Below are 482,042 nucleotides of genomic sequence, written 5' to 3'. Positions count from 1 at the left end.
AAGGAGTTTGTTTCTAGAACTGACAGTTTTGTATTTTGCTCAAGGCATTGTGGACTGATAGAAAGGAGTTAACATTTCTCTTGCAAATATGCAGCACTTACACAGAATTGTACAAACTAATCTTGGCATGGTACTTGTGAGGAGGAGTCATGTGTTTTACAGATGTGGAACTTGAGACATAATGTTTGCCCACAACAAGTTAAGCTGAGAAAGGAATCTGTAACTGCAGGTTCATCTCACTTAATGATCCAGGCCTGGATGGCTGTCCTGAACTAAATATGCAGTTAATGTCAGGAAGATATTGCAAAGGCATGCTGAGTAATCTCCTGACTTAAAAAGCAGTAATGTTTTGCAGTGTTGTAGGGTTTGTTTGTTTTTTAATTTTTGTATGTGTAGTGCAGTCTAGAAAATAAACCTATACTTTGACACCCTGAGAATTATTAAAGTAGACCAATCTGAGTTGCAACAAGATACCTACAAGATAAAAGGAGTGTGGCTTTTAAAAAATATCTCCACTCTAAGCGAAGTATACAGTGCGGGAGACAGATGCATCTATACTTTAAATATCCAGGCTAAAATTTAGACCCTGATTGTTTGTATAAATATATGAGCAGTCCCCTGAGCTCAGAAAAACAACTTGTCTGAAGCAATGCAAGTGTTTGCAGTCAAGATCACTTGGGGTTTGACTTTACCCTGAGTGAAATATAAAAATTAAATAAAACTTCAACACGAGAAAGTAACATCTTATATTTTACACTTTTATTAATCTGAGGTGCAGGCTAAAATTTACTAGCTGGTTAATCCATTGTCTTTTCTTGAGAGATGGGCATTTCTGTTTAATGTGCGCGTTACTTAGCATAGTCTTTTCAATGCTGCCAGGCTTCTCTGGGCTTGAGTTATATAATACTCCGGTCTTATATGCCCTGCTTGACTTGAATCTAAAGGGACTTCTGGACACCAGCAGGTCCCTGTGCAACTAGAAATTAATGTTGGAGCTCCTTTGTTTTCATGGGTGGGTCATAATGGGAAAAGGTTTGAGCAACCCTGAATCGTACAGCTAGGAATCAGTAGGAAATTGCACTTATAAAGGTAACTGCTTTCTGCTCCACAGAAATTAGACACAAACATGGATGAGGCACTAGTAGCAGAAGTCACTTATAGGCAGCCTCTCCTCTAGGGATGAGAGGTCACTGCATTTGTCCCTTGGACTGGCCAAAGCCTGCAGGCTATTTGTAGTCCTGGGGTGATTTAGCCTAATAACAACATGGCTTGCTTTTATGGTGATTATGATTTAGCCTAATAACAACATAGCTTGCATTTCCCACGATGGAAATGTTTTGCCTGATTGCTGGTGCCAGGGACCAGCAGTACCTGAAAACTGGATTTTCCGGCTTCAGATGGCAGCAGTCTGAAGATGACCAGGGAGAGATGTGTCCTTCCTTCTCAGGGATCTGAAGGGGGAGGGGAATACAGAGGGAGTGGACTTGACCTCCTGAAATGCATAATAATCCAGAAGGCAGGAGGAAGTGTAGGGTTACCATGTTTCCAGGTCCAAAAAAGAGGGCACCTGTCTGGGGGGGGGAGGCAGTTTCTATCTGTTACAGTAAATAAGTGTTATTGTCTCATGTTAAATGTAAAGCAAAAATAATTGTAAAGAAAATTTTAAAATGTACCTTTTTACATGCTGTCAGTCCTGTCCTCCTGCATTTCTTCCGGTTGTGCCCATGTATACCTGTCTGTAGGGTGCATCTTTCTCAGCTGTCCCCACTGCTGCTTTGTGGCGCTGAGCAACCCTAATATGCTGGTGCCCTGCCCCTGCCCATACCCCCAAGCCACACTCCCAAACCACAGCACCCCCAGCCCTGCTAGTGCCCTTCACTCCTGACCCACAGTCCTCCATCTCTGCTGCTGCCCTCACTCCTAACTTGCCACCCCGCTGGTGCTGCCAGTACCCTGCACTCCCAACCCAGTCCTATCCCCTGCCGGTGCCTCTCACTCCCAACCCACAGCCCCCTGACCCCCCCAGGCCTGCTGGAGGGAGCCGCCAGTTGCCCCCCGTCCTGCCCATGTTGCAGTGCGGCGGCTGTGACAACTCTGACTCATGCGGGCAGCGGCGAAATGAGTCCAGTTCCAGTGCAGACTGGAGGGCGGTGGAGCAGAGCTATGTGGCACCCCCTGGCCTAAGCTGGGGCTCCCGCAATGTGCCAGGTGGCCTGGCCCCAGTTCCTCCCCCGCCCCCCTTCCCCCCCGGCAGCATCTCCTGGCTGCCCTGCCCCTGTGAGCATGGGCATCAGCCCTGGCATCGCCAGCCTGGCCACACAGCTCGCTGCTGCCCCCCCATCCCTTTTCCCTGGTGGAGGGGCAGGTACCTCCCCCACACCCCCCTGCTTTGCCACAGCCCCAGCACCCAGACACCTTCTCCCAGCACTGGCAGGCACCTTCCCCCCCAATCACACACCCCTGCCACACATGCCCCTACTCCCACGAGCCCCTGGACAATATCCAAACCCTGGCCCTTCAATCCACCCCCATGGACCTACCTGTATCCAGCTGCCAGGGCTGCTCCCACCTGGCCCTGCCTGGCTGTATGCTGGCCCTGTGTGTGTACATGCACACATGCACTTGGTGCGCCCTGCGTCCAATCACCCTCCCCTGGTTCCCCCCAACCCCAAGTGCCTCCTTGCAGGCTGGAAGGCTGCCAGCCTGCAGAGATACCCTTGGTTTCCTCCTTTAAAGAGGAAAATCTGCATTTTTCCTCAGCAAACAGAAAACCCAGATCCCTGGTAAACAAGCATGCTGCTAGGGCAAGCTGGGAAATACAGTCCTACCAGCATGGATGGCAAAAATGGACTAGCAGGGCAAAATCCTGGACATTTGTTCATATTTTAACCCCCCCCAAAAAAAAAGCCCGGACAGAGATCGAAGGACCCAAAAAGAAGACATGTCCAGGAAAACCTGGACATATAGTAATCCTAGGAGGAAGGCAAAGACAGAAAGGAAGCTTGTTGCTGCCTGCTTCCTGTAAAGAAAAAAAACATCCCACCCACTTCCTTTTGTGAGAGTACCAGCTGGAGGCAGCTTTCCTGTTAGGAGAGGTCCTGATGTCTCTTCTCCCAGATCCAGCTCTCACCTTGCGTGAGACAGTAGAACAAACTCTTCCCTAGCCCTGTTGTGACAGATGAATGTTGCTTGTCCCAATTCCTTCTGTTGCTGCTACAAACTACGCTAAGCATGGCTCTGAGTACCTGACCAATTGCCTACTACAAACCTCATTCTTGTGAAGCATGAGACTGGAAGGCAGAGTTAAAGAGTCCAAGGTAATTTAGCTGTGGGAGTGGTGGCAGAAATCACAGCTTGGGAATTTCTGGCTGTTGCAGAGATCAGCAGAATTAAGCCACTGCAAATCTTGTTTCATCTTCAACTGTAACTGGGTGTTTGTATGACCTTCAACTGGGAACTAATAGGACATACCAGAAGAAAGCAGTGAGCTACAATAGCAGAATCGGCACCTGGTCTTTATAATGTTAAAGGTAGAATCACTTAAACAGTTGGCTTTGTTTATTGTCGACAACTGATCTGGGAATAGAAATCATTTGCTTTGAAATAAAAGAGCACAAACAAGCAGGGAGTGTTCTCCTGCAAGGAACATCATGACTTAATTTGTGCAATCAGGTGTTTAAAGTTTCCTCAGTCTAGGAAGGGTAATTTTAAGTGCTGGGAAACTGAGAGTGGGGGGTTGTAACCAATTCATTACACAATTAATGTCCTTGGTCTTAATAGGGAAATACCTGTGGTTCAGACTGTCAAATGTGGATGCTTTAAAGAGGCTGAATTAGCAAAGGTGCTTGGGTCCTATTAATGTCAGTGTGATTTGTGGGTGCCATCTGAAAATCAGATTATTTTAGATGCCTGTCTATGGGTGTTGGAGCCCAACTTGGTATACACATATATCAGTGTCTTAATACGTATTGTTTGGGTTATGGAGGCTAAAGGTTAATCTGGAGGCTTGATCACATATGAGATCTGATGTAAGCAGTTTCCAATAAATACATTATATTTAAATGTACAGAATTGTTTACTTCCTTCAGTCTTTATGAAACCAAATATAGTTCTTATACAGCCCAGTGGCCAGAAACTAGACTCTATTTGTTTGCTGATTGAATGTGTGATAGCTATGTGTAAGTTTTACCTAGCATAAGCACCACAAGAGGGTGCCATTTACTTGAACATCTCTGTTTTGGAGGACCAGTGTAGTCTATAAACTATGGATGGGCTTGAACTAAACTTGGGATCTGAATGCTGCCTGAACTATACGGGTGCTGGGAATCTGCATGGAACCTAGTTGGCTGCCAGCTTTATCTGATTCACTGACTAATCCTGAGCTCTTTGTGTACAAGATGTATAGAAAAAAATGTAAGATGAAGCAGGGGTTAGTTTAGGACTCATTCACACTGAAACTAAATGGTTTGGATATAGATTTTTGGGATGAAATAAGGGTTTTGAATGCTGACTAGAGATAACAGTGCAGTAAGAATCATCTCTCTGCCATTTGTTGTCTGGCTCTCTGAGATTGGCAGACAAAAATACCCACCGGATGTGTAGCAATCTGTGATCTGCTGGCTGCAGTGAGGTTTCTTTATCACTGCTGTTCCAGTTGCTCACTCACACCACTTTGCAAAGGAGGTAGCACACCACAACTACAAGAGAAAATCTGGTTGGTACTAGAAGATGAGAAATGAGGTATAAACATCTTGTAACTGATAATAACTGAATTAACAACCTGGACATTTTTTTTTTTCTGAAGGGGCCCTTATAGGGTCACTCTCCTCACCTAAAAGGAAGTGAGCCAATCTTATTAATCAAGGAAACAAGATTGCAACAAGACAATTAAAGTTGGTAATGCATAGCTAGCAGCGTGTCAGAAAGGTTCTGTCCAGTTGTACTTTACCTGAAGAATGACTCTCATGAGAAATGCATCTGACAAGGTCTTTGAAGTAGGTGTCAAGGAGGGTAATAAAGGTTGGGGTTTGTTGAGCCCATGGCAAAGGGGATTTTGAACCTATTTGTTAATTAAAAGAAATTAAATGAGGTTTTATCTTTAAATACAGTGAATTACATCATTGTAATTGGAAAAAATTGTATATGCAAAACTAAGCATGGGAAATGGAAAGTACATTTTTACCTTAATCTTTTTAGCTATTTGATTGTATAAAAAATATCTGGCTATGACTATATATTGGATTGGCTCTCTCAGCCCCTTGTTCTGCAGACTGGCACATGTGCATGACATGGTTTATGTGAATATTTCTGTTGACTTCAGTAGGATCATTTCTGTCCATGACTATATGCAATATTGAGGCCACAGGGGCATATTCTTAATTTTAATAATGACTTGGAACATAATCCACTGCAAATTACAATGAAGTAAACAAGCTTTTTTAAAAGTTCCTTCTGAATGGATGTACTCTAACAGGGTTTACAGCCTTGCTGGGTAGGTACACCAAATGACTCTTAAGTAACCCACTATTTTAGATGGTGAAGAATATTAGAAATTAAGAAACTGGATTTCTTGCACGCTGTCCCTATTCAGAATCTAAAGATGGCCTGTGGGCAGAAATACACAGCTTCCAATCTCAAGTGAGACTCCCTTACACAGGAGGGTTATTTCACTCTTGCCTTTCCTCACATCACCTCTGAATCTTGCCACAGGATAACTACAGTTTTTAATGTAATCTTAACACTGGAAGCTGGAGGGAGAGGGAGAAAGAATACCAGAAAAAAATCACTCTGTTTAGCTACCCGTTACTCACCCCAAAGAGTGGGAACATCTATCACTCCTGAACTGGTGAACTCAATGGTATTTAAATCTTATTTCATTGGCTGACACATTCTCCCTCTTTCTCTCTCTGTCATTTCATCAGCATGTCTATTGCTGTGACTCCCAACCAGGGTACCATGAGATTTTTTTTCAAGGGTGCCCCAGGGTACTGCACAATATTAGTACTGCTAGGTGTGCAAACACCCATACATGATTCACAAGATAAACCCGGAAATTTCAAATAGATATTCATAGCATCGAAAATATTCTGACCTGGTGTGGTCTTTCTGAGTTGCTGGTCCTAACTCTATAGTTGCTCTCTATTATTGTTCCATAGTCAAAAATAAGTGAAAGCTAAGAGTTGGCACTTTCTGAGGGATACCTTGAATATAAAAAGGTTGAAAAACCACCAGTGTTTTGTCATTCTTTCCTCAATGCTTCAATTTTGCAAATGAAAGACACTAGTTCACCATCTATGCAAGGTCACTTAAGAGTTTATTTTTAAAGATGTAGATAGAATTATACTTTGCAGTTGCAAAGCCCTTTCTTTCCAACTAGCAGTCAGTGTTTAAGAAAAAATCAGTGAAGATGCACAACACTCCTGTGAGGGGGATAAGTAATTTCAGTTGAGGACACAGACACAGAAGTTGAGACTTGTTCAAAATGAGGCAATAAGCCAATGGTAGTTTCAGGAAAAGAGCCCAGTCATTGGTCTCTTGCTTCCTTGCACTAGTAGAGAACTCTAACTCCTCTTAAAAATAGTTTGATGATTTCATTACTTTATGGTAGTGAGTGATGACTTAGGCCAACTTCTGTTCTGATGGGAAAAATAGTGAAAATGGGTTAACATTCTCATCTCTGTCTAATCACCCTTCACAGGATCTTCAAAAGTGCTCTGTGCTGACTTTGGTCTGCATCAGAATTAATGGAAGTCTTAACTTTGACAGATGTTGGAGAAGGGTCAGATCAATACTGACAGCTTCTGAGAATTCCACCTGAGTTTGAACTTGCTTTCACAGAAATATCAGCAATAGCAAAAACAGGCTTTAGGATTGCAGCACCCTGAAAGTTCACCAAGAAAATTAAATGAGCATTTCAAATTGTATTGATTACCTTGAGAAAGCAATTAAAATGCTGTTTCACAAATCTGACATGGCTAAGAAAGCTGATGTTTGTTTAATTCAGATTGTGCTCTGAAAAAGTATCACTTTAAAGGAAGAGATTTCACAATTTCAGACACTACTTCTGAAACCGACTTCTCCAGGCTGATAGTAATAAAGTTTTCTGGTGCTGTTGGGGGCTCCAGAGCATCAAATTGAGACTGTAGTAATTCAGACGGCATAAAATGTCCTTTCCTCTTCTCCAGGCGTTTAGCAATGAGTTCCTTTGGTCCATCCAAATGAATAAAGAGGATCTTCCCTGCTGCAGTTTCTTTTTGTTTTTCTAACTCATCGTTTTTAGAATATGCTGCCTCTGTTCCACTTACTAATATGCGCCTATACATTTTCTTCAGAGCAGAGCAGGCCAGAATGGCATTTTGTCCAGATGACTCTTCCCTACCAAGAGAAGACAACAGTGAGCAGTACTTTAACAAAAACATCATGCCCATACTTGGTGTAGTCAAAACTGCTGGACTGGCCTCAAGAAGCAATGGGTAGGCAAACCAATACATCTTTGCATAGAACAGCTCTAGGGATCTCTCGGATCAAATCTGAAATACTTTTTCTTGTGTTGTTGTTTGAAAAACAAGATTTAAAAAATATATATTTAATCCTGATAGGGATCATCTCCAGCTTCTGGAGCCTACCTAATGGCCACCGTCCTTCCAAAAGGACTGTCATCAATCCTATTCCTTAAGTGCTCAACAAGAAAGCTATTGAATAGCTTGAGGCTAACTGCAAATGTTTGTTTGGATCGTAAGTCTATAATGAACAGTACATAGTTTTATTTTTTTTAAATGTACAGGCATGCAAAATGCCAAAACCTGTTTTTGAAGGCACCAAACTAAATAGTTTGCCTTAACCACACTGCTACATCTAATATTACTGGGAAAGTTGCATGTATCCTCACTCATCAGTCTTCCAAGTTGCTCAAGGAATTGAAAGCTTCCTAAAAGTGCCAGTCATATTGGCAATCACAAACTCAACCTTCAAGTCAGCAAACAGGTGACTGAAATATCTGCTCAGGTGAAAGTAAACACACATTCTGCAGTCAAGTTGTGATGCAATTATAGATAATAGTAAGTGAATGTGACTACTCTCAATGTATATATGTTCCGTTAAATTTGGGTTGCAGTTACGGGTCCTGATTTCCCAAGAGGATAAAAAGATGCGGTACCTCACTTTCACCTCTGCAAGACCATTCCAGCTTCATTTATAAGTTCTTTAAATTCAGACTGTGCAAAAGGTACAGTCAAACAACCTCTTCTGTAAATTAGCTTGGATCCATTCAAGCTTCTCAGTGGCCCCAGCTGGAGGCCCGCCAGAGGGCAAACAAGGATCATATTCCAAGATAAGAGAAATCGAGTCAAATTCCACAGTACTTAAAATTGGTCAGTTTGCTGCAACAAGGCAGAACCACTTGCTGCTTAGAGCCAAATACTGACGACTGTACAAAACCACAGGAAAGAGGATTTTCTTTGAGGAGTGAGAGAGAAAACCTACCTATACCAGGACAAGGAGTTCTTGTAGAGGAACACCTATTGCTAGTGTAAGCAGTACAGTCCCAGCCCAGTGATGGGATTTTTGGCCACTGTTTTTAAAAAGTTTCTCATTGTTCAGGGATGCAGAAAAACCTACCACTGAGCACTGCCCAACAGTACACAGAGAGAATAGTTTCTCTGCAGGCTTTTTATGGCAGTTTCCCAGCTTTGAAGTCCTTTTGAACCTCTGCTGTAACATTTGGTCCTTAATTATTAAAAAGGCAGTCAGCTGCTGTAATATGGGAAGCACAGTGAAAGAACAGCTTGCCCAGGGACAATAATGCCTTTGGCTTATTAAAAATCTTACTTCAGGTTGCTGATGACTTTGGGCAATTATGACACTGTGTACAAAAAAACACTTTTTTTTTTGGCATACATATGTGCAGGAGAAAAAATTGATTCAGCTGGAAAGCTACTTACTCAAGAGAAATCTACTAGAGCTCAAGAATAGAAAAATCCCTGCATATATGTTATTTGAGCTAACAATGGTATCTGAGTTAACCCTGCTTTTGGAGACAACAGTTACCAGCAACCCACTTTGCAGAATTGATTATAAGTGTAATGTTGCAGAGTTTTTTAGAATAAATGTATTTTTGTGACTATAAGTTTCAAATGGCCCACAGGGAAGTGACTATCTTGATGAAGCTTTCTGTCATGGTTATTTATTTTTTTTAAACTTGCATACTGGGATCAAAGAAGCGCTACTACCTCTCCGGCACCCTTAGAGTATCCAAAGTAAAGGGACTGTTGTTGGTTCTGTTCCCCCTCCTTCTTCGATTCATGGTGTGAGTAAAAACAGGGGCAAGGAGTATCACAGAAATGTTTTTGTGACTAGAAAAGCATGTTGGGATCAGTCACAGTTGCGACCATCTGTGCTGTTTAAAAATTTCTATGGCTTATATTCAGTAGGCAAGTAGCCAATATGGACCCTATTCCTTGCATATCTGCAAGGTTTAACAACAGCTGTGTCCACTGCAGGAAGTCACAAAGGATAAAAGTAATGAAAACACTTAAGTGACTTCAGAGGTTCAATTCCATGCTCAGAAATGACCTGGGCTTCCAATGACGGAAAATCAATGGAACCTAATTTCCAGAGTCACTGCAGCATTTTAGAATTTTTTGCCCCCAATTAATACAGTCTGTTTTCTGTGGGTGCATCCATTAGGCATAACTGATGTCAGGTTTGTTAGTGAATCAACCCCTAGAAATGTCAAGTTCTTGTATGCAGGGCAAAGAAAGAACTAGTTCCCAAACAGTTCTATCAACAGTGGTACTCTTTAGAGGCCAGTTTTACTATGACAGTAACTGTCCCAGGGACAACGGGACTAGAGGGAGTCCCCGGCCCAGGGCGGGGGGGAACATTTACGTATGCTCCGCAGGAGAGGGGAGCAGCGGCGGCGTGCAGGCCGGGGAACCACCTGCGCGGCTCATTAGCCGTGCTTTCATACAGCTGAGGCGGAGCGACGTCAGCGAGAGGCGCCGCTTCGCGGAAATAAAAGGCGGCCCCGAGGAGAGAAGGGGCGCACGGTGGGAGGAGGCGGAGCCTGGGAGGAAGCCCGGGAGTGGAACCGGGCCCCCACAAGGGGCTTTGACCGTGGGCCGAACAGGCTGCAGCCGCGCCGGGAGCAACGGAGGCGGGGAGAGCCGCGCCGCCGGAGAAGAGCCGCGAAACTGACGCGGGAGCCGGCAGAAGCCCCGAGGAGGAGCCTAGAGAGAGGGCCAGCTGGATTCACCGGTGAGGTAACGGGGGACGAGCTGGCAGAGGCTCCGGGGAGCCGGCGGGAGACTCCGGTGAAGGAACCGGATTGGAGCCAGCGGGAGCCCCGGTGAAGGAACCGGGTTGGAGCCGGCGGGAGCTTCGGTGAGGGAACCGGGATAGAGCCGGAGGGAACCCGGCGAGGGAACCAGGGAAGACCGGGCAGAGGTCCCGGCGGGGTGTCGGGGAAGAGAGCCGCAAAGGGCGGAGAGGGCCCTCGACGCTCAGTCTTCGCTCGGGGACGAGGGACGGAAGGTCCACGACCCAAGGTGGCGTTGGCCGGGGTGTAGGGGAGGTCGGAGCCCCGTGTGAGCCCGCCCAGGGGCGCTTCGGCGCTGGAGGCCGCAGCGAGGGGGACACCCCTGCGGCAGGCCCAGCCACGACCGTGGCTGGCGAGTTCCAGGGACTCCCCAGCGAGAGCAGGGCAGGCCCGGTCAGCCGCCTCCGCAAGAGTTGCCCGGGAGCACCTCCTGGAACAGAGGTGGGCACAACATGGTGGCAGCGGTGGGATGACAGAGAACCCCGACCTGGCGACTTACGCCGACATGCAGGCCCTGGCTATAGGCCCCGTTGATATGCTCAGGCAGAACGTGCAACTGCTGACCCAGATTCTGGGCGCACAGCAACAGATGTTGGACCAGCAACAAGAATGGCGCCAGCACAGCTTGGCATCCTTTAAGATGCCCAAGATGACCAAAGAGGATGACCCGGAGGCGTATATTGAGGCCTTTGAACGGCATGCCCTCGTGATAGGGTTGGATAAAAGATACTGGGCCAGCCAGCTGGGGGCCTTAGTAGTGGGCAAGGCCCAAGCCGCGTATCGGGCCCTGTCGAGGGAGGATGCCCTGGACTACGAGTCTGTGAAGGAGGCCATCTTGTATCGCTTAGAGATCAACCCCGAGCACTACCGGCGACGATTCCAAGCTAAGAAGGGCCACGAAATAAGACAGCCAAGAGTGTTATTACAACAGTTGCGCGACTTGCTGGATAAGTGGGTGAGCCCAGCGGAACAGGACCGGGAGGCCCTCGCCGACCAGATCATCCTGGAGCAGTTCCAGAACGACTTAGAGGAGCGGACGCAACGATGGGTCCGGCAGCACACCCCACGGAATTGTGAGGAAGCTCTGAGGTTGGCTGAAGCTTTCACTGCCTCGGAGGCATATTACCCCAGGGAGAGAAGGAGCCAGGGACCCTCGGTGGCGGCCCCATGAGAACCGGAACGCAGACGTCCACCCGATTGAGGGACTCCCAGGGATATGGTGTGCTTCCGGTGCGGGCAGAAGGGCCATTTTTCCAGAGAGTGCCCGCGGTAGGCCACGGAACGATGGGCCCCCGATAACCGAAAAGAGCCCCAGCGGAGCGGTGGTGAGGCCAAAACCTCAGCGAGCCTATGGACTGCAGTTATGTGGTCGGCGGAGGGAACGCGGCTTGGAAGCGCCCGGTTGTCACGGCGTGGGTGGAAGGCCGCCCCATGCAAGCTACCTTGGATTCGGGATGCGCCCAATCCCTCATCAGGGAGGATTTGATGCCACCGCATGGTCGGAGGACAGCAGCCCCCGTGAGAATTGCCTGCCTCCATGGGGATGCGAAGCAGACCGAGCGCCAATGGGTCCGCCTACAGGTAATGGAACATCAGGGAGAACTCCTGGTGGGCATGGTGCCCCGGTTAGCCTGTGAAATGCCCCTGGGGCGCGACTGGGCACCGATATATGACGTTCTGGACAGGGTAAGGGACGCAGAAGCGGCCCGGAAAAGGATCCAGAGCTGAGAGGGCTGGTTGGGAGAGCTGGAAGAAGACGAGGGGCCAACTGATGAGGCGAATATGTTGGACCTCGACAACCTCACAAGTAGTCTCCTGTTCCGCGACGCCCAGGAAAAGGATCCGGAGATTGGGGCGCTCCGAGAGCAGGCCCAGGGTACCCAAAGGGCCCCTACGTCGGCACGGGAAGGACAGGCCCACTTTGAGGTAAGGGATCGACTCCTGTACCGCCTACAGGGGGACGGGGGGAGGAGGCCGAGGGCCCACAGCTAGTGGTGCCCGCCCAATTCCGCCAGGCTATTTGGCAGTTGGCGCATGCGAGCCCAGTAGGGGGGCATCTGGGCCGGGACAAAACCCTCGCGAAGGTGAGCAGATGGTTCTTTTGGCCCGGGATGAGGGAGGAAGTAGCCCGCCGGTGTGCGGCCTGCCCCATTTGTCAAAAGACAAGAACCGAACGCCCTCCTCGGGCCCCCCTCCAGTCCATGCCTATTATTACCACCCCGTTCGTGAGAATCGCGTTAGACGTCGTGGGCCCTGTGCCCCGCAGTAGCTCGGGTCACCGATATATTCTAGTTATCGTGGATTATGTCACCCGATACCCGGAGGCGATTCCCCTGCAAACAGTGACGGCACCGCGTATTGCGGAGGAGCTAATAAATTGGATAACCCGAGTGGGGATTCCACAAGAAATCCTGACAGACCAGGGGAAGAATTTCATGTCGGGAGTTTTGAGATCGGTATGCCGGACCCTTCAGATAAAGCAGCTCCGCACCTCGGTCTACCATCCCCAGACCAACGGGCTGGTGGAACGCCTTAATGGAACCATAAAGCGGGCATTGCGCCGGTGCATACAGGGGGATCCCCGGAAATGGAACCTCCTCCTCCCCCTAATACTATTCACTCTCAGGGACACCCCCCCAAGAATCCACAAAGTTTTCACCGTTTGAGCTGGTATTGGGGCATCGCCCGCGGGGCCTATTACAGGTCCTAAGAGAAGGATGGGAGCGAGGAGAAGGGCCCTCCCAGGAGCCGAGGACCTACCAGCAGACGTTCCAACAGAGGATTAGGTTGGCCCAGGACCTGGCCCACGAGAACCTTAGGGAAGCCCAAGCCTGCCAAAAGGGTCAGTACGATCGCTGGGCCAAGGAGCGAGAATTCGAACCGGGGCAGAGGGTCCTGGTATTACTCCCTACATCCACCAGTAAGCTCCTAACACAGTGGCAAGGGCCGTTCGAGATCCTCCGCCGGGTGGGGCCCGTAGATTGAGGTTCACCGACCTGGACACCTCCGGGAGAAACAGATCTACCACGTGAACCTCCTGCGGGAATGGCGGGATCCCGAGGGATGAGCAGCCTTTTCCGAGGCTGAGGATGAAGAACTAGGCCCCCAAGGGCCACAGAGAGGGATGGAGCCTGCTCCAGAAGATACCCCAATCAGGCTGGGGAAGGAATTAACTCTGGCACAACAGCGAGAGGCCCGAACCCTGATAGACGAATTCAGAGAGGTCTTTCGTGAAGAGCCCGGCTGGGTTCGGGATGCGTGCCACACCATAAAAACACCCCCCGGAGCAATAGTAAGGGAGAGATGGCGACCCATTCCCCACCATCTCCTGGAAACGATCCGCAAGGAGGTTGAGTCCATGTTGCAGTTAGGAGTTATCCGGCCTTCCAGAAGTCCCTGGAGAAGCCCCTTGGTACCTGTGCGTAAGCCGGACGGATCATTAAGACTGTGCGTGGACTACCGGCGCTTGAACGCCATGGCGGTCTTTGATGCATTCCCCATGCCCCACGTGGCAGAGCTGGTGGAAAAGATAGGAGACGCACAGTATATATCGACCCTTGACATGGCCAAGGGATATTGGCAGATTCCGGTAGCCAAGAGAGACCGGCAGAAAACGGCGTTCGGCACCCCGTGGGGGCTGTACAAATTTGTTAGGATGCCTTTTGGATTGCACGGCGCCGCCGCAACGTTCCAACGGTTGATGGATCAAATCCTGGCGCCCCACACCGAATATGCGGCCGCGTATATAGACGACATCATCATATACACCCGGACGTGGGAACAACACGTGGGAGCCCTTCGGGCCGTCCTCACAGAGTTGAGATGCGTCAGCCTAACCGCGAATCCTCGGAAGTGCGCTTTTGCGCAGAAAGAAACAAAATATTTAGGGTTCTTGGTCGGCAGGGGCACAATTAAACCGTTGGCCGACAAAGTAGAAATTATCCAAAACTTCACGGCCCCACAAGATTGTCGCCAGTTACGGTCCTTCCTGGGACTAATCAATTATTATAGGCGGTTCGTACCCCATTTCGCAGAGTTAGCAGCACCCCTGTCGGGGGCCCTCAAAGGGCGGAAAACGGGAGTAGTCAGGTGGTCGGAGGAGATGAGACAAAGTTTTGAAAAGTTGAAGAGGGCATTATGCAAAGACGTCATAATCCATACCCCTGACTTTCAAAAACCCTTTATCTTGCAGACAGACGCCTCGGAGACGGCGGTGGGCGCAGTCCTCACCCAAGAAGAGGGAGGGGGCGAAAGACCTGTGGCATATGCGAGCCGCAAGCTACTGCCGGCAGAAAAAAGGTACGCCACTATTGAGCACGAGTGCCTGGCAATTCGGTGGGCGGTGGATTACTTCAGGTACTACCTGATGGGCCGAGAATTCACACTAGTGACGGACCACACTCCACTGAAGTGGCTAAGTACGGCCAAGTCCGATAATGCGCGGATCACCCGGTGGGCATTAGCGCTCCAACCGTATAAGTTCCGCGTCACATACCAACCCAGGAAAACCAACACCATGGCGGACTTCTTATCTAGGTGTGGAAATGAAGACCAGGCCGGGGACCGAGAGGATCCAGGGAAAGGGTGGACCGACCCTACAGGTACGACCCGCAGGGGAAACAAAGCAGTGCCCCAAGGCATCTTAAGGGGGGGGTTATGTCCCAGGGACAACGGGACTAGAGGGAGTCCCCAGCCCAGGGCCGGGGGGAACACTTATGTATGCTCCGCAGGAGAGGGGAGCAGTGGCGGCGTGCAGGCCGGGGAACCACCCGCGCGGCTCGTTAGCTGCGCTTTCATACAGCTGAGGCGGAGTGAAGTCAGCGAGAGGCGCCGCTTCGCGGAAATAAAAGGCGGCCCCGAGGAGAGAAGGGGCGCGCGGTGGGAGGACGCGGAGCCCGGGAGGAAGCCCGGGAGTGGAACCGGGCCCCCACAAGGGGCTTTGACCGTGGGCCGAACAGGCTGCAGCCGCGCCAGGAGCAACGGAGGCGGGGAGAGCCGCGCCGCCGGAGAAGAGTGGCGAAACTGACGCGGGAGCCGGCAGAAGCCCCGAGGAGGAGCCTAGAGAGAGGGCCAGCTGGATTCACCGGTGAGGTAACGGGGGACGAGCTGGCAGAGGCTCTGGGGAGCCGGCGGGAGACTCCGGTGAAGGAACCGGATTGGAGCCGGCGGGAGCCCCGGTGAAGGAACTGGATTGGAGCCGGCAGGAGCCCCGGTGAAGGAACCGGGTTGGAGCCGGCGGGAGCTCCGGTGAGGGAACCGGGATAGAGCCGGAGGGAACCCGGCGAGGGAACCAGGGAAGACCGGGAAGAGGTCCCGGCGGGGTGTTGGGGAAGAGAGTCACAAAGGGCGGAGAGGGCCCTCGACGCTCAGTCTTCGCTCGGGGACGAGGGATGAAAGGTCCACGACCCAAGGTGGCGTTGGCCGGGGTGTAGGGGAGGTCGGAGCCCCGTGTGAGCCCGCCCGGGGCACTTCAGCACTGGAGGCCACAGCGAGGGGGACACCCCTGTGGCAGGCCCAGCCACGACCGTGGCCAGCGAGTTCCAGGGACTCCCCAGCGAGAGCAGGGCAGGCCCGGTCAGCCGCCCGCGCAAGAGTTGCCCGGGAGCACCTCCTGGAACAGAGGCAGGCACAGTAACTATTAAAGCTTCTCACAGAATATAGAATAGTTTTATTAACTGTGTAATATGATTACAAGGCTAAATACGCCTGTTTCCCAGAATGCAGTGGAAAAAGAAAACATCCTTGCATTTGTCTTGGGCCAATCATCATTACAGTGCATCCTTATTGTAAGTGAGTTTCTCTTACCTCATTAATATATCATGTAATTTGCAAAGCCATGGGATCCTGTCCTAAAAACAAAACAAGTTAACTTAAGTATTCTCTGAAGTTACTTAAAATAGTTGCTTCTACTATCCATGTAGCAGTTAGATTCCAACAGAAACCTGTTAGATCTCTTTCAGTTTCTTTTTAGTTGTGATAACACAAATAGGCCACTTTTCTTCTTTCTGCAGCCAAATCAACAAACTGACCCAGGACCATTTCTACATCCAAGACCAACCTTTTCTCATTTCATTCACAAAATCCAAAAGCACATCTCAGTTACATAAACTTCCTTTGACAGAACATAGTACCAGAACAGAGTGAATTTACCAGGAAATGAATAGGAATTCTTAACACTTGAAAACACAATAAATTAAAATACCACTCTACATCATTTTAGTTCCAGGCCTTTGATTGCCAAGGTATGTATATATATTTAATGGACAGCTTATTTACAAAATCTGTTAATGTAAAGCTATTTGCGTTATAGTAAAGCAACTAAAACATAAATACCAAGCAGACCAATCCCTCGAGTGGGGCGACAAATCAGGGCAACCACCCTGGGCCCTGAGCTTTAGGGGGCCCTGCGATCAGTGCTGTACAGGCCCCGCCAAAGGTGTCACCACTCCACGTGGTCACCGTGCACCACCGCCTTCACGCTCTGGCTGCTCACCACTCCCGCACAGGCTGATATGCGCTGGGCCCCACACACCCCTAGGGTCAGCTCTGATACCAAATATACAGTTACTAAGCAATTTTAATTCTACACGCAAACTTATGCATGTTCATGCACAGTAGAATTAAAGTTGCTTAGTAATTGTATACCTTGGTATTTATCTGTCAATTGCTTATAGAGCATGTGTGTGCATGTGTATATACATATATGTATACATACATACATACAGATACATTTCTACATATCTACACACACATATACTTATTAGTAATTCTACCTCTATCTATATGAACCTATACTACATTCTCCAAGGGACCCCTGCTTTATTCAGTATATATTAAGAGTGTACCAAATAAAGTTTTCCAGTCTCACTCCCCTTGCCTCTGTATCCAGAAATACTATCGTTGTGTGAAAGTTGGAGGAGTGAGCTTTTATCTACTTTGATGGCTTTAATTACTTTAAATTGCATGTGAAGGGTGGCCAGAAAAGGTTGATGGAAATGATCTTTATTATTCCAAACATATGTATTATTTGGTTTGACATAATAGTTTGTAAACCTTAGACAAAGAACAAGAAATTTTGTTCTCTACTTATCTCATAAATTGAACAGCTAAGTCTGTTTTAACAGGGGTGTTTTTGCATCCTCACCTCTCCCACCTTTTTATTCTCTTAACACGTTAGTATTCATGTGTCATGCTTTGGATCAGGTATACGCAAGGCTTTCAGGAACTGCCCTACGGTGTCTGAAACAGACTTAAATTCACTTCTCTGTGATAATTAACTTATATCATATTTATGTCAGTGGCAATCAGAACTAAACTCAGTTGTTGCCATGTTTCTACAGCACCTTTGCTCAGTGAAGGGGTACCCTCTAACGACAGGTTCACTTGGCTTAAATAAGCTAGGCAAATACAATAAAAATGATCAATTAGCTGCTTAATATCATCCAATTTAAGCTTTAAGTTTGCTGAAGCTTTTGTCATAACTGCTCAGCATTAAATGGATGCTCAAGCTTCACCTTTCTGTCTAGGAAATGTTGGACAAGTGTTACTAAATGAAGGCATGGAAGAGTAAGGGGAGCTACCCTCTTCACTGCAAAACCTCTTCCTGCCTATACTTTTTCAAGTAGGCCTCCATAATTTCACAACACCTGTATCTACGGCACTTGCGTGGCATCATGTACCAGTGCATAATGTCTTAAACTTCTCTGTACAGCATTTTGCTCTATTGCTCTTTAAACTAGCTGTCTCTAGATGCTAACTCCAATGAACTCCCCAGGTTTAAATAGAGATTAGTTTTAAACAAACATGTAGAAACTTTCTAATCTCTCAATTTCCCTTGAAGGGTATCCCAATTCAGCCTGTAGAGTAATGAAGATAGTTCCTGGCTATTGCAGGAACTGACTGCAGTTTTGGGACAAGAGGGGGCTTCCATAAAAGATCTCAGATTATTGTAATTTCCTAAACTTTTCAGTTACCCATTCCATATATGCTAACCATACTGAAGATCTATTTAAGTTTAACTGTTCTGCTACTGAAAGGTCTTCTGCTGCATGATTTTTCTGTTCAACTGGGCAATAAGATGAAGCAACACACTGGCTAACACATTTGGTGAACACTAAGCTGTGAGGAAGCCTAGAATGTTGAGAGATTAACAAATGCTTTAAATTAAAATAAAATTAAGTTTGCTAATCTGTTCATGTGGTGTGGACAGACCTGGAGTAGAGAACCCAGTTTAAGAAACAGTACATAAAATAAAGGTTTAAGGAGCAATTATTTTAGCCACTGGTAGGCTGCTGAAGTGGATTTCCAAGGGAGTTAACAGTTTTTTAATATTAATGTGTGTAATTAAGCAAAGCTGTCTGATGATACGTGATATGGCCCAGTGCCCAGATTGTACATGATGATGCAGGTGAACAGACCCTTTCTGAGTCCTGTGCAGATCTGTATCTGTGCAGGGGCCTGACCTGGTGACTCAGTGTACAGGCAGAAGTGTAAAAGTCTGTGAATATTTGGTTTGTTTGACAGTTGTCAAATATTTTGGGTTTTTTTAGGTAGGAGCAGGAAGTATGAATTGTTATTCATACCACCTCTCTTCAGATGTCCCCAGACTGGGGAGCATGGTTTGTTTGCATGGAAAAATGCTTACTCTTCTATGGGACAGAAAAGCATTCATCATTTAGACTGGAGATGGCACAAACATCTGAAAATTGGGTATTTTTCTCAGAAAATACAAATATTTTTAAACAGGAAAGACAGCCAAGTTACTTATTCTGCATTGACCACTGCCACTCTTTTACCTAGTACTCCTTTCCTCACAAAAAGATTTAGTTGTCTTGTTGAAGGAGGGTTTGATAAGCACTCTAGGAAGTCCCACAGCCTGTGGCTATATGCATACGGCAGCCCCCTGGAGTTCTCTGGGATACATCCACAACCCCTCAGCTTTGCTAACGATGACACCTGCCTTGACTCCCCTCTATTATTCTCCAATTGCACTGTTCAAATCCTTTCTAGAAACCTGCTTTTGCCATCAAATCTGAGATAGGAAGGAAAAGTTAATGGTGGGATTGAAGTCAATACTTTGATGGGAGCAAAGTTTGGCCAATTCTTTCTTGAGTGCTTTTTAAAATCCCACCCAAATCCAATAACACAACTATCAAAATGTTTTCATCTCTTACTGACAGCCTGATGCTGTTGTCACATTGACCTTCCTTTTTCATTCTCCACCCTATCTCTCTCTCTCTCTTTATATTATCCTGAGTTGACATATACACTCTCTGGATCAAAGGGCATGCCTTTACTTTTTATGCGGCACCACACATACTGGGGAGGGATATTTTATAAGTAATAGTTTACAAGTGGGGAAAAAAGAACCCTCCCCCTCATCCCTAACAAGGAGCCCTGCAAACTCATTCAGAGCACAATTCACTGTCACATGATTTCTCAAGAATTAGAAAGGTAAAACATGTTGACATCTTTGCCTTCAGGATTATATATAACTACCTGGTCATTTAGTGGAATCCCTTCTGCCATTTTCTTTTTATTCTCTGGAGGATGATAGTCATCACCATCATAGGATTTCCAGCCCAGCTAAGAAAAAAAAAAAATTATGTATCTCTCTCACAGTATCCCAGTAGTTTATCAACAAAGCATCCCAACACATACAGTCATTGGATGCCTGAAGGCCTCTTGCACCACAACATGAGTCATCTTCTCTAGAATGATATTGGCCATAAAGGCTAGGTATCATCACAAAGAAGAATAACAAGTTAATCCACTCTGCTTGCTTTGTAAGTCTAAGTCATGTTACATTACGCCATGGCTTCTCCTATATACACCTGATTTGTGAGGAGATGGAATAAATGATTTGCAACTGGATATTATTTAACATATCACAAAGTTTATAACTCAACAATGACTTGCTAGAAGAGAACAGAAATGCTATTTAAAGTAAAATAGCTGTCCTACAATTGACAAAATAACATAAAGCCATACCTTCTCTGCCAGATGTGACCCCACCGTGGTCCTGTAAGAGAACACAGGGAAAATGTACTTAAACATGACTTCCTAGTGTTTAGTTAGTCTTAAAAAAGGAAAGCGTTGTCTTTCTTTCTGGGAATGGAACTGCTAAAAATGTAGAAATTGCCACAGTACATCCCAACAATGGTCTGTTTCATCTCTTATTCAGCCACTAACAATTGCTACTAACCACCTGCCCTAGTAATTCTGATGTTTCCTATGCAAAAATCATAACACAATACTCTTGGTATTGGATGAATGTTCATGTATACAATTACTACAGAAATAAATACAATCTACTTTAAGGACTTTAAACTGAAGAGGACTGTAAACAAAAAGACAGTAAACTGAAAATCGTCCTCACATTTTGTTCCTTCTATTCCCCGGCATGTTACTGTACGCCAGTGAAACTTAAAAAACAAAGCAAAAAAAACCAACCGCAGTCACTTAGTGAATGCTTCTACATACTCACATTTACTGCACAGTAACCAAAATTACTGCACAGTACAGGCGTGCGTCTACATGTGCATGCCTGTTCTGCATAGTAAATATGACAACTTACGCTGACTTGAGCATAAATTTGATACCCACATCATGCAGGTATCAAATTTATGCCTGATTAGTTACTGTTTGGTAACGCACATGTAGACACCTTACTACTTTTTTTATTTAAAAAAATACATAGTTCAGGCTAAGTACTGGATTTCTCTTTTATTTCCAGAATTTAATAATGTAACAAACTCCCTAGGTCTTTTGGACAGGACATTATTTATACCTGTACAGTGCCTGGCACAGTTTGGAAACATACGATCTGAAATACTTAAGTTTTCAATTTTGAAACAGCACAACCCTATCATTCCAAACATTACAAAGTGTGAAATAAGAATATTAATCAGTATTTCAGATTCTTAGCATGTATTATACAGTAAGATTAGAAGCAAGAGGCTGTGGTAATACTTAGAAACTCACAGACACTTGCTTTTCTTCAAAAGCAGCAGGCTATATCAGGCTTTTAAAAGCATTTCACCTACAATCAGCTGCTTTTAACTTTTACATCAACTGATATTGCAGCATGGAAAGAAATAATCCATCTTGACTGAGATGACACGAGGAGTCTCATCTTTTACGATTTGTCATTATATCCACAACAAATTTGGATTATTCATTGGTTAAGTGCCAACTATATTTCTTTTACCAATGCTGTGAAATGTACAAATCCATTGTAAATACAGTAGTAAAAATGACTTGAGAGTATAATTAGGAATCCTGCAGTGAAACAGGGCAAGAAAAAATGTAGACTGAAAAATCAGAAAACCCTTTCTAGGGGAAAGAATGAGACAATGGAACAACCACTTAAACAAAGTGGTCCTGATCCAGCACTGAACTGGTCTTAATTGGGCACTTCTAAGAAGATGAATGATGTCAAGTGGAACCAGGATCATTCCTATCTAGGTGGTTTGCCAGAGAGGAGGAACGGGAGAGCTGGTTGCTTGTACAGCAGAGTCCTGCATCTCCATGCAGCTGGAGCTCCTCTGTGGACCTGCACATCTGACTAGAGAAGCAAAATAAAAAGATTAAAAAATAAATAAAAAATAAATAAGATATAAAAAAAAAGAAAAATGAAAAGCGAAAATGAAAAGTAAAAATGAGTGTAAAATGAAAAATGAAAAGCAAAAATAAACGTGAAAAATGAAAAGAGAAAGTGAAAATTATTTTTGCTTTTCATTGTTCACTTTCTCTTTATGTTTTTCATTTTCTCTTTTCACATATGAAAAGCAAAAATAAAAGTGAAAAGAGAAAATGAAAAATGAAAAGAGAAAGTGAAAAATGAAAGGCAAAAATAAAAATGGAAAATGAAAATAGATAAAAATGAAAAAAATCGAAAAAGTAAAATAAAAAGTAAATGAAAAAATGACAAATCAACAAGAAAAAGAAACACACACTAAAACATGAAAAAAAAAATGAAAAATGCAAAAAAAAAGTGGGGGGGGGATGCACGAGGAAACGAAGAGGCAGTAAAGGGGCAGCAGAGGCCCGGCCGGGCGGCGGAGGAGCCGGGGGGGGGCCGAGCCCCCGCAGCGCGGACACTGGCGCCGCCCCGGGCGGGTGGAGCCCGCCTGCTGCCCCTCGGCGGCCCGGCAGCAAACGCGCGCCCGGGCAGCCTCCCTCCCTGTCCCCTTTGAAGAGACACCTACTTCCCTGAGCCGCTCACGCCCATCACCACCAGCTGTACCATGGCGAGCCCGCCCGCCGCACCGCTGTCACTGCCGCTGCCGCCAGCTCCCTGCTCCCCGCCGCCCCGGCCCGGCCCGGCCCTGCCCCTGGGAGCGGCCTCTGCCCCCGCAGCCACCTGCGGCGCCCGCCCCGGCCCGTCGCCTCCTCCTGCTCCGAGGGGGCCTGAAGAGCAGGTCGTGGCTTATGGGGAGAGCAGAGCAGGAGGGTTTGGCCTGCAAACGCAGCAGCCCCTGCCCCCTCACTCCGCCTCCCCGCTGGCAGGCCTGGGCTCTGAGGGGTAAAACAAGCTCCTGCAGGGCAGGCAGGGGGTGTTGGGAGCTCTTGCTGTAAAACCTGTTGAGGTGTGCTCCAGCTTCAAACCAAGCCCTCATTTTGGTTCTTCAGACTGGCCTTTGTCAAGCAAGGGGCAGCTTAGGCACCCTGAGGTGTCGTGGGAGCCCTTGAAGGGTGCCCCAGGCAGTGTGAGGAGAGAAGCAGATAAGGGCAGGCTCAGGCTCTCCCTGCCTGGCTGCTCCCCCCTGCCTGACTCTCTCTGCAAGGCAGCTAGCACTGTAATAAGCACATTCAACTTTTAAATGTGTTTCTCTGTTCACAGAAGGTAAGGGGGACAGGGGGCTGCAGTCTTAAAAAGTCAGAGCCGCGGCTTCAAGCATATTTATCAACGGGCATTCTGTGTTACAGCCTCTGTCTGCAGTGGGGCTCTCTTCAGGCAAGCCTCACAGACAAGACGATGGAGAGCCCTGTGATTTTATGTCCAGCCTCCTGTCTTCCTGACACTTCATTCATCTAACTACACAATTGCCAGGCACTGCTAATGATGTGTGTCACCAATGGTCTCACAATGTCTAGCCACCTTGCAACTTGGTACTGATGCAGTTACCATGTTTGGAGCCTTACCTCTGTTATCACACCATGTTATTGCAGTTTCTTAACCCCTTCATACACCAGTTTCTTAATCCCCTAGTACATCAGCCTTGTATGGCATGTCCAGACAAGTACAGTCATGCGGTATGTGGTGCTGGAAACATTTGCAGCAACGTGTGTACTGTCCAACCATGCACTGTGCCGGCGGGGGTTTTCTGCAGGTTTTTTTGCCCCCTGGATATCCAGGGGTAAAAAAAAACCCGCAGGAAAAAAAAAACGGGGCAACACACGCTTGGCCAGTGCATGCTGCTGAAAAGGAGCCGGGCCACCAGGAGCTGCGTTGCGGCTGCTGACTAGGCTCCATGTGGCTGCAGCCCTGGGAGAACCCCAAGTAAGCCTGCTAGGGCCAGCCCAGCACTAGCCCCAGCCTCCCCTACCTGTGGCACAGGTTCCCTGAGGACAAGTAACGGTGGTGCAAGGTGCGTCACTGCTACTTGTCCCTGGGGAACCAAACGTCCACGCATGTCTGGATGGGCTCACGTAGGCTGCATGACTAACTGCATGTCTTAGATTGTATCGACACGTGAACTCTGTTCCATGTAGCTACCATACACAGGGTCCTACGTTCTCTTCAGCCTCTACAAAACCATGTAAACAACTAGGACTTTTAACATTCATTAATAAAGTTATAGATCTGAACATATCATAGGGTTTTTTTCATGGGGGCGGGGGTGTTGACTGTTTTACAGTAGCATGTAGGGGATCTCAAGTAAAACTGAGACCCCATTTTGCAGGCACTTTACAAACACTGGGTCCCGTTCCTAAGTAGGTTGCAATCTAAGCAGGGGGGACCTGGTAGCTGCTTATAAGTATATAAGGAATATACATCAGGATCTGGGGACACGCCTGTTCACCAGAGCGCCCCATGGGATGACAAGGTCAAACAGTCACAAACTTCTCGAAGACTGTTTCAGGCTGGACATAAGGAAGAACCTCTTTATAGTCCGAGCCCCCAAGGCCTGGAACAGACTGCTGCCAGAGGTGGTGCAAGCACCTACTCTGGATTCCCTTAAGAGTTAATTGGACATTTATCTTGCTGGGATCCTGTGACCCTAGCTGACTTCCTGCCCCTGGGGCAGGGGGCTGGACTTGATGATCTTCTGAGGTCCCTTCCAGCCCTAATGTCTATGAAATCTATAAACAGACAGGAAACAAAAGGCTACGGGGAAAGCAATAAAACATCCAGAGGAGCAACGTAATGATTTGCAAATGTAATGCCAATTCCACATTTTTCCCTATTTCATTTTTAATTAGTAGTGGGTTTATTAGGAAGAGAGAAAAAAAAGGAGTAGGGAAAGAAGAAGGAAAAGCAGGGAGTAGGGAAAGGTGATGAATGAGGATGAGGTGAAGACACTGTGCAGGGAAAGGGGACAATTGGAGGAAAGAGCCAATTAGCAGAGGATAAGAACGTCCAGAAAAAAGAATCAGAAAAAGTGATCAGATACTGATGTCACTGGTGTATGACAAGCCATGTTTCAGATGCCTGCCAGCTGAATCATGCTGTTAATTTTGCTGCCTTTAAGACAATAACACCAATCAGCAATGGATAGATAGCAATAGCATGCTTTTTAGGTTAGATATCCTGAGTTATCTATTAATAAGCAAAAAGGTTGTTGGACCTTATTAATAAAATGCCCCTTTTACAGTCATGGTTATTTGACCTTAAGCAATTGATTTCTTAGTATTTTAACAAATCATTGCTTTAAAATTATGCATTTTAGCAGTGTATTTTAAATAAAAATGCCTCTCAAGTTTTTAAACAAAGTGTACTAATATACATGCTTCTTCAGTATGCTACATATACAAGTAGAATGTGAAATAATAAAAGGAATATCTTTTAGATGTTATTAATAATAATAATAGGACAGTTGTTTTGAATTTGTTATTGATATTGATCCACTCAGGATAGTTTGCAGCATATCAGAATAGATATGGGGAGATGTTTTAAACCTCTTCATTCCAGAAGCTGGATGAAGTCATTTTAAACGTATTACAAGACCATTACTATATCAAATGTAATGTATAGAAGTGGGAAGACAAGTTTCTGCTTTTTTTGTTTTTGTTTTTTTGCATTACACAATGAGGCCCCAGCTGTAGTTGTCTTTTGGGCACTATTGGGCGTGTCTACACATGCCTATACATAAGTAGGGAGGCTGCTCTGATGTGCTGTAATTCCAGCACATCAGAGCAGATTCGATTAATCAAGTCTGCTGGAGCATGACAATTACTGTGCTCCAGCAGCCTCCCGTGTCTCATGTAGCAGCATCCTTGCACTTCAAAATGGCAGCGGGGGTGCTTTATCTAAAGCTCATTCGACAAGCTGTAGATTTCATAGATTTCATAGACATTAGGGCTGGAAGGGACCTCAGAAGATCATCAAGTCCAGCCCCCTGCCCCAAGGGCAGGAAGTCAGCTGGGGTCATAGGATCCCAGCAAGATAAGCATCCAATTTTCTCTTGAAGGCGTTCAAAGTAGGTGCTTGAACCACCTCTGATGGCAGGTTATTGCAGACCTTGGGGGCTCGGACAGTAAAGAGATTCTTCCTCATGTTCAGCCTGAAACGGTCTTGCAGGAGTTTATAACTGTTAGACCTTGTTTCTCCCTTGGGGCGCTCTGGTGAACAAATGTTCCCCCAGATCCTGTTGGACACCCCTTATAAACTTATAGGCCAACAGATTGCCCCTGAGTCTGTGCTTTTCCAGGCTGAAGAGTCCCATACCTCTCAGCCTGTCATCGTTAGGTCTGTTTTCCTGACCTCTGATCATGCATGTGGCTCTTCACTGGACTCTCTCAAGCTTCTCCACGTCCTCTTTGAATTGTGGAGCCCAAAACTGGATACAGTACTCCAGCTACAGCTTCACCAAGGCCAAGTACAACAGGAGAATGACGTCCTGGGATTTGCTTGAGAAGCATCTATGGATGTGTGTCTGCCTGGCCTCAAACATCCGGTCATGTGCGGCCTTGGCCCGAGTAGCTGGTGGTGTTCGTCCAATGGTCTCCTGTATGCCGTTGAGTGGAAGTTTATTCCCAGAGCAGCCTCCCTCAATCTCACCTGCCACGACTTTGAATGTTATCCCAGTGGGGGGGGCTGACCACTCGGGGTCCTTCTGTGGCGTGGAGTCCATCCGGCGATCGTCTGTGGGGCTCTACCTCCCCTACACCCCGGCCTCACGCCAACCCTCGGCGGATCACTAAGTCTTCCTGGCTGAAACTCCTGATATTGTTGTACTCTTGGGTACGGTAGCCCTAGCAGCCCTCTCCTGTCCTGAGTACTACCTCCCTAAGGGTGACTCGCTGAGTTAGCTTTGGGTTGCCTGCAATCTCTAACCCTGATCCTGAGACCAATTCTCTTCAGGGCACAACACCTGACCCATGCCCCAAAACAAAGGTGGTGCACAACGAGAGCCCTGATGCAGCTATCCAGCCAGAGTCACCTGGCCCTACTCCTCAACCCCTCCAAAAGAGGGAAACACAAAGAATACGCACAAAAAAAACACTACTATGTCGCAGGGAACCTGTTTGGTCCCCTCCCTGGTCCTTACTCCAGGGGTAATGAGCACCTTACTCCCTACGGACCTGCAAAGGGTTAAACCCTACGTGTGGCCAGGGTAGCCCATGGCTTCTCGCCTGGGTCGTCTTCCCCTTTACTCGTCCCTCTGAGGGTTGTGGCACTGCTCCTTTTCTCTCCTATTAGGGACGTCTCTCTTCTCGTGTCTCGCAGCACCTCCATGGTCGCCTGGCTGTTTCTTGTATCCAGGGTCAGCAACCAGCCTCTTACCGCCTTGATTCACAGCCCCTCTCGCTGCTCCCGCCTAGTGCCTCCTGGAGGGAGAGTCTCCTCTGCTTCCCAGTTGCCCTCGACGATTCCACCTGTTATAGCATAGAGAGCCTCATCCGGCTCTCCTGTTATTCCAATGCTGCTGCCTCTGCCAGTGTCAGGAGCCTGTCTTACCAGCGAGCTGTCCTCCACTGGAGCAGAGAGCCCCTGCCGGCTCTCTCTCCCAGAGAGAGTCCCAGGCGGCATCCAGTGTTGGCGCCTTCCCTGGCTCTCCTCCCTCCCCCCGGTGGTTTCTTTTATCCCTGCTGGCCGATGATTACCGATGATGTCACCGGCTGGCTTTAGCCACATGAAGGCACAGCTCATGACCTGTGCAGGTTCCTTCCCTCGTTCCAGCTGCCCTGCAGATCCTGTTGCGGGTAAGTGTTTTTCTTTTGTTTTTACTTTCTTTTTTCTGTCTGGTTCTCATCCCTGGGAGTCCCCTTTTATGGTTCGGGGTCCTTTCCCCCACTCTCCCCTGGGACAGGATGCAAGCCAGTACTTTGCTCACTTTACTAGCTGCAGCATCACATTGATGGCTCATGTTCATCTTGTAGTCAATCATGACCCCCAAGTCCCTTTCATCCATAGTGCTAGCCAGCATAGCACTGCTGAGCCTATAAGGATGCTGCAGGGTTTTTCCTCCCAAGGTAGAGAAGCTTGCATTTTCTGGTGTTAAACACCATCAGGTTCTCGTCCGCCCATTTTCTGAGTCTGTTGAGGTCAGCCTGGATCACCCTCCTGTTCTCAGGTGTGGATGCTTTACCCCAAAGTTTGGTATCATCAGTAAACTTGGCCAGTCTGCTTCTGACACCAATGTCCACATCATTATTGAAGATGTTGAACAATACAGGTCCAAGGACAACCCCTTGAGGGACCCCACTGGTCACAGCGCACCACAACAATTGACTTCCATCAACCATCACCCTCTGGGTCCAACCATGGAGTCAGTTCCCCAGCCAGCAGATCATGGTGAACCCGAGGCCGCAGTTGGCCAGTTTTGCCAAGAGGTGATCATGAGATACCAGATCGAAGGCTTTTTTAAGGTCAAGATATATGACATCAATCTCCTCTTCCTTGTCCAGGTGATAGGTCACCTGGTCATAAAAGGAAATAAGATTGGTCAAGCAAGACCTACCCACAACAAAACCATGCTGGCTATCCCTCAGGACGTTGCCATTGGTCAGTCTGTTAAGAATGGTCTCTTTGATAATCTTTTCTAAGACCTTCCCCGGGATAGAGGTCAGGCTGATGGGCCTGTAGTTTGCCAGATCCACTTTCCTCCCTTTCTTGAAGATAGGCACCACATTGGCCTTCTTCCAGTCTTCAGGCACTTCACCAGAGCGCCAGGAGTTCTTGAAGATCTGTGCCAGGGGCTGAGCTATGATGCTAGCCAGCTCCTTGAGTACCCTGGGGTGCAGATTGTCAGGGCTGGCTGACTTGAAGGTGTCCAGCCTCTCAAGGTCTTCCTTCATGAGGTCAGCATTGATGGAGGGCAAGGAATCTCCCTCACTTGGGCCTTCCTGTCCTGTGATGGGTGGAGGTGTCCCATGGGACTGGTGAAAGACTGACGCAAAATACCCATTTAGTAGGTTGGCTTTTTCCTGGGCGTCAGTCGTCAGTTGTCCCATATGGTTTAGCAGGGGTCCAATGTTGCCTTTGCTTTTCCTCCATCTCCCCACATATCTAAAAATGATGAAGTACCCCTGCCATTTTGAAGCACGGGGATGTTGATACACAGGACTCTGGGCGCTTCAATTGATGTGGTTCTTGGACTGACTCTAATTAAAGTGCCTCCCCCCACACTCCTGGAGCACAGGTGTAAACGCCTAATGTAACTGAACTTTCTGTGCAGAAAATTCAGGCACATTAAACTGTGCCCAGGCACGTAGATTCATAGATTCATAGACGTTAGGATCGGAAGGGACCTCAATAGATCATCAAGTCCGACCCCCTGCATAAGCAGGAAAGAATGCTGGGTCTAGATGACCCCAGCTAGATACTCATCTAACCTCCTCTTGAAGACCCCCAGGGTAGGGGAGAGCACCACCTCCCTTGGGAGCCCGTTCCAGACCTTGGCCACTCGAACTGTGAAGAAGTTCTTCCTAATGTCCAATCTAAATCTGCTCTCTGCTAGCTTGTGGCCATTATTTCTTGTAACCCCCTGGGGTGCCTTGGTGAATAAATACTCACCAATTCCCTTCTGTGCCCCCGTGATGAACTTATAGGCAGCCACAAGGTCGCCTCTCAACCTTCTCTTGCGGAGGCTGAAAAGGTCCAGTTTCTCTAGTCTCTCCTCGTAGGGTTTGGTCTGCAGGCCCTTGACCATACGAGTTGCCCTTCTCTGGACCCTCTCCAGGTTATCCGCATCCTTCTTGAAGTGCGGCGCCCAGAATTGCACGCAGTACTCCAACTGCGGTCTGACCAGCGCCCGATAGAGGGGAAGTATCACCTCCTTGGACCTATTCGTCATGCATCTGCTGATGCACGATAAAGTGCCATTGGCTTTTTTGATGGCTTTGTCACACTGCCGGCTCATGTTCATCTTGGAGTCCACTAGGATTCCAAGATCCCTTTCCACCTCTGTGCCACCCAGCAGGTCATTCCCTAGGCTGTAGGTGTGCTGGACATTTTTCCTCCCTAGGTGCAGCACTTTGCATTTCTCCTTGTTGAACTGCATCCTGTTGTTTTCTGCCCACTTGTCCAGCCTATCCAGGTTTGCCTGCAGCTGTTCCCTGCCCTCCGGCGTGTCCACTTCTCCCCATAGCTTTGTGTCATCTGCAAACTTGGACAGAGTACATTTGACTCCCTCATCCAAGTCACTGATGAAGACATTAAAGAGTATCGGTCCAAGGACCGAGCCCTGCGGGACCCCACTGCCCACACCTTTCCAGGTCGAGACCGACCCATCCACCACGACTCTCTGGGTGTGGCCCTCTAGCCAATTCGCCACCCACCGGACTGTGTAGTCATCCAAGTCACAGCCTCTTAACTTGTTCACCAGTATGGGGTGGGATACCGTATCGAAGGCCTTCCTGAAGTCTAAGTATACGACATCCACCCCTCCTCCTGTGTCCAGGCGTTTCATAACCTGGTCATAGAAAGAGACTAGATTGGTCAGGCACGATCTGCCCGCCACAAACCCGTGCTGGTTTCCCCTCAGCATAATTTGCCCTGCCGGGCTCTCACAAATGTGAGCCTTGATAATTTTTTCAAAGACTTTACCAAGGATAGAGGTGAGACTGACTGGCCTATAGTTGCCCGGGTCCTCCTTCCTCCCCTTTTTGAAAATGGGGACCACGTTAGCCCTTTTCCAGTCCTCCGGGACTTGGCCCGTGCGCCACGAGCGTTCGAATATTCCCGCCAGTGGCTCTGCAATGATGTCGGCCAGTGCCTTCAGCACCCTCGGATAGAGCTCATCCGGGCCTGCCGACTTAAAGGCATCCAGTTCTTCCAAGTGACTCTGCACCACCTCAGGATCTATGTATGGAAGTCTGGCGCCTTGCTGCTGCCTCTCTACAACCCCAGTGAGAGACTTGTCATGTCCCTCACTTAGGAACACTGAGGCAAAGAACTCGTTGAGGAGTTCAGCCTTGTCCCCCCTGTCTGTCACCAATTGTTTCTGCCCATTTAGCAGGGGTCCTATTCCTCCCTGGGCCTTCCTTTTACTCCCAATATATCTAAAAAACAATTTCTTGTTGTCTTTTACTTGGGTTGCCATCCTCAGCTCCATGGTAGCTTTGGCCCGTCTAACTGCCTCCCTACAAGCACGAGCAGAGGAGGTATATTCATCTTCAGTGATCTCACCCTGTTTCCACTTTTTATGTGCTCCCCTTTTGGCCCTTAGGCTGCCCTGGATTTCTCTGGTCAGCCATGGAAGCCTCCTGGCCCCTTTCCCTCTTTTGTCTCGCTCGGGGATCGTCTTGCTTTGTGCCCGAAGGATCGTTTCCTTAAGGCACAGCCACCCTTCTTGGGCTCCCATCCCTTCAAAACTCCTACTCTGCAGTGCGTCCTTGACTAATCCCCTGAGTTCATTGAGATCAGCTTTCCTAAAGTCTAGCACTTTCACCCTACTAGTTACCTTACCCACTCGACGTCTTATGTTGAATTCTATTAATAGGTGATCACTGTCTCCCAAATGGCTACCGATCTGTAGGTCCCCTACCATGTCATCCCCTGTTGCCAATACCAGATCCAGTATGGCATTCCCCCTAGTGGGACCATGTACCTCCTGTGTCAGGTGGAGGTCCTGTACACAGGTTAGAAACCTGCGTGAGCGGTGGGACTTTGCTGTCTGCGTCTCCCAGCAGATGTCTGGGTAGTTTAGGTCCCCCATGACTACCGCCTCTTTAGCTTTTATGGTGTCCGAGAGTTGCCTCAGGAGCCCCGCATCTATTTCTTCCCCTTGGTGTGGGGGTCTGTAGCAGACCCCTACCACCAAATCCCTTTCTCCTTGCCCTCCATGTAGCCTAACCCACAATCCTTCTACTTCCTCAACCTTGGATTCTGTCTTGATGAGGGTTGATGTATATTGCTCACTGACATAAAGTGCAACCCCCACCCTTTCTTCCCCGACCTGTCCTTTCTGTAAAATCTATAGCCCTCAATATGTACCGCCCAGTCGTGGGATGAATCCCACCAGGTTTCTGTTAGCCCCACTAAGTCATAGGTGTTTAGTGCAAGCAGGAGCGCTAGTTCATCCTGCTTGTTCCCCATGCTCCTAGCATTAGTATATAGGCACTTGAGCCCTGCGACTGGTGCCTTTGCTGCCCCCCCGCTCCGAGTCCCAAGGGGCCCATTGTTTCTTACCTTCTTGTTTCTTACCTGTTCTGTAGTGCTGGTCTCCCCATGGCTTTCAGGTTTCCAATGCTTTCTTTCTTCAGGCTGGTCTGTCCTTGTGGGTGCCACATGGTTTGGTGGTCCACAGCTTCCCCTGCCCTCATACTCCCCTCCCCCCGACAAGCCTAGTTTAAAGCCTGCTGGAGGAGATCCGCCAACCTAGAAGAAAACACACGCTTACCTTTGGGGGACAGGTGAAGCCCATCCCAGCTGAGCATGTCCCTCGTCGTGATGTGCGGGTCATTGTCCAGGAAGCCGAAGCCTGCCTCGAGACACCACTGCCGAAGCCGCCAGTTGGTTTCTCGGATGCAGTTCTCCTGCCGTCTTGAGACATGTCTGAACATGTGCCCATATCCAGAGCAAGTTGGCTGTGGATGGGAGCAGGTCAGTCCAGGGCTGCTCCTACCCTGCTCTGTCCTCCTTCAGCAGCCAGGAGGAGCTCCAGGCTCCCCTGGGTCCCAGCCCTGGGCTGGCAGGGGCACAGGTGGCAACATCAGATTGGCACAGGGCAGGAGGGTGGGTCAGGCCTGGGCTCCTGACCCCATCCTGAGAAGCTTGGAGTTCCCAGGGGCAGGCGGGGAGCTGTCCCCAGCTCCTTGCCTGCTCCCAGGAGCTCTGAGCTCTATGCAGCTTGAAGTTGCTCCGGCAGCAGGTGGGGAGCTTGTCCCAGATCCCTGCCCACCCCCAGGAACTCGGGGCTAACCTGTGCAATTTGCTCCCAGTCAGCTTTTACCTGTGCACTTTGTAGTACCTGTATCACGTGGTACTAGAAAATGGCGTATTACACTAATCTACTGCACATTAATTGCTGTGCACGTCTAGACAGTGATGCTGTACTGAACATTAGATTAGTCTAATGTGCAGTAAAGCATCTTTTGTAGACATGTTCATTGTGATGCAAATACTCATTGAAAGTTTGAATTCTTATTCTTTTAACAGAGTTATTTTTAGGTTAGAAATATTAGGCTGTCTGTTCTGTTCTTCATGGAAGATTGTAAAATTGGCTGTAAACCTGCTAAGTTCATGACATTATACATCACAAGGAAGAGAAACTAGGTTTAATTAAAGAGAATTTTTTAAAGTTGTTTCTATTCAGAATGGTGTAACTGTTTAGTTTTCCTGTTCATTCCTTGTTAAGAACTACTTTAACTTAAGTACCTATAAAGCCGTTGAAGGAAAAACTTCAAGGCTCAACATTCCAACTTTACAATGTGTGACTGAGAAAACTCTCAGTTCAGCAAAACACATCTCTAGATCTTACGAGAAAGACCTTCCTCTGAAATTAGAAATTTCAAATTTGGCAATCCTGATATTTAAATTAACAACAACCCCCGCCCCTCAAACTTTAAGAACTTTATGCCACATAAAGAAGCATAAAAGGGCATGATACGCGTGTGCACTACTTTATCTTTCCTGTGCAGGTTACCTTTAAGTGATATTTTGAGCAACTGGAACTAAAAGGTCTTACTCTAATCTAACCTTGACCACTTAATATTGTGAATTTGGGACAATACCAGTATATTATCAGTCATCCATTAATATTAAATTCTAGAATTTCTAAACACACATCATCACCGTGATGGCCCTCATCTAAGTTTTAGATGATCAGTCAAAAATCTAATAGTTAAATAAAAAACAAAGAAATGCCTGAACATCTTTTTTAGTAAATAGATTGTGACAGCTCTTTTGAGGTACCCGTTGTGCTCTACTGAATACAAATTATGCTTGCAATAACAGTAAGATAATACTAAAGAGCCTGAGTTTTCTTGGCACCTATTCAGTTCCTTGGCTGACTAAGTGTGGCAGAGGGAAATCTTTCACTTGGTTGAGGATTCTTGGGACAGCCAGATCTCACAAGTTATGAATTTCTCATGCTGGGAATATGCTCCAAACACTTGCTGTCACTTAGTCTGTATTTCAATGGGAGAATCAGAACTATTGTTCTCACCACTGGCTGTAATTTTTGCTTCTATCTTGTGATTTCCTTTTTCTAGTTTTCTCTTTCACCCTGATCTTAAGAGATGCAATTAAATTCCAAGAGTAAGTTAGGTATTTACACTGAAAGTATGACTCTGTTTTGTAACCAGACCATTATAGTCTCATTGGACTTTCTTAATGCAAACATGCATGAATTAGTCCTACACAGCTTCTTCTCCCCCACCTCCACCCCAGAGGTCAACATTTTGTTAGTCAACACTTACATTTTACTGTTTCTCTGCGATTATATTTAGGACAATTGCTTGTATATGAAAGAGGAAAGACTGTCATGAGCATGTCCAAGTGTTGCTAGAGTGCAGCTCATGGAACAACATTCTCTTTCTCACCACACAACTTGGAGGAAGGAGGGCACAGACATGGACAAGGAGGCTTCTACAGGAAATGCAGTTCTGAACAAGGTAGAGAAAGTATTGATCTGACTTGGACATGGTTGCCTTTCTGGTGCCATTCTTCCTAAGTATTCACTACATTTGGAGCAGGCACAACCCATGTTTAGAGTCAACCAGACAACTAACTGTCCACTAACCCTATTAAAAATTATGTGGTAAACAAGGTCGTATTCTTCATGGCCGTGTGCGCTTAAATCCTGGTGCCATTGAAGTCAATGGCAAATTTCTCATTGGTTTCAGTTATGTCAGGATTTTACCCTTTGTCTTTTCCATTCCCAAAGAAGAGATGTTTTCATGACATTTTCTCTGTTAAACACACATAGCACGGGTAAATTTTTATCTTATTTTATGTTAATTATTGGCATGTGCTTATCTTCTATAGGAAAGGAAGTTTGTGATGCACTATATCCAGTCAGTGTTGTGCTCTGTGCTTAGTGTATGTATCTCATAGAATCATAGAAAATTAGGGTTGGAAGGGACCACAGGAGGTCATCTAGTCCAACCCCATGCTCAAAGCAGGACCACCCCCCACTAGATCATCCCAGCCAAGGTTTCGTCTTCAAAACCTCCGAGGATTCCACAACCTCTCTGGGTAACTGTTCCAGTGTTTTACTACCCTCCTAATGAGAGAGTTTTTCCTAATATCTAACCTAAACTTCCCTTGCTGCAACTTGAAACCATTGCTCCTTGTTCTGTCATCTGCCACCACTGAGAACAGTCTAGCTCCATCCTCTTTGAAACCACCCTTCAGATAGTTGAAGGCTGATATTAAATTATCTCTCAGTCTTCTCTTCTTCAAACTAAGTAAGTCCAGTTCCCTCAGCATCTCCTCATAAGCCATGGACGCCTGCCCCCTAACCATTGTATTTGCCCTTTGCTGGATTCTCTCCAGTTTGTTTACATCCTTTCTGCAGTGGGGAGCTCAAAACTGGACACAGTACTCTAGGTATGCCCTCACTAGTGCTGAATAGAGGGAAAGAATCGCTTCCCTTGATCTGCTGGCAACATTCCTACAATTCAGCCCAGTATGTCATTAGCTTTCTTCACAACAAGGGCACACTGTTGACTCCTATTCAGTTTATTGTCTACTGTAACCTGCTGGTCCTTTTCTACAGGGTTGCTGATTAGTCAGTCAATCCCCATCCTGTACCAGTGCATGGGATTGTTCTGTCCTTTGCATTTGTCCTTATTGAATGTACCTGCCTGGCTTCGAACATCTTGTCCCAGGTGGTTTTGGTCCGGATGTATGCTGGTGTCTGCCTTGCTGCTGCAGGTGGCCCTTCACGGTGGTGTTTACTCCTGACGCAGTCCTCCCCTGTCTTGCCTGCCATGACTTTGAATCTTAATACAGTTGGGGGGGGGGGGGGGCGGGTGTTCAGATCCGCTCAGATTCCCTCGTGGGCGACCTGTTTCTCTGGAGGACTTCTGCGAGGCTCCACCTCCCCTCTGCCTAACCCTTATACCCAGCCTGGCGGGCCACTGTTGATTCTGTGGCCACACTCCCACACAATGGACTCCTTGTGTCTCTCCGGCTTTCGGGCCCACTGACGTCCTTTGCTGACGACCCCTTTGGTCCTGAGGCTTACCCAACCACCGGCTCTCTTCGTGTCCCCTTTCCCTCAACCCCTCCAAACGTGGGAAAACACAAAATATGTTACAACAGACCTTCAACATAACCGTGTGTCCCTACCACCCCCGAAGTACCCCTCAGTACTCACGTTCAGCCCCTAAGGCCCAATCATATCCTCTCAGCACCCCCCTACCCCCTTTTAGGGGCTATCTGGGGTTCCCCCCCGTGGTTGTGAGACCATAGGGTTATCCCTGTGCTTCCTCCCCTTCATCACTCTGGCTCCTGATATTCCTGCCCTCTCCTCAGGAGCTCTTCACTGAAGCCTTCCTCTCTCTGGGGCTTCCCGGCAACGCTCCTCTCTCTGGGACATACCTTTGGGGCCCCCTGGGTCCCTTCACCGTCCCACCTGGTCGGTGGCTTGGATGGTGAGTCAGTGCCTCCCACTTCTTCACAGTGACCACTGAGCTTGGGGTCTCTCCAGTCCCTGCCTTCCAGCCCTTCCCTTCTCCGCACCGGAGCTCCTGCTCCGAGTGCAGTTTTGCTTTCACCGCTGGCAGTGGCTCCTCCCTTGCCGCATGAGGCGTCAGCTCTGCTCCCGCTGGGAACCTCCGCTTCTGGCCCCGCTTGCTCTACTCTGAGCCTCCTTCTGACCCCTCTGGCTGGGGTTCCTCCCAGTGTCTGACCCCCTGCCTCCTTGCTGGCCATCCTCTTTATTTCTGTCGCCCGATGATTGCTGCTGATGTCACCGGCCGGCCGCAGCTGTATGAAAGCGCCGCTGATGACTCGCGTGGGTTCCTCCTGGTGTTCCTGCTTCGCCGCGGGTCTCGTTGCAGGTGAGTACTCTCTTTCAATTTTGCTGCTTTCCCTCTGTTCTTCCCCTGACTTCTGCTCCCGGGGTTCCCCACTTATCCTTTTGGGTCCCCCTTTTGTCTCTCCCTGCGACATTGAATATCATAAGATTTCTTTTGGTTCAATTCTCCAATTTGATGAGGCCTCTCTGAATCCTAGCTCTACCTTCCAGCATATATGATTCTCATTGTTTATTATGCTCTGAATTAGTTATTAAACAAACAAAACTTGTGGTTTAATTAATTGCAAAGTAAGCCTATTTAACCAAAATTGGAGACTTTGAAGTGTAAACATCTTTCAGGGTTTTTGTGTATTACATTTAAATTAATGTAGTCATGTAATTTAACATAACAGGTAGACTGAAAATGCAAGAGAAGAGCATTCAGGAACTGAGAGCAAAATCTTAGGAATGTCCCTCAACAAGTTCTCCCCTCTCACTAGTTTATTGGTCTGGGCATCTTCAAGATGCTGGACTTTAAAATTGTGAACCTTTAGGACCCTTAAAGCAATTTTAGATTATTTTAGAGGATTACGTGGCTCCATCTGAACTCTTTATATTTCGACTCATGGGGTTGATCCTGTTGCAATTGATGGGATGTATTACCATTGAACCATGGACAGTCAGCAGGTCCCTTTCATCTGTATTTTTTGTAATTCTAAGTATTAATAGAAACAGAATTGGTCACCTGGCTTTATGGATACAAAAAGTTATCCCTAACATTTTCTAAACTGTTTCAATCATCCATAAAGGTTTTTTCCACTGTAATGTAAGTGACCCATGAGAATTTATTAAAAAGCATTCATCTGGAATTGCTGTTGTAACTCATTAGAAAATTCAACTTGGAAGTATTATATCCATTCCTGAAAACGATGTAATGTGCTTCAGGCGTAGTATTATGTCCAAAGACTCTCTTGTTAAAAGCGACAGTCATGAATCAGTACTGTCAAAGTTTTGTTGGCTGCTATCCGATGGGTAGCAGCTGCACCTACAAAGTGACTCAAACAGGGACAAAGCAGTTCTTAGACTAGTCTATTGTTCACTTCTGTACAATAATAACACCCCAACTAACAAAAAGCATTTTCCCCAAGATCAAAATATCAGTCACTCAGAATGTGAAATCCTATCTGTAATATGGTATATATCAATGGTGTTCAAACCCTGGCCCTACAGGTTGAAAATTTGGTGTTGAGCGAGTAGTGGCCTGTCATCTGCTGGTGGTGGGGGTGGGGGAGAATTGCCTGTCATCTGCTGCATTTTTATTTCTGAACCTGTGGGGAACCCTAAGGGTCAGATAAGGTGGTCTTTTGTGCTATATCAGGTATGCAGGGCCCAATATGGGTGTGGTTGGATGAGTGAAGGCAGTGTGGGACTGTTGGCGGTGAGTGGGGCCCAGTCCAGGTGTGCAGGGATGGACAAGGTGGTGTGGGGCCTGATCCTGGCGCATGGGGTTCAATCCAGCCCACAGGCTGGCCCCATGCCATTCATTTGGCCTAATGGGGCCAAAAACTAGAGAACCACTGGTATATACTATTGTCCATAAAAGCTTAAGCATTTATTTAGTGCTTTTTGTTAAATTAAAAAATTCTTTGGATTTTTGCACCTAAGGGGTGAAAAAACAACAAACAATTATTTTTATGTTTTGAAACAGATGTCCTGTAAAATTCAATCCTAACAAATTGAATACTGGATATTTTCATACATGTTAACAACTGCTAACAATAGATATTCATTAAAGTCCTTATCACTGTGCTTACATTTGTACTTACAAATGTATTATAATTTCAACACAGATTGGTTTAGTTTTGCAACTTGATTGGTTTGAAAGAAAGTTATTGCTCACTCCTCTAAGCAAGTAATGGAGCACTGCCTGACATATGCTGATCTCTTTGCACAGTGAACATTCTGATGTTTTTTCTCCATTTGCTAGATCAGGGGTGTCAAAGTCATCTAGCCCTGCATGCCAGGTGGATGTCCGTGAGCCGGTCTTCAGGCCAGCCTGGGACCAACCCTCTCTGGGTCACCTACAGCACTAGGTCCAGCCTGCATGCTGCAGGCAGCATACACCAGCTCCCAGGGCTGGCATGGGGTGTGTGCTGTTCATGGCATGCAGGCTGGACCCAGTGCTACTTATGGCATTGGTGGGTCTGGGGCACAGGCTGGATCCAGTGCTGCCTGCAGTGCTGGGTCCAGCCTGCATGCTGCATGCAGTTAGTGGGGCCTGGGCCAGCACATGGGATTGCTCTAGCAACCAGGCTAGATCATATAGTTTCATGGGCTGGATCTGACCTGCAGACCATATGTTTGATGCCCATGTGCTAGATGATAGGGAAATATCAGCATTAATTTTGCCTATTTAAAAAAACAAACAAACCTGATTAACTAAGTCTGGTTATGTGATGCTAAATGACTGAGACTGTCTGGATATTTACTGAATAAGTCTTTGATTTTCAAAGGCACCTAAGGGAGTCAGGTGCCTAATTACATTTTAAATTAATCTTTTCATATATATGAACATGAATGGCATTCAGGTTGTTGATCACGGATTTATACGTTCTGAGTTGTAAGAATCTGAAAAATCAAACAATTAGGAATAGACTGTTTTATCTGAAAACCTCTAAATTAAAGAGTATGGCTATTAGAAGCTCACTGCTCTTTATAATTCATTTAGGTAACTAGTCCAGGGCCTTCCAGCCCAACTGACTTGTACCCTTCTCCCCTGATTTTAGGATAGGAATTGTACCATCCTGAGACATGTAGTTTTAATTCTGTGCCTCCAAGAAGTTTACCGACTGCAACACTTACATTATGTGTCCACCAGAGAAAGGTGTATTCTTTTAAGGGCTGTTGAGACAAGCATGTAATAATTACACTTAGTGCATATGATGATGTAACTGATCTGTCTGTGGCTCATGAAAAAAAAAGGATGAACCAGTGAAATTTATTCATCTGTATTCTCTGCAAGAAACACCTGAACAAACTATCCATTTTCCAGCACATGCGCTTCTGTCTCAACTGGGGTGAAAGGAAGTCCAACAGATAGCCATGACCAAATCACTTAGGGATTTATAAGTAAAAAATCAATACCTAAAAATGTATTGACAACAAATTCAAAATGTCAACCTTGAGTGTGATGTTTCTTTTGCAAGTAAGGCTACTAAATTAGCAGGTCACTTTATTCTGCAGTGGCTGCAATTTCTAAATGGTTTGAAAGTCCTGTCCCACAAAGGGTACATTGCACTTATTCCACAGAATTTGCTTAGGGAAACATTTATTACAGAAACATGAGATTCGATGAGCCAAAGCACTAACAGGATTCTTAGTGTGGCTCATTAATTCTGAAAGTGTCCTTTTAATAAGTAAGGACACAGAAAAAGAGCATGATGATGCCTTTCAACAAGGACCTGTCTCCTAGCAAAACTAGTCTGATTTTTTCTCTCTTAAGTATTCTCTTTGTTCCTTGCAAATATTCTGTTGCAATTATTGTATATGAGAAACTTCTACTACCAGACTTGGTCCTGTAGACCTCATAGAGATAAAATCCTCAAGAAATATCAGATCAGTGGACTTGATTTTCATGTGACCAAAGAGTATTTGTTGAAGTATTTGAGAATGTGAGCTCTAAAGGAATTTTTACACCTCTTCTGATGCTGGGACTGATTCAGAGTTCTCAGCATTTACTAAACTAGAACCAAGATTGCTCCAAAGGAGGTTGACTGATACCAGTCCTCAGAGACTGCTCTAGGGTATCCCAGTCAGAGACACAACAGTTTCTTTCCCCATAGCTATGTCCTATGCATGGGGTCCCTGGAGGACTTTCCCCAGCACAGTGAAAAGAAATAACTTGTTGTATATGCTCAAAATAGAGACCTGTGCCAGTAGATCAATCAAAGCTGCTCTAACAGATATGAGAATCACACTGAGTATTTTTATATTGTCACCTTATCCATTTAACTTAGAATAGAAAGTTAAATTCTTATATTATTTTGGGACAAAACACACTTGAAATCCAAAAGTGAGATGTGAGTAATTTGTCTCATAGTTTTTCAATCCAGAAATAAGAAAAATGAGAACTGTAGCGATATCATATTTTTGCTGATGACATAAATATAATCTCTGTCTGACCTTGAGGATGAAGGAATGAAAAGTTAAGTAACTGAATCTACCTACAGGTAAATAACAAAAAAACCCACAAATTTGCCAAGAAGGATGCACATCTTAGAATGAGCTATAAATAACTTATCCAACTAACATCTGTATTAATGTGTATGAGACTATACTGCTAAATAAAGTCAACTTTAAATATGAGGGTGACTTAAATATATTTTCAAAAATTTCTCAGCAACAGCAAAGGAAATGCTGTACTACAGTAACATGAAGGCTAATTGATCAGCTGTAGAGTTAAGATAGATAAGGAATGAAATATTAGTCTGACTTCCATTGTCAAACAATCTAAAATATCATGAGCCTGATTCTCCTGTATTACTTGAGTGTAAATCTAGAATAACTTCACTGAGGTAAAAACACTACTCCAGATTAATACCAGTGTAGCTAAGAACATAATCTGTACTAGTGTGATTTACATAAGAAATCAAAGTTCATAAAACTGAAGAATGCCATGTGGCTTGAGCCAAGCTAATGCATTTGTATAAGGATTTTCATGATCTTTTTTTACCAGCAGTTGTAAAACTTGATCAATAGTGATCAGGAGCTCTGATGTGTAACAATGTTTCCTGTTTCTCACTGTTATCTCCCTTTAGGGATAAAAAAAAAAAAAATGCAGTCTTTAACTGAATTAATCTAAACTTGAATGGACACAAAAGGCCTGATTTTGATTTCTGTTGTGTCAATAAATATTAGAAGTTAAGGAAGGACATACAGGTAGAGGGACATACAGCTACAGAAACCACAAGCAGTTGCATGTAGTTTAGAGCAATTTCATTGTTGCTCTAAAACTAAGACAGGGGTCAAACCAAGTCCCAGAACTGGGGAGTCACAAACTGATTATTCTGCCTTCTGTTGTGTCCAGGAAGAACTAAGTGTTCAGCCAAGCATAAGCCCAGTGGAATCATACAGGTGTAAAATAGCATAATAGGATCAGCTTCAGCAATATTGTTTTTCCATTTTAAACATTTCTTGCCTGTATCTGCAATGCAGATTCTGAAAGTGATTTGGTATTTTATATTCTCATCTTTTGTTGTGCCCCTAATAGGCCTGGCCTAAAATTCATTAAGTGGCATAATTCAACATTACTTAGAATCATAATAGTTTACACTGATAGAGCATCATGCATTTTAAACTAATTCAGAGCATTAGTGTAATATACCCATGCTCAGCGGTGGACAGCAGCAATGGGGAGATCTATCTAAAACATATTAGATTGCAGGCTAATATCTAATGTTGATTTAGTTATGTATTGCTAACATCTGAGTAACAGACATCAAGAAAACAATTATTTTTAGAACCTGCTTTCTTGATGTACTTAATAGCATTTTCTGTTTAGTCACTTCCATCCTTCCGATTCTGCAGACATATATGGGGATGTACTTAACTGTTACTTCAATTAAATGTGTAATATGCAAGGAAACTCATCTTGTATTCGGGAAGCAATAGGGGATCATGCTTCTTGTGGTAGGGCTCTGTGCACATGGGCAGTCTGAGAGCTATGCAGTGAAGCCCGGCATGGAAGAGTTTTGGTATATGGGTGATGCAGCTCTGTGTGGGTCTGTGCCGCACAGTTTCAGCCTACCAACACTGGGACAGCCCAGCAGTCGGCTGAAAGGGTGTAGTTGACAGCCACGTAATGAAGCTGATGGCTCCTTGTGCTCCAGCCCCTAAAGACCTGCTGCCAGTGCTGTGAACTCAGGGTATAAACAGTTGGAGATCGGGGATGTCCAACACCACCAGCTGATAAGTTTAAAGTTCTGCTATGCAGCTGGCATTGGGCCGAATTGCGGTGCTCTGTGCTACCACACAGTCAGTTTAAGGTGTGGTGAAAACCAGCCACATATAACATGGCACATTAGGGTAGCTGGTTCCTCCTTTTGTCACACCATTAATTACTTGAATGTGTGACAATGTTACTATGTATGGAACAATTAAGTTAATTGTGTCATAAGTATATCATCTGCCAGGGGCCTTTCACTTACTAATTCTGTAATTTTAAGTAGTCATCAACTCGATTTGTTTTTTACTAGAATATTCTGGATACTGTATACACTATTGAGATCTGCAAGCCTAAAATATAGCTTATTTAGTATTTTAAAATCCTCCTGCCAGAAGAATAGCTGTTAATTCCAGAGTGGGGAGGGTGGTCATAAAAGCATTAGAAGATTTGCCTCTCAGTTTGTCTATAAGCTGATTACAAATATAAGGTGATAGATGTGTTTTGGTTTATGGGATTGTCATGAGTAGGGATCAGATGGAAAAGGCTGGTCATATGAAGATCCTTTTACACTCTCCTGAGACACATGCTTTGATTTAGGAGAGCATTCCTGCTCAGGAAATCATGGAAGTAAAGTTAAACAAATACCTTAGTGTTTTCCTGAACTGGGCTTTTATTATACAAATTAATTTTTTAAGATCTTAAAAACTAGAGCTGCCATCTGTCAGATTTTGAGCTCTAGTTGTAAGCGTGCACCACTTCTTTATTCTACCTGTCAGCTCCATTTTATGGGAGCTGGCAAATACCCTGCCAGTTAATAACAATGGGATTGGTAGGTTGAGCAAAAGCAGCATGACATACTGCAGGTGTGCCTATGTGTACATACACACACACACATGCACAACCAGAAGGCAGACCCAGGAAGGTGTCAAATCTGGCTTAAATAGAAGCACCTTCATTTTATAAGGGGCAGGAACACGTAACATTTTCCTGTAATGGGTTGCCTATGCCTAGTATGTTGTAGGGGCTGTAAAGTAATACTATGAAGAGTGGTGTTTTATGGCTACCATCAATGCATCTTTAATCACTGAGCAACCGTAGACTCCTATAGGCTGATGGGCTACCATAGCTGCCTTTCATTCTGGCTAAATGGAAGAAGCAGTTAAGTTCCTTTATGGAATATGATAGCTCAGGCCAATGAAAGCCACTGCCTAAGACACTAGGCTGCATGTAAAGTCAACTAGCAAGTAAGTCATGTGAACCACAAGTTTTTTTTCTGGAGAGTGACTGCAAATGCAGGGACCGGGCCATTGTTTAAAGCAACTAGAATGCCAAGAGAAAGCCAGCAGGGAGTGGGAGAAGCAGTCTTGAATGTGGCCTTAAGAGGGAACAGAAAAAAAGATCCTTAGGTTACAGGATTCTCTGGAAAGTCAGGCTTGGAAGTTGTAAGCCGGGGAAATGCCTGCCATTATTTGTTCCTGCAGTTTTCTGGGACTTTGTGTACACACATTGTACATATATAATATGGTACCATAGAAACACCCAACTCATTTAATCAATTTTTTCTCCTAACAGAAACAATCCAGGAAGGCCCTGAATATTGGCGAACTGCTCGGGCTAAGGAACAACAGTTGTAACTCCCATTAATTCAGCTCTTAGAATCATAATATTTGATGTTGCTCTCTTGCTGTCTTAGGCCAAGTATAGTCACCCTGAAGTTGGTGGGTTTGTATGGATCAAAAGAAGATTTGGACCAACAAGCTGGTTTCAGACCTGTAGGTTTAAAACTGTTTGAGTTCTTGCTAAATGATTAGCTTGTTTAGCAGTGTTTCAGATCCTTTTAAATTAAGCTCCAGGTCTTTGGTAAATAGATTAAAAGGCTGGGGGGTAGGGGGCAGGTTGTTTGTTTTCTTTTGTTTTTTTGCTATAATTCTTGTAAAAGCGTGTGAATCTGCTGTTGCAATGATATAATATAACAATACTCCTGAACAGATCATAATAGAGATCATTAAGTCTCCCACAGCAGCAGAATAGCTAATAAACAAATGTTCTATTAACTTGTATGTTTAAAAAGGAAGGGAGCCAGTGGTCTGGGAGTCCGCCTATAGCCTGTGTTACACAGGAAGTGCACTTTGAAGTCAGTGGCAAAACTTCCATACCCTTCAGTAGGGTCAAGATTCCTCTGAGGACTTGAACCCTCTCACTAGTGATAAACGGGTCAACTGTATGTCTGATGTAAGCCCGCTTGCTTCAGTGCAATTACCTGGCAGTTGTCTTGACTGAGCCTTCATTGAAGTCCAGACACAGAAATAATATTTTACCTTTGTAGAGTACTTTGCATTACTGTTGAGTCATACAGAATTTTACAGATTATTTTACATTGTATACCCTTTATATGCCATGTTCTTATAATGTTTTAAAAAGTATAAAAGATAAAAAAGTAATCTCCAAAAATTAAAAGTTTCACATGGCAGTTTCAAAATATGAATTTAAGTTCCATTTTCAAAGCATTTGGTGTTGGCTCATCTCTGCCCTCATTCTAGTCAATCAGCATTTTGCTTAGAAAGATAAATGGCATGTCTTTGTAAATAATGTATCTTTAGTCCTCTGAGATGTTCTGCCACCACAATGATAAACAGTGTGGAAAGGCTCACAAATATATATTAGTATTTTGTACAACGGTTTTTCAATACTGATAGAATACTCAGTTCTAAGTGACTGTGAACTACCATTCCAGCAGACATGAGAGGTGTTTCTTTGTAACTGCTCTATAGAGTAACCTGAAAAAAAAGGTTTGCTTTTTCTTTTCACTTCCAACTCCTTACTCAAGAGTATAACAGAGGTCTCCAGTAGACACAGGATTTGTTTGAAGTGGATGAGATTTGGATGGTTTATTTACCTTTAAAATACTGCTGCTACCAAGTACTCACTTGATTCCAAAGTGCAACCTCTTACCATGCTTCTCTTTTAAATGAAGCATGTTTCGAGGCAGACAATTAAGCTATTTTAATAGTCTTTCTTTGCAAGCAAAACTTTATTAGATAAGAAACCAGAGGCAGATTAACATGTAACAAAAAAGGAGCAGAAACAAGAAAATCCACTAAGCAGTTTCAGAGCAACAGACCAAGTAAACTTTTTCTCAACGCTAATGTTAGCCAGGATCCTGCATACTTATGCACATGTACAATTTAAGTTAAGAAAGGAAACATGTACATCAGCATATGAGTTTAAAAATTCAGGGCCTTGGTATATAAGAAAAACTGATTTATCTAGTAAATAGGATCCTTAATTAACTACTGAAACCTTCATCAATACTGATCCACCTTACTCGCATTTTACAACAGCAGAACTAACCTTTTTGGCCTTCCTTGTGCTATAAATTAGCTCCACATCCTCCCCAAGTGCCACTTTGACCCCTTTTCCTTTTCTGGCATGCTGCTTTGCTTTCTGCTACCTGTCCTGTGTGCGGGCCGGGAGCAATCTGCGGCCCGTTTTGTGCATGCGGGCTGTGGCCAGCAGCCTGGGCACGTGGGGTCGGAGAAAACAGGGGGCGAGCTAGAATTAGTTACGGACGCGTAATGGTTGATTTAAAGATTGTTTACTTACACCGAAGATGGTCGCGGTGTAGGCTGGACAGTTTTCCAGGCACAGCTCCGATTAAATCCTCGTTTGAGGACTACGACAAGTTCGCTCTCTCCCACGGAGTTGTTGAAGCTCCGTGGGTCCGTCTTTTTTGCACGCAGGGAGGGATACGTCTAGGAATCTATCGGCGACGGGGAGAGGCCAGAGGCTGATCAGGCCCCTGTTGCCTTTTAAGAAATGCGTTGGGTCCGTAAGGATCCGCAGCGCTTCGAGATCTTCACGCAAGGCGAAGGTTTTTCTCTCTCTCTCGAACTCCGAACTCCCACTTCAGCGGAAACCACCCAAGCTCTTTATACGGCTAGCAAGCCAATTGCTAGCCGCCACGTATGCATAATTTAATGTGAACCAATAATGTGGCTCGAATTTCAATACAAATGGCGGGAACTCTTTGCACCGAGCATTTCTTAGATGCAAAAAGAAATGCACCCTGCAAAGAAAGCTACAAATTGGCGGGAATTCTCCTTTGCACCGGGGTTCTCTTCTGCAGCAGAAAACTCCACCATGCAAAGAAGCTGCAATTTAGCGGGAAAATAATTTAGCAGTGCTGAAGCACACACAAAACACAAAATCACAACTTTGGGTTGTGACATCCCCCCTTGCTGAAGGTATAGCTATATTATGCTATACACTTATCATTCTAGTGATCTAGAGCTTTGTCGCGAGTCGTCAAATGAACAGATAAGCAAACAAACAAATAAACAAACATAAAATTCGCTGTCCTGGGATTGGGTTACATAATAATCAACAAACAATAATCAACACAAACACATAATCAGATTCATAACAAAACTGCACGATCAGGGCTTCAGTGGGCATTATGGCGAAGTCATACATCAGGCCCTCACTTCTTCCGATGATGTTATCCCTCTCAGGGCTTCTCTTCGCCACACACTCTGAATTCCGGATCTGTAAACAAAACTCTCAAAAAAAATAGATTAACGTATCCCAATATATTCACAAAATTTTCATGAAACTTTTCTATTATTTCTATATGGACACTCAACTAGATGAAATCGTTGAGGAGCCATCGTCTAGCTCTTCTACATAATGAAAACCTAACTCATAGGCCAATTGCCATTGACCTGCGTCCCCTAAAATCTGAAGCTGCCGCTTATTGAGTCCAGAACGCTGTAGGAGAAATCCAAACATGTATCGCTCTTCTGGGGTTCTCGGTGGCAGTGATGGAAGATCAGATTCACGATGTTTGGTGCCTTGAAGTTTGGTCGGGTGTTGACGGTCCCAATCAAGAGATAATCTTGGCTCCATCAGGATACGCAGTCGTGACAACTGACGAAGGAGATTACAGTTAGTCATGTTTAAACTCCATGGCCATGAGTTCTAGCCATGAGACTATAGCTTCGTCAGCCTCCATTTCAGATTCTTTGTATAGCTGTTGTAATTCCGTCCAAGCACGAATGCGACTGGTGGCGACATCTCGCTCATCTGTTACTTGATTGATCGTGGCTGTAGGACAAGCTGCTGTTTCTGGAGTTGATGTTGTTACAGGCTGAACTGCTGCCGCGGGAGTTACTGCTGCTGTTGCTGCTTCAGGCAGGAGGGGCGGATGCACTCCTCTGCTTGACTCTCTCCTTCGTCGGCAGGAAGGCGTGGTCAGTAGAGGCGTTGCTGCGTCACTAGGCGGGGTTGTCAGAGACGACGTTGCGTTGATGGGCGGAGTCGCCGACCGAAATCTCGCAGGTTCCTCCGAAGCTCCACCCTTCTTTTCCGGTTCTTCCACGCAGTCTCCCTCTTGCTCGGCACCATCTTGGGCTGGCGTTTCAGGCTCCCTTCTCTCAGCCGCTTCTTTGACCGCTTGAATAGCCATCTGCAGCTGGGTTTTTAAACTTAAATTCTGGTGCATTAAATTAGTGATCGTACGAAAAGTTGCACTTAACTCTCCCCCCTTGTCGTACTGCGGGGCCACCCTCTCATCTGCGGCGCATTCCTCCATCTCCAGATCTTTGCGGAGCTCGGATGGAAGCTCGCGACCCCTTAATCTAGACGCCATGAGGGGAGGGAACCGGCCGATCGGCACCGGCTCTTCACTCTCCCGAGCATATCGTAGGCATCAGGCACGCTCCCAGGTGAGGGTCGGGTTCACTTCGCCCGTCGGGTTGACTCTGGCGAGGGACACAGTATCGAGGGGCCTGAACAGGACCCACTTGTCCCTCATTATACACTCGAACGCCGCAGGGAGCAAATACACTTCCCTCTCTCTCGGGGCTCCGTCTTCGGAGACTCCCTCTTCTCCCTTCAGCGACAGGCGTCCGCTGACAAATCTCTCACCCGTTCCGCCCGCCTGGTGGTAAGCGATATGCGCCTCCATTTCTTCAAAGCTTTTCACTTGGCGTTGGTTATCGCGCCAAGGGCAGTTCTTAACCAATTCTAGCTCTAACGTGTCTTCTCCTGATTGCCATGTGCTGGCTGGGAGCGATCCGCGGCCCGTTTTGTGCACGCAGGCTGTGGCCAGCAGCCCGGGCACGCGGGGTCGGAGAAAACAGGGGGCGAGCTAGAATTAGTTACGGACGCGTAATGGTTGATTTAAAGATTGTTTACTTACACCGAAGATGGTCGCGGTGTAGGGTGGACAGTTTTCCAGGCACAGCTCCGATTAAATCCTCGTTTGAGGACTATGACAAGTTTGCTCTCTCCCACAGAGTTGTTGAAGCTCCGTGGGTCTGTCTTTTTTGCGCGCAGGGAGGGATACGTCTAGGAATCTATCGGCGACGGGGAGAGGCCAGAGGCTGATCAGGCCCCTGTTGCCTTTTAAGAAATGCGTTGGGTCCGTAAGGATCCGCAGCGCTTCGAGATCTTCACGCAAGGCGAAGGTTTTTCTCTCTCTCTTGAACTCCGAACTCCCACTTGGGTGGAAACCACCCAAGCTCTTTATACGGCTAGCAAGCCAATTGCTAGCCACCACGTATGCATAATTTAATGTGAACCAATAATGTGGCTCAAATTTCAATATAAATGGTGGGAACTCTTTGCACCGAGCATTTCTTAGATGCAAAAAGAAATGCACCCTGCAAAGAAAGCTATAAATTGGCGGGAATTCTCCTTTGCACCGGGGTTCTCTTCTGCAGCAGAAAACTCCACCGGGCAAAGAAGCTGCAATTTAGCGGGAAAATAATTTAGCAGTGCCGAAGCGCACACAAAACACAAAATCACAACTTTGGGTTGTGACATCCTGTACTCCCTGACTAAGCTGCTTCTCTGCTTTCTACTCCTTACCCTGGGCTCCCAGCCTGATCTGATGCTCTGATTTCTGCTCCCTGCCATATCTGCCCATGTGCTTCCTGCCCCCTTCCCAATCTGCCACATTTCATACACAGGCTGCCACAGGTTGGCCACCCCTATTCTACAAGGACCTTGGAATAATTTTACAGCTAGTTCCAGTTAGAACTCACTCTCCAAATGAAAAACATAACCCCAAGTCCTCTGAATATAGTCAACTTTAAACTGTTTGTGAGAAGTCTGATTCACCCAGGCCCACATTACAGGTCTATGTGACTGAAAGACTGATAACATAATCCATAGTGGCTGAGAAAGCAAGTAACAAAGGTAGCTTGAAAGGGAAAAGATTATATGCTCTGTGACTGTTTTCATAGAATCATAGAAAGGTAGGGTTGGAAGGGACCTCAGGAGATAATCTAGTCCAACCCCCTGCTCCAAGCAAGACCATCCCCAACTAGATCATCCCATCCAAAGCTTTGTCTATCTGGGTTTTGAAAACCTCCAAGGATGGAGCTTCTGCCACCTTTCTGGGTAATCCGTTCCAGTGTTTTACTACCCTCCTAGTGAGAAAATTCTTCCTAATATCCAACCTAAACTTCCCTTGCTGCAACTTGAGACTGTTGCTCCTTGTTCTGTCATCTGTTATCACTGAGAACAGTCTAGCTCCATCCCCCTTTAAACCCCCTTCAAGTAGTTGAAGGATGCTATTAAATCCCCCCTCAGTCTTCTCTGAACTAAATAAGCTCAGTTCCTTAAGCCTGTCCTCAGAAGTCACGAACCCCAGCCCTCTCACCATTTTTGTTGCCCTCTGCTGGACTCTTTCCAATTTGTTCACATCCTTTGTGTAGTGGGGTGCCCAAAACTGAACACAGCACTTCAGAGGTGCAGTGCTGAGTAGAGGGAAATAATCACTTCCCTTGATCTACTGACAACACACCTACCAGTACAGCCCAGTATGCCTTTAGCTTCCTGGCAACAGGGGCACACTGCTGGCTCATATTCAGCTTATTGTCCTTTTCTGCAGAGCTGTTGCCCAGCCAGTCAGCCCCCAGCCTGTACTGGTGCATGGGATTGTTCCATCCTAAGCGCAGGACTTTGCACTTGCCCTCATTGAAACCCATGAGATTCCTTTTGGCCCAATCCTCTAATTTATCTAAGTCACTCTGAATCCTAGCACTACCCTCCAGCATATGTACTACTCCCCCCAGCTTAGTTGCACCTGCAAACTTGCTGAGGGTGCATGCTACAAGAGAAATTAGGGCAATTAGTGACAGATAGGGGGGATAAAGCAGAGCTCTTCAATGAGTTTTTGCCTCTGTATTCCTAAACTTGGATCAGGGCAAAGCTCCCAATTGCATCATAGACAGGCATAAAGGGGAAACCAGCCCATCAACTGTTAGCACTGACTTAAGTGAAGAGACACTTGGAGAGGCTGGATGTGGTTAAGTCAGCATTCCTGGATGATTTTCATCCAAGGGTGCTGAAATAATTGGCCATTGTCATAGCAGAGCCATTGACCTGGCTGTTTGAGCAGTCTTGGCACTCAGGTCAGGTCCCAGAGGACTGGAAAAGGGCCAGTGTAGTCCCTATTTTCAAGAAGGGAAGAAAAGAGGATCCAGGTAACTAAAGACCAGTTAGTCTCACTTCTATCCTTGGGAAAATCCTTGAAAAAATTATTAAGGATCACATTTGTGAGAGTCCAGCAGGGAAAGCAATGCTAAAGGGCAACCAGCACAGATTCATAGCAGGTAGATCCTGCCTGACTAAACTTGTTTCTTTTTATGACCAGGTCACAAAATGCTTAGATGCCGAAATCGAGGTGGATGTCATCTATTTGGATTTTAAGAAGGCCTTCAATATGATATCTCATTATATTCTCATAGATAAACTGAAAGACTGTGACGTAGATGACGTCTACGAATCTTGAACATTTGTAGATGACATCTATGAATCTATGCCATCTTCCAGTTAGGTGGGTGACAAATTGGCTTAGGGGTCGCACCCAGAGATTGGTGGTGGATGGGTCGGTATTGACCTGGAAAGATGTGGGCAGTGGAGTCCCACAAGGCTTGGTCCTTGGAACTATGCTGTTCAGTGTCTTCATCAGTGACTTGGATGAGGATGTATAAAGCACTCTGTCCAAATTCATTGATGATACCAAATGATGGGGTAAAGTTAACACACCAGAGGGTAGGGAACAAATCCAGGTGGATCTGGACAGGTTGGAAAAGTGGGTAGAATAAGATGCAGTTTAATAAGGAAAAATGCAAGGTGCTGTACCTCAGGAGAAGGAATCACCAGCATGCTTACAGGCTGAAGGAGGACCTTCTCAGCAGTACAGCAGCTGAAAGGGACCTTGGAGTCTCTGTTGACTCCATGATGAACATGAGTTATCAATATGATGAAGTGATCAGTAAAGCCAACCACACTTATCATGCATTAGCAGGTGTGTGACAAACAGGCCCAAGGAGGTGAATATTTCCCCTTTATGTGGCACTGGTCAAGCCACAGTTGGAGTATTGTGTCCAGTGTTGGGTGCCACACTTCAAGAGGGATGTGGACAACCTAGAGAGGTTTCAGAGGAGGACCACTTATATGGTTGGGGACCTGTGGGCAAAGTCCTATGAGGAGAGATTGAGGACCCGCAAGAGAAGGGTCTGCAAGAGAAGGTTGCGCCTCCGCAAGAGAAGGTTGAGAAGGCATCTTGTGGCCATCTACAAATTCATCCAGTGGGGGCATCAAGGAATATGGGATGCTCTGTTTACCAGGGTACCCCTTGGAGTCACTAGGAACAATGGCCACAAACTGATGGAGAGCCGATTTAGGTTAGGCATCAGAAATAACTTCTTTATGGTAAGGGTTGCCTAAATCTGGAATGGGCTTCCAAGGGAGGTGGTGCTCTCTCCTACCTTGGGGGTCTTTAAGAGGAGGCTAGACACATATCTGGCTGGGGTTGTCTGACCCCAGCGCTCTTTCCTGCCCAGGGCAGGGGGTCAGACTTTACGATCTACTGAGGTCCTTTCCGACCCTAACATCTATAAACCTTTGGCATCTTTCAGGTCGTTGATGAAGACATTGAACAAAACTGGCCCCAGGACCAACCCCTGGGGCACTCAACTTGATATCAGCTGCCAACTCAACATTGAGCCATTGATTACTACTCTCTGAGCTCGGTTTTCTTTCCACCTTACAGTCCATTCATCCAGTCCATACTTCCTTAGCTTCCCTGCAAGAATGCTGTGAGAGACCGTATCAAAAGCCTTGCTAAAATCAATGTACACCACATCCACCTGTCTTCCCTCATCCACAGACCCAACCACCTCATCATAGGAGGCAATCAGGTTGGTCAGGCCTGACTTAGGTGCACAGTCATGCCTGACCAGAATTGAGATTCTTACCTATAGTGGACAGCAATGCTTCTTAATGTTATATTGGCTTTGGGGTATGACTGCAAGTGCTTTGTACAAAACTGCATGTAGAAATCTCTCTCTGAATTAGAAGCTTAGTAACTGATGTGCTTATCAGTTCCACGCATGTAAAAAGTAATCATGTTTACAGATTAATTCTTGAATGTTTAGTAATAACATTTTGTTGAAATTATAGGGAGCATATACATGTTCAGCCAAATATAGCATTCAAACTTTGAAGAATAGTATAGAGAATTACAAGTCCTGATTTGTATTTAAACTTTCACATGACATTCAAATTATAGAACCAAGAGAAGCTTCTATGGCCAAAACTTCACAGTAACTCTGACAGAAGTCTTTCTGGGCATTTATACACATGCTCCAGGAGTTGGAGGGGCTTCAGGGGCCACTCTTATTAATGCGCCTGGAATGTCACATGTATCAGTGTCCCCACACTGAAAAATGGCAGCAGGGGCACTTCAACTAAAGCTCGTTGCCCTGGAGTCTGTTGGAGCGCAGTAATTATCATACTCTAGCAGACTCAATTAATTGAGTCTGCTCCAATGCACTATAATTACAGTGCTCCAACAGACTCCAGGGCAACGAGCTTTAGTTGAAGTGCCCCTGCTGCCATTTTTCAGTGTGGGGACACTGATACATGTGACATTCCAGGCGCATTAATAAGAGTGGCCCCTGAAGCCCCTCCAACTCCTGGAGCATGTGTATAAATGCCCAGAAAGACTTCTGTCAGAGTTACTGTGAAGTCTTGGCCATAGAAGCTTCTCTTGGTTCTATAATTTGAATGTTATGTGAAAGTTTAAATACAAATCAGGACTTGTAATTCTCTACACTATTCTTCAAAGTTTGAACGCTATATTTGGCAGGAGCCCAAAGGCAAGTATAGAAAAGATTTTTTTCCCCTTTCCTGCTCATCCTAATGTTCTACGATCCAAGCATAGCTTCTCAGAGAACATTTAGATCAACAGAGAGGTTAGTGCCATTGGGCTAAGAACTGTAACAAATCCACAACCATAAACCTTAAATTTAAAAGCTTCATTTTGATGCCTGCCAGGATTTTACTCATTAATCTTGTCAGGGGTAGGTCCTATATGGTTTTGGCCCTCTCTTGCCTGATGACTTACTGGAGTGGGTTGTCAGGGTGAAGGTCAGCATTGCCATTGTCCAGTGTTGTGTTCTTTCCTGCCACACCTTTGATGTTTTTCTTTAAAATTGGGAGCTGGCTGTGTTGGCCAATAGGTCCAGACCTTTATGCCTGTCCCTCAGAAGATTGTCTTCATGGGGCTCCACCTCTCTTTACACCCCACTGTTACCACATCCCACAGATGCCGCATCTGGGTCTTTGAGTTGCTGCCCGGGGTTGTGCTGTTGAACATAAATTCCCCTCTTCGTATAGGAATTTTACAGAGTGCTCACATAGCTGTCCTGGCTAGGCTACAGGACACACTGGGTTTGCCTCCAGGAGGGAAAGTCTTTCCACCAGTGATTCACGGCTGATCCATAACCTCGCTAGTTCACAGATAGGCTCATCCCTCAGACCGATAGTTATCTTGGTTGGATGCTTCTAATTAATTTGTTTGAGGTCTGCCAATCAATCAACTTAAATAGATTCCACAAAGGGCCCCTTAAACTAATCCTTTGGCATTTCCAGGGCCAATTAACATAAATCCATTTGTTAGGAGCCCAAAAGTGAACTCAGCTGAAATCAATTCAATCAGGATCTACAGCCACTTAATTCAGTGGTATCCCTGAGTCTATATGCTTAAATCAATAAGGTGGTGTTTTCCTCGAGCCTCAGGTGGTGTTTTCATTGATCCGCAGGTGGTGTTTTCCTCGATCCTCCCAGTTTCAGGCTAGGGGCTGAGGAGGGATAGGAGGATTGAGGTAGTAAACCAAAGACTGCGGTACTGGTGTCATTGTGAAGGCTTCGGCATCCATGACCACAGTCCACTCTTTAGTGAGAGAGGCAGTGAGCTGCTGGGAAGGGATGGCCTTCCACCTCTCTTCACTGGGGAGGAGGCTCTTCCAAGCCAGACTGGCTGACCTGCTCCACCGGGCTTTAAACTAAGCCCGCCGGGGGGTGGGAGGACTACCACCACTGCTGGCCCACTAAGCAACCCTTGCAAAGCCAGCAGGCCAAGGCACTTACCGGAGCCCACCCCTGCACCAGCCCTAGAGTGAGCTGCGGGCAAGGCAAGGGCCCCCAAGGGGACACTTGCCTGCCTGTACACCAATGCTAGGAGCTTGGGGAATAAACAGGAGGAACTTGTCCTCCTGCTCAACACAAACAATTATGATGTCATAGGGATAACAGAGACCTGGTGGGACTCCACCCATGACTAGGCCACAGGTATAGATGGCTATACCCTGTACAGGGGAGATCGAGTGGACAAAAGGGGTGGGGGTGTAGCTCTCTATGTCAAGGAAAGCTATGCATTCCTGCAAACTGACATTGGCACCCAGGGTGGAGACCCTCTGTGTTAAAATCCATGGGGAACATGGTACAGGGGACACAATGGTGGGACTCTATTATAGACCTCCCACACAAAGTCAGGAGCTTGACCAGGAGTTCACCAGGGAATTGGCTGAGGCCACACGCTCCTGGTCTACGGTTGTCATGGGAAACTTCAACTACCCAGACATCTTGTGGGAAGAGCGCTTGGCCAAATCCAAACTGTCGCAAAGCTTTCTCTTGTGCATGGATGAGCTCTATCGGACTCAAGAAATCTACAAGCTGACAAGAAGTAAAGCACTGCTCGACCTGGTACTGGCAATAGGGGACAACCTAATCAGCAACCTGATGATCAAAGGGAAGCTGGATGACAGTGACCATGAGCTGATCACCTTCACCATCCGCCATAAAGCTGGCAAGTCAGTTAGCAATACAGAAGTCCTTGACTTCAGGAAAGCTGACTTGACAAGCTCAGGAGGCTTGTCAGTGAGGCCCTAAGGGACCAAGACCCAAAGGAGAGGGGAGTTCAGGATGAGTGGTTGCTCCTCAAGGGAGCGATCCTGGATGCACAAGCAAAAGTCTACCCCATCTCTGAGAGAAGGCAGCAAAAGGGCACAGCAGTCCCCTTGGCTCTGCAGGGAACTAGTGGACCTCCTGCGTCTAAAAAGAAAGACCTACAAAGGATGGAGGACTGGATCCACCTCCAAGGAGGAATATTCTGCACTGGTCCAGATCTGCAGGGAGCGAGCCAGGAAAGCCAAGGCTGTGGCTGAACTCCAACTAGCTACAAGTATCAAGGACAATAAAAAGTCCTTATTTAGATATGTGGGGAGCCAGAGGAAAAGCAAGGGCAACACTAGACCCCTGCTAAGCCAGATGGGACAGCTGACAACTGACGCCCAGGAAAAAGCCAACTTGCTAAATGGGTACTTTGCATCAGTTTTTCACCAGTCCCAAGGGACACCCCTGCCCATTACAGCATGGGAAGGCCTGGGTGAGGGAGGTTCCTTGCCCTCCATCAATCCTGACCTCATGAAGGAACACCTTGAGAGGCTGGACACCTTCAAGTCAGCCGGCCCTGACAGTTTACACCCCAGGGTACTCAAGGAGCTGGCAAGCATCATAGCTCAGCCCCTGGCACGGATCTTTGAGAACTCCTGGCACTCTGGTGAACTGCCTGAAGACTGAAAGAAGGCCAATGTGGTGCCTATCTTCAAGAAAGGGAGGAAAGTGGATCTGGCAAACTACAGGCCCATCAGCCTGACCTCTATCCCGGGGAAGGTCTTAGAAAAGATTATCAAAGAGACCATTCTTAACAGACTGGCCAATGGCAATGTCCTGAGGGATAGCCAGCATGGTTTTGTTGTGGGTAGGTCTTGCTTGACCAATCTTATTTCCTTTTATGACCAGGTGACCTATCACCTGGACAAGGGAGATGAGATTGATGTCATATATCTTGACTTTAAAAAAGCCTTTGATCTAGTATCCCATGATCACCTCTTAGCAAAACTGGCTAACTGTGGCCTTGGCTTCTCCACGATCCACTGGCTGAGCAATTGGCTCCATGGTTGGGCCCAGAGGGTGGTGGTTGACGAAAGTCAATCATTGTGGTGCACTGTAACCAGTGGGGTCCCTTAAGGAGCTGTCCTTGGGTCTATACTATTCAACGTCTTCATTAATGATGTGGACATTGGTATCAGAAGCGGACTGGCCAAGTTCACTGATGATACCAAACTTTGGGGTAATGCATCCACACCTGAGGACAGGAGGGCAATCCAGGCTGACCTTGACAAGCTCAGGAAATGGGTGGATGAGAACCACCCATTTAACACCATTTGGTGTTTAACACCAAAAAATGCAAGGTTCTTTACCTTGGGAAGAAAAACCTGCAGCATGCTTATAGACTCGGCAGTGTTACTCTGGCTAGCACTACGGACAAAAGGGACTTGGGTTTCATGATTGACCACAAGATGAACATGAGCCATCAATGTGATGCTGCGGCTAGTAAAGCGAGCAAAACGCTGGCATGCATCCATACATGCTTCTCAAGCAAATCCCAGAATGTCATTCTCCCATTGTACTCGACCTTGGTGAAGCCGCAGTTGGAGTACTGTGTCCAGTTTTGGGCTCCACAATTCAAAAAGGATGTGGAGAAGCTTGAGAAAGTCCAGAGGAGAGCCACACGCATGATCAGAGGTCAGGAAAACAGGCCTTATAATGAGAGGTTGAGAGCTATGGGACTCTTCAGCCTGGAAAAGCGCAGGCTCAGGACTGATCTGGTGGCTGCCTATAAGTTTATCCGGGGTGCTCACCAGGATCTGGGGGAACGTCTGTTCATCAAGGGATGACAAGATCGAACAGTCACAAACTCCTCCATGACCATTTCAGGCTGGACATAAGGAAGAACTTCTTTACTGTCCAAGCCCCCAATGTCTGGAATAGTCTGCTGCCGGAGGTGGTTCAAGCACCTACTTTGAACGGCTTCAAGAGAAAATGAGATGCTTATCTTGCTGGAATCCTATGACCCCAGCTGACTTGCTGCCCCTGGGGCAGGGCGCTGGACTTAATGATCTTCCGAGGTCCCTTCCAGCCCTAATGTCTATGAAATCTAAGAAATAAGCTGGGACCAATTCATTAAGGGTCCATACATTGAGGCCAATTCATGAACAGTCTGTATACTTAAATCAGTTCAATAGGAGTCTGTATGCTGAAATCAATTAATTAGGAGTCCGTATACTTGACTCGATTCATTAGGAGTTCTGGGGGTAAAGCAACCCTCCATGCTGCACTGACAGCACTACCCCCTGCTCAGTGGGGTTTAAAAGGGAGGAAAAAAAATCTTGCCCTTTTTAACTGGCAATATTATGTGGTCTGTTCTGTGCCTGTACCCCATGTGCCACAGACAATACCCAATTCAAAATCCTCAGGGCTTCAAGCTTTACCCCAAGTGAACCCACCTGGATTCTTGTAGTTGAGGGTCCTTCCTTTGGTCAGTGGTCCTCCGACCACTTCTGTCAGCTGCCTTGCGCTCTTCTCCCACGGCTGGCCACAGGACATTGTGCGCTGGAGAAATCTCCTGCATCCCTTGTCTCCAGATGATGTTGTCTCTTGCCAGCTGCTCCTCTCTGAAGCCAGAACTACCTCTTTTCATTCCTTCGCTGCCAATCTGGAAGGAGCACTTATTGCAGAAACACAGTGGGATGCTCCCTGCTGCAGCTGGGCTCCTCTTCACACCTCAGGTGAGTATCAAATGTGTTCAGTTTCTGGGGCTTTCTCCTAACCCCATACTTCTCCCTGCGCAAACCTATATAACTACATACTGTGATCTCATAAGATTTTACAAATTAGGTAGCGTTAGGCCAGGTGAGTACTTGGAAAGATAGGGGATCTTCGTTCCAAGCAGCAGTATTGGAGGGACTGTAGTAGATCATGGTCTACTGCTAAGTCAGTACTAGTGCACCAGAAACTTTTTTAATAGCTGTCCTAAATGAACTCCTAGTCACGTGGTTTCCACAATCCAGTATTTGTCCACAATGATTGGGATCTCTAGTTTATGGCCCAGCTCAACTATTAATCAGACTTTGGATTGCTTATCCTTTGAGCTCAAACAAGAACAGGTGTCTTTAGTCCAACATAGCATTAGATATGCATCTAAAGTAATGGTAATGGAAGAGTGATGTGGTATAGGAAGCTAGGCACAGCATAGGGAAGGGGCTGTAAATTGTGTGTTTGCCACACCTGAGAATTTCTCTCAGCCTGTGCTCTGCTTCACTTGCTGTGCCCAGCTTTCTATAATGAGAGATCTGATGAAGAATATCTTACATTCATAAGCTTGTCTATCTTTATCCCAGCTATATAGTTGGACCAATAAAATACCTCACTCTAAGAAATCCTTGCCTCTCTGAAGTAATGTACATACAATTTATAATAATATGAAACAAACATCAAAGGGCTTCTTATGGCCTTTCTCATAAAAATGGGGGACAGCAGTCCTGGGCTAGGAACGGAAATTACACATAAACTGGTAAAAGTGATTGAAAACCGGTTCAAATGTCTAACACAACATAAGTTCAGTGCACATAAACCACTTTCAAAATGGCTGAAACAGGTTTAAGATAAACTTGGATAGATGCAGAATCAGACTTAACTGATTTAAGTTAAATTGGTTTATTGAACTTCTTCCAGATTCAAGATAACTCACAGTCCCCCAACATCCTAGTATGTTTTGCACCTCCCCACAAACCTCCCATTGCAGGTTGGGTGAGCTAGGCTTGGACCAAGTTATCTGCTCTAGCTGAGCAGGGAGGCATGCTCTAGCATCCTCTGTTTCTGACTTGGGCCACTACAGGCATGTGGCTGCATTTCCAGAATGAAAAGTGAATGTCTGTTCACTTATAGGTTCAATCTATGCAGTTTAGACTAACCTGTGGAGATTGAATCGATTCAGCCTGGGGCTTTTTGACTGTCTTCCAGTAGCCCTGGTGTATATTGTAATTTCAGTTGCAGTATTTGTTTCAGCTTCTTGTTTTAACTTGTGTTGTAATAGTGTGGTGTGCCATTAGAGAGGTACTGCCTTTCACCCTTACGATAACTGTATTTTAATGGTGGATTCATTTTATAAATCCTTCACCCATCCCACTAAGTTCTTGTGCTACTTCGGGTATATACAAATGTGAAGAGGTGAGAAAAGAGCCTTTTAAATCCACAGCTGCCGAGGAAATCATCTCACCTGCCCTGCCGGAACCAATTACAATAAGAGACTGGAAGCTGATGCAGAAGCCCCATTTTATTGGCACCTGTTCAGTCTGGATTGGACTGCCCCACAGCTGCATGAGTATTTCAGGTCCACTGCCAAGACTGGAGGGTGGGCAGGACAGACATAGGGAGAGTGTCTTCACGCCGGGACAGTGGGATGCTGGATCGGAGGCTCCAGAAGTCAAAGACGGAGTTGTCCCTCAGTTGGGAAGCTTGGAGGGGCCCCCATAGCCCACAGTACTGGCGCTGAGCTGGCAGTGCTGCAAAGGGATGGGGAAGCCAGTGGGAAGCTGCACAAGGAAATGGAGCGGCCACAGGCAATCTAGCCATACCTGGACCAGGGTTTTCTTTTCCTTTTTTTTACTTTTGGTTTCTATGGGAGAGCCTATCAGGCCAAGCCCCTGACACCTGGAGAAGGGAGAGGGAGAAGCCAGTGCCAGGCTGGGCTGAGGAGATATGGGCAAATGCTGGGCTCCATCCCTCCACATCCAGATAATTAAGGAAGGGCTGGGAAAAAGCTCATTCTCCAGCAAAAATAGACCTCCTCCAGGGAGGTGCTGGGGAAATTGATGCTGAAGCCTTGGGGAGTGAGAGACTTGCCCATGCTCAGGTGAAAAGAAATAGTCTAGGATTTCCCTTTTGGTTCTCTTGAGTTTTCCTTTGTCCAATAGGGTCAGGCTTTAAGGAACAGCCTGCATCCCTCAGGAATAATGGGCATTGTCATGGGGTCATTGCCAGCGGCTGTAACAGCCCCAGCCTGATGGCCTGTTTGCCAAGCCTCGACAGGATGACCATTGGGCTAACACAGCTGTCACTTCCCTGGAGATAGGCCCAAGACAACTGCAGGCCTACAGGGTTGGAGAATAGAAAGAGAACGCCTATTGAGTGCCAAGGGCAAGACTGATGCATTAACAACTGGGTGGTGCTTGGTTGGGGTATAGGGGAGGTAGAAGCCCCAAAGAAGAATTGGGCCCAGTGCATCCAGGTCAACATACAGCGCCGTAGGCCACCTCCTGACAATCCTTTAATATCAAGATGTGGTTGGCGAGAATCGGGAAACCTTCAGTAAATGTCTGGATTGGCTGAGTCCGCTTCCTCATGGAACAGTCCAACCAGGCACAGGGCTGCTGGGGCCCACGGCCCTACCTTGTACTGTGCTGACACTAAGTATATTGTTGTTATGATTGCACTGAATAGTATGTATACTCAGGCTCAGGTACAGATTGCAGGACAGTCATGGTGGCAAGCAGCTTACCATGGGCTGAAAAACCTAACCAAAAAGTAAATGAGCCTGCACTAGACTCCAAAGGCAGTTGTGCCTTTAAACATGTACATATGCTCTTAGTTGGGGTAAAAGCCCAACCCTGTTGAAGTCCATGGGAATTTTACCACTAACTAAGGTGGGATTTCACCCCTAATGTTTGCAAAATATTCTGAAATCGTTGGACAAAAATGTCTGTGGTGTACTATTTCTAAGCGGGCTGTTCACAATTTGTGGTTTCTTGATAGGTACAGCTGTGTGGAAGCCTCTGCTTCAATTTGTGTGCTGACTGGTCACTGAGGCAAATAATCTGCTCTAAGTACACTTTCCTTCTTTGATTACCCACTATACAATTAGGAGTACTTTTCATTTACAAGAAGCATGTGCTTAGTCTTTTTGTCTATGTCTGGCATTAAAAGGGCTTTGGATATTCATAGATTGCAGCCAGCATTAGATTGCATGTGTGATTGCTAGTTTGTGGATGAGTTCTTGACTCAAGTGTCTTTTAAATTTTTTTGTGGTTGATTTTTATTTCCTTTTATTGTTCCTCCATTAAGAAAATATTTGGAACAGAAGTTGCAGGAATAGAGTTCTAAGTACTTTGGCAGTGCATCTTCCACGTAAATCAAATTTAATACTAAACTATTCTCACATTATATATATATTCCTGATGCCTCTCTACTGTGCTTGTTTAGTACTCACTTGTATAACAGGGCCTTCAAAGTTTTGTGGCACCCTGGAAGCTGAACTAGCTTTGCAATGGAGTATTCAGTGGCTTCACCATGATGTAACATTTTTAATTTTTTTCCCTATCTTTCTACCTAATTCTTCCTTTGTAATTCTCCTAGCACCATCTTCTTTAAATATGATAGAGTGGCAGCAAATTGTAGTGGTAGCATCATACTTCTCTGTAGTTTCTGGTTGAACCCAAACCCATCAGGACTGGTTGGTTTCAGCGGCTGTGCTTTTGACTAAAAGTCCAAGCTCCTAAAAAACACCAGATTTTGAGGTACTGCTGAATGCTTGCATGTCTGGGAATTTACACTGTCAAAGAACTTGTCATATGCAAATACTGATATGAAGACAGGGTAGATATGTATTTTTAGGCTAGGGAGAGAAATTACACATAAACTGGTATAAGTGATCTGAAACCGGTTCAAATCCGTAACATAATAGAAGTGCAGTGCACATAACTTTCAAAATGGCTGAAACCGGTTTGTATATCGTAACAGACTTAACTGTTTAAAGGTTTAGGTTAAATTGGTTTACTGAACTTTTGCCTCAACTCTCCTTCACATTCAGGTTAACTCAGTCCCCTACCATCCCAGGATGCTTTGCACCTCCTACAAACCTGCCCCCCTTGCAGGGTGGGTGGGCTAGCCTTGGCCCAATCTGTCTGCTCCAGTGGACCAGGGAGCTGTGCTCTAGCACCCCCCGGATTCTGGCCTGGGCCACTGCAGGCATGTGGCTGCATTTCTGGAATCAAAAGTGAATGCCTGCTCACTTGCTTATCGGTTCAATCTACCCAGCTTAGACTAACCTGTGAAGATTGAATCAATTCAGCATGGGGCTTTTTGACTGTCTGTTCTTAGGCTTATAGACTAATTAAAGATATATACATGGGTGGATATAGAATTTTGAAAAGGGAGGTGCAAATGGTGAGGTGCATCATCACATATAAAACCCCAAATACTTTCCTCCAGTTAAAAATAAACTAGAAGCTTTACTAACATACTAGGGAGCCTAGGGTTGTATAATTCAGTTTCACATGGAAGCAAAAAACAATATAAACTTTACTGCAATGAGCTAATAACAACCTGCAGGCCTGTGAAGTAGGAGCTTCATGACCAGGAGCAGGGAATGGACAACAGCCTTGCGGCACAAAGGTGAGTTTGATAAGTGGAACATCAAGACCATTAAGAAGGAGACGGTTATTAACATCTGTGAAATAAAGAGTTCGGATGGGATCCGGTCCATTATAAAATGCCAAGGATTCAATTGACTCCCTCAGCAGTGCCTGACTAGAAGCACTGCTGCCACTGCCAGGCAGCTGGTTTCAAAATTTGGATGGAGCTGGACTCAAAAGGGGGTGCAAGTGCACCCATGCACCCCCCCCCCCCCACCATCTATAGAGAGCACAGGCTTTCTTGAACCCAAGCTCACTTCCTCAAAGGCTGTGAAAGGAGGGTGTGTATCCATCTGGCCATGGATTAATATAAAACGGAGTTGCTCTTAAAAAAAAAAAGGGGGGGGGGAATGGCTTTCTCTTGTCCTTGCCCAAGCTCTGCACAAAGCAGCCCCTTGTTTTGAGCCTGCTCACAGCCCCAGGCAGAGTCACCAGGAGCTGCAGCCCACGGAGCATGGGCGTCTGGTGCCTCCCAACTCTGGTGGGACACCAGATCACTGAGGGGGGAGTTTTTTCCCAGGGGTGATGTGTAGGGGGTACACACAGGTGCATGTGCACCCCCTGAATATGGCGGTGCACCCCCTACAAAAAGGTGTCACCGACACACTTGGTGGTGCCTGCAGGAGGTCGCCACTTGCCACTTCCCCTCCCCTGCCACCGACACCGCCAGTGGCATCTGTGGGTGGTTAGTGACACATGGTGGGCGCTTGCCACCCCTCTTGCCCCTGCCGCTGACAGAGCTGGTGGCATCTGCGGGAGCTCCTGCTTACCACAGCTGTGCTTCCACTGCCGCTGCGCCCCTGCAGCTGCTGGGGGCACGTGTTGTTCATGGGGGGGGGGGGGTCCCCCAGTGGCCGATTATGGACTGGGGGGGTCCAGTTTTGTGGCTGGCACTTCCTGGGGGTGCACGTGCACTTGCATGTACCCCCTACATGTCGCCAATGTGCGCAGAGCCAGGGCCAGGGCAAGCAGACACCTGCTGCCCACAGGGCACCATGTCTTGTGTTCTCAGGGGCTGTGCCAGGCTGGGAGGTAGTTGTGCTAGGAGGTTACACGGGGGACGCTTTGGAGAGGGGACAGTCCTGCCTCGGGCAGGGGGCTGGGCTGCACCAGCTCCCTTCCACACCATGAGTGTGTGAGTAAGAAAATGGGGTGTAGGAAGGGAATGGGAGAGGAAATGGAGGGAGAAGGAGAGGAGAGGAGAGAAGAAGAGGCGGCGGCGGCGGCGGGAAGGCAGCGAGGCAGGGGAGAAGAGGTGAGGCCGGGCGAGAGCGGGAGGGGCAGAGGCGGGCGGAGGGAGGCGGGGGGATGCTGAGGCGGGCGGGAGCGCCCGGAGCCTGACGCAGCAGCAGCAGCCGCGGTCCCGGCCCCTGCTGCGAGCCCGTGCTGCGAGCCCGGGCGGGCGGGAGGCGGCGGCGGCATGCGGCTCGCTGGGCAGCGCCCGTCGCGGGGCTGAGCCGGGGCGGCGCGGGCGGCCGTGCATGTGTGCCCCCTGCCAGTGCGTGCGGCGAGGTGGCGGCGGCGGCGGCGGCGGCGGCGGCGGGAGGACGATGAAAATGCTCCGGTTCCGGAGCTCGAGCATCAGGTCCCTGAGCCAGATGAAATGCACCGTGCGGATGCTGGACGACGCCGAGGTCTCCTGCCATATCCAGGTGCTCGCGGGGGCCGGGGCTGCGGCTTTGCAAAGTTTCCCCTCCCGGGAAGCCCCCACCCTCGGCTCGGCGCGCCCCGCACCTACCCCCCCGCCAGCGCTGCGGGGCCCTCTGCCCCCCCGCCGGCCCGCCCGCCCGCCGGCCGCTCGGGCCAGCCCTGGAGCAGGGGCGCGGGCAGCGGTGCCTCTTGTTTGCCCGGGGGTTTCGCAGGCTTTGCCGGGCGCCCCTCCCCGCCGCAGGAGTCAGGGAGCTCGGACGCCGGCTGCTGCCTGCAGCCCAGGCTGGGCACTGACTGGGCTGTGCCAGTGCTCCTGCTGGGAGGGCAGCCCGGGCGGGCTTGCCGCTCTGCTCAGGGACAGGCCATGGCCAGATTTGGGGTCAGGAAGGAATTGTACCCCGTGCTCAGATTGGTATGAGCTCGGGGGGTTTCGTAGATTTTATAGACATTAGGGCGGAAGGGACCTCGGGAGATCACTGGATCCAGCCCCCCCCCCCGCCCCAGGGGCAGGAAGTCAGCTAGGGGCAAAGGATCCCAGCAAGATACACATCCAAACGTTTTGCTTTCCTCTGTTAGCAGGGCTGTGGCCGGGGTCTCTTGACAACATTTCCTAGAAGCAGGATGTTGGTGGCTCTGGTTCACCTGCTTTCCCTGTAGCAGGGTGGTAGGTCTGCCTTGTGTCAGGGTTGGTGGTCGTCTTACCTAGACTTTAGAGCAGTGCCTTTTTTTCCTGCAACCCATTGCTGGGAGCAGTGCGGGGACAGGGGGGCTGCCGGCACGGGGTGCGGCTCGTCTTTTGTGTATGGTGCCACTGGCATTACCCCCGCGATCCTTGTTTGGGTCGCAACCCGGGGTTGGAAACTGCTGGTTTAGAGGATGGTTTGTGTGGGACGGTTTGGATAGGGATGGTCCTGCATCAGGCAGAGGGTTGGACTAGATCAGTGGTTCCCGATCTGTGGTCACAGGTACCACCAGTGGTATGTGGACAACCTGTCAGTGGTACGCATTAACAGATTTATTACAATTGCTTTATATGATAAAAATTTGCCAGTGGTACTTCAGGTTGAACTGAAAAATTTGATGGTGGTACTTACGGTTGTATCATTTTAAACTGGTGGTGCGCAATCTGTCAGTTTAGGAACTGCTGGACTAGATGATCACCCTTCCTAGATCAGCAGTTCTTAACCTTCTTTGTATCAGGACCCATTTGTAAACACCAATGGCCAGTCCAAACCTGGTGCCCCTCACTCCAAACCTGCTGCTCCCCCACCTGCAGGCCCCAGCCCCCTAGTGTGTGAGGTAGGGAGTGGGTGTGTGGGGCAGGGCGGCCCCAGGCAGCCCCTTGCAGGCTGGAACTCTGTCAACATGCAAGGGAAGACCCACGGTTGCCCACATTTTTCTCCTTTAAAGGAGAATCCATTTTTAAAATTTGTTTGCTACCCTTTCATATAGTCTTGTGACCCCACGGGTTGAGCAGTGTTGGACTAGATGATCGCCCTTCCTAGACTTAGGTGACTTCTGTAGGATTCAGTGAAGAATGGTGCAGGGTGTGTATAGTGAGCAGTGCACATCGACTGTTGTATGGCCAGGGAGAGAGAGACTCTGGACTAGCATGCTGCGCTTTGAGTGTTGTTCTGCCCTATCAAGAGAAACAGCTGTTTCAGAAGGCATTCATGCTCTCTGTGTATGTTGAATACATCGGCTCACGAATCCTGATTTTTCTTTTTGTAGGGGGTTTATCAGAAGCTGGGCAAATTGGACCCCTCAAACAAAACTGCCCAGCTTGTTTCTGTAAACTGAAAGAAGAAAATTATTCCCAGGACTTAAAGTTTCCTGTGATAAAAGAAGCCCCAGTATAGCAACATGCACTAACAAGGTGCTTGACCAGCATTCGGTCCTTGTGATGCTGTGATGACAGAACTGACCATCACGAGCTAAAAGATGTGTGCTCTCAGGACATACTGATTTTAATTTTTTTCTGGAGAAGGTGTATGGCACTTATAGTAAACTACATCTGAAAAAAATGAGCTGAAATTTATTTCCCATTTGAAGTACAACACACCAGGGTTCCTTGAAGGTGGATTTTTTAACTTTACAACTGAACAGTGGAAATGAGAGTGACTTTTCTATGCTCTCCTATTTATCCCTACTAGAAAAAAAGACAGACCTCCTAGAGCACTAACAAATAAAATGAAGTCTGTGGGACTTTTAAGGGAGCATAGTTTATATTGTGTGCCTGTTATTAGGTTTTAGACAGACAGGCTTGGGGTGCAAGGGAAGACTCTTGGGCAACAAAACCAAAATTCTGCTGTTTCAGGTAAGGAATGTGTAGAATTCTGTGAGAAGCAAGGTTTTTTTTTCCCCTTCCTTTCTTTTTTGGTGCTATCTTTTATTGGGCTATGTGTTTAGATAGGAGAACTGTTAGATGCACTTTCAGGCACAAAGTGCACCTCTTCAGGTTTTGTGTCTGAAAGCTTGTCTAACATCCAATAAGTGATGTTACCAAAAAGACCCTTGCATATTTCCTGGACCATCACAGTTGCAGCAGTACTCTGGCCTGATTACAAAATGCTGTGGGCATTTGAGGCCAAGTTCATCCCTTTGTATCTTTGCTGTCTTCAGTGAAATTACAGAGCTGGACTTGGTCCTTCATGTTAGAAGCTCTTATTTCTTATGCTTCAGAAAATCTTTTGGTTACCGTGGTCCAGATTTTTCAGATACAGAGAACCCACCATTCCAACTGAAGTCAGAGCGATCTCTGAAAATCTTGATTTTTGAAACACCTTTTTTTGCTCAAACCACGTTTTGTTTTCATTTGTGCAGCCACTTGACTGTGACTTAATGGGATTATTTGTGGTGTACATTACAGGCAGTCCTCGGACTTACGACACAATTGGCTCCTGAAAACCGTGTCTTAAATTGAAACATTGTAACTTGGAACCAATTTTCTCATACGAAACAATGTTATAAATGGGGGATTGGTTCCTGAACCAAGGCCCGATACCCTATTTTCACCAAAAATACCCCAGAATTTTGTACTTGATCAATTATAGATGAGTAATATAGCTACATTAGTGTATTTATATTGTAAATTGCAATCATATTGATTTGGAAGGACTTCTTTGAGGTGACTTTGCTGGACTTTTTGAAGGGTTCTTGGCTGGAGTCTTCTCAGGAGTCTTCACTGCAGGTTTTTCTGGAGTCTTTTCTGCTTTCTTAAAGAAATTGTCCAAGGAAGTTTGGACAGATGTTCTCCAGGGAGATGAGCGATGCAGTGAACTTGTTTGCCGGCATGGCGTCGCATTGGATCAAGCGTTGTAAAGATGAAACTGACGTCATAAAGCTGAAACACGGTGTCAATTTATAAACACTGTACATGCGAAACGTTGTAACTCGAAACGTTGTAAGTCGAAGACTGCCTGTACTATAGTTTGAGACTGCTGGTCTTGTAGAATGTCGGGAAGTGGCGGAGACTTACTGAAATATGCAGGCTGTAATTCTGCAGTAATTGGATAGTGTAGTTATGAGATCATCTTTTTAATAAATAAAGGAATCAGAATATAATGTCCTTCAGAATGTTGCGTATCTGAGTTTAATATAATTTTCTTTCCAGTTTAGCTCTGGCATTATTGAAAAAGTTAGTTTATGAACAACAGGGAACTTGGAGTGAGAGATTCTAAGCAGCCTTTGTCCTGGAATCTGAAAAAGGTTCAGGGAACCAGTCGATTTATACAGTACTGAGGGTATGTTTCTTAGTCTTGTGCTGTAAAAGCTGTAGCTTTTTTCTGTGCATATTTATGAAATGTTCCTTATTGTCCTGAGTGTGAAGATTTTCCCTGAAAACTTAAATCTGTTGTAAACAGATCACTAAGGTATGAGTATCTCTCATTTCCTTTAGAGATTTTTTACTCTGAAACCTAAGGATGACAACATCTACCTAAATAATATGATCCATTCCTTTCCTGATCAGTTCAGCAGAAACCTCCAGCTAGTATGTGTTATACAATTCCAAATGGCTTCTTGTTCTTCCCCATGCCATACCAAAAGCTCCAGCTGTCTACTAGTTAGCTACTAGTCACAGTCTTCTTTCCTTGTCAATGCAGAAGTCTTTAGTATGTTAAAAACTGTCCAGAGAAAGGATAAAATTAGTTAACTTTAATATAATTATAGCCAGTGCAATGATTTTGAAGTCAGATGAACCTGTCACATAATTCTCAGTCCATTAAAAATCCAAAGATTTTGTCATGGAACACACAGGGCCTTCCTTAACATGCTTCTTTTAGTGGGCCTTTCAAGCATAAGTCCATTTTCAAATACAGTTACATAAAAATCTCCCTCACTTACACAGATGAACAAAATCAGTACTGTTCCCCTTGATGAGGCTGTTCCTTCTGCCTCTATGGCATTATGTGCTTGGATATCATAGCCTGAACAAAATTTTTCAGGGACTTGTATTCAAAGATTAGTTTACATCAGAATGTAAGATGAATAGATGAAAGTAGGTGTTGATAGCAAAGACAGCTCACTTATACAGATAGGACATTCAGTGAATGGACGGAACAGGTGTCCCTTGCAGAGGACAGAAAGAAATGCATGATAGTAAAGTGGAGTGTATGTTTCTGAAGAGAAATGAGGTCAAAAAAGAAAATCATACTCAGCCAATGCTTCAGTGTTCACTCACCCATATTTTTTAAAATAACCTGCACTGTAACAGACATCTTCATGCTTCCATACAACCCTTGCATGCCTTCCTAGATCAAAGACCGAATGCTCTCAGGAGCAAAAAAATGTTGCAGGTTAGCCGTACTATCTTACCACAGGACATACTTAAGGGAGAGAGCAGCCCATGGAGGTTACAGCTGCGATGTCAGTGTCAGGACAGGTGAAAAATACTGGACTTTAATGTTTTGGTCATTAAGAGGACAGGGGAGCCTAGTTACACAAGCAGTGTGATTTGTCATCAGAACACGAGAAGCAGTATGGATACAATAGGAAAGTAGGATCAGTTTTGATCCATGCTTACATTTTGGGGGATATGTACCTTGTCAGTAAAGGGATATAAATTGTATTTTGTATTATATATGTCTCTCAATTTTTACATTGTCACATTCCATTTTGAATTGTGTGTCCTTCATCACATCTAACTTTCATGTGTGGGCCATTTTAGAGACTACTGAGAGAACATTAGGGAAAGTTAAACGTGTATATATCTGCTTGTAGGTATACTTTAGGTCAGTGGTTTTCAATTTTTTTTCATTTGTGGACTCCTACAAAATTTTGAATGGAGATGCAGATCCCTTTGGAAATAGAATGCTTTTTCTGGGATCTGAAACTTTATTTTCATAGTCATCTTTTGCAGACTCCTTAGACATAGTCTGTGGACCCCCAGGGGGTCTGTGGACTAGGGCTGTGCAAAGCTTCGGTTGCTGATTTGATTCGGAGGAAATCTAGTCCAATTTGGTGTCTGAATCTCCGAATCTGAATCGAATCGGGAGACCAATAAAAAGGTCTGAATCGATCCGAAGTCTCCGAATTGATTCAGGCAGTCCCCACTCGCTGCCACAGGGAAATGGATCTGGACTCTGTGCTGGTAAGTAGGGAGTGGGGGGGGGGCTGGAGGAGGGGGGAGGGGACCATGGGGGATAGGGGGCCAGGTCCTATCCCCTGCCTGCTCCCTCAGCCCCTGTGAGCACCCCCTGCCCACTCTCCCAGCCCTGTTAATGGTTGCTCTGCCCTGCACCAGTGTCCTGGCACTTAAAAAAAACCCCAAACAAAAGCCCGTCACTCACTGGCTCCTGCAGGTGGGGGAGCAATCCTCGTTGCCTCCCACTGTCCCGTGCTGCGCGGGGGGGCTCTGCCATGAGCCTCTATCCCCGGCCCACTCTCCCAGCCTAATGGCTGCCTTGCCTCAGCGTCCCGGTGCTTTATAAAAAAAAAAGTGCAGGGCAGCCATTGACAGGGCTGGGAGAGCAGGTGAGAGATGGGGCCTGTTTGATTCGGAGATTCGGCCGATTCGGCAGCAGCCAAATCTCCGAATCAGATTCGGCTGAATTGATTTGGGACAGTGATTTGAATCACCGAATTGAATCACTGTCCCCCGATTTGGCTGAATCCCAATCCGTAGTGAATACTAGCCACTTCATACAGGCCTACTGTGGACCACAGGTTGAAAATAAGTGCTTTAGTTTTTGGCCCAACAAAAACTACACCTAGATTTGTATACATTTCATCTGAATAATTAAAACAACACAGTGGATTCACTAAGGTTTAAAAAACAAAGAGGTTTTTTTTTTCTTTGTGTAAATGTTATAGTATTCAAGGAGAAATAAAATCATCATTTGCATTTTAATGTTCATGTTTAATATTCTTTCAAAGTAGCATTTCAGTCACCCAAGAGGGTAATAATGCCAACTGCAGGAAATTATTTTTCTTTGTGAAATATTGGATTACAGTGTTAATGTATAGGATGAATTTTGGGGTATCTAATGTGAATTATGAACTTGCAGCTTCTAGCCAAATAGTTATAGACCTGTGGAATGGACATATAGGTCATCAAATAGCTCAGAGCTAGGTTTCTAGCTCAGAGGTCAGAATTTAGTATGTTGCTTTCTTCATTTGAGAAACTTCATGATTGAAAGTTAGATGAAGTGTTGACTGACAGGAAAGGTTTGGGGCCTGATTAATTAGTCCTCATGATGACATTCACCCTTCAGGCTCTCTCTTTCTTTCTCAGATCTCTCTGGGACCTGTATCTTTGGCAGTCTTACAACAGCACTAGGGTAAAGTTGTAGTAGCATAGCTAAAAGGTAGATAGCATGAAAAATAACCTGGAGACACAGTGATCGCTGTCTGTTTCCATTTGCAAAAGACAGCTGACTTTCCTGATCGAGCATAACACCGACAAGATTTCAAACAGAATCTCCTGTTCCAGTCAAATTCATGGCAGGACGGCTTTGTTTTTGATGAACTGTAAGCAGTAGATTAAGTAGGGTGCCAGGCGGAGCACTAGCCTGGCTGCTCATTTAGTGGGTGCCACAGCATCTTGCAGCACTCCATACCTCCTTTCTCTGGTGCTTGTCATTCTCTCCCCACACTCTTCTGGTGCTTGACAGCATCTTTGCCTAGGGCGCCAGAATTGCTAATTTTGCCTCTTTGTCTAAGATTGCCTAAAGGTGCTGCCCCCTCCTTTAGTAACGTGCCCACCCACTATAAGGTAGTCCTGTAGCAGTATGTCTATAAGGTGCAAGGGAATATTGTGCCTAGACATTACATGTTCCCATACAAACTACAGAGTAGTCATATTAACGTAGGCCTGAAGCTGAGTTTTTTAGCTCGATTGAGAAGCAGAGCTGATGGGTCTGCATGCTGTCCTCTGCAAACATAGCTATATGGCTTCCAGTTTGGGAGCTAGTGTGATTTTTCTTTCAGTGACCTTGAGTGGAAGTACCACTCCCACTGCCTGTGGTCTGGAGTTACAAACATAAGAAGGTGACTTAACTCTTACTACTTGCATGCTGAAAATTAGGCATGATCTTAAATAAATCTTGCTGAACAGAAGCCTTCATTATTTTAGGCCAGAGAAGAGCCTGGATCATTCATATCTGGGTGGTTCACAACCTGTTTAGTTCTTGCTGGGTTGCTGAATTGAAGACAGCTGAATGCCGTGGCTTTTACTTCAGAGGGTAATACATCTTTGATCAGCTAAAGTGTATCAATGGTCTGATGTAGCAGTTTGCTGAGGCTCTGCTCCTAGCTATGCAGACTCTCAACTTTGTGAGTGGGTGGGTGTGGGGTATGGGGCAGATTTAGGAATATAACCCTGTTAAGTTATCCGAGTTCTGCTGTATCTCTATCTGGAACCACATTGCTAATTCCAGTTTCTGTTTTTCTTCTTGTATAGTGTTCTTTGTTTTTTTATTAGAATTTTTACATTACCACTGAACTCCATTTTTGCAGATGTAATTTTAACCCTAGTTTCTTGAGTACTAGTTTGTAAATTTTAACATATTTTTAATTTTCAGACCAATATAAGTTACCCTGCACTATTAAGAACTTGGAACAGGGGTGGGCAAAATACGGCTTGCAGGCCGGATCCAACCCACTAAGCCATTCTATCTGGCCTATGGAAGCCCTAAAAATTTTAGAAAATATTTATCTGCTCCTGGCTGCCTGTTAAAGATGACAGGAGCGGGGGCTATAGGACCCAGGGGGAGCCTCAACAGGAGGCAGCAGCCGAGCCCTGTTCCCCCCACCCATTTGCCTGCCTTCCTACCCCCACACTGCTCCAGCACCACATGGCTCCCAGCTGCATCACGGGACTGGGCAGCATGGCCCGTGCCAGTACCCTGTGGTGTATGTGTGTGTGTATAGGAGGGTGGGTGGGTGTGTGTGTGCGTTCATAGGGTGAGTCCCACATGCACACCCCACCATACACATGCACCCACACTCCTCCTTGCACTATTATACACACACACCTGCACACCCACACCCCAGCCACTCTCCCCTGACACACAACACCCCACAAACCCCATATGCACCCACACCCCACATATCCCCACACATACCCATATGCTCCCACATCCACCCCCATCCCCACACCCCACATACGCACACACCCACAGTCCATCACAAACCTATACCTACCCCCCACAATATACAAGAGCAGGACATCATTTTAAGTTATTGTGCAGTCACCTCTATGCATACCACACAAACACATGTAAACCAGGACAAAAATATTTTTTGAAATCAAATTAATGAATGTTTTAGATGTTTGCTTTTTAGAATATAATTTGGTATTTTTCTGGTTCCAAGATGGCAAAACCCCTTGCTGAAAGGAGTACTTCCGGGGGCAAGGGGAGGGACTTCTGGTGGCAAAGGTCGGGGTTAGGGGGCGGGACTTCCAGTCCCAATATCACAACCAGGGGGCAGGGCATCTGTCAAGGGGCGGGGCTACCCATGAGGCCCTTGACAGCTTGCCCAAACTAGGTAAGCGGCCCTCCACCCGAAATAACTGCCCGCTCCTGACTTAGAAGCTTCCACCACTTCAGCCCGTTCAAGTCCAACTGCTCTGACTCTGCTTAGAAACCTGATAAAGATGGTGCGGCTGAGCTTCTCCTTCCAATCATACATAACTTATTCCTGAGAGATTTATATTGAAGCTGCTAGTAAACTTAATTTCCTATGTGATTATTTGTTGAACTGTTGTATGACCTCTGGCAAATCACTTGATCTACTTATGTTTTAGTCAGCCTAGGTGTAAAACTGTGTAGTAACCAGACCTCTCTCAGTAACAAGCCATGCATTTAAACAGAGCTGTTTTGAATAGATATGTGGGTGTAAAGATAAAGATAGCTTCATTATGTTACTACATCTCTACACACTCAAGCTGCCTTTTTGATCGACTCAAAGAACGTTTCTTGGAGGGTAAAAGGGTATGGGTGTCAAATTAAGAAAAAAAGTCTGATTTAAAAAAAAAAAGGTATTTTGAGTTCAGAAAGTAAAATGACAAGCTGTGCTTTGCTTTAGTTGTGATCTGCAATTTGATGTTATGCTTGACTAAAAGAACAGGGCTGGCTAAATATATGAATGGTCATTACAATCCATTGCTGGTGTTCCAAAAATTTTACATTGGCTTTACAGACAAACTTCCTACTGCTGTTTGCTGAAAATATTTCGGATCTATTTTAGACCAAAGTGTTTATGCAATCGAGGAATTATTTATAAGACTTTTTCCCTTTATTGTTGCTTCTGAACACTCTGGTATTATTTTGTTGCCTATTGTTTGTTCAGTAATTGATTAACCTGCTTTTGTTTTACATTTTTTTTCCATTTTAATGTGACACTCAATCTTCTGTGCCTTTCTTTTGACACGCTAGTGATTGCAGACCTGCCTTCTTGAATAAACTTAATATTCTTTGATCGTCTTTGTGTCTCACAGGCACATACTAATTTAAAGGAAAATCTTTAACCAAAGGGTTCTCTTTAAAATTCCTATCCCTCAGTGAAGTGTAAAGAATAATAGAGTATGCTGAAGCAAGCCTTTGAGATGAAGGAGCAATGTCCACTGGGAAATGAATCTTAAAGTGAAGATATGCTGAATGTTGACAGCTTGGAAACATAAGTGGGAAGGGGTGGGCAACAAGGGAAATGAAGAGAGAGCGAAGAGACCCAGGAAGAAGATGAGGAAAAGAACCTTAGCTGTGGAAAGGGAAAGGTTAAAGGATTATGTAGACAGCAGGCAGGAGATTTAGTGAATTTATATTTATCCTGTAAATGATGTCAGAAGCATAACCAGCAAGTACCTTGAGCTGCTAGATGGTGCTGTAACAGTTGCACTCACAGGAAATGGAGTTAGATGAGATAAGCAGGGAATGCAAATTAGGGTGGGTTTCATGCAACATTTTACTGTTGCATTTAAAGAGGGCACACTGAAGTCTGTAGTCTCAACTCCATGTTGGACTCCATAGCTGCATAGTAATTTGGAGGGTGCTTGACAGGGGTTGCCTGTCAGAAGTCCCACTGATCAAGCTGCAGCTCTGGTCATATGCGTTCAGTCTGATCTCTCTTGTTGTTTTATGTGGTTGCTCAAGCTTACAATGTGGTGTTCACTTTTATAATTCTTGTAGGTATACAAGAACAGAATCAATAATGGCGTAAGGCATATGCCGTTATTATCAGTTTGATATACAGACTACAAGACACATTTTTGGAGCTTCTCTTCATAAATGATGTGGAATCTTACCTAGATGGGTTTGGGATGTTGTTCGTAACATCACAAAGTTAAATTGTCATTTGACACCAGTTGGGTCTGAAAATTGAGAAGTCAATGTATTTGTAATTTTCTGCTCATACCTCTCAAAATCTATACATAGTCTCTCAAGATACATTCATAGTCTTGAGCTGTTTTTCCCCCTCATCCGCATTGCCTGTCACATTGAAATAAACTGGTGTAATAAGAATTTTGAGTTGTTATGGACTGTGAGGCTTCATTTAATTTAGACTGTACTGAGATCTAAATGCTTTACTGGATTCAGTATTATGCAGGGCATTGGGTAAACCTAGGTTCTATCAAACTAACTAATATTCCTAAATCTAAACTCTGAAAACGTGTGGGTTAACCTAAAAAGGCAATGCTTTTTCCTGCTTGCTTAACCATCTACTGCAATGAGAACGTGTCCTATCACTGAAAATAATTGTAAAAGTTTGAGAGAAAACAGAACGTTCCATGTTTCCTTCTAATTTTATATGTATCCTGCAAATAACACAATGTGTCCATATAATGAAAACGAATTGTTTTGTAAAAGAGCCAGTGAGCATTTGCGTAAAAAATACATCAATATTTTTTCTTTTGCTTGTTCATGCATCTATTTTAGTACTGAAAATCTGTTAGCATTGCTTTCGAAGAGACTTAAAATGTTGAATGTAAGACAGTAAAATAAATACATTCCAACATTGTGCTGCTTATTCAAAATAAATCCTAGCTGGTTAAAGAAGTTTAATTCTTTATACAAATAATAATTGGTAGCCTGCATGCAGCAGACAGCTAGAAAATATGGGTGCTCTCCAGTCCTGTCCCCCCAGTTCCCCTTCCAAACAGGATGGAAGAATTTGTCTGTATGTGGCTATAATGGTGCCTCTTTCCCTTTCAAAGTGGGCTGTAGCCTATGAAAGCTTATGCTTCTCTGAATGTATTAGTCCAGGGGTGTCAAAGATATGGCCTGCAGGCTGGATCCAGCCCATGAAGCCCTAGGATCTGGCTTGTAGGTGTTAGACTCAGTCCTACACATTGCATGCAGCATGCGTGGCTAGTCTCGTTGCCGCTGCATGCTATGCCCATGCTGGATTGGGCCCACATACCAGAACCATTGCACAGAGCCAGTTCAGTATGGGCATCTCATACAGCATATGCCATGTGTCTGGTCTAAGCATGAGCCCCAGACTGGTGCCGTTGTGTGCTGCGTGCAGGGCTCAGGGCTGGTCTGGGGTATGCACTGTATGAACTGACCATGCCAGACCAGCCCTGCATGTGCTTTAGTGCATGGGGCCGATCAGCGGGTCTAATCCAGCCTTCAGACCAGCCCTGAGCTGCTCATTTGGCCCCATGAGACTGGATGAGTTTGATACCCCTGTATTCGTCTTAATCGCCTTGCCCTGCCTTCTGCCCTTTCAGAATGGAAGAGAGGGAGCAGCATGCCCTAAAGCGCAGTACAAGGCATCAGCCGTGTTGCTTCCTGGCTTGGAGTAAATTACTTAACCATCCTTCACTTCAGTTTGTCCCTTGGTGAAATTGGGACATACTTTCCACTTGTGTAAGGTTCTCTGAAATTTCAGAATTGACCCGGGAAGGATTCTTTTGGCTGAATATTTTGCTTGCCGAAAAGCATATTTGGGTTCCCTAAATGTATATAGAATTTGTTGAATTGTTTGGATAGGAAACAAAATCTGGAAAAAAGTTCACTGTTTTGTTCTGATGTTCAAAAGGTCTGATTTTGTCATGTCAAAATGAGATTATGTTTTGAAATTCATTTAAATTAGATTTCAAAAAGGCATTGAAAAACCTCACGAAAATGAAATAAAATATTTGTTCAACTGGAATTAATTTAATTTTTGTTTTTGGTCTTTTCAGCAAATAAAATTGGTTATTCTTACAGAGCTAGTGATGATGCATTAATTGCAAGGCTGAGTTTGCAGAGTGGACAGTTAAAAAAACAGACTTTGTTTCCCTTGCGAACAAAGTACATTTGTTGTGAAAGTCACAGAGAAGCAATAATCAGGAATCCCACAATACCAGTTTGGGTTGTATGCTTTACTGGCCAAAAGGAGTATTGTTACCTTGTTTGGGGTACTGCGCTTTTCAGTGTGGAAGTCTAACATAAGGGCAGTCATGAAACGGCTGCTGGTTTGAGTTTCATTTTGGAAGCAGAAGGCTAAAATTAGTTGGTGTATTTTTTTCTCTCTGTCATGGAGACTATATTTTGTCCTTGATTTATTGATTTGCCTAATTTGAGTTAAAAGTTATCTATACTGCACTGCAGAAGGAGAAGAAAGTAGTTTAAGAATTGTACTCCTGGTTTTGGCTCACTAGTCTAGCATGCAAGTTTACTGTGGAGGAAAAATAGATGTTTCTATTTTTTCATTTCAGTTACTTTGTGCATTTAACAACATTTTGTGCATTTAACAACATAGTTTAATGGTTTCTTTTTCCAAAGTCCATATGCCCACAGTCTTTCACATGGCAAAAGTGGAGAGAGAACTATGTGTATAAAAGGAAAATGAAAAACAAGGTTGTAAAACTATAAAAATTAGCAAGGTAATAATATGGGATAAAATAATTGAAATCTAACTTAAAACCACTTTTAACTCTTCTGATGAAAAATGATGCATGTGATTTAGGCTGCATGTTTATACAGCATGTGCGAAATGTGTAGTCCTATTAATCATATAAGGAAGATGAAATTCATACAGGAGGCACTCGGATATTAAGTATGTATGCAATGATGACAAGTTTATGTGTATAACACAATTATTATCCTTGTCACTGGAAAATTTCAAAGGCTGTGCTTCAGGGGTCTAGGTTGTAGCCGTGTTGGTGTATGGACACAGGCAGACAAGCTTCTTTGGGTAAATCTGATATCTTTTATTAGACTAATTCATATAGTTGGAAAAATTCTTCTTTGCAAACTTTTGGGTACAAACACCCTTCATCAGGCTGAGAAAACATCTGCTGTTGGTCTTGGATGGAAGAGCACAGACCAATGGCAGATGCTTCCTCAGCCTGACGAAGGGTATTTAGATGTTGTTAAATTACAAACATCAGAACATACAGAAGCATAAGTGATGCTTAGCATGGGTTTATTGTTATTTTTATAAATATAGGACAAACACAGTCTGATAAAGGGTGTTTAAATATTTCCTCAGCCTGACGAAGGGTGTTTCAATGCTGTTAAATTAAAAACATTGTTAAATTACAAATGTTAAATTAGAAATTGCAAATGTTTCCTTTGCCTGAAGAAGGGTGTTTGTACCGGAAAACTTGCAAAGAAGAATTTTTCCAACTATTTGAGTTGGTCTGATAAAAGATATTGGACTTACCCAAAGAACCTTGCCTGTCTAAAGGCTGTGCTTAGTATTTTTATTTTATTGCTCTAGGTTTCAGCTATTAGGAACACTGACTTTAGGAAGACTTCTTATGCACTTTGCAGGATAAATGTTTGCAGGATCTAATTCTTAATTTGCACATGGACTTGATTTTGCAATCTGCTCTTATTTTTGTAGATCCCTGTGCTTTCATAGAACCTCACTGACTTCACAGGGGTTCTGCCCACAGCAAATAGTTTTTAGGAGTAGGGCCTAAGGCTTTGTATTTACTCACACAAAGTGCCCCATGGTGCGGGTGCAGCACAGCTCGGCAGGGTGCTGGGGCTGCTGGGGCTGAGTGGTGCTGGGGTCCGGGTGATTGCTGGAGCTGCCCCAGGTCCCAGACAGTGTGTGGTGCCCTGCAGAGCCACGCTGCACCACGTGATGCAACAGCTGTCACATGGGTCCCAAGTGGGGGAGGGGGGTGATTCCTGGTGCCCCACACTGCGCGTGGGGGGCTCTGCCACAAGTCCCCAGAGGCCCTGATCCCTGCTGCTGCAGCTAGTGAGTGTGGGGCTTTGCTTTGCCTTTGTTTAAGTGTTGGGAGGCTGGGGCCGGGCAGGGCAGCCATGGGGGCTTCTACCACAGCTCCCCTGACCCAGGCAGAGACAGGCACAGCCAGAGGAGCTGCGGGAGAACCTGTAGCCGCCTGGCTGTGCCTGCCTCTCCCCGGCTGATCTGAATCTCCGAATCAGCGCTGAATTCCAATTCTGATTGGGCCGAATCGAATGGGGACAGTGATTTGAATCACTGAATTGAATCACTGTCCTCCGAATTGGCTGTATCTGAATCAGAATCAAATACTCCCTATTCGCACAGGCCTAGTTAGTACTTTTTTCCCTGCCTCTGCCTGCTGTAGCCTGGCTTACCTTAGTGTAAAACTGTACAGCCTTTCTGCACTAGGTTTTTACAGTAATTGTTCTGTCTAAAAAAACAAAAACAAAGGACTGTAAGCTCCTTTCATGATGGCTTTTCTTTTTCTTCCAGTTACAAATAATTCATAGATTCATAGATTCATAGATGTTAGGGTTGGAAGGGACCTCAATAGATCATCAAGTCCGACCCCCAATTATTTAATTATAACTGATGCAGTGCTTTTGTGGAAATGTTAGGGAATACAGGTTTTAATCCTATCTCCTTAGGCTTTTCTGTGTCAGTGAATGTAATTGATATTGTGCTTGTTTGTTTAGTGAAGTCATCAGGAGCTTAAATATTGCTTTAGCGCACAGAGAAATAAGCAGCTCTTCTGCATCCTGCCATGTGCATTCAAGCTTTGGCACACCCTTTGCTTTTATTGTATTACTTGCCATGAGATAATCTCCCTCATGACTTTTTTAGCATCTAGATTGAGATGGTGAAATCAGTGCCGAAGGTGAAATCTGAAATGTTATAGTACCAGTCTGAACATGAGCCACTTCAGGGATTTACCCTGGAAAACAAACAACCAATATGTGGTGTGCCCTCAAACAGACTGTCGCCAGTTTTTCTGTCTCTGTGAGTTTTCCTTAGTTCCAGTCTAGAAAAAGAACAGAAATCTCAGATGTTTTTACAGATAGTTGTTTAAATGAGTCACTGTGCATACTCATCCATTCATATAAAGATACTGAAACAACTAACTATGCTCCAGTTAGTTGCTAGGTGCATAGCCTGAGAAATCCTTCCTGTTTTGATTGGAGAATCCACTCACGTTGCCAGGATCCCTGAATTAATTTTCTTATGTAGTCTCACACTTTGTACCTTGGAGACAACTGTGGGAACTGAGGAGGTTTAAAGGACGAATGGAAACAATTCAGAGGAAAAGTATCCTGCCATCTGAGCATTTGAAAAAACGGCAGAACTAAGTGAAACGTGATCATTAATCTGCATAGCCTTAAATGTTCTATTGTTGTGTCCCCTTCCATTTCCTAATTTTTTTGCTGGCTAAACAGAAAAACATAGACATCAGAAATTGATAATCCTTTAGTTTGGTACTTATCAGATATAGGTTTGTTTTTACAGCATATTCCCAAGGGCTGTCTCTGGCCCTGAATTGCTTATGGTCTAATTTGTTACACAAGACGTGACAAGAGAATGTAAGATATATGCAGAGGAAGAAGAGAACACAATGGGAATGGTATGAAGATTGTGAGGCTACATGGTTTAGCTGGACTTCAGTCCCTGGCACAGAGAAAAAGAAAAAGAAATGCCTTTGAGAGAGAGAGAGAGAGGGGAGGATTTGGGCAGAGCCACTATGTTGTCAGGGAAAGGAGAGATGAGCAAGATGGTGGTGTTCATTTTGCCCTTCAAATGTTAATGCTGGGTTATCTTGTTCCTTCCTTTAGCTACTGTTTCAGGCAATGAAGTACAGTTCTAGTATTTCCTAATCCCATCAGTCTCTTAGTAACTTCTGTTGTTGGGATCCATGTTCCTTCCAATTTGTTGACCTATATCTGTTACTGAGGTGTTAAAAATGAAATTGGTATTTTAGATAACCGTGTCAGAGCCAGATGTAGAGGGAAACCTGTCTTCTTCATGATATGTTAAAGTCTTCATACATAGTTCAGATTCACAAGAGATTTTTTATCATATTCCTGATAAATCATGCGGATACATTTAGCTTACTTTCTCCTATTGCCTTTTAGTATTACTGCTCTTCATATTATGGATGAAGATGTCAACACCCTGCTTAATACTGATTCTTAAAATCCTATGGGGCACATCTACACATGCTTTAAGGCATTTTTCCTAATGCATATTAAATATAGTACCTCTAGTTTGAGGTACTAAACAAATGCACGTTAGGCTGCCTTGATATGCAGTAACGATTTGTGCATGGTTTTTAGGTGATGCTTAATGAACAGTAATTTATTTTACTGTGCATTAGTGTAATAGCATTTTTTACATGATGCTTTAATACGCAGTAAAATAGGCTACTGTGCATTAAAATGCATGTGTAGATGTGCCCACTGGGACCTTCATCTTACTCAAAACACTGCTTTTTCTCATTAACCTTTGGCATAAGTCCTTCAGCCAGTTGTCAGTCCCTATGACAATGCTTGTGTCCAAGCCAAGTCTGAATTACTCACCTGTGATTTTTGAGAGATGCTGTTGCATCCATTGCAATCTAGATAGATTGTACTAATGAACTACATTTTCTTGCTCCATTAAGTTTGTAATTACATCCAAAATAGTGACAAACCCATGCTAAGCATCTCTTATGCTTCTGTATATTCTCATGTTTGTAACTTTACTTTTTTATTTAAATGCTTCTTTTGTACCTCATTTAATGACATCCTAGAGTCAGACACTCTGGATGATAATTACCACGATTACACCTTTTCAAAGTTTTTGTACCATATTTTGCTCTTTTTCCGTGTCCTGAGATGGTTCTCTTGGCTCTGCAAATTTCTGTGATTCTGTTGTTTAAATCTGTTTCTTTGGGTGCCTACGTTCAGTACATACTAGTACATATATGTTAAATTTTTTCATGTCTTTGTCCTGCATTTTATTCATTGGTATATTTATATGGCTTTCATTGTAGCTTGATAGTCCTTATATCTTTTCCTTATTTCTTTTATTAATCATGATTTAAAAAATAATCCGTTCCTTCTCATGTTTATTTTAGAATCCTCTTCTATTTATTTTACTATTATTTTTCATTAACAGCAATACTTCCTTTTTCTAGCATTTCTTCTGTCCCATCTTATTTTTACTGTCCATGTGGCTTTCACCTGTATTAACTCATTCTGGCTGTGTTAACTCATCCTGGATTTTCTTTTGTCCCTTTTCCTAAAAGAAAATGTATGTTATGGGTAGGCAAACACTGGTACAGGTGCTAAAGCGTGGCATGGGAAGGTATTTTGCTTGGCATGCGTGCCTCAGGGTGGATGGTGGAGAAGGGGCAGGCCTGATCCTGCTACAACAAGGATCAGGCCCCTCGCAGCTCTCTTGCCATCTGCCCCAGGCATGCCAACATCTTACAAATCGAGATGGCAGGTGTTTTTGGCACTTTGCCCAAAAACATTGCCAACCCCTGGTCTAGGTACAGATATGTCTACCTTTGAAGCTTGTTTTATTACTTGAGACATAGAATGATAGTTAAGTAGTGGAGGAAAATATAGATCGTGGGGAAGTTTGCAAAACTTACATATTCTTTTAAGAAGAACTGGGTTTTTATTTCACAATTCTTTTTTCCCCTAAAGATTTGTTTTATTATAGAAATGTTTCTAGTTGCTTTTTGAAATTTGTGTTTTATATATGCCAGAATTTTTCTGTCTTTGTTTCTTCATTAGGATTTATTTGGGCACATTGCCTTTATTCATAGCAAATTGTTTATTTGCTAAGGCCTCTGACCTTCTGGTACTGGACCCCCATATGTTTAATAGTTTAGTTGATACCTTGTGGCATGAAAAAATGAATACAAACTTAGAGTCGTTTGGGATTCCCAGCCGTGGTACTTGCCTTCAGGAATTTGTTGCTTTGTGAGCTTTTATGCTTTTGATCAGAAGTATCTGTTTGTCCAAACTGACATACCAAAATAAGAAAATCAGATTTTCTCATTCTTTATATATTTTTTCTTAACTAACTTACATGTTCAGGATAGGAGGATACCTGTGGGTTCATTTATTTTTCATGTTGCTTTTGACAGCTCTAGAAGATAGGGCACGTGGAGCTTTTAATTGGTTGAGAGATGCAGGTGAATGAAAGAGGACAGAGGGATGTATTTAAGCAGCAGAATGTAGATTTAGTCATTGAAGGCTGTGGAGAAGTGTGACATGCCCCACCACTCTCATCTTTCATGTTTTAGATGCTAAGTAGGTCAAATGTGGGGTTTCAGGGCTAATCTATCACCTGGAGTTGGAGTCTTTTCAGCCTGCCTTCAGTAGCTGGTTCAGTTTTGACTCCTTTTCCCCCTCCCCATGTGCAAGGGGACTTTGGCCTCTAAGAAAGCTCAGGACTTCTCTGATAGGCTCAAGGACAACTTCTTTTTTTTTTTTTTTTACCTCCAGGAGCTTGCTCCTTTGGCCTTTCTCCATGCTGGACATAGCTTTTCAAGTTGCTAAGAACTAAAAATTTCCATAGATTTCTAAAAAACATTTCTATTCAACTAAAATGCCTCTGTGATGCTGTAAAAAAGTCCTAGAGGGAAAAATTCCTTCCTGATCCTGCAACAGATGACCCCAATGTTGTTCCATGACAATTGCAGAGGGAAGGGTAGGTGAAAAGAGCAAGAAGCTCCACAAGGCCTTGGCAATTGTTTAAGTTAATGAAGGTGAGGAGTAATGGCCCAGGCAGCTCCCATCTTCTCTCATTGGCCAGACCAGGAGAGGAGAGTGTTTGGACCCGAAGGGGCCCAGACTGCCGTTCCTAGGCAAGCATTGTCTTCTTTCTGTGCTGACTTCCTCACTGTTGCTTGGGTCATATGGGCCAGTGGATGGTGTGGGGTTTGGCATTGTAAGAATTTTCTCCAAACACAGTAGCAGTGACATCAGTCTGCTGTGAAGGAACCCATTGAAGCTAGTTTTGGCACAATAGTCACCTGCCTTAGTAGAGAAAAATAAAACCTCTTTCTTTTCATCCTGGGTTATTCCCTGTTGTCCCATCCCGCCCCCAGCTTTTCTACTCTTTGTTTTCATAGTGTGAGCAGTATGCATAGTGATGTGTAAATGGTGATGGAAACTACTAATTTGCTCACTGGACAGTGCCTATAGGAGACAAGAACTGTGATTATAACAATCCTGCAGAACTAGGTTGTGCCCTAAATAATGTTTGACCTCTTTTGTGTGAGGTATACAAGAAATAGCATGTCCAAACCTCTCTCTGCTTCCCCCATCTCATAAAGACTTATTACTCAGGCTGAACCGAAAGAAGATTCTTGTAGCACTTTATCCCCACCCTAGCTGTCTGATGGGTAGGGGTTATGAATCTAGAGCAGGGGCAGGCAATTACTTTGGGCGCAGGGCCGCTTATCCAGTTTTGGCAGGCTGTCAAGGGCCGCATGGGTAGCCCCGCCCCTTGACAGGTGCCCCTCCCCTTGACAGGTGCCCTGCCCCCTGGTCACCTTCTTGGGATCAACATCCTAATGTCTTGGGACCAGTGTCCCAGGGCTAGCACCGGTGGGGCCCAGAGTGAGGCACAGGCCAGCAGGGGTCTGTGGAGCCAGGCTGGGCTGCACCAGCAGGGAGGGGGGAGCTGGCCCGGCTCCATAGAGCCCCTGCCGGCCAGGACCCCGCACTCCTGCCACCCTGCTCTGGGCCCCACTGGCACTGGCACCAGGACACTGGTGTGGGCCCTGTGCTCCCACTGGCTCCCTGCCTGCTCACACCCAGTGCCCCCCAGCCCCATGGTACATGCAGGGGGCAGCACACAGCCCTGACCCCCTGCTCACCAGCAGCGAAGAAGCTGGTGCTGACCATGGGGAAAAGTAGCCCCTTGCCTGCCCCATGGCCGGCGCCCTGCGTTGCAGGCTCTCACAGCCCATGTGGGACTGTCTAGAGCAGGCACAGGCAGCCTTATGCGGGCTGCAGGTGGCTGCAGTGCGGGGTGCCGGGCCTGGGGCAGGTGAGGGGCCACTTTTCCCTGCCCTCAGCACCAGCTTGTAACCTGTCCCACTGCCAGGTGGGGCCGGGTTATACGGTGGTGCTGAGCACGGGGGGGAGGAGAAGGCAGCTCCTTCCCACCCCATGCCCGGCGCCCCGTGCTGCAGCTGCTCGCAGCTGGCCTGGGGCCGTCTGTGCCTGCTCCAGACAGCTCTGTGTGGGCTGTGAGTGCCTGCAGCAGGGAGCGCCAGCCATGGGGTGGGCGAGGGGCCACTTTTTTCCGTGCAGGGAAGGAGCCCAGGGAAAAGCTGTGTGTGGGGGGAAAAGCAGCCCCTTCCCCACCCCATGGCTGGCACCCCCTGCTGCAGCCACTCGCAGCCCATGCAGGGTTGTCCGGAGTGGGCACAGGCAGCTCCACGTGGGCTGTGAGCCACGGGGCAGGGAAGGGTCCGCTTCCCCCCCCATGCTCCTTCCCTGCCCAGGGTCCCCCGCCCCACTTACCTGAGCTTCCTGTGCTGCTGGGGCAGCCACGTGCTCCCAGCCCAGAAACTGGGGCTGGGGCTTCTGGCTGGGAGGTGGGGCCGGGTGAGCCCACTGTTGTTGAAGCCCCCCGCCGGTCTTCCCCTGGGTCCTACTGCGCTTGGTTCCTGAATTTTTGACAGGAACCAAGGGCAGAGAAATATTAATTTTCTACATTTTTTTAGGGGCCCCACAGGCTGGATAGAATGGCCTCACAGTCCGGATCTGGCCCGTGGGCTGTATTTTGCCCACCCCTGATCTAGAGAGAAGGGGAATCTAATGAATTCTGTTTTCATATTATCTTCATCAAGACTTCTACCAAAAGCTCTTTTCTTTCATTTTGAACTGAGAAACTTCTCCTCCTCCTCCTCTTCCTCCTCTCGTTTTCCATATATTCCCGAAATAAAACAACTAAAATCTTCAAAAAAAAAAAGGGGGGGGGGCTGTGATTGGGTTCTTAAAGGTTATTAGAAGTTCCTGTGCGCAAGGCTTTTTACATACAAATATCTCTGGAAACAAGAGGAGGTGATGACTTGTCCAGAAAAGAAAGGCTTCTGCTTTCTGAACAAGCTAATTGTATATTCCTGTTTAAAACAGGTATCACTCTTGACACGTTTCATGCCTGCAAGATATTTCATACTCTCAGTGGAATAAATAACACATAGAGGGCTGCCTCAGATGCCTGGTCAATGTAGAATGCTGTGCCTGATGTTACATATCAGAGATCAAAACCAAATCCTTCACTTCAGGGCATGTGGGGAATTTGTAACACTCTGGAGGAAAGCCAGTCAATAGACCATTAATGATTGTTCCTCCATCTACATGGTCTCTCTTTAATTGGTGACAGATCTGCTGTAATATTGACCCTAATCTACGTTTAATAAATCATTCAAGTATAATTCAATGCATATTTCTGTGCACATTTTTTATGCAGAGAGAGTACAAGTGAATACAATTTTTTAAATAAAAATGTGATGGGGGGTGGTCAGTGATTGCATATAATGTTTCTTAATTATGCAACAAATATTTCATACCCTGGCTTATTACCTGGAGAGTTCTACAATTTGGGTGGCCTAACAGATCTGATAAGCCAAATTCCATAATGCCTTTCCCACAAAGAAGTAGGTCACGTAATATTGCAACAGAGAGTGGTAAGATGCATTACTCTATTGAGCAGTTTTCAGTTTATGACTGCAGCTGTCCCAAAGACAGTAGTGGTGACAAGTATATGTTGTCATTTCATCCAAGTGTACATTTTGACTAAATAATTTTAACCAAAGCTTACCATGTATTCTCAGTTACAGAACAGTAAAGAATGACTAATTATCAAGTCTGGTTTGGCTGAAAAATATTTAAGTAATTGAGTTAAAAATGCTCAAATAGTGCTTCAGCCTGGGCACATGTAGCGAGCCAACACTGGCAAGATTTGACAAAAACAGAGTTATGGAAAAAATGGTCACAGTCAGAAAGAGAAGGGCTGGCTGATGTGACTGGAGCGACATAGTTCTTTTCTGTGGAATAATTATTTGCATAGCTCTACTCTATTGACATTTCATGACTTTTGCATGCTTAGCCATTCATCCTTAAAATTCTATTTCTGGTGTTTATTAGGTGTATGGGTTGGGTTTCTGGGATTTTAAGGACAAGGGTTGCTGGAGCTGCTGGAAGCATAAGAAGCATCACTCTCCAAAACTTAGAAGTTTTGCTGTCTTGAATAAATTCAGCAATAGCACCTGCAAATTACATCCTATAAAAGTATCTGCATGGCTATGACAGGGCCCTGCCTCATGCATATGAGGAAATCTGTAAGAGACTTTCTTTCCTGAGAACCTCAGGAGCTGTGGAGCTCCTTAGATGTGTCTGCTGGGCTACTTATATTACAGAAAGATCCACGTGTCTTTGGTACAGAGCTCTAGGGGCACAGTGGTGTTATGCATGGTAGGAGCAGCCTGGGAAACAAATGATGACATTGGGCATGTGTAGACGAAATGGAGGCCCTAAATTGAAGCAGTGGGTTTTTTAAAACACTGCTTCGATTTAAGGCTCTTTAAACCACTGTGTTGTGCATACATCCAAACTTACCCGCCACTCCGGCATCAGGGAGAGCAGTCTCTGGGCTACAGGGGGGGTGCTTCCCCCTGCGGCAGTGGTGGCCCCTTCCCCAGGTGGCACCCACCTGCAGGCATCCGACTTGAGTGGTCCTGGAGGGCACCACAGCCACAGAGGGAAGCACCGGGCCTCCTCACAGCTCAGGCAGGCAGGCAGGGCTGGAAAAAAAAAAAAGATCAGGCTCACCACTTTTTTTTTTTTTTTTTTCCTTGGGCAGAGCTTGCCTTCCTGGGCTGCTGCCAGGCTGTCTACAGGGCTTCCTGCAGAGCCCCTGAGCTGCACAGACCTCGGTGCTTCACTCAGTGGCTGTAGGGCAGCAAACTAAAACTCCTTAGAGGAGTTTTAGTTTTCTGCGTCCCAAGTCATTTAAGGTGCATTATGCCGCTGAATTTGCTACAAGGGCTGGAATTACTGAGCAATATGCCGCCAAGGCATGCAAAAACCAACACCATTAAAGCAGTGCAAAAGCATTTAATGTATAGCAAAACCCCCAGTTTTTCTTTTTTTTTCTTTTAAAATGCATTCCCTTCCTTTCCTCAACCATTTCTGACTTTTTCTTTCCCTCTCTATTCCCTATAGATAAATATAAGTGAGCTAAGCATTTTGTTTTGGTAGCAAGTTGTATTTGTTTTGTTTTTTCTCCTTTTTTATTTTGTATAATTATCATGTTTATATTGATTTTTACTGTTCTATATTACTGTTTTACTGGTACTATATGATTTAGGCCTACATATATATGTAAGTTAGCATAAATCATGTCAAGTTTCCATTTTGTTTGTCAAATCTCCATCTTGTCCCCGTGCCCGGTTGTGTAACCCATGACTCACACCTAACCTTCCTATGTAACTTGGTTCCTGAATGAATGGGGATGAATGAGGGTGCTTGAGAGACAATGGCAGTAGGTCTAAAAATAGCTCCCTCTGAATGACCGAACCATCAACACCAATACCTGGACCAACTACCCAGCCCTTGGAGCCACCCTCAGCATTCAAGAAACAAAAGATGAGGCAACCCACCATTGTGCCAAGGCTGCACACGCTTAGTAAGAACACCTGGAGCCCTCTGGAACAGGAATGACCTTGCCTGGACAGGCCTTCCTCATAGGTAGGCCATAGAGGTAGTCTGCCCCATAAAAGGGGTAGTGAAGACTGACTCCTTGGGACGCCCTCTCTATCTGGACCAGCACCATGCCATACCACCTATCTACTCAGAGGCCCTGCTAGCGACCCCCCTCTGGACAACACCTACTGGACAAGGACCCCTTTCCAGCCTGGATAGGTAGCTATCACCCCCCACCCCCTCTTCAACCAAGGATTTGAGCTCTGCTTCTCTTCCCTACCTGGACTCCAACCCTTCCACTGAGTCTCTTTCTCCTGCTGCCATTGTGTGTGTGTGTGTGTGTGTGAACCAATAACTTCATGGGGCTGTGTAGTGTGTTGTCTGTTTAATAAAACTGTTATTTGGACTGCTAAGTTGGGCTTTGCTTTACTATGGTTTGGTCCTGCTCCAATCTCTGTTCCTCACCCCTCTAACTTCTGTCTCATTTCTCCCTCTCCTGCTTCTGGCTCACCGCCATTTCTGAAACATGTCCTGAGCTCCTCTCTGCCTCCAAACCCCCTATTTCTTTGCCACTGTCTTATCCCCACTGCCTTTTCCTTTTCCCCTGAGCAACCAGGTTTCTGCCTCAGTTTCTTTCCTGGCTGTCTCCTCGCCACCACTTATCTGCCCCCTCACAATATCTCAGCTGTCTGCCTCAGTTTCCAGCCCCAGTCTACCTTAAGTAAACCCAAGCCTCAGTTCCTCAGCCAGCTTTTCTCTAGTCCATCGGTTATAATCCTGGTTCTGGCAACTTTCACGCCGTGCACTTGAACTCTCTCTCTCTCTCACCTGAACCTTCCCCCAGGTATCCCAGGTACCTCAAGCACACACATACGCACTGTACCATCCAAGTTAGGAACTTACCTGTGTGTATATGTGTAGGTGAGTGAACTGGGGTGTGTGTGTGTGTGTGTGTATATATATGTCATTGTGTGCATGATACACAAATGAGTGATCTGTGTCTAACTTTTGGGGTGTATAGTATATGTGCTTGAACTGGTCATAGGTATGCATGTGCCTAGGCTGGTTTGGATATGTATGTGCCTGAGTTGGTAGTGTGTGTGTGTATGCACCTAATTGATTTGTGTGTTTGTATATGTGCAATTGTGTCACACCTGCCTGTCTAACAGCACAATATTGAGATCCTGAGAGTTGGCCTGACCTAACAGGGCAACAAATGCGCTTTAAAGTGTTGTGCACATATGCCCCTTATTTAATCTACACCTGGCCATTGAGTCATAATCTAACTCCCAAAGTCTTTCTATTCTCAAAAGGGAGAAGATTGTGCTTTCAGTAGCCCTGCACTTGGTGCCATTGTACACAACTGTTGTACTGATATGTCCAAGAGCATTCAGGTGAGGGAGCCGAGGTTTGTTTATTCATGTTTTGTTGCTGGCACAGGGTATTTTGTGAAATACTCCTTACTCCTTTGCACAGGGTAGACCCTATTTTACCCCAAAGGACAGAACCTACCATGCTTTCATATTTTTAAGGTCCTCAGGAAGTTGTGCTGCAACAGGATTTCCTCTCACCTCAGGTACCTCTGCCAGTTGATAGCAACATATTTGGTTACAGTTTAGCCATGTAGGCATAGTCACTGAATCCTTCCTCAGCTGTGCACTTTGAGTTTAGCAAAACCTATCAGCCAACCCACAGGTAATCTACTGCAGGTACTGAATGTGTGACTTGCAAAGGCTTATAATTTTATCAAAGCAAAAACCGTTATTATTCTACTTGGACATCTGTTAAAATGTTTGCATTGATCACCCCCCGCCTCACCCCCGTTGCCGTGATCTGTTTAAAAGAGATTTGCTATTAAACTTCCCAATTGCTATGGCTTTATTTCTGGATTTTTTTTACCAACTAGTTTTTTTTAAATTTTATATATTGTGCAAATCTGTGATAAATAACTCAGCTGTTCAGGCATAGCAAATTAACATAGCCAGCTCAGGGCAAAATGTAAATTGAAACTTTACACAAAGAACTGAACATCCTCACTTAATTTCTTTCTGTAACATGGTGGTGGTAGTGTCTGTCTATAATGTCATAGTGCTTAGGAGCCTTGGTCCTGGACAAAGACCCTATTGTATTTGGTGCTAAACAAACTTAGATGTTTCTTGCTTCAGTGAGCCTACAGTCTAAGTATGAGACTGAAGACATTAAGTGGATATAGCCAGGTATGGGAACACGTGAAACTGAGAAAGTGTGGCCAGCATGATATATATGATTGTCAGTACAGACAGTCCTCGATTTACAATGTTTCAAGTTACAATGTTTCACACTTACAATGTTTATAAATTGACACGCTATTTCAACTTTCTGACATCAGTTTTGACTTCACAATACTTGATCTGACGTGATGCCATGACAGTGATCATGTTCACTGCATCACCCATCTCCCTGGAAAACATCTGTTGAAGCTTCCTTCAATGCTTTCTTTAAGAAAGCAGCCAAGACTCCAGAAAAATCTGCAGCTAAGACTCCTGAGAAGACTCTGGCCAAGAGCCCTTCAAAAAGTCCAGCAAAGTCACCTCAAAGAAGTCTTTCCAAATCAATGTGCATGCTAATTACAATATAAATACATTAATATAGCTATATTACTCATCTACAATTGATTGAGTACAAAATTATGGGTTATTTTTGGTGAAAATAGGGTATCAGACCTTGGTTCAGGAACCAGTCCCCCATTTATAACATTGTTTCCTATGGGAAAATTGGCTGTGAGTTACAACATTTTGACTTAAGACGCAGTTTTCAGGAACCAATTGTGTCATAAGTCCGAGGACTGCCTTTATACCAGTAGCCTAACTTTTGTCAAGGTTTTGTAGGCAACAGAGCAGAGAAGAGTTTTTAAGGAGGAATTTAAAAAAACAAAATGAGAAAGCTTGGTGGAAGTCCCAAGTTTGAGGGGGCATCATTAGAAAAGACACAAACAAAGGTGCTCCTTTGAGAGTTTAACAAGTGAATGATGGAGGTGAGATGGTGATTGGTGATCACCTTCATACTGAATGAGATAATTTTTATCTGCAGTTTTAATGGGGTTAAAAAAAATGAACAAAAATTATGCTGTTAACTTTCTACTTTTAAAGTGTGCCCTTCCGTGAGTTCTTGAAGATGTTTAAAGTTAGAAATTTGAAACAAAGCTGCAATAGAGAGATCTGAATAGCAGTAACATTTCATAAAGGAGTTGCTTTTATTTCTGTTGAGCCCTGCAATTACTTAATGCATATGCTTGCAACTTTTTGGTGAATAGTCTGTGCCCTGCAGGAGGGTGGTATAAGTTTGGTTGTAATCAAAACTGAACTTTAACTAGAAAATGTAACTTTATAGAAACACTATTAATGTCTCTATCAATAAAATCCTTGTTAAACAGTAGTAAGGAGAGAAATTCAGAGCTGGCATATAAAGACCACAATATGGTCCTTGATTCATAGGACTAATGATAAGGTTCATAGAATTTATGGGTGCTCTGAGTAAGAACATTGTTCTGTAAACTTGATTTTTAGGCGGAAGAGTGATCGGCAGCTACCGAGCTTGTTTAGCTTCGTGGTTGATTTGAATTGTGCTGTAGGGAACAATGAATGCAACAAGATATCAATGATGGTGAATGCTTTGCTGGCTCTGAAAGTAGAGCAGGCATGTGTATTCTGTAGAGGGAACGAAGAAGGGCTGAAAACAAATCCAGAAACAATCAGAATTTATTTGGAAAGTTGTTTTAAAATAAAACTGATTTATAGCTGCTGTTCCCAAATTAGATGAGGTAAAGAGCTTCCCGATTCAAGAAACCAGCAGTGGTTTTGGAGCTTTAAGAGAAAATAATGGTTTAAATATAATTCAGAATATGTCTGTTGTTAGAAACTTAATGAGCTAAAGACCTTAAATACTTTTAAATGAATGTTTCATAGTTTTTTTAAAGGATTGTTTAATGTGATTAAGGACTTTGAAATGGAGAAAAATACTTCCAGGCTGAAAGTGTTCTGAATTTCTAATGTTAAAGAGAATTAGTTGCATGCTTATTCCATTATTCATATACTTGGAGGTATTATACATAAGGCTTACTGTGGAATTCATGAATTATGAAAGCCATTTTCCTATTTGCAACTGATTCTCCTTTAACTTCATTGATTATTCTGCAATGTCAGAAATGAATGCAAAGTCTATGGAAGTATGCATTTTGATGCTCTATTCAGGTACCAGGATTACCAATGTAAATAATTACATGTTACCTTATTTCACTATTTTTTTCTCTATGTCCATAGGGCATGTAGTAGGAGATAGAGCAGAATTCAAAAGTACAAAAAGAAAAATGCCCAGTGAAGTTGCAGTAAGCCTGACTTTTACATTTGTTGAAGTCCTTTATTACCACCAGTCTGGCAATGCAAGGAAGCTTTAACGTGGATATAAAGCAGTTTCCAAATAAAGCTCTCCTGCTCAGGGAACTTTCATGGCTGTAAAGAACCAACGTAATAGGTCCATGTAACAGGGAGCGAGAGGCTTCTGTTACATGAAGGGGAAAGCAGCAGCAGAGAGTCTCCCAGGCAGAGGGAAATATTGTCTTTGAGGAGCTGGCTGCAGGGGAATAGGCAGCCAGGGACCAGAGGATATGATTGCTTATTGCAGGGCTAAGTGCTCTGCAATAGGACAGTAGGGCAGAGGGCAGTAGGGGCACTGCTAAAACAGTCAGGGCAGCAGTTGCAAGCTGCCCTGAGGCTAGTTGTCAGGTTCTAATGGTAAACTCCTGCATGTGGCTGGAGAGCCACTTGACTGGAAGGGGCAGTGGTTGGGAGGCATATAAGCTCAGACCCTGAGCCTGGACAGGCAGTCTGCTGTGCAAGCCACAAGAGGAAGAGCTCTGTAGCAAGATGGCTATGGCTGAGCTAATGCCTGAAATCTTGCCACACCTGGGAGCTGCAAGTAAAGGGCTGAGGGCTTGTAGGCAGCTGGGATCCAGGATAAGGAGGATTTCATTATACAGCTGGTGGGCTTAGAGTTTTGTTATAGCCAGGGGATTTATATTTTAGTTTGCAGTTTATACTGGTAGATTGGATTGTGACTGTTATGGAAAGTGGAGGTCAGAGTGCCAGAGAGGCATCTGAAGGTTTGAGCCTGCCAGGGGCAGGGGCACAAGCCATAGTGGTGCCCCGAGGGGTGCATGGTGTTTTGAGCCCTGCCAGTGGCTGGAGTTCGTGGGATAGAGAGGGCCAAAGCCTGGGCTAAATGTGCTAGAGTTAGCCTGAAGCAGGGAGGGTAAAGGTTAGAAGCCCGAGAGGGGTAAGAACCAGGGCCAGGGGCCTGAAGCATGAGAGGGGCAAAGCCAGAGCCCAAGAGGGTGATACTAGGGCTGGAACCCAGGAGCTGGGTCCAGTATTGTGAGCCCAGGATAAGGGACCAGGTAGAGTAGAGGGGCAGAAACCAGGATGACTGAGACCTTGACAAGGGCACAGAGGCCTGAGGTGGTTTGGTATTCTCTTGGAGCAAGATTCTCCACTTAAGTGATGACCAGTAACATCTGTGAGGCATGGATGTGGCTATACAGGAGGTCGGAGTCACAAAATCAGCCCTTAATGCAGTTAGTAGAACAGAGCCCAAACTGGCTTGGAGGGCAACACCTGATGCCTGAGTGTAGGACAGGGATCAGTGAGTGGGGTTTGGGAGGAACCCACAAAGGAGGTGGGCTTGGTCTGGGACCCTGGGAGCAGCCTCCCTTTTTCCCAATAAATTGCTATCAGCAAGGCATGGTGGGCAAGGGAACAAAAGGGAGGGTACCCAGAGAGCCAGAACTGGGCAGTCGTGAGGCCACCAGGGGACATCATGCCCACCCCTGGGACTCTGTCCTGCTACAGTCCACATTCACTCAGGTCCCTACAGCAGGGGTTGTTAATGGGGGGTACGCATACCCCTGGGGGTACTTTGAAATGTCCCAGGAGATACGCGGGGCTGGGTGGAGATGCTACCTCACAGGAACAGGGCTGGGACGGGGTGAGAGCAGGGCTGCACAGACGCGTCTGGCTGCTCACCACCCCTACCCCCCTGGGGTACACTTATTAAAAAAGGTTGAAAACCCCTGCCCTACATGGTGCATTTGGAAGCAAGCTGTGGGTCTGGCCAATGCAACTCTCTGTGCTCTCTCTTGCTGGGGGCAACGGGGAAGAGAGTATAGGTTAAATCAGCCTTAGCAGCTAAAAGTAAAATGCTGCCACTAATGACTTTTTTTAATTTAAAAAAAGTGTTTGTTAACCAGCTAGTGACAACAGTTGGGATTTCCTAAAACTGATTTATAACTCCAAATATATCAGTGGGAGATAAACCAGTGTCATGGAGTTAGAAATTTAAGAAACCTAAGGTTGGTGATAGATACTTGAAATTGGTTTACAAACATTGTGGAAAAAAATTGTGTGCTTTTCCTGGACGTGCTCCAAACCCCATCAAAGTGGGACCCTCACAGAGAGATCATTCAGTCCCTCTTCCATTCTTCAGAGGTGTTCCTGCACAGGGAAGTTTGTGTGGTTCAGAATATATAAAGGAACACTAATGATATATGGTATCGATGTCACATTGAATTAATACTTTTTATCTATGTCTATCATGCAAATTCTATAGTTACACAATGTATAAAGGAGAGTGTAGGAAAAGTGGGTATGATGCCTAATAACCCCACAATACATATTTAATTCAGAATCATTACTCTGTTGCAATATGGTCAACTTGGACTGGCGTATGTGGCAATCTCTTCTTGTAAAAATCACTTGATTTCATTTTTCCGTAGTCTATAGGTAGTTTCCCAGCTTTGCTTTTGTAAAGTTAATGGACAATCTCTATTGAGAAGTTTGGAATATCCTGTCCTGCTCCGTTCCTATAGAGATTACTGTTCTGGTAATGTTTTAGAGCTTAGGCAAGAAAAGCAATAATAATATTTATAGTTTTAACAAGCATTGCTATCACATCCAATGTCATTTTTCCAAGAGACTGAGCATACAGTGCTGAAATGACTGGAGTGTCATGAAAGTTAATTTTTGTTACAAGTCTGTGTATGATGTTCAGTCACAGTTACATCACTGACGACATAGTTTATACAAAGATGCTATTTCCTCAAAATGTAGTTGGATGATGCAGGTTCTTTGCTTCCTGAGCTAGTGTAATGCTGCCTTTATACCTAATGTGCACAAATAATGATCTGTAATTTCCTGTGGTGATGCTATTAGGTCTTTCTCTGCTTTCTGAACTGCTGTAAGACAGAAGGGCAGAAGGGTCCCAAGTATTATTATTCACTCACAACACAAGGCCCACAAAACATGATAGTCATAGTTTAAGTTTTTTCTGTGGGCATATACGCCTTGGCAGTGTGAGATTTGAAAGGACACAACCGACATTAGATGTGGAGATTAATTTTGATGACAGGTGGCTTTCTAGGAAAGCAGTCCAAAGCCAGAATTGTAGGAGATTCAAGTCTTGCACAGACTGTGAGCTAGGCAAAAATAATCAAACCAGTTACTTTAAAGACATTGTATTTTTTTTAAAGAGCAGGCAGTAGGTTCCTTATTGTTTAGTCACATAAGTCTAATTCACCAGCATAAAACAATTCATTAAAGCTAACTGTTCAAGTAGGATGTCACAAATACCAATGTCCTGATTAAATTGAGGGGAAACTATTACATATGTAAATCTGTCCTGAAAACAGAAAACAAATATCTTAAGAGATTTTTTTTAATGGGAATGTTTATGATTTGTTGTTTCTTATGCTAGTTCATTGAATATAGAAGAAATTGAATTGCTAGTCACAGAAGATGTCCTCATTGAGTGAAAGTGTATTGGATAATTTCCCTCCCCTGCCACCACTTATTCAAGATGCTATCAGAGAATCTGTCTATGTGCTATCTTTTAATTGTAAGCATTAAACTGTTTCAGGAAATTGGATTGAGTTTATGAGAGCATTATAGCCATTTCTTAGCATTATGAAGAGGACTGAGTGCATAGGAAACATAAAATTCATTGAATGGGAGAGGAAAGAAAAGGCCAAGATGAAGCAAATGCATGTGTGTGTGTGTGCGTGCAATGAATACACAATTAACAAACATCGCATTTTAATAGTTCAACCTTGTCAGACATTCTATAGAACTAATTTACTGTAACTTCTCAAGGAAGATGTTAGTACAGGGGATACCTACAGGGCTCAAGGGCAAAAGAGAATCTTCATCCGCAGACTGTGGACTAAAATCCGATCCACACTGTAGTTCCTAATGCAGCTTCTTAGCTTTAATAATTTATGATTTCAATAGCTGGTATTGTACTTGGACTCTTACTTCCTATTTTAAGTACCAATTTAACCTGCTGTATACTATAAAAATTTCATGCTAAATTCCACAGAATAAAATTGTTCTGAGAGCTGAGGCAACAGACAGTATCAACAGAAGCATAGCAGTAATAAGTACTTTAAAAATTATTTAGTTTTATTTCTTACTAAAAAGATTATATTCCTAAGCACCAGTGATATATTATTTAAATACTACAGATTTATTAAATAAGATTCTGATGAAATAATTTCCATGTTCCTTCCATTTGAGCACAAAGAAGGGTGAATGTGCCTGAAAGCTTGCAAAGAACTTTTTTCCAAGTATTCAATTGGTCTAATAAAAGTTATCACATCTACCCAAAGAACCTTGCCAGCTAATAGGTGTGCATGCCGGGAGCGGTCCGAGGCCCTCGGGGGCACGCAGCGGGCTGTGGCCAGCAGCCCTGGCACGCGGGTCGGGGAATGCAGGCTGGTGGGCTAGAATTAGGCACAGATGCTTAGCGGTTGATTAAAGATTATTTTACTTACACCGAAGATGGTTGCGATGCAGGCACGAAAACTTGCGTGAGTTGCGGTTACAGACAGAAAAGAAGAGAGGCAGACAAGAGTTCCTTCCACGCGAACCTCTAGCCCAATCCGGTTGAAGGCTCTAAACACACGAGCCCGTCGTGTCAACCGAAAAAAAACAACTCAGAGAAAGAGCTCTGGATACACTCACATGAAGTTTGCTAGGCTCCGTGGAACTTGCGCGCAGGGAAGGGGTTCGTTGAGGGATCGTTCGGCGACGGGGAGAGGCCAGAGGTTGATCAGACCCCTATAGCCTTCTTAGGGTACACGCTGGGTCCGATAGGCTCCGCAGCGCTTAGAGATCTTCACGAGACGTGAAGTTCTCCTCCTCCAGATGGTTGTGGAGTTCTCCAACTTGGGTGGAAACAGCTCAAGCCTCTTATACGGCTAGCAAGCCAATCGCTAGCCGAAACGTGGGAATAATTTAGAACTGGCCAATAGTGGGGCGCAAATTTGCATGCGGGTGGCGGGAACTCCTTTGCACCGTGCATTTCTCTTTGCAACTAAGAAATGCACCCTGCAAAGAAAGCTCCGAGTGGCGGGAAATAATTTAGCAGTGCTGAAGCACACACAAACAAAATCACACCCTTGGGTGTGACAATAGGGAACTAATTTTCATTCATCTAAGTAAGGATTGGGTTATTTGAGAATGTTAAGATAAATATCTGGCAACCTAATTTGGATATTTCATAATTATAAGTAAAGTACCTTATCAGACCTGCAGTATATATTTCTCGCATATACCCTGTATTATTTTCTGTAGCACGAAATGCAGTATTTAACATATGCATCTACACAATAAAAATATATAAAGAAAGAATGACAAACAGATATTAATCCTGATGGAATATTTAAAGAAAGTATTGGGGGGAGGCGATGGGGGTTGTAGTACATTCCAGACACCCATTTGTAAGGCTTGAGAAGCCTTTTAAAGGTTTGTTTGTTTGTTTTTCCTTTTGGGATCAGCAAGCTTGATACAGTACTTGATTACAAAGATACATGGTAAAGAGCAGCCTGTTTAAGAGCAGCCTGTTTAAATTCACAGGTGACACCAAGATTTGGGATGAGGTGGGCATGCTAGAAGGGAAGGACAGATTACAGCAGGACCTGGACAGGTTACAGGGGTGGGCAAATGAAAATAGGATGGGATTCAATACTGGCAAGTGCAAGGTGCTGCACTTGGGCAGTAGGAACCAGCAGCATACCTATAGGCTGGGGAACTCCCTTCTCAAAAGCACGGTGGCAGAAAGAGATCTTGGAGTCATTATTTACTCCAAGATGAACATAGGCCGACAATGCAAGAACATGGTCAGTAGGGCTAACTGTACCTTATCCTGCATCCACAGATGCATCACAAGCAGGGCCAAGGAGGTGATCCTCCCCCTCTATGTGACATTGGTCAGGCCGCAGCTGGAGTACTGCGTCCAGTTCTGGGCGCTGCACTTCAGGAGGGATGTGGACAGCATTGAGAGAGTCCAAAGGAGGGCCACTTGCATGATCCGGGGACAGCAGGGCAGACCCTATGAGGAGAGGCTATGGGACCTTAACCTGTTCAGCCTCCACAAGAGAAGGCTGAGGGGGGACCTGGTAGCTGTCTATAAACTTACTAGGGGGGACCAGCGGGGTTTGGGAGAGACCTTGTTCTCCAAGCGCCTCCCGGAGTAACAAGGAATAACGGCCATAAGCTGCTAGAGAGTAGGTTTAGACTAGACAGTAGAAGGCACTACTTCACTGTCAGGGTGGCTAGGATCGGGAACCAACTTTCAAGGGAAGTGGTGATGGCTCCTACCCTGGTTGTCTTTAAGAGGAGGCTTGACATTTACCTGGCTGGGGTCATTTGAGCCCAGTTTTCTCTCCTGCCCACGGCTGGGGGTCGGACTAGAAGATCTACGAGGTCCCTTCTTCCGACCCTACTTCTATGGTGTTTTCATGAACGTTGTTGTCACACAGTTGAAGATTATATCTGTTGAAGTCTTCCCAGATGCTATACTGTCTTGTATTTAGACTTGGGAAGTTTCAGTGACCCTGTTTCTCAGGGTTAATGACCATAACCAGGAGTGGATGGGTGGTGGGGGTGGACACGAGCAGGTTGCAGTGGTGCAGTTAATTCCTGGTCTACTCAGAGTGTAAGACTAACTGACTAGCTTGGGAATCAACTGACTTCATGGCTCATTATAATCTACCCAAATCCTTCATCCATGGGTATTACTGCCCCTCTCTCCTTGTTAATGATCTTGATGTTCTACTAATCAAGCTAGCCTTTCTTCTGTGATTCTGCTGTTTCTTAGCTGCTCCTGGTAATGTAGCTCCTATATCACAGCCCTGCAGACTGTGTTTAACACTAGCTAAAAACATTAACTTAGGTGTGGAAACATTAATTCAGGTGAACATTAACTCAGATGTGGAAATAACTTTCAGTGTACTTTCAGGATGATCAAGAAGGCTAAATTGAATAATATAGCCATGGGCTAGCTTATTTGTAAAGTTTATAGTTTCTTTTTAACTGGAAAAAACCGTATTGTGTTATACATTATGAGATGGCACACCATCTGCATGCCTGTTTGCAAAATCCTAAATTCATCCATGACTATATAAAATATTTTTTTAAAGGAATGTTTATCCAGATGGCCCTAACCTAAACCCCTCAACTTTAGGGTGTGTTTTAAAAATTGAATCCAGACTGATTTTGCAGACGGTGGTTTTCTTTAATGAACAAAACCAAGATCTTGGCTTTTAACATTTTCCAATTACTCCTTTAACAGTCCTAAATATGAAGGCCAGTTGTAACATGTACCATTTTTAGAATCCCTAACTTCCTCGCATGTGTTTCTGTCTCTCACCCCAGCCATATATGCTGTTATTGTTTTGGAGAACAGAATGCATGGCACGTTTCAGTAGCCCTATGCATCATGCTGTTTAGAGATTTCATATTAGTTGGTATCACTACTATTGCAAAATCTAGATTTCAGTGTGTGGGATTATATCTTTTTGAACACCTACATGTAATTCATAGCACCATATCCCCAGTGTAACACAGATGGAAACTCTAAATTTATTTTAATTTTATTATACAATAGATAACAAGCTTTGCCAGTTGAATGGAATGTAAAAAAAGCCCCCTGAATAAGCAGAATATGCATTTTGAATTTCAGAAGTGCAAGTTATACTATTGAATTAAATGAGAAATTTATTTTTATAATTTCAACCATTGCTAGTGTTAGCATTATGCTTGGGGACAAATTTAGAGGTGATATATGAATGGGCCTATGAGTATATAAGAAACAGTCTACTTGGTGTATTTCCTAGCTTGAGGGTTTATAAATGTGTAAAACGGTGCAGGTTAAATTAAATCCTCTCTGAAATTGGCCCTTATTTTAACTCTGCCTTATGGGTGGCTAAGAGCCTTGTTGCATATTAACATTAGGTGGCTTCTGGAGCTCTTATCCTCTCGATTGTTCACACATGAACACGTGAAATTAGTTGTAAGTACAGTTTAGGCAGCTTAAAGTTATGGCACTCCAGGGCAGGTTTATCTCTGAGCCATGCCACCCAGCTCATGTTTCATTAATGTGTGGCCACTCCCCACAAACGACTACCCAAATTGCAGTCCTCCAGCATCCCAGGATGCAGTGTTCCCTCCCCCACTCTCCTGTTCTGTGTGGGCAGACTTTTCACTCCCTGAACTCTACTGCCCAGAGGACAGTTCTAGCACCAAGACAACTCCCCTCCTGCCCCTGGGGGTGTGACCTTCCCATTCCCAGGGGTGCAACCCCATGCAAACAGCCTGCAGAGCACATGCCAGCTAGCCAAGCCACAGGGCATGGAGGGGTCCAGGAGTGGGGTCTGGGTGGATAGGGGGGGAACAAGGTAAGGATCAGGTCCCCATGAACTTGGCTTCCTTCCTGGGGCAGGGGGAGTAGCTTCCCCAAAAGTGCCTTCCTTCACCACTCCCACCTTCCAGGAATCACACTCCAGAAAGCACAACCAGCAAACACCACACTGCCATCCCAAATTTCAGTTTATTAAAACATAAGACATTCTTTAATTTACTTTTTAAATTCCTTTTTTTTTTCACTTCTTTTATTTTATCCTTCAATGGCTGACTTCCTTCATTTCACCACCCTTCCCCTACCCCCATTTCCTTTCTACCTCCCATTTCATTACCTATCCCTATCCCCTGAACTCTCTGCCTCTCAGCTTCATGTTCCTACCCCTTGCCTCCAGTCCATCTCTCACACACCTTCACCTAGAGCAGGGATAGAAACCTGTCCTGGTTCATTAGCCTTGTAGTGGCAATTCACAGCTGTCGCTCCAAGGCCTCTGCTTATCAGCCCTCTAGTGGCAGGTCACCACTGTGCAGGTGGGGGACAGTCAGAGAAGGTCTTTAGCCTTAAGAAGTGACTTATGAATAAGAAGAATTTGCTTCCTACTAATATGCTTCCATGTCTTTCCCCGATCTGTGGTAATTCAACGTTCAGTTTAATTTAATCCCAGAATTCTAGTGTGCTTTTGTTTTGTCTCTTGCCATAAAACTGACTGAGCATGGTAGGCCATATTTTAAACTGCTATGAAATAGCAACATTTCACTAAATAATGAAAGGGACTGAAGGATGGATCATGTCTCTGAGCTACCACATTCTCCAGTGCCCTTTTTACTGGACAGGGACATCAGCCTATATTAATGCTTATTCTTGCAGGTTATAGGTAAATGCTATTATTATACATAAAACAGTTTGGGCCAGGTTGACCAGAAATGTAGAGCCGGTGACAGAAAATACTATCCTCTATTCAAGCATGGGGCCTAGATCTGATCCCAGTGCACTTTTGTATATTCCTTGAGGTTATAGATAATTACAGGCAGTCCTCGACTTACAATGTTTCGAGTTACGTTTCACACTTATGTTTCTAAATTGACACCCTGTTTCAACTTTCTGACTTCAGTTTCGACTTTACAAGTCTTGATCCAACACGATTCCATGCCAGCAAACAAATTTGCTGCATCTCCCATCTCCATGGAGAACATATGTCCAAACTTCCTTGGACGCTTTCTTTAAGAAAGCAGACAAGACTCCAGAAAAACCTGCAGCCAAGACTCCCGAGAAGACTCCAGCCAAGAGCCCCTCAAAACGTCTAACCAAGAGCCCTTCAAAAAGTCCAGCAAAGTCACCTCAAAGAAGTCCTTCCAAATCAATAGGATTGCTATTTACAATATAAATACATTAATGTAGCTATATTACTCATCTATAATTGACTGAGTACAAAATTCTGGGGTATTTTTATTGAAAATAGGATATCAGGCCTTGGTTCAGGAACCGACCCCCCATTTATAACATTGTTTCCTATGGGAAAATTGGTTCCAAGTTACAATGCTTCGACTTAAGATGCAGTTTTCAGGAGCCAATTGTGTCGTAAGTACAAGGACTGCCTGTATTTAGAATTTAAATTGGCCTGGGCTTATGGATCTATTTAAAACATCAGACTGTTTTCTTAATAATATCTAGATTTGCATACCCAGAATTTCATATATTCATCTGTATCACAATTCCCTTGAAATTATTTTTCACATTACCTGCACTACTTTGTCCCTCACTATACACTTTTGGTGGTGGTGAAAATTCTTACCTGATACATATGTTGTGTATTTGCCCCTTCTCACTCTTCTCTTCACAGTACCTGCTTTTAAATATTGTTGCATAAAGTGTCAATGTCTGATTTGGTTTCAGAAGCTAACAAGAAGCCTGGCTCAGTTTCAGAACCTAATCAGAATGCAGCTAGATATTTTTCATTTTTTACCAATGCAAATATGTATTTTTCAGTTTATTATTCAGTTTTCCTATTTAGTCTGCCACTGCCAGTTCTTCTAATGGAGCCAATCACTCTATGCTCCATCACTGGTCAGTTTTCATTTGTCAGGAAGCAGTTTCTGCAAGTATTTCTCTTTCTCTCTCTCTCCCCCTTTCTACGCATGTAAAGCTGCTAAATTTTATCCTTTATAATTCTTTGTAATTTAATGCTACTGTGGTGTGGGTATGCAAAAGTGATGATCAGATAGAATATCTACATTTTGATTTTTTTGATTGTGCATATTAAACAGGTGGTTCTCAACAAAATATATATTGGAAGTACCTTTGTTCATATCCCTTTTGATTTACGACAGTTCAATATTGTTATGAATTACGTTGACTTTTAAGTATTGGAATGTCTACTGTATTGAATATGTTTGATTAATGTATTAGATGGTTCAAAAGAAAAAAAAAAGCAGAAAAGAAACAAATAAGTCAGTGCTCTGCAAACATTTGAGGGCCATAAAGGAAATCATAATTTATTTAATTTCTTAAATATATCTACACATGTAACAATCTTATGTAGGAAATGGTGCTGCCATTCATATAAAATTTTTACAGTATTATAGCGAGCACCTCTGTTTTTATAACATTGGTCACAGAAATCAAGATACACCCTAAAAATTCAGTTTGCTAGCACACACAAGGTCTTTGGCTGGTTCTTCATTCTTTTCTGTTTTTTACTTTTCCTTACTCCTTTAGTGTCCTCTTGATATTCGTTCCTCAAGAGACATTTTTCTTCTTCTGCTTAGTTTAGTAGAGGTTGCTAATATTGTTTGTTAGGTGATTTTATATAATGACCATGGTTGAACTTTAAAGCATTGGGTGGTGACTGATTAGATCCAGGGAGGAGATGATATAGATGAAATGTGGAGCTTATAACACATACCTGAATCAGTCTGCTAAAGGTTATTGAGATTTTTTGGCATCTTAATCATTTGCTATAGTCACAAAAATTAAGGGCTCACTTGAGCTTGGTGTATATCATGTATTTTGTGAAAGAAGTAAAAGTCAAATATAAGCGACTGTGTATGTGCATGCATGTATGCGTACATGTATATATATACACATACACACATGTATAAAACAGATGTTTTAATATATGAAAGACAAATGAAAATGACTAAATGACACCTGTTTAGCCTTTGCAACTCCGAGGGTCATGCTACTTAGTCAAAGACCACACTTAAATAACATAACAGATAAGGTTAAATTATATGTTATTATAAACAGCCAAAGCCCAATTGGAGTTGTAGCTAGTAAGGGATGTGAAGGGGGACAAGAAGGGTTTACACAAGTATATTGGTAGCAAGAGGAGGATCAGGGAAAGCATGGGTCCCTTACTGAATGGGGGAGGTGACCTTGTGACACAGGATGCAGAAAAGGCTGAAGTACTCAATGTTTTTTTCGCCTCGGGCCTCACAGGCAAGGACAGCTCCCAGACTACTGCACCGGGCAGAACAGTATGCAGAGGAGGTGAGTGGCCAACAGTGGTGAAAGAACAGATTAGGGACTATTAAGAAAAAGTAGGCGTGTACAAGTCCATGGGGCCGGATGGGATGTACTCAAGGGTGCTGAGGGAGTGGTTTGATGAGATTGCAGAGCCACTGGCCATAATCTTTGAAAACTCTTGGCTGTCAGGAGAGGTCCTGGTTGATTGGAGAAGGGCAAACAGTGCCCATATTTAAGAAAGGGAAAAAGAATCCAGGGAACTACAGACCAGTCAGCCTTACCTTAGTCCCTGGAAAAATCATGGAGCAGATCCTCAAGGAATTAATTTCTAAGAACTTGGAGGAGAAGAAGGAGATTAGGAACAGTTGGCATAGATTCACCAGGAGCAAGTAATGCCTGATCAACCTGATTGCCTTCTATGATGAGGTGACTGACTCTGTGGACATGGGGAGACCAGTAGATGTGGTATACCTTGATTTTAGCAAGGCTTTTGATACTGTCTCCCACAACATTCTTGCAGACAAGCTAAGGAACTATGGGCTGGATGAATGGACTGTAAAGTGGATAGATAATTATTTAGAGGCTCAGAGGGTAGTAATCAATGGCTCAATGTCTAGTTGACAGGCAGTATCAAGTGCCGTGCCCCAGTGGTTGGTCCTGGGGCCGGTTTTGTTCAATGTCTTCATCAGTGACCTGGAAGATGGCATAGAGTGCACCCTTAGCAAGTCTGCAGATGACACCAAGATGGGGGGAGTAGTTGATATGCTGGACGGTAGGGCTAGAATTCAGAACGACCTAGGCAAATGGGAGGATTGGGCCAAAACAAAATCTCATAAGGTTCAATAAGGACAAGTGCAAAGTCCTGCACTCAGGACAGAACAATCCCATGCAATAGTACAGGTTGGGGGCTGACTGGCTGAGCAGCAGCTCTGCAGAAAAGGACCTGGGGGTTACAGTGGACAATAAGCTGAATATAAGCCAGCAGTCTGCCCTTGTTGCAAGGTGGGGCGGGGTTGCCCTTACTTACAAAAAGTGATGTTGCCCTTACTTACAACAAGGGAAGTAGTGCTGGCTCCTACCCTGGGGGTCTTTAAGAAGCGGCTCAATGCCTACCTGGCTGGGGTCACTTGAGCCCAGTTTCCCTTGTGCCCAGGCAGGGGGTTGGACTTGCAGATCTGCAAGGTCCTTTCCGACCCTACTTCTATGATTCTATGATCTTCACCATAAAAAGGTTGAAGACCACTGAGATAGACTGTTCTTAGTGGTGGCAGATGGCAGAACAAGGAGCAACGGTCTCAAGTTGCAGCAAGGGAAGTTTAGGTTAGATATTAAGAAAATGTTTCTCACTAGAAGGGTAGTAAAACACTGGAACAGGCTACCCAGAGAGGTTGTGGAATCTCCATCCTTAGAGGTTTTCAAGACCTAGCTAGACAAAGCCTTGGCTGGGATGATCTAGTTGGGGGTGGTCCTTCTTTGTGCAGAGGGTTGGACTAGATGACCTCCAGAGGTCCCTTCCAACCCTAATATTCTATGATTCTGTGATTTACAGTAAAGTGGTGTCTATAAGCTACCATTAAAAATGAATTAAAAATCCATTTTTAGAAATAATAAGAAATTCACAGTCCATGGGTATGTGTGTGCATACATACATGTGTACCAGCTTGAAGGTGATCAGAGCAGCCCTTCATGTTTGTCTCATGTCTGTGATTCCGTTTGCTAACAAAGCCTAATAAAGCCTAAGAGCTAGCTCATGTGTCTTTATGCAGCTCTACATTTTTGCCATTTAGACCTACCCTGAGAGAGTCTTTGAATTCTGTATTGTTACTAGAGTAATAATTGATTCCAGTTTCCAAATTCATGAGAAGCTGCAACTGCTAGCAGAAGAGATTAGTAGAGAAAATACCAATTTCCTTCCCCCCCTCCCTCTTTTTCCCCCTCTGAATTCTAGTATTTCTTGTAGTAATTCCTCTGGGATTCCTTTGGCTTGAGAAATTTGAAATGCTTTTGATGTAGGAACCAGTATCGTGAAATCAAATGCCCTGTCAGAATTTGCTAGGAAAAGGTATCACAGAAAAGGCACAAACATTATTATCTCTTTACACTTGTAACACCGTGAAGAAAACTACATGGTCAAGATTCAGTAACAAAGCAGTTAAATAAATAAAATGACACACTTTTTTTAAAGTAATTTGTTTAATATCTTGTATTTCTTCACTGTAATTTCAACATAATTGTAGCCGATATTATCATGAACTCCTAGAGCTAGAGATTAAAGCTGTATAATTTTTGAAAGCTGTGATTAGAAGCATCCAACTGGCATATAGTGTTGGTTTTAGTTCTAGCAGTTCTTGATAACACAGCTACATAAATTGGGTTCAGATTAAATTGAGGGTGTGTTGCAGAGAAAATGAGATGAAAATGGGAATTATGTTGTTCAGAGATCCAGTACCTATGACAACAGAAGTATTTATTTTGTTAAATATAATTGAAAAGCTGGGGCTAGCCTAGTGTTGGGTTTCTGTACCTGGAGGGCCCAAGCCATTTGCTCAAGGTAGAACACATAGGCTGTTTTACCAGACAGTATGGGTTACAAAACAGCTGTAGTAAATGGTCATGCTAGCTTTAAATAGGTATCAGATGATAATTTGTTTGGGGCCACATCTCAGCATCTTTATTTGGTTTCAAGTCATATTGCAGGCAAAATTTCCAATAACCTCCACTAGAGTTTGCTCTCTAAAGGCTTCTCTGGGAATTATTGCAGGAGTGTTCACCTGTAGCTAGGCTGGACATTTCTGTTACTGGTTTTCAAAGAAATATGTAAAGGAAAAGAGCTGACAGGTAAAACGGACTGCCAAGAAGCTGGAAGAAGCATTTGTACCAGTGGAAGGGCCAGAGAAAAAATATTTTTTGAGGGAGGGCACATGCTTTCTGAGAGGATTGGACAGAGAGAGATGTAGGATTAATCAAACTACAATTCTTTTTAATGTGCTATCTTTGTGTTGCTTCATTTTGTGGTCCATGGTCAGCTTGCTGCCATTTGAGCATGAAATACTGAGAATCAAAAAAAAGGAATTGGGGTCTGTCCCATAAAAAATTGCGTTACACAGTGAGATGGTTGGGAGCACCATTGTTTTGGATGTTTAATTCTTATCTTCAGATAACCTCTTAATAATGTGCTTCTGTGCTCATATTTTAAAACTCTTCCCTAACCTCACGTTTTCCCCACTGTATTACCTTCAGTAACAAGTAACCTTTGTGTCAGCCCACCAAGGGCTTATAATTAACAGAAAAAATGGTAAGAGAGTCTGTATGAATTAAAAGCATGGGGTATTTTCCAGAAGGAAGTATCCTTGTTAACAGCTGAGAAAAGTTGTTGCTACTCGTAGAAGAAATTTTAGGTCTTAAAAGAATGTTACAGTGTGCTGAAGTAAAATTTGTACAGCAAAAACTGGGCTGAGTTTCCTGATATCTCTGTGACTCCTTCAAGGAACAATTCTTGCTAATAATTCAGCCTCTAAAGAGGGTATACCAGGGTAGAGAGGTGGAAGTGGTCAAGGGGAATGCTTTAAGGCAGCAGCTAGCAACTTGTTAACAAGCTGTGGGCTGGAACATCTTGGCTCTGGTTGAATGCAAGCCTAGTGACTTTGGCAGTGTGTGTGTGTGGGGTGGGGAAGGGTAGCGATGACTTTGTCTTTGCTCACACCAGAGCCAGGCATTGGGGAGCTGCGCCTGTGTTGCCACTGCTTCCCCTACTCCCCACCTCCCAGATGAGGTGCAGCTCCCCACCAGCTAGAAGCTGTGCCCGTGCCACAGCCAAGGAGTGGGACAGGGGATAGAAGATGCAGCATCAGTGCAGTTGCAACTTCCAGCTGCGCAACCCTAGTGTAGCTTCTTGCTGCCTTGCCCCAGGACAGGGACAGGCAAAGCCCTCCAGCTCCGCTGGCTAGATCGAGCATCTTCATGGTTCAGAACTAGCTTGTGGGCCATATATTTCTGACCCTGCTGTAAGGCATTCAGATGTAAGTTAGACCAGTTGGGCATTCTCAACTATACATACCTCTTGAAAAACATGCATTGAGTGGCTTGCTTTCCTTTCTTTTCCAAAGGCTTGGTCTGGAATAAGGTATTGTCCCAATTTCTGTGCACAGTTACTGTATCTGCACACTGTAATGACTAGTTGATGTGGAAGGTGGACATATTTATGAGCAAAAGTGCCAGGAGAATTCTAGGCAGACAAGGTTCTTTAGGTGAATCTGATATCTTTTATTAGACCAACTTAAATAGTTGGAAAACTTTACAACTTTAGGAATAAACACATGTGATGAAGTGTCATGTAACTGAAGTCTTCCCATTGTGGCTTGAAAAATCCAGCCCATGGGAATTCTCCACCATGCAGTTTGTCTGACTGAAAACAAAACTTTTTCTGTCAACATCTAATTGAACTGGACACACTTTCTTTAGAAACTAATGTATGACTTTCTGTTCTAAGACTATTTTGGCCTTCTCTGGGGATTGGAAAAGAAAAAGGTATCTCCAAATTCCAAATACAGTTATTTTAGCACGGTCCTTTATCTGACTTAATTTATGTATAATCAGAGGCTTACTCTGAAGAAGTGGTGGGGTCAGATTCAAGGTGGATTTCTATTTTAACTCTACTATAACATAATAAATAGCTAGATCATTCTATTACATGATTCGATGTGAAATAATTATGTTGATGCTTAGGATCAGTTTTCTAAAATGTAGTGACATACACTGTTGTGCAACAAATGTGCCTGTAGTTGAAGTTGCAATTATAGTGTGTGTACCATTTAGGCATTTGTATATTCAAATGTCATGTTTGCCTTCTGGGCCCTTGCTTGCATGCTCGATTAAATTTATTTATACAGTTGTTAATGATCCATGCAAATGTAGGTGCATAGCTGCACCTATCTTTTGTGAATGCACTTCAGGTATTCTTTTGAAAATGTAGTCATTACATTGTTTTTAGTTTTGACATGTAAAATAATTGAGAGAGACTGATGGGATGACCCCATTTATCTGTCAGACTGCAGATTCAGGAAGTGTTAATGCAAGGTTACATCCTGAAAGATATCTTGGGAAGGAAAAGGACTTGGAATTTTTTGTTCTGAATGAAAACTTGAATTCTTCAGCAGTTGATAGTGCCATGAAGAAAAGTGCTGTTACAGTGAGCTGGCCAGTACTGTCCCAGTTTAAATCATGTATAAAAGCCACTAAACTCCACTATAGATGTTTTCTGTGCTCCTTTGCGAATTATTGTGGCGGGGATGCCGCCATGAACCGAAACTTACCTCTGATGCCAGAGCGGAGGGAGAAGTGGCGGCCACAGAATGCTGCTGAAGATCAAAGGTGCAGTGGCGAAGATGCCACTGCCAGAAGACAAGCCATGCCAGGGCAGGAGTGGGGAGAAAAGTGGCAACAGCAGAACACCGCTGGAGATCAGCCATGCTCCCCCGCACCAGCGTGGGCATGTTTTGTAGATGCGTGCCGATGTAGATTTGTCAGCTGGCTCTCAGAGAGAGGGATAAAATCCCCACTGAACTATCTTTGAGGACCTGAAGTGAGGCCTCCCGAGAGCCTGGAGTGGTGGGAAGCAAACGAATGCAGGAGTGAGTGGTGGCAACCCCGAGAGTTGGGATGCCCAGCTAAGGCTGGCTTGGAGGAGCCAGGATATGTCCCTCCCTCAAAGCCGTGGATCCTGGATGAACCTGACAGAGACTGGGATAGCAGTGAGCCTATAGAGAAAGAAATAAAGAAAGGGTACTAAACCCATGAGTAGACCCTGGGGGGAGAGCAAGTGTCCTGAGGGAAGACACCCTGGGGTGAACACAATAATGAGTCAGGTCAATGTTAGGCTTGAATAAGGATGGTACACCAACTGAACTGGGACAGATTGGATAAGGACTAAGGCCCAGCCGTGGCTGATTGTCTTTGCTTTAGCCTTGGCCAAGGACTAAAATCATCGCTGGTTGGTGGAAGGTGGGGTGTAGGGGAGGCAAAGCCTGGAGACAAAGACCTAAGCGGAAATCAGGAGAGGCAGGATTAGAGAACTTCCTCCCAGCAAGAATGCTTAATACTGGGCAGTACCTTGTCTGTCTGTGGGCCAGCTCTGGCTGGTGGTCTTTATCCAGTGCCCAGCGCTGGCATGGCAGGGCCCAATCCAGGGGTGGGGGGCAGTGCAACCCCAACCAAGCCCCGTAAGGAGGGATGAGGCCTTGACCTGGCTGTGCAGAGAGGGTGGGGAAGGGGTCTTGACCTAGCTTCAACCTAGCCCTGTGTGGGGAAGGGGTGTGGCCCAGCCCTACGGGGGGAGGAGGCATGGCCTGGCCCCAATTCAGTCATACAAAGGGAAGGGGATGTGGCCTTGCTCTGATTCGCCATGGGTCTTGGAGTTTGGGAATTTGGCAGTGGGGGGAGGTGGCTGTATTAACTGCCATCGCTCCCCCACTGCCAAATTTCCTGACCCCTGGGGAGCCTCATGGGCCCAGATGCTATGGCTATGTGGACTGCCTTTAGTCCACAGGCTGAAGGTTGAGCACCCCTTCTCTTAAATATTGGCTACCCCTTACAATTTAGTGTCACCAACAGATTTACTTAAGTATACACTCAGTTATGTCTCCCCAGTCGTTAAGGTAGATTTTGAACAGAACTTGATCTGGGACATGTTGGGGGAACCCCACTTGGTACCTTCTCCCGGTTTGATGACAATTCTTTGAGCATGATCTAACCAGTTATGCGTCCATGCTACACTAGTTTAATCTAGATTGTATTTCCTTTGCTTACTAATGAGAAATTTAATGGGAAACCATTTCAAGTTCATGGCTAGAACTCATTCGTCCTTTTAAAAATTGCTGCACTCTTAGTTTAGCAAAAAGTGGGCTACAATCATATATGCACCTGCCCCTCCTTATCAGTCTGTTCAATGTGTATGTCAGAAGAAGTATGCAATAGTTCTTCTCAGAAGATTTGTTTATGCCTTAGGGATTTGTACACATACAGGCTTCACTTCCAAATTTGTTGGAAATAAATATTCACTACATCCATGCTTACAGAGGGCTTTTTACGTTATACTCATTTGTGACTTCCTCTGTGAATGCAAATGAAACAAAGATGCTTCTTTGATCTAATTACATTTCAAGCTTCTGTATTGATGTATTTTTAATCTTGTTATTGGTTGATCTAGATATGCTCTTTTTAAAGAATAACCCAGTGGAGTTGGACAGCTTGTCTATAGGTTCCTTCCAGCACAGGGCTGGGTTTAGATATAAAATGGAGTACTACAGTGTCAAAAAGCAAAAATGGAGATTGTATTGAATGGTAGACACAAGCAATATTATCGTGTAGAAACACATTTCTGACTTTTAAAAAGCCAGTAATAGGATTTAATTCTTTGTTTAAAATCATTCTTTGGAAAACACAGTGGTTCAGGAGTAAAGAGAAGGCTGCTAATGTGGCTTCTGGAACTGTTTTTGGCCAAAGTTCTGTTGAAAAAAAATTCAATGGTAATCAGTCATCCAATGAAGGGCAACATCTGGGGTCTTATTAGCTTAGTAGTAGTAACCTTCATGCTGGTTAATAGTGTTGTGCTTAGTGCATTGGATTTTCTGGCAGCAGGATTGCAATTGCATTCTGTGTAGGATGGAAACCCAGATTTTAGTTTAATGAAATAAGTCTCATGATTAAAAATTACACATTTTTTATGTTGTAGATTTGTTACATTGTTTTTGTCAAGTAGCTGGTGTTTTGTGCATCATGGGTCTTATTTTACTCATTTGAAAAATGTGGTGGTGTTGAGATGTATTGTCATATCTAGTACCAGATCCAAGACAACTTTAAATTAAATATGACCGCCCCTCCCCAATACTTAGGTTCTGTACATGGGAAATTTATAAATTTGTTATAATTTTCCATGTATAGAATCTAATTATTGTCATAAATTTGTCCCCCATTGCTGTGACAGGGAAAACACCAGCAGGTGGATGGCAGTGAGGGAGTTGTGCAGTGTGACCCCCACCTCTTGCCCCTACTGCTTGTCTCCATCCTACCAGTTGCCTCTGCCCCTGCCTGCCCCCTCCTGCCTCTTGCCCCCACTTTTCCCCCTGGCTGGTGTCCCTACCTTCTTGTACTTGAATACAAGCAGAGGGGCTTGAATGTGTCGAATGAAACCTTGAATGTGAGGAAAAAAAACCTTGAATTTGTGTAAATACAGTACTTTCTATTTCAGGGGTTCACAAAGTTTGTCCAGCTGGGAATTGCTTCTATAGTTTGCACAATAGTAAAGCAGACTTCCCATTGAATTCTGGGGACAGTAAACAAGAGTTGCTTCAGAAAACATCCTCTGTTTAAATGGGGGGTCTAGTGTTCTTGATTTACTGTTGGTCTGTTCTTTCATCACCAGTATCATTTAGCCTGAATACTAGAGATCAATTAATGTTCTCTTTCTCTTGTTGTTTCCACTGTCTGTGCTTGAAAACTTGTCACACCCAAATATGCAGTTGGTTTAACAAAAAGCTATAATCCTTGCCTTCTGCTGGCAGACATCCCTTGGTATATTTTGCCACCTAGATTGCTCTCCTGGGAGAATAAACTGCAGGTGATCCAGAATAAATAGATTTAATCGCTTCATAAATTTTAAGGGCAGAAGGGGCTGGTTATCTGGTTTGACCTCCTTTAGGCTGCAGAACGTCACCCAATCTTTATGCATAAAGCCCTTAACTTTTGGTTGAGCTAGAGGTGGGGTTGGCAACTTATAACCCACGGGTTGGATCTAGGTCACAAAGAGGTAGGGTCTGGCCCATGATATGGTCTGTGTTTTAACTAAAAGGTGTGCTGATCCCCTGCTACAGCCTAGCCATTGGATCTTCCCTGGATATTAAGTTCTGCATTTTACCAATGTCTGGCTAATTCCTTTGCTGCTGGCTGCTACTGAACCCTTGGTGAATGAGCTCTGTAGGGTCCCAGCTCTTTGCAGGGGGATGCTGTCCCCCCAACCCTGCAGCCTCTGCTCACTGAATTGGCAGCTCTAAATTTTCCCTTGCCAAGTCTTTCAGAGGAGGTGGTACAGAGTTGGGGGCAGCCCCCTGCACAGAACAGGACCTGGGGTGCAGCAGGGGTGGGCAGCCCAGGGTTAGTAAAAGATTGTCAACCCCTGAGTTAAAGTATACTTTTTAGAAAGCTGCCCTGCTTATTATGCCTGTTTAAAGGCTTCAGTTATGGACAATCTGGGTCTTTATATCAGTTGTTTCATTTAACAGCCTTTGCTATTAAAACTGAGCAGGTTGGTTTCTAATCTGGATACTGTATGTCTAACTTCAGCCTCCAGCTCTAGTGCACTCTATCAGAAATCTCTTTTATGTTTAGGTATTGTGGATTCTGTTCAAAGTACTGTTTAACCTTCTTCTGGAATAAAAAGGAAAAGTTTCTTTTTAGTCCACATTCTGGTTTCAGTGCACCTAAGGTGCCTTTAAATGTGCCTAAACATTGATTGATGGGTTTCAGCCTCTTGCTCCCCTCTGTAAATAGGGATCTAATTAAAAGGGAGAGGGATACAATTAGAAGGAAGATTCAAAGGAGCCCAAGAGAATTGGATGTCCTGTGGTTTGGTGGCAAAGTCCCTTCAGCTCTATTGAAGGGGAACACAAAAAAGCAAGTTGTGATTAATACACAGACAGAAATGCAACCGCCACTCCCTGTTTATCTGCAAAGATTTACTAGGACAGTTAATGTTAGGGCAAGATACCAGATTATCAAGACTTTGTATGCATTTTAAACCAAATTTGCTAAGACTTTTCCGAGCAATCTGTTAAGATGTTCAGGACAGAGACGGTCTCAGTACCAGTTTACACAGCACACATCACAGAACAGACATCATGGCTTAGTGAACAGGTCACTGGTTAGAGAATCAGGACATCCCCAGCCCTGGTGCTGGCCTACTGTGTGATGCTGGCTGAGTCACTTCCCTACTCTGTGTCCCAATTTCTTTTCCCACCATTTATCCATCTAGACTCCCCAAGGCAAGGACTGTGTCCCACTGTTTACGTGCCACAGAATAGAGAGAGATAAATGTCCTGCTTGTGTAAGTAATGGGCTTTGTTAATGCATTTTTCCACTTGATTAACAACCTCCTGTGTTTTCTGGTCAATTAAGGTTTTTTAAAGGCAGGATGTATACTTATAGCTGTGTGTCAGGGCTATTTGTCCCAAATTCTTAAATTTTATATTTTCCTGCTGGGGTCCAGGACAACAAAGGTAACTGTCTGTCAGCGCTGCTCTCTGTATTCATGCTGCTCAGCTTGAAGCAGTCAGATTTCACATTTAATCCTTTCCCTATCAGGACTATATTCAGGCTTGGAAAATGCTGCATGTGTACACTTAACAGTTTTAATAGAAGTGGGTAGCCTTTGCCCCTTGCCCTTCTAATACGGATAAATAGAATCCTGCACAGTTTTGGATCTTTTGTATGAGGCCCCTGTATGCAAACTTGCCTTGGTTTTTTTTTGGCGGGGTGGAGGGGGCTGTTGCTTTATATGACATATTGGTTTCTTAGTCCATGTTTGCCCTCCCTCCACCATTGTTTGCTTGCTATGTGAATTTTTTGTGCTAGTTCCTCAACTGATATAAATCACTGTAATTTCAGTGATTTGAATGTGCTGAGGCCCAGTTGAACGAATAGAGCTGAGGCCCAGTGTTTGCCTGTGGGTACCTCTACATGTTCATTAATGTGCCTTAGATACTGCACATTTCGTTTAGTACTTGCTTATTAAAGTACTAACTAAATGTGCAGTAACTAAAGTTACTATGCAATAGTGCCAGTGCACAGTTATTTTGTGATGCTTACTGTGCATTAGCTTAATAACACTGCGCAGTAGGCCATTAGCACAGTTTTAGCCGCGACGCTACTGCGCAGTGTTATTAGGTTAGTGCACAGTAAGCATCTTGTGTAGCTGCACCCAGTATGTATGACTTATGAACACTTTGGAATAAGTAGACTAATAAGTATTTGTCCAATTTTTAGTTTCAATACAATTAGTAAAATGACCTGGGTATTAACCAGGTTGAGAACAGCTAAGAAGGAATTGTCTGATCGTAGATAATTTTAGTAAACTATTTTCATTAAACATTGTCATTTGGTTGGTTTTTCAGCAATTCCACAGATACTATAAAGTATATCTCCCTCTGTTGTTCCCCTCATTACAACAAAAAGGATAATTTACTCTTATCAATATACTCTGCTTTACTTTTCCTGTGTCTTGAAAGTAAAGGAAAAGACTTTATTTTGTCAGGGCTTTACTTGGGTGAGCTTGTGCTTGCCAAAGTAATTTACTAAATATTTTGGAAAGTATTACCGTCTCATTAAGCACCCAAAAGGAGTTTGAATATAACTTCTGAACAATCAACATGTAGGAGGTATGACCTTGTATTCAGAATAAACAGGAGTGACACATCCTTTTAATAAATATTTCCTAAGACAAGCCTGTCCAATGTCAGAGTGGTCATGCTGCACAGATCATGGGCCCAAGACCACACCTCGTGGGCTCCGTGCTCAAGGGCAGATATAGAGGATGAAGGCAGGAATTTCCTGTGGTGAAGGCATGTTTAGGCACCTGTGTGGTGAGAGGGACTACTTGTTCAAAAGTAAAAGCGGTTTATGTGACTCAGACAAGGTTACAAGCTTCTTGAATGGATGAAACCCTTTAGGCCTCTTGCCAGGCAAGGGAAGGCTTGGTAATAGGCTAAATGGGTCAAGGGTTTTTGTCTTCTTACAACCTTACTCAGTCTGAACCCAGTTTGGGACCTATCTTCTTGTTAATTAGGATTACTGTTTGGATTAAAACAGGTGTTTTTATTTTTTCCCCAAACCTGCCTGAAGTCTGTTTATTATTTTGGTGCCTGCTGCTGCCAGTGAGTCTCCTGACTCCCCATTAGGCAGATGTCTGGTCATCCTTGTGCTCTTTTATTACTAAATTACATAACAAACGTAACATACTCCTGGAAGAGATGATATACATTGTTGTTGCTTTCCAGGGCCCATTTAGGTCCTACCACAGGGTGCTTGAATCAGCATGTAGCTATCCAGTGTGTATAAATAGGGACCTACTTAAATTGTGGACCTACTTAATTGTTTGCTCGCGGTGCACAGAGCTGATTTTGCGGGCATTTTGCAATGGCCCTGCCCCTTGCCTCTTATTGGAGAGGTCTTGGGGGGAGAAGGGATAAGAGGGTAGCCTCCATCTTGATTGCTGGCTGCCCTTCGTACTGCCCTGCTCCTTGATGCTGATTGGCAGAGAGGCCTTGGTGGTGGGCAGGAGAGACAAGGGGGCAGTTGCCATCTTGTTTGCTGTCCTTTGTGCCGCCTCGCCTTATTCATACTGTCAGCTAGGTGCTCAGACTGTCCGACAGCAGGAACAACATGGGGTTAAACAACCTGAAGTGCATTTCATTTTACCTTTTTATACATCATAAGCGCTTATACCTCACAAAAGTTCTCCCAGTCGTTATAACCAATCATACTGCTGATCCTGCCACTATAACCTGATTATGTTACTGATCAAAAGTTAAGCATGCATCATTATGTGATCTATTAACTTTCAGTGCCATGCACCCTGCAGTTTGGTGATTGATTGATTTACTTGCAACATTTTGACATACCTTTTGTATCTGTGCTACCAGTCATGCTTGTAACATTGTACATAGTTTCCTTATCTCTCGCACCAACTTCCTACTACTTCTGTTCATCTCAGGATGTTCTTGAATTGATGCCTGTGTTTTGATGCACCCTGTTTTCCCCACCAAAGTTCAAACCTCTACCTTTTAACTCTTACTGCCAGAGACCTACCACACTGTCTACAGTATAGAGAGTATTTTCTGTATTTTCTCTGACAAGGGACTCCATTTCCACTTCTGCTTAGTCCTTGGCATCTTTGCAATAGTTGTCAATAAGTGTGCCAGTTGTGGCACAGGTTTTTGGGGCTGTAGACACCTGTTAGTTAGGAATTGGACTGAAAAGGCACTTAGCAGATATTATGTGGTACTAGGCTGTAGCTGTTATTAATTTGGGTTGAATTTCATTTGGTGGACTAACGGGAAGATATTCTGCAGTTTATTTCCAATTCTCTGGGCCACTCCACTTCCAAACAAAAAACTCCTAAGATGAGGTCCAATTTTTGTCTTCCATGACACTATACCAAGGTCTTTATTAAATGGAATTGTATGCGTTGTCCAAAATCTAATGAAGTCAGTAACAGTCCTTCTTTTGACTTTGGTGGGTTTTGTACTACACCTTAACAAAAGATAGAATACAAACCTTTGACTTTTGTATCTGAAAAGCAGCTTATCTGATATTTCACTACAATATATTTTGCAACAGTGAAACCTATGTGTTTTCATAGGATCATGGGATCATAGAAAGTTATGGTTGGAAGGGACCTCAGGAGGTCATCTAGTCCAACCCCCTGCTCAAGGCAGAACCAGCCCCAACTAGATCATCCCAGCCAAGGCTTTGTCTAGCCAGGTCTTAAAAACCTCCAAGGATGGAGATTCTACCACCTTTCTGGGTAGTCTGTTCCAGTGTTTTTCTACCCTCCTGGTGAGAAAGATCTTCTTAATATCTCAACTAAGCTTTTTGTTAGGTTAAAATGGAGCCTTGTAGCAACCGCTGCGTACAAAATCTTTTGCTAACAGAGTTGTTAAGTAAGGCTGACACTCTTCTGCTGGCAGCTTAACTGTAACACTCTAATAGTAATTACAACCTATTTTTGTTTTAATGTTTTGGAAGGCTGCTTCCCCCTTCCCCCCCTGCAAATGTAAACATTCCTCAAGCAGAACGGAGTGCATGTTTTTAATTTTTGGAGCAATCTGTTCTTCAAATCAAGATATGTAGTTCTGGTTTCAGTTAACTGTAATGCGGATTAATTCTGCATGTGCTTCCCTACATAGCTGTGCGCAGGGAGCCCCCACAATGCTGTTTCGCTTAGTGCTATTTTGCTATAATGCTCATTTTCAATTGATACCTGATTTCACTTAGCCCTTAGCAAGTTTCGCTATAACGCTCGCAGTCACCATGTCTGGTCGTTAAAAACACTTGTGGTTGCCATCTTGGGTCATCAAATACTTTTGGTTTTGCTCAACGCTCATTTCGCTTAACGCTCAGCTTTTCAGGAGCCAATTAAGAGCGCTAAGTGGGGTTTGTCTGTACATCTCAATGCCAGCAGTCACCCTTACTGTAATTCTTGTCTTTGGGTCATTTTGGAAGGATGGTGTATGTATACATGAAAGCAGACAGAAGAGATCAGCTAAACTTTTTTTTTTTTGGTGCAGGCTTGACTTGCTATCAGCTCTTGGTTAGGTTCCTAAGTAGGCACTACTGAACTTACCATATTTTGTGCTAAATTCTTCCATCTGTACTAACCTAGAGTAGCACTTTCCATGGTGAATAGCCTCACTGAAGTCAATGGGACTATTAACAAAGAAAAGTAGTACTCAAGGCGAGTAAAACTAAGGGATTTGGGTTCTTTATTATGTGGATACAGGTTTCCCTCACTTTATGTGGGTTGTGCGAATTCGCTCTTATGTGACAACGCTTTTTATACCAAAAATGTGTTATATGTGAGGTAAATTGACTCTTATGCAATTGGTGTGGTGGCAGTCTGCAGTCAGCTGCTTTGTGTGGAGCATTGTGGGAGTGACGTGCACCAAAATATAGTCTCCTGTGTGGATCTGTGCTCCTCACTCGTCTGCAACGCGTGTTTCTGTAGTTGCCATCCCCATTATGGTAGTTCCCTGTGCTTGTATGTACTGTCTGCTGTTGGTGAGTACCAAAATTGTCTTGTAAAGTGGTAGAAATGGGTCTTGGCGTCAGTACAGTCAAGGTCTTGGAATGTATACCTAATTGTTACACTGTAAGGTGGGTTCCCTTTATGCAAATTTGAGTTATGGTCTGTTTTCCAATAACGCATGTACTGCATAAAGCAAGGGAAACCTGTACATGTTCACTAGACAGAAGTCTGGGATCACCAAACTTTTGTGTGTGGCCATGTGAATTTAAAACTAAGTCTCCAGAGACTGATGGCTAGGGGATTAATTTTTGAAGCGTGAATGGCAGTTGGTTGCTTAAGATCAAAAATCAGTAAGAGCTAAGGTCTCAAATGTAATTCCTTCCTAGAGAATGAATGCACTGTGTTACATCTCCCAAAAGTTTGTTTCATGCAAATTTTAGGAATAAAATCTTTTTTTAATTATTATGTTACTAGGTCCTCTCTTTATTCTAAGGTGCATTAAGGATAACATAAAAATATAGTAACAAAAAACCTTGGCTCCAATAAACAAAGCCCCTAAAAAGAACAGAGCAGAAAATAACAGTTGCAGTGCTCTGTGAATTAAATAGCTTCGCTGCACAACAGGCTCCAGGGTTAGCTACTGACTGAGTCATATGTAAAACTTGGGAAGCATGTGGGATGTTCATAGCTTGTGGCGCCCCCACAGATGTTTGGCAGAACTTGTTTTAAGGGTCTGAGGGCACATTGCATTCTTGTCACTGTACAAGATCATTGCATTTGTGTTGCATTTCTATCGGGTTTAACCTGTATGGTATTTTTAACAGGGAGTAGACTCTTTGTTCATGCATGCCTCTGAGGTATCCACAGAAGTGGATAAAGCACAGCAGTTGTAGGCTGACTCTGCACCAGCCTTGTAGGCAATTGTATAGCTGCCAAGCAAGCCAGCTCTGAATCCAGAACAGTTGTTAGCTGGGGACGCAAGCTGGCATCCAGATGCTTTTTCTGGGAAATATTATTCCACTCTGTGTACTGAGTCTTGTCCTAGCTAGACTTGACTGCCATAGAAACTGTGCTTGTTGGCTCTAATAATGGAGCAGATAATGGTGCGAACAAGAGAAGCAGTGCTGTGCATAGACAGTAAATATGAAGCCATAGTACCAGGCAGGCAATGTGTGCTAGCTTCCTTTCCAGTTTGAAAGCATAAGAAGTCCTGTAGGAACCCTGTCCTGGTAGTGAGGGCAGGAAGGGGTGTTTTGGAGTAAATGGAGAGATTTTGTAATGAATCTAACCTGAATTTCAACTTGGGCAAAGTGCATAAAGCAAATTAATTTTAGTTAAAGATCTTAAAAACTTGGAAGGAAAGAAAGAAAAGATGGTGTGATAAGATGGTGAAGGAAGGAAGAAAAGATGGTGCAATAAGATGGCAAAGGCACCAGACTTGGACTTGAGCTAATTTTTTAATTTCTGATAACTGCCACAGACTTCCTGTGTAACTGGACAAGTCAGTCTCTCTGAACCTTGTTTTTTTTTCCAGGTGTAAAATAGGAATAGTAGTGCTAACACATGGAGCATGGAGTCACAAACAGGCTACCGCAGGATAAGAGAGTGCATAAATTTACACCATCTTGGGTACTTCATAGTAGCTGGTCCATCAGTGGAAGTGGCAAATATTACTCTGTATTTCTTGTGGCCAAAAATGCCTGCACAGAGATTTTCATAGTAGACAGCTGAGGTGCTGTAAATCTAGCTCTGGCTCTGGCTTACCTCACAGTAACATGTTCCTGTGCCCATGCCCATAGAGGTCGTAAGAAAAAAATCCAGTAATGTTTGAGAGATGCTGGGATGCTGCTGCGATGGGACTCTGCATTGTACACACAAGATTGTGACCCTTTATCTCTGTACAGGCACTCCTCACTTAACGACTGAGTTCCGTTCCTGCGACTAGGTCGTTAAGCGAATTGGTCGATAAGCAAGAAGCCGCCCCTTGATACTGCGTGCCTTGGCTTGAGACGCCGCGCTGCCTTTTCCACATTACGTTTTGTACAATACCGACTGCTCGGAGAGCTGGTCGTAAGTCCGCGCAGTCGTTAAACAGGTAGGTCGTTAAGTGAGGAGTACCTGTATTTGGGTTGCAGTGGTGATCTGTGTGACTAACCGGGTGTAGTGATGGACAGGAAGCTAAGACAGAAAGCTAGTTATGCGTCTTCTCTGTGATGTACAAAAAGCTAGTTATATACCTTCTCGTATCTTTTTGTAGGCACACCTGGCTGTGAATTTTGAAGATTTGATTCATGAAGTTTAGGGCCTTGTCACGTGGGACATTTAGTGTGTGTTTTATTTAGATCGTAGTAAGCCCTATTATGAGTTAGAACTTGTTCTGAGCAGTCGCATGTTAATGTGTGCAATGATCTGGACAGGACTGGAACTGGCTGTGCGAATGACAAATCAGCTGCTTCACCTGTTTATAGGTCCTAGCCCCTGTGTTAGCAAATAAAAACCTAGGATTCTGGACTAGCCCAGGGATTGACATGACACCTCCTTTGATGAGTCACAGAAAGGCTTTATTTACTACAAGTATTCGAAATCAAGTCAAGTGAGCCCAAACCAAATCAAAGTCCAGTAAGTAGCTATAAGGTGATGATTTCTTACCAAACAGGTGACAAAGAGGCAGTCTGTTTCTCTTCAACTTCTCAGGTAAGTTGGGTGCATCAGCAACTAGTGTCAGAGATATTTCTCACTCTTGAAGCTCTTGTGCGCTGTTTGTTGCGTTACTGCCTTTTTATACCCTTAGTTCAGCATCTTCAAAGTATTCTTTTAGCTGTGTAAATCGAGAGAGAGTCCGAAGCAGTAATTGACAGGAAAATCTTGTTAATCAACCTGCTCATTATTGGTTATCAGAAATTTCTAATTTGAATGAGTTACCTTCTTCAGTGACAAGAGGTTATCCAGTTCGGAACATATCAAGAAACTGATTAACAACCAGGAAAAACATACATGTCCTTGGAAAACAAGGTAAATCATGAGAAAATAACAAAAACGAAACTAAATCAGGAGTAGACACCTATCACATACAGAGAATGTTTCTTTCTGCACATAAACATGAGTTCATTGCAGAAGAAATCTTTGCCATACTAAAACAAGGTCCAACAGCCACACACTCCTGCAAGACCGTTTTAAGCTGGACAAAAGGAAAAATTTCTTTACTGTCCGAGCTTCCAAGGCCTGGAACAAACTCCCCCCAGAGGTGGTGCAAGCACCTACTCTGGACACTTTCAAGAAACATTTGGATGCTTATCTTGCTGGGATCCTATGACCCCAGCTGACTTCCTGCCCCTGGGGCAGGGGGCTGGACTCGATGATCTTATGAGGTCCCTTTCAGTTCTAGTGTCTATAAAATCTATGAAATTAATCAAGGATAGACATTTCACATGATTACACACCAGACAACTAGGAGCCTGCCTGAAATCATCCTGAATATAGCAAGATAAGCTGGAAGAGATACCTCATTATTCCTTCTCAGATGGCCTAGCCATGAACTCGCATCCTCTTGTGAGTAGGCCTGAGCTTAGCATGAGTTTCAGAGTCATCACCCTGCACCACACCAGAGCTGGTGAGGATGTTCTTATTATCTCTGGGGAGAAGTCCTGCAATAGGTGAACACGTGATGCTTAATACCATTTGGAGATAACCACCCTGTGAAAAGTACTAAGTTTGCTACAACGTGGTGGCACTTTGCATGTGTTTTACTGCTTGAACACGTGGATGCTGGTTTTTTAAGTGCAGTTAACATATCCTAAAGGTAATTTGTCACAAGGTCCACAGAGACAAATGAAAAAAGCAGGTACTTTGGGGAAAAAAAACATCTTCCACTGACCTTGATTCTCAGTGTTGTATCCAGGAGCTATGGTGACAGTCCATTTTTCAGATTTGTGTAGTATTAAGGGCCAAGGTATATTTCCTGATAAATTTTGGCTTGCCTCAACTTTTACTGATGATATTTGTTTACCTCCCTTTTTCTTTTATTCCAGAGCTAGGATCTCTGAGGCACTGAGGAATCCCTCTGCTTTTCTGAGTCACTTCCCTCTATAGCTTATTAGCAGGTTGACTAAAAGTGTTACTATACAGTGATGCAAGACATTTTGTGCATTGCAGGGCTAAAGCTTTTGAATGAGCACACTTAATATTCTCAAAAGAAATGGCACTTAGCTGTTTTATATTCACCTGAAATTTTGGGCTCTGCATTTCATACTACCATTCTTGTTACTGGCCAACTTCTCTAATGTCATTGTTTGGGTTCCAAGAACAGCCACATTACTGTTCTTTCTTTGAGAGCAGAACCACTGCAAATGAAACTTTATTCTTAATAAATCTATACTGGGTTAGCAGTACCTGCTTTCTTTACCAGCACAGCCTGAAGTTATAGACCCAAACTGTGGGGACATCATGTACAGTGGATTTGTACCTAGGCAGACCAAGAAATTTGGTTATTTATTTATTTTACTTTTTATTACAGTAAAGATGATACATTCCTTTTGTTAAATGTAAAAGTGTAATGCATTAGATCTTGAAGTAAAAGCGATGAAGATAGAATTTTAGTTGACAAAACCTTTCAAATGTCATTAGCTTTAGCAAACCAGCGTGGCATTTCACTTGTTTTTTTTTTCCTTGTTCATCTCATTTCCCTAAGGGAGTAATCACAGAAGGTTTCCCTTTTTCATTTCTGTTGCTTCAGGCCCTCACTGCATTCCCATGACAACTGCAACTTTTTGAGCATTGGCCCAGAGCACAGTGAGACATGGCAGCATTTCCCGCATATTGTGTGCCACAATATTCCCATTGATACAGCCCTTATTACAAGGCTGAAAAGGGTGATGTAGAGACTAATTGACTGGGGAAGAATTGTGTGCCCATGAGATAATTCTTTAATTGCTAAGCTAAGCAAACAAACAGAAACAATATATATACAGTTCTATTCAACTTGTTGTTGGGCCCGCTTCACTTGTTGTTATGAAAACATGGACAAAATATTCCAGGTGTGTTACTAGAGGAAATCTAAACTTTTTAAGCTGTTAATTTTTTTTTAAACATTTGTCAGGAATCTGTTTCATATGAAGCAATGAGAATATAAACTAGAACTAAAACCTTCCATATTTTTGGGGCTTTTGATAATCTGGTTACTTAGCAAGCCTTACTGTTCCTCTTTACAGGTCTCTGTAACTGCTGGGCATGTTTTTAGCCTCAGTAAAATCCCATATATTGAAGAGAATAGCAAGGGTCTGAATTTTACTTAATAAAACAATGAAAGCAGCTTTTTTAAGGGATTGGCTTGAAAGAATAGACTAGCTGTTCCTGTTTGACCTTATTTGGAGTCATACTGGAAAAAGGCTAGTGGCATGGAAGCCACACACTGTAATTAATTGACTAGGTGCATCTTTTTTAATTCTACTGGATGGAATCAGTATGGTCAGCTGTATGTCCTACACTTACAGCTAAAAGAGGTCTCCCATTAATTTGTACAGCAGATGCCTTCATTTCTGCAACAGGAGGATCTAATTTATGATTATTCCAGCTATTTTTGTGCAGTTTTGATTGGTCATAGGATTCAGAAGAGGGGTAACTTGCAACCTCAAGAAGACGCTTACCTGTTTTACTGTTGAATCATTTTTATTTGTATTCTGTTATCTGGAATGGAATATATATGTTGTTGGCAGTGTTGATATGAGAATGACAATCTTTCAGTAGGTAGGGAAGTTATTGATGTTTCCAGAGATGACTGAAGAGCCCCAAGCTGAGTTTTTCATGTTTGACTGCAGATGTGGCAGACAGGTCCATGAGCAACTGGGTCATGGTGGATCCTGGTGATGTCAAATCATAGCTCTTTTCCTTTGTCTCTCACATCTATCTGCCTCTATAGTGAGGCAAGTTTGCTCAAAATGATCAATGCCTTGTACATCACAGCACCACTGGGGATGGATCAGTGCTTGAGTCTCCCAGGTTTGATGTTAATATTACCTTTCTTCAGATTGACCTTCAAGGTGTCTTTGCATTGCTTCTTTTGCCTACCTCTTGAGCAGTGGTCACTGGCGAATTGGGATTATAGGACCGGTTGTGGGAGTTGGTTGTCAGGCATCCTTTTAACATATCCTGTCCAGTGAAACTGATGCTGTATAAACATGGCTCCAATGATAGTGGTCTTTGCTTGAGTCAGAACACGGGCATTTCATAGTTTCATAGCTGGTAGGGTTGGAAGAGACCTGAGGAGATCATCTAGTCTGAACCCCTGCCGTGGCAGGAAAGAGTAGTGGGTCAAATGACCCCGGCCAGATGTTCGTCCAGCCTTTTTTTTAAAGACCCCCAGGGTAGGAGCCAGCACCACTTCTTTTGGAATTTGGTTCCAGGTCCTAGCCAGCCTGACAGTGAAATAGCGCCTCTAATGTCTAGCCTGAAACTACTCTCTGCTAGCTTGTGTCTGTTGTTTCTTGTAACTCCTGGGAGTGCTCGGGGGAACAGGGACTCTCCCAATGCCTGCTGGTCCTCCTTGACTAGTTTGTAGACTGCCACTAGATCCCCTCTCAGCCTTCTCTTTTGGAGGCTGAACAGGTTCAGGTCCCTCAGCTTCTCCTCATAGGGCCTGCCCTGCTGCCCCCTGATCATGCGCGTGGCCCTCCTTTGGACCCTCTCCATATTGGCCACATCCCTCCTGAAGTGCGGCGCCCAGAACTGGACGCAGTACTCCAGCTGCAGCCTGACCAATGTCGCATAGAGGGGGAGGATCACCTCCTTGGACTTGTTTGAGATGCATCTGTGGATGCACAACAAGGTATGGTTGGCCTTCCTGATCGTGTCCCCACTTTGTCAGCCCATGTTCATTGTGGCATCAATGATGACTTCAAGATCCTTTTCTGTCTCAACACTGGCAAGAAGGGAGTTCCCCAGCCTGTAGGTGTGCCGCTGGTTCTTCCTCCCCAGGTGCAGTACCCTGCACTTGTCAGTGTTGAACCCCATCCTGTTCTCATCGATCTACCCCTGTAACCTGTCTAGATCCGCTTGCAGCCTGTGCCTTCCTACTAGCATACCCACTTCACCCCACATCTTAGTGTCATCTGCGAATTTGAACAGGGTTCTTTCTACCTCCTCGCCCAAGTCACTGATTAAGATGTTGAATAGTGTGGGCCTAAGGACTGAGTCCTGGGGAACCCCACTGCCCACATCCCTCCAGGTCAAATAAGACCCGTCCACCACCACCCTCTGGGTGCGGCCCTCCAGCCAGTTAGTGACCCATCTGACTGCGTAGGCATCAACACCACTGTCTCCTAGTTTCTTACTGAGAATGGGGCGAAAGACCGTGTCGAAGGCCTTCCTGAAGTCCAGAAAGACTATATCCACTGTGACACCTGCATCCAAGGACTTGGTGATCTGGTCATAGAAGGCCACCAGGTTCGTTTGACAAGACCTACCCCTAATGAACCCATGCTGGTTGCCCTTGTGCATAACCTCCCCTGCTGGCCCTTCCTGGACATGTGCCAGGATAATTCTTTCGAAAAGCTTCCCCAGGACTGAGGTAAGACTCACGGGCCTATAGTTTCCTGGGTCCTCCTTCCTCCCTTTTTTGAAGATGGGGACCACATTGGCCCTTTTCCAGTTCTCCGGCACATTGCCTGAGTGCCATGAGTGCTCGTAGAGATGTGCCAGAGGTCCCGCAATGACCCCTGCTAGTTCCTTCAGCACTCTGGGGTGGAGATCATCAGGACCTGTGGATTTAAATACATCTAGTCCCTTCAGAAGTTCCCTGACAAGGTCCTCATTAACCCTAGGCCTGGGTGTGCCACCCACAGGGCCATCGGGGGTGCCAGTGGGGGAGCTATCCGGGTCCCTCCTCAGAAATACGGAGGCAAAGAAATTGTTGAATATGTCAGCTTTACCATCAGGTGAGATGACCAGATTTCCTAGCATGTCCTGCAGAGGCGCCACGTTACTTGGCACCTTCTTTTGCCCCCCTATGTATTTGAAAAAGGACTTCTTGTTGTCCTTGATCTGGGTCACTAGTCCCACCTCCATTTCCACCTTGGCCTTCCTGACCTCCCCCCTACATTCCTGAGCTACCGAGGTATAGCCCTCTCTTGTGATGGCCCCTCCCTTCCAACGGGTGTATGCCTCCTTTTTTGTTTGGAGACGTTCCTGGATGCTTTTGGTGAGCCATGGGGGCCTTTGCGCCCTCTTGCCTGCTTTGATTTGTATGGGGATTACTTCCCTTTGAGCTTGGAGGATTGTCTCCTTAAGGAACGACCACTCCTCCTGGACACTCAACTCCTTCCTGCTCTGGGACCTCAGTGCTTCCCCCACTAGTTTTCTCACCTCATTAAAGGTCCTTTTGTTCTTCTGTCCTTCCTGTTGGTATGGAAGATTTTCTGAAGACATTGATACTAACATGCCAAGGCTTTCACCTGTTTCCAATATGCTGTCCATATAACAGGGTAGGGATGACAACAGCCTGGTAGATGTGTTGTGCCCCAGTCAGTCCTGGTCACCATCTATACATGTGTTGTGGTGGCGTAAATTACTCTGCTGTAGTACTTGTCCCAGACAGTGCTATGCTATGGTGTAGTTAATTAATTTATTGTACCCTAATATGGGCGCACATGTAGATCGTGATGCTTTACTGCAGAGTTAATTAGTCAACTCCACAGAAAGTGCATGTGTAGAAGGAAAGAATCCTCTTATTCAGCTTTTGGAGCAGCTGTGGAGTTGTTCCAGGGAACTTAATCCAGTCAGGGACCTGGAAGAAACTCTACAGTTCCCTGGGTCATGAAAGACAGGAACATAGCAGCAAATTCTGTGTGGCCTCCCTGAGGCCCTAGACAAGTGCACATTTAAAGCACTCCCAGTTCTGCGCCCATTTGGAGTGCTTCAAATTCTGAGGATGCCAGCCCCTGGGTAGACCTGCAGGCTCCCTGGCACTGCCCCCCAGTCCACACAGAGCACTTGAAACATGCTTTCAAGTCAGGGGGCACAACAGGTAGTTGCTTGGTCCTCTGACTCTGTTCTCACTACCCTGGGAGCAGGGGAGACAGTAGGGAGGACCCATGGATAAGCATTCTTTAGTGCTCTCCAACTTGGGTTTCCTGAAGTGTGCCCTTCCCTCTCCTCCCCTCTGTCTTCCAAATCAGAGAGACTGATTGTCTTCCAGACAGAGAGAGTGGTTGCAGAGAGACGTGGAAGGATTCCTGCTCTATAGCCACCAATTCCACATACCTCTCTACATCTGATTCCCCTCACTTGCAGGGTTGGGGGAGGGGAGAAGGGTGCGTGCTCAGGGAGACTGAAAGTGGAAAGGCACATGTGGGTTCCTGTTTTCCAGCCCCACTAGCAGCTGAGCGCACTGAAGAACAATAATTGACTATCTGTACCATTCCTCCTCCTTTTCCTGTGGAAGAGGGAGGAGGAGAGTGGTGCACTGAGAGGTGCTAAAGGATCGAGACACTTGCTCTCATCTTCTGTAGAGAGTGGACAGATCTAACAGGAAATACTTCAAAATGAAGTGCTTCCAAAACTGTAGTTTTGTTCTTCGGGCTTATTTTTGGAGTGGTACAAAGGGTATGTATGTCCGTCCACTTGCCCTCTGTAGCCTTCCAAGTGGCATGTCTGGCCAGGGCCTTGGTCTGCCTACTCTCTTTACTAATGCAGCAGGAGATCCCTCTTGCAGAGCAGAACTCCGTTCTGGACAGCCCATTTTCATTTTTCTCCAGCCTCACCCTCATGTTTCCGCCTCTGGTTTCTGCTTCAGGCAGTTAAACCATCTGCTACTTGAGACTCCTCTACCTTCAAGAGAGGAAGGGTCTGAATGACCTTTAAGTATCAGTGGATAATTCAGAAAAATAACTAGATTTAAAAATGAATAAGGAAATAAATCGGGTAAGCTTGATTGACACAGCCCAAATGGACTGGCTAGAAGCTTGTTTTCTCAGGTTGTTGGCTTTGTTTTGGAGTGCAAAATAAATATAATGACAAAAGCTAGGAGATGAAATGTATTCACCTACATTTTAGCCTTTGTGAATAATCAGCTTTTTGGATCTCATCCAATTTCCATTGAAATCACTTGAAAGACTCCCACTGATTTCAGCTGGAGTGGAAATCAGCTTTTGGGCACTTCAAAATAATTTAAATTTCTGACCACTGCCTCACTGTCCATAGGTTAGGCCTGAGCTATAAAGCATGGATCAGAAGCTGAGCTTTACCGAAATGCAGACAAGATCCTGAGAAGGGACCTGCAGGGAGTGGTATTGTATGCCATCATGTACTTCCGAGGCCAGCTGAGGATCAGGGATCAGAGCATTAGCTACTCGTGGTCATCTGCTACTCTTGATCTGCGCTTAACCAAAACTTGAATGTTATTTTACTCCTGCATGTGGGTGGGTGGGAAGGAGTGAGCATTTAGTGGAATTAAAATTACTCCCCGCTTAAGGAAAATTACTTCCAAGCTCACCCTCTGAGAAAGAAGGCAGAGGGAAATGAACAGAATAACCACAGTGAAAAATAAGTGGATATTTTATATAAATATTTATAGATTCTTCCTTTTTAAGACTCTCAATAATACATTTAACTTTTTATTGTTGGTGCTCAGTTTAACATTGCACTAATTTTTGCAGACTTGTACAGATTTTGTTAAAAAAATTCAGACCAGTCAGCCACAATTGCTTTTGATACTTTTGGGCTTTTGACTTCTGTCATTTTGTTCCAACTTTCACTATTCTGCTCTTTTATTACCTACATGGTTCTCCTTTTAGGATCCATGAAAACAGACAACACATATCAAAAGATCAGCAGGCCAGAAGTTACCATACCACTCATCATGCCCTGCTTTTAGAAGCATCAGTACTGTCAGTACCTCAGTGTCCTATCTCTTTACTTGATGTCAAAAGATGGAAAAGGGCCATAAGGGCAACTTATCAGAGGTGATTCTTCCCCCCTTTCCCTCCCCCCTTCTCAAAACTTAAACTATCAGCTGAGAAATCTGAATTGAAAGAAAATCCTACTTTGTGGTTCAATAAGCATGTGAAAAGAATGTGCTTAATGTTAGGCTGTTAGGTAACTTAATAGCTTTTATTCAGCATAGTGTTCCATTTCTTGTTGGTATAAAAACAATTTTTCTAGGAAAGCTTTGAACCAGAGATTATGGCCAAGTTATAAAGACTCTAGCATTATGCTAATACAATTTTTATGACACCTCTTTTGGCATCAAGGAGCAAATCCGCTTCCTTCAAGGCACAAAACCCCCCATCAACAATGCAGCTGTAAATCTGCTGTTGAGGGAGGCAGGCTATAGAAAAGTGGTGCTGCATAATTTCACAGTTCCTATGTGTTGGAAGTGCATGCTGTCTCATGTTAGCAGGAGCATTGTGTGCAGGAGAACAGTATAAACTGAACAGGGGAAGAGGCAGTGGCAAGTATCTCACGGTGGCAAGTATGCACCCACAGGCCATTTCTTCTGCAGAGCATGTGAGAGGCAGTGGCTGCTAGCTGCAGCAGTGGCCAGTGTGTGGAAAAAGATTTCATTCCTTCATCTACTGCATAAATCTTTCATGTAAAACCCACTTACTTGCGCTTTGTATAGGAGATGAAAATGGGCCCTAAATGCTGGGTGGTCTGATGTCATTAATATATCTAAAAATGATCTCGCAGGCTTCAAACAGCAATTGTCTAACAAAACCTTATTGATGTATCAGTAACGTTTATTGAACTGTTCATGAGCTACCAGGATATATATACTGTAAATACTAATGTCTACTGAGAGGAGTTGTTCTATAATTTTACATTTTTTTTTTCCAAAATGCATTAGAAGCTTTTATTTTTCAAACATAAAAAGGGGAGGATGGACAATTTACAACACGAATGCAGGCTGAAAATCATAAGGTTGTACAAAATAATGTACAATAATGTAAAATAATGATTAGTTATATTTCTCAGTTTCATAGAGGAGTTCAGAAAAAATCTAAGCCCTGTTGCTGTTAAAATATTTAAAATTTACACAACTTATTGGATAGCTTGCTTTTGAAATAAAGGGTATAAATATACTCCCTTATTTATGTCTCTGGCAAACGTCATTTTCATAATTTATAAAATTTATAATTTATAAAATTATAAAATTATTCATAATATATAGATATCAATGAAAAATTGATTAGATGAAAGGAAGATTAATAGCGGAGGCCTTGGCTTTTGAACTCGGTGTATAATTAATTCATATTAAGAATATGGCTTTCCTTAAAAAATGTTATGGTTTTTGTTCTGGTGGTCCTGTTTTTTTTTCTAAGTATAGTGGTTAGCAAATTTAGTGCCTTCAGCATAAGAAATAGAAACATCTGTCACCTGAGCTATAGGAATACCTTTCTTGGCAGTGGATGTGAGCAGGGTTGGGACTTACTCTGCCAGGGTACTGTGCACCCCTTGCATAATGTAATAGCACATTTCTTTGTTTGCTCTAAATTTTGCTTGTACTTACCTCATTAATTTTGAACATCCAGAAGCACCAACTACTGCTAATTCCTGGGGGTAGAGGTTAGAAGTAAGGAACATTACAGGTGCTGCAGGAGCTCTGAGAAGAAGCCGGCAGCCTAACGTAGGGCTAGTTCCTATCTGTAGAGGTGCAATATATAGTATTTTGAGGCTTGTAATCTGAAACAGTCCTTTATAATTCACAGAAACTTGTATACAACTAGTTACAATACAGAGGTTGCAGTTTACTGCTGCCTTTGTGGCTGGTCTGCTTCTGTTCTGCCACCCAGAAGTTACTACTGACCTCCCCCAGAGTCTCATAGGATAACACACTTTCTAGACACTCTGTGTTCAAGAGGACTTACTTCATGCCACATAATGCACAAGCAGATGTGCCTTTCTGACTGAGGAAGGTTGAATCCATCACTGGCAAAGCATTTTGTTTAGCACTTCTTTCACCCACTCACAGTGTGTGTATTATGTGCTTCCCTGAAGGCAGATTTCAGGCTGTTGCTGTGGCTTCTTGCTGCTGCCGCAGTTGCTACATGTCTCTTGCTGTATTAAGGGAGTGTAAGCAGCAGCCTTTGGCAAGACACTCTTTATGCTTTTCTCAGAGTATCAGAGACCAGTACAAAAGATAAGAGGAGGAGAGCTCGGAAGAGGGTCCATAATATGTATATATCTTACACTTCAAGGGATGATGAGACCTAACCAAGGTACTGAACTCATTCAGCAAGGAAAGACATAAGCACTGCTTTATGCAGGTATAAGGTGTATAATCTTTATCTAATAAAAGTTACCAGGCAGAAGTCCTTTTGTTACAGGTAAATAATAGCTCACATTGCGAGGTTTTAAAGTTTTTATCTTGAAACTTTACATTGGGAATTCTGAAAGTCTGTTTGAATCCAGATGGGGAATTCATCAGTGATTTGTTAAATGGTAGTAATGGTGGGCCTGAAGTTGAAGATTGTCAAGTGACTCCTTCAAGATGATGAATGTGAAAATGTAAGAGACAGGGTAATTTATGAATGGTTGCACCCTCTCCCTTTGTTTTTATGGATATTTCCCTGTATTTTTGTTCTGTGTGTAGTACAGAAAAACATATATGGTTGATGAATAATGAAATAAAATAAAAGTGGCTTGTTTTATTGTAGAGACCTTCAAAAAATTTTATTGAGCTATTTTATTGAAAAAATATTTAAAACAAATTCTGTTAACTAAAACAGCTTAGTAAATTTTCTTTGAGACTTTCCAAAAGATTATATATATACTGAGAATGGTTGAAAAGCTTTTATGATCATAAAAATTCAAGTATTCACAGTGCTGTATGTGAGGATGTGTGCTGCAGTCAATGGCAGACTGTATTAATTTTTTCTTTGTTCAAGCACTCCTTTTTAGTATCAGCACTTTAGTTATGATCCTGTTTAGTGTCTTAAACAGTCTTATAACTTTAATGTCTGAATGTCTTCCATCAGGTACTGTTGCATTGCTAATACTATGGTAGTGTGGTAGTGATGTTGCAGCTATGATACTCCAGGAATTATGTGAGGCAAGTATGTTTTTGGGTGATATCTTTAATTGGTTCAGCTGCATACTTGGGATAAAGTTAGACAAATCATGTGATTTGTTTTTTATGTCATCCTTTCACAAGAAAGGAAATTGTCTAGCAGTGTAGCTTTCATTTTGGTACAGTTTTATATGTGCCTTTTATCTGTTCATGCTAAGAGGCTAATGTCAGCAAATGGCTCTTTCCGTTTGGAGAGAAGGTAGTGAGGCTTATGATGGTCCTTAGTTTCCTTTGGAGTTCATTATATAGTCTCTATCCAGACAGTTAGAAAGCATCTTCCCCTGCACAGATGAGTTTTCACTCTTGTGGTGAGCAAAAGTATTGGGCCTGAGGAGCAGAATTATTGACTGTGGTCTTTGTTTCGGAGCTGTAGATGATCTTTCAGATAGGCTTGTGCCTAGTCATTGCACTCCATGACTAGTCACCTCACCCCTTGAACTTAACTTGGTATTCTGTAGGAAGCCAGTGTGCTGAGTGGCAAACAAGCCGGACAGGCTCTTATTTCTGAAGGCAGGGAGTAGGGAAATGTAGCACCACATTGGTTGGTACTAATGCGATTAGACTTTTTATCCTTCAATAATTTTCAAAGATTTATAAAAGAAAAACTGCTTTGAGAAAAATATGTAACTTTAAATTTGGGGATGTGCTGCTGGGGGTGGGGCATGCAGTGCTGCATGGAGGCATTGGTATGGTGCAGCAGTAGGGGGAGCATGTGCCCTGGGTGTGTGGGACCCTTACAAGCTGTGTGGGCCCCCAGACAACACAGAAGCTGGACAGCCCCAGATTAAGATACCACATTTTTAACGATTTGGTTGCTGGTTCATTTTACAGTGGCTGATTCAGTGATCAGATTTTAGGTTGGAATCAAGGTTGACTTCTAAACTTAAACTCTGGCAGGAGTGTTAATGTAATCAAGATGTCTAGTGGATTGAACATTATAGAACAGATGGACTGTGTAGATCAGGGGTGGCCAACTTGCCACCTTGCCTGGGGTGGCAGCTGTGGAACAGGGTTGGCCAACTTGCAGCAGTGGCATGGGTAGTCTCTGTGGGGGGCACATGGCATATCAGGAGAGGTTGGATAGCATAGTGGGAGATTGGGTGGTGAGGAAAAAGTAGAGCAGCAGATCAGGCAAGGGCAGGGACCAGAGAGCAGAGGAGCAGATTGGGTGGGAAGGGGATCAGAGTGGCCCTTAGGGAGGGTACAGAGCTGATTTGTTGCAAGCCTGCTGAAAAGGTTGGCTCATGCTGCTATTGATAATGTCTCCATGTTTCTTTTCATGTTGTCATAATTATATCTCTGTTTTCAGTATCACTAGAGTAGAACAGGATTGGGAGCACTGTTACATCTTATCCCTTTATTTATGAGACCAAGTTGTAAAATGATAGTGCATGTAGATCTAGTTTCACGTATGTAAAAAAAAAAAAAAAATTGTTTATGAGATTAGTGGGGAGAGAAGCAAGGGATATTTATTTTTAGGTCTATTGTTTCATTTCAGCCTTTGTGTATTAAAGCTTGAAAATTCCATACTGAGCTTTTCAGTGAACACTATGAAGCTTATGAAACTTCTAAGTTACTCTTAGGTTACAAATGTAAAACATGTTTGCATATTTGGTATAGTGTTTTTCACTAGCTATTTTCTCAGAACACATTTTGCCATTGCTGCTGTAGTTAAAGCACTGTTGATGTTTCTGTTACAAACACAGATGAAAAACTGATATATCTCAGTTATTTGAAGCCATTGAGTTTAATATTACCCAAGTTCCTAATTCAAATGCAAATCTTATTAGTTCAGTGTTTGTTTTTCTTTTAAAGTTTTAATTTAAATCTGCAAAGTAGGTTATTTTGTTATGATTTTATTCCTTGCACAAGCTGGACAGAAAAAAAACTCAACATCATTTTAAATAGAACTTTTGTCTTTGGTCCTTGATGTGGATTCATTTTTTCCGTTTTCTGAGAAAGAGCTGTGTTATGTCTAACTTGCACCTTATTAGAAGGACGCTGTCAAGGCTATTTGTTCTAATAGCTGTGACTTTGTTGTTCTAATTTATCCGTTATGTATACATCTTGTTCTCATCTCAATATTGCCAAGAACAACTGTTCAAAAAATTATGAGTCAGCTCAATTATGAGTAGGGGCTGGTTTAAATCCCAATTTTGCATTTTTCATGCAAATCAAAAAACTAAGTGATTTGCATGAAAAATGTGATTTGCAATGAAATACCACAATATGGCCACTTGCTGGGGAGTACCCCAGCAAGCAGCCATACCATGGCACCTTGTTGCAAAATTTAACTGCTCCATAGTGGTGGGAATGCCTGCACTGCTGTGAAGTGCCCAGTCCCCAAACCCTCCCATCACAGCCAGCTGCAGCAGTGGCAGCAAATTAGTGGGTGTAGGCAGTGGAAGGGAAGTGCTTGGTGCTGCCCCAGTGGGGCTTCTGCATGGGGAGTAGAGCCAGGAGCAGATGCAGGTGCATTAGTGGGTGAGGCTGAGTGGCCCCCCATGTGTGAGTGATGCCACCCATGCTCCAGCCCACCCTGCCTGCCTTGCAACCCTTTGTTGGCTGCAGGTGCTGCTGCTGCCATTTTGCTGGGCAGATTTGGCTTGGCGGGGTTCTGTCAGGTGCTGGGCATGCTGCCAGGTGAGTCTGCTCCTTCCCCCTTGTCCCGATCGCTAGCATCATGGCTCGATTGTTGGTGGCACAGAGCACCATGATCTGGACACAAAAATGTCATTCCGAGCCACAATTCTGCCACGATGCTAGCAAGCTGGGCCCATGATTTAAACCAGGCCCTTAGTATGAGAGGGATTGATATAAAAACCATAAAATTAAAAAATATAATAGATTTGGGGCTTTTGTAATTGCCTTCCGGCTTAGAGCTTTTGGGGTTTCTGTTTCCTCTACAATATACTGTTTTAATGAAATTGAGATTCACCTAATTGCATAACTTCAGAAGTGGCGGTTATAAGAAACTCATCAAGTACCACAATTTTTTAAAATAAAAACCTAAGGGTTGCCAATGCAGTGTCCTTTGCTCTGTTTCTCTGTTGCTTTTTGAGACCAGCCAGTGTGCTGACCAGCCAGCCTCCACTATTCAGGAGGCTGGGGCGATAGCTAACTAACTGTTGTTTCTGTTACAGGCCCTGTTCTGGAGTGCTAAGTGTATTTTTTCATGATGAAAATGACAAAATATAAAAGTTTGCATTTTTGTGACGTAACAAAATGAATCCTAGTAACTAACTTGCAGGTGGTGACGGGTGAAATTAATTGGGGTACATTAATTTGTGCAGAAGAGAGTCTGAAATGGCCAGTCAGTTAAGATGTGTGCATTTGTGGAATTTTCATCCTGCTCTAATCAGAATCTGGTTCCTGCACTTAGTTTAAGATTTAACCACCTTCCTGAGGTTAACTTCAGAAATGCAAACTTCAGCCTTGGTTTTCTGCATGTTGTTCCTAGAATTTTCCTTTTCAGGTATTGTCTGCTGCAGGAGAGAGACATATTTCCCATATATGTGGGGTGGCATTAAAAAGATGTACTGCCACAGGGAGTCAGCAGGGAATTGTCAGCATCACATGGTAGGGGGCTGATATCTGCTAACAGCCAAGGTCAAGAAAAGCTCCTGCTGCCTTTTTGCAGGAATTATTAACGTAGCTGTTGGCTTTCTGTTTGGCTAACCTATCACAAGCTGTTTTGAAACAACGAAGATGTTTTCATCTCAACTATGCATCTCAGCATGCAAATTTTCTCTCGGCAGGATTAACTCCTCCTCTGTTATTCAAACCTGCATTGAGCAAAGTTCACCTGCCCATGACCCCGCAGAACCACTGTTTCTCTTGTGGGTAGGCAACTGGTTGCAGAGAGGGTCTGGATTTGTGGAGGTGGCATGGCTCTGTGTACAGTGTTTCTGAGCTCACTGACCGCTCCCTCCCTGTGTGCCAACATGGCAGGCTCTTTTGGACAGGTACTGCTTATATGTATAGGGGCCACTTATCCACTCAGTGGCTGCATCTACATGAGACGCTAACTGCGCAGTAGCCTAATAACACTGCGCAGTAGCGTGCCAGGCAAAAAACTGTGCTAATACGTTACTGCTCAGTAGGCCTAGGCTACTGTGCAGTAAGCATCACTAAAAAGCCATGTGCTGGCACCACTGCACAGTAGTGCAAGATAGTACTAAATCAATGTGCACTTGGTTATCCAAGTAGTACACTGTAGTTACTGAGCATTAAGTTTATTAATGAATATGTAGACATGTCCAGTATATTGGTAAAAGTCAACTGAATTCGGTGGAGCTGTGCACTTTTGCCCCCAGTGAGGTGTCCCTTTTGCCCCAGATGATCAGAAAGGCTTGGCAGCAGCATAACCCCTGTTGGGTCTGCTGGTCATGGGAGCTGTGCAGAACTGGGGCTGCCCAGTCTCTGCTAATCAGCAGAAGAAGGGGGTGGGTTGCTGCACAGAGCGTGGGAAGCTGCAGGAATGGTGGGCATTGCTGTGGCTTTAGAAGTTCCAGCTTTTGACACTGCAGCAGTAGCAGGGTCCCTGTAGGGCTTGCGACTGAGGTGACTATCAGAGAGCTAGCTGTTTTCTTTCTCTCTCTTCATCTTGGAGGTGGGGAGGAAAAGCAGCCCGTGGGGTCATGGGTGTCCTACAGACCCCTGTAGTGCTATGTGTAAATGTATAGGTGTTACCCATAGTTAAGATGATCCCAAGGGAGAATGGGAAATCCACGATACTCCCTTGCTGCAGGCAGAGGCGAGGGTGGGATGGCATGGTGCACCAGGCAGGCAGGCAGCAGCGGTGCTTGCCTGACATGTCATGCCATTCTGTGCTGCTCTTTCTCCCCTCCAGACTATGCCCCATGACCCTGCATTTCTGGGATGCTCATTTTAATTCTCACCAGCTGGCTGCGACTGGTTCCTGAAACCTGGGACTGTCCTGGGTAAACCAGGATGTATGGTCACCCTATCCATAGTGCTACAAAATGTGGCCCTACAGAGGAATTCCTCTTAGAAAGAGGGAACATTTTGTAGTGTTTTTCATTGGCTTTGTAGCACTACAAGCAGCTTGAATAGCTGTGCATTCACTTTTCTAGCATTACAAAGGTGTACTTAGTGCTACAAGTGTAATGCTTGTCGACAATCGAGAGATATTTTGGTTTGCAAAACATCTTATTTTACCAAATGTAGTGTTTTAGCTGAGTTGCCCATAACTGTCTTGGGAACTCTTTTAATAAGATGAGACTTTTTTCCAAACTCAAAAAGAAGTTATACTCAACATCTCTATTGTGTTATAATCCAAAATAGCTTCTTGGGTGGATATTATTAAAAGTGACAGCCTGTATTGAAAAGGATAGCAGCTATTGAATGCAGCCAAATACATCATGGACCTTCTTTAAGCCCATTTAAATCAAACGGGTTGATGTTAGATAGATCGGTCTTTAAATTAAAATGAGAAGGTTGTATATTCTTCTGACACTTGCTGGGATTGCACAAGTTAAATGGATTTAAAAACAATCCCCCCCAAACAAAACAAAACAAAAACCCAAAACAAAACAAAACAAAACAACTTCTGACCTATTGCTATAAAACAACCTTACAAAGGAAGTGACGGATTTTCTATCTCCCTAGCACTTTGGGTCAAGACTGAATGTGTTTCTGGAAGATTCATTTAACTAGACACAAGTTATTAGAAGGGAGCTACCTAAATCATGCCGAAAATGCATGTGTAGTGGCTCCTTTAATCTTTTTTTTTTTTTTGCTGCACCGCCTTCTCACCCCCCACTAACTGATTGGTCAAGTGGCCCCACCACTCGCTGTTTGCCCCTGATCGGGGTGGAGGCAACACCTGCGGTTTAAAATTAGGGTTACCATACATTTGGGTTTTCCTGGACATGTCCTCTTTTTTGGCCCCTGTCCTCATGTCCAGACGGGTTTTTAAAATGAGAGCAAATGTCTGGGTTTTTGCTCTTCCTCTGCTCTCCTGGGCTGGCTGCTTGGGGCTGGGAGTAGTGGGCCAAGTGATTGTCTGTCGGGGGTTACATGCTCCCTGTGCGGGCCCTGGCAGACTCCCAGGTAAAGAGACACAGAAAACTTTGCCTAAATCAAGATGCAACAGAAACTTTACATAAGCCTTACATAGTTCTGAGGACAGCGCATCTCCCTGCAGCCGGTTGTTCAGAAGCTTTCTGGGGTTTGCAGTTCTTGGCAGGTGGGATGGCAGAGATCCGCCGTCCTCTTTGTTGCTTGTTCCTTTATTGGTGGTCTGCACCCCTTCTCCCCCCTTGGTTTCCTTGACAGCAATACATCTCTTGCCCCTCTCAGGATGTTTGTCTGTCAGTTCTATAGTGTCCCTGGTTTTCACAGGTTTTATCATGCTTATGGTATGGATGGCACTATTTGCAGAATACCTACTGCCTGCATTGAAATCTAATCTGTTGTAGCCCCTGCTTCCTTAAATCACGTAAGTTAATCATTGCCCACTTAAGCAGTCTGTCCCCCCCCCTACTTTTTGGTTATTTAGTCAACATCTTTACTCATCAGGCTACAGAATTAGTTAAAGGGCCAGAAACTATTGTGCATATTTGACATGCAGTTGCCAAAAGCAGGAGCAGTGCAGGAACTTTAGGGGTGGCAGCACCCCCACTCCTAGCTCCCCCCTGTACCAGAGCAAGCAGACCACGCTGTGGGGGCAGCAGCTGGGAACTTGTTTAAGTTCCTGAATCAGGTAAGAGTCCCGCACCCCTGCTATCAGCACCTCCTCCCCTCTCTGTATTCAACAGCACTTTCCTTCCCATCCAGTTCTTCACCAACTCAGCCTGCCACTGTCCCTGGCTGACCCAGGGGTGACAGGAGCTCCATAGCCACTCCTGCCCCTCTCTAGCTGGGCTAGGTGGGGAGCCAGGTTCAGCTGGGGACAGTGGCAGTGGCAGGAAGATTCTCTCTCATTGAGCTTGCTCCCAGCCTGGCAGGGATTCCGAAAGGAGGAACCTGTCTGCTGCTGCCACTGGTGCCATTGTCTCCAGCTGAGCCCAGCTCCCTGCATAGCCTGATTGAAGCAGAGCAGGAGCAACTATGGAGCTCTCCCTCATCCCTTCTGCCCCTGACACCTGGGTCAGCCAGGAACAGTAGCAGTGGTGTACAAGGAAGGTGAGGAATGGAAAGGGAGGTGCCACTAAGCACTGCAGGGAAGGGAGCTGGGAGAATTCTTATCTGCTTTGTGGGTTTACAAGAAGTTCCTAGATGTTGTTCTCACACTGTGGTCTGAAAAAGAGGGTGTGACTATGCATTGCACTGCTGGATCTACCTCTGGAGGACTACTGACCTAAGCCTAAAGAGGACAAAGGAATGGTGAGGAAGTTGAGTCAGAAAACTGCATACAGATTTTTTTTGCCTTAATTTATATCTTTCCTGTGCTGCCAAATCATAGAATCATAGAAATTAAAGCCTGGACGGGACCTTGGAAGATCATCATGTCCAACCCCCCTGCTCTGGGCAGGAATACTGCTGTGATCAAATTATTCCAGCAAGGTTTCTGTCTAGTCTCCTCTTGAAGACTTCCAAGGTTGGGGCCTGCACCACCTCTTTGGGAAGTCTATTCTGTATTTTGATCATCCTTACCATAAAGAAGTTCTTCCTTACATCCAACGTGAAACCATCCTCTAACAGTTTATGGCCATTGTTGCTTATCCTCCCCTGGGTCACCCTACTGAACGTTTTTCTCCCAGCTCCCAATATTCAACCCTTACATATTTATAGATGGCCACCAAGTCCTCCCTTAGTCTTCTCTTCCCCAGGCTCAACAGTCCCAGATTCCATAGTCTTTTCTCATAAGGTTTGACCTTCAGGCCCTTAATCATTCTTGTGGCCCTTCTCTGGACCCTTTCAAGATTCTCCACGTCTCTTTTGAAGTGTGGCTCCTAGAACTGGACACAGTACTCCAGCTGGGGCCTCCCCAATGCTGAGTAGAGAGGACATATCATTCCTTAGTTCTGCTTGTGATACATCAGCTTTTGCATTCCAGTATGCTGTTAGTTTTGTTGACTACAGCATCGCACTGTGGCTGTAGTGATTGCTTGTGTGTTCATCTTTCACCTATTACGTGTCCATCAAGTGGTGAATTCTAAACCATTAGGGCTTTGACAAAGAGCCTTAAGTTCCTCAGATTCACAGGTATTAACCTAGACTTCTTTCTGGATCCTGAGGCTTTGTGCTTCTTACAGTCCTCCCAGAAACCTTGAACCCTGTGACAAGTGTATGGTCCAGTGTGGACAGCTGGGGAACTTTTGACTTCTAACCTGAGTATTTTATTTTTCTGCAGGACACAGTGTAAGTCCTGTCACTTCAATTTTCTCATTTTTAAGGAAAATTTTACATTCTAGTCAGAGAAATGAGTAGTATTTATTTCTTAGTTGTGTTGGAGAGGAGGGGGAAGAAATACCAACATGCTTCCTTAAGTTAGTTTTAGTGTATGTGGAGTTTTTTTTCACCAGGCTCTTCTTTTTTTTTAAAACCATTCAATTTAGAAATCCAAACTTGTTCTTGTAGATCAAGATAGATTTTGTTTTTTGCTCTAGCGTTATCTGCTAGTTTATATAACTTCCCAAATTCTGAGAGGGAAAAGTCATTAAATAAGAATTGTGTACTGAGGTTTTGGAGTAAATTTTGGCATAGTGGGTATAAATCTGCCAGAGGCCTAGCTGTTTTAATCCATGTGTCAGTACTGTCCTGATTCTTGTGCTTTCTCCAGAGAATTTTTTTGACATTAGCTGTAGGGCAGCAAGTGACTTATCTGGGTTAAGAAGAGGCAAAGTGGAACCATAGTGCTTTTCCAAATTTACAAGAGGATCAGCACAAATGATCTCCTTAAGCTGCAAGGAAGAGAAAATGTTTTTTTTAAACTTTTTAAGTTGACATAATACATGCAGCAGTTGACTTTTTAGTCAGATTGCTCATTTCTTGCCCTTTTCAGTGGTTGAACTTTTATCATGTGTGGAATTGCAGTGAAAGTAGCAGTTATTCTTCATGCTGTAGGAACAGAGACTTGTCCACTAGTTGTACATCAGATTTATGAGTTTGTTAACATTTTGTAGAATATAATTAGACTCCTTTTCATAATAATCTCTCTATGAGTAATCAGTTTTCTAAGCATTGCTACATTTTTTTAAATACTTCTAAATAAAATAAAATGTCATATTCAAAGCTTCACTTTGATAAAAAGTACTTTTTACATATCTGAAGAGAACTGGTTTGGTAGGAATTAAGTTATAATTTTGAAACCCAGGTACTGTTTATGATGCATACTGCACTTTGTGACTTCAGCATGGTTTGTGGTATATGCCACACCAAGTGCTTTCTGTCCATAACAATGCAGAGAGAAAAGAAGATAGAAAATTCTGTTGTTTTTTAATTTTACACATCTTGTTGTAATATATGGTCACCCTTGCATTCAATTGCAAGAGGGTCATTTGATTGACTCAGGGCAACTCTGCCCACCCTCATTCTGTACCTCAGAAGCAAAAACAAACAATCTCTCCCGTCCCCATTTTAAACCATATTTGTAATTTTATTGTACATATTTTTTTATAAACCTGCAGGTTGTAGGGTCACATGATTCATTAGAGTCTCATCCTACCTTTCTTAATGAAAGTTTGTACTCCTCATAGTTGTACAGAGAAGATTATAAGATTTCATTTTCAGACTACAACCAGAAAGCAGATGAAGAGAACCTGTTTTCTGTCATTTCAGGAACATAATCTTGTGGCTTTCAAATGGATGGGCTTGGCTATGGTGTTCTCTGTAGGTTTTGCCGCCATCTAATATTAAAGTCAAATTTGAAGAAACTTGGTTTATCAATTTTCAATTCTTGAATGTTTAAAAGAGTCCTTATCTTCATATGAAGGATTTTTTTCTATGTTGGGTTATCCTGTTAAATTTCAACCTGTGCTGAGCATGTTGGCCAGTTTAAATGTTCATAAATTTTAAAGTTTAGTGAATTAATTTTTTTCTTAAAAGGATCTTGATTATTGTCGTTGTGATAAGCTACAGTATAACCCACTTCTGAATAAAATTCTCTTGGTAGGTATAAAATTATAAAGATTTGAATAAGCAGCTGATTCCTGAATTCACTGGAACTACTTCATATGTAAAATATAAGTATATCTTTGTAAAATTAGGGCCTAAGGCTAAAAAGTATAGCCTTATCACGAGGAGTAATATTTTGGAATATGAAGAACTTCACCTTTTTGGGTATTGTCTTCCTGTTTTGATACTGAGTAACGGATGCAAGAGATTTCTCTTGTATTCCCAGCTTGCCACTGACCCTTTAATTGTCACTTGAGAGCCATGAGGGAAATATGACTAAGCCAACTCTGAGCCAAAACCAAGACCACCCCAACCTCAATCATTAGCTCCAGTATGCTGATAATGCTGTACCATGTGGTCACCTCAGAAGCAGTCCTTCAGGCAATTGTTGATGTCTTTACTGAGGCATACAAGAAAATGTACTGATGCTTAATGTTCGGAAGACTAAGGTCCTCCACCAACAAGCTCCTAATGAACAGTCCCCAGCTCCAGTAATTCAGATCCATGGTGAGACTGGAAAACACTGAGTGTTTTCCGTACCTCAGAAGCCATCTCTTGCAGAAGGATGACATTGACAAAGAAACCCAACATCGCCTCAAATATGCAAGTACAGCCTTTGGACACTTGAAGAAATGGGTGTTTGAAGATTGCGACATCAGATCCAAAACCAAGCTCATGGTTAATCAAACAGTTGTGAACCTCACCTTGCTGTATAGAGCTGAGACCTGGACAATGTACAGCAGACATCTAAAATTCGAGAAGTACAATCAGCATTGCCTGCAGAACATCTTCTGAATCAAGTGGGAAGACAGATGCACCAATGTTAGCATCCTCCTGCAAGCAAACACTATGAGTATCGAGGAGATGATCATCCAACATCAATTTCGTTGGGCCGGCGACGTCATCTGAATGTCCAACTCCAGATTCCCGAAGCAAGTTTTATTCTTCCAACTCAGCCAGGGCGTACATTGAAGAGGAGGGCAGACAAAACACTTCTGGGACATGCTCAAGGCCAACTTAAAAAAAATGCAACATTGATGTCAGTTTGTGGGAGACTGTCTCCCAGGACTGCCCCAAGTGGAGGAAGAGTCTGCTGCAGGGATCTCAGTACTTTGAAACCTCACGACAACAAGAGATGGAAAAGTGGGCATGGCAGAAACAGCATGTTACCTACCAAATCAAGAATCCACTTGCAGCCACCCCACACAGAAACACATGTCTGAGCTGCAGTAGAGTCTGTCAATCCTGGATAGACTTCATCAGCCAACTTTGGATGCACAGAGAAGATGGTCACAGAAGGCAGTCATGCTTAACTGTGAGGGATTGCTGAAGATGACTAAGAAGATTAAAACTCTGCTGTCCTGAGGCAGTGAATCAAGTGTTGTGTATTCCCAACTAAATCAATGAGGGTGCATTTTAATGAGACATCAACATGTTCCATAACTCAAGAAACAAATTATTGAAAGAATCACATGATAGGCCAATTTGTTGTCATTTGTTTTACTTCTTCTGGACAGAGATACTGGAAACAAGAAATTTAGTATAAAAAGACTGAAGTGCATCTGAGAGGGTGAGAGAATAACAAATTTTAGGGCAATGGTAATTTAAGATATATGGCTCCTATTACAGGTACTGCTTTTATCATGCTCCCTTTGTCAATAACATTTGTGGAAATAGTTTGAGTCAAATTCTTGACCTCCTGTCAGACAACTATCATCTAAAGATTTTTATGTTGTTTTGTGGCAATTTGTATTCTGAAACAGCTACCTCTTTTGTGTTTATTTTATTCTGGATTAAATCTTATTCATCTTCAAAGGTATCACATATTTTACACCATGTAATTTATAACAAATACAGGGTAGTAACTAGAATCCTTTGCTTAACAGTGTTTTTTGAATGGGCACAGAGAATGAACTTCCTTCTGAATTGTTGAGCTAATGCTTCCAAGATGCTGTTCAGGTACGGGCGTTTTAGGAATACATGAGCTGCTCCTGTCTACTTCCACCTGTTCTGAGGACTTCTTTCTCCAATGCTTTCAATGTATACCGTAATTCACTTTTAAAATAATAATTAAAAAGTAACTCCTTTTTCTCTTGCAATAAATAGTCAACAGTTTTTCCCCAAAGACATGCTTTAATGAGTGAGGGTACAAGAACAAGCCAGATTTCTCTGCATAATAAAAAGATATAGAGAAATAGGACTGGAAGGGACCTCCATAAATAATCTAGTCCAGAGGTTCCCAAACGTTTTCTTATTGCATGCTCCCTTCCAGATTTACCAGCTGCCTGCATACCCCTACCAGCATAAGTTTTGTATTTTAACCCCTTAATTGCCAACTGTTATTATAATGAAATCCTCCATTACACAATTTGTCCCGCAAACTCCCCAGAGATGTCTTATGTACCCTCAGGGGTACGCATGCCATAATTTGGGAACCCTGATCTAGTCCAGTGCCCTGCCTGAGGAAGGATCATCCCTATCCAAACCATCTTATACAAATTGTCCAACCTCTTAACAAAATTTACAGTCAACCCTGACACAACACAAAACGTAACACCTGTTGCAAATAAAGCAAGGGCACCATGGTGGCTAATGTCCTGCTTCTGTAGAGGCTGTTAATATATTCTCAAGAGATCCCAGGAAGAGAATCACGTTCCGCCCTGCTCCCCCCGCCCCCACGGGCTACGGAGTAGGTTTGTCTCCAAGCCGCATGCAGCAACTAGCAAAGCCCAGGACCATGGTAAGAAAATATGATTGTAAAAAATTAAATACACAAGTCACTCAAAATTTGAAAAAATATATTTTTAAAAGGACTTTTAATGCATGGAACACATGTAAAGTGGATGATTGGCAGAACTATTAGGAAAGATTGAAAACAAACAAACAAGTAGCTAATGTTGAAGAACCTTGCAAAAATTGTCATGGAAGCTTTTCACTCATCACTTACTCTAGTCTTCTCACCTTTCGCACGAAGATAATGAAAAATCCAACAAAAGTTATTTATATGAAGCCAATAAGTAAAGTAGAATTTTGCCAACCTGAGCTAGATAATTGTCTTATAAATGTGAGTTAACCATGAGATGGCAAAGTTTATTTACTCTCTTCTTGTATATTTTAAATCTTTTTAGATTTTAGATATATCTGTGCTGTCATTAGTTGACATTACAAACATACACCCTTCCTCAGCTGTGTGCTCTTGTTCACTTGGTTAAAAGAGTTTATTGGAGTTCTTATCTCGTTTTGGTAGTATATTGGTTCCATTCTTGGCCAAGTCACTTGGGGTTGTTAACCTCATCACATGACTGACTGTCTGGAACCATTGTCTGTAACCTGTAGCACTCGGAGAGATTTTGTTTCAAACATGCCACTACTGGCCTACTCACTCCAAAGCTTAGTCTGAGTCTCATTCTGAATCAAACCCACGCAACACTTAGTGATGAATCTCACTCTATGTAATTTGAAAGTAATAGTATGCCATTTTCTGCTGATTGTCTACTCATCAAGTATACAGTAGGTTTTTTTTAGACTTAATTGTTTTGGCTCTAAAGATACAAGTAAAACAATGCCCACCAGCAAGAGGAAGCACATAATTAATTTCATGATTATTTGGACTTATTTGTGGACAGGGCTTGATGGTGAATTTTCTTGTATTGGCAATTTTAAGTTCAAAATTGTCTTAAAGTACCTAAAAGATACTTTCTGGTTCAAACAAGAATTAATTCAAGGACATGCTATGGTCTTTATTACACAGGAAGTCTGGCAAGATGATTGCAATGCTAGGCCTTTGGATTCATAATTTATGAATCAGTTTATCATTTATTCCTATACTGCTCACTATTAATTAATGCTGTATTTGGACACAAGAGTTTCTGAAGCATTTGCCACAATGCTGTTTGATCAGCACTAACAACTAATTTTTGGCATCTTGGCTGGTGTGTATGTTTAACACATTTCTAGAGTATGTTTAACATATGTGTCCTTAGCCTCCCATCAATGTGTCCTAGCCTGTCCTGTATACATTCTTTTACTTCTCACTGTAGTACCTGATAATCTTCCACAGTGACTTAAGCAGCATCGCTAACACATGTCGCATTGCTTAGCTTCTCTTCAGAGGGAGAAGAGAGTAGGGTATGTGTAATAGGAAGTCTTGTTTTGGTTGAAGTTTCACGAGGGTAATAGCCTTATATATTGATGTTTTTTGTTAGAGAAGGCAAGGTCAAAGAAATGCACTTTGTATTTAGAGCAAAAGGTGATGAGTGTTGTGCTGGTCCTTGATTCCTGATAGAATTAATTCCACAGTCTTGGACCAGCCCCTAGGAAAGTTGTCTCCTTCACAGATGAGATTTACTTTTATGGTGGATAGCTCCATTGTGTCAGGGCAATGTAGTTTGTGACCATGGTCTTTGTGTTGGATTTTTTGGTGGCTTTGCAGGTAGCCTGGGCCCAGGCCTTGGAGATAAGTACTGAGACTTTAGACTTGATTTGAAATGTGCTATGTGCTGTGTCAGTTGTATTGTATTAGAATAGTGTAACACTGTTTGCACTGTCTCTTGTAATTTAGATAGAATGCAGAATGTGCAAAAATGCATGGTGTGTTTGAGATTACTTTTGTTAAATGATGCTGGAAATGGAATAAAATGACAGGAAGATTTGTTGACAGAAGCATTCTGTTCCTTTTAAGAAAATCAATAGTGCCTTCTGATAGCATCATGAACACTGCACTAATGGAAGCTGCTATCTGAACTGAGCAATTAGAGCTGCAGGCATTCTCTAAGGCCAGCACTTTAGGGCCATTGAAACCTAAATGGCCAAGTGTTGCCCATACTCTAGAAATGTGAATTTAAGGTGATGATAATGAACTCTGCAAGTGATTCTTCATTTACAGCACAGTTAGATGCTGTTTGTGTTGCTGGTGGCTCTGAGAGCTTCAGCATGTAAAGGAATATTTGTAATTTACTCCCAGGTCAGGCTATTTTACTAGCTGGATAGAAGTTAGGTCAATAGCTGATCAATTGAAAGCAAATTATTTGGGGTATTACTTTTGCACATTATGGAATAATCTACTCCTGCTATCCTTTTTTATTGTATAACCAGCAGACTATAACCCTGTGTTCCAGTATAATTACATATTGATGATGGTTTTGCAAAGATAATATGGGTTGGCTACCTGTCATATCTTTGTTTTTCTTTTTATGGTTCCTTTGTTTCCTTTCCTTATCCTGTGTGCTATAATTTGACCAAGATAGCTGTCCTGTACAATTAACCAACTTGATAGGGGAGCAGATACCACATTTTACATGGCTATTGGCTGTTTGCAGAATCACAATATGAAATTAAAGAAAATAAAGTAATTTCCAATTACCATTCTCTTTAATAACTGAAATAATCAGTGTCACTGAACAGGATTTTTTTAAAAACCTATTTTTTGTGAACTTATTGCAGGGTACATTCCAGACCTAAATTTTTAGTGTAGCATGCTAGCATTTAACCACTTGCTGGGCATATTTACACTTGCATCTTTAAGGTGAGGTAAGGAGATTTATGTCACATATTTAAGATGCATTAAGAATGGGTCTACATGTGCACTTCCTTAATGCGCCGTAAATATGGCGACTTGGGGCAATCTGGGCCTAAATTTGATACCTGCATAAAGCAAGTATCAAATTTAGGCCCGATTAGTTAAAGCACCATAACCCACGTGTAGATGTGGTACAGCACCTTAATTCTATATTGGTTGCGCTGGTTGGAGCCCAGCTCATGGGGCTGTGTGCTACTGTCAAACACCACCAGGATGCAAAAAGTGGTGGCTGGCATTGTAGCCGCTAGTGGCTCCCCCGTGCCTATGTCTCAGGGTGGGTTTGCTGGCTGGGCAATGAAGCCCTGCAGGGGCAGGATGCCTTGCTGCCTGCACAGGATTCAGATTCCCTTAGAATACTGGTCTGGGGCTCCTGCCTGGTAGAGCAGGTGGGCTGGGACTGCGTTTGCCCTAGCGCCTGGCACAGCTTTCTGCACTCCAGCCACCTCCATCCTGGGCAAGTGCCTGGCTTCCTTGCTGTCAGGACACTGCCTCTGGGAGAGGTGGCATCATGTCTGAGCTCTGCTTGGCTCAGCCCGGGCAGTCTGGGTGCAGTGTGGGCAGGGGCTCGGCCTTGGATCAAGCAGGCAGAGCAGGGAAAGCTGCGTCAGGCACTGGAGGAAGATGCTGTTTCAGCTTGCCTGGGCTGAGTGGAGCAAAGCCCCCAGGAGCTGATGCTGCCTCTCCCAGGGGCAGTGTCCTGCCAGCAGGGAGGCTGGGAGCTTGCCCGGGTTGGAGGTGGCTGGGGCAGAGAAAGTGGTGCTGGGGACTGGGGTGAGATGCAGTCCCAGCCCACCTGTTGTACGGGGTGGGAGGTCCAGTGCAGGCTTCTAAGGGCACCTGAATCCTGGGAGGGCAGCAGGGTGTCCTGCTCCTGCAAGGCTTCTTTGCCTGGCCAGCAAACCCACCTCAAGGCAGAGGCACGGGGAAGCTGCTAGTGGCTGTAACACCAGCTGCTGCTTTTTTCTTCTTGGCAGCACTGGGCAGCAGCATGTGGGCTCTGGCCCACTCTCATTTGCTGGACAGGGAGGGGCTAGGGGAGGGGGTTAGGGCTGGGCCATGTGAGGAGCTGTCCAGGAGGCTGACCAGGGCAGGCTGCAAGGGCATTTGCCCAGCAAGCCACGTTGAAGTACCTTAAGGCTGTACAGGAGGGATAGGACAGGGAGGAAAGGTGGGGGTGTGGCGTTCTACGTAAAGGAGAAATACACATCCTCAGCGAGTAGCATGGGGTCAGAGGAGGGGCACACTGAAGTGCTCTGGGTTAGAATACAAGGAAGTCAAGGGGAAAGGGACTTAATGGTGGGGATCTACTACAGACCACCCAACCAAGGGGAAGAGCTAGACTGGAAATTCTTAAGTCATCTCACAGAGGTAGTTAGGTCAAAGGATGTGGTCATCATGGGTGACCTGAACTTTCCAGACATCTGCTGGGAAGAGCAGTCAGCCAGGTCTGACCGCTCAAGTAGGTTCCTAGCTGAGATACAGGACCTCCATCTAACCCAGGAGGTGCATAGCCCCACAAGGGGAGACGCCTTGTTGGATCTGGTCCGGGCCACGGGCGATGACCTGGTGAGGGGTCTGCAGGTGTTCGACCACCTGGGTGACAGTGATCATTGCCTGCTGGAATTCACCATCCAGCGCAAGGTGGCAAAGGCCTGCAGCAAGGTAGCAGCCCTGGACTTCAGCAGGGCAGGTTTCAATGAGGTAAGGAGAATAGTCGGGGAGGCACTGAGGTCCCAGAGGGGAGAGGAGTCGGGTGTCCAAGAAGAGCGGTTGTTCCTTAAGGAGACGATCCTCCAAGCCCAAAGGGAGGTAATCCCAACATGGATCAAAGGGGGCAAGAGGGTGCAAAAGCCCCCATGGCTCACCAAAAGCATATGGGAATGTCTCCTAGCTAAAAAGGAGGCATACACCCCATGGAAGGGAAGGGCCATCACCAGGGAGGACTATACCTCGGTTGCTCGGGGCTGTAGGGGGGCGGTCAGGAAGGCCAAGTTGGAGATGGAACTGGGACTAGCTACCTGGATCAAGGACAACAAGATGTCCTTTTTTAAATACATAGGGGGTAAAAAGAAGGTACTGGGTAACGTGGGGCCTCTGCAAGACATGCTAGGAAATCTGGTTGTCGCACCAGACAGCAAAGCTAACCTATTTAACAATTTCTATGCCTTCATTTTTCTGAGCAGGGACTGGGTCACTCCCCCCACTGGGACCCCCATAGGACCCAGGGGAGGTGCACCTAGGCCTAGGGTCAGTGAGGACCTAGTCAGGGAACTTCTGGAAGGACTGGACGTATTTAAATCAGCAGGTCCTGATGATCTCCACCCCAGAGTGCTGAGGGAATTAGCAGAAGTCATTGCAGGACCCCGACATGGCTTTACGAGCACTCATGGCACTCTGGCATGGTGCCAGAGGACTGGAAAAGGGCCAATGTTGTTCCCATTTTCAAAAAAGGGAGGAAGGAGGACCCAGGAAACTATAGGCCAGTCAGTCTTACCTCGATCCTGGGTAAGCTTTTTGAGAGAATTATCCTGGAGCATGTCCGTGAGGGACCAGCAAGGGGAGATTATGCTTAGGGGCAACCAACATGGGTTTGTTAGAGGCAGGTCCTGTCAGACCAACCTGGTGGCCTTCTATGACCAGGTCACAAAATCCTTAGATGCAGGTGTCACAGTGGACATAGTCTTCCTGGACTTCAGGAAGGCTTTTGACACTGTCTCTCACCCCATTCTCATTAAAAAACTAGGAGACTGTGACGTCAACACCTACACAGTCAAATGGCTCACTAGTTGGCTGGAGGGCTGCACCCAGAGAGTGGTGGTGGACAGGTCTTATTCGACCTGGAGGGATGTGAGCAGTGGGGTTCTGCAGGGCTCGGTCCTCCGGCCTGCACAGTTCAACATTGTCATCAGCAACTTGGATGAGGGGGTAAAAAGCACCCTGTTCAAATTTGCAGACGATACTAAGATGTGGGGGGAAGTGGGCATGCTAGAAGGGAGGAATAGGCTGCAATTGGACCTAGACAGGTTACAGGGGTGGGAGGATAAGAACAGGATGGGTTTCAACACTGACAGGTGCAAGGTATGGCACCTGGGGAGGAAGAACCAGCAGCGTACCTACAGGCTGGGGAACTCCCTTCTCGTCAGTGCAAAGGCAGAAAAAGATCTTGGAGTCGTTATTGATGCCGAAATGAACGTGGGCTGACAGTGTGGGGATGCAGTCAGGAAGGCCAACCATACCTCGTCATGCATCCACAGATGCATCTCAAGCAGGTCCAAGGAGGTGATCCTCCCCCTCTATGTGACGCTGGTCAGGCCGCAGTTGGAGTACTGCTTCCAGTTCTGGGCGCCGCACTTCAGGAGGGATGTGGACAGCATTGAGAGGGTCCAGAGGAGGGCCACCTGCATGATCAGGTGGCAGCAGGGCAGGCCCTGCGAGGAGAGGCTGAGGGACCTGAACCTATTCAGCATCCACAAGAGAAGGCTGAGGGGGGATCTAGTGGCTGTTTACAAACTAGTTAGGGGGGACCAACAGGCATTGGGGGAGTTCCTGTTCCCCCGAGCACTACCAGGAGTGACAAGAAATAATGGTCACAAGCTGGCAGAGGGTAGATTAAGGCTAGATATCAGGAGGCACTACTTCACTGTCAGGGTGGCTAGGATCTGGAACCAACTTCCAAGAGAAATGGTGCTGGCTCCTACCCTGGGGGTCTTTAAAAGGAGGCTGCATGAACACCTTGCTGGGTTCATTTGACCCCAGCACTCTTTCCTGCCATGGCAGGGGGTCGGAATGATGATCTGCTCAGGTCCCTTCCGACCCTACCAACTATGAAACTATAAGGTGTCCAAGTGTAGATGTGTGCCTAAATCTCCTTAATACACCTTAAGCTACAGTACATTAAGTTTAGGCACGTGTAAATTCACGTGTAGACACACCCAGTTCCATTTAGTACTGATGGGACTTCCACAGCTAAATTCATATACACAGGTCCACATCTTAAATGGAATACGATTTCCATTTTTAAAAAATACTTTTCTTTTACTTCTCTTTTTTTATATGGACCACTGATAGCTTTTCCTTTAGTAATGTACTCCCATACATTTCTTGCCCAAGGGAAGTACTGCAAAAGGATTTCATTCCACTCCAGTGGAAATTAATTAACAGTTGGTGCTCAGCTGATAATTCAGGGTTCAGAAACTTGTTTGTGGAGGCAGTTATACTTCATTTAAAAATGACATTTTCAAAATCAGTTTTCAGATCCACAGATCAGGTTTTTCAAAAAGCCTTGTAGTCTCCCAGCTAAGCTAAGCTGGGAGACAGTGGCTCTCTCTCTACTGTTCCATCCTGGCTGTTCTGCAGATGTAAATCTGTCAGGCAGTAAATCTTGCACAAGGAAGTGCTCTGTTGTGCATCTTTATTGTCTTCCAAACAGCTCTTGAAATTTGTCTCCTGAAGTCTGATGCTTTGGAGGAAACACAGTGAAATCTCCTTTTAAGCTAATCATTTTTATTGCCTGTTAGGGGAAATGTGACTATTTTATAACCTTGGGTAAATAGCATTGAAGAAGGTGGTTCAGATGCATTTGCAGTTTGACGTGGGTGCATACACACAAGTGCAGGCACCCTTTCAGGGAGGTGCTCTAACTCTTGGTGCTTTACACAAAGCACCATGACTTAGAGCATCACTAAACTCAACAGGGGTTGAACCCAACAGCTGTTGATTTGGGTGGGGGGTGCTTAGAGTCTGCCTTCAGTGGCCCTGGCCAGCAGGTGGGGTTGCTGCAGTAGCCTCCTAGGAGGCTGCTGGATCCCTACCCCAGCTGGCAACTGGCAACAGTGACTGGGAGGGAGAGAGGAGGGGAGGGAAATAATTCCCCTACCATGTGGTCCCCCACAGCTACCCCTGCTGGGGTCCTGGGGGGAACTGGGCCAGGCCCATGAGGCAGAAGGGCTCCCTTCCTTCTGCCCCTGTGCGAGCATCTTGACAGTGGCAGAAGCTGCTGTGTCTGGAGCTGGGATTGTGTGGGGGGGGGAGCCTCCCCCCCGCTGTCACATGGATTCAATCTGGCTTCCCTCAGGACCCTAGCAGGGGTAGTTGGGGGGGCATGCATGGCAGGGAATGCTCCTTTCCCCCCCTTCCCCCACTACACAGGGATGAGACAGGGGTTTTCCATTTCCAGTCTGAGACAGCCCTGGGAGTAGGGCTAGGCTTCTGCTGAACCACGTGAGCACCAGTACAGCCCTACAAAGCCACATGGGATGTGGGTGGACTTGCCAAAAATTAACCTGTGTATAGGTTCCCTAAGGTGTAGAGCACCTGTCTGATACTACAGCAGTCAAGGGTTAAATTTTTGCACAGTCACTCATTTTAGAAGTGCTTTGCAGCTGTGAATGTTTGTTACATTATGGCTGTGGAGTTCTTTCAGGCACCTCATTGCATGAAAAATGTAACTTCTGTAAACACTCACAGTTGTAAGTTTTTTGTCAGGAGGAAAATATAAAAATTCTTATTGAAATATTTAATTTTACTATGCAGGCTAGTAATGTGGCTGCACATGTACAGCAAACCTGGTTGCCAGTTGGCATTAAGTGGAAACTATGGAATTGGAAGTAAGAGCCTCTGGCTAAAAAACACAGGCTTGCAGACTCTCCTAATAAAGATCAGCTCCAGATGCTCAAGGATACTCTTTGTAGTATCATATAATTAAAAAAAATTATCTTCAGGTTAGTTGTATTGGTTTTACATGGGTTATTTTGTATTGTACTCAATATGATGTATCTTTGGGTGCAAAGACCCTGCTGCAGATTGCTCTGTTGCCTATTGCTTTGCCAGATGCTGCTTTGGCTCTGTTCCCTGTTGGGTCACGGAGCACAGCATGTGGAAGCACAGCCCTTGTTGAGCCAGAGTCAAGCTGTGCCTGACAGGAAGCAGTGGGGAGAGAGGGGGAAGAATGGGGTGGGGAGAAGAAACTGCAGAAGGCAACCAGAGATGGGGGCAGGAGGCTATTTTGGGTTTGGTTGGGACCTGGGCAGAGCCGCAGCCAGTGCCTGCCTCTTTATCCCTCTCTGTCCACCAGGGGTATATTAAAATTAATTGGGGCCTGGGCTCCCCCCAACCCATGTCCTGCCCCACAACCATGGTCTCTGTCCCTGGCTGGCACAACAGCTGGAGTGGGACATGCTGCCCCCCAGGCCCAGGGTGGGAGCTGCGGCCACCCTCGCCTGCAGGTCTGCACTGGAGCTGCTGCTGGGGGTGTGGAGCTGCTGCCCTCTGGGCACATACGAGACAGACCAAGCTCTGGGGGTGGCCCATCACCCTGCTGTGGTTCAGTCTGGCTGCAATGGCACTCAGCAAATGGTGCCCAGTAGCCATGGCCCACACGTGTCACGCATGGGCCGGCCACTGTTTTCATCAGAGCCAAGGCAGGGGCCTCTGGGCCTGGACCCAGCTGGCCCGTGCGTTAATCTGCCTATGCCCTTCACCCTTGCTTTGTATGTGAATCTAAGATGAGGGCCTTTCCCCCATGCTGATTAGCAGGGGGGAACAACACCTTATCTTATATTCAAGTAAATGCTGCATTTTAAAGCTGGAAATGTTTGGTCCATATTGAACTTAGAGGTTTGAATATACAGAATAAAGTACGTCACAAACAAGAGCAGATGCTTACAAAATATAAGGAATAAGTTTTTTAAAACTCACTAGCTGGCTAAATGAGCTTTACTGGAGTGATATATAGACTGTTGTAGAGAAATAAATCCTGATGTTATTCTGTACTTGTGGCCACCCTTTCCATGGTCTCTTCCACTTCAAACAAAATAAATGTTTTGCCTCTAAAATATGTTCCAGTTGCATACTGGTCTTCATGAGCTGCAAACTCTTAATCTTTAATGTTTTTATTCTTGTCAAAGTTGTAAGTAATGTTTGGATGCTTGTTATACTTCCTAAATTTAGCAATTGAGTACTGAATAAGATTGTGTTATCCCATCCTTCCCACCCTGCATATGGGAAGGGTGCTCAGTGAGAGAAAAAGAGAAAGACCATTGATAGGTCACAACAATTCAAGGCTATAATGACGATTAGGAGCTCTTTGTGCTTTCAGGGGTGTACTTGGTAGCCGTGTTGGTGTGAGACAAAAAGACAAACAAAAAACTAGAACTCTTGGTTCCAAAATGATACCTTTTATTAGACCAACAGGAATATTTTGGAACCAAGAGTTCTAGTTTTTTGTATGTCTTTTTGTGCTTTCAAAGTACTGTTAATTTAAGTCAGTGGTTCTTTACCTTTTTAGATTCAAGTTACCCCTTGTCAGACTCAAGGTAGTCTTCAGGGGAAATGCACTTGTTTTTTGACTACAGAAAAACAATAGAGCAGTCTTTCTGTTGCAGAGAACTCAGAAAGATCACTGCAGGTCAGATTGTTTTTAACATGGGAATCCTATTTGAACTCTCTGGATATATCTTGCAAAACATGTTTGCACACCTAACAGTATTAAATTGCACAATACCCTGAGGCACCCTAGTTGAGAATCACTGATCTGAGAGGTGCTGTTCTCATAAAACTCTTCTGATGTCAGTGAGTCTTTTTTCATTTGAGGCAGAGAGGTTGAGAGACAGCTTATTTAAACCATGAGTAGTTACTTTTATGCACAGTCCTGATGAGCTCTTCAGTCATAAGACACCACCCCAAGGCCTGACGGTAAATCAGTAGCAGGACTGAGTTAGCTTTCAGGCATGGGCTCAGTCCAATTTACCTCACTGCCTCCAGTTATTACTACCCTCCTACTTACAGGGGCTTGCATGTAAGATCAGGACTTTAATTTCCAGAATGGAGTACTTGAAAAGTATTTCAGTGTTGTAAAATGAAGGCAATTATTTCGACTCTATGCCCTATACACATACGTTTAGTCTGCCAAAGCTGAAAAAAGTCATTTTTGCAGTGTTGACTTAAAATCTGTCCATTTCTCACAGCACATGGCCCAATCTGGCAGTGCTAAGTGAAGCTTTACTGCTACACCAGCGGAAATGAAAACAAACATAATGATGACTGTCCCCAAACACAAATGAATGCAGGATTTCTCCCAGATGCCCCTTTCCCCTTTACTGCTATATTTCTGCATGAAAGCGCAAGCCCTCTCTACTTGGCTTCAGAGTAAATATCAACAAGATTGAAGTTATGTTCCTGTTAGGATGAAAGCATGAGTTTTTTTCATTAAAGAAAAGGTTTGAAAGGAAAATACTATCACCGCTTCAAGTGATTGACTGGTCACTGTGTTATGAGGGCTATGGAAAGGAATAGGTGATGGACGGGGGATATTCTGGGCCTCCAGACAGCTCTGAATAGTTAACCCTGCTTTAGGTATTGTTCTGTTTGAGTAGCATCAGGCTGTAGTGAGAATCATAACTTTGCTGTAGTAGTTCCGGTTCAGAAGTAACTTTTAACTAACTTTTCAACATGTTTTTTTAATTAAATTTTCTCTATCCTATTTTTCCCACCTTGCAAGACGAATGATTTTTTCTGAAAAAATTAGTAAAATTTCACTTTGCATTGGTATTATCTTGTATTATTTTATACTTTTCTAACAGTACAATGTATTAAGGAAAAGGCTGTCATCCCTACCCTAAGCTCTCACTCAGACTTTTCATTTATCTGACTAGGAGTACTGTTTTGTTCTAGCTTGACACAGTCTTTTTCAGGCACTTGATATTTTTCCCTTGCCTGAATCATCAGCTACTTTACTTAACACTGCAGATATACCATAAACTGAGACACGGATATTGAAAACCCTTACTTGTGGGTGTACATTTACACACAGGTTTGCTGTTTTGGGGCTACTCGCATGAGGAAAAATGCTTGCAGGATAAGAAGGCAAGGTAGCGATGCACCGTATAGACTAACTAAATAAAATATATGCAGAGCACAAACATATATAGAGAACAAATGCAATGTCTGTTCATAGCCTGCCTTCCCAAGCTTTACAATATATACATATGTGTGTGTCTTAGTTTATACGATGCGTCTCTACCTGACTAGTTTCTGTTTGACTTCAGACTAACCTGACTAACTACTTCTCTCTGCTCAAGGATAAGAAGGGTCAAAGTAATCTATGCAAATTGAATAGTGTTCTATACTGTAGGTTGCATGGTACTATCTTTAGCAGCTTATTAACTGAAATAAACACAGCTGGCATGAATTCAGTGATTAGATAATCAAGCAATTGCACGTATTGTCTTTTATTTGCTTGCAACTATTATGCTTGTGACAACATTCAGTTAACTAGACTAGGAATACTTATTTGATTCTCACATTTCACATTCAAATACATGCACACTGAGTTATCATTTTATTTTAATAAAAAGTCACGTACCTGAATTTATTTAAATAGTGGTCCTGACTCTCCTTTCATTTACATGGATGTAAATTAGGAGGAATTCTGTCCTTGTACAAAGGTCTGCTTTGTAGGGCTGTTGGACTCCATCTCTCTGGCTGTGGGAAGAAAATTTTCTTTCCTTTTTTAAATCCAGAAACTAGAAAGAAGAATCAAAGTTCCTCCCAACTGCCCCCCCCGCCAAAAAACAAAACAAAACTACATTTCATGCACTCTCATTGAACAAGATTGTAATTCCATAAAAATAAGCATGATCTAGAGTTCACCATGCATTGACTGAGTGCCAGCATTAAGCAATATGCTTAGGAAGTATGGATACTGAAGTCATAAATTTGTAGCAATGTAGATCTATGCAACCTCCCATGTTATTTGTACCATGTCTTGCTGTATCAGATTTGAGGCTGGTGGAATGACTGTGCCTCTTGTGAGATGCTACAAGAACTTTCAGGACCAGGCCCAAGATATCTGTTGCTTTGCTTTGTTTTCCCCATTTGTTCTTGTTTTAATCTTTATACATGCCGCTTCACTGGTGAACAGAAGACAAAACTTTCCTTTGTTTGCAAAGTTGATTTTAACAGATGTTTGCCAGAGGCGGATTGACCTTGTTTATACAAAAGAGTGCTGTCATTTACAGCATTTTACATTTATTGTATTTTCTACATGTGTATATCAATTTGGAGTGGTATTAGGATCTCATATTCAAATACAACTGTGGAAAATTGATGTGTATTTTATGAATGTGCTGTTTTATATAAAGAAATTGGATAGCTGAACATATAACATATATAGTGTAAAAATCTATTTCTATGCATATCTGGCTGCTTGTGCAGTGCTAGGATTTAGTTTAAGGCCATTTTGAAGACATGCTCCATAAAATGTAGATAACATTTCCCTTCACATGCTCTCTACAAGGTTAGAGATAGGTAAGTGTTAAGTTTAGAATACTTGGTGCTGCTTCTCTCTTGGGACATTTTTAGACGCATGTGAGATGCAGCTCCGGGTGCTTTTGAAAGTGCCCAGCGCTGCATTGCATACATTTGTATAAACAGTGAAATGTGCATCAGCGCTGAGAAAATGGCGGTGGTGTGCTTTTGAACTAAAACACACTGAAGGTGTTTTAGTTCAAAAGTCTACCACTGCCATTTTCTGCGCACTGAGGTGCATTTCGCCATTTATACAAATGTAAGCAATGCAGTGCCAGGCGCATCAGCTCGCATGCGGAACAGACTCAATTCATTGGGTCTGCTCTGATGTGCTGGATCTCCAGCATATTGCAGCATGAAAAGGTATTTGTATATGTGCCCTTGTAGTTTACATTTTTATTAGCTATTCTTTTTCTACCTTTTTAAGAACACTGAGGTATTTATATTCCAGAATATTTCAGCTTTTGTGTGCATTTGTTCCTTCTGGTCTATTCCTGTCCAGCTGTTTCACATCATCTGCTTGAGGAACATTTTATGACAAAGGAGCCTAGATCTTAACAACATTTTCTGAGATGCCTTTTTGGAAGCTTGTAGTTACCTGGCTTGATTTTTGCCCTTGGATCGCTGTAGCTATCTATTTCTGTACTGACTCGGTCTATTTTTTACATTTATTTTGGTAGCATTTCAGGTATTGCATGTTAGTAATGCTATTGTTTGTCCTCTTCTTACAAGGAAGCTCCATTGTAACATAAAATATTTTCATGCATAGCAGTGCAGTGATTTCTTAATCAGACATTTTGGGGGAAGGCTTTCAGTTAATTAGATATCTGGCTGTGTTGTGGGTGCTTAGAAGTTTCAGGAGGAATTTTTCATTATTCAAATATTCATTATTCAGTGGCCCTTATCCATTCCCATGCTCAGTGGTGAGTGATTGGCAGTTCCTAATTGAATTCACCCAGATTCCTTTGCAACTGGGAATCGTGTTTTAATTGTATTTAATATATCTAGATACATGATGATATGTGATAAGAGTATGAAAGAGCACAGTTAGGAGACGACAAAGCTCAATACATTGCGAGACCTCAAGAGGTTTTGAATTGTAATCAAAATCATGAGCATAGCTGTGTTTCTGCAGTGCACAGATGGACTAAACACTAGATAGCCTTCTCTTTTTCTGTATTATTCATTATTAACTCAGACATCAGGGGCAGGTTTCTTTCTGTATATGAATATTTTATGTTCAGATTTACAGATAGAAATCTGTAAATTCTTCATATTATAAATCACCCTCTAAAAATATTTACTCCTACTACTAAATTTTATTTTGTTCTTTCTGTTGTAAGTAGCACTTAGCATTAACAATGATTGATAGTTGCATTCGTTTAAAGTTTAGAAGGACATTGTCTTTCTTTCCAGTGTGTTCCCTCTGTGCAGTGGAGAACACTTTGCATATAATCAATTTAATTGATTTCCCTTTAGAGTCAGTCTCTTTCTGTTGCTGTGGTGGGCCTTCTGCTCATTAACCGGTGAGGGGAAAACATTGCAAAACAACTGCAAAGCAGAGGGGAGGCAGGTTAGGAACAGTCATTACATTTGTCCTGGGACAAGTTGCACCTGTATTTATCCTGTACCAGAAAACCCCTGGGATTGGCATGTACACACATCACCTTTTCAATTAGGGTTTAATGAATGGCTGAATGCATTGCTGCTTCTCAGCTATTAATTCAGTAATACAATTCCAGGACAGCTGTTCAGATGCACTTTGTGATGTCCTGACACAAATTGTTAGCACTTCTCCTGTGAACCTTTTTAGGACTTGTCCTAAGATAATGGACATGAGCATCTAAAGGGTTGGATTTTTGTCCTGGGATAAACTGGTTTCTCCTGGAACAGATATATTGTCTGTAGAGCTATCTAAACAACTTGGATCCCATTTTGTTAATTTTGGCTAGATTTCAGATGGAAGGTATCCCTTTTAGTGTTAAATTCTTTGCTGTATAAACAGATGACATCTCTTTTACATTTCGTTCATATTTTTTCTTTAGATAAACAAATACAGCTAATCTACATTTTAAAATGGGACTAAAATAGGCCTACTCTTGCAGATATTTGAGTATGCAGGTAACTTTTCTACTGAACTCTTCATGAGATGTGTGACTATTTGGGGTGTGTAAAGCAGGCCGTATTTGATTTGGGTTTGGACCAAATCAGGGACAGTGATTCGATTAATTGATTTGGATAACTGTTCTTGATTTGATTCAGCCGAACCCGAATCTGAAGATTTGATGCTGATTCAGAGAATCAGTGATTCGGACATAGACATAGCTTTAATTTTTTTCTACATAACTTGAGGTACCAGTGTGGCTTGTGAACGCTGCAGTGCTGGGGCGGATGGATTGTCCCACAGGAGTGTGGGGGGGCCCCTCCGTGTGTGCTTGGTGGTGAATCCCGTAGTAGAACGGAAGTACTTCCGGTCCACTTCCGAGTCCACTGGGGAGCCCCCGCTGTGCCCTTCAGGCTTGACAATTGGCTGTGGGGAATCCCCGGGTGCCCTCCCAGACCCAGGAGGCACCAATTGCTGAGCTGGGACAGTGCGGGGGGACGCCCTGTGCGGTCCTCTGTGGACCCGGAAGTGGTCCGGAAGTCCTTTTGGTCCACTTCTTGGTCTGCTGCTGAGCATGCTGGGGAGCTCCCCATGCTTCTGTGGGACACTCCATGCACCCCTGCATTGCAGTATTCGTGAGCTGCCTGCTACCTAGGGGTATGTAGAAAAAACATTTAAAGCTGTGCTTATGTCCGAATTGCTGAATCTTTTCAGATCTCTCCAAATCGATTCAGACAGATTAAAGGATCCTTTGATTCAAGTCAGATTTGGAGATTTGGCCACTGAATTGGGCTGAATCTCTGCTGAATCGAATCAGGGACCAAAGCTTCGCACAGCCCTAGTGAATATTCATGAAAGTAAAATTATTCTTATGCTGAAGTCTTTTCAGCCTTATACCATAAGCAGCTGTTAATAAAGCAAATCAGAACTCCACTTAAGTCCCTTGGTGGAAAAGGATAACCATCTGCATGTACCTGTTAGCTTGTAAATGCTTAGGAAGAGAAATGCTTCTGAGTAGCTTATGTTGACATAATGCTGAGTAATGAGATGAAATTTAGCAAAGGAGTTGCCAGATGTCAGGACATGTTTCACACCAAGGAAGCTTATTATACAGTGGAACAATGTCCGAAATACTGATTGGAAGAAAAACCACATTTTTCTTAAAACTGTAATAGATGAAGCATTTGACAGTATTAGTATAGTAAACTTACCAATTTCATTATAAGCAAAAATATCCATAACTAGATTTTCTAGCTTTAACAAGTTTAACATTTTAACTGATTTAAAAATTTTTGTATATGTGTTTATTACTGTAAGCTCTTTTCTTGAAAACTGACAACTGGCAAGTAGAATGTAAGAACTTTACTGACTTGGTCACCAGTTCTCAAAGTTAAATCTTCCCAGGTTCAAGGCGTAAGATTGTTTCTGACTGTTTTTGAGTTCATAAGAACTATTAGATTTGCCCTTATAGTTAGGGTGACTGTACATCCTGGATTGGCTGGGAAGGTCCCGGATTTTGGAGGTTGGTGCCAGTTTGCTGATGAAAATTAAAATGAGTGTCCCGGGTACAGGGCATGAGGTGGCAGGAGCTGTGAAATAGGAAGCTGCTGACAGCAAAATTGCCCTAATACATTCACTTGATTAGTGGAATGACCATTAAAAAGCGGATTGTTAGCACCTGTGAAGAAACAATGGGTCATTAACAGGCCATTGACTCTTCAGCTGCCTGAATAGTAATACCAGTGGTTCCCTGTTCCTGCCTTTGTCTGCAGCAGTGGAGGAGGGGGAGGGGGACATGGACAGTGTCCTGTATTTCACATTGTCCCATTATGTTCATCCTACTTATAGTCATCTGCATGCTCTTTGAAAAAGATCTAGAATTACCTAAAATATGAAAAGGACTGTATAAAACAAATTGCTTTCAATTCAGTTGTAGTTTTTTATCCACAAATCTTTCCTGCAAAGCTGTTAGTATAGAATTTGATTTTAGAAAGAGAGCTTTACTGTTAGATTGAAGACAATAACGGCTTCAGTCTTTTGATTTCATGCTAACGAATAAAGAAAGTACTCTTTGGATAGATCATGCAGTGGATTAAAAATTAAATCTATAATTTTAATAAACTCATTGACTGTTTGTCCTGCCCCTGGATTTAACTTTTCCAGAAGAAAATCTTATTTTAAATATTGGGGGAAAAAAGCCCTGTTAGGTTTAAAATGAAATGTATGTACTTTTGTAAGTAGAATCCATCGCTTATGTGAATCACCCCCATGATTTGACTTAATTTTTTGTGTTTCTACATTATAAGTATAAATGTGATTCTCAAGCTGTTCAGATTTTTTATTGTTCATATATGGACGGATAACTGTACATTCATAGATGCTAAGGTCGGAAGGGACTGCAACAGATTATTGAGTCAGACCCCCTGCTTGGGCAAGGAAGAGTGCTGGGGTCAGATGACCTCAGCCAGATGCCTATCTGGTCTTCTCTTAAAGACCCCCAAGGTAGGGGAGAACACCACCTCCCTTGGAAGCCCATTCTAAATTTTGGCCACCCTCACCATGCAGAAGTTTTTCCTGATGTCTAACCTAAATCTGCTCTCTGTCAGTTTGTCACCATTGTTCCTTGTTACCCCAAGAGGTGCCCTGGTGAACAGAGCACCTCCGATACCTTGCTGTGTTCCTCTTATGAATTTGTAGGTGGCCACAAGGTCACCTCTCAGCCTTCTGTTGTGGAGACTGAAGAGGTCCAGGTTGCTTAACCTCTCCTCATAGGGCTTAGCCTGTAAACTCTTAACCATATGAGTGGCCCTCCTCTGGACCCTCTCGAGGCTATCCACATCCTTCTTAAAGTACGGTGCCCAAAACTGGATGCAGTACTCCAACCACGGTCTGACCAATGCTGCACAGAGGGGAAGTATCACCTTCTTGGTTCTATTCGTCATGCATCTGCTGATGCATGATAAAGTGCGGTTAGCTTTGCTGATGATCTCGTTACACTGATGACTCATGTTCATCTTGGAGTCCACTATGACTTTGAGATTCCTTTCTGCTTTTGTGCTGCTGAGAGGGTCATTTCCTAGCCAGTAGGTGTGCTGGATATTTTTACACCCCATGTGCAGCACTCTGCACTTGTCCTTGTTGTACTGTATCCTATTGTATTCTGTCCACTTTTCCAACCTGTCCAGGTCTGCCTGCAATCGTTCCCTACCCTCTGGAGTGTGCACTTCACCCCACAATTTAGTATCATCTGCAAACTTGGACAGAGTACACTTCATGCCCACATCCAAGTCACTGATAAAGTCATTGAAGAGTACAGGTCCAAGGACCAAGCCCTGCAGGAACCCACTACCCACATCCTTGCAGGTTGATACCGACCCGTCTACTACCACTCTCTGGGTGCGACCCCCAAGCCAATTTGCCACCCACTGGATCATGTAAACATCTAAGTCAGAGCCTCTTCATTTATTTATGAGAATGGGATGAGATACCATACCATTCTTGCTTTAGTTTTTCTGGCTTTTCTCTAGGGGTGCACCGATAAAGATTTTTGAGCTGATACTGATGGCCAATTATTAATGAGCCATATCGGCCAATATTGATCTGATTGCTTGTAGAGCAGTGTCCGGCTGGTAAGGGGAAGGGGCATGGGGGGCATATTGAGGCCCCCATAGTGAGGGAGAGAGTGAGGGAGGGGTTGGGGCAGGGGGCACTGCCCAGCTGGGGTGGGGTGTGGGGACACTGCCCAGGGGACACTGCCCCGCTGGGGTGGGGTGCAGGACAGTGACCTGAATGGCTCATCTGGGGTCGTGGGGGGCGGCAGCTCCTGCCACTGTGTGCACCCCTGGGGGAGGCATGGGGGGACATGTGCCCCTGGATCTGTATGTAGGAAAGGGTGGGCTGCAGCTGTAGGCTGGGACCAGGGGATGCCGGACTCTTCCTGGTGGAGGGGTTGGGCCAGGGCTGCGCTCAGGGTGGGTGGTGGCAGTGCTGAGAGGGGGGCTACAGGGTGGGCTACAGCCACTCCCAAAATTTGCTGTAGGCCCCCGGCCTCCCACCCAGCACTGCCACAGCCTGCCCTGAGTGCAGCCCTGGCCTAACCCCCCCACCAAGAAGAGCCTGGCCCACCCTTGGCTCCAGCCTGCAGTAGCAGCCTGCCTTCACCCTCACACAGGTCTGGGGTGTATGTGCCCCACCATGCCTCCCCTGAGAGGGAAAATGCAGCGGTGGGAGCTGCCTTCCCCTCACCATGCCTCCCAGATGAGCCACGTGGGGCTCCCTCCTGTGCTCGACCCCACCCCACCTCATCTGGGGCAGTGCCTAGTATATCTCCTTGGCCAAGTCATTACACCTTTTTAACTCTGTTACCCCATATGTACAAAGAAGATACTATACTATGTTGGTAAAGCACTTGAAGATGAAAGTATGGAAAATGTCATACAAGAGCTAATTACAGCAAAAGCCATGTTATCTGGCACTTTACCAATCGGAAAGCTCCACTAACCGGTATCTGTCGATACAAATCTTCCTTCCGAGGGTATTAATTGGGGACCACAATCCCATTATGCTGGGCATTCAGCAATCAAGTAATAAAAGGGTGACTGCTGCCCCAAGAGCTTATGTTTTAGGGAATGTAAAAAAATATATGTGAACAGCTTGAAATCCTGTGATGGAATGGGTGTCCATTGTGCCATTATATCAAATCCTTATGTCCAGAGGGAAAAGTCTGAGTGGATGGAAATAACGTTCGTTGGACACTTGGATAACAGTGTGCATTAGACTTTCTAAATGCGTAACTATGGAATTAGCCAGGAATTTTCCTGAGCGTGTGGTAATGTGTGACGGCAGGGATGAATATGAGAGCATTATAGAGTATATTTTGCTTGTTGCATCTCTTCAAAGAGAGGCTTTAAAAAGCCTTTAACCTGTCTGCCTTAATTTCCTTTATAAGATGTTTAAAGTTCCTTAGTAATAGGTTTAGCATATAATGAGTGTACAGAGTACATTTAAATTAACATAATACAAATTCTTTTCCTTTTTCAGAGGGAGACAAAAGGTCAGTTTCTCATAGACCATATCTGTAACTATTACAGTTTGCTGGAAAAAGACTACTTTGGCATTCGATATGTTGACCCTGAGAAGCAGCGGGTATGTATATGAACTCTCTTGCTAAGTTTGTTTTTTAAATAACACGATATTGATCTTTGTAACAAGAGACAAGTGCTAATGCAAGATGATGCTGTTACTGCTGAGTTTCATTGTAATCCATAAATCTTTCTAAAAAAGCTTATTAAATTAATTTCCCTCAGTTTGTCTCATGCAGATGAACAGAAATAGACCGTTCGGCAGGTTTCAGGATAATTTCTTTATTTTAACTTTTGTACTGTTTCTTGCCACTGTCTTATTGAAAGGAGAGAGGATCATTAGTTGTGACTCGTGGAGTTGCTATGGTTATGCTCAAGGACTCTAGTTCTGCGAATGACTGACTGGATTCTCCTATAGTATGTTCTTTGCAAGGACTATTTCTTGGGAGCTGTTTGTAAGAGGCCCTACAGCACTGGTGCCCAACCTTTTCCCTCTGTGGGCCAGATCTGCCTAGTGGGTGAGAGCTGACACTCAAGGTGGGCATGGCCCAGCTCCTATCTACCTGCATGGGGTGGGGAGAAAGGGTATGGCCTGGCCCTGACCCTGCCGTGCAGGTTTTGGGAACTTGGCAGTGAGGGAGGTATGCCAGTATTACTTGCCACTGTGCCCATTGTCAAATATCCTGACCTGTGGAGAGCTCTGCAGGCCAGATGCTATGGCTCCATGGGCTGGATTTGGCTCACTGGTTAGGGGTTGAGCATCCCTCCCCTATGGAAAGAGAGGAGCAGAGTAAGGACCCTGGACTTCAGAAAAGCTGACTTGGACTCACTCAGGGAACTGTTGGGAAGGATCCCTTGGGAGGCCAGTCTGAGGAGGAAAGGAGTCCAGGAAAGCTGGTTTTATTTTAAAGAAACCTTACTGAGGACACAGGAACAAACTGTCCTGCTGTGCAGGAAGACTAACAAGTATGGCAGAAGACCAGCTTGGCTTAGGATGGAACTCTTTAGCGAGCTAAAACACAAAAAGGAAGCTTGGACAAAATACTAGGGAGGAGTATAAAAGTATTGCTTGGTCATGCATGGATGAAATAAGAAAGACTCAAGTGCAATTGGAGTTGCAGCAAGCAATGGATAAGAAGGGTTTCTACAAATATGTTAGCAACAAAAGGAAGATCAGAGAAAGTGCGAGTCCCTTACTGAATGGGGGAGGCAATCTAGTGACAGATGATGTGGAAAACGCTGAAGTACTTAATGCCTTTCTTACTTCAGTCTTCACAGGCAAGGTCGGCTCCCATGCTACTTGACCTGGCAGCGCAGTTTGGGGAGGAGGTGAGCAGCCGACAGTGGTCAAAAAACAGGTTAGGGACTATTTAGAAAAGCTGGACATGTACAAGTCCATGGGGCTGGACACAATACACCTGAGCGTGCTGAGAGAGTTGGCTGATGCGGTTGCACAGCTGCTGACCATCATCTTTGAAAGCTCATGGCAATTGGGAGAGGTCCCAGATGATTGGAAAAGGGCAAATCATCTTGCTCATTTTGAACAAAGGGAAGGAGGCTCTGGGGGACTACAATTCAGTCGGCCTTACCTTGGTGCCTAGAAAGATCATGGCACAGGTCCTCAAGGAATCAATTTCCAAGCACTTGGAGGAGAAGATGATTAACAATAGTCGGCATGGATTCACCAAGGGCAAGTCATGCCTGATCAACCTGTTTGCCTTCTATGAGGTGATGACTGGCTCTGTGGATGCAGTGAGAGCAGTGGACATAGTATACCTTGACTTTAGCAAGGCTTTTGATACTGTTTCCCACACCATTCTTGCAAGCGAGCTAAGGAAGTATGGGTTGGATGAATGGACTGTAAGATAGAAAACTGGTTGTATTGTTGGGCTTAAATCAGTGGTATCCAAACTTTTTATGGTGAAGATCACTTTTTCGCACCCCAGGATCTACCTCCCCGCTGCCTCCTGGACAAGCTGCCTGGGCTCTGACCCCACTCACCCAGCCCAGCCCGGGTGGCAGGGGGCGTGGCTCACCTCAACCACGTGTGTCCTGCCGCTCTCAATTGTGGAGCCCCTGACAGACTGAGATCAACTGTTAGAGGCTGTACAAGCAACCAGTCAATCGGGATCGACTGGTTGGTGACCACTGTCTTAAATGGTACTAATCAATGGTTTGATGTCTAGTTTGGCAGCCAGTGTCAAGTGGAGTGCCCCAGGGGTCAGTCCTGAGGTTGGTTTTGTTCAATATCTTTGTCCAGTGACCTGGAAGATGGGATGGAGTGCACCCTCAGCAAGTCTGCATATGACAGCAAGTTCAGGGGGAATAGAAGATATGCTGTAGGGTAGGGGTTCCCAACCACTGGGTCGTGGCCCAGTACCGGGTTGCCGCAGGTTGGCTGCTGGGCCGTGGCGTCCGCCGCCGGCAGCCACGTATGACATTCAGGGTTAAAGCTGGGCGGCAGGGCAGTCCCAGGAGGGAGGCAGCTGGCTCTGCGCTCCCCGGCTCGCTCCTGCCGCCATGGCTGCACTTGGTGAGGTGCTACACGCGCACCAGGTACCAGGGCCCAGGCCGGGCAGGCCCCTCCCCAACCCTGCCCATGGCTGGGAGTGGGGGGATGCGGGCAGGGAAATGCCCAGGGCGGAGGATGGGGAGGTGGCTCTGCTGCTCGCTCCTAGGAAAGACAACAGAGCCCCTTCTTCCTGGGCAGTCCCTGCAGGGTCCCCCAGTGTCCCAACCTGATCCGATCCTTGCAGCTCCGCCCCCACTAAAAATTAAATTTAAATGTGCAAATAAAATTTAAACATGTAAATTAGATAGTTTGCTGGTCCACAGTATAAAACAGTTGGGAACCCCCTGCTGTAAGGTAGGATTAGGATTCAGAGTGTGGAATCAGAAAAAATATATGCCTTAAACTTTGATTATTTTAGTTATAAGATGACATAACCGCTTTGTGTAGAATTGCTGGCTCTGTACAGTAGAACAGATAAGGGCAAGTGTTTGTTCTTTGTAACTCTTCTGCAACTGCTTCACTCACCGCAGCCTTGAAGGTAGAAAAAAAGTATGTACAAAGTAGATTTCCAGGTGCAAGAAGGAGGTTTGTGAACTAACCTCGCCTCCCCCATAAATTCCCATCCTGATTACAGCAAAGAAATAATGAAGTAATATTATAGCCGCTTTTCATGCTAATTTCACTATATGATCACGTGAGTTGTAAGCGACTGTTAAAAAGTATATAAGCCTCCTGATTTTGCTCTTGTGGGGGGACCCCTTCCAAGTGCTTGGGAAATCCATGTCACTTTGGAACTCCCCCTACAGCTGTAGTTTCTTTTAAATAAAAGCTTCTGCTGACCTGACCCAAAAGTACTCTGTGTGTGTTTCCACGACAAGAGAGACCGAAACAAACTGGAGGATTGGACCAAAAGAAATCTCATGAGAGTCGATAAGGATATATGCAGAGTCCTGTACTTAGAACAGAACTATCCCATGCTTCGGTACAGGCTGGGGACCAACTGGCTAAGCAGCAGCTCTTCAGAAAAGGACCTGGGGGTTACAGTGGACAATAAGCTGAATATGATCCTACAGTGTAACCTTGTTGGAAAGAAGGCTAATGGTATATGGGCTGTATTAGTAGGAGTGTTAGATTGAGGGAAGTGATTCTTCCCTTTATATTCAGCACTGGTGAGGCCACATCTGGCATAATGTGTCCAGTTTTGGGCCCCCCACTACAGAAAGGATGTGGACAAATTGGAGACAGTCCAACGGAGGGCAGTGAAAATGATAAGGGGGCTGGGGCACGTGACTGCTGAGGTGAAGCTGAGGGAACTGGGTTTATTTCGTCTGGAGAAGAAAAGACTGAAAGGGGATTTAATAGCAGCTTTCCACTACCTGAAGTGTGGTTCCAAAGAGGATGGAGCTGTTCTCAGTGGTGGCACATGACAGAACAAGGTGCAATGGTCTCAAGTTGCAGCAAGAGAAGTTTAGGTTAGATATTAGGAAAAACGTTCTCATGAGGAGGGTAGTGGAGCATTGGAACAGGTTATGCAGCGAGGTGGTGGAATCTCCATCCTCGGAGGTTTTTAAGAAGTGGCTAGACAAAGCTTTGGCTGGGATGATCTAGTTGGGGGTGGTCCTACTTTGAGCAGGGGGTTGGATGTGATGATCTCCTGAGGTCCCTTTCAACCCTAATTTTCTATGATTCTAGGACTGTACAGGACATAAGAACTGGAAGAAGACTATCTAGCAATAGTGTGAAGATACTAATTCTGGGGTGGGCAATTATTTGTGCTGGAGAACCACATAGGGAGTTTTGGTCAGTTGTTGCAGGCTGGGTCAGCACCCCCACATCCCCTCAGCAGTAGCTCCAACCAATGCAATCAGTCTCTTATAAGAACTGAAACTTAAGAAATGTACCTCAGATTAGATTTAACAGAGACAGGAATGCATTTTATTTATGCATAAACCAGAGGTATTTCTGTTTCTACTTGGCCAGAAATTCTGGCTTTTTGTATGATCCTCAGCTTTTGTAAGAATTTGAATACTATGGAACTACACGGGGACACTTTTGGGACATATACTCATGTGCCCTGGATGATGAACTTAAGAGCAACATACCGCTGTTACTTAGAAGCTCCATGACATGACACATCTCCTTTCCCACCCTTTTGTGCTCTATTCTGTTGTAATCCTTCAATTTGCATTTCAGTTTCTTTCAGTCATTTTACATATTCCTCAAATGGGAAAAGCAAGTTACAGTACTTCAGTTTTTTATCATGCTGTTAGGTTAACTCTAGTTATTAGAGTTATGATTCTCTTCCCAGCTTTTTCAGTACTGGAGCATTAGATATATAATTATTGACTTTTTGCCAATAGATGTCTTGTGAGATCTAGAGAAATTCAGTTAGTTCCTAGTGCAGTGTTTGCCTTATGAAGGAAGTGGAATACAATTAATACCATCCTGGAGATTCTGGTTAGAGTTGTGGGTCTGAGTTCCTGCTATTGAGTTGGCAGAAGATGAATATATACGGACACAGCACAGTTGATTTCTGGAGGCAAACAGAGCTATTTCTTTTTTTTTTGTCAGAGAAGGGAGCAGCATTTTAGGGATTCCTTAAAGAGAAGCCCTATCCAGATCTTCTGAACTTTAAGGCAATTGAGGAGTGTCCTTGGAGAAAAGGGAAGTGTGTGGTCAGTTGGATGGTGATTGATTAAATTTATTCAGGACAACACCTAAGTTATGCATGTGCTTTAAATACTGTCTTGAATGGGAATGGGCTTGGTCATGTACTTGCTTGGATTAGGGGGTGACTTGGGAGGGTCCCACACATAACCCTTCAAGGTAGGAGGGAAGCAATGCAAGAGAACAGGATTTTACAGAGGCCTTAAGAAACGAAACTGTGCAGTCTCATCTCCTGTTGCGGATGTGCCTCTGAAAAGAATGAGATGCAACAGCTGTACTGAAATATTAAGGACTGTCTTCGCTTGACAAAGCAGTGGTGTTGCCAGCAGGCAGCATTTTCTCTGGGCAGCACTGGATACACGTGAGAGTGCCTGGCAGTTTAAAACAAAGCTTTACGTCTTTGAACTTGCTGTGTGAATTCAATCCTACGAATATAAAATGGTAACTGAAAGCTGGTGTGCTGAGTTTTCCTGACTCCCACAAAAGCAGGTTTCCAGGGGCAGTTGGGTCAGCCATACAGTAGCACTGAGAACTACTATTTTTATATGGTTCTTAACCCACTATCCCTACAAAGCCTGGATTCTTTTTATGTTTCCTTGTAAAGACACTTGAAGGTGGTAGGTTCTTCTCTACACAGGGCCAGTTTGTGCCTTGCTGACAAATTAGGTATTGATAATAATTTACTTATGATAATTTCCAAGTTCCACTGACAGAGAAGAAGAGAGAGAATTATTGTAATTGTAATGAACTGTATTTACTTTACTAGTAGCTATTTTATAATAAATGCATAAGGTGCCTTGGAATACTTCCATTTGTATTATTGGGTACGTAATTTATGGTAGATCTGGGCAAGATGTGTAATTGATCCTCCAGCTTTAGCTTGAGTAGTTTGTGAATACCCATTTTTGTAGAAGTTCCTCCTTAAATACTGGATTTCTTTGTCTTTATTTTTGAAGAAATGCAATGTTTGAACACAAAACAATATCCACAATTTTTTTCTGCACCTTGGAGACTTTCAGAAGTTTCAGAAAGAACCAGCGGGCAGCCCCTCTTTTATTTGGAAAATCTGGCCTAAATAACTTTTTATACCTGTTCTCCTGAGTCTCAGGTGGTGATAGGTTAAATTAACAGAAAGAAAGAGAACTGGACAGTTTCCAGCAGCTGTTGAATGTGTCAGAGAGGGAATGACACCTGTCTGTAGCAAAATATAAGGTTAGCTATAATGAGACCTAAAGTGTCTTCCACTGACTTGCGGGGTGCGGAGGGGAAGACAGCAGCACCGATTCAAGAGGGGCCTTGAAAGGCTTCTCATTACCTTGCTTGTGTTTAGATGTTTGTCTGTCCTCCTACACAAAGTTCCATCTACTGAATAAAATTTATTATAAACCATTAATATCAGCAACATAAATATAAAAACAAACTTAATTCAGCAGTGTTACAAATTGAAATAATTTGTGTAAAGACTGGTGTCCTTATAAATCAAACCCACACTTAGCAATGTAATACAAGACTGAAACAGCTCAGTGTGTTTCCATGGATAGCAAACATCTGGTGCCATCTGCTTCAAAGCCTGTCAGGCTCAGCACACATGGGTGCATGCAGTTTAGGGGCCCACTCTTTAAGTGGTGTGAATCGCTGTTATCAATTACATTAATTTATAGGAGCTGAGGTTTGGGTTATTCTAATGCAATGGAATTGGGTACAGTTTTAGTGCCATGAGAACTGAGTTTGGATTTAGGAAATTATCTGGTTCAGAAGTTGGATTCAGAAATGTTATTATTTAAAAATTATATTGGGATAGCTCAGTCCTGGCACAGAGCCATGTAGAGTGGGAGACTAGAAGCAGGCTGCATAAAGCTGCTGCTTTTGTTACCCTGAGTTATGCTAGTTATGTGCTAAATAGGAGTGTGTGGCTTTGGAAGAGATTCCAGGGCAGAGCCCTGGCTTTGTGGGCTTCTCCCGTGCCTCATCACCATGGACACATTCAGCTGGTGTGGTATATTCACTGTTTGAAGCTGCGAACTCTGCTGGACCACACTACTGGGTTTTAACCCTACTGCCTTACAAATGAGCATAGCCCCTCTGGGTGGGTTTGTGTTTGCCACTGCTTCTGGTCCCAGTTCACTCATGAACCTTGTATGGGTACTGAGGTGATTAGCCCACACTTTGCACATTCTGGGACTGCTGCCTTCACATGCAGAATAACCACGGTGTAAGAGCAGGTTTCCTTTTGCCTCCATCTTGCTATGGGGGTGCTCTTGACATACCTTTTACACCAGGAACTCTTTTAGGACATGCATGTGGAGGAATTAGCTTCCCTCCTGATAAATAGCTCTACAGGCAATATCTACAGAATACAGGGTGAATTATAGCTGCTTCAGACTTCTGTGCACTGGCTATGCCAGCATTACTAGCTACCCCAAAATTATTCTTGGACTGTGCCCCATTCTGGTTATAGCTGTTGTTACTGTTTGTCCATTTTTTAGTCTATTCTTGGCAATGAACAAAAGAAAGGAACTACATTGTGGGTCAAAGATTTTCCCTACCCCCAAGAAGGGTTTGTTTATATATATTTCAGGAGAGTTCTCTTTAAAGTTTTAGGATTTGAGCTTTGAATAAAAAAGACTCTGATAAAAAGTTTTGTTCTATTTCCAGTAGGCTTTCTGTAATATTTGTTGCTATGTTGCTGTGTTATGTGCATTTGTATTGTTCTGATTTAGGAGTGAATTTTGAGCAGAGAGCTTTTGGGTGAAGGAGATGGTGTTTGTTTCTTTTTTCACTGTTACTGTATGAAATAACTGTTCCTGCTGCTTCTGTAAACAGAAGCACGCCTCTTCCAGTTTGAAGTCTCGAGGGAAATTTTTCTCTGTTAGTACTAAGGCTGTTAATAGGTGCAAGTGTGCTCTGGACATACCTGCCACGTACCTCATTTAGGCATTGCTTCTCCTAGTTTCTGGATCTCACTGGGACTTATGTGGGAACTAGGCTCAATGGCTAAGTGTAGACAGTGAAAAAGCCCAAGGCTGAATTGATTCAATCTTTGCAGGTTAGTTTAAGCTCCAGAGACTGAACTGATAAGCAAGCGAACAGACATTCAGTTTTGATATGGGAAATGCAGCCACATGCAGTGGCCCAGGCCAGAAGCCGGGGTGGGGGCGCTAGAGCATGGTCCCCTGCTGGGTTGGAGTAGACAGCTTGGGCCAAGGCTAGCCCACCCACCCTGCAAGGAGTGGTTTGTAGGGGAGGTGCAAAGCATCCTGGGATGCTGGGGGACTGTGAGTTAACTTGAATCTGGAAGGGATCTGGGACAGAAGTTCAAAAAACTGATTTAACCTAAATCAGTTAAGTGTGATACTGCATTCATCCAGGTTTATCTTAAAATGGTTTGGGATATTTTGAAAGCAGTTTATATGCATTGAACTTTGGTTGTGTTAGAGATTTGAACCAGTTTCTGATCACTTATACTGGTTTATGTGTAATTTCTGTCTCAAGTGTTAGTTACCGGTACAGTCCTGGGCGTGAGCAGACATAGATCTGCAGACATCTAGGGAACTTTCAGGTCACAAAGGAAGCCCTCTACCATGTTGAGATGTCTCCAGGGTTAGGTGGATGCTGAGCAGGGGCTTTATGGATCAGTTTTGAAGGTACATGCCTAAAGTCTGCTCAAGTCCTACTTAAATCTTTCTGTGATTAGGGCTTGTGTTCCTAGTCTGAGCAGTGGAGTGGGATGTGGTCAAAGCTGTGGAACAGTATCAAAGGTTTGGGGCAGGCACAGGGACTGCAATTACACCTGCCCCTTAATGGGCCAGAAGAAGTAGTGAGGAAGGCTTCCTACCTCCCTCAAGCTACTTGCACAGGAGCTGAGTGCAATATGCCCCAATATGCCAGTTAGTTTCTTTAAACAATAAAGCCTGTCAGATGGCTAATGAAATGTACACAGGTTAAACAATATGCATTTTAAAATGTGTTTTGTTTTGTTTTTTTACCCTTGTGAGGTGTCCTTTTTCATCCTTTTTGCTGTAAAAGCATGTGACAGATCAGCCACTCAGCATTGTGAATACACCAAAAGACACCTGGCCTTACTAGTGCCTACTCAGTGCCGCTTAAATGCTGATCAAGAGGTGAAGGCTTGGAAGTGGAGATCGTTCCAATTCAAAGCACAGCACACAATGAGAGACACTGCAGGTACAGCTGCAGTTCCTAGGGAAGGCAAATAGGGGTCAAATTGCTTTACTTTCAGAGGTTTTGCAGCCAGTAAATTGCTTAGTTCTAACACTTGCCTGAACAGGAAAGAGAATGAAAGAGCCTGGTGCGAATAAAATTAGATCATTCATGGTATACTCCAGCACAAGGTGAAATGTCTCTCTCTTTTTTCAAATTCAGTTCCATAGGTTTGATCCAAAACCCATAAAGGCTGATTAGCAGACACCTAATAACTTCAGTGGAAGTTGGAGCAGGCTCCAGGACCAGAGCTGTGATAATCTTTGTACTAGTTTTTATTAGCTTGCTCTCAGCTTTGGGGGAGAAAAAATAATAATTTCAGGTCAGGGAATTGTGTGTGTGTGTATGTGTCCCCACCTTTGGCCTAAAATGGAATTTTTCATTTCAATTCTGGGCATTGTTAATTTTTTTTTAAATGGAAAGGGATTCCCAGATGATGTCATTTCAAATAGAAAAATCAGTTTAGAGCACGTAAAAAGGAGATTTTTTTTTTCTTTTTCTTATTATCTCTGGGATACCTCATTGGTGCTCTATGGGCTGAATCCCCTCTGCGTCATGCAGGCCCACCACCCCATGGGTACAGCTGTGCTGCTTCCACTTCGAGAGCTAGTACATGCAGAGCTAGCTTGGGTCTTTTTGCAGCAGGCCTAGCAAGGAGACTACAAGGGCTTCTGTATGGGTTGGGGGCTGTGCTGGAAACTGTGAGACTGCACCTGAGGTTAGGGGAGCGGGGCTGTAGGGTTGTATGGGGGTATAGAGGGCTGTGCTACTACTTGGAGAAGCAGGAATAGCTTTAAGCTGAAGCATGGTCCCACAGTCCCATAGAAACTTTGCATGATGCCACAGCCTTCTATCTCCTCAACCTCATGCACAGTACAACAGGTACAGTCTAGTAGCGGGGACAGAGCAGTCTAGGGGAGTAAGAGACCTGGTTGTTGGCTCACAATGTGACGTCAAGCAAGTGAGCAAGGCCATTGACAGTTGTGCTGGAGGATTAGGTATGCATTAGTCTCAACCCTGAATGAGGTTGTCTTGGCAGAGTGAGGAGGACATCTCTTTTCCCCTCCCCCATTTACACTTTGAGTTTCTAAAAATGACTTTGCTGCTGCTTTAACCTTGAAGCAAAAATCTTACTTGATGAATCGCCCTCAATTTTGCTTGGCAAAGTATAGAATCTACAATTTTAAACTGATGAAATTCAGAGCTCAGCAAAACAAATTTTAGCATTTGGCCTTGACACCTGAAATACACTTGCACCTGCTGTTTTAAGTTTCCAAGTCCTGCGCACTCTGAGGCCCGGCCTACTGCATTGGAAATTCCAGACTAATCCAACACGCTGGTCTTTCAAAAAAGGAAAAGGCAAAATGGTGAATAAACGATGTTTTCTTTGGCTAGAGATAGAAAAAACAATTCTGGGGGATTTGAAAGGTAATAAAATGGTTTAGTATTATGCACTTTCCAAGTTCCTCATTGCTATCTATTTGGGTTCAGGAACACCTTTAACCGTGTGTGGATATATAGGTGAGAAAAAGAGAGAGAACACACAGGCAAGTGACTTCCTTGTGTCTGAACTCTCAGGTCCTTCTGACTTCTTTACTACATAATATGGACTAACCTACATAAAACTACAAGCTTTTTGTAACATTCATCCTTTTGTTTTACCCCTTAATCACTTTCTCCTCTTCCAAAAAACCCTCTAAAGTGTGTTCCTCTAGAGTAAGAGTAATGAAAATAGTTGCTGTGTTATAATCCAAAGTATTTTATATACATGGAGAGTCAGATAAACACTAGGATATTGTCAGTAAGTCAGCAACAGGAACATTTTTTTTAAACCCCATGAATTAAAAATTCTAGGTCCTATTTCTTTCTGGCTTTTAAGAAATGCTGTACCCTGGGATGAGGTGTGGCATGTGGTATATTAGGGAGGAGAAATGTATTTCTTTTTGAAACAGGTAGAGATGGGGTTCAAAATTAGTATTGCAGTGGCAAGATAATTTCTCATATAACTCTGGAGAAGCATCTATCATGCATAATATTGCCACAAACCAACTGAGCATGTTCATTTAAGGTAGAAGAGTGTTGGCAGATGTAACAACTATGGCTAGGTACAGATATTATACTTTTATTCGTATAAGTGTTAGTTAGGAAACCCACATATACTCATAACAGAACAGAAGTCTGGCGCACATAGACTGGTTTAAAAATGGTGGCTCCTGGTCTAAGATTTCCACCCCCCAAGGGCAAATGTATCTTCTGTTCATTACTGATCTAAACTATGCTGGTTAGAGAAAACCGTGTAATTTAGATTGAATCAATCTCAAGTTTTGGAATGTTTGTACCTAGCTTATACCAATGAAAACTGGGGTGGATGTGCAGACAGCGAGAAGATTTACAGCAGATTTAGCTGAACTAGTAACTGTTTCATCTGTCTGCTTTTTCCCTCAGTCAGCTAATCTGCAGTAATTCACTACCAGTTTCATTCAGCTGTAAATTATAGTGGTTTAGGTTCACTTAATGCAGGAGTAGACAGATGAAACAGTAAAAATGGATCAGTTGATATGCACTTCTAAGCACTCAGTCCATTCCAGAATTTAAAGTGGCATAATTGTTTGGCTGGTCTTGCATAAATACATTGCACACGTTCAGAAGTATACTTTTAGGGGATGTTTTTAATTTTGTGACGAGTCATACATGATGAACCTACTCTACTACTAATTGCAGCTGTATTTAGCTGCTTCTTGAGGAAGTCATTACTGATTTTATTTTTTTATAATTAGATGACTGCTACCTAATTAGCAACCATTATAAATTTCTGTGACAGACGAAACTGTTTATATTGTTGATCAGAGGGTGGAAAGGGACCTCAAGGATCATCTTGTTCAAATCCCATATTGTAAACAGGGATTACATATGATTTGAAAGTCCATTAACTTTTTTTATACACTGTTTTAAATATTGCTTTTGAGCTAGCATGCATTGGGTTAAAAAGAACCCCATGGTGGAGTGTTGATTATGCATCAGTGAAGCTGAACAGCTCATTTTCTGACCAGCTGCTCTCAAAGCACAGACCTTATTTTAATATGGAGATTTTTTTTGCTTACAGAAAAAAATCTCAGTTCAAATGGCACTGACCGTGGGCAAAAGTGACACTTGAATATCAACACATTCTTATGTTAGTTAGAAGAGCTAACTCAATAGTTCAGCTCATTTAGACGTGCGACTTCTAGTGAAGCAGCCTAGTGTATCTACTGCTAAAATTTTAACCTGAATATTTTTATGTAAGTACCTGAGTTCATCTTGCAGAATTATTAAAACCTGAAAGTGACTATCTTTTCTCATCACCTCTGAAATAAACAGGAGTTTACTGGTTTTAGCCATTGCTTCCTTTTTCCTTATGGGATGTGTTTGATCCGTGGTTCTCAATATTTTGAGACTCAAGCACCCCTGGATAGACTTGAGGCACCACCCAGAAAATGCCAGCTCTTACTTTGCACTCTTTTTTCTTTTCTTTTTTTTTACTACAGAAAAGCAATAGACAATTTTTCTGTTGTAAATACCTCAGAAACCATGAATTTCTGTTTGAAATCTCTGGGTTTATTTTGTCACTCATGTTCATAAACCTAATGGTGCTAACATTGTGTGGCACTCTCACAGCATCCTTGGTTGCCATGCAGCTTGATCAAGGATCACTGGACTAGATCAAAACCACATCCATAATTGCCTTGTATGATCACCTTATCTTATACCATTCATGTTTAAATGTAACATTGGTTCTTTCCCACCTTTTTGGTTTTGATTACATTTTTGGTTCTTAGGAAAGGACAGTATCATGTATGCTGATTTTATTTAGGTTGGGAGTCTAACATTTGGTATGTTTCAGCTATAAGGACTACATACAAGCTAGGATAATAGAGCATTTCCTAATGTTCCCTGACCTTAATCCACAAGCATGAACATCCCTCTGAAAGAAGGGAATAAATTGTATGGTAGAAGTCACTGCTGAAAACTCTGATCAGTGGAGCCTGTCTGCTTGCATTGATCTCTCTTTGGAATACTTGTCTTACCATCCCAGCCAGATGCAATAAAAACCATTTTTAACTCTAACATCATTTATAATTGTACTATATTAATCATGATGGGTATAAATGTTACACTGTAGAGGTGTTTCCTGTGCCTTTGATATGCATCTATAAACTGACTTCTATTATGGAACAGAAAAAGACTGTTTCACAGTTTCTTGATTTTTAAGGATGTGCTATACTGTGCAGCACTTTAACCACTTATCTCTGCTCTTCCTTTTCAGCACTGGCTCGAACCCAACAAGTCTATCTCCAAGCAAATGAAATGTAAGTGTTGACAGCTAACATAATATAGTGCCTGGTTTGGAAATACGCAGGGGTTTTGTTGTGTTTCTTTCCAGTAGTTTATGTGGCATGTTGTTTGTTTCCTGTGGCAAAGGTGCCTTCCCCGTCCTTTCTGGAGCCCTAAGAAATCTTTTGTTCAACTTCACAGCGCTTGTCAACAAGACTTCAATTGTGACAACAATCTTTCTTGTTTAAGACTAGAGCTAGGTGCCAGCCAACATCTCTGGAATAATTTAGTTCACCTTTCCCTCATGAAAAGACATAAATATTTTGACTCCATTATGCGACCAGTCCCTGCCAGGTTGTAGAAACAAGACACAGGGTATGGTAATCAAATTCCTGTCTTCTGTCTTCAGAGCATTCATTCTAGACCATCAGTTCAATCCAGTCCAGTAATTTCTAATGCTAGAGAGCTTTAGTGGTGGTAAATACCACCAACAGCCAAGCAGAAAATTACAATACCATGTGACATTTGGTCATCAATTAATTTACAAGAAGTCTTTAAAAACATTTTGAAAAAGCTTGTATCACTTATTTTTTTTAAATGTTATGATCTGGCTTACCTTTTTATAAATAGATTGATTACAAAACCTTATTCCATAACCAGAACACTGGTACCTGGTTATTTCCACTTAGCAGCAGAGGCGAGTATTCACTTTGCAGTCCCCTGGAGTCTTATTTTTGCCCATGAGATTGGCTTTTTGTTTTTCCAAAGATGGTTATCAACCTCTTTTAGTTGTCATAGGAAGGGAGAGTTTGCCCCTATGCCCTTGAGCATGTTGTATTTTTTTTAAACATGATTGCGTCAGTATCCAGTTTGACTCTGTTGTGCAGCCTGGTTCAGACTAATATATATGAGCATATTTTGTTATTTTGAAATAAGATAAGACTGAAGAGCTCAAGTGTCATTTTCTCTCTTATATACAGCAAAAGCTGTGTTATCCAGCGCTTTATGAACCAGAAAGCTCCACTAACCGGCATCTGAGGGACGCAGCAAAAGCAAAACCAGAAGTCCCGCTTCTGGTTTCTCTGCTGTGAGCCGAGTTCTTCTTCTTCACTTCTTCAGCCAATGGCCTGGGGCAAAGCAGCCTGCACAGGGCCTCCCTCCCTGTCCCCTGGCACACTGATGCTGGACAGTGCACTGGACAGTGCACATTTGATTAACTAGCATATTTGATTAACCGGCATCCCCCATTCCTGTGGGATGCCGGATAACAGAGCTTTTGCTGTAGCATGCAAAAATGTAATTTGTAAGCAAGTATATTGCCTGGAAGATGCAGACAGATATCTGGATCTTTCTTTTCTTTGTTTAGCCAGTCCTATCTATTATAGAATATAGTTTAGAGTATGCACTATATAAATATATATATTTTTTAAAGTAGGAAATTTCAAATATTTAGAGTCTAAGCACAATTGAAATGTGAGAAACCTTATAAAAATAAAGATAGAATCCAGCTAGAGAATCCCCAGTAATAATAGCATGGCTCATCTCTATCTTGCATCTCTCCTTTCCTGAGTAAGCAAAGGGTATACTCAGGAACTGTTATAAAAAAGTAATGCTGTAGAAATGCTTGAGACATGGAAACAGTGTATTATCTTGTTTTAATCTATAAATTTCATAGATGTTTTGAAAGGAAGTAGCACCACTATTCAGGAGAGGGTATAATTTATAATATGTGTAATTTGTTTTGTCCTTAAGCCTGTATATTTATGTATACGTATACACATACATATACAAATACACACACACAGGTGTATTTGTGTATAAAATATATCTACACATGCATATATATATGTATCCATGTGTATGTGTGTGTGTGTTTATACATGTATCCATATATATATATATATATATATATATATGTGTGGTTGTATATTTATACATATATTTAATGTAATATACATTACATATATATATAATATACATAGTATAATATAAAATATAGACACTATACAGACACATGGGGTGAGTATAGATGCACATTTCTCTGTCTCTCAATATACCTATATATATTTGTATCCATATATGTATATTTAAGAAATATCTTCTGCCCCAGATTCTATCATAGGACTTTTCCAGAAAAAAAAAGGCCACATATGCCTATGGTAGTATGAAAATACTAGATAGTAAGAATTCCTTTTTAAAAATGCACAAAAATTAAAGCAAATTTAATCCAGCAAGAGAACAATTTTCTTTTAGTTTTAAATCAAGAATATCTCAAGTAAGTGTGAAAAAGGAGCAAGGAGGTGATTAGTGAACAGAATGTATAATGTGTTTGGCTTCTCACTTAAACTTTCAAGGTTGGGGGTTGTAAGTGGAGAGTACATGGACTATGGTAGATGGAGGCTTTATAAATTAGAAATACCAGTCAGCATAATATAAACATTCATATACTCCGTACACTTTTATGCAAGGAAAGGCATCTTTTTCATTCTGGTGCAGGAATAGGTTGTATTTACTTGCAGTAATTTAAAATGTTCTAAATTCAATTGACCTCAGGGTTTAGATAGGATTAAGACGATGTTGGATATATGCAGCAAAAATAGAGAAGAGCATGCTAAAAGTCATTTGGGTCTCTAACAAGACTGCTTGATCTCAGCTGACGTATGAGGGTGGCTTAATTTTCCCCAAGCACAGCAGTAAGCTTTTGGTGTGTGTTTATTCATAGAGTACAGTATTGTCAAGTGCCTAGAGCAAAGGGGAATGGTTGGGAGTAGTGTTCTAATGGAAATTTAAGTAGGTACTAGATTTCAGGGTGTTGTATAATACATAAATAATTCAAACATAATTCCTAAATTTAGTCCTTGCTACATAGCTATTTTATTTCAGCAGTCATATATCCAGTAGGTTTACAGTACATTATGCAGTTATGCAGTATAGCCTTGGTTATCTGAACCTTCATTTAGCCAAATAGCAGCCTTTCCCCTTAATCTGAAGGCAGGGAAGAGTGGTACCTTAGGGCACTTTTAAATGTGTTCCAACACGTTGTGATTAGAACACATCAGAGAAGAGATTAATCGAGTCTGCTGGAGTGTTCTAATCAGAATGCTTCTGCATGCTGCAGCGTCTTGGGTATTCAGTATCCCCATATTTTAAAATGCTGTTGGAGAACTTTCATTAAAACTTGTTGAACGCCTCCTCTGCCATTTTGAAATGTGGGCCGTGCTAATTAAAGAGAGCTGCACTAATTAAATGGCACCCTCCCGTTCTCACCCTCCACCATCATAACCATTTATCAACGAGGTGTGGCAGGCGAGCAAGGTGGATGGTTTGCCCAGAGACAAGGGCAGGCCTGGAAGATGCCTTTGTCACAGACTTGCAGAGAGCAGGAATAGTAGATAGAAAGAATAAGGATATTTAAATACAAAGGATAGCGAAAGGGAGAAGAAAGGAGGGGGCACTGCTGAGAGAGGGGGAAGTGGGTTGTAGAGACCAAAAAAGGAAAAACAAAGAGGTTATAAAAGCTAACCCAGGCAGTGGGATACTAATCCAGAGCCAGGTAATGTGATATTAACCCAGAGCCCCTGTTGAGACCATTCTCAATGCAGTCCAGTCTGCGGATAATTTCTTGTTATACAATTTCATGTTAAAGTCATTTTTTAAGTTGGGTATATCACTGTAATTTGTAACTGTTGACATTGTACAACAGCCTGTTTTCTTAAAATTTACTGTATTTAATATTTTTATGGTCAAATTTTGTATGAACCTTTTACATTATGCATCATGTGTTAGCATATATAATTCCCCACGAGATGATGTGGTTTCACTTTAATCTGAATGAATTCATTTATTAAAAAGGCTTCTTAAAGAGGTGCTTTCCAAAGGGGTTCAGATAACCAAGGATGGTTGGCAATGTTTCTTTTATAAGCTCCAAAGGTGATATGGGTTATGTGAATTCTTATTTGACGTTCTAATAATTACTTAAAATATCACAAGAGTTGACATAAAATTTGTACCTAGTGAGAGAACCTGAGTGGGTCGGGACAGAATTTCTCTATGCACTATGCTTTGTCATATAACGTTGTATTAATTTAATACAGCAAGATGTCACTTTTAACATCTAGTCTTGCCCTTAGTGTTTAATTTTTAGTTTTCTGTATTTGCCAATTTATTCTTTGTGTTTGATAATAGACAGTGCACAAGTTCTAAGTCTGTTCCATGGCCACCCTTACTGCTGGTTTGCCAAGGAAAGGAAATGCACTATATTAGGTTTTCCTTGGTCTCCAGTGTCTTGAACCACTGCAAGCCTCATTTATGCTGGTTAGAAGTCAAACCAGGACTAGCAATCAATAGGCAGCTCCTGCCTTATGGTAGTGTAGGGGATCAATTTGTACTAAGATGTTACTAGAAAATTCTCAAGGGTACACTCTTTTAAGTAGGCAGACCAGTCATTTCAGATATAGGAATTTTTTTCCCCTACATCCTTCTTTCTTTTCCTCTGTGCACTTCAGGCACATAGAGAAGTGTAGCTTCCTGCTGTAGCTGAGAATGCTTTTCAGGAAGTGTTCTGAGTTACAGTGATCCCCCAGACCAAACAGAAGTTCACTGTTGGTTTCAGTGGGGAGGGGAATCTAGCTGCTGGTTGCCAGCCTGCATCTAGTTTCCCTTAGCAACAGCCCCTCCTTCCTCCCAGCCTGTCCCTGGTTCAGAATGAGAGGGGAAAAGGAGGAGAGAAAGCTCATTCTAGGAGTTCCCCAGCCAGTGCTGGAGGATGGAGTGGGCAAATTGGAGGCCCCATTTATCTTGGGGGTGTGCTCCAATACACCTGCCCCACTCTCCAACAGCAGTTGAAAAAAGTCCAGACTGAACTCTCTCTGCTACTTTTCCCCCTCCCATTCTGAAAAACAGCTTGAGACTGGGAGGTAGCATGGGCAGAAGTTACAAAAGATGCTGTTTGAGAGTGCAATGAGGGGTCAGATTTTTGCCCAATCAGCCATTTTTTAAAGTCTGCAGCTGTGCACTTGTGTTTGGTTCGGCTATTTACTGCTGTCTGTGGCCAGATCAAGTGAAAATGGTCACTTCTGTCTGCACCCTTCCATCCATGGAATTTACTCTTATCACAAAGGCAACATGGTGCCCTTCTCCTTGTAAAATGTTGTGTTATAAACAAAACTGTAAGGATGGGCAGGGCACAAGCCTGAGGCATTACCTAAGGGAAGCAAGGGTGGAGGGTACCTCATTCCCTGATCCCCCTCTTTATACAACCTTCCAGCTTGAGCCCCAGCAGGGGCACAGGAGTGTGAATGGGTGAAGGGCTTCCTGCAAAATGTAATTCTGTCAAGCAGCAGCACAAGGGTCAGAGCTGGAGTTCACTGCTGCTGGGGGTAGGAGAGATGTCACCCCATTATTTTTGCTGCTGAAAACAGGAGGGTTTTTTTGGTCATGTCATATTGGTGTCTGTGGTTTAAAAAAAACCAACATCAAAAAAAGTGAGATAACATCTCCCCTTAGCAGCAAACTCCAGCTGCAGCTTCTATGCCACCACCTGCAGTCAGTGCCTCTGGAGCTAGAGCCCTGAAAAGAAAGTACAGGGGGAAGAGAGAGCTGCCCCAGGCACAGTCCTGGCTGGCTACCTCTGCTTATAAAGGTTCTTCCCAATTGCATCATCCTATCAGTATTTCTGAGTTAGCCTTCATAGCTCCTGCTGACCTCAGCTGCACCAGTGCATGAATTCAAGGGCAACTTTTTTTTAAAAAACCTGCTGAGTGAATATAAAGCTTGTAGCCTTTCTGTAACCTTAGCTCAATAGGAAGGAACATCCAGTCTCATGGGCTTAGTGTCTGATTAGTATTTTCTAATTGTTAGGAGTGTCTGATTAGTCTTTTATAATTGTTAGGGTAGGAAAAGGACATGATGGAAGTGGAAAATGTGGAATACCAGTTCTGTGGCATGATTGATAACACATTTAGTCTATAGTGCAAGAGTTCTGAGTTCAGGTGAGACTTCACCAGTCCGTTTCCTAGGAAGAGCTGAAGGCAGTGCCATCCCTAAGGGGGTTGACGAATCGGGGCAACTGAGGCCCCGTGCTTTGGGGGGCCCTGTGGACCTGGGTCAGGTTCGCATCCGGCCACTCACCACCCCGGGCCCCCCACAGGGCCCCACACAGGCTGATTTGCCCTGGACCCCGCACCCTGCTACGGTCATCTCTGGCTGAAGGAATAAAAGAGATATGATACTTTCTAGTGGGACCCATTGAAATTTACTGCCAATCTTTTACCTCTTCCATCTTCTTTTAATGGCATTGATTTCTGGGAGGAAATAGATTGCTATCCCAGCCAAAGGGGCACAGGCAGCAGCACTTGCTGATCATGGTCATGCACTGTGCAAGATGAGATAAAACGAAGCAGAATAAAGAGAGATCAGAAATGAGAGCTATAAAAAGGAAATCTTAAATCCAAGCAAAAGGTACCTGAATACTCTTGTTTCAGTACAAACCTAAAAGAAAACAATCTGTATCAAGGTTCTCAGAGTTTTGGAAGCTTCCTGAAAATGTATCTCAGAGTTGTGCTTCAACTTTTTTTTCTAAATGGCCACTCCCAAAAATTCAAAGACTACTTGGGTTTATCTTGAATCATGCTGAAAGACTTGCTAACATACTTAACATGTTGAGAAATCCATTCTCTCTCCTGTGTGGAATTTATGGCACACACTGGGCCCCTATGCCAAAAAGAAGGAGGAGGAAAAAGCAGCCTCTGAGACTGACTAACTAACATATTTTGAGCAAGTGAAATACAGCAACAATTGATTTGCTTGCCAAGAGGGGCATTTGTATGAGAACAGCAGCATATGTCTCAAGATTCCCCAGAAATTCCCCTGCAGCGCTGCAGAACATAAAGATTGCTGGGATACAATAATTGTTTTAAAATACCCTAGCTTCTGGTAGGTTAATATTACTCAGGCAGTACAGGACATCAGTGAAGTATGCAAAAATTAATTTGCTGCGTTTGCTGTGTCAGGAATATGGGGACAATGTAAACATCTATTTTGGTCTTCGGTGACCGCTTGTCCTCCATGTTGTTTATTGGAAGGAACAGCATTGTTGGAGCATCCTATAAAGAGCGGTAGCTGCTTCTTCTACCTTAAGGGCCAGTTGTTTATGAGAGACTTTCCTGCTTGTCCTCCATCCACCAGACATTTCTGGAATTTTTTTAACTGCTTTCTAGTAGCTTTGGTTTCAAGAGGATTTTTGATGTACAAATAGCCCTTCTCTAGGATAGGGTAGCTTCTGCATGATTGTTCTCTCAATAAAATGACAGAAAGGTAAATGAATAGTTTTTCATAAGCTTACATTTCCCCTGAATTTATCTAACCAACTCTGTGTTGTATATTTGAGGAGCAGAATTGTTCGAGCAGGTTTGCCTAGAAATAGGTGTATACAAGACACTCACTTGTGTGTACTGAAGGGACTCCAAATGCACACTGGTCATAGCTCTAGATGGCATATTAGATGCACAGTTTCAACTAAGAACTTTTAGTAATAACTATTGGATAAATATTATACATAGAATAATTTGTCTTAGTAAAACACAGCTGGAATGAGCAAAAAGTACAATGCCATGCAGCATATTTTATCTCTAATGTGTAAAACTCCTTCACAAGGGTTTATTTCACAATTTATTGAAGGTGACACTTTCAATATATGGTATAATTCAAATTGATTTTATTCCTCCTCTTGTCTTCCTCTCCTTCATGCTGTTAGGACATAAACTGGTGAATTAATAGTTTTATTGTGATGAAGTTATACCCGTTGCAGTTCTCTGTTTAAATCCCTTGAAACAATTATAATTATGAATGTCTTTTATCAACAAGTCAAAGCCTGTGATGGTTGGAAATCTTGACAAGGCCTTGGGCACTTCACTACACCAGCTGGTCCTTATTTGACAGATAAAAGACCTTACTGAAAGAAATGCCATATAGCTGTTAAAAACCCAATTACATTTTCTTAGTTTTGAAAATAATGTTATATTTTTTTCTCAGTGTTTATGCTTTAACTTTAGAGAGATTGGCTGGAAGTAATTTTGTTTTAGGTGATATAAGTAGTTGCCCTGTGTGACAGATACATTTCTCTGAAACTAGAACTGTTTGTTCACTGTTTTGTAGTCATGCTTTCTGTCACAAAAATAGATAGGAATTATGGAAGAGAATATGATACTTTTATGTTGCTACATTCAATACTGTAGTATCCATGATACAAGAACTTTTCTAGCTGTTCACTTGCAGTGAAATGATTGTTTGCTGGGATTTCATTAGGCTTATGATGATTTTAAAATTGGACTGGGGAAAAAGCAGAGTTTGTGTTTTGCAGGTTTTCCCCACCCAAATGTGGACTGATTCTACTTTGTGGTTGTGTTTTCAAGCAGAACCAGACCTGAATCAGTCAGCAGCTCTTTTTTGTAGTTCAGGTAGATCTCTAGTTCATGTAGTAAAGTTGGCTTTTTTCAATCAAAGAGTTTTTGTAAACCAAGCTAAATGTCTGAAACTACAAGGCATTCCCCTTACTATAGCTTCTTCAAGGGGTTACAAGCCGAGACTTAGTTGGTGACTCTTTTTTCTTTTATTTCTGCTTCATCCTGGCAGTATGACATTTTAGTTGAGGCATTTCTTAGGGATTATTTTACTTTTTGTGTGTTTGAAACAGTTCGAGCACCTGGAGCGCTCAAGAAATCTCCAGAAGTGTACTTTCTCTTCTGTTTTACTGCTTATGAACATTTGTGTTAAGAGAGTGGTGCTAGGTCTCTGACCCACGCCTGTGGGTTTCCCCATGGATCTAGAAATTTGATGGTGGGGGAGCAGTGGCTTTAATTGCTGCTCCCCTAGTACCAAATACTGTGGTCCTGCCTGCTAGATTGGGCTGGTATGTAGAGTTGCTCTGTACCTGCATCCAGTGTGTGGGATCAGGATACATGTGGGTGCTCAGACTGGTATGTGGAGCCAGGCTGGTGCATGTGGTCACACCTTCGGACTGACCCTACATGGGATCTGGCCCATGGACCAATGCTGTACCCCTCATCCAGCTCATGGTGCCGAAAGGCTCAGCACCGTTGTGTTAGGAAGATGGTGATTATTTTATCTGATAACAAGAAGATAGATCCAAAGCCCTCCATCATCAGTGTGAATATGTACTTCAGCTGGCTTTGGACCAAGACTATGATCAATGAACCTGTGCTCATACAACAAAGTGCACACTTTTGTGTGAGATTAACTGGAATTTACAGACCAAAGACAGAAAGCTCTGTGCTGTTCTGGGCTGAGCCAAAATTATTGTTCTTTCTCTATTACTCCCTTCAGTTTGTTTCCCTTCCTTGCTTTGTTTTTGCGCTCTCTGTTTGCCACTTTTCTTCCCATTTGTCTTCGCTTTCCTCCCTGTTGCTCTGATTATTTATTGAAACCTGGTAAAAATATGAAGTAAATGGCTGAGTAGTGATGTTAAGCAACATTATATATAATGTGAAAAATTGAATCTGTTTAAAAATAAACAGAGAAAACTGCCTAAACTAAAAAAAATAACCCAAGCAAAGTAGGAAGAGATTTTTATTTCCCACCACTTCTGTACATCCTAAGGATATATGCAATCTCCAAGTAGCATTCTGGTAACTATGGCATGTAAATGCTCAAAATGTTTCCGTGATTATGGGACAGATCTTCTGCCAGCCTTTGAGTTATTAATACTGGGAAGCTTGTTGTAGATATGTCCAGGAATCTGATGTGTTATATGTAGGATTGTATTCACTTAAATGTCTGTTTTAGAAACAGTCCAATATTTTCTTCTTTCAGTTTTCTTCAGAGATGTCCCCTTTTCTCTTTCTTCTGAGTTCATCCTCATTCCAAAAGACATTTTTTCCTCTTATTGAAGTCCTACTATTCCCGAGATAGATTAGGCCTTCAGAATCATTATGCCTACCAGGTTTGGAGAGGTTAGGGTAACTGTGCCAGCACAAATTTCATTAAAACTAAGGGCTCCTTTACACTAACTAGAAGGTTGTAGAAATATCTTTTATTATGCCTGATATTTGCCTGCATTCTTTCTAATGCAGATCTTTATAGGAAAATCCTTTAGAAATTAAGTCATTATGTCTCTACAAAAATTAATTAAAATGCGTACTAATGAGTTACATCCCTGCTGTGGAATTCTATAGATTAATTAACTTTTTGACAAAAGGACAATCATTCTGTGGAACTTTATGATAAGCAATTATAATGGTCAACATTCCTGTGTTATGCAAGGCCTCAGCATCCTGCCCTTCAGTGGGGCTGCCTAGTGGAATCTGTGCTGCTGAATTTTGGAGAAAGCGGGCTCATAGTGGTCAAAGTATGGAGGACTGAGTTGTTGAGATGACAGTGCCATCTCCTTGCCCATCCATCACCTTTCTTCCTTCTGAAATTTCCAGCAAAGCTGCCATTTGTAGTAGTGTATGCAATTTGAACATCTGTGCAGTTTTCAACTCCGCATTTTAGAAAGGACATGGAGAAGTTAGAGAAGGTCCAGAGGTAGGCAACAAAGATGAAGGGTTTAGAAGGAAAGTCATATGAGGAGAGGCTGAAGGAGCTAGGCATGTTCAGCTTGTGGAAAAGATGCTTTGGAGGGGACATGCTAGCAGTCGTCAAATACTTGAAGGGCTGCCATAAAGAAAAGGGAAACCACCTTTCCCTGCAGAAAATCCCTGTAGGATCCGTGTAGGATGTAGACCAATGGCTTGAAGTTGCAGCAAAGTCATTTTAGTTTGGGTATCAGCAGAAACTTCTTTCCTGTTAAAACAGTGAGGCAGTGGAATAGACTGCCTAGGGAAGTTGTGGACTTTCCATCCCTGGCATGGTTCAAGAGGAGGCTGGACAGCCACTCATCAGGGATTATCTAGGCATAGCTATGCCCAGGTTCTGCTATGGGTATTTCCCATGTTTCTGGGCTTTGTTGGTTGTTGCATGGGGCTGAGGGGGAATTCACTTCACCACTATCCCACCCTTCTCTCTTGCTGCTACTGGTGTCAGGATTTTTTAAGGCCTGCCTCAGACATTGGGTGTTAGCTGCAGCTAAGGCTGGGGATTTTTGACTGAGTTGTGCCAGTTCTTCTGTTGGGACGTAAACCTGGAGGTTCCTGGCTACAGGGTCTTGCCCCTCCACTCATGCAGACCAGTTGCCATATTTGGGGTCAGGAAAGAATCTTACCCCATGGTCAGATTGGTACAGACTGTGCGGTGTTTGGCCTTCCCATGGAATCTCTTGAGCATATATTAAAAACCTTTGCAGAAGTGGGACATTGGCTGCCGTGTTCCCCCTGCTTTACTTGTGGTAGGTTAGGGTAATACGTCTTGTGTTGTGTCGGGGTCAGCTGTGTAGTTTTGCTAAGAGGTTAGATAATGCATATGTATAGGATGGTTTGGATAGGGATGATCCTGCATCGGCGGGGAGTTAGACTCCGGAGGTCCTTTCCAGCTCTATTTATCTATGATTTGCCCATAACTTCTTTTTTAAATAAACAATGTTTATAAAATACAGGCCATTCTTCTTTTAATGTAAAATGTAATTCTTTTTTATATACAGATAGCTGTAAGAGTTCCTCCTTTTAGAATAGATCAGGGGTTTTCAACCTTTTTTAAGGAGTGTATCCCTTCTTGGTACACTTCTAGCAGAGCGGGAGGGGGTGTGCGGCAGTGGCCAGATGTGAGGCGGGGGGGGGGGGGGTCTTGCATGTGGCAGCAGCGCAGGGTGGTGGATGGTGGTGGCTGACACCGTGTATGAGTTCTAACTCCCTCGCGTCCAGCTGGCTGGGTGGCAACGGTGGGAGCTGCTGTGCTTGCCACCCCCTACCCCCCCCGGCTCCTGGGAGGCAGTGGTGTGGGGTGGTGGGTGGCAGTGCTTCATCCCTGCCTGCCCACTTGTACCCCCTAGCCCCTTTTCAAGTACAACTCCTGGAATAGATCATGGCCTTTTTACTTTCCTTCCTTTTAGAACTTCCTGCTTTGCGTTCATGCTTCTCACTGTAGTGTCATTATCACAAGATAACACTCTTACCAGATAATAGGCTTCCCTTTATTGTATGCAGTTACTCTGAAGATATGAAATTGGAGTAGGACTATGTAATTTCCTTGATGTCACATTAAGACATGAATGAACAATAAACTAGGTGTAGAGTCATTGCTATTATTTTGCTGGACTAGTTAAGCATCCAGTAAAATCTTTTGAAAGGTTAAATTATTAAACATAAGCCTCATTAGTAATATATTTCAGTTGGGGAACTGATAATACAATCTTACTGTAAAACTGTTGGTTTGGAAACAGGTAAGTTGTTTGCAGACAGTTTTAGGATGCATTAACCAAATTTGATGAGTGACTTGTTTCATTTTGTAGTCTAGGCATTACCATTACTAGGAATAACAGTTACACATGACATCTTTGCACCTTACTGTGATGAGAGAGAAGATTAATGCTTCATGTTTCCTGTGTTAATTGGCATGAAAAACAATTTTTTATTGTACTGCTTGGATAAGGCAATAAACTGTGAAGTGCAAAACCATGTATAAATGATTTGCATAGAGTGTCTATATCCCAAGTATGTTCTGTGCTTCCCTGTCATACTTTTTATTTCATTTTATTTATTTTCTTTTCATTTGATGCATGGCCTGAGATTGCCGAGCTAATCATCACACAGGCTAGATTGTAAGACTGTTGCAAGCCTCTCCTGCAGAGTGATTGAGGCGATGTACTTTGCTGCTGTTCTCATGCTTTTTCTTTATCATGTTTCAGCTCATCCACCATATACCATGTGCTTTAGAGTGAAATTCTACCCACATGAACCCTTGAAGATCAAAGAAGAGCTCACCAGGTATTTTTTCTGTCTGTGCATTTAATATGCATCCTTAACAAATCAAGAAATCACATATTATTTGCAGGATAGGTCTCCTTCTGTTCATGGCTAAATTGGATATCACCTATGCTACCCTAAGCATTTGCACTGTGACTAGTGTTAACATGTTGTTACCAATGGGATTTTAAAGCACTTTAAGGCATTTAAGTAATGCATGTGGATGAGCAGTGATAGAATAGGGGCACTCCCAGAAAGTGAGGTAGCGATTAGAATAATAGGCTAGGATTTATTCATGGCTCTACTGCTGACTAGCACTGGCCTCTGCGTAAGTTCAGTCTGTGTTACAGAGCTCATCCCTAAAATAAGGAAGATAATGCCTGCAGTTCTTAAATGCAGTTCACTGCAGTTATTAAATGTAATTGAGTTGTAGTTTTGATACTGCATATATGAACATGAGTAGTTTCATTGAATTTACTTATATGCATACATGTTTGCAGAGCATTTGCAAAGTACTTTCTGGTCTTCTTATAAGGTGCTATAGTGATAGCACACTTCTGTTTATTAGGGCATGGCTGGTGCAGAGTCAAGAAGTCTATTGCTGTCTATTGCTTGTTTTTTTTCTAATAAATTCTTTGAAAATGCCCTGGGTAGCAGGACAGTCATGTCCAGGGGCTGGGGGTTCTATAACTTTTGGTATTCCTTTTTCTCTGAATGGGTATATTCTGTTGCTCTGGTCATTTTCAAAGAATTTAATGGGAAAAATAAGAATAATTATTTGGCTCTTGACATCTCCAGCTGGGAGCTGCAGGAGTGCCTGTATAACTCATAACAGGAAGCACAGTCAGCAAAGAAATAATAAGAAACTGGTGCAGAAGGGCACAGATCACTTTACTGACTTTGTCTGCAGTGCTATAAACTCTTAAATCCATAAGCAACTTGATGAGTAGGAGAAGACTCATTACTACTGCATTTTATACTGAACGATGTAACACACTGCACACTACTAAATGCTAAATTTATCCACATACGTATCTGTTTATACAGCAAATCAAGAATGGTGTTCTTACCATAGTTGTTTGTTTGAGAATGGTTTGGCTCACTGAATAGGGCACAAGCCTGGAAGACGAAGAATCTGGTATAATTGTTAGTATCTGTCCTAGATGAACCTTCTACTGTGAGCCTTTTTATAAACTATATATAACTTTTGCCTGCCCAATAAATAATCTTTTTTCAAAGCACTTTGATTCCCAAGTGTGGAAGGTTTTATACAAAGCATTGTATTGAATGTTATCTGGGATTAATTTTAATTGAATAGTTATTCATTTTCAGATACATTTATTGTGTTGAAAGTATGAAGTAGTTAGTGTATGTAGAATTTGTAAACCTTGCAGAGATTTTGAGTAACTTAAATCCACTTGTTTGAATCTTTAGGTTTCACTGTTAGAAGTGACACCATTATTATAAACTGGAAGACACTAAATGGAAAAACAAGAATTTTGGTTACCTTGGGCTTTGACAGAATATTGTAGTAGTAATCATTTTCTGTTTCCCTGTTATAATCATGTATAGGCAGTTATGTCTGTTCTTTATGTAGGTCTGTTACACAAAAACAGGGATCAGAATATTTCAGGAACAGGAAGATATTATTGTAAAACCACAGAAATGGTCCCAGAGAGTTTGCTTCAGTGCCAAAAATGGTTTATGGGAGTACATACTGTAGCTAAATAACCTTTATATCTGAAATATATAAAGTGAACTTATTTTCTTTAATCAAATTAGCCATCAATTAAAAAACAAAGGTCTTAGTATTTAGCAGTGTGCAAGCACTTGTTACACCTTGACACCTGATTGCATTGTTTATTGGGTTTGTCTAACTTGCTTCATTAGACCGTTATATGTGTTATGATGGGTGCTTTAAAATTTTATTGGAGTATATGTGTCCTTTTGGAAACTAGTGCAGCCAGCTGAGTAATAATAATAGTACTCTGAATATGTTATGAACCCCTCTCTTTAAATGTCATAGCACTTCATCACCATTGTTCTCTCAAATATCCAAAGAGGTAGATATACAATAGACATTTTTAACCTCAGCTTTTAGATAAGGAAACTGTGATACAGTGAGGTGAACTGGTTACCAAAAGTCACACATCACCTTAATGCAAGAATCAAGGAAAAAAGTCATCTCATCTCTGTCTCCTGTTCTAATTGTTGGGCCCCAACATAAATTTGCTCACATACAGAGATTATGGGTGTATGAGAGAGACAAAATAGGAAAAGCCATGTAGCAGCGGTTGTAGTTCTCTCTTGAGTTTTGATCTTTGACGGGTACCTGGCTATGTACTCCCTATACTGATTACAGTGGCATGCAATGTATCATGCCATCTCTAGTGTAGTCTGGTATACAGAGCTAATGTGATGAACACTGAGGTAAAATAATACTTAATGAAATACCCCATGACTATCTGAGAGATGGATCAATAAGAGGAGCAGAGAAAATTTTCATAGTTTCTAGGGTCAGAAGGGACCTGAACAGATCATCAAGTCTGACCCCCTGCCCTGGGCAGGAATAAGTGCTGGGATCATAATACCTCAGCTAGATATCTATCCAACCTCTTCTTGAAGACCTGCAAGGTAGGGGAGAGCACCACCTCCCTTGGGAGCCCATTCCAGAGCCTGGCAGCCCTAACCATAAAGTAATGCCTCCTGATATCAAGCCTGAACCTGCTCTTGATCAATTTGTGGCCATTATAACTTGTTATCCCAGGTGGTGCCTGGGGGAACAGAGCCTCACCTATTTTCCGCTGGTCCCACCTGGTGAGTTTATAGATGGCCACCAGATCCCCTCTCAGTCTTCTCTTGTGGAGGCTGAATAGATTCAGGCCCTTTAGTCTATCTTTGTAGGGCCTGGCCTGCTGCCCCCTGACTATGTGAGTGGCCCTCCTCTGGACCCTCTTGAAGTGTGGGACCCAGAACTGAATGCAGTACTCCAACTGTGGCCTGACCAGTGCCACATAGAGGGGAAGGGTCACCTCCCTGGCTCTGCTTGTGATGTGTCTGTAGATGCATGACAAGGTGCGGTTAGCCTTACTGATCACTTACTCGCATTGGCGGCTCATGTCCATCGTGGAGTCAGCAATGACTCCAAGATCCCTTTCAGACACTGTGTTGTTGAGAAGGGTGTTCCCCAGCCTATAGGTATGTTGCAGGTTCCTTCTCCCTAGATGCAGCACCTTGCACTTGTCTGTGTTGAATTCCATCCTATTCTCATCTGCCCATCTCTGTAACCTGTCTAGATCTAGCTGGATTCTGTCCCTCCCCTCTAGTGTACCCACATCTTTGTGTCATCGGCAAATTTGGACAACATGCTTTCCGTGCCCATCTCCAAGTTTCTGATAAAGATGTTGAATAGCACAGTCCCAAGGACCGAGCCCTGGGGAACTCCACTGCCCACATCCCTTCAGGTCGAAAACAACCCATCCATCACCACTCTCTGGGTACGACCACCGAGCCAACTTGCCATCCATCTGACTGTGTAGGCATGAATGCTGCAGTCGCATTTTCAGTAGGAGGAGGTCTTACATTCCTTTCTTTTAAATGGTGATATCTTAAAGTTATCAGATTGCTGTGACTTTTTGCTTATTAAAATGAACGGGAGAAGTGAGAACAGGGTTGCAGAATGTAAGTAGAAGTTAAAAGGCATGATGGGTGCTAGTAACAGTGAACATAATGGGTCATTTGGGTGCATAAGTGGTGGCAGTGCATTTTTTAAATAAAAAAAAAATCTCTCTGTGAGTTCAACTTGTGAAATTATAGGACATCTTTAGACATGCTTCAGGGAGAAGGGCACTTTAATTAGAGCAGCTCTTGGGAGTCTTTCATGTATTTGCCATCCTGTGCTTCAAAATGATGGTGGGGGTGCTTTAAATAAGCTCATTTGATAAGCTTTAGTTGTAGTGTCCCCACTGCCATTTTGAAGTATAGAGCCACTGAATACATGAGACACTGAGGCTGCTGGAGCTTTGATTAACGAGTCTGCTCCAATGTGCTGTAATTACAGTGCATCAGAGCAGGCATCCTGATTATCTACAGGTACCCAAAATGGTAATTGTATAGATCAACTGTGCTATGTACTGTAACCCAACATGGTAGGAAGAAGTATCTCTCTGATTAATTAAAAAATTTTAAAAAATATCCCTATTAGGTGTTGAGTGATATTTTTGAAAAAACGATGGAGGAATGTAAGGAGGGCCCCTCCTGGCTTTTGCTGTTAGTCTGTTTTGCATTAAATAGTTATTGGATAAACATTGGGAATGAAGCCCAGAACAACAGGACTGCCTCCTACCCAGGTCAGTGCCTTTCTCACTGGGGTCCAGAGTCAGGTTGTCTCTGGTTTGCTGTCCTTCTGGTTCCATAAATCTTACCCTCTTAGCTGCTTAATGGCCCAGTTTCAAGAGGAGGTGGACAAACCTGGTGGTTAGGGCACTTACCCAGGAAATGGGAGACCTAGGTTGCAAGCCTGTCCCTTCCTGAAGGGGTTTGAATCCACAATTTCCAGTTCCCATAAACTGTCTTGGGACCCCAAGCTATTGGGCAAAAAATGGGTGGGCCCCCTGCCTTCCTTCTTGCCACCATTGCATATGTCTTCCCTGTGGGAAAGCTGTATCCTGAGTCCAGGTCTTCCCTCACTTCCCCTCTGGGCAAGCTGGATCAAAGATAATGGCAGCACTTAAGGGGCAGCCTGAGTTAGGCAGATTCAGCTATACCTAGTGTTTCTTATTGACTACAAGAAGATGCATAACATGTTCATGGACAGAGGGTTGCCCAGTGAGAAAGCTGGAGACTTGGATATCTTAGGGCAGTGGTCATCAACTAGTCAATCAGGATTGACCAGTTGCTCCTGGGCTGGGGGGGCTGATGTGCATCTGGCCGCTCCCAGGCCAGTTGCGACAGGGCTTGGGGTGCAAAGCCCAGCCCACAGATGGAGCCACCTCCACCACAGATTGGAGGGGGATGTGCCCCCCCAAAATGCGGGGCAGTGTGGGCGGCTGTAGCAGTGGTGAGAGGGAGTGGAGCTAGAGCAGGGGCAGGCCCTGCACAGCTGGGGCAGGGCAGGGTAGAGAAATGAGTAGATCATCTGAGGGGCACGGGGAGGCGGGGGCACACTTCCTGGGAGGGCACAGGAGGGCTCATGCCCCCGGAATTGCACAGGGCGGGGCAGGGAGGGCTGCAGCTGGGGCCGGACTGTTGCCAGTGGAGGCTGGGGCCATGCTGTGATCGGGCTAGGTGGTGGCACTGGGAACAGAGCTATGGGGGTCTGCAACCACCCAAAAATTCACTGTAGCCCCCCCAACCCTCCTTCCATTGCCACCGTTGCAGGGCCCAACCGCAGCATGGCTCCAGCCTCTGCTGGGAACAACCCAGCACCACCTTCCAGCCCACAGTGGCAGCCAGCCCTCCCCTACACAGATCTGAGGCACATGCCCCCATGCCCTTGGGGGAGAAAGGGGCTGGGAGGTGGTGCTGGGCTGTTCCTGCTGGAGGCTGGGCTGTGCTGCGGTAAGGCCGGGTGGCAGCAGTGCTGAGAGGGGGTCGGGGGGCTAGAGCAAAGGGGGGGGTGGGAGCCCACCCCGGGCTAGAGCAAAGGGGGGGTGGGAGCCCACCCCACCCTGCCCCACACAATTCTGGGGGCACGTGTCACCCCCATGCCATTCTGGGGTGCGTGCCCCCACACCCTGCAGATCAACTGCTTGTGGCTCTGTCCCACCCCGCCTTGGCTGTGCACCCCTTCCCCTGCTCCATCCCCACTCCCTCCCTCACTGCCATGGGGCAGGGGGGAGCAGATCAAGGAAGGCCCCATTGGTGAAAGAGGGAGTGAGGTTAGGGCTGGGGCCTCGGTCTGCCCCGTCCCCCCACCATGACCATTTCCCCTCCACTTTCCCCACAGACTTACCTGCTGGGTAAGCTTGCCCTCAAATAATAATTTCTTCCTCTGCTTCGATCTGTCCCAACTTCCCTTCCCTCCCCACAGACTTACTTGCGGGGGGCTGGGGGGGGGGGTGACATAGGGTAGATCTTAGGTTGCTGTTAAATTACAAAAGTGATCTCTGACTTTAAAAAGTTGGAGATCACTGTCTTAGGGGTTGGAATAGGATCCCTCTCTTAAACCTTAATGCATATGTTTGATGTGAATGGCAGCTAAGGCTTAGTTAGCCTTAGTAGTGGACTAGGATCTGGGCCTAGGCTTCTAGTTAAGTTCAGTCCTAGACCTCATGAGAATCCTGCAGATTACTTGTTTTTTTTCCTACTGGGACTTAAAGTAGCTTCAGGATCCAGCAGCCCAAATAAAGATTCAGTGCTCTAAAATTTAGTTGCCAAATCGAAGCAAAAGGGGTCAGGTGAAAAATGTCCTATGGAAATTCTGTAGTTGTGCAAACTGTTGATTGGTAAAAGATATTTTGTGTTAGTTTTTTTGGTCTTGGCCAAATAATACCAGTATTAAAATAAATCAATGCAAAAGATGACCCCAGTACAAAAAATTTCACTCAATCTTATCCCACTTTGGGGAAAATTTGGGGATTTTCCAGTTGTATTGTCTGAAGGAAAGGATCGGTGGGGAGAAAATAAGGCAGAATATAAGAGAGTATCAAATAGTCCTAGCAGAGGCCTCCCAAGCAAACCCTCACCATGTTAAGTCTAACTACCCTTGTCCCAAGTGCTCTTAAAAGCAGACATTAGTAATGGCATCTTTGGTACAGCTTCTAGGACCATGTTCTTTGTCTGTTATCTCTTCAAGGTTATGGGAACTCGTGATCCACCTGTTATAGGCCTCCAGGAAAAGTGCTGACATTCCAGTAGCTTGAGGTGACCTTTCCCAGAATTCAAACCTTGGGTTTACAGTTCAGCTCTTCAAAGATGCATTATAGAGGAAGCAAGCAGAAACACAGGGTTTTGTAAAAGTTTCAAAAAACATTTTCTCTTTACGTTAGCTAACGCAAAAATACATCGATCTCCATAAAATAACAGCCGCAGTACTTCCCTGCTCCAGTTTCCTCACCACTCTTGAGCATTCCTTGAGCTTAAGTCTGAGTCCTCTAAGGAATCCACAATCCTTCCTCTCCTTTCTCATTCCCTATTTCCCTTCCCACCTCACAACACACACCCACTCAGATTTTTCTATCAAATCTCTCTGTCTCCTTTTTTATCATGTACAGCCAGTTTCATTCTTCTTTGGTTAGTCCCAACCAAACAATACTCCTTTTCTTAAAAAGTATTGTCCCTCTGTTGCTTGGTTACCATCTCCCAGAAGCTCAGACTTGAAAGAATATTTGTTTGTGCTGGGCAGTAACTAACTTGTCCATTGGTGCTCCTTCAGAGTTAAATGACTCATTACTGTCTCTGGTCTGGAGTGCCTTGGGTCTAATTTGGCAGGCTCCATATATACTGAGGCATTCAGTGATGCAACCAGTTTGTAACCTTGACCAAAATTCATAATATAGAATTCGTAATAACATAATCAAGTTTCCCAGTCATCGCTATAAGCTGTGTGTTCTGGACTAGAGATAGACTTTGCCACAGCTTCCTTGGTGGAAATATGTAGGCATGTGTGTGATCAGGAAGACAGTCATGGGAGTGAGACAGATGGGAATGAGCCACTTGGCTCTAGGTTGTAGTCCCTCATACAAATACCTGATTTAGCTCTAACCAAGCCAGCTCAAGTACCAGAAGCAGTGTAACTGCATAAATGTGCCACTTTAAGTGGGCTAATTAGCCTTGCTGAAAAGCTTGTAAGAAGCTATCTCAAGTATCTCTACAGAGCACTATGTTATACAGTATATACATACCCTCTGTCTAAGTTTTCTGGGGCCTAATTCAAAATCCAGTTAAGTCAGTGAATTTGTCATTTGTGAATTCATATTGAATGTATAAAAAAGATTGGATCCTTTGCTAGTAAATTTTTCCACAGGCCAGATTGACTCGGATGGAGCGCTGCACTCATGTGGTTATACTGTTTCTGGTCCCAGGCTAGGTAGGGTATTCCATGCTGTATAGCACTATGCCATGCTGTGAAAATGCATGCAAAATATTGCTCTGATTTTCAAGAGAATTACTATAGTGCAGTTCTGCTGAAGTCAGGAATACTTAAGATCTCACTGCTGGGCTACCTAGTATCTGGCAGAGAAGGAGAAGCCCGAAGTCCTTCCAGACTGTGAAACTCTCTCTTGAAGTATGGAGTGTGGATTAAGAAGACTGAGATGAATACTGTGGATAGGCTGAGGAGAGTCTGCCCAAGTTGTGCCTTAGGTTGTGTGTGTCTTATATCTAGGGACCTTGTTATACGACACAAACGAAACACAATTTTGTATTTTTTGTGGAAATCGCGATTTCCTTGCAATTTGTGGTAGAATCACTGGGAGAAAAAAAAATACTGAAAATAAAATGCTGGCTCCTCAGTGGATCCCAGTGGGGAGCCAGCATTTTATTTTCAGTACTTGTTTTTTCCCCCAGTGATTCCACCTCAAATTGCAGGGAATGCCGCTATTTGCAGAAACCGCCTCAAATAGCAGTTTCCACAAAAAACACGAAATCATGTTTCATGTGCATTTTATAACTAGGTCCCTAGGTATAAGACACACACAACGTAATCCACAATTTGAGCAGACTTTCCTCAGCTTATCCACAGCTGTAGCACTGTCACTCATCTGATACTTGGTTTGTTATGGGTCCCTGCCAAGTTAGGCCTCCTCTCAACTTGCCTGCCATGATTTTGATGGTAATAAATTAGATAGGAGGGGTTCAGTGGGTGTTAATACAGAGGTCCCACTTGGGGTTACTCATGGATCCGCGAGCAGTTGACAAAGGAGGCTCCGCCTCCCCTACACCCCCAGTCACAAGCCACCCGTCGGTGTTGAGACGATGAATTATGTTGCGGAAGTCCAGTCTGATCCAGGTTCTATCAGAGGCAATCTAGACAGCACTGCTTGGACTTATCAGCTTCGCTAAAAAGCCTCTGATTATATTAGGGTTTAACCTTTGAGTTAAGCCCCGATGGTGGGACTCTGGGTGTCTGGATCCTAATCTTCCTCCCACAAATGAAGAAAAAAAGAAAAAAAAAGAAAGGAATGAAGAGGAGACTATTCCCACTAGGTTTGCTCCTATCCTACCTAATGCCCTTGTTAGCCAGGATGCCACTTTCAGCTCCTTAGGAATGCTGGGTCAGTAGCTGTGTTGAGGCTTGGTTTTCTTGCCTCAGATCCTCTGAACCTATACAGTTCCCTAGGGCTTGAGCCCCCGTGGCTCTGACCCTCCTCTACCAGGGTCTCTCAAGTATGCCTCTGCCTCGGGCGCAACCCAGAAGCAGGCCCTCTTCTTCTCCTCTCAGCGCCCTGAGTGCCTTTTGAATTCCTCATGGCGGTGTCAGTGGCTGACGTCATCAGCCTGGCACCGCCTAACTTGATTGATATGTAGCTTTTAAATCGTGGCTGCGGTGCTGTGTGTTGTCACAGCTCTGCTGCTTCTGATTTCGGAGGTAAGTCTTTGTTATCCTTGGGGCTTGCTCAGCCTGTCCAGACTTCCTGGCGTTGCTCATGGGGTCTCTCGGGCTCGTTTCATTACAACAGGATTCAGCTGAGTCTTCTTAATCCACACTCCACACCTCAAAAGAGGGTTTCACAGTCTGGAAAGATTTTGGGCTTCTTCTCTGAGAGATACAAGGTGGTTCAGCAGTGAAATCTTAAGTACTCCTGACTTCAGTAGAACTGCACTAAAGTAATAGTCAGGGCGCCAGCAGTTCTCATGGCCTCCAGCCCACAGAAAGGAAGGCAAGGTGGTGGCTGCCCCTTCCTTCCTCCATCTCTGATTGGCTGAGGGGGCTGCCTGTTGTGTGGCCTCGTCCCTTTCTGCCAATCAGCAGAGAGGGGTGGTGGGCACCACAACTGGCCTGTAAAATTACCATCCTGCCTCCTTGATTTCGGTAGGTCCCTACTTATAACTTTCAGGCACTGAATGCTCTTAATGCCTGGTAAAGTTAGTAAGGTTGTCACCTGCCACTTAAATCCACTCCTTATCAATCAGTCACTGTTCTTCTGTCTATGAATGAGAAATTGTAATATAATGATACAATGTGCTGCTTGTAATCATGAGTGTCAAACTACTGATAGACTCAGTAGTATTTACCTCATAGTTTATCTCTGCTTAGTGCCAAAAGAAGGCTGTTAATCTTGCTTTCTTTGCTATTTTTATGCCATGACCTGGCCAGGGACCAAACAAGGCAGGTTGTAAGATATGATAGATCAGGTGTTGATGGATCTTATTTGCTACCATCTGTTTGATAATCTTGCCTGAAGATAAAAAGTTGAGACTGTTTAGAAATGATTGAGGTAACTAGAATTGAGCTGGTGTATTCAGGGCATTGGTAGAGTATTTGCTTTTCAGGGAAGCATTGGCTAGTTCTGCCAGCAGTGGTCTAAGGCCTGTTCTCTGTAGAGGTGTGTAGCATTTGAAATCTTTGGGTTTATCTTGTGATTCATGCGTAGGTGTGTGAACACCTAACAACACTAACATATTGAACAGCACTCCACGGCACTCTTATAAGGGTCTCACAGCACCATGGTCTACTTCAGTGCTGAAAATCACATTGCCGACAGCTGAGTGGAAGGGAGTGGTAGGTGCACAAGCAAGTGTTGATATCATGATGGTATTCTTTTTTATATGTTTTTTTTTTTTTTTTTTTTTTTTTTTTTACAAATTATAGGTAACTGAACTGGAAGTCTTTCATATCTCTTTGAGGGGGGACCCATCAGTCTTCCACAATTGACTGAAACTCAAGTTTCCTGCTTATCTGTCAACTCACCCAAATAGATTTGAGCTTCAAAACTGATGTTAAGGTTATTTTCTAGTTTATACTTTTTTACTTTCCTTCCTTTGGCTTCTTTTATCATGATGAGAACAAAACTACAATCTGATGTCTTTTCCATAAAACTCTTAAAGCTTCCAGATTATTCATGACTGTTTTGCCAATTTCACTTACCTGTTTGTCACAAGAAGAACCTGTTAGATAGATGTGCAGCATGACACATGAGGACTGCTTTCATCAATAGTGTAGCTGAGAAGGGGCAACCAGTCAGCAGCCCCACATGCTGCTTCTGGGGGCACAATAATAGCTGCTGTCACAGCTGGTGACTGGCCATGCCATGACTGCCAGCAGTGCAGCAAGCATCCGGTGCTGCTCCAAGCAGAGCTTCCCTGTCCTCTGGGAGCTGCCCTGTTACACCTCTGGCTTTCAGAGCAGGTAATAATGATCTTAGGCTGCAAAAGCAAGAAGAAATGACCAGCTTTGTAGTGACCTGGTCATTTATGGTCCTTTACAGGTTATCTGCATTGTAAGACTATTAAACGGTGTTTCAGGCTTTGCATTTTCTTATAGCCAGAGGCTACTCCTCCATCTTCTGTTATTGACTATTCATAGTTTATTAACTGAATGAAGTGTTAGATACATTCCCTAGCAAAGCAGATGAGTTCAGTTTTGCTATTCCTCAAACTCTGAACAGCAGTCAAGTTCATAAAGTCCAGAGTGAAATGATGACATTTCTATAGTACTTTCCTAATGCAGATACCCAGGAACTCAGTCTCACAATACTTTTGTTTGTAGAGAAGTAGTAGTATTCTTATTTTATATATAGCATTCAGAGGCACAGAAACAAATTTCCTGATTGAGTGAAGTTACCAAAGCAGTAGATAGCTTTTAAGTGCGTGTGTTCCACCACTGAAGTCAGTACTTACTTGGGCATTGTTAGGACTTCTGCTGAAATGGGGCACTAGAAGATTAGGAGGTTAAGCTACATCTATTGCAGAGCATGTGACTTGGCTTTCAGCCCAAAGAGCATCATCCCCCTGTACAGCAGATACCTCTTCTTTTTCAAAAAATCCTTTCCCCCAACTATCTTATTTTGTTCGCAGTTGCTATTCTTTTTTTGTCTAAGGAAGGTAAGTTTCATTCCATGTAGTTTACTGTGTGGGAGATCTTTCAAACAAGACCTTTAAAAACTCTGATTCTGCTTTGCACAGGCATCCCATTGCCCTTTATATATGAGCAAGGGTTTTCCTGGTGCATTGGCCATCAATTTCTTCTACCTCCACTGTGCTGTGTACTCCACGATAGTTTTCCACTTGGCTGCTGCCTTCTGTGTGAGTGATGGCTATGTTTCAGTGCTGAAATGATTGTGCATATAAAATGTGCATATAGAATTTGTATAGTATTAGTGCATATAAAATCGATGGTTTAGATCCTTAGGTATTGTCAAAGTGTAAGACATATTTGTATGACCAGGTTTTCTCTCTTGAGTTCAATAGCAAGGTCATGCATGAATGCAGCAATTTTGTGATGCATAGGGTAAGATCTCAGTGAAGAGAAAAGGTGATTATATTGAGACTAATCATTTAATTAAGGGAGTTCTTGCAGTGTTGGAGAAAAATAACAAAATTCTGCTCCTTTAGTTTATGTGGGGAAAACAAGCAGAGCTTTCTGCTGAGAATATGAAATGCTGGTGACAAATATGTAAGTAAATAATTATTAAATAAATAATTTTAAAAAGCGTTAAATAACTAGCCAATGTGCTGAGGTGATCTCTCGCTGTGGAAGGTGAATGCTGTGGAAGGAATTTTGCATCATCCCAGGAACAACACAGAAAAGAAATCATATATCTGGGACATATTTCTTTTCCTGTTCTTACTGCCCCTTCATCCACTGAGGCAGTAACCCCCAGTTTCCTACCAGCTCAGATGTGGGATCTCCATCTATTCTCCACTCACCTGTTTTGGGGGAGATGGCAAATACTGGTTTTATCATGCTGGGAGGCAGGAAGCATCCTACTCTTCCTTAATTTTCTGTGTGGCCTAGGTCTAGCCCTAAGTGACTGACAAATATTTTAAGGGAAAATCCTGGCATGTCTGAATACTGTGGTGACTGATGGTTTAATTGAAATTATTTGTGAATTCTGAAAGGTTAATGAGTTTGAGTACAAACTATCATTCATCTAAAAGCTGATTACATAGAATTCACTATTTGGTATAATTAAAAGTTCTTCTCTACTAGATACATTGAGATTCATTACTTTCTGTATACCAGTGCAGGAAAATGTGAACTAGATAAGGTTAGGAAAACAAATATAAATTTTTAATTCTTTTTCTGAAGCTTAAAAAAAAGATAAATATGCCATTGATTTTTACTGGTGGCCTGTGTTTTCAGACAGAAAAGAAGAAAGATGATGTGTTGTGTGGTTGAAAATATTTAACATTTGGTTGGAAATTTTATGCAAATATCTTTCAATTTTTGGGGGGGAAAATGCTTTCTAAAACCTAATTACAAAGTAATTGTATTTTTTAATTGCATATTTTGGTGCTTTTTTTAAACCACCTTTGTATAAGAAGAATTAAAAATGTGCACACAGATTGACAATGAATGTGCATAGGAGCAGAGTTACAAACTAATTCTCAAGATACTTCAAATCTTCAGCTGGAATGAGAAAGGCACCTGTTCAAGGAAACTGTAATATACTGTATTTCACACGTGTGAAGACAGATGTTTAGATAAGTACTTTTCTTCAGCTTCCATTTAGGTCAGGGGAAACAGTAAATTATAGGGTAGTAACTTTCTCCTAAATTTATATGTTGCTCCTGTTACCTCCGGATCATCAGAGAAGGTCATGTCAAGGGGTACTTGGAGATTTGGCATGTTTGATTATATTTATGTGGCTTTTGAGAAATGAATTCTAAGTGTGATTACAAGAACATATAACTATTGATATTAATTTTACATCCTGAACTCCATAAACTGTACCTGTATGTTATAAAAGAATTAGGATTCAAGTATATCCTATTCTTATCAGGTAATTATTCTTGCATCAAAACACTGTACATCCCATATAACAGTTTTAGTGGCTGTAGAAAAGTTTTTATTGTTTCATATTAGGTGCTTCAGTAAGTTTTATGGTTTAAAGTAGGCCATTTAGATGCCAAAACTGTAATGACTTAAAAGGAGGGAGGAGGGGCAGGGAAAAGAGAGAAAACAGACAGAGAATAGGGCTCACACTATTTATTAAGGAAATTCATTTGTATTTAATTTTCATACATTTTTGTCCATTCAGGAACTTTTAAATTTTTGCTCCACTTTCACTCAAGATAGTTATAGAGCAACAAAAATCATATTAGTAAAAAAAAACCCAAAACAAAACAAACCCCCCCCCCAGTAGATTCTCCTACTACTCTTATATTTCTATTCATATTAATCTTGGAGTGACTTAATTTGCTGCCAAAAAGTTTGTAATCAATTTCAATATCTTTATAGGACAAGTAGGCTTTTAGTAATAAAACTGTACAGTAAAATATGTTGTTAGTTTACTTTTTATCTCAGCTTCCAGAAAATCAGCATTATGCCTTATGTCAGTGACAATAAGAAGTTCTCTTCCCAGTTTTCAAAAGGAAGCAGTACATTCAGGGATATTTGGAACAATTATTTTTTAACAGAGAAATGTTGAAAACAGCGAGGGTTAGTGCCAACAGTTCAATCTTGTCACTAATTGAGGACCTCAAAACTGTGTCACCTGAATTTTATTTTAGGAAAATAGAAACTGCATTTCTTGTTTGAGTTTGGTTTGTCTGAGACTTTTGGATAAACAAGTGTATTAAAGGTACTGCTGTTGACTAGGATCAGAGATCATTGGTCTATTTGCTTGGAAATACCACATACAAAATCACCACTCAGCCCTCCTTTCTTCCTCGCACATACCTCTACTGGAATGTGTAAGAAATGTGTGTTAACTTTCTTGCTGCCCCAGGAATGTTGCTGCTGATGCTATTGCTATTGACCTTAAGTGGTCTCCATGTGATATATGCTAGGATAGGTCTGAGCTAGCTGATTAATGTTGTTTGTCCAGAGTCCTGGCCACCATTTTTTGGTTCCAGAATTACCTAGATTCATAGGTTGATATGAATCTATGAATCTAGCTAATTGGGTAAACCTCCCACTTTACTCCACCTTTGGGCTCAGATATAATTAATTGGCTCTGTCAGAGCAGACCTCTTAGTTGGCTAGCTTTTCAGTGAGCTACCTTTAGGGTGTGTTTCAGTCCTTGCCAGAAAATAAAGTTTCTCAGATTTTCTCTCAGATGTGTTCTTGCTCCCAGACTGATTTTCACACTGGAAAGGATTATTGAAAGTTACAGGATTAGATACTGCTTGTTTGCCCCAAAGCAGTCAAGCCACAGTTTATTTTCACAGGTTGTTGTTGCAGATTAAGGATTTTTTGTATCACTGAGACCTTCAATTCAGTAAGAGGGAACAGATTTTCTCTTTTGGGAATCCACCTGCGCTCCAGTAGTATTGAGTTTAAAAATGGATTAGTGAGCCGTGACTGGACATTGATTACATCAGTGAGATGTGGTAAAAAAAACAACAAAAAACAAACACAACCGTTGTGGCAGTACTGACTCACAAAGACAAGGGTCCCACAGTAATGTCTCTCTTTATAATCACCTCTGGGACTTCTCTAAATTGAATGAAGGTCACTTTTCAGGGAAATCCACATAGTCTTCTATTGAGCTTTTATTTACTCGTGGTGTGTCTGGAGCAAGTAGGGAGGAGACATGCCCCTCCTTGTTTAGGGATTAAAACTTTGAGTTATGCTGTATGCTAGAAGCCCTTATACATTTACAGGCAAGATTCTCTGGCACAGCAAGCATTCAGTATGCACAAAGCTAGATAAAACTAGATCTGCACATTGATATTTGCTGCTAGGATGTTTGCTGCTAGTGTTGCTTTTTAGGCCCTTGAGCCTCATTTTTGAGGCATACCTTTGAAACTCCAGGTGGGAATGAATGTCTCCTGGTCGATGCATGTCTTAAAGATTTTGATTGTATGTATACTTCCAGAAATCCCTTGCTGGCTGATTAGCTGCCTGCAGCTGTGCTCAAATGTCTTGTTTTCCCACAAGGCATGAGACAGCTGAATGGTAGAGCTGCAACCAGCTGGCTGCCTTACAAGAGAGCCCTGGTCCAATGATGATCTGTTTCTGATGGTAGTACTGAACTTGAGGTCTGGTAAGGCAAGTCTCCTAGGGCAAAATGGTAAAAGAGGAGGCAGAGTTCCTAAAGACATGCCTCTCCTCTTGCTGCTGTGTGTAGTACAACCAATAGGAGGTGATTACACTGATCAGTTCTTTTATAATGTGAAAGGTTCTGAGAGCGAGGAATCATGGAAAATTAGGGTTGGAAGGGACCTCAGGAAGTCAGCTAGTCCAACCTCCTCCTCAAAGCAGGACCATCCCCAACTAGATCATCCCAGCCAAGGCTTTGTCTAGCCGGGTCTTCAAAACATCCAAGGATGGAGATTTCACAACCTTTCTGGGTAACCTGTTTCACTGCTTTACTACTCTTCTTGTGAGAGTTTTTCCTAATATCTAACCTAAACTTCCCTTGCTGCAACTTGAGACCGTTGCTGCCTGTTCTGTTATCTGCTACCACTGAGAACAGTCTAGCTCCATCCTCTTTGGAACTGCCCTTCAGTTAGCTGAAGGCTGCTATTAAATCCCCCCTCAGTCTTCTCTTCTCCTGATTAAATAAGCCCAGTTCCCTCAGCCCCTCCTCATAAGTGATGTCCTCCAGCCCTCTAAACATTTTTGTTGCCCTCCGCTGGACTCCCTCCAGTTTGTCTACATCCTATCTGTAGTGAAGACCCAAAAACTGGACACAGTACACCAGATACGGCCTCACCAGTGCTGAATAGAGAGGAAGAATAATTTCCCTCAGACTGCTGGCAATGCTCCTACTAATGCAACCCGGTGTGCTGTAGCCTTCTTGGTAACAAGGGCATATTGTTGGCTTATATTCAGCTTATTGTCCACTGTAACCCCCAGACCCTTTTCTGCAAAGCTGCTGCCCAGCCAGTCAGCCCCCAGCCTGTACTGAAGCATGGGATTATTCCATCCTAAGTGCAGGACTTTGCACTTGTCCTTATTGAATTTCTTGAGATTTCTTTTGGTCCAGTCCTCCAATTTGTCTAGGTCTCTTTGAATCCTAATCCTACCCTCCAGTGTGTTTAGTACTCCCCCGGCTTGGTGTCATCAGCAACATTGCTAAAGGTGCACTCCATCCTATCTTCCAGGTCATTGATGAATCCCTTAGAACTCTCACAGGTGGGTGTCTTGCACTCAATCACGTAGTTCTGTCCTAGGGCATTTTAGTTTTACTTGGAAGAATAAAGAAAAGGAAGTCATAGTAGTAGCCACTGTGTTGCAAGATGTTCTTTCCATTGTCCCTGGTATTTGAGAGAGGGGGAGGATGCATAACATTGCCAATATTTAAATACTTGGGGTTGGTCTGAACAGATGATTGGCGTATGGTATTACTGTAGTTAATTTTAGATAACTAGTCATTATTGTGTCCACTGTACAACTGTAATAGGATGCATCTTATATAGTGGTTTTCAACATTGCTTCAGGAAAGTCTTGTCCTTTTTTGTTTTCTACTTATATTTCCCCAGGGGAAAATCAACTCTCATACGTCAGTTATCTGGTCTTATTTCCTTAGAGTTCATACCTTCCTTTTCCTCTCACTTTGCTTCCTTTCTGGCAGCAAACGAAATGCCAAGAGTGGCTGACCATAGTGATACCACAACCTCAGTGAGAAACTAAATAAAATTTGAAACAGTGTCACAACTTACTCTAACACACTTTTAAAAATATTGCAGGTACCTTTTGTATCTTCAGCTCAAAAGGGACATTTTCCATGGCCGTTTGCTGTGTTCTTTTTCTGATGCTGCCTACCTGGGTGCCTGTATTGTCCAAGGTAAGTACAGCCAAGAGTATGTTGGGAAGATTCTTCAGTATCTGGAGAGAGTTGTTTTTATATAAATAGCAAAAAGTTAGGAAAATATTTCAAAGCATTTCTGCATACAAGTATAATCAGTTCTATAGGAAATAAAGAACAGAGAAAATGTGTTAGACACTAGGGCTGTGTGAAGCTTTGGTCCCTGGTTTGATCTGGCAGAGATTCAGCCAGATTCAGTGGCCGAATCTCCGAATCCGAATCAGGAGACCCTTTAATCTCTCCGAATCGAATTGTAACCCTCCAAATCAATTCGATGATTCAGACACAGCTTTAAATGTTTTTTCTACATAGCTCAGGGTACCAGGGGGCTTATGAACGGTGATATGGTGGGGCAGATGGAGTGTCCCACAGGAGCACGGGGGGCTCCCCACTTCCACCGGGGAGCATGCCAGGGGTCCCCCCAGCCCCCTTGGATTGGCGACTGGTGCCTCCTGGGTCTGGGGGCACCCGGGGTCTGAGCCGGGGGCAGGGCCCACGTGCTTAGTGGTGGACACGGAATCAGCATTGAATCAGTGCTGGCTCTCTGAATCAGCATCGAATCTTCAGATTCAGATTTGGCTGAATTGAACTGGGGACAGTGATCCGAATCAATGAATTGGATCACTGTCCCTGATTTGGGCCAAATCCAAATTGAATATGGCCCATTTCACACACCCCTATTAGACACTAAGTTCAGATGGCATTTCTATGACACAAGAAGCCTGAGTGGTGGATCCCAAAGCAGAGGTTGAAAAATACAGTTGTGATGATGATCACCTCACTCTCCAGGAGTACTGTCTTTATTTTCCTTTTCCCTTGGCAGCCAATCAAAGGTAGGCTTAGAAAAATTAGTAAAGCTAATGAGTACCACATGATATAGAAGCTTGTTTGGGATTGTTAACCCAGTAATGAGCACAAAGGAAACAGAAGGTGACAGTGGCATACCAGCAATATTGGAGGGTGATTCAGTTTACAATTACTGAAATAGGATCCCTGTGTTGACCCCCCTGGCCTGTCCTTATAGGCCAAATTTTGAGGAAAACTGGAGGTCCCTCAGTACTATATCCATTTTTGGTTGTTACATTTCAAGAAAGACATGGCAAAATTGGAAAGGCTTTGGAAAAAGCAAAAAAAAAATTATTAGAGGTCTAGAAAACATGACATTTGAAAGACAGTTGGAAGAAATGGTTTATGTAATTCAGGAAAGAGAAGACTGAAGGGTGGTTTGCTAATAGTCTTCAAATACGAAAGGGTTGTTATAAAGAAGATGGCAGTTGGTTTGTTTTCTGTATTCACTCGGAACTGGAGAAGAAATAATGAGCATAAATTGCAACAAGGAAAATAGGTTGCATATTAGGAAGAACTTTCCAAGTATAAGGCTAGTTAAACACTGCAGCAGATTGCCTAAGGAGGTAGTGAGATTTTCAAAGGAGCTGTGTGTCCAGAGGCTCCTGTGAAAGTCTGTCAGCCAAATGGTAGTACTAATTCTGTGTTGCTGTGTCGGGTAGAATGACACTGATTATTTCAGTGCTGAAGGAAAAGAAGTTCCTTCTTGAGGAAGAAGAGGTTGTTACAAATGGTGTGGTCAGTTTATTAACTGCTTATTAGCAGAATAATGAATGGTGGTAGATCTTTTTTAACCATTTTCCCTTTTTTCAGAACTTGTTACCAACCAGATAACAATTTTGAATTACTTCTGTAATGAATTCAGTGCAAATGTCACTTTATGCCCAAAAGTTTGTCTAAATGTCTCCCAACTATGCAGTTGGTCTAAGAAAAGAGATCACCTACAAAAATCCAAACTTCACTTCAAAACTCATTTAGTGGGTGGGAAGCAGTTTGTGTAGTAGTAACTTTCACTACACTAAGAGTGGAACAAACTTTCCATGTAATCTTATAGCCTTAGTTTCATCATGAATATAACAAGCTGGCTTTTCTTTAGAAATTTGGTTTTCTGAGCTCTTGCTAAAAGTGGCAAATTTCTGAATGATACCTGGAAATCTCTCTCTTGGATGGAATGTATTTGCTGTCTATGTTTTACTTTATTATCTTTTGTATTTTAATTCATTCTTCTATTTTGTTTTGCATTTTTGACCTTTCTAGCTGAGCTTGGCGATTATGATCCTGATGAACACCCAGAAAATTACATCAGTGATTTTAAGATTTTCCCCAAGCAATCACAAAAGCTGGAAAGAAAAATAGCTGAAATGCATAAAAATGAATTCAGGTAATTTAGAGTGCTGCCTGTGAAAGAGGCAGCTATCAATTATTGTGTGTCTGTTTTCATATAGAATTCATAAGTTATTCTCCCCTGCACTTTTAATATGTGTTTTAGATATTCTTCTTGTGCAAAGTACTGTACACTTGTCATTTTAAAGATGTTAAGAGGACTATAAAAAAACATTTTAATCATAATTAACTCCTACATGCATGCTTCCAACTGGTTCTGTGGCATGTCTGGGCATGAAATGTATGGCTATATAAGTGGGAGTGGCTTACCCTATGAGAGCTGTTGTGAGCAATGCAATGTCTTTCCCATGACACTGATCTTTGTGTAAGCACTTGATAACCATACAGAGCTTCTTATACTGATATTTATAAACTTTGTTACTGCTATTGTAGTTTAAGTTCCACCTAATGTTGTTTTGTTGGTATCTTTAGCTGTTGATATAATTTACTATTCATAGCATATGTGGGTGAACAACGATAAGTGCTGGTAATATATATTGATAAATATTCAGATAACTTTTTTAGAAGGGTGAAGGGGCTGCATTGAGGGCACTTTTGTCCCCCGCAGGGTTTCTTTTTCCTGCCTTTACAGATAGCACAGAGAGGATTAGATCAAATAAAAATTGTTCTCTTGATCCCATTTAATATGCCTCAGAGGTGAAACTGCCTGTTTCTTTTGAGAAGATCTGCTTTGTGCAAGCGCACCCCCTTTAGGACTGCCTAAGAATAACACAGACAGTAGCAATCAATGTGGACAGTAGTAGTAAAGGCAATCCTGCAGCTCGCTTAATGAAAAGATGCAGTGCACAGTTTGGTAGGCAATCACAAGAAAATGATTAATTGTATAATACAGTGTTAACATTCCTTGGGAATTGTCCTTGCTGATGGCACATCAGATGACATTATATGCGGTATATAAGTGAAATTTCACTAATTCAGAAAGCAACCCACATTTCCACAAACCAGAATGAAAAGGAATATGGTCGTTTGAACAGAACAGTGTAATCTGCGTGCCATGCTGCAGAGGAGGGAGAATGATTGTTATTTAAAGATATAAAGGAACTCAGCTCACTTTTGCTTTGTGTTTCTACAATTAAGTAATTACTATTTTTGATGGACATACAGTATATCTTATTATGCAGAAATATTACTTCGTTATTAATGGGGGGACTGAAAACGAGAATTTTTTTTCTAAATCCCTTCTCTGAAGGATTTAAATAAAGTTTAAATATCGTTGCTCTGATAGACAGCTCAAGATGTGTATCAAGAGTTTTGTTAATCCATGAACACAGCCTTAGGGACAGTATGAAAATCACAGGGATAGCTGGTATGTTCAGTACTCCTAGTAAAAAAATGTTGTGCCTTAGCTCAAAGGAAGGCTGCAAGTGTTGCTGAGCCTTACTTTTTTCCGTTCTGGGAGTCTATACACTTCTTTTGTCAACACTATCCCTGAAACAACATAAAGCTTTTATACAATTAATAAAACAATCTAGAGTCATGCTAAGTTTCATATTAAACCAGCTAATATTCCAAAGAGAAGCTAAAATTCCTCTAGTTGTCAGCAATGCAGATGCATTTTTGACAGTGCTCTTCCAGACACTGTCTAGTATATTCCCATAGGCAAAATCCAACCTCTAATGTGAGCAAAGGTCTTCCATTGATCTATGACCAATTATGGGCAGTAAAAGAAAGATATGAGTACTGGTAAATGCCTTAGTGCAGGAACATACCCTTCCTTTAATCAGACTGCAAATGAAAAAAGGAGGAGAATTCACTAAGAAACATTAGATTTTTATTACAGCCCTGCTTTTCACTAAGGCAGTAGTGTAACTAGCTGGCCTCCATGTTTGTACATATAACCTCGTTTTAACACATTTAACATATCGTTATAACACATTTTTCTAGCACTAATTCCAGCACAATAGCGATAGATTCCATTTGAGCACACAAATAGAAATTGCATTTTTGCAACACATTGGTGGCATGTCTGCCTCTGATTTAACTTACATCTGTTCAGGTACCCTTGTCGGGAAACCGAATACACAGGTATTTGTGCTTGCTCAGCAAGTTTAGGAAAGGAAGTATTTTTTTTTAATTAAATTAATTTTTTAAATAAATCCTCAAAACTGATTGTTACTAGCTGGTCATTACCATAGTATTCAATGAAAGCCAGTTCAAGTAACATAACATTATTTCTCCTTTTAAGTTCTTCAGTTCCACAGCTCTCAATACGAATAGTGTGACACATTTCTGTCATGCAGTAGTTAAACTATGTATAAGTTCCTACAGTATTTAAGATGATATTTTAATACTTATGGTAAAAACGTACATGACAAATTTTGGAAAAGCCATTTAATTTATACGTTTTTTCATATTATGGATATAGTTTATTGATATGCCTGTTTCACCTTGCTGTAGCCAGGTTTTACTGATATCTTTTATTGGACAACTTGTATAGATGAGAGAGATGTTAAACAAGCTTTTGTGCCATACGTTGAGGGGTACATTGTGCCAGAAAGCTTCTTGCATCTCCCCACAGCTCTATAGTTTGCCCAGGAAAAGATATCACCAGAAAAGCCTTGCTTCTTACATGTTTCCTGAACCATCATGGCTATAAAAATCCAATCTCACTCAAGGAAGCACATTTAAAAATTCATATTTCATAGGGGTTTTAAGAAGAATACTGACCCAATAACTGGGAATTAGTTAGTCCACCAGTACTTACAAAAACACTGCAAATGAGTTTCTGAGATTTTTGTAATAAGGCTATTTGAGTTATGGATTAATGATTGTAAATGGTAGAAAGACTTGAGATCTGATTTTTGTTTGTATCCATTTTAAACCAGTATCATTCAGCTGACTTCAAAAGAGGTAGTTTTGATTAGGATCAGCCACTGTCTTTTTGTTTGGTATAGGTCTGGGTCATTAAAAACCAGGACATCTCAGTTTTGAAGCATGTTGTCTGTTTCTTTACTGAATCCCACATCATCATTCTTAGGATCCATTACCTGAGTGCATCTAGTTTGTTCCAGAACTGTTTTTTTTCTTTTAATGAATGAATAAGAAAGTGAAAGAAATGCCTGGGAAGTAGCTGATGGAGTATAGTGACAGCTGCAAATGACTACAGTGACTCATTTTATCTCATTGAGAAACCTTGTTCCTATTAATTAGTACAGATATATGATGTGGTGCCACTGCCTCTCACTCTCTTTATGCAACTGTGAAAACCTTGTCAGGTTTTTATCAAAATACGGCCTTTTGCATGACCTTTCTCTGAATCTGCCTGCGCAAATTGAATCTCATGCTGGGCAGGGGGGTAAAGGCAGAGACTCATGAAAAGCTGTGATTAATTTTGTCTTGTGACATTATTAATTCCATGCACCTCAGGGAAGAAAGGGGAGGGGTATTTTAATAATTTAATCAGACTTGACCAGGGGGCTTCATGAAGGCCTATTCTTATCTTATCCTAACAGCTATTTATTTGGAGTTTCATGTCATCACACATAAGGACACTTTTAAAACATGACATACCTGTGTGTGTGTGAAAGAGATTGATTTTATATGTGGTTGCTAGAAACAAAATCAATAGTGAAATACAGTAGATTCCTTTTATTGGAATCACTTTGGGAAACGGTGATTTGATTCTGTTAACCAGCCGATTCCATTAAAAGGAGACCCGTTTTTTTCTCCACGTATCTATGCTGTTTCCTGCAGTGTTGGGTTGTGTCCACTGGGCTGCAGAGGCCACAGGGGAGGGCAGCATGTGGTCAGTAATTTGCAGCAGCTGTGTTTGAGCCTTTGCTTTGAGCACCTCCTAAATGTTACATAATGCTATGTACTCTGAAAAGTTAGAATCAAGTTATCTCTTACTGGGTACCCTTTATTTCCCTGTGCTACTGTTCCTCATCTGTAAAATGGGGATAAAAATACTATCCCATCTCTCGGAGGATTTGGTGAAAATAAATGACACTTTGAAAGACTTTCTAACCTATGGAAATGGCCGCTTTAGAAAACCCCTTGAAGAAAACAATTTAGACTTTATATCAAAACCTGAATGGAGTACAGTAAATAAAGGGTAGGACTACTCACTGAAAAATGAGATGTAAAAAAATATTGATGTGTCTGTCTTATCCTGTGCATTGAATGAGGCGGGCTCCTGTAGAGAAAGTTAATTGTGATCACTTAATTAAGGACAGATCGACAAATTTGCCAAATGTAGAAGGTACAGGCAATCTTAATTCTGGCATTTCTAAAACTTAATTGTGTTCTTTTAACATAGCTTTTCATGTATTATGCATATTGATTTACATATTTTTTCAAGGATAGCTGCCCTTATTATCTTCCATTGTTTGGAAAAGTTGAAAGAAAAATTGAAAAGAAACATGGTAATTTAAGTCACAGTATCTAAGAATTATATTTATGCAGTTTAGGACTTTGAAATAAAGTATAAATTCTAAACTATTCCTCATGCCCCTTCACTTGAAACCAAAGGAATATATAGGATGCAGCTAATACAGATGTTTCAATCAATTTTATGCAATATTTTTTGTAAGTAGTGGCAGTTTTTTACAATAAACTTGTAATGATGTCCTTTACTTTCAAGTGGATTACATATATAACTGATGCACTATGTAAGCTTATTCAACCTATCACCACTCTTACCTTGTGTCTCTGTGTTCATGTGTGATTAAAATAGTTTACTTCTGCATTCAAATCAAAATACTTTAAGCTGTGAAGTTGGCATTCTCTATTCTTTCTACTTGATATTTCCTTTTAATGAACTTCATCTTTCTTTTTTCCCTTTTTTTTTTAACATGAGGCTTTTGCTTTTCTGTGTTTGAAGCAACCAGTGAAATGTTTAAAACAATATTTTACGTTTTTCAAAAGAATTAATTGTATTTCTGTTAATCTTGATTTTTACTCTTAATCTTTTTAAATGGATAAAATTAATTGTTATATATTCCAGTCTGTTATTGGTTAATTCCTCTTGTCCTCATGGAATGTGCCATTTTCAGCTCTCTGAAATTATATAAGGAAAATTTCTTTTGAGTTTAGTCCTGCAGCGGCATGACTAGATGCGGCTCTTATTTTTTTTACTTTTCTTCTTTTTACAGAAGGAAATATATGTATGCACATGTAGTTGTGTTAAATGGACTTCCTATTTCAGATACAATTGTTAGATTCACTTTACATGATGGGACATAATAATGCTAAATTTCCCCTTTTTAGAGACGTCATTCTCTCTTCCTTCACCCCACCCCCTCTGTTCCTCTGCCCCTCACTCCTTCTGTTCCAAGACACCCATTCCCTGTAAATCATAAATCTCTTATCACAAGACTTTCTAATAGAAGATTTTCCATTTTGATAGAAGTCCAGTAGTTGCTAACAGTGATCTGACAGCCAGGATTCCATGAGAGAAGATAGATGAGAAAAACTGAGACGGCTAGAGATATGATCCTTACATCTCCCTTTCAGGATTGTAGGAGTTTGACTTTTTTTCCCCCTTGCTTGACTGGAAAGTATGCAAACTTGAGTCTCAGTGACAAAAATGAAGGCTTATTCAATGATGAATACTTCCTTTTTATATTTTAACTGGAACATAAATCTGTATAAGAAGCATTTATTTTACATATCAACCTATGTGAAAAGATATGTTGGCGCACATGGTTTATTATAAGGCTTGTTTCCCCACATATTTCTCAGACTGACTGGGTTTAGATACTGCAGAATTATTTGTGATGGTTCACAAAGGTTTTTGTGGATAATTGCTTAGTGGTTTTTATGCATTTATCATAATGAGACCACATATTTCAAGTCTTGGTCTTCTCTAATCTGCCCCAAACTCCAGCTTTGTCAACCCATGACTGTTTCTATAACCGATCCTCCATGGGTTACTATTAAAATGACATTTGATAGCCTCTTTAAGTTTTTAAGTCCAAGTGGCAACTTGATGCATTTGTCAGATACGTCCAAAATAACTCAGATTTTCTCAAAGGCTTTTGCAGAATAGTGAGGTAGATGCCATCTTCTGGAATTAAACTACCTCAAAATGAATTCAAATGCTTGAAGATAGGATAATTTTTTTCTTGATGCCCAGAACACCAAACTCAAACTTGTGGTTGATGTAAATAACGTAGAATGCCTTTAGCGCTTGGCCTTCAAAAAGTTTAATAAACCATGTCAGTTACTGTATCATCAAAATTCAAAATAATCAACTTTGTTGTAAGCCCTTCTACCTACAGCCCCACGGTTGTTAAAACTGTTTTACTCCCAATATGATACTGTCACCTGTCTTGGTTTCTAAGACAGTTGTCTTAGCAAACAGAGCACAAGACTTTCCTATTCTGTACGAGCAGTGCACTGTTGGTTAGCCATGGTTCTGTTAGCTGTGGCATCAGCAAACACTGTGATGAATCTTGCTTTCTGTCTCTCTAGTTGTAAGAGACTTTGCAGTTGCCTCTAGAAAGCTCTTTCCTTTTATGTATGTTAATGTAGTTTGATCCCAGATTAAACCAATTTCTTCCCTGCAAGCTGCAGAGTACTTGAGAATCTCTGAAACTGGCATCCTAGTTAGCAGCTGTATGAATATGTAATCAAGGGAGGGATTTTTTTGGGTGATACCTTTTATTGGACCAATTATAATGAGGAGGAATATAGACAAACTTTCTGGTATGAAGTACCCTTCTTCAGGTCTCTGAGAAAAAATCATACATTGCATGAGCTGTACAACAGATAGAACAAAGGCCTGTGCAACACTCGAATGTAAATAAAAACAAGACATAAGAGACATTATCAGATAGCTAATAGGGGAAATGCAGTAGAAAGGATAATCTGAAAAGTGGAAGAGTAAGACCATTCCAGAGATTTTTTTATCATTAAGGCTAAGTATAGATAGTCAAAAAGCCCAAGGCTGAATCAGTACAATCCTCTCAGGACAGACAGTCAGAAAGCCCAAGGCTGAATCGGTACAATCCTCTCAGGTTAGTCTAAGCTACGTAGATTGAACTGATAAGCAAGTGAACAGACATAAACTTTTGATTCCGGAAATGCAACCACATGGCTGCAGTGGCCCAGGCCAGAAGCTGGGGGGCTGTAGAGCATGTCTCCCTAGTGGGCTGGAGCAAACCCACCCACCATTCAAGGGGTGGTTTACGGGGAGGTGTAAAGCACCCTGGGATGCTGGGAGACTGAGTTAACTTGAATCTGGAGCAGATCTGGGACAGAAATTCAGTAAACCAATTTACCCTAAATCAGTTAAGTTTGATATAGCATCCATCCAGGTTTATCTTAAACTGGTTTTGGCCATTTTGAAAGCAGGTTATGTGCACTGAACTTCTCTTGTGTGACAGATTTGAACTGGTTTCTGATCACTTATACCAGTTTATGTGTAATTTCTGTCCCTACCCTTATAGAATTCAGAGAGATTAACAGGTATCAGGTAGATTATAATGGGCCTCCTGGAGCTTTTGTATATAAAGGGACACATTTTCTGCTTCTGTGCACTTAACATTAGCAACAGAGATGCCTGTTCTTTTATATTTAGCTCCTCATATTACTTTCATCACTGTGGTATCAAAGGGCCTCACGTATATGCAGAGAATCAAATATGAGAATCTCGCGCCATGCTCCAAACTGTGATAGGTATGTTAGTGCCTTTGCTGGAGAGTTGCAATCTCTTAAATTACACATAGTCAAACAAGGAAGATGGAAACAAATAAAAAAAGTAAACTTGGAGGAAGGGAGATGAACATCATATGAATGTGAGGTCTCTGAGTGAGGTCACGTTTGCACCTAGAAGGGCTGGCACTGGGGGAATTATTAGGGATTATTAGGGCTTTAAAAGCTCTGTAGATTTATTGCGAATTAAGCACTACAGTACTATCTTTTTTTCTCTGTCTCAGGTTGTAGAAACCTTATGTTATGGTTAAAGCTGGTTAATTCTATTACCCATAATGGATAGTGGATGGATGAGAACTGTGAGATCTATTAATATATATACCCTAGTCAATATTTATTTGTAAAAAGAAATTACTGAAATTGTGTTTAGTATATTCAAGACAAAAACAGTGGATTTTATTAGTTGGAGCAGTTATGTAGTTACATTATGTAATTTTTTGTAAGTCCCAGTCCTAATAAAATGCTCAGGAAAACCTAACTATATGACCTGGCAGCTATTGAAATTTTGCCTTAAGTAAATTAATGTCCTTGTTCTTGATAATTTTATTAAAGGCATCATTCACCATTTACCTCAACCACAGCTGTTCTCAGAGCAACAACTGAAAACACAGGAAATGACTATTTTTCCATTAGTGAATTGCAGTAGAAAGCCAAGCCATTCTTTTCAGGAGATATTTTAGTGGAAAATGCAAAATCATTTGCTGAAATAGCTCCCTGAAAAAGTTAACTTTTGAAGGAATGTGCTTTAATTTAACCTGCTTTGCACCTTTTTATTTAACACTGCCTGACTGTTTCTAGACAATAAAACATTAGCATTGTGGGTTCTAGAGGAATGAGAAATTGAAGTGAGGTAGTGAGAGTGGGATTCCTTCTTCCAGTGCTACATTTATTTCTTCATGGTCTTGTGGAGACAGTTTCCTTTGGAACAGATGTTCTTTAAGTTGGAAACAGTCGGAGGGCTTATCTAAAAAGGTGATTTATAGCCAATTGCATCACTGTAAACAGAGCTGCATCTTCATGATGCAACTTCTTGCACTAGAATAAATCCAGAGTAGACACAGGAATTTTGTTCTAATTCAGAATAGGACTATTTTTACATGGGAACATTGCTGTCTACTCCAAGGAATTTTGGTGGCTGGACAGCCACCTCCCAGATCTGTTTAGCACTGTGCCCTGGCCATCACCTCTATTTACCTGCATGGCCTCTAGCTGCTCTGGGTTATGGCGACCAGATGTCAGATGTTACTTCAAATGCTGACTGGTAGCTAGAATCTACTTCTCTTTGTATAGACACTCTAGAGTCAGCACCTTGCCTAGTGCACCTGTGCATTTTACTTCCTATCCCTGTTCACAGGCCACCTTGTCACCCTGGCAGCTTTTCACCTTCTGGAGAACATTTAAGGTGCAGAAAGTCCTTGTGACCAGGTACAGAAACCAGGACCTTACTATCGTATGAAGCCATTGCCATGAGCATGGCTGTACAGGGCCTGCAAGTGATGGATTACAGACAAAAATCATGACCCTGTTGGCACTCCAGCCACCTGTCTCTATTATGAAAAATTGTACAGGATTCTGGTTTGGGATCCAGCATAGAACTTCATTTCATGCTGGATGTGTGAGGTGGCATAAAGGATGGCTGAGGACAGGGGAAGGGGAGAAAGGGATGAGAATCAAGGACTCCTTCCAGTTTCCTTCAGATACATCAGAAAAAAATCAGTTCTCAACTACTGTGCTAGCATATATGCCTTACCTTTCAGGCTCAAAGGATATAGATTGTATAGCCCAATTAACCTTAGAGATAAAACAGATCATTGCTTGATCCTTTTGTTCTGGTTCTAATACTGATTATTTTCTTCAGTGCCATACTTTGGAATACATTGCATGTCTTCTTATATCCAACATTGTGTCTGGTAAAAAAAAAAAAAAAAGACCCTTTAATTTGGTTGAAGACAAATGCAAGAAAAAAATAATGAATTTGGGATGTCTTTCTCCATTAAAAAAGATTTGTTTCAGGGCTTTAGATAGAAGGACCATCTAAAACTAAAATATATTGAGGTATCTTTTGCTTGTTTTCTTAATTTATTAACTCAGAATTTCATTATCATGAAAACATGTATTCTGTGTGTCAAAATAATTTCTGCATTTTTCCATTAGCTATAGTTGTAGCATTCCACTTAGTACTATAAATTTATTGTATGTATTCATCTGTATTTGGCAAAAAAAAATATTCTTTAACTGCAGTGGACTTGAACACTTCTATGTTAATGTTTTCATCTGTTTATAAAATTGCTGCTCTGATAGTGGTGTATTTTTTGGCGGGGTGAGGGGCATTATTTGCTTTTTCTTTATTTTTTGGAGTTATGGTATTACTTGGAAGCATATTTGGTTTGTGAAGCAAGTTTGAATCCTTTGGGTTGAGAATTGCTATAATCAGTGTAAAATATTGGTGGTGTTTACTGCTACTAAAAATGTTTTTCTGTTTAATATTCAAGATTCTTTCTATTGCTGGCATTAGTGGTATCCAAGAAATAGAGTTACTTGTCAGACTGTGTTGCCATAGCAATAGCAGACCGTTCTCACAGATCTCTGGTAGATAATGAATTTACATTTCTGTAATGATTGTACTCTCTGTGTCCAGATTTACTGTGGCTGATGGACAAAGTAAGAGGAACCTCATCAACAACTCTCACGGCACTATCCAATATCAGAGCCTCTTTCTTCACTGTTTTTAGCTTGTGTTTAAATGCCTGCAGTAAATATATGTAATAATAATAATTGATACAACAACCTCAAAACTATTTTGTGCATTCTCCATGCTAGTGTGGATGAATGGGATTCCATTTCAGTCTTAGTTGATATAAGCAGATGAGTCAATTTCAGGGGAGCTTTTTTGTGTCAAGAGGCGGTGAATGGTCCCCCACAGCAAGCAAAAATCCACTTCCACTTTTGTCGGCAGTGACTTTAGATGTGCCTTGACTTTGCTTAAGTGCTGCTTTATTTTAATCCAGAAGTCTTCCAGATCTGGCTTTTTTCCTTTGAATATGAGTTTATGTGAACATTTTTGATTGAACCTGTTTTCACTTTGAGACTTCTCCGTGTCTGAAACAATTTTTTTGTTCTTTGTATTGCCAGGTTGCCATTAATGCTTGTAGACATGCTGGGAGGCTGCTGTGATGCGTTGACTAATTGAGTCTGCTAAAGCATAGCAATTACCATGCTCCAGCAGCCTCCCATGTCTTGTGTATCGGTGTCCCTGCACTTCAAAATGGCGGTGGGGGCACTTGAACTAAAGCTCATTGAACGAGCTTTAGTTTAAGCATTCCTGCTGCCATTTTGAAGTGCAGGGACAATGATACACGAGACTCTGAGGTGCCTTAATTAGAGCTGTTCTCAGAGCCGCTGTGATTAAAGTGCCCCCCACCCCTGAAGCATGTGTAAAAATGCCCCATAGTGATGCTGTGCAATTTCATCTGTTCATCCTCTTTATTTTTGTCCGTTTCTGTCCTATCTTATTTTCATATTTTGTTAAATGTTGATCACAGCTGCTCCCTATCCAGACTTCCTGATGATAGTTCTTAGACACTTAGAACAATTATCTTGATTATATTAGAAAGGAGCAGTACAGCTTTCTTAAACAATGGAGCTTAAAAGCTTTCTTGATTGTTTAGTCAATTCTGTGGTGTATAGTGCATTCCCCAGAGCTTTGTCCTGTCCAGTTGTAAAAGTTCTCTTTTGCCAGTTTTGCTGCCTCTGTAGTCTGCAATTCTGAATTCCTTCTGTGCCATTTAAACACTAAAATGATTTAACATCAGAGAAAACAAGGTGAGTGGGAAGAAAAACTAAGGTTGACTAAGGTCAAAATACCTGCAGGCTTGCATGCTTTGTAAGTCTTGTAATTAGAACTTGTTTGAAAAGTATTTTTCCTATACAGTGTTTTTTTTCCCCTGACAAAAATATGTCATTGAATATTTTTCTAAGGCTTTGGCTGAAAACTTGAGAACTAGAAAAAAGTATGTTTTTTAGCTGTTTTTGTCAAGAAATGTTTGGTTTTACTGAAAATGTTTTCTGGAGTTGCTGAAATGATACAAATTTTTGGATATCAAAAAGGAGGCAAATATTTTTGTTCAGGGGTTCTTGAGGAACCTCTACCCTCAAAAATGAATGGAAAACACAAATTTTCCATGGACATTTTCTTTCTGTCTTGTTTTTTTTGTAAAAAACAAACAAAAAAACCCTCTTTTTCTTTGAAAAGTATTTTAAAGAAAGAAAATTCTGTTAAGAGTGATTTTGCATGTAGCTTATAGAAGATGTAGAGAATGAATGAGATCAGTCTTAATGCTCATATTAGTTTTGCAGCACAGAGGTTTTTTCTGGAAACACTGTTAGGCAGTATACTCCATATATAACAACCAGTCTTATTATTTTTTTAAAGATTTAGGTAGAGCAAGAGTGAATCTTTCAAGAAAATCCTTGGTATTTGAAAAAAAAAGAGAGAAAGACTTCTGCTAGAAATGATGAAAGCATTTTGGTGGTTTAAAAAAAAAAAAGAATCCCTCAGAGTCAGGAGCACATTCTGTCCAATAGTCAGAATAACTTGGTAAAGAGGAGAAATGTTGCCTTATTAATTATTATGCTGCATCTGTTAGTTGTTACAACTGCTCCCTTCTCACCAAAGTTATTTTCCAGAAAAGATGACCATTTTTGGAAAATACACTTGTTTTCTTCTCCGGTTTTTGTTGTTCTAAGCCAGTGATTCTCAGCCATGTAACGTGCAAAATTGGGGTGATGTGCAGTAGTAGATGCCTACACATGAATCACAAGATAAACACAGAAGTTTCAAACAGGAGGCCGTAGTATCCAAAACCTGTTGTGATATTTCTGAGTTCTTTGCACCGGAAGAATTGCTCTATCATTTTTCTGTAACAGAAACTGAGTGGAAGCTAAGAGCTTGCATTTTTTGAGGGGTGCCTTTAGTCTAAAAATGTTGAGAACCACTGTTTTAAGCAGATACATGTTTGGAGTTGTGGTTTTTTGCCAGTCACGGAAAGAGCTGGCCTCTTGTTTACATTCAGATTCTTGTTTGTATTCAGTTATAAATTTCCAGAGTGTAGCGGTTTAGCTGTCAGGGGAATTGGCCAGCTGTTTATTTCCCCAGCTCCTTCCCCACTCCCCCAAATACTGGGAATGGCACCCTACTGGTTTGCTTGGAGATGTGAAAAAAAACAAAACAAAACAGCTCTTTACTGGAAGAAGCAGCGCGTTACTTCAGCCCAGCTCTGCAGCATCTGTATAGATCAGGTGCTTCAGCAGGATTTTTTGGTACTTTTATCTAAAGCTAATTCAATCAGCTATTAGATAACAGTGCCAGAAAGCCCCACTGAAGTGCCCGATCTATAAAGACATTGGGCAAGCCGGATCAAACTAACTTGATTCGTCTTTTGGGCATGCGCTGTGCTTGGTGCAGCGGCATGCTGAGCTTAAAGTACAGTGTCTTTTTTTTTGCCCTAGCAAGCAGCCCTAGAAAGCTGGTTTACCTGGACCTCATATTTAGGTGAGGACCAACTCACTGCTTTCTCACTCCTGACATAAGTTCCCAAAACATGGCGTTGCATTAATTTATGCTGTTATGTTGAGTTGCAGATATCTAAAAAGGTAGCTGAATAAACATGAGAGTTTGAGAATCTGTGAGACTTCAGTTAATCACTTTTAGACAAGTATTCTGAAGTACCAAAAATGAGTGACAAGTGTTGTTACAGATACTAAGGTATAACATTAAAATTGTAAACATTAAATATGAAGTTGGAAATATTGGTTATTGGTCTTTATGTTACTAATATTTGGATTTTTATGATCTTGTGGAAGAAATCCTACCAAAGGGCCAGACAAATTCTGTAGTAGCTGATCTCTGAATGCACTTGATATTTATTCCTCCCTGACTTTTCTGTTTTCCACTAGTTAGCAGTTCAGCTACTGAATTTTCAGTTCACGTGCAGAATTGTATCAAGCTTTTGCTCTTTCTGTTGTCTGTTTCCACAGCATCTTCAAGAGTAGTGATATTAAAGCTTAGAAAACGGGCAAAGACCTGCCTTTCTGTTTTTGGCAAACAGAGCTTCAGGGATGGAAAGTAGTTGAATATATACAGTTCTGTGCTTTCCTATGACTGTCTGCATGGTAATGTTGAATGCTGACTGAATAACTATTGGTAACTGTTGAAGGCAACATGGTACTTCAGCTGAGTTCAGCCCAAAAGAAGAATATTCTCTTTAGTTTTTCTAATATATTAAAATATATTTATATTTTAAGTAGTATCACATTCATGTAGGCTTTTTAGTTGCATAATCCTCCGTAGTCCAAATGACAGCAAATATAGACAACTTCTGAAGTTCTTACTTGGTTTTTAACATAGTTAAACATAGTTCTTAATCCATTACAATTTTTAATGAACTCAAAGGAAGTTTGCCTGAATTAGAGTAAAGTGAAAACTGCGTAAGGTTTTCAGCATGAAGGGCATATGGCCTACTTGATTTCTCTATCAACACATGAAAAGTAATTAAAAAACCCATTATTTAATAGCTGCTCCTGATGTGTAAGAAATAAAGGATTTAGAAAATCTTTGAGCAGGAAACCCATATAAACTTTACAAAGTCTTACGTGCTGCTAAAAATGTTACATATGATCTGGCTCATAATAAGAAGGAGACGGCTTCTAAGTTGAAAGTTTTTAAAGTGACTGCTTTCTGTTTTATGGAGGCCATGGCACAGGATGGCCAACAACAATAGTCGTGAACAAAAGAGTAACCACTGGTCTTATGACTTGATTTCTATAATTGTTGAGGCTGTGTAATTTCCGTTGGCATGAATGGAAGTTGAGGATATTCAGCAATTCTGAATGTTGTACAGTCAAATAATTGCATGCTTATTGTGTAGGCATGCAATGAATTGCATTAACCTCTTCACTGTTTAGGTCCTACATGTTGAGCAGTGACTCTGGGTAGAAATACAGTAGAAAAGTGTTTAATGGCATGTGGTTGTAAGTAGCATAGAAATGTTTTAAAAATCCATGAATAATACTAACTGCTTTTCATCAGTACATCTCAAAAGTGCTTCACAGGAAGTGGGGAAACCAGCACAGAGAGATGAAGTGACTTGTCCATGGTCATTTTGGTAAGCCAAGGACAGTGATTTATTCAGCTTCAAGCTATTCTCTACTTCTTTAAACAAACAAGCCCAAAACTTTTTAAATAAACAAATAATCCTGCGAGATCCACTGTTAATCCTGACCTCAGTAGAGGACACACTTTGTTTCTGTAGACTGGTGGGGGATCAAGGAAAGAAAAAAGTTAAAGGAAATAACTGTGATCAGCCGGAAGAAAACAGCTAATGACTTCAAGGAAAATTGCCATTAATCCATGGCTCTGGAAAGCATTTCCCAGCACTCCCTGCCCTTTGAAGAGCTTCAGACCTGGGGTGGTGTAGGAGCAAACAGAATCTGTACGTCCTCTAATGTGCACTTCTCATTAGTTTAGAAGAAAATAGAACATGTTGTGGACTGTTCAGTTCATCAGTTAAGTATTTCCTCATCAAAGCTTTAGTTGAAGCTTTGAAACTGATCAGTTCCTAGGGGATGCTGGTAGTGTGTGTACAGGATGAATCACTAACTCCTAGCTTATCAGAGTTGCAGAAATCTGAATTAAAAAAGAAACACATTTTGTATTGAAAACTTGCCTCTATAAAATAGTCAGTCCTCTCTCCTGAGCTCACAGTTCTGATCTGGCTTTTCTGATCTGGAAAGTGATTTTAAAATTACTGAAATTGCTGGATAAGTAAACAATTTACATCTTCACTGACTGCCTTTCTTGGGTGCGTCCACACGAGCGTGCTCGTACCTCTTGCCCCGTCTCAAACCCCTTTGAGGCAGAACAACAGGCATGTACAGGAATGAAAAAATGTTCCCCGCACTGCAAGTTTGCAGCACGGAGAGAAAATTAGGCCCCTAGATATCCAGGGGTCTAAAAAAATTGAAGTTTAAAAAAGTGGAGCAGGGCACGGTCCCGGTCTGTGCCCTGAGGCAACCGGAGGCTGGGTCCTCCAGGGAGATGCTCTGGCTACCAGAGCATCTCTGTGGTTGGCCCTTCGCCCTGATGCTGAAACATGTGGCCAGCCAGGGCTCCAGTGCCAGTGAATAAGGGGTCAGAGGGGCTGGAGGAGGGGGGAGGGGACAATGGGAGGGGACCCCGATGGCCCCGCCCACTCCCCCAGCCCCCTGACCCCTGCCCCAGTCAGCCCCTCCCCTGTCAGCCCTCCCCGAGGTCCCCGGCTGGCCCCTCATCCCACCAGCCCCCCTGAGGCCCCCCACCCCTGCCCTGACTGGCCCTTCCCTCCACCAGCTCCTCTGAGGCCCCCAATCACTTTTTTGCCTTCCCCCTGCCAGTTCCTGCCTGGCCCCAGCCCCACAAGCCCCCCGATCCCTGCCCCCTGACCCCATAGTTTAAAAAAAACCCCAAAAACCCCAGCACTTACCTGCAGTCTGGTTGCCGTCTGGCTGACTAGGGCCCTGCCTGCACAGTGTGGGGCAGGGTGATAGCCCCAGCGGCCCCAGCTGGGCCCTCCTGCCTCCCACCCTGTCCTGTGCTGCCTGGGGGGCACTGCCCGGAGGCCCTGGAGCCCCCCACCACTGCTTCTAAGGTAAGCAGAGGCTTTTTCTTTTCCGTTAATTTTTTTTCTGGGGGGTTTTCTGGGTTTTTTTGGGTTTTTTTAAGTGATGATACCTGGGGTTGTGGGGGTAGCCATGGGCACCTGGGGGTGCAAGTTGGGGGCTGAGGCTGGATGGGGCAGCCATTGGCGGGGTCTGGGGGAGCGGGGGGTGGGGCTGGGTGGGGCAGCCATGGGGGGGGCTGCAGCAGCTGGTGGGTGATGGGACCAGGTGGGGCAGCAATCCGGGGGCAGGGGTGGGGCATGTGGGCCTTGCAGGAGGGGTGGTAGCCTGTTGGGGGGCCGAACCCCTTGTATGGGGGCGTAACCCCTGTGGGGGCCATCGCCCCTGTGGGAGGGCAGCAAAATAGATATTCATGAATTCATGAAACATGTATTTAGAGTTCACTTTATTATTATGATAAGAGACTTGCTTTAGCACTGTAAGATATATCAATAAAACATTTGTCCAACTAATCATTGTCTCTTTTCTTGCTCTCTGTCTTTATAGTGGTCTTTTGTTTTACTTGTGGAGGAACATGGATTTGGGGGTGTTTTATAGACAGACTGAGATTTTTCAGTTTTCAATAGGGAACACTAGAATTCCTGCTAGGGAGGCCAGTGGCAGGACCCTGCTTGCTGAGAGCTTGCACCTTGGGCCCAGCTGGCTGTGGCTGACCTCCTGGCCAAATGGGGCCAGGAAGACATGCTTTGACAGTTCAAAGCAGGCCACCACACCCAGAACATCTTCCGGGCAATAGCTGCCCAGATGGTCAGGCAGGGGGCACATGTGGCAGTAGTGCCGCACAGAGACCCAACCTGCAACCGCAGTCCACTGGCAGCTGGCCCAGAGGGGCAGATGCCTCTACTGGCTGTGCAGTCCCCTTGTGCGTCTGGCAGGTGCACAGCAGGTCACAGCCAGGCAGCAGCCCCCACTGCCAGACTGCTGCATTGGGTAGAGGGTGCAGGGAACACTCAGGGCTGCTTCACCAGTCCAGCTGGCACAAGGGGTAGTGTCCCCAGGTACCAATTGGCTGGGCCCCAGAAGCTTCTGAGAGCTGGTAGCCCTGAGCAGCTTTTTATACTGCTGGGGCCAGGACAGGGCAGCTTTTTATGCCGCTGGGGACAGCACAGGTGCTGGCCCTGGGCTCTAGCTCCCCCTGGCTGCAGATCTGGGAGGAGCCAGGCAGGGTTATTTTGCCCCAAGTGACACAATTTGTTCCACACCAAAGTGCATGTTCGAGCACGTGCACTGAAGCAAAAAGTCGTGGCACAAATTTACACTGCTTCTAATTGAGCTGTTGCAGGTGCACATACTTGCATGTGTGGATGCGCCCCTTGAGTGCATACCAGCCCCTGGCTTCTTTGCTATTCTTTCCATCCAGGAAATGAACACACCACCTGCAGACACTTCCTCAAACCCGAAAGGCTTGCTAAGAAGAATTTTTCGAACTATTTAAGTTGGTCTAATAATAAAGGATGTATCAGTGTTTGTTCAAGGGACCCTGCACTTGATTTTTTTAAAAGGACAGCTATATTTTGCAGTTTCGTTTATTTAATACTCTATGCCAATGGTTGGCAACCTTATGCCACTGCAGACTTGAGCTTGCAACCCATCCCCTCATCCCCATGTGCTGCAAATTTCTACTTTCTGAAGTACCCAAGCCACATGTGCTTACTCTCTCACCTCTAATCCTTGGCTCCTCTTCAGCCAGTGTAAGGACAGGCACATGAGTGCAGCAGGAAGGGTGGCAGAGGTGGGTGGTATGAAGGGAATAGGTGGCAACTGCATGGCCTCCTGGCTGGATAGGACATTTGCAGGCTGGATCCAACCTTTTTCCATGCCAGATCTGGCCTGCAGGTTGTAGGTTGCTGACACTTGTTCTGTGCAGCAGTTGTTTTAAGCTATGCCCATAATCAAAGGCATACCTTGCATCCAATTATGTTGTGAATGGCAGTATTCACAAGCAGAAAATCGTGAATTTTTGAGGAGTTCCATATCCACATGCATGAGAAAGCATGTCAGTTTTGATCTTTTGACAACATCATTATTGTTATTATATTGTTGCCCTTCTTACAGGTGTAATGAAACAAAAATACATTGACTTTCAAATGAGCTGATTTTTTCAAATGGGCAGGATTCTTTTGTCCTGTCTGTGCAGAAGAGCAAACATTTTATCTTGACCATAAGGAAGGACAGAAGACTGATATTGTCAGCCTCCAGCAAGAGGATTTTACTAAAAGCTATAATTTTTTTGTTCATTTTCCATTTTTTTTATTTCAGTAGTCTAATTCATTAATGAGACTACTTGGTCCATTAGGTGTATACAATGTAGTCTGTTGTCTCTAAGATGAACTGTTAGAATTTGTAAAATGTATTTACAGTAAAATTTGGTTGACTCTTTCTGTTTCTTTTACACTTCATTTTAGTTCATCAAGCAATTGATAGGCATCTTAAAATTTTTTTGAACAAAATAAACACCTTTGTTTTGAACGTGTATAATATGTTTTTCTTTCTTTTTTCTTTTTTAGCTAAACAAATCAAAACCAAAATACCCATTGAAGATTTGGGGGGTTTGTATTGATTGAGTGGGCATTCACAGAACTTGGGTTCTGATCCTGGGCCTCCCACCAGTTTGCCATGTGGCTTTAGGCAAGCCACTTTATTTTCATTTCCCCTGCCATCCATATATGGAGAACTGTTGTTTAATACATGTAGACTTTCAAGATGGTTTGAACAAGGTTCATCACAGAAGCCTGCAAAAGAACCAAGCAGTCAGGGGAAAGAGGTTAAGTAGTATAATGGATTAAAACTTGACTACAAGACAGGAGGTAAAGTAAGAATAAATGTGAATTTTCATGAAATTGAGAAAATTAAGAAATAGTTACACGCTGGGCCTGAAGTTTAATGTTATTAATGATCTGGAAAGGTATCTGAGAAATGAGGTGGTAAAAGTTGCAGATGACCCAAGATTACTTAGATTAACTAGGACCAGAGGAGATTTTAACAAACTTAGGAGAAGCCTAAGCAAGGTGAGCGAGCAAAAAGCACAAAGGCAGACAAATTTCAGTATTGCCGAGTCCTGTGCATTGGCAGGAAATATTTGAAATTCTTCTGCATTTTATGGGATCCTAACTTAACAGTGTAAACTCAGGACAGACTGGATGTCTATGTATGCATGCTTTTCATTGAAAGTCTTGGCCCAGTGTGCTGCTCTAGTAAAAGCAAATAAAATAAAAGGGAGCATGAAGAGTGACTAATACAGAGAGGAAAACCTTCTAACATCATTACATAAATAAGTGATAGATCTTACATAGGAATATTGTGCATAGCTCTGCTCACTCCCTCTGTAAAACCATGTTGGGGAGTTAGAGTAGGTTCAGGGAAGGGTGAAGAGCATAGTTAAGGACTGGGGGAACTGCCACGTGAAAATGAAATGTAGATTAGGATTGTTTACCTTAGAAAACAAATGAGTAAGAAGGAATATGATAAAACTATGTTAAACAATGAATGACTGTGAAAGAGTGTCTGTCACTAAATTGAGACAACCTAAACTGTAAGTTGCTTTAGAAAATCTGGATGTTCTCCTTGTCGAGAAACTTTTTTTCTCTAAAGAACTCTGTAATAGTTATGACGCTATATGTACAAAACCAAAATCAAGTATTCCTAACCTCTGCAATGTTTTATATAAAAATTGCTGTAAAGGAGTTAAACTAAAGAAATACACATCAATGCCCAAGCCTCATGTCTCAGCTTTAGTGTACCTTTGTGGTTGATTAGAGACCCCTAAAAATAGGGGCATATAATGGAAATGCTGACAGATTCTAAACTTTCGTGGTGGTAATATTCACTGCTATAATTAGGCGTGCATCTCAGTAGATGTAATATGATTGCCCTGTTTATACCAGGACCTGGAAGGCATGTATGTTAATCTGGACAATCCTTTTAAATGGGCTCAGGAAGCAAGTATGTGGAAAAAAACAGATGCCAAAATGTAATTCATATTAAGACTGGACTTATGTGTATATCAAAAAAATAACAAATTGTTGAAGAATAGTTGATAACCCTGATTAACTGCACAGCTCACTGGAGTCCTGAGGCTATACAAAAGAACACAAGCACTTAATCGGAAAATATTAGGTATAAGGGCAGAGCAGCAGCAGGAATACCATAAAGCTCCCCCAACCCCAAGCTCTCCTTATAAACGTTAGGTGATTGAAATTGTTCATATTTTAGCAGAGCTTTTCTTTCTTTTTGTCCTTCTGGTTGAGATAACTGCAGTGGGCATGGAACCCCACAGTACACTTTTCTCTGTATTTTTGCTAAACTGCTAATTTTCCCTTGTGTATTTCAGAGGTCAGAGTCCAGCTGTTGCTGAATTCAATTTACTACTGAAAGCACATTCTTTGGAAACGTACGGTGTTGATCCCCATCCTTGCAAGGTAATAGTTAAGAATTTTTAGTAAATTGTTACCACTCCACAGGTGAATAATGACTTTCAGTATAACAGCTGTCGGATATATTGATGGTACCCATGTGCATTGTGCCATTTCTAAAAGAGCCCCCCCCGAAAGTGTGAAAGGGATGTTGCCAGCTTGTAAAATGCTGATTGGTTGGCACCTACGTACTGCCTTCCACAGTCAGCATGACACTGAAGCTGGGAATGTCAGTATAAGATTTTTCTAAGGACTTGGTGTTATAATTACCATAATTCTGTCCCATTCCTGGGAGCAATTTATAAAATATATTATATACTACATAGCATATAATAATCCTCAGAAAATAGATGATATAGCCCTCTTTAAAAAAACAGTAACTTATTTGAATTTAACAAGGAAAACTTTGGATTTTAGTTTTTTGAACAAAAAGTCAGATTAGTGTGATGTTAGATTTCCTGTGACTATTTCCAAATCCCCATATTGCTGACTATAACCTGCTTTGTTATTTTATATAACAAAGGATTTGGAAATAGTGACAGGAAAACTAGATAATATGAAACTGACCTGAGCCTTTGCTCAAAAAACTGGAATCCAAAGTTTTTTATGTGAAATTCAAAGAAGTTTGGCTTAATGACCTAAAGAAAAATACTAAATATCTTTTTACTTCCTGGTTTCTGCCAGTATTGGAAATTTTTAATTACTTCAGTATAGGAAGTATTGTAGCAATGTTTGCAGCACAGATGATATGAAGAAGCTCTAGAAGTTCCATGAGAGACCTTGATCTTGTAGAATTTCTCAACCAAAGTATCAGGACTTGTAGTAGAGGTGATATCTTTTATTAGACCAACAAAATTTTTGAAAAAAAAAGTATTTAATTGCAAGCTTAAAGAATTTTTTTTGCCAAAATCTTCTTGGTCTAAAAAAAGTTATCTTTTATGAGTCCAGATTGTCTTTTCCTCTAGACCAATATGGCTACAATCTGGATACCTAGACCAAAGTATGTCATTTGGAGCTGATTGTGAATCCTTTGCTTATGTTGGTCACTAATTGATATTAGATGGATACTTCTAAAAATATGTATTCATCACTGTGAAGAAGCCTAAGTGTTAGTCATGTGCCAAGAAGAAAGAAAAAATGCAGGTTGGTTTAACAGTAGCTGAGTGTTGCTCTGGATTGAGGTCTGAGGTTTAGAAAAGCCTAGAGGACAGAAAAATCATAGTTAAAAAAACAACCACCTATATCTAACGTATCAGTGACCCAGGATAAGAATTTATGCCATTAAAAAGAATGTTTTCCAAATAAGGAAAAGAATTAAGACATCAACTGTACACATATTTGTTATTCTCTTTTTATTTCAAGGATTCAACAGGGACCACTACATTTTTAGGATTCACAGCCACAGGCTTTGTCGTTTTCCAGGGAAATAAAAGAATTCATTTGTTAAAATGGTGAGTGCATTAACTGAAAGTGGATTACTCTACAAGAGTCTGTTTCTCTTCCTCCACTTCTCCCTGTTTCCTCTAAGGGAGCTTCACGTGAAACACTGAAAATTCGTTGTTCTTCCATATTATTTTTTTTTAAAGGATTCAAGATCACAAGTAAAAATGAATTTGGTGGTTTCATTCTTCTTACTTTTTGGATGTTAGTCTGTATGCCAAATCCACCTTAAAACTTGAAGTCAACTTAATTGATAGAAATGCTCAGAAATTGAGTAGCAGTGAAGTTACGGGTCAGTAATGAGGTAATAATTCCAGAGATGCCTAGGGGAGTTTGTACGTCTCCTACCTCATTATGCTTTGCTCATGCATGCACTATCTCCTCCGCATTCAATTAGGAAAAGGAAATATGAGATTCTGTTCTTCTAACTGCTTGGAGTGTGGGAGGAGGTTAGGGATCCATATGTTCATAGATTATCTTTCCTTTGTAGATTTTTTTTTAACAATAGGGAGATTTGGTTCCTATGCTTTTTTTTTTCTTGAGGTAACTTGCTTCATTTTTCAGGATTTTCAGTTGTAGGACATATCCAAAACAGTATGACAACATGAGGGGAAGGTGCATTGCACCTCTTGTGACATCATTTCTCTCTGTAATGTCTGATGGAATAACTTAATCAGAGATTATGATGCAGTTCACGTATTTTTACTTTATATAGTTTTACCAAACAGGAATAAACAGCCACCTGCCTTAGTAGGCCCTTTCACTGTGAGTTTCAAAATAAAAAACAAAATGTCAACCCACTCTTGAAAAAGGAAAGCTAATCTGCAGTTTGCAGCCTTTTATTAAACCACTGGGAGCCCTTCATTATCCTCTAAAGGCCTGATTAGGCAGTGTGGAGAGCCCAAACAATGCCTGAACAGCTTCTCCTGAACAGGAGCAACCGCTTTACAGATAGGAGTTGTTTGTCCATAGTGGGCACTTGTACACATGATCACGTGATGCCATTAGCATGTACATGTGATGAAAATGTCACTCAGTGTGGCTTAATGGCATCACACTGTGCATGGTCAAGAGTTTTGGGGTTTTGCAGTGACTTTGCATCATTGCAAATGAAACTACATCCAGATGTAGTTTACTTTGCAATAATGTTTTGCAGCTGTCAGCTTATCCCGGCCATAGGAGAGGTGGGCAGGCTCTGCAGAAAAAAAGAATCAGGCCCCTCACTGCTTCAGGAGGGCACCTGCTGAAGGCAAAAGTGGCAAGGGGCCCCATCTTTTTTTTTTGGTAGAGTCTGCCTGCCTCTCCCACGCCTGGGAGGCAAGCAGCCAGCGGGCTGAGTGGTGCCTGAGCTGGTGGTGGGCTGCAGTCCTTCCCTCTGCAGCTCAGAGGCAGCACCCAACCTGATCCAAATCTTCCCCAACCTCAAGCTGTCTGGGGTAGCACCTAGCCTGTTGGTAGCCTGCCTGTGTGGCCCCAGGGGGTGCCAGCACCACAGAGGGAAAGACTGGGGCCCCTGACTGGGGCCCCCGACAAAAAAAAAGAAAAAAGAAAAAAAAAAGGATCAGGCCCCTTCCTGTAACGTGATGGAAAAATATAAACAGTGGGCTTCAATTAAAAACCCACCGTTTCAATTTAGGAGGCATAGAATGCAACCTTGAGGATTACACCCCTGTCACGTGTACAAGTGCCCAGTGTTCGCAGACTGTCATCTGAGTGGGACTAGATAAGATGTCTGGCAACCATTTTGCAGAAGGCAACAAGGGAAGGACAACCAATTAGATAGGGCTTTCTTTATAGACCTTTTTTGATTTGTCTACAAGACCCACAAAAAGGTCTTGGTCCAATAGGACTCATGTCATCCCTGTGTGCTACATCTTTTTTAAGCATAACTTAATTAGCTCAGAACACATGGCGCTCTCACTGGCTTTCACTCAAGTTTTGGGTGCTTAGCATTTCTGAAAGTCATGTTCCTACTGTGTAAATACAAGCTCAGGTTGTGAATGGAGATGTCTGTTGCTGCTCTCAAGATATCTGTCTGGTATTCTTGAGAGTGGTATAGGGGGATCTCTTGAACATCCTTGCAAACTTATTTTTGGGTTTGGAGGTGCAGAGCAGAAGCCCATTGAAGAGACTCAGTTTTTTTGTGGTTCAAAGTGTTGCAAAACTCATGTATACACTCCTGAAAAATGATGGACATGCTCCAATCTAAGGCTTTTGTTAAAGTGGCTTAGGAGAAATCTGATAGCATACTGTACCATGTGCCATTTTACTACATGGTTCTGCTTTTGTTAATAACAAATTAATTTCTATTATTTGGAGCTAGAAATTGGGTTATATTCCACGATAGCTGGTTGATAACCTTTCTTTGATTTGACTAGATCAAGTGTGCTCGCATTGCCTTTTGCCACCAGAGTTCTTTGTTGTTTTCTTCTGAAATGTATTGTTGTGCTCTCCTGAACACTTTTGAAGGCTAAAGAGTGAGCTCCTTCTCTGAATATTATTAAAGGTATTAGGCATAATTCCACTCTCCTTTGGTATGTAAAATTGGCAACTTTCTAGCTGTGTACCTGGGCAGTTTTGGCCATGTCTCTGTACTGTGGGTGCATAGAATGAGCATTTTTAGGTGGCTACACACTGTCCAGACACTGAGTATAAGTTTGGGAGGAGAAGGATGAAAGCCCTCCCATGTTTTAGCTCCAATAGCTGAGCAGTTAGAGGCACTTGCCCAGGAAGCAGGAGACTCAGGGCACTGTTTCCCATGCTCCAGTGGATGGGAGAGGCAGCACTTTAATTGGAGTAGCTCTGAGAGCCATTCTAATAAAAGTGCCTTAGCATCTCGTGTATCAGCATCCCCACACTTAAAAATGGTGGTGGGGGTGCTTGAACTAAAGCTCATTTGATGAGCTTTAGTTCAAGCGCCCCGCCACTATTTTTAAGTGCAGAAATACTGATACATGAGATGCAGGAGGCTGCTTTAGCATGGTAATTACTCAATTAATCGAGTCTGACCTGATGCACTGTAATCAAGTCTGCCTCCACGCTCATGTACAGGCACCATCAGGTGCCAAGTCCCATCATCCAATGGCATTTGAATGTATGGCTCTCTCACATCCCAGCACAGAGGTTAGGCATTATCCAGAATCCTCTCCAAAGCTCCTTTTGAAGCTGAGCATCTGTCCCTGACATTTAATAGTCATTGGATAAAAGGGATGGAGGGGAAGTTTCTCCCCCCATTGGGAACAAAGGTGCAGTTTACAAATTAGGGCTCTCTCCCACCCAGGGCAGCAGCTGTCTCACTGAGCCACATACTCTCTGCTTGTTCTCTTCTTCCTGGTCTCACATAGTCTCCCAGGGGGTCAGCTGTCAAGGAAGCACTGAAGAGGCAATTGGATAATACCTAAAATGTAGTGTGATGGTTAGAGCATTGTGCTGGGAAGCTAGAGTGTTGCAGTTTCAAACCTCCTCTGGGCAAGGAGTACCTAGGGCTAGTGCCCTAGCCACTCAGATATTGGGCCTAAAAACATGGGAGGGTCCTCTTTTGGCATCTGATACCTGTTAGTTATGGATTTCTGGCTGGCTACATTTTGGTAACTTTGATGTATGCATCCACAGTGAGCATGTGTAGATAACCATGTACCTGCCTGGCCAGTGTATAGCTAGCTGCCTGTGCATGTATGCTCCTAGGCATCCACATTGCAGGGGAAATAGAATTTCTACCTGCATGTTTTATGTCAGAAACTCAGAAAAGCATAGAAATCTGCTCTTTAGATACATAGGCCACGTCCAGATGAACATGGGCATGCAGTATGTGGCGCCACAGACATGCCTGTGGTACCACATACTGCACATTCAGTTGTTCTCCATGCTACAAGGGAGCAGCACAGAGCGTTTTTTATCCAGGGGTCAAAAAAACCCATGAAGAAAAAAGGTGGAGTGGTGCCTATACAGGCAGTGTGCTCCGCTCAAAAGTGTAGCTGGGCCGCCTGGAGCCATGCTGTGGATGCTGGCCAGGCTCTGCAGACTCCCCGCTGCTGCAGCCCCAGAAGGCCCCCAGGACCCCAGGTAAGGCTGCTGGGGCCAGCCCAGTGCTAGCCCCAGTCTCCCCTGCCACCCCGGGGTAACTTGCCGTGTGCCAGAGTGGATGTGGCATTGACATTCCCCGGGGACAACTAGCAGTGGCGCAAGGGGCTATGTCCCTGGCCACAGAGGGTAACAGAATTCTGCATATAGTCTCTCCAAACTGCAAAAAGGCAGCCTGACCTAGATTAACACAAATAGGATGATCGTTTCACTTCGGTTCTTCAAGAATTTTCTCTTGAGTTCATACCTCCCATTATGTTCTAGAAAAGACATGCATCTCAAACTATTTGGTCAATAAGAGAGTAAAATTCTGAGTATTAGTGTTATCAGAGAGTCTCAGTTGAAATTTCCTTCAACTGTTGAATCATTAGATTGTATCAGTGGTATGATAGATATATGATAAAAATGCCAGTAGAAAGTAAAATGTATCAGTCAGAAAGTTTTCCTAGTAACACAGTTGTCTGACCCCAGAGCTCTTTCCAGGGCATGGGGTCAGACTTGATGACCTACTGAGGTCCCTTCTGACCCTAACATCTATGAATCTATGAATTCCTCCTTGTCTGTAGGAACTTTCCACTGTCAGCCATCTGTATGCTTGTGTTTCAAGATTTTAACTTTCTAGCGGGTTCCAAGATGTTTAAGATTAAAAATATTCCAAAGTATATTTATACTGCATGAATATAAGTTTATGCCCACTTTTGAGCCTTCTGCTTTCCCCTCTGGCTCAAGTGAACTTTTTAAAGGCTTACAAAGATATGGAAAGCATAACACTCTAGGTGTATGTTCTCTCCTCTGAGGAAAGTTGGTATATTACTTCACTCACTTTTATGCTACAGGATGTCCACTACCAAGACTGCCATTGACATAATAGCATTTTTTCCCATGGCAGCCTACTTTGCATTTGTGCATTAGTAATATTTTATATGAAATCACCTTTCTTTACCTGCAACTCTTTTCTTTACTTACAAGATTTTTTCTTCTTAGGTGTGATGTCTATAAATTGAAATTTGAAGGGAAGACATTTTATGTGTTTGGAGCTCAGAGAGAGGTTAGATATGATTTTCATACTAACTTTTTAAATGTGGTTTGGATTTAACCAGAAATATATTTATAATATTTTTAACTTTAATTTAAAAATGAAAATTTTAAACTAATGGTGTGCAAATGAAGTATTAGACATAAAAATCAAAATAAACACGAGCCTTTTTCTTTTGTCTTTGGGAAGGTATATTTCATTTGGCAGAGATTACATTACAGATGCAAACATCTATCAGTTTATCTAACACATTTGTGTAGTGTAGGATTATCCTCTGTGTTTTATTTCCTATTACTTGAGCAGTCAGGTTTTAAGGATCAGAATGACTGAGTTGCACAGCCATAGTCTGTCAGATTCCTGGCCATTATATGCATCAGATTTTCTAGAGGGTTTTAACAGAGGAGAATCCACTCAGGGCTTTGTTACACTTTATATTATATGCCACACAAATGTTAATCAGCTTAGTGTTGTATGGCTCAGTGGAGCAGTCACATCTTAAGGCCACAAACCATCTCTGACTGTGCTTTACCTGTACAGTTGTGACTTGCCACGAGAGGCTTGGTGAGCAGGGGCAGGACTAGGAACTACACACGACCCCAGGTGGAGGTGTTATCCCATAATGTTCCCATAATGTTCCTTGTGATTTTCTGTGATTCAAAACTCTTTGAGCCCCCTAAATCTGAGCTCTATTCAATCTGAGGGCTAAAAGGTGGTTGAAGCATCCCTCACACCCCAGGTGATGCCAGGACCCAACACGTGCAGGGGCTGGAGCTCATGTGGCTGAGGGGAGGAAGGGGGTACTGGCTGTGGAGCGGGGAGCACATACGAGCCACCGTGGCTGTTGGGTGCTCCAGGATTGTGGTGCTGGCTCTGCCCAATGGGAGCAGCGAGCTGGTCCAGGTGGTGATGGAAAGCACTGCAACCACTGTGCACTTGCTATGCCCAGTGGGAGCACTGAACCAGTTTGGGCAGTGGCAGGAGGCAGCTCAGCCACGGTGAGCTCCAGGGCTGCAGTGCTTGCTCTGCCTAACATGCCAGGGGGTGCCATCTAGACTGGCTCAGTGCTCCCACTGGGCAAATCTAGTACCACAGCCCTGGAGCATCCTGGGATACTGGAAGACTTCACCTTGGGCATAATAGCTATGGGGAGTGGCCACACCTTAATGAAACAGGAGCAAAACTGTGCGGATTAGAGATAATCCTGCTTTTTCTAATACAAATAATTAGTACTTTAAACCACTTAAAGATGTTAACATGCAGCCAGTCCAGGGGGTTAAGAGTTCCAGAAGCTACCTAAAATTACTGTGTAACAAGGCCCATATTTGATTTGGCTAGTAGGCTGATAGGTGTCTATATAGGTCAAGGGTGGGCAAAATGGCGGATCCAGCTGGTGGCTGGACTCCATTTCCCAGCAGCCCCTGCCTGCATTGCTGCAACCAGTTTCCCTGGGGACCCCAGTAGTGGCAGTGCCGTGATGGCACGGGAACAGGGTTTCAATGGAAACCAGCCCCAGCAGCTCTGGCAGGATGTGTGGCTGGACAGGATGCTGCTCCACGACTGGGATCTTGCAATGGTGACAGCCTGGTCCAGAGCTGGGGCAGAGCCTCAATCTGCTGTCGGTATGGCCCTGCCTGGGGCATGCAAGCTGCAGATCACAGCTCTGTCCTGGCTCTGGACCACACTGCCACCACTGCAAGATCCCAGCCCCAGAGCTGCTCCCTACCCAGCTGCATGCTGTGCTAGCATGGCTGGGGCCCCTGGCCCTGCACTGTCATGGTGCCGCTGCACCCCTGGCCCTCTTCATGAAAACCAGCTGCAGTGATATGGACAGGGACTACTGGGAAATGTAGTCCGTTACAGTCCCGATCTGGCCCATGGACTGGACTTTGCCCATCCCTGGTATAGGTAGTCTTCTCGATTTAGGAACACTGTCATCAGTTTTCTAGCTCTCTCTCCAGCTAGAGAGAGAGTGTCCAATTTACTTTGACCATCAGAGTGATGCTTGAGCATTACAGGGCAATGACGTGGGGCAGCTTTGCCTCAGAAGTTATGGGCAGGTAGCTACACCACACCAAAGAAATGTAGATGTAAGCCACTTAGAAAATTTTGGTCTTGAATGGTTTTTCCAGCAGACGGAAAAGTAAAGGTTTTTGGTGATATCTTTTATTGGACCAATTTACATAATTGAAAGGCCTACAAAAAGTCACTTTGTACCCGAACAAAAAACCCTTGCTCCTTGCATATTTCCTAGGACATCACAGCTAAAACAACACTCCAACTGTAGTCCAGCAGATGGACTCATTATTAGTTCTCTAGAACACCATTTCATAGTCTGATAGAATTCAACCTTTTTTCCTTCTTTTTTTCCTTTGTGCTCAGAAAAAGACAATGTTGTCATTCCATACTTCTACACCAGCAGCCTGCAAGCACCTTTGGAAGTGTGGGGTGGAGAACCAGGCTTTTTATAAGTAAGTATATATCAGTTTATCATAGCAAAAGAAAAGAAATGTGCACTTGGGTAGAAGATGGCTCAGTTTGAAATGTTCTGTTTCCTTAACAGGCTGAAAGAAATGAATGCCATTGCTGCATCATTAAATATGGATGAAAAAGGCATATTCAGATAAAAATGTCAATTAGTGTATCAAGCTATAATACTCCATTTTAAGTGTGCATTATAAGCTTTATCATTTGAGAAGGCTTTTCATGGGGTTTTTTTTAGGAGATGGAGGAAAATAAAAAAATTGCTTTTGTTCTAGTGAAACGTGAGCAAGCCACTTGATTCTTTTGCATCTCCAGATCCCCATCTGTAAAAAGAAAAGTATTATTTTCTTCACTTCCATTAAGTGCTTTGAGATCTGTGGAGGCAGAATTCTAAGCATTAAGTACTGCTTTACCTGGGCACTTTTTCTAGTAAAAAATATTTTCTATTGAAATCCAAGCAGTAGTAACCAGTGGAGAGAAATTCTACAGCATTAATTAATACAGCTGAAAAAGATGAAAGTGCCCCTGAAGCATTTTGGAAAGTTGTCATTCATTCACTTTTGAAAAAATAAATTGGTGTAAATCAGTTTCATCAGAAGGAAGAAGGCTAGAAGCAGCCCCCATCGTGCACACACTCATAAAGGAGCCCTGCAGATAATTTCTCATTAAAAAGAACTAATTTATTTTTCTTTGCTTTCACCCTGTTGACTTCATTAGAACTTTCTTCTTAATATATTAACTTTTCTCTTTAGGCACATAGCTTTCATTTGTGCTATTTAGTGTTTCCTTACAGCATCTTGCATATATAAAAGTATGTGGAATGTAAACAGTGCTAGAAGTTGGAGAGACGACTCGCAACTGAGTAGACAGAATTTATTCTAATGAGTTGTTTATGGTGAAGGTGGTTTCTTCTTTCAGCTTAATGCTGATGCGGGTGTGTTGAGTGAATGACACAAAATACAGCATTACAATACAAACTTTGGAGCTCTTCAGTGTTTTTCCTTCCTTCTTTGAATGAGTTAAACAGTACCTCCCAGTAATTCAGCTTCAACATAAAGAGTGTTTAAAAGGAAAATATACATCCTGTTTTGATTTTTTATTTTTTGTCTTTATTATTTTATATTACTAGGAGTAATTGGAGGAAATTGGGGCCATATTTCTCCCAGCTGTAATCAGAGGAGAGAAGTCAAATACATTTGCCTTGAGTATTAAATGCACTCAAAACACAGCTGTCCAAAGTGGTACAGAATATCATCTCTTTTTAGCAGTTTGCTCTACTAGTTAGATAGTGGCATTATTCACAAGCTGGCTTCCCGCCAACATACCCCGTCTACTGTTTTCTCTGCTCCACTCTCCCCATGGAGTCCGTGCAGCCCTGTGGGTTTATTTCTTCAACACTCAAAATATACTTGCCTATTCACACTTTGTTGTGTCTTGACATAATGGAGCTATGTTATTAGGTTAATAAAGAGATGATTGGCAGTGCGATCTCAAATGTAGATGCTGACTAATTAAGAAATAGTAATTTCTGTGAGTCAGAATCGAGGCATCCCTCCATAACTTTTGTGACCTGAATGGCACCCCATTTCAAAAATGAATTTATTTATTACATGGTTTACCTCCTTGCAGAGGGCATAGGCAGCAGGGGTGTAGGAGCAGTTAGGCAGGGGAACCTGAGCTGCTTATTTCCTCACACCTGAAGCCTGCCTTTTATCTGCTGATCTCTTCACCTCTCTTATCTCCTCACACTTCCTGTGGCACCCTTCAAAGGATCTCATGGCACCCAAGGGCACCCTGGTTGAGAATCTCTGTTGTAAGTCAGCGGTATGCAAAGTTTAAGTAGTCATTTTAACAAAACATCTACACTCAAAGCTTCTTACTGAGTAGTAATGTGCTAAAGAAAAAAGAAGGTATATCGGAATGCCTTTTGAGTAAATGAAGGGTATTAAGGGATTTTTCTTAACATTTTTTACACCTGATTCAAAGATTCATAGAGTCATAAAGTTGATAACAGAGCTGAAAGGGCCAGGACAGAGAGTGTAACCAGATCTCAGTCAGGGAGATGAGTGGACCATAGAGCAAACCCAAAGGCTCATAGGAAATAGTGAGAGAATAGCTTGTAGATACCAACAAAGTTGAGAACCAAGAACTATGATGATAATATAAGACCAGCCAAGATCAGATTTAGGACTCTGAGAAACTGACCACCTCTTGACCCCAGAAAGTCATATTTTTTTAAAATTGCTGGTGGTGAACCATAAGTTCATGTTGATGTAATGGACATGAAGTGCAATTGGTTGTTTGCCAACCAAGTGAGAGGATAGCAAGGCCTTTGTGCATCCCTGTTGAAAGCTTAATCAATGGTTAAAATCACTTATTACTGAGAACACTGCATAGAATATAAACCCCTTAGGCACTGACTGCATATCATTATTTAAAATGTATACACTATCCATAAGATGTTTTAATTAAACCCAACAAAGTCTTGCATGCCATTACTGGTGGTGAAAAATTTAATCAGTTAAATTTGGGTCATGGTTTTAAATATTTTTCCGCAGCTATCATTTTTTAGAAAAATGAAGGCTGAGATTCTTTGTACTTTGTGATTTCAGAAACTAGGGCCCCACACATTCTTATATTTTCATTCAGTTCTGTGTTAAAACATTCATTTTATAGCTATTATTCATACCTATGTATAAACAAGTTTTTTAGGGCTTATACAATCATAGAATAATAGTCAATTAGGGTTGGAAGGGACCTCAGAAGGTCATTGAGTCCAACCCCCTCAACGCAGGACCATCCCCAACGAGATCATTCCAGCCAGGATTTTGTCAAGCCGGCTTAAAACCTCCAAGCATGGAGGGTGAGAGAATTGATATGAAGTCAGTTTGACATTTCAAAACCACAGAATATCAGGAAGATGGTTGTACTAAAATTCTACTGTTCCTTGATCTGTGAAAGCCAGATCTCTCCATCCTACAAACTCTGATTAATGTAACAAAAGGTTGTTGCATTCTGACTCAGTGATTAAACCGGGGAGACTTTGTTATAGGCTATACATAACTTGACTCTCTAACAATGCAGGAAATATGGTTGTTTTCTGAGTCAAATACTCATATTCTTTGTTTGTTTCAATAATGCTGTTGAATGGAGATAGCTATAGCTCAGCCCTAAATCTTCCACATTTTGGGTATTGTTAGTAAGAACCCTAGCTGTGGTGTGATGCTGGATTCATGCTGTATGTGTAAGCCCTTGCAGACACAGTAGACGTATGCACTGTACTTCCCCCATTACCCAGATAATCACTGATTTGCATGCAGTTATTTGGTACTGCCCGAGTTGTTCTGCTTGCAATTTTATGTTATAGTTGTTTTACATACTAATAAAAAAGTTTGAAAAGTTCACTTCTAGAATACTGTATGGTAGGAGAAAAGTAACAGTTTGTCTTTGATCCTACTGACTTCTGTATTTTAAGTTATTTGCACTGCAATAAAATGACATTTCTACTCTTTTTTTTTCTTTCTTGAAGGTGTGCAAAATCCAGTCAGATCAAGACGGTGTCCAGCAGCAAAATATTTTTTAAAGGCAGTAGATTTCGATATTGGTAGGTGCTTTCTAGACCTTATGTTTCTTGTTACGATTAACCATTCCAGGGAGGAAGATAATTATTATTGGGAAATTAAACCTGTTGCTTCTAGTATACCTGTTTCAGCCAATCTGTTTTGATAGGATTTTAAGGCGAGTGCTACTTAGGGCCTCTTCAGTGCTTTATTTCATTCTGTATCCTAGTTTCTACTTGCATCAGAAAAACGGGCCCTGAACTAATTGTCATCTTTCTTAGCAGTCTCAAGAGGACAAGAGTTGGATGGCATAGCAATTGAACTACTCTTTCACCAGATGTCTCTAGAATAGAGCTACCTTGGTTGGAAAGCATAGAGGAAGCTCATGATGGCACTGCTTTTCTTTACTGGTTCTGTAGATAGATGGTCTCCAGGATTTTCATTCAGAAACCTTTTATGAGCACTAAATTAATTTAGTTTACATTAGAAATAATTCCTTTTTCTTATGTCATTTCTTTTAAAAACGTTGCTTTTCTTTCTATTAAAACAATTTGGTTTCAGGTGTGTCTAAGTACAGACAGTCAAAAAGCCTGTAACTGAATTGATTCAATCTTCACAGGTTAGTCTAAGCTGTCTAAACAAGTGAAGAGACTTTCACTTTTGATTTCAGAAATGTAGCCACATGCCTGCAACGGCCCAGACCAGGAGCCAGGGGCACTAGAGCATGCCTTTCTGCTCAGCTGGAGCAGACAGCTTGGGCCAAGGCTAGCTAGCCCATCCACCCTGCAACACATCTTGGGATGTTGGGGGAGTGTGATTTAACTTGAATATGGAGAGGATCTGGGGCAGAAGTTCAATAAACCAATTTAACCTAGATCAGTTGTGTCTGATACTATGTCTATCCAAATTTATCTTAGACTGGTTCTGGCCATTTTGAAAGCAGCTTATGTGCACTGAACTTCTCTTGTGTTACAGAAATTAACTGGTTTCTGATCACTTATACTGGTTTATATGTCATTTCTGTCCCTAGCCAGGGTGAGTGGCAGTGCTTCCAAATTCCCAGGCCTTCTATGAGCCCCACAGGCCAAACAGTATGTCTCTAGTTTATGGGCTGGATCAGGCCGCAGGCCATAAGTTTGACACCCCTGATTCAGTGGTTCAACTGGATGTAGATATGGATGAATAACAATTTTAAAACCTTCAAAAGTTGTTTCATTATTTAATTCATGTTTTAATACAGTGGCAAAGTTGCCAAAGAAGTGGTTGAAGCAAGTTCTAAGATCCAAAGGGAACCTCCTGAAGTTCACAGGTATATTTTGATGTTACATTAAACTCTAAAAACAGAAGAGGCTGAATCTGCTTTGCACAGAAAGTATTCCTTTCATTACTGTAGGATATAGAGACTGATTGTTCTGACTGTCACCTGCCTCAGTGAGGGACTTTTAACAAGTCAAAAATGCTAAGTGAGTTTATCACAATTCTGTTAATAGTGCTTTTTATCTCCTAGGCAAGGAAACTACGTCCATGTGGCATGAGGTTTCTTTTAATCATTTGGTCAGATAGTTTCTGTTGGCCTTGGTAATGTTGATATTAAATTATCCTTGTCAAAAATCACCTGGTCACTGTCTTTATGAGTTATTTTTTGAGGAAGATGGAGAGTTATGTTCCAAAAAAACCCACAGCTTTATAGCCTTAAAGCTAGGAACTTTATATTTAAGCAGTAAGGAAAGTGTCACTCCTTATTTGGGGAAAAATTCCTTGTTTTGGTGTTTTTTGGTATGACTAGATGATACCATTATACTTTTGAGAATAGACAGACATCTTTCTGAAAGGTGTCACTGTTCAGCCAGTCAGAGTTATGAGAACTTTATTAAAACAAATGGAAATTGAGAACTTGCAGAGACCCTGTGATTAGTAATTAACCAGAAGATAGTAAAAAGAGGGCAGGGAAAAAAAAAACGTTAAAAAAGTTTAAAGGATACCTAGTGTCAGGTGCATGAGTGCTTTTTTTTATTTTGTGGTTTTCTGAATATTTTGTAACTATATCCCCACATTTATTATAAATTTTATTATGTTCTGATATTCCAGCTCTTACGTGGTGGAATATGGAAAGTACTCCAGGTTAGGCTTTTTAAAACTTCTCAGAGGTAAATATTCAGAAAGAAGTACTGATGTTGCACGCCCTAAGAATAGTGGTGGGCAAAATACAGCCTATGGGATGGATCTGGCCCATTGAGGGATTTTGCTTAGTTCGCAGCGGCTTCCATGGTCCCACCTTGCCCAGGCACGAGGGGCAGTGCAGGGTATAGCGGGTGCAGCTGGTCCCGCTGCCCAGACACAAGGGGCAGCCCAGGGGATGCTGCATGTGGCTGAACCCACTACCCCATAGCGCACAGCAGGGCAGGGGTGGTATAGCGGCCAGATTCCATTTCCCAGTAGCCCCAGTGGTGGCAGCTCCTTCCAGCTGCCGCTGCCAGACCCAGCCCTGCTGCCTGGGCACCCCAGCCTGTCTGCCCTGCATCCACCACTGGGGGTGGGACCCACACAAACAGAGCATTCAGGTGGGTACCTGGGATGGGGCTGTGGGCTAGAAGGGAGCATTATCTGGGAGTTAGATGGGTGGGCAGGGCCAGGGAGACCCCGGATCTTGGAGTGGTGATGGTGCAGGGCTGGGGCCCAGGGCAGAGCCACGATTTGCTGCCTGCATGTCCCTGCAACAGGCATGTGTTCCTCAGGCGGGGGCTTGTGGGGAGCAGATCATGGCTCTGTAATGGCCCCACACTGTCACCACCTCAAGATCCCAGCCTCAGCACCGATGAAGCGCTCCGCCTGCCCATGTGGCCTGCACATGCAACTCCTGGCCAGTCTCAATGGAGACCCTGGGATCATGGGACTGTGACAGTGCTGGGTCAGGGCTGTGGTAAAGCCCTGGTTCTGTGGGCAAGGATGTTCAGGGAGTACATCGCAGCTCTGCCCTGCCTCTGTGATGATACTGCCCCATGATCCTGGAGTCTTCATGGAGACTGGCTAGGAGCTGCATCCTGTGCCAGGTCTGGGATCTTGGGCCAGTGACAGAGCCATGATTCACTCCCTGCATGCCCAACCCACACCTGTTTCAGGGGCATACAGGCAGTGGATCACATCTTTGCCCTGGGCCCTGGCCCTACCCTGTCACTGCCCCACGACTCCACTCCATGATCCCGGACTCACCCACCCATCCCACTTTTGAACAGCGCTCCCTACCTCCCATATAGAGAGTTTTGGTGAGTTGTTGGGCAGTGGGTGGGGTGCTGACCCAGCCTTCAGCAGCTCAGCAAAACTCCTTACATGACCCGTGGGCCCAAATAATTGCCCACCCCTGCCTAAAAACATCAGCCAACTTTGGCATATATTGTCTCTGCTTGCCCTTGGCCCATTTTACTGTTCTGCCTCCATTGCCTGGGTGAGTTACCTTCCCAGGGTTAGCATCTACCTGACTTACAGCCTGTCTGCTGGTAGCCAGTTCATTACCAGCTAGCTTATTTCTTAGCTGCCAGTCCTCCCTGATTCAGCTTATCCTGCTACACTTTTCTCTTAAAGTAACAGGAGACTTCCAGCTCCCTGTTACAGGGGGGCAGAGAGGGGGCCAGTGTGGTGCCATGGGCAGAGAGGGAAGCCATGTGGTATTCGGCTAGTGGGGCATATGATCCCTGGCCGTGTAGAAAGTGGACAGCCCTGACCTGAATCATATAAATGATTCCTAGAAGAATTTGAATCAATTTGAATCAAGAATTTGAATCTTCAATCCTAGAAGAATTTGAATCAATAGTGCAGAATTCTGTAAGAGCTTCTGCTCTACCCAGAGCTCCTATACAAGTGAATGACTTATGTTAAAATATACTTGCACAATTAAATACTGAAATGCAGTAAAATGTAAAATGAGACATAAGGCTTCAAGAATGAGGAGGCTACCACAGGGCTGAGCCACCGAAAGCCCTTTGCAGCACTTCAAATGTGAAAGTTATCCTGTCTTACAGAGAGGAGAGTCATCAAGGGATATTCACTGTACATGGCATGTTCTCTTTGGGGCCCATTGCAACTTATGCAAAGTGATCATGAGACAGGGAGCTTTGTATTTCTTGTGACCAAACCAACACTGTTTATCTTTGCTTTTAGAACCAGCATTCCCCAGAGTCATAGCTCTCACTCCTTGAACAAACAGCTCATAATCAATATGGAACCTTTGCAGCCCCTTCTCCCTTCTCCAAGTGAAGAGGAAGAGATTCCATTTGATGAAGGTAAATTCAACACTGTCACTACATTTCCACAAAATGATAAAGTGAGCCTCATACTGCATCTGTGGTATGTGAGACTATAGAGACTGAACACTGACCTGCAACCCTCTCTGTGATGGAATGTGCCAGGTGGTTGAAACAGCACAGTAACACTATTCAGAATTTAAAGAAAGAAGCAAAACACCCAAACCAAATAAACAGAACAAAAAAACCAACACCAAACCAGTTCTTTGTTAATGCAATTCCATTGACATAAATACATTTTTTATTTCTGAAAGTTGGAACGATATTCTTTATAGAAAGCATAATTCTAGTATTTGCTTACTCACTGTTTTTGATCATGTTCCATACCGATCTTTCAAATAAATAAAGAACATTTCTACTGAAGATCTTTTAGAATTTTTTTAAGTAGCAGGGTATGAACCTCAATATTCTAGCCCTATACCAATGTTGCTACTGAGGAGAGGTAAATCTTCATTATGACATGTTTTTCTGAACCAACTGTGTAGCTGGAAAAGCTGATGGACAATCTTTTGCTGTTCCTCAGGTGACCTGCCTGCAAAGTATCAGGTGCTAAATGAGAATAAATCTTATTTTACTCTGCACTGTTTATTCAAATTCTCTGGGAGCTGGTTTTTATAAGATGACACCTGAGGTAGAGCACCTGATGCCCAAGAGCTTGTTCAATAGTTCTCCCAATGATACAGTTGGTCCAATGAAAGATATTACAAAAAACTTTACCTCTGGACCATCGTGGCTACAACAACACTCCAACTCTACTACAGCATCACTGATGACATTCTTTCTCTAAGAAAAATTCACTCTTTAAGTTCCACTGAAATATCAGGAGTCAATAGAGTTTTTGCCAGCAGACCATCTGACTTTACTGGATTCTTGATAAAGTCATTTGTGATTTCACCTTATTGGAAACAGGAATACTAGGAATAAGAGTCATTCCTTCATTTTACAGACCCAGTGGCCCTTTGATATCAGTGGGAACTTTGCCATTGACTTTCATGGGGATAGGAAGGAGAGTCCCCAAATGGCCAGGGAGCCAGCGAACAGGGGCAGCAAGCAGGGCAAGCAGTTTGCAGGCAGTTTGCTAGGCATTCCCTTCCCTGCCTGCCTCAATTAAGAGACCCAGGGAAATAGCTGGAGGACAATGCAGTGCCAGAGCCACTGCCATGCCTCTGCTTGCACCTGTGAGACTTCTCTCCAGGCAGGACCGCTCACTATCGAGGCTTCTACCCGGGTCCAGGTTTGGCACTGTGGGGACTGTGGCTTTCAGGTTACTTCCAGTGACGGCTAGGTAGAATATACCTCCTTGCACTGGAGCCAGGGGGAGATGAGCCTGCACTTGTCTCCTTCCATAAAGTTTGGGAGGGGAAGAGCAAGTGCTTATCTCTTCATACCCCATAGCACCTTCAAAAGGATCCTGTGGCACCCCAGGGTACTGTGGTAAATCTGTTTATTTCCAAAAGAGTCAGAAAAATTGCACTTTACTTGTAGGTGGAATTGACTTATTCTTGTAGCCTGCAGTATGAGTGGTGTCTTCTGGTGGTGTCTTTCAGGGAACAGGCAAAAGAGTCCTGTACAGGTCACCCTTCCAAGCTGCACTGCTGCTCCTTCACCAGTAGGTGGCCAGCAAGAGCACTCAGCCTGATAGGCTTGTTCCTGGAATAAACAGCTACAACAGGGAAAAAGTGTTAGGGTATTTTTATTCGGCATACTTCAAAGGGACCTGAAGTGCAATAATGGTCATGTATGTCTGTACAATCCTGTGACAAAAGACTTTCTCCTGGGACAAATGCAATGTCTGCTCATAGCTTAAGAGTCCCGTTTTTTCTTTCCAAAAGAGCCAGCAAAATTGCACTTTACTTGTAGGTGGGATTGACTTATTCTTGTAGTCTTTATTTTTGTACTTAAAGTATTTTTGTGTATGTAGTAAATATACCCAGTCAGAAATGTTAGTTGTTTTAGGGAGTTCAACCCTTTGGGTCTTTTCTTTCTTTACTTGATTTTCCTGTGGGATTTTGTAAGGGTAATACAATTATAGAATCACAGAAAAATTAGGGTTGGAAGGGACCTCAAGTGGTCATCTAGTTCAATGCCCTGCTCAAAGCAAGACCATCTCCAGCTATATCATCCCAGCCAAGGCTTTGTCTTAAAAAACCTCCAAGGGTAGAGTTCCATGTCTTGAACTGTAGTTATCAATTTATATCTGGAGAAAAAGTTGTGTTTCCTAAAATTGATCCTGAAAACCTGGGACTGATCTGTATGCTCATATATGACTTATTGAACGGAACAATACCATAATCTAAGAGGAGTTAAGTGACTTCCCTGAGGTCATAAAATGAATCAGTATCAGAGCAAGGAATAGAATCTTCTCCTTACTTAATTGCCAGCAGAGTACAGGATTTCCTCTATTAACGAAGCACATCTTACAGGTTCCTGAATTTTAATTTGCTGTATGTCCAACACCTGAAAATGTGACCCAAAATACAGTGACCTGCTGGTTTTTTGGGTTATCGTTTTTAATGAGCTGCTTGAAAATACCTCTCTGCTTCACAAAATTGTCTGAGAGGTTAATTCCCATACTGACTCAGTCTGTGTGAAGTATGAAGCTAAATTGTCTTACAGAAACTGCCAGACGATAAGGAATATTTCATGCCAATTGCTTGAGTGTTGCTAAGTAACAGAGTGATCAGAGTGAACTCAAGCACATGAAACGTTCTGTAGGAATTTTGAGCAACTTTAAACCTGTCTCGCTGTTCTTAGGATTGATTCAGAATATGGCAATTACACAAAATAGAATAAAAAAACCCCCAGTCATCAGGGCACATAAGATCTGCAAAGGTATGACAGTGAAATGAAATTCCTTTTCATATAAACGCAAGATGTCTAGTGATGCTCTAGTATTGCTAGCTTTCTCCAAGACCAAAAAATGAATTAATTAGTAGGCATTGCACTCATGATAATCTCTAGAGTCACTCTGGAGGGAAAAGTAACAAGCTTTGGTGGTAGCATCGCAATAGGATGATTCAGTATAACAAAGAACAGCAAAAAAAAAATCCACTGTTTTATATTTGTTTAGATATTGGGGTGGGGGGGGTTATAAACATTGAGAAATTAGTGTTTTGTTACTTAAGTGAGATAAGATTTAAAAATTGATGATGAAAAATGTTGTTTGGAATGACAACCAAACAGATTCTAATATTTCAAACTTTGGTGCTCTATATTCTATTTGTTGGCTCCTAAATCTGCATATAGTCATTCAAAACAGACATTTAGTTGACAGGCTGCTAGTTTGAGCACCCAGATGTGAAAAAGGTTGCCATAACTTAAACCACATTTTGGAATTATGTTCCTGATTTATCAGACCAGTTCTGGAAGAGCTGTAAGTCTGAAGATAATATTCATACAGCGTAGTCTCCTAGAATGACTTCAGGGAAGCAGGTTACTAAACTCCGCCTGGGAGTAACAGGAAGTATTTTCCTGTTAAAATAGGTTATAAGAACTTTTAAATTCAATACTTGACTCTGATATCTGGTATTAGTAAGGAAATTTGTGCTCCCACCCCATTCAAGTGTTTCCCATAATCACAGATCATACGATCCTGTGTTTCTAGAGCAATTCAAAAGATCATTTTCAGTTAGTGAATTCACTGAATGGGGCACTGATTCATGAAAACACAGCCCAAGTAGTTGGCTGTTACAGTTCTGCTTACAGAAGGAAGGAAGGAAAAACTTTCCAAAACTATAAATCTTTTTCTTGGCACCGTTAAAATATATTAGTAGGTCTCTTAGGTCAGAGGTCAGGTACACCAGTTTTAGGAGAAGAGCTAATTTGAGCTATGTAGTAGCACCACAGTGTGAAGCGACATGAGAGATAGTATTACCCAGATAAGAAACAACCTCTTTTCAAAACTATTATTTTTCAGCATTATAAAGTAAATCTCTTCCCTACCCTAAGTTTTTAAACTGACAGTCCTTATGTGTTTTTCAGTCTGGTAACAGGTGGCTGTTAATTTTTATATTGCTGAACAACCTGAATTAAGTTGTCAGACTCCTCAGAGACAGAAGGGGATACAAAGCCCTAGAGAAATATGTGTGGATTTACTTAAGAAATGTGCTGAGAGATGGAGCTAATTACCAGGCTGGTCTCCTTGCTGATACGTTACAAATGAAAGTTAATGTCTTTCCATTTATAGTTAATAGAAACTAGTTTTTCACTAAAGACACCATCATCTGAGGATCCGTCATTCTTGAATCTTACACTGCCAGTGCAAGACAGGACAGTATTCCCCTGTAGCAAACTTTTCATGCTCTCTGAAGCATTACATAAACCAGGAGACAATAAAGCCCTTTCACCCCCTTCCAGAAATACCACATCTTCTACTACCTCAGCTCCTAGGACCTTCCAGCAGGCTTCTTCTTAACCATGGGCTGGGAAGGAGCTGTCTGCAGGAGTCGAGACATTTCACCACTTCCACTCACAGCTTATCAGCTGTCTGACCGTAGGCTTCTTATTTGAATACAACTTCAGCTTTTGATGGTCTGTGCTCTTAGCTTTGGGGCCCTAGAACAGTGGTTCTCGACCTTTGTAGGCTCCTGGTAACTCTCCATTACTCCTGTGAACTGAGTGGCACTCCATATCAATAACTGATTTATTTATTGCAGCATTTACGTCCTGGCGCAGGGGTGGGCGTGGGGGTGGATCAAGCATTTAGTTCCTCACGGAACAGCTGGGCAGGGATGATCTTGAGCTTACTTTCTTGTACCGGAGCTGAGCACAGACAAGCCTGTGCTTAGCTCCTCTACTGGAGCTGAGATTAGGCTGGGATTAAGGGGCAAAATCCTTTCTGGGTTGCCCATCAGAGGACACTTTTGAAGAACTGGGAGCAGGGTGGTGCCTAAGCAGGGAGGAGGAGGTAGGGAGGAGCAGCCACTTGGCTCTTCACACAGGAGGCAGCAGGGACCAGTAGAGCATACCTCCTTGCAGCGGAGCCAGGGAGAGATGAGCCTGCATTTGTCTCCTTCCATAAAGAGTGGGAGGGGAAGAGCAAGTGCTTATCTGTTCATACCCCATGGCACCTTCGAAAGGATTCTGTGGCAGTCCAGGGTACTGTGGTACATCTGTTAAGAACTACTGCTGTAAAATCTTTTAAAGTCTATGAGTTTGTACTGTCTCTGTGTGCTGGTAAGCTTCATTAGGATCTTCAGAGCTATTTAGGTCTGTTGTGGATTCTTCTGTAGCACATAATTCTAATCTTTACACATCAAGTGTTTACCCTAAGTTATAAGGCCATTTAGTGCATTCATCAGTGCTCAGGTATCCAGGTTTTTTTATCAGTGCTCAGCTGTTTCAGGACTTCACAACATTAGGATGTTGTGATCTTCACTGCTGCCCCCTCCCAATTTTTTTTGTGCCATGGTTTGTTTGGAGGTTGGTCCTTCTTGTTAATTCTTTCTAAAGTGCTTCAGTGTTTGTGTAGGACTTGGTAATGGTTCCAAAATCCTATTCTACTGAATAGCTTTTCTAGAATGTTTCTTTTTCTCCCTGTCTGTCTCTTAGAAAGAGGAAGGAATTACAATAAATTGCACGTCCTGGGGAGATCAGACTTTGAGGAAAGGTCCTAAAGTCATCCTTTTAGAGGTGCATCCTAAGAAATTTCTCTGTTTTAAAGATAGCTTGGAGTGCTTTGCTGGATTCATCCCTGATGCTGAGACCTGAGTTGTATCTCTCTGATGCTCACCAGAATAAGATTTAAAGCATGGTGCAAATAGGCACGTGTGGATCTCTCTAGATGATGCTGAGAAGAGGCTTCTTGGCTGCCCCCTTATTGACCTGATCAGTAATAAAGATTAATTCTAGTCCTGATAATTTGGCAATTTACTTTGCCTACTATGAAGTAGCTGAAAATAAAGTAGCGTTTCTGGATCTGTAAGCCACCAGAATCAAGCAGGGCTTGATACACTTGAAACCCTCCACTAAAAAGCCTTATGAGTCATAGGATATTAATGTGATCCTAACAAACCAGTGAAAGCTTTTTAAGCCACTTGATCCATGTGAGCTCAAATTTCTTGTATAGAAGGTTATTTTCTTGATGGCAGTGACTCTTGCTCAGAGTGGGGGAACAAATAAGCAAGAATCTCTCTGCAGCTTTTATACTACGTTTTACAAAGAAAAGAGGTGATGCTACAGGATTTTCCTAAATTTCTTCTAAGGCCTCCTGCTTATTCCATAGGAGGTTTTTTTTTTCTACCAGTTCCACAGCCAGAGCTCCTTCACATGCTGTTTAGAATGGACTAAACCTTTAGGTAGGTAGTTCTTAATCATTTTTAGAGTCAAATCACACCTTGAGAAATGCCAGCTCTTAGCTTTTACTTGTTTCTTGACTATGGGGAAAAAATGGAGCAATTCTTCTGTAGCAAAGAACTCAGAAAGACCACAACAAGACAGATGGATTCCTATTCAAACTCTCTGGGCATAGCTCCACATGCAGGGGTGTGCACTTGTAGCGGCACAAGTAGCAGTGGCACAAATTTGTGCTGCTGCTTTGTGTCCCTTTGTACCCATGCACGTGTGATTTGGCATGCAGTTCATTGTCCTGGGTAGGGGTAGGGGAGGCAGTATTACCTGGTTTCCTGCTGCACCAGGAGTGTAGATCCAGGAGCACACAGCCTGGCTGGCAGCCAGAGCATTGCTCTGGCTTGCCAGCCCTCCGTGTGCTCTGGCACACTCTATGGACATGTGCGCTATGCTGCTTTTTTTTTTCTTTCCATTTTTCTTTTTTTTTTTTTTTTTTTTTTTGTTACCAGTACATTTCTTTTTTTTTTGCTACTGGCAAATGGGCATGTTTTAATGTTCTGGGCATGCAGTTTGTGGCACTGCAAAGAGGTTTGTGGCACCACAAACTACACATGCCTCCACGTCCAGATGCACCCTCTGAGTGTACCTTGTGAATCATGTGTTTGCACACCTATCAGTGCTAATATTGAGCAAAACCCTGTTACACCCTATAAAGGATCACACAGCATCTCAGGGGCCATGGAATCCTGGCTGAGAATTACTGCTATAAGTAGTCCACCCAGTTGCTTTTTCAAATTAGTACTAACTCTGTGCACATGGTCATTGCTAAAAGATTCAAATCTAAATGGCTGCCTGACAACTTTAAGGCATTCCATTAATTACTGCTGTGACCCAGGAAGGCATGTGGATCATGTCACAGTGTAACACAGCCCGAGGCAGAGAGTCTTTAGTTGTCAGCCCCAGGCCTGTTTCAGTTTGAGGCTTATGCAGTATAGTCACATGATTCTCATTGTACATATGTACTCTGAGTTATTACTGAGATTGGATTTAACCAGTTGTCAAAAGTCAGGTCTCCCAGACTGTTCTTTTAATTTTGTAATTTTTGAGATGGGAATATTTGTCTCTCTTTTTTTTTATTTTTCTGAAGCTATATTCTTTGTGGCTCTGTGTTGTGTGCTTCTTGTGTTATTTGGAGATACATTAGCCTTTTCTCTATAATATGCCTTCATCTGCCAGTGTAAAAAATGTGTGTGCGTGTGTGCATGCTCACATGCACGCGGATATAAATTCCTACTTAGTAATGTTCAACATTGCTTGTAGCAGTGTGTTTTACTTAAGTTCTAATTTAGCCACATCAGTCAAGCTGTTCAGTTCCTGAGTAAGAACTATATACAGATGGTTGCCTTTACTACACTTCAGATGCTTTGGCTATGTAGCACTTGGAATATGCAGCTGCACAATGCATATGTATAGCTACACAGACTTTCAGGTATTTCTGTTTGTAGTTGCCTATCTTGTATTTGGAAATCCCAGTTTGTATTAGCTTCAGACTTGTAACAGGTGCATAGAGAAATTTTGTGTGTACTACTTAGACCGGGGTGGGCAAAATATGACCCATGGGTTGAGTGCAGCCCACAGAGAGACACTGGCCCATGGTGGGTCCCTCAGTCCTACCTGGCCCATCTGGCCCATGACGTATCCTGCTGTCCCTGGGCATGCAGTGGGGCTGGGAAGGCTCCATGGCTGGACTCCATTTCTAGGCAGCCCAGGCAGCAGTTCCTTCTGGTGGCTGCTGCCACTGGCACAGCCCCATGGAGTCTGGCAGGGACCTGCACGCACAGCCCCAGCTCTGGCTCCAGCCCTGCATCCACTTTGGACTTGCTGGTGGCAGTGGTGATGGCGGTGGAGAAGAGCCACAGGGCAGCCCAGGTGCAGGCTCAGGGTGCCTGTAGCAAAAAGGGTATGGAATTGGCGAGGGGGAGGTAACCATTTTTTCCCATGCCCAGAGGCAGCTTCTGCCTGGCCTGCTCATCATGGGCAGGTGATCTGGATCAGGAATGGGGCGAGCCAGGGTCAGGGCTGTGCGCATAGGTCCCGGCTGGTCTGGAGCAGGTCTGTTCCATCTGGGGCAGGTGTGGGCTAGGGCCAAGGCCAGGGCTGCGCACTCAGCTGCTGCTGGGCACTGGTGTGGGGGGGGGGAGGGAGGAGCCACAGGGCGTGCAGGCTCCAGGCTGTTGTGGGGGGGGAGGGTGCTGTTGCGGGTGTTGCGGTGGGGGTGGGGGGTGCTAACTGGCCCACAACAGCTTCCCAAAACTGCTATGTGGCCTGCAAGCCCAAATAATTGCCTGCCCCTGACTTAGATGCTACAAAGTTGAATTAATGGGCATTTTATCATAGCCATTTCAGATATTGCAGAAGATACAAAATAACAGAGCATATGGCCTCAAATATGTCATATTTAAAGTTCAGAAAGCTGGATTGTGCAGTATGGATGTTTTACAACTTCTCAATTAGCCCATTTACTTCTTTTCTTCCAGTACAACCAACAGTGTTGTTACATCCCATTTTTATTAGAGAAAAAGATTTAGTGTTGTTACACTTTCTTCAATTTAGAAGTGCACTTACCCTATGAACGTATATATGTTTATGAGTTTGTATTCTTAAACATAGATTAAAATACAGTGGATAGAGAGACACTTCATAAAAATAAAATACTTTTGACTTTAAAATTAGCAGAGAAAACACTTCTGAATGCTGTTTATACCTGCCATGCAAAATGGCCTCAATCAGACATCATCATAAGCCTCTGCAGCTTTAACAGTTCTGTTCTGAGATTTCTACAGCCTGGAGACAGAATAAATGTTTTCTAATTTCCTTTAAGCTCAGTGGAACCAATCATGAGCAATTTTTACTCAATTTACCTGTAATTGAATCCTTTACTAATTACTCAATTATTTTTGAATGATAAGGTCTTTATCTCATTTGTAGAACAAAGTCTGGAGTGTGGAACTTTTGAAGTTTCCACTGTTACTTTTCTAGGTGCTCTGTGTGGAATTTTTAATTCTCTTAATGGATGTTCTCAAATTAGGAGGTCTTGGTGTAAGAAAACCCATTATGTGAGCATTTAATGAGCTGAGTCACATTTACAGCCCTCTCACTGTGTAATCTACTCCATTCAAAATTCATCACTATAGCACTTCATATGAACAAAAAACAAACAAAAGTGCTGAAGACCGGTATCTTGAATCGAAAATGACTACTTACTCCTCAATAGTGTGTTAAGTTTATTATACATAAAGAAAAGTTTGTTGACCACTGTTTTTGTAGTGGGGAATATTGTTCTTGATAGACTCTGGGTTTTCTAGAGTAGTGCTAGACCTCTTTTTTTTAAACTAAAACTGCTGCTTAAAGCATCATTATAACTACTCTCTGTTTTCAGAGACCTCTGAAAATAGGTCTGAATGCAGCTGACGGGAGGGCTCCTTTAACAACCTTCCCAGCAATGGGCTAGAATTTCAGCAGCACCCGCTTTTTACTGAGTGCAGGTTGCAGAGAAGAAGAGAGTCAGAAGGGTGGCAAAAGAATTAATTACAGCTCATCGATTTGGGGGTCTATGGATTTCTGGCCCCTGTATGCAAACAGTGGATCACAAAGAAGCCAGGCCACAAGAAAGAAACTGGCTTGTTGTCTGGAAAATCCCTTGTTGAACGTATCTTCCAAACGTTACACAGCATTCATTGCTGGTGTCAGGAAATGTGATGACAGACAGATAGAATCTCTTACTTGCTCAGAGTCAGCTTTATAGCAAGAGTGTCACTGACTCAGCTATTTGATTTTAGCATAAACTCTCTTTAGTCCAATATATACAGTTAATGTGGGGAAGGGGGTAGTTCTAAGTAACCCAATATGGCTTAATTTTTGCATAACTATATTAATTGACCTTGAATCTAATTCTTAACCCTGTCCAGGGGGCATTTGCTCACTAAGTCAGAAAGTCAGGTGTGCTTTGCTTTGAGGTTAGAACGGATTGGTGTTTAAAAGAACCAGTTCTTTTGGATTTTGTAAATATTACAACTGTAGCTGCTGCATGTCTTGATAGCAAGGATTTATCTTTTACATTCCAATAATTGCTACAAGGGGAACGATGACAGAATCACATAGGCATGTTATGTCTGAAGAAGTGATAAAATGGGGCCAAGAAAGGGGCCTCTTGTTCTCTCAGCCCACAAAGAACTAGCTCAGAGAGACTGAAAGCCGGTGCAGTGAAAGTAACAGTGGAAGCCTTTGTTCCACATAGAATTACTGTGGGAAAAGCTAAGGGAACACTTTAACTGCATACATACTTTTAAATAGGTGCCAGGCCTACATAATGCTTTCCACAAATTCCTATGTAGTAATATGTCTCAGTTGAAATGTTGTGCTTGAGACATACCACTAAAAACATCCAGGAAACCCCATTTGTCATTTACTTGTATGGACCAGGGAGAGAAAAAACTGGTATGGATGGTCTTGCAGCCCAACCCTTAAACAAGATGAATGTTACAGTGGGTGAGACCTTCCTCCCTCCCTATATTGCTTCATTGCTATTAGCAGGCCCCTTAAGTTGTCACTCTCGAAATGGTCCTGTGGCACAAAGTAGGAGAACAGCATGAAAAGCATGTACAAGTCCTACCTGGCATATCCTCTGCTGACCAGCGAACATAACATGACCAGCCTTTCAGGAACAGCACCACCTTCTGATGGGCACAGTGGACATATCTACACATGATGCTATGTCCCCGCAGAGACATGGTACAGCAGCATAGTGTTCATGGGTGTCTACATGTGACCAGTAGCTACTTCACCATAGCTATGCACTCCCATGTTATAGCACATCACTACCGTGAAGTAGCTGCTAAAAATAATCTTACGCCACATGTACGGCACAGTATGGGCAGTTACTGCACTGTGCTTTAGTACTTCCAAAAAAAAGAGACCTCCTTGTGCCTGAGTGGGAGAAGAGAAAGAAGGTGGAAAACTGGACAAAGTGCATCTTTCTTTAGATACATGCTTCAGTTCTCAAGAGTGGGCAAAGCCAAAGCATGTTGGGCACCTCTACATGTTGCCCTATGGCAATGTTGTTAGTGCACCATGCTTTAGTACTTCCAAAAGGCACATCCGTAGAGCAATATGTAGACGCGTCCAACCTACTCTAGTTCTGCCCACTCTTGAGAACTGAAACGTGTATATACAGAAAAATGTACTTTTCCAGTTTTCCACCTTCTTTTTTTTCTCCCACTCAGGACAGATCAGATTTTGTCCCTAGTTTCAGAACCAAAGTCCCAAATCTTGATATTAGAGTGTCTTTATTAATCGGCACCCATGTGTTGCCTGGTTGGAGGGATGTTCCCCATCCTGCCAAGTCTTGGCTTGACTTGGCTTGGCTTCCTGCCAAGTCTTCTTTCCACACTCCAGGATTTGACTCTGGATTATTACACGCACACATACAAATACATTCAGGGTAACATTGGTAAGTCAGTGTAAATGACTGAACTGAAGCCCTTCAGCAATAAGGGTCATAATGCCATTTTGCACTTAGCCTTTGTTTTTATGCTTTTTTGTTTCATCATCCCATGTTTTGGTACATTAGCTACTTCTGTATGTGTATGTGTGAGTCAGCTAAGTGAGACGGACACTGCAGTAGTTTGCGTTGTACGTTATGAAACAGTTGGAAGTGGTTAAAAATAACCCCCTATTCTGTTCCCTTGAGAGAGATTTTTGTTGGCCATGTTAGAAGCCTGTCATTTGATTCATTCAGTGGGACTCATTTTAGTCCTTTAAAACACAGTGGAGACTCAGTAAAAGGTCAAAGCCAGCATGAGTTGTGGGTTTTTTCAAAGCTGTGATAGAAACTAAATAATAGTCAACATGGTGAAATGTCTGGTAAAAATCCAAACCAGGAGAAGCATTCACTTGCGTATGGTTAACCATTGTAGCAAAGATGTATGCATTCGTTTGCTGAAACATGGATCGAGGATCACAGCTAGAAGTGCTGGTAAGTTTAAATCTATTTTGCTCAGATACTTTTATGGCTTTTTTGCAGAAAACTCTTATTTCCAGTTTTGCCTTGTAGTTTGCTATGCTAACCCAGATCATTTTGAGAGAAGCAAACTAATACAAATGACAAAATGTTTTTATTGGGATAGGGGGAAAAGAAGGAGCGGCTAACAATGGGAGAGGGGTGAGTCAAGTAGATGCATGAGGTCTATCATATAGCTTACTTAACAAACAATAGAATTTAAGTCTGAATTTTGAGCAAATGCTGCGCTGGAATTTTACTCCTGCTGCATGTCCGGAAAGGAGAAAAATATAAATCTGAAAAGTTTAAAGAAAAATTCTTAAATGGGGTTTTTTAGTGACTGCTGCAGTACCATAATGAGTGCTGTTCAGCTTACCACTTACACTAATCAAAATGAAGTCAGGCTACCAGAACATGCCATCTTTTTCTTTGTATTTTACAATAAATAACATTATTTTTTTTAATTGTCAGCTAATTGAAGATTTATGCAGTATATATTAAAGTAAATAATCATCCTGATCGGTAATTTAAGCAAAATCAGTAGACTGGTCAAAATATGCAATGTGGGAACTAATAATTATTTCACACTGCATCATTGCCACCCTTCCAAAAATCATGAGTTGGCTTAAAAAATGAGATTTCCTAAAACTCAAGTCTTCTGGGTGTGCATTCTGATTTTTTTTGTAATTCCTCGTTTTTGGTCTTGTTCATAAAACTCCTGAAATGCATAAACAATGGACACACAAAGTATAGAACCTGCCTCCTTTCACTTCTGGTGGATGGTATCCTACTTTTCCCTCCTTCAAGCACTAGCTCACCTCTTATCTCCATGGCTTCTGCAGCCTCTTTCTACTCCTGCTGGGCATGGCTCCCCCACAAGGTCTACCTGTGTGTAGCTCCCCCTGAGTCCCTTGCTCAGCTTTTCCCCTGTCCAAGATGCTGGCCTGAGCCACTCACATTCTACCCTCTAGTGATTTCCTCCTCTCAGGGCACAGTACTGCCTTCTACTCAGGCCTCTACTTTCTGACAGTCTGCTTCCCACCTTGATCCTGCTGCCCTGTTCTTGAAAGGATGGCCTGGCTGATTCTGGTTTCTTGAAGACTTGAAGGAATGGAGAGAGAACATGTGCCGGGAAACATTTTTTCTGGTGTTTCTCAGAAGGATACATTAGTCAGGCCAGAACCTTATGCTGATGTGCTTTTTTACTACTTCCAGTACCAAAGCTAGCCCATGTGTTTCATTGTATCCTTTCAACTGTATGAACAGGGAGGAGTAGCAGAAACTGGCCATGCTGCTTCCCATGGGCGACTGGTGCCTCCCAAATCTGGGTGGAGCACCAGATCGCCAACATGGGGGAGGTCCCCCAGCGGCTGATTGCCAAGCCAGCGGCAAAACAGGAAGCGCACTTCCAGTTTCACAGCTGGTGCTTCCAGGGGGTGCATGGCCGATCTCAGAGGGTGCATGTACCTACACGTTGCCAGTGCTGCTTCCTACTTTGCTTGCTTCAAGACAGTACTAGCAATGGAACAAAGATTCACTTCACAGGATAGAAGCAGCAGAATAGTGCCTCCAGTTCATGGCAGCTGGAACTGCAGTCCAAGAACTGCAGCATCATAGAAATTAGGGGTGGAAGGGACCTCAGGAGGTCATCTAGTCCAACCCCCTGCTCAAAGCAGGACCATACCCAACTAGATCATCCCAGCCAAAGTTTTGTCTAACTGCGCCTTGAAAACCTCCAAGGATGGAGATTTCACCACCTCTCTGGATAACCTGTTCCTATGTTTTACTACCCTACTGGTGAGAAAATTATTCCTAATGTCTAATTGAAACTTCCCTTGCTGTAACTTGAGACCATTGCTCCTTGTTCTGTCAGTTGCAAAGAAGGCCAAATCTTGGCTGCCGAGATTTCCTGGAAAGAGGCCAGTTGTGATGTCACAAAATTGTTGCACTTGCAAAAATATTGGGATATTGGGAGACTCCATTTCTACTTGAGTTAGTGCTGCAGTCTCAGTAAGACTAGAAGCAATTGAAATTTGTCTGCATGGGAGCAGGCAGTTGCTACATTGTAAAAATTATTATTAAATATTTTTCTTGTTGAGAGTGAAATTCACTTCCCTCTGTATAAAGACAAATAGTTTGTGTGTGGAAGCTGTGCCTTCCCACCCTGAGACCTGGCCACAGGGCTGTGGTGGCAATTCAGTGCAGTGCTACTCAAGCCACTTTTGAGGGAGTTGCAATTAATGTTTCAGTTCATCATGGATCTTGCTTCCTTCCCCATAGCACTTCAGTCAATACAAAGGCATGATAATTCTATTCACAATTTCTGTGCAGTGGCACTATGAGGCATAAGCTTGTGTTGGGCCTTGCACAGCCGAATTTCATCCTGATTTGAATCAAAGGAAATACTTCCGTTGCTAAAAGCTAAGCAGTTGAACTGGATGTAGGCACAAAGAGGTCTGTTTTTTCTCCCCTGCTAAAAGCTGGGGAAATCTGCTTCATCTCAGTTTTAATTGTTCTGCTTGTGTCATTATGAAATTTCTCCCTGGTATTTTAATAATGCTCTTGAGCATCTCATCTATGAAGGCTTACGTTCCTGGAAAAGTTAATGACATTCACTGTATGTAATTTTGCATTGCAGGGAACTCTCTTCCCTCCCACCCTCCACCCCTCACATCAAAATTTAATTTCTCATTCCCTTAATTTAAAAAAAAACACAATGAACACAAAAAACTTTTTTTTCTCCTTTTCTGTAGAGCTGTGCAATGAATCCACTCACATTTGAAATTTTTATTAGAGATATAATATTTGTCTTCTGTTTCATTGTGAATCATCTATATTTGTTGTAAATATAATGGTGTCGCTAGGGTTCCTCTCCACCCTGCTAATCCTCAGCTGCTGTTTTGGCCTGGGGTGCCAGGGGTCCAGTTCGTCTGGTTCACTGTGTACAGCTGCTGCAGTGCTTGTCTCGTACTCAGCTGTTCATGTTCTAATTTGTAGTTGTGAATCTAAGGTCTGGAGTCATCCCAGCTTTTTCCAGAGATAGAGAAGAGAGGTATTGAGATCTGGCTGGTGTACAAAAGGATTTTCCTTTATAAAACTGATACAGCTGCCAGAAAAATGTTGCAAACTTTTGGAAATAAGAGATAAAAGCGTGGAAAGTTAGACATTATCTGATGCCAATAACATGTCACAAAAAGCATATAATTACCTATAAAAGCAGAGAAAGAATGAATGAGAGAATCAGTGTTCTAGGATGTAATTTAATATTGAGTTCAGAGGTTCTTTTAAATCAAATTATTAACAATATAAATTGTAACTAGTATTAATGAACTGTGGACTTTAAAATGTCCCAGAAAACTTTATTTAATAACAGAGCCTCTGTGGCTTCAAAGGACTGAAGGCAAAATAGCTTTTTTCTACAAGTAAGTCCAAAAGATTTTTAGGATTGTCACTCATTAAGTTAGATAAAATTGGCTGTAAATCTATGTTTGGGTTTTCCTTGCTGTTTCAGGAGGATCACAAAATTTTGGGGGATTGTTTTTAAACTCAGATTCATCACTTTTGTTAAGCTGAAATGTAGATCCTCTGGAAATGTATCCAGAAGCTAACCAAAGGTGCCAGCTTCTAAGAAAATGTTTGTGAACCAGTGTCATGGCATTTGAATTTCTGCACCTTGAGTCTGCATTCTTATGCTGTGCAAAATAAGTGGTGCAGTGCCATATGGGTTATAATATGACACCATGCCATGATGTATGTGATCTCCTGTCAAAATGTGATGGGTATGAAATACAACTAGCTTACTGTACTATGACTGAAACATTCATGTGGACAGTGGTAATGTTATAACACGTGCTGAGTACGAAGGGGGAGAATCCAGATTGTTCTGTGTTCTAAATTTCAAATGGACCTTGCAGTACGGGCACTTGGAAACTCTGGCCCTTATTTTTCAGTGCTACGCATACCTGTAGTCACTTTTATCTGGGCTCAGGTGGTATAAAACACCTGAGGTACTACTAGCTAGCATGCAAACTTTCAGGACGTCAACTACTTTGGGGTAACTGCAGTCCCTTATCCTGTGGAAAATGCATGGTAGCTTGACCCTCTGTTGAAGTGGGGTAAGCTACCTTGCATTTACTGCGAGAGGAGGAGTGTGCACTCAGGCTGTTTTTCAGAGTAAAAGGACCTGATACAGAAGCCATTTGCAATGCATCTTACCTTGTAGTAAATTGCTTGTATGTCCATAAGCCATGCCACGCTTACCAGGGCACTTCTCTAACATTAAGCCTACATTACCAGGTGATAAAAGCTAAAGATTGTATTTATTTTGCTAACTCCTCATAGGGCATTTATTCATGATATGCAAAACTAGATTATTCTGTATTTGCATCATTCAGAATGCAATTTTGACTTCCTTAAACTTCTACAATTCATTGCTAACATCCAAGTGTACTATTCTTTTTTAAGCACTCTCTTAGTAAATGACTGAATAGCATGGATTGATAGCACTTGTGGTTTTGGCTTTTCTATGTATTTTCCTCTGATTATCTTTCTCCTAAATCATTAGCTTCTATTGATTAAGGGTGCTGTTGTATTGATGTTGGCTTTTGAGCATTTCAGTTCTAAACTCCTCCTAGAAACCCCTCAGAAAACTATGAGCTGTCAGTATTTGCATTTCTGCCTTCTTTCTGTACATTCACAGCACGGACAAATGAAATTTGCCAGGTGGCTGAAATGAGAATAATATTGGTTCATATCAATAGCATCTTTCCCATTTATGTGAACTATGCATCTCATGTACACTTGAATTGGCCAGGGGGAAAGGAGAGAAAGTGCAAAATTGTTTATATAGGGGTCACCTTTCTTAGGAGCAGTTGCAGCTGTTCCCTAGATGGTAGGAAATACGATGGGAAGATATTAGTGACCTTGTCCCTAAGCAGATATAAGAAGGCGCCAGGTCAAAATTCTCAAATTCAGATGGCTAAAGTTAGGTCCTTAAATCCATGCTTAAGCATAAAAGTAAATTGCATGATTTACCTTTTATTTCCCTTTGGATTACATAGACACCCAGCATCTCTGAAAATCTGGTCACTTAATTACCTTAATGTAGATTTGAAAATGTTGAAAATGTAGATTATTGTACATAACATGGAACGCTGAAGTGATGGTATGTAACAAAAAATGTCTAGCTTGATCATTTGTGATGGAAGAAGTGTGCTGTTAAGAAATGTGCATAGGTCTTCCATTGAACCGAGTTACAATGATAGGATGGCAGAAAAGGGGTGTGGCATGAGAAATACAAAGTACACAAGAATGATCTTGCGTGTAGTTATCTTTATAACTCAGGATAATGGTTTCTCAGTTCCTGCTTTGTACCATATGTTTACAAAGCTATTGCATATCTCTTGATTACAGGGGTAGAAAATTGTGGCTGAATTTTATAGAATCTTACCCAGAATTTTACAAATGCTACTTTGTACTTGTTCTCTTTTAGTAGGGCTTTGCAGTTAGCACTCTTTTGCTTAGCACTGAAAAGTTTGTGCCTAGTACAGGAAACGGTTGAAATGGACTTGTCAGTTGTTTCCTATTACCCTGTAGAAATGCTCATGCAGCTTATCGTAGCCAAAGATATCCAAGAGTAACTGGGCCTGATTCTCCACTGCATTATTCCAGGTTGACATGTTTGTAACTCTATTAAATATGGAGTAATACAGTAGTGTTTTGGTTTCTATGTGGGCCTAGCCTTTTGCTTAAAGCCAGTGACAGGAGCTGACCTTGTTGAGTGCTAATTGCATTCTGACTTGGACTTCCTTGGTGACTTCAGACAAGTCACTTAACCTTTCAGGATGGGTTTTGCCATCCACAGAGGAAACTGCCAACTTCTTATGGCTGTTGTGAGACTTTACTAATCATTTTCAAGTGCTGAGAGATTCCCAGATGGTAAGCATCCTAAAATGAGAACATCCATGAGTTATTTTATTATTTTAATATTCATATCATCACATGTGGGTTTTGGTCCCATTCCACAGATAAGTTACGCATGGGGAAAGTTTGAAATTCTTTTCTCAATACCATCCTGTTCTTTTAAATCAAATTTGTCTTTGATTGCCACTTGTTGCTTTGTTCCTTTTCTTTCCCTTGCTCATTCCTGCCATGCTGCTGGCGATCATTAGCTTGAAAGTATTTGAAAATGACCTATCTTTGAAGCCTTTACATCACAATCAGGACCCAATCAGAACACTTTGAGATTTTAAAATTACTTTCACTGTGTTGTTATTCGTGTTGGGTGAATATAATAAGTTTGAAAGGGACAAGAAGAAAGTGAGGGGAGAGATTTCAGAGGAAGGGAGACGAGGGACAGATTGGTAAGAATGAGAGAGAGAAGAGCATAAAGGAGACCGTGATGGAGACAGAGACCGTTAACAAGGACAGACAATATATGAATGAGAGCTCTTTCATAGGGAGAATATTTACTATTAAAACACTTTCTCTTTCATCCATATCTGTTCTCTGCACTATGTATAAACCCAGTTCCCCTTTAGTTCCATTCCTTTTGATAGGAATTTACCGTAATGCCATGGCATTTATGGTATTGGGTAAATTTTGTAATTATGTACATTTCTATCTGTTATCTATCACTTTGTTGCTAATTTCAAATGAGGGATGGGATATATATTTTATAGCAGCACCCTTTTAATATGTTTTTTTAAATTAAGAGCAATTAATATATGTACTTGTGTTTGGTGGCTAAAAAGGTAAACAGGTGTCAAGTTTGGAGTATTGCATTCCTGTAAAAAATGCTCTTGTTTGGTTGGGTGGAATTACAAAGACACTATATTAGTTATTCTGCTAATTTTAGATAGTGGCTGGAAGTGTATTCAATTTAAGGGAACAGATTATAGGAATATGATTACTGAACTCTCCTTGCACTCCTCTGTTCCTAAGGGATAGTTCATCTGGGGCATCTTCTCTAAAATGTCTTACTGAAGGCTGACTTGGCCTTTTCTGACATCAGAAATTTCAGATCACCAGAATTAAGGTTCTTTTTTTCCTTCCATTTTAGGTATCCATCTGCCAAAGGAAGATGAGATCTCAGTTCCTGTGATAGCCAGCTCCCCTGTTAAGGATGCTGGGGAGAGCATAGATTTCACAATTGAGGAGGAAGAGAAAATCAAAGAGGAACCCTTAACCATCTCAGAACTGGTGTACAACCCAAGTGCCAGCTTGCTACCCACCCCAGTTGATGAAAATGAGATTGATATGCTCTTTGATACCCCTTTGAGGGCAGAGAATGACAAAGATGACACTGATTCATTTGAGGAACTGGAAGTGGATGAAAATGCATTTTTGGTCGCAGAAGAAGAGGAGCTGAAAGAAGCCCGGAGAGCACTTAGGTGTAGCTATGACTTTCTGATGGGCAACATACAGGTCAATGCCTTTGTGAAGAGTTTCTCCAGACTTCTTCTCGTAGGTCTTGGACTGTTGCTGTTTGTGTTCCCCCTTCTCCTTGTTCTCTTGGAGTCAGATCTCAATATCTCCTTTCTCCATGAAATTCGTCAGACACCAGAGTTCCAGCAGTTTCACGTTGAATATTACTGCCCTCTCAGGCAATGGGTTGCTTGCAAAATAAACTTTATTTTTGACATGCTGGGCAGCTCTTAAATTTAAAAAAAATGCGAGACAACTAAGGGCTATATTCAAAATATCAGTTAGTGCAAGCTTCTCATAATGCTTGTGGGGCCATCAGCAGGTAGTTGACTTCATTTTCAGCCCATAAGACTGCTCAAGTTCTTAAGTTTACTTTACATAAATAACTGCTTTCATTACAGGCTTATAAGGTGGCCTTTAAATAACCAAAAAGAGGTTTTATTTTTATTGCATTTCAGATTTCCTGAGTCATCTATTGTATCACACCATGCACGACTGGGTTCATCATTTGTAACCTTACAAGCCATGACATTTGGAGTCTGAAATTTAGTGAGAGAGGTGTTTTTGAATATATTCCTTAGTGTAAGAATCTCTTCTAACCAATGCCTATACAAGCAATGTTTATGCTGGGTTTTGTTTCTTGGTTTGTTTTTCTGTTTTTGTTTTTTTTTTAACGATTTGATGTGTTTAAAATATTTTGGTAAATTTTTAGCAATTGAGAACTCCTGAAGTTATTTAAATGTACAGATTGGTAAGAATAATGCACAAGGGGATGTATGGGGATTTTTTAATGTTTTAACAATGATTTGTTTTTAACATATTTTGGCTGGACAGTATCTGTTATAGCTGGATACAAGTTGGCCTGTGGTCTGGGCAAAGTACAGTAAGTTCGCTCAAGTTTAGTGGGGGCTGCTGAGGGGAGATGAAATGACACAGAATCATCAAATATGCTTCTAAATGGCATAGTGCTAAAGATTGGGAAGGTGAATATCATTGACAAAATGATTATCCATCTTCATCTGCATCCTGTCATCTAATTTTTCAGTCAGTGCTGCAGAAAAACCTTTAAGACAGTCCAAGCAAGTGTCGTAAGAGGGTGTGATGGACCTTTGAAATAAATGTAGATTATTGTACATAACATGGAAACCTGAAGTGATGGTAAGTACCAAAAATTGCTAGCTAGACCAGTAGGTGAGTGACCTACTTTTTTTTTTAATGGTCTTTTAAACAGTGAAGCTTTAGACTATACAGTTGATGTGAAGGTCTTCTATGAATAATAAAAGGATAAAACATTATTAAAAGAAACATACTGGTCCCTGATTCCCTTTCTTATTAATCTCAGAGAATCCTCATTAACTGTGTTGTCATTTCCTGTGTGTGCTGATTCTTACCCTGTATGTGTGTCAGTGCACTTGCATTATTTCCCTCTGTGTATGAAACTAGTCATAGGGGTCTATTGTTGTCTTAATGTACCAAGGAATTGTATATCTGCAGTAGTTCACATTACTGTTTAGAAAATACACATACAAAAAACCTTGTGAGCATTGAGAAAATCAGTAGATCCCCAAAAGCTAAAGAAAAATGAAATTATATTTGGAAACTGGAGCATCATCATAGCAGATCCTTTTTTTTAAAGCATCACTGTTGATGTATTGATTTTCTTCAATTTAAGCTAGTGAACTACAGCTTCAGCCTCATAATCTCTCCTTGATGGAGTTCCTTAAGTGGAAATGTAGTTGAGAATGTTTGTCAGAACAGTTCTTGTCATGTTGTAACAATAGCTGTAAGTCACACAGCGCCAGATTGAATTTATTCTTTGAAAGAGGGAATCTTAACTCCCTACTTTATGCTTTCTAAGCCTTTGCACGACCAGTTTGAAAACTGAAATTTCCCATGAAGTTGTTTATTCTTTTTCTTTTCCACCCCTTTTAAAATGATATAGCGTTCATAGTTTTTAGGAATTGCTCTTCCTAATTGTCAACTTCTGGATTTTTCCCCATTTCCCAACAATAAAGGTGAAATAGAGCCATTCAGTCTCCTGTCTCTTCATTCTGTCTTTCTTCATAAGTCTGTTCCTAATGAGGATCATTATTAATTGGTTGGTTGGTGCATATTTCATCTTGTGTAACTTGCAGCTAAACAGTCCTTTCCCTTAAGACAAGAATCATCCAGTCCACTAGAACTTTTTACAGCAAACTAAAGTAGACGTATGACTTTAACAGGAATTATTTCTGTATAGTTCATATTCATATATATACAGATATATATATATATAGCTTCCTGTATAAAGTTGTGAGCTGAGAGTTCCTGGATGGTGATGGTTATAAGAGCAGGCAACTTGCTAGAGTACAGGGAGATAGTTCCATGCCAGGTCCTATTTATTAAGTCCCATAATTATAAAAAGTTAGGTCCAGTGTTCTAAAATGTAGTCTTGTCCATGTAGAGCTCCAAGAATTGGAGCATATGTTTTGTTTGATTAAACTCTATCTGCAAATGGCTGAGTTGCATGAGGAAAAGATAACCTCAGAGAGTGCACAGTGCAGTAAGGTTATATGTAGAGTTAAATGCAAGTGTGTGTGTATGTGCCTTTACTGTATGTGTGTACATATAGTCCTTGCCTTTTAAAATTCCTCCTATCAAACAGGTAACTTTCTGCTCTATCAGGTAAATTTTACTGAAAAAAACATGGAGTTTCTGGAAGATTTTGCTACATATCAGTTGAAATTTAAAGGACCAGGACTCTATACACACACAGACAACATTCATAAAAATGAACTGGTATACAGTATGGCATTATATATATATATATATATATATATATATATATATATATATATATATATGTGTGTGTGTGTATGTATATATGTACATGCATACATGTGTGCATACACACACACCAATGTCTTAGTACTCAAGATGACAGCTGAATTATGAATTATGTAGGTACAGTATTATGTATTTCTGTCTGCTTGGAATATATTGTAAAATGTTATGTACTTGAAATCTATTTTGTGGTTTGTCTAATATTTATAAATGCGACTCTGGGAAGAATTTAAAAATGGGTTTATTTCACTGAAATGCAAAAGACTTGGGGGAAATGTACCTGTAACTTGAGCCTTATCTTTGTACAGTGAATTTCACATTTCTATGTCAACATCCTGATTGTTTTGTATGTTGATACGATGGCAGGAATCCCTAATAAAAACACACTGGAAAAATGCTCTGCAATGCTGGATTTTTTTTTCTGATGAAGGAAAGTTTATTGCTGTGGGAGATAACCCTAACTCCTGTACAAATTAAATATATATTTTATATAGTGTACTTTGTTCGGACTTAATTGTCATGAAATTGCAGTTTTTCTGTTACAATTGCAAGTTGGTGTTTTCTATATTTATGTTTCATGAACTATAGATACAGTAAATATATGTTGGATTTTGAATTATGTAAATCATACTTTTGTTGTTAATTTGAGCTTGATATGTATGGATACCCAACAACTTCATATTTGCTTTACTTATGATAGATCTGTGTTTGTGGTGCATAAACTATTTCACAGCTTAGTCAATTATGGAAGCACTGGCCGTGATACCATGCTTCAAGTCAAGCCAGGTCAAAGCAGGGATTCATCTTCATTATAACACATGAACAAAATAGAATAGCTGCCCCCAAAGCATTGCTTCTACTCTGATTATTAAATTAATTTTATAAAAATGTATAAATAGTAATTAGCTTGAGTTGACTAATTTAAAAACAGGCACTTGGTGAAATTTAGTTACCATCAGTCTTTCTTAGGTTTCAATGATCTTAATAACAAAATAACAGATTCTACAGGCCTTCTATATCATTAAAACTCTTTGAAATGCCATGTGCAAGCTACATTTGAAGAAATTAAGCTGAAGTAAGGCTACAATATTAGTGGTTGTATTTATCTGTTATGATTGGACAACATCAGTATTCATCTCATCTGGGTGATGTGCCATTAAAAATTACCTGGATGTTCACAGGCAAGTGCCTCACTTGTTCTCCAAAATATCAGAGTTCAGTGAAAAATATAGTAAATCACTAGCAGCTATGGTTGCTAAAAAAAAAAAAAAAAAAAAGGAAGGGGGGAGAGAATGGGGGGAGAGAATAGAGGCAGAAACAGAATCTCCCTCCTTGTCCCCATCAACCATGAATCAAGTGTGACCAAAGCAGATAAGCTGCTTGAGTTCATGGCTATATCTTTTAGTAGACCCAACTGTAAACTGTTGGGAAAGATATTAGACAAGACTTAGGATGAGGTTACATGTTATAATTAGACCATATTAAGGGCACTTAAAATGCGAGTGTCTGGTGTCTGCACATTAAAGCTTGTTAGCAAGTGCTAAGTGCCCTCTAGGCATGTTATTAAGGTTATGCCACTTGGAACAAAGATTATCTTCAAACTCTGCTCCCTAGCTTCATTTACCTTAACTTCTGGCTGCTTCACTGAGATAAAAAAAAAACAGTGTGGTGTTACGGTTTACCTTTGAACCATTCTAAAGACATCTAAAATGGGAGTGTCCCTGCATTAAAGGGTGTTAAACAGCTAAGTATCTTAAGATGCCTCTAAGCATCTTAAAGTTACGCCACTTTGAGCAGGGGTTATCTTTGAGCTGTTCTACCTAGCTCAAGCTAGGGTATTGTTAGTCCGCTCCATGGACATAAAGCAACCAATTTGCAGTCATCCAGCATTTTAGGATTCATGGCTCCCAGCCCCTCTATTCCTGACAACATTTCCATACTCCCAAACTCTATGCCCAGGGTGTGGTACTGGCCCTAAACCAACCCCCCCATCCACCCCTGATGGGTATGACCCTAGCCCACATGGTACCATGCTGCTGGTTCCAAGAACCACAGGACACCCAATCCAGGCCCCGGGCCAGGGGCTATATATGTGGCCCTCCCTTCAGAGGGCTGACCTCACATCTGAGTGTTTAGCTTGAGCCAGGAAAGTTGGGGGGGGGGGGGGGGGAAGGAGTGTAGCTTCTCTCCCCAACATCCTGCATTACTTGGGAGGGATAGTAGAAGTGCCTGCCTAGCACCAAGTCCCACAAGATCATGTAGTCTGGGGCAGCTTTCTTCTGCCAGGTTCATGGTGTTGCCACAGTTAACCCCCAGTGGCTCTGTGCTGGGAGTGGAGCCACAGGGCAGCAAGAGCATGTTGCCCGGAGCTCTGTGCTGTCACTGTACTTAACCTGACAGGAGTGGGTGGGGGGAATCGGAGGTACTGAGTATGTGGGGGCACAAGGGCCCTAGTCCCACTTCAGAAAGAGGGGTGTCATCTGAAATGCCTAAAACTTTCCACATGACCATCAACTTTTGCCATCCACCCCCCAGCAAAAATAAGCCAATGCCTAATGGGGCAGAGATGCCAATTGATCCTTTCCATTCCAGGCCCATTGGCCCCATACCCACTGCCAGGGGCAGGTGGTGCAGGTGGGCCAGTGATGTCCCCATGGAGACTGGTCTGGGACCCTTATGGGCAGGGCATGCTTGTCCAGGTGGATGGGATTGAGGATAGGCAGGCAGAGAGTGGCATCCAAAAGTGGGAAGGGCAGGGGCCAGGACTGGTGCTGGGATCACAGGGTGGTGATTAGCATGGGGCCAGGTCTGTGGCCTTGGCAGAGCTGCAAGCAACTTCCTGCTCATCCCTGTGGTGGGTGCTGGCTCTGTGAGCAGGGGGACAGCCAGGCAGCAGGTGAGTTGGGGTGGGGAAAGGGGTGAAGGGGGACAGGGGGAAACAGGAGAAGGAACGGAGGGGGGAAAGGGAGGGGGCAGGGGAACAATGGGCATGGGCAGAGGTGGGCATTGGGAAGGGAGATGGGCGTGAGGGGGGAGTAGCTGGGTGAGGAACTGCTGGGCAGACACAGAAGGGGAGCAGGTGGGCCTGGCAGCTTCCTATGCACCTGGATTAGACCCATGCCACTCCTGCCAGGCCCTATGGCAGCTCTGCCCTACAGCATGCAAAGACGGCACAGGCTGCAGGCAGCCTGGAAGCAAGCATGGAAGGGGATCCTCACCAATCCACTACTGCCACTGCTGGTCTTGGTGGCATGGGGGTGATTTGGGTGGTGGGTGATCCAAGCAGTCGAAAGAGATTGGGGCATCAGGGGGTGATCAAAGTGGAAGGGTAATTAGGAGGATGGCAGGGAAAACCAGGGGGCAATCAGGGCAGGGACGCGTGGGGAGTCTAAGCAGCAGTGGAGGTGACCCATATGGCTGGGGGTGTGGAGATCAAGACAATAGTGCTAATTGAGGAGTATGTGTGTGTGTGTGGGGGGGGGGGGGCAAGAAATTGGGGATGATCCAAGTACTATGGGAGGGCTCCCCTGCCCTCTTCTCTTGCTAGAGTATGCTGGGGCTAGAGAGCTGGCAAATTGGGGAGGCATAGAGCAGACTTGGCAGCTCTCAGCCATGCACCTGCTCCCCAGGCCTCTAGCAGCAAGTTTGCTGTGCACATTAGAGAGGGCATTAAGTCTGAGTGTGCAACTGCTCACAGCCTGTGCTGACTTTAACACAACCTAACACTCCTCAGAGTTAGCACGTGCTAATTGTAACCCTGAGTCTGGAACAAAACCTCTGAGATGTGCCATGCCCCCTTCCAATCTAACTAAATAGAAAGCTGATCAGATGCTTCATATTTCAATGTTTTGAATTCTTCCTGAGCTCATGAAGTTTTTTACCAGCATTTTCCAAAATGGTAGGGTGGCACAAAATACATATATATTAAAACATGCAGCCTGTTAATGAACCATGTCAGGACTAGTCTTCCTCAAGTGGGGCTCAGCTTTCAAAAGATTAGGAAACTACTGTAGGATATGGAGGATCTTGTCAGCTTCATGAGATTACAATAAATCACTGCCTGCACTATTTGTACTGGCGTACTTGAGATTTTCTCATGTCAGGTTTCAAGAAGGTCTCTGAGTAAGTAATCTGGTGCATATATCAGGCAGTACAGCTGTTAAAGGCACTTTTGAGAGCAGAGGCATTGATCAACATGCCTGCATGTAGAAGGGCTGTCATTCCTTAGCTGTACAAAGGCTAGTATTTGTCCAATCTTTCTTTGGTGGATTCTGACCCTTATCCTACAGATCCTTACACAGATCCTTACTGAGCCCTTTTCTGAGCCTCTGAAGCAGAGTCATTTGTGTGTGCAGTCAACAAGGTTATTCTATTATACACCACTGCAAGAGGTTCAATATTTTGTAGCCACCTCCTAGACTAGAGATTAAAGCTGTTCTTTGTCCCTGTAAAATTGTTTAATAATACAAAATGACTTGGTTTTAAACCTGTTGTATAACTACTAACAATGAAAACTTTCATTTTTACAAAATACATCAGCTTGTCATAATCCAGTGGTTGTCAACCGCAGACACACATACCCCTAGGGGTACTTAAGAGGATTGTAGGGGGTCCGCAGAAGTGATGTGGCCAATAATTGCCGCTTGCCTGCCGCAGCCCAGTCACATGGAGAGCAACCGGGTCTAGCTGGTAAGTCTATTGTGGGGGAAAGGGTGTGGGGGAAGGCATGAACAATGCATGCCCCTGCAGCTGGGGGGGGGCATGGCAGCAGCGGGAACGTGGTGGCAGGAGCTGGCAGCAGTAAGCAGGAGCCCCTGCAGACGCTGCTGGCGCTGTCGGCAGTGGGGGGCAGGGGGTGGCAAGTGCCAACTAGGGGTTGGCGACCATCTGCAGAAGCTACTGACAGTGTCAGTGGAGGCTTTTTGTAGGGGGTGAACCACCACACTCAGGGGGTGCATGTGCACCCACATGCACCCCCTAGGCATTGCCTCTGGGGGAAGGAGTGGGGCTGGGGCAGGGGCTGCCCAGCCAGGGCAGGACATAGGACTGAGCCGCACGGGGGGGGCGGGGAGGGGGGGGGTCTGGCCACTATGTGCAACCCAGGAGGGCATGGGGGGGGTGCCCCTAGATCTGGGCATGGGGCTCTTCCCAGTGGGGGGCTGGGCTGTGCTTGGGGTGGGTGGCAGTAGTGCTGGGAGGGGAGGTTTGGGGAGGCTATGGTGAATTCTGGAGTGGCTGAAGACCCTCCCATAGCCCACTCCCAGCGCTTCCGCCCCCCACCCTGAGCGCAGCCTGGCCCAGCCCCTGCCGGGAAGAGCCTGGTGCAACCATGGCCCCAGCCTGCCCTGCCCCACACGCAGATCTGGGGGCACGTGCCCCCATGCCCTCCCAAGGTGTGTGCAGTGGCGGGAGCTGCCACCCCCATGTCATCTTCCTGAGACACTTGCAGCTCTGTCTCATGCTCTGCCTCAGCTAGGCAGTGCCTGCCCCTGCTCCAGCCCCAGCCCCACTCCCTCCCTCACTGCAGGGGCTAATGGGGGGAGGGGGCTGCAGCTACTCCAGAATTCGCTGTAGCCCCCCCAATTCTCCCTCCCAGTGCCACCACTGACCGCCCCAAGTGCGGGCTGGCCCAGCCTGCACTTGGAAGAGCCCAGCACCAGCCGGAACCTGTCTGCACCCCACATGCACTTCTGGAAGTACACGCCCCCATGCCCTCCCGGGGGGGTGTGTAGTGGCGGAAACCACACCCCACTACACAGGTCAGTCCTGTGCCCTGCTCCAGCTGGGCAGTCCCTGCTCCTGCCCCAGCCCCACTTCCTCCACCACCGCTCGGGCCTCAATCTGCCCCCTGCTCCCCCCACAGTGGCATCCCACCCTTGCTCCGTGCCCAGATCTAGAGGCACCCCCCACATGCCCTACTGGGGTGCGTGCAGTGGCGGTAGCCACCTTCCCCCCTCCCCCCATGTCCCCTGAACAAGCCACTTGTGCCTCTGTCCTGCCCCATGCCCCTGCTGAGCAGCACTGGCCTCAACCTCACTCCCTCCCTCACCCAGGGGACCTTGCCCTGCCCTGCCACTCAAAATAAGAAAAAAAAACCATAAAGGGGTACATGAGCTGAAACTTTGAGACAGAAGGGGTACATTTATTTGAAAAGGTTGGAAACCTTACTGTATTATCATAAAAAGGAGCAGGTATCACTTGGATAGGGGTAGGGAAGATGGGAGGGGAAGCAAGCATGTACCGATAAATACTATTCACCATTCATGGTTTGGTTAAAGTAATTTGCAGTGGAAAATTAACCAGACACACTGCATGCTTGCTTCATACTACGCTTTCTCACTCTGCCTCTCCATGGCTTTCCCATTCTTTTTAGACCCTTGGTAGCTTGCTTACTGTCATACGGCTATTACAGTAGAGAAACACGGTGAACGGCCCTGTGAAACTTCATGGTGTCTCTGCTCATGGTTTTGTCCTTTTTTGATTGGTTTAAATTAGACCAGTGTTTGAGGTGAAATGTGGAGCATTTCTTTCACTGGAAGATAACTCACATTGCTGGTTGTGATCTATGACAGCATATTCACATGTCCATAGGGGAGCTATTAAGAAATTGAAAAACCTCTCAGTGGAAATCCTCTGTATCCTCTTTAGAAACTTTAACAAGAAATGGCATGTGACGTGCGCTTTGAGAGAGACCTTTATAATATTTCTTGTTTTAATATGAAAACAGTTGAACTCTACAGGCAAATTCTGCTACATGAGAAGTGTTTGATGTAATTTTAATGTAATTTATCAGTGGGAGATAAGGGTGTAAAACCAGCCTTATTTAATCAGTAGTTTTCTGCAGATCACTGTTAAGTGCTGACAATTTGAGAACTTCTATTATTAGTGCTCGCTGGAGATCGAGTCCACCAAGGCCCTTGCAAAAGTCACCATGATAATCCCTTTTCTAACTATTAAATTATTATAATCTAGGACATTCCAGAAAATCAAACAAGTTCCATTTTTGTTAAATTAGTCATTATACCAAAAGTATTCAACTCCAGGTTACTGAGGTGGTCACAGTCTGGGAATTATCTTAGACATCTGCACAGAAGAAAAAATGAAACTGCTTTTCCTCAGTTCTGAAGAGTACATCAAGTCAACTCTGGGTGCTATCTTTTTGTGACCATCTGCATGGTTGGGATAGATTTTGACAAGCTTTTGAATGTGAAACATTTTTCATCAGGTCTGGGGAAAGAAGCAGGCACAGTGATGATTGAAATCAGTGTTAGGACCATGAAACTGGAAAAGAGAGAAATTCCCGAGGGTAGCAGACAAACAATAGAAGAAAAAGATAGTTTGGTGAATGGGAGATCAAAAGGGAAATATCACCTGTAGCATGAAGAAATATTTTCAAGAATCAAGTAGATTAGATTACGCAAGTCTATATCATTGTTCAGTCTTTGGTTCTTACTGTCCAGCCATCTTATGTATTTTGGTTCTCAGGCTTGCGATTTGAAGGTGTTTTTTAAATGTCCCTTGAGCATGAGCTACACAGTCTTGATTTAGCAGGTGCAACCTGTATACTGCCATGTACAGTGTTTCCTTGGAACAAAGTAGTATCTGATTCTGTAATTAAAGGCTGTTTCATAATCCGTAAGTGAGCAAGAGGCTTCATTAAGGTTCTACAGGCAATTTTCTACCATTTCTCATACTTCTCGTACAATTTGTTGTTACTGTCACTTTTCCCCTGTAATCATAGGAACATAGGGCTGGAAGGGACCTCACAAGGTCAACTAGTTTGCCTCTGCTGACCCTGACTAAACCATCCCAGCCAAGTGTCTGTTTAACCTGCTTTTAAAAGTTTCCAGGCATGGAGAATCCACAACTTCTCTAGGTAGCCTGTTTCAATGTCTGACCACTTTCATAATCCAAAAGTTCCTCCCAATCTCCAGACTAAGTTTCCCATGCTGCAAGTTGAGGCCAATGCTCCTAGTCCTGTCCCCTATAGCCACAGAGAAAAATCCATCTCCATCCTTTCTATAATCACCCTTTGGGTACTTGAAGTAACAGAAGTAATTATTCTAATTTGTATTTAGTTTAGGTTGTGCCTGTTTCTTTCCCAGATCTGAGCAAGAGGGGTTTTGTGCCTGAAAGCTGATTTAACATTTCTCCCAGGTAGGCAGTTGGTCCAGTAAAAGATGATACCAAATAAATCTTACTCAAATCAGCATCAGTTGACTCGAATAGAAACTAACAGAAACTGCCCTCACAAAGCAACTAAAGGAAAGCCTACATGACTTAGAAAAATAAGCCTTGATGCATGACTTTACTAGAATAATTTCTTCCTATAATTGATTTGTTGCACTTTAGCACAGCGTATTTATTAACGTGCAAAATATTGTGGAATAATGTTGGTCTCAGAATTTAAAGAACAACACAGAGGCAAAAATGTGTCAAGGAAGAAAGGCTAGGAATCTGAACTGAGAGTGGAAGTGCTCAGTTCTTGCTGAGATGAATAGCTAAAATAAGTATTTTAGCAATTGTAAGTAGCAACCAAATTGGGCAATTTTTTTTATTAAATATTGCCACGGGAACTTGGATCTTGAGAGATGCTAGATCTCTTCTTCTGCTCAGGTTGAAGAGCTCTGTCTTAATCCCTTGGGATGTTTTTATGAAAAAAAAAAGATTCAGACAAAATACAGTCCTCAGGCTTAGGACACAATTGGCTCCTGAAAACCACGTCTTAGGTTGAAATGTTGTAACTTGGGAACCGGTTTTCCCATATGTTATAAATGGGGGATTGGTTCCTGAACCAAGGCCTGATATCCTATTTTCACCAAAAATACCCCAGAATTTTGAACTCGATCAATTATATTTGAGTAATATAGCTACATTAGTGTATTTATATTGTAAATAGCAATCATATTGATGTGGAAGGACTTCTTTGCAGTGACTTTGCTGAACTTTTTGAAGGGTTCTTGGCTGGAGTCTTCTGAGGAGTCTTGGCCGCAGGTTTTTCTGGAGTCTTGTCTGCTTTCTTAAAGAAAGTGTCCAAGGAAGTTTGGACAGATGTTCTGCAAGGAGATGAGCAACACAGCGAACTTGTTTGCTGGCGTGGCGTTGCATCGGATCCAGCATCATAAAGTCAAAACTGAGGTCAGAAAGTTGAAACAGGGTGTCAACTTATAAACGTTGTAAGTGCGAAACGTTGCAAGTCAAGGACTGCCTGTACATTTAGTCACAAAGGGTGAACATGATAAAAGACTGCCCTCTAGCGACATTTCGGAGTATCACTGTGACAGCCTTTTGATGCAGTGAAATATTTAAAAAAACCCAAGCATATGTTTACTCTGTGACACGCAACACGCGCTGTCCCAGAAGAGCTGAAAAGGGTTAGCTCAGGGTATTTGGACAGCTAGGCGCAGGTGGACACTGGGCGGGACTTTCTTTGCCTGCTTCCGAAGGAGCAAATCCCACCGCGCGGCGCTCCGTGCCTTGAGGTGCCTCAAGAGCTTGACACATCTAGCCTGCACACGTTGCATATATTACACACCCCCACACACGATTCTAGATGCACACGTGCAACATATCATATATGAATTATAGACACACTCCTCCCCCCCTCCCCGCGCCCGCCCGGCCCAGCCCGGGGCAGGTCTCCAGTGCAAGCGCCGGGCCCTGGCCGCAGCCCTGCTGCGGGGCGGGGCGGGGGGCGGGGCAGTGGAGCCCGCCCCGCCCGTTTCCACGGGGACGCGGGACGCTGTGGGAGCAGCCTCGGGCCTCGCAGCTGGGCCGGCCGTGCCGGGAGCCAGCCCTGCAGCCAGCGCCCTGGGCAGGGTGTGCCCGCCAGGTGCGTGCAGGGGTGGGAGCGGCAGCCCCGAGCTTCGCCCGGCCCCCCCTCAGAAATCCCTCTGCCAGCTCTCTCCAACCTGCCTTTTCTTTTCTTTTCTTTTCTTTTCTTTTCTTTTCTTTTCTTTTCTTTTCTTTTCTTTTCTTTTCTTTTCTTCCTCAGCTTGCACCCATTTGTCTGTCTGTTTCTCTGTTTAACTATCCATGGAGCTATCTGTCTAACCACCCACCTGAATCTGGGGCACGTCTGGACCTCTCGGGTAGGGCACCTGATCACTAAGCAGGGGGGTCCCCGGTGACCAGTCACTGAGCCCCTGGTGTCACTGGCGGGGATGGCCCCTGTGCCCCCCCCATGCCCTTTGTATGCCTTGCCTGTGCACGTATGGGCATCTCATCCATCCAGAAAGCACTGGCAACTGGTGCCTCCTGAGTCCGGGGCGGCACCAGATTGCTGACCAGGGGGTCCCCCAGCAGCCAGTTGCCGAGCCCGGGACCATGTGCAGCGAAGCGGGATACGCGCTTCCACCGGCACTTCCGGTTTCATAGTTTCATAGTAGCTAGGGTCAGGAGGGACCTGAAAAGATCATCTAGCCAGACCCCCTGCCACAGGCAGGAATGAATGCTGGGTTCACAAGACCCCAGACAGGTGATCGTCCAACCTCCTCTTGAATTTGCCCAAGGTAGGGGAGAGGACCACTTCCCTGGGAAGTTGGTTCCAGATTTTGGCCACCCTAACTGTAAAATATTGCCTTCTGATCTCTAACCTAAACCTATTCTCCATCAGCTTATTACCGTTGTTCCTCGTCACCCCAGGTGGTGCTGGGGAGAAAAGGGCTCTGCCTATTTGCTGTTGATCCCCCCGATGAGCTTGTAGGCAGCCACCAGGTCCCCCCTCAGCCTCCTCTTGCTGAGGATAAACAGGTTCAGGTCCCTCACTCTCTCCTCATAGGGCCTGTTCCGTGGCTGGCACTTCCAGGGGGTGCACGGCCAATCTCAGGGGGTGCACGTGCACCCTCCTACACATTGCCAGTGCCAGAAAGGATGTGGACAAATTGGAGAGTTCAGCAGACTGCAGTAAAAATGGTTCGGGGGTTGGGGCACATGACTTCTGAGAGGCTGAGGGACCTGTGCTTATTTAGTCTGGAGGAGAGAAGACTGAGGCGGGATTTAATATCAGCCTTTAACTACATGAAGGGGGCTCCAAAGAGGATGCAGAGGTGGGCCTGCAGGAGCGTGCAGGTAGTGGATCATGGCTCTGCCCCAGCCCTGCTCTGCGCTGTCACCACTGCAAGATCCCAGCTGCAGCTCCAGAGCTGCACAGCCGGGCGGGGAGCTGCTCTGGGGCTGGGGCCAGGATCTTGCAGTGGTGATAGCACAGGGCAGGGGAAGGCTGGGGCAGAACCGTGGTCTGCTCCGTGCCCCAGCCCTCTAACTATTTTTATTGCCCTCTGCTGAGCTCTCTCAAACTTGTCCACATCCTTTCTGTAGTGGGACCCAAAACTGGATACAGTATTTCAGATGTGGCCTCACCAGTGCTGACTAGGGGGAATAAACACTTTCTTCTATTAGTAATCCCTTCTATTAGTGGGCAACACTCCTAATAGAAGTGATTTCTGAGGTGAGGCTGATCAGTCTGTAGTTCCCTGGATCCTCCTTCTTCCCATTCTTAAGGATGGGCGGCATATTTGCCCTTTTCCAGTCATCTGGGACCTCTCCCTATTCCCGTGAATTTAGTGCCTCTGCATTCACTTTGGCTAACTCCTTCAAAATGGATTCCTTGAGGACCTGCTTCATTTTTCCAGGGTTGAGATTGACTAGTCAGTGTCAGGACCCCTCTGGACTGAGCCCTTGAGCTTCCACACCTAGCCTCGATCCCTGGCTAATGAAACTGTCTCACTTCTCTGTAACTGGATTGACTGCTCAAAGTGCCTCTCAGCCCTTTAAAGTACACTTTTTTTTGGGTAGACCTTCACTTATAAAGAGAACTTTAAAAAGAATATTTGAGATCCACTCCATTTGAGCACTATGTGGGTAAAAGCACTTTGGGAAGCTTTGTTTGAAGGCCAGAAGACTGATTATTGGAAGAACTAGGTTAGGTGTTGTGGCACTCTTTTCTGAATTAAGTATTTTCTTGCAATTGAACTTGGCTTCTACATATCTGATTATTGTTTCTGTACATTTATTACTTCTAAGTTATGTGTAAATGCTAATGATTTGTTTTATGCTTTTTTTGCATAAATTGCTTTCCAGCAAAATTATAAGAGAGGTGTGTTTCTGGTCCTATCTGTGCCAGCTTTGTAGTGAGCTTTTGCTTAAACCACAGGTAGTGTTTATAAAGTCGTGGATATCTTTCATTGGAAAGTACTGTAAAAGTGCAAAACATTATTTTTAATGTGGGAAGATATCAGAAATAAGTGTTGGTAAAAGCAGTAAAAGGAAAACTAGCCCGTAGAACATAGGAATGTGTAACCTATCCAGAATTGTCATATGATTGGGCAACAAGAGGGCTACTACGGAGATGTAAGACATGTGAGGACAGTAGGCTGCCTGTAAATGGGAATCCCTGTTGAAGTCAGAGACAACAGTGTGGATTTTGTTTTACTACATTATGATTTTTACTCACTGTTTTAAATTAGTGGTAAATATTGCTTTTATTTTGACTATGTCAAATGTCATCAGATTTATAGAGAAACAAGAATTCTTACACTGCATCTACATGAGACACTTTACTGTGCAGTAGACTAATCTGCTGTGCAGTAAAGCATCACTATCTACATGCGCAGGTGGTCACTACATGGTAAATTAGTCTACTGCACAGTAAATTTACTACCTGCATATGCAGGTAATACATTTACTACACAGTAAATCCAAATAGCATTAATTGCATGTGTAGACACACCCTGAATTGTCTTTTTCTTTTTTCTCTCATCTGTCCTTCCTCTGTTGCCTGCTTTCACATCCTCTAGCCTCTTACTGTCTCTCTGTTACTTATAATTTACTTTGTTGTTTGGCTTGTTATGTCCTCATAACACAGTTCCACTTAGCTAGTCTGTTGTTATTGACATGAAGTAAACCTCTCTCTCATACTGTACTGTTAGAACACACCTGTAACTTAGCCTGTAGGTGGCAATTGTAGACTGTGGTCTATTTTAGAAAAGTATATGACAACATAATTTTCTCAAGGGTTGAATCTGATGCAACAACAATGCACTTAGCATAATATGAGGAATCTATGTACAACTTAGAAATTCTAACTTGTTTATGTACAACTTGGTCATTTCTTTTCATTTGACTTCATGAGTTATCTTTATTATGTCTTATGGCTGCTTTTAATGGGTGATGCTTCTTGCTAAGAAAAGGGGAATGGTGCTAACCATGAATAGGTTGACTGACTATTAGCATCTGAACAGGTCTTCCCTTGAAAAAATGAGGAGTAACTGTCTTCTCACTAAACCAGTTTTCTCCATCTTTTCTGCTGGAGACTGGGGTTTGGAGGATAGAAAATTCCTAACCAGGAGAACAAAGCTAATATGTTGGCAGAGAGCATGAGGGAGGAAGGGACTACTCATCTAGAGGGGAAGCTTAGAGATGATAAGGGAATAGAGAGGCATGATTTCATAGTAAAAGATTCCTTTATTATTCTTGGACCTGCCAACAAAGAAAGAAACATTGCAGAAAAGAGTGAGATTCCACGATTCAGAAGAGAAGTCATGTGTAGGAGCTTGGAATATAGACTCCTTTGAGGACTCTGATGTGGTTCAAAGAATACTTGTAGTGAGGTTATGGATCAGGGGAATGGATACAGGATTTCTTTTGTCTAGCTCTCTGTTTCTTGTGCCAGCTAAAGTAATGAGTGATTGGTAATTGAAAACCTTTGCAAGGATTGTTTGTTTGTCTGCTTCCACTATCACATGTCCCTAAGGAGGTAATCTATAAATCTGGAATGCTCATAAAGTTGAAATTCTGGCAAAGGTTATGCCTGCTCTGTTAAGGAGTTTGAGGGGTTACTAGTGGTTCTGCGGGGAGATGAAACATAGGGCACCTAGCCTGAATTTGTATTGGATGGCTTGGATAGGGATGATCCTGCCTCAGGCAGGGGTTTTGACTGAATGACCTATGGTGGTCCCTTCCAACACCTACGTCTTTGTGATTCTATTATTCTACAACGGTGTGAGGAATTTGAGATTCAATTGGGCCTGAAAAAGCTTCAGTTATTTAATTAAAAACATAATTTATTCTAAGACAAAAGTACTTGTGGTTCTGGATCAAGGAATCATAAAGATTAGTTTTCAGTTCTTTGTTGTGTCATGAACCAAAGGTCTGATTTTTTTTGTGTGTGCTTCGGCACTAAGAATTATCCCCGTTGGTTTACAGCTTCATTGCATGGAGGAGTTCCGCTGCGCAGAGAACCCGTGTGCAAAGGAGTGTTCCCGCCACTTTGCAGCGATTTTTGCAGGGTGCATTTCCTTTGCAACACAGAAATGCACGGTGCAAAGATTTCCCGCTCATCATATGCAAATTTGTGCCCCGCAGTTGGCTAGTGCTAAATTATTCACACGTGGCAGCTAGCGATTGGCCTGCTAGCCGTACAAGAGGCTTGAGCAGTTTCCGCCCAAGCCGAAGAGGACTCCGCATCCATCTCGTGGGGACTCTGGGTGTGCGCGGCAGGGTAATAGAAACCCTGTGTGTCGCTCAGAGGAGTTTGGCGGCCTGATCCACTGCCCACCTCTTCCTGTCTTCGAACGGAGCCTACTATAAGATGTAACGACGAGTTTAATGAGCACTTGTCCTGGACATCCGGAGTTTGTCTGCGTGGAGCCTAGCAAGCTCCACGTGATTGTTCATGTTCTGTCTGCATGGAGCCTTGCAAACTCCACGTGTGTTCGTGTTTTCTGTTGTAACCGCAACTCAAGCAAATTCTCAGCCTACACCACAACCATCTCGGTGTAAGTAAACAATCTTAAAATCAACCGTTACGTGTCTGTGCCTAATTCTAGCTCGGCGACCTCCCTCTCCGACCCGGCCTGCCCGGGCTGCCGGCCACAGCCCGCATGCAGAGCGACGACAAGGGCCCGGGGTCTGACCCGGCGCGCACATGGCGACGAGGATGGGATCGGGATCACCGCGGCACATGCCGATGGGATCAGGAGAGGGCTCGCTAGAGTTAGAATTAGTTGAGAACTGCCCTTGGAGAAGTGGGAGACGCAGTGTAGCAAGCATCGCAGAACTGGAGGCGCACCTCGCGTACCACCAGGCGGGTGGAACGGGCTGGAGATGTGTCCGTGGACACCTTTCGTTAAGGGGAGAAGAGGGAACTCCAGAAGTTGGAGCCCTGGAAGGGAAAGAGATATATCTTCACCCCGCGGCGTTCGGGTGTATCATGGGCGATGAGCGGGTCCTGTACAGGCCCCTCGATGCTGTGACCCTTGCCGAAGTCAACCTGGCGAGCGCAGTAAGCCTGACCCCCACCCAGGAGTGTGTCCGTTGCTCACTGTGTGCCCGAGAGATGGGAGAGACGATGCCAATCGGCTGGTTTTCCCCTTGCATGGTGGTGCCTAGACTAAGGAGTCGTGAGCGTCCGTCCGAGCTCCACGAAGACCCGGAGACGGAGGACCGCGCTGTAAATGAGAGAGTGGTCCTACGGTGCGACAAGGGGGGAAAACTAAATGCAACATTTCAAACTATGGCTGATTTAATGAGTGAAACTTTAAGCTTAAAGACCCAGCTGCATATGGCCGTTCGGACGGTCGGAGAAGCGGCTGAGAAAAGGGATCTTACACTGCCCCGACAAGATGGCACCGAGCAGAGAGAAGACCGCGTGGAGAAGCCGGAAGTGAGGGATGGAGCTTCGGGAGAGCCCGCGAGGGTTCGGCCGGTAACTCCGCCCAGCGACAGCGTCGGTTCTGCTGACCACGCCCCTCTGCCGAAGGGAGGGGGAGTCAAGCGGAGGAGTGCATCCGCCCCTCCCGCCTGAAACAACAACAACCCCCACTGTAACAATGACTGCAGCTCCGACAGAAACAGCAACAGCAACGATAACTCATGAGGAAATTGATCAGCCTGCAGTACAAAGCAGCCCAGTCATCGGTCCGCAGAGTGCAGTTCAAGCTACCACCTATTACGCTCGTTCCAGAGCCGAACTGCAGAATTTGTATAGAGAATCCAGGATCCGACCCGAAGAAACTCTGGCTGTGTGGTTGGGACGTCTGGTCGTGGAGCTTGGGTCCGACCTCCTGGACCAGGAAGAAGCAAGCTTCTTGGTGAGACAAGCTTCATGGAGTAGGGGACATGTCACTGACATCTACATGTGGCATTTAGCGTCCATTGGCCTATTCCGATTCCAGTGCTTGTGGCAGGAGTGATCGAACAGAAGGCCCATGCATGGCACGACGGACGACCAGAGCACACCGGTGCAGAACAGCTTGTACTGGCTCTAATCGGAGTTTCGTATTGCACCTGGAACCCAAGAGAATGTACGTTGGGACTAACACTGCTCCAACGAATGCGACCATGGCCTCATCGTCACCTGCAAGACCCTGGAACCGTTCTGGTGACTCTCGACAGCATAGATAGTTATCTTAAAGTCTATGGGCAAAGAAACATCGTGGTTTTGCGGATTGTGCTGAACCCCTGGTCGATCATCCTGTGAGTAGTCTCCTTCATCAGTTGTCAAGACTGCGCGTCCTCATGGAGCCAAGACTATCCAGTGATCGGGAGTGTCAATGCCCGACTGAGGCTCAGAACATGAAACACTGCGAATCCGAGCGTCCAGTATTACCCCAGAGAACTCAAGAGGAGCGATACATGTTCGGATTTCTCCTACAGCACTCTGGACTTAATAAGAGACAGCTTCGGATTTTAGGAGACACGGGACAATGGCAGCTAGCCTACGAGTTAGGTTTTCACTATCTAGAAGAAGGCGATGATGACTCTTCGACGATTTTGTCGAGTTGCTGAGTGTGAAGAAAAAGAGAGAGAGCTGTCCAGTATAAAATCGTGTTAGCATATTTGTATTTAATAATAATGATTATAAATAGTAGTGAAATAACCATTTTAAGAGAGTTCTTTTACAGATCAGGGATTCGGAGTGCGTGGTGGAGAGAGGCCCCGAGAGGGACAACATCACCAAAAGGAACGAAGGCCTGACGCGCGATTCCACCATGACACCCACCGAAGTCATGATCATTCAGTTTTTTGTTATGAATGTGATTTTATGTATATGTGTGTGTGTTGGTTATTATTTGATTCGATCCCTTGAGGACGAACTTTTATTGTTGACTGATTTTATTTTGTTCATTTAGTTTCGCGAACCATTGACAGAACTATGAATAACCCGGATGATAGGTTTGAAGTATAATTCTATTGTGCCTTCAGCAAGGGGAGATGTCATGACCCAAAGGTCTGATTTTTTTTGTGTGTGCTTCGGCACTAAGAATTATCCCCGTGGGTTTACAGCTTCATTGCACGGAGGAGTTCTGCTGCGCAGAGAACCCGCGTGCAAAGGAGTGTTCCCGCCACTTCGCAGCGATCTTTGCAGGGTGCGTTTCCTTTGCAACACAGAAATGCATGGTGCAAAGATTTCCCACTCGTCGTATGCAAATTCGTGCCCCGCAATTGGCTAGTGCTAAATTATTCACACGTGGCAGCTAGCGATTGGCCTGCTAGCCGTACAAGAGGCTTGAGCAGTTTCCGCCCAAGCCGAAGAGGACTCCGCATCCATCTCGTGGGGACTCTGGGTGTGCGCGGCAGGATAATAGAAACCCTGTGTGTTGCTCAGAGGAGTTTGGCGGCCTGATCCACTGCCCACCTCTTCCTGTCTTCGAACGGAGCCTACTATAAGACATAATGACGAGTTTAATGCGCGCTTGTCCTGGACATCCGGAGTTTGTCTGTGTGGAGCCTAGCAAGCTCCATGTGATTGTTCGTGTTCTGTCTGCATGGAGCCTTGCAAACTCCACGTGTGTTCGTGTTTTCTGTTGTAACCGCAACTCAAGCAAGTTCTCAGCCTACACCACGACCATCTCAGTGTAAGTAAACAATCTTAAAATCAACCGTTACGTGTCTGTGCCTAATTCTAGCTCGGTGACCTCCCTCTGCGACCCAGCCTGCCCGGGCTGCCGGCCACAGCCCGCGTGCAGAGCGACGAAAAGGGCCCAGGGTCTGACCCGGCGCGCACATGTTGGAATATTAATAATCAGTTAATCAACATCTTCGTTGGAATGGCCAAGAAAAGAATATACATATAGAGAGAATGTGTTAATCGGGCCGTTAGATATTTTTATAAAAGAATATTTTTGCTGATTTTGAGTCTTTCATTTATTACCTCAGCTGGCAGGTTGACATCAGAATCTATTAACATGGTTTCTGTATTTTTGTAGGAACATCTGATCCATAATTAGCTTTATTATTTTACAAAAGCAAAGATATTTGATTACAGAACTTTGTAGCATGATCTAAGACCTCAAGATTGCCTTTTGTGACAATTGGACCACAATAAATATCCAGAATGCTTGAATTTACCTAATTGGGTCTGACACCACATACACAATTCCTGTGTCAGAACAAATGAAAAATGAAATAACTCCATGTAAAAGTGAAGACTGTGCAGGAGAATAGTGGCTTTCTAGTTTCTTCATGCCAGCAATAGTATCTGAAGTTGTGTGTTTCTTTCTTCCTTGGACAGACCATCCAGTGGAAGAAGAGATGAAAAATATAAGTCATTGTCAAGGCTTATTCAACCAATCCATAACCTGAGGACAGGTTTTGGTTTAACTCTCACAACTGATTTGTTGGGGTTAATGTCATTGTGATTTAATACCTTATGTTGTGTTTCTTCTCTGCAAAATGATGTTGTGAGTTCCAGTCTGTCTTTCAAATTGATCATGATACAACTATTCAGTTTTCAAGTAAAGATTTTTTCCCTTCCATCCCACAAGGGTAGCTAAAAAGCAGGCTGAATTATTTGCTTCTTGTATATCTTCACAGTTAGCACAATCACAGCCACAGGTGTAATAAAGGTAGAACTGTAGTCAATTAATTGCATTTCCTTCTGGCCTCACAATGATGTATGTCAATACCTTGAATATTATGATGGTGTTAAATTTATTTTTAATCTCATAGGTTTTATAATTTATGTTCACATATTCCTTCCTCTTAACCCCAGCTAGTACATGGATGAGTATTTTGATGGCACGGGCAGCAGCCTCTGCGGGTGGCATGTGGAAGATAGGGAAGGGGACAGGCTGCATGGTAGCAGATAGGGTAGGCAGGGAGCAGAAAACAGAGCAGCAGGTCAGACTGGGGAAAAGGATTGGAGAGGCACTCAGGTAGGGTTCAGGGCTAATTTGTGGCACACCTGACAAAAGGATTGGCCCTCCACTGCTTTAGCAGATCGTTTTCCACTTAAAGTAGCTGTCTGACCTTATAGTAAATAGCTCTTTCAACTCTAAACGGGCAGTATAGGAGCCTCAGTATATCTGGGTACTTTGATATGTGTTTAATTTTAAGCTGGTCAACTGTACCATTGAAATTACTGGCTGTATTCACACTTGAAGTTGGGCACATAATTATTTTGCTGGCTTTCAGTATGGGTGTTAAAGTTAATGGGGGTTTTCATTATCTTCCTGGGGTGCAAGATTGTATCTTTGGTCTCAGAATGATAAAATAATCACATCCTATTTTACATGTAGATTATCTAAAGGGGGATGTACAGTTTACCTTTTTGGCTTAGAATTGCTTAATTCTAGTAATACTACGTTGACTATGTTCATGAAACATCTCAGTTCATCTATAATAATTGTATCTGTTTGTGTGGTTTTTGTTTCTGCAGATGGAAGATTTATTTGACAAAACTTCTGAAAGACTCCAAGCTGAAATAATTCATGAAACTGATACCCCTCATACACAGGATCTCAAGGTCTTACGAGCCAAGCGCTTAGCTTACTATGGAAGGACAAAGACTGTCTGTAGTAGTACTGGCAATACACCAAGTTCAAAATCTTCTGGTGCAGAAGGTTTGCACTCTGTTGTGAACATTAAAGAAAAAGATCAGACTTCCCCATCAAATAGCCCTCAGCAACTTAATGATGCAACAAATGGAAAGAAACTTCTAATTCAGAAATCCTCTGGAATGATATGTCAAGAAGAACAACAAGCAACTATCACAGAGCCAGAAATGCAGAGAAAATATATGGGTCAGAACTGCATTTTAGAATTGGATCACAGACTGCTGGAGGATGTGTCTGTGCCAGAGACACAAAAACTCAAACATGTTGTGAGCTGGGCACAATTCTTCCTTAGTAACACTCATGAAGAGGATAATGCACTGAAAAATTCTCGGTCATCCCAGGGACTTATCTTTTCTCATGGCAAAGAAATTGAAATAGTGCCAGATAGCAAGAGGAAAGAAACTAGTAGCTCAGGTAGTTTTTTCTTTGAGCTGGGAGATGGTATTGACTTCAGTGCCCATGGTAATACTTGCAAAAGCTCCAGGCTTCATGCAGTTTCAGAGCACGTAGATAACTTGGAAGGAGCAGAAGAATGCACGTCTCCTGATTTATTAAGAGAAAGCACATTATCCACTGAAAACAAGTGTTACTCTAACATTTGTATTAGCAGGGAAATAGAGACAATAACCATGGATATGAGGGCAAGAAGAGATCCTGCGATCTCCCAGTCTGGCCAACTTGCAGTTGCATACCAAACCCACAACAGCAAAGACAAATATTTTCAAAATATTAGCAAGATAGCTGTGTCATCAGAGATACTTTGTATCCAGCCACATCCTTTTGACAGTTGTTCAAGTAAAACTGTAAATGTTCTTCATGAAAATACTGCCACTTGCTTTTGGCCGCCTCTAAGTGATAGTTCAGATGAGGAATGTACAGACAGAATTGTGAAGACAAGGGAACCAAGTAAGTGTTATGCTGAGATTGAGGGACACAAAAACCCTACATGCAGTATTCTTCCACCCAAAGGAGAAAAAATTAAACATTTGGGTTCGGATGTGCTGGAAGGCAGTAATACCTTCCTGAAGAGGAAGAATGACAGCAGTGGAAAATGGACTAAAGGAGAAAAGTGTGCGTTAAAGAATCAAGAAAGGGATAACCAGAAGGATTTCATCTTGGTTTTAAAGGCTGAAAACTCCAAAGAAAGCAAGGTTATTACAGATCATTTCCAGGAACAGGCTGGAAAGAGTTGCAACCTCTCCTCTACTGAGTCTCAGAAAAGAAAAGATGACCTTGAAGAGCTCATGTTAAATTTTACATTTTTGAAGAGAGAGAGGGATCAGAGAGATCAGCCAACATCCGAGCATGAAGAAGGGGGTGACAGGACTTTTGAGGTGAGAAAACATGTTGGAGAAGAACAAACAAACAGTATTTTCAGTGGAGCAAGTTCTGTAAAGAATACAGATATGGCCTGCAAGAGAGAACAAACAAAAATAGAGCTAAAACTCTCTAGGAAGGATCAGGCTATGCAAAATAGTAATCATTTTCTGAATTTATTAGTGAATTCTCCTGAAAACCCTCCATATTTTAAAGTTTGCCCTGATTGTGCAAGCCTCAATTATCCACACGTAAACTGTTGCAACAGATGTGACTGTGCTTTGTTAACTGGACTAATACAGTCCAGGGAAGACAATATGGAACCTAAATGCAAGATGACCCGTGGTAATGTGATGAATGAACAGAACAGGTGTTTTTTCAATCCAGTCATCAAATCTGAACAAGTCTTGGAAAGCAGCTCAGAAGTATCCCCCAAAACAAGCAAAAATAGTGATGATGGCAAAGAGTTCTGCTGGGAGGATGAACCACTATTAAATTCAGACCGTGATATAGGTGTTTTGGAAAAATATTATTTTTATTTGAATTATCTGAATAAAACTACAAGTCTTCATCCCAGAGAGGGACAGGAGTCTTTCCCTTTCCAAGAATTGAATGGCTTTTCTAAAGAACAAAGGTTTGCCAAATGTCTCAAAAGTAAGGTGGTTGAACAAAGGGAGGCGGAAGAAACTAACAGTGATTGTAGAGATTTTGAACTAAACTGTGTTAGTTCAGACTGTAAGTATTCTGAACTAAACAGAAACGCTGATGCAATAGAGCAAGAGAAAAGCCAAGTTGAAGAGCTAAAAATGCTTGAAAGAGAATCTGCTTCAGAAAGTGACTCTCCCAGTAAAATAAAGGAGAAGAAAAACAGCCAAGTATTAATAGGTAAAGAATTCTATGACATTTGCTAAGTTACAGTTTTAATTATGGAAATAGGCATACTAATGAATACATTAAGGAGAAATGTGGTATTCCTCTGTTGCTGAAGGTATTTATGCTTCTTTTTTTTCTGCTATGACCCTGATATATTTTTGTTTTTTAATGTATAAATCTAAGCATTTTTATAGCACTGAATGTAAACAGTTAGCGCTGGGTCTCTATGTCTTCATATCCTAACTTATTGCAAATTGAAAAATGCACTTATCCATTTATCCATCAACCAGTTTTTGGTTTAGCAAAGATCTGTCAAATAATAACACGTAAAAGCTGTTTGTATAACTAACTGCTTTTAAAAGCTCGTTTTCGTAACTTGCATATTAATAAAAAAGCTCCAATAAGGTTCTTGTTGGGAATCTGTAAGTAGAGAATATGTATGTTTTCAAAGAAATGTTTTCAGAAATGCTGTTCTTCCTAATTGTCTTATAGCAAAATAAAATAGCTCCCAATAATTTAAAAAAATCACGTAATACAAAATATGTTGAATATAAATGATGGTAACTTTTAATGTTACATATTTTTAGATAAGAAACTCTCAGAAACCAAAAGCATTAGAATGGAAGTAACTGGTTCTAAGAGGCATTGGGAGAAATCCAGCATTGCATGGTCTTCATATTCACATGGAGAACTGAAATCAAGGTTTGCTTACTTTTTCTTTTTTTTTCTTTTAATTGACACTCCATTACCACTTTAATAAATGTTCTAGTTAAGGCTTTTGTACTGTCATTATGCATATTAACATCTTTAATCATAGCATCAGCCTTACTAATTGTTCTGTAGTAAATTGCTATAAAGGCATCATTTAATTTGAAACAATCTCATTTAACTAAAATGCAACAAATTAAGTTTGTTAGATTTTAATTGTAGCAAAAATAAGCTCCAGACCATAAACTCTGGTGAAGAATTAAAATTGAGACTTTGGACCTATAATTCTAACTGCTTCCAAAGCATATACTTCTTTGGGTCAAATAGACTCCTAGACCATTAATTTTCCTTAGAGTTGGAATAAGGTCTGTGGGATTTGTCTAAGGTTTATCCTACTAACAGTTCATAGATTAATAGATTGTAAGAGGCTGGGAGGAACCTCAAAAGATCAGCAGGTCCAGCCCCCTGCATCAGGCAGGAAAGACAGCTGGGGTCAGGTGACCTCAGCAAGGTGACTGTCTAGTCTCCTCTTGAAGATTTCCAGGGTAGGTGATTGCACCACCTCTGGCAGGAGCCCGTTCTATAGTCTGGACACTAACTATGAAGAAGTTTTTCCTAATGTTGAGCCTGAAACGATTTTCCAGGAATTTGTGGCCATTACTCCTGGTTTTCCTCAGGGGTGCCCTGGTGAACAGTTGTTCGCCGAGCCCTTGATGTACTCCCCTAACGTAGCGGTAAGCTGCTACCAAGTCGTGTCTCAGCCTTCTCTTTTTCAGGCTGAAGAGTCCTAGGTCCTTCAGCCTTTCCTCGTATGGCTTGCTGTGAAAGTCTCTGATCATACAGGTGGCTCTTCTCTGGAGTCTCTCAAGCTTTTCCATGTCCTTGTTAAAGTGTGGTGCCCAGAACTGGACGCAGTACTCCAGCTGCGGTCTCACCAATGCTGAGTAGAGCAGAAGAATCACTTCCTTAGTTTTGCTAGAGATGCACTGATTGATGCATGTATTATTGGTCCTGCTGGCAACAGTGTTGCGCTGCTGGCTCATATTCATACAGTGGTCTATTATTACCCCAAGTCTGTTTCGTTCTTGATGCTGGTCAGTTTGGTGCTGCCAAGCCTGTAGCTGTGTAGGGGGTTGTTTGTCCTCAGGTGGAACACTTTACATTTCTCAATGTTGAACTTCATCTGGTTCCGACTTGCCCAACTTGCCCGCCTACCTAGATCCGCCTGTATCGGTAGCCTATCTTCAAGCGTGACCACGCTTCCCTATAATTTGGTGTCATCCACGAACTTGACCAGTGAGCTCTTCACCCCCACATCCAAATCATTGATAAAGATATTGAAAAGTACTGGACCAAACACCAATCCCTGTGGAACATTGCTGCCCACTTCTCGCCAGGACAACACAGATCCGTTCATTAGGACTCTCTGAGTCCTGCTTTGCAGCCAGCTTCCTACCCACCTAACTGTGTTGCAGTTAAGCCCACAATCCTGCAATTTTCTTGTAAGAACATTGTGGGATATCAGATCAAAGGCTTTTTGGAAGTCAAGGTACAACATAAACCTCTTCTCTCTTATCCAGGTGGCAAGTTACCCGATCATAAAAGGAGATGAGGTTGGTAAGACAAGACCTGTCCGCAGTGAAACCATGCTGGCTGTCATTCAGATTCCTACCTTCTGCAAGCCTATTGCAGATAGACTCCTTCATGAATTTTTCCAGGATTTTCCCTGGGATAGAAGTTAGGCTAATTGGCCTATAGTTACCTGGGTCTTCTCTCTTCCCCATCTTGAAGATGGGAACAACACTGGCCCTCTTCCAGTCCTCAGGGACCACTCCGGAGCGCCACGAGTTGAGGAAGAGTTTTGCCAGGGGCTCCGTGATGACTTTGGCCAGCTTTTTTAGCACTCTTGGATGGAGTTCATCCACTCCTGCTGACTCATATATATATAATTTCTTTTATAGATCACACATCAGTTCTATGGCAATAGTAGGGAGGCAGTCATTCCTGCCCTGCTCATTTTGTACCCTATCTGGCATGATTTTCCCCTTGGCCCGGTGAAATACCAAAGCAAAGTAGTCTTTCAGGAGTTCAGTTTTCTCTTGAGTGCTGGTAACCAGCTGTCCTGAGTTGTTGAGCAGTGGCCCCACACTAGATTAGATAGGAAAAAGGTAAAAGGAAGCTGTTAGAATTTTTTAAAGGTATAAAAACATGTATTAATTTAGGCAGAACATTATTTATTATGGATCTGATTCATATATAATGCAATCCCTTTACTTATGTCTGGTGCTTAAACTGGGCACTTACTTTTAAGGTAGGGGCCTTCCTGCGAATGTGAAACAATGCGATTCATTTCAGAGAAACTTTTATGAAAAAAGTGTAATTAGAAGCCCTAGGGAGAATGAGATAAAAGAGGTATTTACAGATCAGATGGGGAGAGACTGATGGCTGTAGGCCTCTGATGGTCTCTGACAGAAACAGGGAAGTTAGTATTCTTCTTAACAGGTAAGCTGGGTTTGATGAGCCCCTCTCTGCCTCCCAGGAATGCCATCTGACCAGCTCTACAGTACCACCAGCAAATGTCAAGATCTGGAGGTATTGCTAGCTTTTTGTGGGAGCTGCAGCTTGATCCAGTAATGTTACTTGCTGGGATCGAATGGGAACTGTTATAAGTAAGGGTCAAATGGCTAAGGTTCAACAGTTTCTCCACGTTTAGAATGCATATAGTATTTCCATTCAGGAAAAGCACATACCAACTGCAGATGTTTCCTCAGCCTGAAGGGTATTTAAACCTGAAAGCTTGCTAAGAAGATTTTTTCCAACTATTTGAGTTGGGCTAATAACACATAGCAGATTTACCCAAAGAACTGTGTTTGCCTATGTCCTTAGACCAACATGGCTACAAACTGCACCCCGATATTATTTCCTTACATTATATGAGACCTTAGGACACATTCATTACTATCTGTGAAGTGCTCTGAAACTCCTGGCTGGACAGCACTATAGAAGCACAAAATTGTTTGAATATATTACTGAGCAAATTTGCCCCTGTAATCAATTAATTGACTTCAATGTAGTCTATCTAGTAAACCAACTTCTTAACTTTACAGTGTATATTTTTAAAAGTTGTGGTAGTTCTGTCAACTTGAGTGTCCAAATTCAGGTTGGAAAACTCAGCCAGTTAACTTTGCAGGGTTAAATTTCCAGCTTTAAATTCTATTTCTTTCACCTAAACTCTGTAAACTGGTTCATTGCTTCCTGCAATACGTGCTATCAATATTCAGTAAACAAACTATTGAAAAATCTTGTTATAGCCTCATAGGGCCTGTTACCGTAAGTTTCCTTCCACAAGCAAATCTCTGTAGTTTTACAGTATTAGACCTATTCTTTATGACCCTTCCTATAGAAAACATCATTCTTTTTATTTTTTTCCATTTAGTTTTGTATATTTTTTTCTTTCATGGAATATAAAAAAGGGCTTCAAGAAAAGCTGTTATATAATTATTCATATAATTATTTGCAGAAGTCATTTGCCAAGTACTCATGATTTTATGAGACTTTTATATAAGCATATTTATAGAACATGTATCTAAACCAGTTTAAAAAGGTCAAAGTGCAAAGTAATATATGCTAAATATAATTGGTGAAAACACAACCAAAGCATAACATTGCACCAAGTCATTTTTCTGTATCCACACATTAACTAGGGCTACATTTATATATACTAGTTGATTTGATAGTAGAAAATTGTGGAGGGAAAAGGGTTTTTCCATTAGTATCTAGAAGTTGTAGGCTAGCCTATGTGGCACTGCCTGTCTTATTTTTAACAATTCAATTCTGTCTTTTCATAATTAATATACTCTTTAGCACTAAATCACATTATGAGGCAGAAATAGTTGTTTGAATCTGGACTCAGTTACTCATGGCCTCTTAATTCTTGTTTGATTTTTAAGTGATGTTGGTAACTTTTGCATGTACCTTTTCTCCTTTCTCATTCTCTATCAACATTTCTCTTATTTTTTCCTTATTATGGGCCTGATTATTCTTTCAGAAAGGCCCCAGATTCTTTGATCCACTAGACCTGCTTTATACAAACAGGCCTATCAATAGCTGGAGATGGCTACTTGGGTGGTGTCGTCCTAACTTAGGCTGAAAAGTCAGAATGTTTAAATACTTTTTGAAAAGGAACTTCTGAAAAATCTCACTTCCAAAAGGAGTGTATTGAAATAAAACATTTCTATACAAGTTTTGAAAATGTTGAACTGTTATGAAATAGAACATTAAACACATGTTAATTACAATTTATAAAATTAAAATAATATACAGGTTGAAGTGAAATGTGAAAGTCAAAATGAAAGTGTTGAAACAAAATATTATGGTTTGGATTCAAATAATTTGAACAATTTCCATCAAAAGTTTCTTCAAAATCAGTATGGCTTTGAAAGATTTTGCTTTCAGTGGAATAGCTTCCATGGACATCAGCTCATTCATGAGGTAACTTAGGAGATAGTGGTTTCTTCTGCTAGCATGGCTTTTGGCCCATGATCAGGGATTCTGGTTTTCTCTGGTAAAAAAAATCCAGAATTCTCTAATTGAAAAACTCCAAATTCGCATTTTCCCGTGATTAAAATGAAATACCGCTATACGTATATTATTGATATATTTACAACTTAAAGCAGTTTGGAAGCCTGCCAGTGCCTCAGTCATTTTAATAAAATAAATTCTAGTACCTATATATCTTGGCATTTGATTTTGTTTTCTTTATCATGGAAAATCAGAGCTCCCCCGTCCCCTTCTCTCACCAGGACATGGGTCCAGTTGTGGCTGTCCCCCCTGCTGCTTTGTGGCACTGAGCAGCCTTGATATGCCAATGCCCTGCCCATGCTGTTGCCCCTCACTCTCGACCCACAGTCTCCCATGGCCCCAGCCCTGCCAGTGCCACTCACTCCTGACCCGCTGCCTCATGGTCCTGCTGGTGCTCCTCATGCCTAACCCAGTCTCCCTCTCTCCCAGTCCTGATGGTGCCCCTCACTCCTGACCCACTGCCTCCTGCTTTGCCAGTACCCCTCCTGACCCACAGCCCCCCATCCCTGCTGGTGCCCCCCCCATTCCTGACCTTCTTCCCCCCCAGGCCCCAGCCCACCAGTGTATGGGGAAGGGAGTGTGTGCATGGGGCAGGGGATGTGTGGGCATAGGTGATGCTGTAGGTGATGCACTGGGGGAGTATGGGGGGATTTCTTTCCCCACAGAGGGGCACAGAACTGCAACCTGGCCAGACTGGCACTGGGAAGGAACCTTCTTGGCCCAGTGGGCGAGATCCAGTGTGGGATGGAGTGCTGCGCCGCCACGGCTGCTCATCCAGCAGCAGCAGGGGAGTCACAACTCCATGCTGCTGTTGGGAACCCCACACCAGCTGCACTGCCATGGCCGCCAAGGTGAGGTGCCATGGTAATGACAGTGTGGAGTTGTGCCCCACGGCTGCTACTGGGCAAGCAGGAGGCACCTCACCTTGGTGGCCATGGTGGTGGGGCACTCCTGGTAGCATCAGTGGCCGTGGTGGCAGCAGCACTGAGCCTCTCTGCCCTGCTCCATCCTCCTGTGCTCAGTCTGGCCCATTGGGACATGCAAGTGGCTTGTGCCAGTGCTGGTCCTGGTCCGGTGAGGCTGCAGCCCTGTGTTCTGCTGTGGACACAAAAATCAGGGGACACATACTCCCTATATATCACCTATGCCTCCCTCCCTCCCATATGTTGCATATACCGCCCCCCCCCAAAAAAACAAAAACAAAAAAAAACCCGAAAAAAAAAAGGTTTACCTGTAGGGAACTGTAGGAACTGCTCTCCATCTCTCTGCCTGGCTGCACTGCTGGCCATGTGCATGTGTCCACATGTACATGCATGCAGCCCCCTGTCTCTGATCAACCTCCTCCCACTTCTCCCAGATCCAAGCAGGCCCTTCTAGGCTGGGGCTCTGCCAACCTGCTAGGGGAAATGCACGGTTTCCCAGGTTTCTCTCCTTTAAAGGGGAAAATCTGCATTTTTCCACGTGAAATGGAAAATCTGGATCCCTGCTCATGAACAAACTATTGTGTATGAGAAAGAAATTAAGGTAAGACTATACCAAGAAAATGAACATAAATATATACAAACTACTTGCAGTGAAAGCCAAACACAAGCAGAGCTTGTGGCACTGTTGCAAATTTTAAGCATAGCTTTGCTTGCTTGTCAGTAAGCAAAAGGTAAGCCATTTGGCTTCTTGCTGTTTTCTACCATTCAGTATTTTTGGATGAAAGAAAAGGAAATGTCACAATTATGTGAAATTATCCCCATCTTAATACATCAAACATCATTAATGAGTAGTGCATCATGCACTTGAGGTGTGAGACAGATCAAATGCAAACACAGAGTTTGGATGACAGGATATTGAACTGGGCTTTATTACAAGTCTGGGGGAAGGCTTCTTAAGCAGAGATCTAGTAATTTTTATTCAAAATCTGTGTGAAAGGCGACTTTTTTTAATCCTTTGTCCACAAACTCCTTTGAAACAGTTTAAAATCCTGCAATACTTTTTATTCTCATATGAGAGAATTTATGCAGTTAATTTTATGCAAGATATAATGTGATGTGGTTGTCTACAGCAGGGAACAGGACTTAATGATACAGGTGGTCTCTTCCAGTCTTGTGTTTCTGTAGTTTACTTCTTTTTGTGGGTTAATTCCTTGCTGTGTTCCAACAGATACCTCCCTATATTCAGTAAGCTGCTACTTACTTTTACTCTTTGTTTTCATTTCTTTAGTCAGTTTTCAGTGCTGCTACTTACTTTTACTCTTTGTTTTCATTTCTTTAGTCAGTTTTCAGTCCATGCAATTTTTCTCTTTATCAAAGAAAAAGTGCATGACCGTTATGTGTACTATCACAGGAGAGTGTATGAAGTGCTTTATTTAAAATGTGTATACTACTCTCTAATAGATTTTTAAATAAACATTATTGCTTTCAAAACAACTTAATACCATGTCTCTGTATTTCTTTCCAATTTGTTATTAAGTTTTTCAATAATCATTAATTCTAACAGTAAAAGAATTAAGATTCAACAAGTTCTTTTAGCGCTCATAGTGCAATTCCATAGACGTATATTAACTTGCTCTTTAAAATCTCAAATCTTTACTTTCATTACTGAGTCTGAGTGGGGAGAGGAGTCCAGGAGAGCTGGCTGTACTTTAAAGAAGCCTTACTGAGAGTACAGGAACAAACCATCCCAGTGTGCAGGAAGACTAGCAAGTATGGCAGAAGACCAGCTTGGCTTAGCAGGGAAAACTTTAGCAAACTAAATCACATAAAGGAAGCTTATAAGAAGTGGAAACTTGGACAAACAACTAGGGAGGAGTATAAAAGTATTGCTCGGGCATGAAGTCAGGAAGGCCAAGGCACGACTGGAGTTGCAGCTAGCAAGGGATATGAAGGGGAACAAGAACAGTTTCCACAAGTATGTCGGTAGCAAGAGTAAGATCAGGGAAAGTGTGGGTCCCTTCCTGAATGAGGGAGGTAAACTTATCACAGACAATGCAGAAAAGGTTGAAGTGCTCAATGCTGTTTTTGCCTCAGTCTTCACAGGCAAGGTCAGTTCCCAGACTACTGCACTGGGCAGCACAGTTTGGGGAGGAGGTGAGCAGCCCTCAGTGGTGAAAGAACAGGTTAGGGGCTGTCTAGAAAAACTGGACATGTTTGAGTCCATGGGGTCGGTTGGGATGCTCCTGAGGGTGCTGAGGGAGTTGGCTGATGTGATTGCAGAGCCATTGGCCATCATCTTTGAAAACTTATGTTAATCAGGAGAGGGCCTGGATGATTGGAAAAGGGCAAACATAGTGCCCATGTTTAAGAAAGAGAAAAAGGAAGATCCAGGAAACTACAGACTGGTCAACCTCACCTCATTCCCACGAAAAATCATGAAGAAGATCCTCAAGGAGTCAATTTCTAAGCACTTGAAGGAGTAAAAGGTGATTAGGAACAATCAGCATGGATTCACCAAGGGCAAGTTGTGCCTGGCCAACCTGATTGCCTTCTATGAGGAGATGGCTGGCTCTGTGGATGCAGGGAGACCGATGGATGTGGTATACCTTGATTTTCGCAAGGCTTTTGATATGGTTTCCCACAACATACATGCAGGCAAGCTAGGGAAGTGTGGGTTGGATGAATGGTCTGTCAGTTAGATATAAAACTGGCTGGATTGCTGGGCTCAAAGGGTAGTAACCAGTCCTGAGGCTGGTTTTGTTCAACATCTTTGTCCAGTGACTTGGAAGATGGGATGGAGTATACCTGCAGCAAGTTTGCAGATGACACCAAGCTGTGGGGAGTAGATATGTAGGAGGGGAGGGCTAGGATTCAGAGTGACTTAGGCAAATTGGAGGATTGGGCCAAAAGTAATCTCATGAGGTTCAACAAGGAGAAGTGCAAAGTCCTGCACTTAGGATGGGAAAATCCCATGCACCAGTACAGGCTGGGGGCTGACTGGCTGGGCAGCAGCTCTGCAGAAAAGGACCTGGGGGTTACAGTGGACAATAAGCTGAATATGAGCCAATACTGTGGCCTTGTTGCAAAGAAGGCTAACAGCATACTGAGCTGCATTGGTAGGTGTGTTGCCATGGGAGTACTGTGTCCAGTTTTAGGCCCCCTGCTACAGAAAGGATGTGGACAAATTGGAGAGAGTCCAGCAGAGGGTGACAAAAATGGTGAGGGAGCTGGGGGACATGACTATGAGGAAAGACTGAAGGAACTGGGCTTATTTAGTGTAGAGAAGAAGAGACTGAGGGTCTTAATAGCAGCCTTCAATTACTTGAAGTGGGGTTCAAAAGAGGATGGAACTAGACTGTTCTCAGTGGTGGCAGATGAGAGAACAAGGGCAACAGTCTCAAATTGCAGCAAGGGAAGTTTAGGTTAGATATTAGAAAGAATTTTCTCACTAGGAGGGTTGTAAAACACTGGAACAGGTTACCCAGAGAGATGGTGGAAGCTCTATCCTTGGAGGTTTTCAGAACCTGGCTAGACAAAGCTTTGACTGGGATGATGTAGTTGGGGACGGTCCTGCTTTGAGCAGGGTTTGGATTGGATGACCTCCTGGAGTCCCTTCCAGCCCTAACTTCTATGATTACTTATGAGAGTTGTGAACATGTATCAACCTCTCAGCCTTCACTGTCCATTTCATGCTAAAGTAAGCTCTTATATGTTATTTCATTTTTGGTTTAAGTGTCTGATTATCAAGCTCTTGATTGGATTCATTCATCTTCGGAATTATCAGCAGGACTCCATTTTCCATCATATTTATTTAACAAGTGGCTATTGTCTCATCCTATGTTGTGTATTACATTTTTAAATATATTTTAGTAAAACAGTACTTGTATTTCACTTGCATTTCTGCATTTAAGTTCCTGGCTGCTTTAACGGCAAACCTATATACTATGCATGTTAATCCATGTACTTGAATAGCATATTATTAGATCCTAACTGTGGGCAAAGAAATATCCTTACTTAACAATTTTTTTGTCTGCTGTAGTTCACATTGTATACAAAGACCCGTTTCAGCTGGTGTGGGCAAGAAGAGGGTCAGTGATTTGTCTCAGAGTATTCAACTTTCAGGTACTTAATCAACAAGTAGCAAATAAAGTAGTGAGCATGTCTACACATGCATATTAATACATGTGAATAAACTCTGGAGCTTATTGCCTGGGAGCTTATTGCTCCTGGGCATACATCTTTACATGTGCCCATGTGAAGCACATTGAACTGGGGTAAAGCAGCTCCAGCTGGCTTTCCTTGTCTCAGTGTGTTGAAGAGGGACTGGCTGGGGCATAAGGGTGCTCCAGTGTGGGCCTAGCTGCCAGTCAACCCTGGCACTGAAACACCCTCATACTCTAGCTGGCCAGGGCAGTGTCTACACATGTACTGCTGCAGAGTTTTTTATTCTGCAATTTACCTGTAGAGTAAATTAATTTACTCCAGCCTAATAGGGGTGCACATGTAGATGCGAGACATTTACTGTGCAGCTAATTAATCTACTGGGCAGTAAATGTCTTGTGTAGCTGCACCCACTAAATATAGTGTAGATTCAATAGGGAAGATATGTTTATAACATGACAAATTACTATTTTTATATGAAATACTGTAACTTTCTCTTTGCTGCATGTATGCCCTGTAATGTTCCATAGTGTGTGTGTTTATATATATAATATATATATACACACACACTTATATATATAGGCCCCTGGCAGACATGCAGCTAAAGACATGATGAGATCTTATACTTGATCCTCACAATCATGCTTTCTGCCATGCCATACGTTCATGGCAGGAGGCCTGGTTCTGGGATCAAACATCAGATTCCATCACACCTTATTTCCAGTGCAGGGGGAGCCTAGAATCCTAATTCTGGGCTGCACCAGCAAGTAGCAAGTGCCCATGGCTGGAAGCCCCAATCAGCTAATGGGGCTGCGGTGGTGTGCCATGTGCCCCTGAGGCTGGGAGCCATTAGATGATCTGGGCTCCCAAATGTGGGTTACACCATGTGCCACTGAAGGCTGGGAGCTCCAACCTGCCATTGCTCTCAGCTGAGCAGGTGTATTGAAGTCAAGGGTTCTAATGAACCCTTGTGGCTTGGAACAGACGCAGATTGGGGCTCCCAAGCTTCAGGGCCACATTGGAGCCCTTGATTCTGATGTGGTCCCAAGGCTAGGAGTGGCAATCAGCTGATTGTAACTCTCAGCCTTTGGAGTGCATAGGAGTCAAGGCCTCCCATGTGCTCTGAAGGCAGGGAGTCCTAAACCTGGTCACATGTTCCATTAATGGTGTGATAGGAACCAGCCGTAAAGTTAGTACACATTTGTTATGTAATAACTTTATAGCTTTTTCATTGTTTTATCATGCTATTGCATGAATGTATGGCTTGGTAACTAATGATATAATTAACTGGTTAATCACGGTTTAAATATAACATGTGCTAGGGGCCCTAGACTCAGAAACTAAATTTTAATCTGGTCTGATATAGCATGTGGAGTTATATTATAAAGGGCCAAAATATTAGGGCTGTGTGAAGCTTTGGGTGCTGATTTGATTCGGAAGAGATTTGGTCCAATTCAGTGGCCGAATCTCTGAATCCAAATTGAATCAGGGGACCAATTAGAAGGTCTGAATTGATTCAAAGCTCTCTGAATCAATTCAGAAAAGATTTGGAGAGCTTTGGGCAGTCCCTGCCTGCTGCAGTAGGAAGCTGGACCTGGAATCCAAGCTGGCTAGTAGGGGGCGGGGGAGGGGAGGCTGGAGGAGTAGGGAGGGGACCATGGGGGGACCCCCGCCAGGCCCCAGGTCCCCCATGGCTGCCCCGCCTGCCCCAACTCCCAGCCCTTTAAAAAAAAGCCCCCACTCATTGGCTGCTGCCCAGCAGGGAGGCAATTCCTGCTGCCCCCCACTGCCCCACGCTGCATGGGGGGCTCTGCCATGAGTGCCCCAACCCCTGCCTGCTCTCCCAGCCCCACCCATGGCTGCCCTGCCTGCCCCAGCTCTGGCCCTTTAAGGAAAAAAAAACACCCCCCCCCACACTCACAGGCTGCTGCAGAAGCCTTGGGGCTTCTGGCAACTCATGCAGAGCCCCCCATGCAGTGCGAGACAGTGAGGGGCAGTGGGGATTGCCCCCGCCTGGCAGGAGCTGGTGAGGCAGGGCTTTTTTTTTTTTAAAGGACCGGAGCTGGGGTGGGCAGGACAGCCATGGGGGGGGCTGGGAGAGTGGGCAGGGGTTGTGGGGCTCATGGCAGAGCCCCCCATGTGGTGCGGGGCAGTGGGGGGCAGCAGGGATTGCCTCCCGCCGGGCAGGAGCCAGTGAGTTCAGGCTTATTTTTCCAAAGAGTTGGGAGCTGGGGCCGGGCAGGACAGCCATTGCCAGGGCTGGGAGAGTCGGCAGGGGATGGGGCCTGTGTAATTCAGAGATTCGGCTGATTCAGCTGCAGCTAAATGTCCAAATCAGATTCAGCTGAATTGATTTGGGACAGCAAATCGAATCACTGTTCCCTGAAATGGCCAAATCCAAATCTGAAATGAATGCTAGCCACTTTGCACAGGCCTACAAAATATATTTCTAGTTTTTACATTTTAATTAAACAGCTTAAATGATTGTTTTTTCAGTAAAGAGAAATTATTTCTTATTATGGACATTTATGGAGATTGCCATTTCTTTCTCTTAAGTGTGTTTTATTACCTTGCTGAACTTAACACAACTGAGAAACATACATTCTAACATTTGGAAGTAAGGGGTTCTACCTAACAATTTTGCCCAGGTTCCATTAATTCCAGCTACCTTGGTGAAATACAGAATACTAAGTGTTGGATTTGATGATCTAATAGTTAATTACTGTCTCAAGGTTTAATGATACTGTGAAACTTCCTTTTCTTTTAAGAAGGCTTTATCAGATACCGACAGACAAAGACACATCCTTCCCCACAGCCTGAAAAATCACAGCACAAACCATCTAATCAAGCCACAACAGTAACTTTTGTAAAGACTATTAATGCATGTAAGTAAAAATTGTTTATTTGTTTGTGTGTCTGCACATGCATGTGCCTGTGCATTTGCATGTACAATCTATAAATTGTTTATTTGGGCATTCACAGAGATTATGAGTAAATTATTTTGCCTAATTTTGCTTTTGCATAGTTAATATGTTTTCATTAACTAGCTTTGATCTTTCTTCCAATTTACCTTCTTGCTCCTGCATCCTTCTAATGTGGCTACTCCCCCAGGATCTACAGTTGATGCTAGTCAAGAGAAACTTATACTTAAAGAAGAAACAGTAAAAGAAATAGTAACTCAAAACACCAATGAGCTGAAACAGCACATCCTAGAGAATTAGCAGATAAATTAAGACAGTTGTTGAGTGAAACAGAAAGATAAAAAAATACTTAACTCCTTTCCCTCCAGTTTCTAAGCTTATTATTTTCTTGGTTTTCCTTTGCTTGGTGTAATATCTGCATGTTTTTGAATGAAAACTAGTGCCATGGGTTGTTACTGCAAGGTTCAATATGGTCCAAAGAGTATGATCCAATGCCCACTGAAACAGAATCTTTTTATTTGATCTGAATCAAGCTCAAGGCTATATTAGTATTTATCAGAACAAGAAATGGAAGAGAATCCAAGGCAGCCAAGTCTATTTATATATTATGGTAAGACAAGGATTCCTTACAAATGGAAGTAGCCATGATGAAATGAAAATGAGTAGAAGCTTTTCCAGATTAATGAGTTGAATGTGATTATGTCCTGCTGTTTGAAGAAACACAGTTAAATAGTTCAGATCTTAAATACCTTAGTTTCCTGTGTAAAATTGTTTAGTATTTACAGACACTACACTTAGGTTGATCTAAATAAGGTTAGATTGATCTAACTAGGGTTAGATTGACCTAAGTGCTGAACTGTACACAAGTACAGGAGGTTAGATCGGGCAAAATATAGCTGCCTGATCTAACTTAGTTCACCCATGTGTGGATCTTTACACCTAGGATGTGAGCTGTGTAGGTTGAGCTAACTCATGCCTGATCCAACTTAAATGTGTGTACCAGCACATATCCCGATGGACAACCCCTTCTTTCTGCCCCCCAGGGCAGGGATAGAGCCCAGCAGCCACACCCCTGCTTGCCAGCCCTCTAGTGACAACTCAGAGCTGTGCAGGCAAGAAACAGTATTAACCCTTAATGTGTGACTGCTCACAGCACGTCCTAGCTTTAACACCACTTAAAATTCCACAGATTTAGTATGGTCTAAGTGTAACATGTAACTTCACCCTCAGTGTGTCATATTAGTGCACAACAGCCTACATTTATTTCTGCTTTCATTTTAGTGTCTTCCCTCCGGATTACCAAGTTTGGTTTTTTTTTTAAACATGTAGGCTAACACAGTTGATCTGTTAGCAAATGTAGTGATAAGAAAAAAATGAATGATTCAATTACTAATTTTATCATTGACCAAGACAGTATTTGAATTGATAGTTGCCAAGTGCGTGGGGAGTATCTGAGATATTAAATATGGGGAAAACCTATTGAAACAATGCAATCCAATTTCTTGCTAATGTGGAATTGTCCTCTGCATTGTATTTTCTAGGGTTTTTTTTCGAGCTAGCTTGAAGTGAGCTTGAATTTGGTTTGTTTAGACAGTTGGTACCCAAATTTTCTTTCTGGCCTTCATTTGTCTCTTATTGTCACCTATAAAATTGTTGTGGTAGCTATTGGTGCCTGTTTGTAGATTCTTTGGGTGTGTATGTATCTGATTTCACTTGCAAACCAAGTACTTAGACATCAATATGGCAGAGATTGTGACCAAATAATTAGACGCACAAATAATTAAATCCCAAAACTGTGCCTGAAGATACTTATGTTAACTATTTCCAGCCCTAAAGAAAGAAGCTAGCTCTCAAAAATTTAGCTTTATTAGCAAGACACTGATACCTAGAGCTACTAAATACATTATTTCATATAGCTATTAATTTACATTAAAAAGCTATTGGGATAAAAATATCCTGCCCTGAAAAGATGCCCTGATGTATCTTTTTCATTCAGTATCTCTGATATGAGTGGTTTATAGTTTGGCCAAATTGATATATCAGTTTTGCTTGTATTTCTCTCTATTACAAGGCCAGTCGCCTTTCACATATTTCTAGAATACCAAAATAATCTGTCCTTCCTCCAGGGACAAACTACAAAAAACCTTGTAAGAGTACACTTCAAGATTCTGAGGGAACTTTGCATTGGGTAAGTAGACACACAGACTACTTAATGATACCCCAGACACTTTGGTACTATGAAAATGTGAAACATGATCAGTCTCTTGTACATTGAAACTATTCTATTTTCTGGATTGCCACCTTAGTAACTATGAGCCAAATAAATCAAAACAAACTTTTCTGTTTATATGTAGAGTTTTAATAAAGGTTTAATGATTTTAATTTTTTAAGTAGAATTTCTTAATTTTCTGATTGTAACAACTATTTATATTAATGATGCATTTCTAGGTGTATAGCAAAAGAACCTTTGTATAGCTATATTTTAGGCATGCCTGTTTAATATAAAATGAGAAATGTATGGAATTCTTTTTTAAACTAATAATTTGATCAGTAATGAAAAGGCTTTCCTTTTTAGTTTGATTTCAAAAGGTTATGTTTTCCTTGTTGGCATTCATAATATGAAATTTGTAGAAGAAATGGAGAATCAAACCCATTTAGTTTAATCTTGTGGGATTTTTTGAAAACAAATTTAGCATGGTATAGTCTAGCACATTCCTAAGCCAAAAACACTGTGCCTCAGGACTCATGTAGGCCTGAAAACTGAGGAAGGCTGTGGTACTATGGAGAATTTTTGTGTTGTGCAGGGATCTCAAATATATAGCCCCTGGGCCGGATCCTATGATTCATCCCATGGGTTTCCAACTGCCCCACATGCCTCATGCGGAGCATAGAGCCAGCCTGGCATGCAGCCTGGTTCTTGTGCTGTGGGCACTGCACAAGGGGTCGGTCTGGGGTGTTGTCTTAGAATGAACTACTGGGTTCAGAAGATTCCCCGCGCTTGAACAAAGGACGTACTCACTCACAGACTGGCCCTTCATGCTGGCTCCCTGATCCAGACTGCAGATCAATCCCACGGTTGTCATCCAGCCTGTGGGACCAATGATTATTTTGTTCCTTGAAGTGGCTACACTTTGCTCCTGGGTGAGTTTCCAGTTTGGAAGAGAAAGAGAGGAAGAGATAGGTCGAACCAAAATGTGCTAGTTCTGGAATTTGTTTTATTTTAAGAGTTGTACTTGAACAAGGGAATTTTGATAGTAAGGAGGCAACTGATCAGAATGTCAGATAAGCAGGCTATATCCCAAATTTTGTGGTCTGTTAAATCAAAATCCAGTGCCTTAAAATTAATGGCTTTGTTCTCTTGCATAAAAAATGGAGGAGATATTAAGTCTCTTTTTCATTCTGCTTTTCAGTGAAACAGAGACAATGTGCTTCTCTTCAGGATCTGAATTTAGAATATTTATTTTGCTGTTTGTCTTGGACAGGATTTAGCGTTTTGTCATTCCTTGCAGTTGCATGTCACTTTGATTTGCTCACAGGATACAGACAGTGACAGCAACCTCTCAATGTGGCAGCTTCTTCCTGATGAACTGTGGCTGTGCATCTTCTCATTTTTGTCCCAGAAAGAGCTTTCTCAGGTTGCCCAGGTCTGCCACCGTTTCCACTGCCTTGCCAGGGATGAGTCCTTCTGTAAGTACATTAAAATGTCTAAATAATAATGGTCAGTAATCAGAAGACGTCCTTGGTCATTATACAATATATATCATTTTCAAGAGAAACTCTAGTGTAATATCAAATATATCTTGAATTCTGCTCCAACTGGAAGCAATAGGAGAGGAACAAGATCCTAAATTTTGCCTAAGACTATAGAAGAGCAACTCATTATAAATGCACTTTAAATTAACAGCCATACAGGAACCAATTAAAGTGGAAGGTGTTTGGCTCACGAGCTTAAGGCTTACCAGTATGTTCAGCTTTTGCATGCTTGATTTTGTCACAAAGATGAATATTTTGGAAAGTTTAATCAGGAAGGTATGTTATCATTTGAAGTCTGAAAGCATGAAAATAGACACTTCTGGTTTATTACTGTCACATGTAAGTGTGTGCTTGAATCACTGAAGACAGGTGATCTGTTACACATGTAACATGTTTTACTTTAAACTCTTTGCACTCCTGTGCTGAGCCCAGTGCATACCCAGAAGCTGCAGCGCATTAATTGCACCTGGCTTTCCCAATATCTGTATAGATTGGTTGTTTTTTTGGTGCTTTTGGCCATGTCTACATGAAATGTTGACTGTGCAGTAGCTCAATACTACTGCACAATAGTGTTGCATGGCAACAACTGTGATATGATGCTACTGCACAGTAGTATTAGGCTGAAGTGCAGTAGTGTCAGAAAAAAGATGTTCATCTGTGCTATTGTGCAGTAACTTGGGTTACTGCACAGTCATTTAGTACTTGTTTATACAGGTACAAAATGACTGCGCATTAATGACTGCGTAGTCAGCATCTCATGTAGATGTGGCCTTTATCTAATAGCTGATTGAATCGTCTTTAGCTAAAATCGTCTTTAGCTAAAAGTGCCAAAAAGTCCTGCTGAAGTACCCAATCTTGAAGCATTACTTCAACCCAGCTCACAGATGCTGCAGAGCTGGGTTGAAGTAATGCTCTGCTGCTTCCGGTAAAGTGTGTTTTTATTCACACACACACACACACACACACACACACACACACACACACACACACACACACACACACCTATCAGCCCCAGTAATTAGGCACTTGATTACTTCTCAGTATGCAGTCTATATTTTACTACATTAAAAAAATTACTACTATAATGGCATTGTTAAACATTTGAATTTTCTCCAAACTGCAAATACATGAGGAAATGGAGTGAGACTGTTCTCAGTGGTGGCAGGTGACAGAAGAAGGAGCAATGGTCTCAAGCTGCAACAAGGGAAGTTTATGTTAGATATTAGGAAAAGCTTTCTCATGAGGAGGGTAGTAAAACACTGGAACAGGTTACCCAGAGAGGTTGTGGAATCTCTGTCCTTGGTGGTTTTTAAAACCCTGGCTAGACAAAGCCTTGGGTGGGATGATCTAATTGGGGAAGTTATTGCTTTGAGCAGGCAGTTGGACTAGATGACCCCCTGAGGTCCTTTCCAACCCCAATTTTCTATGATTTTCTATTGATGAAATAAAATTGTAGATTAAAGTACACTGGTAAGTCTTGGAAACACTGCATTTGTTGGTGGTGCTATCAAATATATAGTAACCAGCCATTATGTTACAAGTTGGCTGTAGGGGTTAAGGGGAAAAAAAATTCTTGGTGCTGTGAAACTGTCTTCCAACATGGAAAAGGAAAAAACTATCTGCACGGGATCTTTTCTATTTTCAGGGCAGTGCTTGCTGAAGGGAGGTAACATGCCTATATTTGCTCAGGCCAGTACTGGCAAAGGAACCCATTGAAGGTGGGTTTCACCATTTATCTATGCAAGTGTGAACTGGCAGAATGCAGGATAGATTTACGCCTTATAAATTAACCAAATTAAGAGATGTGTAACCTAAGCTTTGAAGAGCAGAGGGCTTGCTTCCTTAGTGTGAAAACTGAAAAGTGGAACATGTACCTATAGACCAACATTTGTCACTTTTGCTATTGTAGAGCAGCTTCTCTTTATTGATAGACATATGAGTGAAAATCAGAATGAAATTTAGCCCAAAATGTACATATGGAAAAGGCATAGGCAATGTGTGAAGAGGGCATGGGGGGCATGTGCCCTGCCAAGATTTCTGCACTTCTGCAGCTCCATGCACTTTTGGGCACGGGGCTGAAGCCAAACTGGAGCCATCACCCAGCAGCAGCTGGAGTGGTGATGGCAGCCCAGAGTTGTGCTCCCCCCACCCCAAACCTATATGTCATCTTTTGGGAGAGGAAAGGGGTCTGCTTCCAAGCCTTTACCTGCAATATGACTGTGTATTATGTCATTTGTGATGTGTAATTATGAATCTATTTATGTGTTTTTGTCAGTTATGCCTTTTATTTACATAATTTTTGAGGAAAACAACCTGGTGATGTGCATGAAAGACGCATGCTGATATATAACATATATAACAAATATATATTTAATATTGGATCTTAAATTCAGCCTAGTCAGGTAAGGAGGGTTCAACTTCTGTAGAAAAGATATCAATATTCTATAATCTATTTTTAATTTATCCAAGCAGAAAAACTAACTTGAATTTTGCTAAATCTGCTGATTAAAAAACCCCCAATTAAGTGAGGGGAATTCCATTTAATGCAACACTGCAAATTAAGGCAGAGAGAGCATGTGATAGAAAAATTGTTACTTCGCATCAAGTGTTTACAAACAGTTCCTGGGATGTTTACTGTATCAAACATTTGAAATGTTCTGAAACATTAAAAAGAAAAAGATTTGGAAAGAAAGATTTTGCAAAAACACTTTTTGCCTGATGTAACCATATTTTTAATACATTGTAATTTTCTCATTTAAAAATTATACCAGTTTCTAAGATAGGGTCAACAAATTACTTTTAATAGTCTTTCCCATGGCTGGGATATAAATTACCCTGCTTGGAATTTTTCTACAAATAAATGCTCAGGAATTTTTTCCATAGAGGAAAAGTCTGTCATGCTTATCTTTGATAACTCATTTGCCCAAAGGTGCCCGCTCTCATATTTTTTTTAAGTTCACTTTGATATGCTATGTATGTACTTGCTCTAGATATCATAATGATCCTTGTGGCCAAAGATCCAAGAAAATTCTGCTTGAGTTTATATGAATATACAAAGTGCAAATCAGAAATAGTAAAATAGCACCTATTGTTGCAAAAAGAACAGAAAGGCCCAGCCACCTATGTGATTAATAACTATTATGTTTATCCAAGTGACCTCTATATTTCTCACTATGTTTCTTTGATCGCTTTCTTGCTTTATGATACTTAAGTAAAAAATTGTTAGTTTCTGTCTGAATGCTAAATTTGACATTATTTACTTGAGCTTAGGTTCCATAAATAGCTTAAGCCAAATTTTCTGGTGGCATAAGTGTTTACAGCACTTTAAAGCATAAGAAGGAACACTCCTTTTGTCAGCTGGCAGCTTGACCCTGTATGTTTGCATTTATGCAGAAATGAATGATAACACAGTGGTGTTATTAGGTATTCCAGAGAATTGTTTTTGTGTGACTTTGGGTATGTCAGTTTATGTGTGCATCTCAGTTTTACCACACTGTATAATGATGATGATGTTTTTCTTATCTTCCCAGTAGACTTGGTCAGAAATTGTCTCCCCTGGAAAACTTTTATATCTTGCTGAAAAAATGAGAACTGAAATTTTTTATTGAAAATTAAAAAATGTTTTTTACTTTTCTCTAGAATGCAGATACTTTTCACAAAACTAGTTCATTTGAAAGCAGTCAAGAAGCAGTTGATTTATAAAAAAAACAAAACCTACCAGCCCTGGTTCAATGAAGTAATTAATGATTACCATATTTACTCAAATCTAAGTTGACCAGGTATAGAATCTAATTATCAGAGGGTTATCTTAAATTGGTCCCCTTCCTACTTCTGCTGCAGGGAAAATAGTGGCGGGGTGGGGAGGGGTGGGGTGGGGAATAAGGTGGTTAGCAGAGTCAGATAGCATTGTCCTCTGCTCCCATATATTCTCTCCCCCGGCCTCCACCCTCCACCCCCAGCTCTCCATGGCCTCTGCCCCTTCTTCTCCTGCTCCCTGCAGTCTCCGACTCTTCCCTCCCCTTAATGTCAGCTGCTGCTGGGCTGTGTTCCCTCCTGGAGCACAGCACATGGAAATTTAGCCCTGGCTGGGCCATGCAGCAGTGTCAGTACTGCTGATTGTCTGGGCAGGGGACAGAGTTTCCATGTGCTCCATACCCAAAGGGAACCTAGTTGAAGCCAGAGCTGAGCCGTGCCTGACATGGGGGAGGGGAAGAAAGGAGGCAGAGGAAGGGGCATAAGCTACAGAGAGGAAGTGGAGAGGGGCAGGCAACTTCTGTGGGTCTGACTCTGGCCCTGGACTGGGCTCTGGGCTAGAGTCAGAGCTGCAGCATCCGCTTCCTCCCCACCCCCCCAACTTTGTACACAAATCTAAGACAAGGGGCTTCCCCCGTCATGCTGATCAGGCAAAAAAACCCTTGTCTTAGATTCAAGTAAATATGGTATTTTGTAAAATGTGTTGAGATTCTTGAATGAAAGCTCCTGAGTCCTAGAGATTGACATCCTTCACTTCTGTGCAAGACAATTGCAACACTGATGTTGCCAATTTAAAGTTTCCCTACCTATGACATTTGCTGCCAGGTTGTGGATAAGTTTCTGTTTAACTCTTGGCCAAATTTTATCAACTCCCCTTTTCCACACAGCACATAAATACTCAAAATATGATATCTGGGAAGCAATGTTCCTGGCTCTGGAAGATAGGAACTCCCGAATTCTAATCCTGGTCTATGGATTTTCATAGTTTCATAGTAGGTAGGGTCAGAAGGGACCCAAGTAGATCATCAAGTCTGACCCCCTGCCATGGGCAGAAAAGAATGCTGGGGTCAAACGATCCCGGCTAGGTGATTATCCAGCCTCCTTTTGAAGACCCCCAGGGTAGGAGCAAGCACCACTTCCCTTGGAATTTGGTTCCAGATCCTAGCTGCCCTGACTGTGAAGTAGCGCCTCCTGATATCTAGCTTGAATCTACTCTCTGTCAATTTATGGCTGTTATTCCTTGTTACTCCCAGTAGGGGTCAGGGGAACAGGGACTCTCCCACAGCCTGCTGGTCCCCCTTGGCCAGTTTGTAGATGGCCACCAGATCCCTCCTCAGCCTTCTCTTGTGGAAGCTGAACAGGTTTAGGTCCCGTAGCCTCTGCTCATAGGGCCTGCCCTGATGGCCCCTGATCATGCGGGTGGCCCTCCTCTGTACCCTCTTGGTGCTGTCCACATCCCTCCTGAAGTGCGGTGCCCAGAACTGGACACAGTACTCCAACTGCGGCCTGACCAGTGTCGCATAGAGGGGGAGGATCACCTCCTTGGACCTGCTTGTGATGCATCTGTGGATGCATGACAAGGTGCAGTTAGCCTTCCTGGCCATGTCCCCACATTGGCAACCCATGTTCATTTTCAAATCAATAATGATTCCAAGAATTTTGAATTCTTGATGCGGTTATAGGCCAATTATTAGATGTTCCTGTTTTTCCACCTTAGTAAAGAGATTGATTAATGCATCACAATTAAACTCCAGAGCTTATTGCTTCAGAGTTTTTCATGTGCAGCATGTGGAGCCTGGTCAGAGCAGCCTGGGCTAGCAGGGGATTCAGGGATCAGTTTGCCAGCCCAGGGCTGCTCTGACTGGGTGCCACATGCTGCAGAGAGGCTGGATGAGGCAGGGCCATCCATAGGGGGGGTGTGAATTGAGGTTTCTGCCTTGGGTCCCTCACTTTGGGGGGTCCCGTGAAGCTGGGCCGGCTTTACATCTGGCCACTTGCCCCCCTGCCTCTGCCACTGCATCTGGGCCCCACACAGGCTGATTTTCCCTGGGCCCTGCACCCTGCTATGGTCATCTCTGTGCTGAGGCATGAGGGTGCCAGTGCTGAAGCATCCTCGTGTCCCCTCCAGCTGCTCCACAGCACGTGGAGCCCAGTTGGAACAATCCTGCTGGCTATCTCCGCGCTGAAGCACCTTGTGTCCCAGCCATCTGGGACAGTATCTACACGTGCTGCTGCACATGAAAAAACTGCACACACAGGGTAGTATTTGTATTTTACAAGTACTACCCTGCTGTGGAGTTTATTAGTTTCCTGCTGAATCCCAATGTGGCACATGTGCAGATGCCCAGATGTTAACTGCACAGTTAATTAGTGAACTGCACAGTAAATGTCTCATGTAGACGTGCGCTATATTTATTACAGAGATATTGTGGTGGTCCATTAGTTAATATTTATAAGGAAATTGATGTATACTGAATATATTTATATGCTATAGAAATATAGATACAGTTTCATCACATCTGACTTGACTCTTATTTGAACCAGAGATTTGGATGAAATGAACAATTCTGGCGGGGTACTGTTAGCAGTTCCTTCACATAACTAATTCCTTCCTGGATTTTTATATCTTTAAAATGAGAGTTTTGCTTTAAGTGGATCACCTCTTTTTAAATTTAATTTAAGCTCCAGCATATTTTTATTCAAAGGCTGATTGTAAGGCAAATTAGTTGCTTTAACACAAAACAAAATGAGCTAGAATGCATAGAACCAGCACTAGAATGAGCTAATGGCATATGCTTAACAAAAATAAAGACTTCTAAAAAAAGAACAACCTCAAGGCTGTAGCTTGGAGGCAAACAGAGCTGTAGGTCACCTGCTGTAGTGAGCTGCGTCTCACCTTATGTCACATTCTCACGGTGAACTCCAAAGCAAACACTTACACCTTGAGCAAACAAAGGCGGGCAATTAGACATAGTTGGCTGTTGCGTTTCAGTAGTGCTGAACAAATGTTCTAGAACTAGGTGTATTGTTCTTTTAACGAAGTAGCATTGTCATAAATTGCCTTTGCAACTTAACAGAAAAGTCCTAGCATCAAAATAGTTGTGGAGCTAGAGGGGCTAGCATTTGGTGGGAAGCTAGCAGTTCTTGGTGTAGTATCTTTGCCCTGTAAGGTAGGGTCTCATGTGAGAAGTAAACCAAATAAACAAATGGCTATAAAACAGCTTAGTTTCCAGCCTGTTTTTTTTCTTTGTGTTTGTTTTCTCTGTTTCGCTTTATTGACTATATGGCATATATAACATAAGGGACTAAGCTATGGAAAGGAAAGTTAGAAAAGTTCTGGAGTTCTTTTAATGTCATGTGGCAACTTTTAATGAGAGAGAACTTTGAAAGATTTATAATATATTTCTATACCACCAATATTACAGCTATAGTGTAGCAGAACATTTACAAATATTAAAGCAGCATGGACCTTTATTGGTTTATCTTAGGACCTTTAGCAAGTAGAATCAGCATTTTCTTTTGAAGTGCTGTTCTTTGGGCATGTTAACACATGCATATTAATACGATACAATAAACTCTGGTGCTTATCGGGTTGGAGTTTATTGCTTCCAGGAGCCACGTTTATGTGTGTGCCCAGGACCACAGCACATTGAGCCAGGTTGGAACAGCTCTGGTTGGCAGGGGGCCACGGGGTTAGCCTACCAGCCTGAGGCTGCTCCAACCTAGATTAACATGCTGTGGAGAGACTAGCTGGGGCATGAGGATGGTCCAGTGTGGGGCTAGCTGGGTCAGCATCTACATGTGCTCTGTGCCCAAGCCAGCGACATCAGTGTCTACATATGTGTTTCTGCACGCTAAATAACACCGCTGCAGGATAGTACTTATATTTACAAATACTACCTTGCTGTGGAGTTAAGTAGTTTACTCCAGCCTAATAGCCCTGCACGGTAGACACAAAGACATTTACTGCGGAGCTAATTATTCTACTCTGCAGTAAACATTTTGTGTAGAAGCTCCTTACATGTAGCATCGATACTGCTTTAACTAAAGGAGTGAACAGACAGACAAATTATACAAAGTTAAGCGCTCCCCCTCTAACGGCACATCAGTTAATTTAGAGTAATTGTTTTCATCTGTTTGTAGTTATTAAGTGGCAACTAAATCAGGATAGTTTATTTCTGAATACAGAACTGCTAAAATACAGCTAATTAGTGTCCACTTACTGTAGAACAGACTGAACACAGAAAACAGTTACTGTGATCAGCTAATGTGCTGTAAGTTTCCCTCTCTTCCCTCATTTTTTTTTTAAATTTGATATAATTTGTGTTTCAGTTCAAAATTCAGTACACTATTACTACTTGGTAGTGTGGATATAATTATTACTTTATAACAATGCTGACACTTACCTGGCTTATTTCTAAGAATTTGTATAAAAAGCCATACTCCTTGATATTAGTATAACTCAGGAGACTGTACCAGTTTATCTATGCCAATTTCTAAACTAGCATAGTTATAATGGCAAGTACTGTATAGATCAGCCCCAGGAGAACTCCTTTTTATGTCTCTATGACAGATATTGAATTGATGTCAAATGACCATCTTTACAGTAACTTAATCACTGGTCCTACTCAGCACTAAGCATGCGAGTTGTAGTACTAGTATCTTTAGTGCATAATGGTGTCTGAGATTTGGGCTGCTCCATAGCCTGCATGGAACTGCGGCACAGCTATTGGATATTATTGAAGTCCCTGTGGTTACTTGGCTTTATTAACAAGCACTTAATATCATTTAAGTAATTCTTTAATGTTAAAGAAAAATAACCATTAATATGAGCTTTTCATCCAGTATTCTTAGAACAGTGAGACTAGAGTCACTGTTTCTGTCCTAATCCTAAAATTAGAATCACTGCAAATCATAAGTCATGCTTAGTCACAGGATTTAGTTCAGTCTTAGCTCCTGTTCTCAGCGTTCTTCGAATTTTTAGATGTTATAGCTACCTCAGACATAATTCTCTAGAGTGATTTATGTTGTTAATGCAGCATATACTATGGAAAATATTTGTGTGTGCACAAGTCACTGTTTATGTATTCAAGCAATTTTCCTAGAAGACAGGGTGCTGCCTGGAATACCTGAATTTGAGTATTTTAAGTAGCAGGCTCATTTAGACATTATGCTTTATTTCCAGCTAATTCACTTTAGACATAGCTGAAAAAATCAGATCCAGAGCTTTACAAAATATGTTTATCGTTTAAAAAAAGTGTTGCTAAATTTAGATTTTTGGCTACAATTTAGGATAAATCTTTGTCAGCAAGTTAAAAACTCTTAGAAATGAATAGCAGAATTTAAAAACCCTTTAGTTTTGTTAAAACAGTTGTGTGGCTTCCTTGCTCTAAATGGAGATGTGGTAAGCAAATCATTTCAGTTAAATGGTAAATCTGTCATAGCAGATGAATGAACCTAGATTAGATTTGCACTTACTCAGGCATAAGGCTGTCTTCTTCATGTATATTCCATTTGTAGAAAGTCTTATATTTGTCATTGCTTATCTTATTTCTTTGGAGCCACTGGGGGCTACATCTTGAACAGTGCTGGACAACATCAGCTCCCACAAATTCATGGGTGCTAAGACAGTTTAGCATCTTTTCAAATTAGGCCTTAAACAGACAGACTTGGCAAGGTGTGCAATATGACTAAAGGTATTTACATGAGTTTGATTTGAACAAATGGACGTCATATAACACAAACATTAAAGAGATTAAATTAATCTAATGGTGCCATTAAGTCTGGTCTGGAGTTTAACATAAAATCCAGTTTGGACATTCATTTACCAGTTTCGTGAATGTAGTTTAATTCAATAAATGTGAAGGAATTTGATAAAATCCCCTGTTGCTGCCATCCCAATCAAACTGTGTAGTTTAGAAAAATTTTACTCTTAAATGATCATTTTTAACACCTAGAAAAAGACCCTAACTTGTTCAGCTGAAGATAAGATTGCATTCTTGGGCTGAAATGGTAGGTTCTTGGCCCTTTGTGAGCAAAAACTTGAAGTATATGTTCCAAATAGTTTATTAGTGTTTGTGACCATTGTTGTTTACACACCATGAAAGATGTGCTTGAGGCTTGATAGATCTGGAAACATCCTGCTTGGATACATTTTAAGTCTAACTACATTGGTATAAGAAGCTAAGAGGGTTCAGTGAATGAATGTGGACAGCTGATGTTATGCGTATTAGCAGTTTGCTAAGAGTTATGCAAGCACAGTTTAAAAAATACTGTCAAATGGTGAAGTCTTTACACTTTGTCCCTATTTAGTCAAACTCCATCTGAGGTTCAGGAGAGTTCAGCCAGAGTCTGGGTTGAGTACAGACTGAATAACAATTTAATGATTCAGCTCATAATGTTTTTCTATTATGCTCATAAGCTCTTTCTGTAGCCTTGTATTCCTTTTGTAGTAGTTACAAAATTGGTTTATATAGGTAGAAGCAGACCCAATAAGAAGTGCGTTCCTCCAACCTCAGTCACTGACTTACGACATGGTTAAGGTGTGTGATATCATAGGTGTTCCTAATGCAGTCAGAAATGTTGGCTTCCTGAAAAATGGGCAACTAAAACTATAAAGAGAGTTTCTATTTGTGTATGTTTCTAAGTAAACAATGAGGCAAAAGCAGAATAGATGCTTATGTTAGGTTTGATCCAGTGAGATGTTGAGCATTCTTAGCTTCGATCTTTATCAGGGGTCGTGCAGTTTTAGAAACCTGATTAGAGAGTATATAGAATTGTGGAGCCTGCGCCCCGCTCTGTCTGGTCTATCGGGGTGTTGCCCCTCCCCTCAACTCGCCTGCCACGACTTGGATGTAAATATATACCTTAAGAGGGGTCTACAGTGGAGATCTTTATCCTGGGTGGGGCCTCCCAATAGACAGTGTTACTCACGGTCGTCTGATGCGGTGGTCCACAGGGCTCCGCCTCCCCTACACCCCGTCCACGTGCCAACCGCTGGGTGATGCATTCAAGATGTTTCCAGGCCTTGTATGACGGCCTTAGACCGGTTCTCCGGTTCCTGGTCATTCTCCCTCCTTCTGGGAGCGATTTCTCCTTTCTCCTCTTTTACAGGAAATACTCCTCCAAGTTAGGAGGAGCTGCAGGGTGATTCCCCTGATTCCAGCTCCCTCTTGGAGCCTCCGCTGTCTCCCCTCTCCTACCAACAGCAGAGCGCTCCCCTGCCTCCTGAGCGTCAGTCGCTTCAGGAGACTGAGAGAGTGCCTCGGCTTGCACTCTCTGTCTGCCTTCTGCTCTGCCTCCCGTAGAAGGCTTACAGCTCTCTGCTAAGCTGCCTGCTTGAGACCCGCAGGCTGAGTCCTCTCCTCTCCGTGCCTGAGCTCGTAGCACGAGCAGCCCGCCCATACTCTCTCTCTCCGGCTCCCCCTCTCTCCCTGTTCTGCCGGCGTTTTTAAACTTTCCCGCAGCTGCCGCCATGGCTGCTGGGATTGGCCCAGCTGTTCCCCGCGCCAGGAACAGCTGTTGCCACTGCCGGCGTAATGGCGGTTTGCGCGGCTGCAGCCGCGAACGCGGCTCCTGCTCCCGCTGCTCTTCAGCAGGTACGTACGCCCCTCTGGGGGCTTGCTTTCGGGGTCTGGGGTCTGCGGGTCCTCCTTTCTCTCCCTCGAGAGCCTGTGGGGGCACTTCGCTGCCACAAGAATCATAGAAAATTATGATTGGAAGGTGTGAGAGTCTCATACCTGGTGCCGCTGCTCAAAAGCTGTGGGCATGCCTCTGCACCCCTGGGGCCATGTCGCACCCAACCCGCTCACCTGCCACAACTTGATGTTCCAGTAGGTGAACATATACTCTCCTGGAGGTGATACCGTGGTTCTCTATGGGCCAAGTGTGATCATAGTGGTGTGTCCTCTGTGGGGCTCCTCCTCCCCTAAATCCCACCCGTTTCCGCTCAGGTGTTGTTGCTGCTCTTATTGGGACATCGAGTGTGTTGCTGCCTGATCTTCCCTGCAGGGAAACAGTTGAGACCTGAATCCATTTGGGTCCAACCTTTGCTTATGGTTTTGTGAAAAAGGAAAAACAAAATGAATAAGGTGAACTCAAATGGCTCAGACCTGGTGGCCAAGCAGGGCTGATGTCTTGCTGTGTTGTCCTTCTCTACCTTTTCAGGGGCCTGAGTTGCTTTGGGCCTTGCGCACACCACTAGCCCCTACTATCAGGCCCCTTATGCCTCTTGTTAAGATGCCTTCTCTGGATGGGCCCTTCCTGATCTGGTAACGGGCCAGGTCTGGCTTCACCTCAGGGTGGCCACTACCATACTTATGTGAGGCCAGTGCTTCCCCTAGCCACCTGCAGGCAAGCTCCTGGTGCGTGGATGCCTCCGATGGGCCTGTGTTATCTAGGTGCCTCTTTGGGGAGGCTCTCCCCCTGCTTCCCCCTGTGGGCTTCCTCTGGTTACCTGCCTCTGGCCCTGCTGGGCTTAGGTCCTTTGGCATGGACTCCTGGGCAAGTGTCCAGCCCATGCTGTGACACAGGAAGGGCACAGCTTGGCTCTACCTGCTGCGTGGGATTCTAGCAGTGTCTCCAAAGTACTTCCAGCAGGAAAAGTACTCATGGTTTCTCCACGAGTCCTGGGCAGGAGGGACTCATGGTTCCTCAGCTGCCACACGGGGGTTGGCCAGTTGCCTACAGTGGGGAACATGTCTGGCACTTCTTTGTACTCATCTGCAGTGGGGAAAGTGTCAGACTCTTTCCTGCAGCCCCTGGGGTTGTGAATGGCTGGGTTGTGAATGGCTGGACTCACTTCTGGTGTCCCAGGTGTCATTCCCACCTGCTCTGGTGCTCTGGTCCCTAGTGTACTTTTGGTCCACTGCCTTGCAGCTCTGGGCCAATTGGAGGCACACTTCTGTTTGGCACAGAGCCGGCCAGCTTAGGGGCAGCCCAATATCTGTGCTGCCATGGGGAGGTGAGTTGGGCATGTGTCTATTGCGGAAGGCTCAGGATGTCATGTAGATCATCTCCCTGCTGAAAGCAGGACCAGCTCAAACTAGATCATTCCAGCCAGGGTTTTGTCCAAGAATGGAGATTCCACCACTTCTCTAGGTAACCCTTTCCAGTGCTTTACCACCCTTCTAGTGAAAAAAATAAATATTCAACCTAAACTTTTCTTGCTGCAACTTGAGACCATTGCTCCTTGTTCTGTCATCTGCTACAATTGAGAACAATCTAGTTCCATCCTCTTTGGACCACCCTTCAGGTAGTTAAAAGCTACTGTCAAATTCCTCCTCAGTCTTCTCTTCTCCAGACTAAATAAGCCCAGTTCCCTTATTCTGTCTTTATAAATGATGTGCCTCAGCCCCCTAACCATTTTTGTTGCCTTCTGTTGGGCTTTCTCCAATTTGTCTAGATCCTTTCTGTAGTGGGGGCCCCAAAACTGGAAACAGTACTCCAGATTTGGCTTTACTAGTGCAGAATACAGGGGAATAATCACTTCCCTCCATCTGCTGGCAATGCTCTCACTGTTATCGTTCTTGGTAACAAGGGCACACTATTGACTCATACCCAGCTTATTGTTCACTGTAGCCCCTGGGTCCTTTTCTGCTGCTCAGCTAATTGGTCCTCAGCCTGTAGTGGTGCATGGGATTGTTCTGTCCTAAGTGCAGGACTTTGCACTTGTCCTTATTGAACCTCATGAGACTTCTTTTGGCTGAATCCTCCAATTTGTCTAGGTCACTCTGAATCCTAGCTCTGCCTTCCAGCTTGGTGTCATCTGCAAACTTGCTGAGGGTGCACTCCATCCTATCTTTCAGATTGTTCATGAAGATATTCAACAAAACCAGCCCCAGGACTGACCCCTGAGGTACTCCACTTGATACTGGCTATCAACTAGACATCGAGCCATTGATCACTTCCTGTTGAGCCTAGCAATCCAGCTAGCTTTCTATCCATCTTACAGTCCATCCAACCCATACTTCCTTAGCTTGCTTGCAAGAATTCTGTGGGAGACCATATCAAAAGCATTGCTAAAGTCAAGGTATATCATGTCTACTGCTTTCCCTGCATCCACAGAGCCAGTCATCTCACCATAGAAGACAAGTTGATCAGTCATGACTTGCCCTTTGTGAACACATGCTGACTGTTGCTAATCACTTTCTTCTCCTCCAAGTGTTTAGAAATGGATTTCTTGATGACTTGCTCCATGATTTTTCTGAGGACTGAGGTGAGGCTTATTGGTTTGTAGTTCCCTGGATCCCGCTTCTTCCCTTTGTTCAAGATGGGCACTATATTTGCCCTTTTTTAATTGTCTGGCACCTCCCCTGATCCTCATGAGTTTTCAAAGATAATGGCCAGTGGCTCTGGAGCCTTATCAGCCAACTCCCTCAGCACCCTTGGGTGCATCCCATCTGGCCCTATGGAGTTGAACACGTGTCCAGCTTTTCTACATAGTCCCTAACCTGTTTTTCATCACTGAGGGCTGCTTATCTTCTCCCCAAGCTGTGTTGCCTGGTGCAGTAATCTGGGACCTGATCTTGCCTGTGAAGACCAGCATCCCCTCTAAGCTGTGTGGGGTGCACGGCCATGCAGGTGTGCTCATGCTGCGCTGCCAGGCACTCCTGTGCAGCCACGCACACCACGCAGCTTAGAGGGAATGCTGGAGAAGACCAAGGTAAAAAAAGCATTAAATATATTGGCCCTTTTCTCCTCATCTGTCATTAGGTTGCCTCCCTCATTCAGTAAGGGACCCCCAGTTTCCCTCACCTTCCTCTTGTTGCTGACATACTTGTAGAAACCCTTCTTGTTACCTTTTACATCCCTTGCTAGCTGCAACTCCAGTTGCACTTAGGCCTTCCTGATTTCATCCCTGAATGCCTGAGCAATATTCTTATTCTCCTCCCTAGTCATCTGTCCAAAGTTCCACTTCTTGTAAACTTCCTTTTTGTGTTTAAGCTCACTGAAAAGTTTTCTGCTAAGCCAAGCTGGTTGCCTCCCATATTTGCTATTCTTCCTGCACATTGGGATGATTTGTTCCTGCATCCTCAGTAAGGTTTCTTTAAAATACAACCAGTCTTCCCCCTCAGACAGGCCTCCCCAGGGATCCTGCCTATCAGTTCTCTGAGGCAGTCAAAGTTTGCTTTTCTGAAGTTCAGGGCATAACATCTAAACAGGTATAATAAGCTATGGCCATGAATCTTATCCCAAAGGATTAAATCAGTGAGAGTTTGTTTGCTTTATGTATATCAGGTGACTGTTGAAAAAAAATTAGAAAGTTGAGGCTTCCAGTATTTTGTATCTTAAAATCCCTGCCTGCTATGGTAGAGAAAATAAAATAAAAGACTGACTCATTGCCTCAAAACAGCTCTTAAATCCTTTAGTAAAGCAGGTGAGACTTTAGAACATTAGAGCCATAAAAATAGAAAAACAAGTTAATGAACTTTAAACGTTTATGTAGGAATTAAATAGTCATATAATCCAGCTGTTATCCTATAGCCCCATGCTTTGGATTAATCAAAATATCATTCAGCATTCATTAACAGACCAGTTTTACCAGTTGAAGCCACTGTTTGTAAAACATTTAAATAACTGTTATTCACCTCTCTTATTTCCTAGTCAAATACAGAGAAAATAACTTTCTCTTGACCAATTTTTTTTGGCATACAGTTTACCATGCATCTTGTAATGTGTGTTGAGTCAAGTCACATGAAATTAGTTGCACTTTAATTTAGGTACAATTTCAGTTGCACCTTGGCATCTGTGTCAAAGGAGTCATGGGTTCTAGTTTCTTTTCTTTCTGGAAGCACTGTATATTCTCTATCTTGAAGTAGTTGAAGTTAAAGTAGTCAATTAGTTTAATATTTGAAATGCCAATGAAAAGTGGAGAGTTTCCTGCTGTTAAAGTGACAGCCAAAATAACAGCCTTGTAAAGCAGGCTAAAAAAAGAAGTAATTGCATTGACGTGCATTGTTCTCTTGCCCTACCCACTGCTGTGTAGCTAGGGCTGTGTGAAAGTTTACCTAGGAGTTGAGCTTCATGGTTACGTTGCTATGGACATTGGTATGTAATGGTGCGTCAGACACAAATAAAGACTAAAACTTTCATGAGGCCTTTTCTTGGAGATGTCTCAGTTACTTGATAAGTTTTGAGCTGCTATAGGGTCAGTTTCTCTTTAAAAATGTACTTACTCTTCATTATGGTAAAGCAAATTCATTTTATGATTCCTTGCCACGCTTCTTGTTGTTACAGAGTTTTGTTTTGTTTTGTTTTGGGTTTTTTTTTGGGGGGGGGGGAGGGTTGCTTTATGTTAGCATGCTAGAATCAGCTCATGTTCCCTAAGGGTTGCTTTCTGCTCTGATGTTCCTTTGGCCAAATCACGTACACAGGTCACTAGTCAGTCACCCATGGAATCAGTTTGAACACATCCTAAATACAAGGAAGAGATACAGAAAACTGAAGGGGCCTCAGCTGGAAAGAAATAAAATGAAACCATGGGAGATATGATCCTTTTTAAGATCAAAAGGATTAAAAGCTTTTCAGCAAGAAAAGGCCCTGCTCAGAGGAAATCCTTTGATACCACCAATACCATATTCAGGAGGGAACTAGGAATCTGTTTGAATGAGGCTATAGTTACAATCGGAAAAAAAGTATATTTAAGACATGAATTTATTATTATGATTTTAATATATTCTTGGGGTTAGTCCACGTAAGTTGAGTTCTATTGAACAGGCTCAAGTAGTGCAGAACTAATTAGCACATCAAAGACACTGCTTCTCTAGTAGTGGATGAAGTTGATGTGAACAACCTGAACAATATGATTCTGGGAGCTAAGCAGAGCATGACTAAGGTTGAGGTGTTCTGCATGCAAAGCCTGACACATCCCAGAGGAAATTACTAATGTACAGTAAGCTTTAGCTTTAGGTCTGCTTTTTGATAAAGCTTTTAAGAAGTTGATAATAATAATAGCAAACATATCCATTATAGTTTTGATGGATATATTTTTACCCGGACAAAAATCTATTCCATACCAATAAAGGGTCTAAGTCTTTTCTTATGCTGTTACAAATTAGGAGTCACCTTACTGAAAGAGAAGATTAGCTGTCCACAAGCCTATGTGGAATCAGATTCAGGCCCAAGCTGTTAAATCATTGAATATGCAAAACGCTGAGCACCCTCAACTCCTGTTGACATCAGTGGGAGCTATGGGTGCTTAGCCCCTGTCAAAGTGAGGCTCTGCTTGATTGTGTGAAACATTTTTATAACTAAGCATAACTTAGATATTCCTGTTTCTACTAAATGTCCCCTAAACAGAAGAAAAATCTTCATATTTCTGCATTGGTTTGACAAAAGCAACAATGCCCTTGTGTGTTATGTGCTATTATCCTGGAAATGTTAATAAGTGCAGGCAAGACAATCCCATATCTCATTAAAACTTAAGGTTAACTACCTTTCTTTCAGGCTGAATAGGAGTAGCTATTAAATCTTTTGGGAAAGTAAAATAGCTGGAAATATTAGAAGCTACAACCCATGACAGTTGTTCTGATAGCAGAAACTGATTAGGAATAAGATATGTGGTATGAGTAATTATCCTGCGACTGGTTGTATATGCAGGAGTTAGGAATTTACTTGGCCAACTGGGTGCATCTACATAAGACACTCCTGTGCAATGGTTACTGCGCATTTATTTAGTACTTGTGTTAGCCATTACTAAGTAAATGCACATAACTGCAGTTAAGTGATGCTACTGCTCAGTAGCCGAATAATATTGCGCAGTAGCATATTAGCACTGTCTGTGCTGTGACATGCTACTACATAGTATTATTAGGCTACTGCATAGTTAGCGTCTTGTGTAGATGCGCACACTGTATGTGTGAGGAACAGCAGGTGAAAGAAGCAGATATGAGAGAACAGAGAGAGAACATTGTAGGACACAGATGTCATTGGAAAGATAGTCTTGGGCCCATAGGTGGAGGAAGAAAAAATTATTTTGGGGGGCTGAGCGTGCACGCATGTATGTGCACACCCCCCCAGTGGGTAAGTCAGCAGGGGGGGAGGGGAAATGGCCATGGGGGGGGCAGATCGAAGCCTGAGCAGTAAAGGGGGGAGTGGGACTGGGGCTGGGGCAGGGCTTGGGGCAGGCACTGCACAGCTGGGGTGGGGCATAGGATAGAGTTGTGAGCAGGTTGTCCAGGTGGCACCTGGCACAGGGAGGGGGTGGCAGCCCTGCTGCTGTGCGCACTCTGGGAGCCATAGGGGTCATGTCCACCAGATATGTGCATGGGGCAGGGTGGGCAGCCACTGTGGGCTAGGGTTGGGGCTGCACTGGGCTCTTCTGCACTTGGGGTGGGCAGTGGCAGTTCTGGGAGCAGTGGCTATGGTGAATTTTGGGGTGGCTGCAGTCCCCCCTGTACCTCCCTTCCAGCGCTGCTGCCTGCCCCAAGCACAGCCCGGCTCAGCCCTCTCCCTCCAACATGGGGAAGAGCCCAGCGCAGCCCTGGCCTCAGCCTACAGTGGCAGCCACCCCACCCCTTGCAGATCCAGGGGCACATGCCCACCGTGCCTCCCGGGGTACACATAGCAGCAGGAGTTTCACTTCCTGCACAAGTCACTCAAGGCTCAGTCCTGCACCCTGCCAGCCGTGCAGCGCTTGCCCCAGCCCAGTCCCACTTCCTCTCCCTGCCCACCACTGCTGCAGTTGCCGAAAGCCTGTGGCCAGGCTGCCTTGTGGCCCTACTGCTGTCCTGAGTTTGTGGGGGGCTAAGCTCTGTTAGCCTCACTCCTTCCTCTGCCTATGCTTGGGCCTCATCCACATGTTACAATTAAGGCATGATTAACCAGTTAATCACAGTTTAAGTGGTCACCCAGCCACACCTTCAATCAATTAATGGCTGATAAAAAGAAGTTACAAAGTTATTCCACAAAATATGTATAGTAACTTTGTAGCTGCTTCCTATCATGCCATTAATGAATGTTTGCCTCATACATCCCTGTGGCTGGGAGATAGCAACAGCTGCAGGCGTGTGTAAAGCCCTACCTATGGCTGGGAGATTACAGCAACTGCCATGGGGACCCCTGGGTGCTCCTGCAGCTGGGAGCCTGGGGCAGCTGATGCAGCTTCCAGCTGTGAGAGTGCATGGTGGGCCCCCATGGCTGGGGGCCCAGTCAGCTAACCTGGGCTCCCATCTGGGGGAGGTTGCTTCTTCCTGGTGCAGGGGGAGCCTGGGATCAGGCTCCTCCTGCACTGGCAATAAGGCATTGGGATCTAAAGCACGATCCACACAGTTGCACCTCCTGTCATGAACATGTGGTATAGCAGGAGGTGTGATTGATTTGATCGTGCATTAGATCTCATCACACATTTCTGTGCCCATGTTGAGGGGCCCTTGGAAACTATCAGTAAGGAAACTTTCTGCTCTGTTTAGGGAAATAAATCTTAGTATCTATTCTTTGTAAATGCAGTGAAGATGAACCTGAATCATGTAGTTGATTTTACATTCTAATGACAAAGGACAGAATAAGATGGGAGCCTAGATGGGACTTAAGCAGAATTTAGGCACCTAAAGGCACAAAAAACCGATCTAGGATATCCCACTGCAGCGGCTGCAGAACACTGTAGGTATCTAGATTCATCTGGTGCCTATGTTTTAGATTGTAAAAGGAACCTAAACTGAAGAACCTAATTTGGAACCTAAACTCAGGCTTCTAAGTAGTGCAGAAGCACCCCAGCGTGGTGCCCAACTCCTTTGTCTAAACCTCTGACTTAATTAGAAGGCATCAGGAGATGGAGCATCAGCAGCTCCCCTTAACAGATTTTCCATGGCTAATCATACTCACTTGAAAATTTGTGCCTGCTTTCTAATTTGAATTTGTCTGGCTTTAGCTCCCAGCCATTAATTTTTGTTTGTGCTTTTCTCTGCTACATTAAAGACCCCTTTAGTAAGTGGCAATTTCTCTCTCTGATGGCATTTATGTACTGTAATCAAGTGACTCTGAGTCTTTTTTATGAGCTAAACAGTTGGAGATCTTTGAGTGTTTCTTTATTAGGCTTTTTCTCCAGCCCTTGAATATTTCTGTGTTTCTTTTTTTGCACCCTCTTCTGTTTTTCAACAACCATTTTGAAAATGTGGCTGTATTGTATTAATCAGTGCCACATACTGCTATCATAAAATCACATCCTTGCTGCTACCCATGGCTCCCTTTTTTTATACATGCAAAGATTGCATTAATTCTGTTGGCCACATCATAGCACTGGGAGCTCATGTTGAATTGCTCTTCCCCCTAAATTCAGAGTAATTCTTTCCAGGCTGCTTTCCTGCACTGTATGGCAAGCATTCCATTGAAAATGTATGCCTTTTAACGTTTCCGTATAGAACTGGCTGTATCATTGGTTTTATTTCTCTTGTTTATAATATACTTAAAAACATTCCTCATTATTTTCCTTTGTCTCTGAACCATGGATTTAGTTTAAATGTCTTTAGTTTCCCTTGCTCATTTCCTGCACTTTGAAATTTATAGTTTATTCCTATTTCTATCTTCTTTTGTCATATATGTTGCTTTTTTACTTAGAACTGATTCCTTCACTGCACCACAGAAGTAAGATGGACTTTTATTGAAAGCCAAATGTGGAATTCTGGGTTTTTTTAAACTTAATGAATTCTTGTAGAAAGCCAGGTTTTCTTTCATTTGTTATCATCTAAATGTTTCCTCCTAATCATTTTTGTTAATTTTCAGCTTTGGGGAATTTAGTCCTTTTGATAATTATTGGTTGGGACTGTCTTTTGTCTGCAAATAATGAATATAATCCAGTTGTGATAGCTATGTGACCCCCAGCTTCCATTGCAGGAAATAATTCATCTTTATCCATCATAATGAGGTACACAAAGGAGTTAGCTTGTGTTGGGCTGTTATGAACTGCCATAGATCTACCATTTAAACTTTACGTCAGCAAATTACCCGGTTACTTCAGAATCTGGCTCTCTATTTTTATAGTAAAATCCGATTATATTGATATTGTAAGTGAAATAACACTTAACTCCTTGCTTTCTTGAAGCTCTTGGCTACGTGGCTGTCAGGGTACAGACAGAAGTGTAGCTCCCTGCTGTAGCTGAAAATGCTTTGCAGGAAGTGTCCTGAGTTACAATGATCCCCCAAACCAAACACAAGTTCACTGTTGGTTCCAGGGGGAGGGAAATCTAGCTGCTGGCTGCAAGCCTGTAGCCAGTTTTCCTTAGCAATAGCCCGTCCTCTCTCCCAGCTTGTTCCTGTTTCAGAATGGGAGGGGGAAAAGGGAGGAGAGGGAGCTCATTCTAGGGGTTTCCCAGCAGATGCTGGAGGGTAGGGTAGGTGTATTGGAGGCCCCCAACATGGGGGTCATGCGGGGGTTGAAAACCTTCCAAACTAAACACCCTCTGCTCCCTTTCCCCCCTGCCATTCTGAAAATAGCAACAGGTTGGGAGGCAGGTTACAGAAGATGCTTTTTTTTTAAACATCTTCATCTGACCTCTCATGAAATGAGGGTTAAGATTTTTGCCTGATTGGCCATTTTTAAGTGGTCTGCAGCTGTGCACTTGTGTTTGGTTGTGGCTGTAGATCGCTTTCTGTGGCCAAATCAGGTGAAAACTGTCATTTTTGTCTACACCCTCAGTGTTAACTTATGTAAACTAATTCACATCTCATACTAGGGAATAAAGCTCAGCAAGTCATGGTAACACTTAAGTGATTTTATACATTCTGCTAGAAGAACATTGGCTTAATAATTATTCAGTGTAGAAATTTCAGATATATTTTCAGTTCAGACTAAGTTGTTTTTTGAAAGATGAACTTTACTGACTTTATTAATGAAAAAATGCTATCCTGGAATGCTTTTTTTCAAATGAGATTCATAGAGAAACCAGTATACCCTATACTTTTTTAAAACAATAAAACAATAGGTTTATCCTTTTGAGGTTCCTTCCAGTCCTACTTTTCATTTCAATGTGTTTGACTCTTTTGGTAATTTTGCTTTCTTTTGCAGGGGGGCAGATTCATATTGTAGACTGCCATTGCTTAAATGATGAGTGGCTGATCAGACTTGGGCTCCATCATCCACAGTGTTTTTCTCTGTACCATTGCCATGATGAAACCTGGAGGATTACTGAGGAGGGGTTAAAGCAGTTCTTTCAGCACTGCAAAGAGTCTCTTAAGGTAATGTCAGTTTACGTTTAGGTTTGAGTGTTACTTTGTCAGAATTGTAATTTGAATTCAATACTGATATATTATATATTTAAAAATATGTCAATTCCATGCTCTAATGCAAGTGCAGACTGTATAAAAACTAACTTCCTAGTAAAGAAACACCTTACATGCCCCAAATAAGACATGCACCTTGCTTCTGGGAAGGAAGAATGAAGAAAAGAAGATTTTTTTCAGAGTTTTGGCTGCATAGAGCATGGACAGAGCCGACTCTTCAGCTTGCTTACCCTACCTTTCCTGCTCAGCCGAAAGGCGAAGCTATAAGACCAAATGTAGTTAACAGACAGCAAGATTCCTGGAAGAAAGGTTAGCTTGATTAGTAGAACATCAAGACCATTAGGAAGGAGAGAGCGTTGTTAACACTTGTGGAATGAAGAACATGAACTTTTAAGGCGATTGATTCTCAGTTGCCAGAACTGAAATGCCATTGCTGCTTCAGTTGATTTTAAACTTTGGGTGGAGCAAGGATTAAAGTGGGGTACATCTATTCTAGGCAGAAAATGAGCTTCCCTGCTTGAAATACATACTCACCACTTTAGAAGGCTAATTTTGAGGGAAAGGGTAGCTATGGTATGCAATTAAATGTAGTATTATGTTCAGTATAAAGTCTATTCTTCTTATCAACTTCTCACAGTACCTTAAAATGTAAAAATCATCATACTGACTAGTATTGTCTCATTTTTTCCTATCTTTTTCTTGAATTTTCTTGTTCTCATTTTATATTTAGATTTTAAGCTCTTTGCAACAGGGCTTAAAATGCATATATAAAATGCATTTTGTATATATTTGTGTAGGGCCCAGCGTAGAAGAGACTGATACTAGGTACGACTGCAGTACAGTAAATAATAATAGTAATACATATTTTCCAGACAGTATTATCCTGTATCCTTTGTTATCTTAATAGCAATTCACAGTTATATAGTACCTTATATTTTCAAAGTACTGTTCTAATATCAGCTAAACCTTGGTATCCCCACTCAGCAGAAAACAAAACTGGGACATAGGGAAGTTTACACCAACTTTTTGAAGATGCCTGGGAATTTTTTTAGTTTGAATGACTTGCCCAACACCATGCAGCTAGTCATAGAGGGACCTTTTATTAGATTCATGGAGTTCCTACCTCTCTGACACAAACCAGTGAAGCTGCACTTCCTGCCAATTAGGTCAACCAGCACATAACTCCATAATATCATTATGACTAGTACCCTGGTGGTGTTCTTATATACTCAGTATGCTTTGTCATTGGAATACAGACATATTTGAAACTTCAACCTGTAAAATAGGTTTCTGCATATCAAATTAAACAGCAATCTGTGCCAAGCAATGACATAAAACCTATGATCCTTTCTACCATATGGCTGGTACAACCTCTCTATAAAATGGACAAAATTTATCATGTGTCTTCCTGGTGTCATTCTACTCAGTGCTTACAGCATTTTTATACATTTTACAGAACAGAATCTCTCATCTTTCTCCCTCTCACTTTCTCTCTTTCTCTTTCTCTCTCTTTCCTTCTAGCTAGCCTAAATGCAACATTTATTTTTTTTAAAAGATAAAGCTAAATAATTGATTTAAAATTTGAACAGAAATTCACACATTTGTGGTATTCTGTATTAAGTGTCTGTGTCACTCTGCAAACTGAATAATATATACAATGTTTCCACTCAAAATAATTTAATAGTCAGTGGACAAAAATGTCTGAACATTTTGCTTATTACTTGAGAGAAGTTTTGGGAGCAAAAATACTAAAAGCAAGTGAAAACAAAAAATGAGAGGGGCTACCTCAAGAAAACAGATCACAGTTAGTTCTACATATTAACTGTTGAAAGCTTTATAAAAGCATCAGACCTAAAAAAGAATGTTTTTTATTCAAAGGCTCATCTAACTCTATCCCCTCTGTGCAGTTGGTCCAATAATAGATATCACCCTAAGAAAGCCTTGCCTCCAGTGAAAAATGTATGAGAATTCTAAGCTGGAGGCTTGGGTAGACAGCTATTGTTCTTGTATTCCAACTTCTGGACTTTTTATTTAAAGGAGGTTTAGGTTTCCAAAGACAGGTTTTCTCCCATTTGTTTAATGTTAGGAGTTAAAGAAGAGTTTTACTTAAAACAAAATTTTCAGGGGACTGATTCAGTCTCTTCCTTCTCATGACTGAATGGTAAGAAAGCTGTGGCTCAGGTTTCACATAATGGGATGTCAGTTCTAGTTCTTCCAGACTAGTACAAATAGTCAGTAGAGTCCACAGCCTAGTCTTTCAGCAAAAAACCAAGCAGCCATGACATGCCTTTTTTATTGTTTATAAAGACAAGTGGTAAGAAATCTGGAAACCAAATTCTTTTTGTTGGAAAACACTAACTTTTAAATGTTTAAAGAATTTGGTGAAGAATTCTTTTTTGCGAGAGGCACATGGTGGTAGGATGATTCTCCAGATGCAGGCTAAGCTGCTGCATGGGCTCATAGAATGTGGGCTGGGTCATCCAGATTGAGTCCAGCCAGTGGTCATCTTTGCGGTGCACTGGACATGCAGTGCCACCAGTCTCAGCTGCTGGCGTGGGCCCAGATGTAGCAGGGTCAGAGCCCCAGGAGCTTGTGGATGGCAGCCATGGAGGCATCCATGTCAGTGTTGTTGGCATCTGTTCTGGGGTCCAGAAGGCAGCCCAGGGACTGGTAGCTGATGGCCTGATTGTGCAGCAGGGTGAGGTAGATGAGGTTGTGGTCCACCAAGGCCATGTGGTGGTCAGGATGGCTGTGGAGCATGGCAAGTGCAGCAGCAAGCAGAAGCCTGCAATGCTGGTCATCACTGCAGGGGCCTGGGCAAGGAGCAGCCATGGTGCGCTGGGCACAGGCTCTGGGGACAGTGTCTTGTAGGGCTGTGCCAGTAGGCTTCAGACTGCTCTGGGCCACAGAACCATGTGGCCAGGGAACAATGAATGGGGCAGCCCTTTAAAGAGCGCCCCTAGCACCAGGGCAGCTGTGGCTAGAGCCTGCAGCTGCCCCCATTTGCTGCAGGGAGGCAGAGCAGGGCAGGAGCCTCCCTGGACCTGACTGCTCCTGTTAGATGGAAATCTGCGCCTAACAGGGCACACATGTAGACACATTCCCAGACAAAGCTAAATGGGCCTGAATTTACCGTGCAGTAACATTCAGGTACATTAATTGCATATGTAGACACACCTACTGAATTCATTTGACTTCTTGATTAATACCAGTGTTGTCATAAGGGAAATTAGGCCCAAATTATTAGTGGCAGAACCAAGATTAGAATTTAGGTAAACCTAGTTTCCTGTTCTGAAAACTATCCAAGGAGCCAAAAGCTTTGAAGAGCTTTGAAGGCCAGTAAATTAAGGCTGTCAACAAATTAAAGTATACTAAGGAACTGTTAATAAATCCTTGGGACCATATTTTTAAAATCTGCCACCAATATTGTAGTCAAAATTTGCAGTTGAAAATGCAGCTAACTGGGCATGCAGTTAGACATCTAATTACCAGGGATCCTGGTTTTCTCTGATTAAAAAAAAAAAATCCCAATTTTTTGATTAAAAGAAGTAACCCAAAATATACATTTTTTGGTGATCAAAATGAAACACCACTATAAATTTATATCTGTATCTGTATCTAGATCTATGTTAGTGGTGTTTCATTTTAATCATGGAAAAATGTGAATTTTGGAATACCTTTTTACTTTAAAAATTGGAGATTTTTTTATCAGAAGAGACCAGGATTCCTGCTTAACTACATGATTTCTCAGTACTAAGGATATATCTACAGTTCTGGCACTGTGCATAAATAACCCTGTGCTGATGTCTGTGCTGCCACAACTAAACAGCTACTAACACTGTAGCTAGCTGTTAGAAATGTAGCTCTAGCACAGCAGTTTGGCCAAATCTGAGATGGCATAATTTGTGAGTACATTTGATTGCAAGGCCAAAATTAAAGGCAGGATCTAGGACCTTAAAAATGTGGTTCTTTGTTATTTAATATATTTGAGGTTGTTTAAAAAAATATGGCCTAGGCCATTCTGCACCTGCCAGATTGGCCTTTTATCAAAAATATACACCTCTAATCAAATTTCACTGTGGTGACATGTTTACCAATGCAATTCAAGAAAAATCCATATCCTAGAACTATATTTGGCAAAGGAACCATGAGTGAAGTTGTACTTCTGCTGTGTTATTAGTGGAATGAATTTACATAAGAACAAGATTAGGGGGTAAGTAAGACTGAATGCTTTTCTCTCGGTCACCAATCATTTATACAGATTTTTTTTTAAAGTCTGAAAGACAAAATTGTGCTCATTTACATTTCATGCTCATCCACTGTGTAAATGTTCTGCAATAATTCTGGTAGTATTCCCTTTATTTTTCTTTTCATGGGGATAAGCAAGTGTTACTTCAAAATCTAGGGAACTTTATGAAAAGCTATATAAATGTATTAATCCATGTATAGATTGCACCAGCTGGAAAATGGGCAGAAGCATCTGTGACCACATTTTGCCTTCATGCACTACAATCTCTTATGTCCTTTGCTGTACACCTTCCAATGCTTTCAACAAATCAGACAGGTCTCCTACAAATAAGTATGTCTCATTACAAAACTTGATTCACTTATAGAACAGATCTGTACTGTGTACTGAATGAGACAAAGGTCCTATAAAAATGAAAATACAGTAAAAGCTGTGTTAGCTGGCATTTAAGTAACCAGAACACCCTATTAACCGGAATTTCTGGCTGGCTGTCAGGATGCCCCGGGGGGCTTAGGGGAAGCTCACACACAACGGGGAAAGCTCACTGCTGCCGCCACCCACCACCGTGTGCTGCCACCACTCTGCTTGCCTCTCTCCCACTCTGCATGTGGCCGCCACCAACCCCCACCACTCCCTGCTCCAAGTCCTGCCGAAAACCCCCTGCCCTCAGGTAACTGGAATTTTTACATAATCGGCACCCCCCCTTGCCCCACTCATGCCAGATAACAACGCTTTTACTGTATACTATTAGAGATGTTATGACCTTACTTTTACTGTACCACAATTTCCCTTATATAAATGAAGGCACTAATACTTAATATCATAGGGGTCTGAAGATACTGCATTTACCTGAATCCAAAATGACCCTGAATTTAAGATGACCTCCCAGTAATATGATTCCATATGTGGACAATTTATAAATGTCTTATAATTTTTCATGTATTGGAGCTAATTAATATAGGGTCATCTTAACTATGTCCCTTGCATTGCTGCAGTGGGGAAAGCAGTGGCAGGGGGGCCAGTGATGGGGGCACACTAGGAGGCAGGCAGTAGAGATCAGGAGGTGTGGAGGTAGTAGGGGGCAGGTGGCAAGGGGGAGGCAATGGGTTAGGAGGCAGTGAGGGGACAGGTGGTGTGGGGAAGCAGTTGGGGTGGCTGTGAGGCAGGCAGTAGAAGGACAGCCAGTGGGGCTTTCCCCCTGCCTCTTGCCCTCCCACACCTCCCCCTGCTGCCTGTCCACCCCCACCACTTGCCCCCCCAGTCTCCTGTGCTCCCCTCTGCCTACTCCCCTGCAGCCTTGACTCCCTCTTCCTCCCATGCCCCACCTCTGGCAGCCTCTGCCCTCATCCCCTCCCTGCTACCACTTACCCATGCTCTGGCTGCAGCTCTGGCAAGCTCCATTCCCACTGTAGCTTGGGATTTGGAGCGTGTGTTGGCTCTGGCCCCAGCCTAGTCCTGTAGCAGTGGTGGCAGCATGGTAGCTTTGGCCCTGGAAGGCAGGGAGCAGAAGCTTCAGAGTGGAAGGAGAAGGGAAGAGACAACAAGCAGGTGTGGGGCAAAGGTGGCAGGGGGCATGGGGTGTAGAGGTTGTGTGGGGTGAGAGATGGAAGGGGCACTGAGGTGTCAGGCAGCAGCTGTAACTCTAGCCCTGATCCTGGGGCAGCTCCACCTTGTACTCAAATCCAAGATGAGGATCTTTATTCCCCATGTTAAACAGAGGAAAAACCTTTTCTTGGATTCAAGTAAATACAGTAGTTAATAGCTGCGAAGCACTCAGATAATATAGAAAAGCTCAGGATCAAACTATTTCTGGCTTTAGAGTAGGGTTTGAGTAATGTACAGTAAACAAGGCCTGGGGCCACACATTGAACAATGAAGATGAAACAAAATATTGAAGAGCTGCCCAGTGCTGTGCACTAAATGAAGTAAGAAGCCGTGGAAAGAACAATTTGTGACCTAGTAGTCGAAGACTCCATTATAATGTATGCACAGAAGGCCCAAATTAAGTTTGTACAAGTACCCTTAATTCTGTGCTTTTTCCTACAAAAAATAATGCTCAATTAAACTACACTGGCTTCTTTCCAGAGCTGCTTTATATTTATTGATTTAGTGTCTGCTAATAGCTTTGGTCTAAATTAGTGAGCTTTTTCTAATGCGTCTTATCATATATGTACTTCTTTTTAGTATGTTTTTATATCAACTAGTTGATTGCTTTTGCTTCTGTAAATATTAGTGATCCAACAGTTTATAGATATTTATTTTAAAATTTTAAGGAAAAGATTAAAGAAAGGTACATAAGAATAATTTGTTTTGTAGTAAAAATGCTATTTTCTAAGCAGCACATCCACTTATGACTTGATGATTCTCAGTTCTTTGTATGGAAGTCTAAAAAATCTCATGGAAAATAATCACCGAAGGAGCCCATATCATCACATAAAAATAATATAAACATTTTTATATAAATAAACCAGAGCATATCCCTTCTTTATTCCAAGTGCTGAACTTATGTAGTTCTTCTTAAGAGTAATAACTGTAGAAGTGATAATGTAAAAGTAAATTTGTCATGTTGATTTCTGCTCACGAAGAGTAAGTGTAATATTTTAATTCAGGCAGAGGGCAAGGGAGGAAGGCACCTTAGGGTGCCTGTAGATGTGCGGGAAGGCCAGTCCAATGCACTGTAATTAAAGTGTGTCGGAGCAGAATCAATTCATCGAGCCTGCTGGAGCCAGCCTCTGCATCTCATGTATCAGTGTCCCTGCACTTTAAAATTTTTAACTCAATGAGCTTTAGTTAAAGAGCCCCTGCTGCCATTTTGAGTCATGGGGACCCTGATACATGAGATGCTGTGGGCACTTTAATTAGATATCTAATGAGCTTTAGTTAAAATGCCCCTGCCACCATTTTGAAGTGCAGGGAGAATGATACACAAGACTCTGTGGGCGCTCTTGGAGTTTCTCTAATTAAAGCATCTCCCCCTACTCCTAGAGCATGTGTAAAAATACCCTTAGAGTCTAACTCATTCAGAAAGGCATAAGCTTTTGTAGGCAACACCTTTCATCAGATGCTGCATGTGCTGTTTTTTTATCCATAATGTTTTTCTAACAGAGGATGGTGAAAAGGTTTCCTTGTGGTCTTCAGGTATCAATGAAGGTCTGGGTCCCATATTATATCTACATAAAAAAGTGTAAAAACCAATATCTGAAGAAGGAAGTTTGTAAGCTAGAATGGAATATGACCTGTTCTTTCCAGGGAGTTAGGTTTTGACATATTGATGAAATTATGATGAGGGAACAGATAGATAAATGAGTATCAGACAAAGATATATATTAGAATCCAAAAATATAGTTAGGTTTGCTGACTGATTTAGCAAAAAGATCACTACATAAGGTGGACACAGAATGTGTCCATTTTCTGTTATCTCACAGAATGAGTTTTGATTTATGCCAGTTTTGACTGGAGATTTATCAGGCCCAACTCCAGTCCTATGACCATGCTGAAGTGTGGTCATGACATTCATTCATTAATAAGAAGCATGATCATGACATTCATAATCCTTATGACTGTCATCATGGTAAGTCCCATGCCAGTCCTGTAAAAAGGGAAAAATATAGAATTATATAGATATAAAAGTTGATGTCTTCTTATTCATATAATGGCTTGATTTTCATAGTTATCAAAATTTGTTGTTTATTTTTATTAGATATCTAATGAGCTTTAGTTAAAATGCTCCTGCCACTATTTTAAAGTGCAGGGAGGCTGATACACAAGACTCATGTCTCTGGAAATGGCTAAATTGCTACAAATTAATCATGTTTAAATAAGAATCTGAATTTGAATCCTCACACAACACATCTTCAAGGTTGCAAACTGATTTAGATGACCAAGTGCAAAAGAGTGAAAATTCATGATTGTATTTTTCAAAATATCTCACATAATAAAATAATTAAAATATAGTTAATCGTTTTTATCATATGTATATGCTATTTATAATATAAAATGAGCAAACCAAACAAACATTGCACCTCACATTTAAGTCACTTTTTCATCTCTAGTTATATATTTATAGGTTTGTATGTGTAGATTACATGATGCTCTGTGTGTATTTATATGCACAAAATGCCCACCATGCATCAGACCATCCAAATAACACAAATAAATCCTTTGGAAACAAACATAAACAAATACAACTATGAAGGAAAAATAAGTAGCTCATAAATAAAATGTCAGCTGACATGAAATAAATGGTTTTCTTCAGAGAAATAACTATAGCTGGACTGCTGCCATATGTTCTGTAATGAAAACATTGTGTTCCGATATTTATGCCATTTTAAAGCAGAGAAGATTGATGGAACTAATTCATTTAATTTCTGTACCAATTCACCTTTTGTGCCATAACCACTTAATTATAATGCCCATTCCCACAAGTTTCAGATCAATGAATAGAAACAAATCTACTTTTCTAATGCAAAGTCATAGGATGTATTTATTAGCATCAGAAGGTTTGAATTTATTTTAAAACTTAAGTAAATAACAGTATTGCTTATTAGTTGTTGCTGAGGCCCCTAGCAAGCATTAAAACACTAAAAAGCTATTTGGATCAGAGGAATTTTATGTCCTATCCCAAACATTGCACCTCCTGCCATAAATTTTGGGACAAAAGATTCCTTCAATCTCAATCATGCCAATGTTGAGCTGCCCCTCAGCCCAATCCTGCAGACTGGGCAGGGGACATCTCTGTCTTGGGCTCAGGACTGTTCTCAGCCTCTCACAGGTTTCAGACCTGGGGCTGTCAGGGCTGAGTCTGACAGTCAGCTGATTGTCAGTCCCACCCTCAGACAGCCCAGCTGTATGCATGGCTTTTAGGAGTCCCGGGACATTGGGGCCCCAGGACTAGGGAACCTCTCCTCCATCACAGGATTCTTGTGGTCTAAAGAACACGTGTTTGGTCCTGCTCCCGCAAACCCAGCATTTTTAAGCGCCTTGCAAGGCAGGAAAGCACCAGGATTGGAGTTACCAGGTTTTAGGAGGCCAGAGTTCCTCAGCTTCCCCTACACCCCACTCTCCTTGCAGCTGATTTTTGGCATCAGAACCCTGGGTTGTTTCTGAAATAGTTACAAATTTCAAAAACTATTTATACAACAGGAAGCATGAGTGTGGGATAGCGCATTAGAGCCCCTCAAGCTTTACTGCCAGCACAGGAATTGTCCAAGTTCATGATCCCAGGCTCCCTCTACTCCAGCAAGTAGCTGGAAGTACTTCCATGGCTGGAAGCCCCCTGAGCTGACAAATGGGAGCCTGCAGTTTATCTGGATTCCCAGCCACACACCATATGCCCCCAGATCAGATGTGGGCTCATGTAATCCCACAGCTAGGAGCCCCATCAGCTGTGGGCTCCCATGCTCGAGGGCACATCTGGTCACACATTCAGTTAATGGCATAATAGGAATAAGCCACAAAGTTATTACACATTTTTTGTGGAATAGCTTTGTGGCTTATTCCTCACTTTATCACGTGATTGAGCATGTGGCTGGGTTACAGATTAAAATGTGGTTAACTGGTTAATAACACCTTAAGCGGAACATGCGTGTGTATGAGTAAAGAATGGTAAGAGGGAATTATAATACCTTATTTTCTTGCCTATCACAGGCTCCCAAATAACACACACGCCTTGTTTTTTGGGAAGGCAGAATGAAATAAAAAAGAATTTTTTTTTTTTTTAGAGTCGTTAGAGTTTTGGACACATTTTTCAGCAACCAACCTTTTCTCCTTCTTCTGACTACTCCTGCCTTCCAGTTCTACTTGGTTAGAGGGAGCTATATGTGACCCTGCCCTGGGAAGCTTCAAGTTCCACACTAGTTAATTTGTTGCTTGGTTAGAACCCACCTGAACTCCAGACTGGGAAAACTGGAGCTCTAGCCAGTTTATTTTCCTAGAGTGCCCTTATCTGAATGGAAGATTATCTAGTGATAGCTCTTGATTGTTCTCCATTGTTAATGCTATGCTAGTGGGCAGATATGCTGCCTGTACCAGTCGAATGGGAATTAAAAGGCAAAAGTGAAGAAATTTACAATCCAAATGACATTCATAAATCAAAAAAGAGTGGTAGACTGGTATGAACATAAAGAAGCATACACCAGTCCATCACAATAAATTTGAAAATATTTGGGATTTTATTGCAAGTCTTACCATGTTTGTTGTTTATTATTCTTCAACCCAGTTCCTGGAGTTGTGTGATTATTTAAGCATATCAGAAAAGTAAATCTGTGGGCCTTATCATTGCCAAACATAAATAAATAAATAAATAGATAAATAAACCCTGAAGGCTGAAAAAGCAAGAGAGTAATTTAAAAGAACCTAACAGGTTTTTAAAATGTTATTATTTTTAAACCAATCTCATGTTATGTTGGAGCCTGTCTCATTATTTTTGAACATTTAAAGTTAACAATACTGCACTTTAATCCATAAATCTATTTCCTGTAAGGAATTGTTCTGCTTATATAGCAATTAAGGAATCAAATGTGATCTCTTATATGCTATTTGAAAAGACTAGTTTAGTGCTATTGAAAAAAACCTGCAGAAGGAATTGGTCTTGCCCTTGGCGACTGAGAGCCCAACCCTGAAAAGTGCCAAGTATCCTCAACTCGCTTTGAAATTAGTGAGCCCGAAGTTAGCCAATGTTAGTTAAAATGGATGGTGTTCAGCACATCAGAAAGCTGAGCCCTTAGTTGCTAAGGTATACCGTAAAGATTTAACAAAAATATTTTGGGGAATCCATTCAGACATTCAAGAATCCACATTTGTATTTTCAAATCAGTGCATATGTTTATATTGCTGGTGAGCTTGAGATCCATTAAGAACCTGAGCCTCGATATCATAAAATTAGCATAGAAATGTGCATGTGTTAGCATGTATAAAGATGAGAAGTTAAAGTGAATAAGAACAGTGAGGGAAAGCACATCTTTGTCCATCTTTGTTGTTTGGAAAGTAAACTTCTACACTTTGCACTCAGTTAAGATTATTCATCCACTGCTGTTTTATTTTTTTCACATCCAGGAATTGAATATAACAAGCTGCAGTGGTCCTACACTGAGAGGGGACATAATTTTATACCATGCAAGCACCTTTTGCAACAAGCTGACCTCTGTGGATATAAGCTGGACAGGAGCCACTGATTTAGGAATTATTGCTCTGGCAGAAGCTTCTGTAAGGTAAACATTTAAAGAAGATTTTAGAGTAAAGAAGATGTGTTTCTTTTCAAGAAAAGAAATGCTTATTCAGTCTCACGTGGTTAAGCTATACAAATATGTTTCATGCCTGGATCCATTTATTGGCACAAAACAAATTATAAAATTAATTCTATTTATCAGGTTTGATTCCAGCGTCCAACCTCTGTTCAATGTGTAAGTAGGGAAGAGGAATAGGGCTGGAGAGTGACTTCCAGTTTCAGCTCCCTGGTTCTTGGGTTCAGCCACACCCCGGTGAGAATTAGAGTTTCTTCCTAGCAACTCTAAGTTGTGCCACTGATCATGGGAACATAGCTGTAACAGAACCTAGCTCAGTCAGTTTGCTTCCTGTCCCCATCATTTTCCCTCCTGGTATTTATATTGGAGGATGGAGGCAGTATGTACAGAGATTCTCCCAGGAATTAGGGATGTGGACCACCAAGGAGTTCCTCTTAGATAGAAATATTGTGTTAAATGCTTGCTGTAGACTCTTCCTCTGCATTAAGAAGGGTGTTTGTACCCAAAAGCTTACAAAAAACAATTTTTTCCAACTATTTAGTTGGTCTTATAAAAGATACTACATTTACCCAAAGAACCTTGTCTGCCTACATCCATTTTCTAGCTTTTTTATACCTCAAAGTGACAGGAAGGAAATAAAGCAAATGAATCTATGGTTTAACTCATTTCACAGCAGTAGATGCCAAGGATGACTTTTTTAAAGTGTGGAGAAATAACCAGTATTTTACATGTTTCAGCCTCCAGAGCCTTTCTGCAAATGGATGCCAAATTACAGATGATGCTGTAAATGCCTTGATTGAAAAACATGGGAAAAGGTAATTTGCATTCAAGCAATGATCAGTTCGGGGTGCTTATACCATGAGATTCTTTTGGCCTGATAATGGTTAACAGTTGTTTATTTTTTACTACCTGCCCTGGTGTTACAGAATTTATCTTCATTTAAAGAGGGTGAAACATTATAACTAACTAACCCAGTAGAGATATACTAGATATCTCCCTAGGTGAGGCTCAGGTTATACTGGCCATATTTCTTTTGTTTGTATAATTAATTTAAACCCATTCCCCAAAACAGAGTAAGACACAGTAACAAAATACTCCTTTCCCAGTTAACTCTTTATACATTAAAGTATCTATAGATAGATCATTGATTCTTAACTGGGATGCTGCAGTGCTGTAGGGTGCCTTGAATCCTTTCAAAGGTATTGTGGGATGCCTCACAATATTAGCACTGCTAGGTGTGCAAATATGACTCACAAAATAAACCCAGATATTTCAAATAGGAACTTGTAATGTTAAAAACATTCTGACCTGCTGTGGTCTTTCTGGCTAAGTACAGACAATCAAAAAGCCCAAGGCTGAATTGATTCAATTATCGCAGGTTAATCTCAGCTGCATAGATTGAACCAATGAGCAAGTGAATAGACATTCACTTGTGATTCCAGAAATGCAGCCACATGCCTGCAGTGCCCCTGGCCAGAAGCCAGGGGGTGCTAGAGCACACCTCTCTGTTCCACTGGAGCAGACAGCTTTGGCCAAGGCTAGCCTGCCCATTGCGCGAGGTGGGGTTTGTGGGGGAGTGCAAGGCATCCTGGGATGCTGGGGGACTGTGAGTTAACTTGAATCTGGAAGGGATCTGGGACAGAAGTTTAATAAACTGATTTAACCTAAATCAATAAAGTCTGATCCTGCATCTATCCAGGTTTATCTTAATTCAGTTTTGACCACTTTGAAAGTGGTATATCATAGAATCATAGAAGTAGGGTCGGAAGGGACCTTGTAGATCTTCAAGTCCGACCCCCTGCCTGGGCAGGAGGAAAACTGGCTCAAATGACTCCAGCCAGGTAGGCATTGAGTCGCTTCTTAAAGACCCCCGGGGTAGGAGCCAGCACCACTTCCCTTGGAAGTTAGTTCCAGATCCTAGCCACCCTAACTGTGAAGTAGTTCTTACGGATGTCTAATCTAAACCTACTTTCCAACAACTTGTGGCCGTTATTCCTTGTTATCCCGGGGGGGTGCTAGTTGAAACAAGGTCCCCCCAGTGAGTTTATAAATGGCCACAAGGTCCCCCCTCAGCCTTCTCTTGTGAAGGCTGAACAGGTTCAAGTCCAGGAGCCTCTCATTGTAGGGTCTGCTCTGCTGTCCCCGGATCATGCGGGTGGCCCTCCTCCAGACCCTCTCAATGTTGTCCACATCCCTCTTGAAGTGGTGTGCCAGTACTCCAGCTGTGGCCTGACCAGTGTCGCGTAGAGGGGGAGGATCACCTCCTTGGCTCTACTTGAGATGCACCTGTGGATGCACGATAGGGTCCAGTTAGCCCTGCCGCCCGTGACCTTGCATTGTCGGCCCATGTTCATCTTGGAGTCAATGATGACTCCAAGATCCCTTTCTGCCTCCATGCTCTCAAGAAGGGAGTTTCCCCATCTTATAAGTGTGCTGCCGGTTACTACTGCCCAAGTGCAGCACCCTGCACTTGTCCGTATTGAAACGCATCCTGTTTTTGTTAGCCCACCCTTGCAACCTATCCAGGTCTTTCTGCAGTCTTTCCCTCCCTACTAGTGTGCCCACCTCACCCCAAATTTTGGTATCATCAGCAAATTTGAACAAGTTGCTTTTCACCCTGTCGTCCAAATTGCTGATAATGAAATTAAACAGTGCGGGCCCAGGGACCGAGCCCTGGGGGACTCCGTTGCCCACTTCCCCCCAGGTTGAATATGACCCGTCCACCACCACACTCTGAGTACGAACCTTCAGGCAATTTGCAATCCATTTGACTGTATAGGCATCGATGCCACAGTCGCCTAGTTTTTTTAATGAGGATGGGGTGGTCGACAGTGTCAAAGGCCTTGCTGAAGTCCAGAAAGACTACATCCATGGCGACACCTGCATCCAATGCTTTTGTGACCTGATTGTAAAAGGCAGTCAGGTTGGTCTGACATGACCTGCTCTTACTGAAACCGTATATGTGCATTGAACTTCTGTTGTGTTACAGATTTGAACCAGTTTCTGATCACGTATACCAGTTTATGTTGAATTTCTGTCCCTTTGCTCAGGCAGGTTACTTTACTATCTTTCTGTAGTCAGAAACTAGTGAAAACTAAGAGCTGGCATTTTCTGAGGGGTGTCTTAAATCTTAAAAGGTTGAAAACCACTGCCATATATGCTTTGGGTAGAAGTGCCATGTCACTTAACTGATATAGCAATGCCAGCAAGTGTAGACCAATCCACAAGATTGCCAATAAGTGGTAGGTCACATGAGATAAATCAGTGTTGCAGAAGTTTAATCCCCCTAGTATGTACTCACTCCAGTAGGTTATTTTTCTCCTTTGTATTGCTGACTATGCTCGCTGCTAAACAGCTAACATGGATCTTTCACTCTGACTATATTATATATGTCTAAATCACATGGACACAGGAAAGAGGTGGAAAGACTGAATTGCTTTGTTCCTTGTTTTGTACAATTTGAGTTTTTCATACCCAGGAAAGCAACCTTAATTCAAAACTAATTACATATTTTCAGTGAAGGAATATGCATTAAATACCGCAATTAAGGCCTTAGATAACAACAGGTCAAATTCTGTGGAATAAGAAGAGGTAGGAAGATAGGAAGAGAAAGACTTAAGTGTAACAGTAAAAATGAAGTTTGTACAAGTAAAACCACTTCCTAAAAGAATGAGATGTTTTCAGGTATTTTTTATTAATAACTTTCTGAATGCTGCTATTTTGTTAAAAAAGGAAATATCGGGTATAGACTATGCATCTGTTTGAAAGTCACGCTGGGGCAATGCAAACAAGAAGGGTTTCTTTTACATTAGATATTTTGGCAGTAAGGTATAACAACACAGGTGTCACCAAGTGATAAAAGCAAGCATTGGCTGTGGAGCAGCCAAGCAATAAATAAAATAGACCAGGGATATGAATTGTAATATTTTTCCTGCCAAGACAAAGTATCCTACTCAGATAGTCTCACTTGCTTGTCATTGACCTCCTGTTTAATACCTAGAATTATAGAACATGTAAATCTGGCTTTATTGTATTTCTGACATTCCATTTGTTATTGCTAACAAGCATGACACAGAAGATGGTTAGGCCTAGCCAGATGAGACCTACTATTTTTTGTTGTTTCCAATCTGTGGGTAGTTCTAATTCTTCACATATGTTGCTCATGGAAAAAATGAAAATATCATGATGAATAAAGTCAAGGGGGAAGGAGATGTTTATGTAGGTTTCTGCTTAAATGTGTTGAAGCTGAATTTTAGAGAGAAATTTAATTTAACCGGTCAGGAGGCAGGCAATCTAATAATTCAGGCAGCCATTCAATCTTATTCTTTGTGTTTGGTCAAGGAGTTGAATTCTCTGCTGTGCTGAGCAAGGGACCATTTTTTCAGTTTGTTGGGTGGAAAACTAGGAGATTCTCCTTCGTCTACATTCTTCACCCTAACTTTGAGCTGGCTGACTCTTAAAAATGACCTTGGCATAATTTAGAGCAGTCCCATGGCAGCCAACAAGTTCAGTGGCTGATAGAATGCAGTGTGCAAAGTTGCTAGATCTAGGATCCAAAATTGTGTTCTAACTAGAGTATGAATTTGTATAAAGAAAATAATTAGCAAGTCAACTGGTTTCTGTGTTCTACTTACATGCTAAGCTGAGTCTTTAAAGTCAGCCCTAAGTTTGGGATGAGGCAACAATGAATGCTGAAGAAATTATGATTCAGAGATGATTCATCCTTGATGACCATCCTGTATGTGTTGGGAGGGATTAATTTACTTCACACGGCTTGGAGGTGTGGTGAATTCTTGATTGTGCATTGATGGCTAGAATGAAGGGGTAGAGTCATGTCTTCTCCATTTGCTGCACTCTTGTGCACTGGAGACATTGGATAACAGCAGAATCCATCAGAGGGGGGGAAAATAAGTAAAGATTAGAGGCTTAGGAAGCATGATTTATGAGGAAAGGCTGAAAGAACTAGGGTTTAGTCTGGAGAAGAGAAGGCTGAGGTGGGACTAGATAAGTTTTCAAATACCTGAAAGATGACAATAGTGTTCATGGAGATAGACTGTTCTCTATATAGCTATAGAGGATGGACTAGAAACAATGGACTCAGGCTGCAGCAGAGGAAATTTAGTTTGGACATGAAGAGGAACTATCTGACTATGAGGGTAGTCAAACATAATAACAAGGTACCTTGTTGTCACGGCGGGGTCCTGCAGGAGGGCTGTGATCTCCTCAAGGCCCTTTTCCCATGCCAAGTTGGCCCAAGGGCACCCTCAAATTCTCACCCGCCACGTCTTTGAAGATTAAATGTATAGGAGGCTGCCTTATGTCCTCTTGGACACGGGTTGCTCTAGTCTCTGCCCTGTGGACTCCCGGATGCCTTGTGGGTCCTGCTCTGCAATGAGTGCTTCAGGGGCACCCTAGCCTTATGGGCTATGCGTGGCTCCAACCACCCCTTTACCACGCCCCAAGCCTTGCAGCTGGAATAGACGTTGTTTGGTGTGGGTCTACACCTTCTCTCTGGCACTCAAGTTCCCTGCGGCCCTGCCTCTCTCCGCACCCTCTCTCTGGCACTTGGGCTCTCCACGGCCCTGCCTCTCTCCACGCCCTCTCTCTGGTGCTTCTCCACAATGCTGCCCCCTCTCCTGGGGCTTCTCAAGTGCGGTCCCCTTCTCCTGGGGCTCTTAACTGCCCCTTTTCTCTAGGACCTCCTCACAATAACGCCACCCTTTCTCTCCGGGGCCTTTCCCAGTAACTCTGGGGCTTCTCAGCAACTGCCCCCTCTTTGGGGCTGGGGTCTGTGCACCCCAAATGCTATGCCCTCACTGGCACTGGGGTCCCCACACTAGTGTGAGTCCCCTATGAGGCCTCCTCCAACCCCTAACAGCCTCACCCAAACCACCGGTGACAAACAGTAAACAAAAACGCAAGCCCTTGGCTATAACATAAACAGAAGCTGCTTGGCCATAACAACATCCAAGCCTACCGGGGATTCTTCATTTCACAGCAGTGTTAACTGCTGCTCCTGCATTGGCTTCTCCTTTCTCCCATGACAGAGCACTCCTTGGTTGCTGGTAGGGAACTGCCTCTGGCCTCAGCTTCTAGGGTTTATAAGGGGGCCAGGCCCTGCCCCTTTCAATCAGCTGGCTGCTGGCAGGTGTGATCTCTTGCTAGCTCCAGTTGCCCTGGCAACCCCCAGCTGGGCTCCTTAGTCACTGCTAGGGTTCTTTCCCTAGCAGTCTCCCCTCTTTAGGAGCAGGGCACCTAAGTGCTCTGCAACACTTGTGTAATCTCCATCCCTAGACATTTTCTAAGAGCAGGTTAGACAAACACTTGACTGGGATGGTTGAGTGAAGTATGTTCCTGTCTTGACCCAGGGGCTGGACTAGCCCCTTGTGAGGTCCCTCCTGAGCCCACAGTATGATCCTTTGTCTCCAACATGTCCTCCCTGCCTATCACATGCCTCCTGCATAGGAGGTCAGGGGAAGGGCAGTCTGAGAGTAAACAGTCATGTGCACGTGTGTCACCAGGAAGGGATTTATATGTGATTTCCACTCTCTTTATATTAGCTAGAGTATCTATTTCTATATATCTACCAACAGAATATGTACAAAATAGACAGCAGGCTTCTCAACAGTATGGCTTCATCTTGGTCAGGAAGTTCTCTGTAAAACTGAAAGACCTAAGAGAACTGTATTTGTAATAAGGAACAAAATAAGAAGATAATAAAATATACAGAGTTTAACATTTATTAATTATTTTATTGAAAATAGCACATCTTATCAAGAAGAAAACAATCACATTTGTATTAAAGAAAGGTGAATTTTCCCTAACTTTGGAAGAAGAAAATCCATATTAGTTATTGCCTGTGTATTTCTGTTATTCAGCATGATCTCATACAACATATAGTTGTATTTTTTTTAGATTCAGCTAATCTTTGTTCCATTAAGAGGAACATTGATTATCTGTTGAACTGTAATTACCATACAGGAAGCATTTTGATTAAAGACGCTCTTCTGTTGTTCATTAGGTAGGACTCAATGTTCAGTGCAATTTTTTTTAGGGACTCTACTTAAGGATGAAGCTGGGACTGTCTGGGACATGCTTTTGCACTGGTATTCTAATTTGTATTGATTTACTTAATGCTATCATTCAAATACATCTTTAGCATTCTGCTTCTTTCACTTCAATAATCTGTACTGAGGAAAGAAAGGTTTCTCTTTAAATGAAGGACCCCTTCCTATTACATTTTTATATATATAAAAAAAGTATTTGTATTCAACAGCAAAAGGTAAAAAATATTTTATTTCTTTAAACTAACTGCAGTGGTTTTCTGGCATTTTAAAAAAAGTTTGTCTTAAATGACTGCACTTACCTTGCATGACACAATATTACTGCAGAGTTCAGGAGTGAAAATTGCCCTTAGCTTACTCTGTTGACTTCCGTGAAGTTAATACCCCATTATAATATGGCTGAATTGGACCCAAGAGATTCAATTCTGATCCTGCCTACACTGGTCCCCTGGTATATCTCCTCTGTCATCTTTGGTGTTTACTTTTAATTTACAATGTTTTAAATTGTATCAGGATTAGGTTTGGGATTGATTTCTTTTCTAATTTGCATCAGTCTGAAACCTTTGGGTGCATCCAGATGAGACCGCATATGTCTTTTGCTGCATCTCAAAGCAGTTTGAGATGCAGTAAGAGGCACACTGGGAACAAAAAACATTCCTATTAGCAGTATGGGCTCAAAATTCAATACTTGGATATCCAGGTAGCAACTCCCCCCGCGCCCCCCTCCCCCCCCATGAAAAAAAAGCAGGGCAGGGCATGGTCCAGGACCAGGTCCTGAGGCAACCAGAGGCTTGGGTCCTCCAAAGAGATGCTCTGGTAGTCAACCAGAGCATCTCTATGCCTGCCCCTTGCCCTGATGCTGCAGCATGCTACCTGCCCATGCAGGGCAAACAGTAATACAGGCTGCAGTGACCTGGACCCAGGCTCCATTCCTGGTAAGTGGGGTGGGGGCTTTGAAGGTGCAGGAAACCATGGGGGGGGGGGCAGCTCAGGAGGGGTGGGTCCCCTGCCTGCTGCCCACGGGGCTCATATGCCCCCTCACACGGCATCAGCCCCCCTGCATGGCCCACAGCTCACCCACAGCAGTAGCAACCATCAGGGAGCTCCGGGCCTCCTGGCACAGCCTTCCCATGTGGCGTGGGGCAGTGCAGCTCAGCTTTGGCCGCCTGGCACCCAGCTCCTGAACCACCCTCCCCCCACAGTCCCCTCACACCCACAGTTCCCCCATGATCCTCCAACACCTACCCACACACCCCATGCCCCTGCTTCCCTCCACACCTCCCTCCTGCAAACCCCCCCATCCCCTCCATCACACACTTATTGTGCCCAGCTGCCAGGCAGGATGAGGCCTGCTGGGAGGAGTTGTGGCTGCAGGGGCAGCTGTCCCCATATTCTAGTTAGTGAAGGGATCAGGGGAAGCTCTAACTATTCTATGATAAGAAAACCAAAAGCAAACATCAAAATATATAAATATTTAGAATTTATTTTATTATGATGATAGAGACACTCCAAGCATTCCAAAATGCTTTAACATTGTAAATATAGCAGTAAAACATTGCCCAACTGATTTCTTTCTCTCTCTCTCTCTCTATATATATACATATATATATATATAATGGTGTTTTGTTTTAATTGTGGAAGAACATGGATTTTGGGGTATTTTAAAGAGTGAATTTGGGATCTTTTTATTAGAGATTTTGCAGTTTTTAAATAGGGAACACCAGGATTCCTGCTAGTGAGACAAGTGGCAGGTAGCAGGCAGAGAAGCCTGCTAGGGCTGGCACCTGGGACCCAGCTGGAGGTGGCTGACCTCTTGGCCAGTTAGGGCCAGGAGGACATTCTTTGACAGTTCAAAGCAGGCCACCACACCTGAGAACATCTTCTGGGCAATCGCTGCCCAGATGGCAGTAGTGCACGCAAAGGCCAACTGGCAAGCCACAGCCTGCTGGCAGCTGGCCCAGAGATGCAGATGCCTCTGCTGCGGCCAGGCAGTCCCCATCTGGGTCTGGCAGGTGTGCAGCCTTGTGGCCACATGCTGTCGCAGGTGGCAGCAGGTCATTGCCAGGCAGCAGCCCCCACTGCCAGACTGTTGCAGTGAGTAGAGGGTGCAGGGAACTCTAGGTTAGGGCTGCTTCTGCAGTCCAGCCGGCACAAGGGGTAGTGTCCCCAGATACCAATTGGCCAGGCTCCAGTAGTTCCTGAGAGCAAGCAGCCCTGAGCTACTTGCCAGGGTAGGTTTTTATACTGCTGGGACCAGGACAGGTGCTGGCCCCAGCCTCTAGCTCCCCCTGACTGCAGATCTGGGAGGAGCTTGGCAAGGTTATTTTGCCCTTAGAGGGAGGGGCGGAGTTTAATCTTCAGCTAATTTTAATCTTTTCACAATTGAATTGGATCAGGGACAATAGAGCCTAATCTTCAGATCACTCTCCTTCCCTTTCCTGCTCAGGCGAAAACAGCCAACTCAGCTGTAGCTTTTACCTGAGCAGGAAAAGGATTGTGAATTAATAGAAGAGTAGGAAGATGGATAGAACCATGTGACCATAACTCTGGAAAGATACTTTTTTATTTCATTTTGCCTTCCCAAAAAACAAGGCATGTGTGTTATTTGGGAGCCTGTGATAAGTGAGAAAATAAGGGATTATCTATCTATCTATCTATCTATCTATCTATCTATCTATCTATCTATCTATCTATCTATGCACCCAGCTCCTGAACAGCCCTCCCCCCCACAGTCCCCTCACACCCACAGTACCCCCATGTAGTAGATAGATAGATAGATAGATAGATAGATAGATAGATAGATAATCCCTTATTTTCTCACTTATCACAGGCTCCCTGTGGCATTGATGCCTACATGGTCATAACAGAAAAGATGTTGAATGACTGAGTTTCAGCTTGAGGCCAGACTTTCTCAATATATTGCAAATCATATAATATTTTGCAGATGTAAAGACTAAATTACATCTTTATTTCTGTATATACATAGCATAGAGTCTCAGGAATGTTTTTCTGTGATACTGAAGGTTGAGTTTTCATGTTTTATCCCTAAATAAGAATAGTATAGTGGCTGAATTGTGTCTTGATTTGTTCCATGGATTCCCAGTGATGCTAATATATGCTAGTACTTCTGCAGCAGGCACATGCTTATCGTGACCAGCCTATCCGTCCTGTCACAACCTATTAGTCATAAAATGGGATTACACAGTCAAACAGGCTCACACGCCATAATGTCTACCTTTTTAAGGTTCAGCGACAGCCAGGACCGTATCATTGTAGATACAGGGGAAGCTAGGGAGAGGAGAGAAGAGGTCAGCTGACTCAACCTCTTTGAAAATTCCTGTAATACACAGAGACCCGTTCCCCACCCAAAACAAAATCTCTGAGCCTGCCTCTGCCCTCAAAAAACTTATGATAGATTTGAACAAAATATTAAATATATAGCTAAATACTAACTAGATATTTGTTAAAGGGAACATTTACATTAGGTAGAATTGTACAGGTCCTATTATCAACAGGAGATTGACTTGATTTCTGTTAATAAACAATTAAAATACAACATAATTTTTATCTTTTAAATTATTTCAATTAATAGCCAAAGGTGATTTAGAGATCAAAGATACTAATATATGGGTTTTTTATTTCTATTAATTTGTTCTTAATGGTGAATCGTTAAAACAAGTTAGTTTCTGTTGTATTGCCAAAGCTAACAATGAAAATCATTTAATGCACATAATACCCACAACTCCTACCCTAAGGAGGACAAATGTAGGATTAATTCCATGGACTTTAGTGAGTTATTAAATACTTGACACAGGTATGAGGTCAGAATCATAGTCCATAGAAGATAGAAAATTGAAACAGCCTAGAGTCAGACTGGTTTCAGTGATGGTTGTATTAATGATATTGGGCTCACATTCTTTGTAATTTCATCTGTCCTCTACCAGACTCAGTAAAATAGAAGTCTTTGGTTGCCATGCTCTAACTGCGAAAAGCCTGAGTTCCATAGCTGAAGAGTGTCCAAATCTGCAGACACTGAACATTGGCAGAGTCCCAGAGGTTACTCATGTCTGTCTCTCAAACATAGTGAAGCACCTGAAAAAGTTATCTGTACTCAACGTAACTGGGCTCAGTGTGGTAAGACCGTTTTGACTTATCATTGTTCTCTTATTTATTGTAAAACTACTAGAAGCAGATTGATTTGTGTCTGGTATATTCATTAATAATTATATGCCAAAATGAGCAATGTTATCTGTTCTTTTCTAAAAAAAGTAAAATTATTAAAGCATGGTGACATTGATATAAAATTGATATAGTTAGCTGCAAGATACACAAGTAACTAATTTTCTTTATTAAATATAATACAAAACTAATTGCACTTGATAAGAGTAATATAGAATAGTGTCAAATACCAGTCTGAATATCTAGCTGAAATATAGAATGGACTGATCTTTGTTTTTGTAGTGTCTCAAAAGCCTCCCTAATTCTGGACCACAGTAAATAGTCCCAGCAGGGGATTGTTGACAACACTGCACCCATAAAACTGAAGTCTGTTTGCTAAGACCTACATTAGCTAATACAGTAGTGTCTGCACACGCTGTTTCCCCACACTAATTTAGGATGTATACAGACATTTGCCGCACCATATCTACATTCATTTGGCTTATTTTAAGTCATAACATAGATCAGGAGTGGTGTGTACAACTTTTCACCAGTGCTGTGATAATTGAACATACATATAGGCCAGTTGGGGGAGAGAGGTAAGGGGGAGGAGAGGGGCAGGGAAGGAAGGAAGGGCACAGCCCAGGGGCTAGGCCTAGTGGCCTGGGCTTTATCAGCCCCAGGGCTGCACTCTGAATGTGTACATTTGATAGCTCAGGTTAACCTGTTTTTGATCTAAGTTAGTTCTTCTCCTCAGGTGAACTAACTTAGATAGAGCCTGCCATTTTTTTAATCCAATTTAACCCCTTTAAATGCCTGAACTGATGGACATTTAGATCAACCTAGTTAGGTCAGTCTAAATGTAATAGCTATACATAACCCTAGGAATGATGACAAGTAGATGTCTGGATCTATGGATTATATAGATAACAATCTGCTGTTCCAAGCTTCCTTCTTTCCTTGTTCTGTGGCAGACAGTGGATACTTCCTTAAAGTTTGGCATGATTCAACCCTATCAAAAAAGAAATAATTTTCAGTGCTAGGTTATATGAAAGATGATGGAGACTTTCCTAGTAGATTATTGAAGTATTTCATAATAGTTGAACATAGGCATAAGAAGAGCAAAAACAGTATATTCTGCAAGGGACTAACCTAAAAAACATTGTCCAACCTCTCTTACATTCATATGCTGAGAACCACAACACTTCCATTGTCAGCACACCTTCTTTCATAAAATAACAGGCCCTAAAATGGCAGGTCTTCTTGAGAGTTCACAGAATCATTACATGTCACTGCACATGGATATATTTAAATAGTGACCAGCATAGAGCAGAAGGTCGAGGAAGGGCAAAGTTTGATTAGCAGGTGTTAATGTTAGTTGTCATAAATGGCCAAATATAAGAATTAAGCAAATAAAGCAGATTAAAACATGAGTTGGAAGAACTTACATTAAAAAAAAGATCTTTCACCATGGGGAAGAAGCTATCAGTCTCCACAGACAAGATTGGCTCCTGGTGCATGCATGCTAAGGAGCTTTTCTTCCCCACTGAATACTTAAATGATAACAAATGTTTTATGGTTTACTGTTTTTTATTTGTTTCTCTACTCATATATCTTTGCTGGGGAATAGATATGGTGGAAGGACAGCAGTTAAGAGTTTTTACCAGGAGAGGCAGGGAGTTCAGTTTGGAAGGACTGAGAAAAAGAGGGAAGATGAAGGTGATTATATCATTATGTGTAACCACCAGATAGGTGGGATACAATGCATAAGCACTGTGCATGTACTAATAGAACTAGAAGGAGGTGTGCTTTGTGTCAGTTTCAAACACTGTACTCATACACTGCATCTCCTTTTCATGTCCTTGGTCTAGTTAGACTATAAGGGCATCTATACACTTGCAATGAGGCTGCTCTGAAGCACTGTAATTACAGCGCATTGAAGCAGACTCGATAATTGAGTCTGCTGGAGTATGGTAGTTACCATTCTCCACTAGATTCCAGCATCATGTGTATCAGCATCCCCATGATAAAAAATGTCAGTGGGGGCGCTTTAACTAAAGCTTTAAAGACCTTTAGTTAAAGCACCCCCGCTGCCATTTTTCAGCATGGGGACGTCGTTCTAATTAAAGCGCCCCCCTCCTCCCCATTCTTGGAGCACATGTATAAACATCCTAAGGTCTTCAAGAAGTAGGGACACTGTCTTCCTAGATGTCTGCAGCATGTAACATATTTTGGAAAATAATGTAATTTGAATTACTAATAAATAAATAAATCTGTTGTCTTATAGATAATTTTTATTAGCACTGTATTCTGTATTTTGGTGATCATCAGATATTTCTGGTAAGTCTTTTGGCTGATAACTGCCCACATGTGAAGTAAGACTTTGGTGTTTTTTTTTCTCCTCTGTGTGATGCACTCTAGGTGAGAGATTGCGTTGTCCACTTTATTGTGACACAGTGTCCTAAGTTGGAGTCTCTGATTCTCAGCTCCTGCTCACAAGTGACAGATCTAAGCCTAGTGGAAATTAGCACCTACCTGCAAACAATCAGGTACAAATCTGAACATTGTAAGGAAGCTTTGTAAATATATCTGAACTGCAAGGTTACAGGTTTCCATCAGTGAAAATTAAATCATAACTCATTGGTATCACAGCTTTGTTTGGTTAGTTCACAGAAAATGTAGCAATGGTGCTGTATGGGCACATACTGTTATTGCCCTAAATCAGTGTTGTACACATGAGTCCTGCAAGTGGTTAAATTGGGCCCAGGAGGCTTTTTGGCATGGCATCAGAACCCAGGGGATGAATTCTGCCACTACTCCCTTCCTCTCCCTCCCAACGTGCCCACTGCTGAATTTGAGGTCTTTGATTCCATGGGTGAATAAAATCAGCGGCACGAGGGAAATGGGGGCAGGTAGAAACTATATTTATCACCTGGGTTTTGGAGCTATCCTAACATAGTGGCTTCAGCATCTGTGCTGACCTGCTTCTACTCTACTGCTGCAGGTGGGTTATTTCTACATACACATACAGTGAATGATTCTGGTGTATAGAAAACCATGGGCACTTCCATTCCCATTCTGTAAGACTTCTGAGTCACAGGAGGAGTAACCTCTTATAATGAAAGGTAAAAAAATCACAACTGTGCAAGCAAAATATTGCATTGATCACTATGCAAGATACTCAACTTTTGACACAATGCTACAAAGTGATTTGCTCTCAGAGTTGATAACATTTCTGAATGCTTGAATTGGTAGACAGTTATGATAGTCACCCAAATCCAAGAAGACTTCAAATTTAAGATGATCCACCCAATAATTAGACTCTATACACGGGAAGTGTATAAATTTATGATTTTCCATGTATAGAATCAAATTATTGGAGGGTCATCTTAAATTTGTCACCCTCACTCACTGCAGTGGGGCAAGCAGGAGCAGAGGGGCAGATAGTGGGGGGTTGGGTGGCAGCTATGGGGCAGTAAAGTGGCCAGACCCTTTCCCCTTGTCCCCCCTGCTGCCTTTCCCATTTCCCCCACCATTTCCTGGCCTCCCTGGTACCTTCCTCCCAAGTGCCTGCCCCCCCTGGTACCTATACCTGCCTTGTGGTGCCTGCACCCCTTGGCATCTCTTCCCCCTGAAGTGTCTATAATCCTTGGCACCTTCCCCCACTGCCACATGCCCTCCATGTAACCACCTGTACCTCCCCATGGTGCACTGGATTCATCATGCAGGGGGTGAAGGTTGTCCATGGGCCAAAGCGGCCTATGTGCTGGCCCCATGCCACTGATCCAGCCTATGGGGTCAGATAGGTTTGACAACCCTGCATTAGAAGAATAGTATTTTCCAGGCTGCTACAGACCAATTAAAAATTTAGGACGCATAGATACTGTATATATCTATTAGTCTACAAAAATGCTTAATGACAATGGGGTTGAAATACAAGAATATATTCCTATAGTCACTTAAAAATAAAAAAGGTTTCATGGCACTATTTTGATATGGCAAATTGGCATAAAATGATTTCTAATATAGTACATATATTCTGATGCAAAGCATGCCTTGGTAATTATTCCATATGGTTAGCTCCTAATTGGTCAGTTGGTACCCATTAAGCCAAAACATGGTTGAAAGTTTTATTATGCTTCCTTGGTGAAATATTTCTCAAATGAATGCTATCAGGGTTTTACCTTATAGCACAAGAATAATATTCATGAGCTGTTGAGGCATGAAAAATCACAAGAAAAGCTGGGTAACTCTTGCACTTAGAATGCAAATGAGGTAGCAAACTTCTACTGTAGTTAAAGTATGACTAGTGTTGCCAACTCAAGAATTTTTTTTACTGATAATCTGAAAGCTTTTAACTGATCACCAAACTTGTTTTTATTAACGTATGTTTATATTGACATATGTTTTACATAATATAAATATAACCTTGCTGCCAGGCCCTGGACAGCAGGAACAAAAGCGAGATTCAAATTAAGGGGTTTAACACTAACCATAGTTAAAAAGTTTGATTGTCAGTAAAATAGTTACAGATGGTCATTGAAAAAGAAAGTCTTGGTTTGGCAACCAAGTTATAATAATAATAGTAATAATGGTTTTGGACACTTCTACCCCCACCCTAGGGGTTTCAGAATATGAAATGAATCACGTAACCCTTACACCCTAAGACTTACACCTTGATACCCATATAACTATACCACACACCTTGCTGTCCTTCTTGGCTCCCCCCAGCCTTACTGCCACCAGCCCAACTTCCTTCATCCTGGCATGAATCCTCCACCCGCCACATCCCTCCCCATCTCCTCCTCCTCTCTCCTAGCTCTCTCCTAGCTGCATTGATCCTATCCTTGTCCTGCCTAGAGCTACACAGCCCTACCTACCTGTAACATGAGCAGTGTTACAGGTAGCTAATGCGGTGCAGCAGCAGCCGCCCCTGGATGGGGAAGAGGTGGGGCTTCTGAGGCTCCTGTGGGCCCCAGTGCCCTGACAGGGCTCCCTGAAAGGTGCTGTGCTCCCACTTAAACACCAGGAATGCTGCCCTGCTCTGTCTGTCCATTAACACTTTACATCCAGCTTTGTTCAAAGGACAGATCTTTAATTAAGCTTTGGGTTGCTTAGTGTTTTACAGATGGCTCCATTTTTTATGGACTTCACAGACACGTGTTTTCAGGTTTTTAATTTTTATAGACTGTCTATAAATGTAGAGACAGCTGGTAGCCCTGCTTAAAACACTCAGTGGTACATAATTCATTTCATATTCTGGGAATAATTATACTTCCCTTGCAAAAAGAATGTATAAAACAAAGTGTATGGGACAAAGAGGAGGTGAATGCATGAACTACTTTGGTACTACAGAGGGCAACTGTCTTCTTGCAATAAGGAATGCCTTTTAATTAATAACCCTTTCCTTTTCTTTTACCTTCACCCTTCTGGAGAGGGAAATAAAAGAGATATTAGCAATTTTATTTTTTTTAAATTGTTTTCTAAATTTGCTACCTTTTTATGCTCTGTGGTGTAACCTCTGTATTTGTTTTGAAAAAGCAATACATAAATTATTTAATCTCAGTATATCAACCCTGAAAACAAACTGCTTCATGACCTTACATTATGCTGTACCTATTGGACAATCTTTGGCAGTAATCTTTTGTTCTGAGCTTACAGATATCTTGATGTTAGCAGCTGTAAAAAGGTGACAGATATAGGAGTTCAGGCTTTGGCAGGGAGCTGCCACCAGCTTTATTATCTTGATCTGAGTTCAACAGGAACAAGCAAGAGAGGGTAAGATACTTGTCAGAAGTGTCTGATTCAAATACTTGATATTTTCTTTCTCATTTCATTTTCCTACTGTGAGTTTCTTTTATACAATGAACTGATTAAAATTATTTGTTTATAGAACTTGTGCTGAAACAAACACAAGCTATCTGAGCAATCCTTCTGTTTAAAGAATACACATATGTCCAGTACAGTGGACCTATGTTAATCATATATTGCCATTGTTACTGCATTTGTGGTATTCTTTATTTTAAATTGTAGGGAATACCAAAAAGCTATTGGTAAGATAAAAGCTATATCATGGTTTGGCAAATGTGAAAGCAGTAATGTCAGTTGATGTGCAGAGATGTATAGGCATTTGTATAACAATAAGGATAAAATATTCATACATTAATGAGAAGGTATCCTTGTTACCAGTAAAGAATGGCTGAAAATGGATGACTAGAAAATATGTTTTGATTAATTTTTAAAGCGATTTCCATAGTATTGTTTTATTGAGAAATATAAGGTACTAAAACCTAGATGTGCACATCTGCAGCATGCACATGGCCAGGAATGCAGCCTGGCAGCTTGGAGAGCAGCATCTGGTGGGTAAGTCTGTGGGGGGAAGGGGCATGTGGGGGCACAGATAGAGACCCCAACGGTGAGGGAAGAAGTGGGGCTGGGGCAGGGGCAGGTGCTGCCCAGCTGGGGTGAGGCAGGGCGCAGGACAGAGCTGTGGACAGCTCATCTGGGGGTGCAGGGGGGTGAGGTGGGGGGGTGGCTCCTGCCACTGTACACCCCCTGGGGGAGGCATGGGAGACACATTCCTCCTGGATTTGTGTGCAGAGTGAGGGTGGGCTGCTGCTCTGGCTCGGGGCCAGAGGCTGTGCTAACATCTTGGCAGTGAGGCTGGGCTGGGGCTGTGCGTGAGGCAGGCAGGGGTGGGGCAGGCAGTGCTGGCACTGAGAGGGAGGCTATAGGGGAAGCTATGGCAAATTTGGGGTGGCTGTAGCCCCCCTGTAGCCTCCCTCCCAGTGCTGCCAGCACCTGCCCTGCCCAAGCACAGCCCCAGCTCAGCCCCCAGCAGGAAGAGGCTGGCACAGCCCCCAGCCCTGAGCCCACAGTAGCAACCTTCTTTTACCCTGCATACAAATTCAGAGGGCATATGCCCGCCATACCTCCCCCAGGATTCACACAGTGGCAAGAGCCACTCCCCATCCTTACCTTCCCAAACCCCTCTGGATGAGCCACCCAAAACTGCATCCCATGCCCCGCCCCACCCTTGCTGTGCAGCACCTGGCCCTGACCCAGCCCCACTTCTTCCCTCATCATGGAGGCTTCCCTCTGCCCACCCCCATGCCCTTTCCCTGCAACAGACTTACCAGTTGGAGGCTGCTTTCCAAGCTTCTGGGCTGCATATCAGCAATCGGATTGGTATTGGCCAATATGGCTGCTTAATTAATCTGCCATCAGTATCGGCCCCAAAAAATCTTTATCGCTGCATCTCTACTAAAACCCTAGCTGCCACATATTATCTTGCTAAAATTCTTTGCATACTAAATATATGTGTGTTTATAATGGATAGAATTTAATCAAAATATTTTGTATTCATTCATAGTCATTTTATATTCTTCTCATAGGATAGATAAAGATCTATATGTAAAAAATGTAGATTCAAATGCACATTGTAAATTCCTTTCTAGACATTTAGGTACAGCATGTTTCTCATGTTTCTTCCTGGAAAGCTATTGGTAAAATTGTCTCAATCTTCTGCTCTTTTCATTTTTAAAAAATACCTGTAGTATGATTAATTCTAACTTTTACTCAGTGAATTATCATATCTCATTCCAGAAACATTGTAGTGAGATTTTGCACATGAAATTGGTGGAATAAACAACTTTTCATATAATTTTATTCATAAGCAAAATGTTCAAGTGAGCAGCTGAAAACTAAAAGTGTGACTTATTAGATAATGCCAATCATTCTTCTTCCTACAGTTATTGTCCTGAAGAAGACAGGTTTATGCATATGTTGACTTTGCAGTAGACACATATAGGTGTTAATTTAAGTGTAGCCAGATGCACATGCTTGGTTTAATTTCTTACACAGACAGAATTATTTCTTGGAATTCATTATATATCATTCTTTTGGTGGGAAATTCATCCATGCTGAATGGATCACCTTTTGTTTGAGTGTCACTAAACATAGAGATAGTGATATACAGCATGAGAAGATGCATGTATTCTGAGGGCCTGGATAGAGAACATGTTTTCAGAGGTATAACTGAGCAATAACATAGTGTAATGCCCTACACTGGATTGGGTAATTTCTTCCAGTCCAGTATAGAATTATCTTGGAACGACTTAGGGATACAATTACACTTGTATAAGCTGCAATGATGTAGGTGTTGTCTGACTATAGTGTATCCCGAGGAAGCCAGTCATTGAAGGCAAATTCTCCCCTGCCACTTAATGCAGGGTGCAGCTACCCTGGAATAACCGCAGCTCTCCAAACTGCTGGGTAACCACAGCTACCCTGGGATAACCACAAGTTTGTCTATTGCAGATCTTGGAACAATTTATATTGGTGTACACAATCTGTTTAAGTTACACTGGTCTAAATCTTCTGTCTGTAGAGGGCATAAAATACTTTTTCCATAATTCACATTGAGAGTTCATTACATGAATTATACATAAGTAATATAAGCTATGATAAATTAAAGTCTATATCATAGTTCTACAAATGTGAAGGAAGTAATGTCAGTTGCAGTGCAAAGATGTGTATTTACACACACACAAACACTGAATTAAGTGCAGATAAGTTTCAGTGAACATTTCTACTGCTATTTCACTGAACTTCTATTTTAGAATGTGACAGGGGTTGTCTCGAGGCCGGTCACAATGTTGGCCCACCCACCTGTCTAGGGCAGTCTGCTGCTCTGACTCTCCCGCCACACTTTTGTTGCAATTAAAAGTTGTTTCTAGGCAAGAGGCTACCCCTTTAATGCCCTAATTCTAAGGGTGTAATACATGGCTCCAACCTCCTCTTTACCATAGCCCATGCCTCTCAGGTATTATACTAGTGTTGTCATCTCTGTGTGCCCCTCTGGTGCTGGGCCCTCTGGCCCCTTTGTCTCTGTGCCCCTCCCCAATTGTGTGCTTCTCCCTCTAGGCACTAATGAGGCCACCACTTCCCCTGTAACCTCATTCCAAACCATGGCTACAAACAATAACACAAACATAAGCCCCTGGGCTACAACACAACAATAACAAGGGAGACTGTGTTCTGCCCCTTTAAGAAGGCAAAACTTCCACCCTAGGACAGTGTGTCTCCTACCCCTGGGTACCTGGTAGGCTCCTGGAGCCTTTAGTCCTTATATGGGAGCAAAGAAGGCAACCCAGCATCACTGGGTAACTCTCTAAGGCTGGGCTCCTTCCCTTGGTAGACTCCAGAGAGCGTGTGAACCCTGCCAATTCCACCCCTGAGCTTATACATCCCTAGGGCCCTGCCTCCTACTGGTCATCTGACCACCTGCAGGTACTGGCCAATTACCCCATTAGGCTATTGCTCAGGCAACCTGCAGCTGTGGAACTCTGCCTAGCCTGTAGGGCTCTGTGGCCAGGCTGCTTCTGCCCTTAAAGGAGCAGGCACATTTTAGTGGGTAAGACTGAATTTTTTTTGAAAACAGAACAGAATTTTTTAATGATTTTCTTTAAAGCTGAGGCTGAAGTTTGAACTTCAGAACTTCCTAAGTTTTATTGGGAAATAGATATTAAATAAGCCTTTTGATTCATCTTTAGAAAACAGTGTTAATTGCTTGTTGCACATTTCCACTAAATGTTTGACCAGAAATTTTTTAACCCAGGGAAAATACAGCTCTCCTCAATATGCTAAGAATTCAGGAGACTATCATGTCAAAACGTACATGTGAAGTGCACTTTCATGCCTGAATTCAAAACTCATTTGCTTAGACATAGTTTTGAACTGATAAGTATACCTTTTAGGTATTCCCCCACAATTGTAAGGGATTTTAATTTTGGTTTGCCCTCTGAAGAGAATGTGCGTGAAATAAGATTCTGAGTCATGCCTTGTATATAAAATAGCTTGGCTTGAGCATAAGGTGATGTTTCCTGGAGTGATCCTTAGTCTTGAAGTTTGATGACAATGGTCTGTTCTGCTCTTATTTAACAGTTCTGTGGGTGCTTTTCTGATTCTTAGGCTCACTTTATATTTATTCTTCTTTCCTTCCTTACCTATGATTGACTCAGTTTTAGGGTGCTGTTTTGAGGCAGTGATTGTTATCTCCCTCTACTTATTGTTTTAGGAAGTTGGAGAAGTCCTGCCAGAAATTTTCTTATTCATATGGTGGTGTTTTGATGTTAAGTTGTTCCTGGGTAGCTTCTCTTCCATTTTAATTGATTGGTTCCTACAAAATTGTTTTTGCGAGCCTGTCAGTCTGGACATGTGGTCAGAACACTCCAAGTTCCAACTTTTTACTGTTGCTAGAAGAGGCTCATGGGAGCTGATTATTGTTGTAATTGAATCTGTAATACAGTTGATAGCTTAGTATGCTGTATATGACAGCTGTAGAATTTTTTGAGACAGCTGAATACAAAAGATTGAATTCTACAATCTGTTGTGACTGTTAAAATCCAGGTTTCATGTCTGTATAGGACTGGTGAAAACACAATCATTCCAAGAAATGTTATTTATTATTTCATTTATTTATTTCTGATAATTTAGCAATGTACTTAGACTGGGGACTATTGTATAGATTGTTGATATCCCCATGGGCTCTTTTGGCAGCTGGGAAATGTTATGACATATGTAATGAGCTCAGATCAGTATCCAGGTCCCAGCCAGTTCTAACTGGACAATCAGGGCAACTCAGCCCCTAAGATGGCAGACAACAGGCACAACCTGTTAAAGCAAGGGTGGGTAAAATGCGGCCCGCAGGCCAGATACAGCTCGCCAGGCCATTCTATCCAGCCCGTGGGGCCTCTAAAAATTTAGAAAATTAATATTTATCTGCACCTGTCTGCCTGTCATGTGGCCCTCAATGGCTTGCCAGAACTCAGTAAGCAGCCCTTTGCCCGAAATAATTGCCCATCCCTGCATAAAACCTTTAAAAGCTGTTCCCAGCCAGTAGTGTCCTGTTTGGGGAAATACTTTGGTACTTTCTTCTGACTCCTCTGTTCTTCTATGACTTACTTACTGGGGCTCTGGCCATGACTTTGGCTCTGACTCCTGGCATATCCCAACTTTGGCACCAACTCCTGACTCTCTGTGGACCTGGTCTCTGGACTTTGCCCAAATACCAGGTGACCTTTCCCACTTCCCACACCCTGGTTACTTACTAGACTGGTTACCTGGACATTCTCTTTTCCCCAATTGGTTGGGTCACTACATCATGATTGGGAACCTGGATGGTATTTTATTTACTATGTGAGCCCAATGCTATCCAAAGTGTAATCTAATCCTCTGAATATAATTATAAAATGTGTATTGAAGTTTTGTTCTTTAAACACTAACGTATGAGTTATATTATCTGGCTAACTTAAGGGACAGCTTTTATGGTATGTAGTTCGTCATAAAAATAAATTGCTTTAGTGGCCAGTCCAGTCACAAGAAAAACTATCCTCACTTCGAAGAGTTAGTTGTAAAAGGGCTACCCTGCCCTGCCTTCTTCCTGACTTCAGAATAACAGAGCTAACATTCTGTATTCCCCTTCTGGAAATCTTTCAGAAGATAGACATTTGAAGATGTACAGCTATCGCAGAATAACATATACTGGCTGAATGTAAAGTATTACTCAGACCTCAAAGGTTTGAATTAGTTTACATATCAGGTATCTGTGTAGTGAATCTGAGAGGAAATTTTGTCCATGGTGCTAAATGTTTCATTGTGAAAGGATGGTTAAGACAGTGAGGGACTCAGGAAATGTATAAATTGTGGTGAAGGGAGTGGAAAATGAAAGTGCTTTGATAGCTAGCATGTGACTGGCTCAACTTATTTTGCCTGTATATATTTTTCTCCAGTATCAAAATACCAGCACGATAAATACTATGTAAATATGGTTGCGTTAGGCAGAAATATGCCTGATAGCATATGATTGTCATGAATATTAGAATGCAATAGGCTCATACTGAGGAGAATGGAGCAGAGGAGAGTTAAGGGAAGCTAATTTGCAGTTGTACAATGGACATAACCCCAACTAGGCAAAGTCAAAGATTAACTATAGATAATACACCTGATTTGAGCCTACAAGAGGCAAAGACCCATTCATTATAACCAGTGGCCCGTTTACATTTGTATTTGTTCTTTCTAAATGAAGTCTAACCTCCTCCTTGCTACCTTGTATATCTTGTGCATCAGTCAAAAATCAACTCCGGTTCTCTGGAATGTACCACACATCATTTTTTGAAGTAGTGATGTTCCAGTGGAATGCTGGCACTTCAGAGTAATTCTTCTGCACTCTGCTTCAGTTTCACTATAGTTGATTAAATACAAAGCAAATCTAAATAATTTGACAGCTATTGAAGCTACTCATTATAAGTATCATACACAAGTATACTCCATATTTTTGTTACTTGTAAAGGCTTGATGTACTGTTCTTCTCCTTTGTATGCTTTCTCAGTGTCATCAGTTTAGGATAGTTAAATATTATTTGGGTGCAATGCTGAAGGATAGGTTAACTTGATGACAGACAGCTGGCACAGATTTTTTTAGAAGAGGTGAAAATGTATGTGTAAAAGCAAACAAACAAACACATGCTTGTGAGTGCAAATGCATGTGGAATGTGAGTGTGTTTGCTTGTTCTCTTTTAGCCAATAATGTCAAAGATTTTATAATTGCTTTTGAGTGATTTTGCTTGCTGAGACTGTTAGTGGCAGAGGTATTTCTCTTTACTATGCATTGGTAATATTAAGTTTGACTTTATTAAAAGTCAACTGTTAGGGCATGACCAAAACCCATTTTAATAGAGAGAGAGAGTGTATCTCATGGGCATTTTTCTCTCCCATTCCTAATTATACAGAGCTCCCTCCACCCTCCATTCACAATGATACAGATATCTATAGGCAACCACCTACACTTTTCCCAGAGCCTGACAAAGGGAATTTGATCCTGAAAGCTTGCAGAAAAGGACAATTTTCTTGCCATTTTCCAAATGGTTTAATAAAAGGTATCATTTTGGAACCAAGAGTTCTAGTTTTTTGTATGTCTTATAGGCAACTATTAAACCTTATTTGGAAAAGTAGAATCAGAATTTTGTTCATATACACTGAAAGAAGCTGAAAATGGCTTGGCATCTGGAAACCAGCAGTGGAAGCAGCAACATGTTATTGCCTACTTTGCGACACTTGTGGGTCTACAGTTTGGGAACCTTTGGCTAAAGGACCTGGTTGTCATAAGGAAGTGACCCTGGAATTTCTGAGTCTTTCAACTCTAAGCAGTTTGGTTTGGTTATGAAATGAGTTTGCCTGTGGGCTATGTGGTTGACATAATGTAGGTAGGCTACGGACTAAGAAAATCCCCAACTTACCACTGTATTTAACACTGTATTTACCACTCTACCTTTTTCCTCCTTGCTTTTAAAAACACTATTTTGGGTAATATGCAAAAGCTCAATCACCTATAGCTTCTAAGATACTTTTAGAAAAGGAAATGTGAAAAATGTAAGTACTTTAACCAAAATATTGTTAATATTTATGCTTAGTGCCTGTTTAATTCTTTGATCTTAGAGAAAATGGGGCAAAGAGAAATGTCACTGAAGGTATGAAGCCCTCTAGACCAAGGAGGCAGAGTACCCTCACTCCAACTGCATAATGAAGTGGTTTTCAAACTTTTTAGACTCAAGATATCTCTCAGCAAATACGGAGAGTATCTCATAGATGTTTCTCTTCCCCATTCCTCATATAGAGCTGCTCTCTCCTTCCATTCACAATGATACATCTTCCTTTAGGCAACTGTAACACCTTATTTGGAAAAGTAGAACCAGAATTTTGTTTACATACTGTTAGCTTCTTTCAGTGTGATTTGGCAGCTGGAAACCAGGAGTGGAACCAGCAACATGTTCTTACCCACTGCTGACACTCAACCCTGATTTTTGACCATGGAAAAATAATAGAGCTATTCTGCTGTTGCAAAGAAATCAGAAAGACCACCGCAGGTCAGCATGTTTTTGAAACTGTGCATTCTTATTTGAAACTTCTGGGTTTATTTTGTGGATCATGCATGAGTGTTTGAACACCTGATTATACCCTTGAAAAGATCTCATGGCACCCCATAGCACCTGGTTGAGAGTTACTGGCCTAAAACAAAAAGTTTTTGCTTTTTGTTTATAAACTTCAGTTCTTCTGTAGAACAACCCTTTTTACTATCTAGTTATCATTACCAAGGGAGCCCATGTTATATGATATTATTTCTTCTTGTGTTATGATGTGGAAGGTCAAATATTCTCTTTTATTCATGATCTAAGGGTGCAAATCATCAAATCCATTTAAAATAATAGGGGAGGAAATTGGGCTCCAGATACATGCTTCTTTGATTGTGACTGGTTTGCGAGTAACTGGGTGCATTTACATGTGTACTTTACTGCAGAGCTAATTAGCTCCACAATAAAGTGCCACCATCTATGCGTGCACCCTCATTAGGGCACAGTAAACTAATTAACCATGCTATAGGATAGTACTGTCTGGGACAAGTACTATCCTACAGCAGAGTAGTTATGTGCAGCAAAATGCACATGTATACAGTGATGGGACTGGCTAGGGCATGACGGTGCTACAGCAGGTTGAGCCTCTACAGCAAGCTGAGCCAGGTCGGAGTAGCCTCAGGCTGGCAGGCTGACCCCCAGATCTCCCTGCTAGACTACTCCACCCTGGCTCAGCATGCTGCCATCTCAGGTACACATGTAAATGCAGTGCCCAGGAGCAATAAACTCTGGTGTGCAATGTACCGGAGTTTATTGCTATGTGTTAATCGTACATGTAGATGCACCCATTGAAGGAAAAATCTAGGCACAGATGATAACCTATTTAGTATCTGTATGGGTCTCAGCACCCATTACAGAAGAGGAAGAAAAAGGACAAACTCTTTTGTCATGATGGAATGATGTAGAGAAATAGTTTTGAGATGATGCCTGTGGTTTTTTGTTACTCTGAGGCCAATGCCTTAGGAGTCCAGATCGCAGATGAGCATTAGGCTCGGTAACAATACAGCTTACTTCAACCAAGGATTTTTTCCCTGATCAACTCTTTATTGATATTTATTTTTTTCTCAAGCTGACTTTTGATTAAACATTCTTTTATTGCATTTCAATTAGAAACCTCAGAGAAAATAATAGAAATTAAGCATGTGTGTGTAGACACATGCACACAGTGGGGGCATTTCAGTTTTTAATAACTGGAGATATGTAAGTCATATTGGTACCATCAATATTAGTTTTCTATTCAATAACAATAATACCCGCCTCCCCCACCCTGAATTTTTGTTTATTGATTTACCGAGAAACAGGGAATTGCATATCATTCACTGAGGTCATGTTTTCTATGTTCCAGATGTAGATTCTTATATGATGATTGTAACAAATGAGATCTATTTTTAATGAGAGAATCAGCTACATTTTAAAAGAAGACAGCCTCTTATGATAGTTGTTGTGCGTCATAGGTACGGAGCTTCATGATAACAGAAGAGTTGCCAGCAGGTGTAATGAGGGTGCTCTCTTTTTATTCCAGCTGTATCTTTTCAGAGGCTAAGAGCTTACTAATTAAAATGCAGAAGGGAGAATAGGTTAAAGGGGTTTTTTTTGTACTTGTTCAATTTCCAGCACTGAATCATAGTGTATTAAGATTCTGGATTGTGTTTTCTAGAGTAGCTATAGCAACATCTCCATTTTGCTGGCTTTTTATGTTTCTTTAATATAGTTCACTGCTACAATATTTACCTTGCTTCTGCCCACTGTTGCCTGTATATATATGACTCTGGCATTTTAAGTATAATGTCCCGTTGATTCAAATGTTAATATTTTTTCTTCTTTTGTAAACAAAATGTGTTAAATTTCTGTCCTTCTAGTGGTTATAATTAGCTCACTACTATGCTATTAATTCTGATGGATCTTTATGATTCTGGATACCTTTTACTCTGATTCTGAGGAGGGACTTTGCACCTGGCATTGTCAGAGTGTAAGTGCACACTTCATTTGATTACAAAACACTTATCTGTATCCTACCGGTCTATTCTATTGACAGAATATTCCTAACACTACCTATAATCACTGATGTAGTTTGTTTTACAACGTTATTCAGGTTTAATTATTTTATGAGGGATGAAAGAAGGGTTAAGTATTGTTCCAATATTTTATCATACAGTGAAACCTGTTTTAAGCAACCATTCTACATTTACAGAATCTTTATGCTTAGTACTTGGCCTCCTGTACTTGGCCTTAGATTGTATTAGATTTTGACATAACAATCTGCTTGAGTAAGGGGTAGCATGTGGCTTCATTGCCCTAGGAGTAGGCAGAAACTGACTGGGCATGTCTACATGAGATACTAACTGTGCAATAGCCAAATAATACTGCACAGTAGGACTCTGCGAAGCTTCAGTAGCCAATTCAATTCGGACGAGATTTGGCCTGATTTGGCAGCCGAATATCCAAATCTGAATTGAATCAAGAGACCCATTAAAAGCTCCAAATTGAATCAAAGCTTCCAAATCGATTCGGAAAGATTTGGAAAAGAGTCAGAGATTTGGCAGGCAGACATGCAGGAAACAGAAACTGAGAAGAGGGAGGGGGAGAAGGGAGTGGAAAGACTGCTCTGATATTGACATCTGTAGCTGGCCAGTGACTGTGATCTTTCTCTGAGCTCCCTTTCAATCACAGTGCTCTGGGGGAGGGATGTCGAAACAACATATAAGGCTGTGCGTGAACTCATCTAAGTGCCTTTTGTGACCTGTCTGTCTGTCTCTCTGTTGCAGCAGCAGTGTCCATTGGCAATTTGTAGGTGGTGCATGTGGGTGCACGTGCACCCCTGAGATTGGGTGTGCGCCCCCTGGAAGCACCAGCTGCGAAACCGGAAGTGCTAGCAGAAGTGCGCTTCTGGTTTTGCCAGTTTTACCACTGGTGGTTCTGGGCTTGGCGATCAGCCACTGGGGACCTGCCCCCCTTCCCCCATTGGTGATCTGGTGCCCCCCCAGACTTGGGAGGCACCAGTCACCTATGGCAGCATCTGAAGGGCTTGGTAGTAGGTAGTCTCTTGCCACGAAGTTCTATCCAATCCTTTCCTATTTACCCTTGCCTACAACCCCTATTGTTATCCAATCCATTCCATTCAGCTTATTCTTCCCCAAAAATCCTCTTATTTGTTCTTGTTAGTTTTGGGTTTTTTTCCTCCCACATAAAGAAATCTGTGTTTTCTCTGATAGTGTGTCATCACTGTGCAGGAAAGCACAACATATATTACAAAAGTTACACACAGACACACACACATTTTGTAGCACACCAAACATCATGAAGCATGCTGGAAAGGCAGGTGTCAGGTCTTCTGGAAGAGGAGGAAGAGGGGGCAGAGGGAGAGCTGCAAGTCCCACCCCCCCGCCCCCAAACATAGACACACCTTCTTTCTTGGTAGCAAGGAGTCTTCTGCTGCTAGTGGGAGCAAGGAGGTGGGAGCTGTGTCTGCACCTGCAGCACCACCAGTAACACCAGTAACCACAACCAGGAGCAGCATGACGTTCTCCACTCCAATTGTGGTTGCCAGCATGAGCCTTTCAGTGCCAGAGGAGAAGCTTGATCTGGAAGGGGGGGACCTGAGTGCCATAGCCAAGGAAATTATGGGGAAGGAGGGGGAATCTGAATTTGTGCTCCACACTCCTCAAAGTTCCTTTAGAAGCAGGTCTCCTTCTCCAGAAGGTGCCTCAGGGGAGATTGTGGGGGCAGGTAGCTCAGCTCCTCCTGTTGGTGTGCCTCTGCTTGCTGAGGAGGGGGATAAGGCAGGGTCCCCACCCACAACCCAGAAGCAGGTGGGTAATGTAGTGTGGGATCATTTTGAGGTGGCAGATGTTCCCAGGTATGCTACCTGCCAGCACTGCCAAAAGCAGATCAGCTAGGGTAAGGATGAGAAAGATTTACCACCACAGCAGTGTTGCTGCATCTCAGGAGGCAGCACCCCTTGCCCTTGTTACTCTTCAGCATGGCACCAGTGGGAGCATGTCCATAAAGAAGTCCCCCTCCCCCTCTCACTCCAAAGCTCCCGTCCTCAAGAAGCAGAGGCAGGCCACCCTGGACCAGCAGGGGAAAGGCGTCGACAAAATGGGGCACATTCCCAAGGCAAGTGAGGTCACTCAGAGCATTGGAGAGATGCTTGCTCTGGATGGCCAGTCCTTCTCCTTTGTTGAGTATCCAGGGTTCAGGCAACTCATGGCACTCATGGCTCCATCCTACCAAGTGCCTGCCTGCACCACCTTTAGCAGGACGGTGGTGCCCTCCCTGTATGAGGCATGCAGGGAGTACTTGAGGGAGGAGCTGCAGAAAGCAGGGGTGCAGATAGCCTTGCACTTCACTTCAAACATCTGGAGCAGCTGGAGTGGAGATCATGCTTACCTCTCCCTCACAGAGCACTGGTGTGATCAGTTATGGAATTGGTGAGCTCTCCCTCAAGCAGAGGTGATGGATGAGTCCCATATGGCAAGGGAGATCATGGTGGCCATGAACTGCATGGTGCAGAGGTGGCTCTTTGGGCAGGCTGAGCTCACTTGCTGGTTCATGGTCACCGACAATGGGGCCAATATGGTAAAGGCAGTGCGTGATGTCAACTTTGTTGGCATCCACTGTGTGTCACACAAGTTCCATCTCACAGTCAGGGATGCCTTGGAAGGGGACAGGGCTCCTGGTGACGGCACTGTCACTACCATGACCAGCCAGTTCATCTTGAAATGCAGGAAGGTGGCAGGCTACTTCCATCAGAGCATCAAGTGAGGAAGATGCTGAGGGAGAAACAGGCAGAGCTGAGCATCCCGCAGCACACAATCATGCAGGATGTGGAGACTCAGTGGAACTCCACATACCTGATGCTTGAAAGGCTGGTTGAGCAACAGAAGGCCATCCATGAGATGGCCTTGCTTGGAGAGAGTGGGATCAGAGGCCCTCTTAACAAAACTGAGTGGGATACCATCTCCCAGATCTTGGTGATCCTCAAGCTGTTCCTTGAGGCCACCAAGAGCACTGGTGATTCCCTCCTTAGCCAGGTGATGCCCTCCTTAGCCAGGTGATTCCTGTAGTCAAGGAGCTTGAGAATCAAATGGAGAAGTTCCAGGGGAACAATGTTCCTGGCTGAGGTAAGCCGCTTTCACTAGAGGTGCAGTCACTGGTGAAGAGGCTGAAGGAGGGCATCAAAAAATGGCTGGATCCATTGCGGTCCAGTACAGTCCATGTGCTGGCGGGCATGTGTGACCCAAGGGTGAAGAGGAGCATCTGCAGCAGCAAAACCCTTGAACACTGAACAGAGATGCTGGTGAACAGAGTCTGGGAGGCAGAAGGGCAGTGGCAGGGGGACATGGAAGAGGGGAATCCACTGTCCCATGCCAGTGCTCCAAGCACCAGCCAATCTTCTCCACCACAGCAGCTGCCAATATGGGCCAAGGGCATGGCTTCAGTGTTGGGGTCCAGAGGTACCAGACCGCACCATCTGGCAGGTAGTGCAGAGGCCGTGGTGGCTACCTATTCCGCTGAGGATGTGGAGCTGCTGCAATGCGACCCTTGGACTGTTGGGTAACCCACAGCCAGATGTGGCAGGATCTGGCCACAGTTGCCCAGGAACACCTGTCCTGTCCACTGACCATGTTCCAAGTGAGACGGTGTTCAGTAAGGGTGTGTGAAGCAGGCAATATTTGATTCGGATTTGGATTCAGCCTGATTCAGGGGATAGCGATTTGATTCACTGATTTGGATCAGTGTCCCGATTTGATTCTGCCAAAACTAAATCTGAAGATTTGATTCTGATTTGGAGAATCAGTGTTTTAGCCATAGACACAGCTTTATACATTTTTTTTACGTACCTTAAGGTACCAGGCGTGGCTTGTGAACACTGACATGGTGGGGCAATTGAGTATCTCACGGGAGCACGGGGGAGTCCCTCGTGCACTTGGTGGTGGACCTGGAAGTGTACAAAACACTTTTGACAGATGAGCCTATGAACTTCAGTTCATCAACCTCCTCAATCCAAAAACTCGTGGACTCAATATAGACTTTGGATTTATGACACATTATAATCTGCCTGACATCTAACTCCCCTGGTACCTCTCCACTTTTACTTGCTTCATCCCCCTTTCTACCCCCCTCCCCCCCAGCCTGTCTCTCACCCCCTGATGCTTCAATTTACATTTTCACTGACTGACTTTCTTGCTTACAACCCAGCCTCTGACTTCTTTACTATTCATTTCATCCAGAAAGAGCACACACACGAACTGCAGATGCTTCCTTAGCCTGAGTAAGGGTTTTTAAACCCAAAAGCTTCCCAAGATATATTTCTCCAACTATTCAGTTGATCTAATAAAAGATATCACATCTACTCAAAGAACCTTTCCTGCCTGTTTCTTAGAGCAACATGGCTACACCAGAAACCCAGTTAACACACACACGTGACATGAGTTTTGCTTTCAACAGTTTGAGGGGCACTTTTACAGAAACCCCTGCACCTATCTCCTTGAAACTTGGCAGGCTTCATGCCCTCAAAAGGGGCTACCATCCCTGCTGTTTTCATCCAAATCTGCAAAAAATGACAAAGTTATAGGTATTTTAATTATTCCCCATTATAGTCTGTGGCCGAATCACCGAATCGGCTGATTTGGCAGCTGAATCTCCAAATCCGATTCGACTGAATCAAATCATGACAGTGATTCAAATCACTGAATTGAATCACTATCCCTCTGAATTGGCTGAGTCCAAATTCAAATCAAATACTTGCTGCTTCGCACAGGCCTATTGCACAGTAGTGTGTCATAGTACCAACAGTGCTGATACCTTATTGCACAGTATTATTAGGTTACTATGCAGTAGCATCACTAAAAAGGTGTTCACCAGTGCTACTGCGCAATAATTCCAGTTACTAGATGCATCTACACGTGTGCTGGACTATGCAATAATTGACATTACTGTGCAGTCCTGGTGCCACATAGGTCATTTCTGATGCTACTGCTCAGTAGCTCATTGCAACTGCGTAGTAGCGTTGGCATCACGGTTTGTGCCCGCTGACACTATGTCACCACAGCAACAAATTACGGTGATGTATTTTATTACTACAGTGTGTAGCGTCTCATATAGATTCACCCACTGTGCATTTATTTAGTACTTGATTATACAATTACTAAATAAATTTGCAGTCACCACTGTGCAGTAGCATCTCATGTAGGTACTCCCACTGACTCAAAGTCACAGTTCTTTTCCTTTCCATCCCCTTTACCAGGCACTGATTTCTTTATACTCTGCACCATCTTATTTGTACTTGCAGTGAACCGGGAAGGAGGCCAAGTCAGATTCTGCCCTTTTACTGTCCTTGTCTGCCCATTGCATTGTAGTCAGACTAGTGGCTCTACAAAGGGTGTTCTCTCTCTGTGCTGTGACCTTGCTGTTCCGTGCAGTAATATACGCAGACAATTGGCCACACTTGCCCAAACTGTGGCCATGCTTGAGGTGTTTTCTTATGATAAGCAGTTACCTATAAAGAGTTAGATCTCCTATACATTTTGCAACATATGTATGCAATGTGCTTATGGATACTCTGCCAGATCAAACAATTCTTTGATTGCATTTAGGATCAGGATTCCTTCTATCTGTACTTGTCAGGCATGATATACAGGTAGGCTGTAGATTATTCTGAGAAGCTTTTATACTTACTTGTTATTTTATTTTGCATATGGTGATTATACAGGTACAACATCATTTTTTTTTCTCATTCCATAGTTTTATTCTTATTTTTCTTGTTCCAACTTCCAATTTTTGGATGAGATAGTTAGTGAGAGATCATTTACTCTTAAAATGTTATTTGCACAAGTCATGCCACCTGGGAGGCCTGTGATCCCTCCTCGTGCTGCTTCTGCGGTATGAAGGCTTTGCTGATGTTGGCTGTGATGCATGTGGCCCTGGGTGCTTTGAAGTTAGACAGCCCTAATCTAGATTGTGTTTCATCTGGTTAACATTTGTGAGCTTTTTCGTGCAGTTTCATCCTAATTCATCCTCACACCCAAGTCTTTATTAGATGCTTTCAGTAATAATATGTTGCAGGTAATTCAGTTACATGAGGTCAAAAAGACTTGAAGATCCATATATGGCAGTTTCTATTAATCATCTACATTATGTATTATCTCATAGTTTATTGGTTTGACATGACAATTAGCCTTGGATAACACAACTGTGGCCCAGCTGAACTGTGACAAAATGCCTCCTGACTTAATGGGATTGGGATTCAACTAATCATTTCAATTGTTCATATACATTGACACAGGCTCAGTTACAAAACCATGTAAAAATGCCTCAGAAAATAAAGATGATGTAGATGCTCAAGGAGTGAAGTAGCGGAAACTGACTGCTTCTGTCTCTATCAGTATGCTTTCTGTCATCTTTCCCTGATGTAGCTATCACCCTGGCATTGCCAACCACAAGAAATAATTAAAGCAGTTTGAGAATTATTATAAAGAATGGCTGACACCTTGAGGTAGAAATGGTACAAAAGAAGATTCATACTCAATTCCATATCCTGCAAAGTATCCATATCCAGATGCTGAAAGTAGGGTACCTACTAATGAAGGTACCCTAAAACATTATAAATCTATGGGCCTTACTCCCTTATTTTTCGATAACCTTGAATAATGTTGACTGAAAATACTGTGGAGAGTTATGAGTATCCTAAACTTGCCCAGTGCCTTCCTCTTTGGCATCATAGCAGTTCATTAAAAACTGAAGCAATCACTAAAGTCTGCCTCTAGGGAGATATAGGTCAGAAAGCTAGTTTCTCTGAGAGAAAAATATATTTCTCTGCCTGAGTAGAGGTCAGAATAGCTAATTATCAATGAGCTGTGCTACATAAATATAATTATACCCTGTGGGTTAGAGTGCCAGACTTTGGAGGCACACTTCCAGTAGGCTTGAGAAAGGAATTTAGGTCTGTTTGTTCTGAAGGGTGGTTAATTGCTCAAGTGTCCCTAGAGGCAGATACTAGAGTGCATTTTTATTACTATAAAAACTACTGTATGAAGGATTTCTGGTTATTAAGTAGGTTCAGACTGTGGTCCAATATCCTTCTTTTGATGGAATGGATTTATTTTTGCAGGGATTGAAAAGGCACTGTGTGCTCTCTAAGGATTCCAGATTTAACTGAAGACACTTGTGTATACCCTAAGGACTTTAGTTATAACCCTCCCTCAAAGTGCAGCCTACTTTTGAGGCTACATTGGTTAGCTACAGGATTCAGAGCATCTTTTGGAAAATTAATTCTGAGTGGTAATTTTACATTCATAAATGGTTGAACTTTAACATATGAAATGTTCATACTGATCAGTCCTCACTGGAGTCCCTCTATCCTTTAGCCATTTTAAAAAAAGACCATGACTAAGTTGTTTAAACTGGATGTATGTAGTACTATCTTTTGCTAACACTGGGCATGTCTATACGAGACGCTAAATACGCAGTAGACAAATTCTACTGCACATTAGCCCGGCAGGCAAAAACCATGTTAATTAGTCTACTGCGCATTAGTATCACAGAAAGTGTGCATCAGCATTACTGTTCAGTAGTGCCAATTATGCAGATTAAGTTAGTACCTGTTATTACAGGTATTAAACTTAATAGGCTGTAATTATGGTGCATTAATGAACATGCAGACATGCCCACTGAGAACTACATTTTGAAGTTCGGTGTAACAGGGGGTGCCTCCTGGGGCTGAACTCTGTGGCCCGCCCGCCTGTCACCGTGACAGCAGGCCTACTCAGGGCCAAGCTCTTCATGGCCCGCCCACCTGTCTCTGGGCAACCGCCCGCTCATCTCGCCTGCCACGCCTTTGATGATAATGAGTTTAATTATGATGACAATTAAGCGGGAGGCTGCCCTTCGACTGCCCCGATGCCCAGGGGCGCTCTGCAGCTCTGACCTCCCCTAATACTGCAGCCCAAGCCTCGCAGATGGCATCATGGTGTTCTTCCTCACCGCCCCCCACACTGGGCCCCAGAATCTTCTATGCAAGACCCCACTATGGTCTTCTCTACTCAGGCGGCCACTCCGCCGTCATCTGGGCTACCTCACCCCCCGAAGCCTTGTTCCCCTCTTGGGTGTGGTTCCCCCGGAACCTTCGGCTACCTAGCCCTGGCCCACCTCAAGGCCAGTCGGGACCCCAGGCCCCCGGCTCTTGGGCGTCCCTCGCGGTGGGCCCCCAGCCCTTTTGACCCTCACTGGTCCTGGCCCCAGCATGGGCCAGTTGAGGGGACTCTCCCCTTCGGGCTGGGTCTTTCTAGCCACTCACTCTACTCCTCGGGCCTCACCATGCCACTACTCCCTTCCTCCTAGGAGCAACTGCGGCACCTCGCCCACCTTACTCCCACTCTTGGGGTCCGCCCTCTCTGGGCCCCTCACCCACACGGGCCCTCTCGGCCCTTATCACACGGGCCCTCTCGGCCCTCCTCCAACTCAGGGGTCACCCACCCGGTGGTGGTGGGAGCTAGGGGTTAAGGCGCCCCGACCCACCTTTCACCGGGGTGATCACTGGCCTGGCATTTCCTGGGGGCTCCCGCGCCACTGAGAGCCCCACCAGACCACCCACTCCCGGCAGGGTGCAGTTTCAGGTCATGCCCAGGACCAGGAGCCTCCTACCATCCCCTTGCAGCTCCCCCTTACCTCCGGGCATTCACCGCAGCCCTAAGGCCAGGCAATGTTGCTGCCTGACCTGTTGTAGCCAAACTGCCTGGTTTATATAGGCCCCAAAATGGCTGCCCTAATCAGGCCCCAAAATGGCTGCCCTAATCAGTCACCTGGAGGCTGCCAGCTCCAGGCCCTTAAAGTGGCAGGAGCACCCTGTGCTCCGCCACACTGGGCTTCAGGGACTTTACAAATTCTCCTAACCTTCCTGACAAAGCTTTTAACATACACTAGTGTTTTAGTGATTTTTATCCTTTTTTATCTTCACTTTTAATTAAAAAAAATATACAGTGTGTTTATAAAGTGTGACTTTAAACATTAATAACATTGGATGTACACATATTAGAAGCAAACTGTGAATGATGATTGAAAGCATAATTCATTAAGTTTCAACACAATACAGCTCAAATTTCTAGACTTCAACATAACTGTCTTCTTTCATGATATATCATTCAATCTGATTTTCCAACTCGTAGAAAACATTTTCCAGTTGCTGTTGAGTGATTTCATGAATTGCATTGTGATCCTTACCCTATGCATGATTTATACTATGCTAAAAAAACTTAAAGATTTATGCTTTCAATCACCATTTACAGTTTGATTCTATCATGTGGATATCCAAAGTTATTGAAGTTTAAAGTTGCAGAAGGACTTTATAAGCACCTTATATAAGGCTGAATGTATGTGTTTACATTTCTGTGTGAAATATATCTATAAATATATGTGTGTATGTGTAATTTTCCCAGTAACAAGATTGCAATCACTTCCATAATCCTAAATTAATTCAATTTCTAGATCTCAGTGTAGATGGCGCATAAATGCTCTTGAAGAGATTTGGTAGAATTTGGAATTAATATGTCTTTTTTTTTTTTTTTTGGCCTCAGGGTATGCTTGTTGGCCAGCTTCTGCCATAGCAGTCTGGAATGTGTGAAGCTCAATTTTTGCAAGAACATCACTCTGGATGCAGTTAAAAAGCTTTGTAAAAAGTGTAAGAGGTAATTACTTTGACTTGATACACAGGAAGAGCTCCACTCTCCTCTCAATGCTCAGCTAAAATTTCAAGTTATTCTATCAGGTATAGACTATACTCCCAGTAACTTAATGGGAAACTTAAAGATATCTGTAGACTGGCTGTATATTATGTTTTTATTTTATAATTATAGTAAGAGCTATTGTATTCAAATGTGTTACATGATCTTTTAAATAGCTTTTAAAAATGACAGGAGCTGATAGATCACTGTTTTATACAATATTGTGATTTTCAGAAGTAAACTGGAGAAATACAGGCTAGATAAAATTACTACCAGTTAGGTATATAATTAGTTCAATAACCTCCAGCAAATGTTGGCACTGGATTTGACCCAGATACCCTGTTCTGGGTGGACCCAAACCCTCAGACCAACCACGACTTCTTCATTCGATAATAGGCAAATTTTATCGATACACAGTGATAGCAGATATGAATAATGCAGACAAGACAAACAAAATAACCTTCCTTCATTCTATATCTACCAGTTCTAGGGCTGTCACAGAGGGAACGTATGTCTTGCCAATATGTGAGCTCCACCCTTTGGTTCTTTCTTGAATGTCAGATGTCAGCAGAATGGAGGTTGAGGGCTAAGGTCTACCACCCTTCACCCTCCCAGTGGGGTGGGTGAGATGGGTTGGTGGTGTGCCCTCTGCCCATGGTGGCCTCAGGCTCCCACCTTGGGGACCCTTTGCTGCTCTGAAATCCCTCCTTTTGTATTCTTTTCCTCCTCTGATGACCCTTCATCTCTGGGCATCACTGATTGGTTTCCCTGTTTTATCATACTATCCACATTCTGTTCTGTCAGCATATTCCTTTGTTTCCCAAACCCACCACATGCATACATCTTAATTTGGTCATTTACCAGTGCCTAGATTTGGTCCATCCACCAGAACCAGAAAACCCAAGGGCTCTGCAGCTGGTCATTGTGACCCGGCCACTGCAGCAGAGCCCCTTGTCTCATGTTATGAAACAGTGTGGTACATGTCTTCAGTTTCTCAGCCTGTGTATGCCTCAGACAGGGTGTCTACTGGTTCCAGACACAGTGGGCTTTGAAACTTTGTCACAAACAGGCTTTTAGAAGCCAGTTAACCCTTGCCATTGCCTTGGACCATTATTCTAATGCATATTTACTTTACCTACTAGACACTTTCCAAAAGCAAACCTCTAAATATCATTTTCTAGCCATCAGCAAAGGGTAATTATAAATGGGAAAATGTCAGAATGGTAGGTTTAAGCTGGCATTGCACAACAGTCTGCCCAGGTTCCAGTGCTGTTTAATGTGTTTATTAATTATCTGGGTGCCAAAATAGAGAGCTTCCTGATCAAGTTGCCAGATGACATGAAAAACTGGGAAGGACTGCAGATACATTGGAGGACAGGAGTGGAATTCCAAAGGATCTTGATAGATTGTTGAGCTGGGCTGGAGATAACAGAATGAAGTTCAACACAATGAAGAAGAATAAACAAATGCAAATGAGCAAACATGGAATTGGAGACAACTGGCTGGGCAACAGTATTGCTGAGAAGGATCTGGGGGGATTGGTGGATCACAGATTCAACATGAATCAGTGATGTGTTGCAGTCATAAAAAGGCAAATGTAACTTTGGGCTCAATAGGAATATTAGGTGTCAGACACAGAAGGTGGTAGTATTCCACTAACTGGTGCTGGTTAGGTACACGTGCAAAAGATCCAGGAGCAATTTATTCTCGAGTAGACTACTTGGAAGTACATGTTTCTAGGTACATGTCTACACATGCAGGAATATGGAAGCAAATTCGCTGCTTCTAGTAGCAGACTGCTCCCGCTCTCTGTAGCCCTACAGCCAGCCTCTACAGCAGCCAAGTGGAGCTCTAGGCTCCCCCTAGGTGCTAGCCAGGGGACAGGAGACAGCTGTCTCCTGGCAGGGGCTAGGACATTTTTCCTTGGCTGTGGGAGCTGCCTGCTGCCAGGGCACACTCTGCCACTGGAGCCCAGGTGGGGACAATGATCCTGGGGCCAGGGCTGGGAGATCCTTATCTCTGAACCTGAGCCCTGCAGTCATGGGACCTGGGCTGGGAGATCCTTATCTCCCAGCACTGGCCCCATGACCACGGAGATGCTGCTGGGAGATAAGGATCTCCCAACCCCTGGCCTGCAATCACAGAGCAGGGGCTTGGGTCTCTCTGCTGCCAGGGCAGGAGGATATTGTCCCCTCCTGGGCTCCAATGGCAGAGCCTGCCCTGGCAGCAGGCAGCTCCTGGGGGATAGGGAGCAATCTCCCGCCCCCTTCTGCCCAGCTGACCAGGAGCACATTTGCTTCCAGTGAGGTGTCTACGTGTGCACTACTGCACAGTTACTGATTACAAGTAAAATTGCTACTTGCATTTGCAGCTAGCAAATTTACTTGCTACTAGAGCCAATTGCTGCACAATAACCATCTGCACGTGTAGACATGGATGCTTACTGCACGGTAATTAGCTCTACTGCACAGGAAAGCATCTTGTGTAAATACGCCCAGGTAGAGTTTTGAGTGCAGTTCTAGGTTCCACATTTTAAGGAGAATGTGGAGAAACTGGAGAGGTGGTCCAGAGATAGGCAACAGAAGTGATAGAAGGTTGAAATGCAATCCATGTGGGATAAAGTTGAGAGAGCAAAGCATGTTTAGCTTGAGGAAAAGAAGATTAAGTGAGGGCATGATAGCTGTTTTCAAATATTTGAAAGGCTGCTATAAAGCTGAGGGAAAAAACTGTTCTTTCTTACTGCTGAGGGAAAGACAAGAAATGATAGTTTTAAATTGCAGCAAAGCAGATTGAGATCAGATATGAGGAAAAACTCCTTACTGTTACAATAGTAAGGCAGTGAAATAGACTGCCTGGGGAAGTTGAATCTGTCATTGGAGTTTTTCAAGAAGAAGCAGGATAAAGATTTGATAGGGATAATTTAGGAGTACCTTCCCTGCATTTGTGCAGGGGGTTGGACCAGATGACCCTGGAGGTTCCTTCCAACTCTATTATTCTACTACAAAATGTGATGTTTTTAACAGAGATAAAAAAGTGGTCTGCAGAAAATCAGCCTGAATAAAAATTTCTTTAAACAGACAGTATTATCTCTGTAAGAAATGAGAAAAGGTGCCTTTGTAGCACTACAAATGCATGTTTGTTCACAATCCTAGAAAACTGTGGGATCTCCTTCAGTAGAAGATTTTGGAAGAGGATGGATAGGGATCTTTCTGAGTTGGTTTTGAAATATTAAAACCTGCATCTGTGCATTAGTGTTTACATGAGCTTTGAAGACCTTTCTAACCCTTTGATTCTATGATTTATTATTCCAAATTTTTTGTGGAACTCTTGCTGCAAATAGTGCTGAGTTTGTAGCTAGCGGGTCAGCAGTTCACTGCAAGAATTTAAAATTTAAACTGTCTTAGTTTTGGTTGCACATATAAAATTACAGAGTGTGTGATTGTTCCTTGACTTACTGAATAAAAACAACAGCCCTTGTGCCCAGCAAAAAGAACTGGGCAAAGAGAGCTGGTTACAATGCATTCAATATCTCATAGTTTTAACACAGTAAAGGCTGGTCTATAATGTCTCCGTCCAATTTTGGAACCCTATAAGACAATTAACTCTGCCTATACTAAAATCTGGATCTGGCATTTCTCCACTGCTTTGGCTAACATAAACTATAGGGTAGCCAAGGCAGTGGAGAACATTCCGCATTTATGGATTTTATGGGCTTTTTGTAGGATATGATTAGATTTCTTGTGCAAATATTCTTGTGCAAATACTCCTATTTACAGATTCAGAATTTAATTTCCATGTCTATTCCCCAGTCCTTATTTAAGAGTCACCATTTATAGAAATGTCCCTACCGGTAAACTCATTCACTAGCATATATGAGATAAAAACCTCAAAGCAAATTTGTGCCTCAAAGCACAGTCTAAGCAAATTTATATAAGTATTTAATGTTTATTTGTTGAAATAGCTATTTTCATAATAATGTCTAGTTTTAGACCTTTAAGTTTGTTAGATGTAGCTGCCATGTCAATATGCAAGCTTTAAAAATAATATTTAGTCCATTCATGCAGTTAGGATCACAAGATCACAGTATTTATAGTTAGCTTTGGTGTGAACAAAGCAGGAGTATAGTTCAAGTGCATTTTGAAACAAAACCTATCTGTTAAAAGGAAATTGCGACACTAGTAGAACTCAGTTCAATTTCCCCTTTCCTGTCCCCACCCATCACACTCAAAGTTCTGTATTATATTGCAGAGATTTAGGTCTAAATCCCCTTTTAGCTTTTTTGCACCTAATGGCATGTACACAATCATGTAACTGCAGTTTTTGGCACTGATACACAATTTGGGATTCTGTTCCCCCCTGCAGAGGAATAGAATCCCCTGAGTGCTTGGCTGCTGAAAGAAACAGGTGGGAACCCCCCCACCTCCTTTTAGCCCACTGCCTACAGTGCTTGCCTCAGGGCTCAGCTTCTAGGCCTCCTTCACCCTGAGGGGGTTTGAACTTGCATCTTTTACTTCCAGCAGTGTGCTCTAACCACCAAGCAACAGGTTAGATACTTCCTAGCCCAGTGATTCCCAACTGGGGAACTGTGGCACCCAGCCCCTGTGCAAGGAGGTAAGCACACTGCTTGCTCTTAACCCCACCTGCCCCAGAGTCCTGCAGACAAGGGTCACCCACAGTAGTTCCTTTCCACCCTCCCCTGCAACAGCTGCTTTGAGCAGCATGCTCTGCCATGGACAGGTGGACAACTGTGTGGATGCAGAGACACACTTTTCAGGCTGTTGTGTCCCACATTTCCTTGCATACTCCCAGAGCCAGTGGGATGGGCTGTGGGGGCAGGTGGCTCTGTACTCTGGTGTGTAATTTCTTGGAAGTGCAGCAGTGGGGGTTGTACCTGTTCCCTCAGGTATAGACTTGGGGGTGGGGAGGGGAGGGGGAGGGGAAGGGAGGGGAGGAGCTCCTCCCTTCTGAGCTTCAAGGCTAGGGACAGAAGTTACATATAAAACAGTTTAAGTAATCAGGAACTGGTTTAAACCTGGAACAGAACAGAAGTTCAGTGCACAAAAATGAGTTTCAAAATGGCAGACACTGGTGTAAGATGAACTTGGTTGAATGTAGTATCAGACTTAACAGATTTGGGTCAAACCAGTTTATGAAACTTCTGTCTCAGACCCCTTTCTGGTTCAAGTTAAATCACAGTCCCCCAGTATCCCAGCATGCTTTGCAGCCCTGTGCTGTGCTGTGCTGTCTGCTCCAACAGAGAAGGGTTGGGGGGGGCTAGGGTCTGGGGCCAGGGTTAAACCCCACTTCCCCTGAGTACAGAGCTGCCCTGCCCTGCTAAACTTACTGTTGGCTGTGACTGGACTACAGATCTCAGAGGCACCTGGAAGGAGGAAGAGGAAGTGATGAGCAACCCTGCAGAGTCCTTCTACTGTGATTCTGGACTGGAAATCCCAGAGCCCTTGTGGGGAGGAAGCAAACACACAACCCATGCTGGCTGTGCCAGAGAGTCATGCTCTAGCACCCCCAGCTTCTGGCCTTTGCCACTGCAGGCATGTGGCTGCATTTCCTGAATCAAAAGTAAATGTCTATTCACTTGTTAGTCAGTTTGATCTCTGCAGCTTAGACTAACCTGCAAAGATTGAATCAATTCATCCCTGGGATTTTAACCATCTGTAACCATCTGTAAGATTATGTGTTTTGTTGTCCCCCCTCCCTGGTTCTCATACCACTTCAGCACCGTGTGTATGTGCAGCCCAACACTTTGCCATTGCCAGCTCTTTGTCCCTGGGCTCTGCCCATTCTGGCCCCAGAGCTGGAGTTTACGGGGGATCACTCTGGGTTAACTAACTCCAGAAATTGGCCTGGGAGTTCCTGGTCCCAGGGGTGACCATGTGTAGGGAGTCCAGATGCCATGCTGGAAGCAAACATGAATGGGGCTAGGCAGCCTAAAGGGATCACTTTTGTATTACATTTTAAATTATAATATGAAAATGTAATTAACAAATAACACATTAATTATAGAATGTTTATACTGTAATATTCAAACTATATTTACATTAGCTTTTGAAATAGAGTGCCACTAAATTCTGCAAACTTGTGGAGAGGTGTCTTGAGTCTCAAAAGTTTGGGAACCAGTGGCCTAGACCATCTTCCTGAAATTGTTCCACTGCACATTGCAGTTAAGATTCATGAGATAAAAAGGAATGGGAAAATGTCTACCCTAATGGCAGATGGGTCAGGATCACCTCCCTTCCAGGGCAGAATTCATTTCAGTGAGCCACATAATTTAATTCATGTAGCAGGTCCTCAAAGAATCCATTTGTAAGCACTTGGATAAGAAGGTTGTTAAGAACAGTCAGCATGGATTCACCCGAAGGCAAGTCACGCCTGACCAACCTGATTGCCTTCTATGATGAGATGACTGGCTCTGTGGATGCAGGGAGATCAGTGGATGTGGTATACCTTAGGGCTGTGCAAAATGGCTGTTTCCTTTCTGTTTTGGATTTGGCTGTTTTGGAGAGACAGTGATTTGTTTCAGTCTTTCAGATCACTGTTCCATTTTGATTCAGCCAACTCTGTTTCAGAGTTTTACTGTGGTGCTGATTCAGAGATTTGGATTGTCTGGGGAGAGACAGGCACAGTTGGGCAGCTGCAGGTTCTCCCATGGCTCCTCTGGCCGTGCCTGCTTCTCCCTGGGCAGGGAGAGCCGCAGGAAAAGCCCCCATGGCTTCCCTGCCCAGCCCCATCCCCCACCCAGCCCCAGCTTCCTGGCACTTCGAGGAAAACAAAACAAAACTCCACACGCACCAGCTGTAACAGTGGTGATCAGAGCCTCGGGGGCTTGTGGCAGAGCTGCCCCATGTAGCACAAGGCAGTGGGGGGCAGTGGGGATTGCCCCCCTGCTTGGCACCCATGCAGCAGCTGTTGCATCATGCAGGTGCAGCGTGGCTTGGCAGGGTGCCACACACTGTCTAGGAACTGGGGTGGCTCCACCTGTCAGCTGGAGCCTGGCACCACTCAGTCTCAGTGATCCCAGCTCCCAGACAGCATGCAGCAACCTCCCTCCCTCCCCCCCCCACCCCGGAGCACTGGGATTGGAAGGGACCTCAGGGACAGATTGCAGACACTGGCCAGCTACAGGTGTCAATATCAGAGCAGTCTTCCTCCCCCTTCCCCCTCCCTCTTCTGAGTTTTGGTTTCCCCGCAAGCCCGCCTCCAAAACGTTCTGAAATATCTGAAACTACAGTGCCAGCGGCACTTCTTGGAGGGGGGCACCAGCACTCTGCCAGCCCCCCTTTGCCTGTTGCCTAAGCCGGGAGTGCTCACTTTCAGAGGGGGGCACCAGCACTCTCAGGGGGTGCATGTGCACCCTCATGCACCCCGGATGTGTCACCTATGTCCGAAACATTTCCAAAATGTTTCGGATGGTTTTGTTTAGTTTTGGAGATGTTTCAGAACCTTCTGTTTCATTTTGGATTTGGTGTTTCAGGTGCCGAAATGGGCCAAAACACCTCCAAAACAAAATGGCTGCTGAAGTTTTGCACAGCCCTAGTATACCTTGACTTTATCAAGGCTGTTGATACAGTCTCCCATAGCATTTTAGCAGGCAAGCTAAGGACATATGGTTTGGATGAAAGGACTGTAAGGTGGATAGAAAACTGGCTGAATCATTGGGCTCAGAGGGTTGGCAGCCAGTATCAAATAGAGTGCCCCAGGGGTCATTTCTGGGGCTGGTTTTGTTCAACGTCTTCATCAATGACCTAGAAGATAGGATGGCATGCACCTGCAGCAAGTTTGCAGATGACACCAAACTGGGGGGAGTAGTATATATGCAGGAGGGTAGGGTTAGGATTCAGAGAGATCTTGACAAATTGGAGGATTGGACGAAAAGAAATCTCATGAGGTTCAATAGGGAGAAGTGCAAAATCTTGCATTTACCCTGCATAATGCAAAATCCTGCATTATGAACAATCCCATGCACTGGCACAGGCAAGGAACCAAGTGGCTAAGCAGTAGCTCTGCAAAAAAGGACCTGGGGGTTACAGTGGACAGTAAGTTGAATATAAGCAAACAGTGTGCCCTTGTTGTGAAGAAGGCAAATGGCATACTGGGTTGCATCGGTAGATGCATTGCCAGTAGATCAAGGAAAGTGATTATTCCCCTCTATTCAGCACAAGCAGGCCACATCTGGAGTAGTGTGTCCAGTTTTGGGCCTTCCACTACAAAAAGGATGTGGACAAATTGGAGAGAGTTCAGTGGAGGGCAGCAAAAATGGTTAGGGAGATGGGGCACATGACTTATGAGGAGAGGCTAAGGGAACTGGATTTATTTAGTCTGGAGAAGAGAAGACTGTGAAGGGATGGTTCCAAACAGGATGGAGCTGGATTGTTCTCAGTGGTGGCAGATGACAGAACAAGGTGCAATGGTCTCAGGCTGCAGCAAGGGAAGTTTAGGTTAGATATTAGGAAAAGCTTTCTTATACAGGTTACCCAGAGAGGTTGTGGAATATCCATCCTTGGAGGCTTTTAAGACCTGGCTAGACAAAGCCTTGGCTGGGCTGATCTAGTTGGGGCTGGTCCTGCTTTGAGCAGGGGTTGGACTAGATGACCTCCTGAGGTCCCTTCCAACCCTAATTTTTCTATGATTCTGTGATTTTTGGCTTATTGTGTTCTTCTTGATCTGAATGTCTTTCTCTCTTGATTGTCCTTCAGAGAGAGATGGGGAGGAGGTCTGGATTAGCTTAACCCATGGGTTGGTCACTGGAGCACTTTGCTGGGAATCAGGAGACAGGTTCAAATCCATATAGGTAACAAGGGACCCAGAACCTTGTCTCTTGCCCTCTTGACCAAGTGCCTTAGCTGTTGAGCTAGAAAAGGTTGGAGGTGAATAACACACACCATTTGTAGTTCTTCCCCGCTTAACACTTTGCTACTTACCTAATCCTATTTTGCTGTACAGCTGTCCAGGAAGAGCACAGTGAGCATGCTCAGTGAATACACACTGGCTTGTGTGTATGTAGCTTCATGTGAATCACAAACTGTGCTTCAGTGCAAAAACTGCAATTGTGTGGCTGCCTACATTCCATTCTAGCTCATAAAGGGAAATAGGATTTGACCCATAGTCTTTCTTTTATCATTTTCGTTATAAAACTTTATGTATAAAAGACTCTTATGAACCTTGGCAGATAGGAGCATGTCTTAAATTGGCAACTTTGACAGGTGATTTTTTTTAAGTTCTTGTTTAAGAACTGTGTGAACCTTTGGCTTTTTAGTTGAAGAGCTATGTGCATAATGTTTTATGTGCATTCCAGATGCTTTTGTGTAGTTTTACAACTTTGTAAATCTTTTATCCTTTCTGGTTTATTTGTAGTTCTTAGTCATGTAACCTTTAATTGTCTTTTGTTTTAAAGGAACAGCTTAACCTCTTTTAATGTTTCCTCATTTTGGAGCTTGCTGGGAGATATTTTTAATGGCATTTCTCTTTTCCTTTCTTCCCCTAAAACTGTTTGGTTGTAAATAAATGGAAAGGGTAGTCTGGTGTTTTTAAATGACTTCAGGATAGAAATAGGTCAGATGCCAAAGTATTGCACGGGTTTAGTGTACTCAAGTTAGTTGTATTTTCCTTTTTTCAACATTTATATGCAGGCATACATATAACCTAAATAAGATTCTTGTTAGGGTACATTAAAAACAGAACCAAAATATGGGCCCATAGAGAGAACTCCTCCTGCCCACAACCCCCCCCCAAACCAAACCAAAACCAAAACAAACAAACAAAAAAACCCCACCCATATGTTCTGGCTGCAAACCCTAGTGATATTTTTTACCTGGATTCCTATTCTGCTGTCATAGAAATATCCAGATGCAGGTCCACAAAGGAACTGAGGTACCTCAGTCCAAGAGTGCAATTATCAAACCTAGTGTCTATCCCTGTAGGCACTTAGAGTCCATAGGCACTTAAGTTTTCAGCCCAGGCACTTATAGTTCTGTTTCTGGACATGTCCATCAGCATCTTGGTTTCCCCGGTGCTGAGCAAATGGGTCTCTATCTCATGCCTAAGATCACTGTGGGAACCACAGATTAGATGTTCCCCTACCTGTCCCCTGAGGGTCCTGATCCAATAGATGTGCTCAGAGCTTGCCTAATACATTCCTACAGCATCAAGCTCTGCACAAAACAATGGCAGCAGCTGCTTTCAAAACACAGGAGGTGGTTTTGATGCCCCACTGCCTATTATCTAATAGCCAAATGGGAAGCCCAATGTGGGAGATCCCCAGTCAGTTTCTTTTTCTGCTTGAGGAGTTTGCACCCAAAACTCCCATCTCACAGAAGAATACCAGAAGCTATTTGGGCTATTTTAGGGTAGGGCCACTCTAGGAATCCTGTTGTTCCACTCTGAAGGAAAGAAGTGACATTTCATTGTGAAAGAGTGTGTGCAAACAATAACAAGGCTCTGCAGTCCAGTGATTAGTGTAGTCACCTGTATTCCTGTCTTTGCTCCAAGGGCTATTTACGTATTTTATCCAGTGGCTGTGTAATATAAACAGTCCTTGGGGTAGGGACTGAATCCTCCTGCTTTCTACAGATTCATGCTCAATCTTTCTAGCTTGGGCTCAGTGAACCAGCTTCAGCAGTGAGTCTCCCTTGCCCTCTCTGCTCAGCCTGTACCTGGGAGCTGAGAAGTTGGATTTGAAACCCCAAATTTAGGCAGAGGATAGTACTGAGCCTGGGTCTTCCACAACCTGAGTTGCAGAACCTGTACTCTAACCACTGTGGTATTGGATAAGAAAGCTTACCGCTTCTTTTTGAGGAAAGAAAAAAGGACTGATTCCTTCTGCAGTTTTGGAAAAAGTCGAGCTGGGAACTTTGGATCCTGTGAAGTAAGTGCCTCCTTACAGCCCCATATTAGTTGCCTAAATCCTGTAGAGAGACAGGATTTAAGACACCCTCTTCAGCATTTCTTTTTACTTTGTTTAAGCAGCTTCTCACTTGGGGTGCTGTCTGTTTTGGATCCCATTAGTAGGGGCCTAATTCTCCCTGTTCACTGTATGAAGAGTGTATGTGCTTAACTAACAGATGTGGATTCTGCTTTCCTGACCAGGAGCTTAAAAGAACTAGGATCAGGAGCTCAGCTTTGTAGATATAGCCTGAGCTGAGATTCAGATTTCTTATAATACAGTTTCAATGGCAGTTTTTGATGTTCTTAATCTAGATTTTGATAGGGAATTTCTTCTTATATTCAGCTTACTCATCAGGGTATGGGGAACTTTTGGCAACATGACTGTCAGAACCGTGCCTTCCAGGGACCAGATAGCCAAAGCCACAGTTTTTTCCAGATGAAAGCTCAGTTCTCAATCCCCTACACAAACTACCCCTTTGTAATTGAAGTCATTTATCATTCTTGGACAAATTCTCTTAGCGCATGTTTATACATCCAGAAAATTTTGAATAGAATGTGTGGGTTTTTATATCTAAAAAGAATTTTAAAAGGTTTCATAGTACTTTCCTCTGTTTTGTACTAATAATCTACATTTCGGAGATGTATTTAACTAGCCAGTTGTTTGACATAAAATTTTCAAGTGGTGCATGTCTTAGGGATGTAAATCCCATGGAAAGTCAATGAGATTTAGACTCCTGTTTGGAGCACTGTGATATGTACAGAAAATATTTTGTACTGTATCCTTTTTGTTTATATCTTCTGTATATTTTATGTACAAAACTTATCTTTACTTGCACAACTAATAACTCCTTATATTATTACAAATGAAAATAATCTGATTTAACTTACTTTCATCATTATAAGTGCCCATTCTGTTCTCAGTTACCGAGGATGTTGTGTTTGTGAGACTGAGCGAGCAACTGGGGTTCTAATGTTTACTTTTACTCAACTTGCACATTTGTACAATTTAAAACATAAAAGAATAAAGAAATTAAGATGAAGTGGTGGTATTCTAGAAATCTTCAGGAAATATTTCTTCCTCTGATTAACGTCTGTAAACCTGTCTTTCTGCCTATTTTTTCTTTATTTTTAACAATAATAAAACTTACTGTAAATTTAGGGACTAAATAATTTGACAATTTTTTTTCAAATAATATGTTTTTTCTGCCACCTGCTTCAGTTAACATGGTCTTTTTAGGGTGTCATGAGGGAAATTGCAAGGGCTTCCCTTGCTAGGACCATGAATCTGTGTGAGTCCTTTTAGAGAGCCAAAAACCAAAACATTTGATTGGTCAGCTAGTCAAGGAGTTTTAAAAGGGGCCAGTCCAGAGTAATGGAATCATTCTGTTTTTGCTGTTAGGCACTTTCCTGTATATACTTAGTTATTTTTCTAATGGTTTATTTTCTCTCTTTCAGGCTAAAGATGCTTCATCTTTATGGTTGCTGTTTCAGCCGCGATTGGGAATCCATTAAAGAAATCAGTAAAACAATAAAAGTGTTTCATGATCTCTCTGCTCCAGCAATTAACATTTTAGTTGAATGAGGAACTACACCTATCACTATGGACATTTCTGGCTTGTAAATATGACACTGCTGCAGCAAAGGGATGCTGTGTCAGTTTGTCTTCTACATTTTATGCTGTATGATCCAAAAGCTGACTCCTTTTGCTTTCTTTTATGAGTCACTTCATTTCTTTATCTCAGATACTGCAGGACACTTCTGGTAACACCGTAATAGTGCTTGTATCCCTTGTAGGGATACTATGAGGTGTAATTCTTGCAATTCATCTTATAGTTAAAAAGAATGAAGATACAATCCACATGGCGAATATTACTAAATGTGTTCTCTTTTAACTTTTAATTGAAAAGAATAAAGAGCCAAATTCTGTAGTGATGTAAGCGGTGGTAAAAGGTAGAAAGCAGATGGAACTTGGTCAGAAAATGGTTTTAATTGTCGAAGGAATACAATTCACATTGATCTAGAAACTAGTGACTACACACTGTTGGTGTTCTCTAAGGACTGATTTCAATACTTGTGTAAGAGGCTGCAAATCCTATTAAAGCTGCCTAAAATGGGAATGGGGCAGGAAATGAAGCTCACAAAGCAGGAGCAATAGCAGCCTGAAGAACACCGTATGCTACTATACACTGCTAACCACATCTCAGCACCTACATCTGCCCTACTCAGGCTTTCATTACTCCCTTTTACTTAACACATGACTTGCAGCATGTAAAACTTCCACTACTAATAGTAATTGGAGGCGATAGTTTGGCAAGGGGCTAGTTGAATTGCGGAAGAATTTGGCCGCAACAATGATGTCTGTTCTGTGATACTGTGTCTGCATTTGTGGGTGGAAGAATACTATGGTAACTACTCTGGCTAGCTGCTAGCTGAAGAATGAAACCAAGTCAGTGGTCTGGGCACCAGGGCCTAAGACAATCGGCCCCTTTGGCATACCTTACTCAAAACCTTGGAGTTGTATTTGTAGGACTGCGAATATTCACGGCTGCAACTGAAGCTAATGGGACTGGTGGTGTTATGAGGTGTTTACAAACTTTGAAAAATTCCATTGTAAGGACTTATACACTGGCCACAGTTCTGGTGGAGTGTATGGGAGTGAGCATACAAAACCCACTTTAGTCTGCAGATGTACTCCTGAGAAGGAAGTTCTGTGTGGCTGCTCTGAAGTCTTCCCTAGCATCCATACTCAGACCTCCTGAAGATCAAGACCTTTAGAGTTGGGAGATGGAAATAAGCATAGAGAAGACACATGGACACACTTCTGGCCCTGAAGTGTGCCAGCAGACTTGGGTGATTCAGTCACTGTGAAATATTCAGAGAACATATTGATAACCGCTACAAGAAAACTAAATATTCTGAGAGTTGGGATTGAAGGGTGTGCAGGATATTATGAATAATGCCTGTGTGTGCATACTGAATGATAAGATAACAAAATACTGAATAGCTGCTTATTATGTGAATATGGTTCACCCTGTGCACTGAATGGGGCAATTTTATTTCTGGCACGTCTTAACTGTTAAGCAATTGGGTTTGGAAGCTTAACAAGAGTCTATTACTGTAGTTACTCAAATACAAGATGAGTTTTTATTTTTCGCATTCAGATTGGGGAAAAAAAATTCCCTCATCTTAGAATTGTATACAAAGTGCCAGGGGTAGGTGGGGGTGGAGGGTATGGGCAGGTGGCTGCTGCAGCTATGACTCTGGCCCCTAGCAAGTGCTGGGGCCAAAGTCATTCCACAGCAGTCACCTGCCCTCCACTCCACCCCACCCCCTCCCCCCTCCAACTCTATCTGCCCTCTGCAGCCTCTGCCCCTCCTGGATGTCCCGCAGTCTCTGGCCTCTTCCCTCCACCTTACTGTCAGGCATGCCTGCAGCTCCAGCTGAATTCCCTTCTAGGGCACAGAGCACATGGAGACTCCATTCCCTGTCTGGCCAATCATTAGCAGCGCAGCTCCAGCCCCGGGACAGTACTGCCTGGCTGGGCAGGGGATGTGCTTCCATGTGCTTCATCACCTGGGAGGGAATGGAGCTGGAGTAGCATCTGACAGTAAGTGGGGGGAGGGGGCAATGGCTGTGGGACGGAGGATGAAGAAGGGGCAGAGGCTGTGTGGGGCAGGGGTAGCAGGGATAGAGGCTGTGTGGGGAGCAAGAAAAGGGCAGGAGCTGAGGGGTGGGTGAGTAAGCTGCAGGGGAAGAACTGGTGCAGGGGGCAGAGGGTAAGGGGGCTGCCTCTATCCCACAGCCACTTGCCCCCACCAGCCACCTTCCCTGGCCACTGCTTTCCCTACTATAGCAGTTGCAGGGGAGGTCAAATTTAAGATGACCTTCCAATAATTAGATTTTATACCTAGAAAATTACAATATTTATAGTTTTTCCATATATAGAATCTAATTATTGGCAGGGGGTCATCTTAAATTCTAAGCTGTCTTGGATTCAGGTATATATGATATTACAGTAAGGTCCCCTGAGTCAAGGGATCTCACCGGCTGGGGTGGGGTGCTGGGTTGTAAGGTTCTGTGGGGCTCCTGCACCCTTGGAGGCTGGTGCCTTGCCCACAGTTCCCAGGGAGCTGTGGAGCAAGGCACTTGGCACATCTCTCTATCAGAGGCATCCAGGGAGCAGGGAGAGGTTTCTAGTCCTGGGGTCCGTGTGTACTGGGGGCCTTAAAAAAACACATGTGCAGCTTTGACACCCACAACTGTATCTGCCCTCTTCAGCCAACAATTGGCTGATTGTTGGTTGCAGCCCTGGGACCTCACCAGTTCTTGCCAAGCTGTGACACGCAGCATAGTTTCATAGTAGCTAGGGTCAGGAGGGACCTGAACAGCTCATCTAGCTTGACCCCCTGCCACAGGCAGGAACGAATGCTGGGTTCACAAGACCCTAGACAGGTGATCATCCAACCTCCTCTTGAATTTGCCCAAGGTAGGGGCAAGGACCACTTCCCTGGGAAGTTGGTTCCAGATTTTGGCCACCCTAACTGTAAAATATTGCCTTCTGATCTCTAACCCAAACCCGTTCTCCATCAGTTTATTACCATTGTTCCTCGTCACCCCAGGTGGTGCTGGGGAGAAAAGGGCTCTGCCTATTTGCTGTTGATCCCCCCTGATGAGCTTGTAGGCAGACACCAGGTCCCCCCTCAGCCTCCTCTTGCTGAGGCTGAACAGGTTCAAGTCCTTCAGTCTCTCCTCACAGGGCCTGTCCTGCTGCCCTCTCACCAAGTGGGTGGCCCTCCTCTGAACCCTCTCTAGCTGTTGAGCACAGCTTTCAACTTCTTCTCACGTCTGTACACTTCATTTGACTATTTTGTTACACAGGCTTGTGCTCGTTTATTATACTTGGCGAAGTCTTTCATTGTACATGTGCCTTCAAGCAGTGGGCATTGCAGCAGATATTGCATAGTCTGAGGCTCTGTGCCACAGTCATAGGTGGTTGAACCAGTGGTATAGCCCCATTTCAGGGTTCCTTGGAGAGTCCAACTCTGGTGTGCAGACAGTTGAGACATCTCCACCTTTGCCATGGTTCATAAACCCCTGATGGTAGACTCAGTCACTGGAATGTCCATTTATTCACTGTCAGGTATTTCCTTCACCTTCTCATTCCACATCTCTAGTTGCGTCTCCTTGGGTGTGGCTTTAAGAGGCTGGGTGCTAGTGAGGAAGCTTCTGTGTGATTTTAGATGTTTGTGTGCTGTAGGATGGTTGTATAGCTGGTCATGTAGTTTTCAACTTGCCACTAGTAATGGTAGGAGGCCATGGGGTCAGATCCCATTGTGCCATTAAATGAATGTGTGCCAGGGACCAAAGTGAAACAGCTCCAACAGAGGAAACCGTCTCTCTAATTGTCTGATGTTTAGGACACTCACTTGAGATGTGGGAAACTAAGTCCCAACCCTGAATCAAGCAAAGTAGGTAGGTGAAATCTGGTACTTCCTGGGTAAGTATCTTAACCACTGGGGTACCGGGGAATGTCTCTCTTGTTTTGATTGGAAATTCTAGCCTCGAGCAAAGAAACCCTTTGTACTGAAACTGATACAAAAGGTCCCATAACAAGTTTTAGTTTTTGATGAACCAACATTTAGAATTAAACAGCATTTTATCAGAAAAATCTCTGCCAGCTCTAAGTATAATTACTCTGTAACTTGGATTTATTGGTCAGCATGTACTGGGTCCTAAAGTAGAAGCAGAAAACCCACCCACATTAGTACAGTGCTGTGTGGAGGCCAGGCAGCACTGTGGAGACGAGATGTCAGACCAAGATGGATGCACTGCTTCCAGCTTGACAAGTAGTGCGTTGTGTCTAAGCCCAGTGCTGCTTTGTGCCATGCCGATTTAGCTGTAATTTCCAGTAATGTTCTCTTTCAGGTTCTATTAGCAGATGGTGGCAATGCTTGAGCTTCAGATGCTGTAGAGAGAACAACTGAAAGGTTCTGAAGTGTTGAAAACAGCTACATGTGAAGCTTAAAACCTTTATTATTTTACATACACATTTGGTTCTTGAACAACTGTTTCTCCATGTATAGTAAATTAAGGAAATCCTGCTCTTGTATACCCCGGCTGCCCCACTAAGAGGTGAATACAGCTCTATGAAACTAAATTTAAACAAGTTTTTCTCCTCTTTCCCATTCCTGTTAGATAATGTAGTATTACACCATGCAACAGCATAGTTCCCACCCAAATTCAGGGTTTTCTCCTCCTTACTGTTCCATTTCAATCACTGAACTTATTTGATACTTAGTGGTAAAAATGGAGAGCTTTTCACTGTAATGTGACATTGTGTAAACTTAATATATTAAGTTGTGATATGTCTGGCATACGTGTTCTATTAGGGGCCCAGTTTTCACACAGCACGATTTCATACCGTTCTATAATTCTGACTATACTACTGCTGAATCTGTTTTGTGTTTGGCCACAAAGAGATTCCTTGCTATTTTAAGCTTTTAACATCAGTGTCTAACTAATGAACTCAGGTTCATTACATTCTTTCCCTTTCTGAGCAAATATTACACTTCCAGGCCACAGAAGCAATGCTTGGCTTTTTAAATATTACTTAGATTCTGCATGGCACAGCAGTTTAACAGCGGGTGCATCATATCAGAACAAAGCCTTACTTTTCATTCCTTGCTGGGAATCCTGCCCTCACCACCCACTCTGAAGACTCATAAAATAAATCTTTTGTTTTGATATGACAGTTTATTTTGATCCATTGACTGTAGTTTTGTTGGCAAGCAAGCATGGGTGGAAATATTAGCTGGTTCTATGAATACTCCTAAGCCTTCTGTTTTTTAGGATATCCCTCTTCCATGACAATGCTAAATGATACCGTACTTCATTTATTGCTAGAGCTTTATGAGCCAAATTAAATATTCTGAAATAGTGGAGCTGCAAAAGGCCACATTGTACCCATTATGTTGTGTCCTCTGAGTTGCATGTACATACATAGGGTTGCATGTTAATAAGGGCAGAATCTAGATAAAGGATAGCAGCTACATATTGCTCTTGAAAATCTTCGATCCAAAGCATACTAAAGTCAGTAGACTCCCATTGACTTCAGTGGACATTCAGTGAGTCAAGACACCTTGGCAAAGGAGATGAAAGTATGTTGTGTTATTTATTTATTTTAGTTACATCACCATAACTATTCATGGTACTATACAAAACAAAGAAAGACGGACTCTTTTGCCTTACTTGAAATCCAAGTAACTTGAGAAAATATATCATTATGGGAATGGTTTCAGGAGAGCACAACAAAAATAGCTGGAAGGTTCCTTGAGACTCTAGTCCAGTCTTCTGCTTCAAAGGAGGATCATCTATACCTCAACCATTCCTGGTAGGAAAGAGGTTTTCCCATCCCCTAAGGTAATATATTGTAATACTTAACTATTCTTATCTATGTATTCTTTCTTATAATTTAAGCCCTTTATTTCTTGGTCTACCCGCAGCAAGCATGGAGAACAAGCTTATAACATTCCTGATTTTGGGATAATCAAATATCTGTCCAACTTGAGGCCCATGGACTGCTTTCAGCCCATAAAAGGTTAAATTGTGGCTTTTGGCTCCAGCCTGGCTGCCACTCCCCCAACTGCTCTGGCAGCTGTTGCCACTAGGTTCTCCAGGTTCTCCCCTCTTTCCGGTGTTGTTTCCTGCCCCACAGTGTGGTATGGTGGGCGGAGAGTGTTGGTGGCATGTCAGGGGGTGCAACACGTGTGACCTATGGTACCCTTGAGTGCAGATGTGTGGTGTGTGATCCCTAGCTACTCTGAAGTTGTACAGCCCTGAAAAATGATATACTCAAAGCCTCTTATACCACCTTCAATTTTCTCTTTTTTAAAACTAAACAAATCCAGTTCTTTAAATCTTTCCTCATTGATCCTATTTTTTAGAACTTTGAACTTTTTGCTGCTCTCCTTTGCATTTTTTTCAATGTATATCTTTCTTAGAGTGTGGGCACAAAGTGAAGGCTTTAAAAGTGCTGACTATACAGAAGGATTATTCCATGTCTCTTACATGATACTCATATGTCCTTTTCTGCAAAATTACTGCCTAGTCAATCATTCTACAGTTTGGACTTGTGTAGTTGATTATTTCTACCTAAATGTGGTTCTTCAGAATATTTCTCCAATTTACCAAGATTATTTTGAATTCTAAGTCCTGTCCTCCAATGTGCTTACTGTCTCCTTCCATCATTGCACTGCCTGCAAATTTAATCAGTGAATTCTCTAGCCTATCATCAAGGTTGTTGTATCAGGGAGTTGGAGCTCAACCCTGCTATACTTGTTCCCCTGACAAGCCTGAGCCAGAGGTACCATGGCAAGATCTCCCAGCCACAGGAATGGCCCCTTTAAGACCAGCATGTTCGGTGAGTGGTTGGGGGAGAAGCAGAACTTAAAGGGACTTTGGCATCCCAGGCCAAAAAGCCCTGGACTGCCTAGAGCAAGGCCTAGAGTTTCCCCTGGAAAGGAGAAAGAGCCAGGGTGAACGTACCTGGTGTTGCAGGGGTGCAGGCAAACAGCCAGATTTCATAGACATTAGGGACTGTGTAAGAGGTTGATGTCATGTCGCCCAGAGCCATGTCGCCTCCCGACTGAAATAGTAGTGCCTTGTCATTGGAAAGATCCCTGCCATGCCTTTGATGTTATGGGAGATATGTCTAGACACTCTTGGGAGAAAACTGAGAATGGTCATAGGCTCGGGATGCTGGTGGCTTTTTGCAGGGCTCCACCATCCCCATCCCCTGCCCTCATCACACCTGATGTTCCGGGCATTGTTATTTGCCTCTGAGACCAATATTTCTACCCTTGTTTGAAGGACCTTAAGCTGGGGTCCTTGGCTATGTGGCTGCTTGCCCCATTCATCCCCACATGGGTCCCAAGACAGCTCTCTCTCTTTCTTCTGGTTCCCCTGTTGCCCTCCTGTGTCTGGGTCCAACTCTTTCTTCTTCTCCCCTTCTTCAGGGAGTAATTCCGCCTATTCCTTCTTCTTCCCCTAGGTCACTGGAGTGGTTCTCTTCACCCCCTGGTTCTGGACTCACAGGCCAATTGAGTTTCTCTGCCGGATCAAATTCCTCACTGGGTCTTGCCAGGTAAGTTGTGAAGCTGGAGCTCTCCCTTTGGCTCTGGGGTCGGTCTTCTCCCCTTGTCTGCTCTAGGATCTCTTCTTCTTCTCTTCTCTGTTCCTTTGTTTCCTCCGACCCCCAGACACTTCCTTGGCATCCCTTAAATCTTCCTTTTCCCAGCTGGGTCCATCATGGCAGCCTCCTATTTGCTGCCCGTCTGACCCAGCTGTTCCTCCTTTTGCTCTCCAGCGTGGTCTCCAGCGTGGTTTTTCTTTTTTTTCTTTTCCCATGCTGTTTTCCTCTTCCCGGGTTCCAACCCTGATGGCTGGGTTTGCCGCGGCAGTCTTTGATCTGCCACAGCCCCAGCTGACTCCTTCGGTCATTTTGAGCGTGGCACTTTCTGTATCCGGGTTTGCTGCCACTTCTGCTCCTCAAGGTAAGTGTTTTCCTTTTGTTTCTCTCTCATCATTCCCATGGTAGGGTGTTTCAGGCACCCTGTCACAGACTGGAAGGGACCTTGCAAGATCATAAAGTCTAACCCCCTGCCATAGGCAGGAAGTCTGCTGGGGTTAAATGATTCCAGTAAGATAAGCATCCAAACGCCTTTTGAATGAATCCAGAGTAGGTGCTTGCACCACCTCTGGGGGAATCTGTTCTAGACCGTGGACACTTGGACTGTAAAGAAGTTTTTCCTTATGTCCAGTCTAAATCAGCCTTCCAAAAGTTTGTGACTGCTAGTCGTTGTTATCCCCTGGAAATCCTTGGTGAGTAAGTCATCTCCCAGATCCTGGTGCAGCCCCCTTATACACTTATAGGCTGCCACCAAGTCCCCCTGAACCGTTTTTTCTCTCGGCTGAAGAGTCCCATGTCCCTCAGCCTCTCCTTGTAAGGCTTGCTCTCTTGGCCTTTAATCATCCGGGTGTCTCTCCTTTGAACTGTCTCAAGCTTATCCAAATCTCTCCTGAAGTGGGGGACCCAAAACTGGATGCAGTACTCCAGCTGCGGCCTCACTAAGGCTGAGTAAAGAAGGAGGATGATGTCCCTGGTTTTGCTTGAGATGCATCGGTGGATTCATGCCAGAGTTTGGTTTGCTTTGCCAGCTATGGCATCGCATTGGTGGCTCATGTTCATCTTGTGGTCAGTCAAGACCCCCATGTCTCTTTTGGTCATGGTGCTAGCAAGCATAGCATTGCCAAGCCTATAAGTATGATGGTGGTTTTTCCTCCCAAGGTGGAGCACCCTGCACTTGTCTACAGTGAAAAACAACAGGTTTTGGTCCGCCCACCTTGCGAGTGTGTCCAGGTTGGCCTGTATCCCCAGCCTGTCCTCCAGTGTGACTGCCTTCCCCCATAGTTTAGTGTCATCTGTGAACTTTGCCAGTCCGCATCTGATGCTTGAATCCAGATCATTAATGAAGATGTTGAAGAGTACTGGCCTGAGTACTGAGCCCTGAGGTACACCACTGGTCGCCTTGGGCCATGTTGATTTGCTCCCATCAACTAATACTCTTTGGGTCTGACCCCGGAGGCAGTTCCCCAGCCAGCAGACCATGACATGGTCAAGGCCACAGTTCCCCAGCTTAACTATGAGGACATCATGAGAGACCAAGTCAAAGGCTTTCTTGAAATCCAGGTAAATGACATGAACCTCATCTCCCTTGTCTAGCAAATGCATCACCTGGTCCTAGAAGGAGATGAGGTTGGTCAGGCAAGACCTTTCAGTAACAAAGCCATGTTGACTGGCACTCAGAAAGTTGCCTTCTGTTAGCCTGTTCCTGATGGATCCCTTGATGGTTTCCTACAGGATCTTTCCAGGGATGGATGTCAGACTGATTGGCCTGTAACTCCCTGGATCTTCCTTCCTTCCTTTCTTGAAGATTGGGAGCATGCTGGCTCTTTTCCAGTCTTCTGGTACCTCTCCTCAGTGCCATGAGTTCTCAAATATTTTTGCCATAGGGCATGCTATGATGTCTGCCAGCTCCTTCAGGACTCTCAGGTGCATTCCGTCCAGGTCCACGGACTTATGGATGTCTAGCCTCTTGAGGTGTTCCCTCACTTGATCTGTGTCAGTAGTGGGCCCGTCTCCTGCCCCCTGGATGTTTGGCTTTGTCCAACAGGGTGACTCCCTTGGGTGGGTGGAAGACTGATGCAAAGTAAACGTTTAGGAAATTGGCCTTTTCCTTAGCGTCAGACACCAGCTGCCCCATTTGATCTAGCAGGGGTCCAATGTTACCTTTGTGCTTTCTCTGACTTTCCACATATCTGAAGAAGGACTTTATGTTATCCTTGATTCTGGTGGCTAGCCTGAGTTTGGTTTCTGCCTTGGTTTTTGTGGTCCGCTCTTTACAGGTGCGGGCTAGTGCTGTGTAGTCCTCATTGGTGATGATTCCTGTTTTCCATCTGGTGTAGGATTCTATTTTAAATTTCAGGAGGTCCAAAAGTTCCCTATTTAGCCAAGGTGGTTTCCCACCCCACTGACTGCATTTCCTATGGGACAGGATGGACTTTCCTTGTGCTTCAAGGATTGTGTTCTTAAGGAACAACCATTCCTCACGGACTCCCTTTTCTAAGGGGCATGGTTTCTTAGTTCCTGGCTGACCAAACTCCTGAGTTTGTGAAAGTCAATCATCCCAAAGTTTAGGATTTCTATTTTACTGAGGAATTTGACCACCCTGTGTTGGACAGAGAAAGTGTTCAGTTCATGGTCACTGTCAACAAGCTTCCCCTTTGTGGAGAAGCACCTTTGGCAGAAGCACCTTTGTGCTTGCTGTGGCAGAAGGCCACCTCTGTTTCTCCCCAAAAACTCTGTTCTGTGACAATTTGGTTAGGATGGGCCCAGCAGAAGATACACACCTTACCCTATCTCGCCATATGAGGGCTCTCACAGGCTCCAAGGGGAGCCTGCTTTGGAGGAGCAGCAGGGGAAACCTCCCCCGGTTACCATTTTAAGGGGGGAGGTGTGTGGCAGAGCACTGTTGGTGCCTGTCACTTTAAGACAGAGGGGCAGAGATGAGTATCCCCACTGAGGGGGCGGCCCCAAGTGAAGGGGGCAGTGTGGACCCCAAGTGAGGGGGCAGTGCAGAGCCCCTGGTGAGGGGTAGCCCCAGAAAGGGGGTGGAGATGAAGTACCCCAGTGTTGGGGAGAAGAATCAGATGGCTGAGGCCCCGGTACGTTTATATATAGAGTTGCCCCCAGAAGGTAAGCTTAGACCCGGTCGGGTAATTGGCTGGCCACTACCCTGGTGAGGGTCACGGGAGAGGCCCAACAGATGATATGTCTGCCACCCAAGGAAAGGACTAGCTAAGCCTATGGCCTAAGGGGCCCACTCCAAGAGGGAGCAAGGCAGCATAAGTTGGTGATACATGAAAGGGACCCTGTGAGAGAGGGTGGAGTGTGAGAGGCCCTAGTGAGAGGAGGGCAGTATGAATGGACCCATCCAGGGATGACCTAATCAGCAACCTAACGATCGAAGCGAAGCTGGGTGACAGTGATCACGAACTGATCACCTTCACCATCTGCCGTAAAGCTGTCAAGTCAGTCAGTAATACAGAAGTCCTCGACTTCAGGAAAGCTGACTTTGACAAGCTAAGGAGGCTTGTCAGAGACGCCCTGAAAAGCCACAACCCAATGGAGAGGGGAGTTCAGGATGAGTGGTTGTTCCTCAAGGAAGCAATCCTGGATGCGCAAGCAAAGTCCATCCTGTCTCAGAGGAAAGGCAGCAAAAGGGCACAGTAGCCTCCTTGGCTCTCCAGGGAACTGGTGGACCTCCTGTGTCTTAAAAGGAAGACCTACAAAGGATGGAGGACTGGAACCGCCACCAAGGAGGAATACTCTGCTTTGGTCCAGACTTGCAGAGAGCAAATCAGGAAAGCCAAGGCTGTGATGGAACTCCAGCTAGCTACAAATATCAAGGAAAATAAAAAATCCTTTTTTAGATATGTGGGGAGCCGGAGGAAAAGCAAGGGCAACGTTGGACCCCTGCTAAACCAGATGGGGCAACTGACAACTGACGCCCAGGAAAAAGCAAACTTGCTAAATGGGTACTTTGTGTCAGTTTTTTACCAGCTCTATGGGACAGCGCTGCCCACTATGGGTCAGGGAGGCCCAGGTAAGGGAGATTCCTTGCCCTCCATTGAAGTTGACCTCATGAAGGAACACCCTGACAGGCTGGATACCTTCAAGTCAGCTGGCCCTGATGGGTTACACCCAAGGGTACTCAGGGAGCTGGCGAGCATCATAGCTCAGTCCCTGGCACGGAACTTTGAGAGCTCTTGGCGCTCTGGTGAAGTGCCCAATGATTGGAAGAAGGCCAATGTGGTGCCTATCTTCAAGAAAGGGAGGAAAGTAGATCTGGCAAACTACAGGCCCATCAGCCTGACCTCTATCCTGGGGAAGGTCTTGGAAAAGATTATCAAGGAGGCCATCCTTAACAGACTAGCTGACAGCAATATCCTGAGGGATACCCAGCATGGGTTTGTTGCGGGTAGGTCTTGCTTGACCAATCTCATTTCCTTTTATGACCAGGTGACTTATCACCTGGACAAGGGGGAAGAGATCGACGTTGTATACCTTGACTTTAAAAAAGCCTTTGATCTGGTATCCCACAATCACCTCTTGGCTAAACTGGCTAACTGCGGCCTTGATGTTACCACGATCTGCTGGCTGGGGAACTGGCTCCGTGGTAGGACCCAGAGGGTGGTGGTCAACGGGAGCCAATCGTTTTGGTGCGCTGTGACCAGTGGGGAAGGCTCTGTCCTAGGGCCTATACTATTTAACATCTTCATCAATGATGTGGACATTGGTGTCAGAAGCGGACTGGCCAAGTATGCCAATGACACCAAACTCTGGGGTAAAGCATCCACACCTGAGGATAGGAGGGTGATCCAGGCGGATCTGGACAGACTCATGAAATGGGCGGACGAGAACCTGATAGTGTTCAACACCAAAAAATGTAAGGTTCTTCACCTTGGGAGGAAAAACCTGCAGCATGCTTATAGGCTTGGTAGTGCTACGCTGGTTAGCACTACATATGAAAGGGACTTGGGGGTCATGGTTGACCACAAGATGAACATGAGCCTTCAGTGTGATGCTGTGGCTAGTAAAGCGAGCAAAACGCTGGCTTGCATCCATAGATGCAAGCAAATCCCGGGACGTCATTCTCCCATTGTACTCGGCCTTGGTGAGGCTGCAGCTGGAGTACTGCATCCAGTTTTGGGCTCCACAATTCAAAAAGGATGTGGAGAAGCTTGAGAGGGTGCAGAGGAGAGCCACGCACATGATCAGAGGTCAGGAAAACAGACCTTATGATGAGAGGCTGAGAGCCATGGGGCTATTCAGCCTGGAAAAGCGCAGGCTCAGGGGTGATCTGGTGGCCACCTATAAGTTTATCAGGGGTGCTCATCAGGATCTGGGGGAACGTCTGTTCATCAGAGCCCCTGAAGGGATTACAAGATTGAACAGTCACAAACTCCACTGTGACCCGTTGAGGCTGGACATAAGAAAGAACTTCTTCATTGTCCGAGCCCCCAAGGTTTGGAATAGACTGCCGCCGGAAGCGGTTCAAGCACCCACTCTGAACGCCTTCAAGACACATTTGGATGCTTGTCTTGCTGGGATCCTATGATCCCTGTTGACTTCCTGCCCCTGGGGCAGGGGTCTGGACTCAATGATCCTCCGGGGTCCCTTCTAGCCCAAATGTCTATGAAATCTATGAATGTGTGTGTGACTGAGGCCTGGCGACATGGACTAAGCTTGGTCTGGCTGTAGGCCGGGGGCACTGCAACATATGGATGCCATCTGCGAGGCATGGGCTGCAGTGTAGGGAAGGCACGGAGCTGCAGATAGTGCCTCCTGGCATTGGGGCAAGAATGGGCAGCCTCCTGCCTTAATTAACATCTTAATGAATTAAGAACAAGGCATGGCAGATGAGTCAGGTGGGTGGCATGCCCAAAGGCAAGTGGGGAACTTAGCACTGTGGCTAGGCGGGGAGCCGCACTGCCACACCCTTGATCCTCAGATCGCTCACCAGATCATCCCCTTTGGCCAGAACCAGATCCAGTAGTACCTCTCCCATAGTTGGCCCATAGACCTCTTGCGTTAGAGGTAGATCTAATCAGTGCAAGCAAGAAAGTTACATGACCAGTTGGATTTGGCCATGTGCTCTTCCCACAAAATGTTGGGGAGACTGAAGTCCCCCAAAAGGGAGCATCCCGGAAGAACGGCAGTGAGAGGAGGAAAGTCTTGTTGTCTTTGCCAGGGATGTGGAAGGCTGGGGAATCCTGTGACCTGTAAGAGACAGAAGGAGAGAGACCCCAGACTCAAGCAAACTGTGAGTAAAGAGCAAATCCCTGGATGGAAGGAAGAGATGCAGGCAGAAAAATTAAGGGAATTAGGGTACCTGGCTTGAAGCTGGGCGCAGGCAAGGAAGTGGCCCGAGTTCTAGCTGAGGCTGTGTGTGGTTCAAAGTTGCAGCTACTGTCAGCCAAGAGGACTCTCACCTGGTGGGAGCTTCAGGGCCAAGGGGACTTGAACATTCCAAGAGCAGGTAAAGACCCAAACCTAGTGGCCTTCTGTGGTAAGAGCGTTCACGGAAGCAGGGGAGACCCTTGGAAATTGACTGAGGACAGGCAGAGTCACGCCTGTGCTCTTTTGTTTATTCTTATTTGATTGGTACATATGAGGCTGGAAGACCCTGTGGATGATGTAACAAGGGTCCGCTGAGTTTAGAGGTCCCTAGAAGGGAAGTGACTGTGAGTACCGGCTCACCCACCCCAGGTCATTATGCTTATTTTCTCAGTTTATATGATTTCAGGTGGAGAGCAAATGAACTGGCAATAGTCATGACCCAATCCTGACTGTGATACTGGATATATGAAAGAGAGAGCAGTGGACTGTAACTCTCTATTTGACGGCCAGTATCGCTAAGATCAATAGGTGAGAGATGGACCAGGGTGTAGGGGTAGAGAAGCCCTGGGCGGGGTCAGCACCATATGCAACATACCTGATCAGTCATTCTAGGATATAACTTTTTCTCTAGCCTCCTATAGAATCGTCAAGACATGGTAGGAAAGACACACAGTGGTGCAGAAAAATTTAGGGCCTGAGAACAAAGTGGTGCCAATGCCAATAGTGCCTGTGCCCTGTGACAATTATTAATGAAACTATTTGATAGTACTGGAGCCAGGACAGACCCCTGTAGAGCTCCACTTGATACATGCTTCCACTCTGAAAGATAATGACTCTTTGAGTACCATTTTCCAGCCAGTTTTGTAGCCACCTTGTAGTAGTGTAGAACCATATTTCCTAGTTTACTAAAGATGATATCATGAGTGACAGTGTAGAAAGTTTTACTGAAACCAAGGCATATCATATCTATTGCTCCTCCTCTATCCATGTCATAGAAGGAAATCGGGTTGGCTTGATACGTCATGTTCTTAACTGATTTGCATTGCCTGTTACTTATTACTTTGTTATTACAGGTGCTTACAGTTTGATTATTTGTTCCAGTACTCTTCCAGGAATTGAAGTTAGAATGATTGGTCTGTAATTCCCTGGGTCCTCTTTTCCTACTTTTTAAAAGATAGACACTATGGCTGCCCTTTTTCAGTTTTCTGGAACTTTATTTGACCTCCAGAAATTCTCAAAAGATAATTGCTAACAACTCTGAGACTGCTTTATCCAGTAACCTAAGTTCTCCAGGGTGAAATCTGTCCAGCTGATATGAAACATTTACTTTTCTAATTAGTTTCTATTTTTTAGCCTGAGTTCATTCCCCGCTTATTATTGAAGCTAATTATATTAGTCCTCTGATCAAACTTAAGATTCTTAGTGAAGACTGAATACTGAACACTTTGGCCTTCTTGCTATCATCTCTTACTAGCTTTCCTTATGAGTAGGGGCGAACAATTTCCTTGACTTCCTCTTGCTACTGATGTATTTATAAAATGTTTTCTTGTTACCTTTTATATTCTTTGCTAGTATTGGATCATAAGACCCAAAGTGTATTATAACCAGGTACATGTACTTGACACTACTGAAGGTATATAACTCTAAAGGGGTGAATCTGACAAAGCCCAAGATACAAGATTACAAACATGCATACCCTAGTCAAACAACATGTGGCAACAAAAACAAACAAAAAGTATACACATTGATTCAGGCACCAGATTGCTGTCTGGTAAAGCATGTTCAACCCATAGATAAGAGGAATGTAATTTAGTTCAACATGCTGCCAGCATCAGAAGTCAATGTCTAGAAATTTCTCTTAGCAATGGCTGGGTGGCAAAAGTAAGATAAGTCTGTTTCCTTTTGATGAGTGAACAACTGCAGTCTGCTGTAGTGTTCTCCTCTGTTTGTCAGTGACAGCTCTTCAAGCTGACTCATTTGGTCGGCCACCAAATATGGAGATGGCAGGACTTATTTGTTCTAAAACTTAGATTTTGCTGAGTAAAAAAGGCTAAATCTCTGCCTCAGATAAGTTAGAGTTTTATTTCTGACTTCAATGGGACCAGAAGTTTTTGGACTTAACCAAATAAGTTAGAAGTAAACAAACAAAACAAATGAAGTTCTGGATCTATTGGGCTGTTGAGAAGTAAGACTGTGGTATACAGATACTTAAAACTACTATGTGATCTCTATGCATTTTTCCTAAAATCATTTTTTCTGTTGATTTGACATTTTAATGAGTGATATTTTAAAATAGGGGCACTCTGATATTCATATCCTTTACATTTTATTTGGACTTTGATAATGAATAATGAACACTGAGGTCTTCACACTCTTAAGTTAATATCTAAACTTATGTGAATCTGTTAATCATTTTGTGAACAGTAAGTTCAATACATTTGCATAGAAACTGATTGGGCAATATAATGTAACTTACCTACACTTAAATTGGAGCAATTTGCCATCTATAAATAAAGTACATAAATTTGAAATGACATCTAGTCATGCACTTGATTTAGATGCTAAATCCCAGACAAGTGGAGATGAATGAATAGATCTGAAAACAGCAACATTCTGGATTAGTCCAGTGTCCAATTAATTTAGTTTTCAAGAGTGACCAGGACCATATGCTTAGAGGATGATGTGAGAATAATTGCCCCTTCCATCCTATGTAGGCTTTGAACAGTTTTTAATTACTGCAGATCAGAAGGAAACCTTAGCCACAAGCTTTACTATCTCTTTAAAACGTTTGTTGTTACCAACTATAGGAACTCCAGATACTCTTGTTATCTGCCTAAAATATCGCAACCCTTTTCAAACCTACAACATACTTGACCTCAACAACTTTCTGTCGCAAGGAAGTTCTACACTTTAAATACAAATTAGGTAGAAACACATTTCCTTTTATCAATTTTTCATTACCTACTTTGAAAATGTAGTTGTGTGTTCTCCCTGGTCCCTTCATAATGTCTCAGGGAGGACAGATTCTCTCCCTCCACTTCCTTTATGGGAGTATTTGAGTGTTTATTAAGAATGTTCTTGCATAAACTTTATTACAAGGCTGCTTAGAAGTAATAAATCATGCTTTGGATAGTGGAAAATGCCCTACACATTTGAGAATGAGCTGACATTACCAGTACTTCATTGAAACATGATGATTCTTAAAACCATCACAGCGGTTTCAAAATCAGATGAGCTATATTAGGATTTACCTTTGATCAATGTACACTTTGAAAAATTAAACTTTTTCCAAAGTACTTCTTAACATAGCAGCCTGGAGAATGAACAGTACATTTCACATAGTATTTGAGAAGCTACTTCAAAACAAACTAGAAGGAAAACCTTGCCAGCTTACTGCTATTGGGAATCTTACGCTTCAATGTTCTTCAGGAATTGGAAAAAAAAAAATCAACCTGAGTTTTGTTTGAAGCCTAAGTAGGAAATGATTCAGCAAGCAAATGGCCTCTGAATGGCTGCTCGTGAATTCCCAAGCTTTTGAAGCCAATGTTCCTGTAATGCCAATCTGCCCTTTACTAATGCCTCAAATACTTAGAAGGGAATGGTTTAAGAGCCCCCCACCCATGCATTCAAAAGCTTGTGACTGTAGTAGTTTAAGAGCCGGGGGGGATCCAGAGGGGTCCAGTGGCATGGCCGCATTCCCCCTTTCTGACCAATGCTAGGATTTAAGAAAAAAAGCATTTCTCCCCTCCCTGCTCAAAGGCAGTCCCCTTCCCTTTCCCTCTCCTCCTTGCCTGCCACTGAGACTGTACCCTGGTGGAACGTGAGCTCCCACTTGCTGCAGCTGGGTTGCCTTCAGCCCTGGACTGCTGGCAGCGGGCAGGTGCTTTGCCTCACGCTGCCAGCTCAGGAGCAGACCACTGCCACTGCTGCCTGGAGTGCAGCTCAGCTGGAGCAGGCAGAATCTTGTCTCGCTCCCAGGACAGCACCTGGCAGTGGCAGACGGGAGAGAGGGGAGGAATGGGAGGGGAAGGGGATGTGTCTTTGAGCATGGAAGGGAAGGGGAGGGGGAGAAAGCTTATCTTCCTTGGCACCTAAGTCCTTGACTGCTGCTCCTGCAGCGCTGGTGGCCTGCCCCCTGGGCAGAGAGCAGGGGGAGGGGGGTAGGAACAGGGGTGGATGGCATAGGCTGACTTTTATTTTTCCAAGGGGGGGGCTAAGATGATGGACATTTGGAAAGTTTTACGCATTTCAGGTGACAGCCCTCTTCCGGACTTCTGCTCTTAGACTACAGCAGTCACCTGTTTTCAATGCACCAGAGCTCTTAAACCATTCCCTTCTAGGCCTTCCTAATCCACTTCTGGTGGAGGGAGGAGTGGGGGGGTGAAGCTGGGAGCCAGGGCAGGAGCCAGCCCTGCCAACTCCCTACTGCCACCCCTCTGTGTCCAGCCCCAGGTCCCTTTCTGTGCAAGAGCAAAGACTCTCCTGATGTTTGGTGGCTGATCCAAATACAAGCCCCCACCTGCAAAATGCAGCCCTCATTCCCCAGCTTATCTCAGTGATCCCAACCTGGCCACCAGTGCCAGAAAAGAGCTCCCCCCCTCCTCCCACACTCTCCTGCCCAAAAAAACCCCCTCACCCCTCCCTTTTTTCCAGCCCCTCAGGCTCCAGCCTCCCCCCAGATGCCCTTAGGGGCGGTTCTTGATCACAGGGGTGGAAAGCCCTTCTTAGGGGGTGAAAGAGCCTCCAACGAGGCTGAGGTGGTGCCTTCCTCCCAGCTCCTTTTTCAAAGCTCATCTTTACCTCAGGAGAGGCCGAAGGCTGGAGATGGGGAGAAACACCCTGCCCTCCAAAGGAGTTGGAGCTCCCTCTGAAAAGTCTCTTTGTTATCAAAAGGGGCCAAGCATTTCTTGGCGGACCAGAATCCTTGTGCCGTTGTGATCTCTTTTATTAGATAAGCTCAGTAATTGGAAAGACTGCTCTTTGCAAGCTTTCAGGCACAACACCATTCTTTCCGGAAGCAAAAATTGTGGCAGAAGTCATGAACGACTGGGGCGTCCTGCGACCATGGCGGTGAGCTGGGATTGCCTGCAGCCACTGGCGCTGGTGTTGGCGAGTGGGACCACCCACAGCTGTTGCCGGCAGTGTCAGTGGCAGGGGCAGTGGCAAGTGGTGGGCAGGGACTGCCTGCAGCTGCTGGCCATGCTGTCATGGTTGGCAAGTGGGGACCACCAGTGACCACGTCGGTGGCAAGGTGGGAACAGTGACTGCCCACAGAAGTCAGCGATAGCTTTAGTGGCGGCCAATCGGGGTGGGGGGGATGCAACCCCCCGTGCCCCACCTACATGTTGCCGATGGCAGAAGTGATGTCTTTTATTAGAGCAACTAGATATTTGCAAAAGAAACAAATATATTTGTTTGCAAATATCTAGCTGGTCTAAGAAAAGATATCCCCTCCGCCAGGAGTTTTGATTCCTTTTGCCTCTAGACCAACACGGCTACAACCTGGGCACCTTCTTCTGTTCCGAAGCACACACCTGAAGCAGGGCGTTTGTGCCCGAAACCTTGCAAAAAGCCGATCTTTCCAACTGCTGAGTTGGTTTAATGAAAGAGAGAGATCCCGTGGACCCCAAGAACCTGGTCTGCCTAGGTCCTGAGACCAACATAGCTACAAGCAAGCATTCCCGGTGTGGTGGCCGCCGTCCGGACACCTGTGGCGGGCTCCGAGCCCCCGCCTCCCGCGCGAGGAGGAGACGCGGGGAAGGCCGGCGCGGGCTGCGCCGCCCCTCAGCGCCGGGGCGGGGCGGGCCGGGCCGGGCCGGGCAGCGGGCGGGGATGGCGGAGGGCGCGGAGTTGCGCCGCCTGCGCGGGTTGTTCGCGGCGTGCGACGCGCGGGGCTGCGGCCGCATCGAGCGGGACGACTTCGCGGCGCTGTGCGCGGAGCTGCGCGTGCGGCCGGCTGAGGCGGAGGCCGTCTTCCAGCGCCTCGACAGCGACCGCGACGGCGCCGTCACCTTCCCCGAGTTCGTCCGCGCCTTCCGCGGCGCCGCCCAGCGCCAGCACAGCCAGCACCACCGCCCGCGCCGCTCCCTCAGCCCCGCCGCGGCGGAGCCGGACGCCGAGCTGGAGCTGGGGCAGGGGCTGGAGCCTGACCTGGAGCTGGACCTCGACCTGGAGCAGGAGCACGAGCGAGCTTGGCGCGACTTCCAGCTGCGGCTTGGGGATGAGGCCAGATACATCCCCCGGTGAGAACCCGGCGCTGCGCGGCGCCCTCCTGCCCGGCGGCCACGGCAGTGTCACTTGTGTGTGTGTGGAGCCCCCAGCCAATCAGTGCTTAAACTGCTTATCCCGGCACTGGCCCCCTTTCCCCCTGCTTGTGCTCCTCTCCCTGCTTGTTTGGGGTCTCCTCCCCCCCCCCCCCCATCAGTTGCCAGCCTCTTTGGGGCGTCCTGTTTGCCACAGTGTTTAGGAACATTGAGAGCTCCCTGGGTGGCTGCTGGGCACACACAGTGCTGCAGGGGGAGAGGGGCTTTTTGGCATGCCATGCCACAAAGTTGTGAGTCCTCTCAGTAAAGGCGGGGCAGGGCACTAAGGGCACCCCTGTGATGGCGTGGGACAAATGAAATGTCAAGTGAGGACAGCAGGTTGGAGATGTAAAGCGAGTGCACTTGGGGATGGTGCCAAGCAGAGCATGTCAAACAGCATCCACTGGCCCTCTTATGAGTCTGAGGAGCTGATGGGCACGGTGCATCTCTGCCCAGAGACATGAACAGATCAGGGACAGAAGAATGACCCTGCAGTCCCCGAGGGGAGGGGGATGTTTTGGGGAAAGGGGCTGTGAGCTGGACTGGACCCAGGGTGACACTTACTTGGCAACAGCCGGCTGCACTGGATATGCTACTCTGCGCTGTCCTTTTCCGGCATCCAGTGCAGCGAGCTGGAGTTCACCAAAGCATCTGCTCTCCCTGTAGCTTATTTAGTTGGTCTGTAAGGTGTAGATCTCCCCTACCTACTGCCTAAGACAAAACCAGCTACTGCCTCTCTCTGGTGTTACCCACTTGGGTTAGTCAGTGGGGAGGACAATGCCCTATGCCCCCAAGCAGGGGGAACAAGACAGGTTTGCTCTAATAAACTGCAAAGCTGGAGAGAAATCTCAGTCTGCAGCCTACTCTCCCTTGTGGAAAGACCTGCAACTTCTGCAGATGAAGCTGTGGCTCAAGGACTGGAAGTCACCTCAAGACGTATTAGTGAGCTGTGGTAGAGATCATCCTTGAATCAAGGGACTGACTATGACAAATAGGCTGCATCTTGGTTGTTACAGTTCCTGGGGCCACTGTTCTCAGTGAAGGACCAAAAATTCATGTGTGTATGTAAGGCATGGGAAAGGGTGTGGTGTGGCAGCTCCTTTTTTAGGCATGTGGACATTTTTCAAAGTGTGTTGAAGTTGGTGGGAGTTTTTGCTACCTTGAATGGGTTTTGGATCAGCCCTGCTCTCTTGCCAATTGCAGAGTTCCCCTTGCAAAAGGAAGCTGTTCTGGCTTGATTCCACCTAGGTAAATATCTTTTCTAACAGCAGCAGAGTACCTGATGTCATGCCAAACAGATCAACAGATAGGGCAGTAGGGGGAAATTGTGTTAAAATAGACACGTCAAATTTTATCCCTTAAAAAAAAAAGTTACAGCTTTTTTTTTTCCTCAGGTGCAGCCATTGCCCCTGAGTCTCCTTGCTTCTGTTTTCCAGCTTTCAAAATGCTTTCTTCTCCTCTGCTGCTGTGAGGAAGACCTGAACTTAAGGAAGTGACTGATTAGGCAAAGTGTTGTCAAATACACAAATCGTATTCAGGGAAAGTGTTCTAATGTGTTATCAGGAATTAAACTTCCAGAGGTGACTCTGTCCTTTAAAGTTCTGTAAGTAGGCAATGAGAGTATAATTAACTAATCTTGTAGTGCACTCCCTGTGCTGTGATTTTCAGCTCAGATTCTACAACATGGCAAAAATCCTCCCACTTCTTTTATTACCGTTTGACTCTCCTGTTTAGGGTCCTAGTCCTGCCCCCACCCCCCCTAACGTGAATGGCTACTGAACAGGTGACTTCAGTAAGAGCAGGTTTAGTCCTGAATGTGGACAGCTGGCAAACAGTAGCTGGTTTCAAAATGAAAATAATCAAAAACTGTAAAGCTGTTTCTTTTTACTTGTAGGATTCAGGGAGGGCCTTTTATCTCTCTCGTTCTTGACTTTATGATTTTTTTTCAGCTGAAATGTGTAATACTGTCACAAAATAGAAGTTTTTGACATAGGTGGGTTTTTTTTAACATTTTTTTTTTTTATTCGGAGGAAAGGCTTTGTATGGAAGATATTTTGACCTATCCTAGTCATAGTTCCATACTAGACATGAAAAGTAAATAGTCTAGCTTGCTTGTTAAGGGTCCCAGTCCTATAGGTACATCTATGATTATATTTATTCACAAATATGGTAGCTTATTGGACTGCCTCCATTTTAAAAAGTGGAGCCCAGAATATTTTTAAAACTGATGCCTTATGTGAAAGTGTGGAGGGAGAAGATGAGTACGTTTTATAAGAGAACAAATGCAAAACTATCTGGTAATAATAATAAAAGTTTTACGCTTGCACAAAATAGTACAAAATGTCAATGTGTTTCCAGATCATCACATCTTTCATTTTAGACAAATGTATTAATCATATGTAAACAGCTTGGGGTTTAAGAGCACCCTCCCCCCCTCCCCCCAATAAAAAGATGACTCTGAACTCCTTTGGAGATTTGAATCAACTACATATTTAAGTTAGGTTTAAAGGTTTTAATATTAATACAACAGGACAAACATACAACTGTTATGTTAGACAAGGGTTTTTTGCCATAGTAAAAATGTAATAGTCATTTTAAAGACCTGATTTTGCAGAGTCCTGCGTGAGTTTGCGTTTAAACATGTAAATAACTTAATGTAATTCAGGGGGATGACTCTTGAAGAATTAAGTATGTGTATAAGCCTTTGCAGGATTGGGATCTCAAATGTTACTTTAAATGCACTAACCCCAATAGCAATCAAAAGGTGTATTCTTAATATATTGTGATAAATAATGGTCACATAAACCGATACATTTTTTTTCTTTCCAGAACCTGAGTTTAGGGTTCTTTGTTTCTCTTGTAGTCCAATTTCCTAACGTATTCCTTTAGGTCTCAGTCCTGAAAGTTGATGTGCTTAATTGTCCCCTTCACTCTCACATGAAGTGCCCCTCACCATTCAGTGGGGCTCTGTGTGGTTGCAGGTGTCCATGTGATACTCATATGACTCATAGGATAGGATATGGTTTGAAAATGTTGTCTTTGAAGAGTGCAGAGAGCTTGTCAGTAACAGCAGAGGAAAAACTAAGAGGCTGGCAGCTTGAGAGGCTTTAAAATACTATAGTTTTATTGCATATATTTTTGTAAATATACATCCATAGTGGGTTTATTTTAATGTGGTTACTGTAAAATTTATTTAAAAGCATTTCAGTCTGCCACTTACTTTCTAACAACCAAATCTAATGGAGAGTTAATTTGTTATGGGCAAGTTGGCAAATTCAGCCTCTTAGTTTTCTCTCTCTCTCCCTCTCTCTCTCTCTGTCACACAAATAAAAAGAAAAACAAGGTGAAGAAGTTCTTTGTCTACAGCAATATCATGAGCTAAAATAAATGGTGTGCCTAAAGTTATTAAAAGAGAAGCCCAACATCCACACACAGAGACTGTTTTTGCTATTTGTACTGAAAGGGTAAATTAAATCACTTAGTTTTATCCTAAATTTGGCAATAATTGCCACTTTTTGGCCTGGATAGTTTCTGACACACTTCCTGGTTCTTTTGCCGTTACCTGCCACTTGTCTAGAAAAGTACCTCATTTGAAAATTTGCTTCAGAGGCAATTCACCAATTAATTCAAGACTAGCTAGATGCAAGTGAAATCACTCAGGAGATGAAAAAATGACTCACAGTGGTGTGAGTGGCAGTGGTGGCTTGTGAAAGCATCCATCTCTTTATGGTAACAAGCCTATCTCAGCACCTGGGTTACTGTGTTTGCAGTAGCAATTGAATGCAGGCCAATTTGTTTGTCTAAACGGGTGGTAAGAAGGAATGGGAATAGCTTTGTTTGGTCTGAGTGTACAGACAAGTTGTTTTGATTGTACTGAGTTGCAGTTCTAGTACGTTGACTGGAGAACGGAAAGATGTTCAAAATGAAAAGGTGGTGATTTGCACATTTCAGATGAAGAATGCTGTACTGGTTCCTTATGGAAACTGCTCCTCTTCCTTTTCAGATTTGTAAACAACATACATTGAACCTCGTCTGTGTATGTTCCACAGCTTCACTTGTTAGGTGTGTATTGCTTTAGGTTCAGGAACAGTGCATACTCTGGGTTTTTCTTCCCTGTTCTCCCCACTTCTGTCCCCTTTCTCCTCCACTTCAACCACAGGAGGAGGAGCTGGAGCTGTTCTCCAGCTTTGCTTCTCCATTCTAATCCTGTCTTGCAGATGTTCAGATATGTGTAATGTTGCTGATGGAAAACACCAGGACCTCTTATAGGAGCAAAGTTACAAATATGCTTGGTGTTTTGAGCAATAAAATGATCAGGTGCTCCAGCAGGGATTTTTGGCACTTTTAGTTAAAGCTGATTCAATCAGCTTTTCGCAGATGCATGGAAGTTTAGGGTTGGAAGGGACCTCGTGAGATCATTGGGTCCAGCCCCCCTTCTCTGGGCAGTAAAAAAAAAAAAAAAGTTTTTTTAAACCCCTCTCAAGCAAGACCCAGGATGTCATCCTCCTGCTGTACTTGGCCTTGGCAAGGCTGCATTTGGAGTACTGCATCCAATTCTGGGCTCCATAATTCAGGAAGGACATACGGAGAAACTTGAAAGAGTCCAGAGGAGAGTCATGTGTGTGATCAGAGGGCAAGAGAACAGGCCTTATGAAGAGAGGCTGAGAGCCATGGGACTCTTCAGCCTGGAGAAGTGCAGGCTCAGGGGTGACTTGGTAGCAACCTATAAGTACATAAGGGGTGTGCGTCAGGATCTGGGGGAATGCCTGTTCACCAGAGCACCCCAAGGGATGACAAGGTCTAACGGTCACAAACTCCTGCAAGACCATTTTAGGCTGGACATAAGGAAAAACTTCTTTACTGTCCAAGCCCCCAAGGCCTGGAATAGACTTCCCCCAGAAGTGGTGCAAGCACCTACAGTGGATTCTTTTAAGAAACATTTGGATGCTTATCTTGCTGGGATCCTTTGACCCTAGCTGACTTCCTGCCCTTGGGGCAGGGGGCTGGACCCAATGATCTTATGAGGTCCCTTCTAGCCCTAATGTCTATGAAATGAAGTGCTCAATCTCTACAGACATTGGGAAAACCAGGTGCAGCTAAGGCTCTGCCTCTTCTGGGCATGTGCTGGGCCAAATATGAGCGCGCCAAATTTAAGGTAAAGCATTCCTTTAGGTTTTTTCCTTCCCCCCACCATGTCTGCAAGCTGCCTTACTGAAAATAATAACCAGGTTTTTAAAATAATTCTTTAGAGTTGAATACTGATACCACACATTTCTTTTGTAATCCAAAATTCCATCAACATAACATTTTTGGTATACTTAATTTTGACTTTCTAATATTGCATTATGAGCTTAGATAACGCTAGTTAAAACAGTATAACTAGAACGCTTTTCTAATACTCCAGATTAGGGTTTGGCAGTGTGTCCTTGTCGGAGGACCAGAATAATTTAGCTCAGGTGGGAGTAGGACGTACATTAGGACCCAGCTGCTCTCCCACCTTGCTTCTCTGTGCTCTTTAGTTGCCATATGGTGCAGCACAGTGCAGGGAGGAGTCCACTCGCTACAAAATGCCACTGAATCCTGAAGGCTTTGTGGGTCATAGGTTGCTAACCCCTGCTCCAGATGCAAGTTTTAACAGTGCACTGTCTGGTTGAGCTAGAGCTTGGCTAACATGCTGTAATAGGTCCAAAATCTTAGTTATGACGGGCTTTCTTGCCCCAGCTAAAGGAAAAATGGGCAGGAAATAGCAATAGTCTCTGCCAGTCTTACATGACAAAGGAACAGTTAATAAAATATCTTAACTGTTGAGAGTCTCTCAAGGAAGTTTTTCATAGCTGCAGTATCGACAGATGAATTGGATAAGGCTAATTATAGGTAAAGTATTTGCAGAATTGAGATTTAAGATATGCTCCTTGTTTCACAGAACTTAGGATTCTTTCCTTTGAATGACACATTTTCCCACAACTTTTATTTTATTGTGTGCTTGAAATGATGATAAGCCTCATCTAATGCCCATGGAATTCAAATATAGCTTTTCAGTTGCTTTCAGTAAGTATTGGATGAGGACGTATTTGGGTAAATGTAACATTGCTAGGTACAAAATAAATCTTAATTGTTTTTCATTAAACTGACCAGCCTCCCAGTCAAATCTGTATCCAGCATAGTAGGTAACATTAGAGGTAACCATATCTACTGGAAGGTATTGTATCCTTCTATGTACTGCATGACATATTGTGAAGTAAGTTTATTGTAGCCATCTTTATTATGGGACACATCTTGCCCCTTTATGGTTTGAAATCTTGATTTGAACAGCTAATTTAACTTGGATTGTAAAGGAACCTTCCAAGCATGTATTGCTCTTGCCTCTGCTTGTAATTAGTGAGACGTATAAATGTTTTGCAGTGGTGTCTCCTTCCAAAGAATTTTCTTCCCACAGATTTCAAGGGTAAGATTAATCAGATACTTGCATGAGGCAACTGCTGAGAGTCAAAGTATTGTTTGCCTTTTAAGCCTTTATATATGCTCAGTGGGCAATTGTGCCACTAGCATAAAAGCTTGGAAGTTTTTCCAGGCTAGCAACCTAATATAATGAGAGAAATTTGATTTTGATGGAATTGCGGAGTTTTGGGTCATGCTTTTCATTTAAAACAAAACTGCTGTGTTTATGGTCAATCAAATGTAATGAGGAATTAAACACAAGAGACAGCAGTAGTCTTATTTTATATGTAGTGAATCACCAACTGGAAGATAGTTGTGCAAGCCTTAAAAGTGTTTGGTTTTTTAGAAGTTCCTTTTTATTGAGGCATATACTGTACATCAGATTATACAATGAAGGGTGTTTGACTCTTAGCATTTGACTTTTGGTATCTGGTCAACCTGACACTGACTGAACTTTAAGTTCCCAATAATAAAAGACTCCCCCCTGCTGCTCTTTTATACTTGCATAAAAAGTGTAGCAATTGGTTCTTTCCTTATTCAAAACAAAAAATGATTCAGAGCCAGCTGACACCTTGGGAGAAGACTTGGAGCTGCCAGTGGTGACCATCAAGTGGCCACAACTATTTTTGTTCTCAACAGGAGATGTATACAACTGAAACCAGGCTTTCGAAAATTAGCTCCAGGGCTTTTAGTTAGAAGGATTTGTCTACATGGTGGATGCGTTTTTTATTTTTATATTTCTGGACTAAAATTAATGCCTGCATTACTGTGCAATTCTTCCTTTTGAGTTTTCTGGTGAGCCCATTTTTAAGGGATTAAGTTCACTTTGGAACTAGTCTGAAATAATGCTTTGCATCTGTGTTTTGAAAGAACTACTTTGTTTTCTCGAGCTTGTCTACCTCACATAGTCTTCATGGCTGTCCCACACCGTGCTGATAGGCACCTACGTGAACTGCAGTGTTTTAGTCCGCTTACATGCTGATGTGTGTAAAGGTTTTGAGCCTGTGAACTCTCAGAACTGGATATCCTTCTCAGTCTTGTAGCAGTTGCTGCTCGTGCTTCCATGTTGATCTGTGGAAAGATCGTGGATTTCCCTGTGGTCCAAGGAAAGGAGATTATCCATTTATGCCTTAACAGTAGCCATTCCAAATGCCAAAATACCAGCGTATATTGAAATGGGTGACAGAAAGAGTTACAATCAAGTTGCAAAGTAAATGAGCACTAGCAGCATAATAATAAAAAGATAAGCCACTGAAGATGGTAACAAAACATCTGAAATTGATACAGATGCATGCAGTCCTTCTGGAGAACACTTTAAACTAGCTTCACTGCTTGGTACCAGAGCCTCTTCCTTTGTCATATTTTTCAGCTGACAAAGATGATGCATATTGGGAGCAGAAGTATACTCTCCATGCAGAGTATACTGCAGTATACGATCTGTATCCCGAGACGTAAGACCTACCATGCCCCACCTTTGCTGCAGCTACACATGATGATTTCTTCCTCATCTTTCTATACTCCAAGGCAAATGAAACCGGCAGAAATCCTGAGCTTGTGTATGCTTGTGACAAGTACAGTGCGTGCCTGTGCTGTCAGCAGGTTAGGCATGTATGCCACATCGCCAGTGCTATGTTCCATGAAGTTTGCATAGTATTTGCCCGTGTTTATTTTGCTATTATATTACAAATGGGTATTGTTGTTGCACTACTTGATGTTCAGTATAAATTTAATACTGTTGCATAAAATCACATAAGCCATACAAATAATGGAATGCCCTTTCATCAACATATAAAAGCAACACACTTTTATTTAACAAAATCTATGCACAGATCAGTGGAATCCTCATAAAACTCATAATAAACTTTGATTTCAGCATTTAGCTCCTAGCCTTAAAGTAGATAATGTGTCCCTTGTAGTTTGCATGAGTTCTTCATAATATTCTGAAAATCTGTGCACCTCTGCTTCCCACCTTTGAGTGAGGGGGTCTTTGCTCTTAACAGACATGTAATATACAGCAAGCAGATACGACACAAGGCAGATACTTCTCGCTAGCCTTCAGCCTTTTCATTAGGTACCTGCACTGCCTGTGTAGCCTTTCAAACTCTGTGCGCGCTGTCACCCTTCAACTGTGTAGGGTATAAAGAGGTAGTTAGCAGTGTTAGTCTAAAGTCAGGAAGAAGATAGAGAAGGGTGGTACCTTAAGGGCTTTTGAGCTTTTCAGAGACTGTAGACTCCTCCTTCAGATGCTATGAATGGACTCTCAGGGTGTGGACAGACATAACACTTGAATTATTCCAAGAATGTCCTTGATTTGGAAACTAGTTCACAATTGTCCTGGGTCACGTTGTCCACATACACACTGCTAAGGGTTCGAAGTAGAATAGCCACCTTTTAGGCAGTGTGTTGCCGTGACTACTAGCCCAATTGCAATTTCCTTCTTCCTCATATAACTTTGAGTTCAATAAAGATCCATTCCTATACATTATTGAAATCTGTGTGGTGGGGCTCTGACTGGGAATGCCTAGGTGTATGTGTAGGGTGGGAGGGTGCTTTCTGGACCACTGCTGCTACGTGGTTGGGAACAGTCCTGTGCTGTATTTAGAAAGCTGGTTAATTTCTTTCTACTGATTGCACTTGGCCAGGCTTCTGCACACCCTGGCTTTGTTGGGTTGGGCGGGCTGCTTCTGTATCCACCCCTGCTTCTGTATCCTTGAGGGCTCAGGGAGCAGCTTCTACAGAAACCATGTTTTGTAAAGAGATGGGCACAATTTTTTTTTCTTGTTTCCCACAGAAAAAGACACCATTTCATTCATAGCCTAATACTACAGGCCAGATTCCAGACTAGTGTAAACTGTCATAGTTCTATTGGCTCCAACTAAGTTATACTGATTTATACCATCTAAAGATACCTTTAAGCCTTCTTTCTTCTTGTTCCTCCTTTTTCTGTGTGAGACTGTTAACTGTAAGGTCTCGGGGTCTTCGATATAATTTCATTTAGTTTTTGCAAATCTCTGGGCAACTTTGCTCAGACTAACCCTTACGTAGAATTATACAAAGTTTAATGCATTATAGTTTCCTATCAGTTATCAGTAGATTTAAAATCTTAATGAACTTAGCATTATATTAGAGTGCAAAAATCTTTGTGGAAATAATTACAAGGAAAAAATCATAGCAATATCTAGTGATTAAAAAAGCTCTGTTTCATGTAGGCAGTGCTAATAGGGAGCAAGTACAAGAAAAAAGCAAAATATTTCACAATTCAGCCTTTAAAGCATGTGAGAGAGACACAAACATAGAACAGATTTTTTAATTTGCTCCCAATATTTAGTCATTAGCGTTATTATGAAATGACTATGAACCTGAAAAATAGTCTGCCTCTGAGTCCAGCTATATTTATGTTAGTATAAATGAGGAGTAACTCCACTGAAGTACATACATTTACCTGGGTATAAAACTGCAGGATAAAATCAGAGAAGTGTAGGATCTGAGTAATACCTGTAGTTTATTAAGCCCTCCAACCATTATGGTTAGCATGAGAATTCCCCTGTACATTGTGACTATTTATACAAATTTAGCAATACAATTAATAACTTCAAGCGCAGTTTAAATTTGTTCGTGGCTGAACTAAATTCCAGGATGCTTTGATGTGTCACTGTGGGTTAGGTGACCATCCCTTAAAATCATGACAAAAACAGTGTTCAGTCTTAGGCTTCTGTCTGGTTTAGCTCTAAGGCTCCATCAGCACTGGCTGGAGAAACTGCTTTAGCCACAACTGGAAATTAGTGTGCTGATAGAGATGGGTGTGTATTGGTATGGATCTGATGTTTTCATTCAGATCCGTTCCTCTCAAACTTTTGCAAATTTTGTTCAGGCCTGACATCTGAAGCAAGGTATTGCAGGGCAGGTAGATATCTGTGCCCAAAAGCAGATTTTCATTTCATTGCAAGTATTTTGGTCCAGGACTTTAGGACTATAATTTCTGGAAAAAAACAGCTGACGCCTTGAAGGCATCACAGAGATCTGGTTTGTAGTGGTAATGAAAAATGATAATACATTTCATGTTATTTTTAAAATAGCTGTTCTATGCCTTAATGTGTATGGGCATCTATTGGTGTACATCTTTTTGCGAGTTAAACTTGCCATTTTGAAGAGGAAGGGGCCCAAACTCCTTAACATATTTAAAGATTTTAAAAAGGGCTAATTGAATAGCTATATTTTTATGAATTTAATCAAAATTGAAACAAAATATTCTGCTCACCCCTTAGGTTCTATTTTAGCAACTTGAACATCAAAATTTGGGTATGCACAGTGCACTGCTCAGGCATAAGCAGAGACCCAAAATTACCTCTAAAGCTTGTTTCAGAAACTAATTTTGGATAATTAACAAATTACAGAAAACTGTGATCTAGTTGTAGAGAATTGGGGCCAAAATAGGCATAATGAATCAATTATTTTTTTTCCGTACAGCTTATCTGCCCTATTTTAATTATGTTGGCTAAAGATCAGCGTTTAACATAAATTCAGAAATCCCATTCATAACAGTCAAACACTCATTGCATAATAATCTGTGCTATGTGAGACTTTGTCCTTTTGAGGAATTTTTAAATGTTATTATAATAAGTTTGCTGTTAATAATCTCAAAAGTGTCATTTTTAGATATTTGGGGTGATTAAAGCATTATTCCTAATGATTCTAATTTGTAAATATATATTACAGCTTGCTTGTGGCATAAGTTGTGACATGGAATCATATAAAATGTGATACTAGTTTTTAATTCCTTCTCTGTTTTTCTTTTGCTACTCTGAGCTGTTGAGTCATGTTTTTAATTAAGAACTCAAGCAGAATTGTCATAGGAGTGTTCAGGTAAGTGTCATTGAAAGTCCCAGCTGTTGATTTCAATTTAAAAGGCCTCTTGGTGGCTATTGTTTCTCTAAGGGTCTTGAACTGCTGTAGTTGTGTGGGTTTTGTTTTACCTCTTCAACCTAACTAGCGCTGCATAAAAGTAGGCCACTAGGGTGTTTTAAATCTTCTCCGACAGTTGTAATTGGGCCAGTGAGGAACAATGAACATAAAGAGGTTTTTGGATCACATAGCCGGAATAAACTCCTGTAATAGCTACCTGACTTCTGACGACAGCCTCTAAAGCAGGACACACCCACTCACAGATTGACACACAGTGGTAAAGCAATGTTGCTTTCAGCTTTTGTTCCTCGGATTTGTTTGTTCAGTTTCTGAAGTCAGAAAACAGAAGGCTGAGAGGGGAGTGGCAGTGACGTTACTGGAAAAGGAACAAAAAGCAAAACTGTAAAAATAAGTTATAGAGCTCTACCCCAAATTCTTGAATGTATTAGTGCAAATTGCTGTAGGTAAAGACCAGTTTAGTTGATGGATTTTTTTCTTTCATTTTTTTTTTGTTCCTAGTTTGTCAGCAGAATGCATTGTAGCAGTATATATGGAATAGCAAGCAAGCACATGCAGTGCAATACAATGCACCAGAGACACTGTAGTAGTAATATTTTACATGTATATAGCACCTTTTATCCTCAAGGATCTTTAGGATCACAGCACACCATAAATTTACACAAATGCCACTACTAGGGCTGAACAGTGGTAGGATAGAAGGAGGCTGAGCATTTCTTTGCTAAAGATGCCAGAGCATACCTTTACACTTAAAACATATTATATGACATCTCATATTTAGATATAGCTGACAGATCTACAGCTTGTAGTAGAATGGCATAAATGTACGCTTAGGGAGCAAACTGAATTACTTTTGCCTACATTTGTGTTTGCTTCCTAGTAAATAGGATTATTGGTAGGCATGTTCATAGAAATTGTAAATCTAAAACTAGCAGAGAATATTTGAAGAATATGAATTTCAAACACGTGTGTCTGTGTGTGTGTGTCCCCACAAGCTGATTCAGAAGGGTTATGCCGGCATCTTTGGGGAGGCGGAAATATGTCATTAGACCTGTACGTCCAATCAAAACTAACTGTAGCAATTAGAATTTGGAATATCACATACTCTCAACTTATTGTTCATATGTTACTCATGGTCCAAGATTTTACAAATTTTGCTGATTAAGAATTAATAATGGGTGTATGGCTGAGATGTGATTTGAGATAAGGGAAAGAGCCTTATCTTACTGAGTCATTTAGTCATGACATTCTGTTTGTTCAACTCTAGCATTTTCCTCCCAAAGACCCACATATCCTCACTTATATCATGCTGAATTTCTCTCGTAGGGATAGAGAATTCTAATCCTCATGGGACTCGATAAGCAAATTTTCACACACTTGCTTTTATTTGGGGTCTAGTCCTTAGACTCCTCTAATTTACTCAAGTGTTTATTCATCTGCAGTCTTAATAGCTTAAATGGGACTGACAACAATAATAGTAATGATAATTTATAATTCATACATTCCTTCTATGGATGCAAGTGGTTTGCAGGTCAGGTAATCAATTTCCCTTTAGAAGAAACTAATTAAAAACAATCAAAGCCAGTAACAACTAAATAGGTTACAAGTAGGAGGATCAAATATTATTAGAATAAAGAATGTATAATTTTAGGAATTAAAAGATACAGAGCTTTCACAAAATACTCTGTGCCTTTGAAAATCATCCTATTAATCATCCTATTACTAACTGTAGTCTCCTATTTTTCAAAATTTTGTCTTCTACTCTTCTAAAACCTGTACCGAACCTTTGTTTCTCCTTTGAGACTTTCTGCCTCTTACTTGGTTTCTTCCTAAAACTACTGGGGGGCCGGGGGGTGGGGAGGAGAAGTACCACATGTCTTTACAGGTTTAGCAGGTATAACTCTTAATCCCATGTCACACAGTGAATCTTACTAAATTATAATGGCCACTTATTAAAATCTGTGCCCACTCTGGAGTAGATTCTTAAAATAAAGTGAGTCAGCAGCCTTGAGATGTATATAGTGCAAAGGAGACCCACTGAGGTAGTAACTAACTAGATGGAGATCTGTTCAAGGAATTTAGGAACTGCAGCAAAGTGTCAAGGATATTCAGGCAAATATCCCCTCTGCATCCATCTATAAATAAATAAAATTCCCAGTATGGGACTTCACATATCTTTTTTACAGTATCCATAGCATGCTGTCACTGCAGATTTTTCAAACAGTACACAACGCACTGTGACATAGGCTTAATGTTTTACCAACCTGTATACTAGCCAATTTTAGTTGCAAGCTGAATTTTTAAAATATTTTAAATATTTTTCAGTCCTGCAGTTTAAGATAAATCTCCTGTTGCATTTGTGATGCGTGTTGGTTTCATCCATCACAGATTCTTACTTGTTGAACCAAAGGAGTATTACACTACATGAAACAGCATCTGGCATTTGTCTGGCTCTTTTAGTAGTTATTTAGAACAATAGGAATTTAAGCCTTTTAATTTGTCTGCTTTTCCTGATTTTAATATTACGTATGCATGTTGTTTCATTGCATTTAACTTTCACTGTGTTTTAAATTAAATAGTGTTAAATGAAAATGTCCTTATCTGTATTTGAAATGTGAGTACTTGATCAAACTTTATAAGTATACATTTAGGGAGTTACTTGTATGTAATCTGTGGTATCTTGTGAACCTGATAGTACCATTGCCATCAGTGAATCATGATGTTACTTTGTTTAAAATGTTACAAAATGAAACTAGTGTATGCATGCAGTAAAGGATTTTGGACAACTGTTGAAATTTCAGCTTTGAGTAACACTGAATACAACAGAAGTATAAGCCTCTGTAAAGGAAGCCATTTGTGAGAGAAATTCTGTAGGTGCATAGAAATGTCATCAGTATCAGTAAATCTTTTTCTTTCTTTTTTGTGCTCTTGGCTTGTTGCCATATATTCAAAGTGAATGTCAGAGTTTCTGCCTGAAACAAATGTTTATAGTCTCTTGGAAGTATTGCAGTTGTTTAAAATTGAATCTGAGCTCTAGCAAAACTTATGGTGCGGCTGTAATAAAATTATATCTATCTGTTGTGACAACTCAGGCCTAAGATATCATGAGTAGGCATGCTGATTACCTACATCATGGATGGTACAATGCAGTGCTTAAAGCAGAAAATGTAATGGTACAGAGAATAGGCATCCATGGTTTATTAAAAAAAAGTGAACATGGAGATAGTGAGCCTCTTCAATTGTATTTTAAATAGTGCCACATTCATAAAAAGTTCCTCATGATTGGACAACAGCAGGCATACTGACATTAATGAAGATGCATCAGTGAGGAGAGTATCTGATTTTTTTAAAAAGGATATCCATACCTAACAGTGAAAAAAGGAAATGTATATACAGTCTATCCATTAGAGTGTTGAATGAATTTTAGTGCCACTCCTATTTCTGCCATTAACCCCTTGTCTGACATTTAGAAAAGCCACTTCACTTAAGCTTCAGTGTCCACCTCCCACTCTTCATCGGTGTATCTGGAGTGCAAGTTCTCCCAATGGGTTCTGCCTTTATGTGTAATAGCTAATGTAACCAAGTTATACTTACAGTTGAGATTTCTAGGTCCTATTGTAATATTTCCTATATTGAATGTATAATGATCCAAATAATAGAAGTAGCAAGCATGTAGCACAGCTGTTGTTCCTGGTGTTATGGTTGGAGAGTTCACGGAGTGCACTATGTTCTTTATGTAGTAAATCCTGAATAATGGTCTCCATTCTTAAGCTGTTCTTTGGTGGGGGGCATTTTTTGGGGCTGGGGGGCGGTGAGGGGTTGCATACTTTGGGTTTGCATAACACCAGTTTTGATGAGAACAGTCATAAATGTTTATGCATTGCCTGGGAAGAAAATCCAAGGTAAATCAGAATGAATATCTTGTTATCCTACACTTTGGCAGATTTTTATTAGTGTTATTTCCTCTAAAGCTTTTAATGACTATGCAAGTACAAGATTTTTTTTTTTTCACTTTCCTTATGTGGGATATCCAACATTTCTTTACATGAGCATTATATGTAGAAATACCCAGTTATAAAATATTATCAGTGTTTTATTCTATCAAATAGAGGAGACAGTGCTGGGAGTAAAGTTATTGGAAATAAAATAATTTACTAAAAACTGATTTTATAGTCTGAGTTCCCTGACCATTTACTTCCTGGTGAGATAAAACATGTTGGTCACTATTTATGTAAGTTCTGGGTCCCAGTATCTTAAAATTTACCTCTGACCTTATGCCTTACTATGGCAGATGAAATGACTGGTTATGGCTTACTAAGCCACTACTTATCATACCATCAGAGAACATGTCAATGCTGCAGTCAAAAGTGTGATTGTACCTTAGCTAGCTTTAAACTAGCCAGCGTAAGTAGTGGTAGTGTAGTTGCAGCATTATGGAGTCACCTCATGTTTTCCTTGGATTCTCAGGTTTGTTTTCAGGTGGCACTTAGCTCTGTATTCCCTCAGCAATAGTGTTATTTATATCCAAGGTAGTGTATTTAAAGATAAGTTGGATAACTCCACAAGAAGTTGCAGAGACGAATTTTTGCCCACAGTGTGTTCACATCCTCAGTTTTTGTTTCTCAAAGAAGGCATATTAAACATGTTAAGCTTCTAACTTAGATTCTTAAGGTATCATCTTTTTTCAATTTATGCTGCAACCTCTCTAAGTTTTTCATTTGGAGAATTATAGTGCAGTGAAAAAACAGGAAGGATGAAAGTATCTCAGAAAAGAGCATCATTGTATTAGAATGTATATTTTATTTGTTGTTTTTTTTTAAACAAGCAGAGAAATGTTTTTATTAGGAATGTATTTTTCAAACCTAGTTTGGCATGTTTGTATAATGGAGCATTTCTCTCTCTCTTCTTTCCTCCCCTAGGCAGGAACAGGCTAGTGTTCTGTATCAGAACATCAACATAGTAGAACCAAGATTAATTCAGCCTTATGAACATGTCATTAAGAACTTCATCCGAGAGATCAAACTTCAAAGCACAGAGATGGAAACCTTAGCTGTGGCTGTGAAAAGGTACAGGGAATTGTCAAAAGAATTATTGTGAAGTATGACAGCGAGTAGGATGGTGGGTCTGTTAAAGTTGCTTGGTATCAATGGAAAATGTGTTGAACAAATATTTCCTCAACTGATGAGTTCAAAGAATCACAATTGATGTATACACCCTTGCATGTGCATATACACACAGTGACTTGCAAATGATTCAGAATTGAATCACTGTAGTTGTTCTGTAAGGGGCAACTGGATCCTAGACAGTCAGTCCGAGGAGAGTGCATGCTAGGGCAGAGGGTTACCAGAGCGTAAGCCAAGGTCAAGCTAGGTACCAGTCTGAGTACAGGATATCAAGCCAAAGTTCAGGACAAGGTTATGGTTAACTGATCCAGGGTGGAAGGTCCAAGAAAAGAATAGGAATATGCAGAAGGGTCCTTCTAGAGGCTCAGAGCACAAGTCACAAGCCAGAGACTCGGAGCTAGCCAGAGATACAACAAGGTTATCTGTTGTCCAGATAGCTTTCTGTTGTCTGGTCTAAGCTTATACAGCCGTTGTAAGCAGGGCTTCTCCCTGAGAGATGACTCAGCCTGAATGTCAGATTACCTCCAGCTGGGGCCTGGGACCAGTTCAACCTCAGCTGGGCCTCAGCTCATTACATACACACATGTTATATATACCTTTCCCCCAAAAAAATTAGCCTTCCAAATCAGGGTGCATGTCATAAGTAGGGAGGCTAATTTTCTGCCTAGAATAAAAGCATGGAGGTGCTGTAATACTGCTGCCATGTTTCTTTCTCTTCTCTCCAGTAGCCACATGGAGGGGAGGGCCAGAGTCCAGCGGTGGCAGACCAAAGGCAGGTGCAGTGGTGTGAGTGCACCCCACTTTGATTTCTGCTCCACACAAAATTTAAAACCAGCTGCCCAGCGGAAGTAGTTACATTTCTATTCAAGCAGTCCTGAGGGAGTCAGTTGATTTCATGACTCGTTATCTACCTCATTCCTGCTAATTGCTTTTCACTCCATAGGTGTTAACAACCCTGTCACCTTTTTAATGGTCTTGATGTTCCACTAATCAAGCTAACCCTTCTGCAGTTTTGCTGTCTGTTAGCTACTTGTGGTCTCTTTTCTATTTCACAGCCCTACAGGCTGTTTTTAGTTCTTTTCAAACCCATGGAGTCCAGTCTTCAATAGCTACAGTTTTAGCTTTTGGCTAAGCCAAATGTTTCCACATTTGCAAGTATATGTTTGGGTCGGTAGGGACATGTATTTATTCTCAAATTTCCTTTGATGTCAAAGAGTAATTCCTTTAAGGTATATTTACCTTTAAATTTTAGAGCTCAAGATAAAGCAGCAATGCAGCTCAGTGAACTGGAGGAGGAGATGGATCAACGGATACAAGCTGTAGAACACAAAGTCAGGAAAGATGTGAGTATTTCATAATGATTAGGGTGCTCTTGCTCTGTTGGAAGTCAGTGGCAAGATTACCATTGACTCTTGACTTCATCATGGTGCAAGGGATAGATCTCAAGTGCAGTTTTTTTCAACTTGTTTTTTGATGTTTAATTGCTTGTGATACATCTTTGTGCTTGGTTTGCATGGTGCCTTAAACTAAATATGTGGTATGCTCTGGTTCCCATGACGACAATCAGTTGATTGCCAGCATCGGGATTAGGTAGCCCAGGGCCTCCAAATAGGCTGGGGCTGCTCAGAGGTCTGCAAGTGTTGGGTGGGGGAAGCCAGTTAGCTCCCCAACTTGGGAAGCTCAAATCTGTGGGACTGCTGGCATGTGGTTCTGCAAGTACTGAGCCATTGAGACACTACTTTGAGACCTGTGCTCCTGGCATCTCCATGCAGGGCTTCACTGTGAGTAGCTTTCCACTTAGCAGTGCACATAGAGCCTGGGATCTCAATCCTGGACTCCATGTGTTGGCAAATTTGAAGAGTGCCTTTGGCTGCACCGACAGGATGCAATTGGATCTTACCCTGATCCCCAAAATTTTGTCATGCCATGTGGCATCGCAGGATGCTCTATTGTTTGGATCCAGGATCAGATCTCATTGCGTCATTAAATTAATGTTTTCCAGAGGCTATGGTGGAGCCCAGTGTAACACAATAAAAGGCATAAAACAATACAGTAAACCATATATATGCTCATCCTGTCTGCATAATGTCATTTTATGTTAATAAAACATAATAGTTGTAAATACAAATTTATTTAATTGCATAATATGCTTAAAAAATAAATTTGAATTAATTTGCACTAACGTATGCATAACAAATGCATCAGACTATTTTGTTATTATTAGTATTTTATTTGTTAGAACCCACAGCATAGCAGAACGTACTTACATACTGGAAAATCCAGTCTCTGTTGCCCAATAGCACATAATATGATAAACAGCTGAATACTACTTAGCAATTTTATCATGATTGGTTATTTGATCAGCTGATATATCAGAGTAAATGAGACTCTGATATTCATTCCTAGGTCATTGTCCTGTAGCATGTACACATAAATCCTTCTAATAGATATGATAAATCAATGATTTTTAGTATCAGTTTCCTAGCTAGGTGAGACCAAATAATGATGTTACGGTCTTAAACATCTGAACCCTCTAAGTGGTGTATTATAATGTTTAATGAAAATGCAAATTACAAAATGGGCACAAAGATATTTCCTGCTGGAAAGATATTACACGTTTAGATCTAGAAAACAAGTATATTAGTTTTAGAATGTTTTTCTCTAGACAAAAAGCAATAAATTGACATAATAATAATTAAGAATCTCAGTAACTATAATACTATAAAAAGATGAACAGAAAATATGTATGTATTTTATCAAATAGCAGTGACAAGAAGAATTACAATTGTGCAGTTTATCCTGTCTGGTGCATAATATCTACTTAAATGCAATGGTTCATGTTATATAAAAATAGTTCTTCATGATTCAGCAAAACCCTCATAGGTTGGGTAACAAGTACTTCTTATTTCTGAATGTAGGTTATAATCTATTTTGTAGCAAAAATTAACCTAACAAATATGAGCACTTGGACATCCTAGAATCTGACAAATGACAATGTTTTGAGAGCCCTCTGGTGAAATCCTGGCATTAGAAAATTTAACAAGAACATTCACATTAACTTCAGTGGGAGTAGGATTTTATTATTCATGCCTAGATACATGTGTCTGGGATGGGCTGATCGCTCATTGCTCATATCATTCTTTAAATTGTTACTCCTGAGCCTTCATTTCAGTTCCTAGTATCACATAGTTTTAAAAGGTAAAACGCCCCAAGAATAAACGTATCATATAGAAATATTTACTTTGTGGGATTGATCCAAGTCATAAACCTTAAAGATTGCAGTGTACACTTTATTGTTTCTGATGGGGAGCTAGCCTTATGTGACACCTTCCTCCATGTGGTAATATTTGTATTTTGAGTGCAGCCTGCCCTCTTGTTGCTGGAAAGCAAACCATTCCTGTGCAAGTCGTACTTTAGGAGTCTGTACAGGTGCCAAAAGTAGGTAAATCCAATGCAAGGATGGGCAAGTCATAATCTCTGCTGGCTAAAATTTAAACACATCAGTTTTCATTTATAAATAGCATAGCATGTTAAGTAAAGTTCCAGTCTTTTTGTCTGCTGCCACATTCAAATTTGACAACTCCCTCATCACCTGCCAGTGATGATCCCTTGCCAGACTTCAAGTTTGTGTGGTTGTAGGAGTTTTTACTTAAGTCACAGAGAAGCTCCACAGTGATTTTGATGTACTTGTGTCTAGGAATAAATATATAGATATTATGGATAAAAGAAACCTTATAGTAACACACTTCAAAGTGTGCTCAAAAAGTCACCCCCTCCACTGAATCCCTCACAAAATAAGATGCCGTGACTATCCTTTTACATGCTTAAATCTCCACTTCCTCCCCTGAAAAATGACAGGAGCAATAGTGATATTGTTGTACTTGTACCTAAACAAGTCTGGGATAGGCGTCTTTTTAGAAAGCAAAAATAAATATCTATTTATGACAGACTAATGCCATTTCTAGCCGATTACATACAAAACTGTGCATGTCTCGTAGGAACCTGATTTGAAAAATGTATTATGTCCCTGGAATGTGTGAGATAATATTAGGTGACACCCCCCTCCCCACCCGTTTTATTTCAGCACTAAAAACATTAAATAATATGTCTTTGAAATTATTCTGTTTGGATTTCATAGCTAAGTATAGACAGCCAAAAAACGTGTGGTTTAGTCAATTCAATCTTTGCAGGTTACTCTAAGCTGTGTAGATTGAACTGATAAGCAGGTGAACAGACATTCACTTTTGATTTGGGAAATGCAGCCATATGCCTTCAGTGGCCCAGACCAGAGGGGGCACTAAAACATACCTCCCTACTCGGCTGGAGGAGACAGCTTGGGCCAAGACTAGCCTGTCCCCTCGGGGTCAGGGATGGGGGGTTAGGGGGGCTTGCAGGAAAGATGCAAAGCATCCTTGGATGCTGGGAGACTGTGAGTTAACTGGAATCTGGAGGGGATCTGGGACAGAAGTTCAGTAAACCAATTAACCTAAATCAGTTAAGTCTGATACTACGTCTATCCATGTTTATCTTAAATTGGTTTTGGTCATTTTGAAAGCAGTGTATGTGCACTGAACGTCTGTTGTGTTACAGATTTGAACTGGTTGCCCATCGCTTATACCAGTTTATATGTAATTTCCAGGGATTCAGGTTTTTGGTGAATTAAAAAAAAAATTATTAACAAAATACTACGTTACAGGAGAAACGAAAAGCAGAAGAAGCACTAAATGATCTGAAGTGCCAGTATGAAAGTGAAGTTGGTGATCTTCAGGTGGCAATAAAAAAACTTAAAAAGGTGGGTAGGCTCATGACCAGAATTTTCTAAATTGTGTAAGAGAGTCTGATTCAATGAAGTGCCTCCCTGGAGGTAGCAGAAAGTTTTCTGCATTATCTAGATTCTAGCCTAAAATCAATGCATTAATTTACCAAAGTAATGACATTAAGTAAATGGAAACCTCAAATCACTTATGTTGAGTGAAAATTTGCTAGTCTTGAATTCATTCAGTGTAATTTACTGAAATACCTAGGTAAATGGCCTAGCTGCTAGCTAAGTAATGGGTTATGTCCGTCAGAAAACTGGCCTTGTGATTACCTACTTGTCTCCTATGTTGGAAACAGTTCAATTAGTTGTGTAGAAATATTTGTATTTTGTAGAATTATTGATAGAAAGGACCCAAAATCTGAATTTCTCATTTGGTCCCAGTCTCTGTGATGGAACAACCTAACATCTCAGATCTGAAAGCTCATTTGGAGGTTTTGAAGTCCAGATTTTAGTTTTGTGAGTGACCTTTGCTATCTATACCTGTTCAAAAAATATGTGGGTCTTTCAGCAATGTAAACCCTGAATTTGAACTGAAGTCTTCATTTTCCTCTTTATTATTTTAAGCTAAATTTAAAATTTCATTCAGACTAATGGAAGTTTCTTATAAAAAATAAGAATATAATGCTTTTATATTAATGAGAATTAGTGCCAGATCAGGTGTTGTATATATGTGGAACTCAATGGAGCTACAACTCTGGTTTCTTGGATTGCTAAATAACTATTAAAATTTAAAATTGCTAGAAATGTTACATTGCTAGGAATGTTACATGTGAAAAACTTTTCAAAAGAATTTCCCTGAAAATGAAATGATGCCAGAGGTGTATTTGATAGCCATGTTGGTCTGAGACAAAAAGAAATGCAAGACTATAACTCTTGGGTCAGAGATGATACCTTTTATTAGACCAACTAAGACATCGCAAAAAATCTTTTTTAGTGCAAAGAAAGATAAAGATTTTTTTTTGTGATGTCTTAGTTGGTCTAATAAAAGGTATCATCTCTAGAGTTCTGCATTTTATGTCAGAGAAAATTTGGAGGGGACACTTCCTATGCAAACAACTGGGAGCCTTACTGAACCACAAACACCTTTTAGGGCTGAAAAACGTGTGTGAAGGCCTACTGTTATAAAGGTGTAATCAGAATTATTCCTCTTGCCATATGTGGGCTTTGGATGAAACCCTTGAAGAGTCAGTCAAGAATATATCTTTAAATGTGCACATTTTCTTTGCTCTTTCAGCTAGAAGAACAATCTAAAAACATAAATCACAGAGAAGATGTGGCTGAATTAAAAAAAAGAATACATGATTTGTCATTGGTAAGAACTGCTTATAATTTACGTGTCAAAGGAGTAGATTCAGCCTGCGTATTGTACTTTCTTCAGTAAAGACTTATTTATCCAGTTCTGTCCAGGTGTTAGAATATTTATGATAAGAGAGACCATTTTTGGTAAACTTTTTTAAGGAGGGGGGATAACTTGTTCTTGAAGGAACAGTAAGTTATTCTAGAAATACTGTTTAAAAACCATTTGAACTGTTATGATGTCTTCTTTTTTGTAAGAAAAACTGAAAAATCTAAAATGAAATTGAATTCTTGGGTATTGGAACTTTGTCTATTCTGTGTCTCATGATATCGAGTGGTACTAGATCACTGAATCTCTGATGTTTAACTTTAAGCTCAAAGTAAAAGCATACATTTCATCATTTGGGACTTACACCATAGATTTTGATCTCAGTCTTATTAAAAGGTTCACCTTTTTCAATGATCTTTATTTATAACTGGTAATTTTACCAGCCACCTCTTAATTATATTACTCTTTTATATCATTACTGTTTATCTGCTTTAGATATTTTTATGAATTATTTTTGGAAAAATTTATTGTATTGTTAGGGCAACCGTGTTTGAATAAGCTTCTTTTTTGTGGATTCTTTAGGAAAATCAGAAACTTAAAAAAAATCTTTTAGAAGCACAGACAAATATAGCTTTTCTTCAGAGTGAATTAGATGCTTTGAAAAGTGAATATGCAGATCAAAGTTTGAGCTCAGAGAGGTAAGATACTTTACATTATATTGTGTTTTTTATTCAGGGAAAAATAAGTATTTTGGTGTATATATTTAATTGCTACCTCTTTTATGTTCTTAGTTGACCATAACTGACAAGTATATGGACAGTCTATCAGTTTTAACATGTCTATTATTCACTTAGTAATCTAGAATGAAAGAGTAAGCATTAGCCCTGATCTGAAGCCTTGAAAAATCAAGGCTATTTTTTTTAAATATATCTATTCTGAAACATTTAATAAGAAATGGGAGTTAGGGTTCAATTATATGCTTTCCAATTGGAGAGATGTAATTGTCCATCTACTCCTTGTTGCCAGAATCCTTAGCATATTTACGTTGGTGTACTAGTAATTTATTCCCTAATCTTGTAAACGATTATGCTAGGGCACATTTCAGAGCCTGGTCAAAGCTCCATTGAAGGCCCAATGCCTGCTGCAATACATGTTAATTAACACGCATCAGAGCAGACTTGATTAATTGAGTCTGCTGGAGCATGCTAATTAGCACCTTCAAAATGGTGGCGGGGGTGCTTTAACTAAAGCTCATCAAATGAGCTTTAGTTAAAGCACCCCCACTGCCATTTTGAAGCACAGGATACTGAATACATGAGACTCTGCAGGCACTTTAATTAGGTGCTCTAATTAAAGCACCCCCCACTACCACATGTGTAAACGTGCCCTAGATTTCTGACCTCAATGCAAGGTTGTATCTACGTACTATCAACCGTAGAATCAGTTCCCTTAACCTTCATAGTAGTACAGAGTACTCACACTGATGTTAAATTCTTGTGCTAAACCCTTGTGTAAACCATTTGCTAAATTAAATGTATTTTTTATATGCAGGAATCATAGATTCATAGATGTAGGGTTGGAAGGGACCTTGTAGATCTTCTAGTCCGAAGAAGTTTTCAAAAATTTGTATTTTTAAACATTTTCTGGTACGTAGAACTGTGACTGCTCACATTTTCTTCTTTTCAGCCACTGAAATATATTTGAAAGATGTCAGTGACATCAAATATTTTCTAATCCTACTCTAGCATTTTAGCAATTCCTACAGGTCCCATAAGCATGTTAAGTCACCAGGAGGAGGGCAGCAGTCCATGTGACTGAATGGGATGGGAAACATCCCAAGACTACATCTACTGTGACATACTGAATGTTTGAGACCCCTTGTTTGTGTTGGTATCAAATTATTACAATATATTTAAGACAAACACATTTTAAATATTAATAAACAAAGTACTGTATTAAGGAATTGAGTAACCTAAACACTCAAACTGATTTTTTTCCCCCTTATGTTTTCAAAATTTAAAAAAGAATTTTCCATTGATTCAGAATCTTAGTTACGGTTAAACTTTACTTTCTGTAAGGAGTAAAAGCTATAAATATGACTCACTGTGAGTAAACAACTATATGTTATATTTTGCAGAGATTTGGAAATTATCCAAGAATACACTGAAGACAGAGATAACCTGGAAAGACAAATTGAAATACTTCAGTAAGTTACTAATAACTCACATGTCCTTACACTACAACACCTTTTGTCTAATAAACAAATTTTGTCTAGTTGCATGGAAATCTGTGATAGGAATGAAAAAACAAAATATTACCAAGGTCAATGTTCAGTGCCATCCAGACTAGTCCAGTAGACTGCACTCCACTGGCTATACCATGTTAAATTAGGCTTAGGGTTCCAGAATATTGCCTGTGACACTAGTGCAGATGACCTCATACCAATTGTTCTTGCTATGCCATTTGAATTTTGTAGGGCTCCATAAATTGCCTATTTTTTTCCTTTCCTTTCATAAAGGGCAAATGTATGGCCCATCTCAGCCCATCACTTCACAAATTAAATTGTATTTGACTTGACACTGCTTTTTTTATTGTATTTTTTAACCACAACATAATTGTACATAGTCTTAGTTTTGCACAGAATGGTATCTGGCAGATTATCTACATTATTTTTGTTGAGGCATCCTACAGTTCCATCTGTGATTCTTTTTTTTTTTTTCTTTTACTGCTGTTGAGCAGAAGCATACAGGGTCATATTGTCATTTTTTTTTTTTTTTTAAGCACAATTCCTCTTTACTTAAGTGGCCTAAAGATACTAACATTTATCTACCACAACAGCAAGCTTCTTTAGTTCAGCATGCGAGTCAGTATATGTCTTGCACATCTCTAATGTTTTGTGGGGTTTTGTTCTTAGCTTCATTGACTCTCGTTCCTTTACAACAAGGAATAAAATCCTGTACCCATATTATTCTAAATGTCATCACTTGGCTCATTGGCTTAACAAGTTGGGGCGGGGGGGTTGCACTGTGGTGGTTCCAAAGGTGGGGGAGTTGGCAAGCCAGTGCATGCAGATGCAACCTGACGTGCGCTGTGCCTGCTCTGGACTCGCACACCCAGGCTCAGCAGCGGCAGTAGCAATGGTAGCTGAGCAGAAACTGTTGCTCAGCATGTGTGGGGGAAACAGCCCCTCTCCCTCACTACTGCTGGGCCCTTTCTGCTGCATTTGTCTGGAGCCTGCGCTGTGCCAGTCAGCTCTGTATCTGCTGCCATTACTGACATCTCTGGGCTGCTCAGCGGGGCAGCGGTGGCAATGCAGAGCAGCCATAGGGCAGCCTGGGTGGTGGTAATGGTGGTGGAGATGCAGGGCAGCCTGGTATGGCACGGGCTCTGGGCAGATGCAGCAGAAAGGTCCTGGCAGTGGCGAGTGGGAGGTGCTGCTTTTCCCCAATGTTGAGCAACAGTTTCTGATCAGCAGCTGCCGCTGCTGCTGCTGCTACTTACCTTGAACAGGTGAGTCTGGAGCAGGCATGGGGCACACCAGGTTGGGGCTGTGCATGCAGGTCCCCACCAGTACTGTGGAGCTTAGGGTCAGCAGTGGTGGCAGCCAGAAGGAGCTGCCACCACCTGAGCTGCCTAGAAAGGCAGTCCAGCTGCAGAGCCACCCCAGCCCTTCTACATTCCCGAGGGGCGGCAGGAGTGCCACAGGTGGGTGGTGCAGAGCAGGTACAGGGTGGGCTGGGGTTGGAGCTGCGCAAATGGGTTCTGGCTGATCTGCTCCCATGGGGGTGAGTATGGAGTGGGCATGGGACAGGGATGGGGCTGCATGCAGTTGCCAGTGATGGGGAGCCGCGGCAGGCTACATGGGCTCCAGGTTGTTGTGTGTCAGAGGCGGGTGCTGACCGGCTTATGTGGGGCATGCATGGGAGGCTCCCATGCACACCCCAGCACACCCACAAACCCTCCCCTGCAAACCCCACAACTACACCCACCCCCACACACAATTGCACACCCCACAAACACTGCACCCACCCACATGTTCTCCCACACCATCCCACACACATACCCATGTGCCTCTGGGAGGTACCCCACTCACTGCTATGTGTACATAACTCACCACACCCACCTACACACATCCCACAGCCCCCCACAAATCCCATACCGAACCACACATCCCCGCAAACTCCCCGTACTCACCCACTCACATCCACAAATATCCCCACACCCTCCCTGACACCCCACTTACACACACATACACTTACTGCCCCCATATCTCACACCTACACACAAACCCTATACTCACCCACCTGTGCCTCCCCACACCCTCCACCCCCTCGCAATATACAGGAGTAAGACTTCATTTTGAGTTATTATGCAATCACCGCTATATATATGGTGCAAACACATGAATCAAGACAAAAATATTAAAAAAAATAAAATTAAAATATATTACTGTGGATTTTTGATTTTTAATATATAACTTTTTTTTCTGGTTCCAACATGGCAAAACCCCTTCCCAAAAGGAGTACTTCTAGTGGCAAAGGTCAAAGGTTAAGGGGCGGAACTTCAGGTTCCAACATGGTGACCAGGGGACGAGGTGCCTGTCAAGGGGCGGGGCCACCCTTGCAGCTGCCGACAGCTCACCAAAACTCGTTAAGCAGCCCTCCAGCCAGAATAATTGTCCACCCCTCTTCTAAGGTCTACATCACAAGAGTTCTCTTCTGTTAAGAGCTCTGTATAAAAATTTCACTTAAAAAACCCAACCAGTTGTCATTCATGGAAATGGGTAAAACATGATATAAAGATACCTAGTGAAACAGAAGACTCTAACTGTTCCTTAATTTATCATGTTATTTAGTACATGCCCAACTTGCATATGTGTAGTACTGTTGACAAATTTGAGAAGGGTCAAAGGTCAAAACTAGGGAATGTACAAGTGTTTCTTCCTATTAATTAAGGGACCGTAAAAGCAGCTTAATAAAATCCCACACTGTGGCCCCATGGAAGTGCTGGGGCCACAGAAAAATGGTCACTTTCACTTACATGGTGCAGATTCATTTCTTTGTGTACAATAACAACTTCTAGACCACTGCTAGTTCTTTGTTTTTGTTTTTTTGTTTTTAAAAAAATGAAATTTTATGATTCCATTATATGGAAGCTGGATATGACAAAATAGAACTGGCAAAACCATTTAGAATTTTCTTTAACTTATCCTATTACAGTTTTGTATGAAGACTACTTTTCCCTGTTTGATTTTAGATTAGCTAACAGAAAATTACATGACAGCAATGATGGCTTAAGGAGTGCACTAGAAAACAGTTTCAGCAAGCACAACAGAGCACTGGTATGTGGTATAATTTTCTAATGTTACAGCAATTATGTAATGGATTGTTATAGAATAATTATATAATAATATTACAGAAATCATATAATCCCTGTGTAACTTCAGAAACCTCCAGTGGCTTCAGCTGACAGATTTTGGCTTAGTGCCTTCTGACATGGCCTGTTCTTTTCTGTATATCCCAAATGTATACGCAATATATTGTATAAACCAAAATTTGAAAAGAGCCTTAAGTTTCCTTTGTCCTAAAATTTATATATTCACATTGGAACTTTCTGATACTTTTTTGTCCAAAACAAATTGCCAAAGCTTTCCCACAATGTGAATGGTAGTTTTCCCGTTTCTCTTTATTGAAAATGTTTAGGACTTTCACAGTATTTCACTGGAATGCAAGGAAAATTGAGATATTAGGCTGAGCCTTGAGGCTCACTCTTGCCATTTATTCCTTTGCGCAGACAGCCCATGTAGTTACAAGGACCTCTGTCGGACCTTCTCTAAGATACCAGATGCACTGCCATTGCCAAAGTTGTAGCAATAGTAAAGTTAAATGTGTGTATACAGGAGGGAAAGGAAAAAACCCCCTTCACAACAGTGTGTCACTTTCGCTAGATGGAAAAAGAAAATCCCTTCAGATGCCATAGTTGGTGATCAGCCTAGTCCTTGGCATGATCAGAGGGGTGGGAAGATTGCAGTCAAATTAAGGCATACACAATTGTTTGCTGCCTGGGCAGGATAGTCATATTGACATGCCCTTCCCTCAGGGCTAGATGGAAGCCTATCACCTGGTCCCAGTCCCAGCTCCATCTAATGGCAGTAGCAATATGAAGTACTGGATGGTAGGGTCTTTGCCCAAATTCAGTATACTCAACAGATGCCTTGTAGCATAAAGAAGGGGGGGATGGGTATTGAAGAAGAGCAGAGCAACAGCCCCAACACAATGAAAGCCAGGAGAAGGGACAAGAGAGTAAAGAAAAGAAGGTGTGTATGAAAGACTCTCACCTGCTCCCAGTTTGGATATCTTTCCCTGGTACCAGTGGGTGTCTCCTCTACAGGTTTCCCTTGCTTTATCCTGTACATGCATTCCTAGAAAATGGTGCAAAACTTGAATTTGCATAAAGGGAACCCACTTTGCAATGTAACAAATAGGGATACGTTCCAAGACTTCAACTGTACTGATCCCCAGACCCATTTCTACCACTTTTACAAGGCAATTTTGGTATTCACCAACAGCAGACAGTACAAACAAACACCACAGGGCACTATCATAATAGGGATGGCAACTACAGAAACGCGTGTCACAGGCAACGAGTGAGGAACACAGATCCACACAGGAGACTATATTTTGGTGCACGTCACTCCCACAATGCACCGCACAAAACAGCCAACTGTGGGCTTCCACGACATCGATTGTATACGAGTGAATTTACCTTGCATGTAATGAATTTCTGGTATAAAAAGGGTCATTGCATAAGAGCGAAATCACACATACAGAACCTGCATAAAGTGAAGGAAATGTGTATACTCAATTCCATCAAAGCCATGTGCTGGCTGGCAAAATGAGCATTTGTAGTAGCACAGATATTGAGTGATTAAACTTTGTCATCACAAATTCTCCTTACGTTTATACATGCAAATTTATAACTTGAGAGTATTTAAATGATATTGACCGTTTCCTTTCCCTCCTCAACCATCTTCATGCTCTAAGAAATGGTTATTCCAAAATGATGAGAAAAATATTTTGCCATTCCTTGAACTATTTTTCTAAAATGGTGTGTTATAGTTTATGGGATAATGCCACCTAGGCAGACGACACTGTAGTAGTTGCCAGCTCCTGTGTGCACATAAAAATTATTTAAAATCTAAAAAAATCATAAAGATCTCATTATTTTATTGCTGGTGAATGAGGAGCAACAAATCCAAACCTTGACCCATGTGGAGGAGTTTAAATATTATGCTTAATGTCCCTGTTGATATCCAGTCTTGTTTTAAAGGATGACATTTATTTGAAAAGAAAAAGTAGCGTATGCATAATTAACATACAGCAGTCTTATAGGGATTATATTCCCCTATTTAACAAACCCCTCTCCCCAAGCTTGCATAAGAAAACAGTTTCTTACAGATCTTCCTACATATGTTTTATTGCAGCGGTTAGCAAACACCTCCCCAGGGGGTACGATTTCTAGAAGCAGTCCCAAATGTAATGGTGGCCAGTCTCCACAGAATCCACAGTTTGACAGGTAGGCCATCTTGTTTTTACCCACATTATAACTTAAAAAAATGTTGGACTGTTATTGCATGCGTCTGAGGAGAGCTAAACAACTAATGCAAAATAATAGAATAAAACCCTGTGTTATGCTAACAGTGCTAACAAAATAAATCGAGCAAATTCAGTCATCATCCTCAAGGGAAACAAGCTTTTACCAAAATGAATCCATAAAATCTAAATCTTTTCATTATCATTATTGTTTCTGCTGTGTCTTGGTAAGGCAAACCTTCCTATGCTGAAAGCAGATACAACATATTCTCTCACGTTGGACTTGCTGTAGATTTTGCAACAGGTACTGTAGATTTTGCAGTATAACTCATCTGAACATTAGATTTGCTGAGTTTAGGGGAGGAAGGAATGAAGTCTATTTTAAGACTGATAAGGACATCTTTCTCTGAGAAGATATTTTCTAATATCTTTTATTCTGTCCCATCTAGTGCATTATATTTGAAGTAGAAAAATGGGCCACCAGAAGTAAACGTGTGTACCAGGATAAAGCTTGTTCCTACCAGGCAGGACCAGGGAATAAAGTGGTTCAGTCATACCACTCTTTGATTCCTGCTTCACCACAAGTTTAAAACAAACTGCCTGGCAATGGCAGCAACATTTCTATTCAAACAGCAGTGAGGGAGTTATTTGACTACACGTCTCATTATAATCTACCTGATTCCTTCTAAACTCTTCATTCCACAGGTGTTAATGACACTCTCTCTTTTTTTAAATGGTCTTCATGGGCATTTATACACATTCTCCGGGAGTGGAGGGAGGGAGGGTGTGCTTTAATTAGCATGGATCCAAGAGCCGCTTTAATTAATGCGCCTGGAGCATCTCAAATATCAGCGTCCCTGCGCTGAAAAATGGCGGTGGGGACACTTTAACTAAAGCTCAAGCTTTAGCTAAAACAATTTGATGAGCTTTAGTTAAAGTACCCCTGCTGCTGTTTTTCAGCATGGGGATGCTGATACACAGATTCTGCTGGAGTGCAGTCATTACCAAGCTCCAGCAGGCACGATTTATTGGGTCTTCTCCGATACGCTGTAATTACAGCACGTTGGGGCAGCTTCGGCAATGTTCCACTAATCAAGTTCTTCTTTCTTCTGCAATTTTTCTGCCTGTTAGTTGCTACTGGTATGGAGTTCCTCGTGCAGACTATTTTTAAGTCTAACTAAAATCACTAACTCAGGTGTGGAAACATTTAACATAGGTAAACTTTTTAAAGCAGTTCTGGAAATAACTTTCAGTGAAACATTGGCTGCACTGTCAAGGAGCTCGACAGCTAGATATGGTTTTTGTCTTTTAGATTACTGTAAAAGAAATGTACATTTAATTCTACTGATTACAGGACTAAAGAAACAAAATCTTTTGACTTATTTTTGCCTAGGTAGTTGTGTTGTTTTTTTTTAAACACATAATGTCTGATATATCAAATTAATGCACATTGTAATAAAGTTATATTTGTTTTTGCTTCAGTCTTAAACTGAAAAATATAGCTGAGGTTCCTAGCTTATTAGTACAGCTTCTAGTTTCTTTTTACCTGAAGAAAAATGTGTTATCACCACACCAGCCTCACCCTCTTTCCCCCCTTTGCTTCCCCCCCCCACTTTTCAAAATCCTATATCTGCCCCTGCTACTAGGTATAGATTAGCAGTATCCAGGCAAAAAGGGAGAAAGATCAAGATGAACTTTCAGTTTTACTTCAGGACTCTGTCAGCCAGTTGAATAATCAGAAATCCGAGTTTAGATTCTAACCTTGGTTTTACATTTATATTAAATTTATATTAGTAATTGCATTCTTTCTTTTCTATTAGCGTAGCATTTCATAGGCTAAATTGCCTTAAAAATGCATGGAATTCCCAGCACTGACTCCATGCTTCAATGACTTTGAAAATTGACTAATATAGCCTTTTATTTCAGGGTATGCCCAATCACCTTAACTTTATTACAGTATTCTCCCTTTTTTCATATGTCAGTTATTTGCTGTAGGCTAGAGAGTGTATGAATATAAATAGCTTGGGTACTGTTATATTCCAAAATTAAGATCGTGTTCATTTATATGAATGCTCATTACCCTGGAAGCATGGAAATAGAACATTTTGAATGTTGTTGCAACAAAAAAATACTTTCTATAACATTGCTGGTTGGCCAGTAGTGGATGGAAGTTATATTAGAGTTCACAATAGTCTCAAAACCCTACAAATCCCAAGGAATAGACACTCCAGGCCCACAGAAGCTACCCTGTTATTCTGAACTGTGTTTGGAGTGCTCAAATCCACTGCTAATACAAGTTCACAAAGAACAGCACTGCCACTGTTTGTCAACTATAACCAAACTGTGCTCCATCTCTACTCTCATAGGATAAAGCAAGGTTGACTGCTTTTCTTGCTTTACACTACTTCCACATTGTCAGGCCAGGCCTCTCTTGGTCTGCTGTCTGGTACCATGTAAACCAGTACAGCCTGTTCCATGGTTGGATTGTCGGCAACTAAATTGGAGTCCCCACCTGCCTAGTCCAGGTGAGGAGGGTGTGTGGATGCTCAGCAGGAAAAAAAGACCTGTCAAAGGGTGGGTGAGTTCCCTGAGAGCTAGTGGCCATCCATACCTTGGAGAGAGGGTGGGTGCCACCAGGTCACTTTGCCTGAAGAATCACCAGTGATGCAAAGTAACTCGTCTAACTTCACACAGAGTGGAGGAGGGTTGTTACGGTAGCTAAGATGCCCCAATAATCACAGTGGCCTTGGGACTGACTTGACACTACTTTCAGGCATTTTCAGATAGTTTGATTTGTGCCAGTCAGTTCCTTGCTACAGACCATAACACCTTATTTTTAGGTTGTCTCCTTCTTCCTCTCCGTCTCTCTTTTCCTGTTCCCTTTTTATGCAAATTAATTTTCAATGTACATACAGTAAGTGCCTCTCTCATAGTGTAACACTGCTGCTATTGGCATTCGTTTAAACATGCTATGGTACCAAAAACAAAAATGGCTTTGGAACGGAGAAAAACTGTCAAGCATATACTTTCCTAAAACTGCAGTATTCTATAAAGACCATTTCATTGTAATCAAACAAGTTTCTCTCATTTCTACTCCTTCTGTTTATGAGCTTGTGATCTCTGCTGTCCTGCTTTTTTTTGTATGCATAATTGTTATTTATTGACTTGCACACATCTGGGAGATAAAGCCTAGATGTATCTATTTACATCAGATACAAGTATACTGAAGTCATTTTCTACAACAAGAAAGGGGCTAACATTTATTAAACCATCAGTACTTTATAGATGTTTTCTGCCTTTAATATTTTCCATGTTGTAATGTTTAAGGAGTTTTTTAAAGATCTATTTTTTTTAATTATGACTAAAGTGGGGTACCAGACCCAGAATGTGTAGGCATTATGGTGACATTAATTTTTTACATGCTATTGGATATCTTTTTACTGGAAATTAAAAAATAGTGCACAGTGGAATCTTCTTTAATGTGTAGTTGACATTTGGCATGTTCACCATTTCAATATGTCTTTGTTTTGCTAGGGAATGTCATCTCAAAATAATGCATGTCTTCCCTATTTTTGTCATCAGATCATCTCATTCTTCCTACATGGATGACGATTATGATTCTTTAGCCCTTTGTGACCCTATGCAAAGGATAAACTGTGAGGTTGACAGCTTACCTGAGAGCTGGTTTGACAGTGGTTTGTCTACCTTGAGAGACTCAAATGAATATGATTCAGAAGTGGAATACAGGCATCAAAGGAATTTTCAAAGGTCACAGTGCACACAGGAAGGCTTTGGTGGTGATGCTTCTGATACAGATGTAAGCTTCAGACTTACTGTATTTCTGAGACCTTTGTTTGGAGGCAAAATTAGCCTCTTTTTGTAAAGTGAAGTCAATCTTTGTACCTAGGTCAGAAGAAGCTGCATTGTCTTTTTCTGGGTTATAAGCATTAAAACAGAATTTTCAAGAATTTTTTTTTGTTCGGTGCTTTTTTAGTGACTACTAAAAAAGTACTAAAAAAATCTGTACCTACTTTTAACTGGTTATGCGTTTTTATTTATGAGGCTATTTTTTATTTTTAAAGTTAATTTAATTTCCCGTTTTTCACGTTGTTTTCTTATGCTAAATATTTTATTACTGAAATCTTTTGCTTTGTTACATCTGGAAACCAAATGGATGTTACAGTGTTGTTTTTATGAGTACTGGGCATTGGGCAGTGATTGTTTCTGAAAGCATTATTTTGGAGAAAAGATTACGGATACCTAAGAGGTATGGAGGCAGAAAATAGGCTTTAGGCCTATCTCCAGTATCAACAACATCTTTCACCAGGTTCCTTCCTTCTCAAATGTTAGAGGTATATGGAAACTGTTTTGAAGTTGACAAGTGTTCTATTTGCCCAATTTGTCTTGCAGCAAGTGGGTGTTGTCCTCTTGAATTCTGGGATAGATAGCTGCAGCAGCAAATGCTGGCTCCTATGAGATAGGGTCAGAAAAAAATTTTGACAGTATTTTCTTCCCTGGGAATTGCCAGTTTGCTAATAGTGAAATATTCTGGGGAGATGGCTCCATTTCAACAGTGTACAGATGAAAGGCCCTTTACCAGGCAGGCTCTTGTCAGAAACCTGCCTGGCTTCTGGCCCAGCTTCTCTTTAGACAGGTCTGCCAGGACTTTCAGAGATCTCTGTTCCTAGGCAGCCTGCCAAGTAATCTGCCACAGCACCACAGACTCCAGGGCTTCCGGGGTCTGTATTTCCATTCTCTTTTGCAGAGAACATAATAATTTTTGTTTCAAATAAAGACGAACCAAATCTTACTACATAAACATGTGCTATGAAACAGAATTCTGTTTCTCTTTTCAGCTCTTGCAGCTACTATAATTTAGAGTTTAGACAAAGACGTTTTGCGGGCTATAAAACTAAAGATTACCATTCACATATGTTGTTTTCTTGGATACAAATCATATAACCAACAATCAGCTCTAAGAGTGGTACAGATCCATTTTGTCCCATCTTCATTTCAAATAATTTTTTAAATATAACCTTTTCACCTTCACTTCCAGAAAGATTTTTTTAAAAAAATTTAAATGTAACAAAAAGTGTAATATTTTCTGGAACTTTCAGGTACCAGAGATTAGAGACGAAGAAGCTTATAGTCCTGACAACGGCAGTTCAGTATTAGACTGGAAACCTTCACTACCAGACAATCGGAGCAGCTCTGTTGCATCAACAAGGAAATGTATTTCTGCCCTCTCTCCTCAGGTAACCAGCCCAGAATAATTTCTTAACTTGATATTCAGAAATATATGCCAAGATTTTTTTTTTCCTCCTTACACTTAATAATATGAAGTTTGGTGTGTTCATTTTGTTTTTAGTCAGATGCAACAGATCGTAACCTGAAATACTCCAGGACTGAGAAGGCTTACAAGATAGTTCTTGCTGGAGATGCAGCAGTAGGAAAATCCAGTTTCCTTATGAGACTTTGTAAGAATGAATTTCGAGGAAACACCAGCGCAACCCTGGGTATGTTTCTTGTACACTTTCTGCACTGAACAGGTGGAGTATTTGACAGGTGGAGTACTTGTAAAAGAAAATATTATTTTTTACCTCCCTTTATTTATTAAATGGATGCAAGCATACACTTTCCTTGAAATCAGAATGCGGGCTGTATTCTTTTTTTATGCACACGCGTGACATTTACCTGCAGCAGGATGGTGTTCTATAAAATGGGAAATTTATTTCCAAGCCCAGATGGAAGGTCCATGTCGCTTGTTTGTTGCAGAAGCAAACTCTGTGTCATTGTTCCTGGAGGATTTGGCCATTATGGGTGTGTGTAGATGAAACGGGGGCCTTAAATTGAAGCAGTGGGTTTTAAAAAGCACTGCTTTAATTTAGGGCTAATTAAACCCCTGTGTTGTGCACATACCCTGCAGACTTACCTGCCTGTCCGGTGGGGAAGGGAGGGCAAGCTGCCGGTGGGCGGAGTAGTCCCTGAGCTGCGGGTGGGGGGGTGGGGCTGGTGCTTCCTTCCCTGGCAGCAGTGGGCACCTGGCTCAGGCAGTCCCAGGGGGCACTGCAGATGCAGAGGGAGGCATTGGGCCCCCACATGGCTCAGGCAGGCAGGCAGGCTCTGGGGGGAAGAGAGTGGGGGAGATCAGGCTCACTGCTTTTCTTGGTCAGAGTCTGCTTTCCTGGGCTGCTGCCAGGCTTCCTACAGACGTGCGGAGCCCCATGGAGCCTGTGCTTCACTCCGTGGCTGTAGGGCTGGCAAACTAAAATTCTCAAGGGAGTTTTAGTTGGCTGCATTCCAAGTCATTTAAGGCATGTTATGCCACCAAATTTGCTACAGCGTCTGAAATTAATGCGCAATATACCACCGAGATGTGCAAACACCAACACCATTAAAGTGTTGCAAAAGCATTTAGCCTGCTTTAAAATGCTGTGCACACACACCTCTTGTTTTGTCTACACATGGCCTATATGGGCTTTTATGATTGAATGATCTTCTATTATTATATCAGCACACCAAAGATGCAAGGACTAGAGGCTACCCAGAGTATTCACAGAGTATTGTGGCTCCAGTGGCATGTGGCCTTGCCAGACTAGCTTTAAACTTGTTCATACTGGTGTCAGTAGCAGTCTTACATGGAGCTCAGTTGTGTATTTACTCTGCCTCACGAGGGGGTTTTGCAGCCTACAGTGACTCCTATGCTGCTGTGGCTAATTTAAATGTACGGGCCACATTGTGCTGCCATCATGCTAGGGACTGTGGTATATACATATCCTTAAGTTGTCTCCCCTGCTGTTCTGTGGAGCTGTAGGTAAAAAATGCTTTTCATAGCCTCTAAGGGTTTTCTTGGAAGACATATTATTCTGTGCCCCAGGAAGATCTGGGGCACAGAAGGAGCTATTTGTTGTCCATACCCTCTTGCTTGAGAGGTCTGCTGCCTTTCAGGAGCCAGGATTAGAGATGTCACAAAGAGGATCCCTAAACTGTTCTGCCCTATTGACCACTACTCCATGCTCCTTGTCCATGTGGGCACCAATGACATGGTGAGGATCAGCTCTGGGAGAATTATGAGAGACTACAAGACCATGTGGATGAAGCTCAAGGAATTAGGAGCACAAGTGGTCTTCTCCTCAATCCTCCTGGTCAGAGGCCATGGCCGTCAGAGGGAAGAGTACTTCAAGGAGGTCAACCGAAGGCTTAGGAGATGGTGTCATTGTGTGGGCTTTGGATACCTCAACCTTGGTACGCAGTTCTACAGCAGTGGTCTGCACACAAAGGATTGTATTCATATCACAAGCAGAGGGAAGAAGCTCTTCACTATGGGAATCATCAGCCTGCTAAGGAGGGCTTTAAATTAGGCACATCTAGGGGCCGGGAAGTAGGTTCCACTGCTGAGCTAAAATCCTCTAGCCATAATGACACAGGGGAGGATGATCAAGCAGTGGATGGCCAGATAAGTACTGGCATCTTGAGACACTGGCAGTGTGTCAGAAAACCTGAGGTGACTAGGGGACAACTCGGGTGTCTTCATGGGAATGCCAGAAGCATGGGAAATAAACAAGAGGATCTGGCACTCCTTCAGGCAGACAACTTATTTGACCTGATTGGTTTGCCGGATGTCTGGTGGGATGACGCACATGATTGGGCAGTGAATATTGAAGGATATAGGCTTTATAGGAGAGATTGGACTGGGAAGAAGGAAGGAGGTGTGGCCCTCTATGTGAAAGAGCGGTACCCCTCCCTGTAGGTCACGTTTGACAGCAGGGAAGGATCCCTCAAGACCCTCTGGGTCAGGATACAAGGGGGATTGGGACAGGGAGACCTGATAGCGGGAGTCTACTACAGGCCTCCCTCCCAAGAAGAGGAGAGTGATCATGCATTCTCCAGAGAACTGACTGAGGTAGCTAGCACTAAAAACATTATTGTCACGGGTGACTTCAAGTGCCCTGACATCTCTTGGGAGGACCATTCGGCCAGCTCCAGTAGGTCAGCACCATCTTGGCAACAATAAACTATCTATTCCTGATGTAGGTTGTGGAAGGGCCTAGTAGGGGTAAAGGCCCCTCTGGATTTAGTACTAATCAAAGGGAAGGACACGATAGGTGACCTGAGGATTGGTGGTACTCTGAGTGACAGTGATCATAGATTTCATAGATTTAATAGATTTCATAGACATTAGGGCTGGAAGGGACCTTGGAAGATCATTGAGTCCAGCCCCCTGCCTGAGGGGCAGGAAGTCAGCTGGGGTCATAGGATCCCAGCAAGATAAGAATCTGAATTTCTCTTGAAGGTGCTCAATGTAGGTGCTTGGACCACCTCTGATGGCAGGCTATTCCAGACCTTGGGGTCTTGGACAGTAAAGAAATTCTTCTTTATGTCCAGCCTGAAATGGTTTTGCAGTAGTTTATAACCGTTCGACCTCGTCATCCCTTGGAGTGCTCTGGTGAACAAATGTTCCCCCAGATACTGGTGGTCACCCGTGATAAACTCTCTGATCATGTGCGTGGCTCTTCTCTGGACTCTCTCAAGCTTCTTCACATCCTTTTTGAATTGTGGGGCCCAAAACTGGATGCAGTACTCCAGCTGTGGCCTCACCAAGGCATGACCTGATTAGGTTCACCATCCACTGTAAGACTGGGAAATCAGTCAGCAGAACAAAAGTCCTAGACTTCAGATTTTGGCATGCTCAGGAGGCTAATGGGAAAGGCCCTCTGTTACCAGTGACTGGACCATTTGGGAGTTCAGCAACCATGGTGCTTCCTTGAGGCAATTCTTACTGCTCAGAAACATATCATCCGCTCAAGGACAAAAAATGGGAAAGGAGCCAAGAGACCCCCACCCCACTCCTGGCTCAACAGGGATGTTGGAGAACTTTTGACAAAGAAGAAAGAAGCATACAACAATGGAAGAATGGTTCAACAACCAGAGAGGAATGTACCTATATCTCCAGGGTCTGCAGATATGAGACACAGAAAGCCAAGGCAAGCATGGAGCTCATGCTGGCAATCAAAATAAAGAACAACAAAAAGTCCTTCTATAGATACATAGGGAGCAATAAAAAATTGTACTCAAATTTGGGACCACTACTGAACACTCAGGGGCGGCTCATAGTTGATTCCCATGAGAAGGCAGAACTCTTAAATACTTACTTTACATCAGTATTCTTGAAATCAAATGGGGGCTGTTTACCCTACCAGAGGCCCAGGGAATATGGGGAACACAACAAACTACATGAAACCAGTCCTGAGCAGGTAAGGGATCTCCTACAACACTTAGTTGTTTTCAAGGCTGCTGGGCCAGATGACCTGCATCCAAGAGTCCTGACAGAACTGACAGAGATTATAGCATTGCCATTGGCAAAGCTGTTCGAAGAGTCGCGGAACTCAGAAGTGGTCCTAGATGACTGGAAGAGAGGGCCAATGGGGTGCCTATCTTCAAGAAAGGGAAGAGGGATGAGCCTGCAAACTATAGACCGGTCAGTCTGACTGCAATCCTTGGTAAAATTTTTGAGACATTTATTGAGGAGGCCATCAACTACAAGCTGGAAACTGCTGAGGTATTAAGAAGCAACCAATATGGCTTTGCCAAGGGTAAATCATGTCTGATGAACCTGGTGTCCTTCTATGATCAGGTAACTAACCATCTGGATGAGGGATTATGAGGTTGATGTCATTTACCTAGACTTCAGTAAAGCCTTCAATTCTGTTTCCCACATGATTCAACCAAACTCAAGGGTGGGCTGGACCAGCCTGCAGTGACGTGCATGGACAACTGGCTTAGATGCCGATCCCAGAGTTGTAATCAATGGGATGGCCTCATCCTGGAGGGCCACCTCCAGTGGCGTCCCCCAGGGGTTGGTGCCTGGACCCATGCTCTTTAACATATTTATTAATGACTTGCATGATGGGGTGGACAGCTCAATGATTAAGTTTGCAGATGATATCAAGCTGTGGGGAAATGTGGGCATATCAGAGGATAGGGTAAAGATCCAGGATGCCACTGACAAACTGGTTTTATGAGCAAAATGGAATTGGATGAGGTTTAAAGGGAGAAGCATGCAGGGTTCTTCATCCGGTAAGAAGAACCCCCACCATAACTACATGATGGATCACCTACTGACTGGCACAGCATCTGAACAACACCTGGGGATCATGATCGACCAGAAGATGAACACGAGCCAACAGTGCAATGAGGTTGCCAGGAGGGAAAATAGAACTCTGGCGTGCATCAGCCGATGTGTTGCCAGTAGATCCAGGAAGGTGCTTCTCCCTCTGTATTTGGCATTGGTGAAGCCATAGATGGAGTACTATGTCCAGTTTTGGGCCCAACACTTCAGAAAGGATGTGGATAAGCTTGAGAGGGTACAAAGAAGGGCCACCCATATGATTAGGGCCCTGGAGGATAGGCCCTCTGAGGAGAGACTGGGAACTGGGCCTGTTCAGCCTGAGTAAGAGAAGGCTGAGAGGTGACCTGTTAGCTGCCTACAAGTACGGCAGGGGTGAGCATCAAGATCTAGGGGAACAACTCTTCAGGAAGGGACCTTAAGGGAGGATGAGGACCAATAGGCATAAGCTAATTGAGAGTAAATTCAGGCTGGACTTAAGAAAGAACTTTTTCTCTGTAAGGTTCACCAGAATCTGGAACACACTCCTAGCAGAGGTCGTGCAGTCACCATCCTTGGAGGTGTTCAACATGAGGCTGGACAAGCACCTTGTTGAGTTTGGCTGAGCCCAATTACTTCCTGTCCATGGCAGGGGACTGGATTTGATGATGTGGCAGGTCCCTTCTGATCCTTCGATTCTGTGATTCTATATTAACTTGCTGAGCTGTGTATTTCCCAGGATGTAGGACAGGGGTAGGCAAAGTTTTTTGGCCGGAGTGCCAAAAACCCCACAATGTCTACCTTGCAAGGTGCTGGAGTGCTGGCATGCCAGAAAAACAAAATGAGGGCAGGGGGTGGGGGTGCGGGGGTTCATGGCAGGACATAGTGCATATTAGTATATTTTAATGATCATAAATGTTGCCTTTGTTGTTGTGTATTCCTTTTTTGTTGAGCATTTTGCAATGAGAGAGAGAGAAAAAAGAGACAATAAGAGGAAGAGGAGAGAGAGAGAGAAAAAGGAGAACAGAGAGAGAACCACACACACACACACACACACACACACACACACACACACACACACACACACACAAAACCATATGCACAAACACAGAGAATCAGAACAGACACATGCACACACATATCTGGAACCAGACGTGTGTGTACACAGACACACAGAACCAGAGGCAGACAAACACAGAACCAGATGCGCGGGTGCGTGGAGCCAGACTCCTGGGCCACTGGACTAAGTCCAACCCAACAATGCCCTGGTCCCACTAGAGCCCTTGTGCTTCCCTGGGGAGCCAGGCCCCGGGCTGCAGTGCAGCTGGCCAGGGCCCCAGCCCAGAGCCTGCCCATCAGCTCAACCACCCACCCACCCCGCAAAGCTAAGCCCACAAAAGGTGCGGCGCTCCTGGCAAGGGGCAGCACCAACCTCATCCTGGTGGGGGCCTGGGTCAGGGCTGGGCTCAGAACAGGTGGGAGTCAGGCAGGCTCAGCTGCAAGCCCTGCTGCAAGCAGCCCAGGCTCCATGGGTGGTAGTAGCTACCAGAGCCTGGGCCGGCTGCAGTTGGGAGGCTGCAAACAGTTGCTCTGGGCTCCAGCATCAGCTCCATACCAGCATGTGCACGCACTCCTCGGAGCGGACGGTGGGGATAGGGGCTGAGGCAGCACAGCTCTCCCACAGTCCACTCTGAGGTGCATGTGCAGTTGCCAGCAGCATGGAGCTGATGCCGGGGCTGTGGAGCCTGGTGCAGCTATTTGCAGCCTCCCTGCTGCCTGCTGCAGATGCCCTAGGCTGGCTACAAACAGCTGTGCTGGGCTCCAGAGCCCAGTCATCAGCAATGTGCTGGCAGCAGGGAAGAGGCCGGGGTTGCAGTGCCTCAGGTCCCTCCCACACTGTCTGCTCCAGTGTGGATACACACACATAACCGCCAGTACTGGTGCGCACACACCTGCCAGCATGGAGCTGATGCCAGAGCCTGGAGCAGATGTTTGCAGCCTCCTGGCTGCAACCAGCCTAGGCTCTGGGTAGCTGCTGTCTACCACAAAGCCCGGTCTGCTTGCAGCAGGGCTTACAGCTTCCCAGCTGCTTGCTGGGAGCAGCCCAGGCTGGCAGTGGTGTGCTGAGCAAAATGGCCTCGCGTGCCATGCTCGACACATGTGCTGGGGGTTGCTGACCCCTGATGTAGAATGTAAAGCTTATTGATAGGAATTTCCTGATGGGCTTGGGAAAATGAACCACTTCATGGATGTAGACACTGAACTATTGAAGGATGTGGAGATTGAACACGTTATGCAAAAAGAATGGGGCCATCAGCATCAGGATCTTGGATTTGCCTACAAAATCCTTTGTTTGTTTGTTTGTTTCCTAGTGCTGTTATTCTTCTCCTGTCTTTATGTTCCCTTTCTCTCCTATTTGTATACCCTCTTGTTCCTCGCTTCTTTAAATTGTTAAAACTGGGATCAGCATTGATTCAAATATGATTGGAGGGATTTAGCAAGCATAAAAGTCTCAACATTCTTATAGATATATTCTTGCACCTGTGAACTAGTGAGAATTTTCCATTGAGCCCAAAGCTAAAATTCTTTTCTTCCAGCTCAGTCTTTTGTGTGTGTTTTGGGTGTCAAAGGGGGTGTTGTTTATTTTTTGTTTTGATTTGCTGTAAGTTATTTTGTTTTGCCTTTTTTGCTCCCTTGTTGTTTGAAATGAGATCTACTGTGCAAAACATTTTCTTTCCTTCTATAAAATGCTTTTATGATATAGCACAAGGGGAGCATTTAGATTCTCAAATCTGAATTGGTATACCTGAGTAAATTCCACAGTAAAAGATGCATGTTTTTTTTTTCACCAAAAACATATGCCTTGTGATATATTTTTGGGAGTGATTACTGCATTTCATGGATGCTTGAACTCCTGGCATCTATCTCATAATGTACTAGATGAGATGTATTTTGAAATAATCTGTTTTGTCACGCTATTTGAAATATCATCCTACCATTGAAATTGTATTGGTAATTGTATTAATGATTTTTTTTTAAATAAAAGCCAGTATTGACTGGTTCTGCACATTATTTCTTTTAAGGAGTTGATTTTCAAATGAAAAGGCTTATTGTTGATGGAGAGCCTACGGTGCTACAGCTGTGGGATACAGCAGGACAAGAGAGGTTAGTAGTACACAACTTATCTAGGATATAGATATGAATTGGTTTGTTTCTTATTGAAGATTTTGCAATGGTTTTTGGCCTTGTTTTTCTTCTTTAAAGTGGAAGAAAAATAATAACTGTTTCACATTCTGATTGCATCTTCATCTCCCATTAAGGTCTTTAAATGCCAGTTCCTGTTGAGCATGATAAATTGTCTCCTCTGTGGTATCCACAGGCTTTAAGCAGAGCATAGCAAACTTGCCCAAATTGCTGAGTTCCCATAAAAGGATCTGATAATTAGTTGTTTAGTTGTTTAAATGCCATAAAATCCTTAAAGTTCCTGCAGTACAGAGAGCCAAACTGTTTAGGAGGCAGCATTGCTTTGTCAGCATGGCAAGTTTATGATGCATCTCAATTGTGTTCTGAAAATCCCATTCTAGTTCTTAGTTTCTGAACAGGTTACATTATGTTTATGAAGAAGGAAGGTCCCATTAGAGTGAGAGACTAGCGTAACTCCATTGGCTTCATATTTTTGTATTGCATTTGCAAGAGCATACACATGAGACCATGTCATCCAAAATCTAATGCAAATCACCCGTCTTCCAACGGTCATAAAGTACTGTTTACTGAAGAATGTTGGCTGTTATTACTATAAAGTCCTTCAGGTGATAATGGAATGTTTATAGAAATGCATAGATAATTTGCAGAAACCTTTCTGTGAAATCAGTATAATGTGCAATTTTGCCACACCTAGCATAGACAGGAGACATGAGTAGGAGAACAGGCTAGTGCCCTAAAAATTCATTTTTAATGGTATTGTATGAGAACTATGTTTTTAAAATGTTGTTTTAAATAGATCTTTTTTTCCTAAAAGATTCCGGAGTATTGCTAAATCATACTTCAGAAGAGCAGATGGAGTGCTACTGTTGTATGATGTGACATGTGAAAAAAGTTTTCTTAATGTACGAGAATGGGTGGATATGATTGCGGTAAGAACTTTAAATTTACAAAATTGGCAAGGTTCACTTTGTAGTGTAGCTGTGAAATATTTATCATTGGCATTTCTCATGGGAGAACCACAGAGCCCTTTTTGAGAGACTTTTCTTGTTTTTAAATCTGAATTAAACAGATCATGTTGCAGAATTGGCTAAACTCCAGTTTCCACTAATTACAGACATTAATTGTATATAGTCTTCAAGGTAAAAGGTACTCAATTTTAGTTAGTGTAAGCTAGTTTTCTCCCATTTAAATTGTCCAGCTGTAGTGTTTGGTGTTAGAACACGCCATGTAATCAGCACCATTTCCATGATGTTCATTTTAACTAATTTCAGATACCTTATTATGGATGGGCTTAATGTACTCTGGGGCCTCTGCACACTAGAAAATACAATGCATCCTCCAGACTATCCATCATTGCTGTAAAGCACAGCAGTGTTTTCTCATATTGCCTTTTGTTATCTTGTATATTTCTCTTGTGTTTACTTTTAGCTGAATAACAATTTGTATTTAATGAAAAGGACTTCCTTCCTTCAGCTGAAGATATTTAGTAGAAGGAAGTGATCATCATAAAACTAGTCTGTTTCTAGGATAATTGTATTATATAATATAGAAAAAACAACAATGTTAATTTCTATAAGATATCCCTACTGTGCAACATAAATGTATTCACTTTTTGATAGGCTCACTATTATATTAGTTATCTGAAGACACAGACTCTTATATAGAAAGTGTGCAAGACTGGATATTTTGTTTTTAATTATCTTAAGTCAATGTTGCAGTATCTATAGATTTTATTTTTGGTGGGTGGAGGTAATATGATTATATGATCCAGCAAATGCCAGTTTATTGGATGATTTTTGTATTCCGAGTATTCCAGTGGTAAAGAAAATACATATTTCTTGCAGGATGCAACTGGTGAAAATATTCCGATCATGATGGTGGGAAACAAGGCAGATCTTCGTCAAACAGTTTTAGAGCAAGGGCAAAAATGTGTACCAGTAAACTATGGAGAAAAATTGGCTATGGTAAGGCTATATTTACTTGTTTCAAATGGAAGAGTTTAAAGCTAAGGACTGGATGAAATGATAGGAAAAGTCACCTTATAGTCACTAGTGGGATCTGGTCTTGAGTGGCAGCTAGTGGATACTTAAGTTAATGAATATTTATTGTTACCAAACAATGGTTATTTGTTGATCTAGGTGAAACGAGTTGTTTTTTTCAAAGCAGCACTAAGGAGGTCATCAAGAAATGTATGAGCCTGAAGACTGACAGATGGGTAACTTGAAATTTTGGTGCTGTGTTTGGTGTAGGGTGTGAGGAAGAAGAGCATGTGCTTCCCTGCCCAGGGGCTGCCATGGTTGTAGTGGCATGGGCTACTGCCACCTTTGCACAAGCTCTTTAAATAGGAGCTGCAGTGGCAGCAGCAGCACAGGTTCCCTGGGGGCTGCTATTCTGGCACCCCTTCAGACTTGGTGTCTGCTTGCTCCCTGCCCCCCTCCCCAAATTAAGCTATGTGAAAACTGAGCCTAACCCTTCCTTTGAGAGGAGTCGTCTCCCCTGTACAAGTTTTGAGGCACATTGATGAGAGAATGTGGAAATCAACTTACCTTGTATCTGTATGTCTTCTGTAGATGAAGCAGTTCAGTTTTCAAGGGGATAAACTGGAAACCAACCTCTCCATCAGCCATGACTGTAGCAGTTCTGTAGTGGTTGGTGGTTGCGTAGGGAAGTGTAGTCAAGGTTAGTGGGACTTGGTGTGGGAGATCAGCACAACCTGCTTACTATGAAGCTTTCATCTATGGGACTTCACACACCACACAATATTTGGCAAATTTGGGCAACTAGTAATGGATTAAAGACTTGCTCAGTTGGTGTATCTGTAAAAATGCACTGGCTATTCTCATGTAAAAGTGCACGGGATTAGTGCAGGCGTTGGCAAAGTCTGGCCCAGGTATGAGCATGCAGGCAATGGATTGCAGTTCTGCCCTGGCAGGGGCGTGCAGGCAGCAGATTGTGGCTCTGCCCCAGTTCTGGACCATGCTGTTGCCACTGCAGAATCTCAGTCCTAGCTCCAGAGCAGCTTTCTGCCCAGCCAGTGCTGCTTGGGCCAGTCTCCATGGAAACCCAGGTCCCTTGCTGTCATGGTCCTGCTCCTCCTGAGGTCTCTATGGAAACCAGCCACAGCAACATGGGCAAGGGCTGCTGGGAAGTGGAGTCTGGCTAGATCCACCCTTTTGAACACCCCTGGTTTAGAGCTAAAAAGTTTAATGTAGTTAAGGGGTAGTTAGATACCAAGGTGCTAGGTAGGTAGGTACTCCATAAATACAATAGGTAGTTAAAAGGCAGGCATCATTTATTTTAGAGCAACTCTGTTGTTGATTTGCAGCTTTATATACAAGATTGGTCAGGTTGGACCTTGCAACCTGGGATTTGTTCCCAGGATTTAAAACCTATAACACTTTTTTAACTTCAGTACTGCAGAAATAAATGTTACATCTGTAAAGTGTAGAAAGGGCCAAAACATCCCATCTATTAAATAGGGATGGACCGATAAAGATTTTCTTGGCCAATATCAAAAACTGATTATTAACCAGCCACATCGGTCAATACTGATCCAATAGCCAATTTACAGAAATGTGGCCAGGTAGCTTGGAGAGCAGCACCCACCCCAAGCACAGCCCTGGCCCAGCTCCCATACTGAGAAAAGGTTGGCACAGCCCCTGGCCTCGAGCCCACAGTGGGCAGCCTGCCTCCACCCCATGTACAAATCTGAGGGGCACATGCCTCCCCATGACTCCCCCTGGGGTGTGTGCAGCAGCAGGGATCCGTATCCCCTCCCTGGACAAGCTGCCAGTGGCTCTGCCCTGCTTCCAGCCCTGGGGTCACATTCATTGCCCTGGCTGGGCAGCCCCAGTCCCACTCCTACCCTCACTGTGGGGGCTTTGATTTGCCCCCTCCCCCGTGCCTCTTCCCTCCCCCATGCCACTTCAGCCCCACAGACTTACTGGCAGGGCATTGCTCTCCAAACTCTTGGGCTGAATTCCTGGCCACATGCATGTTGCAGCTGCGTGCATGCATGCAGCATTTATTGGTGACATTATTGGCTTCCCCCACCAAAAAAAGCTGATGGTTGATAATGTTAATTTTCCTTTTATCGGTGCTGATCTAATATGTGACAGATATATCGGTTCACCTCTACTATTTAAAAGTGTGTATATCTTTAGTGTACTCTTCAGTACTTAGCATTTTCTGAGGAAATGATTTGGAGGAAACATTTAGACATTTAATAGAATATATAAATGATAATATTATTTTCTGCTCACAGACTTATAATGCACTTTTCTGTGAAACAAGTGCTAAAGATGGATCGAATATTGTAGAGGCTGTTCTTCATCTTGCTCGGTATGTAGCCATGTTTTCTCTCCGTGTGCTCTGACAAGCTTCAATTGCCTTAATGCCTTAACTACAGCCTTCTGTTTCCTCCTATCTTGCACAATCTCCTTCTATCTTGGGTGCATACAGAAGTGGCAATTTTCACTTGATCTAGTCACAGAAATAAGTTTATAGCTTTGACCAAACAGAAGTGCATGGCTGCATGCAGCTTAAAAAATGGCCAGGTGAAAATCTGACCCTTCATTGCATGAGGTATAAGATAAAGACATTTCAAAATGTAGCGCCTTTTGTAACTTGTCAAGCACCTTGCCACCATTTTTAAGTGCCAGGATGCTGATCCCCTGGATGAGCTGCCTATGGGTTTGTCCCTCTCCCAGCCCCAGGTTCTGTTCACTGCCCTGGCTTGGCAGTGCCCCCAGCCCCTTCCTCTGCCCCCGCCCCACTCCCTTCCTCACTGTGGTGGCCTTGATCTGCACCCTCACACCCTTTCCTTTCCATAGACTTACCTGCAGGGAGCTGCTCTTCAAGCTGCCTGGCTGCATTCCTGTAAATTGGTTATTGGATCAGTTTTGGCTGATATGCCTGGTTAATAATTGGCTATCAGTATTGGCCAAGAAAATCTTTATTGGTGCACCCTTAGTTTCTAATACCAAATATTTCTTTTTATATGGGTTTGTGTGTTGTATGTGTATGTACACAATTTTTTAATATGCTCAGGATACATATAGAATATATTTTAAATGGCTGGACTACAATTAAACTGGGTCATCTGCAATTTAAAAAAAAAATATTGTAAAGAAATGTAAAATAGGATTTGTCCAAAAGCTTACGGCTTTAGAAAAGCTTATGGTTTTACAGATACTAAAACAACATCAAAGTATTTATAAACAAAATGATCTTACTTTGAAGGTTAAACATAGATCCAAGGCTTTTTAAAAAAAAAAAATTCTATTGGATTGATCATAACTTCTAATGAAAATAATTTCATTTTCTCAATCTTCTCATACACTGAAGATGCATCCTGATTTGTCCACTATATGCATAATTTTGGCACAGTTATAATCACATTTTTCTATCTACTGAATGTAATTATTTGAAATGGATAAAATAATTTAGATGAAGTAAAATCATCCTATCCAGAAAACATGGTATATACCTTATAAAATATGATCTTAAGCTTGCAGTTTCCTGTATTTTCATATGACTATCATAATATGATATTATAATTGAAGGATTCCTTTTATGCTGTTACTTGGTATGAGGATCAAACCTCTTGACTTGAAAGGTTAATATTTGGTTATTCTCTGTTTAAGTGCTTTCAGTACTTAATAAAATAGCTTGAATAAAAATTCAAATTCCTGGAAAGAGGTAATGCTGTTTGTTCAATCAGAATAGTTGTACTTCCAATAAAAATGGGTGTTGCAGAAGGGTAGACATTTATTTTTCCTTAATTGGCAATGCAAAGTTAATTGTTGACAAATGGAATGACTTGTTTCCAAGAATTTTCAGGAACCTGATTGCAAATACAGTAGTGTTTTGTGAAATTTAGTATTTTAGTGAATACAGCACAGTAGCATGTTGATCATCAATAGAATACATATCTATTTGATTAAATTATTTCAAGCTTTAATTATTGATACAATTTAATCACTTCCTTAGCCTGACGAAGGGTTTTTGAACCCAAAAGCTTGCTTAATAACTATTCTCCAACTATTTGGGTTGGTCTAACAAAAGATATCAAATTCACACAAGGAACCTTGTCTGCCTATCAAATTAGATATGCACTTCTATTCTTATCTTGCCTATCTCTCTTCAGTACTTTAAATAGCAAATTTAAACCATTTTTTCCTTGGTTTTCCCAAAGTTGTTTTTAGGGGAGTTTGTTAGTTGATGCTGTAGTTGAGAGTAATGCTGGATGTGCAGTACTCATTATCCAGCAATTTAGAGCTCAGAGGGGTGGCTACAAATCATTTATGCTGGGATTAATATTTCTTATGTCCAGGAAATAATCATTTCTAAATTAACATTTATATTGGGCATTTAGGCTGCTGGTAGATGTTAATTTAGTCAAGTGATTGAGATCTGATGCATTTTATCCTGGATCCCAAAAATTGTGCATCCTGACATGCCAAATATGCATGCCAGGATGCACCATTTTTAGGTTCTTGGATAAAATTTATCAGATCCCATCACACACTCTGGGATTTTTAAATCCATGCTGTGTAGTAGAGCACCAGGGACCAGTCCCTGACAAGACTTGAAATGTATCAGCACAGGGGTAGTCCATTTGCTCCCCATGTCCCAGCAACTTAAAAGCCTTGCCACGTAGCTCCACATATATGTAACATTGGCCAGAGGCCTTAGACTTACAAGCCTGCATGCTACCTGTATTTAGGATTCATACTGAGTAGCACCTTATTTTGTGAGAAGTCCTGTTGATTAATGAATTCTGTTGGACTACTCAGTGTAAGCAATGAGTAGCAGAACTGTTATTTTGGGGCTCTCCGAGATGTGCGGGCCGGGGGTGAGCCGGGCCTGTCTTTGCGCACGCGGGCTGTGGCCAGCAGCCCGGGCACGTGGGGCCGGAGAGGACCGTGCGGCGGCAAGGCACGCATGGGCTAGAATTAGTCACAGAGGCATAATGGTTGATTTAAAGATCATTTACTTACACCCAAGATGGTCGCGGTGTAGGCTGGACAGTTTCCAGGTGCAGCTCCGCTTAAATCCTCATTGGAGGACTACGACAAATTCGGTTCTTTGGCCCTGGAGTTGTTAAGGCTCTGCGGGTTCGGCAATTTCTTTCCCATGGAGTTGTTGAAGCTCCGTGGGTTTGGTTCGGCTCTCTGGCCCCGGAGTTATTGAAGCTCCGTGGGTTCGAATCTTGAGTATATAGGAAAGGGATACGTCTAGGATTGCGCTCGACGACGGGGAGAGGCCAGAGGCTGTTTAGACCTCTGTTGCCTGCTTAAGAAATGCGTTGGGTCCGTGAGGATCCGCAACGCTTAGAGATCTTCATGCTCTCTAAGTGATTTCTCTCCAACTTGGGCGGAAGCCACCCAAGCTCTTTATACGGCTAACAAGCCAATCGCTAGCCGTTATGTGTACATATATTAGAATCGGCCAATAACGTGGCACGAATCTTCATACAAATGGCGGGAACTCCTTTGCACCGTGCATTTCTGACATGCGAAAGAAATGCACCCTGCAAAGAAAGCTACAAATTGGCGGGAAATTCCCCGTTGCACCGGAGTTCTCTCCTGCAGCAGAGAACTCCACCGTGCAAGGAAGCTGCAATTCAGTGGGAAAAATAATTTAGCGATGCCGAAGCACACACAAACAGAAAATCACAACGTTGGGTTGTGACACGAGACATAATAATACTGAAGCAAAGTTGAAAATCATGTGTGTATCAACCAGTTAACAGTATCTTTGGGCTCCTATACACATGCGCGGAGCCTGCTCAATGTTCTGGAAATCCAATGATTAATCGAGTCTGCTGGAGCATGGAAATTGATGCGCTCTGGCAGCCTTCCACATCACATGTATCAGCGTCTCGGCATGTCTCCACGCTGAAAAAATGGTGGTGGGGCACTTTGAAATAAAACATGCCCAATAAGCTTTAATTCAAAGCGCTCTGCTGCCATTTTCTCAGCGCGGGGATGTGTGGGGACACTGACAGATGTGATGTGCAGGTGCTTTTAATTAGCGCAGCTCGCTAATTAAAGTGTCCAGTGCTGCATCCCACAGCACATGTGAAAATGCCCTTTGTTGCTAACAATATGCATTATATTTCAGTAACAGATTTATATTTGAAACTGTAATACTTAGTTTCTTTAATATATGAACATCTTTGGACTGTATACCTTGCTCTACTATGTTATGGAGAAGGAAGGAAATAAGAAAAAAATTGAATGAAAAGAAAGGCAAAAGAGAAAACATCATTGACATGTGGAGACCTCAAACTGAAGTTACAGTGAATGATTTTCACATTTCAAAGGGATGTTTATCCCTTTGTGATGGTTTTCAGTGAAAAGAGAGCACAGCACTTCCTAAGCAGTTATTGCTTTCCTTCTAAAACAGAAATGTTAGAGAATTTCATTCATTTGGAATGCATTTGCTTCCATACACTAAAAATAATTTTCTTACTGTTACTGTTTGTGAATTTAAGTTAGGTAGCAGTGTGTGATAGTAGGCAGCATATTACTTTTTATTGCTCTGTGTAATATAGTTTGAAAAGAAACACATTCATCAACCTATATGTGTGTAATTTATTTCATTCATTTCTTACAGTGAAGTGCGAAAAAGAGGTGGCAGTGAAGATGACACCAGGTCAGTAACCAGTCTATCTGGGACAGCTGTCAAAAAACCAACACTCATGAAGAACTGCTGCCACGTTTAAATAGCAAATTCCTATTTTGGCCTAAATAATTTTATTTGTGTATTTTTAAGACTTTTTAAAGAAAAAGAACAATGAAGGATTTAAATAATGTATTCTTCTTTCTACGGATGTATATTATTATACAGAATTGGAGACCTTCAGATCCTGCCTTCTACTTATTCGTGCTGATGCACTTGCCTTGTCTCTTAGGCCCTAACTTGACCTCACTTATGCCAATGGCAGTGAAGCCAATTAGTGTAAAACTTCTGTGAGATCAGAATCAAGGCTGTTGTCTTTCCTAGGTGTCTGTGATAGCCAGTACATAGAGTACAGTATTTTTATTTAATTTGTCTAGGTATTTTGTTATAAAGTTAATAAGGTTTCATACACTTAAAATGCTATTATGCTTTGTTTAAAATCAGAGATCAGCCAACATTCCATCTTTAGTTCATCTCATCTTTTCTATTTCAGCTTATATTACCTACTTTTCTAAAACCTCAAGACATTGGAAGTTCAGGAAGTTTCATTGCAAAAATTGTAAGGCCAGATTTACCAAAACACTTGACAAGTATTTGAGCTTTTCAAGTGAACCCAGTTCTGAATAATATAAGTTTTTGCATCAAAAGTATGTGAAATTGGTGGTTTAGAATGCATCTTTTTGAGATTTGGGGCTTAGATCTGCACTGAAGAGCAAAATTAGGTATATCCTTCATCCCCTGTCCCCTTCAATCAGAACTGAGGAAAATTATCTGTCTGAATTCCTGCAAAGCAGCTTACAGACAGCTCAAAAGAGACTGTATATACTGAAATACTGTATATACAGTATATAGGAACACTGGATGGATCTTCCTTCTCTTGTGGGAGACGCAAGAATTATCTGCCTCTGCAGAAGCTTCTTCAAGGATCAGGTGAGCAAGGCATGTGGCTAATGACACAAATGTTATCATTTGTCCAGTCCTGTGAAATTTGAGCAGAAAAGCTACTCCAGAGGAGGACTGGCTTTTCAGCATATTCATTCTAACTGAAATCCCAAGGGCCATCATGGCTAGGGGAGGTTGCTGCCAAGGAGAAGGAATGTTTGCAGACCATTAGGAATTCATGATCTCTTCTGTGTCTTGTGTGGATGGAGTAGGGAAGAGAAGTAAATCCTTCCCTGTCCTCAAAAGAAAAAGATGAGAGGAACTCCAGATGGCTATCCTTGAGATTTCCCTTTTCAAAGTCCCCTACTGTAAACACAGGTTAAAAAGATGATCCAACTCTGGTTTTCTGAGAGAGCATGCTTTGACAGTATGTAGGCTTTTAAAGATGATTTTCCTAGCAAGAAAAGGTGTGAATATAAGCTCTTTATCTCAATTCAAAATATTGCTCAGTCATTGTCACTAACTTTTACTCTTTGTTACTAACACTTCCCAGATTTTCCCAGTAACAGCTATGCAGCTGGTCCAATAAATCATCCTAACAAATCCTTGCCTCTCACATAATTCCTAAACTATCATGGTTATATAACACTCCCATTAACAGCTGTCTTCCATGTAAAAAAAAAACCAAAAACCCAGCCAAAACCTGTGACCATTCTAACTGCTCTCTCACTTATCCTTGATTTCACTGACAAGGAAAGAGCAATCACTTTCTCAAATTCTGCAGGGATATTTTTAAGCAAGGATGCTGTGTCTTGCTAAGATTCAGAAGAGAAATCTCATCAGTAGTAAAGGTATCTTTACTGGCATTAAATAGTTAGTTTAATATTAAGGGCCCAGACTTAACAAACCCTTTTCATACATCTTCTGTGAACAATAAGGATGCACAGAATGATAGATGGGCATGATGTATACAGCATTCCTCAATTTTGAACACCATGTGTTACACCTTCCATGGGCTGGATTAGCATTGGGTAAAATGCTTTCAGTATTTCATCCTTTTTTAAATAACTAATTCCATATCTGATAGATGGAATTATTCTTTTTTGAATTGTTGCCAGGTCTGATTCCTGTATTTTGTGAGAGGAACTCTTAAAAAAAAAATAAATAAAAATAAAAAAAGTATGTGTGGCGGGCAGGGGTGCAGGGGGGGAGGGGATTCAAGATCCATACTGTAAGTAGCTGGTATGCACATACAGTAATTGTTTTTCCAAGTTGGTTTCATATCATAGACTCAAGTCCTACAAAGAGAATCTAGAGAGTGGATTATGACTGTTCGTAGTCTGTTAGAGGTTGGCAAGCTCAGGGCTTGCCCAGCCAGCTCTCTCTGCAGGAGTAGGGTCATCAACATTTTTTTCTTTATTTCAATTGACCCCCAAATATTTATTTTTCCCCCAAAGTCTAGAGGTTAAATCTGTTGTTTAAAGGTTTGTGATCTTCATTTGTCTGAGCTCAGGTTAAACTAAGTGTGAAGAAAAAGTAGGTAAGACTCAAGGTCAAGAAAATGTCAACGTTCAAATACTGAAGAAAATGGCTGTGACAGGGAAATCCAGCAAATCTAGATCAAGGCTTCTTAAACATCTGGCAGGGGTCACCAGGGGGCACTGGCATCTATGAGACAGTGTTCATGTTAATAAGCTGGCTTGGAATGATTTTGGTTTTACATTAAGAAATGGAAACATTTGCCAATTTTATTTTAGAAAAACCTGAACAAGTTACCTTATAATGGTGGTTCTCACCTGGGGTGCTGTGGTGCTGGTGCTATTGCCACAGCCAGGGGAAAGTTGCTACAGAGCCTCTCTTTCCAGGAGGGACGTGTGGGGCCAGACAGGGAAGCTGTAGTGGCAGCAGTGGGTTCTCCTACCTGCGTGAAGTTTTGCTCCTGTCCCCTATTGGCTGGAAGTTTGGTAAACAGGAAATGCAGGCAGCAGTGCACAGGGGAACTCTGGTAGGAGGGTGCAGTCACATTTGGCTTCTGCAAAACCTGCATTAGCCTATTTATAAACTGCCAGCCAATGGGTGAGGGAGGGAAGTTAGCAGGAAAGGGAGGAGAACAAAGCTTAATGCAGATAGGAGCTCCAGGAAAGAGTTGCATGGGGCAAGTTCATCTAGCAGCACTTGCATAATGTCGGGTGGGCAAGTGGGGCTTGTGCCCTGGGTGCCACCTATGGGGAAGGGTACCTTATCCTCCCATCCCTCACTCCATCTGCACAGGCAAATGTATGTCATGCACTCACAAGGTATTGTGAGAATTGTAATTTTGTAGAGCAGCAGTGGAGTTTGCTGCTGCTGGGGAGAGAATGGACACCATTTTTTGCTGCTGAAATCAGCCTGCTTTTTTGTCCTCACGATATGGACTTTGGTGGCATAAAGATGGGGTGAAAGTTCCTCACCAGTAGAAGTGAACTCTACTGCCATTCTAGAGAATTACAGTCCATGACACACTACCTGTGCTGGCTGCTTGCTGCTGCTCCAGCATGCTGCCTTTACTGAAGCCAGAATGGAGAGAGATGGGTGGGATAGGACTGTTCTGGGCACATTATTCCTATGTCGTGTCTTTGCCTGGCAGGGCCACCCAAGAAATTAGATAGGCAAGCTGAGACTTTACAGTGGTTCTGGGGTGCAATTCAATATAGGGAAGTTATGGAGGGGATACCTTGAGTTTAAAAGGTTGAGAACCACTGGCCTATAAGGTAAATCTTCTATTCTGCTTTAAAAGGTGGTCCTGCCTACTACCCTAAATGTATGGCAGAAAATGTCTTTCAGCATGGCTTCACCTCTGTATTTGTTTTTCTTTAATGGTTTAATTTAGAATTTACAACTGTTTATTTTATTGCACAAAGTTGTGCTATTCGCTAGTGGATATGCTACCTTAATACATATATTTATTTTAGGGAGAAAATCTTTCCACATAGTCTGTAAATAAGATTATTTTTATGCAGTTGACACAAGTATTTTCTCCTTCATTGTCTTTCCCTTTTTAATGATAACTCGTGATGCATTTCTGAGACAATAATTTTGGAGATATGCTCTTAAAATCATTTGATCACCCAAATGTTTTTGTTATAATCGTTTGCCTATAAACTGTATACTAATAGCATGCTAAGATAGGCTGTATTTTCTCCAATGTAAGAATACTCTAGTCATCTACTGTGTTTTAAATATGATATTGAGATGCATCATTTTTTTTTTACTGACAAAAAATTCCATATTAGCCATATAAATAATGGTGATATGTTTACATAGCATTTAGTTCAAATGGATCTGAAAGCATTTAAAAAAAACCCTAAGGTACCAGTCTTGGAATGAGCACCATATGGACAGACCCCTGCAGCTATGAAGAGTGCCAATGAAATAATTGTAGTTCTGTCTTAGTGCGGGAGTTTTGTTCATGGCAGTTTTCTGTACAGTCTTCTGAGGCTGTACAGATTATGTATTCTAATTGAAACCACTTATGGGATTTCATGTTGAACAATACTAAACAGCATTTTAAAAGTTAAGAATGCCATATCAAACAGAAACTAGGGGGACATATAGGAGACATGTTTTTACCAAACCACCTTACTTAGGATACCAGGAATAACAACCCCCCTTCTTTCATGGTATTTCATATTACCAGTAGGGATTATAACATCATTTTACATTTCTCCTGTAATTTCAGTGCCCCCTATTATCACTCCCTAAAACTCTGAAATACACAGTGCTGTTCACTGTAACCCCTTACTGTCACTTCCTTCAGCAACATGAATTTTATTAGAGATCTCCCATTCATTTATTGACTGGATCTAATGCTGCTTAGATTTGGTAACATCCCAGCTTGCTACCTTTTCATTTCATTGCTATAAAACACTTCATTGTTAAATGGAAAATGAAGAACAAACAATGCAGGCACTTAGACTTTAGATGCAATTTGTGTTACAAAAGTTTGTAAAGAGAAAAACACTTAACTGAAAATGTCAGCTCTCATATGTAGATATAGTTAACCTTGTATTAGTTGTGTATAAGTGAAGTTACTGAATGATCAAATAACCAATACAATTTCCATAAACCTAAGCTGTGCTCACTTTTTAGCAAATGTAAATTTAATTATTTAAAATAGAAATTTATTTTCATACCTGGATAGTGAGCAGCTTTAGTGAACTTTGGTTTATTATGTCAACTTTCATTGCAGAGTATATGTTAAAAGAAGAATGTCATAAGAAATAAACAGGCCTTGTAATGTAAAACAATTGTTTTTAAATGTTGATTTGTATTGTTTATATGTAGTAGCAAGAACTATGGTGTTTATGCCCTTTGCCCCTTGTCAACTACAGATTGTTGTACCCACTGTGTAATTTTGTACATACGTTTAAAAAGAACCATATATTATCTATATTACATATTGCTGTACAATAAAGTGTGCTTTAATAGCTGTTCTGTGCAATTTATTTCTTGGATGATATTTATCAAGGTCAGTGGTCCCTCCTGAGCCCATCAATTCTATTTTCGTTTGGGGATAGCCTTCAAGTGCAAGTCCAAAGCAAATCTCAAAGTCATAGCTGTCACAACCCAAGGGTGTGATTTTGTGTGCGCGCGCTTCGGCACTGCTAAATTATTTCCCGCCACGAGGAGCTTTCTTTGCAGGGTGCATTTCTCAGTTGCAAAGAGAAAACCCCGGTGCAAAGGAGTTCCCGCCACCCGCATACAAATTTGTGTCCCACTATTGGCCGGTTCTAAATTATTCCCATGTGGCAGCTAGCGATTGGCTTGCTAGCCGTATAAGAGGCTTGAGCGGTTTCCGCCCAAGTTGGAGAACTCCAAGGAGAACCCCGCAAGGGAGCACTCCACAACCATCTGGAGGAGGAGGACTTCACATTTCATGAAGAACTCTAAGCGCTGCGGAGCCTATCGAACCCAGCGTGTACCTTAAGAAGGCTATAGGGGTCTGATCAACCTCTGGCCTCTCCCCGTCGCCGAGCGATCCCTCAACGAACCCCTTCCCTGCGCGCAAGTTCCATGGAGCCTAGCAAACTTCGTGTGAGTGTATCCAGAGCTCTTCTCTGAGTTGTTTTCTTCGGTTGACATGACGGGCTCGTGTTTTTAGAGCCTTCAGCCGGATTGAGCTAGAGTTAGCGAGTTTAGAACTCTTGTCCGCTCTTCTTTCCTATCTGTAACCGCAACTCAAGCAAGTTTTCCTGCCTGCACCGCGACCATCTACGGTGTAAGTAAAATAATCTTTAATCAACCGCTAAGTGTCCGTGCCTAATTCTAGTCCGCCGGCCTGCATTCCCTGACCCGCGTGCCAGGGCTGCTGGCCACAGCCCGCCACACGCCCCCGAGGGCTTCGGACCGCTCCCGGCCCGCACAATAGCAAGATGCTTTACCTGGTTCACCACATTCCCTGTCACTGATATGTACCTGTCATAACCCAAGGGTATGATTTTGTATGTGCTTCGGCACTGCAGAATTATTTCCTGCCACAAGGAGCTTTCTTTGCACAGTGCAATTCTCAGTTGCATGGAGAAAACCCTGGTGCAAAGGAGTTCCCGCCATTCGCATGCAAATTTGTGTCCCACTATTGGCCAGTTCTAAATTATTCCCACGTGGCAGCTAGCGATTGGCTTGCTAGCCGTATAAGAGGCTTGAGCGGTTTCCACCCAAGTTAGAGAACTCCGAGGAGAACCCCGCAAGGGAAGACTCTGTAACCATCTTGTGGAGAACTCTAAGCGCTGCGGAGCTTAACAAACCCCGTGTGTGCCTTAGAGGAGGATACAGGGGCCTGATCAACCTCTAGCCTTTCCCCGTCGCTGCCTAATCCCTCGACGTACCCTTCCCTGCGCGCTTTCGTGGAGAGTCACCTTTTGGACTCTCATCGTGTGTGTATCCAGAGCTCTGCCCGAGTTATTTCAAGAGGGTTGAGTTTTCTACGGGTCTTGTTCGTACGAGTTTTGTAACTGCAACTTAAGCGAAGTTTTCTCCTGCCTGCACCGCGACCATCTACGGTGTAAGTAAAATAATCTTTAATCAACTGCTACGCGTCCGTGCCTAATTCTAGTCCGCCAGCCTGCATTCCCCGACCCATGTGCCAGGGCTGCTAGCCACAGCCCGCCGCGCGCCCCCGAAGGCCTCAGACCGCTCCCGGCCCGCACATGGCGATGAGGATGGGATTGGGGAAGGCATGCTGGAGCTAGAATTAGTTAAGAACTGCCCTTGGCGCAGTGGAAAATGCCAAGTAGAAAACTTCATGGAACTGGAGGCGCATATCGCTTACCACCAGGTGGGCGGAACGGGTGAGAGGTTTATCAGCGGACGCCTTCCGCTGAAGGGAGAAGAGGGAGCTTCCGAAGACGGAGCCCCAAAAGAGAGGGAAGTGTATCTTCACCCCGCGGCATTCGGGTGTGTGATGAGTGATGAGCGGGTCCTGTTCAGGCCCCTCGACACTGTGTCCCTCGCCAGAGTCAACCCGGCAGGCGCAGTGGACCCGACCCTCACCCGGGAGTGTGCCCGTTGCCTAAGATGTGCTCGGGAGAGTGAAGAACTGGTGTCGATCGACCGGTTCGCCCCCTTTATGGTAGCGTCTAGATTAAGGGGTCATGAGCTTCCATCCGAGCTCCGCGAAGACCTGGAGACAGAGGGACGTGCCGCAGATGAGAGGGTGGCCCCAAAATACGACAAGGGGGGAGTGTTAACTGCAACTTTTCGTACTATAACTGATTTAATGCAGAAGAATTTAAGTTTGAAGCCCAGCTGCGTATGGCCGTTCAAGCGGTCAAAGAAGCAGCTGTGAAAGAAAATCCTGAGACGCCACGCCAAGATGGCGCCGAGCAAGAGGGAGACCGCGTGGAAGAACTGGACGGAAGAGAAGGGTGGAGCTTCGGAGAAACCTGCGAGAGGTCGGTGGGCAGGGTCACCAGCCGAAGCAGCGTCGCTTCCGGTGATCACGCCTTCTTGCCGACGGAAGGGAGAATCGAGCGGAGGAGTGCATCCGCCCCTCCTGCCTGAAGCAATAACAGCAACATCAACTCCTGAAGTAACAGCTTGTCGTGCGGCAACGATCAACCCAGTGACTGATGCACAAGATGGAGTTTGGGCCGCCACCAGTCGCATTCGTGCTTGGACGGAGTTACAGGAGCTGTACAGAGAATCTGAAATGGAATCTGACGAGGCTATAGTCTCATGGCTGGAACTCATGTCCATGGAGTTTGAGTAATCTTCTTCGTCAGTTGTCACGACTGCGTATCCTGATGGAGCCAAGATTATCTAGTGATCGGGAACGTCGACACCCAACCGAGGCTCAAGGTGCAAGACATCGTGAATCCGATCTTCCATCATTGTCACAGAGAACACCAGAGGAGCAATACATGTTTGGATTTCTCCTACAGCTTTCTGGACTCAATAAGCGGCAACTTTGGATTTTAGGGGATGCAGGTCAATGGCAACTGGCCTATGAGTTAGGTTTTCATTATCTGGAAGAGCTAGACGACGGCTTCTCGACGATTTCATCTAGTTGAATGTGCAAGAGAGGGTAGTTCGAAGTAGCAAACACTTGTATTATATGTTTTAATAAATGATAGTGTGGTTCCATGGAAATTTTGTAAATATTCTGATATACGTTAACTTATCTTCTGAGAGTTTTGTTTACAGATCCGGAATTCAGAGTGCGTGGCGGAGAGAAGCCCCAAGAAGGATAACATCATCGGCAGAAGCGAGGGCTTGATGCACGACTTCGCCATGACGCCCACTGAAGCCCTGATCGTGCAGTTCTTTGTTATGAATCTAATTATGTGTATATGTATTTGTGCTGGTTATTATTTGATTCGATCCCTGGAGGACGAACTTCTTATGTTAGCTAATTTTGTGTTTACCCGTTTAGTTCAATGACCCGTGGTAAGAGCTCTTGATGACCTGAGTGACGAGTGTATGGCATAATTCAGCTGTGCTTTCAGCAAGGGGGGGGGATGTCATAACCCAAGGGTATGATTTTGTGTGTGCTTCGGCACTGCAGAATTATTTTCCGCCACGAGGAGCTTTCTTTGCATGGTGCAGTTCTCAGATGCATGGAGAAAACCCTGGTGCAAAGGAGTTCCCACCATTCGCATGCAAATTTGTGTCCCACTATTGGCCAGTTCTAAATTATTCCCATGTGGCGGCTAGCGATTGGCTTGCTAGCCGTATAAGAGGCTTGAGCGGTTTCCGCCCAAGTTAGAGAACTCCGAGGAGAACCCCACAAGGGAAGACTCTGTAACCATCTTGTGGAGAACTTAAGCGCTGAGGAGCTTAACAAACCCCGCGTGTGCCTTAGAGGAGGATACAGGGGCCTGATCAACTTCTAGCCTCTCCCCGTCACCGCCTAATCCCTCGACGTACCCTTCCCTGCGCGCTTTCGTGGAGAGTCACCTTTTGGACTCTCATCGTGTGTGTATCCAGAGCTCTGCCCGAGTTATTTCAAGAGGGTTGAGTTTTCTACGGGTCTTGTTCGTACGAGTTTTGTAACTGCGACTTAAGCGAAGTTTTCTCCTGCCTGCACTGCGACCATTTACGGTGTAAATAAAATAATCTTTAATCAACCGCTACGCGTCCGTGCCTAATTCTAGTCTGCCGGCCTGCATTCCCTGACTCACGTGCCAGGGCTGCTGGCCACAGCCCGCCGTGCACCCCCGAAGGCCTCAGACTGCTCCCGGCCCGCACAGTACCAACAAACAGCTTGCATTCTAAAAGAGTGAATAATACTTTGCAATACTTGAAACCAGTGGTTCTCAACTGGGTTGCCATGAGACTCCAGGGTGTCATGAGATACTTTCAGGGGTCCTGCAGCGCTACTGCTACAGAAGCCAAGTGAAACTGCCCTGCACACCTCTGTTTCCAGGAGGTGTGTGTGGAGCTGGACTGGGAAGTGGCTGCAGCAGGAGCGGGGTGTTCATGCCTGCATTAGGTTTATCCAATACAGTTCAACTCCAGGCTGTCACACTGCCACCAGGTGGAACTGTCCAGGAGATGCATGCAGGGCCAAGATGAAGAAGTGGTTGTGGCAGGAAGGGGTGCTCCGACCTGCATTCAGTTTATCCCCAGGCACATCTCCAGGACTTTCAGAATCTTTCAGCTACATGCCTAGGAGGCTCAGTTGGTTCCCAGTTCCATATATGGGGAAATGCAGGGTTCTATAAAATAGTGGTTACTCCATAGCTCAGAGGGAGCTGGTATGGACTGGGCAGGTAAGACCCTGTATAGCAACTGTGGGGATTGGAAACAAGTTATTATTAAATAAAACATTGTGGCGTTTCCCATAATTTTAAATAGTGACACTTCATGTTGATACTAAGCATGTGTGCCTGGGTCCTGAGCCCCCACTCTGTCCTAAGCAGCAGCACTGGCTCAGGCCCCAATGTGGCCCCATTTACCTGTAGCTCAGCCTTGTCAAAGCTATTTCCAGCTTGACCATACCATCTCCTTGTAGGTAAGCTGATACAGTACAATGAAAGCTTGATGTTTTACTTGGTAGATATTTGTAAGAACTACCAGGATCAAGTGTTTCATTATTTAGAATATTATGTATGGTGGTTAGTCATGCTTGTTTTTCCAGTTTGTTTAAACAATGTGTCCACTTACTTTTTATTTTAAGCATGGTAATAAATAGTGTTTGAAATGGGGTGCCATACTTCAGAAAAATTATAGAAAGGTGCCTTGAATCTGCTCTGAATGCTGAATTGAGGAGTTTTGCTTTCCCAGGGCCAAACGAATGGCAACTACCAGAGACTAGCACACTAGCACTACACCAGCAACGCTTCATATGAATTGCTGCTGTAATAATTGTTAATATCCTTTCTTACTGCTTGCCAGCTCCCTTCTTATCTGTTGGTTTCTAATGTGTTTAAATTTGCGGTGCTGTATTTCTGTCACAGCAGAGGGCAGACTGCAGGCATTGGTTAAAGGAAGAGAGGTCAAAGGAGAAAAGAAAATGAAATGGTTAAATTGTTAGTCTTGGACAGTGGACTTTGTCAAAGACATCTTGAGTATGTCCATTCTGTGCAAGATACTTAAGCAACCTCTGCACATGTGTACTGTGGAGCCAAGAGTACTGTAGCTGCATTTAGTCTGGTTGCAGCACTGCAGTCACATAGCTGTATTGTTTAAAGTTACTGCACAGAGTTCAGGTATTTGCACAGTGCTGTCTTACACTAGAGTCTCTGGTATGTGAGTAATGTATTCACAGCTAGCTGGGGGTATCTTTGCAAAGCACTTTGTGGTGGTATGTAGACCTACCACTGAATTAGGCTAGGTCACGTCAGCGTTGTACTGTAATGTCGGCTTAACCATGCTTCCCTAAGAGTGATGTAAATATTACGAGGTGCTCAGTTACCATCATACTGGATACCAGGCAAGTACCTAAAATAGAATAGTCTTGGAAGCCGTGGCCTTCAGAGCTGTTTGAGAATTTTCCATCAGAGTGATTTAATTTAAACTTAATTTAGGAGGCAAACTACAAAACAAGTCAAACCTGGAGGGAGCTGGTGGAAAATGTGGTAAGATGACAATAGTGTGGTTGTGTGTGACCACCACACATTACTGAAAAATTAGGTAACTATTTATCTCAGGTAAAATTGGCAGCTTTTTAATGTTGTATATTAATAACTCAAATGTTAACAGAGTGCTAGCTGTTATGTTTTGCCTTTTTGATAAATACATCTCTTGAGGCAAAATAAGCAAAACTCAGTGAAGCTGACTACAACTCTTTGGTTTTAGTTTGCACTCGGTTTCACTTGGAGGCCTACCAGCAGCCTGCTCTATGATGTGCTTATAAACCTAAGAACAAGGATTGTGAAGCTATGCTTCTGCCCCTTGCAGGCTTCTTTTGCAAATAGTCTCCAGCTCTGCCCTGAGCTAGTTGGAAGAGGGAAGAAAGTGGAGTAAAATTCATTGGCAGTAAACAATAGATATTTCTTTTTCCCTAAGCTTAGAGCCAGATTCTTCACCTGGGTACAGAGCACAGTGCAAAGGCTCTGGCAATTTCCCAGGAAATTTAAGGTAGGAGGTGTTTAAATTTGTTCTTTAGCTTGCACTAAATTTCAGCATGTTCAGTTTCCCGTATGTAAATCTTTATAACCCTGGCCTTACAGGTATGGAAGAGCAACTGGGGGTATGGGCAGAAGCAAAGGAACAGGAATGTACACAAACAATATTTGTCTCTATTTCCAGAATGCCAATTAAGATTTTTTTTTCTTTTAATCTTTAGTTTTAAAATCCATCTTTAATTTTAGGCAGTTTTCCCCTCCCTCTTTCTTACAATTCATCTTGCCTGTGGCTTTAAAACTGTAAGTTCTCGAGAGTACGAATTTGATTTTGTCTTCTTTATAACCTAAATATTTAGTCTCTGCTTCTCTTAACATAAATCTGGAATGATTTAAATTGGTATAAATACCTCTTTAGGGATGATGCATTTTAACCACAGATAATATTTTATAACCCAAATGTTAATCATATAATGAAGAACAAGTGTTTCAGTCCTGAACAGTGGGATATATTACGCTATTGACTTTGCAATCTGCGGGAGTTTTGGTTTGTACTCTGAGGACCTGACCAAAAGTAAACTTCAGTACAATAGGGGATATATCTTCCATCATCTCACAAACAGCTAAACTGGGCTGGATCCATGAGATGCCAGGCTCTAAAGCCATGTAAATTTATAGCCCTTTTGCACATCTGCACAAACATAGAACCTAATTCCAGTACTTTATTTTTCCTTTATGATGTCAGCCTGAAGTGATTTTTTTCAGCCAACTAACTCTTGAAACAGGGGCATAAATCTTTATTGTGAAGACCAAATAACCTCACCTGAATAGAATTAAAAATCTTTCTGAGCCTTTCTGTAAAAGAGATGCTCATGACTACTGGTTTAGACCTTTTAGAATGAAAAGTTATGTGAGAAATGTTAATTTTAGTCATGTCTCTTGCCCTCTTCAGAAAATCAGAGAATGAATTGCGCACATGCAGCAGGAAATGCTGACTTGTGCGTTGTCCACACGTGCAAGCACGTGTGCTTGCAGCAGCTCAAATAGAATTGGTGCAAATTTGAGCCGGGGCTTTTT

At 43.0% G+C, this 482,042-nt stretch overlaps 5 protein-coding genes across 7 annotated transcripts; 4 read left to right on the top strand and 1 right to left on the bottom strand.

Annotated features, from left to right (window-relative positions):
* Nucleotides 1-6,296: 6,296 nt before the first annotated feature.
* Nucleotides 6,297-22,690, bottom strand: IDNK (IDNK gluconokinase). The gene is made up of 5 exons (XM_006263724.4): nucleotides 22,525-22,690; nucleotides 20,306-20,336; nucleotides 19,814-19,900; nucleotides 16,121-16,164; nucleotides 6,297-7,374 (listed from the first exon to the last, which is right to left on the bottom strand). The coding sequence occupies exons 1-5, from the start codon at nucleotides 22,563-22,565 to the stop codon at nucleotides 7,023-7,025; spliced, it is 555 nt and encodes a 184-aa protein (XP_006263786.1). The 5' UTR covers nucleotides 22,566-22,690; the 3' UTR covers nucleotides 6,297-7,022.
* A 42,199-nt stretch (nucleotides 22,691-64,889) lies between these two features.
* Nucleotides 64,890-275,039, top strand: FRMD3 (FERM domain containing 3). Of its 3 annotated transcripts, XM_006263723.3 has the most exons (14): nucleotides 64,890-65,159; nucleotides 167,656-167,760; nucleotides 181,400-181,442; nucleotides 194,204-194,282; nucleotides 212,004-212,101; nucleotides 214,226-214,349; nucleotides 235,074-235,161; nucleotides 236,518-236,606; nucleotides 241,660-241,723; nucleotides 244,091-244,179; nucleotides 247,722-247,796; nucleotides 248,993-249,061; nucleotides 251,908-252,029; nucleotides 271,457-275,039. In XM_006263723.3, exons 1-14 carry the CDS (start codon nucleotides 64,989-64,991, stop codon nucleotides 272,053-272,055), a joined length of 1,815 nt encoding a protein of 604 aa, XP_006263785.2. In that variant the 5' UTR covers nucleotides 64,890-64,988; the 3' UTR covers nucleotides 272,056-275,039. The 3 variants fall into 3 exon arrangements, with proteins under 3 accessions (XP_006263785.2, XP_059580797.1, XP_014464280.1); XM_059724814.1 differs by lacking the exon at nucleotides 167,656-167,760 and having other exon boundaries at nucleotides 64,891-65,159; XM_014608794.3 differs by lacking the exons at nucleotides 64,890-65,159; nucleotides 167,656-167,760; nucleotides 181,400-181,442 and adding an exon at nucleotides 205,015-205,147.
* A 6,880-nt stretch (nucleotides 275,040-281,919) lies between these two features.
* Nucleotides 281,920-307,135, top strand: LOC132249194 (uncharacterized). The gene is made up of 4 exons (XM_059723547.1): nucleotides 281,920-281,985; nucleotides 294,305-296,684; nucleotides 297,260-297,374; nucleotides 306,924-307,135. Exons 1-4 carry the CDS (start codon nucleotides 281,920-281,922, stop codon nucleotides 307,012-307,014), a joined length of 2,652 nt encoding a protein of 883 aa, XP_059579530.1. The 3' UTR covers nucleotides 307,015-307,135.
* Nucleotides 307,136-309,589: 2,454 nt separating this feature from the next.
* LOC102558997 (F-box/LRR-repeat protein 20-like) lies at nucleotides 309,590-398,109 on the top strand. The gene is made up of 11 exons (XM_019477979.2): nucleotides 309,590-309,930; nucleotides 312,093-312,154; nucleotides 313,503-313,653; nucleotides 335,474-335,643; nucleotides 346,988-347,142; nucleotides 347,913-347,990; nucleotides 358,184-358,373; nucleotides 360,819-360,946; nucleotides 364,059-364,175; nucleotides 383,940-384,050; nucleotides 396,441-398,109. Exons 3-11 carry the CDS (start codon nucleotides 313,530-313,532, stop codon nucleotides 396,565-396,567), a joined length of 1,200 nt encoding a protein of 399 aa, XP_019333524.2. The 5' UTR covers nucleotides 309,590-309,930; nucleotides 312,093-312,154; nucleotides 313,503-313,529; the 3' UTR covers nucleotides 396,568-398,109.
* Nucleotides 398,110-416,337: 18,228 nt separating this feature from the next.
* Nucleotides 416,338-474,392, top strand: RASEF (RAS and EF-hand domain containing). The gene is made up of 17 exons (XM_019478214.2): nucleotides 416,338-416,747; nucleotides 433,085-433,231; nucleotides 434,541-434,631; nucleotides 437,985-438,080; nucleotides 439,342-439,419; nucleotides 440,035-440,150; nucleotides 441,590-441,658; nucleotides 444,709-444,793; nucleotides 446,936-447,027; nucleotides 450,627-450,861; nucleotides 452,162-452,299; nucleotides 452,413-452,560; nucleotides 460,233-460,314; nucleotides 461,168-461,282; nucleotides 462,198-462,317; nucleotides 464,618-464,694; nucleotides 468,976-474,392. Exons 1-17 carry the CDS (start codon nucleotides 416,338-416,340, stop codon nucleotides 469,082-469,084), a joined length of 2,208 nt encoding a protein of 735 aa, XP_019333759.1. The 3' UTR covers nucleotides 469,085-474,392.
* The last annotated feature ends 7,650 nt before the right edge of the window (nucleotides 474,393-482,042 follow it).

This window comes from Alligator mississippiensis, chromosome 3 (assembly GCF_030867095.1).
Source record: "Alligator mississippiensis isolate rAllMis1 chromosome 3, rAllMis1, whole genome shotgun sequence".
Taxonomy (NCBI): domain Eukaryota; kingdom Metazoa; phylum Chordata; order Crocodylia; family Alligatoridae; genus Alligator; species Alligator mississippiensis.
This window is presented reverse-complemented; position numbering and strand designations above follow the sequence as displayed.

Excerpts from the sequence above, each read along its gene's own strand:
- RASEF (XM_019478214.2), top strand. The coding sequence starts at position 416,338 with ATGGCGGAGGGCGCGGAGTTGCGCCGCCTGCGCGGGTTGTTCGCGGCG. Across the intron at positions 438,081-439,341 it reads CAATAAAAAAACTTAAAAAG|CTAGAAGAACAATCTAAAAA; the intron begins GTGGGTAGGCTC and ends TTGCTCTTTCAG. Across the intron at positions 462,318-464,617 it reads ATGGAGAAAAATTGGCTATG|ACTTATAATGCACTTTTCTG; the intron begins GTAAGGCTATAT and ends TTCTGCTCACAG.
- FRMD3 (XM_006263723.3), top strand. The coding sequence starts at position 64,989 with ATGTGTGCCCCCTGCCAGTGCGTGCGGCGAGGTGGCGGCGGCGGCGGC. Across the intron at positions 236,607-241,659 it reads AGAATTCATTTGTTAAAATG|GTGTGATGTCTATAAATTGA; the intron begins GTGAGTGCATTA and ends TTTTCTTCTTAG. Across the intron at positions 249,062-251,907 it reads GAACCTCCTGAAGTTCACAG|AACCAGCATTCCCCAGAGTC; the intron begins GTATATTTTGAT and ends CTTTGCTTTTAG.
- LOC102558997 (XM_019477979.2), top strand. The coding sequence starts at position 313,530 with ATGTGGCAGCTTCTTCCTGATGAACTGTGGCTGTGCATCTTCTCATTT. Across the intron at positions 335,644-346,987 it reads ACTGCAAAGAGTCTCTTAAG|GAATTGAATATAACAAGCTG; the intron begins GTAATGTCAGTT and ends TTTCACATCCAG. Across the intron at positions 384,051-396,440 it reads CTTTGTAAAAAGTGTAAGAG|GCTAAAGATGCTTCATCTTT; the intron begins GTAATTACTTTG and ends TCTCTCTTTCAG.
- LOC132249194 (XM_059723547.1), top strand. The coding sequence starts at position 281,920 with ATGAAACTGGAAAAGAGAGAAATTCCCGAGGGTAGCAGACAAACAATA. Across the intron at positions 281,986-294,304 it reads TAGAAGAAAAAGATAGTTTG|ATGGAAGATTTATTTGACAA; the intron begins GTGAATGGGAGA and ends TTGTTTCTGCAG. Across the intron at positions 297,375-306,923 it reads CATGGAGAACTGAAATCAAG|TTCACATTGTATACAAAGAC; the intron begins GTTTGCTTACTT and ends TGTCTGCTGTAG.
- IDNK (XM_006263724.4), bottom strand. The coding sequence starts at position 22,565 with ATGGTACAGCTGGTGGTGATGGGCGTGAGCGGCTCAGGGAA. Across the intron at positions 20,337-22,524 it reads GGCGTGAGCGGCTCAGGGAA|GACCACGGTGGGGTCACATC; the intron begins GTAGGTGTCTCT and ends GTTCTCTTACAG. Across the intron at positions 19,901-20,305 it reads GGTCACATCTGGCAGAGAAG|CTGGGCTGGAAATCCTATGA; the intron begins GTATGGCTTTAT and ends TTTTTTTCTTAG.